The sequence below is a fragment of the Dipodomys merriami genome, unplaced genomic scaffold (genome assembly GCF_024711535.1).
Source record: "Dipodomys merriami isolate MVZ:Mamm:240054 unplaced genomic scaffold, mDipMer1.0.p SCAF_5, whole genome shotgun sequence".
Taxonomy (NCBI): domain Eukaryota; kingdom Metazoa; phylum Chordata; class Mammalia; order Rodentia; family Heteromyidae; genus Dipodomys; species Dipodomys merriami.
This window is the reverse complement of record NW_027206068.1, coordinates 19232501-19645000: the sequence shown is the minus strand read 5'-3', so window position 1 is coordinate 19645000 and position 412500 is coordinate 19232501. Positions and strand designations below refer to the sequence as shown.

General features: G+C 34.9%; 1 protein-coding gene, 1 non-coding gene and 2 pseudogenes across 2 annotated transcripts; 2 read left to right on the top strand and 2 right to left on the bottom strand.

Annotated features, from left to right (window-relative positions):
• The first annotated feature begins 27860 nt into the window (after positions 1 to 27860).
• On the top strand, positions 27861 to 28778 carry LOC138810065 (MOB-like protein phocein pseudogene; annotated as a pseudogene).
• A 42968-nt stretch (positions 28779 to 71746) lies between these two features.
• Positions 71747 to 393314, bottom strand: Agmo (alkylglycerol monooxygenase). The gene is made up of 13 exons (XM_069996158.1): positions 393064 to 393314; positions 391259 to 391389; positions 379691 to 379842; positions 271437 to 271540; positions 255277 to 255372; positions 233782 to 233848; positions 231655 to 231720; positions 231490 to 231569; positions 225533 to 225667; positions 223441 to 223557; positions 208542 to 208624; positions 207949 to 208054; positions 71747 to 72211 (listed from the first exon to the last, which is right to left on the bottom strand). Exons 1-13 carry the CDS (start codon positions 393211 to 393213, stop codon positions 72137 to 72139), a joined length of 1362 nt encoding a protein of 453 aa, XP_069852259.1. The 5' UTR covers positions 393214 to 393314; the 3' UTR covers positions 71747 to 72136.
• On the bottom strand, positions 121370 to 121476 carry LOC138810319 (U6 spliceosomal RNA). The gene has a single exon (XR_011367111.1). It is a non-coding gene; the product is annotated as a U6 spliceosomal RNA (small nuclear RNA).
• Positions 246855 to 248228, top strand: LOC138810064 (eukaryotic initiation factor 4A-II-like; annotated as a pseudogene).
• Positions 393315 to 412500: the final 19186 nt, after the last annotated feature.

The window sequence follows — 412500 nt, the reverse complement described above, 5'->3', positions numbered from 1 at the left end:
AGATTTTAGAATATTTTCTTTGAAAATGTACATAACTAATTGTGATGACTTTTTTTTGTATTTAACTGTTTAGCTACCCACCATCCATGGTTATTTTAAAAAGTATATCAATTTAGCAAAATATATATATATAAGAAAGTCAAAAAGCCATGATAAAAGAGAAAACAGAAAGAACCCCAAAATGCACTGTTAGTTCTATTATGGTCAGTTACTGATAAATCTGTGTAAAATTTCTTCATCCTAACATATCTAGAATATTTCCTGATCTGCTTATCTCTTGAGTCAGATAAACCCAAATATCTATGACCCAGAAACCACTAGATTTCTCCTCTCCTTATTACCAACAATGAACTTTCACTAGCTTTCTCAGTCATACATAAGACTAACATTAGCCTGTCTTCTCCAATTCCATTCATTCCTACCATACTGTTCACTTTTTAAACTCTCCAATACTTACTGAAATGATATAGTATTCCTAAAAAAGGGATTCCAGTTATCCCACTTAAAAATCCATCTGCAATTTCTACTCACCATATATTCTTGAATAAATTACTCAATCATTTAAAGATTAATTTCCACTTCTCCCAAATGAAGATTAAAAGTAGATTTAATATTATAGGGTTGGTACAAGAATAATGTGATATAATTTATGCAATAAACTTTGCAACAGTACATATTGAATGGTAAATATTCAAAGATGCTACCTGTAATCATCATCATCAATCAGTAGCATCAGCAACATTATGGTCCTTATCTTTATCAGCAGCAGCATTACTATCATCAACGGTATCATCACCCCAATCATCTTCACCGTTCCTATTCACAGTTCCTCTGTGAATATAGTCCCTTGTGCCTGTATCCCAAGAACCTTAGTTGAAATGATACATTTCTAATTATTGTTTCCAAAATTATCACTCATTGGGAATAGACTTTTTAAAGTAAAAACTCATCATGTCTCTTTTTAGCTTAAAATATAGATAGAGGTAAATTCATCTCATTAGCTTAGTACACATGTTTTGAATTGGAATAATATCTTCTCAGTGGCTCAAATATCTTTCTCTAACTTCTTCTATCTAATACCAACTAATATGCATTGACTTCATTTCACTTATTTCCCACCTTCTCTTTCAATGTCAATATTTCAAGTTGGGGTTGATCTTTGACAATTCAAGAAGAAATCTCATTTGTATAACTTGTCCTCCCTTGAGTGCTTCCTTAACATTTGCTTCACTAAACATTGTTATTTGAATTTTTATTGCACATGCGGTGAAAGCACACATGCAATCCCTTTTCTTGGGATTTTATGATTTTTAATATCAAACACAGATTTAACATCAAAAGCATTACTGGAGTCTTTCCTATTTGGTGGTACTGGTGTTTGAACTCAGGGCCTCATGCTTGCTTGGCTTGCTTGCTAAATGGGTGCTCTACCACTAAGCTATGCCTCTGGGTTGGCTTTTTTAAATTACTTGATTGTTATTATAGAGGTGATATATTGAGGGACTAAATTTACATATATCAGGTAATAAGTACATTTCCTTTCATACAGTGTCATCTGTTCCCTCATTGTTTCCCATTCCCTCCTCCCATCTTCACCCACTAGGTGTACAGTTCACTCTCATCAATGTCCAGTGTGTTCCACGGCTGCAATTTTTTACCCATTGTCCTTGGATTCTGTGCCTTCTCTGGCCCTTCCATAGATATGCACATAAATACATCGTATATAAAGTATAGAATACAGAATCATCAGAAAAAGAAAAAAAACAATTAAAAATATCCTTTGTTTCCGTATCTTTGGAATTCATTTCAGTATGTGTATTACTTTATGTACACATGAAGAGGTGCTTGGCCATTGCACCTCTGTGATTCTCTCATAAGACTATTCTCTTTTGTTCTCACTGTGAGTATTGAGAATCTTGTGTAATTTATCATATCCCAGTGTGATTTATATCTAACTTCAGAGAGAACAGACACCATTTGTCTCTCTGATCTTGCCTTGCCTCACTTAACATGATTTGTTCTAGGTTCATCCATTGCCCTGCAAATGACATTATTTTATTCTTTCTAATGGCTATGTAAAATCCCATTTATACAGGGACCATGTTTTTGGGATCCACACATCTCTTGTGGGATCTCTGTGCTGTTTGCATATTTTGGCTATCATGAATAGTGTGACAATGAACATAGAGCGCACATACAATCTTTAAACAAATGTTCTTCAGGAATTTTTCTTTTACTATTTTAACCTATATTTTTTGCCCTGCAGTGATACCAACCCATCCATTTCATTACAGTTTGGCCAAACAATCAGAAGCCCAACCTACTCTCCTTAATAAACAAGAGCCAAGCAAAACCTTTTCTATTTCTCATTCCTAGGCCAATAATAGTGTTTCACATTAAGATCCTAGTAAAGTTTATTCTCTCCTAATATTTAATTTTTATTTGGTATTAATGGGGTGTGAATTCAACTATTATTCCAGTCCCATTTTGTTTTAGTTCTTCTTTCAACTTTTGCCCATGCCCAGCATGGAACCGATATTGGCCTTCCTGTATCTCCCAGGTAGTTGGAATCACATGTACAGGCCACCATAGCCGGCCTATTTGAGGGGATGGTGTCTCTATAACTTTTGCCTTGCCTGGCTTTGAATTGTTTTCTTATTGATCTGTGTTTTCTTGAGTAGCAGAGATTACAGGTAGGAGTCATCATCATCATAATTGTCTCTGAAGTGTTATTTGATTTGATTTTTATATTTATTTATTTTTTTATTTTACTCAAGGCTAGTGCTCTAATATTTTGAGCCACAGCACCACGTCCTACAGTGTCATTTTATTAACTCACCAAATATACTCTTATTGAAATATTTATCCATTTATTTTAATTTTTGCTGTTCCTAGGGTTTGAATTCAGGCCTAGGCCCTGTGTCTGAACTTGCTTGCTTATGGCTAGTACTTTACCACTTGAACAACAGCTCAACTTCTGGTCTTTTTGTGTACTTAATTAGAAATAAGAGTCTCACAAATGTTTCTGCCCAGGCTGGCTTTGAACCCTGATTGTCAGATATTAGCCTCCTGACTAGCTAGTCTTTATTTGTAAACTTTTGGGTTTAAAGAGCTAAGTTCAAGCCATAGTATAGTCACACATACAAAAAGTATTTCCAAAAATGATTGTGAAATGATTCTGAAATGATTTTTCTAATCATGCTATACCAGGAAAAATATCTGCTTTTCATATGTTTCAGATATAACTCTTAAAGCTTTTCTTTGGGATTTATTTTTTTCATACTCATTGTGGATAACCTGTATTTATAATTTCAGTCAACATGATTCTTGCCTGCTGTGTGTCAGGAATATATTCTATCCATCTCAGTAATATCACTGAGATTTAGAAGTAAGACAGAGTTAAAGCATATTTCTGATTTTTCCTTTTGCAAGTACTAAAGTTTGGACTCATGGCATTATACAAAGTCAGCTTGCTTGTTTGGCTGGCACTGTACCACTTGAGCCACTCCAGCCTTATGTTTTGCTTTTTAATTTGGAGATGGAAGCTTGTGGATTACTTGTGTAGGTTAGCTTTAAATCATGATCTTTCAGATCACAGCCTTCTGAGTAGCTAGGATTATAGGAGTGAGCCACCAGTGCCAGGATTAAAGTACTACTAAGAACATCTGAAGTGCTTTTTATCTGAAGAAACTCAATTCTGTGAATCTTTCCTAAAGTTAGTATAAAATGTAGGAAATAGTCTCTTAATTGAGTTAGACAAACTCATAGATTTAATATGTTTTTATTCTTTGGCATAATTTCAGGGAGGTTGTTACCATTTTTGCTAAAAACAAGGCTAAATTTAAAAACAAAAGTAAGAAAATCACTTAAACTTACTGAATAATGTGACTTCCTAGAAATGAATCTTTAAATCTGCTTAAAATGACTTATGCATCATTCAAAACTACATTTCATAGAAAGGCTTTGGAAATTTCAATTCATTCTGGGAACTGTTATGTGCTATTTGTTTATAGACTATTAGTCAAGTTTAATTTCATCACTTAAATAAGATAGACATGCTTACAAGATTTTCTAAAGGCAAATTTTGGTGCATGCTGTTTTGATAGGCACATAAGCACTGTCTAGGTGAGAGTTATCACTATGGAAGAACTGAAGATACTTTGCTCACATGTCTAGGCATGTCTATGCCTTGTTGACCTTGATAAACATCTGACAAAGGTATTTACAGATTCATTTCCTAAATTAAACCAATTAACTTTCTGATTGGGCCTCTGGAATAGACCATTCTGTCCTTTAGTCCAAGGTGATGAACAAATATGTACTCAGATTCAAACGTGCTGGTCAGATCCATGCAAATATAATTATGTGAAGCATCAGATGCTTGCAAACCACATCAAATGGAAATTTCCTCCCTCCCTCCCTCCCTCAAATATACTCACTCACACAATTATACACACAACACACACACACACACACACACACACACACACACACACACACACACACACACAGCTTTTCACTCTCCTTGGATTTCCATAGGTGACTTCTCTCCTGTGTGTACTCGACTTCTGAAGCAGCACTGGACCCCAAAGAAAACTTCTCTTTAATAAATCGTTTCCCTTATTTGCAATAACTAGTATATGTCAAGCAGAAAAGGTCAGTTAAGTTGATGTTAGGGAAATGAACCCTAAAATACATATTCAAATGTTTTTTTCTTTCATGCGATTTTTTCTAACACATTTATAAGATTATTTTTTTGTTGCTTTGTATGTCCCCCTTTTTACATTCTTAATGCCTGCTTATGGTCTTTATCATGAGTAGAGTTGGTGGATCTGGTTGCACCTGAAACGGATAAAACTATTGGACTTCCTGCTTCAGGTACTCAGTGACAGTAGAATTAAGAATCTCTAGGGGGCTGGGAATTTGGCTTAGTGGCAAAGTGCTTGTCTCCCATGCATGAGACCCTAAGTTCAATTCTTCAGTATCACATAAACAGAAATAAATAAATGAAATTCTATACAAAAGAAGGAACCAATTTTTAAATAAAAGAATATCTAGAGTGATAGTTCAGGCTAAAACCCTCAACAATTCTCAGCGCTATAAGCCTGAAGTTCTCCCCACCAACGCAGAGCGGAAGAGTTCTGGAGAAAAGTGGAGACTGAAAAGACTCAAGAAGTACTGCTTATGTTAGACATTATGAAGAATTGAGAAGAACTGCAGATATTGACCATGGAAAGAGTTTCAGAGGACCATCAAGGCTTATCTCAAAATCTGTAACACCAACTTCTGGTTTCACCATTGGCACACAAAAGCTATAGCAAAAACCTGAGACCCTAGATATGCCTTGTGCTGGAAATCCAGAGCCATAGCTTCTAAATCTGAGGTCCTAGAACTATCATCCTCTGAGTTTGAAAGCTCAGCCCAGAAGCATCTTGTACTCAAAGGTCCTTAGTTCTCACTAAGGAAACATCTCACTCATGATTTGAACCTGAACAGAGGAAAAAACAACAACAACAAAAAAAAACCAAAACACTCCAGCCAACCATTTGTAGCTGTCCAATCTCCAGAAATCTTGGTTAAACTGATCACTGTGTCACTAGGACTTATATTATCTTACTCAGCCTAGACTAATGTAAACCCTGAAAGTGTCTATGAATAATTCAAAATAATTTTTAAAATTATGATTCAGTACCATGATAAATGGATATGGCTTTCTCATTTTCTTTCTTTTTTTTTTTTTTGCTTTAATTCAGAAATTGTTAAGGCATACTTCAGAATTCCTTACAGGTTGTATGCAAGTTATAGGCAAGTTAACCTAAAACAGAATCCCAAATTATAACCAATTCTATCTAGCATGCTACAGGATGAAGTATTATCACCACTCCACCCCCACACTGTCCATTTTTCTCAGACTGTATTAAGCTCAAATGTATTCTGAGGTTTCCTAGAATGATTATGCATTTTTAAAAATAAGAGAGCTGTAGGAAATAGTTGAAAGATATTTCACTCTTTCTCTAAGCAAAACTGTTCACTAAGCAAAACTGTTCTCTTTCCACTTGATGCAATAATGAGGAAATTGGGAAGGCACTTATTCTATCACAGAAATGACTATAGAATTAAGGAAACCAACTACACAGAAAATCAGTTACACAGGGAACCTTTTTTGGAGAAAATTATGTGCCAAATCTTACATCATTGGCATATAGGGAATAAAACAAAAAATATATATGATAGTTCCTGAGCCAGTTGAACTGAAACAGGATCCAAGTTACACAAATCTTTGTGGTTTCTCAAACTTCTACTAGTATTACAAGTCTGTCTACAACAGATTTTTCAGAAGTGGTGTTTAACTACTGTACATTTCACATTGTTTCTGAGAAATACTGCTGCATGAATGATTCAATATGACATGTCTTGATTTCAGTCTTAGTTTTATTTATTATTTGTTTTTTTTTTACGTTTTTATTGTAACATTCCTGTACAGAGGGGTTACAATTACATGAGCAAGTACATTTCCTATTGAGCATTGTTACCTCCTCCTTTGTTTTAACCCTACCATCCCTTCTCTCCCAGCTTCACAACTACTCTGCCCAATTCCACCCCCCAGACCCCCCACGGGGCTGTAAAGTTCATTTTCAACATAATGTTTTGTACATCTCATTGTTACAATGGTTCAACTTGTATCCTTATTTAATGATTTTGTTTTTGCCCTTCCCCTCCCCAAATTATAGAAGTGTGTATATAAGATGCAATCAAATAAGATGGAATCAAATACAGTGAAAACAGGGTTTACACGTAGGGGAGGAACATACAATGAAACAAAAAAAAATCACATGTAACATTATAAATACTTTAAAAACAATAGCAATAAAGAAAAAAGATATCCTATCTTGGGGTTCATTTCACTTAACATCATTTTATATGGTCATATGTACATAGCTTTTGGTCTTTTCTGTTTGTCCTACTCATGTACTAATTATTGCAAATAAGGGAAAACGTGGGACCTATGTTTCTTTGGGCCTGGCTTACTTCACTTAATACAATTTTTTCCCAAGTCTTTCCATTTCCTAACAAATGGGGCAATGTCATTCTTTCTGATGGAGGTATAGAATTCCATTGTGTATATATACCACATTTTCTTGATCCATTCATCTACTGAGGGGCATCTGGGTTGGTTCCATATCTTAGCTATGGTAAATACTGCTGCAATAAACATAGTTGTGCTGGCAGCCTTAGTATGTGGCCTTGTTTGTGATTGTGTAGGTAAATGCCCCAAAATGGGATTTCTGGGTAATGGGGAAGCTCTATGTTTGATCTTTTGAGGAACCTCCATACTACTTTCCAAAGTAGTTGAGCAAGTTTACACCCCAACAACAATGCAGTAGGATTCCGTTCTGGCCACATCCTCTCCAGCATCTATTGTTATTAGACTTCTTGATTATAGCTATTCTAAATGGGGAGCCAGGTGGAATCTCAATATTGTTTTGATTTGCATTTCTTTTATGGCTAGTGAGGTTGGGCATTTCTTCATGTGTCTATTGGCCATTCTTATTTCCTCTTCAGAGAAGTTTCTCTTAAGTCTTTAGCCCACTTATTTATCGGGGAATTGTTTCTTTGAGGATTTGTTGTTGGGGATTTAATTTTTTAAGTTACAAGTATATTTTAGATATGAGACCCTTGTCCATTGTATGGCTAGTGAAGATCTTCTCCCAATCCGTGGGCTTTTTATTGATCTTGCGAGTTCTGCCCTTTGCCATGCAGAAGCTCTGCAATTTCATGCAATCCCATTTGTCCAATCTTTCTTTGATTTGTTGTGTTTCTGGGTCTCTATTAAGAAAATTTTGGCCTGAGCCAAGGAGACCTAGGGTTTCTCCTATTCCGTCTTGTAATGTTTTCAGTGTGTCTGCTTTGACTCCATGGTCTTTGATCCATTTGAAGTTGATTCTGGAGTAGGGTGATATATGAGGATCTAGCATTAGTTTATTTAAGATGTTTAACCAATTTTTCCAGCACCATTTACTGAAGAGGCTGTCTTTCTTCCATTCTATTTTTTTTAGCTCCCTTATGGAAGATTAGATGGCTATATGTCTGTAGGTTCATTTCTGGGTTTTCAGTTCTAATCCTTTGGTCCTCAGGCGTGTTCTTGTGCCAGTACCAAGCTGTTTTGATTACTATGATTTTGTAGTAGAGGTTGAACTTTGGTACTGATATTCCAGCACTGTTCTTTCTGCTAAGGATTGTTTTTGCTGTTCATGGTGTTTTATTGTTCCACATGAATTTTTAGATTGCCTCTTCTGTTTCATTGAAGAATGAGGTTGGAATATTGATAAGTATTGCATTGAATTTGTAGATAACCTTGGGAAATATTGTCATTTTCACAATGTTGACCCTTCCAATCCAGGAGCATAGGAGGTTTTTTCCATTTCCTAAGTTCTGCTTTGATTTCCTTGTTCAGTTTTTTAAAGTTTTCATCATAGATGTCCTTCAATTCTTTAGTTAACTCCTAGGTATTTTATTTTTTGTGGGGTTATTACAAAAGGAGTTGCTTTCCTAATTCACCTGCACTCTTCTCATTGTTGGCATACAGAAAAGCCATTAATAGTTGAGGGTTAATTTTATACCCTGCTACTTTGCCAAAATTTTAAGTAATTTGGGAGTGGAGTCCGTGGAATTCTTTAAATACAGGATCATATCATCTGCGAAGAGGGAGGGTTTAATTCATCTTGTCCCCTTCATGCATCTTGTCTTATTGCTGTAGCCAGGCATTCTAATATTAATTGCAGAGAAGCAGAGAGAGCAGACATCCTTGTCTGGTTCCTGAGTTTAGAGGAAATGGCTTTAGTTTTTTTTTTTTGTGATTAAGTTTAATGCTGGCAGTAGGTTTGTCATATACAGCCTTTATTATATTAAGGAATATTCCATGGATTCTTACTTTTTCCAGAACCTTCATCATAAAGGGGCGTTGGATCTTGTCAAATGCTTTTTCTGCATCTACTTAAATAATCATGTGGTTCTTTCCTTGCTCTTGTTGATGTGATGAATTTATTAATAGATTTCCTTATATTGAACCAGCTTTGCATCTCTGAAATGAATCCTGTTTGATCATGGTATATGATTATTTTGATGAGTTGTTGAAGTTGACTGGCCAAAATTTTGTTGAGGAATTTTGCATTGATGTTCATCAAAGAAATGGGTCTATAGTTCTCTTTTTTTGATGAGTCCCTGCCTGGTTTTGGGATGAGTATTATGATGCATTCATAGAAAGAATTCGATACTGAACTTTCTCTTTCAGTTTCATTGAAGAGTTGGAGTAATATTGGTATGAGTTCTGCTTTGAAGGCCTTATAGAATTCAGTTGTAAATCCTTCCGGACCTGGAATTTTCTTAGATGCGAGGTCTCTTACTGAGTTTCCATTTTGGTGCTTGATATGGGTCTGTTAATTTGGCTTAGCTCATCTAGGTTTAGTTTTGGCATGTGGACTCTTGTTAGGAAATCATCCATTTCTTCCAGATTCTCAAACTTATTAGCATAATGGTTTGAGAATTATTTCTGTATAATGTTCTGAATCTTGGTTGTTTCTGTTGTTGAAGTTTCCATTCTCATTTCTGAGTTTGTTTACTTGGGTGTGTTCTCTTCCTTTTCTGATAAGATTTGCAAAAGATCTGTCAATTTTGTTAATATTTTCAAAGAACCAACTCTTTGTTTTGTTGATTCTGTCTATGGATTTTTTTGGATTCTAATTCATTCAATTCTGATTTAATTTTAATTATTTGTTTCAGCCTACTGGATTGAGGTCTAGCTTGCTGTTCTTTTTCTTTCTTTTTTTTTTTAAATTGACTTGTTTATTTTAATTTTTAATTTTAATTTTATTTTTTTGGGTCCAGTCATGGGGCCTGAACTCTGGGCCTGGGCGCTGTCCCTCAGCTCTTCAGCCCAAGGCTAGGGCTCTACCACTTGAGCCATAGTGCCACTTCCGGCTTTTTATGTTTGCTTATGTGGTGCTGAGGAATCAAACCCAGGGCCTCATGCATGCAAGACAAGCACTCTACCACTAAGCCACCTTCCCAGCCTTGCTGTTCTTTTTCAAGGATGTCTCTTTAAATTGTTAGTTTCAGATCTCTCCAATTTGTTGATATAGGAACTCAGAGCTATAAACTTGCCTATAAGTACTGCCTTTGCTGTGTCCCAGAGGAGCTGGTTATTTGTGTGCTCATTTTTGTAGAATATCATTAACATTTGAATTTCCTTTCTAATCTCTTCCATAACCTACTGGTGGTTCAACAGTGTGTTGTTCAGCCTCCATGTGTTACAGGACTTTCTTTGGTGGCTTTTGGTGTTGAATTCTGATTTTATTCCCTTTTGGTCTGAGAGAATGCAGGGCATAATTTCATTGTTTCTGAATTTGAACAAGTTTGCTTTCTGACCTAAAATGTGCTCTATTTTGGAAAATGTTCCATGTGCTCCTGAGAAGAACAATTATTCTGATGCTGCTGGGTGAAATATCCAGTAGATGGTTGTTAAATCTAGTTGATCTATGAAGTTGTTTGGATATGTGGTTTCTCTGTTGAGTTTTTGTCAGGTTGATCTATTTAGTGGGGATAGTGATATGTTAAATTCCCCCAACAACTAATATTTTTGGATTTATGTGAGATTTGAGGGAAAGTAGTGTTTCTTGGATTTTGGGTGCTCCGTTGTTTGGTGAATAGATATTTAGAATTGTAATATTCTCCTGAAAAAGAGATCCCTTAATTAGTATGTAGCGACCTTCTTTATCTCGTCTCACTAATTTTAATTTGAAGTCTATTTTATCTGATATTAGGATTGCAACTACTACCTGTTTATGGGGGCCATTTGCTTGGTAGATTTTATTCCAGCCTTTCACTTTCAGAATATGATTGTTTTTGTGGGCCAAGTGTGATTCTTGATAGCAGCAGATAGAAGGATCTTACTTTTTAATCCAACTAGACAGTCTATGTCACTTAATTGTAGAGTTAAGTCCATTAATATTGAGAGTTAGGCCTGAGAGAGGTTTGGTTGTTCCTGCCATGTTATCCACCTTTTGGGGGGCTGTGACAACTGGGTTCTTGCTACAGTTCTTGGATTCTCAATTTTGCTGTGGTTTCTTGGCCTTTAGTTTGCTCTTGTTGGTTTTCTATGTGTAAGACTTCTTTAAGTATCTTTTGTAGGATTCGTTTGGTGGAGATATATTGTTTCAATTTTTCTTTGGTATGGAAGGTTTCTATTTGGCCTTCTGTTATGAAGGAGAGTTTAGCTGGGTACAGTATTCTTGGTTGATAGTTGTTTGTCTTTAGGGTGTGACATACATCATTCCAGGCTCTTCTTGCTTTGATTGTCTCTGCTGAGTAATCTGAGGTGAGTCTCATTGATTTCCATTTATAGGTGATTGGTCTTTTCTCCTTGACAGCTTTAAGGATCCTTTCCTTGGTCTGAATTGATCCTTTGTGGATTATAATGTGATGGTGGGATGTCCTGTTCTGGTCTAGTCTATTTGGGGTTCTAAAAGCTTCTTGTATATGAATGGGAGTATCTTTTTGCATATTTGGGAAGTTTTCTGCAATTATCCTATTGAAAAATTTCCTAGACCATTGACTTCTGTCTCTAGGTGCTCCTCTCCATCCGTTATCCTCAGATTAGGCCTTCTAATGGTGTCTTCCAAATTTTGAATAGATCTATCATATTTCTTGGATTTGTTTTAGATAGTTGTCTGTTCTTTCTCTGTAATATCTAGGCTGTCTTCAATCCCAAAGACTGGATCTTCTGCATGGTCTTACCTACTGTCAAGACTTTCTACTTTGTTTTTATTCCCTTTCCTTCTAATTGGTCAGCTTTGATGGCTTCAAATTCTTTGTTGGAGCTTTGTTTTAGATCTTGTATGGACATCTTTACTTCCTTAATTTGGTTTTCAGTGTTCAATTTCAAATCCCTTAATTGATTGGATGGTTTCATTGGACTCCTTTTCCTTCTGAGGAGCTACATTCAGCATTCTCTTTGTGGCATCCTTGGATTCCTTGAGCTGTCTGTTTATGGATTCCATGAAAACCTCCATTGATCTTTGTCTATTCTCATTTCACTCACACAATTCCTGTATTACTCTTTGATTAGCTTTCTCATGCTCAAGCAATTATATTAAGTGAAGTAAGCCAGACTTAAAGCAACAAGGGTCCCATGGTTTCCCTTATCTGCAATAACTAGTACATGTTTAGGTGAGTCAGGCAGAAGAGGTCAAAAGCTATGTTCATATGACTATATAATCTGATGCTAAGTGAAATGAACCCCAAGTCAGGGACACAAGAGATTTTTATATTTGTTGCTATTCTTTTTAATGTACTTATAATGTACTGTGTGATTTTTTTGTGTGTTTCTTTGTATGTTTTTCCACCATGGTATAACCCCTGTTGTCACTGCATTTGATTCTGGTGTCATGCATCTTGAATATACATTTTTCTAATTTGGGTAGGGAAAGGGAAACAATAAAATGCTGAAATAAGATACAGGTTAATCCATTGTAACAATGAGATGTACAAGGTACTATGTTGAAAACAAACTTTACAACTTTGCAGGGTGGAGGTGGAGGGATGAGAGAAGGGAGGAAGGAGTTCGGGAGGTGGGGGAGAAAGGGTTGGTAGGGGAAATTTTAAGAAGGGTGTAAAAATGCTCAATACAATATGGACTCATTACCTTGCTCATGTAGCTGTAACTTCTATGTACAATATCTTTACAATAATAATATATATATTAAAAAAGGAAAGACATTTCAATCTCAAGAAAAACCAAATATTTTTGTTTTGAAATCTACATGATCAATAAGGATTTTAGGATATTTGGACAAATCCAACTTATTTGGCTTTTGATTTGACTGAAAATACAAAACTGAGAATTATTTTAAAGTGTGAGGAAGAGATACTTGGATATGAATATTTGATCATTTCTAGAAGAATAGAAGCTTGAAGATAAAATAGGTGTTTATAATTAGGTATTCATGGGTACTTGGTTCCCAGAAGTTGCCTCTGTGGGTAAACTACTAATTCTTATAATGCATAGAGTTCATAAAACTTATCTATATTGTATGTACAGAAAGTCTGAGTATTCCTAACTTGAAATCGGTAGATTATGATACATTTTATCCTACACATTAATGCAGTTCACCCCAAGCTTAAGCTTTAATTATGCTGTTTATCTCAAATACTTCAGATTCTTAATTCATTTTCTGAAATTCTATACATTTTCTGCTTAAGATACGTCACCTTTCAACAAACATAAAATTTGTACCTTGCTGCTGAAGTTAATCCTGTTGTAGGTCTCTAGGGTTTGGGAGGTTATCACAAAATTTATGTTGCTTTTTTGAAGCACTATTTTATTTTTTGACAAAATTAAGGCATGAAAATACATAGAGGATTTTGCAATGATTTATCATGTGATGAGATTTCAGAACTAACCCAAGAATTTCTTTGCATCAATTGAGCTACATAAATGTGCAAGAATTTAAAATGTTTGTTTTAAAATAGTTTTTGAACTTTATTTTCATTTTTAAAATTTAGTATTTTTAAAGAAATTTCATCAAAACTGTGTAACATCAGCCTACAAATATAACAGATTTACTGTATTAACATTCTCTCTGAATATCCTCAAAAGCATGACCTCAAAGGGAAAGTTTTAATGTGATAATAATAATTAACTCATGAAGAATTTAGATATGCTGGTAGGAACAAATGTTATACATGGATCGTCTAGTGTGAGTGTGTGCTGAGAAATTGTGGTTACTGATAACTCTAATTTGTAAACATCAGAGATAAGTACTCAGCACCTACTATGGAGTAATATGTTGAATGACAGTGTTGACTACATAGCTTGCAATATACTGACTATATTGGATTACTTCTACCAGAAAAAAGACCTTACTCAATTCTCAATGAAATACCCTTGAATCTCGACATAAATTTGCTTTCCCAATCCTCAGGGCTTCTTCCAAAATCATAATCTTTTTACACACAGAAAGCCTTACCCACTACCATTCTGGAACCGATCATGGCATTACAGATAACATCATTTTTGGCAAAGAACTCATTTCACAGCCATTCCAGGATAGCAGGTGGCCCATGTTCATGGAATTCACTGGTCTTACTCTACACCTCATAAATTTGGAGTAACCATTGAGAAGATTCATTTACTATGAAACTTACTTGGAACATCATATAGAACTGTAGCAATGTGTGTGAGGGAATGGTGCCACTCTATTCACATCCAGTTATTGATACTGTTCTCCCATTGCTAGGATTCATTAGTCTTGGGTCAAGCAGTGGAAATGAAAGTTAATTCTGTTCTGTTGCTATTACCACCAGTGACTGACCTAAAAATTCTGTTTTCTGCTTTATAAATTTATGATATTCTATCTGGAGGCCTTTATCCAAAAAAGAAAAATTGAATTATAAAAAAACCACACAAATAATTGTTGAAGGAGAAAAAAAGCCTTTAAATTACAACATTACCCTTCCAAATCCCAATGTCGAGATGTTAAATGGTTAAATAAAATTAGCAAACTTCAACCATACTGATAGAAAACAAAAACAAAGACATCCCAAAAATTGTGAATAACAATGAGACAATTTTAAAATATCATATTAAAGTTAACTTTAGATTAAATGGAATGCACAAAACATCAAAACAAAAGGAAATATGATGAACAAATATTCAAAATTTTATTCACAAAATAAAATTGTGTGAACTGAAGTCATTGCATAAAAGCTCAAGTATAAAACATATTTCAATGTAAAATTTAGGACTGATTTTACCAAAATACAATTATGTACTATTCCATTCTGCATGTCAGTAGAGAAGCTCTGCCCTTCCAGAGAACAATTTTAATTTGAGACTCTTCTTTTGATTATTCTAAATGATTTTATTTGTTCAATATATGTTTATTTTTATATCACAGATTAACTTCTAAGATAGAACAGGATATCATAAATGATTGATTTTGCATACTTGAAAAATCATTTGCTTCATAAATTTCTGCCTTTTGTGTCAACATGTTATAGGTGGAACTTTCTGTAGTTAAGAAACCAGAGAAAGGGGAGTTCCGGGAAGATGGCGGAGGAGAAGCTGGAATCTGAACAAGCTCTCACATTGAAAGCAGTTTTAGAGTTCCAGTGAACAGTCCTAAGCCAGAGAATCACACCAAGTGTGCCATCACAGGACAGAGAGTTAGTCAAGAGAGGGGAAGCCAAGACAAGGAGACACATCTGAGCGCCTGCAAGCAGCTGCCGCTGCGGCGGCAGGGTCACGGCGGTGACCACCGCTGCGGGGTCATACCTGAGTGTGTCTCTGTGTGAGAGTCTGGGATGAAGGAGCCAGAAGCAGCGGACGAGCGGATTCTACTCAACACCAACAAGAACCAACAAGGAGCGGACATCTTCATCCTGCTGTTTGCAGACCAGAGACGACCCAGGATCCAAGACACGGCGTGAGTACAAGCCCGACGTCCTCATTCCTTCTCAGGGAGCAGAGGAGGGAAGGCCACCCCTCCCCACCCAGCACCGGTGATCTCCATCTTGGATACCGACAAAGCTCAGAGGAGCTGCTAGCTCCAGCTCAGGCCTTGGAATAAAAAGAGTCATTTAGCAGGTCACAAGAACTTAACGGCGAAGTGACCTGCCAGACTCAGCTCCATCCAGGGAAAAGTCACCCAGCTCAGGCGCCAGCCATTGGAGTGGCTTGCCTCACTGGGTAACCAGAGCCAGAGGCTGCCCCTCCCTCTAGCAGCCTCCACAATCAATTGAAAAACAGAAACCCTGAGAATGGCTCCAGGCTGGGCGCTGTGAGCTTTATCACAAAATAGCTCCAGAGAAAAGCTACTGTTTGTTGAAAGGCCTCAACTCTACCCAGAACCTAGCCTCATCACTGCATCCCCCTCTTTTGTGATTCTCAAAGCAGATCACCCTCCCAGAAAACTAACCTGGGAGGGGGATCTCAAAATCTTGGGTAAAGCAGAGCATTTTTCTGCCTCTTCCAACCAACCGACTTAAGAAACCAATCAAGCCACAGGACCTCAAGCTGACCAGAGACTCCAACAAGAGACTGGTTACAGACAAAAGGGAGATACAGGATTCTTCCAACCCCTCCCCCCCAAAAAAAATCAATCAAAAGACTTTTTTTCCTTTTTTTCTTCTTCTTCTTTTCTTTTTTTTGTTTGTTTTTTTGTTTTTTGTTAACTTATATATATATATAAAATTTTTTTCTCTTCTAAAACTTTTATTAATCTTTAATTTTTGCCTCTTCTGAAAAAATAATTGTTTTCCAGTAACTTTTTTTTCTCCTCCTATAATTTTTATTTTAGGAATATGTGAATGAGCGTTTTCCTTTCTTTTCTTGTCTTCTTTCTCTTTTTCTTTCTTTCTTAATTACCTTTTTTTTTGTCTAGCTCTACTGAACTTCTGATCTTTTCTTCTCCCTTTCCCATCCTTAAAGTTTTTCACATCTCCTCTATGTCCCTCCCTTTCTCTCAGCATATTAGCATTCCTCTCTAAATAGATGGTCTTTTAATCTCTATAATAACATTAATCTTTACGTTTCTATTTTTTTTCTGGTCTCTTTTCATTCCCCTCTCCCTCTATCCTTTTTCTCTCTCTCTCTATTTGCATCCTACCAAACCCATTTCCTGCATTGTGATTAGGACATAGTTAACTCTCCCTGTGCCTCCCCACACCAATCTATTCCTATTTTTTACCCACATCTCTCCCTAATCCTAATAATTTCTGGTTTTCCAAATTCTTTTCTGCGATTCGAAGTCCTTTAACATATAGTTGTTTGATGTTGAATAGATGTATCTGTTGAACTAGATTGTGTCTGTAGACTATTGACTGTACAAATGCAAACTTTGGTTGATGGTTGCCTTAAGATAGTGTTCTAGCACAAAACTGGTGCTATCTTCATCTCAAATGGGCAGAGTAAGCCGGAAAAACACAAGAAAAATGGCAAATTCGGGTATCTCAACTCCCAATCTTGATAATCAGGGATTAGAACAGATAATGAATAATCCAGAGGAGAGTTCCCAAATAGCTCTACAAACACTACTAGCAAACATGATAAATGAGAAGTTTGACAATGTACAAAGGACTCTGTATGAGCGTGATAGGTAGAGAGAGGAGGCATCCCAGAAGTTTATACAGGAATATCATAAGGGTGAGGAAGCTACTCAAAAACTAATACAGGATTTGCGTGAACAACTTGAGAATACTCAAAGAGAAAGGGAGGAATGGAGTGAGCAGGCTGAGAATACTCAAAGAGAACAACAGGAATCCCACGAACGTGAGGAAGCTAATCAAAGAGTAATACAGGAATTGAGAGACCAGGTAGAGAACACGCAAAGATCACTAAAGGCATCCATAGAATCCATTAACAAAGAGCTGAAGGAAGTCAGGGAGACCACAAAGGGAAAGCTGAATGGAACCCAACAGAAGGAATGGGAGTCCAAAGAAACCATATCCAATCAACTAAGTGATTTGAGGACAAACACTGAACACCAAATTAAGGAAGTAAAGAGATTCATACAAGACCTAAAACAGAGCTTCAACAAAGAACTTGAAGCCATCAACGCTGACCAATTAGAAGGAAAAGAGATAAAAAACAAAGTAGAGAGTCTTGACAGCAGGTTAGACCATGCAGAAGATCGAATCTCAGGGATTGAAGACAGCCTAGATATTATAGAGAAAGAACATACAACCATCCAAGACAAGTCCAAGAAATATGATAGATCTATTCAAAACCTGGAAGACACCATCAGAAGGCCTAGCTTAAGGATAATGGGTGTAGAGGAGCACCTAGAAACAGAAGTTAATGGTCTAGGAAATTTGTTTAACAGGATCCTAGCAGAGAACTTCCCAAACATGCAAAAAGATAGGCCTATTCAGATACAAGAAGCCTTTAGAACCCCAAATAGACCAGACCAGAATAGGACATCCCACATTCACATCATAATCCACACAGGATCAACTCAGAACAAGGAAAAGATCCTTAAAGCTGTCAGGGAGAAAAGGGTAATCACCTATAAAGGGAAACCAATTAGAATCATCTCAGATTTCTCAGCAGAGAAAATCAAAGCAAGAAGAGCCTGGAATGATGTATGCCATGCCCTAAAAACAAACAACTATCAACCAAGAATACTGTACCCAGCTAAACTCTCCTTCATAACTGAAGGCCAAATAAAAACCTTCCACAGCAAAGAAAAATTGAAACAATACATCTCCACCAAACCTGCCCTACAAAAGATTCTTAAAGATGTCCTACACATAGAAAACCAACAAGACCACAATAAAGGCCAACAAACTGCACCCAAACTGAGAATCCAAGAACCTTAGGAAGAACCCAGATTTCGCAGCCCCCTAGAAGGTGGATAACAATGCAGGAACTCCCAAATACCTCTCAGTCCTATCTCTTAACATTAACGGACTGAACTCTCCAATTAAGTGACATAGACTGTCTAGTTAGATTAAAAAACAAGACCCTTCTATCTGCTGCCTGCAGGAGTCACATCTTGCCCGTAAAAACAAACACATTTTCAATGTTAAAGGCTGGAACAAAATCTACCAAGCAAACGGCCCTCATAAACAGGCGGGAGTTGCAATCCTAATATCAGATAAAATAGACTTCAAATTAAAATTCGTGAGAAGAGATAAAGAAGGTCGCTACATACTAATTAAAGGATCTCTCCTTCAGGAGGATATTACAATTCTAAATATCTATTCGCCAAACAATGGAGCACCCAAATTTATCAAAGAAACACTACTTTCCCTCAAATCCCATATAGATCCAAAGACATTAATTGTTGGGCATTTTAACACACCACTCTCCCCACTAGATAGATCAACTCGGCAAAAACTCAACAGAGATACCACAGATCTAAACAGCTGCATAGATCAACTAGACTTAACAGACATTTACCGAACATTTCACCCAGCAGCATCAGAGTATACGTTTTTCTCAGCAGCACATGGAACGTTTTCTAAAATAGACCACATTTTATGCCACAAAGCAAACTTGTCTAAATTCAGAAACATTGAAGTTATACCTTGCATTCTCTCTGACCACAAGGGAAAAAAATTGGAACTCAACACCAAAAGCCAACTAAGAAAGTCCGGTATCACATGGAGGCTGAACAACACACTGCTGAATCATGAGTGGGTCATGGAAGAGATTAGAAAGGAAATTCAAATGTTCATGCTATTCAACAAAAATAAACACACAAATTACCAGCTCCTCTGGAACACAGCAAAGGCAGTACTCAGAGGCAAGTTTATAGATCTGAGCTCCTACATCAACAAATTGGAGAGATCTGAAACTAACAATTTAATGACACATCTAAACCTCCTAAAAAAAGAGCAGCAAGATAAACCCCAATCCAGTAGACTGAAAGAAATAATCAAAATTAAATCAGAATTAAATGAATTAGAATCCAAAAAACTATAGAAAGAATCAACAAAACAAAGAGTTGGTTCTTCGAAAAACTTAACAAAATTGACAGACCCTTAGCAAATCTTATCAGAAAAAGAAGAGAACACACCCAAATTAATAAACTCAGAGATGAGAATGGAAACATCACCACGGAAACAACCAAGATTCAGAACATTATGAGGGAATACTTCTCAAAACTTTATGCTAATAAGTTTGACAACTTGACAGAAATGGACCTCTTCCTAGCAAATATTGACATGCCAAAACTAAACCAAGATGAGTTAAACTATCTTAACAGGCCCATATCAAGCATTGAAATAGAAACAGCAATAAGAGACCTCCCAGCTAAGAAAAGTCCAGGAGCAGATGGTTTTACAGCGGAATTTTACAAGGCCTTCAAAGCAGAGCTCACACCAATTCTCCTCCAACTCTTCAATGAAAGTGAAAGAGAAAGCTCACTACCGAACACATCCTATGAAGCCATCATAACCCTCATCCCAAAACCAGGCAGGGACTCATCAAAGAAAGAGAACTATAGACCCATTTCTTTGATGAACATTGATGCAAAACTTCTCAACAAAATTTTGGCCAACTGACTTCAACAATTCATCCAAAAAATCATACACCACGATTAAACAGGATTCATTCCAGGGATGCAAAGCTGGTTCAATATACGCAAATCAAATAATATTATTCATCACATCAACAGGAGCAAGAATAAGAACCACATGGTTATCTCAATAGATGCAGAAAAAGCATTCGACAAGATCCAACACCCCTTTATGATGAAGGTTTTGGAAAAATTAGGAATCCATGGAACATTCCTAAATACAATAAAGGCTGTATATGACAAACCTACAGCCAGCATTATACTCAATGGTGAAAATCTAAAGCCATTTCCTCTTAACTCAGGAACAAGACAAGGATGCCCACTCTCTACACTTCTCTTCAATCTAGTATTAGAATGCCTAGCTACAGCAATAAGACAAGATGCAGACATAAAGGGGATCCAAATAGGGAAAGAAGAAATAAAACTCTCCCTCTTTGCAGATGACATGATGTTGTATTTAAAGAATCCCATAGACTTCACTCCCAAATTACTCAAGCTGATTCAAAACTTTGGCAAAGTAGCAGGTTATAAAATTAACCCCCAAAAATGAATCGCTTTTCTGTATGCCAACAATGAGAAAAGTGTGGCTGAAATTAGGAAAGCAACTCCATTTGTAATAGCTCCACAAAAAATAAAATACCTAGGAATTAACTTAACTAAAGAAGTGAAGGACCTCTACAATGAAAACTTTAAAATCTTGAAAAAGGAAATCAACACAGAACTTAAAAAATGGCAAAACCTCCCATGCTCCTGGATTGGCAAGATTAACATCGTGAAAATGGCAATACTTCCCAAGGCTATCTACAAATTCAACGAGATACCTATCAAAATTCCAACTTCATTCTTCAAGGAAATAGAAGAGGCAATCCGAAAATTCATATGGAACAATAAAAGACCCCGAATAGCAAAAACACTCCTCAACGGAAAGAACACTGCTGGAGGAATATCAATACCAAATTTCAAACTCTACTATAAAGCCATAGTAATCCAAACAGCTTGGTATTGGCATAAGAACAGACCTCAGGACCAATGGAATAGAATTGAAAACCCAGAAATGAACCTACAGACCTATAGCCATCTAATCTTCGATAAGGAAGCTAAAACAATAGAATGGAAGAAAGACAGCCTCTTCAGTAAATGGTGCTGGCAAAATTGGTTAACTACATGTAGAAAACTAAAGCTAGATCCTTATATATCACCCTGCACCAGAATCAACTCCAAATTGATCAAAGACCTTGAAGTCAAAGCAGACACTCTGAAAACATTACAGGATGGAATAGGAGAAACCCTAGGTCTCCTTGGCTCAGGCCGAAATTTTCTGAATAGAGACCCAGAAGCACAACAAATCAAAGAAAGGTTGGACAAATGGGATTGCATAAGGTTGCAGAGCTTCTGCAGGGCAAATGACATAGCTAGCAAGATCAATAGAAAGCCCACCGATTGGGAGAAGATCTTTACTAGCCATACAATGGACAAGGGTCTCATATCTAAAATATACTTGGAACTCAAAAAATTAAACCACCCAACAACAAATCCTCAAAGAAACAACTGCCCAATAAATAAGTGGGCGAAAGACTTAAAGAGAAGCTTCTCTGAAGAAGAAAGAAGGATGGCCAATAGACACATGAAGAAATGTTCAACATCCCTAGCCATAAAAGTAATGCAAATCAAAACAACATTGAGATATCACCTCACTCCCGTTAGAACAGCAAAAATCAAGAACTCTAACAACAACAGATGCTGGATGGGATGTGGACAGAAAGGAACCTTACTTCATTGTTGGTGGGAATGTAAACTTGTTCAACCACTTTGGAAAGCAGTATGGAGCTTCCTCAAAAGACTTCACATAGATCTCCCCTATGATCCAGCAATCCCACTTTTGGGCATTTACCCAAATATTTACAAACAAGACCACACTAAAGCTACCAACACAACTATGTTTATTGCAGCATTATTTACCATAGCTAAGATATGGAACCAACCCAGATGCCCCTCAGTAGATGAATGGATCAAGAAAATGTGGTATATATACACAATGGAATTCTATGCCTCCATCAGAAAGAATGACATTTCCCCATTTGTTAGGAAATGGAAAGGTTTGGAAAAAATTATATTAAGTGAAGTAAGCCAGGCCCAAAGAAACATAGGTCCCATGGTTTCCCTTATTTGCAATATGTAGTATATGTATGAGTCAAGCCGAAAAGGTCAGATAATGCGATGTTAGGAAAACGAATCCTTAAATATGTATTTTAATGTTTTTGTTTCTTTCATGCATGTGTTTTTAATGCATTTATAAGATTATTTCTTTGTTGCTTTGTATGTCCCTCCTCCACAGTGTAACCCCCACTTTCACTATATTTGATGTCAGTATAACATGTGGAGGAGATGGGGACAAACAAGTCGTTTAAGGATTCAGGTGGACCTGTTGCAACAATGAGAAGTACAAAATGTCATGTCAAAACCAGCTTTACAATGTCGGTGTATGGGGGGAAGGGGGGTAAGATTGGGTGGGGGGAAAGGGGATGCTGGGAAGGGAGGTGAAGGGTAAACAAAGGAGGAGGCTGCAATGCTTGGTAAGAAATGTATGCATTATCCTGCCCATGTAATTGTAACCCCTCTGTACAGTATGTTCTCAAATAAAATAAAATAAAATAAAATAAAATAAAATAAAAGAAACCAGAGAAATAATGACTGCAATTTGCTTTTGTCAACCTTTGATTAGCTCTGATGAAAGAAGCAAATAATTAAGTAAACATTTTCTTATTTTTTTTTTACCTTGGCTTCCCATGAAGATCATCTGAGAAGCTGTAAGAATATACAGAAATTTTGTATATTATATATTTCCATTTTACTAGGTGCAGATATTTTGTCTTAGTGATCCTATGAAATCAAGTGTCCATGCATTTTAACAGTTTATCAAGTAATTCTGTCACATATTTACCATTGAAAAGCACTGGCATAAGCTATTATTTTTTTCTAATTTGAGCATAAAATGCCTGATGTATATTTCACTAACATACTTTATACTTGCTTATCAAAAAGAGTAAGCAAAGGAAAGGCATGAAACAGAGATGATATATGTGTATATATATATATGTATATACATATATGTGTGAATATTCATTTATACACCATCATGCAAACTATTTTTCAAATTGAATATATTCTCTTGGAAAAGATAATATGAATATATCTAAGTTCAGAAATGCTTTGATTACACATGAATAATGAACAACATATATACATTATATTGGAGAGATATTAAAATTATATACAGTGCACACATGTATATGTATAAATATCGACATTAACCTTTTTTATTTCTATTTTTACATTTTATTTTTTATTTATTGTTATTGTAAAGATGATGTACAGAGAGGTTACAGCTACAGAAGTCAGGTAATGAGTTCATTTTTTTTTGAACAATGTCACCTTTTCCCTTGCTCTTACCTAGTTTTTCCCTACCATCCCAAACTACGTTTTGTGTGTGTGTGTGTGTGTGTGTGTGTGTGTGTGTGTGTGTGTGTGTGTGTGTGTGTGTGTGTGTGTGTGTGTGTGTGTGTGTGTGTGTGTGTATGTTGTGTGTCAGTCATGGGGCTTGAACTCTGGGCTTGGGCACTATCCCTCAGCTCTTCAGCTCAAGGTAAGCACTCTACCTCTTGATCCACAGCACCACTTCTGGTTTTCTAGTGGTTTATTGGAAATAAGATTCTCACCGACTTTCCTGCCTGGACTGGAATTGAACTGTAATCCTCAGATCTCAGCCTCCTGAATTGCTAGGATTAAAGGCATGAGCCAGTGACACCCAGCCTGCCCATAAATTTTATAGGTCATTTTCAGCATAGTGTCTAGTGAGTATCACTGCTGCATTTGTTCACCCTTTGTACCACTGTTTCTGTGCCATCTCACTTGCCCTCTGAAAGGCAGATAAATCAACAAACAAAACAAAAGGAAATGAAAACAAAAACAGCAACAAAGAAAAAAATGTATCTTGCTTCCTTTTTTTGAGTTCATTTTGATAAATATTATTTTATATGATTATATGTGCATAGCTATTGGGCATTTGTGATCGTCTCCTAAGATATCCTCCTTTTGTCTCACTGTGTGAGAATGCCTAGAGAGCTGTATTATTTATTATGTCCCAGAATATTTTTTTCTTTTACCATCCAGTGTGTTTACTTGTAGATTTTTTCAAAATAATTTTGTTGTCAAGGTGATGTACAGAAGGGTTGCAGTTAAATACATCAGGTAGTGAGTATATTTCTTTTTGGATATTGTTACTCCCTCCCTCAATTTTCTCCCACTTTCCCTACCCCCCTATCCCACACCAATTGTAAAGTTCATTTCCAACATATTGTCTTTTGTTTTGTTTTGTTTTTGTTTGTTTTTATCTTTTTTTTTTTTGGTTGTGGGGCTTGAATGCTGGACCTGAGTGCTGTGCCAGAGTTCTTCAGCTCAAGGCAATCAATCTACCACTTGAGCCACAACACCCCTTATGGTTTTCTGGTGGTTTACTGGAGATAAGAGTCTCACAGACTTTCCTGCCTGGGTTGGCTTTGAACCAAGATCCTCAGATCTCAGCCTCCTGAGTAGCTAGTATTACAGGCCTGAGCCTCCAGCACCCATCTTCCAACATACTGTCTTGTGAGTATCACTGTTGCATTGGTTTCCCTTTGTCTTTGTCTCACCATTTTGTTGTTTCCCTTCCCCTCCCTAATTCAGAAAAACACATATATACAATACCTAGGGTACTAAAATCAAATGCAGTGACAACAGGGGATAAACCATGGGGTAGAGGGAGGAAGAAGAAAGGAAAAAAGAAATAACTTCACTTATACCACATTTTCTTGATGCATTCATCTACTAAGGGGAGTTTGGATTGAGTCATATCTTGGCTATGATAAATAATGCTACAATGAACATATTTGTGCTGGTAACCTTGGTGTGACCTTGTTTGTGGTCAATTGCAAAATAGGCCCAGAAGTGGAATTGCTGCGTAAAAGCTCTATGTTTAGTTTTTTGAGAAACCTCCATACTGCTTTTCAGAGTGGTTGAATAAGTTTGCAGTACCACCAATAGTGTAATAGAGTTCCTTTTTGGCAACATCCCTTCCAGCATTTGATATTGTTAGTTTTCTTCATAATAGCCATTCTAAGTGGGTTGAGGTGGAATCTCAATGTTGTTTTGATTTGCATTTCTTGTATATCCAGATTTCAAACATTTTATTAATGTCATTCTTATTTCTTTCTCTGAGAAGTGTCTCTCTTTAAGTCTTCAGCCCATTTATAAATTGGGTTGTTTTATTGAGGGTTTACTTTGGGGTGTTTAATATTTTGAGCTCTCAGTTCAAAATTTTAATATTAATCAATATTTTAGGTATGAGGCCCTTGTCTGATGTATAGCTGGTAAAAATCATCTCACATTCTGTGGGCTTTCTATTTAACTTGTTAGCTATGTCATACAACTTTGCCATACAGAAACTCTTCAGTTTGATGCAATCTGATTTATCTAGTCTTTCTTTGATTTGTTAAGATTCTGGATCTTTTCCTAGGAAGTTCGGATTCATGTTTAATAGCCCTAGTGTTTCCCTTAACCCCTTCTGTAATATTTTCATGGTATCTGGCCTTACATTGAGGTCTTGGAATTGATTCTGGTGCCGGGTGATATATCAAGAAGTAGCTTCAGTTTTCTCCATGTGGAGAGACAATTTTGCCAGGACCAGTCGTTGAAGAGACTGACTGTCTTCCTCTGTTTTGGGTTCCTTTATCAAAAATAAGCTCCCTATATGGCTGTAGGTTCATTTTCGCATCTTTTATTATGTTCGGTTGGTCTTCAAGCCTATTCTTGTGCCAGTACCAAGCTTGTTCTGTTACTGTTTCTTTGTAATAGAGTTGAAGTTTGGTATTGATATGCCTCCAATAATATTCATCTTGCTAAGGATCATTTTTTCTATTCAAGGTCTTTTATTATTCCATATGAATTTTGGGATTGCTTTCTCTATTGTGTGAAAGACTATTGTTGGGATTTTGATGGTTATAGCATTGAATTTGTAAATTGTCTTGGGAAGCATTGCCATTTTCACAATGTTAATTCTTCTGATCTAGGGGCATGGGAGTTTATTCCATTTTTTAAAAATCTGCTTCAATTTCTTTTTTAGATGTTTAAATTTTCATACTAGAGTTCCTTCACATGTTTGGTTAATTCTTAGGATTTTTTTTGAAGCTACTACAAATAGAGTGCTTTCCTGAGTTTAGTCTAGATCTTAAAAATATTGGCAAATGAAATTTAAAATTGGATTTTTAATGAAGTACTGAATCATTCAGATCACATAAAAACTGAGACATGCCAGGCACCAGTGGCTCACGCTTGTAATTCTAGCTACTCAAGAGACTGAGATCTGAGGATCGTGGTTCAAAGCCAGCCTGGGCAGGAAAGTCCATGAAACTCTAATCTCCAATAAACCACCAGAAAATGAGAAGTGGCGCTGTAGCTCAAGTGGTAGAGTGTTCGCCTTGAGCTGAAGAGCTGAGGGACAGCACTCAGGCCCAGAGTTCAAGCCCCACGACTGACCAAAAAAAAAACAAAAAACCAAAAAAACTGAGACTTGAATTATAGTGAAATAATGTAATATTGTAGTAAAGTACATATGCTCATTATAAAACATTTTTATTAGTAACTTTCAATATCTTTCTTATTAAATTAGTATTCATTCCAACTTCATATTTTCTAAATCTGGTGGTTTCCACTGTATTTTGGATGAATACCTGCAGTAGGCAGCAAAATTGAGGACAGCCAGTGACTGAGTGCAAATGCATTGTTTCATATATGTAGTTAAAGGCATTACATAGCAGCAAAATGAAAGCCCAATCAATTCAACCAATCAACAACAAAAGCACCTACCTAACATCATTGTGCTTTTCTTGCTGGTGGTAAGCCAGATTTCTCCATTATCTTTCACCTGAGCCACTTAACTCTGAGGTAGCCACAGGCCTCCATGCTTCACTTTATATAGGAGCCAACAAATGCATTCATCCAGAATTTCTTTCCATTGGTTGAGATCATTAATTATCACAATTGTAAACTTTCCAGCAGTATATATTTTTCTGAAATAAGCCTGCTGTATTCCAAGATATGTGAAATTCCTGGGCAGAGAATGGAAGATTTTAGACATTTTGTCTAGAGTCACTTCACTTAAATCAGAGAAAACTTTTTTTCTGCTCAAAAAAATGTTTAATACATTAATACATTTCCTTTTTCTTATTTTTGGGTGGAAGTCAGAGATTGTATTGCCTTTATATCTCTTTACCATTAGCAATGCTGTTTTTCAATTTAACTGAAGATAAATATTTCTCAAAAACATTGATATATTTTTCAGATTTTTACATTAGATTCAAGGACAGTTTATCAAGTACTCAGAATTATGTGAAAATACTATGATTGATTTTTAATGTGGATTCATTGAATGTGGATGCCCACATTCAATCAATATTCATAGAATATTTTCTACGGAGCTCATGGTAGCCTATCAGTCTTAAAAGTGAATACAGTTTATTGGAGCCAAGGGAACATGAACCTGTGGCTTAAAATAGAAAGGGGACACAAATCAAATATGGTAGTAGCACTTAACAAAACTATTTAGTAAATATTAAGGAAATGTAAGCCATGGGAAGATTAAAACTCTATATTTTTAAATAGATGGCATCAAGAAAACGTGTAATTGAGTTGAAAATTAATTATTGAGTATATTTTTTACCACACAAGATATCTCTATTCCGAGGCACTATGGCCATGGCGGAGGGGACGGCAGTGCTGAGGCAGAATAGACTGGGCACGAAGGCACAGGATTTCTATAATTGGCCTGATGAATCGTTTGATGAAATGGATAGTACACTTGATGTTCAGCAGTACATTCAACAGAACATAAGGGCAGATTGCTCTAATATTGATAAAATTCTTGAACCACCTGAAGGCCAAGATGAAGGTGTATGGAAGTATGAACACTTAAGGCAATTCTGCCTTGAACTAAACAGACTTGCTGTCAAACTTCAGAGTGAATGCCATCCAGATACTTGTACTCAAATGACAGCAACTGAACAATGGATTTTTCTTTGTGCAGCTCATAAAACTCCAAAAGAGTGTCCTGCTATAGACTATACTAGACACCCACTTGATGGTGCTGCATGTCTTCTGAATAGCAATAAATATTTTCCCAGCATGGTTAACATAAAAGAATCATCTGTAGCAAAACTAGGATCAGTAGGATTTACAGAATATTTTCACATGCTTACTTTCATCACCGGCAGATATTTGATGAATATGAAAATGAAACATTTCTATGTCATCGATTTACTAAATTTGTGATGAAGTATAATTTGATGTCCAAGGATAACCTGATTGTACCAATTTTAGAAGAGGAAGTTCAGAATTCAGTTTCTGAGGAAAGTGAAGCATGAAGGGGATCATAGAAAAAAGTACTGATCACATAATTAACATTAATTATGTACTGTATATATATCATTTTAGACACATCAATCATGTATCCATATTACAGCTTCTTTGTCTAGTATAGAATTTTGTGTGCTATATGTCGCCTTTTAAAATGGGAAATACTTTTTAAGTTATTCATGAGCTGTATATTCACTGGTGTGGTACTCATGGTTTTTAAATAAGATTAGTATTATCTGCTTATAATGCCTGTTAATAAATGAATTTACAGTTTGGTAAAAAAAAAAAAAGATATCTCTATTCCCATCCTTTTATTTGCCCTGCAACTGAGGCTGTCTATTTAGACCTACTAGTAGCTAGGAGTCACTCACTATCACATATGGCAAACACTCAAAGGTAGGAGAATCAGAAGCTTCCTTGGTGAGAAAAACCAAGGCTTGGATTCCATTGTAATTTGGGGTTGTTTGAATTGGAATAGTTTGGTGGCAAGCTTACTAAAGTGGGCGTTTTATGTGATTAATTTGGAGAGTGTACATGTATGTCTTTCCTGTGTTCGTTCTGAGTAGGTGGCCATTCCAGAAGTGTATTTGACTTTCCAGAGCTCATCTTGAGTTAGTGGGAGTCAAAGTAGGGGGGTCAGGATTGGGAAACTAGATGTCTTGAATCATATCAAGGATTTTGGTATGCCTGCTCCCCTAATGTGGAACAATGTATATTGAATGCTATAAAGGTTACCATTTTTGTTGTAGCCATGGAAGCCAGTGTTCTATAGTTTATATATTCTATGGCCACTGCTCAATTGAAATATATCTTCTTAGTTTACACGTGAATCTATTTTATTTCTGCTCCATAGTAAATCAGAATATTACATCATATGTATGTATATAAATATACACATACATATATACATATATATGTACATATGAATGTATAGGGAGATGAAACTCCACCTCATATTTAAATAAAATAATCCTTTTTATAAAATTGGAGAAAAGCAATTCATTCAGAACAACTTATCATTCCCACTGTGGCAGTTTATAATTATAGAAAAATTGCTGGCATCTGAAAGGTGAAGTTTATGTGATAGAAAAGTTCATTAAAGTGAATTATTGATGATATTAGTACTCTTAGAAAAATCAACAGAGTATGAGTGTCCCACCACCTGGGGCCAGGATGAGGTGTTTTCTCTCAAGGGTATAGAATTACATATCCATCCAGTTGCATCATGGGTGGCTCTGCCCTTGTTGGGAAGCATCTGGTAGCCTGCTTCCCAGACAGGATATTGAACAAGAGTTCTGTTCTACTATGACAATAACCATATGCAGTCCTCAAATATTCAGTTAGCAATGGCGTCTGTGCTTCACTCAGTATAACCTTATTGTCGTTTGTCAGGTAACTCAAAGGCACATGGTGTGTATTGAATATATTGTTTAAGTGTATCAGTCATGCCTGAGTAATCCCTAAGGTTCAATTTTAAGTAAGAATTGGAAACTCTGCACTGAAGAAATTGGGGGTCTATGACATTTGTTCTAGAAATAGGAAATTGTAAAATGGTATACACAACTATTTCTCTGCAATTTTAATATGTTACCTTATTGAGTGTATGAATCATACTGAAAATATAGTTTTGTTTTAGTAGTATGAAATATATTTAAATTTAGTTTATGTTGGTAAGCCTAAATTTATGTTAGGTTGGTGAACATAATGTTTTTCAAATTTTTTATGAAGATTACATACTAAGAACTCAATTTCTAAAATCTTCTTTTCTCATGGTTACAAAGGAGGTTGCTTTGAAATTTATGAATGTCCACCTTTTCCCCAGAATAAAGTTTAAAAAGTAAGTTATTACTGTGATTTGTATGGATGTTTCCTCCCTTTATAATAATTGTTAGAAGAGGTTTCATTCTGATATTATCAAGTTGCTATTTTAATTTTACACTCCTAGAGCTAAAATTAACTTTATAAAATCATGCAATATTTTCATGAATGTTAGTATTGTGATTTCAACATCATTCACAACTTCCTTTGAAAATCAGTCAAAAATTGCTATATGAAATAGTTTCTTCAATGGCTATAAGATGGTAGCAAGGAGGAAAATAGCACAAGAACTGAGAAAGGAATGGAATATCTTATAAAGGGGAATGGTTTGGGATATTTATGTTCCAGTTATGGAATCTGTATACCTATGAGAAATAAGATGTGGGTGGCCAGTTTTACAGTAAAAGAAGTTTTGAGTTTATTTTCAATATCACTTTAAATAACAGATTGCAAAATACAGTATTAAAATGATAAAAAATCATCTTATAAACATGCTAGAAACAATAGCAAGAAGGAAAAACCATTAGATTCCTTATCTTGGGGTTCATTTCGCCTAACAGCATCTTATCTGACCATTTCTGCTTGTCTCAAACATATACTAATTATTGCAAATAAGGGAAACCATGGGACCTATGTTTCTTTGGGCCTGGCTTACTTCACTTAATAAAATTTTTCCAAGTCTTTCCATTCCTAACAAATGAGGCAATGTCATTCTTTCTGATGGAGGCATAGAATTCCATTGTGGCTATACACCACATTTTCTTGATCCATTCATCTACTGAGGGCATCAGGTTTGGTTCCATATCTTAGCTATGGTAAATAATGCTGCACTAAACATGGTTGTGCTGGTAGCTTTAGTGTGGTCCTGTTTGTGATCATTCAGGTAAATGCTCAAAAGTGGGGTTGCTGGGTCATAGGGGAGCTCTATGTGGAGTCTTTTGAGGAACCTCCTTACTACTTTCCAAAGTGGTTGAAAAGTTTAGAGTCCCACCAACAATGCAGTAGGGTTCCCTTCTGGGCACATCCCCTCCAGCATCTGTTGCTTTGTATGTCCCTCTCCCAGTATAACCCTTGTTTACACTGTATTTGATGTTGGTATAATTTGGGGAGGGGAAGGGAAAAACAAATTGTTTAAATAGGGATACAGGTGGACCCATTGCAACAATGAGATGTACAAAATGTTATGTCAAAGAACGAACTTTACAACTTTGGCCAGAGGAATGGGCGGGGAGTGGGGGAAAGATGGGAGGGCAGGGATGGTAAGGGGAAACAATAGAGGAGGCAAGAAATGTACTCATTACCTTGCTCATGTAATTGTAATCCCTCTGAATGGTATTTTCAGAATAATGAGCATTAATAAAAAAATAAAAATAAAATAAAATGATAAAATCATGTTAACCTCACTGAAAAGACATCTGATGTATATGTATGTTATATATATGTATTTCTGAGGAGTGAGTAATAAATGAACAATTCTGCTTTAACATCAGCTCTATTGTTTACAACAATAAATGCCTGAACATAGATTCTTGATTTGTATAAAACAACTTTAAGAGATTAAAATGATTCATTAGCTTCAAAGACCTTACAACTTTTCCATGGTTATGTCAATAATTGTGTCATTCTGATTCAAATGTGCTTTTGGATATGTAAAACTCTCATTTAAAAAGCAGGAAATTTGGAAGGACTCATCTTAGAGTTTTTGTCTAGAAAAAGAATTCCACAAAACAAGGTAGACTTATTATCTGTAAAACAATTTTCATTATGCATGAATAAAATAGTGTTTTCTTTTCTTTTTATTTTGTCAATTGTGAGGCTTAAACTCAGGGCCTGGGTTCTGTCCCTGAACTCTTTTACTCAAGGATAGCACTCTACCACTATAAGCCACAGCACTACTTATGGTTTTCTGGTGATTAATTGGAGATAAAAGTCTCATGGACTTTTCTGCCCCGGCTGGCACTGAACCATCATTCTTAGATCTATGCCTCCTGAGTGGCTAGGATTACAGACCTAAGTCCCCAGTGCCCAGCTAAAATAACATTTGCAGAGGAGCAGAAAAACTATTAAATTGTCTTTAAAATGGAGTTAAAGCTGTACAACTTCAAGGATAACAGGATACAATATCTGATATTTCCTGGATCCTAGCACTGGTTTAAGCTCTGCTTACAGTCTCTATGTCTACATTTCATATACCTTGTGATTTTCCCTCTTTCCTATTATTCCTACTCTATAAAAGCATACAAAATTGAGGTGACTCTTGTCAGTCACTCAGAAATTGTGTGTGGATATGTGAAGCTATGCTGAAGCCAGTTGCAGTTAATTGGTAGCACAGGGATGGATGAGAATTGCATTAAGAGGTTACTCAGTAAAAACTTCATGTTTCATCAAAGTTACAGTAAAATGTAAGTATTCAAAATATGACAATTGGAGAATGGTTTGCTGAAGTGGTAATTTACAGACATAGGCACAAGATGTAGTGAATAATGTAAAAAATGAAGCGGCAATTTGGGTCTAGTAACAGCACAATGGTTATCATCTTTAGGCTCAGAAAATTAAAAAAAGAGAGAAAAAGAGGGGGTTTTTGAAACAAAACGGAAATAATGACTTAAGGAAATGCAGGCTGACCCCAAAAATCCAACAGGGAAAGATTTAGAAAAAAAATTCCAAATCCATTCCTCTCCCTTTCCAGTCTGGTGCTGGGCTTCCAACTTGCCAAATTTGATCAGAAACCAAAGAACAAGGACACTTTACATGCTTCCACACAGGTCAGCTTTCTGACATACAACCTGTAAAATATACAATAAGTGTTATGCAGAGGCAACCAAGGTGTTTGCTAGTTTCAGTGGAAGAAATGATTATTAACATTATTTAGGCATATATTAATTCATTTAAGAACTCACCCTTAATATTTAAATGACATACTTTTATATTGTAGATACCCATCTAAGACTTGGGACTCAGTTCTTAGGGAATAGATTGTGTGAGGAAACAAATTCCAATCAAATAATATCTATTAATGGCCTTCTTCCCACCATCCTTCTGTCTCAACCACCTGAGCTGGATTGCCACACACAATGTTGATGCTAAATAACAGAGTAGAATAATATGATAAGACTTTAGTTTGTAGGTATCATAAGTTTTGTAGTTGAGTTTAACTTTAGAGTTAAAGTTGAGTTTATAGAAGAAATCACCAGTGATCATGTCTCTGAGGTGATATCACAAAGCTGAAATCTAAAGACTTTTATTTATTCTAGTATCCTCACACTGTGTGTCAGTGTCATACTAGACTCCTGTGCATCCTGGATGGAAGAGGATCTGGATGAAGAAGGAACAGTCAGTGATGGGGGCTAGAAAGGGTAGGCTGGGAGGTGAGAGGACACAGTGTGATATAATGGAAGCCAAGAAGAAAGCCTCAAGTAAGGTAATTGTCATTTATCATACACATACAAACATGGTGTTGGGTCACAAAAGCTAAGACCTGAGAAATGGATTAGACAATTTGGAGGTAACTGTACAATAACAAAAACAATCTCTGTGAAGTGTTTGTGACCAGAGATCAATTGAGGTTGGGTAAAAATAGAATGAGAAGCAAGGCAGTAAAGTGAGCATACTGTCATTCGAAGTGAGAAAGGAATGAAATTAAAAAACAGAACCTAAGACATGGGGTCTGGGAAGGCTTTTTCTTCACATAGTTTTGCTTTGTAGCAGAGGGTTAATAATTTATCTGCTAATAAGAATGATCCTATTAAAAGACATTATCAATTCCAGTGCAAATTTAAAAAAAACCTCATTTGACTCACAAGGCCATTGGCAAGGCCTGAGAAAGTAAAAAGGGAGTTCAAGTACCAAAGTTAACTAATTGCTTCCTCCCCTCCCCTCCCCTCCCCTCTCTTGCCCTCCCCTCCCCTCCCCTCCCCTGCCCTCCCCTCCCCTCCCCTCCTCTCCTCTCCTCTCTTCTCCTCTGCTCTCCTCTGCTCTCCTCTCTTCTCTTTTTCTTTTCTTTTCCTTTTTTTCTCTTATTTTGCTGGTCCTGGGGCTTTAACTCAAGGTCTGGGTTCTGTCCCTGAGCTTCTTTTGCTCAAGGCTAGCTCTCGACCACTTGAGCCACAGCACTACTTCTGACTTTTTTCTGAGTAGTTTATCGGAGATAAGAGTCTCACAGACTTTACCTGGGGTGGCTTCAAAGTGTGATACTCAGATCTCCGCCTCCTGAGTAGCTAGGAGTACAGGCATGAGCCACTGGTACCTGGCTTCTGTTTCTTTTTAAATGCATATACTTATGTGATCAAGGATGGCCTAGAACTTGCCAAGTAAACTACTCTGTCCTATAGCTCATCATCCTTCTGCCTCGGTCTCCCAAGTGCTGTTATTGCCACACAGAAGCTTAGGTTTAAATTTCTTCTTTTTTTTAATTAAGTTTTTTTTTTATTGTGAAAATACCATGCAGAAGGGTTACAATTACATGAGCAAGGTAATGAGTTCATTTCTTATCAAGCATCGTTGCCTCCAATTTCATTAGTACTACCTCACCATTAGAATATCTGATATGGTAAATCATTATATTTCAAGGGAAATTAGGAGTTCCTGTAAAACTTAGTCTGTTTTCTTTCTGTTGTTCATATCAAATTAGCATTTTAAAAAGGTCTATAGAGTGGGAATGTAAATGTAATATAATTATTCAGGAGAGAAGAAAGGAAATTATGCGAAGAAATGATGGACAGGCTGGGCCATAGCTCATTTAGGTGTTTCAGGTAGCTTTAGGATGCCAGTAACTTCCTATTGTATGAACTTCTGCAGTAATATTGAACTACTCATATAATTGGCTTCACAATGGTACTGATAACACAATAAAGGAAGATAGGGCAATGGTGTTAAAACTAGTTTCACTGGAATGATTAACATAAAGCTCATGACATCTAAGAAAATAGAGAGCAGAGATGACAGGCAGGAGGAAATAAGTTGTGACAGCTGGAGGCCTAGTTGGAAAAATGCTGCAAGGAATCAGAGAACAAGCTGGCTGCAGAATGGAAAGTGTTAACCTCAAAGTGGAACATTTGAAGTGGAGGTTTTGTTGGTGGTATAATGACTGACCTTGTATCATGGCTCCGCCTAACACTGTCTTATAAGTACCACACACTAACCGATTGTGCCACTGGAGCTCCAGACCTTGTATCATGGAAGTGACTATTTACGGTAAAATGAAACAAAATTTTATTATGTTTTATTTAAAGAAATAAAGCAAATTGGTTTGTGTTTGTTGTATGTATATATATATATATATATATATATACATCTATATATGTATATGTAAATATACACATATATTATATATTAAAAACTGATGTGTATGTGTATATGAAACATTGTATATGCATTATATTGGGATTTGAACTCAGGGCCTTTAGATTTGCTTAGCAGATGTGCTATTTGAGCCATACCTCTGCCCTTTTACATATGTGCATTATATACAATATATAATATATATGAATGCAATATATATATGTACTGCCAATAGTATACTAATTACATACACATTAACATTCAATATTGCTGGTATATATGTATATATTATATATTGGGTATAGCATATATATATACATATTATGAACATTATATACATTATATAGTTAATGCAATAATTCAATAGGTATACATAACTAAAGTCAGAAAATTGGATGTTCAGTAGTATTTTTGCATAGGTTTTCTATGGTTGCTTATTATGATAAGTTTAATGAGGTAAAACAATGCACATTTATTATTTTCCCATTGCTATGAATTAGGAGTCCAAGCATGGTTTAGTTAAGTCTTTCACAAAGTTGCAATTAAGGTGTCACCAGGATTGGGTGTCATCTCAAAGACTATAGGGAAAAGTGACAAAGTTGCTGACAGAACTCAGATCCTTTAAGTTGGGAAGCTGAAGTCTTCAACTTTGTGATAGCTTTTGGCTGGAGGCTTCTCTTAGCTCCTGAAATGACCCTATTCCTCAACACATATACTTCAAACCTTCGTACTTGGTTCATAAAGGCCCAGAGAGATGTAATCTCTTCACAGAACACATCATAATCACATGCAATATTATTCCATCATTCTTGTTATTCTGGGTTAGTTACCACAGGTCTTGCTTACAGGGGAAGGAAGAAAGCATATTTACATCAGGAGGCAGACACCTTAGGATAGAATCTCTCACAAATAATGAAAGGGGGAAAGGAGAAAGGAAACAATTGCCTGCACGTTTAATGTCATGGATGATTAAGGGAGTATGGCCAGGAGAACAGCCAGTAGCATCAGTGAGGAAAGTGAAGTGGTGAATTCCAAGTTGCTGAAATTTGAAGAAGGGAGAGGCATGAAGTACATAGATAGCAGAACTGGTGCACAAATGGGGAACATTTTCTATAAAATACTTCAGACATCTCTAATTGAAAGCTGGCTGTTATATGATTAGGGAGTTAACTCTAACTAAAATCAACAGTGGAAAATTTTGGTACGCATATGACTTGAAGTTCAAATACTTTCAGTGAATATATCATTGCATGCTCATCTGCTCTTTATTTCAAAATAACAGAGATTAAAATGTAAATTTCCATCATTTCTATTCAAGCAGTAAATGATCTGTGCCTGAGTGGATTTTCAGTGATGCAAGTAAGTAGAGTAATAGCAAGCTTTATAGCTTACATCTGGAATGTCCCTGCAGGGCTGTGTCTCTGAGGCTTGGTCTCCAGCTCTCGGTTCCATTAAAAAGTGGTGACTATTTAAGTAGGAAGACTTAGGGCAGAGTTGGAAAGGGAAGTGGGTCTCCAGTCTTCTCCCATTTTAGCTTTGGCCATGAAAGAGCAGTTTTGCTCACCACACTCTTCTGCAATGGTGTGAACCTCCTCAAAAGGCCAGTTAGTCATTAGCAGAAACTTCTAGAACACTGAGACAAATTGAACTCTATATAATTTGATTGATATTGGGTATCTGTTATAGTAAAAAAAAAAGCTGAATAACATATATGATCAAAACTGGTTTATACCAGTTTGTGTGTATACAAATGTACACAGATGTCTGTATTCTTGATTTAAATCAATCTGGAAGTTAAGAGACTTTCAGTGTGATTTTTCAGACTCATTATGCAAATGAATCCCAAAGAAGTCAAAATTGAACATAACCTTTGACCTGGACCTCGGTTTTAGGACTCCACTTCTTCCTAAATTTATGGGGACATGACCTCTCAAGTCAACATCCAGAGATTTTTTTTTTCCTGAAATGATTGCCATAGGAAATGAAACAGCCTTAGATTTTGCTTTTATGGGCTTGTCTCAAATGTTTGCAACAGACTAACATATTATAAATGCAAGGCTTAAAAAAACACAAAAGGAGTTAGCATGTTTAAATTGCAAATATTGTTTTTAAAAGATTTATTTATTTATTTATTTATTTTTAAGCCAGAGTCCATTGTAGTCTAGTGAAATGTTGACCTTGGGATCTTTTAGACTTCACTCAGCCTCCTGAGTATTGTATTACCAATGTGTCACCAATCCCAGCTAAATCTCTGTGTTGTTGTCAATATGCATTAACCTAGGAGAAATACAAATCATGAAGAACTCAAGACACAAGCAATTATTTCTCATACTATAGAACATGTATATACATATATACCTATACACATATACATATATGCATATACAAACATGTACATATACACATTATAAACTATATATAAGTTATATATAATATATATGTTATATATATTATATAATATATATAATATATATTATATATTATAAACTACATATATAAGTTATATATATCTTATATATAACTTATATATGTAGTTTATCAGTTAAGTTATATATAATATATATATAACTTGTATATGTAGTTTATAATATATTATATATTATATATAACATATATATTATATTATATATTATATATATAACTTATATATATGTATATATAATACATATATATATACATATATTACTGGTTATATTTTTGTCAACTTTATCCTCCAGAATCCTCCCTCTGGGAGTTTGTAGGTCTTCCACACTGATGTGAACAGTAGTTTCTCTGCCCTGAAATACTAGTTAGAGCCTCTTGTTTTCTGAGTCCCAGGACTTCCTCTTCCTTGCTTTAATGCTTGACTTGTTAAATGATATGTTAATAAATTAGAAAATATACTTTTTTGGCCTTGCATACTTGATACAGATTTATTTATTTACCATCTACATTTGCTTATTAATTTTCTTGGTATAGATCTTAGGCTGAACATTAGAATAACCAAACCTTTTTGTACAGTTTTCAGCTTTGCTATTTCTGGCAATATGTATCTATTTGTCAGTGAGTTATATGGCTAGAAAAAATATCTTTGAATTTGTGCTATTGAGAAATTTCAAAATAATGTATATTTAATTATTTTAATTAATTTATGGAATTTGGCATATGGAATTATTTTAATACATTTTATTGGGAAACTCATGAATATTTTAAATCTGGCAACTTATCTTCTTCAGCTCTAAGGTTTATTTTAATTTTATTTGTGATCTTTTTTCTTTCCTTAATTCTCAGTAAAGCAGCGTGCTATACAGACTTTTGAAGAAAAACCCACTTCTGTGATGTTTGGGGAAAATTTTCCAAGAGGTAGGACTTAATAAAGATCTTGAAAAAAGTGGATGTGATGTAGTGATGTTTGAGGTAAACATGTAAAAACAAATGCAAACCAGCTAACAAACAAACAGTAGCAAAGACCTAAAGTGAATCATTTGATGGCAAAAAATGTGACAGTAGGTGAGTAGAAATAGTGGAGCTATTATGATTCAATTTTACTGCTAAGAAACAGTACCTGGAAACAGAGATTAGTGGCTATTTGGAGGCTGAAGAGTGGAATGTGCTTTACAGAGCATACAGCTCATAGCTTCAAGAAGGTGAGAGGGTGAGGAGACAAAGTAGGAGGCAGTGCATCACCACTTTACTGTTTTCTCATCACTTCTGGGTTCCCCACATGACCCTCCCCTGTTGCTCCTGTTGGAGCCTGGCTATCTAGGACCATTATCCTCTTAATCCTTGAAATGACATTGAGAACCCACTTCTAATCTAGCTTAATTCCCAAGTTCATTCTTTCTTTCTTTCTTCCTTTTTGTTTTTTACAATTCAATATGATTGCAAACATGTACATTAGTATATTATAAAACATATGTAGTATCCAGAAAATAAAACTGTTATTAACACATAAGATACAGTTTCATTACGTAGTAACATTGTACCTGAGGCCTTTTAAAAGTATGTTTGTATTATCTTTAAAAAGTGGTACAAAGGAGTTACTATTCAACTCATCAGTGTATGGATACAGTGCATTTTGTCAGTGTCACCATTTTCATCATTCTCCCATATCTCTCCCTGCCCAACCCCAGTCCTCAATTTTCTTACAAAATTAAATTTCTCCATTCTTAATCCTACAGTTTCACAGAGAGTCCTGGAGATATGGCATTCTGTTTTGGTCCCTTAGATGTTCAGAAAATCTGTTCGTGAAACTGAATTAAGGCATCTACCTTGTGTAAGTCAAATGCATGTACTTGCCCCTGGATGATTTAAGCAGTCAAGACACAGCATGTAATTAGCTTCAACTGCACCACTTGGGCAAGCTAAATTCTAATCATGACATCCCAAATATTGTATAGATTCATATGCAATGAGCTGCTGAATCGTATTCACCAAACTTAGGGGTATCGAAGAAAACTCTAATTGTCCTTCTGGGAAAGATATTCTACATAAAAGAGCAGAGACAAAAATTAACCATAAAGCCTTTAAAATAATTTGTTTGTCTGGGCAGTATATTGTGACACATACACTTGGCTATTAAGTAGGCAGGGAGGAACACAAGAAACCATCAACTAAATATGCACCTTTAATATGTACCTTTTCACAAATAATGCATTCGATGAGATAATAAAATATTAATTAAATACCTGGGCACTGGCGGCTCACACCTGTAATCATAGTTATTCAGAATTGCACTTCAAAGCTAGCCTAGGCAGAAAAGTCTGTGAGACTCTTATCTCCAATAAACAACTCAGAAAAAGCCAGAAGTGGCACAGTGGCTTAAGTGGTAGAGCACTAGCCATGAGCACAAAGAGGCTCAGGGACAGCACCCAGGCCCTTACTTCAAGCCCCAGGACGGGCAAGAAAAATAAAATCTTAGAGAAGCTCCATAACAGAAATATCAAACTTGGCAGAAAAAACATACAGTGCAAGGATGGATTCTCTAAACAAAATTATCAATAATTCTAAACTGACATTTTAATTCAGTTATTCAAAACTGTTATTACCACTATTTTACACATTACAGATATTTTGCATGCACATGTATTTCACACATTAACTTAAGATACTTAATAACAAAATAAATATTTTCTAATCTAATCACCAAACCTATCAGCCAGCGGGTTTTCAATTTACTTGCTTCTGTTTTCCTACCTCCTCCTCCTTTTAACCAACTAATCTTTTAACCAAATAATCACTTTACAGAGGTTTTATATGTACCATCCACTTGGCATGTTTTTATTTTTTTTATTACATTTGGAATTCCTATAACATACATTTTTACCTTTATTTGTACTAGTTCTCTAAAATGGTTCCGTATTGCAGGTTGTTGGAGAGGACTTGCTTTAGCCATTCATATAAGTTCTGATGTCTTATTCACACCAAGTGTATATTGATGCTGCTCATTTTGGCTGCTTCTATATGAAGGGTTATGAGGCAGTGACCATTTGTTGCTTGTTTAAACTAAACCGAAGATCAGCAAATTCTGTCTAGCAGAGAAACACGTGGTGGTAATCCAAACACCTGGTTGGTTGTGTGCCTTTATAAGCCCTGCAAATCCTTAGCTGGGGCTCTCCTCCTAGGCTCCACTGAGTCAGAGTGTAGGACGAGGCCCGAGCTGCAGCCCATCTAAATAAAACCTTAAAACAGCTGTAATGTCTGACTCTCGGTGGTCTTCTTGGTGGGGGTCCTGCGACCTGGGCACAACACTACATAATTGTCTTTTCCTGAAAATAGGTTTTGTAACTACTTCCAAGTTGTTATTTTGGGTAATAATGTGTGCATGAAAATTCCTGTCTCGGGTGGGGGGCGGGGGATGGGAAGCATGAGAAGAGGAAACAAAGGAGGAGGCTACAATGCTTGGTAAGAAATGTACTCATTACCTTGCCCATGTAATTGTAACCCCTCTGTAAAGTATTTTCACAATAAAAAAATCCTTTATTCTATAACAAAGAAAAAATACTTTTGTTTGGCAAGGAATTAATGTATATTAGAACTAGATTTGTTGGATCATTTTAAATGTCAATATGCACTTATTTGAGATTGTGACCCATTTTTTGTTGCTATCACTAATGTTGTATTCATTTTATGATTTAAAAGATGTGTGTTACTATTTGTGTTGCTTCTCAAATATGTCCCTACAGTGTAGAAGAGTTACTATTGAGGGTTGAGGGATAGTGCTATAGTTAAGTGGTAGAGTCCTTGTCTAGAATAAATGAGGCCCTGGGCTTGATCCTCAGCACTAAAAGATAAAAAGAAATTCAATATCAAATACAGTGAAAGCACGGGTTATACTGTGGGGGAGGGACATACAAAGCAACAAAGAAATCATCTCATAAATATGTTAGAGACAATTGCATGAAAGAAAAATCATTTGAATATTTATCTTGGGGTTCATTTCACCTAACATCAACTTATCTGACCTTTTCTGCTTGTCTCAGACATATATTAGTTATTGCAAATCAGGGAAACCATGGGACCTATGTTTCTTTGGGCTTGGCTTACTTAAACAAATTGTTTAAATAGGGATATAGGTGGACCCATTGCAACAATGAGATGTTCAAGTCGTTATGTCGAAAAAGGAACTTTACAACTTTGGCTGGGGGGGGGCCAAGGTGGGAGGGTGGGAGATGAGAAGGGATAGGAAGGGTAAACAAAGGAGGAGGCTACAATGCTTGATAAGAAATGTACTCATTATCTTGCCCATGTAATTGTAAGCTCTCTGTACGGTACTTTCACAATAAAAGAAAAGAAATTCAAAAGTATTGATACTAACTTTTGCTCACTTATTATTTTCAACATTTTTTAAATCAATTTATACCAAACAAAAATTAGATACAATACACACTTAACATGATATCACATGTTGGAAAATAGAACCAAAATAATTTACATATTAAACACCAACCTTAACATGTGGATCAAATATGTACTCCTAATGAATTAATAACATAAAAGGAAGATGTGATAGAATTATTTTGTGCTATATGAAAGTAGGCTTAGGTTTTGTGCAATTTAGTTATTTTCTTAAGTTCAGCTATAGTCTATAACATGAGGAAGAAAGCTATCAGCTATCATTTATCAAAAATTATCTTTGGAAGGGACAGTGGGAGAAAAAGAAAGGAGGGGTAAAATGTTCGACAAGAAATGTACTCATTTCCTCACTCATGTAACTGTAACCACTCTGTACAGTATCTTTACAATACCTCAGGTATAACCCCTGTTGCACTGTTTTTGATTTTGGTGTCCTGCATCTTGTATATACATCTTTCTAATTTGGGGAGGGGAAGGGAAATAACAAAATGCTGAAATAAGGATACAGGATGACCCATTGTAACAATGAGATGTACAAGACACTATGTTGAAAACAAACTTTACGACTTTGAGGGAGGGGAGGGAAGTGTTGTGGAGGTAGGGAGGAAAGGGATGGTAGGGGAAAAACAAAGAAGGGTAACAGTGCTGGACAGGAAATGGATCCATTACCTTGCTCATGTAACTGTAACCCCTCTGTACATTATCTTTACAATAAAAAATATAAAAAACTCACATTTAACTATATTAAAAAATTAAAATATGTCCAAATTGGAATGTTAATTTATTTCAAAAGGAAATTCAAAATAATAAATCATTGAACTTGAAAAACATTGTTTTTGTTAATATAGAGTGAATAGTTGTCTGTATCTTGAGTCTCGATTTTTTATTATTAATAAGTTTTTTTAATTGTGAAAATACCATACAGAGGGGTTGCAATTACATGAGCAAGGTAATGAGTACATTTCTTATCAAGCATTGTTGCCTCCTCCTTTGTTTCCCCTTCCCATCCCTGCCCTCCCACCCCCCTGTTTTTTGACATAACATCTTGTACATCTCATTGTTGGATTAGTTTGTTAGTGGTAGAATTCTTTTCTTTGAAGTGTAGTTTGCTCTTATTATTTTCTAAATGATTTTAACTGACTTTATTTTTAATTGTACAATTGGGAAACACTTCATTCTATGAAATATAATAAATAATCCAACGGGTTTGGTAAGAGGGTTTGGTTTTTTATAAACAAAAGAATCAAAGTGGATTGTCCCTTTCAAAACCTCCTTTATTCTTGAAAGATGTGTTTTGTGGATTGGGTAGCTGCACACTGACAGTCATTTTCTCACAGTGCTTGAAAACATACCCTTGTTTTCTCCTGGTTTTCAAAGCTGGTCCCAATAAGTGGGCTATCTAATTATTGTTTGTTTTGCTCATTTTTCAAGGTAGTCTGATTCTTCTCTTTGGCTCTTTAAATTATTTTTTTTTAATAGATGGCATTATTTGTACAATTTCATTGTGATGGATCTATAAATGCATATTATGTACTTGGATCAAGTTTACCTCTGCTACTTGTGTGGCACGTGTGTGTGTGTGTGTGTATGTGTGTGTGTGTGTGTGTATGCTGGAACTAATGTTTGAAGTCAGGACATGTGTTCTGTCCCTTAGCTTTTTCATTCAAAGCTAGCACCCACAGCTCCATTTCTGGATTTTAGTAGTTACTTGCAGTGAAGTGCTCATGGATTTTTCTGTCAGGGCTGGTTTTGAACCATAATCCTAAAATCTCAACTCCTAAGTTGCTTGTTACATGTATGAGTCCCCAGACACCAGAGTCTACTAGCTTTTCATAGCCTGCACCCTTCATTTTTAATAATGTTAGGTTTTAATACTGTACATGTGTGTACAGGACATTGATCATATTAACTACCCCTTTTACCTTTCCTTTTACTCTCATCACCCTTCCCTACTCTCATTGGTTCCCAACCATATTCAATCTTCTCTAAAACCCCCATACATTTTATAGTCTTGTTACATCTTAAATGAGAAAACATATTTGTCTTTATCAGTCTGGTTTATTTTGCTATGTCTATGTTTAATTCTTATGACAGCAAATGACATAATTTGATGAATATTTAAAACTATTTCTTGAGCTATATTATAGTCATCCATTTTATGATATCCTTTATTAATTATAAAAATATTATCAATAATAATACCAGGCATTAATATTTGCCATATACCACATCCTTTGGCTGGAACAGCATTTTCCAGAAAGACTACATGCCTTTGGACTAATTGTCAATTGAATTAGAAGTTATGAAGAGAGTTGGAAGTCCAAGGGAAAGAGCCAGTCATTACTCTCAGAAGATCATCATCAGTGTCTGAGCTGTATTCAAATTACTTTTCCTACTCAGTGTCCCATTCTCCTGGCAAGCTGCAAAGTCTTGTTGATAGTGACCCACTCAAACCTCACACAAGCAATTGCTGGGGCCAGAGCCTTGTAAAGACTTTCTTGAGTTTGGGTTCATCTTTTTTGTTCAATTCTCTCTGCTGGACAGGTATGGCTTTCCCAGTTCTTAGGCTGTTTCTACACTTCCATCTGGACTCTAATTCAGAACAGATGGCCGGTGACTTCTTAGATCTACTAAATATGTCTTCCAGCTCTTATTTCTCTACATCTTACACCAGCATAAAATCTAACTTCTCTAGTAAATCCCTTATTGCCTACTACCAACAATGATTTCACCTCTCTGATTGAATTTTTCCTGAATTTGGAAAGGTTATAGTTGTAAAATACTGATTAAAAGCAGTGCTGAGAAAAACGTTCTCAGGAATGTTAGTAAAAATACTGATTATTCCTGGGTGCTGGAGTCTCACATGTGTAATCCTAGGTACTTAGGAAGCTGAGATTTGAAAAATCATAGTTTGAGGCAGCCTGGACAAACAAATTCAAGAGACTTGTCCCTCAAATTAACCAGCAAAAAACACAAGTTGAAGTATGGCTCAGGTGCTAGAATATCAATCACTGGTCAAAAAAGCCCAGTGAGAATGAGACCCTGAGTTCAAGGCCCAGTACCAACACATACACACACACACACACACACACACACACACACACACACACACACACACACACCTCATCTTGGGCTCTTGTTTTCAACTGCAGTTGAAAATCAAAATCCCAAAAATCTTATGTTGGTTTTTCCTGGGAAAACAATAGTCAGATAGAAAGCAAAACCTTCAAAAATTAACAAAGTACATATAATGTTGGTACATGACACAAGTTTGAGAGGTGATGCTTTTCATCTTTCGTAACAGGTGAAGAATATTCAAGCAAATGGATACTTTCCGAGGTCTTTCTAGTTGCTACAAATTTAGATTTTAATGTTATCATTATATTACTTCATTTTTTGTTAATTTTCAGGGAAGAAAATATATCCATGCATATGATATTTATAATTCATGAAAACATGTAACTAGAAGAAAAAAGAGCATATGTTCATGCATCTAGTTGACTAGTTGGGTGTTATAATGGAATGGATATTGTAAATATGAGAAAATTTACTTGCTAATTACAACCATCAAAAACGATCTTGACATATCAGTTCTGGTGACAAACTTTGTTTTTAGAACACAGATGTCTTATAAGGATGGTAGACAAATTAAAAAAATGATATTTCCTGGCATTATTCAAGTTTTAGAATTAATAAACCCTGATTTTCTGTTTTGGATGACAATTGCTGTCTATTCACCTAATATATTCAAATTTATTTTTGATGAAAATCTAAAGATGTATTGATAACATGTACATTTTCTAATTTATAATGAAAATGACAATAAAGCATTCTGAGTGTTTAGCCCAAATACACTTTGACTCTATAACTTTACTTCCCTATTTCTACAAAGATGTTTCTCAAATAGAAGTTCAAAACATTAATGAAGTCAGTGTAGTAAAGCAAATATTATGCTAAAAGTTGACAATTTTATGATAAATATGATTAAATGTTTATTTTATAATCATTATAGATAAGAGGAAAGATATTTCATATTCAAAGATATTAAAACAGTGAAAATTAAAACATGAATACTTCATCATGGATAATTATAGATAATATTGTAAACTAATTCACGGTAATTTAATGTATATTTTAAAATCTTACAATAATAAAGCCATGTAGAATACATCCTTACATTGCTTAAGGAGGTTGCTTCTATTACCTATAGAAATCAACTATTGAGAGTTCCCAACTTGACAAGAACTACCTCTCTAAATCTGTAACTTTCATGTAAAAATTCTCACAAGGGAAAGTCTCTCAGAAGCCACATTGACATTTCAAAGTATAGCAAAAAGACTGCAGTGTTTATTGGAGTAGTCATTTGATGCAAGTTGTGAAACTTCCTTCCAGTAGAAATTCCTTCCATTAAGTGGAACACAGATCAGCAGATATTTTGAATCAGATATCCTTAGCTGGTAGGCACTAAGATGGTAAAAAATTAGTAAGTGAGAACTTCACATGCAAAGAAACAAGACATGCTAAATTCAAGAGAGAGAGAATACTGTAGGAGATTTAACAGAGTTACTACAAGCACATGTGCTCATCTAGGGTCAGATAGCAGCTCGGTGAGTCTGTCAGTATTCCTAATCATAAGCAATAAACTCAGCTCTTACAGATGTAAGCAGAAAATCACTTTATCATAAGCTATGAAAGCATAAATTAGATCAGTAGAAGGGCTGAAGAAGCAGGAAGAAAGATGATGTAAACATGAATGAGGATAAGGACAGTAGAGCACTGTTCAGTAAGGACACTGACCACCCCCCTCAGGATATAAACCATATATCCCTAACAGTAATTTCCATGTAATTTAGGTTAGAAGATTAGATATAATACAAGACAGCTGTGGTTGTCCTCACAATGACCATAAATGTCAACACAGACTCAAAGTCTTAGTCTTTACTTATGTAAGGAAAAAGAGCACTCAGGATTTTAACTTATCTAGATCTATACAGTATAAGAGCTGGAAAATGTTCTTATTCCTACTTCAGCATTCCTATTCCTACTAATTTTTAATGAAAATGACAGTAAAACTTTCTGAGTGTTTGGCTCAAATATACTTTGACTCTCTAGCTTTACCTCACTATTTTACAATCAATATGACATATATCCTAACTTAAAAGAATGGCATGTAACAAAATTAAGTAGGAAACTTAGAGGTTATTAAAGATACTTTTTATATATGAGCAATTGAAAACATATTTCTACAAGTTATTAGTCATCAAAATGAAAATAGTGCAAATTAACAATGTTAATGCCTCAGTAAGAGGAATTGAAGATATTATAGTAAGTAAACCAACGTAATTTTATGTAAATAAAACATCAGTATGCAAGTATTTGTGCAGAGTCACACAAAAATGGTTGATTTCAGTCAACACTTCAGTATTTTCTCTGTAGTGCATTGTTCTAGATATACTAGTGAACTAAATAGGCAAAAACTCCAGGTCTTGTATATATTCTTACAGTGAGTGATGGATACGAAGAAATAAAACAACAAAAGCTTCTTGTACAAATGCTAGAAATGTGACAGGAAAAAAAATAGACGAAGTAGACAGATAATGAAGAGATGGCGAGGATGTGAAGGCAGATTGCTCTATGAAGAGGAATCACCAGGGCTTGCTTGAGCAAAGATCTGAAATAAGTGAAAAGCCAGCCAAAAATCACCCCAAGAAGGAGCAAGGTGTACAGAAAGAAAGGTGTGTGCTATTTTCTAGTTATAGCAAAGAGACTGGTGCAGTGTCGGCGGTAAGAAGTAGGAGAGAAGATCAGGTAAGAATGAAGCACTAATCTTACTCGGACCCTGTGCAATTGTGAACACTTTCATTTTTACTCTCAGTGCTTTCGGTTTTTTTAAAATGCAGAAATTTTAAACATATAATTTAATTACTTCCAGCAAACGCATCCATATAACTGCTACTTGTCCACCAACCTAGAAGATCAGCTGATAAAGTACTTTAAGATCAGCATTTTTAAGGTACATTTGTTATTGTGGATTCTTTATATTTTGCTTTCAGGTTTTGAACACGGTAGAAATGTGATTCATCAGAGGTTTAAAAAAGAAAAAATGGTCGCTCTTGTTGCTGTGTTGAGTCTATAAAGAAAAAGACTAATAAGTAAGAAAGAACCAATGCACAGAGGTGCTGTACCTATCCAGTACAGAAAGGATAATGATTGAGGATGACAAGTGGCAGAGTTGTGAAGTTCCAATTAACTTTCAATGTATTTTAAATGTAGCACCGAGAAAAGGCAAATGGGATTCAAGCTTTTGGTCTGAGCCCGAGGAATCTTTGCATTTCTCACAACTGAGACATAGAAATCCAGGAAAGAAAAAGATTGAGGGTCCAGACAGAAGGGTCCAGGAATGCAGTAAGAGAATTGCTGGATTTGTGATGGCTTTCAGTCATCCAAGTAGAAGATCCAGAGGAGTCAGACATATTGCAAGGACATTTTCAGAAAAAGCTAGTCAACTGTAAAGGACTCTGGCTGACCACTACTCTATTCTACACAAAGGCTCATGCTTCAGTGCAGAATTAAACAAGCAATATACTTTATCTTTTGCCTGTTTCGAAATTTGCAAATTTGGCAATTACAACCACTAAACAGTAAAAACAAAGAGAAAAGCTGAAACCAAGAGTAGTTTAAAACATTTCTAACACATTTCAACCATTTCACTGGTTCTCAGCTAAACTTTTGCATCCCTCCCTCTAAGATTCTTTGGCTAAAATTAGTATTCTGAAAGCTTTCCAACTACTTTAAAAGCTTCTCTCAAGTCATCTCAAGCAAGAAATCCAAATCTACGATCCATTACCAGTGCTCTGGCCTCATCAAAGATATGGATTTTAATTGCATGGAAATAGTCCTTTAAAATTTCAAACTTTGCAGTTTGGAGAGGCAGTCCAGAAGGTGAAATGGTATTGACTTTCAAATGTTGAGTCTTAAGAGCAGGTGGGGGTCAGTTCTAACCTTCCGTAAATATGGCTCTAGAGAAGGTGATTAATGGGAAGCACCCAATGATCTTATCTATAGTCTCCGCAGATAAATACCGCGCTTTGGTAAACACAAAGTCTGAGAAGTTGTGGCAGTAATGTAAGTGCTATATTATCTCATCAGGGTTATTGTTCCACAGGCTTTTCAACAGTTTGCTCTGTAGATTTGTCCATTGAGGACTGAATGTGGCCTCTATGAAGAAATGGGCAGCACTGGAGCACAGGCTCTATTCAATTCTGGCTTTAAACTATGTCCAGCATATCTATCTTAGTGGAGAAGAGATTATCTTACACCAACAGGACTCCCTCAGACCCTCATCAGCCCATGCAATAGAAGCAAGCATTCAGGAAAAACAATGGAAAACACCAGCAATAACCACAAAGGCAGCCTTAAAATAAATTTAAAAAAGATTTTCAGGGTTTGGAATGTGGCTTAGTGGTAGAGTACTTACTTGTCTAGCATACAGGAAGCCCTGGGTTTGATTCCTTAGTTCCACATAAACAGAAAAAGCCAGAAATGGTGCTGTGGCTTACGTGGTGGAGTGTTAGCCCTGAGCAAAAGAAGCTCAGGGACAGTGACTAGGCCTTGAGTTCAAGCCGCAGGACTGGCAAAAAATAAAATAAAATAAAAAATAATAATCACAACATTTCAATCACTGATTCCTGTTTTCATCTACAAAGCATTAATGAGATTTTAGACTCAGAAATTTCAGCCAGGTGCTGATGGCTCATATCTACAATCCCAGTTACTCTGGAGGATATCAGGAGAGTTGTGGTTCAAGGATAACTTCAGCAAAAATGTTTTTCAAGATTCTATCACAACAGAACAGCTGGGTAGTGTGGGACTTTCCTGTCTTTCTAGCTCCAGTGGGAAGCATAAATAAAAGGGTTGTTTTCCAGGCCAGCCAGGGTTCAAAGCGATACCCTATTTATAAAAAAAAAAAAAAGCCAGAGTAAAAACTGGTGGAGGTGTGGTTCATGTGGCATGACACGTTGAAAAAGAGAAGAAAAAGAAAACCCAAAGGAGGATGAGAATGCTTTGAATAATGCTGATTGCCAAATAGAGGCAAATTTAGGTGCCCTGTTTATTTTAATAAACCTGCCCACCAGACTGCTTTTGTTGCAAATGAATAAACTTTGCACCAGGGAAGTATGCTGTCATTGTCAGTGATAGCGAAGAGATTCAGACAGGCACTCAGGAAGAATGTAATTGCAAATAATTTGAAATTGACAATGAGATAGAACACTATGTTCAGCTTTCAGGTTGGGTCAATTTTGGTGCTGTTTTGACCTCATCTCAGCCATCTGAGAAATTCCACTGGGGTGTCAGTTGTCACAGGAGGATAACAGAAAATGTGGACAGGCAGAGGAACCCTCAAGAGGGGACATATGGCTACTGATTCCTGCCCCTAAAGGAGTTATCAACATCCCTTGATGGTTCTAGGTCAAGGGTTGGCAAACAGTTCCTATAAAGTGCTGGCCAATAAACATTTGGGGTTTTGCTGTCCAGATGGCCTATGTTACAATTACTCAAGTCTGCAAATGTGCAGTGCAAGAACTGCCATGGACAGGGGATAAAGAAATGATTGTGGTGATGGGCAATGAGACTTTATTTATGGACACGGACATTTTCATTCCAAATAATTTTGATGTGTCACAAAACGGTATACAGAGTCTTTTCCCAATCATTTAAACTGCTGAATCTTGTTCTTATTTCTTGAGCAGTATAAATACACGCATCAGGCTGAAGCTTGCTTTTTGGTTACATCTGCACTAGGTACAAAGGTAAATTCAAGATGTTAAAATCTTTTTTTGCCAATAAGTGATGTTATTTTTATAATGGATGACTTCTATCAAGTTATCTTTTGCTAACTACCCCTTATCTCTTTGTGGGTATGAATTTATCAGATTGGGTGATAGCACCACTAATTTATATTACTCATTTGGATGATATAATAAAAAAAACCACAGTTCAAATGATAGCTCCTTTAATTATTTTGATGATAACTGCGGGTCTTAACTGCAATGACTGTCAGTTAATTATGTGTATTCTTTGTGCTTCTCAGAGAGAGACTGTGACGTGGCCATATATGCCCCATTTTCAGATTTAGAAGGGACTCTCCAGACAGAACGTACATATGAGCAAATAATTATGCACAAAGTTCAAATGGATCTTGATTATGCCTTACCCTTCATCCTCAAATCCAGAATAGTGAAATGGTTCCAGAAAAACCCCAAGCCAGTGAGCATCTGTAATGCACAATGGCAAGTGTTACTAAGCTGGTATGGGACCAGGACCTGAGTTGCCTCAACTCTTTTTCCAAGGTTGGCAAAAATCTTTTTGCTTCTTACACTGGATATAAGAAAGAAAACATGTTGTCATATAATTAATGGAGCAAGCTGGAGGACGAAGTTGACAATTGAAGATACAGAGGTAAAGGAGAGAAAGGAGAAGAAAAGGAAAGGAGAGCTCCTACTGCTAAATGAAGAATCTTTTGGGTCTTGTTTGAGGAGAAAATACATTGCTAGGTTGTACAAGATTTCTATAATTAAAAGGGAAATGGACAGAAGGATGTGTTTTACATTGGTTTAATCTTTTCATTACATAAGCAATACATGATTGATACATTGATATGGAAAAAAGAACAAAAATGCTCATAATTAAGAAGCCATATTAGGACATTTTAATATGATTTTAATGGTCTCATTATTTGTGTGTATATCTGTCTACCCATATTTATTTTACAATATCAAAGACACACATATTTGTCTTAGGTGTTGTTTAATTATATTATTACATTATTTATAATATTATATAGTTTAAAAATACTGTATTATGTTCACTATATTTAGTTTGCAGAAAATTTGTGATGTACAGCTGTACAGCATAACATATGTTCCTATAAGCCCATATTTGTTCTCATATATTTTTGTTGCAATTATCACACTTATTACATTTATCACACTTATTGAATCACTATTTCTACAAAATTATTAAATATTGTCCATTTTGTATTTGTATCTTCTTACTTTTTATTGAATGCCATTTTTTATGTTTTAGGAACTCAATCAGGACAGAAAACACTTTATATCATTCGTAGGTTTAATATTAAGATGGAAATGACAACTTTTGGAAGTTTGACAATCATTTTGTTGATCAACATTTGAGGGAAATATGTATTTTATGTACCTCATTAGTATTACTGATGGGCATATGCATATGCATATTAATATGAAATTTGACCAGGTAATTAAAGTTTAAAGTATATCTTATAGCTGTATTCACAATATGTCCAAAATATAAAACTTATTTCTTTTCTTGTTGCCTTGTAGTCAAGATGTCTTCTTCAACTTCTCTAGGCTATGATACATAGTTCTGAAATATCATTATACTTTAAATTCTTGATAGCTTTAAAAGAGAACTGGTTAAGGATTTTGTAGAATGTTAGGATTTGAAAGACATTTTTAAAACAAAATCCTTGTTACGTTGAGTTTGTTATCTGGAGGGAGAAAACCAGAGGCTAAAGTGTGATTTTCATCAATTATGTCAAAGGGAAAGAGTATCATCATGACCTTGATCACCTGCCAAACAGCATTTATTAATGCTACATCTGCACTCTTCCCTTCCCATGGTATACTCTATGCAATGTCATTATGCACAGGCTATACTTAAGTTGTGGGAAACTAAATTCTATCTCTGTATGATTATGGTTCCTACAAAAATGGTTTTGAATTCTTCTGCATGGAAGATTTTGTCTATTCCTACCCTTTAGTGATGCATATACATAATAATGTAATAAATAAATAATAATGTAAATAACCAGCAAGTACTTTTTATGTAATACAGTAAGATTTCTTATAGCTATTTTATAGTCTACCTCCTATTCTACTATTTGCATAAGTCAGAACTTATTTCTAACCAAACCTAACCTGTAAAATAACATTACTTTAACTATTTTAGATACCACAATAAATAATAAGAATTCTGAAGAACTCATGGGGAATTTCCAACCAAAGATATAAAATAGTTGAGAGAATAGCAGAAACTGAAAACAACAGGCTTTCAAAGATGGAAGAACCCTCTCTATGTATCTAAAAAAACATTTTCTCTGACCCAACACTTACCAGTATCTCAAACACAAAACCACATCTCAAGGAGATAGTGAAAAGTGAAAAGTTTAATCATGTAACTGCTTGGGTCTAACACAAAGATAAAGTAGAGAGCTCTATTCACTCTTGTAAAGCTTGGAGACAAGATTCCATTTGAAAGTTTCCGTTTGAAATATAGAAGCCTATTATAACCTTGAGGATATTTCAGCCTCTAAACTTGACTTTAGAGTTTTTTAACGCTTGGTGTTATTGAAGAAAATTATTTGAATGACTCCAGAAAAAAATATAAAAGATGCAATGTTTCTTCAAGTTTATACATATGTAGATTTATTTTAAAATCTGTTTTATACTTTTCAAAAATATTATTATTATAAAGATAATGTACAGAGGGGTTACAGTTACATGAGGAAGGTAATGAGTTTATTTCTTATCTAGCATTGTTACCCCCTCCTTTTTGTCCTCCACTATCCCTTCCCTCCCACCTCCCCAACTCCTCTTTCCCCACCTCAAATTATAAAGTTAATTTTCAACATAGTGTCTTGGAGGGGAAGGGAAATAAACATATGTAGATTTCTTAAAAGCAGATACAAATAAATAGTATAGCATATTTGATTTTATAGGAAGGGAGAAAATGTTACCCACTTTTAAATGGGGGCAAGGAAGGTAGATTGTAGTCAAGAATTCATTGTATACACTACAAAATTTAAAAAGTATGGGAAGGTGTGTGTAAGGGTGTGAGAATGTTAAAGGATGGGGCACTGATCAAGATGCACTGTATTTATTATGGCACTTCCTTTGTGCTTTGTGCAATTACTTAACTATAATTAAAATATTAAAAAAACTAACATGGTTAATAAAAATTGGAGTAGTAATAAAAAGAGAGATATGAGTCTAATTTCTTTTCTTTTCTTTTCTTTTTTTTTGGGGGGGGGTCCAGTCGTGGGGCCTGAACTCTGGGCCTGGGTGCTGTCCCTCAGCTCTTCAGCTCAAGGCTAGCGCTCTACCACATGAGCCACAGATCCACTTCCAGCTTTTTTTCTTTTTGCTTATGTGGTGCTGAGGAATTGAACCCAGGGCCTCAGGCATGCAAGGAAAGGGCTCTACCACTGAGCCACCTTCCTAGCCCTCTAATTTCTTTAATTATTTTGTAAAATTGTCAAGAACAAATGAATTTGGAATTTAAAGCATCTGAGAAGTGTTTTAAAAATATTCACAATTCTAATCAATCTAAATACTTCATAAAATTATTTCCTTGATGTATTTTTGATAGAAATTATAAGAAGGAAATTGTTCAGAGAGATTGACAGGGAAAATTTGAATTTGCACCCAAATTTTCTCTTATTTGTTTACTCTATAAAATCCAATTGTCAAAAATTGAATACAGAAAGAAAAGGAAGATTTCTGAAATAATTTCAGTGGTTATATCTCTAAATGGTTCTTTTAAAATGTATTTTTGTAATATTTTAATTAAGTTTCAACTCTATTTGTCCTTGGAAAGAACTATGTGTGTTCAGTAAAGCCAGTGAGCTACTATATTACTTAAAATCTGTGAATTTTACAGAGTATGTAATGATATTTCCAATGCCAACTACTGGCTTTAAAAGAGAGTTTTAAGGTTGATAACACATATGCATTTATTTTCAAGCAATTTAGAGTGTTATGCCATTGAAGTGGCATTTTGTTTCTTTTTTTAATTGTTATTTTAAAGGAGACTGTACACAAGGATTACAGTTACATAAGTCAAGTAATGAGTGCATTTCTTCCTTAACTAATTTCTTATATATAATTTTTTATTAAATTGGGAATTTAATTTAATTTTTATTTTCCTTCAAGAAACAAACATGCAACTAGGCGCTGGTGGCTCACGCCTGTAATCCTAGATACTCAGGAGACTGAGATCTGAGGATCATGGTTCAAAGCCAGCCAGGGCATGAAAGTCCTTGAGATTCTTATCTCCAAAAAACCACCAGAAAAACGGAAGTGGTGCTGTGGCTCAAGTGGTAGAGTGCTAGCCTTGAGCTGAAGAACACAGGGACAGTGCCCAAGCCCAGAGTTCAAGCGCCACGACCGACCAAAAGGAAAAAAAAAAAGAAACAAACATGCAAACATGTTCTTCTGTTTTCCAATAGATGTCAGTAGCAAAAAAGAAACAAGCTGGTCATTTATATCACTTACAATAGAAAGAAGGGGATTTTGTTTTCTCTTCTTTCCTGTTTCATATAGTTAGCATTGCTATAGCCAGTCCAAACAGCCTAACAAGGAGGGTTGCTTAAAAAACACAATGTTTATTATTTGATGTGAGGGATATTTGTGAAATAAGGGTAAGGAGTAAGATGTTGTATTAGAAGAAACGAATAAGTGTTCCGTATAATGTTTTCTTTACTGTTACTGTTATTCTATTCTGTTCATTCTAACTGACAGGTACAAATCTTGCATATTTGTGTAGTACTATAGGATGGTTTGACTATATAATGCAATGATCACTGAAATCAAGTTCATTAATACATCATTAATTTTGTCTAGTTATGTACCTATCTGTGTGAGTTAAGAAGATCTGCCTTTGCAAATTTCAACTAAATAATATAGCAAGCTTGAAGCCCTGAGATCAAATCTTTGCAGTCCAGTTAGGCTATACTTGGAAGGCTGAGGCAAAAGAATCTTGAGATTAAAGCCAAACTGGGCAACATAGTTTTGGACTCAGGACTCAAGCTTGCTTGGCTTGCTTTCTCAGCTATCTTTTTTTTGTGTATATTTTTAATTGTAAAAATATTCTACAGAAGGGTTAAAGTTACAAGAGCAAGATAATGAGTACTTTTCCTATCCAGCATTGTTATCTCCTCTTTTGTTTTTCTCTACCATTCCTTCCCCACCTCCCCAACTTCTCTCTCCCCTTCCTCCCCCACCCCCCAGTTGTAAAGTTGTTTTCAACATAGTGTCTTGTACATCTCATTGTTACAATGAGTCAACCTGTATCCTTATTTCATCATTTTGTTATTTCCTTTCCCTTCCCCAAATTAGAACAATATATATGCAAGATGCAGGGCACTGGAATCAAATACAGTGAAATACCATGGGGGAAGAACATACAAAAGAAACAAAAAAAAATCACATGGTACATTATAAATATATTAAAAACAACAGCAAGAAAGCTAAAAGCACTTGTGTTCCTATCTTGGGGTTAATGTCATTTTAGCATCATCTTATCTGGTCCTATGTATATAGCTTTTGAGATTTTCTGTTTCTGTTTGTCTTAGATATATACTAGTTATTGCAAATAAAGGAAACCATGGGACCTATATTTCTTTGGGCCTGGCTTACTTCACTTAATATAATTTTTCCAAGTCTTTCCATTTCCCAACAAATGGGGCAGTGTCATTCTTTCTGATGGAGGCATAGAATTCCATAGTGTGTGTGTGTGTGTGTGTGTGTGTGTGTGTGTGTGTGTGTGTGTGTGTACCACATTTTCTTGATCCATTAATTTACTGAAGGGCATCTGGGTTTGTTCAATATCTTTGCTAAATAAACATAGGTAAATAAACATATTTGTGCAGTTATCAGCTATCATTTTAGTGATATCTTTACCCTTGCATTTTACAATTGATTTTGGAGAAAGAGAGAGAGACTCATGAACTTTTCTGCCTTGGCTGGCTTCAAATCTCCATCCTCTGGATCTCAGCCTCTTGAGTGGCAGTGACTTCATGTGTAAACCACCCTCAGCTCCGTATTCATTTTTAATTTCCTTATATAATATGATACATCAATTTCCAGTAAACAAATTTCTGATTTCATGTTTTCTGTGAATCTCTTTCTCTATACTTTGTTAATAGTATTTTCACTTAAACACCTGTATTTGCATGTTGTTCTTGGCATTCATATCTGGTTACACAGATTTTCCTTCTTACATTTAACTACCATATGACCTTTAAAATCTATATATTATCTTAAAACTCAGTACCTGAACTCATAAAATGGAAATAATTAAAATGGAAATATTCACTGCTTAAGAGAATTAATACATATGAGTGAGTCAATGATTTAGTGTCATGGTAGCAAATTGATAACCTGTAATATATATAGTAGCTATTTTGTGACCAAATAACAGTTAGAATACAGAAAATTAAGTATTTTAGTGTTGAGCAGTTGCATTCAAATAAAATAACCTATACAAAACTAATTATTTTCAATTCTTTTGTTGAGATACTCAATAGGCACAACAGGAATTTTAGTAATTTCAGTAAATTAAATGGCTCCTCCTCTAGAAGTTATTTTCTATATAATGCAACTATTAGTACTAACCACATTTTTATTACTCAGAAATTTCAGCATGCTTTGTTGAATTGTTAAAAATATTATTAAAAATAGTACTTCTTTCAGAAACAGTATTCAATCTCCTCATTTTTTATATTTCAACTTTTAATCATATATTTTGTAGCTTTCTCAAAACTAATTGTCAAATACCAGAGTATGTATTTGAATTGGATAGTTAACACTTCAAAAGAAATGTAAATGGCATTATTCTTTGAACAAAAGGAAAGAAAGTGGGAAGGAAGGAAAGAAAGAAGAGATCAAGGAATGAAAGAAGGAAGTGAGGCATGGAGGGAGGGAGAAAGGAAAGGAAAAAAGGAAGGAGGGAGAGAAAGAAGGAATGAAAAGAGGAAGGAAGGGAGGGAGTGAGGGAAAGGAAAGACAGGAAACAGGAGGGGAGGGAAGGAGAAAAAAGGTAAAAGGAAGTTATGTAAGGGAATCATGAGAATTAAAACAAATTCCCGTATTTTGAGTGTACTATCTTTCTACTACACAAAGCTATCATTAATCACAAAATAGGAAACTCTTTAAAATATATTCCTCCAAGATCCAAAGGAACATTACTTCTCTAGAGTTAAAATACATGAAAAGCATTTTGTAGTCATATTATAATACAATCTGCTTTATATTTAGAAAAAATGTGTTTCCAGAAGACATCATCATTACCTCTATTCCTCAGTGCTACATTGTACTTGATCAATAATTTTTACTAATTGTCTTAAATGTTCTTTCAGGAAAACAAATATAAAATAAATGAAGTGACATTTTTGAATGAGAACATCTAAAGTAATTGTTTTACTGCCCTTTCACTTGATATGATTTTGTTAAGAAGCTTGCTGGTTCTTGATGTCATTGGAGCTATGATACACAACATAAGACATACTTCTGTTGCAGGCAACTAAGTGAATAAGGACTAGGTTTCCCAAGCCTGCTAAATGCTATGTAAGTCAAGTACTTTGGCAGTTATAATGAACAGCCCTTGGATGAGCAGTATTTTCACAAATATGACATGACTGCTGGTGGCATCCCAAAAACCTTTCCCTGCTCATCGATGCCCAGGTGCGAGCTGTAAAGAGTGATGTAAATGTTTTGCCTGAAATTTAATCTTAGCCAGCATTGAATCACACACACACACACACACACACACACACACACACACACACACACACACGAGTGTTAGGTCTGTTAGATTTCTTACATAACACAAATGTATATTACGGACTGGATCCCATATGCCTGACTCACCAGGGTTCTGAACCAAAAGCCAGTAGTGAAAACTGTAATCTATAAAGAACTTATATCTTGTTTTCTAGAGAATAAGTTAATAGAGTTTCAGTACTGCTGCACATAAAAGACTTATTAAATTGGCCCAGAATCAAAATTAATTACACAGCTTCCAGCAGCAGTTCATGGTATTTCCTTTATGTCCTGTCTTCTAAGTATAGTTATACTTCATCTGATTTTAGAACTCTACAAGCTGATTTTTAATTATTCTCATACATACGCTATTTGCTAGGCAGGATGTCCAGTTCCATGGAAAAAATGGCCAATAAAGCTCATCTGCAAACATTTGACAGGTATGTAAATAATTTTGTCCCTCAATAGCTTGAGCCTTATACTTGTAGATTCTTTTCTTTATTGGAAAAGTCGACTCTAAGGCTGGTTATTGTTTCACTAGTATTCTGTTGGTAATATGCCACTGTGCAAACCTTTCTTCATGAATTCCAGAAAGCATTTGGCTCCCAACAATACAAAGGGATCATTGCAAGCATTTTTGGTCAGCTTTGATTGAACGCAGATTGCAGGATTGTTTTGTTAGACCACAGTATTCTTTCAAAAATTTCTTCAGTAGTTCCATATTACTCTCTAATGATAATAATTTGCATTTCCTGGGCCCTTTTTGCCCCTGATGTTTTATAATGAATTCATGTCTGTCTTTCTATGCTTTCCTCTCAGCCGAGGAGGCCTACAATCCTGATCTTTCACATGGGCACCTAAAAAACGGATGGCAACAAACAAATGGGAAGCAGCCCATGAGTTCACCCAGCTTAGGCTCCACGCAGGGCGATGATGTGCTAAACAGAATGTGCCCCTGAACTCATAGAAGAAAAAGAAAGTCTGAATGCATGCTGTGAACTCTTTTGCATTACCGTTTTTTGAAAGTTGTTTTGAATGGGAGTGTTAGGGCTCTTAGAAATCTTATATAATGCAAAAGGTAAACTGAAGGTTAGGCAATGCATCCGGCTATTTGGATAGAACCGGCTCCCAGGTTTTGTTTCAGAGTCAGCCGCCTCAGCCCCCACATGCTTCCCTCTCTCTCCACTTCTGGTGGTCCATGGACACTGCAGATGTTCCTCCCACACAGTGGAAACGTTCCCTAATGTGTCTGTGTACTTCCAGGCTTTGCTCATATGGGAAAAGGAAAAATTGGAAGAAAAAAATGAATTTCTGGATGGGTTTGACTTCCTTTTGAGCCTTGCAAAAGTGCTGAAATAAAGAAGAAAATTAACTTAGACCTATTCACCTTTCCCACACTGCTAGCCATGAAAGTCATTTAGAAAATGATTTCCTTTTAATTTAACGAAAATATAAGTAAATAAATAAACAAATGACCCTTTGCATGAAGTCTTCCAGAAGTCTCATGGTAATTATTTCATGTTAGAAAAAAATTTTTTTATTTTAATGAATTTTTTTATTGTGAGAATACCATACAGAGGAGTTACAATTACATGGACAAGATAATGAGTACATTTCTTATAAAGCATTGTTGCTTACTCTTTGTTTCCCCTTCCCATCCTTCCCATACTCCTCCCCTCCTCCCACCCGATCCTCCCCCCCCCCCACCAAAGTTGTTAAGTTCGTTTTTCGACATAATTATTTGTACATCTCATTGTTGCAACGGGTCCACTTGTATCCCTAGTTAAACAATTTGTTTTTTCCCTTCCCTTCCACAAATTATACCAACATCAAATACAGTGAAAGCATGGGTTATACTGTGGGGGAAGGACATACAAAGCAACATAGAAATCATCTTATAAATCTGTTGGAAACAATTGCATCAAAGGAAAAAAAACACATTTGAATACTTATCTTGGGGTTTATTCCCTTACCATCAACTTATCTGACCTTTTCTGCTTGACTCAGACATATACTAGTTATTGCAAATAAGGGAAACCATGGGACCTGTGTTTCTTTGGGCCTGTCTTACTTCACTTAATATGATTTTTTCCAAGTCTTTCCATTTTCTAACAAATGGGGCAATGTCATTGTTTCTGATGGACAATTTCCATTATACCACATTTTCTTGATCTACAAAGGGTTATCTTGGCTGGTTCCATATCTTAGCTATGGTAAAAAATGCTGCAAGCTACCAGCATGACTATGTTTATTGCAGCATCATGTTAGAAAATTTATAAATTTGGGTTTAAATGTTATTGTTTTTTTTAATGAGTGATCAAATACACTACACTGAATTGAAAAAGTATCCCTCATCATTTATCCTACATGTAGCTTAAAGATTATATCCTATGATTGTCAAGTAATTCTCATATATTTTACTCTCATATGTGGATGTTAGAATTAGTTTATAAGATATAAATAAATTCTTTGGGTGGTATGCAAGTGTATACAAATGTATTAACTGACATAAGGTAGATTCAAGGGAGAACTCAAATAGTGTTACTCCTTAGAACGACAAAGGCAGAGTTCAACAAAATAGACACTTGTAACAGGTACTTGAAAGAGCTTGAGTGGGGTCAAGGGGAGATGAGTAGACAAGGGGAGAAGAGAAGAGAAGAAGAAGGTAGTCAAAATTGAATGTGTATCTAACATAATTAAGAGTGAGAGAAGGGTGGGTTGGTATGAATGAGTAAGAATGTTGAAAGGAGTGACATTGATCAAGATACGTATGTTCAGAAACTATTTTTTAAATGACAACTCCTTTGTACAACTACTTAAAGAAAATATAATGTATCCTTGGAAAACTGCAAATCAAGAGATTCTTCTATGGGAGATAAAAAGACAAGACTCAACAAAAGAAAACAAATTTCAAATTTTCTCCATCCTCCTTACATCTCTTGTGGTCTATTTTCTTTTTCTTTGAATGGTACATGTGGGTCAGCGTTTTTATTTTATGTATTTACTGTTTAATTAAAAAAAACCCACCTCAGTCATTAAAGTATTATCAGCTCAGAAACTAATATGCTGATGTATATGTTTGAAAATCAAACTCTTGTAAGAGTTTCTGTTTTCCCTGAAGCTACCTACCATGTGCTAATTTGCCAACATGTTGGTAGAATAGTACAAGTGCAATATAGTGCAATGAATAGTATAAGAAAGCAAAACAGAGGAGGAGGAGGAGAAGAAAACCAGAAGAAGGAAGAATAGCAGTAGGAAAAGGAGGAAAATTGCTGCAATAATAGAGATTATTTGTATGTAGAAATTGTTTTTAATTCACTTTACTCTGCCACACATCTTCCACCTTTCCTGAGGGCCAGGTAAAAGCAGAAGGAATGACTTACAAAAGGGCTTGTTCAGCAGGTGTTTTATACCTATAATCCTAACTACTCAGACTGATAGATCACAGTTCAAAGCCAAGCTGGACAGAAAAGTCTATAGAACTCCATATTTAATTAATCAGCCAAATGCTGGACTGGCAGCATGGTGCAAGTTTTAGAGCATCAGTTTTGAGCAAGAAAGCCAAAAGCACAGGAGAGCACAATGATTTAATTCTAGCCCCAGTGGCAGGGATGAGAAGGAGAAAATAGCCAGCTTTCATGGCTACTTTTGATTTCCTATCTCCATATATCTCCACCTTAACCGTTGTGAAATTTAAAGCTAATGGCATATTAGGACCTACCAGGTAAATTGCTGACTATGAATAATGCTATTCTTTGAGAAGGCCCTACCCCTTCTCAGAAATTAGCCTAACTCTTTCTCTGTTAAGAGCTGATTTCTAAACTCTTTCTCCTTGGTTTTATTCTGGCTCTCACAATCTCTCCTCCCTTGTAGTGCTAGAAGAAACTTCCAGTGAGATACATTGTGGGAGAGGTTACTTTCCAAATGTAGTCACAGGGAATAGGAAGTGAATGAGGCAAGATTTGAACTTCAGAGAATGAAGAGTAAGCTTTCTCTTGCACTGTGAAGGGGAAAGAGCCATTTTTTTCCCTCTTAAGTGGTTCTTCATATCACAGCATTCTGAAGAAATTCTACTCTTTTTTATTTTACTTTTCAAATAAGTTTTTGTGAAAATATCGTACAGAGGAGTTACAATTACATGAGCAAGGTGATGAGTACATTTCTTATCAATCATTGTTGCCTCCTCCTTTGTTTTTCCCCTACCATTCTTGCCCTCCCATTTCCACTACACTCCCCAACCCCCCAGCCAAAGTTGTAAAGCTCATTTTTCAACATAGCATTTTGTACATCTCATTGTTGCAAAGGGTCCACCTGTATCCCTATTTAAACAATTTTTTCCCTTCCCCTCCCCAACATCAAATACAGTGAAAACAGGTCATACCGTGAGGAAGCGACATACAAAACAACAAAACAATCACCTTATAAATATGTTAGAAATAATTGCAAGAAAAAAAAAAACATTTGAATCCTTATCTTGGGGTTCATTTCACCTAACATCAACTTCTCTGACCGTTTCTGCTTGTCTCAGACATATACTAGATATTGCACATAAGGGAAACCATGGGACCTATGTTTCTTTGGTCCTGGCTTACTTCACTTAATATAATTTTTTCCAAGTCTTTCCATTTCCTAACAAATTGGGCAATGTCATTCTTTCTGATGGAGGTTCCTCAAAAGACTTCACACAGAGCTCTCCTATGACCCAGCAATCCCACTTTTGGGCATTTACATGAATGATCACAAAAAAGACCACACTAAAGCTACCAGCACAACTATGTTTATCACAGCATTATTTACCATAGCTAAGATATGGAACCAACTCAGATGCTCCTCAGTAGATGAATGGATCAAGAAAATGTGGTATCTGTTTTTCATCCCCTTTAAAATCTCAAGTCTTCATCGACTTCTGAAGAAGCAGATAAGAATCTTAGAATAAGATTTTTTAAAGTTTCCTCTTATATTTAGGATCAGTGGCAACTAAAATTTTGAGGGGTAGCCAAATCTGAGACAGACAGAATTTCTGTTTTTCCTAGGGTCTTGAATACATGGTCTTGGATAACTTAATAACCCATCAACATTTACTAAGCACCACCCATGTGTCAGCCATTAAGTAGGAACTAAGAGAAAAGCAATCAATATAAGGAAACAAAAAATTCTGGCTTTCATGGACTCTTAGGGAAATAGAAAATAAACAGAAAGAGAGAACAATCTTTAGGGAAGTTCATCTCTCTCTCTCTCTCTCTCTCTCTCTCTCTCTCTCTCTCTCTCTCTCTCTCTCTCACTCACTCTGTGTGTGTGTGTGTGTGTGTGTGTGTGTGTGTGTGTGTGTGTGTGTGTGTGTGTGTGGTAAAATTGCAATGGGGGAGAATGTCAGCTCCTTATCTGATTGGTTGAGCTGTGGACATGTACTTCAATCACTCTAATTGGTCTCCCTGTTTCCATTTGATCTAACTGAGTCATCCCCATTACCTCCATCAAGGACATATGCAACTTGGTGACTCTTTCCCCATGTTGGTGCAGGTCCCTAGTGGAGGTAGCCTAACTTCCTCCCAGTAGGTAATTTTCTCTTTGATTACTTTTATTTTCTTCACATTAAGTAAAATAAGAATAAGGTCATCAACTGAGACCAAAAATATGTTGAAAGTCTGAGGGTTTTATACCAGTTGTCCAAGAATGTAGAGAATAAATCAGAGGAGGAAAGTTTGCAATGATTCTGGGCAGCATGGAGAGCTCATTTGGGGAATATCATTAGACAGGCTCAATGGTTTTGTGTTTCCCTCAAATCACATTCAGCTATATGAATGGCTATACAGAGAAGACATGGAACTGGATTTGACTGGCACTGTGAATTAATAAGATCAAAAGATCCTAGAGCTGGTGGCTCACAACTATAATCCTAGCTACACAGGAGGCTGAGATCTGAGGATCATGATTCAAAGCCAGGCTGAGCAGGAAAGCCCATGAGACTCTTATCTCCAATAAACCTCGAAAAAGAAAAAAAAATTAAAGAGTAGGTATAAGTATTTACCTTGAAATGTAATGTAATGTACAGTATGTAAGTGCATGAGGATGAGGGAGGCAATAAAAACATTGTAGGAATATATCAATGTAGAAATATTGGAATCTAGACAATAATGAGCTCAGGAAGAGGCTGAAGTGGTGAGGGCGTAAATTTGCAACCATGGCAGGGTTGTTGCTGTTGATATGAATGGACTGCTACATCAAGAATAGGACATCAAAGAACCAAGGTGTCAAGGTACTAGAAAGAATATTTCCATGAATATTGAATTCTCAAAGACTTTCTTTGTCTGATGAATCTTGTTTATAATTTATTTTTTTGGAAGCATCTTTTGTGCATGAATCCGTTTTTCTATTATTCATTCATTCATTCAAAACATTCTAATTATTGTTAAGTATAATGAAAATATTGCCCTCCACATTTTATATATTTGAAGAAGATTACTCTGGTTACGGGGTTGAGAACAACTGTTGTGACAATATTGTTGTGAGGATATATCTCCCAATAAAAAAAATTAGTTATTTGTCTATATTACCTCTTCCCTTTTGAATATAAAAACTTGAATTTTAAATATTAGTATGCCCATGGCTTACAAGTGTTTGGTTTGATAAACTACCAATTGATCTCAAATTTGTTGAGACATATATGTACTAAATAGGAACTGAAAAGATATGTCTTCATTTCATTAAAGCAGAAAATTAAATTGATACAGACAGCAAAGTAGACAAAGAAAGGGAAGAAAGTCACCACTCTGAACATACCCAATCTCATCTGAATTCTCAAGGATTTAGTAACAAGAGCAACTCTAGAGAAACTGATAGTGAGGCTGCACTCAATGTCTTTAAGAAGCTGATCGACTAATTCCAGGGTAACATAATCCACTGTGAGCAATTCTTTTTGGTTGTTGTTGGTCATGGGGCTTGAACTCTGGGCTTGGGCGCTGTCCTTGAGCTCTTCAGCTCAAGGCACTTGAGCCATAGTGCCACTTCAAGTTTTCTACTGTTTTATTGGAGATAAGAGTCTCACGGAGTTTCTAGCCTGGGCTGGCTTTGAACCGTGATCCTCAGATCTCAGTCTCCTGAGTAGCTAGGATTACAGGCATGAGCCACTGGCACCTGGCACTGTGAGAAATTCTTGTGTTAGTTCTTGTTAACAAGATGAATAGATAGGAAGTTCAAAGAACTTTGAAAGAAGAGAAGATGCTAACAGATTTTTGATATATTTTAGCCTTTTTTCTCTTTCCAGATGACTTAGGAAAAAGTAATCTCATTTTATAAAAATTGCAAAGTCTCTATTCCATTAGAGAGTTGCAAGGAAAAGCTTGGTTGCAGTCATAGCTGGATTGATTTAAGTCATCCAAGAAATATTTAAGGATAACAAATTTTCTTCTACAAGCAACATTCACATTTTCCTCCTTCTCTATCAATCCAAAGTCTAATGGAGATGCATAATTGTGGCAGTAAATGTTAATAATCAAGATACTCAAATAAGGATATTTTTTATACTTGATCTTCACATATATGCTGATATGAAGGGTTGCAACAGAAAGAAGATTTCTTGAAATTTTTGTAGCATACAATTATACTTGTTCCTTAAGTAAATGCTATTTACCATTCATGTTTTAAAATAAAATAAAATGTGAATGTTCCACATTCTCTCGATGTTATGTGGGGTCACTCACATTCATATGTGAATTTCCTGAGTTATTTCTATGGTCCAAGAACTCAAGATTTGTAAGTATTATATTTGGAAGTAATAGCTGTTGGTTTCTATATGTATCAGAAGAAATGTTCATTAAGGAACTGCCTGTGATTTGTACTTTCAGGAAAGGTAAAGAAAGCCAAAGAAGTATTTTGTCAACTAGTGAATCCAAAGGTATTGCCAGAATAAGCACACAAGAAAATGTAGAACACAGTTGACATAACACTTTTTTAAAAAAATTATAGTAGAAAGAAGAGGGAAGTGAAAGAAAGGGAAATAAAAGAATAAAGTACATAAAGCAAAGGACAGTAGCTATTAGACAGGAAATTTTGCCTGGAAAGGAATTAGATTTTGTAATTTATTATGGATTCTGAAGTCAATGAAGCAAATTTTAATTTTTGCATTGCAATTTCTCTGTTCCCTTATCTTCTTCCTATGATTGTCCCTATTGACATGATTCTAATGAACAACTGTGAAAAGAAACTTCACTGGCAGTTAGTTATATTATTGAAATACACAAATCTGACCCTATTATAAATGTGGTTTTATTACTTTAAAATATAGAAGCAACATGAATATACTGCTTACAAGAAAGTGTGAAAAACAAGGAACCTGCCGTGATTTTTTCTATGAAGGTCCCAAAACAACCAACCACCAGATTGAACTCTGAGGCTGTTCCTAATGACTTCGCAGCCATGTTCTGTGTTCATTCAGCAAGTGGCTACATTGGAAGGAGAGTCTAAATACAATCGCTACATCCACTTTTTGCAACCAAGCAAAACATCTTAAGAAAACTCAGTTATTTTACTGATGTATTATCAATTAAGTCTTCCATTTGGGAAAGGTTATTTCAAAAAGCTTTAAAGTGTCAACAATTACATTATTGAAAGTATTCAGTAAAATTGTTAATCCAAATAAATAGAGAAGGAAAGAACAGCAGTCACAGGCTTAAATGGTAACTTTGATCCACAGATATGCTTGCAGGTGGTAAGATATCTTGCTAAATATTAGGAGATAAACATGTTTCACTTCGCTCAACTATAGGGCTTCTTGTGTTTTAAGCTGGGAATAATATCCTGAGCAAATGTGTGATGAAGCAGATGACGAGATCCTTCTCTGAGATCCAGCTCAGTTAATGGGGTCTTGGAAGTAGCAGGTGATTCAGTTGCATTCATTCACAAATTGAAAAATATTGCTGCAGTAAATGTCCATCAAACCACTCACCAGGAGCTTCCATCAGCTGTCTTTGCATGTACAGATAATCAATGTCCTCTAGGTTGCAAAATAAGTTTCCATCAACTTGAACAAATCCTCTGAAGTGAATCAACATTTTAAAACATCATCCCCCAAGGGCTTTAATTGGTATGCTTAGAATAAAACATTTCCTAAGCGCCAACTATACAGTTTTACAGTGTCTAACCCACAGGATTTTAGAGGCCAAATGAAATAATACTGAAGGGAACTATTGAATAAATAAATGCTCTTTCCTGTCCTTATGGTAGAGGAGCAAAACTGCCTATCGTCACAATTATTTACAGAGGCAGTTTGCTACTTTCCATTAGAAATGCTGGATAGTTGATGAGGGTTGTTTTTAGTGTTTTGTCCTTGACAGAAAGAAGGAAAGAGAATTAATGTCTTTCCAGTTCAAGAGCAAGAATAAATTACATGGTATCACTCAAGATCAATTTACAACATTGCTAATGATTATGTGATCTGTCATCATGTATTAGTGGTAAGCAAGAGAAAACTGGACTGGAAAATTAGCAAGGTGGAAGGTGAAGATAAAATTGCTCTGTTCATGCACGAAGTCTGAAGCAATCTACTCAAGACAACATGTCCATCTTCCCCTGTTCAAACTGTGAATCTGTAACTTGAAAATATCTGTATTTCAAGCAGAAAGCTATTTACATAGGAAAGAAAGCTAAAAGAGAAATGAGATGTGTTATTTTGAGTTTACTCAATGAAAACTGAACTTCCATGTAATTTATCTTTTATCTTTTCTTATTTCCCTTCTTAAGCTCATTTTAGGCCAATATAATTTCTCCAAGCATACATTTTTCTGTATGCATCATTCCCAGGGAAACCATTACATACCATTAAATTACTCTGGCATATTAAAAATCTATTTGATTTATTAAAACTCTCTTCCTCTGTTGTAATTGAATGTTGTAACTCAGGGGCTGAAACATCTTTAGGATATATAATTTGGATCTTTAGAATTTAGCAAATTCAAGCCAGCAGAGGGCTCCCTGCTGTAATATGCTTCACACATGCAGAGTCCAGTAGTATTGGTAGTAAGGGACCAAAGTCAAATACAATATTTATTATGAGCCTCAGTATTTGCTCTAATGCTGTGTTTAATTATGAAGTATAAAAATATGAATGAAGTAAAGCCAAACCCACTTCTGACGCTTGAGATATAATTTGATAATTTTTCCATCATGCAGAATTTAATCCACTGCTGCTGTTTCAGTTTGAAAAATAAATATGCTTCAGTCCTGCAAAAATATCCCTCCCTAGACACCTGAAGCTGGATTTTTTTCATGTGTGTGCCAATCTGGGGCTTGAACTCAGGGCCCAGGTACTGTTCTGTAGCTATTTTGCCCAAGACAGACACTCTACCACTGGAACTAGTGCTCTAGCTCTGTAGTGGCTAACTGGAGACAAGGTTCCCATAGACTTTACTACCTGGGCTGGTTTCAAACTGTGATCCTCAGTCTAAGCCCTCTGAATAGCCAGGATTAAAAGTATGATCCACCAGGGCCTGGCTAATTAAACTTAGTGAATGATTACATCATTTTGCTTAATACTTGTAATTTGTACTTCTAAAATTATTACTCAAATGTAAGAAATACTGGAGGAAGGGAAGAATTTTTCCTTTCCACTTCTTTCTGAGTTTTACATTGTCTGTCAGCTTCTTCCATGTGGTACATTTTTACAATCCCCCTAAACCAATATACAGAGGAGGTCTTGGACAGTGTTATTTAGAGAAATATATTAATATCACAATAACAATTTTAAATAGCATAGAATTACTGGATGCTCCTAAAATGTCTAAAATAAATTGACAGTCTATATTAAGCATGTATGTTATAAATTAACCTGTTAAAGTAATTCTGTTACATTTCATTCATTGTCACTTTTGTCATATGGCACCTAATATTATATGGTTGGAAAAGGCAAATGCAGGAAGTGACTATTATGACATATTGTTATGACAAATTTGTATTTAAGTATAATTTTAGCAAAGTAGGAAAAGTTGAAAAACAAAATTAAATACAGTGTTTACTCTTTTTTGCTTTTTTTCAGATTATCTTTAAGTAATTGTACAAAGAACTTGCCATTTAACAAAGTAATTTCTAAGTACAATGAATCTTATTAAATGTCACCCTTTTCAACATTCTCACCCATCCCTCCCAACTTAACTCTTCCCTCACTTTTCCTAATGTTGTAGGATATACACCTAATTTTTAAAATTAATTGACTTTATTGTTATTATACAGGTTATGTATGGAGGGATTACTATTCCTTGAGTCAGGTAATGAGCAATTTCCTTTCATACAGTCTTCTGTTCCCTAATGCTCAATCCTTCCCTCCCATTTCCACCCACAAGTCGTATAGTTCACTTTCATCAATGTCCAGTGAGCTCTACTGCTGTATTTTTTCACCATTTTCCCTCGAGTTCTGTATCCCCCCGCAAAGATATATACATCATGACTATACCATATACAAAGTAAAGACCAAAATCATTAAAAACAAAATCTTTTTTTAAGTTCCTTCCTTCAGTATCGTGGAGTTAAGTTCAATATGTATATTATTTTATATAAATATGAAGAGGCACTTAGGCATTACACCTTGGGTTTCCTAAGAATATCTCATTGTATGTATCTAGAATGCTGTATAATTTATTACATGCCAATGCATTTTAGCTCTTATTTCTGCATATCAGAGAAAATAAATGTCATTTGTCTCTCTAAGCTTGACTTATCTCACTTAACATGATTTGTTCTACTTCCATCTATTTCCCTGCAAATAACATAATTTTATTCTTTCAAATGACTGTATAAAATTCCACTGTCTATAGGTACCTCATTTTTGGATCCGCTCATCTATTTTGGGGCATCTGAGCTGTTTCTGTGTCTTTACTATTGTGAATAGTGTGGCAATGAACATGCAGTGGTCTTTATCATATCCTGGCTTATGATGATCAGAGTAGATGCCCAGAAATCATATGGCTGGATTCTAGGAAAGATCTTTGTTTAGTTTTTTTGAGAAGCCTCCAGACTGCTGTCCAGAGTGGTTGTACTAGTTTACAAACCCACCAATAGTGCAGTAGGGTTCGTTTGTTTCCACATCTCCACCAACATTTATTGTTCAAATTCACAATGTTGGCCAGTCTCACTGGGTGAGATAGAATCTCAGAGTTGTTTTGATTTGCATTTCCTTTATTGTCAGGAATGATGAATATTTCCTTATATGTTTCTTTGGCATTTTTATCTCTTCTTCTGAGAAGTCTCTGCTTAGGTCCCTTGATGATTTACTGATTGGTTTATTAGGTTTGGGAAGGATTAGTTTCTTGAGTTCCTTGTATATATTGGATATTAGGCTTTTGATATGTTGTTGATAAAGATCTTTTCACACTTTGTTGGCTATCTTTCTAGTTTAGTATCTGTTTTCTTAGCTGTGTAGAAACTTTTTCTTTTGATGTAGTCCCACTTGTCAAATCTCTCTCCTATCTGTTGTGCCCCTGGGACTCTATTCAAGAAATTTCTACCTAGATCTATAAATTCTGCTTCTCCTACTCTCTCTTGCACTAGTTTCAAAGTTTCAGATCTGACATTAAGGTCTTTGATCCATGGTGACATGGATGGTGACAAATTGGATCCACTTTTAGTCTTTGGCATATTGATCCAGTTTTCCCAACACCAATTGTTGAAGGAGCTATTTTTTCCCACTATATATCTAAGGCTCCCTTATCAAATATCAGATAACTATATATATGATTTTATTCCTGGGTCATCTAATCTATTCCATTGATCTTCAGGTCTATTTTTAACACTGAATTTTTGACTGCACTCTCCTCTACTTCTCCTCTTCATTCATGTAGCCCTCTTCCCTTGGACCCATTTTTCCATTATGTTCCTCTCCCTTCTGAAACTTATAATAAATGATATCAGAGAACATAGCATCCATGTATTTGAAGTCGTTTAATTTTAATGGAAAAATAATACATATGAAAACAAGCAAGATTTAGTAGGTTCATTCATTTTTGATTAAAAACTCGGCTCCCATAAGCATTCCAGAGATTATCACATTCCCATACATAGTAATAGAGTGTTGAAGTTGTAGACAACTGATTAAAACAAGATTTGTGTCTACCAAAGTTATCTCCAAAGGCAGGAGGCAAGTTGTGTCATGCTTCTTATGCCCCAGAATGCAATGCAGATGGAGAAAAATATCTAAAGGAAAAAAATAAAGAGAAAAAAATCAATACTTTTGTACAACTGAGTTAAATATAAGTTCCTGGGGAATATAAAAAATTTAGCCAGTTAAGTTATTTAAGCTAAATGTAAAAATTGTTCATTGACAGAATATAGCCAGTTTAATTTAAAATATATACACAGACAAGAGTTTTGTTTGTGTTTTTTTATTCTCATACTCATATAACTGGGTTATTTCAAAGTGTGGGATTGCCTAAATTAGATATAGAATGAAAGTGAAGTTTTTAACTAATATTTTGAGATCTTGCCTGCTGTATATTCTATACTAAATGATGTCATCACTTACAGAATTTAAGAAGCCTTTTGACCAGAAGAATAAAAACACTGTTAAAGAATGATTCCTCTCTGAGGCAGTATGATCTTGCCTGCTATAACTTTCATCCAACAACTGAATTCCAAACATTGCAGTTTCCATACCTTCTCTGTCTTTTGATCTTACTGGGTTGCAAAATGTAACTGTAAGATAACCATCACTGGGTGCCGGTGGCTCACGCCTATAATCCTAGCTACTCAGGAGGCTGAGATCTGAGGATCATGGTTCAAAGCCAGCCCAGGCAGGAAAGTCCATGAGACCCTTATCTCCAATAAACTACCAGCAAAGTGGTAGAGCACTAGCCTTGAGCTGAAGAGCTGAGGTACAGCACCCCAGGCCCAGAGTTAAAGCCCCACGACCAACCAAAAAAAAAAAATTGACACCATAACCAGATGGTAACAAGTAGCCTGAATCATGTATTTAGTGTATACCCTTTATTTCAGACACACAAATCACCCAAGTGTATGCACACTTCACTCTTGCTTTTTGATATTTGAGAAAGAGGTTTCACTATGTAGCTAGGACTGGCTTATATTCACTATGACACCTAGGCTGGCCTTCGACTCTGGATTCTGCAGGGTCTGCCTTCTTTGTGCTGGAATTACACTAGGCCAGGCAGGCACACAATGCTCTTAATTTCTAGTGATCCAAGCAAGCCAGAAGAACTACAGTTATCTTTAATAAATAATTGTGGTAGAATTTTGCTCATTATGCCTACTCTATATACCATAAGCTCATAATGCTTGTGACAATGCACTGGCCATAGGCTTTGTATCATCAGGAGTTTCCTAAGTCAACTATCAAAAGATGACCAATTGCTTCTCCATAGGAAAAAAATCACTATTACTGGGAGATCCATTAATGGACAGAAAGAAAGATCAACTCAGAAATGTGTCATGCCAGAGGTATGAGAATACTCAGGGAAAAGGAACTACAGTGAAGGCAAAGATACTACATGAGACCAGCCATTAATTCACACTTAGTGCCCGAATAAAAATAAGTAACAACATCAGAAAACAAAACCCAAACAAAACTGGTGAAATACAACATCGGCAATGACATCAAAAACCTCTGCAAACACTCATGTTTAGATTTATGATAGATTTAAGAATGGGTGGTCTAGTTTCATATGAACTATCTAATTTTTACAAAGGATCATTATCCTTCCAAGTTTCCAGTGAGATAGGTTTTTGCTTTCAAATCCATACATCCCTTTCAGTCTATAACACCCACAAAATGAAAAAAAATCGAAATGAAATCAGCAGTTTTATGAAGCAGAAGTCAAAAATAATATTAACATTTTGGAATTGCCTCAGAAGTCAAATGCAATATATTTAAAGGCTGGTTTTTATCTCATGGGATTTCTCACGGTGGTGCCAGGTAAAATAATACCAAGATCGGAGGAGTGAAAGTTCTTGGACTTATGTAATGAGTTACTTTTGTCTCTGAAGATGGGTTTATGTTGACAGGAGAGCAGAGGAGGTAGCTTTTCAAGTGTGACAAAGATGACAAGTACCAGTGAATAGTTCAGAATATTCATTAAGCATCTAATAAGTACCTCATGTTGTGCAAGGTAGTAGAATCTGAAATGTTATTTGGCAATGAAATTTTTATTGCTTTTGAATTTGGTACTCTTTGGTCATGAAGATAATCTTCATGGGGGAAAGTGAGGGTGAATCCTCAAAGAATACCTGTAAATTTTTATGTTTGCAATAATTCCTTCTTCCATACTCTTCAAGGTATGGCCAATCCCTTTCAGCTATTAATACATTTATCTGAATTTCTACTAGCATTATAAGTGGGAAGTAATGACTCATACTTGGAATTGTAGCTTAAGAGCCAGAGATTGGAAGAATCATTATTTGAACTCAGCTTGGGCAAACGTATTAAAGTTTGGGAGTTATCTCAACCAATAAAATATTGGTTATTGTGGTACATGCCTGTGATTCATAAATAAAAAAAACAGGTTGATCATGGGCAAGGCAGACTGTGTCAAAACCGTGTTGATTATGCTATTCAATTAATAATGAAAACAAAAATGGCTAGGGGTATGGATCAAGCAATAGAGTTCTGCCTAGAAAACATGAGGCCTTGCATCAACTCTGTGATGAAACAAAGAACAATAAAACACCCTGATTTTAAAAAACTAAAAAGAGTGAAAAAGATAACAGTTCTGGTTTATGTTTTTTGTGTGAAAATACCGTACAGAGGGGTTACAATTACATGAGCAAAGTAATGAGTACATTTCTTATCAAGCATTGTTGCCTCCTCTTTTGTTTCCCCTTCCCATTCCCTGCCTCACCAAAGTTGTAAAGTTCGTTTTTCGACATAACGACTTGTACATCTCATAGTTGCAATGAGTCCATCTGTATCCCTATTTAAGCAATTTGTTTTTTCCCTTCTCCTACCCAAATTATACCAATATCAAATACAGTGAAAGCAGGGGTTTTACCATGGGGAGGGACATATAAAGCAACAAAGAAATCATCTTAAAAAAAAATTATGTTAAGTGAAGTAAGCCAGGCCCAAAGAAAAATAGGTAACCATGGTTTCCCTTATTTGCAATAACTAGTATATATCACAGACAAGCAATAATGGTCAGAGAAGTTGATGTTAGGCGAAATGAACCCCAAGATAAGGATTCAAATGTTTTTTTTTCTTTCTTGCGATTATTTCTAACATATTTATAAGGTGATTGTTTTGTTGCTTGGTATGGCCTTCCCCCACGCTATAACCCCTGTTTTCACTGTATTTAATGTTGGTATAATTTGGGGAGGGGAAGGGAAAAAACTAATTGTTTAAATAGAGATATAGGTGGACCCATTGCAACAATGAGATGTACAAATTGGTATGCCGAAAAATGAACTTTACAACTTTGAGGTGAGGACGGTGGGGGGGAGGAGATGATGGGAAGGGATGGGAATGGGAAACAAAGGAGGCAACAATGCTTGATAAGAAATGTACTCATTACCTTGCCCATGTAATTGTAACCCCTCTGTATGGTATTTTCACAATAAAAAAAATAAAAAAATAGGTTCGAAACAATAGCAAGAAAGAAAAACATTTGAGTCCTCTATTTTACAATGACATTTTTCTTTTACAATGACATCTTTCTGCCTTTGAAACTAATAACAATTCCATTTCCTGTAATCCTTATCCCTAGCAAAAGTATGAATATCTTTGCTTTACTAAAATGCCTTTATCTCTCCGAAGTGCTGGAGTGTAGTTTTATCTGATTTACTCGTTTGTTTAGAGGCCCTATGTCCTAGACTTCCTCACAAATAGATCTATCTAACTAGTATCTATTCATCTAGCTAGCTAGCTAGCTACCTACCTACCTACTTATCTAGTTACACCTATCTATCTAGGTAGAGTGAGGCATATCTATAGATATGTATATCTTCGTAGATTTATCTATGTGGATCTAGATAGATAGATAGATAGATACATAGATAGATAGCTATATAATGGCCGAAGTCTCTGGATCAGAGCCAGATCTCACTAAAGGTACCCTGGCACCATTGCTTAGGTGATCCATTTCTCTCAGGTACCTTCAATAGATTTGTCTGTTTGATACTCATGATGAACTTTGGAGTTCATGACCTTCTGGAAACTCAGAATTTATGTGGTTCATAAAAGAACTGAAAAATCTATAAGACATTAGAGCTAAATGTTAGTTTATGTTTATATTGTCCCCCAGAAAATCTAACAGCCCAATCTGGGAAGTTAGTTCAGAGAATACACAATGAATTCATTTCTTTTTATTACTAATCACCTGGTTTTGCCAGGTTGTTATTTTGAGTCAAAAACTGCCAGTTCTCAGTAACTGCTATTTGTCCTTTTACAATCAATACTTTGATTGTAAAAGTACTTTGATTGGAGTTTTTATGTATAATGAAATCCAGATTGGCACAACATCATAGAAATTAAATAAAATGGATACGTCCTTTTAATAATATTCATGGCCTTGACCTATTAGAAATATTTAAGTAGAAGAAAACTCATTTGCTTTTCTACTTTTCAATATATTTATATTGATATGATATACATAATAAATGTAAATATAAATTAGATATATAATTTTAATTTTAGCATGGGTTCAATATAATCACTTGATTATTGACACAATTCTATTTAAATGTTTATTTTGTTTAATCCTCTCTTGATTTGTATTAAGTTATTCCTTTGGTTTCCACAGTTATTTATATTAAATATATCACTTTAAATAACTGTTCTTTCACATATTTCTTAGTCAAATGAAATGAACACAGGAGAATTTCTGGTTAAAGCTTAGAAACAGAATAAATGGAAATTGTAGCATTGTTTGGTTTTGGTTTTGTAATATTCTTCTCTAATTTATAGATATGTTTGTGGGTATGTAGAACGTCAACGCATATTTATGTTATCCTACTTCTGGGCAAGTCCCATGGTTTTAACAGCTGGATGTAAAGTATGAAACAGAGGAAGTTCATTCTTAGTGTCAAGCCCTCCCTGTGCTAACACATCATTAGTGGTCCTTGTTTTCAGGCTGTTTTCTTAACTTCCTGGGGACTTCAACTCTGATGCCTGAACTTTGGCCTGTACAGATGCTCTCTTTGTTTTCTCCACCTCTTTCCAAAAAGCTCATCAATTGGCAAGTGGCTAATCTGAGCAGTTAAGCCATAGTAAGACACCTGTGGGAACTATTGTGTTATTCTGTGGTTCCACCAGGTTATGTCTGTTTCAGAGGCCTCATTCAAAAGTTTAATAAATAGCAGAAAATTAGGTACCTAAACATAAAGGAAAGAGAATGGTATTGGAAGAGGTGTTTGCTTATATGCATGTGATGTTTCTCAAATATAAATCCTTTAATAATCCATTCTGGTAGATTTATCTCATTATCTATCTATCTCTATCTCTATCTATCTATCTATCTATCTATCTATAGAGAGAGTTTTTACTATTGTGAATACATTGACAAAGAAATACAAATATCACCTTAGACAGTGGACAGTTTGCAGGTACAACTAGCTAACAACAGCCTAGAGCCTAGACGAAGGGCAAAATAAGACTTTTCATCTCATTTACCTTTACAGTACAAGATTTAAGAAAACAAGGTTTAAGTACCTAAACAATTAATCACAAGAGAAATAAATTCTCTGAAATAGTAAAAATGATTTTCAATCTCGTGTCTATTTACTGTCACAAATATTGATACAGAAAATATTCACAGGGCTCCATATCTAATTTTAGCCCATTGGTAGCAGGAAAATAATTATGCTTCTATGCCAGAATTGCTAAAATGTTGAATGGACATGATAAAAGAATTGAGTTGTTTATTTGGTGAGAATAATCATCTATTATACCTTGCTAAGAGAACTGGAGTAATTTTAAATATGATATAGAAATAACATTTTTAGGAAGATCAGAGAACCAGTCACTTTACTAAAAAAATGATATTATCTTGTGCTTTGCTCATACCTATAATAATGGGTACTGAAGAGGCTGAGATTTCAGAAGATTGAAACCAGCACAGTCAGGAAAGTCCATGAGACTCTGATCTCCACATTAACCACCTATAGAAGGAAGTGGAGGGCTGGACCCCGGTTGGTTCATGCCTGTAATCCTAGCTACTCAAGAGGCTGAGATCTGAGGATCGCAGTTCAAAGCCAGCCCAGGCAGGAAAGACCATAAATCTCCAATAAACCACTCAGAAAACCGAAGTGCCGCCGTAGCTCAAGTGGTAGAGCACTAGTCTCGAGCTGAAGAGCTGAGGGACAGTGCCCAAGCCCAGAATTCAAGCTCTACAACCGACAAAACAACAACAACAACAACAACAACAAAAACCGAAACAAAAGAAAACAAGAAGGAAATGGAGGTGTTGCTCAAGAGGTAGAACTCTAGTCTTGACCAAAAACTGCTCAGAGACAGGCCCCCTAGTTCACATCCCAGAACAAGTGCGCACACACACCACACACACACACACACACACACACACACACACACACACACACACACACACACACACACGCTATTTATTCAATCATATAAGTTCTTAGATAAATTTTCATTTTTATACTGATTTCCTAATCTTCCTAGGCATATCAATACCTTTCTTTTTATCCCTAACAGATCACATGATGCACTTAAATGGAAGATTACATTTTCCCCTAAAAAGTATTTCTTTGTCATAGATCAGCTTCATAAAGTATCAGTTAACCACTGGTTTTTATATACCCATAATGAGCACAATACCAAAAACTGCTTTAGTAGAAACAGATTAAACCTGTACTAAATTTTTGTTACATTATTTGGAAGAAAATGAAACCAACTATTCACTAATTATGCTTTTCAACAAAATATTTTGATTTTTTTGCAGAGAGGGAAATTGTGTGTTCTTACAGATAACTCATGAAATCAAACATGAATTCCTGCAAAATGTCTGTATTTCCTATTACATCAGGAGAAAAAGTACAAACAGCACTGGATAAATGATCACAAACAAGGCCATACTAAAGCTACCAGCACAACTATGTTTATTGCAGCATTATTCACCATAGCTAAGATATGGAATCAACCCAGATGTCCTTCAGTAGATGAATAGGTCAAGTAAATATGATATATATATATATATATATATATCACATATATATATCACACACATATATATGTATATATATATATATATATATATGTATATAATGGAATTCTATGCTTCCATCAGAAAGAATTACACTGACCCTTTAGTTAGGAGATGGAAAGACTAGGAAAAAATCCTATTAAGTGAAGTAAGCCAGACCCAAAGAAATATAGGTCCCATGATTTCCTTCATTTGCAATAATTAGTGTACATCTATGATAATTTTATCAGATGAGCAGAAAAACTCAAAAGCTATGTTCATATGACCACAAAAGATGATGCTATGTGAAATGAACCCCATGATACTAACACAAGAGAACTTTCTTTATTGTTGTTGTTTTTAATGTACTATGTGATTTTCTTTTGTTTCCTTTGTATGTTGTTCCCCCTATGCAATATCCTCTGTTGTCACTGTACTTGATTTTGGTACACTTAATCTTGTATATATATTTATTTAAATTGGGGAGGGGAAAGGGAATAACAAAATGCTGAAACAAGGACACAGTATGACCCATTTGCAACAATAATACCCACAAGACAGTATATTGGAAATGAACTTTACAACTTCGGGAGGATAAGTGAGGGTGAGGGATGTGGGAGAGGGAGGGATAGTGGGAGAACAACAAGGGAGAGGGTAACAATGCTCGACAAGAAATGCACTCATTGCCTTATGCATGTAACTGTAACCTCTCTGTACAACATCTTTACAATAAAATACATTTAAAAATAGCACTGGAGTAGAAATTAGACGTAAATGTACAGAAAGTCCTTTGAAATAAAAAACAGCAGAACATATAAGGTGGCAATTTTTTTTTTAGACCTGCTGGGACCAGGCAAGGTTGGCACTCCACATGGCTGGGAAAGAGAGGAAAGAGAGAGAAAAGAGCTAGAAAAGAGCAGAGAGAGCAAGAAAACAGAGAGAGCAGAGAGAGAGAGAAGAGAGAGAGCAGAGAGAGACAGAAAAGAGCAGCGAGAGAGCAGAGAGCAGAGAGAGGGAAGAGAGAGAGCAGAGAGAGACAGCAGTAGAAAAGATCAGCGAGAGCAGAGAGAAGGGAGAGAGAGCAGAGAGAGAAGAGAGAGCAGAGAGAGAGCAGAGAGACAGCAGAGAGAGAGAGAGCTAGAAAAGATCAGCGAGAGCAAGGTGGCAATTTTTTTCCTATAGTTTTGCAAGATCTACTTTGACAAATGCCAACTCAGAAAAATTGAGAATTTTTCTTTTATTCAGTGTGTTCTGTAGATGGCAAACATTCAGTCACATTCAGAGAAAGGCAATCTATAGCCCTGAGAAAAATAATGAAAATATAGTAACTATTATTTGGAAGTATTGTACTCTTTCTTTGTTTTTAAATTTTATTTTCTTGTAAAGATATTATGAAGAAAGGTTACAGTTACATGAGTCAGTTAATGAGTGCATTTCTTGTGGGGCATTGTTACCCCCTCCTTTGTTTTTCTCCCACTATCCCTTCCCTGCCCTACTTCCCTTATTCCTTTCCCCCAAAAGTTGTAAAGTTCATTTCCAACATAGTTTCTTATGAGTCTTATTGTTTCAATGGGTCATCCTGTAACCTTGTTTCAGCATTTTGTTAGTCTCCTTCCCTTCCCCAAATTAGACAAATGTGTATACAAGATGCTAGGTACCAATATCAAATACACTGACAACAGAGAGAACCATCGGAGGAAGAATATACAAAAGAAACAATGAAAAAATCACATAGTACATTAAAAACAACAACAAAGTAAACCTCTTGTATCCATATCTTGGGTTCATTTGTGTATGTTTATTTCTATACCTTCAGAGAAAATACAAGGAAAATTATTCTATCATATAAATATTAAACTCTTATTTAAATAATTATCTAATTTTTAAGTGTATATTAAAGTTCTTAGAAGAGAAAAGCCTTATAAATAGAATTTATATGACTATTCATGTGGTAACAGTGAGTGTTTAGGTACATATATCTCAGTCATAAGACATTTACTGATATTAACTTATATATAAAGAAATATAATGAATATTCTGTGGTCAAAATTTTGAACACAAAATAAATTTTATAACAAAGCTTTAAAACCCTTTAACAGACATTTGAAAATGGAAAATTTGAAGTTTTCTTATTTTACTTTCTCAGTTGGAGCAAAGACCATTTATAATCAAATTGTCAAAAGGCACTATTGTAATGTATACAACAAATAAATCACTATTGTAATGTATACAACAAATAAAGTATCATTCATTCTAATGATTTATTCTGTTCTAAAGAGATGATCATCTTTTATGATATACAATAATTTATTTGCGTTTAAAAGTATGCATTATCCAAGAAAGTATGTATACATTTCCATAGCATTTTCAAAGGTATTCCTCATATTCCTACTTGTCCATCCAGACTACATTTGAGCTACTAGAACAGCACTTGAAAATTATAGATATTAGGAGAAAAAAATTTCTTTAGAAGTCTCTAAAGCCTACCTACAATTCAGAAAATGTATCTGCAGACAGTTGGCATGCATTAGCTACCGTGCATACAAAGCCATATGGTTGAAATTGTGAAGACTGTAATTAGCATAAAGTGAAAATACATGCTACATTTCTCAAAAACATCTGTGGATTCTTCTTCCTCTCTGAATTCTGAATCTGACTGAAGTGTTTTTTTTTTTATTGACAAACAAGTTAAAAAGATTCAAATGTTGCCAAACTTTGTTCTTAGAGTACGGTAATCTAAGAATATGAAATTTAAAATTGTCTTCAACTAATTACTGAATTATTTCTATTTCTTATAACAATTATATATTTTCTATGTGTATTACATTTCTGAAAAAATTGTAGACATTTTGTTATTCCAAATTTCAATATCTAGGTTTCTTTCAGCTTTTCCAGGTTAGATGTTTGGGTTTTTTTTTGTTTGTTTACTTGACACTTGTCAAAAGGACAGGTATAAGAAATGTTCACTTTACCACAATAAAGGGATACAGAAAAATTGAAAAGACCACCTAAGTTGATAAGAAATAATTTGTATTTTTGAGATAACTGAAATATATGATGTATTATGTTTTTCAAATCATCCAAGTTTCTATTGCCTTTAAAAGTCTTATTCAACAACTGAATAGAAACAGAAAGGGTATGTGCAGGGTGACTGGGCTGCATGCATCTGATTAATTCATAAGGGATCAAATATTGTTTCAATGAAAGAAATATTAGGAGAAATTCTGACTAGTGTGTTGGAAAAATATTTTAGGATAGATGGAGTATTTTATAGTAAAAAGTTTCCACATCACTAATCATTTTCTTGAACTTAACATGGAGCCCCAAGTTCTTTTGTCCTTATGCATCTGAAAAGGTAGGTGAAAAAGGCAAGGGAATGCAAAGAAATTAAGGATGACTATTTCTGGTTTTAAAAAGGTGGAAATAAAACAAGAGTAAAAAAAAAAATACTGAAGCACAGAATGACCTTGCCTAGTTTTACTGTGTGCTTTCTTCTTTGCGTTTAAATCACTAATGAGCAAACCTCTCTAAGTAATCTAACTTTCTATTCCTTAAAATTAAATGAACTGTAGCTGTTTTTAAAGAATCAGATAGTTGCATGAATTTAAAAAATATTAAAATATTTTGTTTTTTAATTTAAAAATTGTTTTTGTTACACATTCTAGACAAGTGCTCTATCATTGGGTTACACCTGACTAACATTTAAATTTCTTTTTCATACTTCTATATTTGTGCAAAAAAAGATTTCTACAGCTTAGAAATAAGATTTCATTTATTTTTTTCTGAATATGCCTACTACCAGCACAAAATTGCTTGTCTCATATATCCAATATAGTTTAAAACTAATTTTTTAGTAAAATGTTGTTAAAGACTCTTAACCAATCTTTAACAGACAAATTTATAATGACCGAGAAATATGACATCAATATTAAAATTCAAAGGGTTATCTCTCTCTAATATTCTTATTTTTGACTACTAACATTTAAAGCATTCCATGTTAAAATCAGTTATGAACAAAAGTTATAAAGAAAATCATTCAGTCCCAATCTTCTATCAAAATACAATTTGGTGTTAAATGAGAAGCCTAGAATCTTACCAAGGCACCATGATATTTTTAGTGTGTTTGAAATAATAAATAAAGAGAAATCGTGACATAAATCAAGAACCTAGATTTTTTTCCCCTCATAGGTAACAATTTTCTGAATGTGTATACAAAAGTTTAAACCTGGGAGAGCACTGCAGAGCACATGCAGAGTCCCATTCCACGCCTCTCATTGGGATATTTGGTGTGCTATAAAAAATTTCTCTTATGTTTATATATTATCTAAGAAACAAATGAGTTCATTTTTTAGGGGAAAGTGTCATGTTTACAGAAATAATAGTGATGTCTGGTTTTAAAAATAGGATAGTCTATCATGGGAAGATATGTTTTGAAATCATCCTTTCACATTGTTTTTGCTTGTGTCAAATGATGATTAGAGCCTTGGTAAAGGGAGCCTCTAGTAAGCCTAATAGGCAGCCAACAGCCCACATATGGTGTGCAGCTTGAGATATTTCTCAGCGTTTTGCCAGAGATGAGACTGCTCAAATGGTTTCTCTTGTAAGTCCCAAATCATAAACTGCATCCTACTAGGCCAGCCATACAAGAACTGAAGCCAAGGTTATACAGACTTGTCCAATGGCAAACAATGACTGCTTCCTAAGGAAGCCATAGTTGCTTTCCTGAGAGACGCCCCAGATGCCTGAATTTTCCCTTTCCATTTTTGACTACCTGTTCTGGCAACAGTTCTAACAAAGAGAAAGCCTGGCAGCAGGCGCTCAGCTGTTTTCAATAAGCTTTGGCAACATAGGCACTGATTACATAAACACTGCAGACAATCAAAGAAGGTATTTTCTAGTTTCTAAGCTATAAACGAAAAAAGGTGTAAACCTAAACCAACACTCCACCGTGCCTCTGCTCCAAATAATGATGATAATAATAATGGCACAACTGCAAAAGCAAAGTCTATTACAGTACAGAAAGTATGGTATCATGAACTGCTGACAAGTTCAAATTATACAGAATGTTGGAAAGATGTGAGATCTCCACATTTGAGAGGCATATATATATATATATATATATATATATATATATATATATAAGTTCAAAGTATGATTTACAATAACTTTCCAGTGGGATCATGAGTAAGATGGTGAAATATCTATAATCTACAAAATCAAGTATTTTGCAATGGTAGAAAATTCCTTAGTGGTCATGATTGTGTGTGTGTGGGAGGGGTGAGTTCTGGGGCTTGAATTTAGGGCCTGAATGCCCTAAAAACACTTGAGCTTTTTTTGCACAAGACTAGTGCTCTACTACTTGAGCCACAGCTCTATATCCCAACATTTTGGAAGTTTATTGGAGACAAGAGTCCTTCTTGCCCAGGCTTCTTTTGAACTGTGATCTTCAGATCTTAGCTCCCTGAGTTACTAAGATTTCAGGCATGAGCCACTGGTACCCAGCTGTGGTCATGATTCTACAAATCTTTGACCAATGTAAAAAAAATATCTGCTAAGCAAAGCTGAGGCAAGAACCAACATGGCAAAGTGATAAATCTTGTAAATGGACAATTAACAGCAAGCTGTAAAACAGGAGGCCTAATTTAATGGACAAGGTGAAGGAAAAAATTTGGAAAAAATGAAAAAAAATGTTATTTTTCCATAGTTTTGCTATATTAGAAATGATAGTGCGTTAGACATTCAAAACTTTTGAAAAGTTATTAATTATCAGTGTAGAAGAATCTAAGATTTGAATGTTACAAATGATATAATACTAAACTTTCAAATTCTTTTAATAGATACTCCTATTATCATAACAATTAATTATCCACATTTATAGAGGTAAGTGTAGAGTCTGTAATAAATACCATGACATCTACTTTAAAGATAGATGTACCAAATTCTTCACTGACTCCATCCCATTAGGCTATATTCATTAACAAATACTTATGACACTCTTATTACATGCCAGGAGTTTTCCTGCTGAGTAGAAATTTAACAGCTAGTATGACTTTTGAATTCATGGAATGTAGATATGTATTGTTTTACCTTAATATGCCTACTAAAAGCTGTTTAATTTTTAGATGTTATTTCTAACTATTCAAGTGTACTTATCTTTATAGTGTTGTCATCCAAGAAATGGAAACAAGAGGTTTTTCAATGTACTGTTTATGGTTCTTTTTCCTATTTTTTCCCTTTGTTGTTTTTTTTAATTTCTGTACCCTTTGTCTTTTATGTAATTTATCTAATTTATGGAGGAGAAATTAATTTTACAACTTGGAGAGGAAGTAGAACAGGAGGGAAAAAATGAGAGAAAAAGAGAGAAGGGACACTGTTCAAAAAGAAAAGTACTCATTACCTGACTTATGTAACTACAACCTCTCTGTATATGATGTTTACAAGAAAACAAAAAATTATTTACTAAAATGAAGTCAATCACAGGGTAACATTCCATTTTTCCACTGGCATAGATTATTTATAAAATGAATTATATATGCCACACCAACTTTGAAATGAGTAATGGATTATCTTCCTTTGGTAGATAAAGTGTTCCCTAGAATTACCATTCATTGCTTTCATCTAAAGTTTTGGGAGGACGTTGATTTGAATCGCAAATTCATCTTAGAGAAGTCAATAATCTTAATATGGCCAATGTCTATATCCAAAAAAACAACTTATTTTTATCAGGTTGTTAGAAGAATTAATTGAAATAATAAAGATTAAAAACTTCAAGCCAGGTGCTGGTGACTCATGCCTGTAATCCTAGCTACTTAGGAACTGAGATCTGATGGTCACAGGAATAGTTTTAATTCATCATTCCCTATTTGGCTCCCCTTTATGTCTGTCTCTTGTCTTATTTCTTTTGCTACAAATTCAGTACTGTATTGAAATGGAGGAGGAATGTGGAAATCCTTGTATTTTTGTATCTAAGAGGACAAGGTTTAGTTTATCTCAATTTAGTAGAATATTTGTCATTAATAGCCTTTATTTTATTGAAGAACATTTGGTCTATTCCTCTGTCTTCTGACACCAAAGGACTCAATTATTCTACTTTCATTCTTAGGAGAAAAATGATTCGGCCAACACATCATACTGCTACATTGTTCTTAGGGTAGTCCTTACAAAATGATGCTTTCAAAACATTTAGTTTTTAATCTAATGCATGTTTTGTTGTTGCTTTTTTCTCTCCAATGAACCAAAGGGAGGATGTGTGTGTGAGAGGGAGAGAAAGAGAGAAAGAGAGAGAAAGAGAGAGAGAGAGGAAGGCAAAATAAGTATTATTCTTCAAAATACTGATAAACAAAAAATCAGTTGGAACCAACCCAGATGCCCCGCAGTAGATGAATGGATCAAGAAAATGTGGTGTATATGCACAATGGAATTCTATGCCTCCATCAGAAAGAATGACACTGCCCCATTTGTTAGGAAATGGAAAGACTTGGAAAAAAATCATATTAAGTGAAGTAAGCCAGGCCCAAAGAAACATAGGTCCCATGGTTTCCCTTATCTGCAATATCTAGTATATGTATGAGTCAAGCGGAAAAGGTCAGATAATGTGATGTCAGGAAAATGAACCCTTAGATGTGTATTTTAATGTTTTTTTTCTTTCATGCATGTGTTTCTAATGCATTTATAAGATTATCTCTTTGCTATATTTGATGTCAGTATAACTTGTGGAGGAGATGGGGAAAACCAGTTGTTTAAGGATACAGGTGGACCTGTTGCAACAATGAGAAGTACAAGTTGTCATGTCCAAAATGAGCTTTACAATGTTGGTGCGGGGGGATGGGGGAGAGGGGGGAAGGAGAAGGCTGGGGATTGGGGGGGGAGGGGGGAGGCTGGGAAGTGATGTGAAGGGAGAACAAAGGAGGAGGCTGCAGTGCTTGGTAAGAAATGTACGCATTATCCTGCCCATGCAATTGTAACCCCTTTGTACAGTATGTTCAAATAAAATAAAATTAAATTAAAAAAAATCAGTTGGAAACATGTAACAAACAAAGCATTAATGTATACTTTTGGACAGAATGGGGTTTCATAAAGTGTTTTGAAAGCTGCAAATGTTTATAATTATATAAAATTCTAGGCTGTACGGGAATTCAGGGCGATGTGTTTATAATGCTAATGAATAAATAAAAATAAGTGGAATCTCCTTGGTTCGTTTCTGACGTTAATACCTGCAATGTTAAGTTGTCAGAATTTGTTACTGTAGGAAAAAACCCTTTGTGTATACAATTTCTCTATGGTAATTTTTTCACATACTCAACTTTTGATACATTGTGCTTGTCTGACAATTCAAACCAATCCCACCTCTTGGTACACTGCAAACATCAAAGTAAAGGAAAAATGGATGGGACTAGAGGAATGACTCAAGTGGTAGAGCAATATCCCAACAAGCTGGAGAGTCTGAGTTCAAACTCCAGTACTGCTAAAATACCAACAAACCAAACAAACAAAACAAGGATGATTCTAAACTTGGACTTGTAGGATGTGCTCTTTACTTTTAGAATTGAGTATGTAATTACTTTAATGAGGGTCAAATAATTTAGTGAGAATACTTGTTGGAGTTAGTGATAATTTCCAAATTTGGAGATCAGCTTAAATGCATGAATGACATTACTCTACTTTATTATTATATACAGAAGAATATTTAATTTGTTTACTTTGATCTAACATATTTGCTTTAAAATGATGTTTTAGGCTGTTTCTATTTTGAACTGTCTCTTTGACAGCAATGAAAAGCCTATGCAGTTACAAGTTTTGTTTTATTTACGAATACATTTTATAATGTAAATAAATTCAATATAAACTCTGTCACAGAAAATGTGACATACTAAGATTTTTCTAAGTATGGTCAACTGATTTTGATTTTATATTTAAATACTAACTGTTACTTAATTATGATCCTCTGCAGCACATCAATCCACTACAGTGCTTTTACTTCAGGAATTCCCATTTTTATGAAATAAGAGTCAGAGAGAAACACTGTATGAAACTAATAGAGAAACTTCACAAAACTCTGGATCCAGAGTTGTGATCTTGGCAATTTCTGAGGATTTCTATGGATGAAATTGCAGTGTAATGAATTATATGTTCTAGTCAAGAGGGATAATATATACTCAGAAAAGTTCTTTGTCTTTTTTTTGACTTTGTTTCTTTCATTTATTGTTTGTCCTGGTAAAGTGTGCTGTAAGCTCCCTTAAGACCTGAAGACTCTTCAGAGCTTGGGTTGTGGATGAGAGTCCTGCCACATGAATTCGGCCATTAGATCACTGAGGGTGATGGTAGTACATTTAATTTTGAAAATACATACAATTGGAACACATGTGTTTTATCAAGACAGCAGAGTGAAGTTCAGGAATCAGGGAGCCAGTGGGCCTGGATAAGGTTTTACTACAGTATGGCTAGAGATCACTGTATGAAACTAATTCCTGCTGATAATCACAACTTGTCTCTGGGCAAAACAGCTTATAATTTTTGAGTATAGCACGAGGGAGAATATCAAAGCTACCAAAATTTGAAACAGTGCAGCAGGAGCCCCAGAACTTTATGTAAATTAATCCCACAACATGGAACACATTACATTGAGGGTTTGAGGAATTTGGAACTCAGAATGTCTAGGATGTGGGTTTAATTGAAACACAATATTATGACAATCATATTTTTCCTCTCAATATGGAATTTTAAGGTGCATACAAATATATAATTGAACACTGACATATTACATCATAGTGAAACATTTTAAACAAGCCATATCTGCTTTACAATATTTATTTCACTGAAATAACTCTTCATGTTCAGATTCCTCCTTTAGAGTTGAGCCATCTGAATAAATGAACAGTTCTCTGAGGTGAGCCAGTCAACTCTCAGATGAAGCCTCAAAGGCTCACACATTCACAAAGCACTTCTTCTGGAAAAAAATGTTTCTGATTTTCCAACATAAATCATGGTCAACACATAATACAATCAGACTCCAGTGCATTTAAACTTGGAAAACGCTGTAACTAGGTCTGTCATATTTCCAGCAAAGCTTCAGGCCAAACAGTAATCAGAAAGAGAACTCATGGCTTTGAGTTCAAATCCATCTCTAGTGTGTAAAGGGATTGCCTACTCCTCTGGGGAAATTTTAAATGGGCACCGGGGGGAGGGTGGGGGGGGATACTCTTTCCACTGCTAGGATTCTACAGTTTTTTATTTTTTTGGTAAACCATAAAAACGATGAATGCACTGATAGGAAATACTAAATTCTTTTATTTTTACACTATAACAGTTGGTGTATTATGTTTTTACAGCAAAGAAATGAGCCAAGTCTTCTGATTGTAATCCCATATGAGTTAGTCATAAATATCCATCATAATAAGATTTAGAAATTGGGGCCAAAGTTTTAAGTGTCACAAAAATTCTATATAAAAACAAAAGTTCTGTTTGGTCAAATTGCATACTCGATATTATTTTGTGCCAGATAACATAAAATATTTTATTATTCCTTTTCAAGATGAAATATTTAAAAAGTTTTAAAGTTTTTAATATAAAATATAAATATTTTCATGTAGAATGCTTTAAAAGTTATATACTGTATGGCAGAAATTTGAAGCTCTATGACTTATAATTACATAATAATGAAGTGTACTGTTTTCCTAGGTGTGCTCAATAATGTGATAGAAATAATTATGTACATATTTATCCATGTGTGCATATATGTGTATATATATGTTCCCAGTACCTTTGACAACATGAAATAGTGATATCTTTTATATTGTCAAATTGACAATTATGTGGTCAATGGTTAATTGACTTCTTATAAACTGATTTATCATAAAGATGTAAATTTTTTTTCTACTCCAAATTCAATGAAATGCTGCATAGACAAAAACTCATAAGCAGCGTATATTGAAAGAAGTAAAAAGTAGGTTTTAGAGAAAAGAGCAGGAGAAGAAAAGGACATCACTAGAGCTGGGGTGTGGATGTCACTCAGTACATCCTGGAGTCTAGATGAGACCTGGGGGCTGGAAAGAGGCTTGTAAATGACACTCACACACTCATTTAGAAAGGCGTTCAGAGGGAGATTTTTTTTTTTGGGGGGGGGGTCCGGTCGTAGGACCTGAACTCTGGGCCTGGGCGCTGTCCCTCAGCTCTTCAGCTCAAGGCTAGCGCTCTACCACTTGAGCCACAGCACCACTTCTGGCTTTTTTCTTTTTTTTTTCTGATTATGTGGTGCTGAGGAATCGACCCCAGGGCCTCATGCATGCAAGGCAAGCGCTCTACCACTGAGCCACTTTCACAGCCCGGAGATTTTTTAACATATGTAACAAATGGAGAATTTGTATCCCAAATATAAAAACAAATGTAGTGGATGGAAGATATTATGAATTAAGATTTACATAAAGTATTTAAGAGATAAAAAAGATAATAGAATAAGGCAGAAAGTAGGGACTAGGAAGAAATAGCAAGCTGATTTAAATATAAACCAAATAAATTTCAAACTTTAGTTACTAAACAAAATGTAGTTTTTGACCAGGTGCTGGTGGCTCACAACTGTAATCTTATCTGCTCAGATGGTTGAGAAATGAGGATCATGATTCAAAGCCAGTCCCAGAAGGAAAATCTAAGAGACACTTATTTCCAATTAATTACCAAAAGGCTGCAGATGGAGCTGTGACTCAAGCAATACCCTTGCATGGAAACCTAAAGGATAGTGCCCAGCCCCTGAATTCAAGCCACAGTACTGGCACAAAAACAGAAAACAAACAAAATAAAAACAAAAGTAAACTAGTTAGATGATAAGAGAATAAAATTAGTGAGAAAATGCTAAAGAAATATAAATATGAAGTACAGCTGGAGATGCAAAAGTTACAATGAGAAATATAATGTGTCTAATTAGAAATTACAAGAAGAGGTAGTGAGATGACATTAGAAGCTAATGCTACAGAATGGAAGAGAAAAAGGAGACAATTATCTATTTGCTGAGAAATTAAAATAAATTCCCAAAGATTTAAATAAAAGAGAGTGAGAAAAAGACTAGATATATTTCAGTGAATGTGCAAAAGACTGAGAATAAATACATTGCAATCCAAAAACAAAGGAAAGATTATGCTGTGTGGAAAAATATAATCATGTGAAATCAGACTCACTCAAATAATAAAATATCTTCATCGCTCAACATCTCTTTAAATTTCAAATGTTTACCTAAAGCAAACTATCAGCTAAGCTGTAAAAGACTGAGGATGAATCACTGATAAACAGTATCAATTCACCAATTAGAAACCATTGTTGAAGGGTTGGGAAGGTGGCTCAGAGGTAGAGTTCTTGCCTTGCAGGCATGAGGCCTGGGTTCAATTCCTTAGCACCACATGAGCAGAAAAAGCCAGAGCATTTGCCTTGAGCAGAAGAGCTGAGGGACAGTGCCCAGGCCCAGAGTTCAGGCCCCATGATGACAAAAAAAAAAAAAAATGTTGATAAACCACGAAAAAAGAAAATGAGATTAAATAGAAAAGAAAAATGGGAGACAAAATGAGTAAAGAAAGACCATTGAAATGAAACGACAGGATTAGGTCAAATGAGCATTGACCTACTTGTAAAAAACGTAATACAAATAATCAATAGACGATAAAAACAGGTTTAAATGGGGGATGGTAACAGTGGAGATACCAATCATTAAAACACAAGCTTAATCAGTGAAAGAACTAAGATTATAACTTCCAAATTAGTAAAACACATTTTGTAAATTACATGCATATATATCTACAAGTACAAACAAACACATAATATAGTATGGCCTAAGAAGAAAAGAAAAGGAGCATAGCAAATTTTTGATTAATTGAGAATAAAACATTAAAAATGAACCACAGAAGTCAAGAATTACAATATATATGCATGAATTTTATTTGGCAAATATAAAATTTTTCTTGGAATCTCAGACTAAACATACTATATTTATAAGGTCATAAGTACTCACATGCACATATATACATAGAGAGAGAGGAAGACTGAAAAAAGTAATGTATGTCAAACAGTAGTGATCGTCAACAAACCACCTTTTAAGATAAAATCTTCAACACTTTAAAAATAGCACATTATTATGAAATATTGCATTATATTGAAAACAAACAACTAGAATTACACAGGGAAATTACTAACTTAAATTTGTCAGTGAGAAAAAAATATAAATCATTATCTATATATATCCAATTATATACTATATATAAAAATGAAGTTTCATATTGTAATTTGGGATAAATTTGAAGAACAAATGTGAAAATATAGTACTAGGAATTATTTGAGTAATATTTTAAAGTAGCATGCATTGCAATATGTTGTTTAAAGATATGCAATAATTGGAAACATATTCTCATGAAGAGGATTGGAAAGCATTAATACTGGATTGCCCATGTGTATATGTATGCATATGTCTGTGTGTTTCACAAATTGTTGTTCCACACTTTTGGAAGCCATATGTTTCAGTTCTCCTCATGGCTAGTCTTTTGGTTGTTTGTGTTGTGGTTAGTGCGCATAATAACTCTACTCCACAGAAAGGAAGCGGATGGAGTTAAGGACAAGCAAGTACCAAATGTTAAGATAAAACATGCTTTTTATTAAAAAAAAAGTGAATACAAATTAATTTTGCCTACCTTAGGTTAATGTTAAACCATGGGTTTAAAAATCTTTTATATTTCTGTATTTTAGAAAAATATATAATGTGAAACATTTTTATATTTAATAGGGGAGGGGAGTGCTCAATAATTGTGCTGAATGTTCAGATAGTTTCAGGGAGAAGGACTGCACCTAAGCTGGAGAAAAAGACAAACACACGAACTCTAGAACTTGGGGATCACAGCAACCATGTCCCAGAGGCAGGCCTATTGAGCCCCAGACCTCTGGCTGTATTTGGGAGTAAAAACAAGTTACTCCATGGGGCTATTCCATTACAGAGTGATTGATGTGGATTTGAGGGAGGAAGCCATAGCCAAAAATTAAAACAGGAAAGATGGATTGAGTAAGAAGCATGCAAGAAAGAAAATGGCAGGAGAATCAAGTTGACTAAAAGCAGGAGTACCATAGCTTTATTAGTTTATCAATCCAATTTGAAGCAAATGCTTCCACACAGACTACAAACTATTCACCAGCATAAAACTGGTAACTAAAATGTTCATTCCTCAAATAATTATACATGGCCATTTCTATTGTTCTGGGATTTCAAGAATGCTAATCACTGCACAACTATAATCAAGGTGCTACAGATAACACAGCACATGTTGTACTCTGGGAAATTAAAAACTGTGTCTTAAAAGCATCCGCATCACAGAATTTGTTCAGTTACATTTATGAGTAAATTATTTATGAATAAATGATACTTAAGACAAAAGGTCTGAAAAGGCATTTACTATTTGAAAGAAATACATAAAGGAGGGGAAGTTGTTGAGACAAGTGAGAGAGAGGAAAACAAAATAATTTATTTTTATTGTGAAAATACCGTGCAGAGGGGTGACAATTACATGGGCAAGATAATGAGTACATTTCTTATCAAGCATTGTTGCCTCCTCTTTGTTTTCTCTTCCCATCCCTTCCCATCTCTCATTCCACCCCCCTCCTGCCAAATTTGTAAAGTTCGTTTTTCGACATAATGACTTGAACATCTCATTGTTGCAATGGGTCCAACTGTATCCCTAGTTAAAGGATTTGTTTTTGCCCTTCCCCTCCACAAAATATACCAACATCAAATACAGTGAAAGCAGGGGTTATACTGTAGGGGAGGGAGATACAAAGCAACAAAGAAATCATCTTATAAATATCTTAGAAACAATTGCATGAAAGAAAAAAACATTTGAATACTTACTTTGGGGTTCATTTCACCTAACATCAACTTATCTGACCTTTTCTGCTTGTCTCAGACATATACTAGTTATTGCAAATTAGGGAAACCATGGGACCTATGTTTCATTGGGCCTGGCTTACTTCACTTATATTAAGTGAAATTTTATTAAGTGAAACGAGATAATTTGGGGAGACAATTAAGAGGCATTCAGAGAAGTTTGAATTTAGTAGTACAAGACAAAAACAGTTGTGTAAGACATAGTAAGTGACTGAAGGCTCCTCATCCTGGCGTGACAGATATTTGTTTGCAAACACCTAAGGGTAGCATGGAGGATAAGAGATTAGTAAACTGGTAAACTGGAATAGTAATCTGTTAGAATACCATGTTTATAAATTACCGATGATAGTGGCCAGAGTTAGAATAGTAAAGTCTGTGAAGATGAGGAGAGAAAGATGATTTAAAATGTTTTAAGAGTCTAGCCCATGAGACTCAATGAGTGCTCTGTTGATCAGACCCATAAGAAAATATTTTTATGATCTCTTGTTAATATAATATTCTAACACCTTTCCAGACAAACCAGACTGCTGATCACATGTCTTCTGCATACATCCCAGGTCTTTCCTGCTGTATATCTCCCCCCCACACGCAATTCTTTTAGTTGTATTCTCCCCTTATTCCTCTAAATCCCACCCACACTTCAAAGTCAGCCCCAACATCACAATCATTGTGAAATGTATTACCTCAATTCCTCTACAATGTACGTGATTTCCAGGTGCTCAAAGTTTTCTTTTCTTTTTCATATTTCTTTTATTACATTTCTTTTTTACATTTACTCCTATTACCGGCTGTTAGTAGCTACTGCTCATTTTAAAATACCTACTCAATTGTACTTCAAGGCTGATAGATAAACATGACAAACCATGTCTTAAAAAAGAATAAAAAGCTAGAAAGAAAGGCAGAGAGAGAGAAAGGAAAGAAAGGAGGGAGTCAGGGAGGGAAGGAGGGAGGGAGGGACACAGAGAGGAAAGGAGGAAGGAAGAAAGATAGGAGGGAAGGAATGAAGGAAGGAAAGAAGAAAGGAAGGAAGGAAGGAAGGAAGGAAGGAGGAGGGGACACAGGGAGGAAAGGAGGAAGGAAGGAAGGAAGGAAGGAAGGAAGGAAGGAAGGAAGGAAGGAAGGAAAGAGAAAGCAAACAAAGGAGAAAAAAAGAAAATACAGTTAAGATACCTAATAGAATAGAGTTGCTTCACATTGCCAAAATTAGAAAGAGAATTGTTTAAATCCTTTTCTCCAGAATCAATAATACTTGTCTGGATTTGAGCCAATGAAAAATGTAGAAGAATCATTTGGCCTTTATTCGGCTTCTGGATATTGAGGACATGTGTGTCGGATCAGGGTTGCAAGGAGATTTCCATGAATTGATTCCAACCCCCGCTAAAAGGCAAGTCCTTCTGTCAATTTCTTGAGCCAAAGCTGAGCTCTTTTAAGTCATCTATCAAAACCTTTGGAATCTGACTGATAATGTGGACTGCTGTAGGGATTTTTTTCCCAAGAAATAACAGCTTTACCTACAATGTAATCTCAGAACTGAATGTTTAAAAATGACTTATAAGTCACTCATTATTTTCTCTTTGAATTTTCTATTTCCCTTGTGGAAGCACCGGTAGTAATGACTGCTATTCTGTACCAAAACAGGCAGCTTTGATATTTTCTCTCCTTGACATATAGGATATGCTGCTTTAACCTATATTGCAGTGACAATGGAAGGAAGTAAAGAATCCCTTGTTAGAAAAAGGCAGTGAGCATATTCTACACCTAGAGTTCAATTGGATGTTACATAAGCCAGCCACAAAATTAAACCTAAGCATTTTCTTCCTATAAGCAATAGCTATAGACAAAAAAAGTATTTTGCAGTAACAATGAATTAGAGGTGATTGTTATTATGTTAGTGAAGTTTCACTAATTTCAAGATAATTCCTGTCAATGTAAAATTCAAAGATTCTTGATATTATATAGAATTACTTTTATCACTTCTAAGTGATCTCAAACTTAAAACCAAGAGGAAAAATCATGAATAATTTTATAATTAATTATTCAGCCTGTAGAGTAAAACTTTTCAATTGCTCCTGCAGTTTTCCTTTTAGATTATTCTGATGTGAAATGTTATCAGTGAAAACAGCAAGATCATTCACTTGGTCACTTTTTAATCATTCTATTAAAATATTTTGGAAATAAGAAGGCTAATATTTATGGATCTATACCCATTTGGTAGTACCAGAGTTTAAAACTCACACTTGCTAGGCAAGCACTCTACCATTTGAGCCACAAGTCCAGACTATTTTGAAAACTATTTTATTTTTGTGTTTTATTTATTTATTTTTTTAACGAGGGAAAGAGAATCCTAAGGTTACTTAAGAACTAACGATCAACATAAGTACTTTACAAATAACTTGAATGTGGCCTTAATTTTTGAGTTTGGGAAATCTGAAAAAAACTCATATATAGCCTAGATAAAAGTAATAGTAGATAAAAGGCTCAGTGGTAGTGTGCTTACCTTGCATACATGAGGCCCTGGGTTCTATTCCTCAGCACCACATAAGCAAAAAGAAAAAAGCTGGAAGTGGCATTGTGGCTCAAGTGGTAGAGTGCTAACCTTGAGCTGAAGAGCTGAGGGACAGCGCCCAGGCCCAGAGTTCAGGCCCCACGATCCGACCCCAAAAAAATATTTCAAAAATGAAGAGATGAAAAGAGACAAATATGGGCCTGAGGAGGGAATTCACATTTACTTATCTATCATATTCACTTATCTGTCACATTCAACCAAATAATCCCTAAGTTAAAAATACTTTTTTCAAGATTAGCATTCTTTTTCAACATATTTGCTGAGAAAATCAGCAATGATCAGTAGCTATAATCCAAGATATTTGAATACTTAATGGCAGAAATGCTTAAAACTATTAACCTATCCTTTTTCTTTTCTTTTTCTTTGTTTTCCAATCTTTTCTTTACCTGCTCTAGCTGTCTCTCTCTACCAGTGTCTCTCTCTTTTTGTCTTGTATAATCTGGGAACAGAGAGAGAGGCAGAGACAGACGCAGAGAAAGATACAATTGGTTTCATCTGTATTTTATTATTACATAGTCTCTTTGTCTCTTTCTCTCAATACTTCTGAACATAAGAAGTTGTGAACAGCTAGAAATTTACCCTTATGTACTTTTGTACAAGTGTATAGAAGAGGCTAATTTTTAGAGAAGTAGTCATTTTCAGGTAGATATAAAAATGATAATTAGTTAAATATCATATTTAACCTAGGCTTAATTATGGCTTGTTTAAAACAGATTGTGAAGAGAAGACTCATTTATTGAACACTAAAACAAACATCCAAGGAGAGGGGAAAATTGCAGTGTCACAGGAGAGAATTTACTTGTCTGTGGTTAAGAATTATGTTATGTTGATATCAGATATATATATATATATATATAATTTACATAGTTATAAAATACCTTCTATAGAATTAGACTTTCATATCCAAAATGGGCTTCTCCATTGTCTAGACAATGCATTATTTTTCACTGGCACACATATTTTTTCTATATCCTTATTAATACTTCTTCCATCCATTAAAATGTATTATGATGACTACATTTACTATCAGAGAAATTCCATTGTTATGGCAGTGAAATTACTCCAATCTATATAATCAGTGTGTCCTAAGAAATGTTAAGAATTCATGATGAATATATAAATATTCACTTCACTGGGAACTGTGTTGGATTATATGTTACACAAACACAGCTGGAGAAACTGTCAAAAATAATATTTTGAAGAATCTCTGCTACATAATGTGTATTTGCATTGGTTTGTCAGGATTATTAGGGATAAGTAGGATAGAAAGCTAAATTAAACTGAGAAATCCAAGAGCTGTAAGTGCCTTCTAAGATCTAGTAGTGTACTTTACTATTAGTATTCCCAAATTATTTATTTATTTATTTATGCTCATCTTGGGGCTTGAACTCAAGGTTTAATGCTTTTGCTTGTATTTTCTGTTCAAGGATGATGTTCTATCACTTGACCCACTTCTGGCTTTGTGCTGATTAATTTTACAGATAAAAGTATCTTAGATTTGTGTGTCCACTTGTGCTGTATACCTCTATCCTGAGAACTGAGTCTCCTGAGTAGCTCTAACTATAGGTGTAAGCCACAGGTATCTGGCTCTTCCCCAGTCTTAAAAGAGTTTTGGAATATTATCATAGGTAAAAATTAAAAAGGTTTTTCAGAGAATGTAACTGCTTTTTAACCAAATCTTTGACTTCTGTTTCAGACTGTTTATGCATTTGGCCCCTCACCAAATTTGGATGCTGAAATCTAATCCACACTGTGATGATAGCATCACAGAAGGACACTTAGGTCATGGCTCTGGAACTCTCATAAATGTAAACCGTGTCCTTATAAGAACAGTAAAGTGAGAGCTTGCTTCTACTTTCCATCCCTCAGCACTCAACAATGCAAGGGCACCTTGCCCACTGCTGACTTCACATGTACTCTCACGAAATACATTTTTGAATGAATAGCTGAGATCGGTCAGCTTGGGTTCTGATGAGTGGCTTCTTGCTGCATGTATGTGTGTATAAATGTAAACAAAGTTTGTCCTGCTTTATTTGTCACAGTCCTGTTCATCCTAAGTCCTCATAAACAAACAGGCTTTCTCACATCAGATGCTATTGATAAAATCTAACAAATCTGCCTCTGGAGAATATCCAATATATAAAACTTCGAACTCTATATTATTTCTTTGTAACACCTGATAACACAATTTTAGGTATAAGTAGAATGGATTTATATATATACATCTCATCAAAACAAAGAGATAGAACCCAGCACGCATTTTGATTAGGAGAACTCTTGAGATGTTCAACCACATCACACAAAACCATAGAAAAGCCAGTGAAGCTGAGAAATAGCAATTTTTCTTGTGACATCAATGCTGAGGACAATCTCTTTTCTTTCCAATGAGAAAACAGGGAATATAATTAAGTACAGCATACTTTTTTAAAACTCTCACATTTCCAAATAATCCTTGGTGTTTCCATCCATCACTTAAGTTAGAGAGTTATACTATATTTTTAAAGAGTGGAAATACATCATCAGAATTTCAGTTTACAGATACGGCATTTGAGAGAAAAATAACTGTCTGCATATGATCTTGGTGATTAGCCCTGGAGAAAATAGCCCTGGAGAATGTCAGCTTGTTCACTGATCCACATCATTTTGGCACTTAATGGGATACTAAATTATTCTCCAACTTTAAACTGCAATTCAATGAATTGCATTGAATCTTGAGTCTTGATCATTGTAGATTTAATTCACTATTAAAGACATTTTCTTTGGCAGGGAAGGATGGACAGGGTGACATTGAACAGGAAATATTGTACTCAGCCTGGTTTATAGAATTGTCACTTCTTTGTACAACTACTTGATAACAATTTAAAAAATATTTACATAATTTTCTGAAGAGTATTACATTTGTTAAAAGAATAGTCCAACCTGATTTCATCATAAGGTCAGTGAAACAATGTGCCAGGCTCTGGTGTCTCAGCTCTAATCCTGGCAACTGAGGAGAATGAAATCTAAGAATAGAATTTTGAACCCTGCCTGTGATGTAAAATGCATGAGACTCTTACTGCAAATATTCATTTAAAAAAAGGCAAGAAATGGAGCTGTCATTCAATCAGTAGAGTGCTAGCCTTGAGTCAAAAAACTAGGAGACAGCACTCAGGCCCCTAATTTAAGCTCCAAAGCCAGCACACACACACACACACACACACACACACACACACACACACACACACACACACACACACACACACACACACACACACACACACACCACATCTTTTGTACTAAACATCTCTGACACAGATTCACATCATAGACAAGAACTGAGAACTTTTAAGTATAACTCTGGAAGAATTCTGAATAATTACCTAAAAGATCTAGACAAATGCAAAATCCCTTGTATAACTTTATTAATTTTCCTAAAACCAGCTTATGCTTATTCTTTAGGTCTCTCCTATTGTTTGGAATTAAACTCCTGTTCTTTTCATAGTGTTTCTTTCCACAGGAAATTAAAGTTCATGCTTTTCCAGCAGGTCACAGTGTATGCCTTGACTATGGTGGGCAGATGATAAAATGTATCTTAAAATAACAGGTAGCTTGAGACATGTGTGATCAAAACTTGAGCTGGAAGCTTTCCAAGTATTAATGAAATACTTCATGAAGAACTTCGAACATCCTGAAGCTCTAGCGGGGAAAAGTAATGAACAATTTAGTAGAGAGGGACAGAAACTTTCTTTAAAAGACAGAGAAGAACTTAAGGAGAGTCAAATGTAAAAGACTTACGGAAGACTGAAGAAGAAGGGCTGGAAGCCAGCCATGGTAGTTCTTGACTGTAATCTTAGCACTTAGGAAGTTTGAGTTTGAGGGTAGCCTAAGCTACAGAACATATTTCAGGCCAGTCTTGTTTACATAATGAGACTGTGAAAACAGCCACAGCAACAACTAAAGGCAAAAAAATTCTAGAAGAATAATAGTGAAAGGGTAAAATTAAACTTCTAGGTACATTGTGGAAAATAAAATATTAAGAGCTAGGCAGAATCACAAATTAGAAATGCATGTGCTTCCACAAAGAGAAAAAAGCAAGTCATTAGGAAAAAAAGAAGGGAACAAAACAAATTAAGGAAAATACGGAAAACACACCATGATAGAAATGATCAGTTAAAAAATATATCTGCCTAGCATTTCTTCATATTATACCATGGTAATTATCTACCAAAACTGAAATTACAGAATTCCTCTGTGATTTGCCTTAATAGACTCATCCAGGAGCATTATCTATAAGCATTCTTATTCAAGAGAAAAATTAGCCAATCATGGGTCTGGATATGAATTTAAGGGGCAAGAATAAGTGAAAGTTCTCCAAATGATATTTACGCAGTGGTTCAATCAAAATTGCATAAATTACTGAATTCAATTGCCAGGAATAGGGGTTAAATTTAATACAGTCAGACAGTGGAGCAGCTGCTTTCATGATTTAAATAAAAACAAGCTGAAACCCTTGCTGTCAGCTCAGTGATATATGACTTGTAATGGGATGTTTCCAGCCTTCACTTCCATATGGCCGCCTACACTTTAGGTAATACACCCTGCCTGCAATGCAACCCACTTTCCAGAAAACATCTGGGACCCATTCCTGTTCTATTAGCTACAACAATGCCTCCTACAGACACAAATGATTCACAGGACAACATCCCTTCACTAGAAGATGAAATTAGGAAGTTTCATTGATAGTTTTATCATGTTTACAGATGATACCATACACAAATACGGTATACATCCAACCACAAAATTTCTTGTGTAAACTCATGTAGCTAATACATTCAAGAGTAAAGTTGAATGTAGGAGCTAGAATTTGAACATTAAAATCTATCCCCCATCAGAGTGTCGCTTTGTCCCGCTACCTTTGCTACTTCATACTTCATACTAGAAATAAGCCTCCATCTGCACGTTCCCCTCTTCCTTCCTTCCCTCTGAAAAGTGAATTTGGGATAGAGAAAAAAAATAACTTTGCTAACTTCATAAACCTATCAACCATTTCAAGTTCAAATTTAAAAACAAATGAATTCCTTTGGTGAATTAAAATGTGAGAAGTGTAAATGCTCATGGAAAAATGAAAAGACAATATAAAATCCACATCAATAGGAAGAAAATATAAAATAAATATTATTTGCACTTGCAAGTACTCCACAAACCAACCAAGAGGCTCACACTTTGAATAAATATTTGCTATCATTGAATCTCAAGTGTGCTGCATGGTTTTAGTACAGGGACAGAAACATTTCCACTTGCTATCATGAGAGTGTGCCTTCAATTGCCAATTTGCAACTATCAACAATAATTAAATTCAAACTATATTTCCTATTTTTATGTTAAGCTCAAATTGTATTAACAGTTTACATTAGTTCCTCATATAAAAGCATTAAGTGTTTACATATAGGCATTTTCTAACTTTATTCTTTTTTTTTTTTTTTTGTCGGTCGTGGGACTTGAACTCTAGGCCTGGACGCTGTCCCTGAGTGCTTAAGCTCTATGCAAGCGCTCTACCACTGGAGCCACAGTTCCACTTCCGGTTTTCTGAGTGGTTTATTGGAGATAAGAGTCTCACAGTCTTTCCTGCCCTGTTCCTATGTTTTCCTACTTGAAATGATAGATTATTATTACTCTACAAAATTTATAGTCAAAATTTACATATAAGAACAATTGAGGACCTCAAATCCTGGTGAATAGAATCTCTGCAATTTTTCAGAGCTGAGCATGAGCAATTGCAAAGGCTTTCCCTGTCAAGCCTCACAGGAAAGCCGCCTTCCAGTGGTGAGCAGCCAGTGTGGACCTAAAAGTTCCAGTGAAAGACTCATGCTTTCCCTGGTAGGTAATCATCTTTTGAATGTTTTCAAAGACATGGGTCCTATACATTCCTAGAGCTCTTTATCTGAGGTTTAGGAAAGATGATTTCACTGAAACTTTCATGGTTGTGGTGAGAGGTGAGATAGTGTGTTGGTGGTGGTGGTAGTGAAGGACTCTTTGAAGTGGTTTTCCCATTCTAACATAGTATCCACTACTTACTCCTAGTGTGCTTCATTCTCTCATCTCAATTGTGTTTCATACAGATATTGGAGAATTTAATTAGGGTTTTTTTCAACAAGAGATCCCTAAGTGTCTACTGAACCACCATGACTTGGTCCCAAAGGGCCATTCTATGGGTTAATGATGATAGAAGGACTGCCTAAGTTCTCAGTTACAAACTGTTACCTGTGCCATCATGGTAATGAAAACATGACTCTTTCATTATTGGTTTGTTGCTATAATTAGCTAGTATTATTAATACATAGTGACTCAAGTTTTTGTTTTTCCCACAGCAGAGCCACAGATAAGAAAAGTGAAATACTTAATTTATAATTAGGTGAATAGATCAATGCACTTATAATTAGAACATTATCATCAGAAAGATTTTCTCAGAATTATAAAATATCAACTGCTATGAAGGAACATATATATATATATATATATATATATATATATATATATTACAAATAATATATTTGATAGGAGATAAATTTGATCTCAGTTATATTCTGTTATATTTTGAAACATGTTTGAATTCTGTTGTCTTTTTTATTTATTTTTTTTGGGGGGGTCCAGTCATGGGGCCTGAACTCTGGGCCTGGGTGCTGTCCCTCAGCTCTTCAGCTCAAGGCTAGTGCTCTACCACTTGAGCCACAGTACCACTTATGGCTTTTTTCTTTTTGCTTATGTGGTGCTGAGGAATCGAATCCAGGGCCTCAGGCATGCAAGGCAAGTATTCTACCACTGAGCCACCTTCCCAGCCCTCTGTTGTCTTTTTTGTCCTATACTTAAATCTTATTTATTTTGTCCTGTACTTAAATCCTTCAAATAGCATAGTTTGAAAGCTTTAGCCTCTCCATGTACCTCACACTAACTCTGAAACACAAGTCAGCGCGTCCTTTTGTATTTCTCAACATTCTCCACCTATCTGGATCAACTTGGCATTTCTCTCATGAACTTTCTTTGAGTTTCATTTTGCATTGAACAAAATACAAATAATGCTGGATACTTTAGAATTCTAAATCTTTATGGATCCCTGGACTATCATGAGCTTTCTTTGAGTTTCGTTTTGCACTGAAAAAAATACAAATAATGTTGGATACTTTAGAATTCTAAATCTTTATGGATTCCTGGACTATCTGTGAAATATTTTTTGTCTTCTAGGTCTGTTAGGGAAAAGAAGTAATTTTCTTTTGCACCTCTTGTGAAAAACCATGCAATTCTGCAGCTACAAAATGATGGTATACCAAAAGTGACATCACTCTGAACAGCAAAGCTAATGGAACACTAATTTACAAATTTACAAATTAATAAATTATAGTCTAATTATAAATTAGACATCAGAAACACAAAAGAATGAGCTACATTAAAAGACTGCTTTCTGGGTATAAAATTAATCCTCAAAAGTCAAAACTCAAAATGTTTCTGTATGCCCAAAATGAGAAGAGCACAGTTGAAATCAGGAAATCAACTCATTTTGTAATAGCACCACAAAAAATATAATACCTAGGAGTTAACTAAAGAAGTGAAAAACCTCAATGAAGAAAACTTTAAAAACCTGAAAAAAGAAATTAAAGCAGAACTAAGGAAGTGGAAAAAACTCCCATGTTCCTGGATTGGGAGGATTAGCATCATTAAAATGCCAATACTGCCAAAGGCAATCTACAAATTCAATGCAATAACTATTAATATCCCAACTTCACTCTTCAATTAAATAGAAGAAACAATCCAAAAATTTATATGGAACAATAAAAGACCCCCAAATAGCAAAAACAATCCTTAGTAGAAAGAACAGTGCTGGAGGAATATCAATACCAAACTTCAAACTCTACTACAAAGCCATAGTAATCAAAACATCTTGGTACTGGCACAAGAACGGACCTGAGGACCAATGGAATAAAACTAAAGATATAGAAATGAACCTTCAGACTTATAACTACCTAATCTTTGATAAGGGAGCCAGAAAAATAGAATGGAAGAAGATAGCTTCTTCAATAAATGGTGCTAGCAAAACTGGTTAAACACCTGTAGAAAACTAAAGTTAGATTCTCATATATCATGCTGTACCAGAATCAATTCCAAATGGATCAAAGACTTGAAGTAAAGCAGATACCCTGAAAACATTACAGGAACAATAAGAGAAACTCTAGGGCTCCTTGGAATAGGCCAGAAGTTTCTTAATAAAGACCCAGAAACACAACAAATCAAAGACAGGTTAGACAAATGGGATGGCATTAAACTGCAGAGCTTCTTCACAGCAAAGGCCAATGCTAGCAAGATCAATAGAAAGCCCATGGATTGTGAGAAAAAAATCTTCACTAGCCATATGACAGACAAGGGCCTCATATCTAATATATGTTTAGAACTTAAATGCAAACCAAAAACAACACTGGGATTATACCTTACTCCAGTTAGAATGGCTATAATCAATCTAATAACAACAGATCCTGGAGGGGATGTGGCCAAAAGAGAATACTACTACACAGTTGGTAGGAGAGTAAATTTGTTCAACCACTCTGGAAAGCAGTATGGAGTTTCCTCAAAAAACTACACATAGAGTTTTCCTATGACCCAGAAATCTCACTTCTGGGTATTTACTTAAAAGATCACAAACAAGGCCATACTAAAGGCACCAGCACAACTATGTTTATCACATCATTATTCACCATAGCTAAGATATGGAACCAACACATATATCCCTCAGTACATGAATGGATCAAGAATATATATATGGATAAATATGAATATATATACATATATGAATTGGGATCCTATGCTTCTATCAAAAGGAATGAGACCACCCCATTTATTAGGAAATGGAAAGACTTGGAAAAAATCACATTAAGTGAAGTAAGCCAGACCCAAAGAAATACAAATCTCATGGTTTCCCTTATTTGCAATAATTAGTATACGTGTAGGATAATCTTATCATATAAGCAGAAAAAGCTAAAACTTTATGTACATATGGCCACATAAGATGATGCTAAACAAAATGAACCCCAAGGTATGGACACAAGAGGATTTTTTGTTGTTGTTTTTAATTACTATTTTTTTTTGTTTCTTTGTAAGTTCTTCCCCCTATGGAATATCCCCTGTTGTCACTGTATTTGATTTTAGTACCTTGCATCTTGTATATACATTTATCTAGTTTGGGGAGGAGAAAAGGAAATAACAAAATGCTGAAACAACAATACAGGATGACCCATTGCAACAATGAGACTCACAAGACGCTATGTTGGAAATGAACTTTACAACTTCTCTTGCGGAAGGGAAGGGATAGTTGGAGAAAAACTAAGGAGGGGAACAATGTTCGACAAGAAATATACACATTACCTTCCTTATGTAACTGTAATCCCTCTTTTCAGCATCTTTACAATAAAATTGTTTTTAGAAGACTGCTTTTTAATGATCTTCAAAACATGTTTTATAATCTTTCCATTTATAATTCTCTTAATATTTGCCACATAATTGTATCTGCTTTCTAAGAAAGGTCTCCAATGTGATTTTTAAACTTCTCCATTTCCTCTTTTCTTTTCTTGTCTTCAATATTGAAATGGCCTCCCATCCTCCATTGCCACGCCCATCACTCTACAAAATCACCCATGAATCTGGCAGAAGACATCAGCCTGCTCTTTTGCTGGGCATGATAAATGTAGGCATCATGAATATCCGCATACATGTGGAGAATCAGGTTTCTGAACAAATCAGAGTGTTGCAGAAGGTAACAAATTCAGAAGCAAAAGACAGCTATAGAGTAATACCTTATTTTTTTCTGCCCCAGTGCTGGATACAGGATACATGAGGCATACACATGTGAGTCTGGCACCACTGCTAACTTGAAGAACCAGAGTTTTGTGGAGGAGGTAGGCATGATCACTTAATGAATTCATTTAAAGCATTTTTTGTGGGAAGAAGAGTTCTGCTTCAGTAACATGGAATGTGCAATGTCTGTGGCAAGATATGAGGAATGTCTGCCACTCAGCCATGAATGAGACAGCTGCCAACAAATGCAACCTAAATCAAAGGAGGTTTTTACCTGACAGCATTGCATAATTACAGTTCACACTTCAGTACGCCACAAAACACAGCAATTACACAAGCATTTAACATTAAACATAAAAACCACACACACACACACACACACACACACACACGCACACACACACAGGCACACACACAAAATTAAATTAAAAATCCCATCTGGTTGAATATATCCTGTAAGAGGTAGTTCCAACAATATCAACTGGGAAAAAGAGGACTTTAGCACAGACAAGGGAGAGGAAGAACATAAAGTTCAAAGTGTATGTGTGGGAACAAAGCATTTGAAGAAAAACTGGAAATTATAAAACACTAAATGTGAAATAGATGGTATTTTATACCATGATTTCCTATCATAAAATCAAACTATCATTCTAGAAAAATAACCACTAGTTAGTTTTCATTCATGTTTTCTGTCAGGAAAGGAAAGAAATGAAGGGGAAAATTCTAAAAGAAAATATAGAAAACAATAAGAATGAAGAAAAGTAATGAATAGTGTTGTTGATATCTACAAATATTCACATGATACATTGTTTTGAATACTGCAGAGTATGAAATATATATTAAAAGCTGACATAAACCTGTAATCCTGGTATTTGTGAGACAGAAGCAGGAGTGACAGTTTGAGGCCAGTGTGGCTACTTAATTCTCACTACATCCTTCTCAAGAAACTAAACAAAGCTCAGCTAAAGTAAACTAAAATAAATGGCACAAGGAAAATTAAACTATATGGGGTGCTAGCCTCAGCTTGGTCTTGTGAATTCTGGTTTGGCTGTGTATGACAGGTATGTGTCCCTTCTGGGATCTCAGTGCATATTAGATGCATGGTGGTGAAAAAATACAGCCCACTACATGGTGGGACTTGAAAATAGACAATAGTTATAAAATAATAATAAAGAAAAAAAGAAATCAAGGGCCTGAGAGAGGCAGCTGTTGCTTAAAAGTTACAAAGTTCTTTTGGGAAATATAGAAAAGTTTTGGAGTATACTCAATTACAAGGAAAGGTACACTTAAGATCTTCATGCAAAATATGCTGAAATGTACACTACAAAGATCAAGTAGGTAAAATTTCATATTAAATACAATAATAAGTTTTTAATTAACAATTACTTTATAACAATGAAAAATTGTAAAACATAATATGATGGCTGGACTAAAGTGATTCATACCTAGATCAGGAGGCTCAGATCTGAGGAACTTGGTTGAAGCCAGCTGAGGCAGGAAAGTCCATGAGACTCTTATTTCAAGTAATCAGCAAGAAGCCAAAAGATTGGGAGATACTAAAGTGGTAGATGTCCAGTGTTATCAGAAAATGTCAGAGTTCAAGCTCCATATAGCATATATAATATATAGTCCCTATATACATATTTATAGTAAATATAATATGCTATACACACAGTGTATTTAATATACAAAGTCCTATATAGTGTATATAATATACAGTATTTTATATGCTATATTATATTGGTATATATTTATGTAATATACTTTATATTATTCATTCATTTATTAATTATATATAAAATATATATGCATATATATTCCAATATTAAAAAGCAAATAGTTATGCAAAAGTTATGCAGAATCTTAAAGTCAAGTGGAGAGAGTGGGACCAATTTAGAAATTAATAGGTTACTGTAACAAGAGGCTTTGCTACATATGCTAGAAGACCTAAAGGGAAAGGTTGGAGTTATGAGAATACAAGAGCCCCCAAAGTCTTAGAAGAAAGATATAGAATCTCCCAACAAGAGTTAGGACCTTGAAGGAGACAGACCTGTGCTGAAGATGCTGCCCCAGGTGCAGGAGAAAATATTGTGGCTCCTCTTTCTGTCCTAACCATTCATTTTCCATTGCTGATCAAGCTATAGGAGACTGACAAAGCAGTTTGAAATGGTAATTCCTTGCAATATGGAACAAAGTGAGGGAGGGACAAGAAGTGAATCTGAGTGCAAGCAAGCAATTAATGCTGACCAAAATCATTGCTGAGTGCAGTGAGCACCAAAGGAAAAAGCATGTGAGATGTTAAAATAAATATTTAAAAAGGTTAAAAATGAATACCTGAAATCCTGAAGAGGATTAAAAGTAATTTTACCATCTATGTGTCTTATTTTGACCACAGTCAAATTTTTCTTTTGTTTTTTTTTTTGGGGTCTGGTCGTGGGGCCTGAACTCTGGGCCTGGGCACTGTCCCTCAGCTCTAGGCTAGCGCTCTTCCACTTGAGCCACAGCACCACTCCCGGCTTTTTTCTTTTTGCTTATGTGGTGCTGAGGAATCGAACCCAGGGCCTCAGGCATGCAAGGCGAGCGCTTTACCACTGAGCCACCATCCCAGCCCCACACAGTCAAATTTTTGTTTACCAGTAAACCATTTGAATCTTCCAATCCGAAGTTCCTTTTTGCCTTCCTGGAAGGAGACATGGTGTATTCCTCATCATTCCTAATCACCTTGTTCTGTGTCGGTGTCTGTTTCTCATAAGGTTGTCATCATATAATTCTTAATGTTCCTCACCTTTCTAACATAATAAAGGTCCAAAATACATCTGCAATTTGCTGATTTGTGGTCTTGCCTGCAGGCAAACTATTCTCAAAATATCATGAAAGAAAATAATTTACAAAACAATTCTTATTGAGACACTCTCTCCTTTAAAAGCAACTTTTTCTCTCTCTCTTAAAGTCATGGATATACATCAGGGTAAGCAAAATCTTTTTAGAGAAGAACAGAGTGTAAACATCTTAGGTTTTTACATGCCGTTTTATGTCCTATCCACAACTCAACTCTGATGTTGCAGTGCTGCCATAGCCGAAAGACAACAAAAGCAAACTGTAAATACGTGGACATGGCTATATTCCAGCACCAGTCTGTATTGGAATGTGAATTTCATATCACCTCAAGTGTACCAAAATGTTATTCTTCATTTGATTTATATACTATTTATTCAGGTAAAATCCATTCTTAGCTTGAAGAGAGTACAAAAGCAAAGGCAGGTTTCAGATCTCTACATTACAGCATATCCTTTCTAATATAGGATCTCTGACCACTTTCTCCATTATATCTGTTCCCATGCTCCAATCTCATCCAATAGAGTTGTACTGAGCTATTCAATTCTCTGGAGTTTGCCAGACTTTCTTTCTCTGATTTGAGTGATTATTTGTGTGCAGATTTTACAAACTAGAACTCACACTCTTCTCTGAGACTCTTGTCCAGAACCTGGGAGCTGCTTTTATCCTCTGGTTTTCTATCATCATTCATATATGTGCATATATATGACAATTCTTACTGTGCTAAAATTATTTGTACATGCTTCTATTTGCCTTTCACTGTTTACCAAATAAGGACAAAGATCCTCCTTTAGTTGTGTTTCATCCTTAGAAGATTCCAAATTCCTGGGTTAGGTCAAGTACACATAGAATAGTTTTCCAGCTGAGCACTGGTAGCTCATGCCTGTAATTCCAGCTACTCCTGAGGCTGAGATCTGAGAATAATGGTTCAAAGGCAGCCCTGGCAGGAAAGTCCATGAAACTCTTATCTCCAATTAACAGAAAACTGGAAGTGGAGCTATGGCTCAAATGGTAGAGTACTAGGCTTGAGCTGAAGAACTCAGAGTTCAAGCCCACTACCCCTCCCAAATTTTTTTTTTTAAATTTAAGACTAGTCTAATATACAAAGTGAGATCCTGTCTCAAAAATAATAAATAAAATAAATAAGTAAACAAAATAATTCTATGCCTCCATCAGAAAGAATGACATTGCCCCATTTGTTAGGAAATGGAAAAACTTGGAAAAAATTATATTAAGTGCAGTAAGCCAGGCCCAAAGAAACATAGGTCCCATGGTTTCCCTTATTTGTAATATCTAGTATATGTATGAGTCAAGCGGAAAAGGTCAGATAATGTGATGTCAGGAAAATGAACCCTTAGATGTGTATTTTAATGTTTTTTTCTTTCATGCATGTGTTACTAACGCATTTATAAGATTATCTCTTTGTTGATTGTATGTCCCTCCCCCACAGTATAACCCCTGCTTTCACTATATTTGATGTCAGTATAACTTGTGGAGGAGATGGGGAAAAACCAGTTGTTTAAGGATACAGGTGGACCTGTTGCAACAATGAGAAGTACAATGGTCATGTCCAAAGCGAGCTTTACAACGTCGGTGCGGGGGGGGGGGGGGGGGGGAAGGAGAAGGATTGGGATTGGGGCGAGGGGGGAAGCTGGGAAGGGATGTGAAGGGTAAACAAAGGAGGGTGCAATGCTTGGTAAGAAATGTACGCATTATCCTGCCCATGTAATTGTAACTCCTCTGTACAGTATGTTCACAAATAAAATTAAATTAAATTTTAAAAAAATAAGTAAACAAATTAAGTAAAAAACAAACTAAAATACAAAATAATAGTTGATTACTAAATTATAGTGCTAATATGTTAAAAAAATTCAATAGTTTTGGTTCTCTTAAGGAATCATAATAAAGGATATTTAGAAATATTCTATCATATATGCAGTACCAAATAAGGTTGATTCAGTCTATTATAGTTAAAAGTGCAATTCCCTATTCATAAACAACTGGAAGTGTGCCTGAAGAGCGGAGGTAGCTATGATCAAATGTAATTGATTATTGCATTGTTTTCCTAGAGACCAAATTAATTTTATGTTTTAATTTTAAAATTGGATCTTAAAAGAGAAAAAATTGTGATTGAGGATCACAAATAACCACTAGTAATAATAGACCCTGGGAGGAAAGGAGTTGAAATCCCCACCTAAAAAAATAAAACAAAACCAAAAACACACATTGCAAGATTTTTTCCCATTGTTTTAAGTCTGTTTGGATAGAAGGAAATAATTCCCTCTCACAAGTAATTTGAAACAATGCTTTTATGGGACAAACTAGTAAACAAGGCAATATTGTATTTCTGAATACAGAATTTGTTTGCTTTTATCTTTTTTTCAGTATAATTTTTTAAAAAACTACAAAGAAATTCTCTACCAAAATTGCCTTCTCTGTAGCCCTTCATTGGGAAATTATCCTAGAGACATTACTGCCTACAGAGCCAGTACATAACAACCTTCCAATACCACAAAGAAATGTTAAGTGAAAGGAAATGATATGCTGTTCTCTACATCCTGAACAAGATGAGCAAGCATAAAGAATTCAAGTTATACCCTGGAAAATATTACCAGTGTAAAGATTTAAAGACATTGGACTGACTCCTTGACTAAAATCAATCATTCTGAAGGTTTTAAAAGAAAAGATAAATTTCCATTCATGTGCAGTAGTTTGACATTGCCCTGTCTAAGATGTTTTTAATGAAATTTCTTGCAGTAAGATAACCCTTTAAAGACCATGTGAAAAAATCACATTTAAGCAGGCTGAGAACAGTCAAAGAGAAAGACAGGAATTGCGTGAACGTGAGGAAGCTAATTAAAGAGTAATGCAGGAATTGTGAGAGTGGCATGACAATAGACAAAGATCAATAGAGGCATTCATGGAATCCATAAACAGGCAGCTGAAAGAAGTCAGGGAGACCACAAAGGGAATGCTGAATGGAGCCCGACAGAAGGAAGGGGAGTCCAAGAAAACTATAACCAATCAACTAAGTGATTTGAGAATAAACACTGAACACCAAATTAAGGAAGTAAATAAGTTCATACAAGATCTAAAACAAGCTCCAACAAAGAATTTGAAGCCATCAAAGCCAACCAATTAGAAGGAAAAAAATAAAAAACAAAGTAGAAAGTCTTGGCAGTTAGGTTAGACCATGCAGAAGATCGAATTTTGGGGATTGAAGACAGCCTAGATATTATAGAGAAAGAACATATAACGATCCAAGACAAATCCAAGAAATATGATCGATCTATTCAAAATTAGGAAGGTCTAATCTGAGGAAAATGGGTATAGAGGAGCACCTAGAGAGAGAAGTTAATGGTCTAGGAAATTTGTTTAACAAGATCCTAGCAGAGAATTTCCCAAACATGCAAAAAGATAGGCCTATTCAGATACAAGAATCTTTTAGAACCCCAAATAGACCAGACCAGAATAGGACCTCCAACCGTCACATTATAATCCATACAGGATCAATTCAGACCAAGAAAATGGTCCTTAAAGTTGTCAAGGAGAAAAGATCAATCACCAATTCTAATTGGTGATTAGAATCAGCTCAGATTTCTCAGCAGAGACAATTAAATCAAGAAGAGCCTGGAAGGATGTATGCCGTGCCCTAAAGACTAACAACTATCAACCAAGAATATTGGACCCAGCTAACCTCTACTTCATAACCGAGGGTCAAATAAAAACCTTCCATATCAAAGAAAAAACTGAAACAATATATCTCCACCAAACCAGCCCTACAAAAGATACTTAAAGATGTCCTACACATAGAAAACAACAAGACCACAATAAAGATCAAGAAACCGCACCCAAACTGAGAATCCAAGAACCATAGGAAGAATCCAGTTGCCACAGCCCACAAGAAGATGGATAACATGGCAGGAACGCCCAAATACCTCTCAGTCCTAACTCTCAAAATTAACAGATTTAACTCTCCAATTAAGCAACATAGACTGTCTAGTTGGATTAAAAAGCAAGATCTTTCTGTCTGTTGCCTTCAGGAGTCACACCTTGCCCATAAAAACAAACAACTTTTGAAAGTGAAAGGCTGGAACAAAATCTACCAAGCAAATGGCCCCCATAAGGAGGTAGGAGTTGCAGTTGCAACATCAGATAAAATAGACTTTAAACTAAAATTAGTGAGAAAAGATAAAGAAGGTCGCTACATACTAATTAAGGGATCTTTCCTTCAGGAGGATATTAGAATTCAAAATATCTATTTGCCAAACAACGGAGCACCCAACTTATCCAAGAAACACTACTTTCTCTCAAATCTCACATAGATCCAAAGACATTAATTGTTTGGGACTTTAACACACCACTATCCCCAGTAGATAGATCAACTCGGCAAAAACTCAACAGAGAAACTGCAGATCCCAACAGCTGCATAGAAAAACTAGCTTTAACAGACATCTACCAAATATTTCACCCAGCAGCATCAGAATACACATTTTTCTCAGCAGGACATGGAACATTTTCCAAAATAGACCACATTTTAGGTCACAAAGCAAAAATCCAAATTCAGAAACATTGAAGTTATACCTTGCAATCTCTCAGACCACAAGAGAATAAAATTAGAACTCAATACCAAAAGCCACCGAAGAAAGTCCTGTAACACATGGAGGCTGAACAACACACTGTTGAATCACCAGTGGATCATGGAAGAGAATAAAAGGAATTTCAAATGTTCGTGATATTCAGCAAAAAGGAACACACAAATTACCAGCTCCTCTGGGACACAACAAAGGCAGTACTCTAGGGAAGTTTATAGCTCTGAGTTCATACATCAACAAATTGGAGAGATCTGAAACCAACAATTTAACAAGACATCTGAACCTCCTTGAAAAAGAACAGCAAGATAAACCCCAATCCAGTAGATGGAAAGAAATAATTAAAATTAAATCAGAATTAAACAAATTAGAATTGAATGGAAAGAAATAATTAAAATTAAATCAGAATTAAACAAATTAGAATTGAAAAAAAATAGAATCAACAAAACAAAGAGTTGGTTCTTCGAAAATATTACCAAAATTGACAGACCCTTAGCAAATCTTATCAGAAAAAAAGAGAACACACCCAAATAAATAAACTCAGGGATGAGACTGGAAACATCACCACAGAAACAATCAAGATTCATAACATTATATGGAAATACTTCTCAAACCTTTATGCTAGTAAGTTTGAGAACTTGGTAGAAATGGACCTTTTTCCTAACAAAGATCTACATGCCGAAACTAAACCAAGATGAATTACACCATCTTAACAGGCCCATATCAAATATTGAAGTAGAAACAGAAATAAGAGACCTCCCATCCAAGAAAAGTCCAGAACCAGATGGATTTACAACAGAATTCTACAAGACATTCAAAACAGAGTTCACACCAATACTCTTCCAACTCTTCAATGAAATTGAAAGAGAAAATTCACTACCGAACTCATTCTATGAAGCCATCATAACCCTCTTCCCAAAACCAGACAGGGACTCATCAAAGAAAGAGAAGTATAGACCCATTTCTTTGATGAACATTGATGCAAAACTTCTCAACAAAATTTTGGCCAATCGACTTCAACAATTCACCCAAAAAGTCATAAACCACGATCAAACAGGATTCATTTCAGGGATGCAAAGCTGGTTCAATATACACAAATCAATTAATATAATTCATCACATCAACAAGAGCAAGGATAAGAACCACATGGTTATCTCAATAGTTGCAGAAAAAGCATTTGACAAGATCTAACACCCCTTTATGATGAAAGTTCTGGAAAAATTAGGAATCCATGGAACCCTCCTCAATACAATAAAGGCTGTGTTTAACAAACCTACAGCCAGCATTACACTTATAGTAAAGCCATTTCCTCTTATCTCAGGAATGAGACAAGGATGTCCACTCTCTCCACTTCTCTTCAATTTAGTATTAGAATGCCTAGCTACAGCAATAAGACAAGATGCAAACATAAAAGGGTTCCAAATAGGGAAAGATGAAGTAAAACTCCCCCTCTTTGCCGATGACATGATTTTTATCTAAAGAATCCCATGGACTCCACTCCCAAATTTGCCTCGGATCAGCTCTGTCGAGAGGACAGAGGACACCTAGGGGAGGAAGCTGGAATAGGGGGGGAGATGGCAAACAGACAACTCACACACAAGAGGAGTGGATGCTGAGTGCGATTTAATGCAGAGGATAGCAAACTTTTATAGCAAAAATCACCATAAGAAAGGACAAAAGGTTACACAATCTTGCTGCATGGCTTCATTTTTGGGTAGTCACCAGTTGGTCGCCTGATAGGCACTTGTTTCCAGCTTATCTCTAAGAAATACAATGGATTTCGATGTTTGTCACCAATTAAGCATTACCTTCTTTTATAGAGGCCTTAACTGTGAGATAAGATCTTTCCTGTTCCTTCTTTAATAGTAAGCACCAAGGAGACCTAGATCTAGCAAGTCTCTTAGTAAATAAAAGAGAGCAGCAGGAAATTCATTCTCCTAAATAGTTATCTCAGCAATTGCCATACATTCTTTCTGTTCTAGCTGAGCCTACAGCTTCTTGTAAATCCCTTACAAACAATTCCTTCTGCTGAAGTGACTTCGTGAAACCCCCAATACTTTTATATTTAATTATAACTTGTCTACTAGCCTCCATAAGAGGGGTTTCAGGGTAGCACTTAACTCTGGTGAGTTAGTCATATTTTAAGACACTCATCAGATATTGGAGTTGTCAACACTCTTAAGAAAGAGCTTTGAATAAGGGAACGTTGACAATGAGTAAGCACAATGAACAGCAGAAACAGTAAAAGATTAATAGGCACTCTTATACAGTGAAGAAAAGAAAAGCAAGAACAGAAACACATCTTTCCCAGGGGCTTGCCAGCATTTCCTGGAGTAGGCCTCTTTGAAGCCCTATTCTCTGAGGTAGACTTCGGTGAAGTCCCAATACTCAGAGATAGGTCTCTGTGAAGCCCCATTCTCAGGTCTGAAAGCAGGTTTCCCATGCTAAGCAGACTCCCCTGGAGTAGGCGTGGCACAAATTACTTAAGCTGATTCAAAACTTTGGCAAAGTAGCAGGGTATAAAATTAACCCTCAAAAATCAATGGCTTTTTTGTATGCCAACAATGAGAAAAGCATGGCTGAAATCAGGAAAGCAACTCCATTTGTAATAGCCCCACAAAAAATAAAATACCTAGAAATTAACTTAACCAAAGAAGTGAAGGACCTCTATGATGAAAACTTTAAAAACCTGAAGAAGGAAATCAAAACAGAATTTAGAAAGTAGAAAAAATTCCCATGTTCCTGGATTGGAAGAATCAATATCGTGAAAATGGCAATACTTCCCAAGGCTATCTACAAATTCAATATTCCAACCTCATTCTTCAAGGAAATAGAAGAGGCAATCCAAAAATTCATATGGAACAATAAAAGACCCCAAATAGCAAAAAAGATCTTTAACAGAAAGAACAGTGCTGGAGGAATATCAATACCAAATTTCAGACTCTACTACAAAGCCATAGTAATCAAAACAGCTTGGTATTGGCACAAGAACAGACCTCAGGACAAATGAAATAGGGCTGCAAACCCAGAAATGAACCCACAGACTTATAGCCATCTAATCTTTGATAAGGGAGCTAAAAAAATAAAATGGAAAGGGCTGGGAAGGTGGCTCAGTTGTAGAGTGTTTGCCTTGCATGCCTAAGGCCCTGGGTTAGATTCCTCAGCACCACATAAGCAAAAAGAAAAAGTGGAAGTGGCGCTGGGGCTCAAGTGGTATAGTGCTAGCCTTGAGCTGAAGAGCTGAGGGACAGTGTCCAGGCCCAGAGTTCAGGCCCCATGACCGGATTCCGCACCCCCCCAAAAAAATATCATGGAAGAAAGACAGCCCCTTCAGTAAATGGTGCTGGCAAAATTGGTTAATCACTTGTAGAAAACTAAAGCCAGATCATCATATATCATCCTGCACCAGAATCAAATCCAAATGGATCAAAGACCTTAGAGTCAAAGCAGACAACCTGAAAATGTTACTGGATGGAATAAGCGAAACCCTAGGTCTCCTTGGCACAGGACGAAATTTTCTTAATAGAGACCCAGAAACACAACAAATCAAAGAAAGGTTGGACAACTGTGATTGCATGAAATTGCAGAACTCCTGCATGGCAAAGGACATAGCTAGCAAGATCAATAGAAAGCCCACGGATTGGGAGAAGATCTTCACTAGCCATACAACAGACAAGGGTCTCCTATCTAAAATATACCTGGAACTCAAAAAATTAAATCCCCCAACAACAAATCCTCAAAGAAACAACTGCCCAATAAATAAGTGGGTTAAAGACTTACAGAGAAACTTTTCTGAAGAGGAAAGAAGGGTGGCCAATCGACACATGAAGAAATGCTCAACCTGTAATGTTTTCAGAGTGTCTGCTTTGACTTCAAGGTCTTTGATCCATTTGGAGTTGATTCTGGTGCAGGGTGATATATAAGGATCTAGCTTTAGTTTTCTACATGTAGTTAACCAATTTTGCCAGCACCATTTACTGAAGAGGCTGTCTTTCTTCCATTCTATTGTTTTAGCTTCCTTATCGAAGATTAGATGGCTATAGGTCTGTAGGTTCATTTCTGGGTTTTCAATTCTATTCCATTGGTCCTGAGGTCTGTTCTTATGCCAATACCAAGCTGTTTTGATTACTATGGCTTTATAGTAGAGTTTTAAATTTGGTATTGATATTCCTCCAGCAGTGTTCTTTCTGTTGAGGAGCGTTTTTGCTATTCGGGGTCTTTTATTGTTCCATATGAATTTTTGGATTGCCTCTTCTATTTCCTTCAAGAATGAGGCTGGAATTTTGATAGGTATTGCGTTGAATTTGTAGATAGCCTTGGGAAGTATTGCAATTTTCACGATGTTAATCTTTCCAATCCAGGAGCATGGGAGGCTTTGCCATTTTTTTAGTTCTGTGTTGATTTCCTTTTTCAAGATTTTAAAGTTTTCATCATAGAAGTCCTTCACTTCTTTAGTTAAGTTAATTCCTAGGATGGAATAGGAGAAACAGAAGGTCTCCTTGGCTCAGGCCGAAATTTTTTGAATAGAGACTCAGAAACACAACAAATCAAAGAAAGTTTGGACAACTGTGATTGCATGAAATTGCAGAACTCCTGCATGGCAAAGGACATAGCTAGCAAGATCAATAGAAAGCCCACGGACTGGGAGAAGATCTTTACTAGCCATAAAATGGACAAGGGTCTCATATCTAAAATATACTTGGAACTCAAAAAATTAAACCCCCCAACAATAAATCCTCAAAGAAACAATTGCCCAATAAATAAGTGGGCGAAAGACTTAAAGAGAAACTTCTCTGAAGAAGAAAGAAGGATGGCCAATAGACACATGAAGAAATGTTCAACATCCCTAGCCATAAAAGAAATGCAAATCAAAACAACATTGAGATATCACCTCACCCCAGTTAGAACGGCAAAAATCAAGAACTCTAACAACAACAGATGCTGGAGGGGATGTGGACAGAAAGGAACCTTACTTCATTGTTGGTGGGAATGTAAACTTGTTCAACCACTTTGGAAAGCAGTATGGAGGTTCCTCAAAAGACTTCACATAGATCTCCCCTATGACCCAGCAATCCCACTTTTGGGCATTTACCCAAATGTTTACAAACAAGACCACACTAAAGCTACCAGCACAACAATGTTTATTGCAGCATTATTTACCATAGCTAAAATATGGAACCAACCCAGATGTCCCTCAGCAGGTGAATGGATCAAGAAAATGTGGTATATATACACAATGGAATTCTATGCCTCCATCAGAAAGAATGACATTGCCCCATTTGTTAGGAAATGGAAAAACTTGGAAAAAATTATATTAAGTGAAGTAAGCCAGGCCCAAAGAAACATAGGTCCCATGGTTTCCCTTATTTGCAATATCTAGTATATGTATGAGTCAAGCAGAAAAGGTCAGATAATGTGAGGTCAGGAAAATGAACCCTTAGATATGTATTTTAATGTTTTTTTTCTTTCATGCATGTGTTTCTAATGCATTTATAAGATTATCTCTTTGTTGCTTTGTATGTCCCTCCCCCACAGTATAACCCCTGCTTTCACTATATTTGATGTCAGTATAACTTGTGGAGGAGATGGGGAAAAACCAGTTGTTTAAGAATACAGGTGGACCTGTTGCAACAATGAGAAGTATAAGTTGTCATGTCCAAAATGAGCTTTACAACGTCGGTGCAGGGGCGGGGGGGAGGAGAAGGATTGGGATTGGGCTGAGGGGGGAGGCTGGGAAGGGATGTGAAGGGTAAACCAAAGGAGGAGGCTGCAATGCTTGGTAAGAAATGTACGCATTATCCTGCCCATGTAATTGTAACTCCTCTGTACAGTATCTTCACAAATAAAATTAAATTAAATTAAAAAAAAGAAAGAAATGCTCAACCTCCCTAGCCATAAAAGAAATGCAAATCAAAACAACATTGAAATACCACCTCCCCCCAGTTAGAATGGTTATAATAAAGAACTCTAGAAACAACAGATGCTTGAGGGGATGTGGACAGAAGGGAACACTACTGCATTGTTGGTGGGAATGTAAACTTGTTCAACCACTTTGGAAAGTAGTATGGAGGTTCCTCAAAAAACTCCACATAGAGCTTTCCCTATGACCCAGCAATCCCACTTTTGGGCATTTACCCAACCGATCAGAAACAAGGCCATACTAAGGCTACCAGCACAACTATGTTTATTGCAGCATTATGTACCATAGCTAACATATGGAACCAATCCCTGAACTTGAAAGGTTTAATTTTTTAAATTATATTTACTGTCAAGTTGGTATACAAAGGGGTTACAGTTACATAAGTAAGGTAATAAGTACATATCTTGTCAAACTTGTTACCACTTCCCTCATTTTTCTCCCTCTTTCCCTCCCCTAAATCCTCCCTCAAACATATCATTTCCAACGTATTATCTTGTGAGTATCGCTGTTGCATTGGTTCCCCTGCTTGTCCTCTTTATCACCATTCTATTGTTCCCCTTCCCTTCCCTAATTCAGATAAACATATACATTACCAGGCTAAAAAAATCAAATACAGTGACAACAGGGAATTAAAGCATAGAGGGAAGAAAACACAAAAGAAAAAGAAATCACATAGTACATTAAAAAGCAACAAATATAACAAAGCAGAACCTCTGTGTCCATGTCTTGGAGTTCGTTTTGCTTAGCATCATCTTATAGGTCATATGTACATAGCTATTGAGCTACTCTGTTCAACTGCTAAGATTATCTTAAACATATAGCAATTATTGCAAGTAAGGAAAACTGTGGAACCTATGTTTCTTTGGGTCTGGCTTATTTCACTTAATATGACTTTTTTCCAAGTTTTTCCATTTCCTTACAAATGAGGTTGTGTCATTCTTTCTGATGGAATCATAGAATTCAGATAGATAGATAGATAGATAGATAGATAGATAGATAGATAGATAGATAGATAGATAGATAGATAGAAAGATAGATAGATAGATAGATATCACATTTTCTTGATCCATGCATGTACTGAGGAGCTTGGTTGGTTCCATATCTTAGCTATGGTGAATAATGCTGCAATAAACATAGTTGTGCTGGTAGCTTTAGAATAGCCTTGTTTGTGATCATTTGGGTAAATGCTCAAAAGTGGGATTGCTGGGTCATAGGGGAGCTCTATATTTAGTCTTTGGAGGAACCTCCATACTACTTTCCAGAGTGGTTGAATAAGTTTACACTCCCACCAACAGTGCAGTAGCATTCCCTTTTGGCCACATTCCCTCCAGCTCTTAGATTTCTTGATTATAGCCATTCTAACTGGGGTGAGGTGGCCAGAGAAGTTGAGCATTTCTTCATGTGTCTATTGGCCATTCTTATTTCCTCCTCAGAGAAGTCTCTTTTTAAGTCTTTAGTCCACTTATTAATCGGGTGGATGTTTCTTTGAGAATTTGTTTTTTGGGGGACTTAATTTTTGAGTTATAAGTATAGTTTAGATATGAGGCTCTTGTCTGTTGTATAGCTAGTGAAAAGTTATGGAAAGTTTCACAAATTTGCATGTCATCCATGCACAGCAGCCATACAAATATTCTCTGTATCGTTCCAATTTTAGTATATGTGCTGCCAAAGTGAGCACACCACTGTATTTCTTTTTTTATTTACTTAAAATTAATTGACTAGTAAATAATAATCTTAATTTTACCTTTGCCATCCATCAACAGGCCGTGATATGTCATATTCACAGTTGTCAAAATAAGACACAAATAATCCAGTTAGTAACTGGGCAAATAAAGTGAATTGACAGTTATAAAAAGAAGTACAAATGGTAGATACAAACAGTAGACACATGTGGAAACATTCAACATTCTCAGCTATAATGGAAATGCAAATAAAAACTCCTCTAGATATATCCTAACCCAGTCAGAATAGTTATCATCAAGAAAAAATCAAACAACAAAAAAGATAAAGAAATAAAAGGAAACCTCAGACCTTGTTGTAAATCAGTGTAGCCACTATGGAAATCAGTATGCAGCTTCCTTTAAAAAGCTGTATACCATCATACCTGGGTACTATCCAAAGCATTTTAAGTTAGCATGAAATTGAAATGACTGCAAATCCTTAATTCTAGCAGCCCTTTTCTCAATAGGCATAGAATGGAATTCAACACAGGTGCCCATAAACTGATGGATAAAGAAAATGTGGTTCATATACACAGTAGAATATTATTTAGCCATCAAATAAAACATTGTTTGTTGAAGGAAAAATAGATATAACTGGAGATCCTTAAGTTAAAATAAGTCATTCCTAGACAAATTCTTCACGTTTTCTCTCACAATTGTAATATAGACAATGTGACATGAATGTTAAAGGATAACTATTTGGGAAAAGGAACCAGTGAAAGGAGAAGATGATACAAGTGTGAAGGTGAACAAATTAAATTATGTTCATTTATAAAAATAGCATAATTAAATCCATTCAAATTTTGAAAATGGGAGCGATTAGGAGGGTGATGAGAGATGAATAGCGGGGGTGAATAAGATCCAAGGACATCATATGTGCATATGGAAATGTCACAATGGAAATCCTTTATTCAAATATCTATCGTATGCTAACAAAAAAAGGAACTAAATTTGGCAGTGGGTAGAATCTGGGACTTTCCATACTACATAAGACTTCTTGAACACAAAATAAAGCAGAAGAGATTTAAAAATCATCATTCAAGTAAGGAGTGGGTCTTAGAGGTAGTAGATACTAGGTCAAATTATAATTTTGTCCACAGACAATTATCTCAAACCATAAAGTAGTGTGAATAACTATAGTCTTTAGAATCAAATTATGATTTGATAATTCAATTTATCAATAGTCTTAAGAATAAATGCTGCAGAAGAATATAAAAGACTTATGGGGTATGTTACTAAATAATAGCTACAAAGATCCAGTATCATTCTGTTGTAGCTATTCGATCCAGATACCATAACAAATAATTAAATTGATTGCTGAATAACTAAATTATAAGCAACAACCTATAAAAGGAGCTAAGAGCAATCTGTGTAGTCAATACTATTGGAAATGCCTGCAGCACCTAATCTAATATTCATTACATTTACATAATGACTACCTTCTCCAGTGTACGATAAGAGATTTCAGGAGAAAATATAAAATAAGTCAACTATAATGCAAAAAATATGTATAATCATCATAAATAATGTTGCATAATTGTATCAAAATAATAAAATGATTTATAATATTGAATTAGGGAAGTAAGGTGACATTTTGATGATATTATACATAACATTCACCAATTTACTAAATTAAAATGTAAGACATATATTTTTACTATTTTTAAGTAGTTGTACAAAGGAATTGCCATTCCACACAACAGTCTATGTATACAATGAACCTTGATTCACTGTCATTCCTTTTATCATTCTCCCTAAAGGAGAGATTTTATTTTATTTTATTTATTTATTTTTGGGTCCGGTTGTGGAGCCTGAACTCTGGGCCTGGGAGCTGTCCCTCAGCTTTTCAGCTCAAGGCTAGCACTCTACCACTTGAGCCACAGCACCACTTCCGGCTTTTTTCTTTTTGCTTATGTAGTGCTGAGGAAGCGAACCCAGGGTCTCAGGCATGCAAGGCAAGGACTCTACCACTGAGCCACCTTCCCAGCCCAAGGAGAGATTTTAAATGGAAGAACAAACATAATATATCGTTAAGAATTTCAGAAGGTGTGGGAGGAAATATCTGAGGGGAATTTCTTATATCACTTAAAATTTTTCCTTTATTACTCTATTTATAATTGAATATATTCTAACAGAGATTGAGAAGAAAACGTCATATTAATGTGAAGAACATGGTGAGAGATTGACTTTTCAATGTTACTAACTCGACCCAAGTCATCAGGAAAAATCCAAGCAATGTATCTTTTAAAGTTGGGTGGTAAACATTTATCAATGTTTCTTTGTTCTCTCTAGCAGCCAAGGAATTATTACTCTCTGGACTCTACTATTATTTTATCATCTGGAGACCTAACAGAGCATCTGGTTAAAATTCATGGGCCCTAGCTACACAGAGGTCTTACAAACCAGATTTTTTCCCAGAAAAATAGAGCAAAAGTTAAATCCATCCAGATCAATCTATTTTATTCTCTTTTTTTTTCTTGGTGTTGGCCAATGACCCATAGCCATGTTTAATGTAAATGTCATTTGACACTAAGCTAAGATGATCCTGTAGAGATCCAGGGTGGAGAGTTCAGTGAGAGAAATTGCACAATGATAAAAACATTTGCCAATTAAGTGTTGCATTAGATTTTGAAATAGTTTAAGTAGCAATATAAGAACCCTTGAATTGTTTAGACAAACCCAGAAATACACCAATTCTAAATATTTGTGATCTGTGTATTCTTTCAATGTGTGGACAATTTCAAGCAAAAAATGCCCACAATGCAGTAGTCCATTTTGGTTACTGCTGCCATTTACATTTATAGTTTAGACAACTACTAGAGGTTTCTAATAATTCCTTTAATTTTCACTTTTCTGTCTTTTGATATTCTTTATTTATGGAACCTTTATCCCTTGCATCTTTAGATTTTGAGTCATAAAGCAAATCAAAAACAAAAAGGATCTCTTGAAATATGTTCAACTCTTTTGAGCTAGAAGTAATTTTCTAAGGCTTGCATGAAAACAAAAATTTCAATATGTATGAAATGTTAGAAAGGTTAAGAAAGAAAGAAGGCATAGCAAAATATATATAGTTATTTATTTAAATTTGCATAAAGAGTTGGAATAACATAAAATATATATGAGGGAATAGTTTTAGTGTGTACAAATGAAGTTTTAGAACCAGCAATTATTTACCTGCTCAAAAAATATTTTCAAAAAAACATTAAAAAGCAGGCACTGGTGGCTCACACTTGTAATCCTAGCTACTCAGGAGGCTGAGATCTGAGTATCATGGTTCAAAGCCAGCTTGGGCATGAAAGTCCATGAAACTTGTGTGTGTGTGTGTGTGTGTGTGTGTGTGTGTGTGTGTGTGTGTGTGTGTGTGTGTGTGTGTGTGTGTGTGTGTGTATGTTTCATTGTAAAAATACTGTACAGTGTGGTTACAGTTACATGAGTAAGGTAATGAGTACATTTCCTATGGCGCATTGTTGCCTCCACCTTTGTTTTTCCCCTACCATCCCTTCCTCCCCACCTCCCCAACTCCTCCTTTGTACATCTCATTGTTACAATGGGTCAACCTATATCCTTATTTCAGAAATTTGTTATTTCCTTTCCCCTCCACAAATTAGAAAAATGTATATACAAGATGCAGGGCACCAACATCTAATACAGTGAAAACAGGGGTATACTGTGGGGGAAGAATATATAAGAGAAACAAAATAATCACATGGTACATTTAAAATACGTTAAAAGCAAAAACAAGAAAGAAAAAAAACACTTGTGTCAGGATCTTGGGGTTCATTTTACTTAACATCACCTTATATTGTCATATGTACAAGTCTAGGACAAGCAGAAAAAGTCCGTGAGACTCTTATCTCCAATAAGCCACCAGAAAACCAGAAATAGAGCTCTGGCTCAAGTGGTAAAGTGCTCCCGTTGAGCTGACAGAGCTCAGGGACAGCGCCCAGGCCCAGAGTTCAATCCCTACAATCACAAAAAAGAAATTTAAAAAGAGTATCTAGCATCATTACTTACTTCTGAACATTCTCACCCATTTGTTCTTATTTTAGTATATTTTAATTTTAACTTAAAAAAAATCTGTTTTGTACTGTGGCTTGAACACATAACTTCCTGCTCTTGGGCTCTTAGGTAATTGGCTTTCTCACGGATCATGGTCTTCTATTTGAACCATCCAGTATAGTATTTTGCTGGTTGAGTCTCACAGATTTCTCTGCCCACACTTGCTTTTAACTGCAATACTCAGATCTCAGCCTCCTGAGTATAATTAAGATGATAGGTGTGAGCCATTGGAACTCAGCACTCTTGCATTTTTTTTAAAGTTTCTCAGGCACAGAGGGAATAAATTATTTATATTTTTCCAATACCTGATTTTGTGTAGTTTATAAAATTAATGGAATTGTAATACACTACTATTCTAACTGCCAACTGACCCCACTAGAGTGTATCCCTTGACAAAAATGAAATAAATTCAGCATAAGCCAAATCTGTCCATTCCACTGAAGAAATAGTTGACTGTATACTGTAAATTCATTGACGGTGAGATCAGCTCTTCTTAGTCAATTTTAGTAAAGTATTTACTCATTCCTAAAGGAATAAAAATGTAATTACCTATAATAGACATTTTATGTTGAAAATACCATATCATACTATGTTTTATATATTATACTATAAGCATTTTAGAGTACAAATTATTTTTTGATGGCACAAGTCATTGGAACTCAAGGTCTTACTAACTGGGTCAAGCCTTTAGACTTATGTTTTAGTTATATATATTTTTTTCAGATGTGACCTTACATTTTTCCTGGCTGGTGTTGGACTGTGATCTTCCGACCTCTATCTTGAGCATCAAGCTTGCTTTTTGAAGTTGAATTCTCCTTAACTTTCTTTCTTTTTTGGCCTGGACCTACTTCAAATCATGATCTTTCTATCTTCATCTCCCTCATAGTTGTGATTATAGGTGTGAGCCACTATATCTGCCCTCAAAAATTTAAAATAAATGTTATAATGTGGACTCTAATTTTAAGGCTATAAGCAACAAAAGATGCGAATAGCTATGCAGGGTTACAGCTAACATTATATTATGCAATCCATTACAAGTCCTTTATTTCCCTTTGCTTTGGCTCCAATGACAAATGCACTCCCTCTGCAACTAATCTACTATACCATCTCCACCTATCCAACTTTCCACAGTCTAAAACAATGCTTCTTCCTTTCTGACAAAGGAAACACTCCATACAGTCTAAATTAGACCCTGGGTTGTCCTAGTTGACTAAAGGGGAGTCTGAGGTTTGCAACATGCTAAATTAGTCCTGGATTCCTAATTAGCTCAACAGGGAACAAAATAACATTCAATCTTCTTTTGTTCTTCTGATACATTCCCAACTTGGCAAGACAGTCTGCAGCCCAAGGGGCTCAGTAAAAATAAATCACCGACACGGAAGTATTGAGCACCATAAATATTAAAATCCTAGAATCACAAACTTACAAATTGGACGGTTTCATATATGTGTTCTGAGTGCTCAGAATTATAGATAATTTTCTCAATTAAAAAGGGATAAAATGCCACCATGATTACTTAGGATGATTCAACTATCTTTATTTTTAGCTAACGAGGAATATTATTTAACTCTTAGGAACAAGTCTAATTTTGCAATCCCAAAATAACATAAATGCTTGTCTTTTCTCCCTAGGCTTAGTACAGAAACAAGAGCTTAAAAGAATGATAGAGGAAGAGAGGAGAATCCCCCAAAGCATTAAATAATAGGTCTGCATCTTATAGCTCATTATCCCCAGACAATCAGACACTGCATAAATGTTTCCATTGTTCCTTTTCCTTCATTGTACAGACAATGAAACTGTCCAGCAAAAGTAAAGGATGTCTTACCATAGAAAATAAAAGCCTTTTCCTAGAGTATATCATTCAAACCATTCTTAAAACTGATTAAATGGCTCATCTGTTTCATTACAAACCTTCACTTGCTAAAGATAAAGAAATCATGCAATAATTCAAGCTGCATTTTTAGGGATTTAGTTTTATGCCAAAATGATTACATATTTCAGCAATAGCCTTCTGTGGATGCTGGCTCTGCAAAATTGCTTCTAGGGTTGAAACAGTTAAGCATTATGAAATTTCCTAAGCTGCATTTAGTTTGCAATAGAAGTTTGTTCAATTAATTAATTAACTTGCTCTGTGATTTTCTGTTAATTAGGACAGCACCTTAAATTATATATTATATATTGACATTTGAGGTAAACGTATGTCTTACCTTTCCTGATGTAGTAGATATTGAAAATGCCACTATAGTTAATAGACAATGACTGGAAACTTGTTTATGCTGAACAAAATATGATGCATTCTTTGCAAGCAGAAAAAAAGACTTCCCCCAAATTTTTATTCATAGAAATAGATGGACTGATAGATTATTTAAATAGAATATAGATAAACATATATATGTATATACATACACACACATATATATACATATATATGTGCGTGTGTGTGTGTATATATATATATATATATATATATATATATATATATATCCTGATTTGTATTTTGGTAAAAGTCCTCAGTGGATTTATTTTTCTTTTGTTCAATGTTCACACTCCACCATAGAACCAATTCTCGCTTTTTCTGAGTAGTTTATTAGAGAATAAAGTCTCACAAACTTTTCTGCTGCAGCTGGCTATATACCACAATCCTCATATTTCTGCTTCTTGAGTATCTAGGATTACAGGCATGAGCCACCAGTGCCCAACATGGCACTGGTCATGGGGCCTGAACTCTGGGCCTGGGCACTGTCCCTCAGCTCTTCAGCTCAAGGCTAGCACTCTACCACTTGAGCCACAGCACCACTTCCAGTTTTTTCTGCTTATGTGGTGCTGAGGAATCCAACTCAGGGCCTCATGCATGCAAGGCAAGCACTTTACCACTGAGCCACCTTCCTGGGCTGGCTCCTAACATTTTTAACCATCAGTTTCCATTTTGTCCATGGAAAAATAAAGCTTTAATTGGAAAATTCACTGGTAAGGACACCAAAGTAAGATGTCATATAAAATGTGTGCTGTGACTTAGGTATAGTTGATGTTTCCTCTAAAAATGCATGTGCTTCAAGTTTGGTCTCTAGTGTGGTGATATTGTGAAGTAGTGGAACTTTTAAGAGCTGGGGGGTGGGAGGGCGGGCTCCATTCCCAGAATGCATTAATGTAATTCTCTTGGGACCCAGCTTAGTTAATCTGAGAGCAGCTTATTATTATTTAAAAAAAAACCTGATCCACATGCCTCCTGCTACTCTCTGCCTCTCACATCTGCTCCCATCACTATATTATGTGGATGAATCAATGGGGCCACCCACCCAATCTTTGCCTTTTAGCTCCCAAAGGTAAATGTCTAATAACCTATTTCCTTTATGTTTTCCCAACTTCAGGAATTTTGTGCAGCAGAAGACAATGTTTCTTCTGACATTTACAACAAAATTATGCACACATCACCAATAGAATAAAAATTTAAATAATTATTATTGAAAACAGTAATAATAAAAAATCTAGTAGTATTTCGAAAATCTTGAAAAGGACACATAATCATCACTCCAATATAGTTATTTTGTTAGGAATACGACCTAAGGAAAGAATCACAAATGATCGAAACATGTTATTTATCAGTAGTTTTGTGTCACAGCATGAGTTACACTAAAGAAATTCATAAAAAAAACCTACATATCTAATATTGAAGAAAAGGACAAATTACAGTCATTCAATACAAATAAATGCTATCAACTACTTTAAATGGTATAAATAATTACATATATATTCATGAAACTTTTTCCAAGTTGAAATATGCATGTTAAAATTGTATGCTAAGTGTAATCTTACAAAATCAACATATATACAAATATAAACCACTAGGGAGTTACAAAGTGTTGACAGCCTTTCATGTTGACATAACTACAATGGAATTGTACTTTCTGGAATTATTTGATGTGGTGATTGAAGAGAATTCCACAAGGGGCAAATACTTTTGCCCTATGAGAATAACTATGAAAATATTTTCGGAAGTATTTACATTTGAATAAACTAAACATGGCACTGAATATTTGATTTGAAACTTAAATCATATTTACTTGGGCTAATTTAATGTTTCTTCAGTCAGATGTGTAGGTAACAACATAAGTGAAGGCTGTTATTTTCATAATGCATTAGGTAATTAGTATAGACTTGATTTAGCTAAAACACGGGTGGCAAGGCTTCAATTTGAATGCCAATTTCTCTTAATTGGATATGGCTGTATTAAGAATATTCTTTTTCTGTTTAGAATGCTGGTTGACCATGTGCTGGCTTAAAAGCCTTTGTTGCTGGAATACAAATGCAGAAACTTAAAAGCCACTACTGAGTTAAATCCAACAGGAATAGGTGCTTTGAATAATTAATGACCCTTGCCAGGACATTGAATTTGAAAGTGGTGACAAGCAAGACCCATATTATCTTGTGAATGATTTGGGGCCACAATATAGGATGTATTTTGAGGAAGTGATGGGAAATGATGTTGAATAAATATGTAGAAGCATCAATCAGAATGTGTTCAACTGTCCAGTTTCATTTTGAGCCAAGTAAAGAGCCTTTAAAAAAATTTCAGTGGGATTTTCCCTCTCTGACCAAACTTTCACCCCAGATAGAATGGCTATAATCAAGGAATCTAGTAACAGCCGATGCTGGAGGGGATTTGGACAGAAGGGAACCCTACTGCATTGTTGGTAGGAGTGTAAACTTGTTCAACCACTTTGGAAAGTAGTATGGAGGTTCCTCAAAAGACTCCACATAGAGCTCCTTGATGACCCAGCAATCCCACTTTGGGGCATTTACCCATATGATCACAAAGAAGGCCATACTAAAGCTACCAACACAGCTATGTTTTTCACAGCATTATTTACCATAGCTAAGATATGGAATCAACCCAGATGCCCCTCAGTAGATGAATGGGTGAAGAAAATGTGGTATATATACACAATGGAATTCTATGCCTCCATCAGAAAGAATGACATTGCCCCATTTGTTAGGAAATGGAAAGACTTGGAAAAATTATATTAAGTGAAGTAAGCTAGACCCAAAGAAACATAGGTTCCATGTTTTCCCTTATTAGAAATAACTTGTATATATCTGAGACAAGCAGAAAAGGTCAGATAAGATGATGTTAAGTGAAATGAACCCCAAGATAAGGACACTACTGTTTCTACTGTATTTATAAGATACCATGTGATGTTTTGTTGCTTTATATGTCTGTCACCCCATGGTATAATCCCTGTTTTCACTGTATTTGGTGTTGGTATAATTTGGGGAGCGGAAGGGAAAAAACAAATTGTTTAAATAGGGATATAGGTGGACCCATTGCAACAATGAGATGTACAAGATGCTATGTTGAAAAACGAACTTTACAATTCAGGCAGGGGGGTGGGGGGATATAGTTGTGGAGATGGGAGGGAAGGGATGGTAGGGGAAAAACAAAGGAGGAGGCAACAATGCTTGATAAGAAATGTACTCATTACCTTTCTCATGTGATTGTAACCCCTCTGTACAGTATTTTCACAATAAGAAACTTTCAGTGGGGTTGAGAAGTTGGCTCAGTGGTAGAATGCTTGACTAGCATGAATAAGGCCCTGGGTTCAATTCTTCAGCGCCACATAAGCAGAAAAAAAAAAACCTGAAGTGGCTCTGAGGCTCAAGTGGTAGGGTGCTAGCCTACAGCTGAAGAATTGAGGGACAGTGCCCAAGCCCAGAGTTCATCCTTGACAACCAACAAAAACAAACAAACAAACAAACAGAAAACAACTTTCAATGGCAAACTGACAATTCTTTTTTTTGCGGGGGGAGGCATCCGGTCATGGGGTTTGAACTCTGGGCCTGAGTGCTATCCCTCAGCTCTCAGCTCAAGGTTAGCACTCTACCACTTGAGCCACAGAACCACTTCTGGTTTTTTTCTTTTTGCTTATGTGGTGCTGAGGAATCGAACCCAGGGCTTCAGGCATGCAAGGCAAGCGCTCTACCACTGAGCCACCTTCCCAGCCCTGACACTACATGAAAATGTCGTGTTTCCCCATAGAATCTAATCTCTTGGAGAATACGTTTTTTCTGTATTTGCAGTAGAAAAGTAAGCTTAAAGGAAGAGTGTTAATACTCTCCCTTTGGAACGTTTAAGAAAACATTCAAGGATACCAAAAAACCTCCATAAAGTACTATGAAACTGTAAAAGAATTGCCATAAGATCAATAGAAGGTGAATGGAAATCAAAACAATGGAGATTATGTTTCAAGAAAAAGCTAATAGTTAACTGTTTGAAAATATTCAAGTCAGTCATGTAAAGATCTAAATAATAGGCTGGAGAGGGGAGGTTAACAACTTAACAGTTATTATTGATTTTAATGACTGATGTTACATCATCAAAGAAGTTATGAGTTGAAGAGAGCAGTGGTTTAGGAGTAGAGTAGTTAACAAGAGTATGTAGCCAATCTCCTTTAGAGAGGAAGAATGGTAACTAAGGAAGTGTAAAAAATTGAGAATAAGGTCAATTTGATTAGTAAGAATCTCTCTATGATTAGCATACTCACAGCTGCAGAAAAAAATTGTAGAATGTACACCACTTTGTCATTACTTTCCTGAGAATACATAGTTGTTCTGTTGAGGAAATGGTAAAATGTTTTAAGTCTGATAAAAGACATTTTAAAGAGCAATTTTGTTTTGGCTACTTGAAAGATGGAGATTGGGTGGATCTTGGTTGGAGGTTAATGGAAGTGTAAGGATTGTGAGACCACATTTCACTCAAAACTCATGGGCAGAGTGGCCACACCTGTTTTCCAAGCAATAATAGGAAATGGGAATAGAAATTCCAGGTCAGATCAGACACAAAGGAAGACCCTATCACCAAAAATGACCAAAGCAAAAGGACTGGAAGTGAACTCAAATGGTCGAGATTCTGCCTAGAATGCGTGAGGCCCTGAGTTCAACCACGAATATGTTCCCCAAAATTCCAGAGGAGAGTGGAACTTGAAGCATGACAGGAAAATCTCTTTCAAATGAAAGCAGACTAGACCCAGTGTTAAAGAGCAAGGCTTAAGTTAGTATAAAGAGAAAATTCAGCAAAACTTAGAAAAGTGTAATAGGGATGTAAAAGAGGAAAAAAAGGAGCTGGTAGGATGTAAGAGATAAAGTGTATCTATTTCCCCAAATCTCCTACAATCACACTGGTGTCTAGCAGGATAGGAGATTCTCTTTTCTCCTAAAACATTTTTTCCCAGATGTGAAATCAGGAAAGAATTACGACCTAATTTCCAAAATTTAGCTCGAGAACTTGACTTACGACATTTTCTCTTAGGAAGATGTCCAAAGAAAGACTTTAAATCTTACTTAGAAAATATCTTTTGATAAATAGGCTTTTACGAGGTTGCATCTGTCAGTATTTATTCAAGGCTAGTAGACAAGTGATTACATTCCACTCATGGATTTGTACTCAATCTTTTAGTAATTGTAGTTGAAGTCTTCAACAATTTAACATAATTGTGTTGTTACCACAATTTGTAAAATTATTAACTAAAGCCCAATATTCATATTTGTTGGTCGACCTAAGCTCCCCCAGACATTCCCTAAAGAGTAACATCTGTGAATGTCTTGGTTTAAGCCATCACAATTCATTAATTTTTCTTAATGATCCAATTGTTTGTCATGATTATTGTTATTCCCACAACTAGAAAAAGCACCCTGAGACATTCAGTAAGTGGCTAGATTCTCTAAAGACATTCTCATATATTCACATATATGAAAAATTAAGGCACACAATTGTAAAGTATGTGCTAATTATGAAAATAAATGATCTGGTGTTAATACCAGGTAGAACTATAGTCTGGTAGCATTCAAGTGATATTAAGACTGTCCGAAGTTCTGGTAATATATTCCAGTAAGTAGAAGTCTCAAAAGGAAATAAGTCTACACACAAATTAAATCACACACCCCTGCATTTACACATGCACACAAACTGGTTTTTGTTTCTGAGCTGATTTTCAGAGATGAATCAATTGTTGAAGAAAATCCAGTCATGACAACTTTATTTGAAAAGATTAAATCCTGAATTATATTGTAAATTCAGAGAGAAGTGAGATGAGTAAGTGAAAACTTCATATCTGAAAGCTTCAGCAGACAAAAAAAATGTTTCTTAATAAACAAATCTTGTTCATTTATAGTTTTAGCCAGGCTTGTTTTGCTTGAATACATTCATATGATACTTAATAGTTCAGTTAGAAGAGTAGAGACTCCATCTGTCTTGACAGTGGCCACAACACTGTCTCTTTCTTTGAGATAGCTCTTTATTGGTCACATTAGACATGTCTTTACCACACGGTCTTCATTCTAGCTGACAAATTCACCAATGGATTCTTGGCCATGATGAGCTCTCCTAGAGATTTGGAATTTTGATCTTAATCAGAGATGGTTTTCGTAACAATCAGGTAACAGCCATGAAAATAAAAATTATCCTTGTAATAAATACAAGAAAATTCAATGAAGGAAATTTTTTGCATGTGTGATGAAGGAAATGAGAAGTTAAATGTAGGGGAGTGAACCGTGCAGAATGCAAGACACTGCATCCCTACATTGAAGAAAAAGATAGGAAAAGTAGTGTGTGTGTGTGTGTGTGTGTGTGTGTGTGTGTGTGTGTGTGTGTGTGTATGCACACTGTTACTGGGGCTCAAATTCAGAATCTCATATTCTCCCTCAGCTTTTAGATCAATGCTATCTGGAACTCTACCACTTGAAGAAAGCCTCCCCTTTCAGCTTTTTGCTGGTTAATTGGAATTCAGCATCTCATGCTCTTTCCTGTCTGGGCTGGCTTTAAGCTGCAATTCTCATATCTCAGCCTCCTGTGTAACTAGGTTTATAGATGTGAACCACACGCAGTGATTTGTAAGGTAGTATTTGTAACACCATTAGCAAACTCTTTGCTTAAAAGGTGTTAATGTTCTAAAAATGAAGAAATAAGCAATAATTACAAAATATACCAGGAGGCTTGTCAGTCTCTACCAAAGATTGTTTTGATACACTGCCTGATACACATGGTCTACACAGATGGAAGATGAGAGGAATCACAGTCTGACATTCCTCCTACCGGACATCCTTGGTGTTAGGAAATAAGGAACATGTGGTGGGTATTGGAAACTGACCAACATTTAAGTATGTTCAAACTTTGAAGCCTAACACTTACGTTAAATAAATATGCTATATTCTACAAAAAGTACTCACTACTTTACGTATGTAACTGTAACTCCTCTGTATATCAGCTTAACAATAAAATTAACTTAAATTAAAATCAAATTAATTTCCCTCTTAATGAAATAAAAAATAAAATAAAATTAATATGTTACCTCAGAACTTTCAGATAGGTGGAAAAAATGATATCCTCATCAGCTCCAGTTCTTTTTTTCTCCATACTGATGGAATTTGCATTCATTGATTACCATTAGTGCCACAAAAGTACTTTGTTAGAGTGATGGGTTGACTCTAAGATGGCTCTGTAATTCTTTTTACTGGTGTTCTTGTGATAGGGAGTAACCAACTTTGAGCCTGAGTGACATCTGTAACTGTCTGTAACAAATAAAGCCAGGTGAAAGCTGACATTACATTACATATGACTACAATGCCTTTTCCTGTTTGGCTTGTTGGAAAGTAAGTCATCATGTTTGAAAGACTTTGGAGGAAAGTAACTGCAGCGTGACTCTAAGCAAGACTCTGGTGTTCTATTTCTAATGCTTCATGAAGAATGAAATGTTTGCCTGTCACCATAGGAGCAAGACCCAGTTAATCTTCAAGTGTCCACAACCCTGGCAATCCTCAAAACTTCTGATTTATTAACATTCAAATCAAGATAACAAGGGCTTAAGATGAAACTCAATGCACATGCCTAGCATGTGCAAAGTCCTGAGTCTAGTCACTCACACTTAAAAGACATACATATATATAATTTTTTAAACAAATTTTACCTTTTGTCAGCTACCTAAAGCCATCAATCAACATAAACTCAATGGCCAAGGATGACAATTATCTAACACAGAAAACTTTTCTCAGGTAGATGTTTCATATAACCCAATATTAAATCATGAATTTGGGAACTTTTGATAGATAAGTTACAATGGATTGTAATTATAAAACATGATCTTTTGGTAACAAAAATGTAACTGGGTGCTGGTGGTTCATGACGATAATCCTGGCTATGTAGAAGACTGAGATCTAGAGAATCATGATTTGAAGCCAGCTCCACAGCAAGGTCTGTAAGATTCCATCCCCAAAATAAATAGTAAAAGAAACAGTGTGGAAGCATAGCTAAAGTGGTAGAGTGTCACCCAAGCCAGTCAGCCAAGTAAGCACAGGGTCCTGTGTCCAAGCAACACAATGAAACACAAATGAAATGTTCATTGATTCTTATTTCTTTATTGTAAACTATGAACATCATTATAGTCTATTGTCTTAAGTTATATAGTTTTAAAAAATTCTTCCTTCTCTCTCTTCTTCCCTCTCTACCCACAACCCCTGTGGCCCATGGAATACTCCTAATCCATAAAAATTAGTTAAATATTACATGTTCTCAGTGATTTTTAGAGCACAGACCTACAGGACATAAATGATAATAAGTCATGAATAGGCAGACTGTTTAGGAGGGGATCATGAGATGGGAGAGGGCTAAGTGAGGAGATATTGAGAGGTAATGAAGGTTGAAGGATACTGCATGTGTGTACATATATGTGTATCTATATGTATGTAAGATATATGTGCATATATATATATATATATATATATGTAGGTGGACACAGCATAATCAAATCCTCCAAGCATTGTCTGAAAAGTTGGTAGAAGGGACGGGAGCAAAGTGGAATGGTGAATTTGTTCAGTCAGTGTATGCATGTATGGAAATACCACACTGAATTCTTCCCTCCATATTATAATGGTGTGTTAATTCAAAAATAAAAAAATAAAACAAAGCAAAAAAAATTAAAGACTTTCCCCTCTAATGATTATGAGTATAATTTCTCTAGGGCCCATAAATTATTAAGACAATCCAATATAAAAGGAATAATAGATGTAAATGATAGCCCATTTTGCCCATAGAAGTAATTTACCAGAAATCCTACCTGTTCAGGAAGTTACAGTAATATTAAAGGAAATTAGTATCCTGGAGGGTAGAGGTGAAGAAGGACAGAGAAGAAAGGATGTAATGGCTACTCTCTCTAAATGAAACCATGTGCCCTCATACCATTTGAAAGCTCTGTGTACAACTGTTGTGGGCAGTGGCAATTACCACCCATTTAAACATTCATGCTAAAACATAAAGCTGCTGTTTCGCACCACACCCAGTCCCATATCCCAAACAGATTCATTTTAGAGAAGCTTTCTTTGTAGTTAACCAAAGCTGTATTTAAATAATCTGTTTAGCATAATATGAAAAGTCAATAATAAACTAAAAACACATGATTCACCAATCTTCATTAAATTTATAACATTCTTTACCACATGGTCATCTTCTAAGTGTGTGACTTACATTCTCCTTATAAATTTTCAGTATCGAGTTGCTATTTTAGGTTAAGATGTCATTTAATTAATATATAAAGGTGAATAAAATTTTAAAGTGGATATAATTTATGTAGGACCAAAGTTAAGTTTATGAGGTTTAAAGACTACAGTTCTCTCTCTCTCTTTCTCCCTCCTTTTTCTTCCCTCCTTTCATTTCTTCTATCCTACTCTTTCAATTTTTAGGTACCTAAATTACCTACATGATACTATGTAGTAATTCATTATACATATTAAAAAACTGATCCCCCTAAGATTATAATTTTAGTATACTACAAAATTTCTAAGTTATTTTGGTAGATTTTCCAATAGATAGATAGATAGATAGATAGATAGATAGATAGATAGATAGATAGATAGATAGATAGATAGATAGATAGATAGATAGATAGATAATGTTTTTATGTATTTATTACTAAATTGAGGTCATTACAGATTTAACAAGAATTCTTTCTGAAAATTCCTGCCCAGTATTTTCTTAAATAAATATAGCATCCATCTGAAATAGGGAAGGGAAGGGGAACAACAGAATGGTGAGACAAAGGATGTCAGGGAACAAATGCAATAGAAGTATATACAAGACAATACATTGGAAATGATCTGTACAACTTGGGGAGGGTTTTGGAAGAGGGAAAGTAGGAGAAAAATGAGGGAAAGGTTAACTACTTTGACAACAACTGTACTTATTACCTTACTTGTGTTAACTGTAAACCCTCTGTACATCACCTTGACAATAAAAAGAATGAAAATAAATAAATATATATAGTATCCATAAAATTGAGAATGTATGGAGATTATTAATATCCTTGAAAAGTTACAATATCATGTAATTTCCCAATAAAAAGGCATGAGGTGTAAAACAGAGTCATTTGCTCAAATAATGATAAAATAAAATGGAGGCTTTAAATAACAAAACAACTTCATTTAGAACTTTATTCATTATTTATATAGTTGCATATGCAATAATGGTTAATTCAAGACTCTTTTAGAGATGGATTATGCTTAGGACTAGAAGCCTGGCATGGCTCAGCAGTAGAGTACCAGCTTACCAAGCATTATGCTGAAAAAATAAAAAATAGATTCTGCTTATTTCCAATAATAAGATAGGAAAGCTCAAAAAGTTCTACTTCATGAATCAGCCAAAGAAAATGGCACAGAATTTCTTTATAGTGAATTAACTTTCATGCATTAAATTATCTACAATGAAATAAAAGTAATAGAGTCAAAACATAATTCAATTTAATTTGAAAATGTATCTTTATTAACTCATCATCAAACTTTATCAGTGATATTAATAAGTATTGAAAGCAATAAGGCTACTTTTAAAACACACTATTTTATTCCATTGTCATTTCTATTGATATCTAAAGTATAATTTTAATTAACTTCAAAGGGACAAATATTGTGGGCAATTATTAAAGTCTGAATGTGAAGCTTTTAATCTGAATAGTGATCCATTTCCCTGTCCATCTGGCTTTTTGCTGCAGCTTCTAGTTCTGTGGTCTGTTCAATGTTGTGACTTTACTAGAATCACTGAGGCTCAAAAATTTATCTTAGAGGAGAGGACAGACAGGTTAAAACCTTTTAATCTGCAAAAGCCTTTATGAAATACTCTCACTGATATAAATATTATTACTTTCCATATGCATATATGTATCTTTATATACATATATACATATGTATATATCTGCTGTTTTCTTTGACTTCCTTTGACTTTTTTAAATTAGAAAATTATAAAAATCAAAATTAAAAATTAAAAAATATTGTTCAGCCCAGTGCCGATGGCTTATGCCTATAATCCTAGTTACTCAGCAGACTGAGAGCTGAGGATCACAGTTCAAAACCAGTGCGTACAGGAAACTCCATAAAGCTCTCCAATTAGTCACAGAAAAAGCCAGAGGTGGCATTGTGGCTAAAGTGGTAGAGCCTTAGCCTTGAGCTTCGGACAGCATTCAAGCCCAGAGTTCAAGCCCCAGGACTGGCAAAAAACAAACAAACAAAAACTTATTTAGTTACTCTGGAAAGCAGTATGGAGATTCCCACAAAAGACTAAGCATAAAGCTGCCCTGTGACCCAGCAATCCCACTCCTGGGCATTTATCCAAATGACCACAGACCAGGCCACACCAAAGCCCACACTAAAGCCACCAGCACAATTATGTTCATTGCAGCATTGTTTGCCGTAACTAAGATATGGAATAAACCCAGATGCCCTTCAATGGACGAATGGATCAAGAAAATGTGGTATATATACACAATGGAATTCTATGCTTCCATAAGAAAGAATGGCATTTCCCCCCTTTGTAAAGTAATGGAAAGATGTGGAAAAATGTATATTAAGCGAAGTAAACCAGACCCAAAGAAACACAGGTTGCATGTTTCCCTCATTTGTAGTCATTAGAATGTATCTATAAATCTTCAAGTAAACCCAATGGGTAGTAAAACACAAAAAAAATTATACTTGGATATGATACATTAAACAGGACTCTAAACATCCACACAGTGAGACGAAATGAGGATATTTTGGGGAGAAGATCACAAGGGCTCGGTAGCTATGTGCATATTATAATATAAAATTATGGCTATAAAAATGAACTCCAGGAAATAGAAATAAGAGATTTTCATTGCACTGTTTGCAGTTCCGTTTTACTCTTTTTTCCCCCCATTTTATAGCCATTTTTTATTACTGTACCTTTTGTCTTATAGGTAAGTTTATCTGATTTAGGGAGGGGAAGGGAAAGCACAGAAATGGTGGGATAAAGCATGAACTAATTCAGCAATGATACGAGACACAATGTTGGAAATGAACTATACAACTTGGGTGGGAGGGGAGATCTGGAGGGAAAAAGACTGGGAGAATGAGGGAGGGGGTGATACTGTTCTGAATAAATGTATGCATTGCCTGACTTAGGTAACTGTAATGCCTTTGTACATCACTTTTACAATAAAACAATAGGAAATTCCATATATATATATGTATATACACACATGTATACATATATATGACTAGTGAACAAAGATATAGGGAGGGAATAAATAGGGTATAGCCTACTGAAACAAAATTTAGTATTTAGTATCATTCATAACCTCAAGCTAGATAAACTAACCTTTCAAATTCTAAAGAAGAAACAATTTTCTGCCTGATGCAGAGACATAACCCAACAATAACTTCTCTTCACTTAATAGAAGACATAACTTAAAAAGTAATACTTTGTATATACTTACTACATAATTTAAAGCTATGTATCTGAAATTTTATTCATAAATGTTCTAATGTGTAGTTTTGTGTTCCATAGTTCAGTTTTCTCATCACTTTACATACCTTTAAGATAAATCATTTGATGTGTAATAATAACAGGCTTTAGAATTAAAAAATACCTGGGAAAATAAGAGAACCATGCATAGAGAAGATTATTTTTATGTTTATAAATAGTTTTTTAAATAAAAAACATTTTTAGGGTGTCCATAAGTTTTGGCAAACATCACATAAATTTCATCCAACTTTTAAAACTGGGAATTGATCCAAACCTCTGGGAGTCAGAGATCTACTAAGTTTGGTAATGTTCTATTATGTGACATTTCTGGCTGCTTTTGAAACATTTTTTATTCACTCTTTGTATTTCATTTCCCATTGTTGCTGAATCTTTAGAGTAATGGAAGAGCTGCTGCTTTCCTCTTATTTATAAAAGATTTTTATACTGTATCACCACACATAATCTTTTAATAATCTAGCTCAATAAACAAAGCCATTTGCTCAATTCAAATGTCAAAAGATTGATTTATTTTCTTGTTATTTCATATTATACAAAACAAAGGGAATTATAGATACTTCTAAAAAATCAAACAATTTTCCTCAATAGATTTATTTAGAGTCCTTACTACATAATCCTTTATAGCACTGTTATTAAATTTAACTGAACTGTTATTAAATTTAAAAATGACTACTTGTCTATGATTAAGAATTTGAATTTTTAGTAATAAAAACACTTTTAGAAGATCAAATAGATTTATAGGTGAAAAAGCCTAGATATTACTTGGCACTGCAAAGGTGATTTCAGAAATGTTATGAATTACATGCATTAAAATCTTAAAGGAGAATTTGTACTATATCCTGAAGGCAGTGTGGAATTAAAGAACATTAGAGTAATACTGTAGGGCAGTGGTGGGCATTAGGAAAGACTAGAAATAAGAAGGACATTGTGACAGTGGTAATGAAGAAATAATGGCCAAACTGGAGGAGGAAAAGAAGAGGACCAATGAATTAGAAGAGGAACTCTCTGCTGAGAAACAGAGAAACACAGAAATGGAGGCAAAGATTGAAAAATCAACTCTCCAAGTCTGATACTAAATGCCAACAGCTTCATGCCCAGCTGATTTGAGAAGCACATACCTCTGACCTCAAAGAGGAGACAGACAAGATGAAGAAAATGATCAAGCAATAATCAAGCCTTTCTCTCCTGAGGAAGGCAAAAGATAGATGATTGGTTTCCATGTCTGTGGAGACAGAAAGACCTGTGGCAAAGTCTGTCTCTGGCCAGACAGACCTAGTGACAGGACATAATGAAGGGTTTTAATCAAGAGCATGTAGACCCATGGTTCTTCATCTTGGATGTATATTTGAATCTACTGGGGAATTGAAGTGCCAAGGTGTTCTGACTGCATTTCACATCAAATAAGTACTCTGAAAGTAGTGGAACTGAAGCACCATTCTTGCTTAAAGATCTCTAGGTGTTTCTAGTGGAGAACAGAGTAGATATTTGGTTCTATTTAACTGTAGCTTGTGCAAGTGGGTGATTCATTCAGTACTGACTCCTGACATTTACTGAAGTAAATAAATAATCTTTAACATTTATCTAGACTATGAGAAGACAATAAAACATTGAGAACATAATCATGAGTTCCATGGTAATACACATTGAACTGAAAGAAGTGTTTTTTGCAGTATTGAAAATTTTTTTTCCTGTACATGCTTGTAAAATTTAGTTGGTTTTAGAATGACAGAAAGCCATAGACATTTTTCAAACAAAAGGGAAAGGCAGAGAAGAATCTGAACGGCAATATTTCCAACAGTTGGTCTCAGGGAACATATCCCGTTTCTCCTGTTTAGCCTGAGTGTTCTTAAGTTAGCTCCAATTTGAAAAACAAAATCACATAACCACTGCAAAAAGTAAGTATTTTGCTTTTGTTTGTGCCAGTCCCACAGCATAGTAACTGTCCCTGGGCTTTTATGCTCATTGAGCTACAGATCCATTTTTGTTTTGGTGTTTAATTAGAGATACACATCTCATGGACTTTCCTGTCTGCACTGGCTCAAACTGTGACCCTCAGATCTTAGCCTTCTGAGTAGCTAGGATTATAGGCCTGAGCTGCCTAAGTCTTGTGGTAGAGGCTCAATAGTGAGCAATAAGACTTAGCCTCAATTTCATTTCAAGCTTATCTCCCTTCTAGACTTAGATTACTTGTCTACTTGGACTAAACTTTGTAAATATCCTTAGACTGAGTAGGCTTTACTATTTCAAAGCTGGATAAATGACAATGAAGCTCAAGACAAAAGAGCCACCTAGAACTAAATAGCACTTGTTTCTCTCTGTGTAAAATATTCCAAATACATCTATTTATCCACAGCAGGCAAGGTAAGGTAAAAATGTGAGTAAGAAGTAAGAGTAAGAAAAAGACAAAAGTAAACAATGACAGAAATGTGTAATAGCAAACATTATGCACTTGTTCTGAAAACTGCAAGGATAACATCAACAAATATTTGAGAATTGCATTATTTATGAAGGTCTCTTCAATGATCTTTATCATTTATTAGCAACAAAAATATTTTATAAAACCCACTGAAACCCATTGCAACAATGAGATGTACAAGTTGTTATGTCGAAAACTTTGGTGCGAGAGGATTGGGAGGGGGGACGGGGGAGGATGGGAAGGGATGGGAAGGGGAAACAAAGGAGGAGGCTACAATGCTTGATAAGAAATGTACTCATTATCTTGCCCATGTAATTGTAACCCCTCTGTACAATATTTTCACAATAAAAGAAGAAAATAAACCCACTTAAATATCCTTACTTAGACTGATGATCCTTTTTACAAGAATGTAATTTTTAAAGTTTTTTTTAATTCTGGCCATGGGGCTTGATCTCTAGGTCTGGGCACTGTCCATCAATTCTTCAGCTCAAGGCTATCACTGTACCACCTAAGCCAAAGCACCACTTCTGGCTTTTTCTGTTTATGTGGTTCCTCATGCATGCGAGGCAAGCACTATACCACTGAGCCACCTTCCAGCCCCAAGAATATAAAATTTTAAAGTGGATAGAACTGTGAAATCACTTTAACACCTCTACTTATATAGAAATAATTTTCCATTACTTACCAAAAGATTCAGACTTTATTTAGTGTCAGACTTACAGGATTGCACCCTGCAAAGCTTCTTCTACGTAGATTGTTCTTTATTGAACAAGCTCCAAAATTAATCTTCATTAACTCCAGATTGGGAGATAAGGGAAGTATGCTATCACACAAGTGACTTATTTCAACTAGAACCTCTATGAGAATAATTACTGCCTCCAAGACCACCATGTACCTTGCACTATCCCAACTCCAACTCTACCCTCTTGCTCCTAGACCTTAACTCTATGGTCCAAAGCAACCTTTCTTCTTTCATCTCCTTAAATTATTCCTTGTCTTTTAGAATGTGGCTCAATTCTTCCTTCTTCCATAGCAGTCATAACAAATTTTAATAATGAGCATAATAATAACTATAGTATAAACACACCATAAAAATAGCATAGTTAAAACATAACAAGTGCTGATACTGAGCAAATGTTACTTCAATTTGAATTCTCTACTCCCTAAATAATAGATATTCTCATTTGTATTTTCCACATTAGAAAAGTGGTGATCAGGAAGAGCCAATTATTTGCCAAAGGAATAGATTCTACAAAATTAGCTAATCTAGAGGCTGGGAAGGTAGGTCAGTGGTAGAGTGCTTGCTTTGCATGCATGCGGCCCTGGGTTCGATTCCCCAGCACCACATAAGCAAAAAGAAAAAAAGCCGGAGGTGGTGCTGTGGCTCAGGTGGTAGAGCACTAGCCTTGAGCTGAAGAGCTGAGGGACAGCGCTCAGGCCCAGAGTTCAGGCCCCACGACCGGACCCCACCCCCCAAAAAATAGCTAATCTAGGATTTCTTCTTGGAGCAGAAAGAAGACAATAGTAATGTTTTGAGTTCCATACCCCATTCTTCTATATCACCACAGCCTTCCTACCATATGGCACTTAAAATGGCCCTGTATCTTAGTGGGGATTTGAATATGGCTGTGGTGTCTTCAGGTATTCCAGATGGCCTGGTATCATAGGTATTTATCATGGGAATCACAGGTACCTCCTTTTCTTTTACAACTCTTTTCTTGTACATAAGCAATCAGTATATAGAAGAAAGTGTTCAGTGGATACTTGCTGAATGAATATAAAAGGAACCCCAGATTAATTTAACGATTCTTAACATTTCTACTTCCTGTCATAGGTAGCATGACCATGAAGTCCTGGAATATTCCATCAGAGGCCAACCACCCTGTCACAAGTCTGTAAAAAATGTAGAATAGTGGAAATGGAAAATATTTTTAATACTTCTAAAGGACCAGAGTATATAAATCCTAGGTGGTGCTACATTTTACTGTTGTAGTTATTGGCATTACAGAATACAGTTTTAAATGGACTTTTTTCAAGTAAAATATCTTAATAGAAACAAGGCTATAATTGTAGTGTGTGGTACATTTTCAGCATCTAATGACTCTCAAATGTATGACAACACTATGGATTTTGAAAGAAAACGCTCACCTCCTTCTTGATTTCCTGTAGAGTAAAACACAGACCAGCAAAGCTTATGACTGATTGTGAAATCAAGAATAAAGACATACAAGTGAACAAAAGAAAAATACCTAACTACCATAACCTTTTCAGCACCACTGATTCTCATTGTGTTAGGGTATATTACAATGTGGGATTTTCAAGTCATACAAGAATATTACTATAAGAACATTTCCATGAAGTCATTGTCCTACATGGAAAGGTAATTACATATATCTAACAAGTTGACAGGAAACTAGACAAATAAGAACAAATGAGTTGCATCAAGTAAAAATGATATTGAACTAACATAAAATCCAAATAATCATGAAGGATTTACTAATTAGTTAAATATTTCTTCTTAGGGATAATATTGAAAGGAAATACTTGAAACCAATGAAGGAGAGAATATTTAATTTAAGACAATTCAATAAAATATACAGACATGCTCAAAATGGAAGATTTGAGTAATGCATAAAATGTCATGCCTTCTGGAGTTTTGAAGCATATGTACTTTTCAAAACTAAATACATAGATAATGGTAAGCAATGCCACTGGTAGATAATATGCTAATAAAGTTTCCTCATGATTTTGTTAATACAGTATAAAATGGATTCAGAATATTTCATTCAATGGCTATATTTTATCAAGCCCATTAAATTTATCTTCTCCCTTCCTAATGATTTGCCTTCACACAATGTACACAATGGAATTCATGAAGACATCAGGGCCATATTCAAAATCCCTTTAAGATACAGGGTAATTACAGATGACGATAGTAGGAAGGCTATGGTGATGTAGAAAAAATGGAGAAATGGAACCCAAAACATTACTATTCTCTTCTTTCAGTTATAAGAACAAATCAATGTAATAGTAATAGTGACCTTTTCAATCTTAGAAGCAAGCAGTGACTGACAGAGCTATTTTTTGTTAATGAAAAAGATGTAAGCAAACAATTTCAAGAAAATATTTTCTTACAGTTTTCTTAAAATCTGTAAGAGTAGCTGGGTGCTGGTGGCTCAAACATGTAATCCTAGCTACTCTGAAGGCTGAGATGTGAGGATAGTGGTTCAAAGCCAGCTAAGGTAGGAAAGTAATTGAGATTCTTATCTCCAATTAACCACCAGAAAATCAGAAGCGAAACTGTGACTCCAGTGGACTAGCACCAACTTTGAACACAAAAGCTCAAGCACAAATAGCCGGGCACCGGTGGCTCATGCCTGTAATCCTAACTACTCATGAGGCTGAGATCTGGGAATCGTGGTTCAAAGCCAACCTGGGCAGGAAAGTCCATGAGACTCATATCCAATAAACCACTCGAGAACCAGAAGTGGCGCTGTGGCTCGAGCAGTAGAGCACTCGTTTTGAGCTGAAGAGCACAGGGACAGTGCCCAAGCCCAGAGTTCAAGCCCCAGACCGACCAAAAAACAGCTCAAGCACAATAACCGGGCTAAGTTTAAGCTTTAATGGATGACCAAAAAAATAAGTAAATAAAATCCTGAGTAAAAGTACAGGAATAATCTTCATAAGATAGAAAGGATTTTTTTTCTAGTTGATATCATTGAACTACTATAACTCTTAAATTACAAACATGAATTTTACAAGAGCCTTACCTCATCTGAAGACTGGAAGAAGCTAGTTATTGACCGCTAACTGACATGGAGATTAGCAAAACTCCTGGATGAAATTTGCTAATCCTAAAGGTGTGGATGACATTGGGTAACATGGCATGGCCAAAAAAAATGACAAATTATAGTACTGGACTCTAAAGCCCAAAATCAGCACCCGGCACTTTCTCGATGGCACAATGAACATTTTTTTCAGGAATTAATTTCTAAATATTCCAATATTTCAGTCTAAGTTTGTTGTAAATTAAAATTTATAACAATTCAGTTGAACATAAAATTTATAACAAGTCAGTTACCTATCTTCTGTCTGTCTTCTCTGTCTTTTCTCTCTTTCACACACACACATACATACACACATATACACACACACACACACACACACACACACTCACACAAAGATTTTCCACTGGAAAGCATAGTAAATAAATTCATGTTCCAAGAAATCACTATATTTAAGAATTTTAATTTCACATTTTTTAGTAACTACATTTGTTTGCTGGCTGAAATTTGACGTAGAGTAATCATGCAGCAAATGTTGGAACTGTTGATAAAATAAAGACAAAAATAATTTTTCATTTAGTGATAATCAAAATTAGGGTAGTACCTCTCAAAATATTACCCACAAGCAATGGCATAGTGATAAATTACTAGCTAATCTTTGTAGATGAATATACAGAGCAAAGCATAAAGTGTAATGGTAAAAGATAAATTCTCAGCTGACAATGAGAGAGGTATTATAGTTGCAGTCATAAGCCATAGAACTTTGAGGAGCTTGTAAAAGTGTTCTAACTCAACACCGGATGAAAAGAGATGGATATAATATTCAATTGGAAACAATGAGTTTATTCTGAATTACAATCATCCTTTCACTAACATGATTATGGTATTAAAAATATTTGAGCAGAATCGGATTTAAGAAAAAAACACACAAAACACTAAGGCTATAGACCCATGAAAGTCAAAATGTAATCCTGTCTGAACACATTGCTGGTGCTAAAGTGGAGAATAGTGGTAAAGAACTAGATATAGATGGATGTCCTCAATTTGTTTTTAATATAGCAATTACTTTAAAATATATTAAGCAAACACAGACATTTGATAAGATTGATTTATCCAAAATTTTCTGGTTTTGCTTTGATTTTATAATTACTTCTGGTTAAAATATTAACAATTTTGGTGTCTCAAATTAATTGATGGCTTCCCAGTAGACAGTTTCAAGGTAAAATTTTAGAATGTCTCTCAGAGATGTGCCCTTAGGACTTCATAATATTTTTTTTCAATCAGTGAAAGAAACAAAAGGTCATTGGAGAAAAATAATTTATCACAGGAAAATATGATATTAACTTACAGACTTATTCTTCTAAGCAAAAAGTGAGACAAAGGACTGTTTTGAAAATAATATTGGATGTTGGTATTTTTTATAGACTAGGAATGTTCTCTAATAAAGTAGATGTGGTAAGAAAAGGTATAAGGTATTCTTGCCAAGTTTCTTTATTTTGGAGTATATTATTTTGTTCCAATTTCAGAACTCAGTATGAGCAAACTGAAGAATATGAGTTGAGAACTATAAAAGTCATGAAAAAATTAAAATCTCTGGAAATGGCACTAAGTACATATATCAAAAAAACTGAGTCAGAATGTCCAGTTCGGCAATTATTATTCTGTAAATATTTATTTTCCAATAGGCTGGCTGTTTTCAGTCTAAGCTTGTGAGGTTGCATGAACCACCTGTTGAAGTTGTAGAGTACTTGCTTTGTAAGTGTGAGGCCCTATATTCAATCCCTGGCACTTCCAAAACAGACAAACAGAAACAATTAGAAGTCTATATTCACTGGATTGTAAGCTTTATGAGGAGAAGCCTGTTTGTGTTTTAATCTGTTCACTTTGTTCTCTTAGCATCACTATGTAGCAGTACCGAATATCTATTACAATGTTTTCAAGTAAACCAATCAGGTAGGATTGAAAACAAGACTAGTAATTCCTGTATATACCATTCTTTATTACTCCTGTAAAAGACAAAACAGTTAAATTATACATATATATGAGATCATTACAAAACCCAGACCTACTATTTAGTTGTAATGATTTCAAAGAGAAAATTTGAAGGTACTCAAAATATGGAGGGTATCTGGTATAATCAGTCAAGAAATACATTCATTTGTTTTCTTGTGCCAGTACTGAGGTTTGATCCCAGGGCCTAGTGTACTATCATTTGAACCATACCTCCACTTTCTGCTTTCTTTGATTTATTAGAGACTTCAGAATGTGTCTGCGCAGTGTAGCTTTTTTTTATTTTTTATTTTTGTCCGTTGTGGGACCTGAACTCTGGGCCTGGGCACTGTCCCTCACCTCTTCAGCTCAAGGCTAGCGCTCTATCATTTGAGCAACTTTCTGGCTTTTTCTGTTTATGTGCTGCTGAGGAATTGAACCCAGGGCTTCATGCATGCAAGGCAAGCACTCAACCATTGAGCCACTTTCCCGGCTCCTCTCCCAGTGTAGCTTTGAACCGTAATGCTCAGATCTCAGACTCCTGAGTAGCTAGGCTTGAGCCACTAGCAAACATAAATGGGGCATATGTCTATATCATTAAGTTACTTTTCAACTAACAGCTCAAATGCAGATAATTATGATAAAAAATTGTAGTCCACAGTTGATACTAATATGGCCACACAGACACAGAGACAAAATATACTCTAATAATGATTCCATTGAAGATAGCAAAGACTTTTCAGAACTATGCATTCACACTAATAAGTACCCATCTAAAGTTGACTTAAATTTCAACTTTTTTGTGTTTTTGTTTTGGCTGTTTGCCTTTTGCATTTTAAACACATAAAGTAGAAATAAATTCAATCTTTCAGCAACACAGCACAATATCTAGAAAGATTAATGTACAAGAATGTGCATTTGGCATCAAACAAGGAAAAGAATGGGAAAAGGAGAGAAAGGGAGAAGGAGTGGTGAACATCTGGGGTAGTTTCTTTGCTAGGAACAAGAAAAGGGTCACATCCCACCCAGTGAGAAGAAGTGACCCCCTAAAAAATGTGAGTGATCTTGCATGACCTGTGACGCGAGCATAGGAACACCTCTGCCGTCTCACTGCAATGTGTGTTTCTTGTTAGAAGAAGTGAGAGAGCCATGCTCTGCCATAAAAGAATGTGAGGGAAATGAAGGTGCTGAAAAGCTGAGTACAAAAGTAGAGCAGCAGGAACTTGATGCAAGCTGTGGGGAAAAAAAATGGAAGACTGAGGTGGCCCTGCCCTTAGAAACAATGAGCAGAAGAGAAACAGAAGGAGCATATACACAAGTACTTCTGTACACACATAGACCTATGCATTCTTGAAAGAGTGAGCATCAATTTTCTATCTGATAATCTATCATTGAGTTAATGGTACTCACCTGAGAGAGAATAAGCCTGTAGAGGTAACTCTAATAGTTGAAAATACTAAACTCTTATTCTTCACATTCCTAGAGTACAAAATCTCAAATATAAGTTTATGCTAGTTCAATTTTCAGGGTTCTGTGTGTGTGTGTGTGTGTGTGTGTGTGTGTGTGTGTGTGTGTGTGTGTGTGTGTGTGTGTGTGTGTGTGTGTGTGCTTGCCAGTCATGGGGCTTGAACTCGTGTGGGCACTATCCCTGAGATTTTTTTTTTTCTTCAAGGCTAGCACTTGAGCCACAGCTTTTTGAGTGGTTAATTGGAGTTAAGAGTTACATGGACTTCCCTGCTTGGGCTGGTTTTGAACATGGATCCTCAGATCTCAGTCTCCTGAGAAGCTAGAATTATTGTAGAAACAACTTGAAAAGGTAAGTTATCTAAATATATCCTATAATATCCACTAGCTTCTATTATCCTCTTTGTATTTCTTTTCACATCATGTACTCATATTAAATGGGATAAAAATTTTTGAACTACACTAAAATTGACTTTGTTAAGTATAAAATTTGACATTTTAGTGGAACTTCCTTATTCTATACCAACAAATGGAAGGCTTATGAATTTCAATGGCTGAAAAGAAGTCAGATTTTAGTTATTTGAATCCAAGGTAACTTCATTCATGGATCAAAAAGCACCCCTTGAGTCTTACAAAATCTTTATTATTTTCAAGCTACAGGAAATAGTTCAGTAGAGAGCTGGATAATAGGAAACATATTCTTGAGCTATCAATCTACTTTGGGGCGCTTTCCATCTGTGACACAGTCTCTCAATCTGAAAAAGTCTCTAAAATTAACTGTATAGAAAAGAGGCACTAGAAAATCTAACAATTTTCATTACATTAACTCAAATTTCATATGATCTATGAAATATTAATAGTTTACTACTTTAAATGCTTGAAAAATCTTGAGAAATCTGAGCCATGAATGTATATTGAATTTAAAGTTTATATATTAAAATGTTGCCTGTATGAAGCAAATTCAAAAGTGAAAGAAGGATTAAGCAATTCTAAAGGATAAAATATAGTGGTTTTAAATTTATAGCTCTGTAATTCTCCTATAAGACAAATCTACCAATAATAATGATGAGATTAACTATTATATGTATTATTATCTATCCTAAAGGCACCTGAATCTTAACAATCTTGTAAAAGATAAAGATATACTTTATATTTCATTATGACTTTTTTTAGGGACTTGAAAATGTGGAAAATCCTGTTTGACATGACTTCTTTAAGCCAAAGCCCATTTATTTAGAAAATAATGTGAATCACTGATTTTTATCACATAGTGAATATATGATAAACCTTCACTTTTACTACAAAGAATAGTTTAAAATACTTAATTTAACAGTATCGGTGGTAGCAGAAGACATAGAACTATCCTATGTAAATGGAGAAATCAATTTAACCTCTAACATCATATGACTCTTTTGCCTTTGTTTAAAGCTAATGTGGTTGCTCTAGAATAAATCGCAAAAGTTTACTGGAACTTTTTATGAAGTCTTCTAGAAGTAAATATTATAATTACCAATCATAATTCCATCAAAGTGAGGAATACTAAAATTTTGGCAAGGTAATTGCTTCTATGTAACTTCAGCTACCATCACAATCATGATCATATCTGTACCACTCTGCTTGATTTATCTTCCTAAATATCAGACTAAGTTACTTGAAACAGCAAAGTTAATGATATAGTCACCACTCAGACTAACGTATTATTATGTAACTACCTCATAACGAAGAGAGGCTCTCTGCTGTCTGTGTAGAAATAAGGTGCTATGTTATAAATGAATGTGCATTTTATTCATTCTCATATAACTCAAAGAAGATGAAGCCCATCTATATATAAGTATAAATGAGCCAACAAATAAACTTAGTACATATCTCCATCCAAAGATGCATCCAGAGTCAGAGCTGACCAATCAAGAAATGAAATATCAAATAAGACTTCTCCATTCTTTATTCCTGAATTCTGGCCAATCTTTGAGCACATGAGGTAGAGTTTAACTTATTTCTCTCTTGTCAATTTTATTATACTATTATAATATTATACTCTAATTGAGGAATTTTATCCCTAATTTCTAAATAGCTAAAACTTTCCCACAAGGTCCAAAGCCTCTGATGTTCTTTTGACCTTTTGCTCACTGTTTCTATGCAGGTCTGTATCCATTAATACAGGATAAACTCACAATTTTTGAAAGAAGAAAATCTGTTCGTTTCATTTCTCTACATAAATTTTAGTTTTTCTCATAACTTCAGAGTTAAATAAATTCTACATATCTTATAAGATATCCCTTAGTAATAAAGCCTCTTCGTCTTGTCACACAAACATGATACTTGCATTCTTGCAACCAATGGGGAGCTATGTGAATATACAGAGAGCACCTTAACTGGGCATTCATTTATTTCTCCCATTTGAAAAATGTATGTTTGGGTGTCTGCTTTGACGTCGAGGTCTTTGATCCATTTGGAGTTGATTCTGGTTCAGGGTGATATATAAGGATCTAGCTTTAGTTTTCAACAGGTGAATAACCAATTTTGCCAGCACCATTTGCTGAAGAGGGTGTTTTTCTTGCATTCTATTTTTTTTAGCTCCCTTATCGAAGATTAGGTGGCTATAGGTCTGTGGGTTCATTTCTAGTTTTACAGTTCTATTTCATTGGTCCTGAGGTCTGTTCTTGTGCCAGTACCAAGATGTTTTGATTACTATGGCTTTGTAGTAGAGTTTGAAATTTGGTATTGAGATTCCTTCAGCACTGTTCTTTCTGTTAAGGATCATTTTTGCAATTTGGGGTCTTTTATTGTTCCATATGAATTTTTGGATTGCTTCTTCTATTTCATTGAAGAATGAGGTTGGAATATTGACAGGTATCACATTGAATTTGTAGATAGCCTTTGGAAGTATTGCCATTTTCACGATGTTGATCCTTCCAATCCAGGAGCATGGGAGCTTTTTCCACTTCTTTAGTTCTGCTTTGATTTTCTTTTTCAAGTTTTTAAAGTTTTCATTGTAGAGGTCCTTTACTTCTTTAGTTAAGTTAACTCCTAGGTATTTTATTTTTTGTGGGGCTATTAAAAAAGGAGTTGCTCTCCTGATTTCAGCCGTACTCTTCTCATTGTTAGCATACAGAAAAGCCATTGATTTCTGAGGTTAATTTTATACCCTGCTACTTTGCCAAAGTTTTTAATCAGCTCAAGTAATTTGGTAGTGGAGTCTGTAGGATTCTTTAAATACAAGATCACGTCATCGTCAAAGAGGGAGAGTTTTACTTCAGCTTTCCTATTTGGATCCTCTTTATGTTTTCATCTTGCCTTATTGCGGTAATTAGGCATTCTAATACTAAATTAAAGAAAAGTGGAGAGAGTGGACATCCTTGTCTGGTTCCTGAGTTTAGAGGTAATGGCTTTAGTATTTTGCCATTAAGTATAATGCTGGCTGTAGGTTTGTCATATACAGCCTTTATTATATTGAGGAATGTTTCATGGATTCCTAGTTTTTCCACAGACTTCATCATAAAGAGGTGTTGGATCTTGTCAAATGCTTTTTCTGCATCTACTGAAATAATCATGTGGTTCTTATCCTTGCTATTGTTGATGTGATGAATTTATATTAATTGATTTGAGTATATTGAACCAGCTTTGCATCCTTGAAATGAATCCTGTTTGATCGTGGAATTAACCCTAGGTCTCCTTTGCACAGGCCAAAATTTTCTTAATTGAGACCCAGAAACCCAACAAATCAACGAAAGTTTGGACAAATGGGATTACATGAACCTGCAAAGATTCTGCATGGGACAGGACAGAGCTAGCAAGATCCATAGAAAGCCAATGGATTAGGAGAAGATCTTCACTAGCCATATAACCAACAAGGTTCTCATATCTAAAATATACTTGGAACTCAAAAAATTAAATCCCCCAACAACAAATCCTCAAAGAAACAACTGCCTGATACATAAGTGAGCTAAAGACTTAAGAGAAACTTCTCTGAAGAGGAAATGAGAATGGCTAATAGACACATGAAGAAATGCTCAACCTCTCTAGCCATAAAAGAAATGCAAATCAAAACAACATTGAGATTCCACTTCACCCCAGTTAGAATAGCTAGCTCTAATAACAACAGATGCTGGAGGGCATGTGGACAGAAGGGAATCCTATTGCATTGTTGGTGAGAGTGTAAACTTGTTCAACCACTTTGAACAACAGTATGAAGGTTCCTCAAAAGAACTCCACATAGAGCTCCCCTATGACCCAGCAATCCCACTTCTGGGCATTTATCCAAACGATCACAAACAAGGCCATACTAAGGCTACTAGCACCACTATGTTTATCACAGCATTATTTACCATAGCTAACATATGGAACCAATACAGATGCCCCTCAGTAGATAAATGGATCAAGAAAATGTGGTGTATGTATACAATGGAATTCTATGCCTCCATCAGAAAGAACGACTTTATCCCATTTGTTAGGAAATGGAAAGACTTAGAAAAACTTATATTAAGTGAAGCAAGCCAACTCCCAAAAACATAGGTCCCATGTTTTCCCTTATTTGCAATAACTAGTATATGTAGAGGACAAGTAGAAAAGGTAAAAAGCTATGTACATATGACCGTATCAGATGATGTTAATCGAAATGAACCCCAAGATAGGGATACAAATATCTTATTTCTTTCTTACTATTGTTCCTTACATACTTATAATGTACCATATGATTTTTTTGTTTCTTTGTATGTGCCTCCCCCAATATTGGATTTTGGTGCCCTGCATCTTGTATATACACTTCTCTAATTCAGGGAGGGGAAGGGAAAAAAACAAAATGCTTAAGAATGAACTTTACAACTTCGGCGGGGGGAGAGGGGGTGGAGGTTTGGGGGCAGTTGTGGAGGTCAGAGGGAAGGGATGGTAGGGGGAAAACAAAGGAGGATGCAGCAATGCTTAATAGGAAATGTACTCATTACCTTGTTCACATAACTGTAAGCCCTCTGGTACAGCATTTTTACAATAAAAAAGTACAAAAAAAAGAAAATGTATGTTTGTCTCCTTCCTCTGCTTATATTACTCCTCTTCTTTGAATATTAGGTAAAATTTTCCTAATTTAAGAAGAGGTTTCTGAACTACCAAAGCTGGAGTTCATTTTTATACCCCTCAAGCTTTCTTGATACTTCCCCACATCATGCATTTTTCACTACTCACAGTAACTCATCTGATAGAAACTCCTTATTGAAAACTTCTTTTAAAGAAGGTTTATGCATTTAAATCCCTCTTTATCAGGGTTTTCTAATAAGAGCTGAAATGTGAAGGAGTTGAAATCATATCAAATATTCTGTTTACAAAGTCCTTTTGTTTTCCCTTAACTGTGGATATTATTATTGTTACAACATATACAATAAGAATGTCACAGCTCATTGATACATCTTATAAAATACACAAACTTCATATATCTTTGGAAGCAGATAGTATATTCTAAATTTTGTGGGTAAAAGAAACAAAGCAAGTCCATTGTTAGGTAATTTACCTAAACATATTGAATCAGCATATGGTGAAACTGAGATTCTATCCAATTTAAATTTGACTCTAAAATAATAGACCTGTGGTTGGTGAAATAGAATAATCTGGCTGATATTCACAAATTAAAATCTTACTATATCTTTATACTCAAGGAATTAGTATTTATCTCCTCATCTTAGATATTTAGATTTGGGGGCTAACCTCATTCTCTGAAACAGCCACATCAAGCAATAATTCATCAGCAAATTTCTTATAAAAGTTATTTAGCAAATTCTCAGTATAAAAGAGGACATTGTATATTATAGAAAGTCATACTCCACTGAAAGTCCTTTGGGGGACCATCTTAATTCCAAACACAGGCACACATTGAGAAGAACCATCATTATCCTCACTGAACAATTTTACAGACAGGCAAGATGAGAGGGGCCAACATTTTTTCCATAGGAGGACATCTCCAAATTTTTGAATAGGTACCAAAAAATAGATGGCCAACAGAGAGGAAACACTTTATACATTGTTAGTTGCTTTCTGCATTAGTGACCATCTCCAACTATATCAAAGAGCTCTCAAACAAACGTTCTGTAGGAAGGAACTAAGTCAACTTGAAATCCCTTGTCCTAGCCACAGTGATACAATCTTTCTCCATTTCCCACTCCATTAAAGTTCTCATCTAGCAGCTTATATTAGATATGTTCATTTTTAATTGTATTTTAAAAGATATTTTCAGAGCTTTGCATCAGCCATGCCCTTAATCCTAGCTAATCAGGAGTCTAAGATGTGAGAACTGAAGTTCAAAGCCAAGCCCAGGCAAAGAAGTCCCTCAAACACATATCTCCAATTAACCATCAAAAGGCTGGATGTATACCAAGCTTGAACACAAAAAGCTAAAGGTCAATGTCCTGACCTTGAATTTAAGCCTCACTATGGACACACATACATACACATATTCATAATGATCTGTAGTTGATATCATACTACATATAACATAAAACATTGTATCTCTATATACATTTATGTGTGTATATGCTCTCACTAAAACAGTATATTAGAGGGAAGAATTTATTTAATAACATCTGCAAATGTGATATATATTATTGCCATTTTAGAGATTATTTAAATAAAGGAAACAGATGCTAAGTTGCTGTCTAAGCATATTGACCAGTTAATCAATGTTTAGTAAACATTGTTTCTTACATTTAGTATACATTTTTTTACTCATTGCAGAGGGTACCTTTAGATATCAACAGAAGTAAAGTCTGATGTTGCCAAAGCCATTTTTTTCAGTATCCTAAGTTCACACAGCTATACACATCAATATTTCTTGAGCTTCATTTAAAGTGTATGATGATAAAAGTATAGCAAGGTTATCTGGAAGTCCTTACTTATAAATAGGTGTCACAGAATCTGGTTCCCAGTTTAACAAACTCTGTTGCAAGCCTTTCAGGATTTATAGCTGCTGTGGGCCTACCAAAAGCAGTGAGTTTGGACACTGGGTACACTCTTAAATAGATCCAAGTTTAGTTTTAATTGAAAGAATGATTTCACTCAGTAATGTTATGAAAACAAATGTAAAACCTCTCCCAAGAAATCACATGCATAGTAAACAATCAAAGCTGTAGTTGTTTTTGTTTGCTAAAAATATCAAGAAAATATTTTTTAGTAAAACAGTAAAATTCCTCCATTCAACTTTGCAGAAGGGCCCAGAAAAAATTCCAATTTCTATCACTTTGTTAGAAATATGCATATTCATGCCCTATGTAGATTTTTTTTCATTTCTAAATCAATCAGCAAATTAAGGAGAGAGAATAACAATCATGGTAAGAAATGTTATTACCATGGATTGGATCAGACAATATCCTTAATATCTTTATAGTATTATAATTTCATAGCATTTTATAATTGCTGTTGATATTAGTTATCACAAACTTTGCTTGAACTCTGGGCCTGGGTGCTATCCCTGAGCTCTTCAGCTCAAGGTGAGAGCTCTACCACTTGAGCCACAGCATTACTTCCAGTTGTCTGGTGGTTAATTGGAGATAAGAGTCTCACAAACTTTCCTGCCTGAGCTGGCTTTGAACCTAGATCCTCAGACCCAGCCTCCTGAGTAGCTAGGATTACAGGCATGCGCCACCGGCACCTGGCCTGTTTTTTTTTGTTGTTGTTGTTGTTTTTTTAATCACACAGTTTAATCCCTCTGTAGTTCTGGAGGCCAGCAATGTAAAATGGGCCTCACTGTTCTAAATTCAAAGTATTGGCAGAGCTCCTTCATGGTGGCTCTAAGGGAGAATCCATTTCTCTGTTTGTTCCAGATTGGAGAGTCTGACCACATTCTTTGGCTCCTGGCCTTCTTTCATCTTCAAATCAGTAATAGGCAGCTGAGACCATTTGACACCACCTCACTCTGACTCTACTGCCTCCTTCTTGGGTTTAGACTGGGATAACCCCATGAAACTCTCTATCTTAAAGTCAGTTGATTTGTATCTTTCATTCCATTAATTTTTCCTTGACATAGAACCTATTCATAGGCTCTGGGAGATATATATAATACAGACATAGTTGAAGGGATATTGCTTTGTCTTCCACAAACAAAAAACAATTCTGCTAAGAAACACTAAACAAAAACAATAGTCTATATTTTTAATTATTAAAAACACTTAGGAGTCAATAGGACAAAATCAAAACTCCAATTACAACTAGAACTCATAGAATGCTAAAGATACATTCTGACCAAGGATATCTGTGCCCTCTCCAATAAGACTTATTTTTAGACAGTTTTACCTAGCTTAAGGAGGAAATAAATAAAAATCCAGGAAGCATAATGCATTTCAAATTTAACAAAATACTTTCCCCACATCCCACATGAATCTCAAAGTTTAAGTGATCTCACCCCAGTAGGGTTTTTTGTTTGTTTATTTATTTTATTTAACACCAGCCTACTACAAAGAAAACTGAGCTCTGAGCTAAACTGGGAGCCAAGTGTCACCAAGAAATTGCAATCACAGACAACTCTTGCTCAAATATGCAATTAAGATTCCTTTATTTAGGTGGATCAAAATTCAGGACTGAGAACTTCCAACTGCCTGATTTAAGGAAACAAATACTCTCTACAGAAAATCACTCTCTTTGAAGGTTTTAATAAGTCACTCCAAATAATATTTAAAAATCAGTGACCAATATACAATGATACTAATAGGTTCACAAGAAAACCTAGCATCTGTATAAGAACAAACACAAATACTGGAACGTAGAAACCAATGTGTTGAAATTACCACATATAATTTATAAAATAATTGTTTCTTCTATTTAAAGCAATGAAAGATAAATTTGAAAGTGTTTTGGGGGCATTTCAAACTTTAAAAAATATATTGAAAAAAATCTCTAAAACATTAGAGTACATAGTAACCCAATAAATAGCAATGTGGTTGTAAGCAAAATTGCTTTTTAAATTTTATTTTTATTATCTTTAAGTAGCTGTACAAAGGGGTTACCATTCAATGTGTGATTATATATATATATATGTATATTTATATATATATATATATATATATAATGCATCCCTATCTATATCATCCCTTTCATCATTTTCCTCCATTTCTCCCAAAACAAACCCTCCCCTCAACTTTACTAGTTTTGTAGGATTAAAATGTATTGAATATTATGAATGTATTCCTTCTTTCTTAAGAAAAATTTGAGAGAAACTATAAGGCAGATTTCTGTGTAACTGAATAAATCATTAAATTTATTGGTTACTAAATAACATACACTTGACTTAATTATTTTAGGAACTTTATTCATAGCATATTTCTCTATCTACCAAAGACACTCCAACTTCATATTATTTGGAACTAAACTGTCTATTACAAAAATTATATTCTTCTTCTACCCCCCCTCCCGTAAGTGGCAGAATGGTATAACCAAAGAGAACTTCAGGAGATCCGTAATGTTAATTGTTCTAAATATAACAGCCCTTCCTTTCTGTTCTGTCAGTACTGGTGTTTTTGAGTTTAGGACCATGTGATTAGTTGGCTTGTTTGTTTGATTAGTAGTCTACCATTTGAGCCATGTCATTAGCCCTGCTTTTTGCTGGTTACCTCAGAGTATCATGGACTTTTCTGCTTGACTGGCATTTAACTATGATCCTTCAGATTTCAACTTTTTGAACAGATAGAATTATGTGTGAGCTACAAACATTTTTCAAAATGACTTCCGTTTTGGAACTTGGTTCCTCCCTGAGGAAGGGAATCTCATTTGTGATTCCCACTGTCAAATTAGAAAGCAACTTTCAATTTGGTAAATCTTGTCATACAAATCAAGGAAATATTCTACTATATTAAATATTATTTTTACTTAATCCTTCATCTCTTAACATTCTCTTATAATGGCAATATAAATGTACACTCTATCTACAACATATACATATAAGGTATGAATTTATGATCCGGAAAAGTAGTCAATTCCATAATCCCAAGACACTGTAAAAGCTTATTTGACTGTAACCTGACCATTGACAGATGTCTAGATGAAACCAGATGCTTATATTTAGCGTTAGGACATAAAAATCAATGTAGACTAGAATAAATCATAATAGGGTAATCCAGCTTTCTTTATTAAATCAGGAGTGGGGATAGGCAAAGAGGTTCAAATTCCACTCACATTATTCAGTACAATTTCACCTTGTAATAAAGAAGTTTCCTAGCCTACTGGTCACTCTAAAATTTCTTACCATTTTAAACACCTGTTAAGTCCCCTTACAAACTTGTTTGGAGTGAACATGAACATATTATTATTATAGCTAATAATAGTTAAAGGTAATATCCCAGAAGAATTTTTATTCATTCAGTACTTTCACAACACAGAATATTTGATTTAAAGATGTAATAGAGAATTTGCTACTCAATCAGACAGAAGTAGTAGCTTTCAGCTAACACCATCTTCATGAAGTTTTTTTCTAACTGGGTAGATTTTGAATTAATAAATATTCTCATTTCCCTTGTAGTTAACTGCAAAGGTAATTAACAATCATCATTGAATGTAATGGTAAATATCACCAAGTATTATATATATTATAAATATGTAGATAGCACACATATAAATAAACTTTAAAATGTCTCCAAGTGAGTAAAGCAGTCTTTTTCTTTTTAATCCGGAACATTATAATCCAAAAGCTCTAAAACCTGTTTGTATTCTTGAGTTAACCATGGAACTTAAGTGGCATTTACTGAGACCCATATCTTGATTTACAGAAAACTGAGGAACAATATCTGTACAAAACAAGCCTTATCTAGCTAACACTCTTACATATACCCAATTCCAAGTATATATGGTAACAAACAATTTCAGTTGGGGTTATTTTTTTTTTTTCCTTTGCCAGTCCTGGAGCTTGAACTCAGGGCTTAGGCACTGACTCTAAACTTGTTGTTGTTGTTTTTGTTCAAAACTAATGCCCTACCATTTAAGCAATAGGTTTACTTCCAGAATTTTTTGGTGCTTAACTGGAAATAAGATTCTTGTGGTCTTTGTATCTGGAATGGCTTTGAATTGTGATCCTCAGATCTCAGCCTCCTGAGTCACTACAGGTATGAGCCACAGGCTACCAGCTGAAATTGGATTTTTTTAAAAAAGACAATGATGAGGATCTCTTGCTGGAAAATGTTCATGAAGATCTTGTGGTTTTCAAACAAGATAGGAATGGAGGTCTAGGCTTTTTTTTAAGGGGGAAAAGATGCAGAAGGCCACGAGATGTGAAAAAAAACATTCATTTCTGTAGTTCATGTTTGTGGACAGAGAAATTCCTGTTAGCAGTATTAACTTGAAAAACATTTTCTCACCCCCAATTCTATCTCTTTCTTTTTTTTGTATGTTTTTTATTGTAAAATGTTGTACAGAGGGATTACAGTTAAATGAGCAAGGTAAAGAGTACATTTCCTATTGAGCATTGTTGTCTCCTCCTTTGTTTTCCCCCTGTCATCCCTCCCCTTCCACTTCCACAACTACCCAACCTCCCCAACACCCTGCCCCAGCCGAAGTTGTAAAGTTTGTTTTCAACATAGTGTTTTGTACATCTCATTGTTACAATGGGTCAACCTGTGCCCTTATTTAATCTTTTGGGTTTTTTTTCCCTTACCCTCCTCAAATTAGAGAAGTGCATATACAAGATGCAGGGCACCGACATCAATTACAGTGTTTTCCCTGTTTCAGGGATTATACCATGGGGGAAGAACATACAAAGAAACAAAAAAAAAATCACATGGTACATTATGAATACGTTAGATACAATAGCAAGAAAGAAAAAAGATATATGTGTCCCTATCTTGTGGATCATTTCACGCAACATCATTTTATATGGTCATATGTACATATCTATTGACTTTTTCTGCTTGTCCTACACATTTAGTAGTTACTGCAAATAAGGTAAAACATGGGACCTATGTTTCTTTGGGGTTGGCTTACTTCACTTAATATAATTTTTTCCAAGTCTTTCCATTTCCTAACAAATGAGGTAATTTCATTCTTTCTGATGGAGGCATAGAATTCCATTGTATGTGTGTGTGTGTGTATATATGTATGTGTGTAAATATATATATATATATATATATATATATACAACATTTTCTTGATCCTTTCATCTACTGAGGGGCATCTGTGTTGGTTCCATATCTTAGCTATGGTAAATAATGCTGCGATAAACATAGTGGTGCTAGCAGCCTTAGTATGGCCTTGTTTGTGATCATTTGGATAAATGCCCAGAAGTGGGATTGCTGGGTCATAGGGGAGCTCTATGTAGAGTCTTTTGAGGAACCTCCATAGTGTTGTCCAAAGTGGTTGAACAAGTTTACACTCTCACCAACAATGCAGTAGGATTCACTTCTGTCCACATCCCCTCCAGCATCTGTTGTTATTAGAGTTAGCTATTCTAACTGGGGTGAAGTGGATTCTCAATGTTGTTTTGATTTGCATTTCTTTTACGGCTAGAGAGGTTGAGCATTTCTTCTTGTGTTTATTGGCCATTCTTATTTCCTCTTCAAAGAAGTTTCTCTTAAGTCTTTAGCCCACTTATTTATTGGGCAGTTGTTTCTTTGAGAATTTGTTGTTGGGGGATTTTGAGTTCCAAGTATATTTTAGATATGAGACCCTTGTCCGTTGTATCACTAGTGAAGGTCTTCTCCCAATCTGTGGGCTTTCTATTGATCTTGATAGCTCTGTCCTATCCCATGCAGAATCTTTGCAGGTTCATGCAATCTCATTTGTCCAACCTTTCTTTGATTTGTTGTGTTTCTAGGTCTCTATTAAGAAAATTTCAGCCTGTGCCAAAGAGACCTAGACCCTTAGCAAATCTTAACAGAAAAAGAAGAGAACACACCCAAATAAACAAACTCAGACATAAGAATGGAAATATCACCACAGAAACAACCAAGATTCAGAACATTATAAGGAAATACTTCTCAAACGTTTGTGCTAAGAAGTTTGAGAATCTGGAAGAAATGGACGATTTCCTAGCACATATGGACATGCCGAAACTAAACCAAGATGAGTTAAACTAACTTAACAGACCCATATCAAGCAACAAAATAGAAACAGCAATAAGAGACCTCTCATCTAAGAAAAGTCCAGGGCCAGATGGATTTACAGCAGAATTCTACAAGGCCTTCAAAACAGAACTCACACCAATACTCCTCCAACTCTTCAATGAAATTGAAAGAGATAGTTCAGTACCAAACTCTTTCTATGAAGCCATCATAAACCTCATCCCAAAACAGGGCCGGGACTCATCAAAGAAAGAGAACTATACACCCATTTCTTTGATAAGCATCAATGTAAAACTTCTCAACAAAATTTTGGTCTGTCAACTCCAAAAACACATCAAAAAAATCATAAGCCACAATCAAACAGGATTCATTTCAGGGATGTAAATCTGGTTCAATATATACAAATCAATTAATATAATTCATCATATCAAAAAGAGCAAGGATAAGAATCACATGCAGATGTAGATGCAGAAAAAGAATTTGACAAGATCCAACACCCCTTTATGATGAAGTTTGTGGAAAAACTAGGAATCACTGGAACATTCCTCAATACAATAAAGGCTGTATATGACAAACCTACAGCCAGTATTATACTTAATGGCAAAATAGTAAAACCATTTCCTCTAAACTCAGTAACCAGACAAGGCTGTCCACTCTCTCCACTTCTCTTCAATTTAGGATTAGAATGCCTACCTACAGGAATAAGACAAGATGTAAATACAAAAGGGATCCAAATAGGAAAGCTGAAGTAATACTCTCCCTCTTGCAAATGACATGATCTTGTATTTAAAGAATCCCATGGACTCCATTCCCAAATTACTTGAGCTGATTCAAAACTTTGGCAAAGTAGCAGGGTATAAAATTAACCTCAGAAATCAATGGCTTTTCTGTATGCCAACAACTAGAAGAGTGTGGCAGAAATCAGGAAAGTAACTCCATTCGTAATAGCTCCACAAAAAATAAAATACCTAGAAGTTAACTTAACTAAGGAAATAAAGGACCTCTACAATGAAAACTTTAAAAATCTGAAAAAGGAAATCAAAGCAGAACTAAGGAAGTGGAAAAATCTCCCATGCTCCTGGATTGGAAGGATCAACATCGTGAAAATGACAATACTTCCAAATTCAATGTGATACCTGTCAATATTCCAACCTCATTCTTCAATGAAATAGAAGAATACAAAAATTCATATGGAACAATAAAATATCCTAAATTGCAACAATGATCCTTAACAGAAAGAATAGTGCTGGAGGAATATCAATAGCAAATTTCAAATTCTACTACAAAGCCATAGTAATCAAAACAGCTTGGTGCTGGCACAAGAACAGACCTCAGGACCAATGAAAACCCAGACATGAACCCACAGACCTATAGCCACCTAATCTTCCATAAGGGAGCTAAAAAAATAGAATGGAAGAAAGACAGCCTCTTCAGTAAATGGTGCTGGCAAAATTGGTTATTCACCTGTAGAAAACGAAAGCTAGTTCCTTATATATCTCCCTACCCCAGAATCAACTCCAAATGGATCAAAGACCTCGGACTCAAAGCAGACACCCTGAAAACATTACAGAAGGGAATAGGAAAAACTCTTTCTTTTTCTTTTTCTCATTGTCTGTCTGTCTGTCTGTCTGTCTGTCTGTCTGTCTGTCTCCCTTGTCTCCTCTGGCCCCCTCATGGCAATCCTATCATTTAAATTCAGGGCCTCAAAATTGTGGTCCTCTATGTCAACCATGCTTCCAGCCCTTTTTGCTTTAACTGTTTTTCAGTGAACTTTTCAATTTTGGGGGGGGGGGGCGTCCGGTCGTGGGGCCTGAACTCTGGCCTGGGCGCTGTCCCTCAGCTCTTCAGCTCTAGGCTAGCACCCTACCACTTGAGTCACAGCACCACTTTCGGCTTTTTGCTTATGTGGTGCTGAAGAATCGAACCCAGGGCCTCATGCATGCTAGGCAAGCGCTCTACCACTGAGCCACCTGCCCAGCCCAAACTTTTCAAATTTTATCAGACTGAAACAATATATAGCTGCAATCACAGACACATCACCATGCCTGGCTTGCCTGGCTTATTTGTTTAGATGGAGTCTTACTTTTTGCCCAACCTACCTAGTAACCCTGAGCCTCTCAACATTTATCTCCTATGGAGCTGACATTATAAGCATTACCCACAGCTTCTAGCAGATCTAAGTATTTGTAAAGACATACGATTACTGCTACATTTAGACTACATTATCTACCCTTCCTTCCCCTAAGCCATCTGTAAATATTAATAGAAAAAAAAGGAATTCTTATGTTTCTCAATAGTTTTTTTTCTCTTGTAACATCAATGGCAGAATATTCTGGAAATGTGGGTAGATTGTTTATTATTCTCCTAGTAAACTGGCTATTTTATTCTACTTTGGCCTTCACAGAAGACTCTTTATAGCCACTTGCCATGTGTTCTAGAATTTTAAAAATATTCAAACGAAATACACTAACCAAAAGATTGATAGTTTCAAAAGAAAAAAATGAATTCGAGAGGAAATTTTACTTCCTTGCTTTGTAGAAAAATATAACTGAAAGCAAAAAGTGAGATAGCAATACACTTCAAAGTATATTGTATAAATTTCTTAAGAAATATAAAGATGCACTTAATGTATGCATGATTATGGAGTAAATATATGGCAAAGACAATAAAATAATAAGGTATGATGACTAATAAAGTCTAAATTGACTATTTTTTTATTGTCTTTTGTATAAAGGAAGGAGTAGCAAATATATAAATACTTATGAAGGCCATCTTGTGCGTTTGAATAACAAAACCAAACATACTTAGTACTTAAACTTGCATGCTTAAATAATAGTGCATATTTTTGTAATGAGAATTCATTTTCCAATACAAAAAGACAATGATCAAATTTCTAAGAAAAAATAATCCTGGTTTTCAAAGTAGAGACTCAAATTAAGATAATTTTGTTTATAGAATACCTTCCACAAACAGATACAGACAATTTACTTTAGGAAAATATTCCAATAGTCAGAGACAAATTAATTCTGACTGACTGAGTTTTTGCTTACATACAATATTTGTATTGTTTGTCTAATTATTTGATTCGGAAGAGTTGGAGGAAAGTAGATGAGGAACAGAAAATAGCCAGAAATCTCATTATCTTATTTTTAAGGAGTGTTAATGAAAAAACAAGAGAAAAAATAAAAAACATGAAATCTAAATATTATGTGAAGAAGTTCGGATATTTCAAAACTGCATAAGTAGAATGTTTTCAAAGTTCTATCCCTCAATTTGTAGTCTTCCTTCAAATTGTCTTTAGTAGTATATTTTGTTATTATTTGTAGTTTATTCTACTGAAAACTGTTGAAACATCCAGGTAAGTCACTGAAATATCAACCCCCTCTAATATTTCCACACAAAATAACTAGCAGATGCATAGATTGGCCTGGGCTCTCTCTCCATTTTGGAATCTATTACTTCTACAAGAGCAAAGCATTGTATGGAGGAAAAGCTGCCTCCTGACTTGCGTTAAGAGCAGGTTTTCAGCTTGTTATAGAAAGGAGGTCCTAAGTATTATACTAAAAACTTTCATAATTTTTACACTCTTTAAAAACAGATATCATGTGAAGCTTTCAATCCATGTTTCTGTGCTTTAAATTCATGTTCACTGCTGGTAGTTTCTGAAGAGAGTCATTGGCTTCAAAACTCAAGATGCCATGAGTCTTCTTATTTTGCAAACTGTTGCCTGCTTTCAGATTATATTTTGTGTATGAAATTGTACAGAAAGGATTATTATATAGATTCCAATGACTGCATTATAAGTGGAAATACAATGAAATACGACTAATTCAAAGCAATGATTCTATGAGATCATTGTGAATTTTTTCTTCACAATGTTTACCAAAACTTAGCTCCTACAACTTGACTTCAGACCAAAATATATTCTCAAAAAGAAGCAATCATAAAAATGGTATATGTATGCCTGATACAGATGTTTCATGATTATAACTCTGAATACTTGGGAGGGTGACATCTGAGGATTACAGTTCAAAACCAGCCAGGGAAGGAAAGACTATGAGACTCATCTCTAATAAACTTCCAAAAATTTGGAAGTGGAGCTGTGGCTCAAATGGCAGAGTGCTGGCCTTGGGTAAAACATCTCAGTAAGGGGAACAACAAAATGGTGAGACAAAGGTCAGAGGGGGAACCTATGCAGCACAAGACAATATGTTGGAAATGATCTGTACAGATCATTTGAGGGGGGAAGCTAGGGGAGCAAGGGAAAAAGGAAGAAAAATGAGGGCAGGAGTAACAAGTTAAACAATAAATGTAATCACCAAAAAAAAAAAAAAAAAAAAAGAAAAAGAAAAGAAAAGAAAAGAAATCACTACCTTACTTATGTAACTGTAACCCCTCTGTACTTCACCTGGACAGTAATTAAGAAAAAATCTCAGAGACGCTGTTCAGGCCTGAGGACAGACACTAATTAACTACCTACTACCTACCTACCTACCTTAATAAATAAAGGCATTTGCTAGCCGGGTGCCTGTGGCTCACGCCTGTAATCCTAGCTACTCATGAGGCTGAGACCTGAGGATAGAGGTTCAAAGCCAGCCCGGGCAGGAAAGTCGGAGAGACTCTTATCTCGATTAAACCACTAGAAAACTGGAAGTGGCACTGTGGCTCAAGCGGTAAAACACTGGCCTTGAGCTGAAGAGCACAGGAACAGTGCCCAAACCCAGAGTTCAAACCCACGACCAACAAAAAAAAAAGAGGCATATGTTACAACTGAAGCAGAACAGTTCCTCTATCTGGAAATTTAGATCTAGGTACTAGGTAAATATTTCTCTATACATTTTTCTTCTTTCTCTTTTCCTACAAATTCCAGACCCTAGTATGATTGAGCTAACAAGAGAGATAAATGAGAATAAATGTGGTCAATATAGCTTGCTTGCATGTATGAAAATAGGACACTGAAACATTTTGAAATTGTTTTAAGAAGTGGGAAGGTTACAGGAAAATGATGGCAAGTGAGATTAACTGGAATACATTTTTACATGTGTGGAAATGTCACAATGAACTCCCTTTATGCAACCGATGTATGCTATTAAAAGTAACAATAATTTAAAAAATTTCAGACCCTCCAATTTCCTCTATTTGTTGATTGTTCACCACTTAAAGAATCAATTTGGGTTGATTCTATAAAACTCTTTCTTGGAATTTTCTCTAGCCCTTTGGTTAGGTTTGAAAGAATTTTCTTGATTTTCATATTCTACCTGGTTTATGATACCAATATTGCCGGAGAACACTGTAATTTTCTTTGTTCTTACTCTTGTCATTATCCAAGACTCAGGGTTGTCCTATAGTGAATATTGTAGGTTACTTATTCCAGTGTAAGAGACAGAAAACTATAATAGCCAAATTCTATTTGTAAAATGAGTTTTCATAGAGACACTTTGGAAAAATAGTATGACCTGCAGTTACCTTCTACCACTAGATGGAGCCCAGGTATCTACATGACAAACTCACTATGTTTACATTCCACAATATTTGTTCTTTGACATCAACTGACATAACACCAGTCTATCCTAAAAGCGGAAGACTGTAGAGGTGTTTGTTAGATTTCAGTATGCTAAAAAAAAAGTATAAATAATGAACACTAGGTATAAATTGTCCCTTGAATGTCCTTTTCCTGAATAGAGACTTTTCCTTTCCACAAAATCCACAGACCTGTTTACTTTTGTGCCTGAGTCTCCACATGTTATCTAGTCTGTAAAGACCTGTCTAGAATGATCAATAATGCTCTTAAAGTAATGCCAGCCTCATTTGTCTTATTCTTTTATGAACTCATTAGTTATATGAAACTTTTTTCATGCTATGTATCTCTTTCTTACAAGTAGTTACAGTGAATTCATTTGAAGAATTATCTTTCCTCCCATGATGAAACCCTCTGACTATTCCTACGAAATGGATATAACTTCAAAACTACAAATGCTGCTTGACACAGTGTGGTTAGTCCTGTGTCTAGAATATAGTTTAGTAGAAAGTAAATAAGGGGCCAGGTGCTAGTGACTCATGTCTCAAATCATAACTACTCAGGAGGCTGAGATCAAAGGATCATAGCCAGTCCATGAGACTTTCTTTTGGGGGGGGGTGAGCGGGGGTCCGGTAGTAGGCCTGAACTCTGGGCCTGGGCGCTGTCCCTCAGCTCTTCAGCTCAAGGCTAGCGCTCTACTATCTGAGCCACAGCTCTACTTCCGGCTTTTTTTCTTTTTGCTTATGTGGTGCTGAGGAATCAAACCCAGGGCCTCAAGCATGCAAGGCAAGCATTCTACCACTGAGCCACCTTCCCAGCCCTCCATGAGACTATCTCACATTAACCATCAAACAAAAAAAAAAAGATCCAGAAATGGAACTGTGGATCAAGTGATAGAGTGCCTGCCTTCAGAAAAAAAGCTCAAGGATAGCACCCAGGGCCTGAGTTAAAGCCCAAGACCATCACACACACCCACCTCCATAAAAATTACAGATGATTGATTTAGACAAAGAAATACTACTCATGATAGGGTGTGCATTTTAGGCCTCTGGATTCCAATATATGAAAGGCATGGTGACAAAGGAAAATCCAGATATTCATTAAATTAAACTTGTCACACCTTAGGCAATTATTTTGAACAGGATTTAAAAACTGGAGATCCAGGATCAAGACAACAAAGCTTTTGTGAGCTGCTAAAAAGTTTCCAAAAGAAGAATTTTGGTATTTGTGAACTTAATGTAAATTATTTAAATTGTTTTCCATCAATGCTAACTGTTCAATACCAACTGTTGATGATCAACACTAAATATAATTTTGTATAGTCAGATCTGTGTCATAATGCCTTTTGCAAAGAGTGAACCTCTGAGTTTAAAAATAGGGCTAATTTCTTTGGATATGCACTGGACTTTTTCTTTGTTGTTATCAACTTGCTATCAATCTGTTTTTAATTCATCTACTAAAAATCTATTTTGAGATTGTTTCATATTTACAATTAGTAGACAACTATATATATATATATATATATATATATATATATATATATATATATATATATAGTTTGTTGTAAAGATACTGTACAAAGGGGTGATAGTTACATGAGTAAGGTAATAGGGTAATGAGTGCATTTCCTATCATGCATTGTTGCCCCCTCCTTTGTTTTTCCCTCCCATACCTTCCTTCCCCACCTCCCCAACTCCTCCATCTCCCCCCCACAACTGTTGTAAAGTTTGTTTTCAACATAGTGTCTTGTACATCTCATTGTTACAATGGGTCAACCTGTATCCTTATTTCAGCATTTTGTTATTTCCCTTCCCCTCCCCAAATTAGAAAAACATATAAACAAGATTCAGGGCACTGAAATCAAATACAGTGAAAACGGGTTATACCATTGGGAAAGAACATATAAAAGAAACAAAAAAATTACACAGTACATTTTAAGTACATTGAAAACAACAACAATAAAGATAAAACCTCTTGTGTACCTATCTTGGGGTTTATTTAGGTTGAGTTCTGGGATGGAAGAGAAATCTTTTTTTTTAATGAAAATACTGTGCAGAGGAGTTACAATTACATGGGCAAGATAATGAGTGCATTTCTTATCAAGCATTGTTGCTGCCTCTTTTGTTACCCCTTCCTATCCTTCCACCTCCCCCTCTCCCCACTCCCACCTCCCCCCCCATTTCCCCACCCCCTTGCCAAAGTTATAAAAGTTCGTTTTTCGACATAACGACTTGTACATCTCATTGTTGCAATGGGTCCACCTGTATCCCTATTTAAACGATTTGTTTTTTTCCCTTCCCCTCCACAAATTATACCTGTGATGGAGATCTAAGTTTTAAAAAAACTTTTGAATAGAGTGGCTAGTGTATTAGCTAGCTTGAGTGGAGTAGGAGGACCTCATGAAAAATACAAGGAGTCAGTGGAGGGATGACAGCTGAGAGTGAGACTTAGTATATCTCCTATAATGAATTCATCAGCCAACGAGTTTAGACTGTGCATGTGTAAATACTAGACAGTTCAGGAAGTTGGGAGTTTAATCAGAAAAGATTAGAAGAGAGCTTGCCATAAGTCATGATATTGGAAATAAAAATGACCTATGAGGCATACATTATTGAGAGGAGAGAGGAAGAGAAGACAGGCCTCTATGAGGTAGGAATGAGCTCATATCCTAAGAAAAGAGCAGTCCAGCTCACTTAAAGAGTGCTTGTGATTGAAGGCCTAGAGGAACAGTCTCCTGACATGAATAGAGTTAACTACTGAGAAGAATAATCTTTAGAAAAAGAAAATACAGGTACAAATGGTGAGCAATCCAATGCCAGAGAATCTCATAAAAACAACTTTTTGCTATACTAATGTCCCAAAACATTCATTAAATATTTACAACTGAAAGAGGAGCTCATATTTTTATTCCAAAATGCTCAATGTTCCTCTTAAAAAGTACATTTTAAATTATTTTCAAAATCAGTAAAATCTCATTACTCCTCAAGCTCAAAACTTCTATTTCCTAAAACACCTATCTGACTAGCTCTCTTATATCTTTCAGGCATTTTTTTGGAATGCACAGGGAACAGATAGTGCATTCTTAAACACTGCTGTTGCTTTTAATCCATATATATATATATACATATATATATATCTTTCATATATGTGTGTGTATTTAATGTTATATATATTTAACATATCGTTTTAGTCTGTCATTTTCTAGTAGAAAATAAACTCCTTAAGCGTTCTGTTTTTGTCTCTAGTGTCTTTGATACATCTTTAGAAGCTAAGATAATTCTGGGCACATAGTTGATGTTCTTACAATTTGTTTGTATTGATTTAAATCTCCATTTGTGAAAATGAGTCATTCATAATTTCAGAAATTTAGAAACAGAATGAAGACTATCAAGTTTAGTAATTCTGTAGAAAATAAAACAAACCTATGATTAAGTTAAAAGCACTAAAAGGACATAATAAGAAACTCTCTAGTCTTATGTACATTGGGTACATAAGTAAAGGATAATTACTGACTTGATGGGAAAATATTTTCTTCTGGAAATAAAATAACAGAACAATTTAAATATTTTGAGATGGTCAGAGAGGAATAATCTAGGAACCTACAGATGTAATTTATCTGGTTTATATTATTGACACTATAGAGGCTACCTATTGGAATATATATACACACATATAGATATAATATATAACACATATACTTTATATATTAGTTATATTATTTAACATATTTAACACTCTCAAATCCAGTGAAATTTTTCCATTGAATGGAAAAAGGAAAAGACACTAAGGTATGAAGTGATAACTTTAAATTCAAGACTCTTAAGAATTCTGATAATATGGTCTGGGAAGGTGGCTCAGTGGTAGAGTGCTAGCCTTGCATGCATGAGGCCCTGGGTTCGATTCCTCAGTACCACATAAGGAAAAAAGAAAAATGCCCGAAGTGGCGCTGTGGCTCAAGTGGTAGAGCTAGCCTTGAGCTGAAGAGCTGAGGGACAGCGCCCAGGCCCACAGTTCAGGCCCCACGACTGGACCCCCCCCCCACAAAAAAAACAGAATTCTGATAATATATGCTGAAATGAAAAGGGTCATCTGTATTCAGTGTGCATCTTATTTTTGCTGTTTGATACAGTAAAGAGCTGTATCTCATTCCAACTAATAGAGATCAGCATTATGCATCAGATAAAAGGACTAAGAATGAACAATACATAGATTAAGTAATTCATACTCCATTTACAGTCTGCTCAAGTAATTTACAGTCTGGCAAAGGAAAAACAAATCAAGAATTGATAGTTTAAAATATTGCATTAGCTAACTTTTTTGCTGCTAAGAAACTACTTGCGATAACAAGGATTTATTTTGACCATGATTTTGAAGCTTTTTGTCCAAGTTTCACTGGTTCTATTATTACTTATGGCACAATACCATAGTCAGGAGCATACAGTTAGTATAAGAAAGTGGTTCATATCATGGTAGAGAGGAGGCAGAGAGGCAGACAAGAAGAGCCAGGAGAAGAATTACTCTTAAGCCATGATCTCAATAAACTACCTCCCCCAACTATACCCCATCTTCTAACAGTAATTCAGCATGCAGAGCTCAATAGAGGAGTCAATTGAAGAAGAGCTAGCCTGCATCATTCCATCACCTCTCAACCCCATACATCCCATAGACAGCAACTTTTCAACACAGGAGCTGTGGAGTAGACCCCTTACATCTGAACCATCAGGCATTATCACTTTCATACAGTAGATTACAAGATGTAAAAATATTTCTGAAATGTCTTTGATTCTGCTGAGATTTTTTTAACATGATATTATTTATATTGGAGTCACCAAAGAAAGCTGAATTACTTCAAATTGTTTTTAAATACATGCATCACTCTACTTTTTACTATTACAAAGCAAAGCAAATCTTTAGGCCGTAATTTAGTGGCACTCTTACTTGGAACCATTGGCAAACATTAAATAGTTTTATTACAATAAAAGACCCCGAATAGCAACAGAAAGAACAGAAAGAACAGTGCTGGAGGAATATCATAGCAAATTTCAAATTCTACTACAAAGCCATAGTAATCAAAACAGCTTGGTACTGGCACAAGAACAGACCTCAGGACAAATGGAATAGAATTGAAAACCCATAAATGAACCCATAGACCTATCGCCACCAGTCTTCAATAAGGGAGCTAAAAAAAAAAATAGAATGGAAGAAAGACAGCTTCTTAAGTAAATGGTGCTAGCAAAATTGGTTAATCAGTTGTAGAAAACTAAAGCTAGCTCCTTATATATCACCCTGAACCAGAATCAACTCCAAATGGATCAAAGAACTCAGAGTCAAAGCAGACACTCTGAAAACATTACAGGACCAAATAAAGAAACCCTAGGTCTCCTTGTCACAGGCCGAAATTTTCTTAATAGAGACCCAGAAACACAACAAATCCAAGAAAAAATGGACAAATGGAATTGCATGAAGTTGCAGAGCAAAGCACATAGCTAGCAAGATCAATAGAAAGCTCACGGATTGGGAGATCTTCACTAGCCATAAAACGGACAAGGGTTTCATATCTAAAATATACCTGGAACTAAAAAAATTAAATCCCCCAACAACAAATCATCAAAGAAACAACTGCTCAATAAATAAGTGGGATAAAAACGTAAAGAGAAACTTCTTTGAAGAGGAAAGAAGGATGGCCAATAGACACATGAAGAAATGCTCAACCTAGCCATAAAAAAAATGCAAATCAAAACAACATTGAGATACCACCTCACCCTAGTTAGAATGGCTATAATCAAGAACTCTAATAAAACAGATGCTAGAGGGGATGTGGCCAGAAGGGAACCCTACTGCATTGTTGGTGGGAGTGTAAACTTGTTCAAGCACTTTGGAAAGCAGTATGGCGGTTCCTCAAAAGACACCACATAGAGTTCTTCTATGACCCAGCAATCCCACTTCTGGGCATTTACCCAAATGATCACAAACAAGACCATACTAAGGCTACAAGCACAACTGTGTTTATTGCAGCATTATTTACCATTATTTACCAAGATGCCCCTCATTAGATGAATGGATCAAGAAAATGTGGTATATATACACAATGGAATTCTTTGCCTCCATCAGAAAGAATGACATTGCGCCATTTGTTAGGAAATGGAAAGACTTGGGAAAAAAATTATATTAAGTGAAGTAAGCCAGGCCCAAAGAAACACAGGTCCCATGGTTTCCCTTATTTGCAATGATTAGTATATATCTGAGACAAGCAGAAAAGGTCAGATAAGATGTTGTTACATGAAATGAACCCCAAGATAAGGACACTTTTTTTTCTTTCTTGCTATTGTTTCTAATGTATTTATAAGGTACTACGTGATTTTTTTGTTGCTTTGTATGTCCGTACCCACCACGGTATAACCCCTGTTTTCACTGTATTTGATGTTGGTATAATTTGGGGGGCGGAAGGGAAAAAAACAAACTGTTTAAATAGGGATGCAGGTTGACTCATTGAAACAATGAGATGTATAAGATGCCATGTCGAAAAACAAACTTTGGGGGGAGATGAGAAGGGCAGTGAGGGGGGGAATGTAGTTGTGGAGATGGGAGGGCAGGAATGGTAGGGGGAAAAAAGGAGGAAGCAACAATGTTTGATAAGAAATATTCTCATTACCCTGCTTATGTGATTGTAACCCCTCTGTACACTATTTTCACAATGAGCTTATTAAAAAATAGTTTTATCATTGTAGCATAAAGAAACATATTCCTCATTTCAGAAATAAAGTTATTATTTCACTGTCAATTTCATCATGAACTATGCATTTATGACAGTATGATAATCTGCATTTATAAAAGACAATATTTCAACAATTATGTGTGTTCTTGTTGTTGGATCTGAGGAACTAGAACATTTTGGTATTTCTTTTTATTATTAACAGTTGTACAAAGGGGTTAAAATTCTATAAGTCAGGTTATGAGTACAGTGAGTGTTAAGCCTTTTTAATGTTAACCATTTCTTCTATTTCAAATTCTGATATTTGAACTAGAATTTCTATGCAAGCCTTCAATTGTGTTTGGGCTCACAAGTTACATACAAATTTTTAGAGGGGTAGTTGAGAGAAACGATGGCCTACATTATAAATCCCTTTTAAAAATCCAGGAGTAATTAATATGAAAATAGTTAAAGCAAGAAAAACAATGAAGGATCTAATAAGATTGTCTGGTATTTGTTAGCTCCTTATTAAATACTGTGGAGTATTATTTAAAGTAAAAAGTGTTCATCAAATTTTACCAGTACTTATTACTAAAATAGAAATTCATTTCATTCCATTTTATTCTAATACACAATGATGATTAAAAACCTTACATTATCACATCACAGTATTACAGCAGATATGGCAAACTAACATTAATGCCTAATATTTAGCAAATGTTAAATGAGACTTTCTATGTATGTGTGCATTAAATGAATAAGTTCCTATCTTGTAATTTTAAAATATTCTTAATCTGAAATCTTTCTGGCAACAGAAATTTTTCATGTACACTAGAAAGAAAAGTTTGTAGTTCAAACATATCACCAGAAAATTGAACTAAATTCTACCTTAAGGTAATAGCCCACACTAATGTGATGATACAGCTGACAGAATTTAACAAGCTTGCTGATATTTATTTCAGAGCACCACTTTGTAGCCTGAAATGGATATGCAGCTCAGCAGGTGTCAAGACTCAGAACAATCCACTTTCAAAGTTCAATGCAAATTACACACTGGGATTCTGCAGAGAAAACACTTGTAACTCCTTACACCTACAAAGATTTCTTTTGCACTGTTCACTAATGATAGTGTACCTAATTGATACAATAAATGAATTAGGAAAACTTCTGGCTAAATTGCCATCAAAATACAATTCTTCAATGAGAAATAAAATGTGACTTCCTTTCAACAAAACAAAAGCCTTGATAATGATTCTTTCCCACATTAACAAGGATTTAGAGTCCTATGTTTTCTTTGAACTTGGTTGTAAGTTTCAATGTGTTTAGCATGTTGATGTTAAATATAGCCCTGACAAGTGCTAATGTATACCCTTTGGATTACTTGATACTCTCTACAGAGACCCACTATTAGATTTTTTTAAAAAGGAAAAATAAAAGAATAAAAGAATATTACTGCCATAGATTTATTTAAGTTGGAAAGAAAGAAAGAAAGCCATTTTTAAAGTCCTTAGCAAAATATAGATTATACAAATAGTTTTCCAACAAACTAAGCAACAGGTTCAATAATTTTCAAGATGGTTGCAATAAATATCTGTTGAAACAATTCTAAATTTGTACTTATTCTTAAAGTATTTTTACCTCTATCAATTTCACCGATACAGAGTGATATCAACTTAAAGACATTTTATTTATGAGATTCATGATAACATATTTCATATTCTACATAAAAGTTACCTTAAAATAAATGAAGACACAAGTATGTTAGCAGAAGACAATATACCTAGGAAAAGAGCTAAATTTCTGCAAACCCAGAGTTTCCAATGTAATAATGCTCCAAATGATGACAATGGAGCCATCACAAATGACTGTATTTTTAAATTGTCTTTTATATGTAAGGTGTTATTGACAAATGACTTTTAAAGTGGTAAAAGAAAAAAAAGTAAGTAGAAAAGAAAGATACTTAAAGCAAATTTGAAATGCTGAACATCATTTGAAAAATGACTTTGGAATGTATAATTTCTAATGATCCTAAAGTTTTCAAAATTGAAAAACTTATTAATAAAATATGTTCCTACAGATTTATTTAAGGATTATACATTTGTTATTCAGTTTATACATAATTACAATGATTGGCTCTCATACATTTTTGTCTTCAGAGTATTGAATAAAATTGTCTTATTTATTCTACTTTCCAGATATCAAAGTGAGTGAAGCAGAGGTGATTAGAAACTAACAATCTGTTGGAACTTCAATGTGGTGCTTTCCCCTGGGGCAGTGGATTATTCCTTCATCATAATATCTGTTAGTTAATACCAAAGGTTCTGCCCAACTTCAAAGCAGAGATATTAAAAGCTCACTTTCCACTACAGGGCAGGTGTATTTTTATTAGCTTTCTCTTTCAAAATTGCTATGACTTCACTTGCAGATATCCCGCCAACATCCATTATTGAAAGCCTTACTATAATTGCTAAGTTACGTGCAACGTCTGAAGCTCAAAACCAATGTCACTTACAGCCCTCCAACAATTGACTGAAACCAAGTGCTACATCATTAAAGCTGAATTACTACACACCCATGGCGTGTTTTCCATGTGTGCTATATTTTCAACAATGGTAGAGCAAAACCTGGCTATAAATTCACAGATTCCCTAATTTGCTCACATTCATGAACAATAAGAGTTGTCCAAATGCCCTTTTCTAAATTTATTTTAGTCAGAAATGTCATACAACAAAATTAAATGTCTGTTTGTATTTTATTGAAGGTGGAAATGTTAGCTCTACATTGTAAATTTAAACAACCTGCCACAAAGGGAGACTTGTGTATTCATGGCTTGGCAAGAGATATTCATCTCTAATTGTTTAAGTTAATACAAGTAAATACAAATAATTCAAGTGATCCATTTTCTTGACTGGTTTTGGCAGTCTAAATCAGCTGAAGTAAAGATGGCATAGATTTTTGAGGAGTTGCAATTAGATTTCATTTGTCTAATAGATTTGAATGTGGAATTCACGCATTCAGCTATTGTTAAGCATTAGGAATGCTTTTATTGTACATTCATTCATGATAATAAAAGGCAACATTGGTGAGATAGTCATATTACTCTGTGTCTAATTAGGCCCAACCCATTTCATTATTTTGTGATCTAAGTGGAAATATTTCTTCTGTCATAGTGGTATGCAAAGCTATTATAATCACTTTTTTTAGAAAGGTCGACAACTTTTTTATTTGGCTTCAGTGATTTTATGGTGCCTAGATTCCACCGGAAAATATTCAGTCATCCGCTTACTTGGATAGAAATCCATCACCTGGAATAGAAATCATGGAGAACACGCCAGCATCCTTGTGCAGACAGCCCTGAAAATATATACTAGGCAAGGCCATTGCCAAATGACTTGTGTCTGGCCAGCACTACCTTTGAAATGTTCTCTGCATACCAGTTACTGTTAAGATTTATGATAGCTTGTGCAAATATATTCCTGCTTTCAAAACTTAGATAATACAGTAGCACTCCACGCCCTATTACCTGTTTTCAGTTTAGATTCATCAACCATCACAACATTTAAATTTCTCCCTAAAACCTTCAAAAGATCACGCATTTTTTTCTAATGTAGAAATTTTCTAATATATTTCCTAACCAGAACATCAATTTGTTAGCTTAAAAAATATGCACCTATGTGAGAAAATCCATCATATAATAAACGGTAGTTCTACTCAAAAATACATGGCAGAACCAAAGCTTTCTAAAATAGGTAATGATCTCAAAGATAAACTGTTGTCTATTATGCAAGACTAAACCAGTAGCGGAAAAGGGATGAGTTCTTAATATTAATCTATATTTGAAAGGGGAAAACTAAAAGGAGGTGTGATTTGGGAGGAATGGGGTGACTGATGAAGGGTGACATCAATCACGATGTATTATACTTATAAACTGACATTTTGAATGATAACCCCTTGGTACAATTGTTTAAATATAATAAAAACATAACTTCAAAAAACACATTTGTCCCATTGTAACAATGAGATGTACAAGGCACTATGTTGAAAACAAACTTTAAAACTTGCAGCAGGGGAAGAGTTGGGGAGGCAGGGAGGGAAGGAATAGTAGGGGAAATACAAAGGAGGGGGTAACAATGCTCCATAGGAAATGGACTCATTACCATACTCATATTACTGTAACCCCTCTGGACAGTATCTTTACAATAAAATTTTTTTTTAAACCACATAGCAAAAAAAATCCAGTATGCCTATACTTTCTATTTATTTAAATCCTCCTATTCATTGAAAATAAAGTAACACACATGCACAACTAACAGATCATTGTTGTCTAACTCATTCAACTCATAGTATGAAGTAAGACAGCAAAAGAAAACTCATATACACCAAGTGGACATATGCCTTTACCGCAAGTATATATCCACCCAGTTCTTTTCTTTATTTAGAAAATCTTGCTGCCAACTGAATCAAGGCAGTCAGATTATTTTAAGGCTTATTTGTTTTCTTTAAATTTGGCGGACACTGTTCTTTCCTATAAAAGTGGTTGACTCAGTATGGAAAGAAAAAAAATAAAACCGTACACCATTAACTTTCATCATAACTTCTTGTTATTCTTCAACTTGAAACCCTCAAATCAAATCTTACTGATTTGTGTAAAAAGATTACTGTTGAAGAAAAGGTATTTTTATGAAGTTAGATAAGCCTAAGTATTGATTTTGGGATAATTCCATTTTCTTTAAATGTTTGCCATTGACTACATTAATGCTATCCCTTGGACTGTAATATAGAGGCTGTTATATTTATCAATAACAAGCATTTCTGTGTATTTTCATACAAATTGAATGAGCCATGAGAAGCTAAACTATTTATTATTTCAAATCCAAACAGCGCCAGGAAATCTTTGTCTACAGCATTTGCATGACTAAATATCATTTACTAAATATTTATTTGAGCCTGAATATATTTAAATAAATTAGATAAACTTGATTGTATTTACATTTGGACTATAAAGTCATTTTCCAAAAGCACACAAACAAAAAGCGTTTTGACACCTGTTTCTTTAAAGTTCATAAACTTCAACAACTAAAGGCATGTGTGGAATCACCACACATTCCAGGGCCTTCCCTAGGGCAACCAAACACATGTAGCCAATGTATATCACAACGTCATATGCCACCCCGTTTTCTTGAAAGAAAACCACTTTGCCTTTTTTGTTTTTAATCAGGGCAGCAAAAATGTCACTGTTCTGTATCTGAGATTAAAAAACAAAAACAAAAAAACAGGGCTTCTGAAGAAGGAAGTTGAACCACAGCCTTTCTACTGTGAGCATCGAGCCTGTTTCCCCTTTCTAAGCTTTTTTTCTTGCAAAACATGTTAAATAGTGCTAATAATAATGGCTTAAGTATGAAACAGTGAATGAAGACCTTAGGTCAAACCATGTTTCAATGAGAAAGCATGATTCACAATTGTATAATTTATTTCCTCAATCATGGAAGGGAGGGAGGGAGAACATGCGGAGGTGGTAAGCAATGAGAAGTGTTCTTATTAGAAAAGGAGTCTGTCAGTTTAGCACTGCTCAGGAAGACACTTGATAAAATCCATCCCAGATGCTCAGCTTCTCATCACTGCCTTGTCAGAGATCTTTCAAAATCAAAGATTTTACAAAAGGGATCAGGTGAAAGGTTGACTAAATCTACCACTAGCCGAAATATGTAAGTAGGGTCTCACCAGAGAAAACCATTTCTAACTTCACTGAGGGATATGGAAGAGCCAAATGCTATTCACATGTTCACCTGGAACAATCTTAATGCTTGATAGAAATAGGTTTGCAACATACAGCAGTAGCAGCAGCAGCATTGCCTGGGCAAAATCTTTTTAGCAGTTGTCCTTGTCCACCTGTCTTTGAGTGCAGCTAGGGGCTGAGTCCTGCCAGCTGTTTTTTACATCTACCAGACTACTAACCCTTTCAACCATGGGCAGATAAATCAAGCCACCTGGGCTCCACCTTCCCAACTTTGAATTGCAAGAGGAAACTTCTCTCTAGTGGATTCTTAGTGTCAGCAATTAACTGAAGTAGGCGATTAAAGGCTCCAAAGTAGACATAATAGAGGATCTGGGGTTGTAATTAAGCAGTGACTTGGGATGGCTGAATGGCATATGGAACCAAAACTTTATCTCAAGTGGAGAAGACTGTTTTTTAAAATGCTTTAGGAATACTTCCATGTATGTAAATGAATGCCATTTCAAAAGTACATCCCCAATGATTTAACTTCCTTCTGCTAGGCCCAGACTCCTAAAGGCTACACCATTTGCCAATAGCAAAGTAGTTGGGATCGAGCCTTTAGTATATGAGCCTGTGGGATACATAAGAAATCCAAACTGTAGTTACTGTAGTGAAGGCCTTGCTAGCTGTGAAACTTCTCTTTTAAGCATCTTCTAGCAGTCAGCATGATCCTGGAAACTAACTAGTCATAAGGCCCATCAGAGTTCCAAGGTAGGAAGCAGGGTGAGGCAGATCCTAGGTTCAGATTGTTTATTGATCAGGTTTTATGAACTGATTTCCATAACTGATCTCCTCAGGGCCAGAGTCTTCTCTCCAGACCACTGAAAAGTAAAGTTGGTGTAAAACCCAATTCTATGTTAGAGTTAAAAATCAGTAGGAAACTAAGATATAAGTACAATGACTGCTAAGACTTTAGATGATGTCAGTGAAGATGCCAGAGACATCTAAGTAAATGCCCATATTTTTAGATACTTAATCCTTGTGAATCCTTTTGTGATAAAAAGTAATTAAAAATAAATAAACTATTTATAAATTACCTAAAGCAATTATTTGTAACCAATATTCCATTTATATTATTAATAATACACAGTATAATTTATTTAGTACATTAGTCATGTAAATGGTATTCATTATGTGCTTTAATACTATCATATGCTCTTAATTTTGAGGTAGTCATTTAACATGGCACTTATTCCTAAACTTCTGTTTATTTAAACACTAGTTATTTACATGGTAGTGCTTTTTTACTTCCTCCCTCTAATCTTGACCTACACCTCAAGGTTAAACCTTGATTCTCTTCTTTTATCTTTTCCAAATTAAAATTAGAAACAAGCCATTCTCTCCTTCATGTATAATAAATGATTATTTTCAGTAGCAATTTGAATATCCTACTGACAGATAAGCCCTCAACAAGTTATCGCTTCATATATCCAAAGTAGTAACTACCTTCAAATGTTCTGGTAGAATTCAGTTTACAATAGCACTTGATCAGCTGGACATCACAACTAAGGACTGAACTCTGCATGCATCACTCCAGCTTAATAGTAAAACCATAATTGTATCCTATCCTCATTATTATAAAAATAGAGTATTATCTGCCAGTGTGTAGCCTTAGGGAAGAATCATTGTCTGAAACCTAGTGCCTCAGATGCAAGGATTTCTGGGAGATGTGGTTTTTAAGATTTCTAGCTTCTGTAAATGTTCCCCTGTTGTTTTTTCTGATACATAGATTGATCACAATGCAGCTAGCTAAGTGCTAGCTGTTAGTTCTCACACAGAAATTGTTTAAGTAGCAATAATTGATTGGTAAGTCAATTACATAGCATAATTAGACAAATAATGTAGCTCAAAAAGTAACATGAGAGTTAAACTTGTTATATGTTTGCATTTGTAGTTAATAGAAAGGAAGAAATACATCTCCTATCTCCCACAACTTATGAAGCTTTAACTGCTTGCCTCACAAATTTATAGCTCCAGTTAAACTCCTGTCATTTACAGGCCTAAATGTCTTCATGTAGATAGCAAGCAGGCAATTAGATTTATAAGCCTGCATTTCGAGGGAGATAACAAGGCAGGGTAAATAAAACATGTTGCTAACAACATTTAGAAGGCATTTAAACCCATAAGACTGTGCAAATTGTGTCCAGAGAGTTGAGAGTAAAAATAAGTAGAAACTACGCAGCACTGGGAGAACTAGGGATTGGAAGTAAAGGAGGCTCCAGCAGCTGAGAAGGAAGACAGGGATAAACTTGCTGGATGAAGTGCCTTGGAGACCAGATGGGAAGAGGAAGGAGAGAAAGGTCAAAGCTGTAGCTTCCTTACTTCTTCCAAGTGCTAATCTACTTAAGGGAGTTTACTTATCTTCAGAATTCAGTGCTGATGAGTTCACTAGTATCTTTCCTACCCTCCTAAACATTCACAAGAAGATTTTATGTTAAGCTATTGGCATAATTGTTCTAAGGTTCATCAGAAAAGGAAGGGGTCAGGGGGTGAAAAATCAATGTAGAGTCTGGATCAGACAGACTTTGTAAAAGATATAAAATGATTTATTTAGAAAGGAAATTGCATCAATAACCTAATCAACTAAAGCATGATTCTTGTCATTTCTATGAGAGTACAACATAGTTGCAAATCCAACTGAGATAGAAAATGGATCTGAATTCTGTTATTAGATCTATATAACCCTGGGTGAGATATTTACATCTCAGGGTGTTAATTTTTCTCATTTGAAGTGTATATGTGTCACAATATACATCCAGAGGTACTTTGAAGTTAAAATGGGCACATACTTGGAATAGAGTAAGAATTTGATAAATGTAGAGTTCTTCCCTAGTATGAATGTTTCCTTTCTATATCTTACATGTTATCTAATTTTTTTTCAAATTGGACACAGGTGGCTCACACTTGTAATCCTAGCTCCTTCTAGAAGCCTGACATCTGAGGATCATTGTTAATAGCCAGTGAGGCAGGCAAGTCTTTAAGACTCTTACCTCAAATTATCCAGCCGAAGTCAGATGCGGCGCTGTGGCTCAAGTGGTATAGCTTAGTTTGGAGCAAAAAGTTAAGGAACAGTGCCTAGGTGCATTAGTGGAACAGCGTTGGTAAGGAATTCAAGACCCTTGAGCATGCTGAGCAAACATGCTACCACTTAGCTATATCCACATCCCATTGTAGATAATATTATGCAAATGGAAAGTCTCAAGTAATGTTCTATATTCATATTCTTCTACAGAAATTCTTGGAAGCTAAAATGTAGATGAGTTTCAGTTTTGTGTTTCTTACCTTTCTCCATTGTAAAATGATCACTTATGGTAATGAGTAATTATGTAAATTTAAAGGTAAAATATATTGATATATATTAATGAATAATTATGTACCTTTAATGACATAATATATGGATTATTTTCTGCTAATAACTGTAGCAAAAATTGACTTTGTCTATGAGAAGTTCCTTTCCATTCAGCCATATTTTACATTTCAATATTATAACTAATGTTAATGCCCACTTTTCAAATCTGATTCTGTACTATGAAATTGGAAGCCCAAAGATGTGTTTAATTTCTTTCTTGCTTGCTTGCTTTTTGTTGTTGTTGTTGTTGGTAGTGGGGATTGAACTCAGCCTGTATGCTGTCCCTGAAATGTTCTGCTCAAGATGAGCATTCTACCACTTTCTGCCACTTGAGTGACAGCACCACTTCTGGTTTTAATTGGAGATAAGAGTCTCACAGATTTTTATGCCTGGGCTGGCTTTGAACCACAACCCTCAGATCTCAGCCTCCTGAGTAGCTAAGATTACAGATGTGAGCCATTGGTGCCCAGCAATGTGTTTAATTTCTAGCACTGACACCTGGATAAAACTTGTTCCTCTGGAAGCATTGCTTAACCACAGTTTAAAAGCTGACTGCTGGTGACTTTTGACTAATCCCAGCAACTCAGGAGGCTGAGATGTGAGAATAACAATTTGGAGCCAGCCCAGGCAGAAAATTATGAGAGACTTGCTTCCAAATAACCAGCAAAAGGCACAGAAAGGAGGATTGGCTCAAGTGGTAGAGGAAAAAAGCTGAGCCTGAGTACAAGATGCTGAGTTAAAGCCCCAGTACAGGCAACAACAACAGAAGCACAAAGTTAAAATTTTTACTTATTCATGTACACGGGAAAATGAAATTTCAAAATTTTAGCAATCTATAAGACTTACTGAAGATACTGAATATCATTTATTTTTACAGGTTTTTTGACATTAAAAATAGAAACTTTGGGGACTAGAGGTATAGATCCATTGCTCTAGTTTAGTCCAGCATGTACATGGTCCTGGATTTGACCTATAGCCTCAAAAACAAGTTGACACAATGGAAAAAATGTATTTCCCTACAATTTCAAGATTAAGCATAAGTAAGGAGATAACTTGAATACCCATTAAGAATAAAATACATATTTTTGATCACTGACATACTGAAGCACTCATCAGAGAATATAAAGATAGTAAATATTCAAAATTTATCTAAAGAATATATTGCATGACAGCATACAATTAAAAATCTTTATATGCTGGTTATCATAAAGTGACCAAAATTTTACCCAATATCAATACAGTAGTCTCTGGTTTTGAAATATGACTAAAGGTTTCAGATTTAGATTCATCTTCAGAGTAAAAGAACCTTATAATTTAAAGTGGGGTTTTTTCCATGCTGAAATTAAACCTATCACCAAGGACATGATAGGCATGTCCTACCATCAAGCTACAGCCCACAAGAGAAAAGATTTGCTTAATGAGCAAAAATAAGGCTAGCTGGATAGTATATTATCTCTAACCTTAAAGCACTGATTAATACTTTATTTAAATTATCTTACTATTTTATTTGTTAGCCTTTTCACTCTGGTGAGATTATTTTCATAAATTTCAAAGGATGAGATATTGTCTTTGGAGTGAGTATCCTCATTCAAGCTAATATCATCCTAACCAGATCACTACAATAAATCCCTATGTTTTCCTATGTCTTCCCTATTTCCCAATTATTCCAATTTTACATAGCCAATCTTTATGATTATACCAAAGTGCAACTCTAATTAAATGTCTCATGCATAAAACTCATCATTAAAGCCACTAATATGACACAAGGACAAATTTTCAAACTCATTCCTTACACATACACATTTTCTAGTATCTCTTGACATTTCTCTACTCTCAGGAAACACTGAAGCCACACCCACCTTAATTTCTTAATGTGGTAGGCATTTCCTCATCTCCTAACCAAAGCAACCCAAGCTTCTGGTTTGGAAGTATTCTCTGGTGCTCTCCAGTTGTATAGGAAAAATGCTGAATTCATTCTGATGCTCTAAACAGACATTTCAGGAATCTTATTCTACTATACAGTTGGATTACTTATGATTTCTTTCTATGATCTTTCAAAGCATGCTTTTCTTCATTTTAACATAATGCTTATCAAACCTTCCCACAATTAATTACTATGTGATCCTGAAAGACTAATGTAGTATCTAATTAGTTATATCCCAGTATCTGTATCAATACCTGCTATTCCTGTCACTTCTATCATTCTCAACAATCATGGCAAATAATTGTTTAAACTCTTACCATGTAGCACATATTGGATTATAGAGAATAACACTATTGAGTATTATTATTATGGTGGAGATATTGTTAAGTGTTTACTATATACACTGGGATCTTTAAAAATAGCATTTCAGCTAGGAATTGCTGGATTATGCCTATAATCCTAGCTAATCAAGAGACAGATCTGAGGATCAAAGCCATCCCAAGCAGGAGAGTTTGAGAGACTCTTCTCTCCAATTCACAAAAAGCTGAAATTGTAGAAAATTGTAGAACTGTGGCTCAGGTCATAGGGCATTAGTCTTGAGCATGGAAGTTGAAGAACAGAGCCCTGGCCTAAAATTCAAGCCCCAGGACCAGCACACACACACACACACACACACACACACACACACACACACACACACACACACACACACACACACACACACACACACACACCACCACCACCACCACCACCACCACCACCACCACCACCACCACCACCACCACCACCACACCACCAGCGCCACCACCACCACACCACACAAAACAAAATCCCAGCATTCCATTTACTTCTTGCAGCAATTCTAAGGGCGTGCAGTTTACTTTTCCAGAAAGCTTAAAAACTTACTTATATTCACACATCTGGTAAATATCAAAGCTAGGACCCAAGAAAAATTTGTGTAAGTCCCTGAGTTTCTGTTCCTAACCACTATGATGATAACTTCCTCCCTAAGATGACACTCAAGAGATATTTTTGAGTATGTGAATGATGGGTGGATCTACATAATTCAAGTAAATTGTAATGATGTAGGTTTATGTAATAATCTCAATTCTTGGTGTATGCCCTAATATAATTATTATTCAGTATAACAGCATTCTCTCCTACCTCAAACAAATTCTTTTGTTTTTAGCAGAAAGAAAACTATTAATTCTTTCGTAAGTATAGTAAAAAGAGACATAAATTCAGATACACTTTGGAATTAAATGAGGAAATATCCTTTGCTATTTAAAAGCTAAAGCTCCTGAGCTAGAAACAGGCATCTCAAACTGTGTGTACTGTATATTAGCTTTCAATCAGCAGTGTAAACAATGTAATACAAGCATTACATGGACTCTACATTAAGATAAACCAAACCACTTTTGCCAAGACAGATGTAATCACTCAAACTCCATCAGGAAAGAGGTAACAGCATTCTTTGGTCTAAATCCCAAGTACTTTATTTAGTAAATAACAGGATTTTATATACTCATTTCTTCCTAACACCTATTTCCAACATTTAAACATTACAGTGTGTCAAGTATCTGGGTTTAGGACTCAGTTTTAAAACGGGACATGTGTTATTCTTCCTTCATCAAGCCATTATATAAAACAAAACACAAGTTAAAGTTATACATAGGAAAATCCAAGCATTTGATTTTAGTTAAGATGTTAATTTCAAAAAGTTATTCAAAGGTTAAAGTCCAAAATTTAAGTTGACTATATAAAATGTATAACTTTGAAAAAAAATTAGTGATGATTATAAGAACAAAACTAAGATCCTGAATTGTATTACCTATTATCATTTTAAGAATTAGATCTACTTATTTATATTATCAGAATTTTTAAGTAACTACATACCTAAATTGATATGTTTCTGGGTCATAATTTTTATTAATTGCTCTTTAATATGTCAATACTGATTCTTAAAATAATATCAAAGCAGGATATATATATATATGTATATATATATATATATATATATAACAAGATATATATATATATATATGAAACAATTTGTAGATAATTGCCTTTCATATTTGTCTACTGCAATTTTTCCCTAATGGATTTTAATGTTATTGCTTTTTCAGGTGTTTTTAAACAAATTTTATGCACATGCAAATATATAGCCTTTGTTCTCAAAGACATTTTTCTGATATGAAATACTGCACTTTGTGACTTCTGTTCTTCCAGGATACCTTGGATACTTGAGCTGGGGACATATAGCTCAGCCTATGAACCCAGGAGGACATGGGTTCAAACACCAACACCACCACTGCCCCTACACTAGTAAAAAAAAAAAGTTGAGTATCAGAAGAATACAGGTTATAGAGAAAAGATAACAAAAATGTGAAATTATTAGGTAAATGTCATGTAATAATACTCTATGATTATTTAGAAAACAACTTCTCAAATTTGTGTTGTTCTGCCAAAACTGTCTAGATTCCTTTTTACTTTTTTTATTAACATGTTTGTATAGACAATGAGTCTGTCCTATGGGGACCATTTTTACTGAAGTTAGAAATGAGTAAATAAAGTATAACCCTTGAAGATCTCCTCAGAATAAAGGAAGAAACCTAAGGCAAAAGTATTACTTCAAGTTGAAGTGAATAAGGGTAGGATTGAGTTAACAATAAATGGAAATCACATGCAAAGTGATCCATAGCCTTCAGCAATCATCTGAAGAATATTTAGCAAGCTAAAACAAATGGTAAGTTTTTCTCTGTGATTTCCACACAGTATCACTAATAAAAAATGGAAAGCAAACCTCAAAGTTCTTCTAAATTATCCACCTAATGCATTTTGATTAAACACTTCCACATGCTTATTATAAACCGCTAATGGGTCTCACATTAAGATTTCATTCTGTGAGTGACACCTCAATGATTTATAATACCAGTTTATGAGAAGAAAGTGGAAGGAATATATGTCTCTGGCTACCTTTGCTATAGACACATGGATAATTTAATATTGTTGAAATATTCTATAGATAATTATCATCAGTTTTTGGCTCAAGGTTTCTCAGAGAGGCAGCTTACAGGTTTGTCTTTTACATCAAAGTTACTGGGTTCAGTGTTTCACTATCCACTGTTGCCCCATCACAGATTTGCCCCAGGCTCCTTTCCAATAATATGAATCTATTTCCACTGAGCTGAGTTGTCTCTAGCTATATTCCTGCCAGTAAGGGAACTTTTGTGGAAGAGGGATTTATAGGATCCAATCTGATTTTTTTTTTTAAATTTAGATTGGTGATTTATTTATTTGGACTGACTTGGTAGGTTGTAAATGGTATTGTGGTGATTAAATGGAGGTACAATTAGAGTCTCACAAAATACAATTAAATTCATTATTTTAATTATTTCTCTTGTATTCTCACATGGCATAAACAGAAACTTCATGGACCTACCTGTTAACTCATTGCTCACAGATCCTGAGAATATTTTTTTACTCAATGAGATTATGATAGAATTGTGAACAAATAGTAACAACTTATTTACCTTTTAGTTTTGAGCAGACATCTACTATGAAATCTTAAACAATGATTCTTTTTACTTTATGGATGATGAAATGTACCATCAATACCCTTGCCTTGGAGTGTTAATTTATAGCAGCAATGCTGCTGGAGTTGGAATCTAGGATTTTATCTATTTCATTTTAGTAATTTTATTTTATTTTTATTTTTTTGTCGTGGGGCTTGAACATTTTAGTAATTTTAATATTCATTAAAGGCTGGTCCAAACCAGAGTCAAATACAGTTATAAAAATTACAATTTAAAAGAGATATTACCTTCTTTCTTTCTTTTGCTGTATTCTAGCTTCATGGAAAAAATATTTATCAGTATTAAATTTTGGTGGAAAATTGAACATATATTTAGAGAGAGATCAGTTAGCCTATAAGACAGTATAAATTGGATAGAAAAATCCATATTAACTATTAATCTATAAACTTCAATACCTTTATATTAAAGCAGATAGAGAGGAGGAAACTGCTCAAAGGAAAATTTATGAGTGACAGTGAGAATTTCAAGCAGTAATTCTGCACCAGCCAGCTGCTTTTTCCCTAAGATTGTATGTCCAAGTGGTTGTTAGAGAGGTTTATGGTCTCACCTGCAGGATGAACCTACATATTTGAGGCAGAAACAGTAGATTTCTGTTTTCTCCAATGGGAATGGTACAACTATCAGTGGGCTTAATATTAAACAGTCAGATTTCCCTGAAGATCTGAACATATTTAGGAAAAACTGGCACAAAATATGTTTGCTCTCAAAAAGCAAAGAAAGGAACAAATTGGTCAACTTCTCTTTCCATAAAAACCTGATCATAGGGAAGTAAATTCCAGAATACTTTGAATGATTATATATAGATTACTTTTCCTTAATAAAATGATACTTATCAGCAACAAATTACACATTTGGAGAACATTGAAAAGGATAAATAAGGCATTACTTTTGAGAGATAGTAATTATCAGATTCAGCCTTGTTTCTTCTTACTCTTATCACTGTTGGTATTTGTTATTTTATCCAGAAAATTATTATTCATCTAAGGTCTTGTTGGCCAACTTTTCCTCAATGTGGCATGTAAACATTAGGTATTCTCGATATCCTTATATTTTATCCTATATGTTATAATGGAACTGTCTATAATGGAACTGTACAATATTTTAGGTATGCTTGATATTACAGTTGAAGTCATCTAGTTATAACCAGTACTTTAACTTGGAAACTAGATCAATCATATACAAATGTCAGTGCAAGGAGATGAAGTCTATAAAAATGTAAACTTATTTCTGATATCTTTAAATAGTAGCATAAACACAAAAGTTCTCAATACTCATTTCTCTACCATCTTGAACTCAGAAGGTGCAACACTTTAAGCAGAAATAGCAGTTGCTTCAAAATTTCCATTTTACTACAAGCTGAAAGAGCTGGTGGTTCAAAATTTTAATTTAACTACAAACATAAGAGGTGGTTCTGGGAACTAAACTACACGAAATGGTGACATGGTGTTGAGGAGCTGATAAAGTTTCCTAAAGGCATGAATGCTAAGTTTTGTGCTGAAAATGTACACTTGGAATTCCCACAATTTTTTAAAGAGCAGGAGGCTAAAGGTAGTTTTCTAGAAAGTATATTTTATAATAGATGGAAGAGAAAGCCATGAATCCTAGCTATATATGAAAACATAAAAGTCCATTGTAAATTTTAAAAAAATATGTAGCATGTACATTGCTAGTGATAAAGAAAGTAAGTGAACATAGCAGATAATCTCTGAAGATGCTATTTTCAAGAATCATTGGGATTCCCACAGCATGGTACACTGTGAGCCACATGAAGTCTTTATTATTTGTACAGCAGGATGTGTACAGCAGAACTTGGGTGTTTTATCCTGTAAAACCCTGAGGCTGGCTGGGAAGGTGGCTTAGCAGTAGAGTGGAAGAGCGCTTGCCTTGCATGCATGAGGCCCTGGGTTGGATTCCTCAGCACTGCAAAAGCAGCAAAAACCGGAAGTGGCACTGTGGTTCAAGTGGTAGAGTGCTAGTCTTGAGCTGAAGAGCTCAGGGACAGCGACCAGACCCAGAGTTCAAGCCTCACGACTGACAAAAACAAAAACAAAAAATCCTAACCAGCATTTAGGTTAACATCTGCAAATAATGCATTGTGTGTGCAATGTATCTCTTGAGCCATTGGTCCATTGGTCATCTTCTTGGGGAGATAAAGGCCTCATAGACTTTCCCTCCTGAGCTGTATTTGAACAGCGATTCTCAGATCTCAGCCTCCTGAATACCTAGGATTATAGGCATGAGTCACTAATAATTCATTTTAATTTTGATTTCTATTGACTTGGGCTCTCTTTACTTGTCAAGGAATTAACATGTCTGAAGACATTTTAAATGCTTAAAAAAAACTATTAACCTACAGCAAAGGAATCCTTTTTTCAGTATTTATAATCACTAGACACAACCTGTTAGGGCAAAAGACAGATCCTACAATCACTGGTTTTCACTTTGCTCACTGTGAATAAAACAAATAGACAATCTAAATTTAACCTCACTTTCAAAGGCACATGAGACAATCTCCTGACATGTCCTGCCTATTTTAAAAAAGTTTTTTATGATGGTAAATAAACCCTGGAAAATTCCTTCTCAGATTTTACCACCTGAAAAGGCAGCTGTGAGCTGGCACTATTGTAGCCTCACAAGTACAAACTCACGTGCAAGCCTCATCAAGGGCAGACATTTCTAATTGATTCCAGAAGTATTTCTTTTGCTTAGATCAGGAGGCAAGGGAAGAATAATGAGCAGCTTTTCAGAGGGAATTGGGGGTTAGGGTGTTGAGGGGAGGGAGAAGGGAGCTTTAAAAATCTTGGGCTTGGCCAGAAATGCACAGCAATTTTACGGTCAATTGGCAAGAGCATCTGGAACCAAGCATTCTGGCCTCATAGTTGATGGTAGTGAAACCAGCTTACAGGCAATAGCAACCTGGTAATGAGTCTCTGTCATGTACTGGTGGAAACCATGCTGACAGTCTGCCAAATATCCCTATGTCTTCTCCTCAATGACAGGATTCTCTTCAGAGCTTATATCTAGTGTATGAAATCCTGTGCACTGTGGATCTGAACCTATTTTAATCATTGCTAAAGACATAATAAAAACAAAAGGGTGGTCAATTTCTAGTGTCCTGACAAGGCTTTTTCTATCACAAGATTGTGTGTGTTTTCATTTGAGGATGTGTTTTTCAATTGCAGTGGAGCATCTTGGAAGTGCATGAAGAATGTCGGCTGCTAAGGTCCAGAAATCATAGCACAGAACATGGCACATTAGACCCAGGGAGGCAAGATGTAAGACTCTTGGTGATAACGGGAGAAAAAGTGTGGGGTAAGTCAAGATATGTCTATATCACCAAGAGTGATATAGGAATAATTTCTTAGGAGTAAATGCTATTTACATGAAGATTATGCAATTTGCCATGCTGGCAATGGTGGATATTATGTATCCACAAATAAGTCAGTTAGGAAAGCCATGGAAAAACATAGATGCGTGTTAGAGAGTGGAAACTGGTGGTTTTCAGCTGAACAAGGAGTCATGCACAACACAAGACTTCTAACATTCCAAAATATAATTTTATCTAAATTCTACAATTAATAGGTATGCTATTCATTTGAGAACTCACTCAAAAGTCCAAGATTTGTGACATTAAAACAATTCAACAGGTTTGTGCTTTTAATATACTCCCTTGGCAGAGAATCATGTCCCTTCCCCCACCCTTTTTTTTAAAGCATGATAGGTATAGTGATTGGTTGGCCACAGCTGTCACTTTCTATTTCAAGGCAAAAATATAAAAGCGGTGGGACTTAGTGTGTCACACCTATCATCTCAGCTACTTGAAATGCCTAAGTAGGAGAGTCCAGGTCAGGCTCTGGTCCCTTCCTCCACTGGAAAATAAAAATTAAAAAAACTGAAAATTGTGTCCATGAAGTAACTAAAGCCAAAAGGGCTGTGCGTATGTTTTAAATAATAAAGTTCCTGCCTAACATGGGTAGAGCCTTGAGTTCCAACTCTAGGGAAAGGAGAGGGGGGGGCTGGGAAGGTGGCTCAGTGGTAGAGTACTTACTTGCCTTGCATGCATGAAGCCCTGGGTTTCATTCCTCAGCACCACATAAGCAGAAAAAGCCAGAAGTGGCACTGTGGCTCAAGTGGTAGAACACTAGCTTGAGCTGAAGAGCTCAGGGATAGCACCAGGACCAGAGTTCAGGCCCAACGACTGACAAAAGAAAGAAAGAGGGAGAGGGGCAGGGGAGGCAAGGAAGGAAGGAAGCAAGCAAGCAAGAAAAGGAAAGAAGGAGAAAGAATGCAAGGAAGGAAGAAAGGAAGGAAGGAAGGAAGGAAGGAAGGAAGGAAGGAAGGAAGGAAGGAAGGAAAGAAGGAAGGAAGGAAGGAAGGAAGACAGGAAGGAAGGAAGGAAGGAAAGAAGGAAGACAGAAAGACAGGAGGAAAAGGATGTAAGAGAAATAGAGATTAGGGGAAAGAGAGACAGGTAAAAATGTAAAGCAAAATGAAATTTAAAAAACTGAAAAAAGAAATACATTTAAAAACTTAAAAATGAAATTTGATGTTGTTTTTTTTTTTATGTTTGTACCAGTCCCTGGCTTGAAGTCATGGAGAAGGTGCTATCCCTTTCTTGCTCAAGGCCATTTTGGCTCTTTGGGGGGAGGGGGGATAATTGAATATAAGAGTCTGCATGGACTTTCTTGTCCTATCTGGATCTGATTCTCAGATCTCAGCCTCCTCAGTAGCTATGATTACAGTAATGAGCCACTGGCTCTTGATGCAATTTTCAATACAAAAATTTCCTGAAACCTATATATAGTCTGATTATAAACTATCAAAAATACATAGAATTAATGTTGTTTAAAATATATATAATAATAAAATGTAGAAAATGTGCTTGTTATTGAATATTATTTTGATCAAGAACCCATGTAAAGTAACTGCATTCAAAGAATTTTTTCTGCTAGTAATTTTAAATTACAGTCTTGAGGTTGAGGGAAACAGTGGGTAAAAACATAAGCAATATTAGTGTCTTAATTTTTAACAGTCTTAAGATGATACACAGGAAACTCCCATGTATTAATATCGCATTGAATGTGACTTCAATATTGTAAAATTATACATGGGCCAATAAATTTCAGAATATTTCATATGATCATTTTCAATTTCCTGAGTAAAAACAAGTCCCTATTTCTTCTCACATTGCAGAAGTGCAGTTATAGAGTTTAATATTTCCTTATTTACCTATTATTTCCTTGTTCATGAAAAGAAAAGGCAATTACTTTTGGAACAAAGAAAACTGAAAATATTTTTAAAGAAGGAAACCACATATGATTCACCTCAAATGGTTTGTCTCACAATAGCTTGCTGAACAACTCAATATGTCAGTTATTTTCTACCTACTCTTACAGAATAGTAATCAAAGTGAACATGATCAATGTCTATTATAAATGAACTACATATGTTACACAATTTCATGGGATCTGTAATATTAAATGTTTGTTATTGTATGTGATAATATGATCAAACTTAAGAAATATTATATCTTCAGACCAGAAATATGATAGTTTACCATCATAAATGAGAGTGAAGAATGTGAGGTATTTTTTAAACCTCACCTCACTTCGGTTGTTAGAGATAAGGAAAGGAGAATAATGGCAAAGTTTCATAAAACTGACATTAGAAAATCTTAGAGGATTTTCAGTAGTCCTAGATTTTTGTGCATTTTATATTGTACTCTAGATCTTGATTTGTTTTGCTAAAATTAAAAGAACATGAGATATTTTTTCAATATGCATTGTGAATAAGTCTGAGCACCTATTTTAAGTGTAAAATAGAGTAAATCATCATCTATGCACCTAAGACCAAATACTAAGCAAACTCACTAAAAAAGTAAAAAGTCATGAAATTAATCTTCATGTTATATGTTAGCTGAATCTGTTTGCATAGGCTGTATTTGTAACATTTCTCAGGATTCATATGAATTGGTATGGTGGTTTTGCAAAGAATTATAGCTGGGTACATCCAGCACTTTATAGGAAAAGTTTTAAGTTTTTTTCTGAATTAATAATAGCAGATGGCTTAGTCATTTCATTTTTCTCATCAGTAGTCTTGTTTCTATGGCAATAAAATACATTTAGATTTATGTAAATAGAAAAGGCATAGTTTAAATAATTAACAAAGCAGGAATATGAAGCCACATGTAGTGCTTTGTGTTTTCCTCACCTGAACTTTGTTAATTGGATTTGTTTACGTAAATAATTCTAATAGAAAAATGACATCTCACAAGATAGGTACCCTGGTACAAGATAGTGCACACATGTCCCGTCCTGTCACTATCAGTAGAAGGTGGAGGCTCTTTCTAAAGTTATAACAACTCTCTGTTCCTTACTGATATATTCATAGATTTCTTTTCAACACTTATTACAAAACTCTAAACATATAACTTTAGCTGCAAAAAGAAAACCTCAAATTTATATGATGGTTGCATCATTCTTCTCATTAGTAGTAGGGAGAATCTCTCCAAGTCTATACGTAAACGTGCAGAGTGGCATGTAAGCAGTTCCAAATAAATTGACTGAATTATAATAGATGCAATAGAATGTTCAAATAGTACAATTAAAAAAAAAGACTAAGTCAAACCCCAACAAAATAAACACCAAAAAATGGGTACTTACAGGGGGAGGCAAGGGGAGAGAGGTATAAAATGAAGGGGGGAAGTGTGGAAAATGCAGTCAGGAATTCATTGTATACTGTACCACAAAATTAAGAAATTCAAGGAAACGGATGGGCCAAAGGGAGTTGAGATTGTTGAATGGGGAGACACAAATCAAGATGCATTGTATTCATAAACTGTTTTGTTAAATGATACCTCCCTGTACAACTACTTAAAGATAAGAAAAGAGAATCATGTATGTTCACTAAAGAATACTACATTTATGACAAAATAAAATTATAAAACACATAAATCATAATACATTGCTACTATTAAAATATTGTCATGTTTGGTGACCATTTACTTTCTCAACATTGAATAATTAATTTCTATATGGAACACAAATTAAATATCCTGTCAGGAAAAAAAACTATAACTATGAAGTGGATAACCATAAGTAAAATTCACTCTTCCTTCTTTCCCATCTCAGTTCATGGTAGTTCTGTTGTTTATTCCTCAGTTTAAGCAAAACCCTTGAATTCATCAGTATCACAATCATCCTCTGCTCTTTTATTTCACACTCCAAAGTGATCCATGGGAAAACTTGTCTCTTCTATGTTAAAATCCACCCCGCATTCTGCCCACTTCCCCATCTTGCCATGTCCCTACATGATCCTTGTGTCTTCTCTCTTGTTACTCCACTTGTATCTGTCTTCCGACTCCCTCCCCTTTCCCATCGAAATAATTTTAAAAGCTGTCAATTCAAATACTTCCCCTGCTTGAATTCCTTAGGGGCTTTTTGGTTCTCTTATAGCAAAACCCCAAATTCCTGTGAACAGAGCCCCAGTATGGCTGTGGCCACATTGCTATCACATTCCTTTTTGCTCATTCTAGTTAAGCTGTGCTGTTTTGGATCCAAGTATGCATACAATATTTCAGTATATTTGCTTTCAGTCTTCTCTTTGCCTATTTTCCAGGAATCCAAGTGGATTTTTCCTATTATTTGATCTTAACTGAAATTTTATCAGTCTTCTCTGGCTATACTTTTTGTTTTGTTTTTATTTGGCATTATCTAATTTTGTCTCCTATAACCCTGATCTATTTTTCTTAATATTCCCTAATATGTGTGCATACATATATGTATACATACTTGTACATATATATGTACATATATATATATACACAATTAATTTTACCAATTATTGCCTACTCTCCTCAACTGTGACTAATAGAAAATAGGGTCACTCTAGTCCCTACCCCTGCTATCAATGATCTACCAATCTATATGCTCCAATTTCTAATGAGTGTGAGACCTGAATATTGCTTCTAGCAAAAAGAATGAGGTAAATGTGAAGAGGCATTGTTAATGGTATTATGCTTATAATCTATTTTGATTTAGTAAAATGAAAGATTATCCTGAATGTTGACTTAATCAGAAGTCTTTAAAAGAGGAGTTAAGATCTCTGCATGCTTGTCCTTTTCCTTTTGTTTTTGTGTTTCTGTTTTTGCCAGTCCTGAGGCTTGAACTCAGGGCCTCGGCACTGTCCCTGAGTTTCTTTTGCTCAAGGCTAGCACTCTACCACTTGAGCCACAGTACCAATTCTGGCTTTTTCTATTTATGTGGTACTGAGGATTCAAATCCAGGTCTTCATTCATGTTAGGCAAGCACTCTACCACTAAGCCATGTTCCCAGCCCTGGCCTTGTTCTTTTTTTAAATTTATTTTATTTTTATTTTTATTGTGAGAATGCCGTACAGAGGAGTTACAATTACATGTGCAAGATAACGCGTACATCTCTTATCAAGCATTGTTGCCTCCTCTTGTTTCCCCTTCCCAGCCCTTCCCATGTTCCTCCCCTCCCTCCACCCGATCCTCCCCCCACTCGATCCTCCCCCCACTCCCCATCAAAGTTGTTAAGTTCATTTTTCGACATAACAACTTGTACATCTCATTGTTGCAATGGGTCCCTCACCTGTATCCCTAGTTAAATGATTTGTTTTTTCCCTTCCCATCCACAAATTATACCAACATCAAATACAGTGAAAGTATGGGTTATACTGTGGGGGAAGGACATAAAAAGCAACATAGAAATCATCTTATAAATATGATAGAAACAATTGCATGAAAGGAAAATAAAACAAAAAAACCATTTGAATATTTATCTTGGGGATCATTCCCCTAGCATCAACTTATCCGACCTTTTCTGCTTGACTCAGACATATACTAGTTATTGCAAATAAGGGAAACCTTGGGACCTATATTTCTTTAGGCCTGGCTTACTTCACTTAATATAATTTATCGAAGTTTTTTCATTTCCTAACAAATGGGGCAATGTTATTCTTTCTGATGGAGACAGAATTCCATTGTGTATATATACCACATTTTCTTGATCCATTCATCTACCGAGGGGCATCTGGGTTGGTTCCATATCTTAGCTATGGTAAATAATGCTGCAATAAACATAGTCATGCTGGTAGCTTTAGTATGGTCTTGTTTGTGATCATTTGGGTAAGTGCCCGAAAGTGGGATTGCTGGGTCATAAGGGAGCTCTATGTGGAGTCTTTTGAGGAACCTCCATATTGCTTTCAAAAGTGGTTGAACAAGTTTACACTCCCACCAACAATGCAGTGAGGTTCCCTTCTGTCCACATCCCCTCCAGCATCTGTTGTTATTAGCATTCTTGATTATAGCCATTCTAACTGGGGTGAGGTGGTATCTCAATGTTGTTTTGATTTACATTTCTTTTATGGCGAGAGAGGTTGAGCATTTCTTCATGTGTCTATTGTCCATCCTTCTTTCCTCTTCAGAAAAGTTTCTCTTTAAATCTTTAGCCCACTTATTTATTGGTCAGTTGTTTCTTTGAAGATTTGTTTTGGGGGGATTTAATTTTTTGAGTTCCAGGTATATTTTAGATATGAGACCCTTGTCTGTTGTGTGGCTAGTTAAGATCTTCTCCCAATCCGTGGGCTTTCTATTGATCTTGGGAGCTATGTCTTTTGCCATGCAGAAGCTCTGCAATTTCATGCAATCCCATTTGTCCAACCTTTCTTTGATTTCTTGTGTTTCTGCATCTCTATTAGGAAAATTTTGACCTGTGCCAAGGTTGAAACATCACCACAGAAACAACCAAGATTCAGAACATTATACGGAATATTTCTCAAACCTTTATGCTAATAAGTTTGAGAACTTGGCAGCGGAATTCTACAAGGCCTTCAAAGCAGAACTCACATCAATATTCCTTCAACTCTTCAATGAAATTGAAAGAGAAAATTCACTACCAAATTCATCCTATGAAGCTATAATAACCCTCATCCCATAACTAGGCAGGGACTCATCAAAGAAAGAGGACTATAGACCCATATCTTTAATGAACATTGATGCAAAACTTCTCAACAAAATTTTGACCAATTGACTTCAACAATCCATCCAAAAAATCATACACCATGATCAAACAGGATTCATTTCAGGGATGCAAAGCTGGTTCAATATACACAAATCAATTAACATTATTCATCAAGTCAACAAGAGCGAGGATAAGAACCACATGGTTATCTCAATAGATGCAGAAAAAGCATTTGACAAGATCCAACACCCCTTTATGATGAAGGTTCTGGAAAAACTAGGAATCCATGGAACCTTCCTCAATAAAATAAAGACTGTATATGACAAACCTACAGCCAGTATTATACTCAATGGTGAAAAACTAAAGCCATTTCCTCTAAACTCAGGAACGAGACAAGGATGCCCACTCTCTCCATTGCTCTTCAATCAATGCATAGCTACAGCAATAAGACAAACATAAAGGGGATCCAAATATGGAAAGAAGAAGTAAAACTCTCCCTCTCTGCAGATGACATGATCTTGTATTTAAAGAATTCCATGGACTCCATTCCCAAATTATTCAAGGTGATTCAAAACTTTGGCAAAGTAGCAGGGTATAAAATTAACCCTCCAAAATCAATGGCTTTTCTATATGCCAACAATGAGAAAAGTGTGGCTGAAATCAGGAAAGCAACTCCATTCATAATAGCCCCACAAAAAATAAGGTACCTAGGAATTAACTTAACCAAAGAAGTGAAAGACCTCTATGATGAAATTTTTAAAAACCTGAAAAAGGAAATCAAAACAGAACTTAGAAAGTGGCAAAAACTCCCATGCTCCTGGATTGGAAGGATCAACATCATGAAAATGGCAATGCTTCCCAAGGCTATCTACATATTCAATGCAATACCTATCAATATTCCAACCTCATTCTTCAAGGAAATAGAAGAGGCAATCAAAAATTCATATGTAACAATAAAAGACCCCAAATACCAAAAACGAGCCTTAACAGAAAGAACAGTGCTGGAGGAATATCAATACCAAATTTCAAACTCTATTATAAAGCCATAGTAATCAAAACAGCTTGGTACTGGCACAAGAACAGACCCCAGGATAAATGGAATAGACTTGAAAACCCAGAAATGAACCTAAAGACCTATAGCCACCTAATTTTTGATAAGGGAGCTAAAAAAATAGAATGGAAGAAAGACAGCCTCTTCAGTACATGGTGCTTGCAAAATTGATTAACTACTTGTAGAAAACAAAAGCTAGATCCTTATATATCATCTTACACCAGAATCAACTCCAAATGGACCAAAGACCTCAGAGTCAAAGCAGACACTCTGAAACCATTACAGGACGGAATAGGAGAAACCCTTGGCCTTGTTCTTTTGAGGAAGGAAGTACCCATGTTCCTGAAACCTTCAGGGTAGATACAAGCACATCTATGCCCTGAGGGATGGTCTCCAACAAGAGCAGGGCCCTCAGTCATTCAGCTATAAGAAAATGAATTCTGTCAATAAGTCAGAAGAGATAGGCAGTAGATTTTTACCTAGTTGTACCTCCAGATGTACACACAGCCTGGCCAATATCTCAAATAAAGCCTCTGAAACAAGAGCAGAGTATCAAGCTAAACTTTTAGTTTAATATCTGGCCTCCTGATTCAGAGAAACTGTTAGATTTTAAAAATAGTGTGTCATTTTTAAACTAGATTGATGATGATTTGTTAAGTGCCAAAAGAACATTATTGCTAATAATATCTGAGCTTCACACTAATAATACCTTTTAGAGAAACAAACATTTACTAAATATTGTATAAGTTCTGCTTGTCACTAAACACGCAAGCAAACTGGTCCTCTCTTATATTTTTTTCTTTTGTGTGTGTGTTTGTGTTTGTGTGTTTGTGTGTGTGTGTGTATGTGTGTGTGTGTGTTTGTGTATGAGTGTATGTGCCAATCCTGGGGCATCAACTCAAGGCCTGGGTGCTGTCTGTGGGCTTTTGTGCCCAAGGATACTGAGCCACAACTCTACTTCATGGTTTTTAGTGATTAATTAATTGTAGGTAAGATTCAGACAGACTTTCCTGCCTAGGCTAGCAGGTAGTATAAAAACAATGGAATTCTATGCTTCCATCAGAAGTATGAGATTGTCCCATTCATAAGGAACTGGAAAGAGTTGGGAAGATTATATTAAACAAAGTAAGCCAGATGCAAAGAATACAGGTTGCATGGTTTCCTTAACTTGTAATAATTAGAATGTATGTATAAATTTATAAGTAAACCCACTTGGACATGATAAATTAAAGATGACTCTAAACATTCACACAGTGAGAACAAAGAAAGATACTCTTAGGAGAGGATCCACAAGGGCTCAATGGCTTTGTGCATATGATCATATAAAACAATACTTATCAAAATGAACTCCAAGAAGTGGAAACAGAGGTTTTATATTGTATGGTTTCAGGGTTTTTTGTTTGTTTTTGTTTATTTACTTTTTATTTTTATTTCTGTACCCTTTTTCTTGTATACAAGTTTATTTGATTTGAGGAGGGAAAAGGAAGTACAGAAAAAGTGTGCACCAATTCATCTAGACACTCTATTGGAAGTGAACTACGAATCTTGTGGGCCTGGGGGTTGGAAGGGAAAAACTGGGATAAAATGAGGGAAGAGGTTCAAAAGAAATGTACTTGATATCTGATTTATGTAACAATTAAAAATGCACAGAATTAGCAAACTCTATGCAGCAAAGTCTTTTCTCATTTTATATCCTTATTTAACAATGGATTTACATCAGACACCGATCCTAAATAAATAAAATACCATGTTAAATTTTTTGCAATGTGCCTAACTTACCAAATATAAGAGCTTCCAACACTGCCTAATAAACTATGGGTACCATTACTCCTGAAGATATGACTGACCAGAAATTGTAGTGCAGAGACACTGCCTAGACACTGCAAGAATATCCTACTGAATATAGATAATAGATTGATGGATCAAAAAAGTATGTAGAGCTGTGGCTCATATGGTAGAGTGACATCTGTGAGTGAAAAAGCTAAGAGACAATGTCCAGGCCCTGAGTTCAAATTCCATTACTATCAAAAATAAATAAATAAATGTGGAAAAATATAAAAAATTCCAATTTATAGTTTCTATGGTGTGTATAATGTATTCACATAATTATAAAAAATTGTAATTCAAACCACCTAAGACTGCACTAAGGATCATTTGGGCACTTAACACAAAAGCTATTCCATTTGAACCTTTCTTTCTTTTTTTTTATTAGTATTTATCAGGTTAAACACTTATAAAGCTGTTTATATAAGATAATAAAATCAGTCACAAGTTCACAAGTGCATCTTTAAGAAGAACAAATCATATGAGAGTAAGCAAACACAAAAATAAGTGAATCAAAGAAATGAATGAAAGAATGAAGATATTCCTCTTTTAAATTTGGTAGAAGAAACCAGATTTTAGCAGACATGTGTAAGGTGGTGGTGAATGTATTTGTTGGCTCGGTCTAAAGGGAAATGCACAAAGGCACCAGCTGAGCATGTCACAGATTACATGGGCAGCTGGGAATTTGGAACGAAGTGTATTGTATTTGTCAACAGAAACACTCTTCCTATCTTACTCAGTATTCGGAGTGACAGCTAACAGGAATAAAATTTCCACATGCAGATCACAGGATAGATCCAAATTGTAATTTATATTTTCAACCCATACTAGTGACTACTTCAAAGCAGGTTTGTAACAGAAATGAATAGTACTTTAAGACTGAGACACAGAGAAGGGAATATATATAGAAGACAAGAGACAGAGAAAGAGAGAAATTAAAACTATTTTAGTATTTATATTTTAATATTTATTTATGCTTTAAAATTTGGCACTTATATCTTATATTTGTAGTATTCATAGTTCCATGTAGATCTATGGAGATTGGAGTTTGCCTAACAGAATATAATATAATACAAAACTGTCGATGAGCCCCCTAGATACATAGAGAAGTTACAGGACTACAAGTTGCTGTTACTAATATGTACAATGTTGATTTCATAAGAAAAAGGATGTTACATACTTCATGGATACTGAGTACATTGATAGCCTCAAAGGACAGGGAAGAGAACATTGTGTCCTTGTACAAGCCTGATCATCCCTGGGTCAGTGGACCATAATCCAGTGAATGGAGTACTGAGGCCATGCTTTAAGTAGCTATTTGTATGTGGAAAATAAGTTTTATTAGAACTATGATAGATGGAAAGGATTTTTATAAAAATTCCAAGAAATAGAAAGACAAAGAAAACAAATTGGAAATGTGTAATTATTTTATCAAAGAATTGGTTATAAGAAGTGATATTTTAAACACAGAACTCTAAAAGAAGTAGGGAAGAGAAGTTACTTCATCAGTAAAAATGTTGATAATAAGCTACGTGCCTAAGCTTTGCTCATCCATCCACTTGATGAACTCTTAATACAGAACACTTACTCATATAAACCATTGGGAATTCTGTGGTTTCATTTGAATAACAATAGATTAGCAATAGAGTCATGAGCAATGGTAACTAGAATTTAGGAACTATAGTGTTTCCTATGTTCTCTCCTTCTGTCATCATTTTCTTCCCACAAACTTATATATCAGATACTTTTGCTAATGAAATATCTGGGTTTGGGTAAACTTATTTACAAAGGTTAATTTTGCTAACAGTTTTGGAGCTTCAAGTGCTTAATGCCAGTACAAGCTCAGCTCTGTTGAGGATCTCCCAACAAGAGACAGTGCAATGGAAAGAGTGTGAATAAGGGGAAGAGATCACACAGCACACAGAAAGCCAAAGAAATTGGGGAGAAGATCAGGAATACTCTTGCGTTAAAGCCTCTCACAAGAATTAAAGCAGGAGTTCCACAAAAATTACTTTAGTCTCTTTCAAGGACATGGTCACAATAGATTCCTATTAGGATTAAATACTCAACATTGCCAGGATTAGAATTAAACTTCCAAGGCATGAATACATGATTAATGACATCCAAATGACAACATCATTGGATGTTCTTACTATTAGCATATAAGTCTAGTGAAAAGTATGAGGAAATATCTACTTTTGAAGAACTGGTCAGGTGTATACCAAGATGAGAAGAAATATATTCTGGAAAGAATAAATTAGCACAATGAAAACTTTTGCCATGATTTCCTCCCTTCTTTGAATTATCCAAGGATAATTTAGATATGTTTTTCAAAAACACATTTTCAGGGCTAGAGAAGTCGTTTAAAATCATAGGAAATGCCTAGCCTGCACAAGGTTTGGGATTCAATTCTTAGTATGACTGCAAACATAGGAAATGCTTTTGCAATTAAATTGGAAGCCATTTTATTATAGCTTTACACTTTTCAATCCACGTCTGCTATTTTATATATTTACTTCTCATCTGCAGCCTTTGAGGAAATTCAGTATTGCTGTCCACGCACAGAAGAAAATATTAGTGGATGATTCATAATTACAGTGTGTGATTTTTAATTCTAACTTATTCCCTTCACAGCTATTCTCATTCAAACATTATTTATAGCCCTTAGTTTTCTTGTAATGAATACACAAGATGGATGTGGCATGATGATGAGATAGAAAAATGCAAAGGAGATATAAGAACATAAAAGGAGCTCAATAGAAGCATGTCAACTCTTACTTTACCTATTTTATAACTATAAGCAGAGTACATAGTCAGATCTCATAAAGTGCAATACTAAGAATTTATAACTATGGCTTTCTTTAATATCATTACTTTTTATCATTTTATGCTAAAACACTAACAGCAACAACCACAGTAATAATAGCATCTTACACACTTACTAAGCACTTACTATATGGTAGTCATTAAGCTTAATTTCTTAAATGAGTTACCTAATTAATTCCTCAAATTCATATAGAACTATTACTATTTCTTCCATTTATAGAAGAAGAATCCAGGGCCAAATTATTAAGAACCCATACCAAGTAAGTTTTCTGTGCATAAAGAACCCATTCTAATTATAGACATGAAAGAAAATACCTCCATGTAATGAATGTGATATTAGGTATGTGTGCTAGTTCACCTTTCTGCTCCATAAGCAAATTGAAAATGTAACTTAGCTATGGTTTTAAACATTTGGGAATATTCTTAGACAAATATGTCAAATATGTTGTGTTTAGGGTTCTTTTAATGAGAGGATGGTAGAGGGCAGTTCAGTGTGTCCAACAGCAGAATATTATGAGCAGTTGTGGTGTTTTGCTGTTATTGTATTCATCTTAATGAATAGGTGTCAGTAAGTGGTTAAGTCATGCCCTTAGAAGTCCCATTGATAGAATCATAGTCCTTCCTTGAGAACTTACATTATTTCATTTTTAGTTTTCTTTAGTTCTGGATATTTCTAAATTGTATTAAATATGTACAATTAAATATGTACAATGCTTTCCCCTTTTACTTTTTGGTTGTAATCTCAAGACACAAGGCATTTCCACAGTATGTAAACTTGAATGCCTACTTAAATGCAAAATGTATTAGATTACATGGTATACAAATCATGATGCTAAGATTTTATGCTTCATTATTAGACTCATAAAAACTATTTAGTGTGAACTATATAGAGTTTAGAAACATTAATCCTTCACTTAATGATGGATTATCCTCCTCTTCCTTTCTTTTAAATATATAATTTAGGTTTATTTTCCATGGAAAATTATGTGTTAGGTTCTTATTTGTATTCATATATATTATATAGTTATAATAAAATACATTTATACATATATAAACAATATATTTCCCTCCAATATTTTATATTTACATTAATTTTACATAGCATGCTCTGCACAGCATCTATATCATGTTTTATTTTATATATAATACACTTTATAAGTAAATATTTTATTTTGTTAATGAAACATAATTTTGAGGTAGACACCTTTTAATGACTATTATATAGTTCTGTGTTAAGGTACTACAAATAATGGTACAAGGAATAATACTGAATCAATCTGACAACTTGTTGACTTCTTAAGTGCCTCTGTTTTTTGTTTTTGTTTTTGTTTTGCTTCTCCACACTATTTACCTCAGTTCTGTGTTGATAAATAAATATCTATTATTTGATCAGCTGGCAAGGAAAGCATGACATTCTGGTGACATAAAAACTGCAATATTCAGTGCAGAAATACATATGTGTATATGAAAAAAAGGAATAATATTGATTATATACCAAGTCATAAATTATAGGAAATCATTTCTGTTTTAATTCTTAGGAGTAGGATGCTATAGTCAAGGATATGTGTATTAAACATTTTTCAGATATCATCAAAATGCTTTGTGATAAGTTCCTTAGCTTAAAATCATTGTGAAATGTTTCAATATTAGTTCTTTTATTGATGCTTAGAGAATATTAACATTGCTTTATGCTTGAATAGAATTTGATTTTTACATTCTAGACATAGTGGTAGGTGTTTCATACCAAATTTAAACGATATAAATAAATTAAAAACATTCTATAAAATACAAATGATAATAATAAAGACTTTTTACAGTTACCTAAGATCTGAAATATATATTCAATATTGAATGTATTTGGAAAGTTAAGTCTTACTCATTCCCAAAGGTCATATCACTTGATATATTTTAGTTGTGTTTTAGACTCAATTATTTGATGTACTTAAAATTAGTACTTTTGGTGTGTTTTTGTCAAAGCATTTAAAAAATAATTTTTACTTCAGAAGCTTTAACAAAATCTGAAACGGCATAATCCTTGCCAAATATTGTCAATTATCCACTTCCTGCAGAATTATTGTGCAGCATAATTTCTTAAGGAATGTTATGCAATATAATTTGTTCAACAACTCTGTGAATAGACTGATACCAATCCAAATTTGGGGTAAATAAAACTGTGTCTCTGCAGTATTAACTAGGTCAAAATGAATCAAATACTGGTAAGTAAATTAAATAGGTAAAAGTTTCCAACTAGTACTAAGTAAACATTAAATAGATAAAATAGATATCACTGTATGAGTGAACTATGCAACAGATGTATAATCCACTCTATAGTGACCCAAAGCCAATGTCTTACCTCAAACACAAATGACAAAGAAGGAACAAAAGGCTTTAGGTGACCATATCTGTACAATGTGAGGAACACTAAACAGCGGAGGGTTTCCATAATGGCGGCCTTGGGTCTGAAATCACACAATAGTAACCTACATTAGCTTTAAATATATTGCAGAATTAGGCTATAATTAGTAAAGATAAACTTTTTGGAAATGCATATTTTAACATACTTGAAAAACATTTTCTGAGGCTATTTGAAGTCATTAAACCACAACAAAAATAAAATTGCATCCCTTTAAATAAAAACAATTCTTTACCAACTTATTTCTTAAATAAACCTTGGTGAGTTTGAATAAAGCTTATTTTTAGCTGACACATAAAATGCCAAGCAATAAATTTCCAAAATTTAAAGTGAGATCTTCCTCATAGATCCAATGCCTTTTTCATTATTCATAAGCATCATTCATTAAGACAGCTGGTATATTCCCTAGTCTACAGTAGTGAAAAGTATAATAGCATGGCTCCAAATCTATGTTTATTTAATACATAATATGCTAATTTTCACTGTTATGTAGAACTCTCTTAGGTTGAATGAAATAGAACTTCAGTTCTTACCTTTGATCCAGAATAAATCCAATGGTGGTCAAAGTCAAGATAATGAAGAAAACCCTCAGAAGGAGTGTTACCTGTGACAGCGCCTGCCAAACAAATAGATGTTGATGGATACGTTATGAGACTTATTAGAGGGGACATCAGAAATTAAAATTGTGAAAGGAACAACCGAAGTTTTATCTTCAATGACACCATTTGTCATTGAATCTCTTTGTAAAGGTCAACTCTATAGAGAACATTTTGGTGGACATAAAATCATTTATGTATCTCACTGGACACTTAAGAAATGAGAGAAATTTTTGCTTAACATCTTCTTTTAATAACTCTTAATCTTTAAAAAAAATTTATTGTGAAAATACCGTTACAATTACATGGGCAAGATAATGAGTACATTTCTTATCAAGCATTGTAGCATCCTCCTTTGTTTCCCCTTCCCATCCCTGCCCATCTCCCCTCCCCCCACCCCGCCCAGTCAAAGTTGTAAAGTTCGTTTTTTGACATAACGACTTGTACATCTCATTGTTGCAATAGGTCCACCTGTATCCGTATTTAAATGGTTATAAACCGTTTAAATTATACCAACATCAAATACAATGAAAGCAGGGTTTATACCGTGGGGGAGGGACATACAAAGCAACAAAGAAATCATCTTATAAATATATAACTCTTAATCTTGACCCTCATGTGTGGAGAAATATTTATATTTTCACATGTAAATGCTATATTTAACTATTATTACTATCAATATTTTTTGTGATTTGAAATCCAAAGCTTAGCCAGGCGCCAGTGGCTCACACCTATAATACTAGCTACTCAGGAGGTTGAGATCTGAGGCTCATGGTTCAAAGCCAGCCCGAATAGGAAAGTCTGTAAGACTCTTATCTCCAATAAACCACCAGAAAACTGAAAGTGGTACTGTGGCTTAAGTGGTAGAAAGCTTGCCTTGAGCTGAAGAGCTGAAGGATAGCACTCAGATCGAGTTCAAGCTCCATGACTGACCAAAAAAAAAAAAAAATGAAATCTAAAGCTTTCCTTAATCGTGAAAACATGTAAAGGAGAATATGTTTGTTTATTATAGACATATATGGAAGAGAATATATACTTAAAGTAACATTCATATATGTGAATTCAAACGTACTTATCAAAAGCTTTTCAGTTATTATAACAGCCTATTTTTTCTGTTAGAATTAATTTATTCCTGTATTTTATTCATATGTCAAAATTAAAAATACAATGTTTACTGAGCATTCATATTTTACAGCTCCCATACTATATATCTTACACTTAATTCTTTCTTACCAACAACAATCTTACAGAGTAGGTTACTATATCTGCTTTATGTATCTCCTTCATCCTGGGAATTGGAGGATTATTATAACTTTTTTGTTAACACACACGTAGTAAATAATGACTCTAAAATATAAGCTAGGCCTTTATGATCTCCAAGCATGACATTGGTAGAATATATGAGCCACAAATTTAGGGAACTAATGGCAGAAAAAGTTGAGAACACATAGTCCAGGTTTAGAGTTAGAAGATAACTTTTCCATAAGCATTTTATTTTATTTTATAAACATTTTATATGGTCATGAATACATAGCTATTGATCCTCTCCTAAGAACCTCGCCTATTGAACCTCTCCTAAGAACGTCCTCCTTCATTTTCAATGTGCAAACATTAAAAGTTCTGTTTAATTAATCATGTCCAGCTGTAATTATTTACCTTTTACTATCCAATTGATTAACTTGTACATTTATAGACATATTCTTGTTATTACAACTGAGGGAAACTATGCAGCCTGTGTTTCTTTGTATCAGGCTTACTTCAATTAATGTAATATTTTCCAATTCTTTCCATTTCTTTATGAATGGGTCAATGCCATTCTTTCTGATGGAAGAATAGAACTCTATTGTGTATATATATATATATATATATATATATATATATATATATATATATACTTATATACTCCAAGAAATGTAAACAAATTTGTTTTTATTGAACTATTGGCAGTTATTTCTTTTTTCTTTCTTTTTCTGTTTTGGTTTATTCCCTGATGTCAGTGTTTTTGATATCTGTACTCTTTTTCTTGTATATAAGTTTATCTGACTTTGGAAGGGAAAGGGAATCACAGAAATGTTGGGACAAAAGGTGAACCAGTTAACAGTGATGCTCACTAGACTCTATCTTGGAAATGAACCATACAACTTGGGGAGGAGAAAGGGTGGGGGAGGGAAAGTGGGGAAAATGAGAGAAAGGGTAACACTGTTCAAAAATAAATGTACTCATTGCCTTACATATGTAACTGTAACCCCTCTGGATATCGTCTTTGCAATATTTGTTTTTTGTTTTTTTTTAATTTTTAATTTTAATCTTTATTTTTGTGAACATACTGTACAGAGGGGTTACAATTACATGGGCAAGATAATGAGTACATTTCTTTTTTTTTTAATTTTATTTTATTTTATTTGAGAACATACTGTACAGAGGGGCTACAATTACATGGGCAGGATAATGCATACATTTCTTACCAAGCATTGCAGCCTCCTCCTTTGTTTACCCTTCACATCCATTCCCAGCCTTCCCCCCCAATCCTCTCCCCCCACCCCCGCACCAAAGTTGTAAAGTTCGTTTTCGACATGACAACTTGTACTTCTCGTAGTTGCAACGGGTCCACCTGTATCCTTAAACGACTTGTTTTTCCCCATCTCCTCCACAAATTATACCGACATCAAATATAGTGAAAGCGGGGTTTATACTGTGAAGGAGGGACATACAAAGCAACAAAGAAATAATCTTATAAATGAGTTAGAAACAAATGCATGAAAGAAAAAAACACATTTAAATACATATCTAAGGGTTCATTTTCCTAACATCACATTATCTGACCTTTTCTGCTTGACTCATACATTTACTAGATATTGCAAATAAGGGAAACCATGGGACCTATGTTTCTTTGGGCTTGGCTTACTTCACTTAATATAATTTTTCCAAGTTTTTCCATTTCCTAACAAATGGGGAAATGTCATTCTTTCTGATGGAGGCATAGAATTCCATTGTGTATATATACCCCATTTTCTTGATCCATTCATCTACTGAGGGGCATCTGGGTTGGTTCCATATCTTAGCTATGCTAAATAATGCTGCAATAAACATAGCTGTGCTAGTAGCTTTAGTGTGGTCTTGTTTGTAAACATTTGGGTAAATGCCCAAAAGTGGGATTTCTGGGTCATAAGGGAGCTCTATGTGAAGTCTATTCAAGAACCTCCATACTGCTTTCCAAAGTGGTTGAACAAGTTTACACTCCCACCAACAATGAAGTAAGATTCCCTTCTGTCCACATCCCCTCCAGCATCTGTTGTTGTTAGAGTTCTTGATTATAGCCATTCTAACTGGGGTGAGGTGGTATCTCAATGTTGTTTTGATTTGCATTTCTTTTATGGCTAGGGAGGTTAAGCATTTCTTCATGTGTCTATTGGCCTTCCTTCTTTCTTCTTCTGAGAAGTTTCTCTTCAAGTCTTTAGCCCACTTATTTATTGCGCAGTTGTTTCTTTGATAATTTGTTTGGGGGGATTTAATTTTTTGAGTTCCAAGTATATTTTAGATATGAGATCTGTCTGTTGTGTGGCTAGTGAAGATCTTCTCCCAATCTGTGGGCTTTCTATTGATCTTGCTAGCTATGTCCTTTGCCATGCAGAAGCTCTGCAACTTCATGCAATCCCATTTGTCCAACCTTTCTTTGATTTGTTGTGTTTCCAGTTCTCTATTAAGGAAATTTTGGCCTGAGCCAAGGAGACCTAGGGTTTCTCCTATTCCATCCTGTAATGTTTTCAGTATGCCAACAATGAGAAAAGAATGGCTGAAATTAGGAAAGTAACTCCATTTGTAATAGCCCCTCAAAAAATAAAATACCTAGGAATTAACTTAACCAAAGAAGTGAAGGACCTCTATGATGAAAACTTTAAAATCTTGAAAAAGGAAATCAAAACAGAACTTAGAAAATGGTAAAACCTCCCATGCTCCTGGATTGGAAAGATTAACATCGTGAAAATGGCAATACTTCCCAAAGCTATCTACAAATTCAATGTGATACCTATCAAAATTCCAACCTCATTCTTCAAGGAAATATAAGAGGCAATCCAAAAATTCATATGGAACAATAAAAGACCCCGAACAGCAAAAACGCTCCTCAACGGAAAGAACACTGCTGGTGGAATATCAATACCAAATTTCAAACTCTACTATAAAGCCATAGTAATCAAAACAGCTTGGTACTGGCATAAGAACAGACCTCAGGACCAATGGAGTAGAATTGAAAACCCAGAAATGAACCTACAGACCTATAGCCAACTAATCTTCGATAAGGGAGCTAAAACAATAGAATGGAAGAAAGACAGCCTCTTCAGTAAATGGTGCTTGCAAAATTGGTTAACTACATGTAGAAAACTAAAGCTAGCTCCTTGTATATCACCCTGCACTGGAATCAACTCCAAATGGATCAAAGACCTTGGAGTCAAAGCAATATTTGTTTTTTAAAGAAGAAATCTTGTCTGTTTCAAAGTGAATCACTACACTCCTGGGGTTGGGGACACAGTCCTAGGGTGAGTCTCAATTTTGCTGATATTGCTTATAATTTATATTTATAAGAATACCAGAGGTGGTATGATGCAACAGAGTGACTAATATAGGCATATTAATATTATGCAAATCCTCCCCAGCCAAAATAACTATTGGTAATTTCAACCGGTTATCCATTCATATCCCTACTTAATTGCATCTACTCATATTTATAAACAATGAGCAAATGACAATCAAGTGTAATTGCTACTTACATGCAGAATTGTCATTATATCATCATACTCCAGCCCTCTCTCTCATGGCCAACTTCCTGGGACAAGTGGCAGAATTGTTATAGGATTTTGACACCCACCCCTCTCCCAGTTTAGTAGGAGAGTTTTATAATATAAAATCGCAATAGAAGCAGTATGAGATGCTAAGGGATATAAGGCAGTGATCTGAGCAGCAGCAAGGTGTGGGATGTAGGTATCCATGGAAGCCAGAATGTCTGAAAGAAAAGCTGAAGAGTCCTATTTGGCTATGTCATTTTCAACAATGGCTGTTTTGGAACAGTGGTATGAAAAACAGCTGAAAATAGCATTTTCTTTGTTTTAAGTGTAACAATACTGTTCATGTGTAAACTAATGTTCAGTCAAGCATTTTGTCTAAAAAGAAACATGTTTTCTTCACTGTGGTACTTCATTTTGATCTTTTGGATACAATGTCATATGGCATTTAGAAATGGTGTGTGCCACATTTAAACCACAGGGTGATTGCAAATGTTCTATAAAAATATAAAAATTTGTAGTCCCATAACGCCATCAGCCATTGCCATGGGCAAATTAGTTGACATTTCTAAAGTCTGGTTATATGTGAGGTTCATTTGAAATAAAATATGGCTTTGGCAATGATTGACTGAAGTACATTATTGAGAAGAATGCTTGGTACATAGGAAAAGGTTAAAGAGGCGAAAAGCAAAACTGAGATGCCTATTAGCTCCTCCTAGTATCAAATGAAACTCAGAGACAGAACAAGCACCTATCTTGTGTGGTAGTTAAGGGAATTTATGACTCTCTAGGAAATGAAAGAGCTCCTTTTCCCCAAATTGCTTTCTGGGTACTGGAAGCAGAGTGGAAACCAACTTGCTAAAGGAATCCAGCTACCTCATCAACACCTGTGTTTGGCATGAGCATCTGAGGATTAGGCATGTCTGCAACTGTGTTCAGTTTCTTCTTGCCACCTTCTTCAGTTTTTGCCATGTTTGGACAGAATCACCTCCAGTTTCTCTTTTGTCTCTTTCTAATGCATCATAGATAAACGTTAACACCATATTGAAAACATATCCAGAATACATACCCTGTTCCAACAGCCTCTCCAGAGTCATTGTTGAGATCCTTCCTCCCTTGTGTTACCACTTCTAAAATTGCCTATCCACCTACCCCTCCCACACCTGGAGATCCTTCAGCTTGGAATCACTTTCTCCAAGGATCCTGAAAAGTTCATTGCATTCAAGTCTCTATACAAATACATGCCACTTCTCCCCCATACCTGATATAAAATAGTGCTTCTTCCTAAATATCCATAATCACCTTTGCTTTGACTGTTCTGCTTTTGACTTACACCTCCACAGACTTAAATCTTTATCTTTGTTTCTCTCTCTTCACATTGGAACTTAAGCTCAATAGAATTTTTAAAATGTATTTATGATTGTGTGCCAAGCACCCCAAACTCTCTGACACACAGTTCTCACACAGTATGTCTGTTGATCCCCTTATCCTTGTTCTTTCACATATTTGGATGCCAATTTATCTCTTAATCTCTTCAAGGACACAAATTATCCTAAAAGTGTTTGACTTTAAGGAAAGCCAAGAAAAAAAGTGAAGAATGCATGATATATTCATTTCATTACAGAATCTATTTTTGCATGGAACTCATTTGTCTTTATAGCATTCTTTGTTAAGCTACAGAAAACAAAGTCAACTGGAGCTCTCAAATTTCTCCACATTCATTCCTTGAATATTTACTGCATATGATTTCAACATCATGGTAACTATGAATTTAAGGAAACGAGCAAGAAGAATAACAAAATCCTTGCCCTTGAACTCACACTATCTTATTCTGACTTCAATAGGATGAACATAACTTCCTCAGGCAAAGGGGCCTTCCAGGTTTCAGATGATCAAGTGGCTCATGTTGTCCACAAATTCTTTGCTTGCCTCACTGTACCTGTGAACTATTCCTACCCAGCACTTTGGTGACCATGGCCACCTTGTTGGACTGTACCTGGCTCAAAGCCATGATGGTTATTTGGCAGAAAAAAGTCATGTGTTTCAGGAACAATATTTATAGGATACTCTAGACATGCACACTTCTGCTCTCTGGAGACCATGCATGAGGCCATGCTTGAGTCTCTATTATTAGTTTTTATATTATATATAAGAAAGGGTTTATAATCATAAATGCTTTTGGATGCAAGGAATTAGTTTTCACCTTTTAAGATTCCAGAGTAGGGCACTGGTGTTTCTCCAGATTTCCCATTGTAGGAATCACAGTTCAGATTTCATGATTTCATATCTATGAGTCCTGAAACACACACACACACACACACACACACACACACACACACACACACACACACACACACACACACTTCCCTGTACCTTTCATTAAATTGCTGATAGAAGATACACAGGAAGAGACATTGACTATATGGGAATTCCAGACTTGTGTAAATGCCTGGTGCCATGTTGCTTAACAATTAATGAAACTTGTAAAAGTCCTTTCTTTCCCCATAGATAAAATAAAGAAAGCCCTTTATGTTTTCTAAGAGAGCTGTTGCTCTGTCATCCTTCTATGGAAATATCTGTTAGTCTGCACAGCTACCATTCTTATTCCCACTCAACAAATAGCACATATGTTATGTCTTAAAAGGCTATTAAATATAAAAAGCTTTTATATCTATATTAAATATAAAAACATATTTAAATGTTATAGCTACTAATTAAGCTATCTCCTATCATATTAAAAATGAGTGTAACCTTAACAAAATGAAAAATGGGGGTCATATTTTCTCTCTGGCTCAAGTAAAACAAAAATGCTAATATATATGAAACCACCTAACAACTTTTGGAAACAAAAAGAAATCACATGAGGCTAAACTGAAAAAATGAAAGTATATGCCTTATATTGACTAATGACATCTCATGTGGAGTCTAAGCTAGATCTAATTTTCCAAAGGAACACTGTTAGGAGGGTATTAACTATATAGATGTGTTTTTTCCCCCAGTGGAGCTATTAAAAATGCAAACATGAAAACATTATGTAAGAAATTGTAATGTCCTAGTTTTAAGGTTTGTTCCAATTTCTTACATAGTATTTTCATGTTTATAACTTTTGGTGCTGGGGGGATATAAGGAGCAGGTGGGGGGGGACAAGGGACAGGAGAGATGGGAAGGGATGGGAAGGGGAAACAAAGGAGGAGGCAAAAATGCTTGATAAGAAATGTACTCATTACCTTGCTCATGTAATTGTAACCCCTCTGTACAGTATTTTCACAATAAAAAAAGAGAAGTCATAAAACTCAAAAAAAAAAGAAATTGTAATGTCCTAATCTTTTACAAAGACTACATCCATGAGAATTATAAAACATAATAATCAGCTCCCAAATTCATATTTGATATTGTCAAATGCCTTGTTAACTTAAATGTACCATCAAAGTAATCTTAAAACATACCTGCAATAATTTTACTACACATTGAATTATAAAACGGTATTAAATATTCAAACTGTTTGGTGCCTAATTAAAAACAACATTGTGTCTTCTCTCTTGATACATGAACATACTATTACAGAATACATTTTTATTCCATATATGTATGCACTCATGTTATCACCCTGTGAAATGGGGCTTGGCAGCTAAGGAATTGATTACTCAAGCATTACTAACTCAAAATCAACATAAACGTCTGCAGGTCATAGCACTGAACTTATGTACTTAAATATGGGCTGCACCTTAGTAGTGGCGATCAAATCACTTCTTTGACTCTCAACCTTATTTATACAGAACTCACACACATAAAAACAAGTAAGTATTTATCTACTCGGATAGATGTATAAACAGAAAAGACTGTGGGACCACAGCAGGGCCCTCAATTACAAGTCAACCACAACTTTTCTATGTGATTATTGGCTACAGTGAAACTGGAAAAAAAATATTACTGTTGGATTTTAAACTCTTACTTTGCTCTTAGACATCCCGGAGACTAGAAAGGCACTATAGAATTTTGCAAATAAGCAACCTTTCTTCCTACTCACACAGCATGGTTTAAGCAAAAGAAAACACATGTGGGAAATAAGCAAAAGCACCTTTCAAAATTAATTTGTGTTGGGAATGAAGCTGCCTCCAACTCTATTTCAGTTTGAAAAAGGTTTCAACAGTAGATAGTTTGCTTTGTCAATATATCTGTGTTTTTCTTAAAGCTTTTCACAAAAGTAGAATAATCTTTTGAAGACTATTCTATAAATTGCATCTCTTAATATACAATGCCTGTCCATATTTTTCCCCCAGGAAAATATATCCATATATACTCAGACTTTCAACTATCTTGGTGAATTCAATAACAAGAGTATCTGTTTCAAGATCAAAGTAAAGGCCCACATAGCTTAAAATGGCTACATCTCCCAGTTTAATTTTGTGAATTAATACGCAGTAATTTATATATGGATATTTTATATAACTAAAACCCACTGCAGTTTTACTGTAACTATACATTGCACTCAATAGTGGCTTAGGGGTCAAGAGTTTGATATGTCAATATACATTGTACTTATAAACTGATTTGTTAAAATGGTAACTTTCTTCTGTCTGGAGTCAGTGGCTATGACCAAGGGGAGGGAAGGGATAGTGGGACAACAACAAGAAAGGAAAGGGGTAACAATGATTGACAAGTAATGTAGCCATTGCCTTACTCATGTAACTGTAACCCCTCTGTACAACATCATAACAATAAAATAAAAAAACAAATTATAGAGGATTGAAAATGATTAGTAATAGTGAGCACATAAAAAATAAGGGCTAGCAAAATTGAGGGGATGTGTAGGTTTGAAGATGATGATAATTATGAAACATTTGACATCTATCAAGATTCACTGTACTCATAAACTGACATATTAAATTGAAATCCCTTTGTTCAACTACTTAAAGGTAATTAATGATTTTTAAGAAAAGATGGAAGACATGAAAGAAAAATAATTAGGTATGATTTAAATTGTTATCATGGCACAAATGTGGAAAATCACTGGCAATACAAGTGGGAGAGTGTAAAAAATGGAAGAATATAAACAATGAACATTGTAAAAATTAGATTTTAAATATGTCCAAGGGTATTGCTAATGGAACTGTATAATATGCAATGTCAATGATTCCTGTATACAAAAAATAAAATGGCAACTTTCTACAACTACTCAAAGATAATAAAATTTAAATTTATGAGTGTGATATGATGATGCAGATGAAGTAGCTTTTCTTTTGGATCAACTAAATGTCTACACTCTCTCCATGAACATACAATCTGGTCATATTTTGAGTGAACATATGAAGATAATGTTTATACAGCCTCTTGTAAAGTTGGTATGAGTCCTTAGGATAAAGAGCTTTAGTAAAGTTTCCAACATTGTTTGACAATTTCAGATCAACAAAATAAGATTACAAACAGCCACTAAAATTTCATTTGTTCTGAACATGTAGGATCCTTTTTCTTGTCATTTAACCCCTGAAAAATCTGATCTTCAGATGATTAAAAATATAAACAGACATGTGTATGAAGTTATTCAGCAATTTATACAATGGACTTGGACACCTACAAATTTTGGTGCCTACAGATAAGGACATGGTTTGGGGGCCTTCCACCGTGGAATGTTCACAGCAACTGAGCATATGAAGTTTGGTTATTTTGGTAATTTGATGTCTACTTGAACAAAACTGAGAGTAATGTGTTTCATGTGCTTCTCATAAGAGTTTTCTTCCTGAAATAAATTCTTAAGTTTGTTTTTCTCTTTTGAGGACAACTGGCAAACCACTCAAGCACTGCATGGGATTGTTTTTGTCATTATTTATATACATATAGGAGAAAGTAAACAGCCAGCAAGTATATAACCAATTATTATATCTTAAAGATGTTTCTTGACATATTGGAAACATGAATTTAAAATTTTTTCCTGAGTATCATATCGCTAAACATCATCTTATCTGAACTTAGGACACAAGTGGTTTTTTCTTTCTTGCTATTGTTTCTAATGTTTTTATAAGGTACCACATGATTTTTTTGTTGCTTTGTATGTCCCTCCCCCACGGAATAACTCCTGTTTTCACTGTATTTGATGTTGGTATAATTTAGGGAGCGGAAGGGAAAAAACAAATTGTTTAAATAGGGATACAGGTGGACACATTCCAACAATGAGATGTACAAGATGCTATGTGGAAAAACGAACTTTACAATTTAAAGGGGGTCAGGGAGGGGGGCAGAGCGGGTGTAGTTGAGGAGGTGGGAGGGACGGGATGGTAGGGGAAAAACAAAGGAGGAGTTAACAATGTTGGATAAGAAATGTATATATACCACATTTTCTTTTTTGTTTGTTTGTTATTTTTGGGGGGGGAGTGTACGGTCGTGGGGCCTGAGCTCTGAGCCTGGGCACTGTCCCTCAGCTCTTCAGATCAAGGTTCTACCTTCTTCAGATCAAGCATTCTACCACTTGAGCCACAGCGCCACTGCTAGCTTTTTTTTTTCTTTTTGCTTATGTGGTGCTGAGGAATCGAACCCAGGGCATCATGCATGCAAGGAAAGCGCTCTACAACTGTGCCACCTTCCCAGCCCCCACATTTTCTTGATCCATTCATCTACTGAGGGGCATCTGGGTTGGTTCCATATCTTAGCTATGGTAAATAATGCTGTAATAAATATAGTTGTGCTGGTAGCTTTAGTATGGTCATATTTGTGATCATTTGGGTAAATGCCCAAAAGTGGGATTGCTGGGTCATAGGGGAGCTCTATGTGAAGTCTTTTGAGGAACCTCCATACTACTTTCCAAAGTGGTTGAACAAGTTTACATTCCCACCAACAATGCAGTAAGGTTCCCTTCTGTCCACATCCCTTCCAGCATCAGTTGTTATTAGAGTTCCTCATTATAGCCATTCTAAAAACTGGGGTGAGGTGGTATCTCAATGTTGTTTTGATTTGCATTTCTTTTATGGCTAGAGAGGTTGAGCATTTTTTCATGTGTCTATTGGCCATCCTTCTTTCCTCTTCAGAGAGGAAAATCTTTAGCCCACTTATTTATTGGGCAGATGTTTCTTTGAGGATTTGTTGTTGGGGGATTTAATTTTTTGAGTTCCAGGTATATTTTAGATATAAGACCCTTGCCTGTTGTATGGCTAGTGAAGATCTTCTCCCAATCCATGGGCTTTCTATTGATCTTGCTAGCTATGCCTCCATCAGAAAGAATGACATTGCCCCATTTGTTAGGAAATTGAAAGACTTGGAAAAAATTATATTAAGTGAAGTAAGCCAGACCCAAAGAAACATAGGTCCCATGGTTTCCCTTATTTGCAATATCTAGAATATGTCTGAGTCAAGCAGAAAAGGTCAGATAAGTTGATACTAGGGAAATGAACCCCAAGAAAAGTATTCAAATATTTTTTTTCTTTTATGTGATTGTTTCTAACATATTTATAAGATTATTTTTTTGTTGCTTTGTATGTCCTTCCCCCACAGTATAACCCCTGCTTTCATTGTATTTGATGTTGGTATAATTTGTGGTGGGGAAGGGCAAATGGATACAGGTGGACCCATTGCAACAATGAGATGTACAAGTCGTTATGTCAAAAAACAAACTTAATAACTTTGGTGTGTGTGGGGGGAGGATTGGGTATGGGGGTTGGGGGTTATGGGGGTTGGGGGATATGGAAAGGAATGGGAAGGGGAAAAAAGGGGGAGGCAACAATGCTTGATAAGAAATGTACTCATTCTCTTGCCCATGTAATGTTAACCCCTCTGTACAATATTTTCACAATAAAAAAATGTACACATTACCTTGCTCATGTGATTGTAACCCCTCTGTACAGTACACTATTTTCACAATAAAAAAACTTATAAAAAATCTTCCTGAGTATCATTGGAAGAGAAACAAAAGATGTAGAGGATTGAGCTTCAAAGCCAGTCTGGGCAGAAAGGTCCCTGAGGCTCCATCTCCAAAATAATCAGTAAAAAGCAAGGTTGGAGGTATGGCTCAAATGGCAGAGCACCAGCCATGAGAAAGCAAGAAAAACAGTCTTGAAGTCTTGAGTTCCAACACAAATATAAGCAAAAGGGAAAAAGAAAAGCGTTCTTTCTTAACATATTTAGCATCCTGTTTCAAATAGATTTATTTTTATATATTTTTTATTGTAAAGATACTTTACAGATAAGTTAGTTACATGAGTAAGGCAATGTTTACATTTCCTATAATTCAATACATAAATTACATGGAAAATATAACAGGGTGAATTATTATTTCAACTAAGTACTTAAAATAATTCCATTATAATTCTATAATGAAATGATTAGCAATAACCCAAAAGTTAGATTTACTATTTAAAAAAGATTTAATCTTTTAAGCCGCTTCAAGCAGACTGTTTACTTAATTGATAGTTTAATTCCATTTTTAAAACTTTGAGGATTTTATTCTATTCTTTCAGCTGAAGATTTTCCCAGTGCCCTTTCATGACTTTTCTGTAACTTAATAATAACATAAGTTATATAAATGAGCATAAAAGGATTTATTTGTGTTATTACTCACACACACATATATATTTGAATTCAATATACCAAATACACACTTTCCATTTCTCTTTCTTTACCATTCTCCTAATGTTATTGTTGAAATGTTAACTAAGGGAATATGCTTTTGTTTGGGATTATGTGTTTTCTGGGGGTAAGATCTGAATCTCTTTCTTTTAAGTACCTGACACTAAATCTAAATTTAAAGTATATACCTATTCAGGGTTTATCTGGACCATGGTTAGTGTAAATCTAGATCCATATCTATGACATCTAGGTGGTTAAAAATCTCAGGGCATGTTTTTCATCTCCTTAACTAAGTGAAAGTTAAGAAAACTTCCAGTTCATATTTTGGTTTTCTCCTAGTGTTGTCTTCCCTTTACTGTGAGAGCATTTAGTTGTCAGTTATTTTATTAGAGATCGTTTTTCCTGTTCTTTTTTTTTTTTAAATCAGAGTTATAAAAGCTGTAGCTTTGCTCCTTTAGTTCATTTCCGTAGGAATTATCAGAGGTCTTAGGTCAGTTGTCAGAATAAACACTCTGTTTCCTACTCACATTAATATTATTTCAATAATTTTTTAGCATTGTAGGTACTTTTCAACTTTTGCTAGCATTGTAATAGATATTCTGTACATTTTTATCCCTCAATATTAGGTGTCCTACAGACCTTGAAAGTAAGTGTAACTAAACTGGAAATTTTTTGCTAAAGTATCATCATTACTCATGCAGAGTTATTGTGCCACCTACCATATTTATGATACAGTAAGAATCTGTTATAAGATGTATATTTTTCTTGGTGTATATTACATTATAGATGTAAAGGGCTTCTTCATGTCACTTTCACACATGCACCTGCTCTATTTCTTATTTTCTACCTTTCTTATTTCTTTGCAACAATGAACAAAGTCAGTAATTTCCTTACTCTTCTGGGATGCTATTTTCTATTTTGCACACTTTCAGTTGAGTTTCTTTTTTCATGTACATATTTGAACTACTGTAAATGCTTTCATAAAAATATATTATAAATATGTATATAGCTGAAATATATGTTAACATGCTTGTATTTATCATTTTAAAAATTATTAGTCCTTTTTATATGCTTTCAGTTATTTTCATTCTCTCTCAAATACAGGCAATATGAACATTCTTATGAACCAAAACAATTGTCCCCATATTACAAAAAAAATGAAAAATATATTTCAAATTAGAAATTTTCCTAAATTGGCCACTAATTTTGAATTTTATCATAATTGTGGTAAAATTTAATTATGGAAACTAATTTATTTATTGCTTCCATTGATAGCATATCATTTGATTAACACTCTGTTAACAGTGGTTTAGATGTAATTAATTCATTTACATTTAGTTTTCGGGAAGAATAAGCTTACCTGTTTAAATGTAAGATTGATCACTTCAGATATTTCCAACATTGAAGAAGATAATTATATGAAAGACAAGAGATCAGCCACATGGGAGGGAGGCATTTTTATATAATAATTTTCCCACCCTCAATTTAAAATGATTATTGCTTACTGCTGTATTCTCAAATGTCTCTTCATAAAATGCTAGCATCAAGGCGAACTGCACCCCTGCATATATCTTCAGCAGCTGAGATGCCGAGGATGAGAAAGGAACTTCTTTTCCCGTGACCTAGGTAGATAAGAAAGAAGTCTTTTCTTCAAAATGCTCCAGGGCTTTCTTGCATATTCAAATTCACACTATGTGAAGACGCAACAAAAGAATATGTGAAAAGATGCTAATGTTTTTTCTTACATTGAAATCAGAATACTTATTTCTCATTTGTGATACACTGTATATTACAGTTTTGATTTAGTCTGCCTTAAGACAAAACTAAGATATGATTCAGTAAAATGTATCAATATTAAAGACAAACAAAAGAAAATAAAATGCATTGGGCCCCCCTTACCTGACAATATGTCAATGAGTATATTCAAGGGGAAAAAAAAGTTAAAGAAGAAAAGAAGGTCATTCTACGAAGTACCTATAATCATACCCTGCAACACAATAGTGCTTTATTAAAAGCAAATGTCTTAAATCACTGAGTTTAACAGAAAAGAAAGCTGCTTTTAAAATACACACGCTGGCACTCACTTAAATCTAAAATATTCACTTTGAATGATTTATTACAAAAGAATAAATGGCTAATAGGCTTTGTGGACCTAAAATGACAAAAATATTCACAGCTCTGTCAATCAGACTGTTGCATAAATAATTGCACACTTAAAATGTGCCTAAGAAATTTAAAAATTTTAAAGTAAGGATAATATTACCTCAAAGTTTCATATGCTTTTATAATCACAATAGAGTCTCTAAAGTGGACAGCAGTCTATTCTTCCTATTGTTGTTATATTTTTATCAATGTGATTTAGTTGATAAAGAATTTTGTATGCTCTGAATGATTGAAATGAAATTCTATTTCTTTTCTGTAGAAGAGGATGTCTAACCAAAATTGAAATTTGTATTTGGTTTCCAGTGTTTAAAAAAAAACAAAGGGGGAGGCAACAATGCTTGATAAGAAATGTACTCATTACCCTGCTCATGTAACTGTAACCCCTCTGTATAGTATTTTCACAATAAAAACCTTATAAAAATTTTAAAAAGTAAAAGAAAAAAAGAACAAATTCTATAGTATTTTTCTACATGTGATTTCTAACTTTAATTACTAAATTTAATATTATGACATGTTTATTCATAGCATGACCAAAAAATCTGCCTGTCTTGATGTGAATTTAGACTTTATTTGGAGTCCTTAGTTTTTATGATCAAACCCAAAGAAGACTACAAGAGTCTCAAGGCTCCTCAACCTCTGGTTTTCTATGACTCTGCATACAAGGCACATTCATAGATCTGTGAAGTCTGCAAAAATGCTCTTGGCTCTATGTTTGACTAGAGCTGGAAACTAGCCTCTGCTGCTCTGATTCCTGAACTGTGATCCCTGGGGGAAAAAAGCGATGTCCACCAGGCAGACAGTACCTTTTTAAACTGCTGTGAGGGGTCACTGCTCATTAAGTGATGCACCACCATCTGACTAAGGGAACATCATGTGTGTTTGTGGTGTGTGAGTGTGTGTGTGTGTGTGTGTGTGTGTGAGAGAGAGAGAGAGAGAGAGAGATTGAGAGAGAGAGAGAGAGAGAGAGACAGAGAGACAGAGAGACAGAGAGACAGAGACAGAGATAGAGACAGAGAGAGACAGAGAGAGACAGAGAGACAGAGAGACAGAGAAAGAGACAGACAGACAGACAGACAGACAGACAGACAGACAGGGAGGGAGAGGAGGGAGGGAGAGACAGACAGAGAGTTGGTCCCGGGATTTGAACTCAGGGCCTAGACATTGTCCCTGAGCTTTTTTGCTCAAGGCTAGTGCTCTACAACTTGAGCCACAGCTCCACTTCTGGCTCACAGACTTTCCTGCACATGCTGGCTTCAAACTGCCATCCTTAGATCCCATCTTCCCTGAAGCTAAGATTACAGGTATAAGCTACCTGACCCTGGCTGAACATTTTTTAAAGAAAAGATTTGCATGAAGAAAACATATATCCCAACTGCCTGTAGACCTAATATATGAAACAAGTCTTCACTATTTCAGCTCCATGAAATTTCTTACCTCTGGTATGTCTTCATGCAGTCCAAGTCGTGGTTTACCTGGACCCCATCCTGGTCCTTTAAATAGGACAGAAAACTTATGAAAGAATCCAGGTGTGGTCCAGAATGTAGTCCATATATAACATAAATGGTGGAACTAGGAAAAAATAAAACATAACTTATTTTAAAATAAGGCAAACAAAAATTAAGCACAACTAATTATTTAATTGTATTGTTCAATGTAATTTACATATTGTTATTTAAGATATAATTTCCATTAATGATTGATATAAAATCATAAGTATATTTTAATATATTTTAGTAATTCTGTCTTTGTTTTCATATTAATATATTTTAATTTTATTGTCAAGGTGATGTATGAGTTACATGTATAAGTTAGTGAGTACATTTCTTGTTAAAATTGTTACTCCTCCCTCATTTTTCTCCCACTTTCCCTTCTAAAATCACTCTCAAGTTGTATAGCTCATTTCCAATATATTTCCTTGTGATTATTGCTATTGTACTGGTTCACCCTTTGTCTTTTGTCTCATCATTTCATTGTTCCCCTTCGTCTACCTAATCCAGAGACACATATACAAGACACAGGATACCCAAATCAAATACAGTGACAACAGGGGATTAAACCATAGGAAAAATATGAAAGAAAAAAGAATTCAAATAGTATATTAAAAAACAACAAAGAAAAACCTTTTATTGGGTTTCATTTTACAATGGATAATATGTACATAGCTATTGAGCTATTGTGATCCTCTTCTAGGACTATCCTAGACATATACTAATTATTACAAATGAAGGAAACCATGGAATTTCTGTTTCTTTGGGTCTGGCTTACTTATTTAATATGATTTTTTCTAAGTCTGTTTCCTTATGAATGAGGAGATGTCATTCTTTCTGATGGAAGCATAGAATTCCAAATATGGTATATATACACAATTGGGCTTTCATGTTAATATTTTAAGGTTCAATGTATTTATAATTTTGAGATTAAGACAGGCATTTGTTAGAAAATATTATGAGTAGAAAACCAAGGCTAACAAGCTAAACCTGGTCAGAGATTCACACTTGTAATCCTACCTAATTAGGACAATGAAATCTGAGGATTGCAGTTTGAAGTCATCCCAGGATATTATCTCTGATGATAGACCACCCCAGGAAGAAAGAAGAAAAGAAAGAAAGAAAGAAAGAAAGAAAGAAAGAAAGAAAGAAAGAAAGAAAGAAAGAAAGAAAGAAAGAAAGAAAGAAAGAAAGAAAGAAAGAAAGAGAGAGAGAAAGAGAGAGAAAGAGAGAAAGAAAGAGAGAGAGAAAGAGAGAAAAAAAGAGAGAGAGAAAGAGAGAGAGAAAGAGAGAGAGAAAGAGAGAGAAAGAGAGAGAGAAAGAGAGAGAGAAAGAGAGAGAGAAAGAGAGAGAGAGAGAAAGAGAGAGAGAAAGAGAGAGAGAAAGAGAGAAAGAAAGAGAGAGAGAGAGAAAGAGAGAGAGAAAGAGAGAGAGAAAGAGAGAGAGAAAGAGAGAGAGAGAAAGAGAGAGAGAAAGAGAGAGAGAAAGAGAGAGAGAAAGAGAGAAAGAAAGAAAAGAAAGAAAGAAAGGAAGAAAGAAAGAAAGAAAGAAAGAAAGAAAGAAAGAAAGAAAGAGAGAAAGAAAGACGAGAAAGAAAGAGAGAAAAAAAGAGAGAGAGAAAGAGAGAGAGAAAGAGAGAGAGAAAGAGAGAGAGAAAGAGAGAGAGAGAGAAAGAGAGAGAAAGAGAGAGAGAAAGAGAGAAAGAAAGAGAGAGAGAGAGAAAGAAAGAAAGAGAGAGAAAGAGAGAAAGAGAGAGAGAAAGAGAGAGAGAGAAAGAGAGAGAGAAAGAGAGAGAGAAAGAGAGAGAGAAAGAGAGAAAGAAAGAAAGAAAGAAAGAAAGAAAGAAAGAAAGGAAGGAAGGAAGGAAGGAAGGAAGGAAGGAAGGAAGAAAGGAAAGAAAAGAGGGAGGGAGGGAGGGAGGGAAGAAGGAAGGAAGGAAGGAAGGAAGGAAAGAAGGAAGGAAGGAAGGAAGGAAGGAAAAAGGTCCTGAAGTGGAAATGTGACTCAAGAAGTAGAGCACTAGCTTTGAACAAGCAAAGTCAGCAACAGCAACCAAGTTCTGAACCAGTACTGGTGTGTGCACACATATGCTCACGCACATGTGCGAGAGCACACACACACACACACACACACACACACACACACACACACACACACACACAACACACAGAAACACAAAGTTAGAGGGATTTGCTTCAAAGTGGAATTAGCTAGAAGCCTTCACAACTCAACAAAAAAGATATCAGATGATATCTTTTTTCAAGTCTTGCTAAATAGAAATTCAGTTTATACATAGAAGCATATAAAGATTGGATATCTGTTAAAATTTCAAAATTTTGAAACTTTATTGTGTTATAGACAAGTCATAGTAACAAAGGTCTTCAAATGCATTTCAGCTAGTAGACGTCTGACAATTAGGTGGTCTATCTTCTGTCATCAGAAGTGAAATCTGCTGACTAAAAGCAAAGTTTGCATTGAGCCTCAAAGCAGGACTCCATATTCTTTAATTAACTTAGATTTTTCATGTACAATAGTTAAAAGTATGCCCACCCATAAGTACTTGATAAATGTTAGCCATTAGGAGATCCAATTCATGCCATACATTCATGCCCATAATCCCCTTTATGATTAAAAATAATCCAAAGGTTTGGGCCTCCAGTATAGATTACAAAGATAAATTATATTGTAAGTATAGAAATTAATTAATGGAGAAAGCATCTGTGGCTCTCAGATTTTGTAGTCTGACTTGAATTTACACTATCCTTGGATGAATTTTAACTATGAGGTTTATAAAACTAAATTTCAAACCTAATTCAGCAGTGATACCCCTTAGAAATTATGTTGGAAAAGAACTATACACCTTGAGGGGAGTAGAGTGAGGAGGGAAAAAACTGGGAGAGAATTAATGAGGGGATGACACTTTCAAAAGTAATGAGCTCAGTACCTGACTTATGTAAAGGTAACCCCTCTGTACATCACCTTTACATGAAAAATTTCCAAAAACTAAAATTGCTTGAAATATTGTAATCTAAAGCAATTAAAAAACAACACAGTATTTGATAGAATAGATTTTTGAGGATAAGGCAAACATTAATTGAAAGTTATCCTGGGACTTTGAATAGCCATATAGAAAATTATGTGTTTAGGTGTTCTTACACACATTAAAATACTTAACATTTGAGGGGCTGGGAAGGTGGCTCAGTGGAAGAGTGCTTGCCTTGCATGCATGAAGCCCTGGGTTCAATTCCTCAGCACCACATAAGCAAAGAGAAAAAAGCTGGAAGCGGTGCTGTGGCTCAAGTGGTAGAGCGCTAGCCTTGAGCTGAAGAGCTGAGGGACAGCTCATAGGCCCAGAGTTCAGGCCCCACGACCAGACCCCCCCCAAAAAAAATACTTAACTTTTGTTATTCTGAAAACTGCAATTTTATTTCTATCAATCTGGATCTAGGCCATAGGAAATAGCAGGTAGTATTTTGAAATAAAACATTTTCTTATTTGCTTCCCAGTTTTCTGGCACTTTCCAACCCCCAAGAGAAAGTAAAGTGAATGATCTAGATATAATAATATTAATGACCACCAAACCATTCTGTATAGTGGGAACCATTATTTTTTTAATGTCCACGTATGATAGGTAAGAAATTTGGTTCTATATCATGGCATACTAGCAACAATAGCCATGCATTTCTGAGTTACAACTCTTCATGATCATAACTTGCTGACCACACAGTTTATAAGGGAGAATGGAGAGGACTAAATCTTAGATCCACTCGTGACATTTCTTATGCTAAAGGCTATGTTAGTATGTGAGAGTAGAGACCTGGAGAATTAGCCTAACAAGTGCATGTTAGTGGCTCATGCACACCTGAGATTACCTTACTATTGGTTCCCCCTCACTCCAATTGCAGTACCCCAAGAGTTTGTGCAGCTCTGACTGAAGACAATTACCACTATCCTATTCTCTGCCTCAACTATGAAGGTTTATCTTCAACCAAGGATTTGACATGTGCAAGTGTTTATTCACAAAGGCTTGCTATGAAAATTGTCCATCAAACCAGAAGCATTGATATCATCTAGGAACTTGTTGAAAACATAGAGACTTTTAGACCAGGTCTTAGACTTGATGAACTGAATCTATATTTTGCTAAGTTGCTTCTGTGATTCCTGTTCTTGCTAGGCTTGGAAAAGTCTTTCCTTGAGCATTGAAACCAAGTTGTCTATTTCTTTGTAAATCTTCACAGGAAGAAGACAAATCTTACATGAAGGACTTTCAATGTATTATTTCTAAATTGGGTTCAATTCTCTAAAGATTATTACTAAGAAAATAACTAAAAAATTTGCTGAATGTCTCCTGAAGGATATGTCATTTTCCTAACAAAATACAACAGAGAGATAGAGAGAGATCCTTCAGTTGCTCAGAATAAATAAGAGGCAAAATAATAAACACTTCTCATTTGACATATAAACAGATAGAAATTTTCCATTGCTTTTAATGTATAATACACATAGTATAGTAGAAAGGTTAAACAGTGTTAAAGGAATTTGAGTGTTGATTGATTGGGGCAAATTTGCAGCTGACAAGGTTTGTGAACCTGGATAAGTTATTTAAATGCTACGAACACCAATTTTCCTATGATAAGGTTTGAATAGGAAAGGTCCACCAACAGGCTCATTTGCTGACTTCTATGTCACCAGTAGATACTGGGCATGCGGTAGTAACCTTGGGGGCTGGGGGATTAGCTAGAGGAAATGGGTCATTGATGGTGTGTCATTGAAGGTCCTAGTCCTGTCTCTTCTCCCTTCTCAGCTTCCTGTCTGCTGTAGGGGTCGGCCTCCTCCACCCCAAGCTTCTACGATCAAGATCTACTGCCAAAGCATATGGTGCCAAGCAAACCTGGACTGAACCATTTGAACCCATGATCCCAAACTAATCCTCACCCCTTGGTAGTGTTTCAGGTATTCTCTCTCAGTGATGAAAGTCTGATTAATACACTCCTCTAACAAATAGGATTAAAAAAGAGGCTCTATTCATAAGGTTTTAGTAATAGTGACATGAAATATTTTTGTGCTGTGCTGTTTCCAATGTGCTCCACATCGTAGACGCCAAACAGATGTCCATTATTTTGGTATTTCAAACGTTTGTGGAAACTCAAGGAAGTAGGTTTGAAAATCGAGCCCAACATGAACCTACAATTTTGTCGCTTCCTGAGTGCTGCAACAAGTCCCCTGTACATAGAAGTTGTTGACTGACCTTCGCAGCTTTTTGAGCCTGCTTATCATTTTTTCACTTATGAATCTCTAACCCCAGGGGTCTTTGTGGTGGACTGAGGCTGACATATCAGAGCTTCGCAGACATTCTTCATTTCTCTAGTGTCAACCATTGAGGCCAATGAACAACCAATACCATATGTCTAATAGAAAACTGGTCCAGTCCAACAAGTCATAGCAGGTGAGGTAATGTGCAGACCTAACCAATCTGTAATAGTTCTTGACATCTATGTTTAAGAAGAATAGGGCAAAGGCCTTATGTTGAATTTCTAACCGGACGCTGCAGCCTTGAAGCAAATACTTTTGGGGATCAACTTTAATTATACATGTTTCCACTATTCCTTCTGAATACATGAATATATTTTAGTCTATTCTGAAAAGAAATATGCTTATTAAAATGCTACTTTTTCAGCCTACATAATAGCTATTTGAAAATTCTTAACACTGTGTTTTTTAAAGTATACTTTGCCCATTATGATCTAAGGTTCTGTTTGAAAGCAAAATTCATTTTCAGATTCTTCTACATTTCATTCTTTATTAGCAGTATAATGCACTTGTGCCTTTCATCAACTCATTTTTCTCTTAACTGAAAATTTATGAAATAATACAAGTTCAGAAAAACATTGCTGATCATATTACCTGCACCTTGAAAGGTTCAAATGTATTAATGGGATGTGTTAGACCATATGCAACTTGTTCATTCTCTGCTTCAAATGTCCCTGGAAAACAAATATTAAGACAACAGCCTTGACTTTCCATGAATAAATGAACTAATTTATTTTGCTATGTGTATATTTTACTTACCAAAAATTCTATCCCAGATAATAAGAGTGCCAGCATAATTTTTGTCTATGCAGTAACGATTTCTTCCTGTGTGATAAAATAATGAAAAAATAATTTTTCAAAAACTTAAGTGATGCTTGCTGAAACATCATTTTTCTCTTCTTTTAAGAACATGGTAATAAAATTAAGAGTTAACAAATGGAACAAATGTCGTTGGAAACGTCTTCCAACAACACAAGATTTTTTAAACCAATAAGAAGTAAAAACAAAGTAGTATATACACACACATACACACACATACACACACACACACACACACACACACACACACACACTTATGCTCTTACTTTAAAATTTTGATGCACTAAAAACTAACCCTTTGCTCTGAGCTTGTTCCAGGAAGAAACACACTAGCTCTTTTAATCATAAAAGATAGTAAAAATTAAATTTTTAGCTCATCACATATATGATGCTATTCTTGCTCCAAAATTACGACTAAACTTAAGTAGTTAGGCATCATCTTATATATGTGTAATATTTATTATAATAGTTATATAATGTATAATTAGTAAATTCATTCTATTTATCAACCATATAGGATTTTTACTTATACATATATATAAAAACTTCAATAATCACAACTATACCAATATGTTTTTAAATCTAAATAATAAATATTAATCTTTCAAACACCATTCTCAACTAACTCAATTTATTTTTCGGTGTACATTCCTTTAAGACATTTTCTAAACATGCAAATATGCATTTGAAGTAGGAATACAAGTGAAAATCTCCCTCTGAGGAAAGCAACAGGAGATTGGCTGTACAGATACATACCTCACTGCATATACTGTCAAAACAATGCTTCCATGTTTGAGTGGGGAAGCATTTTGCCCGTGAAAGGATATTTTGCAATGTCTTAACACCTTACTGGGAGTCACAGTTAGAAAGGTATACTAAGAGTTTTTTGTGGCTTAGGCAGGTACACATCCTATATTGCACAGAACACTTACAACCATGTGTCACAATTCCACAGTTCAGGTGTTGGGAAGCCCCAATATAAAATAGTAGAATGTGAAAGAGAGGCAAAGTAAATGAGCAATTATTTTCTGTGTGAACATGTCCTTTTCCACTCCTTTTTCCTTTTCCATGAAGGACATCACAAGAGTATAACATTCTTGACCTCTCTACCCCTTTACTAACAGGCCTCTGGGGATGGGATAGTGACTGTTAAGTTTGAAAGTAGCTGACCCATCCATCTTCTTCTCTGCCTATGGGAGTTTGTGTTGCTCTGCCCCTGGCCATGGAGAAAGGCCAAGCTACAGTGTCCAGAGCTGCCTGTGAAGACTGGAGATATAAAAATAAAACTATAATATGCAATTATTTTTGTCACAGGCCTCTGTCTCACAATATTTGTTCTAAGACTTATTTGGGTCACTGAATAGAAAACAATGATTTGGACATTTCTGCTGTTATTTGAATCTCTATTACATGAACCATGCTGCTCATAACTTAATCTATTTTGATAAAACTTGCAATTCATTTTTACCAATTAAAATAATGCTGCTATGCACATTCTTTATGGGTTTTGTGGTACACAAATGTAAGCATTATTGTTATAATTAAAGTTGGTGTCTTTAAACTTTCTGCATTAGCCACATGTGATTTTCTGCTTAGGCAAAAGCAGCTTATGTTGTATTTATTCATAAAACTTAAACAGGAGAGGGATACTTACTAGTGTCTTTCTAAATACTTAAAGTTTTCAAAACTAGAGACCCTCTGGCTGTGAACAGGAACAACCCTCAGAATTGAGGATAACCTATAACCAAGTGTAGCCTACAACAGACTCCTTACCATTAAATATTCCCTCTTCTGTTGGATATCTCATTATTTTCCCCTACTGAAACTAGTCTGAGAGCTAGGTAAAAAAGAAAATCCAAAATTCAGACAGAATGTTCTCTTCCACCTCCACCATAGTCCATGTATGTTGAAATTTGCTGAGGCACAAAAGAGCAAGCTATCTTTGTTTAAACAATAAATGGTTACTATACGGGGCAATTTTGGTGAAATGAGGTAAAATAAAATAATAATATTGTTGTTGTTAGAGAAATGAAGATGGAAAACAAAGAAGGAACAGGATCTCCTTACCATGATGAACTCTATGGTGGCTAGGAGTATTAAGAATGAGTTCCAAAGGACCAAGATTACTGATAACCTGTAAAACATAATGCATGTTTATGCATACAGTTACCATTAAATATGTACATGATGCACAAATAAATTTTTTAAAAGTACCTAAACATAGTAAGCTTTTGAGTTAGCATTGGAGTGAGAAGTATCTATACCTGGAATTCATACAAGAATAGTAATCTCCTAAATCAATGGTAAGAAACATGGCAGAAGTATAGGAAAGAGTGGGGCTGGCTCAGTCTTAGGTTCTCTGTTTATTGTCTGTGATCTTGGGGAAATAAGCTTTTTTATCTGTTCTTGTTTTTTGTTTTTTAAATTTCTGGCCAGTCACATTATGGAGCCCAAGTTGGCCTCAAATTAAACCATCTTCTTGCCTTCAGCTTCCTGAATTCTGCGCTCAGGGCAACACTTAGCCCCCTAACCAAGGTTTCCTATAACTCCATAGCCTCATCTTTAAAAATGGAAATAATAACATTGTGAAAAAATAATGTAGCTATGAAGATTCCTGATATGACTATATTTGTATGCATTATATCTAAGGTACAATTACCCCAGGTTTCATGTTGATTTATGTTTTTTATTACTTTCAACTATGCCATTATTTATGCTAAGAGTACATGTCTAGTAGAGGAGAAACATTGTGTTATATTCATTTTCAGGAGTTGATTTCTTCTGGATGAACAAGTTAGTGTATCAGAAGTTACCTATTGCATTCATGTGATTTTTGCCTGTTCAGATAGAATCCTTACTGAGCTGGGATGCTGAGTAGCATTTGTATAAGTGTCTTCCTTATACAAATGCTACTCAGCATCCCAGCTCAGTAACATAATTCAATGTTAGTTAAAGGAACTTTTGCTATAGTTAGTGTCACCCCAGAGAGTGGCCTTCAATTCTATAGTGATCTTTCCTCCATGTTTCTATTCTAGAATGTACAGATTTTGGGGATAGGTAAGCCAAGCAGATATCACAAAAGTACGGCATGCTATATGTAATTCATTTGGTATGTTATATGATTAATATTAGACAAGTTGAACAAACTTCTAATTTAATTTATGTTGTTCAGTTTTTCATCAACCCTGGAAGAAAACATATTTTAGTTGCTTTTAGTCACAATCCAAACTTGTTTGTTAAGTTCTACTAATGACAAAATCAATGCTATTGTTGTATTTTGGAAAATCATTCACCTCTAGAGTTATCATTTATTGAATTAATATATGATAGAAAATTAAGCATAAAGCTGTAGGAATAAAATAGCCTTTGACACTAAGTTAAACAGTGTATTTCATTAATAATGAGAAGAAATATACAGATGAGCTTGTTTAAGATAGTAAAATATTTAAGACTTACATATATGACAAAATATTTAATGGAGACATTGTTTGGATATTTACTTACACAAAAGAGATAATGAAAGTACTAGAGAATAAAAGCATTTTATCTGGAGTTTTAATGACCTTGTCACCAGGTGTGACAATATTATAGTCATATAACTAAATTATAGTCATTTTATAGTCATATAACTAAATGATAGAAGGCATGAGATCATGATTTAGCAATGAATCAAAACAACGATACTCACAAGACACTATGTTGGAAATGATCTGTACAACTTGGGCAGGATGTGGAGAGGGAAACTGGGAGAAAAATGATGGAGGAGGTAACAAGTTCCAAAAGAAATGTACTCACTACCTTTCTTATGTAACTGTAACCCCTCTGTACATCACCTTGACAATAAAATGGAAGTAAAATAAAATGAAAGTAAAATAAAATATAGTTGATATAAATGAATCAAAATGTTGGTGTTTGGATAGAAATTCACTCTCTATGCCTTTTACTTATCTGAATGCTTACAAATATAAGTTAAAATTGTGAGTAAAGGAAATAATATTCTAGCTATACATAATATTATTCGCTAAGCCAATTGAAATGATTACTAAATCTCTAAAGTCTGAAACCTACTTCTAAGTTGAAACACTGTAAGGGTTTATTTATTTTTCAGGTACTCTCTAACTTCAAAACACCTAATTGATCATCGTTCTATAGATGTATAACCATACTTTCCTCCGCTTATGACAACACTACCTACTGAAATAGAGTGACAATAATAAGGCATGTAGTACCCTGAAGTCTCCACTGCCAGGTGACACAATCTTCTCCCTGACACCCATTGCTTACAGATCAGAGACAATCCTTTCCTGTGACCCTCCTGTCCAGGTTCTCTTCTCTATGCAAAAGACATGTGATAATACATGTTCCATGAAACTTCAGATCTTCTTTTCTCTTTCCCTCAATCTCCCTCTTCCTTTCAGGCTTCTTTTTACATGGGATGCTTTTTTTAACCCACAATAAAGTTATTACCATGAGAAATTAACTGAGTTCCCAAGAGTGGAAACTCAACCACTTCCTATCACAAATTCATTTTCATACTTAATCTGTATTTTGGTACTCAATCAATATTTTTTCTATTGTACTTTTTCATTTTTACTCAGTCTATATTTTTTCAATTACAAAAGTTTAAAATATTGCGAATGTATATCTCATATTAAGCAATATTCTTATAAAAGAAGACACATAGGTATTACCTCACAAAGACAAACTGACAACTAAGAATCAGGAATAAGTGATGTACAAAGAACCATGCATGTTATTTTACTCCATCATTCATTATTGGTGGAGAAATATTGACAAAGCAGAATGGTAATGGACAGAGAAGAAAGTAAGGTTTCTAGGCAATCATAACATTGAAATCTGATGCTTTGGCTGGGCTTTGTATCGCTGGCAGAGAACCAGATGGAAAAGGAAAAGGCTATTTTGTCCCTGTTTGTCTCTTCTGTGCCTAACATGTGTTACAAAAACAAACAACAAAAGGAGGTGGAGGGGCCCATACTGACCAGCTTCTGCTGCCCAGATGCGTTTCTGATCTGTGTTTCTGGCATGTGCACAGCCAGATTTAAAGCCACACAAATGGTGAATGCATTCAGATGGCTGGAGTCTTGGCTGAGTGCATTACTTTTTTTCTTTTTTTTTAATGTCAAGCTTTTTTCCTGAGGAAAATCTTTTGTTTGTGTAGACTAAAACATACTGATACCAATATTGAAAATTCTCCCTTCAATAAAAAATAAGTGAAAAGCCAAGTAAAACATTATCAGTCATAGTTACATTCCCTGATAATGTCTACAAGTAGCTTAAAGCAGAGGAAGACCACCTCAAAGTGAATGATTCATAGTTCAGACAGTAGAGTCAGACCTTTTCATGTAGAAAACCCTTCTGATTCTAAGTCATGGAGAAATCATTAATATTTAATAAGAGTCAAGCATAACGATTTAATTATTGCCCTCTTTTGCAAATTCAGCCATTTAGCAATTCAACCACATCTAGTAGTTAAATGCACTTCCTGTAAATATGTTACTCTAGGAATAATTGCATCTATTCTAATTTTTAGAATAAGTTATTTGTCTTAGTTTACTTGACTTAGATGAGTTGTTCTAAATTATAAAATTTTAGAACATGTAGGGGGTTTAAACATAATATAGGCCAATATACAATTATAAACTAATATGATATGGGAAAGACTAAATTAGTAGTCCAAGTCTTAACAGGTTTGAATAAGCCCTAATGCCTTTTCAATTTCAGCTCACAATCTTCTGAATTTCTATTATATTGCTTTTAAATAAATAGAATGATTTTATCAAATAAAAGCAATTCAAACTTTTAAAATTTTTAACAGAAAATCCTTGTGACTATTAGTTTAAAATGATTCCTGGTAATCATAATCCTGGGAACTTGAGTTTTTCCACTTTCGTATGTTGTGTTTTTCAGCTGTTCTGGAGTTTGTTATGCCACAACACAATGTTCTGTAACAATTTGTCAGAGTTTTATATTCTGAGGAACATGGGAACAAACAAAGGCTATATGCAATCTTCTTCAAAAAGCTATAGATACCATGAAGTTTTACACCAAATGTTATGATTATGTGCTAATGGTTATGTGCTTCTGATGAAGAAATGCCACTTTTAATCATTTACCCAACAGGAAACAAAGTTTCAAAAAGTTAAAAAAAAATCAATATCCTAGACAGAAATGACTTTAGACTATTTATTTTGCCCTTATTTATATTGTTCTTAGTTTTCTAAATTTCAAACCTTGAGTGTTAAGACAAACAATAAATTTTTTAAAGATCTTGAGTACTAATTTTTGTTCAAACTTCAAAAACAAAAACTGCAATGGTTTGTTTGCCTGTTTTGTTTTGTTTTGTTTTTTGGGTCCAGTCATGGGGCCTGAACTCTGGGCCTGGGCGCTGTCCCTCAGCTCTTCAGCTCAAGGCTAGCAATCTACCACTTGGGCCACAGCACCACTTCCAGCTTTTTTCTTTTTGTTTATGTGGTGCTGAAGAATCAAACCCAGGGCCTCAGGCATGCAAGGCAAGCACTCCACCATTGAGCCACCTTCCCAGCCCCTGTTTGCCTGTTTTTTGAAATCATTAAATTTCCAGAAAGATTATTTTGTCAGCAACTTTTTATTTGCATAAAGAAGATTTATTCATACTTGAGATGACTTAACTAGAGAGCTAAAAGATTAATGAAGTTCCCATTGTATCTTTGTATCTTTTTATCTAGCTAGAATAGTTTTGCTCTAGAAATTGATAAATACAAATTATATATCCATCAATTAAATGCCTCTTTGTACTAAGCATAATTTTTCCATGATATATTTTCTTCCTCTTCTTCCTTCTTTTCTTTCTCCTTCTTCTTTTCACAATACTCGGGTTTGATATAATAGTGTCATGCTTTTGGGCAGGTGTTCTACCAGATGAGTTATACGTTTGCAAGACCTTTTTTCTATTTTCTTTTTTTCATGTGTTTTAGGTTTTCCATCAATTCTAGCCTGGGATCAAGATTGTCCTACGTAAACTTCTGTGTAGCTAGGATGTTTGACATGACCCACCACATCTAGCTTGTTTATTTGAATGGAACTCCCTAATTTTTCATTTCATCTGGCTTTGAGCCATAGTCCTCCTGATTTCCACTTCTTGAAAGCTTGGATTATGAAGTAAACCCATATGTCTGGACAAATATTCAAATATTCTCTATCTTAAATGGCCTGAAATATGTTTCCATAGGAAGAAAATCACTTATGTCTATGAAGCATCAAAATAAATATTGTAAATACTGGTCTTGTTAGGAGTTATTAACCTTCCATTCAACATAACAGTTTTTTCAATGATTTTTTAAATTGGAAAACATCAAGTAGGTTAGATAATTGGCGCTCTATAAGAAGCACAGAACTAATTAATAATCAATTTAGATAGGGAGATTTGCTTTCAACAAAAGCATTTGATTTTTTGAGGCAAATTATATTACTCCAACCAGCCAGAAAATTTCCTCCCCTCATTTCACTGTGACAATTGAGATTGGAGAGCAGATTTCCTAAAACTGATAGCAAAATGTAAAATTAAATTTGGTTCTCAAATTTTTGAATATTGGGAAGATTCTCTCCATTTATTTTTTAATCTGCACGTCAGTAGTATTTATAATCCATTCATTTTTATTTTTTTCTTTTTTTATTGTGAAAATATCATACAGAGGGATTACAATTATATGGGCAAGGTAATGAGTACATTTCTTATCAAGCATTGTAGCCTCCTTCTTTGTTTCCCCTTCCCATCCCTTCCCATTTCCCCCCCCCCCCCCCCCCCCGCCCTCCTTTGCCCCCCCCATACAAAGCAACAAAGAAATCAGATATGAGCATATAGTTGATTGTAAAATTACTTCCAAACAAGACCTTGTAAAATTGCATGCTTCCTACATGAGAGGGAAAATCCAATAGGGGAAAAGCATGTGTTTTAAGGGAGTCCCAATTATAAAAATGAAAATACAATCAACATAGTAACTACTAAAGAGTAGAGTTGGGGAGGGAGAAGTGAAATCTCCACAGTAGGAAAACTGTAGGCCCTCAGGTGAGCTTGAGTTATAGTACTGACATTGACTACAACTAGTGCAGGCCTTTCTCCATAGTGGGTTTTTTTTTTTGGGGGGGGGGTCTGGTCATGGGGCCTGAACTCTGGGCCTGGGCGCTGTCCCTCAGCTCTTCAGCTCAAGGCTAGCGCTCTACCACTTGAGCCACAGCGCCACTTCCGGCTTTTTTCTTTTTGCTTATGTGGTGCTGAGGAATCGAACCCAGGGCCTCAGGCATGCAAGGCAAGGGCTCTACCACTGAGCCACCTTCCCAGCCCTCTCCATAGTGTTTTGCATAATGGTTGTACCAGAGGGATATCGTTCCACTGTAGGGCTCCTGGATTTAGTGCAGCCCACGTGTAAAAGAAAAACTAAGCCAGAAAGAAAAAACATTTGAGTCTTTATCTTGGAGTTCATTTCACCTAGCATCAACTTATCTGACAATTTCTGCTTGTCTCAGACACATGCTAGCTATTGCAAATAAGGGAAACCCTGGACCTATGTTTCTTTGGGCCTGACTTACTTCACTTAATATAATTTTTTCCAAGTCTTTCCAAGTCCTAACAAATGAGGCAGTGTCATTCTTTCTGATGGAGGCATAGAATTCCATTTTGTATATATACCACATTTTCTTGATCCATTCATCTACTGAGGGGCATCTGGGTTGGTTCCACATGGTAAATAATGTTGCAATAAACATAGCTGTGCAGGTTGCTTTGATATGATCTTGTTTGTGATCATTCAGGTAAATGACCAAAAGTGGGATTGCTGGGTCATAGGGGAGCTCTATATGGAGTCTTTTGGGGAACCCCCACTAACATATTTACAAGATGATTTCTTTGTTGCTTTCTATGTCCCTCCCCCATGGTATAACCTCTGTTTTCATTGTATTTGATGTTGGTATAATTTGCGGAGGGGAAGGGAAAAACAAATTGTTAAAATAAGGATACAGGTATATCCATTACAACAATGAGATGTACAAGAGGTTATGTCGAAACCCAACTTTACAACTTTGACACGCGCAGGAGGAGGGCAGTTGCAAGAGAGGAGATGGGAAGGGATGGGAAGGGGAAACAGAGGTGGCAACAATGCTTGATAAGAAATGTATTCATTACCTTGCTCATGTAATTGTAACCCCTCTGTATGGTATTTTCACAATTAAAAAAAAACTAAGCCAGACCCAAGTACATTTATCATTTCTTAAAAAAACATATCATGGTCATGTTAGATTTAATTAGCAATAACATGCTTGAAAGGCAGCATGAAAATGGCAAAGCTTCTCAAGTAAATTAGTGGCAAGATTCTATGCAAAACTAAAGTTTGAATAAATGGTAAATAAATATTTGTTGGCTTTTCCCTGCATGTCCCACCAAATTCCGCTCTTCTTTTCTCTCCTTTTTTCTTTTCTTTTTCTAAACAATCAATGTATGTAACTAAATGTTATGAGTATGTGTGAAAATGTAGAGGATCTTTTATTTAGAATGATTTTGATTATTAAGGATATGCTCACAAATACCTGTTTGAAAGAATGTTTATATATATTTTTAGTATTTTACAGTAATAAATGTTCATTTTTAATCCTATTTATGGCAAGTTAGCTGAAAAATTAACGTTTATGTAGACTTATATATTTCCTTAATACAATATCATAGATGTTAAACATTAAAAATGTATATAAATGCCAAATATTTACTACTTTAAGTACAAAGCCATCAATAAGAATTTTCTATTATCACTATATTATCACTATAAAATATCAGAGCACTGAGGCATATTTATTATGCTTTATCACAATCTCTTATCATAAAACTGTTGTCACAGGGTACCAGGGACTCAATCTGTAATCCTAGCTCCTTAGAGAAGCTGAGATCTGAGGACTGCTATTCAAAGTCAGACCTTGCAGAACTGTCCTTGAGACTCTTATCTCCAATTAACCAGAATAACATTAGAAGTAGAGATATGGCTCAAGTGGGCCTTGAGCACAAAAGTTCATCAATGGTGGTCAGGCTTTGAGTTCAAATACTATTCACAGACAATAGCTATTGCAGTCAGGCATGGTGGCCCACACGTATAATTCTAGCAAATTGTGAGGCTGAGTAGCTGGAGAACTTCAAAAAGGCAGTAGTTTGAAGCTAACCCACGCAAAAGTTAGGAAGATTACCATCTCAACAAACTGGGTGTGGCAGATCACATCATAATCCCAAATTCAAGGAGGATGGTGTCTGACATAAACTCTGGGCAAAAAAGACACCTTTCCCCCAAAATAACTAAAGTGAAAATAGGATTCAGAACCGCTCAAGTGAGAGTACCTGACTAGCAAGTACAAGCCCCTTATTTCATGCTCTAGTACTATTTTCTTTTCTTTTCTTTTCTGTTTTTTCTTTTTTTGCTGGCTGTGGGGCCTGAACTCTGGGCCTGGGTGCTGTCCCTCAGCTCCTCAGCTCAAGGCTAGTGCTCTTCCACTTGAGCCATATAGCTCCACTTCCAGCGTTTTCTACTTATGTGGTGCTGACGAATCGAACCCAGGGCCTCATGCATGCAAGGCAATCACTATACTACTGAGCCACTTTCCCAGCCCTCTAGTAATATTTTCAAAGAAGGAAGGAAGGGAGGAAGGAAGGGCGAGAGGGAGGTAGAGAGGGAGGGAGGGAAAACAAATTCTATTTTCAGAATTAACCAAGAAGCATACTATCATCCAGCCCATTCACTCTACACCCAATTACTGAATTTCTAGGGAATTTACTATGTTTTAAAAGTTAAAATAAATTCAAGCCCTACCCTTTAATGGAATGTTAGACTTATTTCAGAAAAACAACACCTTTTTTGTATAATTTTGTATTGTCTTGGAGCCAATAAGAAAATCGCTAAATGTTTTTATTTCAATTACTACTGCACAGTAGAGTGGTTAAATTTATAATCAATTTGAATTTTTCATTGGGAACCAAATTAATAAGAAGCAAATTGTATCTCCTTTGAAAATCCAAGCTGATAATTAACTTGAGCAAAATGCTTGCCTTTATTAAGTTCCCTGCCAAGTAGTTTTACAAATAGACATTGTTGATTAGTACAGAGATATTTGAAAATGTTTCCTTACTCATGTATTTCTTCAACAGTTTATGCAGTGATCTAAATAATCTACAAATATTTCATCTATTCAGATACTTATAAAATATAGAGTCTATGGAGTCACTGTTCTAAGATCTTATCTAAGGTCACAGAGTGGAATAATGGAAATCACAAGCTAACATCAACTGCTTTATTTCTTAACTTACAGGACAAATAAGTGATACAAAATATTTTAGTGAATATTTGTCAAATATATATGAATATAATTATCATTAAAAGCTATAACAATTCTCATAGTTTTAGAATAAAAAAGATAAAACCATGAACTCTGCAAGTCCGTAGTTTAAATGTTTTATTTCTCCTCTTTAATTAGTTGATCTTTAATTCTCATTATTTTCCTGGTTCAAAGCTTAATCAATTTAAACATTTATGGATAACTCTATATTGTATAGCATCTGGTGATGAAATGTAAGAAATAAAATCTTAATTACTTTGTCTAATCGTTCTGCTGTGTTAATGCAAGACAACACACTCAAGTATTTAGACAGATGGTAGTGACGGCCATATTCTAGCCCTTGATTTCTCTTCAGGGAAGCATGAGATTGCAGAGGGCTTAGGACATGTGCTTGTCTGCCCAGTTTCACACTTTGAAATACTCGACAAATGCTGATTTATTCACTGCCAAATGTTTTCCTATCTGATTAGGCAGTTTTCTACTTCAGTAAGCATGTAATGTGGAGGTAGCTGAATTTCCACACCAAGGAGTGAAAAAACAATATTTATAGTTTGGAAATAAAACATTCTGGAGGTATCAAGACTGTTGGGATCATAAAGGGCTTTGTAGGGAGTAAATTTTGGATGAGTCCAACCACAGGGTTAAAGAGTTAAAGACTTGGTTTTCAAAAAGACTGGGCCTAGAGGCTATGTTTATACAATAAACAAGAGTTTTAAAGAACTGTGTTTATAATAAATTATCTGGAAGGCTCATTCTTGTCTCTTATGATTATATTATTCCTTAAACAAGAGAACAAGAGCTAGACATGCTAAAATTTTACAGAATTTATTTTAGCTTACTTCTTAAATAATACTTTACATTTCTTTTCTGAATAGGCAAAAAATGAATACAATAAGATACTAAGCAAAGAGGGATAGAAACTAATAGACTCACTTTTAACACTAATCTATTTGACAGTAAGAAAAATAGAACTATTCACATATAGTAATATCATTGTATATCTACAAGTACAAATAGATGTACAAATAGAAAAGCACCCCACTCTATAACAGCAGTGTTATGTTAAAGAAAACAACAGAAATGGTTAAGTGGTCCATGTTCAAAAATCTAACCCAAATAGCTTGAGTTGAGGATCCATATTTGTGACTCATTCCAAACGTCACTTCATTGAGACTGCTATCATGATTATATTTCCCAACTCTAAGCTCATTAGTCAAAAAGGGTTGAAGAACTAATAGACTTAATATTAATGTACTGTTGTCTAACCATTAGATACTTAAAAGAACAAAACAGACAGGAACCTTCATTTCAGCTTCAACTATAAAATATAGCTTTTTTCTACCACTTATTGTAAATTGTGCTATATTAAAATTATTTATAGATATAAATCTTTAAAGTTAAAATCTTACAAAATAAATTCCCAGTCAGTACACTGGAATCTACAATGCCCTATATGTCTTACCTCCATTTCCTTGTCATCCTATTGGTAAAACTTACCTTCTAAATCAAGCTGTCTTAATAAAATACTCCCCTCCTTGGATCCTTGAGATTTTTTTAAAATCAATATATTGTCAGATTTAAGGTTTTGCTAAGAATGCCCTTTCTACCTTTTTTTCTTTCTGCTTCTTTCTAATTCATATACCTAAATAGAGAATATAATCAACACCATCACCTCATCCACATTTAATTAAAAGATCCTCACTTATGTTTATTTGAATTGTGGGCATTGGGAGGACAACGGTGAATAAATTATCTTGTTCTTAAATACTTGCATGTCAATTCCTTTTTTATACTGTTTAAGCTTCATCGCCTCAACACTCAGTCTAATTTTTTGGTTCAACATTCAGACTCCTTCCCCAGCTTCCCAGAGATATAAGTGCTATAGTTCTCAGAAGAAAACAATAATTCTGTATCTTTTGTAAACACTGAAATAATTTTGATGCATGCAGGTACCCTACATAATTATTGTTGCTTCAGAGGAGGAGGCTGCAATGCTTGATAAGAAATATACTCATTATCTTGCCCATGTAATTGTAACCCCTCTGTACAGTATGTTCACAAAAAATAAAAATTAAAATAAAAAAAGAAAAAAAATATTGTTGCTTGTATTCTACCTCTTACTTTATGTATGAATTCCAGTGTGTAGATTTTTAGGTTTTTATATCTACAAAACATCCATTCATTGAAAACATTGTATGTTTCATACTACACAGTTATTATATGTAATTTCCTTGATTCATTCTTGAGGGTAAGTCTGATTATCATCACTTAGCATATTAAGAAGCAAACTAACAGTTTAAAAAAGCTTATTAATGTGTTCTATCTTGTTTATTTAACAAATATTTCTCCAACTTAGATAGGTGCTCTTTCTGGTTACAGTAGCAAACTGTTGAAGAAGGTAGACAATTTTCTATTGTGAAATATCTTCTATAGGAGATCTGATTATACAGAATTTGTTCTTTTCCATTATGGTATACTGTCCCTTTCTCTCTGAAATTTCCTCCATTCATTTCAGTAGATAGATTTGCATCATGTTAACTCTGTCTTTCAGAGTGCAGACTCAAATGCTTCTGCAACAGGTCTAAATGGAAATTTGCATGTTTTGTGCTAGCCCAGAAGCTTGATCTCAGGGCCTAGGGGCTGTCCCTAAGTTGTTGTTTTGTTTTGTTTCTAATTGAAGGCTAGCACTCTACCTCATGAGCCACAACTGTACTTCAGACACCTTAATTGGAAATAAGTATCTCACAGACTTTTCCTGCCTGAGCTAGCTTCAAACCACAATCCTGCTGGGTGCTGTTGGCTTATACCTCTGCCACCATTGCTATTTAGGAGGCTGAGATCTGAGGATGGTAGTTCAAAGCCAACCCAGGCAGGAAAGTCCTTGATACTCTCATCTCCAATTAACCACCAGAAAACTGGAAGTGGCCCTGTGGCTCAAGTGGTAGAGTGCTCTCCTTGAGTTGAAGAGCTCAGAGACATTGCTCAGGCCCAGAGTTCAAGCCCCACGACAGACAAAAACAAACAAACAAACAAAGCAAAAACAGCAACAAAAAACTCACAATCCTCAGAACTCAACCTCCTGAGTAGCTAGGATTGCAGGTGTGAGCCACTTGCACAAAGCTTAAGATCCATAAATTTTGAGAGTTTATATATATGTTTGCAAGTTTAATAAAACTATTGGAATTTTTAAAACGTTTTCCTACTGGAAAGACTTACTACCATTCTGAAATCAAACGTTAGTGACAAAAAGAGACAATTCAGGTGGGAACACTCAAAAACAATCCTTTGTGATCCGTTTTTATATATACACACATATTTGTATGTATAAGCAGATAGATGTATATGAATAATGTATTTATGTGTATAATATTGTAAATATATATAGTAAATATGATTATGATTATGTGATTATGATTATATGATTATGTGATTTATAAATCTAAATCTATTGACTTGTTTTAGATTATATTCCTTGGAAGCAGGTGATAATTCAGTATCTTGAGTAGGAACTAAGACAATGTATACAGATAACTCATTCAAAAACACACCTCAAAAAAAAACACACCTCAGATGCAATATGCATGCAAAATATATTATTGCAGGGTGCTGGTGGCTCATGCCTGTAATCCTAGCTACTCAAGAGGCTGAGATATGAGGATCACTGTTAAAGCCAGCCAAAGCAAGAAAGTCTATGACACTCTTATCTCAAAAAAATTGCTCCAGAAAAAAAAAAAATACTGGGCTTTCCAGTCGGTCTCGGAGGCGTCCTTCTGATCATGTCTGGTGGTTCTGCCACTATAACAGAGAACATGGCAGCACAGAGGGAAAGGACCCTGATGGCATCATTGAGAGCAACTGAAATGAGATTGTTGATAACTTTGATGATAAGAATTTAAAGGAGTCTCTTCTACGGGGCATCTATGCTTATGGTTTTGAGAAGCCTTCAGCTATTCAACAGAGAGCTATTATCCCTTGTATTAAAGGGTATATGATTGCTCAAGCTCAGTCAGGTACTGGCAATACAGCCACATTTGCTATTTCCATCCTGGCAACAGTTGGAGATTGAGTTCAAGGAGACCCAAACACTAGTATTGGCCCTCACCAGAGAACTGGCTCAACAGATCCAAAAGGTAATTCTCACACTTGGAGATTATATGGGAGCAACTTGTCATGCCTGCAATGGTGGAACCAATGTTCGAAATGAAATGCAAAACCTGCAGGCTGAAGCACCTGCAGGTTGGTACATACTGTTGTTGGTACACCATGGAGAGTGTTTGACATGTTGAGCAGATGATACCTTTCTCCAAAATGGATCAAAATGTTTGTTTTGGATGAAGCTGATGAAATGATGAGCCGAGGGTTTAAGGATTGAATCTATTAGATTTTCCAGAAATTAAATACAAGTATTCAGGTCGTGTAGCTTTCTGCCACAATGCCAACTGATGTGTTGGAAGTGACCAAAAAAATCATGAAAGATCCAATTCGAATCTTGGTGAAGAGGGAAGAATTGACCCTTGAAGAAATCAAGCACTTTTATATTAATGTTGAGAGAGAGGAATGGAAGTTGGACACACTTGGTGACTTGTACGAAGCACTGTCACACACGCTGTTATTTTCCTCAATACAAGGCGCAAAGTAGACTGGCTCACTGAGAATATGCATGCCAGGAACTTTACAGTTTCTGCTCTGTAGGGAGACATGGACCAGAATGAGAGAGATGTTATCATGATGGAATTCTGATCAGGGTTAAGCCATGTTTTGATCACTACTGACTTGTTGGCTCGTGGAATTGATGTGCAACGAGTGCCTTTGGTTATAAACTATGATCTACCTACCAATCATGAAAACTATATTCACAGCAGTCGATAGTAGCAGTTGGTGAAGAGATGGCACTCAGAAATGGCGTTGACGTAATTTAGGAAGTGGATTCATAAGTGAAATAGCATACTGTTTGAATAAAGAGTGATTTGACTTGGAAGAGGGGGTTGATTTGGGAGGAAGAGGATTCTTCGTGACACTGAGACTTTCTACAATACTACAGTGGAGGAGATGCCCATGAATGTGGCTGACCTTATTTAATTCCTGGGATGAGAGTTTTGAATGCAGTGCTCGTTGTTGCTGAATAGGTGACCACAATGTGCATTGTGCTTCTTTGGAAATAATTGAATCTTGCCTCAATGCTCATTACGGATCACTCAGAAATACAGATTTTGATAGGAAAGTGACATTAGTCGTGAGCTCTCTGAGGAAAGTCATTGGCTTCATCCTCTTTAGACTTAGACTGTTGTGGTGGGTATAAAAGATGGGGGTCTGTAAAATCTGTAAAATCTTTCTTTCTTAGAACTTTATTTCCTAGTTCTGTAGAAATGGTTGTATTATATGTGTTCTCTCATTTAATAATATACTTGTGGACTAAAAGTGCTATATAAAATCTGCCAATTATGTTAAACTAGCATATCTGCCTTTACTGTGTTTCTCATCCTGAATAGAAAGGCCTTTAAAATTGTTTTTTTTTTAGAAAGCATTTGAATGCAGTTTGTTTGGTATTGTATTTATTCAGTTAGTGCTAAGTATGAAATGGACCCTGTTGCTAAACCCCAGCAAGCAATCATATCCTAGGTAGTGTTAAACTCCAAGTAAAATTGCCATATAGCACGTCTTAATGAAGTTTGAAGGTTAAATAAATTGCATATTCACTTAAAAAAAAAAGAAAGAAAAAAAACTGGAAGTGGTGTTGTGGCTCAAGTGGTAGAGTACTCGCCTTGAGCAAAAGAAGCTTGAGGACAGAACTAGACCCAGAGTTCAAGCCCCAGGACCAGCAAATAAATAGCTAGCTAGCTAGCTTGCTAGATAAATAAAACCACAAATACATAATGTATATATATGTACTTGTTAAACACTAGATATTTACATGTAAATAAGCCAGGTGGAAATGAATTATCTGGAAAGGTAATTATAAAAGGAAAAGATAAACCATTTTTATTCAGATGGAACTAGAAGTCTGTAGAATTTAATTAAACATAAGATACAAGAGAGGTAGTCAAATTTGACACTAAAATTTGCTCTTGCTGTTGACTTAAGAGAAATGCAAACAAAGAGAAGTAGATGATTTAAGACATGATTTTAGATCTATTGGTGATGTCAAAAGTTTTTAAATATGTTAAGACAAAGGAAATATTGAGTTCAAGTCCATAAGAGAGATTTTGCATTACAATTATAGACTGAACAGCAACTGCTCAGAGATAAGATAAAAATGTCATAGCAAATTAAATGAAGAACACTAGAGGTAGATTCAGGAATTTTAGTAGGATTGTCAAAACACTATAAAACATCTATACTTATTTCAAGAAAAGAAAGGTATTTAGGTATTATTGGAATAAGTGTTTAATATTTACTTTAATAAAAGAATCCCAATATATTATCTCTTCTAAGTATTTCCAAAATCACAATCATAATTTGGAATGTAATTTGTTTCCCCCCTCCACCAAATTTCCTTAAATATCAAAACCTATACAATAATAACCTTCAGGAACCTGTACTCTTGTAGAAGATATTGCATAAGTATGTTTCAGATATAAATGTTATTTCAAATAGATAAAAACACATAGTATATATAGTCATTGGACACTAATGATAATTATCAATAATAGTATTGTTAGTGTATTTATTAGAATATATATTGTTAGTATATTTATTAGAATATATGTCTGAATGTAATATATATACAGATACACAAATACACTCAATCACATAATAAAGGGATATTTTTCCACTAAGAAACCCAGAGAATACTGGTTAAGGCAGAAAGTTTAACATCAAGTATAACTGAGTGTTCTAAGAATTTACATTCAATGTTGCCTAGCTTGCATAAGGCTCTGGATTCAATTTCATGAACAGAATTAAGTTTCATTATTCTAGAGGTGATATGTCCCCTCTAGAATAATTCATTTATCTCATTTGTGTTCTCTAGCAAAGCTTAAGCTCTTCATCCTTAAGAATCAATATGAAATAGAAATAAACACTGAGGTAGTGTAAAGATAAGCGTACTTGACTCTAAGTCAGAGGTCAAAGAGGCATTTTAGAGAAAGTGATAATTGATGAATGGTGAGGAATGGACATAAGCCATCACAGACAGAGCAGGAATGAACATGTGAATAGCTGTGGGGATTATCTCTACTAGCTGAGCTATGGGACAGGATAGGAGAGGTTAAACAAGAGTCCCATTTAGAAATCTGCCCATGAACTTAAAGATTTTTTTTCTTTATCTTTGTTGCAGCAGCAAGCCATTTAAGATTTCCTCTGATTGTTGGTTGTGAATTTCTTATATAACAGGATTTAAAATGATTGCCAGAGCTGTCTGAAAATAAAAGATAAAATGAAAATTCATGTAGGCCATGAAATTACATAAATTAAATTAGGTCAAAGGATGAGAAGAATTAAGTATGTGAAAGGAAAACTCAACCTGTGTATAATCAATGTTTTAAAAGGGAGAGAGTATACAATTCACTATCATGCCAGAAAAATAGTCATCTTCAATGGGCACTGTTTAGAGCAAACAGGAATAAATTAATACTCTTCAAAAAAGATAGTATATAAGTAATTTGATTTCAGAGAAGAATAGAAAGAAATTTCATTTTTCAGTTTATAGTTTCAGTTCCAATTTAGTAATTAGAATATTGCTTGACTTACAGAAAGTAAAAAAATGCATTTTACATTATTTTTTCATTTTACTTTATTGTAAAGATGCTGTCCAGAGTATTACAGTTACTCTAGGAAGGCAATGAGCACATTATTTGTTATAATTACTTTTTTTGCAAACCTGATATCTATTTTACTTTATCTGTAGCTTTTGTTTCTAGACATTATTATACTTGTTCACAGACATTTTGTGATATAGTAATGTGCTATATATTTTGAGTGAATGTTTAATATTAATATGAATAAATGAATATTGGCTAAATTGCAAATAATGGAAATCAATAAAATGAGGGTCAGGAAATGAAGTTAAATACCGTGGGTCCAATAATCTTGAACTTGGTCAATGAGCAAAAGAACATTGCAAACATGCTTTCAATAGTAGATTCTGAAAGTAGGTACAATTTTAAGAGGGTAGTAATAGATATGTGAAAAGGCTACATAGCGTTTTTTTTTCTTGTTTACATAGGCAACTAATTACAGCTAAGCTTTGTCCCAACCAATGGCCCTGAAGTTTTCATGGCACAATGTTGTTTATTTATTCAGTGCGTTACACTGAGACATAAATAGGATTTTTGTGTTTGTTTCTGTGCTTTTTTCTTAAAGAGGAAGGGTGTTAAGTGAACAATGCTTAGAAATTATTGTCATATTAACATAAAAAAATGTACTACCCTGAGAGGGGGAGAACTGTCTAGTTAATAGAAGTGAGCAAGGCACCCCCTTTCTGTAGTGAAATTCTCTGACACTAACATATGTCCTAAGGCAAGTCACCTAGAATCTTTGGAACGTACCTTTTCCCAAGATTATTCAGATTGGTAAGGTAATATTTGTTAAAATATTTCAGATTCTTCTTGCAAAACATTGGGTTCTGCATAATTATATGATGCCCAAATTAAAATGAAAAGACAAGCCAGTACAAATAGCATCTCTCCATTTATTTCTCAGGACCTTTAGGTAACTGGGAGCTCTTGCAACCAGATGGCTATATTGGCTTTCCTGCATTTTAGACCTTGTTTGTGCATCAGACACAAATAAATGTTTGTAGTTTGTAAATCGATAATGGCAGCAAATAATACAAAAATATCTTTGTATGTTCTGTGTCCTAAGCACTCATTATTGGGGTGGCAAATAATATTTTCTAATCTTCAAAACAATGCCATGTGTTATGATTATGAGGAAACTCAGGTACAAGACAGAGAAAGCTGCAATGTCATTGAGATAGCAGCAAATTCAGAAAGATTAATCCCAGAAATATGTATTTTTACCTTATAAAATAGATCTTGTGAATTATTTCTTTATCCTCAAGATACAAATATCTGAGACAAATTATTGTGTATTCCTGACATTAGAAAGGAAGTTTTATAATATAATAAATAATACATTCAGAAACTTCTTAGATATCATGTTTCCTTATATATAACAAATACTTAAATTATTGAGCTGACTAGCTCAATAATTCTAATATACTTTCTACCTACATGAAAGAAAAATATAACTAGAAAAAGTCTGCAGTCATGTCCTAAAATTCATGGTACAAGCATACATTTTACTTGAAATGTAACATAAAGTTTGTATAGTTACTTAAAATAAAAATAATACTTTATACTTGAATATGTCAAAAACACACTATTTTGAAGAACGGGTAAATATTTGCAAACCTTCATGAAAACTGTGTTTTGAGGAGCAAAAAAAGCAATTATCTGTACACATTATTGGTTGTGTCCTCAGAAAAACTGCTTACTTTCAGTCTCCTGTGCTAAGCTTTTATGATACATTTTTATACAATTCTCTATGTCTCAGCTTCTACAGAGTCCTGATTTTTGTTCTCTTATTGGTTTCATTACTTCATAATTTTACTCTGTGATTCATATGCTTCCTAATTTTCTGCATTAGAAACCTCCATAGTCCTATATTTTGTGTTGTTTTTAACCTTTATAACATAAGCCTATCATGAATATATTCTCAAAGGAATATCTTATTAAGACCACTTCCTGAATTTAGAGAGTAACTGATGGGAGGAATATGTTTCTCAAAGCTTGCTAACTGTATCAGTAAGCAAGCAATGTATGTACTTAGTGGACTTAGCTGGAAGAGTAACATGTGCTTAGAATGTCTGTCTGAAGCAAAAAGGGGAAAGAAAAATGCAAGTGCTAGTATTACAAGGTTAGGAGCCAAGAGTCAAAAGTTTGCAACTCTAAATGACTGGACAATAAAAGGGGAAATTCCAAGAGGGGAAGGAAGCAGGAAGGGAGCCACATACAAATCCCCTTCTCCCTTTCCAGACTTGGCTAATGCAGTGGCCCATGCATTGGGGAACCTGATGAAACTGAGGAAGCCAAAAACCAGAACATTGTTGAGCAGCAATTTCCTCTACTACACTACCTGGTAGGAAGAGAAAGATGTTACATATGAGGCCCTTATCTGATTCATGGCTAGTAAAACTTCTCCCATTCTGTAGGTTTTCTATCTAACTTGTTAGGTATATCCTTTGCCATTCAGAAATTCTTCAGTTTGATGCAATTCCATTTATCATAATTATTAATTGAAAAATGGGCAAGTAAATGTTTAAATAATTAAATTTTAATATAGTTAATCTCTCCCTATATCACTTTACTACTCCATTTGGCTTTCTGTATAGAAGCAGCTACTGCTAAGTCATTTGAATCTCTGGAATAATTCTATTATTTGTGAACAAATGGTGACATATTGCATGTAATTAACCAGTGTAACTACACAGATGTGAAAAGTCTCAGAAATCTGTTCACAGTCAATAACATAATAAAAAATTTGAAGGTCCAAACCATAACTTCAAAAGTGTATTGTTGAGCTGGGCATAGCATTATATGTCTATAATCCCAGACACTGAGTGGAATAATAAAGGAATATCTGTCCAGAGTTATATTCAGACAAAAAGTGGGATGGTCTATCTGAAACAAAAATATAAAGTGAAAAGAAACTGGAACACACGTCTAGTGGTAGAGCTCCCACTTAACAAACATGTGGCACTGAGTACAAATATTAACACAACCAAACACAAAAGTATACTGTCTCCTCTAGTACCACTCCAGCGCAGTAACCACACATGATAAAGTAGTTCAACAAGTCTGAAATGTAGCACAAGTGAGAGATTCTCATGCGTGGCTTTTCAACTGAAAATGTAACCACCAAGAGTTCCTGAGGTTAATACGTAAAATTCTCCCCACTAGCTTTTATGCCTTCCCAGTTTACTTCATGTTAGGGAACTCAAATTCCAACACAGGGACTCCTCAGAGAGATACAGAGAAAGGTAGAAATCACTCAGGCATCATTGTCTACTATCTAGACTAATACCTGACCCAACACATGGCATGACCTGGGGCACAGCTGCTATAAAAATGTAATTCTCCTTTAACCCCTCCATGTAAATCACCAGAATGCTTCCCTCCACTGATTTAAACAAATTTGGTCTTTGACCTCTAGAGTCAGGATTGGCCTCAACAGCTCTTTCAGATGTTTGTCTCATGGTCTGTTTGATGTATGTCAACTGTCATAAAACAAATTATATTTCATGAGAGATATTCACCTAATACCACATATGTCCAGAGTTAAGATAACAGTGTCTTTATTCTAAGCAAAGCAGTAGCATGAAATACTGCAGATTAATGAAATAATCCTCATGGTTGTATCAAGGTTTGGAATCTCCTGCAACAGTGATTTGTGGCATTATTTCCCCCACTGAAACACCTGCCAGTGTTCCTCTTATGGGAACTTCAAAAGGTTCCCAATAAATACCAAATACTTGAAAAGGCTTTCTTTTGTTCAGGAAGGGACTTTTTTTCTGGATCGACAGTTTTCAATATTAACATGACTATAATAGTTCATACAACAAACAGTTGCTTAATAATATACCTGTAAACATTGACATCTGATCATTTGAGATACTCCAGAAGAACCAAAAAATTAATTTTGTTAGGTTTTCTGGAGAAAGAAAACCCCAACAGTAGATTGATCATCTTCAAATAAAACGTATGCTCTATCATTGATGGAGAGTCAATAAAAATATTTTCTTAATTTTTGCAAATCTTTTACTTTTTCAATGAGATTTCAATAAGTTCTACTTAGATATAGATAAATATAGATATGTGATATATATCAGTAAATATATATAAATATAATATATATTTCAATGTTGCTTGGTTCAGAATATTTAATAATCTAATACAGAAAGATATTAAATTGAATGTGGCATTAAAATATTTTGGTACTTAATAGTTCAAAAATTGTTTTATTTAATTGAGACCAACTGGACTCATTTCTTCTTATAAACTTTGCAATATATATTCAGAAAAAAAGGAATAAAAATGAACAGATGTTTCCCCTTAAAGGAGGCAGACAAAGATTTTTGTTACACAATAAATCAGCTCCTAGTAGATTTCCAGGGCATTGCTGTAGGCTATTTAGGTATAAAATTAAAAACACACACATATACACACCACACACACATACATGCACACATCATGTTACCTCAGTGTGGATCCAGAATTGGTAGAGTAGATTGAACTGAATATGGACAGCATACACTGATGGTGGTATACAGAGAGCCAAGGGAGAGTAGAAAATCTTTAAGATAAAAAAGTATTTGTGTTAATTTGCATATATGATTTCTCAGCATAAAGCTTAATTATAACATATATTATTAATTATAACATATATATTTCATTAACATATTTGACTTCGTATTATTAAGTTTTTTCACATGAGGGTACAATTGCAGACATGTTAGAGAATAGTCTATGAAACTTCTATCTTAAGTATAATGTTTCTAGTTACACTATCAATTTCAAAGTTAATGTTATTTCCTTAATTTTGAAAAGATAAATACGCTTCCTTGGAAGTATAGTGGTTTCTTATAAATAAATACACATTTATAATTGAAGTACAAAAACTGTAAAAACATTTTCCTTCAGAACTTGACAACTTCCATATTATTATCTGTAATTTTCAGTAATAACATTAGAATACTGTAAAAGAATGTAACTTCAAATAGAGGAAGAGTAGAATAGGTTTTTCCATTATACATTTTCTTTTACATAGCTTACTGCAGGCTTCATATCTCTTATTTTTTGTTGTATGAAGGTAGGAGGTGTGATATGGTGCCACAGAGGGAACACATTATAACAGTCCATGCTTCCTAACAGACGGAAATGCCTCTGCCTTGGAAAAACAGCTTTTGCTTAAACCACAGAACTGCTCACAATCAACGCATAAGCACGATCTCCTGTATTCTCCTAATGACTCTGATCCCCAAGAGTGGTTTCATGTTAGAAGGAATCATTTTATTAAATGAAAAACTAAATAACCAAATAAGAGTTAAAAGAATCTTACTTCCAGTTTTCATTTCTCTGGTTTTTATGGAGCCCTTTTTTCCCCAAAGACTGGACATTTTAGAACCTCTTATTTGTTCTCAGAAAAATGGTGTTTCAAAGATATTTAGTAATAATTATGCATATGAAGTTACATACATTTTCTAGCTTGGTTCTAAACTTAACTCATGAAAAATATCCACTGTCACTGTAAGTACAGTTAGTCTAATTATTTATAGATGGATTATGAGGCAATAGATTTACATGATTGAACAACAAAAGAACACAAGGGTTCCTATACCAAAGGACTTGTCAGGAAGAGTACTGTTTCTCTCATTTGTAATCCTATCTACCAAGGAGTCTGAATTTTGGAAATATGGAGGTTCAAGGCCACCCTAGGTAAAATATTAGTGATACCACATCCCCGTAAATAAACTATGAATGGTAGATCATGTCTGTCAAGTTTGTAATTCCATTATATAGGCATATATACCATCTAGGACTGGGCCAAACTCTGAGATCCTATCTGAGCATTAACTAAAGCAAAAAGGTCTGGGAGCATGGCTCAAGTGATAGAGCATCTATTACAGAATTCTTTATTATATTCACACAGATCTTAAATCTCTCCAGGACTGTTTCCTCAAATTAGCTGGGACAGAAAAAATGCTATTTGAAATCTAGTCTTACTTTTTAGTTCCAAAAGAGCTATGGTACTATGATTTGATTTCTTTTTCTTTTTGTAATGTATTCAAACAATACAAATATTTTCAACTCTGACACAGACCTCATTGAAAGGTGAGACAAAAATATAAACAGCATTTTTTGGAAGCTTTAATAAATATTCTGTTTGCAAAAATGCATGGAAGTTTAATACTTGTAGTTCCTTACAATTTCCCAGAGGATGGATCAACATTCCCTTGAGATAATAAGAGCTCTTATGAAAAGCGGGCTCTGTGATAGAGTACTAGGTTAAATAAGTAATGTTTCTTTTTTTTGTGTGGGGGGGGTCCGGTCGTGGGGCCTGAACTCTGGGCCTGGGCACTGTCCCTCAGCTCTTTAGCTCAAGGCTAGCGCTCTACCACTTGAGTCACAGCGCCACTTCTGGGTTTTTTCTTTTTTGCTTATGTGGTGCTGAGGAATCGAACCCAAGGTTCTCAGGCATGCAAGGCAAGCGCTCTACCACTGAGCCAACTTCCCAGCCCAAGTAATGTTTCTTTAAAGGAATTTTCAGTCCTTTTACTTCAATTCAAATATGAATCAAAGTCCACAGTTCATAAAATATTTTAATGAATTTTCCATGGGGTTAGAATTTCTAAAAAAATTAACCAATATACAAGGACACGTGCACCTCCATGTTTATTGCAGCACTGTTTACAATAGCTAGGATATGGAAACAACCCAGATGCCCCACCACAGATAAATGGATCCAAAAATTGTGGTATCTATACACAATGGAATATTATGCAGCCATTAGAAATGACAAAATAATGGCATTTGCAGGGAAATGGATGGAGCTAGAAGGAATCATGTTGAGCGAGGTAAGCCAAGAACGAAGAGACAAACAGTACATGGTCTCCCTGATAAGTGGATGCTAAATCCAAAATGTTAGGTGATACGACAAAACTAACAGGACTTAAGAAACAAAGAACTCCCACTCATCTGGTTGAACCACTACTAAATATCCCCAAGCTGCTGATCACATATATGGTGTATAACATGTGAACACCGTTATGTGTTACAGACTGTGATAGACAATTTGCTCCAGGAAAGTTAGAATGAACTTGTGACTTTAAATGAGCATCATTATTCCACAATACTGTGAAATTCGGGAAATTATGTAATCACTTAATCACAATAAAAAAAAGAACCTCGGGGAAGGGAGGGAGGGAGGGGATGGTCGGGGGAAAACAATGGAGGGGGTAACAATGTTCAAGAGGAAGTGTACTCATTACCTCACTCATGTAACTGTAACCCTCTGTATAGTGTCTTTCCAATAAAAAAAAATTATGTTATGAAACCATGTCCAAATCTTTAAACTAAATAGATATAAGGATCAATTGGTTTTATGGTTGGTAATCAGGGGAGACAACAAAAGATCCTTTAGTGGCATTAAAGAAGCTGGGAATGAGAGAACACATCCTATTCATGGTTTTAAGCATATCAGAAATATAAACCATAAGTAACTTTTGGAGCCTGTTTGAATAACCCAGTGAGAACAGATGTGTGTTTAATAACAATAGTCAGGAGACAGTAGAATACATAAAAGAGTGGTAAAGATTTGGTAACTGTATAAACATGGCAATGGAGATGGATGGGGGAGTATCAAGATAGATTTTGAATTTTTATGGTAATCAGCAGTGTCATCTGCTGGAAAACAGAAGGAAGAAGAGCTAGTAAACAAGAGCATGGAGGATGCTGTGTTGAGGTATATCTTATGCAGCTATCGAGTAAGCAATTCAAAATGTGTACTTGGAATCAGATATCTAGTACCAGAAGATATCTGGATTAGCCTTGCTCCTATGGATACCAGATCTCTATTGTATGTACTTGAGTGAAGTAAGTTCATTGGGAAGACAGCAGCCAATATGTGACTCCACATATTTCAGCCACTTAGGCTGAAAGAGGATCACAGTGGTAGGGAAGATCTGGTTCTTGTTGTTATGAGAGACAAATTTTAGAATCTTAAAAAAATGAAAGAAGACTCCCAGTGAGTGCCCATGGAAGGCAGGAATCAGAAAACAATGTATCACTAGATTTGCAGATATGGATACTGGAGCAGTAAACCTGAAATTTCTACCTCAGTTATGTTTGAGTTTCCCAAGAGGTGGCAACATAACAAGAAGGAGCAATTGCTCACTTCTGTCTTTCCCTGAGAACAGGAAGGAGACAGCTGGAGGTGTTTCTAGAACATCATGTTGGACAAAGGGTATTTTGTTTGTTGGGTGACAGATGTTAAGAGTACCTGGTTAGAGAAGGTCCAAGAAAGGAAGTAAAACAAGTGTAACAGCATCCACCTAACCAGTAGACTGGCGATAGAATGAATGTTTTATTACAAAGAAAATGTTAAGAAAGCATGTCCACCTGTGAATTCAGGAAGTCTTAATTGAAAACTCATGAACAGGAAGTAGACTGAGTTTTGAGTCCCATGTATTCATCTGGTCCTGAGGTAACACATGGAGATAAGTTGGTGAAGACACGAAAATTCTATATGTTTAAGGCTTGCAAAGTAGTGCCAGGTTTGGAAGCTCTACTTGTGGAAGGTGGGGAAAGGGTTTGGGGTTGGAGAGAGGAAAGTAAGGGGGACACAATCCATATAGCAGAGCCGAGAGTATCTCTTCACTCAGCCCCTGGCAGATGGGACTGGAGATAATGGAAGTTTGAGTCAGTCATTTTTTCAGGTGTTGGACAATTCAAGGCAGAATGGAAGAGGTCCAGGTTGGTCTTGACAGGCATGAAAATGGCAGACTTTTGGTTGCTTGACATGTATAATAAATTAGGAAGACTGGACAAACTGGGAGGCAAAGTAAGGATTGAGGAGTGAGAGATATGTACTGGTAAACCGCTAAGCAAGATGGCTTAAATGTTTTAATTTTAAATAAATGGAACAAATATTATTGTTCAATGACTTCAATAGTCATACTTTAATGAACTATTCTTTTTTTTTTTTATTTGTAGGGCTTAAACTCTGGACCTGGGTGCTGTCCCTGAGTTCTTCAGCTCAAAGCAAGTGCTCTACCATTTGAGCCACAGTGCCACTTCTGATTTTCTGGTGGTTAATTGGAGATAGAGTCTCACATACTTTCTTGCTTGGGCTGGCTTTAAACCATGATTCTCAGATCTCAGCCTCCTGAGTAGCTAGGATTACAAGCATGAATCACTAGCCCCTGGCTAATGAACTTTTCTAATATTTATACTTTTAGGATTCTTGTCTCTTTAAAAACATAATATTTAGTTTAGGACAAAAATTAAATTTTTAATTACCTATTATAACAGAACCTCTAAAGATTGATAATCAAAGAATGCATCTAGCATTCTTGTCTGTGATTTGTGGAAAGAAAATAAAGATTCTCCACAGGATGACCCATTGCAACAATGATACTCACAAGACACTATGTTAGATATGATCTTTACAACTTTGGGGAGGGGGGAGAAGTGGGGGCAGATCAGGGAGGGAAGAGATAGTAGGAAAAAACAAAGGAAGAGGTAACAATGCTTGACAAGAAATTTACTCATTACCTTACTCATATAATGGTAACCCCTCCGTACAGCATCTTTATAAGAAAATAAAATTAAAAAAAAAAAGAAAACAAAGCTGCTCTGGTTACGAACAAAAAGATCCAATATCCAAACTTAAAACAACTTCTATTTTGTGTTGGAGTTAAGTACTTGTGTTTATATTAAGAAAGCCCATGTCCTGAGGCAACCAAGCCTAATTTTCTGGTCAAATGCACTTTTACCCATTTCCCTATGACACATTCCACCATCTGAAAGATATTATCTTTTAGCTATAACTTGCCCTGATGGGTTAAATGATGTCTTCTCCAAAGCACAGGTGAGGTCCCAACAGGGCATCTAGTACCAGAGAATGCACAGAGGAAACATCCTTTCAGATGTGATCAAGTCATAACCAGTTAACTAGGATGGTCCTAATCCAATATGGAGAACATAGCAACAGACTAGCACTGAGAGAGAATACCAAGTGAAGATAAAGGTGGAGATGGCAGTGATGGATCTAGGAGTCAAAGGATGCCACACCTTGCCTGCAAACCGGAGTGTTTCAGTAAGAGAATGGATCTTTATCTCCTTCATGCCCCTCTGAAGGAGCTAGCCTTGCAGTCAGCTAGATTTCACACCCAGGCCCTCTGGAACTGTAAGGCAACATGTTTTTGCTATAAGCCAGCACATTTTTCATAGCTTGCTCTTAGAAGTGCTAAGGAAACTAAGGGATGTATTACACATCTTCATCACCATTCCATAAACCACATATTTTTCTAGAATTTTATAGTTTTAGTAGATATCATCGTTCTACATAACAATTTATAAATTTAACTTTGACAAAAGTTTTACTCTTCTAGCCGGGTGCCTATGGCTCACACCTGCAATCCTAGCCACTCAGGAGGCTGAGATCTAAGGATCACGGTTCAAAGCCAGCCCATGCAGGAAAGTCAGTGAGACTCTTATCTCCAATAAAAACCACTAGAAAACCGGAAATGGTGCTGTGGCTCAAGAGGTAGAGCACTTGCTTTGAGCTGAAGAGCTGAGGGATAGTACCTAAGCCCAGAGTTCAGCCACACAACCAACAAAAAATAAAGTTTTACTCTTCTTACAGTTTTGACTGAAGTATTACTTGGTGTGTGATGTTCTCTCTACTTCTCCCTAGTTCTCCGTAATATAACCATTTCCGACAAGGTTGCTTACTGGCCTGATTTTCACTAGGGAAAGTAAAGCGATCACCTGGAGACCATCAGCTTACATCTCACTTATTGCTGGGTTCCCAACCTCTAACATCAGGCTTCTACCTGCCAGCCACATGTATATATGGGAAGAAATGGAACATTTTAGCTTGCTGCACATCTTTTAAAGGTAATAATAAAATAACATTAATTCATAGACAATGCCTCACATTTCTCTTTGTCTATTCATCATTTTAAGAATGGCATATGTGTATCAGATATCTATAAAGGAAAATATCAGAAATCAGAGAAATTAGCTTATGATTTGGCTTGTTATAGAAAAAGTCTATTTTCCTCATGAATGGGAGATTTGAGTCTCTGAAACTGGTAGACATTGAAATTTGTAGTCTTCCTTATTTAACCATCTTTGGTGTTCAGGGTGCTTGGTGAGCTGAGAAAGGCTCTGAGAGAAATTATGTTTCCTCTCTTCATGGGGGCTCAAGGCGTGATTTCCTTCCATGACAAAGAGTTATGAGAATTCTATCCCCAGTGCATTCAAATGCATTACATCAAAGTGGTTAGTTTCTTATATCTTTATTTGCTCAGATTTGTCTTTATGGAACCTCAACTTCCCACTGAATAACAGTCTTTGCTTATGTAGTTTGGCAGACAGTCTGATGTAATAAAATGATCTGAGATTTCACAGAGGGCTCATTGCAGTCTTGTATGTAATATAAAAACAATAGCACGCATGAGGAATGTATATGATACATTTCAAAGAATTTCCACACTTATTATTTAAGGGGATTTTCAAATTAACCTTGGGCAAAGGCAGGGCAGCTGTGAAGGGCCCCTTTTCATATACAAATTTTCTAAGACTTGAACATGAATTTCATGATTCAGCATGGCAAAGTGAGTTAACAAATGAGCTGCACTCCCAACCAGGTTTATTACTAGTCAACCGTTCCTTCCTATTTCTTTCTCTTATCTTTTCTTTCACAAGCCAAATTTAACTTATTTCTCTTAATGTTTATAAACCAGCAAGAAAGATACTAATAAAATATGTTAAATATTATAATAATATATGCAAAGGCTTTGGGAAAAATAATTAAATAAAGAAAAAATCAATAATACCAAAAAAAAAGGGGGTTGAAATTTAGGAAAATTAAATGTGAGCTGAATATTACTCAGCTGAATATTATTCTTTATGACAAACTAGGCTTTTCAGGAGCTAGAATCAATTGATAATGGTTCTATTTTTGTTCTTAGAGTAGGTGTATAATTTTATTGACTCTGGGTATGAAAATATGTGTATGGTTACATGCATTACAAGCTCACATTTGTAATCCTAGCTACTCAAGAGACTGAGATCTAGAAAATTCCTATTTGAAGCCAGCCTGTGCAGAAAAGTCCATGGGACTCCATTTCTAATCAACAAGCAAAAATGCTAGGCTGGAGACATGGCTCAAGTGGTAGAGCATTAGCCATGAGCAAAAGTATGAATGTGTGAGGATCTGAGTCCAACCCCTGGTACTTGCATATAAAAAAAGAAAGAAATGTATATATAGTTGTACTTTCAAATTAGCTGCATGTTTTACCATAGTTCAGTAGAATATAGCAGAAGAGTTGCCAAGGTAGCACAGAGTACTGTGTCCTTCACCCATTTTTTCTATTGCTACTATTACTGTGCTGTATTTGGATCTATTATTTAGAAATCACTAGACTTTTTCCCTTGCTTTTGTTTTCTTAATGTATTTTTTTTGTTTTAGGGTCCTAGTCTTAATAACATGTATCTTATCCTTCTCTGATCTGTGACAATTTCTTTTTTAATATTTATTTTTTATTGTAAAGATACTGTACAAAGGGGTTACAGTTACATGAGCAAGGTAATGAGTCCATTTCCCCTACCATCCCTTTCCTCCACACCTCCCCAACTCCTCCTTCCTCTCCCCTAGTCCCCCCACCACAAAGTTGTAAAGTTCGTTTTTAACATACTGTGTTGTACATCTCATTGTTACAATGGGTCAACCTGTATCCTTATTACATCATTTTGTTATTTCCCTTCCCCTCTCCAAATTAGAAAAATGTATATACAAGATGCACGGCACCAGAATTAAATACAGTGACAACAGGGGTTATACCATGGGGGAAGAACATACAAAAGAATCAAAACAAATCATGTAGTACATTATAAGTACATTAAGAAGAACAGCAACAAAGAGAAAACCTCTTGTGTCCCTATCTTGGGGTTCATTTTGCTTAGCATCAGGTTATATGGTCATATGTACATAGCTTTTGACCTCTTCTGATCTGTGACTATTTCTTGAAAGTTCTGTTTCTTTCAATTTTTAGAGTTTGGAGGAGCTCCAGTATAAGTTCATTGTAAAATGATACTCAATTTGGATTGGCTAATGGGTAGACTGGGATTACAACTTTTGGAAAGAAGACCAGAGGAGTGGGGAGTCATCTTCATCCCATCTTTCTTAACTAGGGCATACTCTTTCCACATGACTTAATCACTGCTGATATTACCTTTGTTTTAACATCATGGATGAGCCTTTTCCTCACTCAGAAGGTGATAATTTTCTAAATGTAGCCCCCATCCAAAGAGGTTAAGTATTAGATTTTACTGTCTGCTGGAGAACACAGTATTTCACATACAGAAATTGAAATCCTTCAAAGGCAATATGCTTCCTTGTTATCTGCTACATTTATATTTATATCAATATGTATGATTTCAAAGGTACTTTTTTGTCAGTCATACGGCTTGAACTCAGGGTGTGAGTGCTATTTTTGCACTCTTTTCACTCAAAGCTAATGCTCTACCACTTTGAGCCACAGTACCACTTCTGGTTTTCTTGTGGTTAATTGTAGCTAAGAATATCAGGGACTTTCCTGCCTGGCTGATTTTAAGGATGAGATCCTCAGATCTCAGATTCCTGAGGATTACAGGCATGAACCACCAGCACCTGGCCAAAGGTATTTATTTCATATTTTAGATTATGACTCTAAATTACATCATATGTTTTATCGTTCATACTGTTGCAGAACATTACCATTAGGGGATTTTTTGGGTGGGTTCTGGTGCCCCTTTGACAAGTTCCATCCTTGCTATTAAAGCATAAAATTAATCTAGGTAATCTAAGATTAAAAAGGTGTGTAAAACTGTATAGTGCAGTATATAGTAAATAAAATGACACTTTAAATAGCACCCTATAAAGTATAGCTCTTTATGGGTAATATTATGTTTAAAATTGTCTTAAAATCTAAGGACTATTATTAGAAGTTCTAGAAAATTGAATTCTTATCTTTAAACCACTTTTACATGTCAGGCTTGACAATCTAATTTCCATGATAATATGGGAGACACACAGTAAGCTTAATTTTGCTCTTCATTTCACACATCAATTTTCTTTTCAAAGTCATGACCCACTTATTTGCTCTAAAACACATTATCACTTTGGCAACTTCAAAACTTTAGGCATTGTGTAATAATGTTAATGAGGAGAGTCTTACAAATGACTCAAAGAAATTTGAAGATATCTGAAGTCCTTTGTATTTACTGTTTAGAAAGATTAAGAAATGTCACTAGCTTTCACAGAGCTTCCTCTCCTTTTCTCTTACCTTCTAAGGGATAGAGGTATGCTGGCCAAGAATTGAGGGTAACTCACCACACCTTGACTCTCATGTCCTACAAAAATTAGCTGTGAGGCATTCTGCTTATTTGTCTATGTCCCTGACAAAATTGCACAGATTTTAAAGGGAATTTTTTTCTAGCAATGATATAGGTATGCATCTATAGCTAGTTCCCTTAGATTTTTTTAACTAATCTGGAATATTTCACACCTAACTTTCATAGAGGGAATGACCGAAGCAAAATCAGGCTCAATATCATAGTAAACAGTGGTCATGTGTCTGAACTAGAGATCCAACCCAGGGATGTCCAGTATGTTATATAGTGGACTTTTCTGAGATTCATTTTTTGTAGCCTGAAGAAGAGATGATCTTAATATATAATCTCTACAATTTCTTCAAATTCTGAATTATGTGATGCTCTGATTAAAAATTCCTTTGTTAATTCCTTAAGGCATTAATTCACAAACTACTCATTCATCCTTGGGTGCTTACTATTTCTAAATGCAATTAATTAGGGGAAGTCTGAAATATTTTTAAGGAAAAAGAAAATGTATAATTCAGCAGAGAGATTTTTTTCAAGTTTTTGAATCAACTATGAAGTTGTAGATTCTATTGCATTCTTATCTTTCAATTGCATGTGTTGAATTATTTTTCCTGATACCCAAGCATGGTATCTTGCCTGGCCCTAGGGCTGTTGCACATGGATATGGTAGGATATGGTACCACTGAAGGAAAGTAGAATTCTCCTTCACTAGGAACACTTTCTTTATTTCAGTAAATGAAAAGTGGATACCAAAATCAAGTACAGTGACAACAGGGGATATGCCATAGGGGAAAGAACACACAAAGGAAATAACAACAACAAAAATAAAAAAAATAACATGGTACATCTAAAACAATAACAATAAAGACAGAGCTCTGGTGTCCAGATCATGGGGTTCATTTCACTTAGCATCATCTTACATTCTCATATGTATATGGCGTTTGAACTTTTCAGCTCCTCTGATAAGATTATCCTGCATGTCTACTAATTATTGCAAATAAGGGAAACCATGGGACCTAAATTTCTTTGGGACTGGCTTACTTCACTTAATATGATTTTTTTCCCAAATCTTTTCATTTCCTAACAAATGGGTGGTGTCATTCTTTCTGATGGAAGCTTAGAATTCCACTATATATAATATATATAATATATATAATATATATAATATATATAATATATATAATATATATTATTTATGTATATATTATATTCATATATATATATACCACATTTTCTTGATCCACTCATCTACTGAGGGGTATCTGGGTTGGCTCCATATCTTAGCTATAGTGAATAATGCTGCAAAAAATATACCTGTTCTGGTAGCTTTAGTATGGCCTTGTTTGTGATCATTTGGGTAAATGCTCAATATATATATATATATATATATATATATATATATATATATACATTTATATACACACATATATGAGCATATATATGTATATGCATACATATATATGTATGCATATACGTATATATACATATATATATATATATATATATGAGCATTAGACATATATATGCCTAATCTGGGAGGGGAAGGAGAATAACAACACGGTGAATCAAGGACACAGGGTGCCCCATTGCAACAAGGATACCCACAGGACACTATATTGGAAACATACTTTACAACTTCAGACAGCGTGGAGGGTGTGTAATGAGGGGGAGGAGTGTGGGAGGTGGAGGAGGGAAAGGATAGTGGGACAACAACAAGGAAGGGACGGGGTAAATGATCGACAAGTAATGTACTCATTGCCTTACTCATGTAACTGTTACCCCTCTGTACAGTATATTTATAATAAAATAAACAAAAAATGAAGAGTTCAGACATGAATGAAAATAGAAAAACAAAAGAAAAGTGGACAAAGAAGGAAGAATATCATGTGAAGATTACAGACTATTCTTTCACAAACCCAGAAACTACCAGAACCTTGGAGAACTTACCCTTTCCCAATGCCTTCCAAAGGAGCACTGCCCTGGAATCATCTTGATTTTACTTTGGTCTCCAGAACTGTGATATAATAACTCCCTGCTATATAATCCACCTAATTTGTAATGGGTTCTAGCAGCCCTAGAAAATAAATAGGTGTTTTAACCTAAGACTTTGGTGTAGTGTGCTTAGGAGTAGATTTCTTTTAAGATCTCTTCCAACAAATGTATTAGTTCCATTATGGACTTATAGATTTGTTCTGCTGCTGCTGCTGCTGCTTGAGTTAACACTTCTGTGCGTAGGTTTTCCTATAAGTCATGAGGCATCTTGTTTCAAATACTTGACTGTTACACTTATTAGCAGAGCAATTAACCTCATGATCTTCAATTCCCTGATAATAGCTGACCTAGAAAATCACAACTTTATTTACAAAGATCAAGGAAATACATTTAAGTGTAAAACAACCCTGAGTAGAAGCATGACTAAGAAGATCTAAAGTTAAAGATCAGGGGCCTCAGAGCCAGGCTCCATGAGTTCAACTTCACTTCTCCTTTTACAAGTGTGCTACTAAATGCCAGACTCAATGTTATCATTTTAAGATGAGAGTTGTGATATGTTACGCATATCATGCTTGTGAGTTAATATATGAATAGATCTTAGAAAAGTGTTTTGCACATAGGAGGTGCTCAGTGTCATCAAGTGTCTTACAAAATTATGGAGCCATATTTAGTAAATTTTGTTGATTTTCTATATAACATGAAGTGTAAGTCAGTAGTTATTTCTGTGTATCAATGACTGGGTTTCTAGTTTCTGCTCAAGATTCACTGTGGCTTTATACTCTGACAGACAACACAAGTGATCACAGAAAAAGTTGGTATCAAGTAGATAAGGGCTGTCAGGGTGTGAGAAGAACTTTAGAATTAGATATTATTATTTTTTGGGGGGGGGTCCAGCCGTGGGCCTGAACTCTGGGCCTGGGAGTTGTCCCTCAGCTCTTCAGCTCAAGGCTAGTGGTCTACCACTTGAGCCACAGTGCCACTTCCGGCTTTTTTCTTTTTGTTTATGTGGTGCTGAGGAATCGAACTCAGGGCCTCAGGCATTCAAGGCAAGCGCTCTACCACTGAGCCACCTTCCCAGCCCTAGAATTAGATATTATTTCTAGTGATCATTTTCCTGCCATTTCTTTGTGTGAGGATATTTTAAAGCCAAAACCTTTATGAAGCATATTTTTATCTTTTACTGTTATTGGGATGTGGAAAGTAACAAAATGATGTGGGCTCTGGTGAGGGTAACCTGTGGATATGTAATCTCTGTAAACAGGAGAAAACAATCTCAGCTTAAAAGAGGAAGCCCAGACCTAGCACATGGGACCCTAAAGTCCCCTCTGAAGACACACCCTAAATTGAAATAATGACTTCTTACTAGGTCTCAGAACTTAGAAGTACCACATTTCTCATTCACACTGCGGAACAAGTTCTAGCAGCCCTAGAAAATAAGTAGGTGATTTAGCCTAAGAGTTTGGTGTGGTGTGGTTAGGATAGATTCCAGGATATAAAACTTTGGGGATATACTAAAACCATATCTGAATCACACAAGCCTCAAACTAATAGATATGATTATATATTTTTAAAAAGTAAAAGATACTGTCCATTCTTTAATGAATGTTTGGTTTCCTCTGTTAAAAGCCAATCAATCCCTAGATTTTGATGCTTATACCTTTGTAACATGTTTTGAAAATCACTACTGTGGTGCCTAAAGATTTATTTATTTACTTTTGGTCAAAATTGCATTGACTGTGAAGTGTACTTTGTGGTTCCAGGATGTTTTTGCATACTTAACATTAAAGACACTGGAGTTACAAGAATTGCCTGGACATTGTAGATAATCATAAACATTATGAAAGTTGTAATAATATTAACTCCTAACTAGTACACAATGATATTTTCCCATTAATTTGTGTCATCTTTTATTCCTTTATCAATGTTTTACAGATTTAAGTTTGGTGATCTTTTACTTTTTGGCTATATTTAGTGCTAAAGTAGATTGTTTTTGATGTTACTATAATGAAATTGCTTTCTGAATTTTTTCTGGCCAATCATTGTTTGTTTACAGAAATCCTTCTGGATTTATAAATTGATTTAAATATCATACAACATAGTTGAAATGTTGACTGGCTTACTTCACTTAATATAATTTTTTCCAAGTCTTTCCATTTCCTTATGAATAATACTCACTAGACATGACAAAGAAAATGAATTCTAAAACTTAGTGAGGGGAGATGGAAGTTAGGAGGGGAAAATCTGGGAGAGAATGAGGGAGGAGTTGACATTGTTCAAAGGGAAATGTACTCATTACTGACTTACGTACATGTACATGTACATGTACATCATCTTTACAATAAAATTTTGTAAAGAAGAAAGGAAAAAGAAAAGATAGAAAAAAAGATTCATGACATTGGAGTGGCAGAGGTTTTCTGGAATGATCCCAAAAGTACAGGTAACAAAAACAAAAATAAACAAAGGAATTTTCATCAAAATGAAATGCTTTTGAACAACACAGGAAATAGAGAGTTTTAAAAACACATCTATATGAAACATTTGCCAAAAAATATAGTATACATTGGCTAATATTAAAAATATACAAAGAACCCAAATGACTGAATAACATAAAAATAAAGAACTCTATTAAAATGGCCCAGAGAATTGAATAGTTATTAAACGAAGAAAAAAATGGATAACAGATAAAAATGTACAACAGACCAGATATCAGTGGCTCACATTTGTAATCCTAGATACTCAGGAGACGGAGATCTGAGAATCACGGTTCAAATCCAGGCCAGGCAGACAATTCCATGAGACTTATCTCCAATTTTCCACCAGAAAACCAAAGTGGTGCTGTGGCTCAAGTGGTAAAGCGTTAGCCTTGAGCTGAAGAGCTGAGGGGCAGTGCCCAGGCCCAGAGTTCAAAACTCATGACAGACAAAAAAATTCAATATTTGGAACCATCTGAGAAATATGAATTATTAAAATCCCAATAAGAAATCACCTTACACCTGTCAACTTGGCTATTACCAGAGATGAAAGATAATGAGTTTCAGTGGGAATGTAGAGAACTGAAAACACTTTGATCTGTTGGAGGTATTATTGCATACATTATTTCAGAAAACAGTATGTAGATTTCTAAACAAACATAAAAAGTCAACAAGAACAAAAAAGTAAACTAAAAACAGTAATTCTACTATATCCAAAAGAACTTGAATCTATATGCCAAAGAGATGTCCACATCTTCATGTGCACAGTTATTCACAGGAGTGAAGACAAAGAATCACTGTGCCCAGAAACAGATGTCTGGATCTTGAAAATGGGACCTCTATACTCATGTAATACTGCCCAGTTGATAAATATAAGGAATTTCTTCTGTGTTCCAGCATCAATGAACCAAAGGGACATTGTGCTAAGTGAAATAGGCAGGAATCTAGACATGAATAGAATGTGATCTTAATTCTAGGATCAAACTAAACATTTGAATTCATAGAAATTAGAGCGAAGTATATACCAGAATTGTGTAATAGGAAAGTCTGTGTATTGGTGAGGAAATGGTGGTGTTTGGCAGTGGGTGCCAAGTTAGAGAGAAAATATAATCTCTGTGGCTCTATTGTAGAGAATGTTGTAGGTTTCATAAATAGCTATGAGAAGATTTAAAATATTTTGCAACAAAGAAATGATCAATCTTAGTAGTAATAAATACGCTAATTATTTTGATGTATTCTTTTACATGCCAATGTATAGCAAAGTGTACTTCACATTGTATCCCATAAATATATAAAATTATTATTTTTCAGAAACAAATAATTTTTTTAATTTTATTTTATTTGAGAACATACTGTACAGAGGGGTTACAATTACATTGGCAGGATAATGCATACATTTCTTACCAAGCATAATTAAAAAGTCATTCAAGATTTCACTTGACCAAGCACAAATGGAATCCATTTTTTAAATTGTCTTATAAAAATTTCTAGTGAAATTGCTTCATGTATTTAAGAGACTTACCTGTTATTTCAGAATAAGCTTTAAAAAATCTATCACTTTATCCTTTAGACAAGATTTTAGGGAAACAAAAAGCCATTTTTGAAATAGATTGTTTTCTTCATATATGTCTATTCTTACAGAAAGGAGAGAAACATTTCTGTATCTATCCTTACAAAAGAGAAAAAATCATTTTAGTGAACACCTTCTGGCCATTGACTAGGGAGAAATGGAAGGAGTTGAAACCTAAAAAAAATTATCACATTTATTAAATTTCATACAACTTACCCAGGAAGTGTAATTCTGGATGACAGATTGCCTCAGTGCTGTAGATAAGTTATAGTCTTCAGAACTGTGGTGTGTTTGGTGTGCAGCCCACATAATATTAACCTCTGCAATACACATAATTTGAAATGAAACAAAAGATGAAGAACAAGCAGCTTCAATGTCCAGTTATACAGATTGTGCCACTGAGTAAGGATGAAAAATCTAGAGCAACTCTGAAAAAGCTAGCTAATATATTTGTGATTTAAAAAAGACACCTCAAATCATTTTGGGAACTAGGCAGTATATAAATTATAAATAAATAAAAAGTTGAAGCATAGCCAATAACTATGTGTAGTGTGTGTGACATAATTAAATACCACCAGCAAAATTAAATGACTTCTAAAATTTACACTTTGCTAACATATACAACCTGACAGATCATAAAAGCAAACCAATAATGTTGTAACAGTATAGTAATTGGATGGTGATGATTTTTCAGTATGTGATAACGCATTTGTAATTAAAGAAGAATTCTCTGATGGGAGAAATTGGCACACATATTTTGGAACAAACATTACATAATATTATTTCCTGATGGCTTTTGGAGAAGTCTTAAAAACTGTTGGAATAAGAAGAAAGCATGGTAATATTTGTTCCTAGGTTTGATATTTCATTTAAGTTTTCAGATGAATATTATCAAATAGTTGCTTAAAGATATATACCATTTCTACAATAACCCAACACAGTTGTGGTTTACCCTAATAACAGAGAAGAAAATAAATGTTTCCTGTCATCAAGCTTGACCAAGATTACCTGTGGATTCCCACGTTATTTGCACACACCAGAGGTTTAACTTTCTTACCATTATGCCTCTGTAATAATTACTAAGTCAGAGGAAAGATGATTGATTTTGTTTTTCTGGCCACTTTCTTCTTTTGGAAAATTTCCTAAAATAATCACAGGCCAACATGCTACATTAGATTGTATTCTGTTACATTTGTTTTTTTTCCTTAGTGCCAATGTTTTTGCATCAAATTGAGAATTAATTAGCCATTTGATACTATCATTTTATTCTTGTGGTATAGATTAAAACTTATATCCCTTAACATTGTATGCTTGAAAATTGAACAGTGTGTCTAGAACCAGAAATATCAGATTATTGGTCTTTCAAATAGACATAAACTAGCAGTGAATTGACATGCATATGGCAGAATTATTTGTTAGAGGCATATTTTTATGTTTTATAAGTAATATATTAAGATATGTGAATATGAATTATATCTAGGTTGACTTATTGGTGATTGATTTATCAAATGAAAGCTCTCTGGATATTTTTAGGGAGCTAGAAAACAAAGTATGCAAAGTGAAAGTGTTACAGTAAAAAAGTAACAGCCCATAGATACAGGACCGATGAGGTAATGAGCAAGATTCTGAATATATCACCCATCCTATCAGTTATCATCTTCATAAGCATGTTTTACAAGTAGGAAAAGTATTTTCATTAACTACCATCTGATTGGTATTTTAATCATTCCTAACAATAGTACTGCATTTATATCCAGCAATTAAGGAAAATATTCTTACCCTATGGAAGAATAATTTATTATAATAATTTCTAAATTTATCTAGGAAGAATTTTTGGAATAATTCAGGAACTTAAACTCTGACTTACCTATTAGCATGGATAACTCAATGTCCTAAGTATAAAAACACTCATATGGTACTTTATACCTTCAAATGTTGTGTGGAAACTATTATAAGGAGTAAGAAATTTGATTACTGTCCTAGTTTTATATGACTTGCATATGCTTTGAGTCCTTGAAGTTTTTTAAACACCATTTTTTCTTGATCATACCCATGACTGAATATTTCAAAGCCTCTTACTTAAAAATATCTTCATTACAAATCTGCATTTTGACTATTTTTGGATCTTTCAGAATTTGATTTTTCATATTATTCATCATAATGCATTAAAAATTGAGTTCAGACAGGAGCAAGCTAATCAGATGAGGTTAAAGTAGGAGGAAATAATATGTATTGGAGCTACTTCCTTATGATTGCCGCATAAGCTAATAATGGAACAAAGAATCTGTAAAGGTGGAGGTTAAAGACCTGTCTCTTCGGTTGTTTTGAAAGCATTTACTTCCTATCACAAACTGTGTGTAACACAAGACTTCCCTGAAAAAGGCCAGCTGAACAAACAGGGTACAGCCACAGGAGCTCACCGCCTAACCTCTGGTCCCGTTTCAGAAATGGGAGAAACAAATTGGAAATCTAGAGCATTTTTCCCCTCACAGTTTTATTCGATTTAATTAATAGAAGTAAATTATTTTTGAAAATCATTACAGAAATGTTCATAATAGAAATTGTCCCAATAGTCCTTCTATGAATAAAATGAAAAAAAGCACAAATACTTTCATCTTCCCTAATAATTGAATGGTTGAATTGTCTGCAATAGGGAATGAAAACAAATTTTAAACAGAAAAAGGTATTATTTGGGTTAAACTTCAATCCTAATATATTGGTTCCCCTATGAACAAATTCATAAGCCTGTGGTATGTTTTTTTTTTTTACTATTCAGTGACAAATGAAAACAATTGTGCTCCTTTCTAGTACAAATTACAGATCTGTGTAAATGTATTTCAATACTTAATAATTCTGTTCACTTGGCCAAAATTTAATGCAAAGTTTGAGTGTGATATTTTCTTGAGTTGGTTATGTTTTTCAATTTTGTAAAATCCACCCTTTTAATGTTCAGTTCTATAAATTTTAACAAATACAGCTCTGTAATCACCGCACATACAGATTAGTTATATCACCACAAATTCTCACCTTCCTTTGTGATTGAGGACAGGAAAATATAAGATTCACCCTGACTGAGGGCATGGGATTATGGATGTTGATCTGACAATAGTGAGTGATGTATCTTCAAAGACTACAGGAGAATTGTGGACCATTAAGATTCAGAGGGACAGCCCTATAAATGACTGTCAACTCCAAATATTTATGCATTTTTAAATCCACCCCCACCTGCAGTAGTAACAGTTATTTTGGCAAAATGATGGGATGTTGATTTTAAGTTATAACCAGATAGTAGCTTATGCCTTAGGCATTGTTCTCTTATAATCTCACATGCTGTCTGAATAAAGACAGCTGCTGTGATATAATGTGACCTTTGAAGAAGAGTGTAAAGCAGAAAACTAGAAAGGAATCTGACTAATAAACAAGCAAGTGCCAGGAGGAATTGAATCCCCCCAAAAATCAAGAAAATGGAATTATAAGCAAAGCTTCCCTCTTATCCCCCAAAGTTGATCCTTTAGATGGTATTGTAGCCTGTAAACAGGTTTATTTATACAGAGCATAGGAGGTCATAAGAAAAAAGCATTCATCTAAATCATACTCTGATTTATTTAAAAGTATTTTATTTTCTTTAAGCAGTTGGATACAATATTTGTCATTGAACAATGCAGTTTATCAGTATAATGCATCTTGATCAATGTCACCTCTTTTGACATTCTTACCCAGCCCTCTCAATCCACACCTTCCCTCAGTTTTCTTAATTATGTAGGTTATACATTGAATTTTGATGGCACGTCCCCCACCTTCTTCTCTTCATTTGTTACTCCTCTCCCGTTGACCCAAATCCCACATCATTCAAGTAACCATTTTCTGGTATTTATTCTGTTGAACCGTGTTTTTGCCTTGTAGTACTCACAGAAACTATCAGATTATGGATGCTTCTTCTTTTAATCTAATAATTTACTATGAAGAAAACAATAATATTTTCACCAAATCCTATCACTTCAATCCACAGCATCCACTGATTTGTGTTTTCTTTGAGAGTTTGCCTTTTAGAGAATGTCATATAAATGGAAACATAGATATTTTAAACATGTTCTATCTGCCTTATTTTTAACAGCATACTATGTTACAAATTCTCCCATTTTTATTGTTTAATAGTATTTTATTTGTATTCATGTGGTATTGCTCTGGTTTGTTTTGACTTATTCATTAGTTGACAACTATCTGAATTGTTGCTTATTTTTAAAATTTTAAAAATTACTATCAACATTATCAACACTGAGGTTTTTTTCTGAACAGACGTCTTTTACTTGGCTAAATAGCTAAAGATAGGATTACTGAGCTATAAAATGTGCATACATTTAGCTTGTCCACAAATGGTCAAACTTTTCCAAACTGCTTATGCATTTTCCATTAGCTTCATGAGCATGTTGAGAAGAGAACTCCAGTTATTCTACATCTCAAAAAGCACTTGAAATCAGTCGTTTTAATTTTCTTTGATAGCTATTATAATAAATATGTTGTAGGATCACACTAAAAGGTTAATTTTCATTTCTGTAATGGCTAATAATATTGCTCTATGTCCATTTGTCATCTACATATGTTCTTTTAAAAATATCTACTCAAGGGTCTGGGAAGGTGGCTCAGTGGTAGAGTGTTTGCCTTGCATGCATGAGGCCCTGGCTTCTATTCCTCAGCATTACATAAGCAGAAAAAGCCAGAAGTGGCTCTCTGGCTCAAGTGGTAGAGTGCTAGTCTTAAGCTGAAGAGCTAAAGACAGCGCTCAGGCACAGAGTTCAGGCCCATGAGCAACAACAAATAAATAAATAAATAAATAAATAAATAAATAAATAAATAAATAAATAAATAAATAAATAAAATATCTACTCCAGATTTAAGTGAATATTTTAACTGGACACTTTTCTTTTGAAGATATTTAAATGTTCTTCATGAAAATACTCTATTAGATATGTGATATGCATGGACTGCATGCCAGTAGTGGGGATTGAACTGAGGGCCTTGGGGTCAGTAGGCAGGCACTTTAACATTTGAGCCATACCTCAAATATCTTTATGCTGTCAATTTTAGATGGATTAATCCATTTCTGATCATGCAAATCTTAGACTATCATTGTTTGTCTATGTCTATTAAATAGTGATTAACACCATGCTTGGGATACCATTGCTTTTAACAAGAAATCTAACAGTTTAATATACTGAGATTTTTAATAGTAAAATGAAAACAGTCATGTTTTGCATGTAGAAATATTCAATATAAATGATTTTTTGTAAATAAGCATAGTTTATAAATCACTTAAATAAATCCTTCTCTCTAAGCAAATGAAGTGATTGACTTAAGCCATGAAACATAAATATAAATAGCAAACTCAGTTGTAAAGAATGATGAATATAGTCTCAGTATACCTCCAGTTTCCAGTTATTGGATTAACTATCAGTGTTATTTTTTTATCATAATTTCATCTATTTTGTAAAGCACAAAACAGAGTTACAACAATAAAATTCATAACATTACTGAGAGTTTGGACTGATGTTTTGTAGTTTCTTTTTCTGATTTGTCCTTGTCCTACTTAATATCTAAACAGAAATTTCTAAATCTTCCTAAAGCTATACAGCCAATTTGAATAAAAGAGGAATTTTGATCTAGATGTTTGGGCATATGTACATCATTTCTCTAGAAGACATAATTTTGATGACACTGAGCCCATCAGAAACACTAAGCTGTCAATCTAATCACTGTTGGTAGCTGTTATTAGAAGGTTATTGCAAAAACTTGACAATGAGCCCATCTATCATTCTGGGATCTTATTTCATGATGCAATCGCTGCCTGATACACACCCACTCATCACTGCCACCCACCATGATGTAATGCAGCCAAAGAGCACCCTCTCCAGGGCTGAGCCAAAGCCAGAATCGTGCCTTTATACTTCAACTTTATAACTGCTAGCTAAATAAGCTTTGTTTCTTCATAAAGTCAGCCTAGATGAATCACATAGTTATAGTAATGTATAAATGATTAAAATGCACCTCTATAGTCTCTTACTTCCAATTTCTCCCCACAGTTTATTTTCTGTATCCAGCCTCATCCAGCTTAGTGTCTTGGTCCAAATACAGAGAGACAAAGAGAAAGAGACAAAGAGAAAGAGAGAGTTCTTGGCTTCTTAAATAGAATGGCTAAAAGCAATTCTCTTCAGCATATTATCAAACATCATAAGTATTTAGTAGATCTGAAAATCTAATTTTATAATGAGGTGATTTTGTGGGGTGTGTGTGTGTGATACTAAGGATCTAATCCATAGTGATGCATACGCTAGATAAGTTTGCAACATTATTACCTTTAAAATTTTTAAATACAACTCATTCATAGAAAGAAATTGTTCAAATAGATGATTTAGAAACTAGAATAAGGAAAGAATAAAATTATGGAGAAAAAAGAGAATTATATTTACTCAAAAAGCCGAATGAGATAAAAAAAAAGCCGCATTATAATTTTCACATATACACATGCATTCTAATTAGATTGTACATCTAGGTATATACTTATGCATATATGTAATATTTGTAACTTGAACTTCTAAGCTTCACACACATATTTCCAGGTTTAGTAATTACAAATACATTATGGCTAACAATTGCATTTACAAACAAAACAGAAATCATGACACTTTCTTGTTCCTGTCCACTGTATTACACAGGTGACTGAAGCTGATTGTTACAGTGTCTGATTTCATTGGACACTCTTCTTTCTCTTACCACCATAATTCTCTATTTATATTCTCTACTTTGAGAATTCTTTTTTTTTTTTGGTTGGTTGTAGGGACTGAACTCTGAGTCTGGGCACTGTCTCTCAGCTCTTCAGCTTAAGGCTGGCGCTCTATCACTTGAGCCACAGCGCCACTTCTGGCTTTTTCTGCCTATGTGGTGCTGAGGAAGCGAACCCAGTGCCTCAGGCATGCAAGGCAAGCGCTCTACCACTGAGTCACCTTCCCAGCCCCTAGTTTGAGAATTTGGTGTTGCTATTGGCCAAGACCAAGTTATCACCTTTACTTCTCAGCTGAAATTTATACTGCCTTAATCCTAGGGAATAACCTAGTGGAGGATCTTTCTCTAGGGGATGATGACCTCTATTTCTGAGAATGTGTCTACTACTCTCTTTTTTCTTCCATAGAAAAAGTATTATTGGAACTAAAACATTCTTAAATGATATGAATACTTAAGTTTCTCATCACTTGACAGGCTAGGAAAGCCTGTTTTGATAATCAAATAGGAAAGCCTATTTGATTAACAGAGATTGGCATACCTCTCAACCATGAAAATAAAATTTAAAAACTATCTTCTATGTAGAAAATTATTCTGTGCAAATCTCAGCATGATTGGATTACAAATAACTTAAAATAAAAGCTATCCTTGATTTCAGGATTTTATCATGGTCACAATACAATCAGATTCAAAGGAATCCAAAATATTATATAAGAGGGAAGCAAGAAAATTTTCAGAGTATTTAATGGCATGTATTCAGCCTTCATAAAAACCTGACTAGCACAGTCAGACATCCGAAATCGTGGGAAAAGCCCTGCCTTAGGTCAACAGACTGAGGTAGGACTGGCAAGTATTCTTGTGACACTTCAGTGCTGCACACTTGCCTGAGGTGAGACACAATGAACTTCCTCTATATTATGTTTGGAACAATAATTTACATAATTTGTTACTTCAAGTCCCCAAATCCAAGAACAAATAACCTACAATACTTGAAAAAAGAACAACCTGAGGAAGTCACCAGGAAAACAAAACAACCAGAGATTGTCAGGAGAGTAGGAAAATATCTAGAAATATCATAGTAGAAAATCTCCAGATTCTCTACCTAATGAGCCTGCAAAGTGTATTCACTTTAGCCTTGGTAGCAACAGTTAAAATGTACCAGGATTTCATTATTCTCAACACATACTTTTGTGTTTGCAAACTAATTTTTAGTACTTGAGGGAAAACATGTCTGGCTTTTGTGTTAGAAAGTTTTGATGTTACAGAAGTTAACAAAGAATAAGCCTATGTCAAATGAATGTTCTAGAGTGATTCAGAAATGAATGTCTTAATTCAAACAGATCCATCTACCTTCACATGAATAGAAAAGATAACTATAATTGTCTATAACTACACAAAGAGGTCTCATGTGTTTGGCCTGGTCACCTCAGAAACTGAGATGCTAAAAATTCTAGAAAAAAATCTTTCCAATTATTCTAGTAGGACTACCCTATTTTATACCATCTATGCAGCAACCTTTTACTCAGTACATCAGTATATATTACCTTTTACTCAGACATGACCCTTTGTTTCTGATCCTGTAATGCAACTATTAAACCCTTATCATTCTTCCTAATTCTCAAATTCTCATCAGTCCACTGTACTACCCTTATCCTCCATTTCCATCCCACACCTATTTCTTAAGGGAGATCTTGGTACCACAAATATAATTGATTTGCATTCACTGTGATGTGGATGTGTAAGATACTTAGCTCTCACAGCATTCAAACTTTAGTTCAAGGGTCAGTAAGTGCCACCATAGGACAAATAGGCCACACTCCACCTGATCTGTTCTGCCACAAGTGGAGGAAGGTCTTTATATACATACACATATATAGAGACAATATAATATATTATAGGTTTTATATGTAGTATATAATATAGATTACATAATCCATAATATATAATTTCTGTTTGAATCCTAGACATGTATATATTTACTATATTGGTACTTTTGGACCATTTTAAAAATATTTTTATTATCTTTAAGTAGTTGTACTAAAGAGTTGTCATTCACCAGAGCAATTTATGAATACAATGCATCTCAATCAATGTCATTCCCGCCAACAATCTCATCCATTACTCCCAACCCAACCCTCCCCTTGTTTATCTTAATTTTAGGTTAGGTACTGCATTTTTTGAAATTTAAGTAAGCAGCTTATGTGTTTAATTTTAATCTCTGTCACCACTTCAACATCTTCATTTCCCTTCTACCCACTCCTTCCATAATATTTCTCATAGAATTCTTGCCTTCTTTCCCCCTCTCCTCTCTTCATTCTTTTACTCCTTTCCCTTTAGTCCCATCCTCACTCTCATGAAAGTACTCATTTCCAGGTACTTATTTGGTTGGGCTTTGACTTAGACTTTCAAAAGTTTGTGTCCTCCGTAGAGTAAATTACACTTGAGTTTCATTTGTAACCACTTGCTTGTCATCTAGTGTGTTTGCTTATAGATTTATAAGCATATTCTAGCAAATATAAATGCAGGAAATCATGGAATTTATGTTTCTCTGACTTACTTAAAATGGTTGAAATATAATAGATACATGAATATTATGTAAAATATGCAAGTTCATATTTCTCATGGGTCTGGTATTCTCTGGATTTTGCAGACACCCTCAGTAGTACTCAGGATCCCTATCTCTGCATTGTCTGTAACATACTCTCTATTTTTTAAAAACTACTTTAGCCATCATTTTCTCCAGAAAATTATTTTTAGTTCTTCTCAGCCAAAGGACTATTATAAACCTTATGCAAGCAATCCTCATACATTATGAGCACTCTATTCTGCATTTTCCACTATTTTATATGATTCTTAGTGGGAGATTTGTCACACTTTTATTTACCAAAGCATGTTGCTACATAGTAGACACTAATGTGCTCATTGAATAAAAATCGGCTCATTTGAAACATCAGTAACCACACCATACTGCTTAAAGGATTTGTTCAATAAGCACGTGTATTTTTGTATATGTGTGCTCATTTGGGGCTTGAACTCAGGGCCTATACACTGTCTTTCTTTGCTCAAGGGAGCACTCTACCACTTGAGCCACATTTCCATTTCTGATTTCTTGGTAGTTAATTAGAGATCAGAATCACAGAATTTCCTGCCTAGGCTGGCTTCAGATTGTGATCCTCAAATTTTAGCTTCCTGAATAGCAGGGATTATAGGGGTGAGTCAGAGGTGCCAGGTTTATAAGTATATTTTCTATTAGTAAAATCAATCCTTTAAAAATTCTGTTTATTTATAAATATTACTTCTAATTGCAGTCCTATTTAAAGATGATCCCTCATCCTTCCCTTCCCCTAATTTGATTATATCTCAATATCTGAAAAGGACAGATTATTTACTTCTTTACTAACAATTCATTCTTAAACTCATTATGAATGACACTCAAATCTGTCCAAAATTATTATTGGACTTTTTCTTATCAAAAACAAAAGCCCTCTCTTTAGCTAATAGCCTACCTGAACTTTCTGAAACATTCAGTCTTTAATTCATTTTGAAAATCTTTTCATTGGATTTGGTAAGAACTCTTGCTTCTGGTTCTCTGCTTCAACTGTATAATTTTCCTAATTTCTTCCTGCTCTCTCACCTACTTCCCCAAAACAAACTTTCTCATAATTAAAATTACCCAATGATAACAAGATAATTTGTTTTTTAAATGTATCTCATATTATTTTGGTGTACGTTTGAGATTAGCAAGATAACAATGTCATAGACAACCTTATCAATTGTTTTTTAATGTTGCACATATAAACAAAAAAATAAAGACTGTAATTAAACAAAACTCCTAAATATAGCAAGATTACCAAATAGAGAAGGAAGTGATCAACATGAGCCCTATTGCACTGTAAATCCTACTATCTCTTAAAATTTGAAGGAATGAGCCAGGTTCATTTGCACTCAGGTGAGATAAGAGGGTAAGGAGTTCAAGGCTAGCCATGACTAAATAGTGAGGCACTCTCTCAACAAGCAAGTGAAAATAAATAAATAAACATAAAAATATGACACATACTTTAAAAATATTATTAATTGTAAAGTTACAGTTGCATGAGTAAGGTAATGAGTACATTGTTACCCCCTCCTTTGTTTTTCCCCTACCATCCCTTGCCTCCCCACTTCCTCAGCTCCTCCGACCTCCCAACCGGAAGTTTTAAAGTTCGTTTTCAACATACTGTCTTCGCTCATTGTTACAATGTGTCAACCTGTATGCTTGTTTAGGCATTTTGTTATTTCCCTTCCACTCCCCAGATTAAAAAAAATGTATATACAAGATGGAAGGCACCAGAATCAAATACAATGAAAACAGGGGTTTTACACTAAAGCAAGAACATATTAAAGAAACAAAAAAAGAAATCACACAGTACATTAAAAACAACAGCAACAAAGATAAAACCCTTTCTGTACTTATCTTGGTGTTCATTTCTCTCAGCATAATCTTATAGGGACATATGTGCATGGCTTTTGACCTTTTGTGCTTGTCCTAGACATATATTCATTATTGCAAATAAGGGAAAACATGGGACCTATATTTCTTTGGTTTTGGCTTACTTAACTTAATATGATATTTTCCAAGTCTTTCCATTTCCTAACAAATGGAGCTATATTCTTTCTAATGGAGGCATAGAATTCTATTGTGTGTGTGGGGTGTGTGTGTGTGTGTGTGTGTGTGTGTGTGTGTGTGTGTGTATCACATTTTCTTGATCCATTTATCTACTGAGTAACATCTGGGTTGGTTCCATAGCTTTGCTATGATAAATAAAGCTGCGATAAACATAGCTGTGCTGGTAGCTTTAGTATGACCTTGTTTGTGATCATTTGGGTAAATGCCCAGAAGTGGGATTGCTGGGTCATAGGAGAGCTCCATGTGGAGTCTTTTGAGGAATCTCCATACTGCTTTCCAAAGTGTTTAAACAAGTTTACACTCTCACCAACAATGTAGTAGGGTTCCCTTTTGGCCACATCCCTTCCAGTATTTGTTTTTATTAGAGTTCTGGATTATAGCTATTCTAACTGGGGTGAGGTGGTATCTCAATGTTGTTTGGATTTATATTTCTTTTATGGCTAGAGAAGTTGAGCATTTCTTCATGTGTCTATTGGCCATTGGTATTTCCTCTTCAGAGAAGTCTCTCTTTAAGTCTTTACCCCATTTATTAATCGGATGGTTGTTCTTTGAAGGTATGTTGTTGGAGGATTTAATTTTTTGAGATCTAAGTATATTTTAGATATGAGGTCCTTGTCCATTGTATGGCTAGTGAACATCTTCTCCCAACTCAAGAGATTTTTATTGATCTTGCTAGCTATGTCCTTTGCCATGCAGAAACACTGCATGCAAGCCCATTTTGTCCAGCCTTTCTTTGATTTGTTGTGTTTCTGGGTCTTTATTATGAAAATTTTGGCCTGTGCCAAGGAGCCCTAGAGTTTCTCTTATTCCTTCCTGTAATTTTTTTGGGGTCCATCACAGGGCTTGAATTCTGGGCTTGGGCGCTGTTCCTGCGCTCTTCAACTCAAGGTGAGCACTCTACTGCTTGAGCTACAGCACCACTTCTGGTTTTCTAGTGGTTTATTGGAGATAAGAGTCTCATGGACTTTCCTGCCTGAGCTGGCTTTGAATCGTGATCCTCAGATCTCAGCCTCCTGAGTAGCTAGAATTACAGGTGTGAGCCACCAGTGCCTGGCCCTTCCTGTAATTTTTCAGGGTGTCTGCTTTTACTTCAAGGTCTTTGATCCATTTGGACTTATTACTACTCTGTAATGCACACACACACACACCTACACAAACACACATGCACACATATATAGATTCACAAAAATATGCACCCTACTGAAAAAATACATTTCCTTACAAATAAATTTGATATTTAAATATACTTTCAAAAATATGTTTTGAAATACTTCATAAATTCATGTGACAGAATATATTTTAAATATTATACTGCATATAATAACCATCAAATTTAGTTTTAAACAAAAGATCAGGAAATAAGACATTTTCAAAATGTAAGCTCTATTTAGAATGATCTAAAACCAATTATTATGCCATGAGTAGCCTTGAACTCTGAGCCCTCTAGAGCACTGAGAATATGGGCATCCACAAATTTTAGTTAACAGGACAAAGTAATTTAATAATGTAGACACCCTCTTTTTAACATATATCTTGCTCCCTATGATCAGCTTGTATGAAATGTTGTCCAATCATGAAATAAGATAAAAGTTCTACTGGTTTGAGAGAGTTCAGTTGTATAGCATAATTTTCTAAAATGATGTCATGTATGATTGATGCTTGCAGCATGTGAAACAGATTATCTGTAACCAAATTAGCATTTTTCTGTACAGCCAGCTGATATGCACATGTAAAATATGAAATACACACATACACTGTGAAGCAATTAAATGATTCTCAAAGGTTATGCTGCAGATTTAAACCTCATAAATATATGAATTATATCTATAAAGAAAGATTGCTCTTTGGTTGTTCATTTATACAAACAATATGGCAGTGTATATATTTCTAGTGCCTATTCATCTCTGAGGAAAATAGTTTTTGTGGATTTTTTGGGGGGTTGGATAATGCCTCATTTGTTCTTTTTTGAGGCTTCTTACTTTCATGAATCCGGAGCTGTCTTTAGAAAAGATTGATGTCTCGTGTCACTGCTAGAAAGTGCAAACAGTTCAGGCTCACTAAAGTCTATGCCTCATCCTTTGCTCTGCAGGATACCACATACTTTGGCAGCCTATGTTCAGAAGGGGTGTTCTTAACTGGCAATAAAGGATGCCAATGAAACCTTTCCCCACAAGGCTTAAAACTCTTAGTGGTTGGTCGCCAAGGCACCAAATGGAGTAAATGAATATGTATAGGCTGAAAGGTGCTATTGCTGTTATCTAACCCAAGCTAGAAAGCGATCCAAAATTCAAAATTTCCTCTGTCATTAAGCTTTTCACCAGAATATCATCCCTCTGTTAGCTGGAGATGATCTGGATTTGTTTAACAACACTCTCACCCTCTTTCTCCAGACATAAGAGCTTCGTGATCAATTGCATTAATAATAGCAATTGTCAGTGTGCATTTTAGATGTAATTTCCACAGTATAACGTGTTCCAGAAGTACCGCCACCCCTATGGAGAAGAGAGCAATAGGAGGGAACTCTTGGCAATGTAAGTAAAATGAAAGGAATTTATATAAGTTGACAAGAAGCAGGTGTTTAAGGAACCATTGAGGTACATAGTGGGAAATATAGCGCTATTGTGAAAGTTAGATCTTCAGAAGCTGTGTAAACATTGCAAAGCCCAAACTTGCCATATCCTCACATCTATAATAACTGAGTTATTGCTTTCATGGAGAACGATATTGCTGTATGCACAATACTGAATGAGAATCAATGTGGGTTTTCTTTTAGATGGAAGATTTACAATCTGATTGATATAAATAAATTTTTCATTCAGTCATATTAGTTACAAATGTAACAAAAAATGAAAAAAAAAACAAATGAAAATAATGAACTCTGTAAGGATTTGACCTGTCACGGTATTTTTTAAATTACTTTGCTTTGGGCATAGGACCTGATACTTTGAACTTCCAATGACATGAATTGCTATGATTTGATGGTGTCTATCATTTGCATGGAAAAATCCCACCCTTACAGTGATGGTTGTGAGAAATGGAGTGTGTGGAAAGTGACTTTTGAGTGTGAGAGGGTAATTAGGGAATGTAATTAATCTTCTTCTAATTGAGACCTGAAATAAATCCACATCCTTTCATTACTCATTGAATCTGCTCCTGTCTTGATCTTAGAGTTTCTCCAGACAACATCTTAAACTGTGAGAAATAAGTTTCTGTTGCTGTAAGATACTTGGTTTGTAGTTTTTCATCATAACAGCACCAACAGGCTTGTCTATAACTGGTAGGTAAGTTGTAAGCAAAACCTTCAAGCATTAAAAGTCAAAGTGATACAAACATTAAAAAGTCAAAGTGATACAAACATCAATCAGTAATTTCTCTAGCAAGTTCAAATAATGATGTCAGTTTCTGCCTAGGTCATTGCCAAAACTTTTGCTTTTTAATTCCCTTTTGAATTACAGACATTGAAACCTCATCATTAAAAGGGTGGAGGAAGGCCAGGCAAGGGGTAGCTCACAACTGTAATCTTAGCTCCTCAAGATGTTGAGATCTAAGGATTCCAGCTTGAACCTAAGTTGAGTCTATAAGCAGATGAATCTATGAGGCACTTACCTTGAATCAACCAGGAAAAAGTTGGAAGAGGAGGTATGGCTCAAGGAGTAGAGCACTAGCCTTAATATTACAAATTTTAATTTTAATTTCTGAAACAAACATAATTCTGTCTTTTTCATAGAATATACATGCTAGTAGATTGAGAATTTCATCAAAACATTTATTCAAATATATTCTTTGAGAAAGAGAAAACTACCTTTGGATTTCAGAGTAATATCTATAGAAATAGATTGAAAATTTCAGTATGTTCAGAATGGCATGCACAAACACACAGCATTTCTGATTATAATGAATACATGCATCTTACCTTTGGGATATACATTTAACAGTAAAATGAGCTTCAATCAATAAAGTATTCATGAGCATAATTATATCCATATCTATATCTATCTCTATTTTCAATAAAAATTCATGAACATAGCTATCTATCTATTTATACATACATATATATATATATATTATTTACTTTGGCTTCACGCAAAAGGATTAAAGTTGCCTCTTTCAAGTTTGTCAAATTAACTTATTTGATTAGCATTTTACTTCTATATGAAAACTGTATTTACAAATAAAAATATGAGCTGGACAATGATGGCTCATGCAGATAATCCTAGCTACACAGGAGGCTATGATCTGAGGATCACCAATCAAAGCCAGCCAGAGCAGGAAAGTCCATGAGACTCTTTTTTTTTTGTTTTTTGTTTTTGGATCCGGTCGTGGGGCCTGAACTCTAGGCTTGGGCACTGTCCCTCAGCTCTTCAGCTCAAGGCTAGCGCTCTACCACTTGAGCCACAGCGCCACTTCGGCTTTTTTCTTTTTGCTTATGTGGTGCTGAGGAATCGAACCCAGGGCCTCAGGCATACAAGGCAAGCGCTCTACCACTGAGCCACCTTCCCAGCCCTCCATGAGACTCTTATCTCCAATTAACCACCAGAAAACCAGAAGTGGCATTGTGGCTCATGTGGTAGTTGATCTGAAGAGCTCAGTGATCTGAAGAGCTCTGGGCCCAGGCAGGCCCAGAGTTCAAGACCTATGACTGACAAAAAAAAAGAATGAAAATATGAAATAACATAGCCAAACTTTAAAAATGAATTTTTGCACAACAGAGTAGATATAAAACAAAATTAGAAAACTTTTAATGATTGTTAACTTTATATTAACTATTATATTGTTTTATATACTTAGAAATGATAAATGAGTTCAAAACATTACTTTTGTTACATTGTACAATAAGGAAATAAAAATTTGAACAGAAGATACGTCAGAACTAGATTTCTCCTCAGTTTAATCGAGAATCTTAGCTTAAGTTTCACAGCTTTATCAATAAAGCAGGCAGATCTGTGGAGTATTCTAGAGAGATATACATTCTTTAAAAAATTTAAACTTGGAGAGTCTGAAGGAAGATGGCAGTGGAGATGCTGGGGGCTAAACAAGCTTTCATGTAGAAATCTGTTTCAGTGAAAAGTCTGAGGCTCGAAAGTCACACCAAGTGTGCCACCATAGTACAGAGTTTGGCCAGAGAGGAAAAATCCAGGCAGCTTGGTTAAAGAGACAAATGCCAGCACTCGGTGGTGTTGGGGACAGCAGGATCAGTGGTGGCTGCTGCCATATTATCAGAGAGAGCCTCAGACAAAGGCACCAGAGGCAGTGTGTGAGCAGAGTCTACTCATTGCCAGCAGGAACTGACAAGGAGTGGAAATCTTCATTGGGCTGACCACAGACAGTCGCAGACCATGGACGGCCTGGAAACCTAGGAAAGATGTGAGTACCACACAAGACATCCTCACTATTTTTCACAGAGCAGGGGTGGGAAGGTAGTCCCTCCTCCACCACCAGAGAAGAATTCCATCATTGATACTGACAAACACCATGCCCTAGAAGCTAGCCCCTAACTCAGGCCTTGGAGGAAAACAATAGCAGCCATTCAACAGGTCAAAGCAACTTGACCTGTGGGGCTCAGCTCCACCCCAGGGGAAAGTTGCCATTCCAAGGCAGAGGAACTTCCACCCTTGGAGGAGTGACTTTCTTCACTGGGTAAACAGAGCCAGAGGTTGACCATACCCCACTGTAGCACAGGCAGCAGACTTAGCTGAAGGAGAGTATAAGAAAAACAATTGGAAACTCAGTAAACATAAATCCTGAGAATGGCTCCAGGCTGGGCTGTGTTAGTAACTAAGGAGCTTGCCCCTCAGGGAAAAGCTACTGATAACTGACAGGCCTCAACCATACCCACAACCTAGCCCCATCACAGCAAGTCCAAGTTAGATGAAACAGTCATCTCCCTCTTTTGTGATACTCAAAGCAGATCACCTTCCAACTGAACTAGCCTGGGAGGAGGATCATAAAGTCCCTGGTAAGGTAGAGCTTTGTTCTGCCTGCTCAAACAAACTGATTTAATAAGCTAATCAAGACACAGGCTAACCAAACACCACAAGAAAACCAGAAACTCAACCAAGAGACTGATGGTGGATGCAGGGGAGAATCCCCCCTCCCAAAAAAAATAATACAAGAATCCCCCCTCCCAAAAAAATAATAAAATAAAATCAAAGAACTCTTTTTTTCTCCTTAATTTTTTTAATTTAAAAAAATTATATTTTTTTCATCATTTTTATTTTAAGTTTTTTTAATTTTTTTCCCTTTATCCTTTTGGTCCTTTTTGGGTGTTTTCATTTTATGCTTTACTTAATTGCTGTTCTGTTCATCCCCTGATATATACCTATCTTTGATTATTAGATCTTATCCTTCATTGTGTGCACACTTAATTCAGATACTGATATTACTTAAGTCACAAACTCTCAGCCTTAATTCCCTTAATTGTAGTATTATTTCTTTATACTTATGTAATTTTTGTGTTTCATTTTTAAATTCTTTGTTTTTCAGTTTTTCACGTTCTTTATCTCTTGTCTCCTTTACTTCCATCCTTTTCCTCTCTCTGAATTTAGGTATTAGTTATATTCTCTCTCTCCCTTTCCTTCCCCCCATTCCTCTAAGCTTATTTTCTCCTCAAAATTCTCCCTAAACCTATTAATTTTTGGTCTGCTGACTCCCTCTTTGATTTTCTTAGTCCATTGATCCCAAGTTGTATGTTATTGAACTAGATTGTACATGTACTCATTTTGACCGTATAAAACACTATGTGAAACTACAGAACTCTGGTTGATGCTTGCCTTAAAGTAGTGTTCTAGCACAGAATTGGTTTTCTTTCATACCCAAATGGGCAGACTAAGCCAGAGAAACACAAGAAAAATGGAAAGTCCAGGTATCTCAACTCCTGCTCATAATAATCAGGCAACAGAGCAGTTAATGAATAATCCAGACAAGAGTTCCCAAAATGCTCCACAAACACTATTGATAAACATGCTGAATGAAAAGATTGAAAGTCTGTAAAGGACTCTGTGTGAGCATGATAGGGAATCTCTGAGTTTGATGAGCTAACCAAAGATTAACACACGAATTTTGCTAGGAGGTTAATCAAAGATTGATAGAGGAATTGCATGAGCAGAATAAGAATAAACAAAGATTAATAGAGCCATTCATGGAATCTACAAACAGAGCTGGAAGAATCCAGGGAGGCCACAAAAAAATGCTGAATGAAGCCCAACAGAAGGAAAAGGAGTCAGATGAAACTATAACCAATCAACTAAAGTATCTGAGAATGAACACTGAAAACCAAATTAAGGAGGTAAAGAAGTCCATACAAGATCTAAAACAAAGCTCCAACTAAGAATTTGAAACCATCAAATCTGACCAATTAGAAGGAAAAGAAATAAAAAACAAAGCAGAAAGTCTTGACAGTAGGTTAGATCATAAAGAAGATTGAATCTCTGGGATGGAAGACAACCTAGACATTATACAGAAAGAACAGAGAAGTATTCAAGATGGAGCCAAGAAATATGATAGATTTATTCAACATCAGAAGGCCTAATTTAAGGCTAATGGGTAGAGAGGAGAGCCTAGAGAAAGAAGTGAAAGGTCTAGGGAGTTTATTCAACAGGATTCTAGTCAAGAACTTTCCAAACATGCAAGAAATAGGCCTATTCAGGTACAAGAAGCCTTTAGAACCCCAAATAGACCAGACCAGAACAGGACATCCCACTGTCACATTGTAATCTGCACAGGATCAATTGAGGCCAAGGAAAGGATCCTTAAAGCTGTCATGGAGAAAAGATTAATCACCTATAAAGGGAAACCAATCAGAATTACTTCAGATTTCTCAGCAGAGACAATTAAGCGAGAAGAGCCTGGAATGTTGTATGCCACACCCTACAGACAAACAATTATCAACTAAGAATACTGTACCTAGCTAAACTCTCCTTCATAACAGGTCAAGTAAAAACCTTCCACAACAAAGAAAAATTGAAACAATATATCTCCACCAAGATAGCCCTACAAAAGATACTTAAAAATGTCCTACACATAGAAAGCAAACAAGAGCATGATAAAGTCCCAAGAAACAGACCCCAAACAGAGAACCCAAGAATCATAGGAAGAACCCAGTTGGCACAGCCCCCAAGAAGATGGATATCATGGCAGGAACTACCAAACAACTCTCAGTCCTAACTCTCCATATTAATGGACTTAATTCTCCAATTAAGAGACAGATTGTCTACTTGTATCAAAAAGTAAGATCCTTCTATCTGCAGCCTTCAAGAGACACACCTTGCCCACAAAAACAAACATAATCTGAAAGTGAAAGGCTGGAATAAAATCTACCAAGCAAACAGCCCCATAAACAGGCGGGAGATGCAATCCTAAATCAGTTAATATAGACTTCAAATTAAAATTAGCAAGAAGAGGTAAAGAAGATCATACATACTTACTAATTAAGGGATCTCTCCTTCAGTCATATATTACAATTCTAACCATTTATTCACCAAATAACAGTGAAGCCAAATTTATCCAAGACACAGTACTTTTCCTCAAATCTCACATAGATCCAAAGATATTAATTGGGGACTTTACTCACTATCCTTCCGGATAGATCAACCCAAAAAACCCAACAGAGAAACCTCAGATCTAAACAAATGCATAGATCAACTAGAGTTAACAGACATTACTGAATATTTCGCCCAGTAGCATCAGAATACAGGTTCTTCTCAGCAGAACACAGCACATTCTCCAATAGACCACATTTTATGTCACAAAGCAAATTTATCCAAATTCAGAAATATTGAAAGTATGCCCTGCATTCTCTCAGACCACAAGGGAATAAAATTAGCATTCAACACCAAAAGCCATCAAAGAAATTCCTGTAACACATGGATACTGAACAACACACTGTTGAGCTACCAGTGGGTCATGGAAGAGATTAGAAAGGAAATTCAAATTTTCATGATATTTAACAAAAATGAACACACAAATTACCAGTTCTTCTGGGACACAGCAAAGTCAGTACTCAGAGGAAAGTTTATAGCTCTGAGTTTCAATATTACCAAATTGGAGTGAACTGAAACAAACAATTTAAGGATGCACCTGAAGCTCCTTTAAAAATAGCAACAAGTTAAACCACAACCCAATAGATGGAAACAAATGATTAAAATTAAATCAGAATTAAATGAATTAGAGTCCAAATAACTGTAGAAAGAATCAACAAAATGAAGAGTTGGCTCTCTGGAAAAATTAACAAAATTGACAGACCCTTAGCAAATTTTATCAGAAAAAGAAGAGAACACACTCAAATAAACTCAGAGATGAGAATGGAAATATCACCACAGAAACAACCAAAATTAAGACATTATAAGGGAATACTTCTCAAACCTTTATGCTAATAAGCTTGAAAACCTAGAAGAAATGGACGAATTTCTTGCAAATATTGTGAAAGTTCATTCTTTCTATGAAGCCAGAATAACCCTCAGCCCCAAATCAGGCAAGGACTCATCAAAGAAAGAGAACTATAGACCCATTTCTTTGATGAACATTGAGGCAAACCTTCTCAGCAAAATTTTGGCTAATCGACTTCTACAGCTCATCAAAAAAAAATCATACACCATGATCTAAAAGGATTCATTTCAGGGATGCAAAGCTGGTTAAATATATGCAAAACAAGCAACATAATTCATCACATCAACAAGCGCAAGGATAATAACCACGTGATTATCTCAATAGATGTAGCATTTGACAAGATCCAACATCCCTTTATGATGAAAGCTCTGGAAAAACTAGGAATCCATGGAACATTCCTCTGTATAATAAAGGCTGTGTATGACAAACCTACAGCCACCATTATACTTAATGGCAAAAAGCTAAAGATATTTCCTCTAAATTCAGGAATGAGATAAGTGGAAAAACCTCCCATGCTCCTAGATTGGGAGGTTTAACATGGCGAAAATGGCAATATTGCCAAAGACTATCTACAAATTCAGTGTGATACCTATCAATATCCCAACCTCATTTTTTAATGAAATAGAAGATGCAATCCAAAAATTCATATGTAACAATAAAAGGCCCTGAGTAGAAAAATAATCCTTTGCATATAGAATAATGCTGGAGGAATATCAATACCAAATTTCAAACTCTACTACAAAGCCATAGTCATCAAATCAGCTTGGTACTGGCACAAGAACAGAACTCAGGACCAATGGAACACAACTGAAGACCCAGAAATGAACCCACAGACCTATAGACACATAATCTTTGAAAAGGGAGCTAAGAACTATATAATGGAAGAAAGACAGCCTCTTCAGTAAATGGTGCTGGCAAAATTGGTTAAACACATGAAGAAAACTAAAACTAGATCTTTATCTATCACTCTGTACCAGAATCAACTCCAAATGGATGAAACACCTTGATGTAAATGCAGAAACCCTGAAAACATTATAGTAAGGAATAGAAGAAACACTAGGGATCTTTGACATGGGCCAGAATTTTCTTAATAAAAACACAACAAGTCAAAGAAAGATTGGACAAATGGAATTGAATGAAATTGTAGAGCTTCTGCATGGCAAAATACATAGCTAGCAAGATCAATAGAAAGTCCATGGATTGGGAGAAGATCTTCACTAACCATGCAACAGATAAGGGCCTCATATCTAAAATATACTTAGAGCTCCAAAAATTAAATCCCCCAACAACCTATCCTCAAAGAAACAACCCTCTGATTAATAAGTGGGCTAAAGACTTAAAGAGAGAAATACAAGAAGAGGAAATACTGAAATACTGAAGAGGAAATACAAATGGCCAATAGACATATAAAGAAATGCTCAAAAGACTCCACATAGAGCTCCCCTATGACCCAGCAATCCCACTTTTGGGCATTTACCCAAATGATCACAAACATGACCATACTAAAGCTACCAGCACAACTATGTTTATTGCAGCATTATTTACCATAGCTAAGATATGGAACCAACCCAGATGTCCTTCAGTAGATGAATTGATCAAGAAAATGAATTCTATGCTTCTATTAGAAAAATCACACCACCCCATTTGTTAGGAAATGGAAAGACTTGGAAAAATCATATTAAGTAAAGTTAGCCAGGCGTAAAGAAACATAGGTCCATAGTTTCCCTGATTTGCAATACTAGTATAAATCTAGGACAAACAGAAAAGTTCAAAAGCTATGTACATATGACCAGATAAGATGCTAAACGAAATGTACCCCAAGGTAGGGACACAATAGCTTTTATCTTTGTTGCTGTCATTTTTAATATGCTGTGCAATTTTTTTTTGTTTCATTTGTATGTTCCTCCACTGTTGTATAAGCCCTGTTGTCACTGTAATTTATTCCCGTGCCCTGCATCTTGTATATACATTTTTCTAATTTGTGGAAGGGAAGGGAAATAACAAAATGCTGAAATAGGGATGCAGGTTGATTCATTGTAACAATGAGATGTACAAGACACTATGTTGTAAATGAACTTTACAGCTTGAGGTGAAGGGGGAGGGAGAAGTTGGGAGTTGGGGAGGGAAGGGATGGTAGGGGAAAAATAAAGGAGGGGTTAACAATGCTCAATAGCAAGTGTAATTATTACCTTAGTCATGTAACTGTAATCCCTCTGTGCACTATCTTTACAATAAAAATATACATTAAAAGAAACTTGATACAATGTAAAATTACTTTGACTTTAATTAGAGATGTAAGCCTTATAAATAATGTATATTATTGGATAATTTAGTTAATAGAGAGTGCCTCAGGTGTTATAGTTATACAAAATACTTTAGATTGAGTAATTTATAAAAAAAGAGAAATTGATGTTTATGGTCTTAGAGATCAGGATTCCCAAGTTAAAGAAAGCAGTAGATTTACTGTCTGCTAAGGTTTTGCTATTTGTTTCAAAGATGCCATGTTTTTAATGTATCCTCAAATAACAGACTTCCTTGGGTCTCTTATAATTTCACAAATCCTATTCCTGGGATACAAGTTTCCTGCCCTTGTCATTCTGATCTCATATCTCTCAAAGGCCCACTCCACTAACTCATAAGGCAATAGATTTCAACACATTTTTGGGAGGCACAATTAGACTATAGCAGAATGATATTAAGTACTCATATTAAATTCCAAAGAATTAGATGAATCTAAAATAAACTACATGCAGTATACACTGAAATAGTTAAATCTTACTCTGTTATTTCAAAAGGCATGTGATATTTAAGTGTCTTAGGAACATTTTTCCCATGGGATATTGTAAGATAGCATGTATACTAAGGCCGTGCAGACACTGACTTTAGTTGGATGACATTCCTCTCTAATTACAATGTGCTCATTGACATTAAGGGAATATTGTACACCCCTGAAGAAATAGCATGTCAAATTTGTACTGCTTTTGTTATTTGTTCAGAGCTATTATTTCAAAACTAATGTTATATAATAATACATTCTCAGAAAGTCATACTTTAAACAATTATTATTTATTTCCCTCCTTTTCTACATCTTTCTTTCCTTTCTACCTTCTTCCCTATTTTTATACCTCCCATCCTTCATTCATATTTTTTTCTATTTTTCTTTTTATTTTCCTTTGATCTTTCCTTCTCACATTTTTTTTCATTTATTTCTCAAGCACCACTTTGAACTTTCTGTATATCCTATAAACTCTTGAAATGTATTCTCTGATATAAGTTAATGGTCCATTTCCACTTTCAAATAAACACTTGGGATCAGGTGCTACTGGCTCATGCTTATAATCCTAGTTACTTGGGAAAGTGATAGCTAAAGGACTTTGATTTGAAGCCAGCCCAGGCAGAAAAGTCTACTGGACCCCATGGCCAAAATAACCAACAAATACAGAACTGAATGCTTGGCTCAAATGGTAGAATGATAACTTAGCAAATGAGTAGCCCTGAGTTCAAAACCCCAGTGTTGCCTAAAAACGAATTCAGTAACTCTTTAATCAGTAGCTCTTTTAGTGGTGCATAGTGCTCAAGATTTCATACTACATTTTTATTTTAACTATTTTTCCTAGCATAAGCTATTAATACACTGCAGTTTCATTTTGATAATTCTACATATGTGCACAGTGTACTTTGAACACATTAACTCCCTCTATTTTATTTCCTTAACCTTCCTATTGCCTCCCCAATTTTAAGTTTTTGAAGGCTTTCATTAATGTATCATAATGCACATAGACACACATGTACACACACACACATATACACACACACACCTTACTTTAATCATCCTCAGTCCTAGTACTGTCATATTTACTCCTTCCTATACTATTTTATATTTTTTATTATTGTTGTCATCATTTTCTACAGATTCTACAGATTCTACAGATGAGCAGAAAAAAAACAGATTTTCTGAGATTGGTTTATCTTATTGATAAGTTTGGTCTCCAATTCACCAATTTTCTACAAATAGAATTTTATTCTTTTTTATGGCTGAATGATTTCTGTAATGCATAGTTTACTGCCTCTTTTTGGAGGGGTGTGTCCCAGCCCTGGGGCATGAATTCAGGGTTTGACACCATCCCTGAGCTTTTATGCTCAAGGCTGGAGCTTTACAACTTGAGCCACAGCTCCATTTCCAAATACTACATCTTATTATTATTATTATTATTATTACTATTATTACTATTATTACTAAATCTGTTGTTGGACACTTAGTCTGATTCTACAGCTTGGCTACTGTCTTGTTAAACACAAGTACGCAGGTTCCTCCTTCATGATGATTTAAATATTTTTTGGATATATGTATGCCCAGGAATGGTAATTCAAGACCATAAATAGGAAAATTATTAGTTTATTAATGAATCTCTATTCTGGTACCATAGTGATTGTACTAGCACCTTCCCACCAACAGTGTATGAGATCCTTTTCCCTATATCTACACAAGTATTTGCTTTTGTTTGTATCCCTGATAGTTGTCATTTTTTAATGGGGTGAGATAAAAATCTGTTTTTTGTTGTTTTTGTTTATTTGATTTTATTTAGTTTTTTTTTGTTTTTTGTTTTTTTGTCGGTCATGGGGCTTGACCTCTGGGCCTATGTACTGTCCTTCAGCTCTTCAGCTCAAGGTAAACGTTCACTCTACCACTTGAGCCATGGTGCCACTTCCAGTTTTCTGGTGGTTAATTGGAGATAAATTTCTCACAGATGTTCCTGCCCCAACTGGCTTTGAACCGCTACCCTCAGATCTCAGCCTTCTGAGGAGCTAAGATTACAAGTGTGAGACACTGATACCTGGCTGTTTCGTTTGATTTACATTTCCATCATGATTAAAGATGTTGAATGTTACTTCATGTATTTATCGGCCATTTTCACTTCTGAGAACTGTATATTCTATATAGTATCCAATTTGTTAATTGCAGGACCGGTTCCATTGCTGTTTTATTTTAATTTATTGAGTTCTTTGTATATTCTAATGTTAATCTGTTGAATAACCAACTTTTCTCCTACTTTATTGGTTTTCCTTTATGTCTATTGTTTCTTTGACATGCAGAAACATTAATGATTCATTTGCCAATGCTTGTTTTTATTACCTGATTAATTGGAATTCTATACAGAATAGACTTTGAGCTTATCAACTAATTATTATAACTACCAAGATAATTATTTCAAGTCTATCAATTTTCAGCACAGAATTTGCAATTCTTATATTCTGTTTAAAAATCAATGTGTTCTAGAACTGACTGGTAATTCAGTACACAGATAATTGTGTGAAGTTATAGCATCCTTTTCAAAGTACATCAACAGACTAAAATAGCAAAGGCTTGTGTATATTCTTCAACAAGAAATAATTAGCTTTGGTTAAGCTCAAATTTCCTAACTTTATTTAACAGTTTCACATTTTTTTCTCTAAAATTCTTAGCAATGTCTAGTAGAAGACTTTCACATAGTATGAGACAATGTGTATTTAACATTCACACAAGCAGACTTGCCCAGTTTAAGGCATAATTATCATCCACTAAATTATGATCTATTCTTTTAAGTATTTTAGAAGATACAAATAGTAGCTTACTTTGCCATGTTATAATATTACTTGTTTCAAATTATGTTTATTGAATTCAGGAAAATAGACAAGACAATTAGTTCTTAGAAATGCATATATGTTTTCTGTTGGGAATGGATATGCATTTTTCTAAGTAAGTAATGTCATTGATATTTGGACTCCAGCTATCAGCATGATAATTATTTCACTATGACGACACAAATATGAAGATAAATTACAGTTGCCTTAGGATCTACTTTAGTTCTCCATGTAATACCTCAACTGCATTCTTGCAATGTTTCACACTTCAGTTCACCCAAAATAATTGAATATCTACCCACTAGTGATGCTTAAAATTATGATTATAATAATATACTATACAATGAAGTAAAAATGTGGATAAATTTATATTAAATGATTCATAACAACAAAGCAAAAGTGGATCATTTACCTTAGGGGGCTGTTGATTTTCTCACTTGCCTGTAAGTAAGCATTGCTGGATTTACCCAAGTAGCTATTTTTCTGCTGCTAGCTTTTAACTAAATATTGGCACCTAAAAGTACTGTCTGTCCTTCAACTGGTCAGGCCAAATACAACTAAAGCCCAGAAAAGACATCCTGTTCCTCCTTCAGCAGCCAGAAGTCGTCTCTCACAGTTCCAAGGAAAAACAAGAACAAATATTTCCAAAGAAATTTTTTTGTCTTATAGCAAAAATTCAGTATTCATAAAATCGTGCTTGAAGAAAAGCACTGAGAAGCTGTCTATAAACAACATGCAATTTCAACTTGGGAAGTATTAATTCATAAAATAGGCAGGAATATTTTTAGATGGTACTGACAATTTGCATGAGTTTGGGAGTGGTGTGACTTGCTTTCATAGGAAAGGAATGGCCTAGCCTGGGAATTTTATTGGCAGATATCATCGCTTAGAAATGCACATGGGATGTCTGTCTTATAAAGCAACAAGTATAATATTTTACTTTTCTTTTTTCATTTTTATGACAGGAATCAGTTATTACACAAGAAAAAAGTTTTCTTGCTTTTCTCATCATTCATCTTCCTTTTGCGAGACAGAATTAACTAGAAGTCTGCATAGTATCTTGGAATTTTATGGCTCTCTCTGGTTTGCAAAGTACTTTCACATATACCATGGCCTTTAATCTTTCCAAAAACTCTTGAAGGAATTACTGATATTTTTACTTTATTTAAGAAAATACTAAATATGAATGGAGGTTCATGAATAACCTAATACTACATCATCACTAAATAACAAGACCAAATATGCAAACTTGAACTGCAATTTGCAGAAAGGACATGTCTTCTACTCCTATGACAAGATCTTACTTATTACAATTAGCTTAATACAACTTTCTACTTTTCCTCAGTTAACATTAGAGGAGGAGTCAGGATTTTCCAAAGTATATTGGATTGAACCCCACAAAGTTATCGCTTCTTTTTTATAAGTCATCAGAAAGATAAATATTAACAATTTGTCACAGTTCAATCTAATAGTTACAGAATGCTGTAAAGGTTTTTAATCATTTTTCATACTGCTCACACACACACACACACACACACACACACACACACACAATGTTCTGGTTTTATATTACCCCACAAAATGCTAACATTTCTTCCTTCTATTTTTATTTTATTTTTATCCCTGAAAGCTATGTTTCTATACTGTTTTGTTAGTTTGCCTGATTTAGATAAGCCAATTAAAATAAAATTATCTGATGGTTGTTTTGAGTGAAAATTGTTTGTTTTGATTTTATAATCTACATAATGATAAATAATGTTATAATAAATAAATGAAACTAGCATTAAAAGGTTCATTTGTATAAAATCACTGAAGGAGACAGTGGAGAAATAATGCTGGTGGGCAAGGAGTTCCAGAAAGTTCTCAGATGACAGATGCCCTTCCAAAGCCTCAGGATGCTGAGAGGGAGGGAAGCCAGGTCTTGTTCTGAATGCTCTCATTTCCTGAACTCTCCCCAGGGAGCCATAGATATCATAAAAGGGCCCAGAATGAACTTTGCTGAATCTCAAAATAATCCAATTCAACTTTTAAGAGATTCCTAAAAATTCAGATTTGATCTTCCTTTTTGTCTTTGTTTTTTCAAAAGAAAAGGCTTGTCTTTTTAAAAAATTATATCACCCATGCGAAGAATTAAAATTATTCTCATTATAATTCAAAACAATGTTGTGTTTAAAAATGCATGTTTGAGTCAGTTTAAACTAGAAGATAAAAAATAAGTACAAGAATAGCTATATGGCTTAATCTAAATAATTAATCAAATGATTAATAACACAAAGTAATGGTTAAGTATACTAGATTCTATCAAATAGATAGCATATTCTGTAAGATGATCATTAGTGAGTGCATTTTAAGTTACATTACAGTTAGTATTTGGAAATTCTCATTCACTAATGAGTTTACTGATTCATAATAAATTCATAAATAAAATCATTCATAAATAAAATTCATTCATAAATAAAATCTAAATGTATACTAAAAATGTATTACATTTACTTAGGTATTTAGGAACCTGGAGATACAGTGATGGCCAAAACACACATATAAGCTTTTATAGCAGAAAATAATTATTTACTCAGTTTCACCTTTTTCTGTGTGGTATTGAAGGTCAGATAAAGACCTTGTCCATGTTAAGCAAGCATTCTCATCTGAGCTCTATCCCTAGACCAATATTCAGAATTATGAAAAATAATTCTTGTGTAACTTATACATAATTTATATATATATATCAAAAATAATTTTAATATATTTTTAAGAAATACATAAATTAATAAATTAATCATTTTTAAAATAAGAAGTTAACTTAAATTTATTAAGAAATTAATTTAAATAGGACTTCTTAATTTAAATTCGTAATTTAAGACATCTTAAGAAATAAATTTAATATCTAATAGTATTTAAATATTGCCAATTTCAATAAATAGTTTAATTAAATATAAATTATTATTGACAAGCTTTGTGCTAATTTAGACATTAGATTTCAACTTACATTGAAATTATATAAAAATAAATCAAGGAAAATCCACATATATATTTTATTAATTTTTATAAAACATTAGAGAAAATTGGAGGAAAAATAAGAAAGCTTGATGAAGATGTATTTAAAGTAAAATATGAGACAAGATTAACTGATGACTTCTAAATTAGAAATTAATTTGAGTTCTGGATAAACCTGAAGTAAATGAAGTCCTGGTTATGGGCATGGTTTTAGTTGACATCTTCAGAGGAAACAGGAATCTTCAAACAAAGAGTCATTGTTCTAATTAGAAATTTCTGCCAGATGCCATCTAGGCAGAAATTTCACAATCCCATGTTCTTTTGACACTGTCTTACTTCTGTGGAATTTTGTATCCAAAGGTAATACACATGCCATATTTTCCTTTATATATATATATATATATATATATATATATATATATATATATTTATATATTTATATATATATATATATATTTGCAAAATTACTGGATGCTTTTTTTTACATTGGAAAATAAATTTAAAATACAGGTAGTAAGGCAACAGTATTATTAATATCCCTCCCAATATTACAATTTTATCTTTAACACCTTTACATAATATTAACCACTATACTTTGCTACACTTGAGGTCAAGCATAAAGTGTTTATTGAAAAACCACAGGTCATGATGATCTACTCAAATATTATGGCAGTTGCCGTCATGAAGGACCTAATCTACTTGAACTTTTGCTTTTCAGTATCTGAGCAGTAGGGGTTTTCGTTAACATTCATCAAATCCTCCTGCAGAGAGACCCAGGCTGCTGGTCTCCCTAGAAGGAGAGCAGTCTTTTGGCACTTTGTTGATCAGACTTTGGGGATTTCATAAGGAAAGCATACTGGGTAAGTGAGTCAGGAGTTTAGAATTCATTCTCCTTGCCAAGAAAGAAAAATCAGTCTTTAGGGGGCAGAGAAGTCCACATATTTACACATGTATTTACTTCAAAAAGTATAGTGCAAATTCCCAGGACTCCTAGGAAAATAAGAATATTGTTCCATGGTCATATTTGGCAAAAAAAAAAAAAAACCAAACCACTACCCTAAACAGAAACAGAAACAAAAACAAGAGATTCATCAATATATCACGATAGACAACTATTACAAATATTGAAATAGAGGAAATAAGTCATTTCCTGTCTTTATTATATACCACAAATATTTCAAATAATTCATAATAGATTTATAGATTTCTATAAATTGATAAGTTTAAAGTTGAAAGAGACTAAGCTGGACTCAAAAGAATACTATTTGAAGAGATTAAAATTTTCTTAAAGACACAAATATTCATGGTATCATAGTTACATTTTTGGGGGGGGTCCGGTCGTGGGGCCTGAACTCTAGGCCTGGGCACTGTCCCTCAGCTCTTCAGCTCAAGGCTAGCACTCCACCACTTGAGCCACAGCGCCACTTTCAGCTTTTTTCTTTTTGCTTTATGTGGTGCTGAGGAATCGAACCCAGGGCCTCAGACATGCAAGGCAAGCACTCTACCACTGAGTCACCTTCCTGTCCCTCATAGTTACATTTTATTACCAACATCCATGTAAAATTTTGACAAAATAAGTCCCAGGAGATATGAAAAAAATAATTTCATTACATGTAAGTTTAAATTCACTCATGCTTTATATGCCATTTGACCTCAAGGCATATTAGATTAGTTAGCAGTGGTATATTGTAAAAGTTGTATAAAATCAAATTATTAATTTCTAATTTATTACATATTCTAAAAGATTGGAAGCTTCATTCCCATAAAAATCAAACAATGTTCTAACATAACTTGTCAGATATAAATAATTAAGTATACTATGCTGCCAAGAAGTCTATTCTACTAATATCATACACATATCTCTTCCTGTAATACATAATCATTGGAAAATTTCCACCAGTTAAAATAGGTGATTCAAAATATATATTAAAAAAGAACTTATACAAACTATACATCCAATAACAAAATAAGTTCAGTGCAATCTGAAATAAACATTAAGAAATCTAGATCTGTATTGACTGCTTCCATCTGCCTTTTTGACTCTCTAATTAAAATAATGCAAATTTTTCTTTGTAGAGCTCTTGTACATTATATAGACAAGTTAATCCCTGATATGCATTTTTCCAAAATATCTTGAAGGAAAATTTCATATATCCAATGAACACACCAAATAGACTCAAAAGGGTGGGAAATTTTTGTGCCTAGGTCACTTTGGATATGTGTAGCATCACTTATAAACCAAACAAAATTATTAATAAAAGGAAGACATCTGCAGGTAGCTAACAAGGACCATATGAGGAACATAGGAGAAGCATACATATCTATGATGTGAACCAGATAGTTCTGAGGTCCTTATCAAGCACTGTGGTTAGACATTCCCCACCCCTGGATGAATAATACTGATTTGCAAGTGAATAATTGCAAAATGTTGAAAGTAAACCAAAGAATCAGCGAATAAAGTTCAATCAACCTTGTTTTTGCTAAATATGGTCTTCTAAAACTCAATAAGACAGGTTTCTCAGGAGGCAAGAGAACCACTGATCACAAGTTGTACGGTGTAAGGCTGTCAGATTTCTTGAGAAGGAGCCTGTTTGTGGAATTTTACTATAAAATGTGAATGAATTTAAATTGATGGCAATATCTGGGGCATGTTATCACTATACATAAAATAACTGGAATAAGTTACAAGAGGAAGTACATTATACAGTACAGTTCCAAATTTTTGCTGTGCTTTTTCAGTGATGTTCCAATTTATCAGTAACAAGCTTATTTAAAACACAAAAAGTACAATGTATGAGATTGTAAGTAGATGTGATTTTGTGGTAACAATTAGAGGCAATATACATGAAAATCAGTATAAAATGTATAAGAAGTACAAAAACTGTGTACTCAAACTTTGTTTGATACTCCTTTCCTCTTCTTCTTGTGTCTAGTAAGCTGATTGTACTCATTTCACTATAATTTCATGAAGGAAAAGGTCTGAGTTTTCTCTACACCAACCTAAACTGGAGGGGAGAGGGGGCAGAGAGTGTAAAGAGGGAGACAGAGAAAGGCAAAAACACATAGACATGAAAAGAAGTAATATAAACTGAACTGTCCTCACAACTCTAACACTTTAGCTCCAGTACAGACCTTTGTACTGTACTCTCACCAAATGTGAAGTATAAATAACTCACTAGACATTGTGTGGAAATGAACTATACAACTTGTAAAAAAAAAAAAAAACTGGGAGAAAAAACTGAGAAAAAACTGTGAGAGAAGGAGTAGCATGCTTCAAAAAGAAATGTACTCTTTGCCTGACTTAATTACTGTAATCCTTCTGCATATCACCTCTAACATGATTAAAAAAAATCATGGTCCCGGGCTACCTTCCTCCCACATGATGCTAAACCTATTTTTTAAAAAAAGTAAAAGAAAAATGGGCTAGAAGCATAGCTCAAATGATAAAGCAACTACTTAGCAAGTTCAAGGCCTTGAGTTCAAAACCCAGTTTTGCAAATAATAATAATAAAGATGATGATGATGATAATAATAATGAAAAAGGAAAAAAATCTAAATTTTTACTTTATTTTTATTTCTCTAGGGTTAACTAACTAGAAATTCTTGAATAATAAACAGGTTAACTGAAAAGATTCATAATATTCTCTCAAGAAGTTCATTTGGGGCTGTGTGCCTTTGGTTCATATCTGCAATCCTAGCTGCTCTGGAGGCAGAGATGTGAGGATTATGGTTCAAATCCTGCCCCAGGCAGGAAACTTCATGAGGGAGACTCTTATCTCCAATTAAACACCAAAAAGCCTCAAAAGGTATACTGCTAGTCTTGAACATAGAAGCTTAGGGACAGCATCAAGTCACTGATTTCAAGCCCCAGAATCGACAAAAAGCAAAAACAAGAAATTTATTTAGGCATTATTTTTAATGAACTGATTCAGACAACACTTTAATCTATTTATGTGAAGTGCTACAATAAAATAGCATAACGACCTTTTTTTAATCAAGTAGACAAAGTAAGAAGAATTCCAATAGGTCTGATAAGTGAGCAGTTGGCATATGCAAAAGAAAATTTTTAAGAAAAATAAGATTGATTCTCCTTGTCTAAAGAGCAAGAAATTATAGAAATAATGAAAAATTATAGTTATAATTTATACTAGCATGGGTGGAAAAATCAAGTGTTTGAATCTGTCTCGATAAGCTCTTTCTTGAAAGTCAGAAACATCATCCTCAGAATTTCCTAATTTTTTACCATAATTTAGCATGTAGAACCAAAACACTTTTTGTTGAATCATATTAGATATAAAAGACATTTTTAGTCAGAGATTGGTATGTTGAATCTGATATTACACAGGTAATTCATTATTTGCGATACTCACAAGACACTATGTTGGAAATGATCTGTACAACTTGGGGGCTTTGGGGGAATGAAAAATGAAGGGGTAACAAGTTCAACAAGAAATGTAATCACTACCTTAGTTATGTAACTGTAACTCCTCTGTATATCACCTTGACAATAAAATATTTAAAAAATCAAAATTTGTATTATTTGCGAGCACCAGGGCTTGAAATTGAACACCTGGACCTCACATGGTTTGCTTGCTCACAGCAATTACTCTTATCATTTGAACTTGAGCCCCGCATCCAGCTAGGTTTTTTGGTAGTTAAATGGAGAATGGGTCTCAAAGACTTTTCTGCCCAGCTTTTGAACTGCAATAATCCAGTAGCCTCATCAGTAGATAGGATTACAGGTGTGAGCCCCAGCTCAGAGACTGAATCCAGAGTCTAATCCTCACCCTTTCTGTGTTTTACTAACTTTGCATACTAGTCTTGAATTTTCAATCCCCCAGCCTCCATCTCTTAAGTGGCTGGAATTAAAGACCAATGTCACTGTGAACATTTTATTTTATTATTTTAATCATTAAATTGTCACCAAGAAATGAATACTAATGTGTCTATTTTAGAGATAATTAGATTTTGGAAAATATAATAAACCTGCCAAGACTTAACACTTAATAAGGTACAGCCAAACTCCAATTACCCAAATTTGTTATATGGTCTCATTGTGTAGAGTACTTTCTTAGGCTTCTTGTAATACTTCATGTGTTTCAGCCAAATGGTGTTCTTTGTGCATATTGGTCATTGAAGTATAAAACATTGTACATCACAGTGGTAAAATGGGATCTGTTTGTGAAATGTAAAACAGAATGCAACTGAAATACTATGGAAAGTCACAATTTTTTAAAGGGCATAATAGTTTATCTCAAACATTTTCTACTGGTTTGGAAAGAAAAAAAAAGCAACAGTTTGACATTAAAAACAATGCATTCATGGTGGAGGACATAACAATTCAATTTTTATCAGTTTGCATTTTCTGAAAAATCCATGTTCACCATATTAAATCCACAAAAGAAGACTCAGTAACATCAAACATCCAAATACATATTTAGCACAAGAAATACTAGTCCCATATGTAAGAGTCAATGTATTTTCCAATATCATTTATTTTTCTTTATTTTGTGGTGTTTCCCTAGTCAAATAGGAATGGCTTCTTTGAGATGGAAATATATAATAAAAGTAATAGTTCAGTATCATAGAAACTTTCAGACTGAGGTAAAAAATCAAATCTCTTTTAATCAGGATAAGATATGATTTCAAGAATACAAATAGAACAAAATTACTAACAATTTCTCATTCTTCTACTCATTCTGAAAAAATACTATATTGCAATACTGCTTTTTTTATATAGCTTTTTTTTTTTTTTTGGTTCCAGTCGTGGGGCCTGAACTCTGGGCCTGGGCACTGTCCCTCAGCTCTTCAGCTCAAGGCTAGCGCTCTACCACTTGAGCCACAGTGCCACTTCCGGCTTTTTTCTTTTTGCTTATGTGGTGCTGAGGAATCGAACCCAGGGCCTCAAGCATTCAAGGCAAGCGCTCTACCACTTAGCCACCTTCCCAGCCCCTACAATACTGCTTTTTATAAATGAGAAGTGCAATGAATAAGCATGGCATTTTCAGTACCCCCTGCACCCCACATGATCTCATATTCTCATATTCTATTATTTCAGAGTCTATTCTGCTGGCACTGTGCTGGCTGATGCAGTACAAAGATGGAGACCACAAGTATGGCAGTGGTGATAATTCATCCTTGCTGAGTACATCAACCTTAATAGTCACTATCTTTTGGGCCCTAATTTGCAGGTATTGGAATGTGACATTTGGAGCAGTTTACCCAAGGACATAAAGACACAAAGTAATGAGACCAGAATTACAAGTAATTCAAGTAATTACAGAATCCAAGTAATCTGAATCTTCTGTGTTCTTCCTATATTTGAGGATTATTTTTATCTAATAAAGGAGCAAGAATAGATGGAAATGTCTTCAGATGTAACTGGTAATGTTAAACTCTGACAAATTCTATAAAGGAAATGAGATCTGGAATTTCACGTGCTTCTGTTTTAGTTTTGCATGTATATAATGCAAGTATGTGCTTTGTACTACCTTCATATCCTGAAATACGCATACTGTTCTCTTTCTAACATCATAGGGCTAATCTGCTGATGCTGCAGCCACTTATAGTACTTAATATACACCAAGATACTGGCTTTGCTGCCTTTTTTGAATTCATGTAACTCAAGGGTACACAAGGACCTGGTTTTGTATATAGGATTTTCCAAATACATTTATTTTTTCAAGTTATATATTTGTTGTTACCTTTAATACAAGAGATTGGGTAGTTGTGAGCACGCATAGAATAGTATAAGAGAAGTAAAGATCCAAATAACATACTTGACTAATAGGAAACACGAGTCTTCTGGATAAATTATTTTCCTTTATAATCCTGATGAGCTACACAGGAAGCTTATTAAGATCACTACAAACTGAGCTAGAGAATTGTCTGAGGAGCCATCAAAAAGCTGAGGCCATCTTAGTAATGTACTTCTTCCCTTATGTTTGCTAAGTCTTTGCTTTAATGCTTGGCTTTCATTTTCATCATTTTCCCCTGAGTTGATCTTCCTGGGAAAGTGTCTGCCCAAATAAAAAAATATGCCTGAACTTTCCTTAGATGCTATTTATCAAGGAACAAAAGCCAAGAGGTTTGTGAGGTTGGATAAGGTTCACTTAAATCTGTAGGGCAAAAATGACTTCTCTGCAAAAGGTTTGTTTGTACTGAGGTCATGCAGCACAGAGACTATGTGTACCTGGAAGTCTCCAGGCTGGACACTTTGCATATGATAAGCTCTGTATAAGGGAAGATATGGAATTTCAGAGAAATCAAAGAAAATGATGTGGAAATAACAATGTTAAAACTATATTCAAAGAATGGTTCAGTATTACCACATCTGATTTGTGTTCTCTGAAGGAAGCATTTTTTCTAACCATATTTTATAGAGAAACAAAGGCTCAGAAAAATTGAGAGAGTTAGCCAGGTTTTCAAACATGGAAAAGCACTGAATTATTTAAGAATGCAGACTTTACAACTAAACTACCTAGGTATGTGTCTCTAAAACTTATGGGCTGTCACATTGAGTTCTGGGATGCAATTTCCTCTCTATTAAATGGACCAATGACAGTTTTTGCTGTAGACTCGACAGGGAAATAAAGAACTCAATATTTGTAAAAACAAATTTCAAGCAATTTAAAGTATTCTCATTTCAAAGACACCGTGTGTAATAAAAGAGTCAGTACAAGCAAAATGATGAGTCTAGATCACATTATTTATGTCTTCTTCATTGCCTTTAATATGTAAATAATAGCATATCAGGTTAATGAGGAAATGGAAAACAGGACAAGGATTAGGAATGACTGAGAAAGGTAAGTACAAAATAGTAGATAATATTAGTATTGGAGACATGGTTCAGGTGATAGAACACTTGTTTGCCCAGAAAGAGTGAGACTAAAAACAAAACAAAACAAAAACCAAAAAAAGTCAACAGTGGCTCATTCCTATAATTCTAGGAGTTTGAGTCTAGAAGAACCCACGTATTTCAGAAAAGTTCAAGAGACACCAAATCTATCCGTAACTGGGCACAGTAGCCAGTGCCTGCTATTCCAAGCTACATGAGAGGCTGGGAACAGGAAGATCACATTTTCAGGCAGAGCAGAGGGAATCTGGATACAGAGGTGTGTACCTGTGCTCTCATCAACTAGAAGTCTGAAGACAGAAGATTTCTCCTCAGGAGTTCACTGGAACAGGAAATGAGACTCTGAGCTAAAAGTCACAAGTGAAAAACTGGAATCTGGACTCGTGGAAGCATACCAGCCTTGCCAGTGAAATTCACAAAAATTCTCTTACTTAATAGCATGATGAGTCTTAAGTACTATTGCAATATTACACTAAAATATGAATAATATGCTTTTACTACTAAATTTAAATATGCACACGCATACCAAGAATGTAAATCCTATTCAGTGTTTTTATCTCAGGGGACTTTACCTGGAAAGCAATCCAGACAACAATGGATCATTGTATTCTTATATGCCCAATAGACATGGAATTTATTGTGGCTTCACTGATGTCATGTGGACATGTGAAGCCTATTGAGCACTAAAAGGTACACTCAGGGAACATTCAAGCCCTAAGAGAAATTATTGGAGAACTGGCCAGACATATGAGGTTTAATTCATGAAAATGTGAGGCTAGATGGCACTACAATATTTGTCCTGACAATGTAATTAATTACAAAAATTTTTGTCTCAATTACAAAAATTTTGTTTCAATTGAAGACATATGCTCATCCTTTTTCAAAACTAGATTCAAAGCATTTTAAATGCAGACACACACACATACACACACACACACATATTATATATATATACATATATATATATATATAAATTCACAGTGGTGCATGGAAATTTAATAATAGTAGGATTCCTGAAAATATTTACACCCCAACACTGTCTCTCTAATGGTTCTTCCAGGCAAATAGAAAATCCAGAATTTTACACAGGGTATTTGCACCATATTAAATAACAGGTATCTGTATTTTTTGGATATTATTTCTGAGACAGTTGTGGGATTTGTTAAATAAATCTATATTTGAAATCACTAAGTCTTAGCCATAATTCTATATTTTTTAAGAAAATATAATTGAAGATGAAAATATTTAATTATTTTTAAGGGGCAATGTTATATATTCCTGTTTTAGGAAACTAGTCCTTTTAAATCGGCTATGTCCCTGAAATGCTAGGTGAAGGATTGGTTCCACCCCTGACCCCTGTAAGCCCTCCACACCCTCCCACACAAACTCAACTTCCCCTTTGACCTCAGGAGACCTACAGTCTGTTTCTCATTTGTAACTCTTCCTCTACCTAACTTAACAAGATTTTCTAAGAGATCTGGTCACCACAGCTCTCCTCCCATTCCCAACTAAACAAGGTGGGCGATTCATTAAATTCTCATATGCTTCTGGAATAACCACTTAAGAAGGTACTGCACTGAAGTGCTGGCTCTATCACAACCCAAAATGATGAAGGCAAGAACACTGCCACAGCTGTCACATCTGTTCTAACAGTCATCACTGGCCACACTGGGAAGATTGCTTTTATTTTTGACTTTTGCTCTGGATAATGATAATACCAGGCATTGGTACCTAAATGTTTATACTAAGTGCTATAATCTATATAGGTAAAGTTTTTTTGTTTTTTTTTTTTTTAATGAAAGAAAAGGAAAGATCATTTGTGTTTGCAATTTCCTATGCTTTCAACATCACCATAGGGAAAATGAGGGTTGCATTAATTATATAATGACAGGAACTATTATAGAACAACATGTAAAGCACATGTAAGTTTATGTAATAACCATGTAATAATTATAAGTATGCATTTAGGATGAATTAGCAGATAAGCCTTTTCATGTTTATATACACAAACTATATATGACTTTGTTTTGTACTTGATAAACTGTATCTTCTAGGATACACAAATATATGTTTAATATAAATATATAAAAATATATATTGACACATGGATACTATACTCATAAAACTTATAACTAATGTATGTGTATATTGGTAAAATTTGCTTATAGAATTTTCTGTCCATATGATAGCAAATATTAGTTAAATATCTAAGGTTTCAACTTACTTTGAGGTTGAGGTAAAATGCACAAATGATTTTTATATTCAAATTTGTTTATTATATTGTAAGCTGAGAAGAGAGATTTATCAAAATACTGTTTTTGATGGAATATCAACTGTATACTCTCATTAAATTTTCAGTTGCCAGGAAAACACTAGCTACTTAGAAGGCTGAGACATGAAGAATCACAGTTCAAAGCCAGCTCAGGGATAGAAAGTCTGTGAGACCAAATTTCTACAATAACCAGTAAAATGTTCAACTGGATGTGTGTCTCAAGCTGTAGATTACCACTTATCATTATGCAAGTGAGCAAGCACAAGGTCATCACAAAAAAGAAAAAAAGTAAAGAATTCTACTTACATTTTAAGCTAATTTCTGCTTTACATTTAATTTCTTTAACCTGAAGTTTTAAATGTCACTTTTATTAAGTTTTTATTATTTGGCTCTTTTAAAATGAGATCATCTCATTTTCTTGATTTTTCCCATTATTTTGTTTTTCTAAGTATGTCTAGGTTACTCACATATAAATTTATATGTAAAAACAAAGCATATTTTTAAAAACTTTTAATTTTGGACTGTTGGCATGATGCATGTTAGTATATAATAATTTAGTGTTGCTTGCTGAAACACCAAAAATAAAATTTGAATGACCTCAGACTCAAGTCTTTAGAATTGTACTAAACTTCAGAAGACAATAGTACAAATTTGTATATGGAAAAAATCACATTCTATTTCAACTCCCTTTTAATTTTGAAAAGAGAACTTTGAGGATACAGGTAATGAAGATTAATTCAGAGCCATTTGCTGAGCAAGTGCTATATCACTTAAGCCACATTCAGTCCATGAAATGAGACTTTTTAAAGCCAGCTTTTATTAGCTATTTTAAACTCAACACTTTTACTGTATCTATTGTTTGGAAACTAAATATACAAATCTGTAGTTTATATTTATTGCCAGAAGCTAAAACTAAATTTCTCAGGGTACAAAAATTGATAGTTTTAACTTAAAAGTCTGACAGCTGAATTAAAATTTTATTCTAAGTATTCAGAAAGATTTTTAAGTAATAACACATATAACAAGAACAATGATAAAATCACTTGTAATAAAATAAACCACTTGATTGTACTGTTTATTATTTGATTATACAACTAGGAGACAAAGACTCAACTGCCCTGAAACAAATTCTTGACCCTGGAGCCATGGTTGGTATGATGGCTTGAAGTAGAGCAATAGAAATGAAAAGAGGTGAGACAAAGCAGGGTTTCTTCACAGTACTTTAAAAAGCTTTTGTGAATGGATAGAAATCCAGGATAATTAGAAAAAAATGGTCCATGTTGCCTTGTATGGCTGGGAAATGCCTATGAGACTGTTATGAGGTGGTAGCATCATTAGTGGAGAAAGAAAATACAAGTAGAGCCAAGGAAGATTTAATCTTAAAGTATGTTCATTTTAGAAAAATTAGAAAATACAGATAAAAGGTCCCATGGACATATTGGAATTAGCTATCTTTGAATTAGTAGATTTGGGTAAGGTAAAGGTAAAGATTGACATGATTGATAAGTCTCAGACATACTTAGAAATACTAGGCAAAACCAAGAGAATAAATTATCTCAAGTACATAGATAATAGAACCAAATAACAAAATCATAATTTACATAACACTTCAAGCTTTAGGCTAACAAAGCAAATAAGAGAATTAGAAAGTTTACTTCTCATGGAAAATTAGAAGTAATATTATGCAAAGGAAAATCAAAGTGCAGAAAGCATTGAATAGTATGCCAAATGTTGAATGATAAAACAAAGCCTGGGAATATTTGATATAATTTAATCTTATGTTTAGGTGTTGTAGGTTTAACAGTTGGTAACCTGCTAGAAACAGAAATTAAATGCAACGGCTTTGAAGTGTAAGTACCAAGGAATTTGAAAGGGAAGGGGACATAATATTAGTAGTTAAGATAGCCATATCATTATTTAAGGTTTAAATTTTTTAAATTATATCTATTATGTGGGATTATAACTTTTTAATAGTAAGAACTAATAGATTGTTTGCTTCTACTGTTTTTCAACCTTGGGTATTGATAATTAGAACCTAAGTAAATTTAAGTGAGAAATTAAGTCACAATTTGCAGAGATACTAAAGATGAAAACAGTCCATAATATTTTCCTGTGAACAAAGTAGAGACTTTTTCTCAAACGCATGTAATTTTATAACTGAAGTTTAAGCAATTCTAGACCTTAGAACATCAATACTTATTTTTGCTATTATCTTTGTATGTTTTCATTCCTAAGGCGAGCAAACGATAGGAAGATAAACCTATACTTACAGAGCTTTAAAAAAAAAAGTTTCAAAAGAGGTAAATGTCACTATCATTTCTCAGAATATTCACAAAAAATAAATAATAATTTTAAATGTAATGTTTTTGTGGAGGAATAAATAGCTATCATATTTGTTTATACTTATAAATAGTAAATACATCCATCATCTCAGCCCTAATTGTTTTTTTTTTCTTTAAATCACTGTTTTATCCTTCTGAGACAGTAAATTGCTTTGACATAAAAATTAAGTATTTAGAGAGATATATTTGCTCTCTAGATTAGTGATATATTGTAGCCTAAACACACTAGAAAGAAAACTTTCCCCATGTGGTTTACTCATACCTCTAGAATCATGTGCACATAAATCAGGATCCTTTTCAATTGTCATCATTACCATTTCCTCACTTCCTTCAATCACGCTTCATACTAAAATCACACATGGGCATGACCTCACAACTCTGCAAGATGGAGATGAGATATTAAATAAGTGGCCATTGGTGGGCAGAGGCAATACTCTGAAGTGTAGAACTTTAAAGCTAGTATTTTCGGACTGTATTATATATCTAGCTACAAGCCATGATATAAATAAAATGCACCATAATAACTGTGGATCAACATGGAAACGCTTATGAAACTAATCCATCTCTTTTCACTATGCGAATGATATCATGGCCCCAAATCCTCCTTTCTACTTTAATTATCAATGAATAATGTCACGATTTTCATGTCTCATCCATTCTTGGCAAGGGGAAGAATCTGGATTTGTTAACATTGTTTAGTAGCATGAACTACAAATGAGGATTACCTTTCAGTAAAGCAACATTGTTTTAGAGACAATGTTAACTTTGTGATTAATGAGGTGATGGATGAGGAACATATGACGGTTTCCAGGTTTGTTCCAGCATTTTTCTAAACTTCAACCTCAGCCAAAACTGTCAGTACTAATGACAAGATGACCAGATAATGTTTCACCTGTGAGTGGGGATCTTGACTGCAATTTAAAATTTCCAAAACTTCCACAAAGCACAGCTCTTATGTAAAGCCAAGATTTTTTTTCTTCTTCCTTCCAAAAAGCTTAAAAACAAATGGGATTGCAAATCTCTAAGGAGTTAAAGAAGCAGTTCAGTTTGCACTCTTGGATCTCCTAGAAGTGCAGGCTGATTAGGGGGGAAGTTATGCTGCCCAGAGGCTAGAATAAAGAAATGAAGAATTTTGTATTCAGAAAAATCCTGACACCATGGGCTGATTTTTCATGATACGATCATTCAAACTCCTGGCCCCTGTACCTGTCCATGAAAACAAATTTAAGGGTTACTGACTTCAACCATTTCACCATAGATTCCAGTCTTCTTGGAGCTAAAGACTATTGTGTAATTAACTCTCTATACTTCACAAGAGCTAATATTCAGTGCTGGGGGTTTTGTTCATCTTTTGGGGTAAAGCTCTGGCTCAGAATAAATCTGGTTATTTCAGCAATAACCACACTGTCAGAAATTTCAAGCTATGATCAACTTTCTCATTAAAGTACACTCAGAAAGAATAACTTAAAATGTATCTCAAAAATATTTTCAAACTGTTGCAGTAACCCATGTTTCTAATCAGAAAGATCTTCAGTTAAATTCAGATATGTATGATTACCGAATTATTTTGAGCCATTTCATTATCTTTGAAGTGAAAATCAGCCTTAAATATGAGAGATTCTTTCTAGCACACCAAAACAGTCCAAAATAATAATATTTTAGGACTTGGAAATGTAAAAAAGAAAAAGACAAACAAATGCCATCAAAGGTCACATAGGCTCAACTCTCAATTTTATACATGAGAAAGTAAAATGACTTCTTGCCCCAGGAAAAGTTATATAGTCCTACTGCTAAATAGAAGAAAAAAACCTTGATGTCTCAATTGATTAAAAAAATGCTGTTCATTCTGAAAAAAAACTTGTTTGACTTTTTAATACCATCATGTGATTCAATGTCTTGAAATACTTGAAGGTACTTGGTGTGGCAGTGTGACTTTGGTAGATATGGCCAATAACATAGTGTGTGTTCACACTATAAATATCTCAGCCCACGAAAACATTCCATCTCTCCATGTGAATTTTGTCTTTCACAAGGTATGTCAGCATGTTCAGTATGATTGAGTAGACCTAAACACACTTTAGATTTCCCAAGTAAAATAAAAGCCAATAGGTTAAAAGCCAACTAATAGGAAATCTGATGAGCTCCTTTTCTACTATGCAATGAAAATTTTACATTTCTTATACATTTATCAACATTGCCAGACTTCAATTTCATCAATCATTATCAAATAATATCAAAAAATGTGTAAACCTATCTAGATGTGGAATGCTTCCATACTGTCTAAGAACTCCAAACACTAAGGCAAGAGGGTAATGATATCCAGGCCAGAATGGTTAAAAGAGTAAAACTCTGGCTCCACTATATATATTATTCATATTCTATTGATTTGTGTGTATATATATACAAATCAATAGAATATGAATAATCTACATATATAGATTATTCATATATATATATACAAATCAATAGAATGTGAATAATCTACATTACAATACAATTATTAAGAAACAATTTAAGTTTAGGTTTGTTAAATATATATCTAATGATATTTTTGCCTTACTTAGATTTTTAGTGATAACCATTAACTGTAGCTTTAACAAAAAAAAAAAAACAGAAAGAAAGAAAAAAAATTATTATCAGTAGCTCAATCCTACAATCCTAGTTAGTTTGGAGACTGAAATCTGTGGATCAGGGTTCAAAGCCAGTCTGGCAGGAAAGTCTGTGAGACTCTCAATGAACCACCAAAAAGCTGGAAGTGGAGCTGTGGCTCAAGTTGCATAGTAATAGCCTTGAACAAAACATCTCGGGGAAAATGCTCTGAGGCCAGGATTTCAAGTGCCAGATTGGTACAAAAGGAGAGGTAGGAAGGAAGGAAGGAAGGAAGGAAGGAGGGAAGGAAGGAGGGAGGGAGGGAGGGAGGAGAAAAAGAAAGAAAAGGATTTGAGAAGCAGTATTTAAACAGACTGGAAGTTATCTATAGATATATATGGTCATTTGTTTTTTTGTTATGATCAAAAATACACATTCCTTTCTCTAGGCATTAATCTTTAAACCAAAATTTTCCAAATCATCATATAAAACTGTAGGTGATGGTTAGAGTTCAGTTATCAAGAAAAGTATAATGTTGGATGTAACACTAGATCTGCTTTAAATTATATTGAAGCAGAAAGTTCTCATTTAAGCATATTGATAAATGTATGTACAACGCAGGAATGTAGTTTGATGTAGAAACCTAGTTTAATTTCAGGACTACATTTATCCTTAAGTAATGAAAGATGAACTTTAAAATACATCAAGAATATGACCAGCAAACAAAACAAAACCAAACAACAACAAAAATCAGCCAAAAGTGGAAGTGTGGCTCAAATGGTTACCTGCCTTGAGTGAAAGGCTCTGAGTTCAAGCCTTCCTACCACACACACACACACACACACACACACACACACACACACACACACACACACACACACACACACACACACGGGATTCTTTCTGATTGAGTAAAGGACTTGAAGTAAGGATTGTAAAAACCAATATAAAACAGTGTTTCAAAAGAGTATCTACAATTTTAGAGATTTCTGTGGGTCACAATTGGCCACATATGTATTTTACTATGTTTGACATCTTAGTCAAAATATAGACCTTTACCTTGCATAAAAAATACAGTTGCTAAAGATATTCTTTCCAGGAATACATCTTCATGCCCTATTGTCTTTGTCTATTTTATGAGAAACATTCAGTCAAACAGTAATAGGTGGTGATTTCTATTTTACCTTGAAGTGCATGAAGTAACTTCCTATCTCTAAGAACATTATATATTCAGTTTGGTTCTTCTAAAATTTGGAAGTGGTTGTGGTCTTTTTCTTCTTTTACATTTGTTTCTATTTTTCTTTCTCTGAAGAAGCCTTTCTGTTTTGTTGACCTATAGTCCCTGACAAGAGATTAAGTGCTTAGAAAATCCTGACCCTACCCTTCAGGCTTTGCATGTTCTCGACAAAGTCAAGTCTGCTGGACTTTAAAACATTTTGGAGCATGTTTCCAAATATTGTGAAATACATATAACACCAAATCGCTGGAGATTTGTACATTTGGAGGTCTTCGCATATCACATAATTTACATTGATCTGGTTAACTGTATTACTGCTCTACTCCCAACTTAATGGAAGAGAAATTAAAAACAGACACAAAGTTCTTTGCAAAAGGTATCAGAATGTGAACTCTAGCATTCTGAGTGTTGAGACCTCCTGCTTCCCATCATGATCTATTTCTGATCTGAAGGTCTATCCATACAAAATACTCCAATCACAAGAGGGTACCTTTAGCATGGAATGACATCACTTTGGTTAACCAACTTAAATATCTACCAGTAAACTATTCCTGAATCACTGGCTGCCTATTTCAAATAAATTTGTTTTCAAACACTAATTTCAAATATTTTTTGTGTATTAAAGAAAGTTGAGAACCTTTAAAGATAAGGATAGAGCATTGAAACAAACCATTGAAGAACAATTAACAGGAAAAAAATAAAAGTGACTATATAGCAAGATCTAGATGAGAAAAGTTATTTTGGCTATAGTAGCTGGATGCCAACAAAACAGGTGATTAAATTGAATTAGAAACTGCTTCATAGATAATGAAGGGTGTTTAGTTCACATAATTTTTCACACAGTCTTGTTGTATCATCCAATCATCTTTTAAAGTATATCTATTATAAAACCTTGGTCAGAAAAACATAAAGATAATGCATATCTATCAAGAGAACTTTTACAGACTTTCTTCATTTATAAGATTTTGAAAAAAATATGTACTCCCATAGGATCCTTAATAATTCTGTGAAGCTATTATCTAAGGTACTATTCAAGTATGAAAGATTCCACGATCCTCACTGGAACATTAAATGTCTTTTTCAGATTCTAAATTTGCTACAATTAATTATTCCAAGTAAAAAAAAAATAGTAGCTTTCATATTCCTGACAAACTGACCTTTTTCTTTATAATTCTGTCATACCTCTTTCCTGAAAACCATTGTTATAAGCTTTCTTATCATTTATCAAACGAAAGAATGTTAAAGTCAGCTTTCATAAGAGCCACACAAACTTTCATGATTTTGATTCCTAGCCCAAATTGCTAACCACTTCTATATATGACACTTATTCAAGTGGTGGCCAATCAGAAACAAAATAGTTCTATTTTTATTGGTAGAGAATTCCAAAGTATGAGAGGGTGCACCCTGGTACTCTTCCACCATGCACATAAGAGACACATGGCCTCTAAAGGAATGCTTTCTATTTCTCACCAGGTATCCCACATTTATGGTTGCAGGTAAACATAACCTGTTTATATTAATAATAATTAATTGTGCAAATGTATCTTTGGTTTTAATTGTCCAGTGAGCATAGAAGAGTAGAGAAAATCCTGGAGTAGGAATTAGAAGTTGAATTCAGGCTTTGAACTTCTTCTATTAGACTTTGAGCAGAGGAACTTAATCCTCTCAGCCTTTATTACCATGATCTATAAAATAAGATAATGTTCCTTATCTCAAACAGTCCATCTATAATACATAAAGGGAATCTCTCTCAAGCCTCACCAAAAACACACTGAAATGTTTAACTGCTTTTATTTTTCTTTCCAAACTCGCCGTGGGTCAGACTGTAAACTGATCACTGAAACAAACCAGCCAACACACTTTACAGAAACCAGGAGTATCCAGCACATGCACACAATGTGTCTGCGACTTCCCTGTCTGTTGACAGACATCAGATCTTGTCACTAGTGTAGTCAATGGGGTGCAAAATCCTGTGGAATTTGCTGAACAGGACACCACGCATAATGATGGGAACCTCAGACACCAGCCATGTCAAGTGCTGTCATCACTGAGCCCATTTCTGTTCTCACTCCAGGGGCCAGCCAGGGAGTCTGTTTTTTATATTAAAGTGAAGACTGTTCAGATCAGGTCAGATCTTAAGCAATTATTCAGACTTAATCAAGACCTTCTCTCCAATTTTCAGGACACTGATTTGGTCTTTAAAACATCTACCTCACAATAACCAGTGTTATTCTAATTTGGGTGCCTTAGAACTTTCATTTATCATGCTATTCACCATCTGGGAGGGAGAGGTACTAGGAATTTTATCTTCTATAGTAACTTTATATACCATTATATAAGACAAATGAGCTCATAAACATTAGACCAGTAAGATTGATATGCTCCTTAGGCACAATTATTATGCATATTTTTCGTTAGAATCAGTAAAAATGCAGGTAGAGAGCAAGGATGCATTTTTTTGTTTGTTTTGTTGTTGTTGTTTGTTGTTGCCCCTCAGCATTTCATCCCAAGGCTAGCGCTCTACCACTGGAGCCACAGAGCCACTTCCAGCTTTTTTTTTTTTTTTTTTTTTTTGCTTATATGGTGCTGAGGAATCGAACCCAGTGCCTCATGCATGCAAGGCAAGCACTCTACCACCTTCCCAGCCCCAAAGATTCATTGTTTTATACAGTCAATCACTATATAGAAATGATAGCTATTAAGAGTATTGAATTTGTAAAAATAAAGGACCATCCCCAAATAAAAGATAATGAGAGAAGTTCATGAGGGAAAGACCAGGAAGGAAGGAAGCCAATCAGACAAAACACAGGTGACTAGAACTGACCTAACACACACAGGTGATGTAAACATCATTATAACACCACAGGATCCCAGAGTTGGAAAGACCTGAGGAACAAAGCTGGAAGCAAATGAGTCTCTGAAAGATTTAACCTAATCACAGGAGTACAATTAAAATCTTCAGCCTTTTAATCTACCCCATAATCAATGTTAGATGTTTTTAACATTTCCACTGTGACTACATGGTGGTTCAAATGTGAAAGAGAACATCATTTTTTAAAATGTTATTCTATTTTATTTTATGTTTTATAGACAAGCATGGAATGAAAACAAAGCTGTGTTTTAGGTTAACGCTTGCAAATTCTATCTAGATAAGAGTCACTTCAATGCAACTTGGTTTTGGTCACAGGTACCGAACTTTGCATCATCACTGATGGCCCACTGGGTCTTGAGTGCTATGCTATTCCCAGGACAGTACTGAGAGCTATAGACACAAAACTGATGATGGAAAGGAAATGGATAGGCTTGGAAAAATTATATTAAGTAAAGTAAGCCAGGCCCAAAGAAACATAGGTCCCATGGTTTCCCTTATTTGCAATAACTAGTATATGTCTGAATCAAGCAGAAAGGTCAGATAAGTTGATGTTAGGGGAATGAACCCCAAGATAAGTATTGTTTCTAACATATTTATAAGATGAATTCTTTGTTGCTTTGTATGTCCCTCCCCCACAGTATAACCCATACTTTCACTGTATTTGATGTTGGTATAATTTGTGGAGGGGAAGGGAAAAAAACAAATCGTTTAACTAGGGATACAGGTGGACCCATTGCAACAATGTGATGTACAAGTCATTATGCCGAAAAACGAACTTTACAACTTTGGTGGGTGCAAATGAATAGGGTGGGGGGAAGGGGGAGTATGGGAAGGGATGGGAAGGGGAAACAAAGAGGAGGCAACAATGCTTCATAAGAAATGTACTCGTTATCTTGCCCATGTAATTGTAACTCCTCTGTACGGTATTCTCACAAAAAATAAAAATAAATTAAAAAAAAAAAGAGTCTCATAGACTTTCCTGCCCTGGTTTGAATAGCAACCCTCAGATCTCAGCCTCCTGAGATTACAGGCATGAATCACCAGTGCCTGTCTTATTCTTTATATTTTTACAACTGAGACTAGAATACCAACTCAGTACCTGACACTCTGGCTCATTGGCTAGTGCTCTACCAATTGAACATGGCTTCAACTCCTACAATAGTTCTTGATCATAACTACTCTCTACTATTTTCCTTCTCCTTTTAAGCTGGTATTTCTTAATACAAGCTTTTAGTTCTCATTGACAAGATCCATCTCAGTCCCTAATAACTAGTGGATTTGGAAAAGTACAGCAGACTCTTTGTCATCAGGAAAGGACTTTGAGAATGCTTTGAGGGTGACATAGTTTTGGGGGATAGGATGCCACCCAGTTCCTGATAATCTGCCAAAATGGTAAAAATTTAGCATGGAAAAAAGGGAGTTTCTTTCTTTTTAGAAAAGCAGCAAACTATAGTGATATAAAGAAATATTTCATAGTGATATAATGTTTAATCCATGAGAAAGCTGCAACACTTCAAATTTTTATACATTTAACAGTATAGCTAAAAATAGTCTCAGAAACAGCAGAGCAAAAGAAAGGAGAAATCAATAAATTCATATCCAAACAAAGAGAGTTAATACAATTATCAATAACTGATTAAAACCAGCAGATTAAAAACATGAGTTAGAAACATCAAAATGTTCATGAGTTTATTGTGTTTGTTACCTTCTGTACCCTTTGTCTTGTATATAAGTTTATCTGATTTGGGGAAGGGAAGGGGAAGCAGAGAAATGGTGGGACAAAGGGTGAACTAATTCAACAGTGATACTCACTAGATACTATGCTGGAAATGAACTATATAGTTCCGAGGGGAGGAAAGTCAGGAGGGTAGAAACTGGAAGAAAATGAGGGAGGGCGTGAAACTGTTCAAAAGCATATGCACTACCTGAATCATGTAAGTGTAACCCATCTGTATATCACCTTTACAATAAAATTTTAAAAACAAATAAAAAATGAAATAAAATGGTGGGGTAACCTCTCTGTATACTGCTAGAACAAGTTAGGAATCAATAAAAAATATTTAGCTAGAAAATTCTCAAGTCTTTAGAAAAATGTTTTCATATACTCATGAATAACATGTTGGTCCAGTAGAAATCACATATCATGAGATGCCTATATAGCTGTAATTTGTCAGTAATTAATAGCTAAGTTTATTTGTGTTTAATGAAAAAGGTTGAAAATGATGTGTATAACTATATTAAAAACTAAGAAAACAAAAATTAAATTCAGAGAAGAAGGAAATAGTAAAGTTAAGAAAAATATTGAAAGGAACCAAAGTAATAATAAAAGAAAACCAAAGGATAATAGCAAAACTCAAACAAAGCAAAAGATAGATTTTAAATAATTTGAAAATTTTGATCCATTAAAATCAAGACTGATAATCAAACAGGTATACATTGCCTAAGTATGGAATTAAAATATGTGATATAACAAACATTTTACAAATCTTAAAAAAAGATAATAGGATAGCACTATGAGTTAGCTCTTGCCAATGCATTTGAAAAGTTAGAGATAAATCTAAGAACTACCCAGAAATGCTTACCAAAAACAGAAAAATTTAATAGAAAATATGTATAGTGTTATATTTTCTAAAGAAACAAGGTATCTAGCTGGGTGCCAGTGACTCACACCTGTAATCCTAGCTACTCAGGAGGCTGATATCTGAGGATCACAGTCCAAAGTCAGCCCAGGCAGGCAAGTCTGTGAGACTCTTATCAGCAATAAACCACTAGGAACCCGAAGTGGCACTGTGGCTCAAGCGGTAGAGTGCTTGCCTTAAGCTGAAAACAGAGACATTGCCCAAGCCTAGAGTTAAAGCCCCACAACCAACAACAACAACAAAAAAATATCTAATCAGAAATCTGGTATAAATTAAATACATAGGCTGATCTTGTTTCCCAAATTAATGATCTTAAATATAATAAGAAAGAAATTGTGAACATTTTAAATTTTTTTCATTGCATTGAAAGAGTAGCAACACTTCTGGTATGTAAGGCTAACATTTCTTTTGTATCAAATCCTAGAAAATAGAAAGGAGAATAATAAAACAATGTACCATGACAACTACTAAAAGTATCAATGAAATAGTGATACATAAAATGTATTTTGTGGACAATTAGAGCCAGGCAGGTTTGGTTAATATTAGAAAATAATATATTCATTGATTTTACTAATTCACAATCAGATATTTGTGTCAAGATTCAGAAACACCCTTTGAGAAAATTCTATAAAATTTCTAAAAATTTTTAAAATTTTTAAAAATTAATACATAAACAGTAGAGGCAATTTTATTTGATATGTATCTATCTGCTAATACTTCCTTATTGAATATTGTCTCCAAATTGTAATAAAATAACAAATAAACAAATGTGTAAATTTTCTTTTCAAAGAAAAGCAATAATACTTTTGATAGTTTCTTTTTTTTAAAAAAAGATAACCTTATATTTAACATACTAAAATTGTATATTTAAAATATCCTCAAAAATCTAGTTAAACTACTAAATCTGTAAAGGAATTTAGTAGGATCACTGGATAAATGTTTACTACTGCCACACACACACACACACACACACACACACACACACACACACACACACACATATAATCATGTAAACATAATATATATTCACATATTACATACATTAGTATTCATCCACTAAAAGTGAATTTTTTAATACCTTGGATTAAAGTCAAGGTTTCATACTGGCTTACTTTGCCTGCTGAGGTAGTGCTCTACAACTTGAGACATATCTTTAACTCAGGCTTTTGTTAGTTACTTTGGATATGTAGTCTAATTTTTCTGCTCTGGCTGGCTTTGAACATGGAGAACTTGGATCTCATGCTCTTTAGAAGTAGTGAGATTTACAGGAATGAGTCATCACTGTTTCACTAGAAGTGTAATTTTTAAAAAGATATCTAAAACACAAAATTATTGCAAACTAACTCAACTTGAATAAAATTCTCATACAGAAAATATAAAGACTATTAAAAAGGACATGGTTAATTAAATGGAGAGATATATCATTTTCCAAAATGGAAGAATTTTACACAGTAAAAATACCAAGACTCATGAATTGTTTCTGAATTTCAAAGCAACTTCAATTTATAAAATAATGGTTTTCATTTTCTTTCTTTTTTTGAGTAGTTTGACAAGATGATTAAGTTCATACAGGAGTTCAGGAGGTCATGAGTCAATAAGACAAATTTGAAAAAGAAAAAAATGGTTAGGAAACTTCTACTATCTAATGTGAAGACGTACTGCTCTGCCAGTAATTACAACATGTAGCTATCAGTGCAAGAAACCTGTATTTGATATATATTTAAACAGTGTAGGAGAATTTCCTTAGGCTATGTTTATAATCATATGTAAGAATACATTGTCAAAGAGCTCTGCAGATGGCTATATCGACATTTTGTCCACTAAAAATAAGACTACAAAAGCCCTTTTAAATAGCCAAAAATAAGTGTAAAATATTGAAGTCGATGTGATACAAAGGGGTTATCTTTCATCATCATGCACAGTCATTGTGAATATTATCTCTTCTATCACAATATACAAAAGAATGTGTGCTAAGGGAGTCTATTTGCAACTAGTTCAAATATATGAGAATTTAACCTACAAAAACCAAAACAGAATAGTTGTATCATTGAAGGGCTCATAGTAATGGCAACACAAAGGAGACTTCTGCAGCACAGAGAAAATGCCATGTGACTACCTGAACAATACTCGTATAATTCTAAATATTCACTGCATGCTTAAAACTTGTCTTCTTTTCCTTAATACATGATATAATTAAAAAGCTTTACCCAAATTTAAGAAAATCATTAAACACAGAAAGCCTATTCTCTTCATGAAATGTTTTCAGCTTGGAACAAGTTCTTTTATCCTGTCCAAAAAGATGTACATTGAATACTGCTCCAGAAGTAGTAGAAACAAGTTTGAAAGAGCATCCTTTGACAATAATGAAGACAGATTGCAGGAATCAAAGGATCTCTACAATAGGGGAAAAGGAAAACAGACTTTCTCAGAGAAGGAGGCAAGGAAAATGTCACAGATATAGGAGTGGAATTGAGGACCACTTCATAGAAAAGGTGTTGTGTTTTCAGCTTAGAAAGATTTATATACATCAAGAAAATATGCAAAGTGAGCCAGGCACAGGTTTAACCCTAGCTAATTAAGAGGCTGAGATCTAGAAGAGTGTGGCCCCAAGCCAGCCCACAAAGAAAAGCCCATGATCTAGAAAGCTAAGTGCAGAAGAAGACCTGAGTTCAAGCCCAACATCAACACACACACACACACACACACACACACACACACACACACACACACACACACACACACACACACACACACACACACACACACACACACACACACACACCAGCCCTGCAAAAATAGACACAAACTTTAAAACTGGTGTGAATTAAAAACTGATGAGATGGGAATAAAAAAAACTAATGAGATAGGAATACAAGATAATGTTACATGAAAATACAAAGAACAGTGATTACAAAAAAGCTTGTTTTAATTTTTAAGTAAGGAAAAATTAGAAGTGTAAAAATAGGTAGACAGAGAGTGATGGTCAACACTGTAAGCTCAGCAGATGAGAAACAAAACCTAAGTAACCCAAAGTACCTGTATCTGAGCTCCTGAGCCTCTAGTAGCCTTCATCAATTTTCTTGTGTTCAGAAGTCTCTGGGGTGGTTAGTGCTTTGGTGGTCAGGGAACCCTGCTCAGTGTTAACAAATGCACATTGTAACTCACTTCTTAAAGCATAACAGAGGTATTTCTCCCACTTTGGTGAAGGTTATGTGAGAAGTTGGGGCCTGATGGAAACTGATGGATGGCAGCCTTAGAAGAAAAAGTAGATGACAAATTACTGGCTTCACAGTCTTCACATGGTGCCCTCTTGATCATTACTGGGATTGTGTTTCTCCTTTGGCTGTTCTTATAATCAAAGAAGGATGACTCTGTTTACAAACAGGACAGGTCTCTAAGCAAAACATGTGTTTTCTTTTTCTTTTATTTTAGTAGAATTTTCCTTTCAAATAGACTTATTTAAAGTTACAGGTTCTAAAATATTATATGATTTTGGTGTAGTTATAGGGTTATGTTCTGTGGTCTTATTAAGTAAAGTTCAATTCTACTTTATAGCATGTTTAAAATTCTTGTTTTTTTAAAAAGAATTATCAGTAATTCTGAAATCCATCTTCAAATTAGAATGACAACAAAGCACCTATTTCTTCCATTCTGTGTACCCCATACACAGATCCTTTATGTAACTATTCAGAATTATTTCTATATAATTCTAAGAACATAACATTTCCCCCACACATACAGGGGTGTGGATATTAAGTGACTGCAGCAGATGTGGGCAGAAGAATGCAATTCAGGATCTAGCCTGTCTCTCTGGGTCATTGTGCTCGTGGAGAATGAGAAGACATAACTCCAGATATTCAAGGGTCTAATTTCGACTTAGGAATAAAAAATATATATTGTCCCTGGTAAGTAATATGGCAACGAGAATTTCAAACCTGAAGTTTGAGTTGGTAGCAATACCTAGTGAACATGAACATATAAAAATATTGTTTGACAAAATAAAACTTCTGAATGACTTTCATATTTTTAAAACAAGCCTAAGTACACAAAGAAAAAATCCACAAGTTTTGCAGAAAAAAAAATTACACAAGCTGACAAAATATAGTAATTAAAAAGATATAGTATTATAAAAATATTATACCATTGTATTATAATATTATAGTAACATAAATTGTATTATGGTAACATAAATTGATTATAATTTCATAACCATTTTGACATCTGAGCAATTAGACTAGGTTATAGTTATATAACATTTCTGCTTAGGCAAATAATGTATCAATTTTCTAAAGGTAGATAGAGAGTACACATATATACATATTTTAATTTTTCCTCCTTCTTAGAAGCCAATCAGCCATTGAATTAATAACTATCCCAATCTAATATAACTGGCTTTTTGGTTAATTACATGTACAAAGATCATATTTCCAAATAATATAAGATTCACAAGTATTGAGCCTTAGTATTTGTACATGTTTTGTGGAATATGTTTCTCATATAAACTCACCTCAAATCAAAAGTAATTCAATTTGTATACTGCAGTATATGTTCTTATTTATATTTATAATTATTTGTAGATATAAATATATGTAATCTATATTCCAAAATTACAAACTACATAAACATACAGGAGGTTATTTTCCCAGGACAATAAGAAACTAAGTAACAAGTTTTATTATCTTACCTAAATACTTTTTAATCATGCACTTGGTTTTACATTCAAACAATTTTGCCAAATTACATCAGACATTTTAAGGGAAAAAAGCACATAAAATGAGAATGACTTTTTAAAGTAATGAAAATTATATTCAGATCCCTTAAAAATATTTGGAAACATTTTGTAAGCTCTTGGAATGTCAGTGACATCTAAAATATGTTTTTACCTACAGTGGATTACAATGGACACTGAGAATAATATGTTAAGTCCTGAGGAAAATAGCCTAACACATTTAAAATCTCAAAAAACAATTATTAAGAATTCATACTTCAGTTGTGTGTGTGTTGTGTGTGTGTGTGTGTGTAATTATTTTTAAATCTCAAGATCTTTTTAGAAATGAAGCTTTTTAAGAAAGACCGAAAGTGGCATATTTTATTGCTGGCCTATAAGAAGGAGCAAGGCATAAAGCTACCATTTATTGAAGTGTGGAACATATTTTCCCCAGATTCTTAAAAGTTACTCAACCTGAGTTTTGGCTATGCAGAAGGTAGAAGCAGTTTTATAATTTTCCTCTCTTAATAAATCTATTGTCTCTGATTACTGAAATGCTATTTGGAATTCTAGTTTTTAAGGTAAATTATTTTTAAAATAATTCCTGGCCCTTTGTTCGTTCACAATGGGTTTCATAGATTCAGATATCTTCATACAAAATAAGCAGTTTGTTTCTTCTTTCACTTTTCCAAATGGAGATCTTCTAAAAGGCTTTTACATTAGTGCTAATATTTGAAAATCTCACTGGCAGTTTCAACAAATCTTAAACACATTGTGAGCAATATCTAGTTTATAATGGAGCATTTACTACAAATTATATTTTATTATCTATTTGGCACAAGATGGTAAATTATTGGGCTTCGATTAAATTTTGAAAATTATTAAAGACCATAGCAAATATTTCATTTATAGAACACATGTATCTAATAGTGCTAAACAGATACTAGGTTTAAAAAAATATGGGGAAGGGAAAAAACAAAATGTTTCAATATGAATACAAGTTGATCTATTGTAACAATGAGATGTACAAGACACTGTGGAAAAATGAACTTTATAATTTAGGCGGGGTGGGGGGGAGTGTAGTTGTGGAGATGGGAGAGAAGGGATGGTAGGAGAAAAACAAAGGAGGAGGCAACAATTCTTGATAAGCAATGTACTGCCGGGAGCCGGTGACTCACGCCTGTAATCCTATCTACTCAGGAGGCTGAGATCTGAGGATCATGGTTCAAAGCCAGCCCTGGCAGGAAACTCCGTGAAACTCTTATCTCCAATAAACCATCAGAAAGGCGGAAGTGGCACTGTAGCCCAAGTGGTAGTGCGCTAGCCTTGAGCTGAAGAGCTGAGGGACAGCACCCAGGCCCAGAGTTCAAGCCCCATGACAGATTTAAAAAAAGAAAGAAAGAAAGAAAAAAATGTACTCATTACCTTGCTCATGTAACTGTAACCCCTCTGTACAGTATTTTCACAATAAAAAACATTAAAATATTCTGCAATTGTTGCTCAAAGTGCTCCCAGTTTTTACACTTGTAGCAAGTAAATGTGTATAATTGACATGATCTTGATCAACCATAATCATATAAGAAGACATTCAATATTATTTAAACTGGATATAAAAAATATATCAGAAATAATATTGGGTGTTGGTGGCTCACACAGACTTCTCTCACTCTTATCTCCATTAATAACGGTCAACCAATGCAATAGCAATACTCACAAGACAGTAGGTTGGAAATGTACTGTACAACTTAGGGGGGGAGCAGAGTTCTGGGGGAGGGAAAGCAGGGGAAAGTGAAGAAGGGGTAACACTTTTTGACAAGAAATGTATTCATTTTCTTATGTAACTAACCCCTCTGTACCTCACCTTTACAATAAAATTAAATTAAAATACAAAACTGGAAGTGGTGTTATGCTGTGGCTTAAGAGGTAGAGCACTAGTCTTGAGCAAAAGAAGATCAGGGACAATGCACATGCCCTGAGCTCAAGCCTGAGGACCACGAACAAACAAACAAAAAAACAAATATAAATTAGATAAGTTTCGTTGTTACAGCTGAAAAAAGGATATTACTTGAGTTGGCCAAACTGATTCATCAGAAAAATAACTTTAAGTAAAGTTATTTTTAAAAGACTTTTTCTTTGCTTTCATTTATAATAATTGGTTAAAAAAAAAAATAAAGCCTCTTGCAAATTACGTGTTACATCCTCAAACCGTGACATTGCTATAAGCAGATGTAGTGTTAAGTGCTTACTGTATATTGTTTATTTAACTTAGGAGAGATTCTTGATTGTGTTGAACATAAATAAGCAAGGAACATTACTTCATAATAACATAAAGGAACAGCAAGATAACTAATCATTGTTATAAAACTGTAGAATCAGAAGGCGTACTTCACTGGGGAGATTTCTAAATGACTTCATGGTATAACTTCAAGTATTCCCCTTAATGCAAAAGGAAAAGAAGACTCAAATTAAAACTGTTACTTGAAGCAGTTGAAAGCAGGAACTGAACTGTGCCGTGCTGTCTTGGCTATTGTTATATTATTGCAAAGTCCCATAGGCAAACTTCACATGTACAGTACATCCTGGATTTTTTATTCTTTTGTCTGCCCTCCAACCTGCTCCACCAGAAACCTTCAGACAAGAAAGATTTATGGAGCTCCCACTAACAGGGTCAACCCTGTTTTATCGCCAGAGGCCTTCTTTGTAAAAATAATAACATCCATCTATGGCTCTGTTGGGCTGATTCTCTTGGCGTCAACATTTTGTGTTTATCTTAACAACCAGTGAACAAAGCCCGAAGTTGAAATGAGTGTGTTCATCAATTCTACCAGGCACAGTAGCTCAGACTCCTGTGGCTTGTCAACTGATGTCATCTAATCTAAAGGATAGATCAGTGTTTGTATACTTCAGGAGGCCCATGAGCTTACATTTTGAAAGGATAATGAGTTTCAAAAAGAAGAATTTGCAAGCAAACTCAAATGTTTCAATAGAATTGGAACTAAATAATCTCAAGACACATGCAAATGCGTTAGGATATCTCATACAACTAAATGAAAATAATTGAGAATAGTTTTAAAGTGAATTATTTTTAGAACTTACCTAAGATTTGCACCTAAGATCTTAAGTTAAAAGATATCCCTGATGTAAGGAGACTTATCAATGATTTATTTCAGTGTAACCTCTGCAGGGTAGACTTCTACAAGCTATTTTTGAGGATTAGGTTTATCTGAAAATAAATTTCTGAATTTTTAATATTGCATATTTTTGGATGAACAAAGCTCTCTCATTTTTAGCAATTTTGTATTTAGGATATTTCATAAATCAATTAAATTATCATTCCTGAAGGTTTGATAATTTGTTTAAGTCATTGAGTTTACTTTCAGGTAGTATATATAAATTTGTATTATTTTATAAAATGTTTTGGGATTTCCTCTTGGAAAAGTATGTGAATAAAGTCCAAATAAATGCTCACTTTTTTATTATAGTTGCATAAAGTAGTTCTTTCACAAGGATCATTCGTAATAATCTTAGTCCCATGTGCAAGGATGAGAGAGGCTTTTCATGGCTATTTGGCCAAAAGTTTTTTTCTAGACTTAATACTCCCACTCTTCTTTCTTAAGTGTCTTGGGAATTTTAACATCCGCAATACAGACAGGAACTTGGTTTTATGCCTCAAGAAAAGAATAGATCTTTTTTCATATAATGATCTGCAGGGCAATTACCAATGAAAAAGTAATATTGTGCTCCATAAACTGAGCAATCTGCAAGGAACATTTTAGTAATAGACAATTCTAAATACAGAGCGCATAAGGAATTTAAATCAAGTGAGGAGGAAAATCAATACAAGAAAATAAAAAGTAATCCCACTATTTCTTAGACAAAATACATTTCAGGGAACAAATAAAATACCTCCTGTCTGACCCCAGACATTGAGCTTCTCTGAAACCCATATTTTATTTCTTATTAAAAAAACTTATAATTGAGAAATTAAATTTATAAAATGCTTAAAGCCTATTCACTATCACCTATTTTGATGAAACCTGTTATCAATACTAGCTCAGCTCTGTGAACAATATTTGGGTAATAATATCCCCTACCATCGGGATTTGGGTCTTTCAAAAGGCATAAAGCAGAAATTATGTATTTAGGGACTATCAATCTGAGAACTTTCAGCTCCTATTCTCATAGATAAGTGTAATTACATTAGTATTCTGCTTCTTTCATCTTATACTTGCTGGACCAAGAGAAATACATTAAATGATTATTGACTATTCTGAAGAAGCAGGAAGAGGTACAAAATGTGAGCAAGTAATTAGCCACTCAATATCATAAGTGCAAAGATAAATATATAAATCAGTGTACATCAAGACATAATTCATGCCAGTACAATTCTGAGCCCCAAATAGAAGTATTCCTTACTGAACTTGTCTCACATTGACATTATTCTATTATTCTATTCGTTCTGCATTAGTTGTTAGACTGGAAATAAGGGACTCCACTCAAGTTTCTTTTATTAAACACTTAAATTTAAATATAGTACTGATTATGTGTCATACCACAAAGTAAGTGCTATACTAAAGTTCTAAGAGCTTTAACAATATTAACTCATTTAATTCACTTCATCATATTAGTGACAGAAAATAAATTGTCATGCTTTATGGCTAAACTGTAACCACGCAGCCCCAGATGAAACCCTACAGGCAACACAAGTTATTATATGGATAGTTTCAGGACATAGTTTCACCAGTTTACATTAAATTCCGTTTACATTAAATGCTTTTGCATCTGCAAAACAGCAGGATATATCAAAGAAAAAGAACACAGAGAGGAAGAGGTTTTTTTGGGGGGGCAGGTATTTTTAATGTTCTAATTGAATAAGCAATGTATAGAATATTCATCTTATTGATTCTAAAATTAGAAGGACTAAAGTCTAACTAGAAGGGGAATGGAAAAGCATTTCATATCATTTGTATTTTGTTTATTTTATTTTGATTGTAGTGCTGGGATCCATCATAGGAAATCACTGTGGTAGACAAGTACTGTACCAATGAGTTACATCCATAATCTTAATTACTCAACTTAGATGGAAGATAGTGATGTTTTCAATATTATTCTAGAATAAATAGTGGAGTCAAAGCTCTCTCTCTCACTAAGCTCTTAGATGAGTGTAGCCTCAACAACAATAGCAGCATTAAAAGGCTATAATTAGTTTTTTAAATGGTTCAAATACAAGAGCTCATTTGCTACTCATTCAAGGAATGTAAATATGGTATAAAACATTTGTATTGGCCAAGTAAAATAATGTGGTCAATACATCACAGTTTGAACCTGGTCACCAAAGAAATCTAGTGTTTGTTTATACTATTTTACATCTAACAGTGGTAATTCTTCATGAAGATAAGATTAAGCCCTTCTACTAGGCAACAACAATTACAGCAACTTATTACAAGACATCATAGTCCCTATTGAGGCCCACAATAAAAATGTAATAAAATAAATTCATTTATTTGTAAGAGGTGAGTCCTGACTCAAAGAAGAACATTCTAGAATGGAAATTTCAAATATTGGTCCTTGGATGTTCAAAATTAGCTGTCTGATGACCCAAAATTTTTGAGTTTTCAGTTTCAGCATGACATTCTCCTGCAATACTTTCCATAATATTGTTTCTTCAGAATCTGCTCTGATAAGACACAAGTACCATGAATAATGAAATGTAGGAGATGATGCAAGCAAGTGATTCTTAGATCTGTGGAACTACACAATTCCTAATGGGCACAACATAGATCATTATGAATAATTGAGCTTCAGGTTGAACTAAACGTTCTTATGTACATTTATATTTTTTACAGTTCCCAAAGCCGTTATGACATAAACACTTTTCAAGTTGTTTCAACCTATCAACTAAATAGAACAATTCTTTTCTTTTCTTTTTTTTTATTAAGAGGGCCCTTCAATAATAACAGATATGTAAGAGCCATGAGAACAAGAAAGTTAGGAGACTTTGCTTCACAAATCAACATTTTGTGTGAATCTCTAGTGCCCCAGGATACAGCTTCTTATAGTTTCTATAATGCAGAAAATGAAGTACTTTGTAAAAAGGACAAAGAAAATATTATCTTTACGAGATCATTTTCTATTGTATTAAGTCCACGTTTATTTATAGCCCAAAGAACTAGATACCGGACTTGTAAAAGGTATATTTTTAACATAACTGAAACACATTCACATAGTAAAATTTAAACTAATTCAAATGTACTTAAGCAAGAGTCTCTTCCTCCATGGTACTTGAATTGGTTTGAATATAAATATTACCATCATGCGTATTCTTTCTTACTCAAATGTTGTAGAATTAAATATTTTATCATTTCCATTTTGTTAGTATTATTTTTCATTTATTTTATTTTATTTTTTTGTCAGTTATGGGGCTTGAACTCTGGGCCTGGGTGCTGTCCCTCAGCTCTTCAGCTCAAGGCGAGCACTCTACCACTTGAGCTACAGTGCCACTTCCAGTTTTCTGGTGGTTTATTGGAGATAAGAGTTTCCTGGACTTTCCTACCCAAGCTGGCTTTGAACGAGATCCTCAGATCTTATCCTCTGAGTAGCTAGGATTACAAGCATGAGCCACTGGCACCCGGCTAGCAGTATTTTTTTTTTAACTAGACCATGAATCAGTGAGGACATAGGTCTTTTTTTACAAGGTCCATAGTGTTTACCAAATAATAATGATATAATAAAATATTTGGATTTATTGAGCATGAATAAATAAGTTGAAATAATGAAAGCGAGGAAGAGAGGAAGAGAGGAAGGAGGAAAGAGAGTAAGGAGGAAAGAGAGTAAGGGAAAGAACTTGCACAATTTCTTCAAAACCTTTCCATTGGAACCTGCTTTGGACTTTTACCCCTTTCCCTTTGCTTCTACATAATTATTGAAGTTCCCCTTGTTGCAAGTATCATTGTTTTCTTCTCTTACTATGACATTTACAGTGTAGCGTAGGTGTTCATTAGAATTGCTACAATAAACAATATTACAATTTTAATATAATAGATCCTTAAAGTGGACATTTATTTTAAACTTTATGTACATTTTAAATATGAAGATTGAATATCAAGACCTTGCCAAACTGCAGATAGAGCAACTTTAGATATTATTATTTACTTGTATTCTTAATATCAGATTTCAAAATTACAGCAACATATTAGAATTCTTGTGTTTTTCCCCATCTGTTTCCATTATTCTCTCCCCACACCTCTCTCTCTCACACACAGACCACTTCTGGCCCTTCAATAAAAAGAGAGACTTCATGTTCCTTCATTTCTAAATTCTTTAATATGCCTTTTCTAAGCTTAAAGACATTGAGTTACATAACCCAGTATAATTTTCAATATTAAGACATGGTTTTCCAGGTATTTACATGTAGTATGTTTCTCATTCCTCCTCAACTTGAAAGTCAGGCTTTAAAGATCAATGACCAAGTTTTTGATGTCCTGGATTCCGGCACTGGGCACTATACTAATGGGGAACCAAATAAATATCTCCCAGTATCATTCTTAAGCACAGAGAAAATGCTTGCAGTAGGCCCTCATCCTTTGAGATTGGTTTTAAAGTAGAGGCTTAGTAAGTGAAACCTAAGGGGGTTAGACCAATTGACCAGAGCTACTCACAAACTGTGGCAGATGCTCAAAATGGAATGCAGTGCATAACTAGTGCATTGGAGTTGATTATATTCATGCTACAATTAAAGTAATTACTTCACTTTGAAATTAATGCACTCTAAATATGTTTAATGACTAAAATTAAAATGTGCAATTATTGTATAAATACATGAAATGATGTTGTAGTATGTTTATACTAATTAGAGTGTGTCAGCTAAAATAGTTGAACTGAACACTTAAAGACTCGACAAAGTTCCTCTCCCTCCCCCTCAGTCTAGCCCAGTTGCTTCTGGACCAAGAACCATGTGAGAAAAGCACAAATACAACAGCTGGGAATTTACACCAAGGAAAGCTGCCTTTCCTGTCATTTCATGATTACATAAATAAATAAAGAGTTAATAGAAAATGCTAAATGCATGGAAATTACTCTAAGTGTTGTAGGAAAGACTTTGACTAGAGAGTCATTTAGATGAGCATAGGAATACAGATAAAATCTATCAACCTAAGTACAGTCACACTAGTGTAAATCTCTCCCTCTTACTAAGTCTACTGTATATTCTTTACACATTACCTGAGCAGATAGGGGTCACAACTGTTGAAACAAAATGCTTGTTACAGATGCCTGTATTTGAGAAGTCTAGGATCTAAAATAATTGATCATGTCTGAAGCATAACTTTATGTTCACTTGCTTTAGCCAATAACACTTAGGATAACACTTTAACTCACAAGCAAAAATAAAAGTCTCCATCATCAGTATCTTTGCTAACACACACACACTCACATACTCTCTCTCTCTCTCCCTCTCTCTCCCTCCCTCCCTCCCTCCCTCCCTCTCTCTCTCTCTCTCTCTCTCTCTCTCTCTCTCTCTCTCTCTCTCTCTCTCTCTCTCTCTCTCTCTCTCTCTCTCTGTCTCTCTCTCTCTCACACACACACACACAATACATATTTTGCCTGAAGCAAAAATTCAAAACTCTAACAATTTAAATTCCAGGACTTAGAAGACTTAGGTTGCTCCTTTAGAATTACAACATTTCCTTTCCACAGACTTACTTAGGCTTGGAGCATACAGTAGAGTTTGGCATCCTTCCAAATATGACCCCTATCCCCTTGATGTTTATACTCTATTTTATTGCAAAATAATTCAATCCATGTGTATCTGATACATTTACACTTACATCATCAAAATATTATTTTCTTAAAATTGATGCCCAGGTAGTCATGCCCAACTCTTCATACTCTATTTATCACTAAGAAGGAAGGGAAGATTTTATAAACCTTACAAGGTAAGTATGTATGTAGTCAAATGACTATATCTTGGTGACTTGACTGTCTTTTTATATTCGCTATTTATATTAAGACTGATGAGTCAGTAAAAATGCTAGTTTTGGATTTGGGGATTAGCTCAGTGGAAGAGCACCTGGGCAGCAAATCTCTAAATTCGGTCCTTAGCTTTGCAAGAAAAGAAGGAAGGAAGGAAGGAAGGAAGGAAGGAAGAAAGGAAGGAAGGAAGGAAGGAAGGAAGGAAGGAAGGAAGGAAGGAAGGAAGGAAGGAAGGAAAGAGGGAGGGAGGGAGGGAGGGAAGGAAGGAAGGAAGGAAGGAGGGAGGGAGGGAGGGAGGGAGGGAGGGAGGGAAAGAAGAAAGGAAGGAGAAAAGGAGGAAGGGGGAGAGAGGGAAAAAGGGAGGGAGGGAGGGAGGGAGGGAGGGAGGGAAGGAAGGAAGGAAGGAAGGAAGGAAGGAAGGAAGGAAGGAAGGAAGGAAGGAAGGAAGGAAGGAAGGAAGGAAGGAAGGAAGGAAGTTCTTTATCTAAGAAATTGTTATAAAGTTTGGAATCTGAGTTTTAAAGTTCTAGAGATGTTATGTCATTTCAACACTAATCTTGGAGACAAGTGACCTAAACCAAAGGAACATCACATTAACAGCTCTTTGAGCAAACTATCTTACTTGATGCTATAAATATTTTGTGATCCAAAGGTTCTCCAAGTTATGCCATTAAGACACTCTTGCTGAAGTCAGGAAGGTTTGTCTGAGTGAGATGCACAAATTAAATATGCTTTGTAAAAACATATACAATCTATTCATAAGACCATGCAAATCTTCAGAGCATTTATTGCTATAGATTAACCTCGGACTAGAAAAGCTTCCACAAGACCTATTTTCTAAAGAAATAATTCTTATTTCAAAGTGCTCAAAAATGCACCATTATAATACCTAGCAAGTATTTTCATAAAGAAAATAAATGTGATAGTGACCATTTCTTTTGTATAGTATGAAAAGATGAGGGGCTTAAGGGGGCTATTTCATGGCTTCAATTCCAGTTCCAATTTTTATATCAGAAAACTGAAGGATGGCTGTTTGGAGTTGGTATTGTTCTTATTAATGTTTGAATCATTTGTATACACGAAGAGCAAAGAATGACTTTTCTCTGCTTATGTTTCACCAGTTCCTTCCAGATGAAAAGGAGTTGCCTTTTGTATGCAAAGAATAATAGAGGTTAGAAGGTTACAAATCATGTTTGTATAAGGTATTACGGCATCTCTCTAGTCAATTGGAAAATTAAACTTACTGATGTACTGACCAAATCAAAACAACATGTTTTAGTTTTTCCCTAGAAAATCTCCAGCCCAAATAGCAATTTGGCTTCCTATTTTTGTGCTTAGAAAGTACATTTTGATTTACCACAAGTGTCTAATTTAATCAGAGCTACAAAGATGTAAAGGAGTCTGGTTCTTGTTTCACTGTGTTCTCAGAATATAAATGAGAAACAGTGAAAAATGTACTTTCTGAAGACATCTATTATATAATTTCTCAGCCACATTTATAAATTTCAAACATTTTTTAGCAGCACCTAAACTGTTTTTGATGCTTAAATTAAAAAAAAACTCAAAGTTAAAAAAACCTCATTTCATTGCTAGAGAAAATAGAAAGTTATATGAGTCAGAAAGTTTAGAATATAAAGTATTTAAGTGTGCAGGGACAGAGAAGTCTTCTTATTATTATTTTTAAGGCAAATAAAATTTGAAGTCACTTTCAACATCATTCTGTCTTTTTCAAACAGGAACACCAAGTGACCATCTAAGGACTGACAGATAAAAGCTGCAAAGCAACCTATCTGCACTCTTCTTCCTCTCAGGAGACAAGCTTGACAGCAACAGGGATAAAGCTCTTATCACCTTGCAGCTTGTCTATAAAACAGTCAATTTTATTCCAGTAAAAGGGGAGTTCAAAAACAATCTACTCAGATTCCTATCTGAAGGCTGCCCTTGAATAAAACGAAATATAGTTTTGAAATCAACTCTTGCTGCTCCATGTACAGTATATCAAAATTTCTATATGTTCACTAATTTGATCAACTTGAGATGTTCCAATTCTGTTTCCCTGGACTTAAAATTATTTTGAGATTCTATTCACCTATCAGGTTGAGAAATATTGAGCAATTTACTAATGTGCACCACTTGGAGAAGATATGAGAAAGCTGATGCTCTCAAACCATGCTGATATAAAAACAAAATGGATCAAACACAAAAGGAAATTTTGCTGTAACTATCAAATACACACATTCACTTTCCATTCACTGCCTCCTTCCTAAAATTAATTGTGTATATATATATATGTATATTGCATATACATATATATACATATATATGTATATTATATGTATATATGTATATTGTATATATGTATATATGTGTTATATATGTGTATATATGCACATATATAACATATATATGCATATATATATATATATATACAGTACCAAAAATAATAAAGAATATATGGACATAGCTCTCTGGCAAAGTTTGAGATAATCCAAATGTCCAATAGTAAAGAATTCCAAGATAGGTTATGACATATTTCACAATGCGCTATGCAACTGTATAATAGAATAGGGAAAAATTACCTATGCATCTTTAAAAAGGCATTAAAGATATAGCTAAGCAAGGTACATAATTATACTCCTCATATTCATATTTTTGTAGAGTGGGAATAGTTGTGGATACACACACACAGAGGATCATTTTTAAAAATTCAATCATAGAATTTTGAAATAAGAATTAGTACAAAGTTTTTTTTATTTTTAGTGCAGAGAAAAGATAAAGCTAGATGTGCATAGATGTTGGAAATATCAAAATAAATTCTATTTTTTTCTTAATGTTTTTTGTTTCCATGGAAAAAGAAATGTACTTATTACCTGACATCTGTAAAGGTAACTCTGACATATATCACCTCTAAAACAAAAATAAAGTAAATTAAAGAAAAACCTTTTCTTTGGTTTCTAATACTTTGTCTACTTAAGAAACAAAATTAAAATTTAAAGATCAGTCCTTAGAAATTGGAAACCAAGTGGGCTTACCAAATACCATTTTACAGGAATACCAGACATGGACATTCAATTGATTTTAGACAATGTGTTTCAAGTATTTGCTCAAACTGAGTAATAAATATTCAAAGGGGAGACAAAGTAATGTGAAAACATATTAGAGGCTTCCTTTTCTAAAAAGTGAATTAAGAAGCTAAGTAGATATTTTAGTGTAATTGATTTTCTGATTGACAAATTTTTCATTATGAGTGAAATGATTTTTTCAAGTTAAACCTTAGAATGTTTATTTTGATTTGCAAACAGTGTAAGTTTGCATATTATATGTAAGTATGTGTGTCTGTGTGCTTTTTGTCTGCAATATTCTTCTTAGAGAAACATATACAACAAAACCTCACAAGTCCTTCACTAACTTCCCAGATTCCTGCTTTGATAAAGAAATAAGGTGTATGTACACTAAATGGTCTATCATCAATAATAATTTCCTATCGTTGTATTCTCAATAATGTAGAATGTTATCTCACTATATCATTTCCTATTAACAAACTCAGTATTTTTGGGAAAGTAGTTGATTTGGAGTTTGGGTCAAATATGTATACCTTCAACAGTTTGTCTTGGCTGAAAGTAAAAATCTCATCAAACTTTACTAAAATCATGGCCAAAGGCCAAAGGAAAGTTTGACTATGAAAACAAATAATTGCAATACATTTAACACAGCAAATTCATTTAGGAAATTCCACAGCCATGCTCTTATGATATTCTATAAGAAAAATATATGTGTGAATCCTTCTGAAAATTTCTAATGACAAAAAACCAAGAAGCTATTCCATCTTTCTGGCACTAACTAGCTGGTTAACTAACCACATATGTAGTGAAGGGAAAATCTTTTATATATTCATGATAAACTCAGGAGAAATAATCTACTGGAAATGTTACCATTTTTCAATGATTATTATTTTATCATTTTCCAATACCTAATAAAATCATGCTTTAAGAAATGATTATCACTGGAGGCTACAGCTCTTGGGTTAATAGTTGATGTAGACTTTAGTAATGTATGGATCAACATATCACCTGCCACAAAGTTCATACAAAAGTTAATAACATCAAGTTGGAAATATTATTTTTCTTATGCCAGTCTTTGGGCTTGATCACAGGTCCAAGCCACTGTTCCTGCACTTTTGTGCTCAAGGTTAGCTCTATATCATTTGGGATACAGCTCCAGGTCTAGACTTTGAGTGATTAATTGGAGATAAAAATCTTACACACTTTGAACCTGGATCCTTAGATCTCAGCTTCATTAGTAGTAATGATTGTAGGTCTGAGTCATCTGCACCTACTTACAAACACTCTTGACTTTGCTATTACGGAAAATTTAAGTTTAGCGTCATCATTTCTGAGTCTAATTATGGCTTTTAAAAAGTATGTGGGTAAGGTTGGGAAGATGGCTCAGTGGTAGAGCACTTGCCTTGCATGCTTGAGGCCCTGGGTTTGATTCCTCAGCACCACATAAGCAAAATGAAAAAAGCCGGAAGTGGCGCTGTGGCTCAAGTGGTAGAGCTCTAGTCTTGAGCTGAAGAGCTGAGGGACAGCGTCCAGGCCAGAGTTCAGGCCCCACAATCGGACCCCCCCCAAAAAAAGTATGTGGGTGGGCATAGAAAATAAAATTAACAGTCATATAATCCTTCAAATATGTATGTGAACAGCTGAAATAATGACAAATAATTTTCTACAGATCAAGTGGAAAAATACAATTTAAGAATACTTTATATTTAAGAATACTTTATAAGCCATGTGAAAAAAATGTTCTTTTTTGACCTTGGTTAGATACCAACTTAAACAATCAGCTGTTAGAATGAACACAAAGTGTTTACTAAATGGCATTAAGGAATTACTGTAAATTGTGCCACATGTAATCATGGAATTGTGTTAAAGCAGTGCTGTTGTAGTCGCAACTAAAAAAATCCTAAGTGAGATACGGTGTTTAGAATTGATTATATAATATATTTCAGACAGACACAAAATGGGAGGGTATCGATGCTTGTAAAACTGAGGTTCACTACCATCATTTTCACTGTTGTTTGATGAGATTTTCCATAAAATTTAGAGGAATACTGATAAAGTGTGTGACTCAGTGGCTTAAGTGCTTTTAAGTCAGATGAAATTAGCATCTCATGCTATGTTATCATCACACACTATGGAGAGAGGAGGGGGATGATCTGTAAGAGTATATGATCTTTTCAAAACAATACCAGACTTAGGGAATAATCCTAAATATGAAAGGAAGTTGAAGTCAATTGAATAAAAAAAAGTAGAAAGTAGATGAGAGAAAAAAAAGACCAAAAATCTTATGAAAATTTGATATAAAGATGCAATCTTCCTTAAATAAATAATCTCAGGCTATTAAATCAAAATGAACTGTGAAGAATCTCACTAGCTACAATAAGCTTTCCCTCCTAAACTTCTTATGTAAATTGTGTATTAACTTAATATTACAATATCATTTACCATTTAAAAATAAGTCTCATCAAAACAATCCAGTGAATCCAAGATGGAAAAACAACTCAGAGGCAATCTGATGTTTCAAGTCTTTATGGTCCATGATCGAATCATGTCTCAGATTTTAGTTGCAGGTTTAATCCCTTTATCCTCTCGGGACATGCATTGTCTCATCTGAAAAATGTGGGGGTTACACCAAACAGTCTCTTAGTGTTCTTTGATTGACACCCTATAATTAGATGACCCAAGTTTATTTTTTCACACCGCTCCATAATTCTCTGATCCTTTGCAATACTTCAGACTAAACGAGATCAAGTGGCTCCAGTCCTGCCCTTCCTCCTACATTTCTAAACATGCTCTTACTGTTCCCCAAATCCCATCACTTTACCCCAACACACTTCCACATTCTGGCAACGTGGGTGAATGCCAGAGGCAGGAGGCTGGGCAGCAATTTGTAATCTTGCATACCTCCCTTGGGGGAAGAGGAGGGAAAGTATTTATGATAAACAATGAGCCGCTTAAAGTTATCAAAGCAGAGGTCCTCAACACATGGGCTCAGTTCCCTAGAGTCCCCGAGGGTCTGGCTAACATTTGCATCCTGTCATAAAGCTCACTCTCCCATCTCCTCTCCTGGATTATGTAGAGGCCACCCTAGAAAATGCCAAGGCAAATTAGTCTGACGACTGAAAGATGAACTGTGTAAAGGAAGACAATTAAAATTAAAACAATACTTTAGGTAGATGCTAGATATGTAGAAAGGAAAAAAATGTGGAAAACATATCAGACAAAGGTATTTAATGAAATACAGCATTTCTTCTGTTTATTTACTAATGGGCAAGAGTTTGCAAGGCTGACAGTAAGATAAACCCTAAATTTCAGGTCTGGAAACCAATCCTCAAATTACAACTCCATTCTGCACTAGGTTTATGACTTCGTGTTAGCCATATAGATTCATATTTAGGGTCAATCAGTAGCAATATATTTCACATACCTAACTGCACTTGCCAACACCAAAGTCATTGACCCAGTACCATTCATGTTAATTTTGCTGTTTTGCTGAATCAGAAAGACAGATTAAATCACAGTTTAATTCACAAGCCACTAATAAATCATTTGTTCAATCTGCTCATTCACCTACCTATTAAAAGTACTGATTAAAACACTGATCTAGATGAATCCTGATGGAAGGTGCATCTCTTATTCTGGCAAAAGTCCATCAATGAACAACATATTGGTGTGAAACAAGCACTGAGTAATGTAGTACTTGCTGCAACCCTGACAGTGAGGTTTTATAAAGGAGAACAGTAAAAGAAATGATAGGTTGACCCATTGTAACAATGAGATGTACAAGACACTATGTTGAAAATGAACTTTACAAATTTGGGAACTTGGGGGGGGGGGGTGGGAAGGTGGGGAGAAGGTAACAATGCTTGATAGGAAATGTACTCATTACCTTACTCATGTAACTGTAACCTCTCTGTACAGTATTTTTACAATAAAAAATATATACTGAAAAAGGAAGATAAGCAAAATATCCTTGGCCACATACTTGTTAAATGACAGAACTGAATTTGACATCAAGCTTGCTTATTTTAAATAGTCTCTATTGACTTAAATATATTTTCAAAATAACCCAAGAACTATATTTGACTATTACTGAATTGGGCTTCTGAAACACTTGATATTTATACAGGAGTCATGATGTACAATGAATATCACGTTTTACTAGAAGTCTCAGATCATGTTGAGTATTTTTTTTCTGGAATTATTGATCACATTTCTTACTGAATTTCAAAAATAGTACATTACATTCTCAAGTTCAATAATTAAGATATTCATTCTTTAGATTTTCAGATTATAAAGACTGATTTTATGCAATTTTAAAAACAAATTTGTTCTAGCTAGTGCCTGCAACAGCCCCCAGTCTCCCCTCTCCATGACTAGAGGGAGTGAAGATCTAAAAAGGTACACATTTGGATGGAATGTAACACAATATTTTTAATGGCAATGCTGATTTTCAAACCCAGCATGCTAACTAGAGAAATCATACTTCCAATATATGAATTCTAAAGTAAACTCCATATCTTTCTTTTCTGTCTTCAGATAAATATACCAACATTTATAACTGGAAAGTTATAAAGATAAATGCAAGAAGGGGAATAAATACCATTACTCTCCAAAGAATACTTGATATGTGCTAACCCTTGCCTTCTCTGGTAATTTCTACAGTGCACTGTGTTAAAAAGGAAGGCCTTAATCTGTAAAGATGAATTTCAGCCTCAAAACTCCCACTGGTTTTAATGAGGGTGACATAGCTAACATGTCACAACAGACCTTAGAAAGGTATCCCTGAGTGTCCAATTATTTTAAGTGCTTTTCCTATTCACTGTCACTCAACTGATCATTGTGGATTTATTTGGCAATAACATTCCACTGACATGAACTTCCGGAGGAATTGCTCCATAATTCAACCTCAGGTAATGTTGCCTTAAAAATTATGTGTTTCCGTAAGTTTTAAATAGATAACAGTACTTTCTAACAACTACGTTCTTGGATTCAAGTTTATTACTTAGATGGGGTTTAAAAAAATCTGGCAAGGAAGGGTTTTCCTTTTCTAGTTAAAATGAACAAAAAAGGTTAAGAGAAAACATCCTGTCCTTATTCCCAGAAGGATATCCCAAGCTGGAACTGGAGATGCAATCATTTTCCAATAATGCCTCCATAAATGTGAAATGGTCAGTTCAATATCCATCTTCTAAAAAAAAGTTATGAGGTTTTTAGTATTGTCAGTAATTGTTCCCCCTTCAACCTTGTAGTGTTTCTCTATGATTCTTTTCTACTCCAAATACTGGTCTTCGTAATGCCACGTCTAATTTCATAATATGGTTTTAATCCAGTTCCCCAAATATGAGTTCTATGACTGGTTGTATTATGCTTCAAATCAAATCACTATTGCTAAACAGGTACTTTTTTAGCATATTAATGGAGACATTCATAAATATATTCATTATACCCATGAAAATAAAGTTTATTTATAATAATAGAAAAAATTGAAGCTGTTTTCTTTTTTCTTATATACTATTATTAATACCATGAGAATTTATGAGCAATATAGATGTGGATCATATAATTGCGCAGGAATGAGATGCAGGCCTTGTGTTCATTCAATGCTAATATGGGTCTATTGTTGAAATGAAGTCAACAGTACAAAAATGTACAGAACTCTGTGCTGCTCTCAAACCTACAGTTTTATTTTCTGTCTCAATTGAACTAAGCAAGAAGACACTGTACTTCATTCAGCTGAATGAACTATGATTTTATCACTTTTTCTTTCAATTAGTATCTCAGATTGTTTAAAAAACAAAAAACTTTAAAACAGGGAGAATCCATTTTTTGCTACAGGACAGTGAGATGACAAATTTTTGTTTCTGGGGACAAAAAGTATGTGACATAAATATCATAACTAGAATTACTTCTGTACAAATTAACTGTTACATCCAAAAGCAGTTGTAATTTTAAAATAATTTTGATTAGTCCATTTCATTTTAAGTTCTATAAATACTTTTGTTTAAGTTATTCATAGTAAAGACAATATAAGAAATCCAAATGGACTATTTATTTATGTTTTTAAAGAAACGAAATAAAATTACTGTCACATGAGCCATTTGATTACTTTTTAAATTTTGACAGATCCAACATGATTCCAAATTCAGTATTTTAAAATGAAGAGTCCCCCTATATACTGAGCAGGTTGCCAAAGTCTAGTAAAACACAATCATATATTTGGAAAAGAATAAGAAAACACAAGTTGTTTTTTTTAAAAAAAGAAGATCAGAGCTACCTAGAAAAGCATTAATTTGCATTTGAATGATCATTTATCTGATTTTTATTAACATTCCAAAGTAATGTCAAGTCAATGAATCTGCTTGGAAACATCCTTTGTATTTAGTGCCTTGAATTTTCTTTAAGACTTTCAAGGTCAGGATGAATGAGCAAGATAAATGTATCAGGATCAGCATAGAGATATTAGTAATCTACCTTAATGATACAGACATTTCCTGAACTTTAATCTTTAGACAGGAGGAAACTGAAGCAGAAGGGAGTTAAGATTCTTCCTGTGTTACAGATTCAGAAAGACAGAACCAGGATCCAAGTTCCAGACCATGTACAACCAGGCCCATTCTGCCCTCTTTCAGAGTGTGCTGATGACACTCATGTCCTCTAACCCAGTGCTCTGGACTCCATTCACATGCATTAGAGATAGACAATACCGACAGATAAGTACACAAAAACCTAGCTTATCTTTCTATTTTTGACTGTTTTCTTCTGTAAAAACTATCAATTCTCTACTTACATTTTGTTTGAGAACAAATATAAAAGTGAATTTCATGTTTTATAGAGACAGAGCATGCTCAAGTGCTATGTGACAAATTCCTCTCTGACAGTTAAGGAAAACCAGTTTTGACCAAATGAGTGAAAAAAGATCATAGTGTCCTATATTAAAGATTTGACTTAGTCACTTCAAATTAAAGGAATCATTTTTTAACCACATATGTTAACAATGAATCTTCATGCTATATGTATAAAATACTCAAGAAAATGCACAACCAAATTGACTTCCAAGCATGAAATCATGGAAAATCTGTTATGAGCATAGAATCCAATTAAGAAATGCTATTCTCTGAGGAATCTATTGGAGAATAAGCTTTTTTAAACTCATGGTGAGTGTAGGGACATTCAAATAAAGACAGGTGACAACAATATCACTGTTCACCTTGAAGAAAGAATACACACAGTAGCGATTCTGAGGGAAGAACTAATATACCAATGGTAACATTGTCCTCAAAAATCAAACATACATAGTACAGAGGACTATGTTGAACTAAATCACAGAGGTAGAGCCCCATAGTTATCTGTGGGGAGAGGAAAGGATAAGATTGGTCTGTACATAAAGTAAAAGGAAATAAAAAGTATGGTTTAAAAGATATTTGACAAATACAATCGGTATTGCAATGTGATGGCTTCATTGTATTCTGATTAAAAATTAAGCAGTAAAATAATAAAATCTATGGCTTGTATAAGACAATTGGAAGTTTGAACATCAAACAATTCCTGTTACTCATGACATAGTTTGGTTGAGTGTGTATATATATTTATGAAGGCCTAAACAGTTTATATGTAGATAACAAAATAAAGTACTTCCAAATCAAAAAATGCACATGTAAAATGTCTGAGTTTTGATTCACACTATTTTTGTAAGTTTGGTAGTGAGTATGAGAGGAGAAGAATAAGTCGTAGGGCAATGGTTGTCATAATGGGCCTATTTTGCATTATTAAAAATTTGTCAGAATAAAATTTAAAATGGAAACAAATAGACAAACAGAATTAAAATCAAAAGTAACACCAAAGGGGATTTTCAGAGAGGAGAATGATCTCAGAAACAATGAGGAACTGGAAAAAAAATCCTCTGAAAGATATAAGTAGAAGTATAATTCCAACTGAATATTACCTGATTGTTTATAAAGTAAAATTGTTTTATGAGGTTGAAATAAATTAGAATTTTAAAAAAGTTTATCAAAATTGTACAAAAGTGAGAAGTAATTTAGTTACTCTTAATCCTTGGGAAGTAGTGAATCAGTGGTAATGAATCAGTGCAAGTTGCCAACTTCAATTTTCTCTTTTCTTTTTAAGTTTAGAGAATATAGAAGGTTACTTATTTATTGATTTTTATAAACAATGAAACTATTGAAATGCATTTTTGGAGTATCTACACCTTGCAATAAAAATCCTCTTTCAGAAGGATGGCCAATAGACACATGAAGAAATGTTCAACATCCTTAGCCATAAAAGAAATGCAAATCAAAACAACATTGAGATATCACCTCACTCCAGTTAGAACGGCAAAAATCAAGAACTCTAACAACAACAGATGCTGGAGGGGATGTGGACAGAAAGGAACTTTACTTCATTGTTGGTGGGAATGTAAACTTGTTCAACCACTTTGGAAAGCAGTATGGAGGTTCCTCAAAAGACTTCACATAGAACTCCCCTATGACCCAGCAATCCCACTTTTGGGCATTTACCCAAATGTTTACAAACAAGACCACACTAAAGCTACCAGCACAACTATGTTTATTGCAGCATTATTTACCATAGCTAAGATATGGAACCAACCCAGATGCCCCTCAGTAGATGAATGGATCAAGAAAATGTGGTATATATACACAATGGAATTCTATGTCTCCATCAGAAAGAATGACATTGCCCCATTTGTTAAGAAATGGAAAAACTTGGAAAAAATTATATTAAGTGAAGTAAGCCAGGCCCAAAAAAACGTAGGTCCCATGGTTTCCCTTATTTGTAATATCTAGTATATGTATGAGTCAAGCGGAAAAGGTCAGATAATGTGATGTCAGGAAAATGAACCCTTAGATGTGTATTTTAATGTTTTTTTTCTTTCATGCATGTGTTTCTAACGCATTTATAAGATTATTTCTTTGTTGCTTTGTATGTCCCTCCCCCACAGTATAACCCCTGCTTTCACTATATTTGATGTCAGTATAACTTGTGGAGGAGATGGGGAAAAACCAGTTCTATAAGGATACAGGTGGACCTGTTGCAACAATGAGAAGTACAAGTTGTCATGTCCAAAACGAGCTTTACAACGTCGGTGGGGGGGGGTAGGGGGGAAGGAATAGGATTGGGATTGGGGGAGGGGGGAGGCTGGGAAGGGATGTGAAGGGTAAACAAAGGAGGAGGCTGCAATGCTTGGTAAGAAATGTACGCATTATCCTGCCCATGTAATTGTAACTCCTCTGTACAGTATGTTCATAAATAAAATAAAATTAAATTTTAAAAAAAATCCTCTTTTATCCTATCAGGAAATGTGTGATAAACATATGCACAGACCTAAAAAATGGCTGAAGAGATAGAAGGTTGTCACAAGACTGAACTGAGTTCAGCCCATGAGGAACAAAATGCAGGTCTCCAACAATCATGCTACATCCAGGACAGTGTATATGTCACACCACAACAGATTCTTATGAGTTCTTCACTTTTATTCTCACTAGAATTAAGTTGGTAGCAATCTTATTTTTTTAATGCAGAGAAAATGAAAAGTAATATTTTTTGTATCATTTTTCCCTTTTTTTGGGGGGGGGCTTGGCTTTTGTTTGTTGACTGTTTTGTTTGTGACAGTACCAGGGGTTGAATGCAAAGCTCATACTCTGACTCAGATTTCCTGTGCATAGCTGAAATACTAAAACATATTTGAGCCATGCCTCTAGCCTAACTTTCTACTGGCGAATTAGACCTGGAGTATTAAGGACTTTTCTACCCATCCTAGCTTTGATCCTCAATCCTCCAATTCTCGGTCTCCTGAGTAGTTAGAATTACAAGAGTATGTCACTGCTACCTGGCTATATTTCTTACTTTAAGTCATGTTAGTAATAATACAAAATATGCCTTCATAAATTTCATTCAGGTAAGTATAATTAAGTCTAGGAATAGTTCCTAAATAATTTAGTTTTATCAATAGAACATGTTAAAAACAAATTTATTATAAAAAAGAACAGCATACAAAAAAGGAAATTTAGTCAAAATTACTAAATAGTGGAATAAAAGTCTTGCTTATCCAAGAACTTCATGTTACTCAAGAATTGTATGTAACTATCAGCATTTATAATTTTATAGCCCTTCAAATATCTGGCCTGAATTATTTTCTTTGAATTTTACATCAATCCAAATGGCTGAAAGAGATAAATGTTATCCTTTCTAAATATTTTTAGTAAGGTTTTGGAAGATTAAATAACTTACCATTGGACAAACTTACCATCAGACAACGAAAATGAATGAAAGCAGTGTGATAAAGCATAAAAACATAGATGTAGACCAATGGAACAGAATAGAGATTTCAGAAATACACCTAAATTTACGTGCTCAGCTGATTTTTTAATTTAATTTCATGTTATGTTATGTTATTTTATTTTTAATTTTATACTGGTCCTGGGACTTGAACTCAGTGCCTCGGCCTGTCCCTGTGCTTTTATGCTCAATACTAGCTGTCACTCTGCTACTTGAGCACAGATCTCCTTGTGGCTTTTTTTCTTTTTTGGTGGTTAATTGGAGGTAAGAGTCTCATGGACTTTTCTGCATGGTCTGGCTTTGAATTTCTATCCTCAGAGCTCAACTTTTGAAGTATTTATGATTACAGGCATGAGCCACTTGTGCCCAGACTTAATCTTATTTTAGAAAGGGCACCATGAATACACAATGAAGTAGAGCTCATGTTTTCAATAAATTGGACTAGAGAAACTGGATATTCACATGCCAAAGAATGAAATTGGTCTATTATCTTATTCTACACACAAAAATGTAACTCAAAGTGAAATAAAGATGTAAACATAAGACTAAACAATAAAACTCCCAGAAGGAGGCTGAGTGAACTTTCTTCTCTCTGATGCAATTTTGGATATGACATGAAAAGCTCAAATACTAATAGGAATGGAAATGAATCATGTCAAAAATCTTCATAGCAAACAATTGACAACATAAAAACTTACTTATGCATTTGAAGAAAAATATTTGAAATCCAGGTTTGTAACAAGGAGTTAATATTATTATACATTAATATAATATATAATATATTATATATCTTCATATAATATATGTTTTGATATATTTTATTGATTATATAATAATAAATAATAAGATAAATAATATATTACTATAAAGTGTACAATATATGATGTAATTTTTATACATTAATATTATACATATTAATATACATATATGTATTTATATGCTATATATCTAATGCACCACTCACATATATGTAATATATAATATCATAAATATATGTAATCTACTCAAATACATAACATAGCAAAAGCAATTTTAAAATTGGAACAAAGGACATGAGCAGGTATTTGTCTAAAGAATTCAAAGAGTAAAATAAACAACTATAATCAAAATGGACAATTCAGTAATTTATCTGATAAGGTGTTTAATTTCATTAATAATCAGAAAAATGCCAATCAAATATTCAGTGAGCTTACATTTGTTGACGTGGCTACTATGAAGAAAAGAACAAATATCAAGTGTTGGTCTGAGTGTTCTAAGTGGCAACTCTTGCACAAACTTGATAGGAACCTCTATTTGTAACACTATGTTAAGTACAATACTGCGCTTTCTCAGTTATAAATTTAGCCACAAAAATGATCCAACCATCTGTATTCTTGATTTATACCAAAAAGAATTTAAATCAGTACTTTGTAAATGTATCTGAATTCCCAAACTTACTGCGACATTATTCACAATGTCCAAAATATGAATATAACCTGAATATCTAAATATGAATATTGCACCATTCTTAAGAAAATGGAAAGTCTTGGGAAAAAAATATGGTAAGAGAAGCAAACTAGACCTAAAGAATATAGGCTGTAAAAGGGAACCCTACTGCATTGTCGGTGGTAGTGTAAATTTGTTTAATCTCTTGGGAAAACAATATGGAGGTTCCTCAAAAGACTACACATAGTGCTCCTCTATGACCCAGCAACCCCACTTTTGGGCATTTACCCATAAGATCACAAACAAGGCCATACTAAAGCTATCAGCACAACTATGTTTATAGTGGCATTATTTATCATAGCTAAGATATGGAACCAACCCATATGCCCCTCAGTAGATGAATGGATCAAGAAAATGTGATATACTACATATATATGTACATACACACACATGAATTCTATGCCTCCATCAGAAAGAATGAACCCCACCCCTATTTGTTAGGAAATGGAAAGACTTGGGAAAAAAACATACTAAGTGAAGTAAGCCAAACCCAAAGAAACATAGGTCCCATGGTTTTACTTATTTGTAATAACTAGTATATGTCTAAGACAAGCAGAAAAAATAAAAAAAAAACTATGTACATATGACCACATAAGATGATGCCAAGCAAAATGGTCCCCAAGATAGGGACACAAGAAGTTTTCTCTTTGTTGCTGTTGTTTTTAATGTACTTATAATGTACTGTATGATTTTTTGTTTCTTTTGTATATTCTTCCCCCATAGTATAACCCCTGTTGTCACTGTATTTGATTCCGGTGCCCTGCATCTTGTACATACATTTTTCTAATTTGGGGAGCGGAAGGGAAATAACAAAATACTGAAATAAGGAGACACTACGTTGAAAACAAACTCTACAGCTTCCAGGTCGGGGAGGCGATAGGAGCAAGTTGGGGAGGTGGGGAAGGGATGGTAGGGGAAAAACAGAAGATGGGGTAACAATGCTCAATAGGATGTGTACTCATTACCTTACTCATGTAAGTATAACTCCTTTGTACAGTATCTTTACAATAAAAATATATATTAAAAATAATATAGGCTGTATTTTTTCCCTCATGTCTAGTAACTAGAATGTGCCTATAAATCTACAAGCAAATACACTAGATAGTAAAAGACATGATAAACTATACAGGTAACTATACAGGTAAAAGACATGATAAAAGGACATGATAAACTATACAGGTCTCTAGACATTCACATAATGAATTCAAAGGAGGGCATTCTTGGGAGAGGATCACAAAGGCTCAATAGCTATGTGCATATGATCATATAAAATGATAGTTAATGAAATTAACTACAAGTAATAGAAAGAAAATGTTTTTTTTCTTTGTTGCTGTTTTTGTTTTCTGTACCTTCTGTCTTGTTTGCAGATTTATCTGGGGGAGAAGAAGAGGGGCATGGAAAGGATGGCACAAAGGGTAAACAAATGCAGCATTGATAATCACTAGACACTGTTGAAAATGGGAGAGAGCAAGGGAGGGGGTGACACTGTTCCAAAAGACAGGTACATACATCAGTATGTAACTGCATCATCTTTATAATAACATCATCTTTATAATAACAATTGTACATCATCTTTTTGTACATCATCTTTATAATAACAATTTAAAATATATTTATATAAATAAACAAATATGGAAGCAATTTAAATATATAAGGAAAAATAGATAATGAAATTGTGGTGGACATTCTTCTCTCAGCATTCATGCAGAATTATTGTTCCAAAGAATTCCAAGTCCCTCAGATCCTCTGATGATCAAATTCCTTGGGTAACATGACCTGGAGTCTTCATATAACCTATGCAAGCCTCCCATTTATTTTAAATTATCTCTTGATTACTTATGACCATTGCAAGTAAATGGTATTCAAATAATTGTCATGCTGTATAATTTAAAGAATATTGAAAGAAATAATCTGTGTATGTGATGATAATGGCAAAAGTTTTTGGAATATTTTTGATCTTTGGTTGATTGAATCTACAGATATACAATTCCCTATTTAGAAAATGTCTATCCTGCCAATTTCTACAACATAGATAAAACTGGAAGAAATTAATGATAAGTGAAATAAGGCAGACACAAAAAGTAGTGCATGATCTCACTTACATGTGGACTCTAAAAAACCCAAATATATAGACAGAAAGGAGAATTGGGGTAGCAAATGCTGGATGGTGAGAGAAATGGAGAGACATTGGCTAAGGTTATAAATTTGCAGATGAAAGAATAAAACATGTTGACTACAGATAAAAATTAATGTACTTTGTAGAGCTGAAATTTGATTTTAAAAAAAGGCAGATCTTAAGTGTACTCATTCCATACATTTTGTATGTGATATGATAGATACAATCATTAGCTTGAGTGTACTAATTAAAATATATGCATAGATATACAATGTATACCTTAGAATATTCTTTTATCTATTTTATACATTAGTTATATTTCAACAAGGATGATATTTATTTCAATTGATTTTTAAAATATGAAGAAGAGGAAGCCATGCACAATTATGTATAGGTACAAAGCAAAGTATTTGTTCTAAAAGAGGGAGAGGCCAACTAACTGAAAGCAAAGGGAAAGGAAGACCATAACATAAAACTACATAGCACATATCTTGAAGCTCATGGATTCCAGAATCATGCAAAGCAAATTCTTGCTATTTAAGCCAGAGGGAAGAACGGTTATCTCAGAGGAGAGATACAAATGTGGAAAGAAGGAAAGAAGAGGAGTGAGGGAGGAACAAAGAAGAAAGGGAGAAAGGGATAAAAAGAGGGAGGGAGGGAGGGAGGGAAGGAGGGAGGGAGGATGAATGTGAGTACCCAAAGTAAGCTTTGTAACATAAACACATTTGGTAACAGGGCATGATGACTTATATAGGACTCTAGGTATTTACCCACAGTCAAAAGAAGGAAGATACCATTAGGTGAGGAACCCAAAGGCATAATTCGCCTGAACTTTAAAAGTACTATTTATCAAAACGAATCCCAAGCCGGGCGCTGGTGGGTTAGGCCTGTAATCCTAGCTACTCAGCAGGCTGAGATCTGAGGATCGCCTTTCAAAGCCAGCCCAGGCAAGAAAGTCGCTGAGACTCTGATAGCCAATAACCTACCAGAAAACTGGAAGTGGTGCTGTGGCTCAGGCGATAGAGTGCTAGCCTTGAGCTGAAGAGCTCAAGGACAGCTCCCAGGCCCAGAGTTCAGGCCCCATGATCAACCAAAAAAAGAAAGAAAGAAACAAACAAACAAAATGAATCCTGGGAAATGGAAACATGGGTTAAGTTGTCCTTGATAGTGCTACTGTTGTTTTGTGTTTCCTTTTGTTTTTTGTTTTTTGTTTTTGCTGGAGTGGGGGGAGGAGCAGAAAGGGAGGGAGGAAGTGTGAAAAAATGCAATCATGACATTCTCTGTGCACTATGTGGAAAACGTAATACAACTGTGGGCAGAGGCTGGAGGTGGAAATCCGGGGAAAGTGAAAGAACAAATGATACTGTCCAAAACAGAGACGTATATATTACCTGAATTATGGAATTGTAATCCCTCTATACACACCTTAATAACAATTAAAATAATATTCTAACAGAATCATTCACAAAAGTTTTGCCAATTTAGAAAACACAAGAATTAATAGTCTTAAAATTTATCAACCTCTTTTGTCATCATCTCAAATAAAAGAAAATAGTCTGGATCTGTCTCATTATAAATCATTAGTAATCATGAATATTTCCTTTGAAAAAAGAAATTCATATATCCTAGGGTTTTGTGTATGCATCTTCGATGGAATTAACTATTTTTAGTAGTTCAATTCTCATCATTCAGGAAATTGTTCATTGTTTTTTGTGTACAACAGTGTTCTCTGAACATATTATCTAGTTTCTTTTCTATCTCATTAATCTTTTGATCTATTTACATGATTTTTGTAATAATAGTATAATAAACTCTAGGAAAAACAGTCTTAGACAATTAAGAGATATTCAACATATTTAAGACTTCCTTCATTTGTCTATGCTTTTTATCCTATTGACATCTCCATTACTCTAAATAGTGTCTTTGATCTCCTACTGACATGTGACTCTTACGCTTTATCCAACCTGTGGTCTAACCTAAGAACTCAATTTTTAAATCTAATTTTTGTGTTTTTCACTTAGAAAAAGTCTATTTCTTTGTATTACTAGTTTGAAATTATCCTTAAAGCAGTTTTGCCAATCTATGACTACAGAAGATTGTCTATCTTGCTTTCACTATATTAAACAATTTTTTTGTACCTGATATACTAAAATCTGGATGGGAGTTTCATTTGTTTGCTGGGCTTTTTTTGGTTGTCAACCCTAATTGCTAATTTAATTTAATTAGGCACTTAGGTTCCTGATTTCTTTTTGATGTGTTGCTGAAAACCAAGTAAAATATACACAAACATCACGATTTTTCCAGAGGCTTTTCATCAGTTACCAAAAGCATGACTCCTCAAACTCAGATTGTGAGCTCAAATGTCTAGGAGATAACTGGCACTCAGTTTGTTCTATATCTATCTATTTAAGCTGCTGTTCTACATACAAACTCTTACAAACTAGGAGTTTCTTTATTTCCACTGTCTATGAAGCATTGTAATATTTTTCTCAAATCCTATTGAGGCTGTGTGGTGGAAAATAGTTTATTTGTTCCTTAATTTTTGAAATCTTTATTTGTAGAGTTCCATCTTGAGACAAACTCAAGCTTTCTCTCCTACCTCCTTATCTTCCAAGCAAACCAACATCATTACTGATTTTCATAACTGCTTTGTAGGAGTGTCAGTTCCCACATAATAAATGTGGATTCGATTAGAGGGCTATCTTGACATTCTGTCCATACTATAATATGGATAAAGGTTGACCCATTGTAACAATGAGATGTACAAGACACTATGTTGAAAGTGAACTTTACAACTCGGGGGCGGGGGAGAGGGTGGAGTTAGGGAGGTGGGAGGGAAGGGATGGTAGGGGAAAAAACAAAGGAGGAGGTAACAACCCTTAATAGGAAATGTACTCATTACCTTACTCATGTAACTGTAACCCCTGTGTACACTATTTTACAATAAAAATATATAAAAAATTAAAAAATAAACATTTAAAAGACCTAATTAAATGGAGAGACATAAAAGGCCTTGGATTAAAAGGCTTGATACAGGAAAGGTGACGATGTTTCTCAAATAAATATATGAAGTTTCTGTAATTTCTCCCCCCCCAAAAAAAAAGATTTGGCAAGATGATAGCTCACTATTTTGACACATATCTGAAGCTAGTTAAATAGCTTCACATTTCATCCTAGAGTTTTCTTTCCCTCAGAGAAAAAATCAGCCCTAGTAACCTCTCCTACCATATTTCTGCAGTATCTGACATTAACTGTTCTTTTCTCCCTGTTACATCTTCATTCTGTTCAAATCCCTAATACCAATATTCTCCTGTGATTATTTTTCATCCTGCTTCCGTAGCTTAACATGCTTTTCTCTTAACTTCTCTGAATCACTGAGCCATGGAACTTCACAGGCCTTAGAGACTTAAGTGTCTTCCTCAGCTCTTAATACTACCAATATGCTAAAGAGTTTCCTGTTTTGGTCTTTTCCCTAAATGCCAGTCTCATTTCCAAGTTTCTGCTTGACTTTTACACATGGAGTGGAGGTCTAATAGATATTTCAGATTTAATGTGTCCAGAATAGAACTTTACAGTTTCTAGTTCACTAAAACTATTGAGTCTGCTTTTTAGTTTGTTTCCCTACTCATTGTTAAAAAATATTTCTGTAACTGTGAATGGGTTTACTCTTTTGACACACAAATAAGGAATGTTATTTCTTTATATATTCTGAAAATCATTTGCTACACACATAAAAATAATTCAAAGGGCTATCATGAATATAGCATCTATTGCTGGTCACAGAATATATAATTATTTCACTTTAGTTGACAACAAAGACTTGGAAAGGATTTTGCCCAACTTACAAGCAAATTTGAGACTCAGAGAAATTAGGTAATTTGTACAAGCCTATAACAATTAATAGATGATAGAATCAGAATTCGAAATCATATGTATCCAACCTTAATCTTCCCTTCATTTCTCTACTTGAAACTGACTTTCTAAAACAAAAACAAAAAACCATAAAGCACAGGCAGAATCACAGGAAGAAGAATACAATGAAAGCACCTATGAGTGTGGGAAAGTGCCTTCGTATCTTAATTAAAAGAACTGTCATAGTTACTTAATGTTAGGGAAGAAGAAACGAAAACTGTTTCAGTGGTATATTTCGCATGAGTAACCAAATTTATCCCTTCCCTTCAGCATCTCCACCTTTTGGCCTTTAGAATTATTGATGTGTACAGGCTATTCTAGAAATAGGTCAGCTTTTGGGCAGCATGCCCACTCTCCTCTTTTATTCCACCTCTGCACTCAAAGACAAATATGGAAGGGGAAAAGAAAAAGTTTGGGAGATTGTTCTCAAAGAGGTGGCCAAGGAATTCCTCACTGCAGTGGTTATATCCATGGTCAAGCTCTTCTCTCTGCAGTTTCTGCCTCCTCCGTCCATACCTTCTGTTAGGCAGAACAGTTGAACTCTAGAGAAGTAGCCCTTCCACTGGGTGTATTTCCATAGGATGAAAACTAAGTGTTTTGGCTGTTAAAGCTCTTTGTTCAGTATAAGCGAATGGCTCTCTGTGTAGCTGCTGAGACTATCACAAGGTTTCACCTTAGCCTAACCCTCTAGTGAATTCCCACTGACAATTTTCTCTTTATTTAGGTCTTCCTACCTAATTCACTTTGAATTAAATTCCCATTATCTGGGTAACTTATCATATATATAATATTATATAGAATATATATTTTTTTAGTTTGGACATCATTTTTCTTCCTGGAATTGTATGAACTGTAGGAAAATACAAAACCAAATGGCTCCTTTCTCCTTCCGAATTCAGTTGTGTATTGGAGCTCAGCCAAATAAGTGTCAACTTCAAATCCCAGAGCTCTCTAAAATCCCCAGAATTAGGATGTACTTTGTTGTCATTCCCATGGATATATGTTTGGCTTCTAAAAAGCATGAAAGGCATGGTAACCATGTAGAACAGAAAAGAATCATGGCTGAGCACAGAAATTAGTATTGGAATTAAGATTCTAGTTCTAATTACAAGATTCTTAGGTAGTGCTCTTGTAGCTATCATATAGAAAATACTGTTCTTTTTCCCCCTTATTTCCTTCTTTACCTCTTTCCTTTTCTCTTTCTTTCCTTCCTTTCTTCCTTTTTTCTTCCTTTATTTCATTCTATTTTTAAAGACAGCCTCACTATGTTATACAGGCTGACCTCAAAAACACAGTACCCCTGTCTCAGTGTTGAGATTACAGTTGTGCACCAGGCATTTTGTTTGTTTTAAAATATTAGCCAGGCACCAATGGCTCATGCCTGTAATCCTAGCTACTTAGGAGGCTGAGAGATGAGGATTGCAGTTCTAAGGTGGCCCAAACAGAAAAGTCTGTGAGACTTTTATCTTCAATTAATCACCAAAAACAAAAACAAAACAGAAGTAGAACTGTTGTTCAAAGTGGTAGAGGACTAAGCTTGAGTGAAATAGCTCAAGGATAGTGACCAGGCCCTGCGTTCAAGCCCCACGAATGACCAAAATAATAAATAATAAATATTACTATTAGTTTCTAAGATAATTAAGCAATATCTTGGGGTTCATTTTGTTTAGTATAATCTTATATGGTCATATGTACAAAACTTTTGACCTTTTCTGCTTGTCTGGTAAGATTATTCTAAAAGTCAACTAGTTATTGCAAATAAGGGATACCATGGGACCTATGTTTCTTTGGATCTGGCTTACTTCACTTCATAATGATTTTTTTCCAAGTCTTTCCATTTCTAAAAAATGGGACAGTGTCATCCTTTCTGATGGAAGCATAGAATTCCATTATATATATATATATATATATATATATATATATATATATATATAATATTTAACATTTTCTTGATCCATTCATCTACTGAGGGACATCTAGGTTGGTTCCATATCATGGCCATGGTAAATAATGCTGAAATAAACAGAGGTGTTTTTTTCCTTTTTTTTTTTTTTTTTGCTGTTGTTTTTAATGTACTGTGTGATTTTTTTTGTTTCTTTTGTATGTTCTTCCCCCTATGGTATAATCTCTGTTGTCACTGTATTTGATTCTCTTGCCCTGCACATTGTATATACATTTTTCTAATTTGGGGAGGGGAATGGAAGTAAAAAAATGTTGAAACAAGGATACAGGTTGACCCATTGTAACAATGAGACTTATAAGACATGATGTTGAACTTTACAACTTGGTCAGGGAGGAGGGGAGTAGTTGGGGAAGTGGGGAGGGAAGGGATAGTAAAGGAAAAATCAAAGGAAGGAGTAACAATGCTCAGTAGGAAATGTATTAATTCCCTTACTCATATAACCCTTCTGTACAGTAGCTTTACAATAAAAAATGTTGACCTAAAAAAGAACAGCAATATATTTCTAAATAAGACATTATTTTGAGTAATCCATGAGTGTGAACTAATTTTGTTATTGTTATTTAATAGTTTCAGTTACTTTAACATCAGGTAACTAAGAATATCTTCAAAAAAGAAATGTGGCACTTTATGAAGATTATATAGTAGAAAGGTTGTTACTATCAGTGGAATGGGGAGAAATGTTGTTCAAAAATATAAAATATTAATTAAGTGGGAGGAGCAAGCTCAATGGATCTACCCTATAACATGGTAACCACAGTTAATAGCAATGTATTGTATTTTAAAATTTACAATTACTATTGTGTGTGTGTGTGTGTGTGTGTGTGTGTGTGCGCGCACGCGTGCACACGCACACGAGCACCATTCACCTGCCCTGGTCTTCTGGCTTGAAATCAGGGCTTGTGCACTGTCATTATCTATCTTGAATCAAGGCTAGCTCTCTACCACTTGAATAATAGGTCTACTTCTGACTTTTTTTGTAGCTTATTGAAGTATTGGGCTTTCCTGCTTGGGATGATTTCAAACCAATACCCTCAGATTTCAGGCTCTTGATTCACCAAAGCCCAGCTAAGAGAGTACATTTTAAATGTCCTCATTTCACAAATGTTAGGTATATAAAGTAATATACACATTAACTAGCTCAGTTTTAATTCATTGCAGGTGTACACATATTTTTAAAATATGTTGTACAAAATCATTATGTTGAAAAACGAACTTTACAACTTTGGGGGGTGGGGGGAGTAAGGGAGGGTGAGATGGGAAGGGATAGGAAGGGGAAACAAAGGAGTAGGCAACAATGCTTGATAAGAAATTATCTTACCCATGTAATTGTAACTCCTCTGTATGGTATTTTCACAATAAAAAAATGTACTCAATGCCTGTCTCAAAAAATATGTTGTCCAAAATAAATTGTATATATAATTATGTACACTTTTTCCAACTGAAATTAAAATAAATGATTACTAGAAATAGGACAATTTTAAAAGTTATAATAATAAATATTGCATGTCTAAAAGTCAAAATCACTGAAGTATAAAAAAATCTTCAAATACAGATAGAAAAATTTAAGAATAAAAACACTAATCCATTTCCATTTTATGATCAAATAAATTCACTAGAAACATTTATACATTTTAGAGAGGATACAGCAAGATTTATCACTTTTTAAGTCTCCATTTGATTTAACTCAGTGTATGATCCCTTTTGAACTGGTTTTTCATGTATTAAGATTTTTAATTCATGGATAACTGGTTGATAGAGATACAAATGAATCTATTACTTTGAAAAATCGTTTAAACTGAGATTCCATTTGATAGCTTAGTTATGTGTTTACTATTTACAACTTCCTCTTTGAAGATACAGGTACTGAGTGAGTTCCTTGTCTTTTATAAAGTAACCCTATCCATCTGTGGAGCACACATCTGGACATGTGGCCAAACTCATCCTTTCCTCTGTATATTCAAAAACTGTCAGCCATTTCAAAGGGGATTCCGCCCTTGGGAGAACTGAAAAACTCACATCCTCTTTGTGTCCAGTTTTTTACCTTTTCCCCCAGGATATCAGCAATATAAAAATAAGCAGTCTGAATTCCTCTGGCTCTGAAGAAAGGGGGCTGAAGGACGAGGGGCATGGACTTCTTGAACATTTGTTGCTATAGGACAGAGAGTAAAGGCCTTCATAGGGAAAAATAGACACCAACTGTCTGCAAACTCACAAGTGTCTTTTCTTTAACAAAGTAAATACCATTTGAATACAGGAAATAGGCAGCTTGAACCCTAAAGGGGAAGTTTCTACACTATAAAAGATAGAGTTCATGCTTCAGAGTAGGCATTTTCATGTTTTCATGTCAATCAACTAATTTAAAAGATAAAATCGTGTTAAATGTTTGTAACCTTGTAGAGTCTCAAATTATATGAAGGAGAATCTGATAGACTCACAAGAATTTAAAGTGTTATAATTAGGTGCAAAATTTGATATAAATTTAAATTTAGTAATATTTTTAAATACAATGTATTGTGTCTGTTACTTAGGAGATGGAAATCAGGAGAATCACAGCTTGAGGTCTCAGAGCAAAAATTTCATGAGATTCTCATCTCATGCAATAAAAAGCTGAGAATAATGGCTCACAATATAAAAGTAATCAGACCGTTGGAACAAAAACAATAGAAATAAATGTAGCCATATATCAAATTTTTATGGTAAACAGAAAAAGCAAAGAATCTACAGGACTTCTTAAATATTTCTAAGTATGGATGTGTTAAGATATGCTGTACCAAAAAAGGAAATTTCTACTAATACACTATTTGATATTGTTAATGTGAGGATTTGTGAATCATATAACATCACAAATAAATAGGTTAATTATATTGCAAAATGAGATATCTGTGATAGCGTATAGAATACAAATAGGAAGTCTTGAACAGCAAAATTCTAAAACATCATATTTCAAATTGATATAAATATTAGAAATTTTATACAAATATTGGAATGCCCATGTATCACACATATACTAATGCTGTTCACTAAAGTGACAGAAAATGCTACCTAATGGTTATAGGAAGATCCAAAGATTTTCTTAAATTATTTTTCAGCCTCTAGTATACATGTTGATTTCAACAAATTTTCAGAAATGAAAGCTCACATCATTATATAGGAAAAATTTGATGGGAACAATATAGGCACATATACAAAAGTATAACAATTGGCAATTAGCTATTTTATATAACTATTTGAAATTTTAATTGTGAAAGATTTGCATTTTGCTTAGGCTAATGTCCTTCAGCATTAAAATGATTATCACCTGTTCATTTCACACCCATATAATACACATAATTATAAGGAGTATATTCTATTACAATGGTAATAATATGATATATAAGACATACTGCCCTATGATTATCCTAAGCTTAAGATCTAACATCCATTATGAGGTTCCCCTGCCCCAAAAATTGCTATCATAGTTTGTACAGAGGTCAGAGCACAGAGTAAACAGTCAACTAAATATGATGGCAATTTTTTTTACCAGATAAGTATTGTGGACTCAGAAAATGTATGGCACAAAAGAGTAGGGTGATAGAATTAACTCAAAGAACATTAAAAAGGAAATGATAATGCTGCATAAGTAAGAAATGATCAAATTGTATTTCTTCAAGGACATTCTTGACAATAGTGGAAGAATTAAAAGAATGGACTGATGCTGTGTGTAGTGGTCCATACTTTTAATCCAGCTACACCAAAAGAAGAGGTGGGAGGATTACAATGTGATGACAGCCCCAAACAAAGGTTCACAGGACTGTATCTCAAAAAAATGGAATAAGATACAGGCCCATGACTGTAAATAACTAAGCAAAAAAAAGGGCTGAAGAACTGACAGAGTGCCTGCTAAGCAAGGGCAGGGCCTGCATACAAATCCCAACATTGCCAGAAGGTATTCAAAATGGAAAGACTGGACTGAAAACATACAATACGTGCACTGTTCATGATTTTGAGTAGTTTAAATCCTTTGGTTTTTATGCAAAATGGTATCATTGGGAGATTGTTATATAGTAGTTGAAGATATCATTTTATTTCAACAAACATAGAAATTATTCTATTTTGCACCTATCTCTATCTACCTATTTTATCGAAATATGTATTTTGTGTTTCTGTCAGTTCAGCTTTTCAGAGCTAACTTGTAGCTAACTTGTAACTTATTACATCAGTCAAGGATTTTCTTTTTATTTAACCGGTGATATTCTTTTTTAAAATTTAGTTTTATTGTATAGATGCTACACAAAGGGGTTACAGTTACATGAGTAAGATAATGAGTACGTTTCTTGTTGAGCATTGTTACCCCCTCCTTCATTTTTCTCCTATATCCCTTCTCTCCCTGACATCCTTCACTCCTCTCCTGCCCCAAGTTGTAAAATTCGTTTCCAACATAGTGTCTTGTGAGTATGAGTGTTGCAATGAGTCATCCTGTGCCCTTGTTTCAGCATTTTGTTGTTCCCTTCCTCTCCCCAAAATAGATAAATGTATATATAAGATACAGGGTATGAAAATCAAATACAGTGACAACAGAGGATATACCATAGGGGGAAGAACATACAAAAGAAACAAAAAATCACATAGTACATATTTCTTCTGGCCTGGCTTACTTCACTTAATATGAAGAGATTCCACCTCACCCCAGTTAGAATGGCTATAATCAAGAAATCAAATAACAACAGATGCTAGAGAAGATATGGACAAAAGGGAACCTACTGAACTGTTGGTGTGAGTGTAAACTTGTTCACCCACTCTGGAAAGCAGTATGGAAGTTCCTCAAGACTCTACATAGAGCTCCCCTATGACCCAGCAATCCCACTTTTGGGCATTTACCCAAATGATCACAAACAAGGCCATACAAAACTACCAGCACAACTATGCTTATTGCAACATTATTCACCATAGCTAAGATATGGAACAAACCCAGATGCCCCTCAATAGATGAAAAGATCAAGAAAATGTGATATATATATATATATATACATATATATATACATATATATATATACATGCAATGGAATTATATTCTTCCATCAGAAAGAATGGCATCACCCCATTTGTTAGGAAATGGAAAGACTTGGTCAAGAATTTTCAAGAATACATATCATTTCTGTCAACTTGGGTTACACATTAAAATTATTAGATGACTGAATGACTTAAAACAACAAAAATAACATTCAGTTTCAGACTACATCCCAAAAGATTGCAATTTAAGTGATTCTATTTAAAGCCTTAAAACAAATTCTTTTTGAAGCTTGCAAACACCATGGTGCAGGACGACTTTGAGAGCAATATCGGGGGGAGAACAGCAGCAGGTGCCCTACTTTATCCATCCTAATGTTGATCAATTTTTATATCCAAAAATCATACATTTCAGCCCCTGAACCAAATTGTTTTAAACATAAATTTTGTCTCCTGCAAAAATATTGGGAATTTATATATGTCACCAGATCTCAAATAGATAAGACTCCTGTTGATATTGTATATTCTACATTTAATGTAGAATATACACTTAGTGAACTTGCAAATCGGCCAAGTCCATAGGCTCTGGGATCAAGGGTTTTGGGTCAATGTATGTAGAACGATGCAGGAGCTCTGAGAGGTAGGCAGCTTGCTTAACTTTGCTTCGATATCTTCTCTTGTTGTAAGCGGTATCACAGAAATGATCATCTTGATATTTTAAAAGTAAGATGAAAATGCAGAAGAAGCATTTAGGAACACACAGTAGGAACTCAGTAATTGTTAGTTATTAATATCCCTTCATAAAGTGACAGGTTTTCATTACCTAACAGAACAAGAAGTCCTGGCACTTGATTGATCTCAGCTTATTGACAAATACCCTGGAACTTGATTGATCTCAACTTATTGACAAATATTTCATTTTGCTCTGCCGAATTTCAGCAAAGAAAATGAAAAAATATGTAAACTGGCATTAGCACATCCTGTTAACTATAAGACATCCTCTGTTTTCTCTGTCTGGTTCTATTTTTTAAAGTTTTATTTTATTGTCAAGGTGATGTACAGAGGGTTTTCAGTTACATAAGAAAGGTAATGAGTATATTTCTTGCCAACTTTGTTATCTCTTCCCTCAATTTTTCCCTACCTTCTCTCCCCCTCCAACGTCTCCCCTCCCATTGTACAGATGGTTTCCAACATACTGTCTTGTGTATATTTCTGTTGCATTGGTCCCCTCCTTGTACTCTGACATCTCTTTATATTACAATCTTACTAACATTCAGTGTTTACCCTTTACCAAGAGCCTTCAGTAAAAGCCTCAGTGCAATTTCCTAACAGTTTTCCTATTACAGTTTTATAATATTTTCAATACATGCTGAAATGTGCATTAATCACTAATATTGAGTACTTAATAAATAACAGATATACAAGGAATTCCTGTTGTGCTATGTATTTCTTTACATTTGAGTTGCTGATATTTACTTCCATTCTTATATGACATATATGAAGAACAGAAGTTCCTCACAATAATATCTATCCCTTTCTATTCCCAGTTTTAATTATGCTATTTAGTCGAAAAATGTAAGCTCTCATGCTAACATAATGTGTCTAGAGAGCCACTCTCCAAGTTGTATTTTTTTTAATTATAGGATTGCCTGGACTTTCTTTTAATGTCAAGCTGTAAAAGTTTTTTTTCCAGACCTTTGCATCAAATAAGATGCTTCTGCTCAAGAAACTTCTAGTCAACTTCTTTTACATCTTCTTTGCCTTGAAATCCCTGCTTATTTGATTCTGTCATTACATGTAGTTCATTTTGTTCTTTTATTTAGGCTCCATCCCAAAGCAGTATAATCAGCATGGCTGGGCTTGTCCAAATCTACGTAACTCCTTGTTTCTTTACTATATTCCTAAATCCCTAAGAAAAAAGATTACAACAAATGAAACCCAATACTGACGAAATCATATTTCTTATTGATTTAACTACCACCTGCACATCTGGTGTATTTTTCTGGGCTAGTCAGTACTGTTTATTTAACTCTTAGTATAAGCATATCACAGAAGGACGTGTCCTCTTCAATGCTTTGAACAGCTCCAAAGCACACAGTTGGCACTGAACATGCATTTTCAAAGATGGTGTAGCACAAGGTATATATTGTGATAAAATACAGTTGCAAACATTTTATATTATCCAGATTTGTGAATCTGGAAAGAAAACAGTACTACATATCTGCTGTACAAATACTTGTGACACAAAATTATATTTTTGAATGTGTTCTGAGAAGTATAAAGTCTTAATTGAAGGAAAAGGGCAAATTAAATTATTAATGCAGAAGAAGAAAGAAAAAAATCTGGTTTAGTAATTTTTTTTCCGAAGTCATTTTCTGGTTCTGGAAAAGACATTGTAATCTCTAATATGGAAATACTCTCTTTGTGACAAATTACTATTTAATTAAGCTGAAAAAGCAAAAGAAGATGCTTTAAAATGCAGATAAAATGTACAAATTCAAATGGGCTTTGTTCTAAAATCTTTGAATATCCCTTAATGATGTAATCATACTGAAGCATTGAAAGAAAAAGGAACATGGTTGAATTTGAACTACAATAAAAAATTCAAATTATGGTGTTTCATTTGATGTAAAAAATCTATTTTGAAAGAAAAGTACATTATAATTCTGTTTGTCATGTCTGACAACTATTCATCTAAGAAGAGATTGTCATTATATGTGTACAAATAGAAGCTAGAAAATGGAATTGGCATCTGTGCTGTCTAAATACCTGTGGTGTAATTTGAAATATTAATTTTGCTATGAATGAACCATAATAAAGACAAATATGAAGTTATTAACTTTGATAAATAAAAATCTCAGTGATCTCCTAGTTTTTATTATACAATATATACATATATTAAAAAACTTCTATAGTGCATCCCTAAAAGATTCTTCATGAAGTATTATCATCTTCAGCTAGAAATAAGAATTTGTATAAGAAATGTACTCATTAGGAAAGAAGGATGGCCAATAGACACATGAAGAAATGCTCAACCTCCCTAGCCATAAAAGAAATGCAAATCAAAACAACATTAAGATACCACCTCACCTCAGTTGGAATGGCAAAAATCAAGAACCCTAATAACAACAGATGCTGGAGGGGATGTTGACAGAAGGGCTCCTTACTGCATTTTTGGTGGGAGTGTAAACTTGTTCAACCACTTTGGAAAGTAGTATGGAGGTTCCTCAAAAGACTCCACATAGAGCTCCCCTATGATCCAGCAATCCCACTTTTGGGCATTTACCCAAATGATCACAAACAAGACCACACTAAAGCTACCAGCACAACTATGTTTATTGCAGCATTATTTACTATAGTTGAGATATGGAACCAACCCAGATGCCCCTCAGTAGATGAATGGATCAAGAAAATGTGGTATATATACACAATGGAATTCTATGCCTCCATCAGAAAGAATGATATTGCTCCATTTGTTAGGAAATGGAAAGGCTTGGAAAAAATTAAGTGAAGTAACCCAAGCCCAAAGAAACATAGATCCCATGGTTTCCCTTATTTGCAATATCTAGTATATGTCTGAGTCAAGTAGAAAAGGTCAGATAAGTTCATGTTAGGGCAATGAACCCTAAGATGTGTATTCAAATGTTTTTTTTTTCTTTCATGCGATTGTTTCTAATGCATTTATAAGATTATTTCTTTGTTGCTTTGTATTGTCCCTCCCCCACAGTATAACACGTGCTTTCACTGTATTTGATGTTGGTATAATTTGTGGAGGGGAAGGGGAAAAACAAGTCGTTTAAATAGGGATACAGTTTGACCCATTGCAACAATGAGAAGTACAAGTTGTTATGTCGAAAATGAACTTTACAACTTTGGTGGGGGGGCAGGGAGAATTGGGTGGGGGGTGGGGGAGGATAGGAAGGGATGGGAAGGGGAAACAAACGAGGAGGCTACAATGCTTGATAAGAAATGTACTCATTATCTTGCCCATGTAATTGTAACCCCTCTGTTCAGTATTTTCACAATAAAAAAAATGAAAAAAATCTGCTTCTTTACTCAGGTTTTCAACTGTCATTTAAAATAGCAATTTTATGAAGTTATATTTTATTGCATATGATACATTACATAAATAGATAACAGACATCTTAAGAATATGTATTTACTTTTTACTTTTTATACACCCAATTCCTCTCTGTTTTCTCCTTTGAAACAAATTTAAGTCTCACAATAAACTTGTTAAGATTATATTATGTTTAGCTGCCTTTTCTGAATAGAAAATGCATCTCTTGGTCAGTATTAAACATCCCAAATATAGTAGGGCTGTGAATGAAATGCAGACATCTGGCTCATACTTTTACCATCAAGTAGAGATGACATACCATCAAATAGAGAATATTTAGTGGGGAACTTAGATACACCTTTCACTTTCTACATTTTGTGCACTAGTCCTTTTTTCTTTAAAAATACTTTGGAATTAGAAAAATAGGATTCCCATTTTGAATAAATATTCTCAGTTAATTCTCTTGCAACTCTCCTCATAGTACCTTCAGCATAGGGGAATTACACATTGAAGTTAATACTGGAGATTTATTTGTCTTTGAGAGAAATAGTGTTTCACCAATCAGACAGGTTACTGTTAAGTGGTTTATCGCCTAAAAATTCATACATTTGGGTCCTAAGAGACTGTATTTAGACTTATTGTCCCATAAGAGGTAAGTTGACATGTGATGATTAGGGTAGGTCCTAGTCTAATAAGACCAGGGATCTTATTAAACAGAGTATTGACATACAGACACACACAGATAGAAACCATATGAAGACACAGGAGGATAGTGACCATTTATAAGCCAAGTTAAGAAGTCAAATAGAGAGACCTTGGCAAGGTCAAACTTTAGAGTTATTTTAATCTCATGTCTACTTCCCAGATTTATAAGACAAATTCTACAAAAGGATTTAGATTTCATTTTTCTTAATTTAAAGTAGTACATTTCCTTAACACTACCAAGACAACCAATCTCAGCAAATGTGTCTAAATAAGGAAGAGAGGAAAACTAACATCTTGTGAAGTTGCAATAAAATAAAGGACAAATTCTTAGGGATGGCCAACTCCACAAAGCCATTAGTGCATTCTCCATGACAGTAATCTGTTCAAGAACTTCTCTATAGTGGGTAAGAGAGTCTTTCCTTCACAAATCACATATTCAGACCCATCAAAGTTGGATTGAAAATAAATCTGAAAACTTGTTAGTGTTGTGGCATTATAATTAATGATTTGATCTTTTTCTCTGTAACAGAGGATATTAACACACCAGTCTCCAGCTCCCTTCCCATCCCTCAAACTGATCAGTAACCAGAATTCCACGCTGCCCAATTTACTCAGGTTGAACTTGGAGGCATTTCATTTGTAAATTTCCCATTCTTTTACAATATATATCTTAAATATTAACAAATCCTATGGGAAGAGCTCCTAAACATATCCAGATTCTGGTCAGTTTCACAAACAGATCATCTTTGCTCTTAGCACCATGACCTAAGATAGAGCTCTGTACATTAGAATATGAACCACAAAATTCCAATGTTATTCAACACAATTATTGTTTTAAGGAAATAAATTTCCAGATTGTAATTTTAGTGCATATCTTACTTCATAATGCATTACTTACTGTCTAATATTACTTGATTGAAAAAATAATTCATATATATGCATATGTATGAGAGGAAACTCATTATGATTTGTAATTTACATTATTGTTGTTATAAAGATGTTATACAATGGAATTGCAATTGCTTTCTAGGTAACGAGTACATATTATTTTGGGCAATGTCTTCTATTACTTCACTTTCTCCAAGTCACTCCTTCCCATCTCCACCCATGAGTTGTATAGTTCACTTTCATCATGGTCCAGTGAGGTCCACTGCTGCATTTTTCACCCTTTTTATGAATATTTTGTGCCAGTTGTGTGGCTTGTTCTGAAGGACTCTTACTCTCTTGGCTGGCTTGCTCATAGCTGGGCCACTTGAGCAATATATGTTTTCATGTATATATATATATATATATATATATATATATGTATATGTGTGTATGCATATATATAAATATACATGTATATACATTTCTTCACTTTTGGAAAGAAGCATGTAGCCATATGGCCTAGTACAGTACATTGGTCTAGATGTGAGATTCCTCTAAGAAGAGGATAATGAACTGAATATCAGTTTAGGAAGACTTCTAAAAATATTCATGAGAGAATTTCAAAATCAGTTCTACAAGTAATTCAGGTTTCAAATATATTTCTATAATGGTATTGATTTACTGTGTTGGAGAGATATTTTAATTGAAATAAACTACTATAGTAGAGTAAAAAAAATTGGGTGCAACGCACAGGTAGGAAAAGTGTTATTTTCTGAAATTCTGTGTATGAAGTTGTATTGGAAGATCTGATTTTTACAGCAAATGGGTTCAACATTTTCAAATCCACTGAGTCACAGTTAACTTTTAAAACCTAGATCATACCACATTTTCTCAACTCTGAATGATAGCTAATGTTTTGGCAATAATTTATCATTCTTACAATATGTCCTCACTGTACCTCATTCTACAACTATACCTAATTCTACTCCACACCCTTTGTCTTGTGTAGTTTTATTCTGTTTTCTGATTCTAGGCACAATGATCAGCCATTTCCTCCAATGAACATCTTGTGTTTCAAATTTTGTACTTTTTGCTCCTCCTGGCTGGGCCTTTCTGTCCCCAGAATCATACATTCTTTCAGAAACTTTCAGATCTCGTGCTCAAATTGCAAATTTGAGAACATTACTCAAAGCTTATCAGAGAAGCATTCTGGATTATTCTACATAAAATGTCAACACTTTTGCTACATTTGGCATTCTCTGTTTCTATTACCTGCTGTATTTATTATGATTACCCCACACAAACTTCATGAGACTGAGTGTTGAGAGTACCATGTTTTTATACAATTGAAGGTACAATACATTTTTGATAAATATTTGTTTGTTTGTTTGTTTGTTTGTTTGGGTTTTTGGGGGTCTGGTCGTGGGGCCTGAACTCGTCCTGGGCGCTGTCCCTCAGCTCTTCAGCTCAAGGCTAGCACTCTACCACTTGAGCCACAGCGCCACTTCCGGCTTTTTTTTCTCTGCTTATGAGGTGTTGAGGAATGGAACCCAGGGCCTCAAGCATGCAAGGCAAGCGCTCTATCACTGAGCCACCTTCCTAGACCATGATAAATATTTTTAAATCAACAAATGCCATCCCTTTTTAGATAGTCCTCCAATAGCTTCATGTTAAACTTAAAATAGGTAAGCTACAAGGTAGATAGTCTATCTGATAATGAACTTATTGATTTTATCAATAATAGTTTACATATTCCTTATCTCCTTTAATTTCTTTCCTCTGGTTACCCACTGATGTCCAACGCATGCAGTTCCTTGGTGTTTCTCAAGTGTACTGAGTATATGCTCTTCTTGAGAACTCTGTGTCCATAGGTTCTTCTATTTAGGAAGCTTTTCCCTTATTATTTGCCTATACTGCTCTCTTTACCTACTTTTAGCTTCTACTAGAATGAAATCAAGTCCCTGAGGTCCAACTGAGTCATTAGCAGCTGGAATGTATCACCCACCTACTCCAGTAACACACCTTCCCATGAGCATTTCATTACACTGCATACTAACATAACTAACTGTACTAACAATACACAGATCCTTCTCCCATTTATTTGTTCTCCATTTATTTGTTCATTGCAGCATTGGAAGGAATTAGAAGTCTTTCCAATACATAGGAGCTGCTTACATAAATTTGGCTGGATGGCTGAAAACTTACTCTATATGGTTTTTCTGTTCTATTAATGCAAAAACCAAAGCTAACTATAGCAATATGATATCATTCATTCAATAATAATATTGAGACAGTATTAACTATGTATCAGTCACTTTCTCAAGTTTTAATCCTTTAGCTTTATAAAAATCTCTTCCATTTTATAGATAAGAAACTAAGGTTGTCATCTAACTTTTCCCAGATATTAGCTAGCAAGGACTCAAATGTTCACATGTGGCAACCTGGCTCTACACTCTGAGCATTTGACATTACCCTGTCAAGTCTCCACTGATTGGCAGTGGTGCTCATTTTCATCTTACTTACTGATGACTCTATCACTAGCACATCATTTCAGGAATACAATTTTTGAACAGAATGTCATTATGCTCAGTACTCCAGAATATTCAGAAACAAGAAGAATGAAAGCCAATAAAGACAAATTTACCAATTTTAGAACTCACTCGTCACATTCATCTATCCTCCATCATCCTTGTTATTCATTGTTGCTATCTCGGATCAATAGTGAAGCAATCAGTGAGTGTCTCTGTCAGTATGCTATCTCAGGAGCGAACTATAGAGTCTTTATAAGAAAGGTGATCTTAAATATTTACAGAAAATAAAATGCATAAGTGAATGGATATCTGAGTGTAGTTGGTAACAGTAAAACAAGGTTTCTCATTAGTTGGTAATTACTCTGGGAATCGTGGGCTGTCTTAGAACATCTAACTGTTGTTATTCTCACAGTGTAATTTCAGGTCCAGTCACAATTACAGTTGTTTAATAAAGAAAAGAGGATTGAGTTCCACTTGATTTGATTTTTTGTAGCTCAATATGCCTGTGCTCAAGTCTTCCTGGCTTTGTACTCTTTTTGTTATTATCTTCTTATGACAGTCCTGGAACTTGAATTCAGAGCCTGGATGCCTTCCCTAAGCATTTTTTTTTTGCTCAAGGCTAGCTAGCACCTAACACTTGAGCCAACTTCTGGCTTTTTCATCATTTATTGAGGTAAAAGTCTCATGAACTGTCCTACCTGCCCAGGTTAGTTCAAACTGTGATCCTCAGATCTCAGTCTCCAGAGTAGGTAGGATTACAAACATAAGTCACCAGTATGAAGATTGATATTACTCTTGCCTCTGCTTCCAAATGCAGTTTGGTCTCCAATTTCGCAGCATTTTCTAAATTCCTAAAATCTTAGGCGTACTACCTTAAATTTCCATTTTTTTCTGAAAATGTTTCTCAATTTTAATAAATGTTTAAACATAGGCTGTTAGAGATTCCTGGCACCTTTATTATTTATTAACAAGCCTGTGACTTCTTTGTCTATCAGTGCAATGCATCTGTACTTGCAACACCGGTATGACAGCCATGATCCTTGTTTCAAATGTTCTTTCTGTACATTGGCTACATATGAAGCCTACAAATACCAAAGGAAATTTAGGCTGCGATTTTAAGGGTGGCAACAATTGACAATGGTAAGGATAAGTACATTTGATGCAGACTTCATGAATAGAGTTCTTTGAGAGGAAATAATGTTGATGCTTTGGTGCAGACATGATTTAAGTGAATCTAGGGAGAAACCTTTTAACATTAATCATGGGATGGCCCCTGTCATTGAGATGGACTCAGAGGAAAATGGTGAACATTGGTGTCATGGGAAGTAATGACAAGAACCTGGAAAACAAATTGATGAGAATCCAAGGTGCTCTGTCCAAGATGTGAATGATGACTTCTGCAAGGGCTGAGAGAAGGTGAGGGAAAGTGGGAGGGGAAAGAAAAATGGTAGTAATAGGCAAATGCAAAGTAGACTTCCTTCTTAGTGCCACAATGAAAGTATAATTATTTTGTGTTTTAAAGTAAAGATTGATGCTTAATATATGAGCAAGAGTTGCAAAAAGTAATCATAGGTATGTTCTGTTTTCCAACAGAAAAAAGCACCCATGCAACAGAATGTAAGCAATCTGTTTTTTTTTCAGTCTAGCCCCATCAAAAATAGAGTAAGTTCTCATGAAATGCATACATTTATTTTCTTTGTTTGGAAAATGATGAAAATGCTGATGATATAAAATGATCTCCTTTAAAAGTCAGGAAAAATGTGAGAAGTACAATTTCATATGTGGTATACAGAGGTTCACTTTGTCACACCAAAATGAAGTTATGGAAAATAAATGCTGTAAATAATTACACAAAACATGATCACTTTGGGTTTTTCTGTTATAGAAATTAATGCGAAATAAATTAAGCACTTTACTTCTCACACAAAATAATTAGCTTAGGAGAATCTCACTGATTGCTTATTATAAATGTTTTACAGCCAAAGGTCCCCATTTGCTTTATTAACTAACTGCATAATCAATGTAAGAGTAAAATGTTTTATTGGGTAAATTCTCATTTATGATTGCTTTGTGTCAGTTGTGAAGCTTGATCTGTGGGCCTCAGGCTCTCTTGGCATGCTTGCTTGCTCACAGCTAGGCCACTTGAACAATACCTTCAGTATCACATTTTGCTAGTTAATTAGAGATGGAGCCACACAATTATTCCAGGCTGGCTTTGAACCGTGATCCTCTAGGTCTCAGCTTTTTGAGCAGCTAGGATTACAGCTGTGAACCACCAAGCTACCCTCTGCTTCTAACTTCTGATTTTATTGAACGATATGGCTGCTTGATCCAGTAGTATGCAATCAGGAGACAGAAACCACATTCTCAGTTTGAATAAAGAAATGTTAATATAAAGGACTATTCACTAGTAAAACTTAGTTCCCTATAAAAAGTATCCCAAGGCTATAGATGTAACAGCTGAAGGGCAATTTCTGCCTTAGAATAAAGGATAAAGGAGACAGATGAAGGCAAGTACTCTAAATCTATAGGACCCTTATGCCCACCTTTATGTTGCACATTACCACCAAGTCAGAGACTCAGACATGAGACAGAAATCTGCTGGTGACTAAGGGAATTGCTGGGGTGCATAGCTCCAGATTGTATGGGCCATGCAGTTTCATGCTCTGGCCCCCTGAAAGATAGAGACTTTTGGTGGAGAGTGTCAGTTATGTCAAGTAACATACACAGGTTCCTTAATACCAATCGGTTAAGTTCCAGGCAAACACAACTCTGAACTGGAAGCCAAGTCTCTTCATATGTTAGCCTCTCCTCTCTCCTTCCCTTTGAATTAGCAAACTTTAACATCTAGCCATCTGGCAAAAGAGAGATGTCTGCCAAGCCTAGCTCTGATGACACAAGGAAGGAAATTGGATAGATTTGCAAACCAGAACCAATCAGTCAGTAACTGTACTGTTCTGATGCCCCCTCCACCCATCTTTGAGTGTGGAAATGATTTAGGTAGGAACTTAGGTAGGTAAGATCATTTGTGTCTGCTTATAGTCATAAAACAAAACACCTTGATTCCTATTGCTAAAGTTGCTTACTACTTTATCAGTCTGACTTTACACATTAAAATCTTACTATTACATTACTAATTTAACTTTTTGTGGAAGCATATGTAGATAAAAGGAATAGATTTTACATGCATAAGTAATTCAATGATTTTTTTTCAGATTCATCCATGTGCCTACCACCCCAAATAAGAGAGGATAGATAACTAACACCCAGAAAGCCATATTCTTGTTGCCCTCCGGTAGTAATTATTCGTTTTTGAAATGTTCCTTCAAAAATCAAAACTTGGCTGAGTGCTGTTGGCTCACATCTGTAATTCTAGCTACACAGGGGGCTGAGGTCTGATGATTGTGGTCCAAAGCCAGCCCAGACAGGAAAATCCATGAGATTCACATCTTCAATTAACTGCCAAAAAAACTGAAAGTAGAGTTTGTGGCTGAAGTAATAGAGTGCTAACCTTGAACAAAAAATAAATAAATAAAAATTTCAAAAGCTCAGGGACAGCACCCAGACCCTGAGCTCAAGCCTCAGGACCAGCACACACACACACACACACACACACACTCACACACACACACACACACACACACACACACACATTAACTTATTCACTAATATACTTAGCATATCTGTACACCTATATATTTCACTTGTATGTTGATTATATATTTTATCACAGATCTTTAGCAGCTCTGTGATAGTTACGCTTGATGATCAGTATGACTGGATTTAGAAATGCTTGTTGGTGTGATTGTAAAGTCGTTTCCAGACAGGATTAACTAATGGGAAAGCCTGCCTTGAATGCCTGTGTGGCTGCACTACTCCCATAGACTGTGTCCTGCCTCCTCCCCCAGCTGCTCCCCCAACCCTGACGCCCTGCCTCAGCCCAGGCCTTCACTAATGGAAACAGCTAATGGAGGCTGACACTTCTGAAACAGTGAGCCAGAATAAATCTTTTCCCAGTTATTTATGTCAGATAATTTGTGATCTCAATAGAAAAATTAATGTAACAGCTAGTATCAAGTACAAACAGAAAATAACACATTATCACCTAATGAAAGTATTCAAAACGCTACTTTTGGCTGGAAGATATCTGCAATCACACACTTAGGAGGTAGATGCAGAAAAACCAGCAGTTTCAGGCTAGGTTGGAGCTACACACCAAGAACCTGTCTCTAAAAGCAAACAATTATAATAACAAAACTACTTTTACCTTAAGACTTATTTAATCTTACCAATTGGATTTCTTTCTTTGGAAATACAGTGCTATTCTCATTTTGTGTTAGCTCTCAATAATTGGTGAGCTTGCTTCAGTCAAGAGAAAAAAACAACATTGAAATACCAAAATAAATATAGCTTCTAATATCCCTGTTTTTCACATATAGAGGTGAAATCTTCAGAGTTTTGAGAATAAGGACTTTTCCACTAATACAAGACTGTCCCATAAATGGAAGAAAATGCTGCATGTGGGCAGTATGAACTAATGACCACAACACAAACAACAGCAAAGCAGCAGTGATTTCTGTTCCTAAAGAAATAACTACCTTCCATCCCCTTCTATCTTCCTCCCACCTATTAGTTGCCACCTCCCCTCAAAACAATCTTGTTTATTTTTATAACTAAATTTCACTTAGATCTAAATGTCATACATGAGCAAAAACTTGCAACAATTGCCTTTCTGAGCTTGGCTTGCCTGGTTAACATGATGTTCTCAGTCCCATTCATTTTCCAAAAAACTATTATGTAGCTGCATGAAGTAGCATAATAAAGCATGCTGAAAAAAACGGAGGAAGGAGAGGATGTAAGGAAATGATTGAAGAAAGAGTCATAGTCAGGGCACTGATATAATCTACGTACAGTGTAAGTATTTAGGCAAATATTAAAATGAAACACCTTTGTAAAATTTAAGCGAATTAAAAGGGAAAAGATAGGAAAAAAACTACCTTGTGTGAAAAGAAAGTTTCAGGTATGGAATATATTGTTTAAAACTCGTGGCATTGATCATGTTAACAAAAAATCAATTTTTTTGCCACAGCATTTTGTTTAAAGGAGTAGCAAGAAAGTCATATATTAAGCTGAAAACATGCTTCATTTTCGGTTTGAATCTAAAGACGGCATTTATATTTTGGAAATATTGAGATTTTTTTCAGTTCATCAAATCTTACCAATTATTCAGTTTGGATTTGACAATCCCACAGGCCCACAAAATTTGATATTGGAAGATTCCCTTCTATCTCTGTATATTCCTAGATTCCTGAAAATCTGTTTCAATGTTTTTCATTATTATTTGCAGTGTAAAACTTTTAAAATCAACTATCACTTTGGAGGTTGACACGTTTAACTACATAATTTATTTTTTTCCTACTAGCTTTCCATTATAAGTCAAAAGCCTTTGAACTCATGATTAGACTCCATAGCCTGAAGGTTGTGAGTGTTTTTCCAGAAGGTTTTCAAGTTTTTTAATGTCTGCCTCCTCTACTGGATTCTGTTCAAGATTTTCTAATGGGAAGCATACTTTGAATAGCCTTGATTCCACATTTTTAATGTTATTTTATTTTATTGCTCTTCCTTAACTAAGAGCACTTACAACCAACATATTTTAAAGGTTTTATATTTGGTAATATTTTGTTGGTTCTTTGTTTCCTGTTATAATGGGCTTTCAAAGATTAAGCAAATGTGCAGATTTCCCAAATGAACACATCTTTACAGGGGTGTGTGATGTTAGAAATTTCCTGACATTAAATAATACAATGCCAAGTCTGCAGTATCCATTTTGTGCCCTGATAGGAGAAAGATTTCCAGTAAATTTATTTTATGGATGAAACCACTGTTTTATAATAAAACATAAATAGTTTACTATGTAGATCATTCTTAAATATTTTTAATCACATCTGATTTGGGTATATGATCTATATTGCAAATGATACTACAATAATATAATATTAGAAGTTGACTCATTATTATTAAAAAACATTATTCTACACTAAATAAACAACTTTTTAAAAGTTGCCTTTGAGTCATTACAAAAAGAAGTCATTCAACAAGACAGTTTATGAACACAATGCATCTTGATTTACCCCTTTCATCATTCTCTCCAATCCAACCCAAGGCCACTCCTACTCTTAATTTTCTTAATTTCTTAGGTTATGCACTGGATTTCATGAGGGCATTCTCCTTCCCTTCCTCTCTTCATTTGTCTGCCTCTTTGTCTTGACCCTACTCTCTCTTTCAAGTACCTATTTACTAGTGTTTATTTTATTCAACCATAAGTTAGCTTATATTTTTCCTCCATTTGTAGTTACAGTCATACATTGATTAAATGAACATGTTTGACATGCTTAACAAAAAATAATGTCACATTTTAGGCTTAGTTATATATAACACTGGATCTTGATCCCCCTGTTTCTTCTGTATTTCCAGGCGTTTACTTGACATAATGGATTCCCACACTTAAAACTCGGTCATTCTCCCTGTTCTTAGCTCTCTTCTTTCCATGTCCCTTCTCGTTTGTATTATTAATCCAGGTCTCTTTTTCTTCCTTCCTTTCTCCCCACCCACTCAACCTAAACACCCACTGAAATCCCCAGTTCTGCTCTTCAGGAGTTTCTCAGAATTAGTGCTTTCCCTCACTTCCCTTCAGAACCACTTTGGCTTGCCTTATGTCTCCTCAGAGACCACTTGGCTCCCTTAGCTCAAAAGTCATTCTTAACCCACACTTATCCCCACAGAAGTTCACACCCAGACCTGTTTCCTGCCTTTCCATTCCCCATTCCATAGCAAAACATTTCTTTGGAAAGTGCAGCTAAGAATCTCAAAAAGCAAGTACAGTGAATCAGTGCTTTAAGAGGGGTTCTTATGAAAAGAAAATTTTACAAAACTATGGTAATACAGAAGTACATTTTGGTCTGTGACTAGCTGATTGCATTTTCATTTGTAATAAGGAAGTTCTGCCAAGAAACTGAACCAAGCTTCTTATGACAGCACACATTACCTAGAATTGCGAGCTTTTACAGAGTTCTTCCGAATAACCCCTGATAATTGTGACAGGAAGTTCAATGGTGTGTGCAATTGTCTGTAGTCACTACAAAGCATGTCATGATAATAACAGAAGGCAACCCATCAGAAAGTAATGCAAGAGCTATTGCTTTCTCAACTTTTCTAGTTAGACCATTATCCTAAGGAAAATGTAATAATTTGGTATATGAAAATAGGAATAGTAGGAGAAAAATGAGGGAGGTGGTAACAAAGTTCAACGATTGTACTTACTACCTTACTCATGTAACTGTAACCCCTCTGTACAGTATTTTTACAATAAAATGAAATTCAAAAAAAAGTAGGAAAAGAATAGCTCAGACTGCCCCACGTAAATTTCAAAAGTAAACTTTCATTATCTTTACTTACTATCTAATATACTACTATAATTTTATATATATTCCATAAGCGTTGCTGAATACCTTCCATGTACCAAGGACATTTCACAAATTACCAAGAATCTCATTTACAACTTACCATGGGCCATGCGATGGAACCAGTAGTAGCCAAAGTCAACGCTTAGGAAGGTTAAATACCAAGTCCAGGATGAATCCCAGGGTAAATTGAAGAGCCTGTAGTTCTCCCAGATGTATATGTAACTGGTCATTTCAATGCTCCTGAAGAATAGACTGGAAAATGAAATTCACAAGTAATGGATATAACACAATCTGGAAATGCATCATTCAGCTGAAATGCATTAGGTAACATTTTAGAATAAATATATCTGTATGGGAAAATTAAGTTCCTTTGTGATTCTAGGTTGTTTCTTCCTGATCTTCCATGCATTTTCAAACTCACTCTCTATAGTATCAGATTCTTTAGATTTCTCCTTTTGTTTCTTGGGCATCTGGGGACCAGTTGTTTCCATTCTCTGTTGCAAAGCATAAAAAAATGAAAAAGTACTATTTTTAAATATCATTTACAATGCTATTCAGGGAGACCATACAAAATAAACCTGATGAAAACTACATCTAATTTTCCGAAATTTTCATTTGTAATTTGTAATAAAGGATGGAGTAGAGACTGTTTCTAAAAGATGTGTAAAAACAGAAAATATTTTTGGTGGATTATTAAGGGCCATGAAAATTGCTTGTTGATTTTAAGTGTGTTTATCCCCCAAATTTTACCCTCAGCTACCCTCAGTTCTATTGTTTATCCTTCTTCTCCCTCTTCCCTCACTCTTTTCTCACACATATATCTGCAGTGTTATTTTGCTTCTGTACTTATGATCTTGTATTGGATTCTCATAGCATTTCAAAATTTCATGTAAGACATAAACTAGAGCTTCTTCTATTTAGGAAATTACTATTCTAGAAATAAGTTATATAAATCTACTGAAAATAAGCAATTGTTTTTGAAACGTAGACACTAGGCCATGCTTTACCACCTGTTCTATCAATCTGGTATAAAACCTTATTTAAATAAATTTGAAAAGCATACATGCAATACTCTACAAATTTTTGAAATTTTACAATTAAATTTTAGCTCAAGATCAGGGAAGCACTGTTCTCTCACTTGTGTAGATTTGATTTCTTTGATTTTTCTTTCTACATTTATTTTTATTTATTTTATTGTTAAGATGCTGTACAGAGGGGTTACAGTTACATGAGTAAGGCAATGAGTACATTACTTGTTGATCATTGCTACCCCTTCCCCTCCTTGTTCTTGTCCCACTATCCCTCACCCTCCCCCCCCAAAGTTGTAAAGTTCATTTCCAGTAATACTGTCCTGTGGGTATCCTTGTCTACATTTATTTTTAAATGGAAATTAATCATTTTAACTAGTAAAGATATCATTATAAGTCAGCAACAAGTTTGCTGCTCAATATTAAATGAAAATTTTAAGTATCATCATTTGAGCTAAAGGCTAAAGAAGCAACTCAGATAGTTATTATGTAAATTCCTCATTTCAGTAGTAAATCTCTTCCCAGAGCCACTGAATTAATATTGCACTGGGTCATTTGGAGATCCTGGTCTGTAAGTTGAGTTTTCTTATAATGTAACTTTAATTACATATTTAAATATCCTCAAATAATTTAAATGTTTCAAGTTCTTATTTTAACATGTAAAACTAAACACTAGATTACTTCAGATAGCATTTTAATATACATAACTTAAGAAATTATTAATATTTATCATTTTGAGCAGGAATATATATATAGAACACCTTATCTTAAAACTTAATGTGAAATGTAATGTGAAATTACATGGTAGGAAATTTTATCTCTCAATTCAAGTTCATAGCCCAAGGGAATTATTTAACTTAGACCTTACCACTATCTCTACCTGAGCATATTAGGGAGTACTATAGTCCCCTGCTAAAGTAGCTTACAGCTCTCCCATTGGAATTTTTCTTGTCATAGCCTTCCAGAAGGTAGACCTTTGCAGGTGTGCAAGCTCCTAGATGTGTCAAAGTATCCAAAGTGGCTGATTGAAATATGTAGATAAGCAAAGCTGAGGCAAGCAATCTGGATTAATCTACATTGTATGGGAAATCCTACTTGGACCAAGACAAGCCATAGCCAGGGGGCCCTTCATGTTTTGTAAGTTCAAATAATTTAAGAGCTAAACCTTTAAACTTGAAACTTGTTGCCTTCTAACTTTTTTTCAAGGATATTCATCAACATAGGTGGGAGGTAGATTATCTTTATTTTAAAGATGGTCAGCTTTATCTACCCTAAACAACAGGAACCAATATACAAGGACACGTGCACCCCCATGTTTATTGCAGCACTGTTCACAATAGCTAGGACATGGAAATAACCCAGATGCCCCACCACAGATGAATGGATCCAAAAATTGTGGTATTTATACACAATGGAATATTATGCAGCCATTAGAAATGACAAAATAATGGCATTTGCAGAGAAATGGATGGAGCTAGAAGGAATCATGTTGAGCAGGATAAGCCAAGAGCAAAGAGACAAATGGTACATGGTCTCCCTGATAAGTGGATGCTAAATCCAAAATGTTAGGTGATACGACAAAACTAACAGGACTTAAGAAACAAAGAACTCCCACTCATCTGGTCGAACCACTACTAAATATCCCCATGCGGCTGATCACATGTATGGTGTATAACATGTGAACACCATTATATGTTACAGACTGTGATAGACAATTTGCTCCAGGAAAGTTAGAATGAACTTGTGACTTTAAATGAGCATCATTATTCCACAATACTGTGAAATTCCAGAAATTATGTAATCAGTTAATCACAATAAAAAAAAAAGAACCTTGGGGAACGGAGGGAGGGAGGGGATGGTAGGGGGAAAACAATGGAGGGGGTAACAATGTTCAAGAGGAAATGTACTCATTACCTCACTCATGTAACTGTAACCCTCTGTATAGTATCTTTACAATAAAAAAAAGATGGTCAGCTTTGTTGGTAGCTCACACATTTAGACTAGAATTACTCAACAGTGACAGTACTGAGACTGAGGTAGGATGATTATTATAGGAGGTTATCTCCACAACCATTTACCCAAACAATGCAATTTAAACTTTCTGTCTCCTGTTTATTAATGAATTATAACTCATACAAAACTAACTTTATAGGTTAAAATTATGAGTAGCATCAATGTTGTCATGATTCAAACTAATAATTTCTCTGAAACAAGGATAGTTGCTATTTTAAGCCATGGAATTCTTCAAAATGAGGGTCTGTTCTATGCATTATAGATTATAAAACAGCATCATTGATTACTAACTACTTGATTGAGTAACACCATTTCTGACAAACAGAAATGGATATTACCAAGTGTTTCCTGTACTCAGTGTACTACCTAGTCATCACTTCTTAAAAACAAAGGTTCAAAAGGGAAAAAAATAAAAAAAAATCAACAGAATGTTAAATTAAAGGTTGCAGATTATAGGTGCTTATGTATGCTTTAATACCTGCTATTGACGCAGATTCTTCCTTGAATTAATTCAATTATTCAACTAATTCACAGTAGGATCTTCGAAGTCTCAGGTAAGGCTCTGATACCATAGCCATAGATACACTCCCCTCAGCATTCCATCATGTGTCATTTCCAGTGACAACTGAAAAACTAACATTAAGATACCAAACCCTCCATTTCCCTATGAATGGGCAATATCATTATTTCTGATGAAAACATAGAATTCCATTGAGTATATGCATCACATTTTCTTGATCCATTGGTCCACTGAGGGGTATCTGGATTGATCCCTTATCTTAGTTATGGTAACCAGTACTGCAATAAACATGGTTGTGATGGTGGCTTTAGATGGTTTGTGGTCATTTGGATAAATGCCCAGGAGTGTGATTGCTCACTAAACACTATGTTGGTAATGAACTATTCAACTTATGGGGAAGGGGTCAGAAAGGGGAAAACTGAGAGAAAATGAGGGAAGGGAGTGACACTGTACAAAAAGAAATGTATTCATTACCCCTTGTGTAACTGTAACCCGTCTGTACATCACCTTTATAATTACAAATGATACCAAGACCTCAATAAAAAAAATATGGCTTCTGAAAATTTTCCTCTTTGACATCTCACTTATTAGGGTTGACACAAATAGAACTGGAATATGCCTGACATACTAACAGTCAGGCTTTTCTGTTTTTTCTTTTATTTACTTATTTTTTTAATTGTGAAAATACCATACAGAGCGGTTACAATTACATGGGCAAGGTAATGAGTACGTTTCTTATCAAGCATCGTTGTCTCCTCCTTTGTTTTCCCTTACCATCCCTTCCCATCTCCACCGCTCCCCACCCCGCGCCAAAGTTGTAAAGTTCGTTTTTCGGCATAACGACTTGTACATCTCATTGTTGCAATGAGTCCACCTGTATCCCTATTTAAACAATTTGTTTTTTCCCTTCCTCTCCGCAAATTATATCAACATCAAATACAGTGAAAACAGGGGTTATATCTTGGGGGAGGGACATACAAAGCAATAAAGAAATAATCTTATAAATATGATAAATATGTTAGAAACAATAGCAAGAAAGAAAAACCATTTGAGTCCTATCTTGGGGTTCCTTTCACCTAACATCAACTTATCTGACCGTTTCTGCTTGTCTCAGACATATACTAAGCCATCCATAACAGGAAATCGAGCCTACTTTTCCAAAAATATTCCCCTTATTAAAAACCAGAGCGCCTTCCTCTTCTCTTCCCAATTCCACCATCCACTTTCCTACCCTAAAACCTTAGCATATGACTACACTTTGGAATTCAAACTTAAACTGTATAAATCCCTCTCTTGGGGAAGAATCATGTATAATTTGTATGCATACATATAGAAAGCTTCCTTAATCCTGTGTAGTTGGAACATTGGAGAGCATGAGGACTAGGGATTATAAATGCTAGATTGCTTTTGTGTACTCAATTTGGATGTGAGACCAAGCAAATGATATAAACATAAAGAATCATTAGAACCCCCTGACTACCAACTGGTGATTTGTGATACAGATTTCCCTGCATTGACATATTTCCTTCATGAGCTCTACAGAGTGACTTATTCAGGATAGAAATATATTTTTTTGAAATTAAAGTTAGCTCATTTCTCTACATAGTAATAGGATATGTTTCATATAACAGTTTCAATCATCAATAGAAATGTGTCACACCAAAATTATATTAGTATAAAGTTCTGGTAAAGTACTAATTTGCTATATATTACTAACTTTGTCATTTTCCTCAAAGAAATAAAATTCATTTATAATGTTGTGATTGAATATAACAAATAAATTACAAATACATATTATTTGGCAATTGAGAACTACAAACTTAATAATTTTCTAAGGCATTTGAGTCTGAATCTACTCACCATCCAGAGTAGAGACTGGACAGGGAATTTAGCCTTTCAGTATTTCTAGGTTTAATTTAGAATCACAGTGTACTAGGCAGAATGGACACTATAATTATCCAGCTTTCAAATACTGTCATGATGTAATCATTTTCAAAATGAATGGAGTTTAATGTACTTCTTGCACTGAAAATTATTAAAACATCAGAGACTTTTAATGTAAATAGAATCATGGAACAGATCAAGGCATCTACCAATTTAAACCACTTAATCACTCTGGTTCTGGATAGCCCACCTGATCTGTCCAGATTATACAAAAGTAGTGAAGGTGAATTAGATATTTTTATTTCAGATACCATTTGTTATCAGTCAGAAAATTAATGAGACCATTAAAGAACATTCTTTAAATCTCCATGAAGTTATAGAAAAATAAATGTACAAGAACTCGTACAGGTATCATTTTTTGAGAAATTTTGCTCTATATTTATCTCAAAAATATCTTTAAAATGACCCAAGCATCTTATACCATTTATGTGAATAGCCACTGCCCCTTGTGCTCCATCTAGTGGAACATGGATTTCGCTCAGGAGTAATGAAGTAGATAGTACAGCTGCTACCTTCTAACAACAAACTAACTCTGCATTACTACTTCTTACTGTAAACTCATGTTACATTTGTTGAGAGCGCTTATTATTTACTTTCCTTTCAAATGACCATAAAATAATAGACTTAGAAACACAAATAGGAAAGTGTATTACTCTATTGAATGAGCATGTAAATCACAGGCTAACATACAGGGAAGTTTACATTCATTAGAGAAAGATGGTCTAGCAGTCTCTAAAGTAACAAATTAATAACCAAGTTTACTTAAAATGTTTCCAGGTGAAAGTTACAAGAAAAAGAGATACACTTCACAGCAAAGGTATTTATTTAAACAATATTTTTATTATTTTTTCTTACTCTTTTAAAAATTACTTTCTGAGTCAATAAAACATTTAATATTAGTATAGAAGTGTTATTCTTGATATTTGTTTGCTCCCTACTTTGAACAATAAGTAACTATCTAATAAAATGATCTTTTACAATGATAGGCATAATTTGTTAGCGTCTGGTGTTGCCAGAGATTATATTGCTAAAGTTCAGTATCAAAACCCAGTAATTAATTTTCTTCCTTCTTCAGCCCCAACCCAAGGAGCCAAAACTATTTTAAAAAGTTTAATTTCTTCTTTTAATTTTTTGATGAATTTTAATATGTTTGTTAGAACTGGAAAATTTCATAAGAAGTATGGCCAGTAAAAGTGAGCATATCTATGGCTGAGTACTCAAACTTAGCACCATTGTAAAAATTGGCAATGACCCATATGTATCAAAAGTTCAGTGTCCCCCACTTACATAAAATTTTACTTACTTAAATTATTCCTCTCAACCTATTGCAATTTGATTTATCATCTGCTGTTTCAACAGAATAAATGAACCCATTAAAAACAAACATACTGCAGATATTTATATCGGAAATAAAACTACTCTGGGGAGCATGCAATTTATGGAAGCAGAAACATTCTAAGGAAGTAACAAATTGAAGTTCCCGTTTTCTAATGAAGGATTGGAAATTGAGTTCTGGTTAAACAAGCAGGAAAGAAAGATGTGATTATTTTTCACTCATTAATATTTAAATTGGTAGCTGGATATTACACAAGATTCAAATCAGTTTTTTCACAAATAGATTTTTCTATATATTTTGCTAAACCAAGTTTAATTATTTTAGTCATATCTGTAAATAACTAGCAGATAAACAGATTGTGTAGACAATGCATTGTGTTCAATAGAAATAGAAGATCTGTTGATAGCCCCAGAACTATATTTTGACTAGAAAGATGGCCTACTTAATTTCAAAAGAGAAAAGCTGATGCAGGATTAACCACAATCTGGTTTTCAGCCAGATGAATTTTTATTACATATCATGTTCTGTCCAACAGACTTGCAAACAAGATCCAATCCTGTCTATAATGAACATTTTTCCTTACCTAATGATTTGAAAGGTACAGCCTGAATCTCTTCCATGAAAAGTGTGAGCAAGCAATTAATCTCTAAGATGCTGGAAGTTTTAGGAAACTAGGAAACTGATATCTTCAAATAAATATAGTTTTCCCTCCAAGTCTGCAGATAACAATTCTATAACATTTATGTCGAAGGAGTATAATGAACATGTTGATTTTGATTTCTCCTTATTTGAGATTTCATGACTATTTTAGATTATTATCCAAATGACAGTTCTTCACAAATGGATTAACTAATGCTATAGTAAATTTGTTGATCGCAATCACATAGTTTAAGGATGTGGCAAGGTCCCTGTTGCTGGTATAGAAAATGAAATTAGTCCCTCTGAGAAGATAGGATTGATACTGTGTTAACCTAACCTTCAGCTGTTAATGACTTGCACAGGGATTTCCCTTGATGCTGTGGCTTCAACTGAAATATTATTTTAAAAATGGATGTCAAGTCACCTTTTATTTTTTTTCTGAAAGAGGTTTCAGCATAAAGTTCCTGAGAAACAGCTTTCCTTTTTAATTATGGGGGGGGGTGTAAAAAAATAAAATGTCAGATGCTTGGCTGAAATTTTCAACAAAGATAAAATCATTCGCAAAAGAAAAGAAAATCTAACAAAATTCTTCCTCTCATTTCATGATATGAGATTGTTCTTTACACCTCAAAGGAAAAAATGGAGCAATTTGCTGTTCTTATTAAAAATACAGTTATAGGAAAATATTCCCCAATTCAAGTTCATAACTTTTTACTTCTCTCTTAAAGTGCACCAGAATTAGCAATTTGTGTTAGCTTTTAAGGAGTTTTATACACATTAGTGAAAGATAAGTATTTCATGTTCATATCCCTGAAGGACAGAATTGATTTGATTTGTTGAAATTTCTTTCTTTCCTTCTGGTTTTTTCCTTGATTTTTCTCTCTCTTCTCTCCTCTCAGTTTCTGTCTCTCTCTCCCTTTGTCTTCCTTTCTTCCCTCCAGTCACACCCTGTTCCACTACCCTGTGGGAGACACATCTTAGAGGAAATTGTCTAAAATTTTGTAATTGAAGTAATTTGGGAAGTAGCTGCAAATAACTGGAGACATGTGTGTGTGTATGTGTGTGCATGCATATGCACGTGCATATTTATTTTCTTTTTAGAATGTGATTTTTATTAAAGTGTGCCTCTGATTTTTGTTTTGCTATTATAATTCTACCTTTTAAGTGACCATGCTGAGGCAGAAATACTGTATTGAGGATAAAGTCTCAATATCCAAAATTTACAATGTTATGCTCAGAATTCAATCCAATTTTACTTGTAACCAAAGTCAAACTAGAAAAAGAAAAAGAAACAATAACTTAAACATTTATTCAAATTGCTCTCATTAAGTTCTTTAAAAACTCATTCCAAATCAATGAATTACATGAACCATAACAACAACTACAAGCCTTTCCCAGTTATCAAACGGTTCCACTTAATGTTCTCAGCATGTAAGCCAGATTTTTTTCAATAGTCAGATCTATATATATATATATATATATATATATATATATATACATATATGTATATATATATATATATCCCTGAATATTCAAGATGAATATGTCTTCATTTCTGATTTAAGGAGACATCATAGGGGGAATTATCACTTAAAATTCTTATTGGAAGTGGACCTGTGTCTCAAGTATAGACTGCCAGCCTTGAGCAATAATGCTAAGAGTCAAAACCTAGGCACTGAGTTCAAGTTCCACTACTAGAACAAAATAAAGTTAATTTTGAAACCTTATTTAATTTAATTTATTCACTTATTTATTTTGTTGGTCGTGGAGGCTGAACTCTAGGCCTGGGCGCTGTCCCTCAGCTCTTCAGCTCAAGGCTAGAGCCACAGGGCCACTTCTGGCTTTTTTTCTTCTTATGTGGTGCTAAGGAATCGAACCCAGGGCCTCATGCATGCAAGGCAAGCACTCTACCACTGAGCCAATTTCCTAGCCCTGAATTCTTATTTTAGATAATCAGGAAATTATCTGCAAAATCTGGAGACTTTACCTTCTTTGTTAAATTCTTTTTTTCATTTTAATTTTATTGTATAGGTGATGTACAGAGGTGTTATAGTTACATAAGTGAAGTAATTATTACATTTCTTTTTGAACAGTGTTACCCCTCCCTCATTTTGTCCCACATCCCCCTTCCATTCTCCTCCCTCCCAAGCTGTACAATTCCCTTCCAACATAGTGTACAATGAGTGTCCCTGTCGCATTGGTTCAACCTTTGTCCCACATTTCTGTGATTCCACTTCCCTTCCCTGAATCAGATAAACTTATAAACAACACAAAGGGCACAGAAATAAAAAAACAGTGACATTAGGGAATAAACCAAAGGAAAATAAAAGAAAGATAAATGAAATAACTGTAAACAGTAGAGCAAAAAAAATCTCTTGTTTTCCATTTCTTGGGGTTCATTTCAATAAGCATCATTTTATATGGGCATATGCACATAGCTATTGAGCCATTATGATCCTCTCCTATGTTCTAATTGTGTGATGTTTAGAGTGATGTTTAATAATCATGTCCAAGTGTCATTATTCATCTTTACATACAACCATACCAGTTGTTATCCTGTCACAACTACAACATACTTTATAATCCACTTTTTTCAAAGTAACACTTATTAAGATAGATTTTATGATTTACTTTCTTTCTAGATTATGTCAGGAAAGGACCTTATCTCAGATATCTGCAAATTTACATGTCATTTTTACAAATCTACCTTAATTTCTTACTGGGTGGTTCCTAGGAAGCATTCCAAAGCAATGAGTACTGTCAAAAGTAAATCTCTAAAAACAGCATAAGAAGCAGGGATGGGAGGTTGGAATGAAAACATTCCTTAGCTATTCCATAAAAGGAACTCTTTCCTCTCTACGCCTCTTCTATTATTCCTTATGTACTTTTCATCCACTGGGTTTTCATTCCCTGGAATTATATCATAGTTCATTCCATCAGAAATAAAGGTCATTCCATTTTCATTACTATTTAGTAACACTATTATTCAATTTTAATCAACATTATTACACAAATTATTATTATTATTATCATTATCATTATTATTTTAGAACATTTGCTATGTAGCAGACATCATTTTAAGTAACACCTCCTGCTCTCAAGTTGCAATAAAAGTAGCAAACAGATAGCCATGGTACATGATAATCCCAGACCTAGGTGAGCTCAAGAGTCCATGGGACCACAGTGAAGTAGTGTCCAATAGGGCTGGAAAGAAGATGAAGATTGCTGAAGTGTTTGGCATGCTCAGACCTACTTAATGAACTGGAGGTGGACACAGGGCTGGCTTTCCAGGCAGACTGGATTACTGTGGCCCATGAGTAATTCTAAGCCAAGCATGATGCAATCAAGGTAAGAAGAGCACAGAAGAGGACAAAGATTATCTATATTGTAGTTTAAGCAATCATAAACTAGAGTGTAAACTAGGAGTTTATACTTTAACCTCAAGGAAATAGTAATCCTGGTTAATAGTAAATGGCTTTCTACCAGATCCATATGATAAAAATGTTTGGCTGCCAAGGGAGCAGTGAGACTAGACACAGTGCTATGAGAACTTTGTCATGGTACCTAATTTGTGTGATCAGCACTAAGGAATGTCTGGAAAGATGGGTGGGCAGAAATAAAATTTCCAGTAAAGAACTAAGCTAAAATTCAGGGGTAATATCACAGCGAGGCAAAGGAAGGACCCACTCTGGATGGAAACTTTATAAAGGTGCCTAGAAACTCAGTAACAAGATAAATAATGCTTCTTTCTTTCGTTCTTTATTTAGCCCATCAGGGGGCTTGAACTCAGGGAAGGGCACTGTCTGTCCCTCAGCTCTTATTCTCAAAGCTAACAACACTCTACCCCTTTAAGCCACAACACCACTTAGAGGTGTCAGGCAGTTCATTGGAGAAAGAGTCTCATGGGCTTTTCTGCTCAGGCTGCCTTTGACTCCTATGATCAGATCTCAGCCTAGTGTACAGCTAGATTACCAGGGTGAGCCTCGAATACCTGGCTAATCAAATGTTTTTAAATGCCAAAATATTTTTTAAACATTATTGAAACAGCAAAATTCTAAACAATGGTAGGTACTGAATTCTTTAGGAAATACATGTAAAAATAGACCATCTAATAGGAAATACATGTTCCTTCACACATATAGAGAATTTAAGTTTTTACATGTATGCTAGCTAAGAGAGCTCACTCACTGGGGAAGCCGGGACAGAACTCCAGCTGACATTGATGTCAGAGCATCATCCAAACGACCTGAGGGCTTTCCCTTGTGAAGCCAGCTGACCAGAAGTTCAAGCAGCATCAAGGAAATGAAAAATGGAGTTGCCTGTAAAGGAAATTGCTGAGTTAATGAATAAAAATTAGGAAAGATATGATCCATGTTCTAAACACAAGACACATTTTGGGATTAAAAAAAAACTTAAATATTCAAGAGTCTATCATTGACCTGTTATTAAGATAATTCACTTTTAAGATTTCCTTAACGACACCATTGATTGTATTTTTATTATTATAATTACTAAAACTTCTTCTGATCATTAAATTGAAATAGAAATGCAATTTTCTTAGGGGAGTCTTAGAGAATAAGGTAATATTCTAGGTTCGCTTAAAACACCAGCTGCATAGTACTCATTCAGTATTGACATAGTACTTTTTTTGGGGGGGGCCTTACTGGGATTTGAACTCGGGATGGTTTTTAGGGTAGTACTATACAGACTGAGCCATATCTCTAGTCCTATCTATCACTGGTTATTTTTGAGAGAGGATCTCATTCCCTACCCAAGTGTAGACTGAGCCACCACACGCTATCTCCTGTAGGTTTTCTAATCACAGGCATGTGCCTCCATATTTACATTCCCACTGAGGAGATGTAGTCTTGGGAACTTTTCTGCCCAAGTTGGTCTAGAACCAAGGTCTTCCCAATTTTAGTCTCATGTAGTTTTGGTGAGCAGCACACATCATTGCACACAGCAATGGGTTGAGAATGGCTCTTGTGAACTTTTGTACCCAGGCTGACCTTGAAACATAGACAGTGTAGAAAGTAGCTATAGATCACTAGTCTGGCCCCATTAATGAGTTATTTTTATGACTACTCTGTGGATTACTGAGTGTGGTGTTGCAATAAACATAAAAACTAGGAAAGACACAGGAGCACAATCTCCTTGAAAAATCAGAAAGAATAAGGCTTATTAAATCTGGAAAATAATACAGGCTTCACTCATCTGGTAGAAAAGCATGAGCTTTGAAGTTCTCTTCGCGGAACTCTGAGGAACATACTAGCTGATGTCATTCTTTTTTCTATTTCTGGTCTGAAGTAGTAAGTGCTGGTAGAACAAGTTTGACAGGGTGAAGAACTTCAATCTTCAAGTTTTAATTCTGGATATTTCTACTTCCAATCACAGCCAGGAACTAGAAGCAAAAAATTGTGGCTCTGAATTCTTGTGAATTTCAAAGAAAACCTGGTTTAATTTCAAACCTAGGAAGTTAAGAATTGGAAGGAATTAGGCTGCATATCCTTCATTCTGCAGGATTTTTGTACCAAATTAAAGAGGAAATACTTTCCTGGAGTTGGAAGTGAAGCTACACATTTTAAAACAAAATTGTTACAACATGCACTGATGTGGTATAACTATTTGACACTGAGCTTCCAATGACTATTTTTTTTCAGTCCCTAGGAAAACTTTAAAAGGTATTACCGTACTCCAGAATGACATGCAAAGTATTTAAAGGAGGGAGTTTAGAGTCACAAATGACTCTAGATATTGTATGGAAATGCTGGTACTTTCTACTGTTGCATCATGCACAAAATGGACAGGAAGAAGAAGAAAGAGGAGGAAGAGGAGGAGGAGGAAGAGGAGGAGAAGGGAAGGAAGAAGAGGGAGGGGCAAGAGAAAGAAGAGGAAATAATTTGAAGGATAGAAATGAACATACCCAGGATATACTAACCTTACTTCTTAATAAAAACAAAATAGCAAGAGCCCACCTTTTAATGTAGCCTCACCTCTTTTACATAGTTCGGCACTTCTTCTAGGGTTTGGAAAGAAGTTTCATTCGGCTGTATCAAGTAAAACAGCATTCGAAAACCCTGGGAAAATGAAACATGTTGGACTTCTGGGTTCTTCATTTCGGCCATTGTCTGGAGAATATTCATATTTCAGTGGTTGAAACCAGAGGCAAAACAAAAAGGAGGTGATGTGCAATACAAAACAAGCCTTTGTCAAACAGTGAAGCAAGATCCAAAGCTCCACAGAGAGCACAGCCAACAGCTAACTAAGTAGAGACAGGAAAACACAAAGATCAAGAACAAGCTCAAAGTTCACTGGGAACAAGGCCAGAAAGGGGGATGGGAAAGAGTGAGAGGTGGATTCAATCCAAATCAAAGACACGGAGAAATTTGTAGCTGGATTAACTTATTACTGTATCAACTGAGAAGAAAGACTCCGATCATGGGTGCAAGTTAGAGTCAAATCACCTGGGTAATACCAGATTTTTCCCCCCTCTGTTCTGAGCAGCACAATGCATTTCATTTGTAGTCTTCACCAAACTCATAATTGGGAAAGGGACAGGGCGTTCTACTCATTAGCTTGAAAGACACCAAGCTTGTTACTGCCTGTGTATGTTTGATCTGATTCAGTATGTTTTGCAAGTTAGTAGAACAACTTGGAGCCTTTGACTTATTTCATAATCTAATTTAAAGAAAAATGGAGGCTCCCTGACTGTACATGTTGCCAAGATATTGCTTAATGCATTTCTTAATAATCATGTCATTAAAAAGGAAGCTATAAATACACAAATGATAAGTAAATTATCAACAGACTACTGTGACCACTCTGCTACATTGCACTCCTAAATGTATTATACTATATAAAGTAATGCAACTAGGATTAGAAGACCATGATTTATAATTTTATAATTAACCACAAAAGAAAAAAGTCAGAATCTAAGAAAAATTTTAGGGTATCATCATACAGCACATGGTTACAATATACATTAAATCTATAATAAATATGATGAGTATATTAATATAGAACTTCATTTTGTTTGTGGAAATATATTTTAGAAAATTTTCAGATTATTGAATAATGTACATTATTAGAAGTGTTGCCTGCAATATGACAGAAATTTATAGCTAGACATGTCACAGCTTGTGACACAGAGAACACAAAAGATGTGTAAGGTGACTATGTATGTACGAAGTGGATATATGAAATGTGTGGTCATGTTTCAGTGCTCAGACTTAGTGCACAGTACTAAGCACACTAAACCATTTAGGTCTTCAGTTCAATAGGATGCAGTTGGGTATTTTTTGTTTGTTTTTCGGGTTTGGGGGTTTTTATAGGTCATAGGGTTTGAACTCTGAACTTGGCCACTGTCCCTGTGTTCTTCAGCTCAAGACAAGCACTCTACCACTTAAGCCAGAGCACCACTTCTGGTTTTCTAGTGGTTTATTGGAGATAAGAGTCTCACGGACTTTCCTGCTCTGGCTGGATTTGAACCACAGTCCTCATATCTCAACCCCCCGAGTAGCTAGGATTACAGGCATTAGTCACCAGCGCCCGGCTTAGGATGCAGTTTTTAAAGTTTATCTGCTGAACTTTTCATAGAAAAAAATTGCACTTGAGCAAAGATGGCAGGTTCACTTTTCCCTAAGATATTCATTTTAAAGCAATCATTGCATAACAGTTTCCCATATTTTCCAACAGATCAAATTAAGCACATATTGGGATAAGTATTTAACAAAAGTGATCATATTAGGCTCAATACTTTATTAACATTGCCTTGCCTTTAGATTTTTTTAAATTGTCAATGTGATATATGACAGGGAAAATCTAAATAACATAGTGATAAAGTGAAAAGTGACATCACATCACTTTTTCCACCATATACTACATCCCTTCCTTCCAAGTTATACATGATACATGCCTCTGTCATGGGTATTTTACCATGAAAGGACTTTGTTGTTCTTGTTTCTGTTTTATATGCTGGTACTAGGCCTTAAAGCAAGGGTTTTCTCTTAGCTTCTTTTGCTTAAGGCAAGTGCACTATCACTTGAACCATGCTTCCAGTTCCAGCTTTTTATTAGTTAATGACAGATAAAAGCCCTTTAGATTTGACTATGAGGTGGCTTCAAACCTAGATCAATAGATCAACCGCCTCAGTGTGAGCCATAGACACCAGGTTAATTCTAATTTTCCCTCTATTTTTTTCATGTATCAGAAATATAATACATAGAATGAGTGACAGAGATGATGGAAGTAGATAAACCTCAAGAGGAAAAAGGAAGCAATCTAGAGACTAACATTTCTAGGAAGGCACTAGTTTCCTTAAATTGCAGAGGAAAAAAGTAGGTTATTTTAATTAGATACCAATATCTGGTATTCCTCAGAGAACATTGAAGGATAAGGGCTCTCCCTGTCTAGCAGGAACATGGCCAACTGACTAGACCCAAAGTTAGGAAGACAGAAAGGCAGAAAGGAAAGGGAAAAATGTAATGTGACTTCTACCTTTATTCAGTTTACCTGGAGACATATTCTTGGGATTATTTCCTTAGACTGAACTAAAAACCAACTGAGAGAAAAGCCTAGAAAAAGAGATGTGAATGGGTAACCCCTCAATGTACAAACTAGTGATGAAGGGGCTGAGCAGGTGGTTCAGTGGTAGAGCGCTTGCTTTGCATGAATGAGGCCCTGGGTTCGATTCCTCAGCACAACATAAGCAAAAAGAAAAAAGCCGGAAGTGGTGCTGTGGCTCAAGTGGTAGAGCGCTAGCCTTGAGCTGAAGAGCTGAGGGACAGTGCCCAGGCCAAGAGTTCAGGCCCCACGACCAGACCAAAAAAAAAAAACAAACAAACAAACAAACTGAAAAACAAACAAACAAAGTATCGATGAAGAAAACTAGGGCAAAAGTCAACCATCATATTTTATATAGCAATTTAATCTTCATTGCTGTGCAATCAAGTGTGTCTTCCAACTTTTAATGCAGCAATAGATAGCATAACAAACACTTTTATGCTTCCATATATTTTTGATGCCTATTATTGGAGATTATATGTGTGTGTGTGTGTGTGTGTGTGTGTGTGTGTGTGGGTGTGTGTGTGTGTGTGTGTGTGTGTGTGTATATATATATATATGACTGAAGGGTAGATGAAATTCATACTTCAAATACTCTTGACAAATTATCTGCAAATTTTTTTTTAGGGGGGGGTCAGGTCGTGGCCTGAACTCTGGGCCTGGGCACTGTCCCTCTGCTCTTCAGCTCAAGGCTAGCGCTCTACCATTTGAGCCATAGCACCACTTCTGCCTTTTTTTCTGCTTATGTGGTGTTGAGGAATCAAACCCAGGGCCTCAGGCATGCAACGCAAGCACTCTACCACTGAGCCACCTTCCCAGCCCCTGCAAATGTTATTTATATTTATTTTAAAACAATTTTAGCTGATTGATTGATTTCTACAAATATCACAAACACTTTGTGATTTGTGTGGTATGCTCACGTTATCCTACAGCAATTGTAAATTTGTTTGTACTATTTTCTATTTTTTCTGACATTGAGCCTTGTTTATGTACACTTTCAGTGGCAACAGTCTGTAAAAAATATTCTATATTTTCTTCTAGAATGTTTGCAGGATTTTCTTGGTTTTCTTTCATCTCTCTGAGAATTGGCTTGGTGCATGTCAGGAAGTGAGGAATTCACTCTCTACCTTACCCTGATGAATCCCAGTTCTACACACACCACTTTCCCCCACGTTCTCACTTCTTTTGTACAGGAACCAGCTGTGCCTCATAGTCTCCACTAGTCCCATTGACGGATCTGCTTAATCCTGGTCTAGTCCTCTTTCACCTTAAATATCATAATCGTTATACTATCATAATACATTTTGGTAACTTGTAGAAAACCTTCTCATTCACGGATATTGTATTTTTACGAATCCAGATACATTTACACATTTGTTTCAAATGGTCTATTTAGAATTCTTTTTTAACTTCTTTTAAAATTATTTTTAAATACATATTTTTATTCGAATGATACTGTACAGGGGGGTTATACTTACATGAGCAGCATAATTAGTCCATTTCCTATGGAACATTGTTACCCCTTCTTTTGTTTTCCCCCTACCATCCCTTCCCTCCCCACCTCCCCAACTCCTTCCCCCCACCATGCAAAATTGTAAAGTTCATTTTCAACATACTGTCTTGTACATCTCATTATTACAATGTGTCATCCTGTATCCTTATTTCAACATTTTGTTATTTCCCTTCCCCTCCCCAAATTAGAAAAAGGTAGATGCAAGATGCAGGACACCGGAATCAAATACAGTGACAACAGGGGTTGCACCATGGGGGAATAACATACAAAGAAACAGAAAAATAATCACATAGATCATTATAAGTGCATTAAAAGAACATCAAGAAAGATAAAAATCTCCTGGGTCCCTATCGTGGGGTTCATTTTGCTTAGCGCTATCTTATATGGTCATATGTACATAGCTTTTGACCACTTCTGCTTGTCCTAGACATATATGTCTAGAATTTTTTGCCCTTTTAGCTGGAAATGCTTTCAATTTATGGATTCATTTTGGAAGAAATGAATGAAGGATTTGCCTCTCCCCTTTCTGCCCAATCTTTTTATGTATCTAAAGGTGGAATATGAAGGATCGTTTCCTGCCTTATTCCCCCAGGTTGAGCAAAACACCAGGTGCACATGAATAGGCTCGATCAAGCAAGAAACCAGGAGCACATGAACAGGCTTGACCACATGCCTGTCCACAGGCAGGTTATTCCAATCTAGGCCAGGCTGGTAAGTCCTCTGCACTCCAGCTGCGACATTCCTCTCTGGACCTAACTGAAAGTACCTGGCCCTAGCCACTCAGTAATTACAGCCTGGTTTTTACTCCTTGATTTCCTTGGTAAACCCAATATAAGCCCAGCCCCCAATCCAGATCTGTGCTGACCTTTCCCTAAGTTGGAGCTACTGTGATGGAATGCAACTTCCTTTTTCTCCTACTCCTTTGGTCTCTTCAAGCATAGACAATGGTTATTTAAGACCTTTTACTTGCCACGTACTAATGGCTCAGACCGGCAATCCTCGCTACTCAGGAGGCTGAGAACTGAAGATCATGATTTGAAGTTAGTCCAAAGCCAGAAAGCCCACAGACTTAGCTCTAATTAAGCAGCAAAAAGCCAGAAGTGGAGATAGGGCTCAAATACCAGTCTTGAGTGGAAAAACTAAGTGAGGCTGTGAAGGCCTGATACAGAGGTTCATACTTATAATTCCATCTAAACTAGAGACAGATGAAGAAGAGAGAGGTGTTTCAATGCCAGCCTGGGCAAGAAATTAGGGAGGTCCCTATCATGACAAAATGAATACATTTCATGCCAGTAATCTTTGGAAAAGACAAATCTCATGGTCCAACCCAGGTATTAAAGTGGGTTTTTTTGTTGTTTGTTTGTGTGTTGTAGTGTGTGTGTGTGTGTGTGTGTGTGTGTGTGTGTGTGTGTGTGTGTGTGAATGTGTGCATAGATTAGTGTAGAGTGAGAGGCTGGAAGAAGGGTTTGGGTCAGCAGTAACTGATTGAATCCTGTAGGAGACATTGGTCACTTTCAGTAGGATGTTGTAGTACTAGGAGTGAAGGTTGAAAGCTGATTCTGCATATATAGCTTTTATAGAATTCACAAGACTTGCTAACCTATTGGATAAGGAGAATGAGGTAAGAAGAGGAACTCTAGACAACTTAAATAATTTGGCCTTAAGTAACTAAAAAGATGGATTTTTTATTTATGGTTTTGGAAACATAGGTATTTGTCTTAAAATATGAGATGTGTATAGACATCTAAGTTGAACTAAGTTCCAGCAGTTAGAAATAAATCTAATCCAGAGATCAAAATAAGAGAAATATCTCTGAATAGAAGAAAGATACTAATAAGAATAGTTTTAAACCATAGGCTGATCGTTCAGGTTAGTAACTTTATATCTATTTAGATAAACAATAATTGATTTGAAAATTAACTGTATTGTATTGATTTTATTTCATGACTTTACAATTCAAATGAAATATTGTGAAGTATAATCCACATTGTTATAATCTCACTATAGAAATAACTGAAAGAAATATCCTTCTCATCTAGTAATACATTGTGTAAATATGTTTTACTCTTAAGACGCATCCAACTGTGTTTCACAATGTGTGTGCTTTTGTTAGTCCCAGAATTAGGAGAGTCTACTTAACTACAAGCTTTAGAGAATGTGGTATATATTCAACTTTTTATTTCAATTTCTCTTTCTGACCTAATTGGTTCTTATTATTTATATAGAATATTGTCAAATATACACTTATTTTCCCTCATATTACCTTTTTATACCTCTTTTTGAGGAACCTAGCTGTGTGTTGCTGAAATGCCAAGATTATCTCCCAGAGTGTCTGAATTCTTTGTATTAATACTTTTCATTAGAAAATAGAAGCCTATGAAACTTAAATCATTCTCTCTGTTTTCTTAGATCACATTTTATTACATTTGGCCAAAGCTGTTTCCACAACTTAGAAAAAGAAAAAAATCAGATAGAACATGATCTTAAAGAAATGTATGGCTTACTCAGGAGGTCAGAGCATAAAAATCAAATAATATTTCAGAACTGATTTCCTTACAATCCCATCAAGCAAATACATCCCTTGTTATTTTAACAGCAGTCAGTGCCAAAAGAGCAGTGCACAGTGCTATGTACGTACCTCTGTCAGTAAGCATGTAACTTGCTCCTTATAGGAATGACTTTGGGTCAATATTGGAATTAATCCAAATTCACAGTGCTGAATAAAAGAATGTGAAAGATCTCAAGAGTATTTCTTGAAATAGCTTTTGAGATGCTTTACACACAGAAAAGGATTTCCTTTGTGAAATAAATTGGAGAACCTCAAATACTACATGTTTCTCTCAGATTAGTCTTGTTTATAAGTATTTCAAATATTTTGAGACATTTACAATAAATAAAATTACTGCAGTTTCTTAAAAAGTAACAATTTCTATTGTAACTAACTATGATATTACTGAAAATCTAGCACATGTGAATACTGAAAATATATACCATTGGCTTGTGATTTGGGAGTTACTACACTATATTTGATTACCTCTAGGCCTCTTTCAGTTGAGGTAGAAAATAATGACACTAGCTTTTTTTGTTGTTTTTTGCTTTTGGTCAGTCATGGGGCCTGAGTGCTGTCTCTCAGCTTTTCAACTCAAGGTTAGCACTTTACCACTTGAGCCACAGCACCATTTCCAGCTTTTTTTGCGTATGTGGTGCTGAGGAATCAAACCCAGGGCCTCATGCATGCAAAGCAAGCACTCTACCAATCAGCCACCTTCCAAGCCCCATGACACTACCTTTTTATGACAGTAGCTAAAGTCTGTAATTTTTTTTTTTGGTAGTGCTGCTTGAACTCTGGGCTTAGGCACTGCCCCTGCACTCTTCAGCTCAAGTCCAGCATTGTACATCTTGAGCCACAGCGCAACTTCTGTTTTTTTCTAGTGGTTTATTGGAGATAAGAGTCTCATGGACTTTCTTGCCCTGGCTGGCTTTGAATCACGATCCTCAGATCTCAGCCTCCTGAGTAGCTAGGATTACAGAAGTGAGCCGTGGCTCCCGGCTTAGGTCGGTAATTTTTTTTTATTGTGAAAAATACTGTATAGAGGGGTTACAATTACATGGGCAAGATAATGAGTACATTTTTTTTATCAAGCATTATTGCCTCTTTTTGAAGGATAGTTTTTATTAAAGGTTTGCTTTCCTTTGAACATAAGTAAGATTGGCTAAAAGGTGTTTTAAGCTACATAGAGTATGTTTCTAATAATGCCAGCAGATCTGATATCCTATCTTATCTGCTTTTTCTTCAAGTCACTTGTTTGATCATGAAAAGACCTATGAACTTACACTCATGAAACAGAGTTGAAGTGATTTATTGTAGACATAAATCCAGTTCTTATCATTCTTTAGGACAAGTGGTTAGAAATTTCTCTCTAGTCTTTCTACCAAAAATAATGTGTTCCTCCTGAATAGCATTTGTGTTATTTAATTTTATGGATGCAATGAATCACCTACTTAATCCTGTTTCCCAATTCAGATGGTTTAATAGGTAGCTTAGAATTGAATGAATGGCATAAATCTACAAAGTGTATGATTCAAAGGGTTAGTTCATTCTTTCTGGCCTCTATACAAGAACAGCAGACTGTGTGTTTTATCAAAATTTTAAGAATCATCTCATAAATTTTGTTCCACACTTATACATACAAACCACATTTTAAAAGTATGTATTATAATAAAGAATGCAAGTGAAAACTACTGTTCAAAATGATTCTTCCTATCCATTCCTAACATTTTCATCCATCAAGCTACATGTTTTTCTGTAACCATTATAATTTTCTTCCCTTCTTTTGATTTATCTCCTACAGATCACACAGTTAATATTAATATTAAGTATTAATACTCTGTATATTTGTGGGTGTGTGAGCTAATGCATGTACATGCTAATAAGGTTGAATGCATTCATAGCCTTGGTGCTGACCTTAGCCAGTTTGCTTAAGGTTGGTGCTCTACCACTTCGGTCATGGGCCCACTTCCAGCTTTTTATGATAAACTGGAGATAAGAGTCTTGGGATCTTTACTATCTAAACTGGCTGTGAATCATAATTCTCAAATTTCAGCCTCTAGAAAATCTAGGATTACAGGCGGGAACTACCAGTTATGGCTTCCATTGGTTTTGAAACAAACTTAGTACATTTTCCCATGCCCACTTTACCTAGATTTGTGTGCCTTACATTATATCTAGCTTCTGCTTATCTTATAGAGCTTCACCACAAACCCCCAAGCACTTGACCTCACTCCCTGGATTGGTACTTTCGGTATCTCAAGTGCACCTGAGGACATTTAAGCTCATTTTTACTCTTTGCTAGATGCTTGGGTCTTAGCATTCCAGGATCCTGCCCATTCAGGAATCAGTGTAATTATGCCTTTTTTAGAGTTGTCTTTTTAAAGTCCTGTCTGAATTTTGACTACTTAGATATAACACATTTAAATTTTTAATTGGAATATCAACTGTCATTTTTGAGCTCTTGTTTGTCACATCACCACCACCAAAGGTGTGCATTGTCCTATGTCTGTACATCTGTGAATGCTGCCACATTTTAGAGTCTATATCTTTCTAATGCTTTCTTCTTCCCACCCTCCCCCATCTACCCTATGCTTTCCAAATCCACATGCATGGATTAGACTTTAGATACTGCCAGGAGGATGGTCCATTCAATTCAAGAGATTAGTATATCTATCAACTTCACATTGATTTTTGAAGACCAGAGAGAGAAAGCTTGATGCACAATAGTTCCAAAGTTATTTTCAACTTTATGGATTTTGCTTACATACAGTGCCAAAAGTATATCATAAAAAAGTATATCATAAAATTCATGCTATACCTAGGGCTGTATAAGGGCTAATAACTAGGTGCAGGCACAGCTTGGGGCTGGGCCATGAGCCTAGATCATGCCTTTAGTAGGGTAAGACTTTTAAGGTCAGCAGCAAAGTACAGTTCCACATTAGTTCTAACCCTCTCCCTGTCCGTGCTACTTTATGCCAGTGCTGACTTTGATCTGCTTTTAATATTCCATTATGTTTGTGAAGGATAAGGCTCTAGCCCCTTTACATGCCTTCATAACTATTTTGGAACACACTTTTAAAATGAGAAATGTTAGTTTAAACTCCAGAGCTCTTTTGCTCAAGGGTAATGCTCTACCACTTAGAGCCACAATTTCACTTCCGGTTTTTGAGTGTTTCATTGGAGATAAAAGTCTCACCAGGATTTTTCTGCCCGATCAGACTTGGAACAGTGATCCTCAGATCTTAGCCTCCTGAATAGTTAGTATTACAAGTGTGAGCTACCAGTGCCTGACTACATTTTTTTTCTGTAAAATGCCTCTTTCTCAAAAAGCACATGCATCGCCGGGCACTGGTGGCTCACACCTATAATCCTAGCTAGTCAGGAGGTTGAGATCTGAGGATCACGGTTCAAAACCAGACAGGGCAGGAAAGTCCATGAGACTCTTATCTCCAATAAACCACTCAGAAAAAAAAGCCAGAAGTGGTGTTGTGGCTCAAGTGGTAGAGCACTAGCCTTGAGCTGAAGAGCTGAGGGACCGCGCCCAGGCCCAGAGTTCAAGCACCATGACCAATTTTAAAAAAATGCTTTTCATCTGAAAAACAAGTGTCATCAGTTTTCTTTCACTTTGAGGCCATCTGTCATGGACATGGTGCTAACTTCAATTGAGTGAATAATATCACTAGATAATTTGATATTTTCTCTTATGAAAGTATTTATACTAAATATACTATAAATGATTCAATGTACCCTTAAATGTTTCTTGCATACTAAAATTAAGATCAAGATTTCTGTGATTTGATAGCTTAAACTGAGTAAAAGACATTGACTTTCTAGAAACGCAGCTTTTGATATAATTTAATTTTCATTGTAGAGTAAAATCAGTCAAAACTCTGAACCTTCTCATCTCACATTAGATATAACTATATAATTAATATATCTATCACTAAATGGATGATCTTTTTATATGTACAAAAGAACTGAGGAGGGAACATTAGCATGTGTTCTAGTTAAAGCCTAAGATAGGAAGCAGAAATGTGTTTGAAGTATTAAAAAAAATCAAGATACACGTATATTATTGAGAGTGGCACACAAATCAATTTCACTGTTAACATGATTAGAAAAATTTCTTCAAGAAGAGACTTCACCTTTTTTTTTTTTCAGTTGTGAGGGCTGAACTCTGGGCCTGGGCACTGTCCCTCAGCTCTTCCACTCAAGGCTAGTGCTCTACCACTTGAGCCACAGTGCCACTTCCAGCTTTTTTCTGCTTATGTGGTGCTGAGGAATTGAACCCAGGGCCTCATGCACGTAAGGCACTGTAAAAATTACAGGCTAATAATGCAACAATCTCATCTTGAATGGAAGAAACTGAATGTTTATCCTGTATCTGTAAATTTGGCTATGAAAGGAGGAGTGATAAAAGTAGAATTGTGGTCCAGGTGCAGGCTAGGCCAAAAATATGAGTGTATCTCAAAAATAACCAGTGTAATAAAGGGATAGAGGTTTGGCTTGGTTGAATCACACTTGCCTAATGAGGACAAGGCCGCGTTCAAACCCCACTCTCACCAAAAGTAATCACTGAAAGGATGTCAAGCTACATTATAACTGGAGCTATACATTCAATATTGTATACATATGTAATATACATACCATAGACCAGACATTATACTAAACACTTGAATATAAAGTACAAGCAAAACCTACGAGTGATACGAGGTGAAGTACTTGAATTATGATTATCATAAGACCCATTCACATGGGTTAAGTAGAAGAGAAAATAATTGATTGATTTATAAGACAATTTATAAAATTTGCTCCTGTTTTATCAATGACATATATTTTACAATTAATTATATACTTTATAAACTAAACTGAACTGAGTGATGGTAGCTCAGCCTTCTAGGAGCCACTAGCTACTCAGGAGGCTGAGATCTGAGGATCACAACTTGATGCTAGACCAGGTCAAGAAATAGCTCAAATGCTACTTCCAATCAACCAGGAAAAAAAAAAACACAGAATAGTTCAAACAGAGCACCTCTTGAGAACTTAAGGACTTGAATTCAACTCCCAGTACCCACTAAAAAGGGAAAACTAAGAAAATGTATTTAATGAATATATTCTATATATTATATGCTGTATATTATGCAATAGATACCTAATCAATTAAGTGCCTCCATCTAGTTAAAATAAATGTACAAAAGGCATATCATTACTTCAGCCCTATTTCCTAGAAACAGAATTTTACCTTTCTAAAATTAGTCTGTAGTTACATTAGGAGGCCAATATTTTTGGTCCACTTTTCCTGCAGATTTTCATAGTGGTGCCCATGTTAATTCATAGCTCTGTTTTGCAGAGCTATTCAACTCTTAAATGATCTTTCCATTCTACATTTTAGATGATCAATTATTGTTTACTGCTGGCCAAGCATATACAAATATTACATTTTCTTTTCAATGCTCCATTATCAAGAAGAAACATAAGGAAACTAGTAATGCTCTTATTCCTTTACACTTTCTTTGAAACATTTAAGATCAAGTAATGTTATAGTTTATATTTGTACACAGTTGATTTGGACACATTTGTTTTGTGGGTGTGTGTGTGTGTGTGTGTGTGTGTGTGTATGTGTTCATTCCTCTCAGGTGTTCTAACTTCCTCTCTGTTTCTCTTAATATTTATCTTATCCATAAGCTCATTCTGCTTTCTTTCAGCTATGACACTATATCCATTGGGTCCCAAATGTGTAGTCTGAAAGCTCAGACTGTTTTGATAATAATGCTTGCTAAATTCTATTGCTTTCATCACTGCATGCAAAAGTGATGTTAGGTAAAACTATGGGTAAGAACATGTGTTGTGAATTAGCACATGCTTCAAAAAGTGGAAAGAAGTTAATTATAGATTAAGAATGTATACAGTATGGTATGCACAAGGGCGAGTTTCATGGTATATCCCTTTGAACAATTAACAGAGAGTATAAAAAAAATGAAAGAACCTGACATTTATCTTGTCTGAGGTAGATGAGTATTACAGGAACAGGAGGGCCAGCTGAATGACGAGTAATAGTGGGTTCATATATTCATAAGTACTCAATGAACATATGGGAAAGCAGAATCAGTAAACTGGAGGTAACCAGGATCCAAAGTGCATGACTAATTATTATTTATTGCTGGCCAAAATTAGTAAATATTCCATTTCCTTTTCAATTTTCTATTATTAAGAAGAAACATAAGCAAAACGGTGGTTTGGGAATAGGTGGGGGAGAATAATGGGAGAAGAGACACTGATCAAGATGCATTTTACTCATAAATGGACATTTTTAAGTTGAAACCTCCTTGAACAACTATGCTGAAGCAGTTTTAAATGTAAATTTTATTTACTGATAAGCCCTGCTGTTGTGTACAAAAGTACAAAAGATGCCTTATGAAAAGCTCCTTTTTCAATTTCTTCTCTGAGAAAATTCTTAGTTTTTAAATATCCTCATGTATACCTGTGTTTATCTTGATCAAACCTGCCAAACTGCCTTTCATAGGAGAAACAAAGTATATTCTGTGGTATTTTGATATAGTGTTCTATAAATATCAGAAATATTGGCTTCTTCAATATTCTTACAAGCCTCAAGCTAGGTAATATATTCTTAAGAGAGTGAAACTGAAACATCTGAATACAAATTCGGTTTTATTAATTCTCCTTGAGGTTTTGTAAGCTTTTCTCTCATGTACTTGAAACTGCAAAACTAGGTGATAAACACTTTAAAATATTATTCCAGTTTAGTCTATATGATCTTTATTATTGTGCAATAACTTTTATCTGTTCATAGCTTCCCCTGAGATTTGCTTTTTGAATATGCATATAGCCATTCAAGCTCTTTTTAGGTTACTGCTACTATACAAATGTACCATTTTACTTTTTTACATTCCATCTGCTTGTTTATATGTGCACTGTGCTTCTTATACACAGAACATAGTTCAGCTTTACTTTTATGTCTAATCTGATGTATGCTTTCTTTCTGTTGATTGCATAACAGAGCATTTATAGTTAATATAATTGATATGCCTGCTTTTAAGTCAGTCATCTTGCTATATGTTTTCTATTTGGTCTGTCTCTCCTTTGTTCTTTCTTTTCTTCTTTCTCTCTCTAGTTCTGTATTCCTGGAGAATGATTCTACAAACGGAATTTAAAAAGGAATCGGAAACTTTTGATGGCTAAAGTTGTGGCTCAAGTGATAGAGCATTTGTCTAACAAACACAAGGCCTTGACTTCAAACCTCCATACCACAAAAGAGCTCTACAAAATCAAACTTGATATAATTTTGTTTCTTGTAATTCCACAAACCCAACTTGTTCACCTAATTTTGTTTCTAGTGATTATATTAGAAGTAATTATTAGTTATGGATATTAATAGATAATGATATTAAGTATTTGCATCTTTGAAAAGATATTTAATCAGTATATGTAATTATAAAAGATTTTGCTTAATACATTCTTGCTTTTTAAAATCTTTCTTAAATTACTGGTGTGCAAGTATTGTTGAGTGAAAAGGTGAAATGAACTCATTTCTAACTCCCACTGAAAATTTAAGGGCACCCTTTTTATATCTTTTGCTCCCATTAACTGTTACATATTTGTTGAGTCAATATAAAAATCCAAAAAACTTTGGATGAACTGAGGTACAATGGAATATGACTTTTACAGAACTCATTAATTCTGAGAATAATCACTAAGTGCAGGCCTAATTCTAAGCAAACTAGAGAAAACTGAAAGAAAATTTTGACATGATGAACTTTGAACGTGGAGATGTTTGGATGACTTCTGTCCTCATGGCTTATGAGTTTCTAAAATAGGAAAGTCTGTTCTTTAGATTTCAGGGAGGCAATTTGGCCTGGACTCTTGCCTGCCTGGAAGAACTCCACTGTGCTGATGTATAAAGCAGAATTATAGGCCGGCCTCCCTGGCATAATATAGCCACATAGAGAAAGCTGCATGTGGGTCTAGTTTCATTTATTCCTGAATGAATGCTGAGGCTTCTCTGAGATATACATTTTTCCTCTCTCACATTGTACTTATTTATAGAATAACTGTGGCTGATAACGGCGTGTTTTTTTTTAATTTCACAGACTAGAAAGTTAAGATGTTTTAATACAATATGCCTAGAATGACAAATAAAAACTCTAGTGTTTTCTTCATTGCTGGTAGCCTAAAGTAAGGCCAAGGGCTTCCAACAGTAAATTGTTGAGAAGAATTTTGAATGAAAAAACTTAAATGATACCATTTTTTTCTCCTAAAGCAGTGTGTGTGTGTGTGTGTGTGTGTGTTCGCGCATGTGCGTGTGCAGTTATCTGCTGATCTCGGGGCTTGAACTCAAGAGCTGAGAGCTATCTCTGAGAAATTGTTTTGCTCAAGGTTACCGCTTCACCATTCAAGCCACAGCTCCTTCCAGCTTCTTTGTTGATTAACTGGGTATAAGAGTCTCATGAACTTTCCTACTAGGGTATCTTAGATCAGCCTCTTGAGAAGGTAGTATTATATTTGTGAGCCTCTAGTTCTCAGTTTTATGGCATTCTTTAATTGACTTTTCTATTTCAAAATCACCATCCAGGGTAGAAAATATTAAACCTCAGCATAAAAACTGTGATCATCTTCTGGACTAGAAACAGGGAAATTCCATAACAAACTTTCAACAGTATTGTGGAAGGATGACATAAAAGGAAGAACCACTATAACGTGTAATGATGAAATCCTTGACAATTACAGAGGCAGAAATTGTGCTTCTCCCTTAGGGAAAGATTCAGAAAGTGTACCCAGCAGAACGTTGACATTTGGGTCTGAATAAGGATGGCCATAAATAATATCTGGGGATGTGTTCATTTGTCCTAGAGGCAAGTTTTATGATCAAATTAATAGTTTTGTTTGCTGGAGACATGCTGCTTTCCTGTGACAGAGAAATCAATGGAGATCTCTAACTGTGAAATTGAGGAAAAGTACCAAAGCCAATCTATAGAAGTTAAACTCTACATTATGAAGCAATGTTGTGAAGAATGAGGTCACACTTCACCACAGTTGGAAAGCATATATTTTGAAATAATGATAAATGTAATTTTTGTACATTTCAGTCTTGAGATGAAAAGTTAAATGAGATAGATTTTCTAGCAACTTGTTGGAAAATCTAAATAGGAAATGCCAATGTAACACAATGATAAAGGTGAGAATTCAACAGCATTAACCACTTTAGTCACAGTTCTACTTTTGGCTATTCAGTGGTTGATTAAATAAAAGAGTCTCCTGAAGTTTCCTGACACTGCTGGCTTCAAACCATGATTCTCAACTCTCTGCTTAATGAGTAGCTAGGATTAGAAGTATGATGAGCATCCAGCACATTTCTAAGTGGACAGAAGCAATGTTGATATCAAGGGGAATCAGGCAGAGTGACTGAAAAACTAAAACACTTTATAGAGTATAAATGAAACTGCAACACCAAAATTTTTCACTATATTTACAGTTACAGAAATGTCATAGGAAGATGAGATGAGAAATGTCTTGAATCTGATGATTCGCAGTACTTATGCAATAAATTTGGTGGAAGATGCTAAGTCATTTATAAACCAAGCTATAGCTAAATGCAATAACTCATATAAAGCAATTGAAAATTTAAAAAATGTGTCAAATAGGGACAACTCCAATGCAAAATTACATCTAGGTTTATTTCTTTAACTAACTGATGTTCATAACATATTGAAACTCAGTTGATGTTGTATAGTCAGTGAGCTTTACAGTATACAATTTCATCTACCCTCTATTACAATATTATACAAAATATCTCCATATAGCTAAGAGTCCCATTCTTGTTGTTCATCTGTTTATCTTTCTCTCTCCTAGGTTTGATTCCTCAGCACCATATAAGCACGAAAAAAAAAGCCAGAAGTGGCTCTGTGGTAGAGAGCTACCCTTGAGCTAAAGAGCTGAGGAATAGTGCCCAGGCCCAGAGTTCAGACCCCACGATCAACAAAAAAAAGTTTTGCTTTTTTCAGTTTCTGATTATTATAATTAAAGCATTTATAATAAAGCTGTGTTTTGTGAGGGTATGTTTTCAAATTAATTTGATCAACATCTAAAATTATAGTTTCCACATCCTATGGTAAGAGTTTGTAGTTTTATTAGAAACTGTCACACTGCCTTTCAAGATATGTCTACCATTTTTGTATCCTTTGAGAAAAAAAAATGATGCTTCTTGATCTATGTTTTTGCCTGCTTTTGTTATTTTATTGGATCATTGTTGATCTAATAGTGGTATCCCAGGCTTATTTTTAAATCCCTAGTGCTAAATAGTGTAGAACATTTTATTTCTCCATATGTATACTTAAGTGTATACATGTATTTATTATGCATTATTGTATAACATATATTTTTATGTTACCTATGTGTTTATATATAAAGAATATATATATATATATATACATAGGTCAAATATCTGATTAGATCTATTCACTTTAAGATTTGTTTGCATGCTTTCATATTATTGACTTTTAAATTATTTTGTATGTATTTGATACAATTTTTATTAAGAATATGTTCTACAATTTTTAAGTATTTGGCTTCTTATTCTCTTAAATGTATCTTTCATTAAAAATGCATTTTGAGGCAGACCAATTTAAGAATATTTATTTTATTAAACATGATTTTGATATTCTGTCTAAGAAGTCATTACTAAAGATACCAAAAGCTGAATGGTCTCTTACTTCTTTAAAAATTTTTTCATGTTTGTGATCCTGGTATAAGGTATCTGTGTATCTATCTTTCATCTATTTATGTATCTACATATCTATCTTCTACCTGCCTACATTTTTCCATATGGATATCTAGTTGTTTCAGTACCACGTTAGAAAGTCTGTCCTTTCTAATTCATCAAATTGTTTTTGAAAAAAATCCAACAAATGGCTTTTGAGCCTATGCCAAAATTAACTATCAATTTATGCTTTGGCACACTCTCTCTTTTAAATTGGCACATAATTATTTTACATATTTTGTGGATATGGTGAGATGATTAATTTAAACATACAATGTATAATTAATCTATCAGATGAAATAATTAATATTCTCTTCTGCTTAATCACTTGTCATTTCTCTGCATGGAGCTCCTTGGAATTCTTCAATTCTAGTAATTGCAAACTATTCATACAACACATGTGAGGAGATAACTACTATATGTCTGAGACAAGCAGAAAAGGTCAGATAAAATGATGTTAAGCGAAATGAACCCCAAGATAAGGACACAAGTGTTTTTTTTTCCTTCCTTGCTATTGCTTCTAATGTTTTTTATAAGGTACCACATGATTTTTTTGTTGATCTGTATGTCCTTCCCCCACGGTATAACCCCTGTTTTCACTGTATTTGATGTTGGTATAATTTGGGAAGTGGGAGGGAAAAAGCAAATTGTTTAATCAGGGATACAGTTTGACTCATTGCAACAATGAGATGTATAAGACACTATGTCAAAAAATGAACTTTACAATTTAGGCTAGGTGAGGGGAGTGTAGTTGTGGAGGTGGGAGGGAAGGGATGATAGGAGAAAAGCAAAGGAGGAGGCAACAATGCTGGATAAGAAATGTACTTATTACCTTGCTCATGTAACTGTAACCCCTCCATACAGTATTTTCACAATAAAAGCTTATTTTAAAACACACACACAAAATTCAAATACAAATCAATATATCATACCTTATGACAATAAAGGTGAAAAGCATAAAAAAAGAAGTCTTTGGACAATATTGCTCAGAGTTTTCCAGAGGCATAGAAAAATATATATATATACACACACCATACATATTTGGGCATCTACATGTTTTTTCTATTTATCTATATATGTAGGTGTGTAAATATGTGTATATATATTAAAATATATAATCAGCCAGTTGAATTACCAAAGAAGCCAGTAGTCTGCAGATACCTCTAAGAAGAGTCCCAATGATGCAGTGCCTAATGTAACTCTAAAGGCACATTATCTAAAACAATGAAATATGTAACTTAAAGATAGGGACAGAAAGAGAAAATGAGGGAGAAAGATGGAAGGGATAATAGTGAGCAAGAAACATTGTGCTCATCACCTGAGTGAATCATAATATCTTTGTACAATTTCTTAATAACAGTTAAAAAGGAGAAAAAGATAATAGTTTTGGAAAGTACAAGTTTTAGTGAATATTATAGGAGATTAAGTGTATCCAGCTAGAAATCTGAGGAGAAGAAAGGTGAGCATAGTGATTGCGACATCTAGTGATTCATTTATATCAAACCATTTTCAACCTTGGTATAAACTCAGAAGCGAACAGACTGAGTTGACATAAATAATCTAGGTGATCTGCCACTCAGTAAAACTTTTAATAATAGCAGTCAGAAGTTATAGTGCTCTCTCCAATAATGAAAAAGGGTCTAAAATGTTACAAATCAAAATAAAGAACTTGACATAAGTCATCCTCAAATAGACTAAAATTCAGCTTCAGATTACTTCATTCTTGCTGGAAGCCAGTGGTCCATGCCTGTAATCCTCATTACTCAGGTGGCTGAAATCTGAGGATTGCAGCCAAAGTGGACAGAAAAGTCCCTGAAACTTGTATTTCCAATTAATCAAAGAGTCCAGAAGAATAGCTGTTACTCACCAGCTAGAATGCTAGCTTGAGCAAAAATAGTCAAGGACAGTGCTTAGTCCCTTAGTTCAAGCCCTACTACCTACACAAATATTACTTGTCTTATTTGTTAAGATAACATAACCATTACCCTTCAATAATATCAGAAAATAAAGTTAATTCCTTTCTGGAGGAA

What these genes read in the sequence shown, in the direction of transcription:
- Agmo (XM_069996158.1), bottom strand. Translation starts at nt 393,213, where the DNA reads ATGAATATTCTCCAGACAATGGCCGAAATGAAGAACCCAGAAGTCCAA. An exon ending in TCCAGAATTACACTTCCTGG is followed by an intron (nt 255,373 to 271,436) that starts GTAAGTTGTATG and finishes TTTATCTTAAAG; the next exon opens with ATTTTCTACTCTCCCTTGGC. An exon ending in CTTTGTCATTTGTGTTTGAG is followed by an intron (nt 72,212 to 207,948) that starts GTAAGACATTGG and finishes TTTTTCCTTTAG; the next exon opens with ATATTTTTCTCCATCTGCAT.